Source organism: Erythrolamprus reginae, chromosome 4 (genome assembly GCF_031021105.1).
Source record: "Erythrolamprus reginae isolate rEryReg1 chromosome 4, rEryReg1.hap1, whole genome shotgun sequence".
Classification (NCBI taxonomy): Eukaryota; Metazoa; Chordata; class Lepidosauria; order Squamata; family Dipsadidae; genus Erythrolamprus; species Erythrolamprus reginae.
In genome coordinates this window covers 57,864,329-58,441,044 of record NC_091953.1, presented here as the reverse complement: position 1 = coordinate 58,441,044, position 576,716 = coordinate 57,864,329, and the positions used below count along the sequence as shown (strand labels likewise).

At 39.0% G+C, this 576,716-nt stretch overlaps 6 protein-coding genes across 10 annotated transcripts in view; 4 read left to right on the top strand and 2 right to left on the bottom strand.

The window, feature by feature from the left end:
• HUNK (hormonally up-regulated Neu-associated kinase) overlaps positions 1-37,233 on the bottom strand; it is a 122,677-nt gene extending 85,444 nt beyond the window's left edge. The window contains exon 1 of the mRNA XM_070750323.1: positions 37,180-37,233. Within this exon, the coding sequence (XP_070606424.1) occupies positions 37,180-37,218 (39 nt within the window). The 5' untranslated portion in view covers positions 37,219-37,233. The remainder of the gene's footprint in view (positions 1-37,179) is intronic.
• A 10,730-nt stretch (positions 37,234-47,963) lies between these two features.
• SCAF4 (SR-related CTD associated factor 4) lies at positions 47,964-107,105 on the top strand. Of its 3 annotated transcripts, none has more exons than XM_070750316.1 (20): positions 47,964-48,302; positions 65,914-65,997; positions 66,366-66,410; positions 67,474-67,635; positions 68,727-68,862; positions 72,743-72,879; positions 75,100-75,276; positions 76,367-76,464; positions 76,840-76,948; positions 77,068-77,235; positions 79,862-79,941; positions 82,642-82,832; positions 84,607-84,707; positions 85,287-85,400; positions 86,034-86,190; positions 89,078-89,241; positions 90,269-90,431; positions 90,562-90,654; positions 90,735-90,920; positions 105,944-107,105. In XM_070750316.1, exons 1-20 carry the CDS (start codon positions 48,273-48,275, stop codon positions 106,762-106,764), a joined length of 3,216 nt encoding a protein of 1,071 aa, XP_070606417.1. In that variant the 5' UTR covers positions 47,964-48,272; the 3' UTR covers positions 106,765-107,105. The 3 variants fall into 3 exon arrangements, with proteins under 3 accessions (XP_070606417.1, XP_070606416.1, XP_070606418.1); XM_070750315.1 differs by having other exon boundaries at positions 76,364-76,464; XM_070750317.1 differs by lacking the exon at positions 75,100-75,276 and having other exon boundaries at positions 48,019-48,302; positions 76,364-76,464.
• A 1,850-nt stretch (positions 107,106-108,955) lies between these two features.
• On the bottom strand, positions 108,956-119,595 carry SOD1 (superoxide dismutase 1). The gene is made up of 5 exons (XM_070750319.1): positions 119,426-119,595; positions 113,064-113,154; positions 112,245-112,314; positions 110,087-110,204; positions 108,956-109,260 (listed from the first exon to the last, which is right to left on the bottom strand). The coding sequence occupies exons 1-5, from the start codon at positions 119,522-119,524 to the stop codon at positions 109,150-109,152; spliced, it is 489 nt and encodes a 162-aa protein (XP_070606420.1). The 5' UTR covers positions 119,525-119,595; the 3' UTR covers positions 108,956-109,149.
• Positions 119,596-209,865: 90,270 nt separating this feature from the next.
• TIAM1 (TIAM Rac1 associated GEF 1) lies at positions 209,866-439,788 on the top strand. Of its 3 annotated transcripts, XM_070750312.1 has the most exons (28): positions 209,866-210,059; positions 211,322-211,401; positions 293,191-293,354; positions 300,807-301,786; positions 347,924-348,368; positions 358,568-358,740; positions 366,938-367,171; positions 368,859-369,044; positions 370,385-370,531; positions 372,538-372,612; positions 376,611-376,781; positions 384,478-384,582; positions 387,162-387,240; positions 390,937-391,023; positions 397,510-397,734; positions 401,980-402,083; positions 407,677-407,856; positions 410,619-410,687; positions 410,898-411,023; positions 413,134-413,242; positions 415,406-415,585; positions 417,150-417,268; positions 420,745-420,853; positions 426,048-426,106; positions 428,867-428,969; positions 432,560-432,647; positions 432,826-432,998; positions 437,019-439,788. In XM_070750312.1, the coding sequence occupies exons 4-28, from the start codon at positions 300,818-300,820 to the stop codon at positions 437,501-437,503; spliced, it is 4,800 nt and encodes a 1,599-aa protein (XP_070606413.1). In that variant the 5' UTR covers positions 209,866-210,059; positions 211,322-211,401; positions 293,191-293,354; positions 300,807-300,817; the 3' UTR covers positions 437,504-439,788. The 3 variants fall into 3 exon arrangements, with proteins under 3 accessions (XP_070606413.1, XP_070606414.1, XP_070606415.1); XM_070750313.1 differs by lacking the exons at positions 209,866-210,059; positions 211,322-211,401 and adding an exon at positions 251,670-251,718; XM_070750314.1 differs by lacking the exons at positions 209,866-210,059; positions 211,322-211,401; positions 293,191-293,354; ... (11 more) ...; positions 397,510-397,734; positions 401,980-402,083 and adding an exon at positions 405,341-405,485.
• Positions 439,789-491,268: 51,480 nt separating this feature from the next.
• LOC139167305 (claudin-8-like) lies at positions 491,269-492,585 on the top strand. Its single transcript, XM_070751770.1, has one exon. The coding sequence runs from the start codon at positions 491,458-491,460 to the stop codon at positions 492,136-492,138; it is 681 nt and encodes a 226-aa protein (XP_070607871.1). The 5' UTR covers positions 491,269-491,457; the 3' UTR covers positions 492,139-492,585.
• Positions 492,586-505,304: 12,719 nt separating this feature from the next.
• Positions 505,305-505,943, top strand: LOC139167304 (claudin-17-like). Its single transcript, XM_070751769.1, has one exon. The coding sequence runs from the start codon at positions 505,305-505,307 to the stop codon at positions 505,941-505,943; it is 639 nt and encodes a 212-aa protein (XP_070607870.1).
• Positions 505,944-576,716: the final 70,773 nt, after the last annotated feature.

The following is a 576,716-nucleotide window of genomic DNA, read 5'->3' as shown; positions in this document are numbered from 1 at the left end:
AAGAAATGTACTGCTAAAACATGATTTACAATTTGACTTGGAAAATGTTATTAATTCTAGTTGAATGAATATGGGATTTTGATCTTTGATCTAGGATATAGAATTGCAGGGTTTGAAGGAAGCTGAAGATGTCCTTTATCTAACTACCGGTACTTTCATTGCCAGGAAACACTAATGCAGAAGATATAATTGGCTCAGTACATAAGGTGTAACTGATCTGGACTGGAGTTATACTGTTATTCCACAGGAAAAGCCACTATCCTACAGCTGAAAACTTTCTTTCTCCATTCTTTCTGTGCCAGTAATCACTTGGTAGAAGTGAGATGTCATTCTGCTTTAGCGAAATACACTGAAATTATATTTGATCTTAGTTTGGTGAAAATGCAGAAAGAAGAAATAATACATATTAGGGCAAATGATATTTACTGTGCTTTGACATTAATGGATTATTTCTTCTATGTACGGTATATTTTGGAAGTAGCATCTGAGACGTTAGTTTGAAAAAATCTGGAATTTCTCACCATCTTAGGTAGATTTTTGGGGAACCCCAAAGGAACAGAGGGCAGCGCAGGAATTAGGAAGGCAAGGTTAAAGATGGTTGTTATATAAACAAATAACTTTCCTATGTAGAATAGGAAGATCAAGAAATAACTTAAAAGAGTTTTAGTTCATTCAAAAAAAGGTGGAATAGTTTCGACCTTTGCAATTCAAAACCTGACAAATGTTTCTAAGAAAAAAAAAGGCTACTGGTTAAAATAAAACCAGGAACATTTCAGCAAAATACAAAGAAATCTGCCAAATAAATGTCATTCAGTTCTGTTCTGTAAATGCATATCCACTCAAGAATACACCCCTTGAGTTTAATGGGTTTACTCCAGTAGCCGATTGCTACTGGAACAGTCCACACTATAGCTCCGGTTGTGAAAATGGAGCTGCGCGGGCAGCTCTGCATCCCTGGGTACATGCGCACATGTCCAAGCAAGATTTTTCTTCCTGCGCATGCGCAGAAACAAAGTCTCACTTGGACGCGCACACACACACTCTGGAGACGCAGATCTCCACAGGAAGCGGACCAGTAGCAGGGGTAAGTAGGAACCCTCACCTGGTTCACTCCCTAATAATTGGACGTTTAATCTGAATGATAGATTAAGCCCATGTCTCAGCTCCAGAGCAGAGACAGATACAGTGGTACCTCATCATACAAACTTAATTGGTTCCAGGAGGAGGTTCGTAAGGTGAAAAGTTCGTAAGATGAAACAATGTTTCCCATAGGAATCAATGTAAAAGCAAATAATGCGTGTAAATCCTTCAGGAAAATCCCAAACTTTAGAAGGGAGGCGAACAGAGGGCAGGGAGGAGCAGCTAAAGGGGGCGGGTGGAAGAAGCAAGGCTAGGCTAAAGGGTGAGTGGGAAGGAAGAAAGGCAAGGGGGCGCCCCTCCCTTTTCTTTCTTCAAAAGACACCCTTTCAGTGCCTTTGCAAGCACGTTGTTCTCTGCAAAATTTTTCCTCCCCCAAGCTGCCCCTCCCTTTTCTTTCTTCAAAAAAGGGGGAAAAAAGAAACCCCTTCATCCCAGCAGCAGCTGCTTGGGTTCGTAAGGTGAAAATAGTTCGGAAGAAGAGGCAAAAAAATCTTAAACACCGGGTTCCTATCTTGAAAAGTTAATTAGAAGAGGCGTTCGTAAGATGAGGTACCACTGTATTACATTATGTTATATCCCAATCCCCCTTTCTCTATCATTTATATCTGTATAGAGATACATACACCAATATGAATATTTATTTTTAAAGTGTAAAAGTTTCCCCTGCCCAGTCGTGACTGACTCATCTCCGATCCTCAGTCTAGGGACTCTGCATAGTCTGAGAGGTTGTTCCATCGTCATGTAGCTAGCATGAACATAGGGAATGCAGTAACCTTTCCTGGATCTCGAACTTTGGCTTTCAGTTTTCCAGCTGACAAGCTCAGTATTTTAACTGCTGACCGATTGCACTGTCTATAGTTACAGGTGTTAAATTATGTAGTACTCCCATGTACAAGTGTTTACATTCATCCCAACCTGCTTTCTCTATGTATATTCCTGTAATCACTGACCACTAGGACTTAGATGGCTCCTGAAGCTAACGCATTGTATATTGTCATTTAAAGTATAAAGTTCCATGAGTTCAATTCCAAACCTGAACTTCACAGACCAACATCTATTAAACCAGTGATGACGAACCTTTTTTTCCTCGGGTGCCGAAAGAATGTGCATGCGTGCTATCGCATATGTGTGAATGCCCACACAGATAATTCAATGCCTATAGAGGGCGAAAACAGCTTTCCCCACCCCCTGGAGACCCTCTGAGACCGGAAATGGATTGTTTCCCAACTTCTGGCAGGCCTAATAGGCTCGTGTTTCATCCTCCCCAGGCTTCCCTGAAGCCGGGGAGGGAAAATATGGTCTCCCTCATCCTCCCGGAGGATCTCTGGAAGCCAAAAATACCAGAGCCTCTGTGTGAGCCAAAAATCAGCTTGCCGGCACATACATGCATGTTGGAGCTTGTTGTGATTCAGCCTGCCCAGGGACCAGCTGTGTCTCTGCTGGCTCCATGCCCGGAGGAGGATGACAGCGAAGAGGAGGGGGCTGAACAGTCGGACGGGGGAGAGGAAAGTCAGGAATGGGATGAAGGAAAACAGCATGAGAGCCCCGGGGGGGGGGGCTCTCCCCAGCCAGTAGCTTGGAGTCATTAGGTGATGAACCAAAAGCCGTCATTGACATGCGACAGAGATGTTCAGATCAAAGAAAGGAGCAATTAAAGAAGTATTATCAGCATTGAATTAGGAACAGCTGGGCTTGGGTGTGGTCCTCCTTAGGAGGGTTTAAATGGCAGGCAAGCTCTTGAAGCCATGTGGAGTGTTATCAATTGGAGTTACGGTGTCCTGCTTTGTTCTCGACGTCTCTGTTCCTGGCTTGTGGCCCAGCAGTTTGGAAGACCCGTGGGAGGTGTAGGTCTGCTATCTACAGCCTCGTCTTGGCAGCAAGAATCCTGTATTGCTGCATGGACTTTTGTCTTCGTGGATATATCTGAAGATACAGCGTTTTCCTGTTTGTAAGGACATTTTCTGTTACCTGTGTTTTTCTTGAATTTTATAAACTGCCGTTGCCTTTTACCGGTGTGTCTGGCTTCTCTTTTTGGGTTGGTATTGGCTTCTGGAGTGACCCAGACAGAACAGAGCTAAGCTAGGGAATGGTTCGCATGCCAACAGATATGACTCCGCACGCCGCCTGTGGCACCCGTGCCATAGGTTTGCCATCACTTTATTAAACACATTATCTGAAAAATCCTGACAAGGATGAAACCAATCACGTGATGCTTCCCCAATGTTCAATGCCCTAATGATTAGATATTTCTCAGTGAGGTTTTTATTTTACATTATTATGCTTTTTTACAACAAATTACAGATAAGCGGAGTTCTTCTTTTATTTCATTTGTAACTTCCCACATTTCTTTATTTTTTTTCCTACTTCGGAAAGAGTCCAGAATTGTAGAAATCTTCTCCTCTTCACTTAAAACTTCTGGGGGGAAAGGGAAGTGTATATATAAACCCTATCAAATATATAAATAAATAAATAAATAATGTTCTTAGAAGTGCAATTGCCTAGCTGTGTTTTTCACAGATTTATGTTGCAATAATTAAGATGTAGAAGGTACAGTAAATGTTGAGTAAATTAAAACATTTAACATGAAAGCCATATTTTTGATATCCTAAATAGGAAACGTTACTTTTTTCTGCCTTCCATATAGGACTACACTTGCAAATGAGATTTAGCAATAATTGTGTGACAATTCACACAATTAACTTGCCTCAAATTGGTTCTCTGTGTTGTTTTTCTCACTAATGAAGACATGAGAGAAATCTGCTGTTGAAGAACTGAGTTATGGAGAATGCGTTTTAAAAGACTGCTACATGTACCCGGAAATTAACATACTTTTGACTATTTACTGGAGTGAAATAAATAAAATTATATAAAAAAATATTTAATATATAGAACCCAATGCAAATGAACACAATTTCATTTCATTGTAATATAAATGTGTTCATTTAGTATTTCATTTATGTAATAGAAAATCATATTGCTTGTCGTGGTTAGCTCTGGCCCAGCTCCTGCCCCAAGGACTGTGGATGTGGGGGAGACATCCACATGCTGCAGGCCTGTTTTGCCCCTGGTGGAATCTGCTGATGAAGGCTCCTCTGACCAAGAAGACATGAGTGACAGGGAGGAGGAGAGTGTAGCAGACAGCTCAGAAGGAGATCAATTATCTAGCTCCTCCTTGGATTAAGAACAAGAGTTAATGATACAGCCACGCATGGGGAGAGCGATGCATAGGCAACAACAACTGAGAGATTATTATCAAAGAAAATGAGGCCACCTGTGGTTGGGTGGGGCTGTGGTAATTAGTGAGGCTGCTATAAATAGCAGCCTGTGGGTTTGGCCATTGTGAAGGATTATCTGATCGTTGTGTTTCGTGACTGCTTTACTGACTTTGACCTTTTGTATGCTGATTTTTCTCCACTTTGAAACTAAACCAGAGCAAAGTGTGTTTCACTTTGTGAAAGAAGAAGGACTGTGAATTGCCTCACAGCTGCAAGCTAAGTATCACAGAACTGATAAGGGACTTGTATAAATTACCCGTTTGTTTGGAGACGAGTGCTCTTTGCTATACCAAAAGAGGGCTTAGTTTAAGTGAATTTTCATTATAAAGAACATTGTTTTGAATTTTCAAACGTGTGTGTGTGTGTCTGAAATTTGTACCTATGAATTTTTGGGAGGAGTGTACAAGAGAGCCCGACAGAACATTACTTATAAGCAGAAACATGCAAGTTACTTAGTAGAAAGGGCCTCAGAAATAGAGCATTTGTTACTAGGGTAAAATTATGAGTAGTAAATGGAGAGAACCAGTGCATTTATTTTCATGCTAAGAATCTGTACAATCCAGGAAAAACCTCGTTTTGACCTCAAAAATCAATTATAAGGAAGCCAGTGCCCTGTAGGGTTTCTGTGCTCCCTTGCACTCCTATTCCTTGTTGCACTTCCTTCATAAGAGATGTAGATTAAATTGGACAAGCGTTGAGTTAAAAGGTTTGCATCTAGAACACAACATTTGAGAAAAAGTTAATCCTAAAATAAAATGTATCACATAAAGTTCTTATATATATGAAGATCCATGACAAAAATTACTGTATTTTTCGGAGTACAGTGATATTTCATCTTACAAACGCCTCAACATACAAACTTTTCGAGATACAAACCCAGGGTTTAAGATTTTTTTGCCTCTTCTTACAAACTATTTTCACCTTACAAACCCACCACCGCTGGGATACCCCACCTCCGGACTTCCGTTGCCAGCGAAGCACCCTTTTTTGTGCTGCTGGGAATCCCCTGAGGCTCCCCTCTATGGGAAACCCCACCTCTGGACTTCCGTATTTTTGTGATGCTGCAGGGTAATCCCAGCAGCGCAAAAACAGGCGCTTCACTGGCAATGGAAGTCCGGAGGTGGGGTTTCCCATGGAGGGGAGTCTCGGGAATCCCAGCAGTGCAGAAACGGGCGCTTCGGCTGGCAAAAGGGGTAAATTTTGGGCTTGCACGCATTAATCGCTTTTCTATTGATTCCTATGGAAAACATTGTTTCGTCTTACAAACTTTTCACCTTAAGAACCTCGTCCCGGAACCAATTAAGTTTGTAAGACAAGGTATCACTGTATAAGACACACCAGAATATAAGACGCGCCTTAATTTTTGAGGAGGAAAATAAAGAAAAGAATCTGCTTACCAGGTATTCATCTGGCTAGCATCCTTAGTCTGGTCACCTTCAGTACATTATTTATTTATTTATTTATTTATTTATTTATTTATTTATTTATTTATTTATTTATTTATTTATTTATTTATTTATTTATTTATTTATTTATTTATTTATTTATTTATTTATTTATTTATTTATTTATTTATTTATTTATTTAGTTAGTTAGTTAGTTAGTTAGTTAGTTAGTTAGTTAGTTAGTTAGTTAGTTAGTCGATTTTTATGCTACCCTTCTCCTTAGACTCAGGGCGGCTTACAACATGTTAGCAATAGCACTGGGTCCTCATTTTACCTATCTCAGAAGGATGGAAGACTGAGTCAACCCTGAGCCGGTGATGTGATTTGAACTGCTGACCTACAGATCTACAGTCAGCTTCAGTGGCCTGCAGTACAGCACTCTACCTGCTGCGCCACCCCGGCTCTTTTTATCCCCCGGTGAGGGCTTTAAAAAAACCTTATTCAGAGAGTAACAATGAAAGAGCTTGCAAGCCAGTAAGAGCTGGGAACATCATTGGCACTTGGAAAGAAACTTATTCAGAGCAAGTTAGAGCAATGAAAAAACCCTGAAAAGACTTAGGGCTTGGAAAACATTCTTTGCAGAGAGAAACAATGAAAGAACCTGCAAGTTAAGAGCTGGGAAGATCATTAGCAGCTACTTAGGGCTGCAAAAAAAACCCACAACACCCTACATTCAGAGTATAAGACTCACCCAAATTATCACCCTCTTTTAGGGAGGAAAAAGGTGCATTCTATACTCCAAAAAATACAGTACTTTTGATAGACAGACAGGTTCATTCTATCTTAAAATTACATCTACTGCTATGTGGTAACCACAAACATATCCACTGGAGTGAGTTGCTCCCAGTTGAGGCGAGCCAATAGTTCTGACCAGCAGGTGACTGCCTACCCACCCCTGCGCTAATCTGTCCTATATTGCTGTGTTTGTGAAGCTGTGTGCCTGCACGGAAGGCCACACACACTCACATTTTCCGTGCTGGCCAAACCGGTTGTTACATTATGTGATGCCCACCTAGGAACATATCCATACAGACAGCTAATGAGGGTGACAATATAAGCACAAGGCCTAGTTATTTGCAGAACTGCCTGCCGCCACCTGTCTCTGCATATCGTTCTGATATTGTGGGCATGCTCCAGATGCCACTGTATTTCACAGTTGTATTGTGTTGTGTTCTGGGATATAGAAACCTTTTCTGTTGCAATGTCTGCTATATGGAGTAGCATCCCCCGAGAGATCCTGGCTCTCTCGGTCTTTGAGCCAGATGGTTAAGTGAATTCTGTTGACTGATTATTTTTTTTCCAGTTCTAGTTTTTTGGGATTAAATGTCAGAGGCATGTGTTATACCAGTGATGGCAAACCTTTTTCGGTTCACGTGCCAAAAGGGTGTGGGGGGGTGTTCTAGCATGCGTGCACGTGCACACACCTCTTCCCTCTCCCCCCCCCCACATGTATAAACACCCCACCACCACCACATTTCCTCCCGTGCATGCGCACAGGCCTTACTGAAGCCTGGTATATGAAAAAAATGACCAAATGGGCAAACTAGAAGTTCGGGAAAATACATTTCCAGTTTGCCATTGTGCTGTTTTCCTGAAGCTCTGGAGTGCAAAAAACAACACAATGGGAAAACTGGAACTTTGGAAAACATACTTCCGGTTTGCACATTGTGCTATTTTTTGCACTCTGGGGCTTCAGGAACCCTTCGGAGTGCAAAAAACAGCACAATGGCAAACCGGAAGTTTGTTTGTTTGTTTGTTTGTTTGTTTGTTTATTTATTTATGGCAGAGGTGGGTTTTAAGTAGCTTAGGAAAGGCAAGGAGGGTGGGGGCAATTCTAATCTCTGGGGGGAGTTGGTTCCAGAGGGCCGGGGCTGCCACAGAGAAGGCTCTTCCCCTGGGTCCCGCCAAGTGGCATTGTTTAGTTGACAGGACCCGGAGAAGACCCACTCTGTTGTTTTCCAGTACTTCCGGTTTGTCCATTGGGCATTTTTTTTGCCCTCCGGGGCTTCAGGGAACCTTCCCTGAACCCTTCAGAAGGCAAAACGGCCTTTCCCAAGGCTGAAAATCAGCTGGCACATGGTAAAGTCTCACATACATAACAAAATAACATAGGAACATAAGAAGAGCCATGCTGAATCAGGCCAAATCCCATCAAGTCCAGCATTCTGTGTCACACAGTGGCCCACCAATTGTACATGGGGATCTTGAGTAGAAAGAGAAGGTAAAACTCTCCCCTCTCCTTGACCCCCAACAAATGGTACTCAAGGGAATCCTGCCTGCCTCAACCAACATAGATGCAGCACATAGCCCTCCAATACAACTCCATGTGCCACCTGTGGCACGCATGCCATAGGTTCGCCATCACAGTATTATACTGTTTGTTTTGGATATTTATTTTATATTTTTTTGTTTTTAACCGTCACGTTTGCTGATTAAGTTTACTGCAAGTGAAATAAGCAACATACAGTGTAGTTGTAGAATGAAATACTGTTTTTAAGTAAAAAATGAAAAAAAACCTATTTAAAGTAAAAACTCTATTTTGCTCCAGTTTTTTTCACAATAAGAGGCTCAATGTTGAATAACAACGATTGAATGATCAGCCAAATCATAGCTGAAGATGACTTGAATCCAGATCTCTCTAATCGTGGTCTACTTCTTAATTATTAGATTTTCATCCATGCATGTTTTATTCTGTTTCCTGATGGTGCCTAGCATGGCCTCCCTGCCCTGGAAAATGCCTTCCACTGGAAGTTCAGCTTATCACAACATTGATGGACTTTCAGATTAATATAAAGATAAACTCCTATGGTCGTCTGGAGTTTTGCAGCCCTGATCTGCTATATTCCTTCCAATACTGAAAGTCAATGGCTGAATAAGCTGTTATTAAAGATGCCAAATTCTCACTAGCAACACTCGTATAGGAATAAATAACAGCCATGATCAGCAAAGTTTGCTCACCTGGAGAGTAACAAAATAGCAACTACTTTTTTTGCTCGTCAAGCCCCAATGGCTTGCTCGGAGGAGTCCTTCCTCAGAGGGAAGCATTGTGAGCATGGTGTCCATGGAGACCATCTGTGCTGTGGCAGCACCAGCAGTCTCCATGGACACTTCGCCCACTGTGTCTTGCTCTGAGATTGAAGGAGCCCCTTTGAACAAGACACAAAGTATAAAGCTGGTAGAGGTGGCAGCTGCTTTCATACCTGAGGTGGGACCAGAGGTGGGCTGCTGAGGTCGAATGGTGATGTGTGCTCGCCCCCGTGCTACTGGAGTCCAGCGCAATTATGCTACTGCACCTGGAAGGGAGCAAAAATGCGTACGGACACACAGGGGCGCACGATTTCACTCCCTGCCCAGGTGCAGTAGCATAATTGCACTGGACTCCAATAGCACTCAGAACCACGTGGGCGAGAACATGTCACCATTCCACCTTAGCAGCCCACTTCTGGGTGGGACATATCCCACTAAATATATTAAATTTTTGCACTGAAACCCATTTCCACATTTTACTTTCATTGTGGCCACTTACACTATCAAAACTGTGGAATGCATTACAAAAAAAACACAAGGACAAAAAAGGAGGCAAATTGGCATTAAAGTAATAACTGCCAAGCCAGTATTAATGGGCCCTGTAGGTAAGCAGGGTCAGTCCTAGTTAGTATTTGGTTAGGAGACCACCAGAGAATCCTAGGACTGTAAACAGAATTGAGTTTTACACCCACACCATCCAAAAGGAGGCAACTGCCAACTGTTTCAATGCTATTTGCTAAACAGGCTGCTTAGATATCTCCATATGGTCACCAAAACCCTAGCTGAACTTTACTCTTAATTTACTCCTCGGTACTGATGAAAACTTTATAAATAATGCACAATGTTTTTATATGGCACTGCAGTAGATCATGCTACAAAATGGAAGGTTTTATCTAGGTATCCATCTGTTTCTTCTACTGTACAATGGTACCTCTACCTAACAATGCCTCTACTTACGAACTTTTCTAGATAAGAACCGGGTGTTCAAGATTTTTTTGCCTCTTCTCAAGAACCATTTTCCACTTAGAAACCCGAGCCTCAGAAACTGTAACCGGAAAAAGCAGGGAAAAGCCTCCGTGGGGCCTCTCTAGGAATTGCCTGGGAGGAAACAAGGCCTCCACCTTCTCTACGGTTTCCCCAATCGCACATATTATTTGCTTTTACATTGATTCCTATGGGAAAAATTACTTCTTACAAACTTTTCTATTTAAGAACCTGGTCGTGGAACGAATTAAATTCGCAAGTAGAGGTATCACTGTATCTGATATCCAAATTATCTTAAAAGACAGCTTTGAGCTCCCATTATCTCTTCTTGCGGTTCCTGAAATTTGAACTAAGTATATTTATTGATTTGTCAAAACATGTACAAACAAGATAACAAGTATAGTTTAAACACAAACAAAAGCAAACTAGGTATAGATAGATCTGGATAATAGGACAGTAGGCACGATAGTGCGTTTATGCACACCCCTTACAGACGTCTTAGGAATGGAGTGATATACATTTTAAAGAAAGGGAATTTTTCAGTAAAGGACTATTTTCTATAAAGGAAAACGCATGGCCATCCTACCACATTGTTAGGATGCGTGGGAATAAAGGGTGAGACGTTGAGCAGTTCAGCATCTTTCCATCGCTGAAAGTAATACAGACTGCTAGCAGGCTACAGGGAAGCTGCTTTTAAAGGCTTTCCTGTAGGCTGGCTGGCAACTGACAGCAGTTTATTTCTCCCACCACTAGACTATCCAATATCTGTCACTGGGGATACTAATTCAAGCATATAATGAAGAGAACCCTAGTCTGTGCAAAGCTGTGCCGTATTAAATATGTTTGCTTTTAAGTTACTTTAGAATAGAATAGAATAGAATAGAATTTTTATTAGCCAAGTGTGATTGGACACACAAGGAATTTGTCTTGGTGCATATGCTCTCAGCGTACATAAAATAAAATATACATTTGTCAAGAATCATGTGGTACAACACTTAATGATTGTCATAGGGGTCAAATAAGCAATGAAGAAGCAATATTAATAAAAATCTTAGGATATAAGCAACAAGTTATAGTCATGCAGTCAACATGGGAGGAAATGGGTGATAGGAATGATGAGAAAAACTAGTAGAATAGAAGTGCAGATTTAGTAGAAAGTCTGACAGTGTTGAGGGAATTATTTGTTTAGTAGAGTGATGGCGTTCGGAAAAAAACTGTTCTTGTGTCTAGTTGTCTTGGTGTGCAGTGCTCTGTAGCAACGTTTTGAGGGTAGGAGTTGAAACAATTTGTGCCCAGGATGTGAGGGGTCAGTAAATATTTTCCCCGCCCTCTTTTTGACTTGTGCAGTTGGCAGGTTGGCAGCAATGGTTTTTTCTGCAGTTACTTTAGCTTCCTTTGTTCTTTTAAGAATAACATATGATCATTGTTATCCTCTGAAATTTTATCATAGTGTTATTATATCTGGTAATTTCTAATGACTTTTTTTGTTTATTTATATATAGTATACATTGATTTATGATCTTCTGAAATTTGAGCAGCCATTTCATATATTCAACTACTCATCTTTTATACTCTTAATAAGCATTTTAACCACATATATACTTTTCTTTGTTATAGTTCAATCAGAGCTCTTGGTTTACCTTCACCTTCATACCCAATCTGTGGGTATCTGACTTTACAGGATGGTTGAGGGAGCCAGCATTGTCCAAAAACATTTCTATGGTCATGTGGCCATCATGGCTGCATGCCAGAGGTGGATTTCAGCAGATTCTTAGCAGTTCTGGAGAACCGGTAGCAGAAATTTTGAGTAGCTTGAGGAACCAGTAACTGAAATTTTGTATACTGTACTTCAGAGAGCCAGAAAATACAACCTCTGACTGGCCCTGCCTCCATCTATTCTCTGCCTCCCAAGTCCCATCTGATTGGGAGGAAATGGGGATTTTACAGTAACTTTCTCTTAGAATGGGGTGGGAATGGAGATTTTACAGTATCCTTCCCCTGCCATGTCCACCAAGCCACACCTACTAAGCCATGCCATGCCTAACAACATGCCCACAGAATTGGATTTTTTAAAAAAAATCCACTTCTATATCCCAATGGTGCACAGAACACTGTTACTTTCCCACCAAAGTGGTACTTATTTATTTATTCACATTTGCATCTTTTCAAACTCTTTGGTTTGGTAGGAATTGGAGCAAGTAACAGGAGCTGAACGCATTGTGCAGTGTTGGTGTCACAAACTCGGCTGTCAGCTTTAATGCTGAGCCATTGCACCAACATAACACTTTAATACATGTTATTAACTTTACATACTATGGTTTACAAAGCAGTAAGCTTGCAAAAATGTTTAAAGCAGAGCAGAGTATGATCTTGGTACTTCTGGCTAATTTTTATTATTAGGTTATTTCTCTGAAGTGGAATGTTCAGAATTTCTTTTTAATTTGTTTTTTTGAAATATACTGGGGATTATATTTATATGATATTCAAGATTCTTCTTCTTCTTCCTCCTCCTCCTCCTCTTCCTCTTTCTATTCCTCCTCCTTTGTAAATTGCCCCCAATGTTTCGAAGTTTTGTGTATGTTTTTAAAGAAAGGTGTAAGTGTTCCAATGTGAAATTTTCTCACAACCTGGTCGATACATTCACACACTATGCAAGAGAAATGTGTTTGTTAGTGGTTATGCCTGTATGTTAAGCCAGACAAAGAACTGTGCAGAATTACTGCTTCTGCACAGTTACTTAGCAACCATACTGCGAGTACTAAAAACAAAATATTGCTATACAATGCTTAACATGTTGAACCTGAAATAAAACTGATCGTGTGTTTGGTGAAATATATTACATATAAATGAATGTAAAGTGTTAATCAGAAACAAGAAAATACTATGAGTCTTTTGATGTTATTTCTCCCCTCCTGATGGGACTATACAGTACCTACAAATCCTGCTATAAAAAAACTCACCAGAGAGACTTATTCCTATGACTCACATGCATGTTGCTCCTGTCTCCAGGTTGCAAGTTAACTAATATACTTACTTCTTTTTATTGTGTGCAATCTTGCCAATGTTGACCATAGTTCCCTCTAAGCTGAGCAGTGAGCAATCGCTCACTTAAAAATCATCATCAGAGTTTTCCAAACCTGCCCAGAAGCCAAGAGGGAAAGAGTGAGAGGGAAGGAGAGAGAGAGGAAGAGAGGAAGAGAGAGAAACAGATAGAAAAAAGAGAGGAAGAAAAAGAGAAAGAAAAAGAATGGGAGTAAGGAAGAGAGAAAGAAAATCAAAATCTAGTTTGAAACTAGCTCAACTATTTAAGTGGCATTTTGATATTGATAGAGTTGCTCTATTATGAGCTCACTGTTATAGACACACAGAACAGTACAGTATTTTATTTTGAAATTCTCTGAGGCAAAACAGGGTGGGTTTTTTATTTGTTTGTTTGTTTATTTATTTATTTATTTATTTATTTAATATTTCTGTGCCGCCCAGTCCCAAAGGCACTATACTTTTCAGACACTATACTTTTCTGCCCACCCCCCAAAAAAATTAGAGGAACACTGATGTTGACTCTTAGGATCACATAGATTTTCTCCACAATGATTGTTTCACAACCTGATGCTTGAGGTACATCCTATGTCAGTGATGTCGAACCTTTTTTTTTCTTGGGTGCCGAAAGTGTGTACATGTGCACTATTGTGCATGCGTGAGTGCCCACATCCATAATTCAATGCCTGGGGAGGACAAATACAGCTTCCCCCACCCATCAGAGGCCCTCTGGAGGCCAGAAATGACCTGTTTCCCAACTTCTGGTGGGCCCAGTAGGCCCGTGTTTTGCCTTCCCCAGGCTTCTGTGGAGCTGGTGGAGGGTAAAAACACCCTCCCCCATCCACCCCAGAGGTTCTCTGGAAGCCAAAAAACACCCTCCCCGAGCCTTTGTGAGAGCCAAAAATCAGATGGCCAGCACCCACATGCACGTTGGAGCTGAGCTAGGGCAATGGCTCACATGCCAGCAGATATGGCTCCGCGTGCCACCTGTCACACCCGTGCCATAGGTTTGCCATCACCGTCCTATGTCATAGCCCTTTACATGTTCATATACTCGGAATTACCCAAAGAATTAATGACAACATTGATCCATGTGGTCACCAAATCTCCATATGGTCACCAAAACCCTAGCTGAACTTTACCCTTAATTTACTCTTCGGTACTGATGAAAACTTTATAAATAATGAACAATGTTTTTATATGGCACTGCAGTAGATCATGCTACAAAATGGAAGGTTTTATCTAGGTATCCATCCATTTCTTCTACTGTACAGTGGTACCTCTACCTAAGAACACCTCTACTTATGAACTTTTCTAGATAAGAACCGGGTGTTCAAGATTTTTTTGCCTCTTCTCGAGAACCATTTTCCACTTACAAACCTGAGCCTCCAAAACTGTAACTGGAAAAGACAGGGAGAAGCCTCCGTGGGGGCTCTCTAAGAATCTCCTGGAAGGAAACAGGGCCTCCACCCTCCCTGTGGTTTCCCCAATTGTACACATTATTTGCTTTTACATTGATTCCTATGGAAAAAATTGCTTCTTCTAACAAACTTTTCTACTTAAGAACCTGGTCATGGAATGAATTAAGTTCGTAAGTAGAGGTACCACTGCAGATCTTACCGCTAGTAAACAAGTTGGCTTTGGCCTGTGAAAATAAAGGAGCAAAGATTCTTTGCTGCTTTTAAGCCGGGGTGTCAAACTCGCGTTGTCATGGTGTCATCATGTGACATATCACAACTTTTGCATAAATGCACCATCGTGCCTTCCGTCCCCTGTTCTAATTTTTCTATTTTACTAGTGTCATGTATATAAGCATTGTTACATCTTTGTATACCACCAAAACAATAAATAAACTCCCCCCTTCTCTAAACTAGGCATGGGCATAGCCAGCTGGTGGGTCACAAGTCTGACACTTCTATTTTAAAAAGATTACCCCAGATTATTCAAATTTCACTTTAAATTGTATTTTATTCAATTTCATTTTACATAGCTTTTCTCAAATTTTTGTAATAATTTGTTTCTTGAACTTTGCAGTTTGATAGGGCCCAAGGGCTAATCAATAAGTAAAGACTAAAAAGATTGCTGATACTTTTCCACTTGTGCAACAATTGTATTGTCCCGAATGATGCAAAGTTCAGTTTATGTTGATTATCTGTTGTGAATGTGAAGCAAAGGAACAGATGCTCCAGAAATCATTATGTTTGAATAGGGATTTGTATTAAATTTTTTCTTTCACTTTGTTTATGTGATATATTGTCTTTATTTCTCTATAAAAATTATGAATGTGGTTTTGTATCCATTTTTAATCAACTTGAACATGTACAAGGATATTATTTATGTTTAAAAACTTCTTATTCTGTGTGATAATTTCTAAGCAATTTGCAGGAGATTTTGTGGCAGACCATCACCATCTTGTGATCCTTCTGGAGCACTGCATATTTATATTTAAAATTGAACAAATATGCTGAAATTTTATGTTTTTTGTTCTAATAATGTTTGTTTATTTTTTGTTGACTTGCTTTATTTCCAAAGGGCTAAATCCTCCAACTACAAATATTTAAGTTACACAGACAAGCTGTATGTATATAAGAGGAATTATTATTTATAACAAATTCTTTTTTCCTCCGTTTAATTTCTAAAAAGTCAGCACAGTATAAAAACAGCTTTGTCTCTCTCGTATACTGAATTTACAAGGAGAACACCAGGAAAATTGGTGGATAGGTGGTGATATTTAGAACAATCAGTCTGTTTATTCAAAACCAGGGTGTGGGGCCCAGAAGGTTTCTGGCAGTGGATATTTAAGATCTCCAGAATACTATACCCCCTTGCTCGTATATGTTGTCAAACATACTTCTTGGAGACAAGTGACTTGTAATGAAAGCAAATTTATATATTCTGGAGAAGGAACAGCCCATTCCCCTAAAATTGGAGCCATGGGCTATTCAGAATAAAAGTACATGTATGTATTCTGTTCATAGAATAAAGAGGCATAGATGATACTTGGCATCTAGAATTTGATGGCAACATTCTTGATCCCTAGGGCTTGATATCTAGCCCTTTCCCGAGAATTACATTTCTGAAAAAGTGTCAGAATTTATTATTAATTTTAGATGCATGACTAATTTTTACTATACTCTTCAGAGCCAGTTCTTCCCCTATTAGGCTTGCAGATATGAATTTTTCTACTAATTCTTTTAACTGGGAGCTGAAGCCAATTAGTGTTGGCAGGAAAAAGATAACCTCTTGATCTATGTTCTACTTTCCGCAGCCTATACCACCTACAAAAGTTTTAGAAGTCAATCAGTATTTCTTTAAGAACTTTTCCTCAGTTGTTTGTATGAAAAAAAAAGTATATAAATGTATAAAATCAAGATCAACATGTATTTTCAGCTGCTTTTACTCTAATTATGGTACTTGGCTCAAACTAATTAACCCTTAACTTTTGGAGAGAAGAAGCCACATGTGACAAAAGCAATCATGTTTATTTTCCACGGTTATAATTTATTCTTAGTTTGAATATGCAAATATTCAGGAACACTGCGGAAAAAATAAGAACATCCAATCTCAGATGATTAAAGTTCCTCAAAGATGAGTCTCTTCTTAGAAATAATCCATATTTCATGGTTGTTGTTTTTTTAAAAAATGTGGTGATTAAAAATGTTTGCTTTAACTTTGCTTGCATTATGTTTTTATGCATAGTGGAAAAGGAAAAAATAAATATAAGGACAATTTGTGGGAAATAATGTGAAAAATAAGCCTTGTACGGTATTTAAAACCATATGATGAATTTGATTCTTCTAATCCTGCCCTGTAACCAGGGGTGGGCTCCAGCCAGAACACTAAATTGAGCTCGCCGCTGTGGCTTATGAGCGCTTGTGGGGCCAGCGCAATTTTGCTTCTGCACCTGTGGAGATAGCAAAATCGCACACGGAGCCGCAGATGTGCCCATGTTTCGGCATGTGCGGAAGCAAAAAAGCCTAGCCGAAACACGGGTGCACCTACGGCTCTGTAGGCAATTTTGCTATCTCCACAGGTGCAGAAGCAAAATCGTGCTGGCCCCACAAGCACTCATGAGCCGCCGCAGTGAGCCCAATTTAGCGTTCAGGCTAGCAGCCCACCCCTGCTTGAGATGAATAGTCAGTTGCGGAATTTGTCAGTTCTGGACTGCTCAAGAATGCATAGCTGAACCACTAAGCATAATCTTTGAAAAATCCTACAGGACCAGTTCCCTACCAAACCTATGGCCACTAGCCACGGTCATCCCCATCTTCAAAAAGGATCCCAGTCTAGTAGAAAACCACAGATCATTCTCTCTATGCTGCATCACATGCAAAGTCATGGAATAATCCATTTATTTATTAATTATTTATTTATTTATTTATTTATTTATTTATTTATTTATTTATTTATTTATTTATTTATTTATTTATTTATTTATTTATTTATTTATTTATTTATTTATTTATTTATTTATTTATTTATTTATTTATTTATTTATTTATTAGATTTGTATGCCGCCCCTTTCCGTGGACTCGGGGCAGCTCACAACACAATAAAACAATTCATAACAAATCTAATAATATACAATTTTAAATTTAAAATAGTTTTAAAAAACCCATTTTTAAAGAGACATACCTACAAACATACCATGCATAAATTATATAGGCCCGGGGGAGATATCTCAATTCCCCCATGCCGGACGATAAAGGTGGGTTTTGAGAAGTTTACGAAAGGCATGGAGGGTAGGGGCAGTTCTAATCTCCGGGGGGAGCTGGTTCCAGAGAGTCGGGGCCGCCACAGAGAAGGCTCTTCCCCTGGGGCCCGCCAACCGACATTGTTTAGTTGACGGGACCCGGAGAAGGCCCACTCTGTGGGACCTAATCGGTCGCTGGGATTCGTGCAGCAGAAGGTGGTCTTGGAGATATTCTGGTCCAATGCTATGAAGGGCTTTATAGGTCTTAACCAACACTTTGAATTGTGCCCGGAAAATGATCGGCAACCAATGCAGACTGCGGAGTGTTGGTGTGACATGGGCATATTTGGGAAAGCCCATGATTGCTCTCGCAGCTGCATTCTGCACGATCTGAAGTTTCCGAACACTTTTCAAAGGTAGCCCCATGTAGAGAGCGTTACAGTAGTCGAGCCTCGAGGTGATGAGGGCGTGAGTGACTGTGAGCAGTGAGTCCCTGTCCAAATAGGGCCATTACCATCCACCTAGAAACTAACAACCTACTTTCAAACAAGCAATTTGGTTTCAGGAAAAAATTATCTTGCAATCTGCAACTAATACACTGCAAAAACATATGGACCTCAGAACTTGACCAGGGCAAAACAAATAGACGCAATTTACATAGACTTCTGTAAAGCTTTCAACTCAGTGGCTCACGATAAACTACTTCTAAAACTGAAATCCTACCGCATCTCTGGCCCCCCACATGACTGGATAACTGAGTTCCTGTCAAACAGGCAAGTACTCAAAATAGGGTGCACTTTATCAAATCCCCTTCCTGTTAACAACGGTGTACTCCAAGTCAGAGTACTAGAACAAGCACACTTTATACTCTATATCAGTGTTTCCCAAACCTTTGACATATGTGTGCCCCTTCTATAATTTTTATAATGCTTAGTACTCCTTGTAAAAAAAAATGGATGTATTTTAGTAACAATCAAAATATATATTTTTCTTTTTTTGGTACACACACAAAATAATAATAAATGAAAAATAAAATTATTCATAATAAAATATAAATAAAAGGTAGCCCCATGGTAGCCCCATAAATAAATATTTATATTATAAATAACATTTATTTGGATCAATGAGAAGGATGAAATTGTTTGTGCTGAGATGACAGATCATCAAAATTTGGTTCCCTGGTTGTTAGTTTTAATCTGAGATGCGGTTCCACTTCCAATGTTTCTTTTTTTCAACTTAATGTCTACAAATGCTGAAAAAGCAACTTCATATAAATATGAAGTTGGAAAAGAACTTTTTCTGAACTCGTACCTCCACTAAGCTCTTCCCGTACCCCACTTTGGGAAACACTGCTCTATATAAATGACCTTTGCGATCACATTACAAGTGACTGCATTCTCTTTGCCGATGATGTAAAAATCTTCAATACCACCGACAACACTGCTGCCCTCCAAAAGGACCTTGACTCTGTGCCAGAATGGTCAAACATTTGGCAACTCCAAATCTCAACGAACAAATGCTCTGTCCTACATATTGGCAAAAAGAATCAGAACATCAAATACAAGCTAAATAAACAAGACCTTGCAGATAACCCTCACTCAAAGACCTTGGAATACTCATATCAAATAATCTAACTGCCAAAGCCCACTGCAACAACATTGCCAAAAAGGCTTCAAGAGTTGTTAACCTAAACTTACGTAGCTTCTTCTCCAGTAATATCACACTATTAATCAGAGCATACAAAACATTCACCAGACTAATCCTTGAATACAGCTCATCTGTCTGGACCCCACATTGCATATCAGACATAAATACATTAGAAAGTGTCCAGAGATACTTTACGAGAAGAGTCCTCCACTCCTCTAACTTCAACAGTATACCTTACACAACCAAACTTAAAATCCTGTGCTTAGAAAGCTGAGAACTATGTCGCCTTCAGCATGACCTAAGCATAGCTCATAAAATTATCTGCTATAAAGTCCTTGCTGTCAATGACTTTTTCAGCTTCAACCACAACAATACATGAGCATACCACAACAGCTTCAACCACAACAGATACAAGCTCAAATTGAACTACACCAAACTTGACTGTAGAAAATACGACTTCAGCAAGAGAGTGGTTAATGCCTGGAACTCACTACCTGACTCTGTGGTTTCGTCATCTAACCCCAAAACTTTACCTTTAGACTGTCCGCACTTGACCTCAGTTGATTCCTAAGAGGTCAGTAAGGGGCATGCATAAGCGCACCAGTGTGCCTTCCGTCCCGTCCTAATCAGTCCTCTTATCAGTACCCATCTTACGTATTGCATATAAACTATGTTGTATCTATGTATATTTTATTTATTTATTTATTTATTTAGATTTGTATGCCGCCCCTCTCCGCAGACTTGGTATGTATTACCAATACATACTTGAAAAAAATGATTAAATGATCAAATGATTAAATGATCAAATGATTAATCAAATAATCAATCAAATAATCAAATAATCAAATAATCAAATAATCAAATAATCAAATAATCAAATAATCAAATAATCAAATAATCAAATAATCAAATAATCAAATAATCAAATAATCAAATAATCAAATAATCAAATAATCAAATAAATAATCAAATATAAATGCATGTTGTCACACATGCTCCATTCTTTCACCTACACCTTACAGATCATAACTATAGAAAGAGATTCCAATAAGTCAATCTGTATTTAAGTGCCATCTACTGGTACACTAATGCTTCAGTATACACTATCCTCTTGTTTGGCAAGCTAGCCAAAAGCATTGTTTTGTTAAAGCAACAAAGAAAAAAAATCTAAGTAATATTAAAAATTAAAATTCTCATTTGAGTCAAACTCAACTCCTGATGCTATCATGGCACATCCATGAAGGATTTTTTGGCACAAGTATGGGACATCTATATAATCTAATGAAAATATATGTATTACATTATAATGTTTTAGCCAGTGCTTAATCCTTGTGCTTAATCTTCACAAGTGGTACCTCTACTTAAGAACTTAATTCGTTCCCTGACCAGGTTCTTAAGTAGAAAAGATTGTAAGTAGAAGCAATTTTTCCCATAGGAATCAATGTAAAAGCAAATAATGTGTGCAAACCCATCAGGAAAGAAATAAAAGCTCGGAATTTGCGTCGGAGGAGGAGGAGGAAGAAGAGGAGGAGGACAGTTGCTGCCGAAGAAGAAGGTGAGGTGAGGGGAATCAAAAAAATCAAAAACTTTAAGGCTTAAAAAAAAAGAGGAACTCTGAGGCGGCAAGGAGGAGCACACGCCTCACATACACCTGGCGTGAGGCTGCCTCTCATACACTGCAATAGAGAGAGAAACCCAGGCGGGTGAGAGGGGGAAACTTCCCACTCCATTGACCGAAAGGCTCCTCTGGCAGCCCAGAAAAGCCTGAGATGGCCGGGATTAAAGGGGGAATGGCAGGAAATTGGCCGGGCCTTCGTGCCGCTCTCAAATTTCCTGGGAGATTTTTCCCGGCTTGGGTTCTTAAGTAGAAAATGGTCCTTAAGAAGAGGTAAAAAAGTCTGGGCTTCCGGTTTGGTGGAGATCGCGGCGGGACGTGTCTGGCAGGGCTCTGCCAGGCGAATCCCTTCTACCCCCTCCGAAGGTCGCATTTGCGATCGGATCGGGCCCGGATGGCCCAATCCATGAACAGGGGGCTCTCCTCTGCCCGAGGATCCATCTCCAGGACTCCGGAGGCAGCGGTTCGCCCCACAGCTTCGAAGACGGGAGAACCGCTCCTCTTTGTTTAAGAGGACCGGCCAGCGCTTTCTCCCCTCACTCAGCGGGAAGAACAAAAATCAAAGAAGTGAAAGTATAAATATCTACATCTACATTGAAAAAGAATATAGCAGAGAAAGGACCTAAGGTAAAAATTTCTATTCTGTTTCGTGTTTAAAGCCAGAAGATCGTAAAAGTTCTAAGTAAAAGTTCTTTTTCTCCAGGGCGAAAGTGAAAGTTTTTTCTTGTTTAAACTCATCCGCAAATAACAGCCGGACCTAATTCTTTTTTTCACTTTTACTTTTCCATCTTGAACGTGAACTTTGGAACCTATAAAATAATTTTCTGACTTTATGGCTTAACAAAATAGTTTAAATTTGACATGACTATTTAGAAAATTTTAACTGCTAAAGGAAATTCCTAGTGATGATCAGAATTTGTTGTTAATAGACTTTTAAAATCATAATGTTCTGGACTTAATTTTTGAAGCGGAGGAACACAGTCTTGCTGCCTTTTTTTTTTTTTTCTTCTGCTGCTCCTTTTCACAACATGAAATAACTTAATAATTATGAACTAAATGGAATCTAGAAGAGATTGAAATCACTTCTTTTTTGGATTACTTATTGTTGGATTAACCTATTTGGAATACTTGCTGAGCCTTTTGGATTATTTGCTGACACCTTTTGGATTATTTGCTGAGAATTCTTTGGTTTAACATCTGCCTGCTGCACGGAAATTAACTTGACTCCATCTTGGGATCTGTTTCTTTGTTCCTGTCTTGAATTTGGAAAATAAACTGACTTCATTTTGAACACAAGCAAGCCTTGGATTTGTTTTACTCTTTGAATTTTGAATTGAAATCAAATATAACTTTACCCTTTGAGATTTGGATTTTCATCTCTACTTCCTAGCAAAACTATAGGATTTATAAGAAGAACTTAAGTATATAATACTCTTATTGTGTCTTTGAATAATTATTTGTTTTTTTTCCCCCTGATTCTTCTTTGATTTTCTTCCCTATTCTTGGACATTTCTATTACTAGAAGAAGTTTGGTTTGAACTATATGCATTGTTAATAAACCTTGGGTTCCTGCTCTATTCTAAATAGTTGAACTAAAATATTACCCTCTTTCTTTTCCTTTCTGAACAACTCTTTTTACTTCATTTTTTTCCCTTCTCCTTTTTCTTCCCTCCTCCTAAAGTTTCTCCTCCAACTCTTTTTCTTTTGTTTTCTACATATAGTTGATATTCCTTCCCTTCCTTTACTTTTTGTCTTCCTTTTACATGAAAAGGCTAATACCTGTTCTTTTTTTTCTGTGGCACTAAATAATAATATTTCTTTTTTCTTTTCTTTCTTCTCCCTTCTTTTTTTTTGAATTCTGTTATTAATTGAATTGCTATTGAATTGGTATAGTTATATTATAAGGGAAACAAAATACATTTAACAGATTTGGAATTTATAGTAATTTTTTTTCCTTTTCACTACATATAAAATTGAAACTAACCTCAAAATTTGAAATAGTGGATTCTAATTTGATAATGTCCCATACTTCAACCCTTGTTAAAACAACAAAAAAACAAACTACACCAACTACCCTATCTCCACAAGTGTCACCGCATTCTTCTCCCTTGCATCAAGTGTTAACCATGTCTACCAAAGACAAAGACAAAGACAAAACAATGCAGTCCAATCTTGCAACTATACATGAGACTTTGAATACTTTGAAGGACTTCATGGTCAAATCACAAGAAGACGCCACTCAACAAAGAGAGGCCATAAAGGAGGAGGCAACACAACAAAGAGAAGCTATAAAGGAGGAGGCAACACAACAAAGAGAAGCCATAAAAGCTGACTTGGCAGAATTTAAAGTGGAGATGGCCCAAATGAAAGCTGATATGGGCGAGATGAAAGACCAGATAAAGCAGATCCAACAAACACTTCAAGAAAGTGACGACCGAGTTTAAAAAGTTGAAGAACAATCTGATAAAAATGAGAAAAGAATGGATTATCTTGAAGGGAGAGCCGATGAGAGATACAGAATATATGATGAATCTATTACCCAGCTGGAGATGCAACGAGCTTCGTACGGACTTCGATTTCAGAATATAAAAGAGGAAAAAGATGAAGACTTAAAAGCGACTATGGCGGAAATTATTGGAGCTATACTCCAAGAGGACCCCATAGCTTTACAGAGAGAAATCGATGAAGTATACCGAATCTCGAATAGCTATATCCGTCGGCACAACCTCCCAAGAGAGATACATATTAAGTTTACAAGAAAGGCGTTGCGAGATGAGATACTTCATCATTCAAGAAACTCCCCGCCCCAACGTCAGGGAGTAGAAATAAAGATACTAAAGCAAGTTCCAAGAAGTGTCAGAGAAAACAGAAGAGATTATCACTTTCTAACTAAAATTTTGATTAAAGAAAACATTACTTACCGTTGGCTTATTCCACAAGGACTTTCTCTGACATGGCGTTCTACAAGGTACAAACTGGAAAACGTAGAACAAGCCATGTACTTTCTTGAACAGAGTGGTATTGGCCACTCCGACTACGCAAGTAAGCAACAAGTGGTCCAACTACAACTAGTTCAACAGCAACCAGGGGAAAAATTACCAACTCAGCAAGAAGAAAACTTGGGGGCAACTGCTCAAGTAATAGAGCAGGACCAAGGTGCTAGAAGAGTTCAACCTCAGCGAGAAACCAAAAAACCCACTAAATGACAACGAATAAAGACTTAAAAATCTTTTCCGTAAATGTTAATGGACTTAACGAACCAAGAAAAAGGAAGCAAATTTTCTCTAAAATTAGAAACCAAAATGTTCAGATTGCAATATTACAAGAAGTTCATATTAAAAAAGATAACCAAAAATTACTGTTGAATCCCAAAATTGGAAAAATGTATGCTGCATTAGCAGACCAAAAAAAAAGAGGTGTAGTGATGTATGTTAAGAATTCTATAAATTCCAAACAAATATATAAGGATAAAGAGGGTAGGATATTGATTGTGCAAGTAGATATTGAACCTAGACCTCTAGTGGTTGTTTCTATTTATGCTCCCAATGAAGACCAAATGACATTTTATAAAAATTTACACCAAATAATAATAGATTTAGCTATTGATAATGTATTGATAATAGGTGACTTCAATGCTATCGCGAATAGACAATTAGACCACTCAGGAGGGGGAGGTAATAAAAAAAGGGGAAAAGGCAAAAAAACAAGAAGAAATTTACTACCTAGCACTTTTCAAAAAATGAAAGCGGAATTATTACTAAGCGACATTTGGAGGGAAAGACACCCTCACAAAAGGCAATTTACCTTTTACTCCAATCCTCATAAAATTTGGACGAGAATTGACATGTTATGGGCACCAAAAACGGTGGCAGAACAAATAAGAGAGGTCGAGATAGACGTTAATACATGGGCTGATCACAACCCAATAGTGGTCTATATGACGATGAATAATAAACAGAACAACTGGCGGATGAATAGGTATATATTAAATGATAAGAAATATAAGGATTGGATCGAAAAGGAATTAAAAATATTTTTTGAAATTAATAAAACATCAGACACTACTCCACAGAACTTATGGGATACAGTTAAAGCGTATATAAGAGGTTTAACAATATCCTATACAGCAAAACACAATAAGGAAAAGAAATTAGAGTACTTACAATTAACAAACGAACTAAAACAATTAGAATCCTTATCGCAGCAACACATTAAGAACAGAGATCTAAAGACAGAAATAAATGTAATTAAACATAAAATTAGAGTTATAGAACAAAACCAACTAACTGAAAAGATCAAAAGAGCAAAGCAACAATATTTTGAACATGCAAATAAACCTGGCAGATGGCTAGCGTATAAACTTAGAAAACAGAGTCAATCAAAATTAATCCAAAAATTAGAAGATAAAGATGGTAAAATAAAATATGATACAGAAGGTAAGGCAGACATTGTGTATAATTTTTATAAAGAATTATATGCTAAAGATCATGTTATTGAAGATGAAGTTTTTAACTATTTAGAGGCTTCAAATTTACCACAAATAACAGAAGATCAACAGGCCACCATGGATGGACCAATAACAATGGAGGAACTCCTAATAACAATTAAAAAACAGAAAAGCAACAAGGCCACAGGCCCAGATGCCATACCTGCAGAATGGTACAAGATAGACAACGAAACAATAAGAAACCATATGTTAGAAACCTTTAATTTATGTAGACTTGAGGGAAAAATCCCCAAATCTTGGTCAGAATCACTGACAACCTTAATACATAAACAGGGTACAGAACCAGAAAAAATTAAAAACTATAGGCCTATATCACTATTAAATGTAGATTATAAGATCTTTATTGCCATTTACGCAGAGAGACTCAAAAGAGTTATAAATGGAATAATACACCAAGACCAAAATGGGTTTCTTCCAGGGAGACAAATTAAAAATAACATTAGAACTGTAATAAATATACTAGAGTACTATGAACAACATCCAGACAAGACGGCATCTTTAATGTTTTTGGACGCTCAAAAGGCCTTCGACAACGTTAATTGGATATTTATAAAAATGCAATTAAATAAAATGAGATTTGGCCCAAAATTTGTTAACCTAATAGATACCATATATTCAAAACAAACAACGAATATAATATTGAATAACAGTCAATTACCAATACTTGACATAAATAAGGGAGTTCGCCAAGGATGCCCTATATCACCATTGTTATATATTATGACCCTTGAAACCCTATTAATTAAAATAAGAGCGGACCCCAAAATAAAAGGTTTAACCGTAGGAGATGAAACCTACAAACTCCAGGCCTTTGCAGACGATCTAATGTTTATAATTGAAGAACCAACTACAACAGTTCCTACCTTACTACAAACCATTGAACAATATGGAAACGTAGCAGGTTTAAAGATAAACAAAAGCAAAACACATTACTTGACCAAAAATATGAATAAAACACTAGAAACTAAATTAGAAAGTATTTCTGGAATAAAGACTGTAAAAAAGGTAAAATATTTAGGAATAAATTTAACAGCGAAAACAATAACATTAAAAAATGATAATTATATGAAATTACTAGCAGAAATTAAAAAAGACTTAGCAACGTGGAATAATTTGAAAATATCTTTCTTAGGAAGAATTGCAACAATTAAGATGAACATTTTACCCAAGGTCTTATTTCTCTTTCAGGCAATACCAATAAACCCAGGGGGAATCTTTTTAAAAACTTTAACAAACTTAGTTAAAAAATTTATATGGCAAGGTAAAAAAGCAAGGATAAAAATGAATTGTTTAGAAGATATTAAAGAAAGAGGTGGATTTGGCCTTCCAAATTGGAAACTATATTATCAGGCCGCTGCATTAACATGGCTTAGAGATTGGATAATCTTAGATAATAAAAGAACACTTGACCTAGAAGGACATGATTTAATGCTTGGATGGCACGCATTTTTATGGTATGATAAGGACAAAAATCATTCATATTTTAAAAGGCATACATTAAGGAAATACTTATTAGAAGTATGGAAAGACATAAAGAAGAATCATTTCTTAAGCATTCCAGATTGGTTAGCTCCTTTAGAAGCGATAACGCATCCAAAGTCTATAAAGGACAAGAAAATGACTTATAGATATAAAGAACTATTAAATGATCAGATGAAGCTTAAATCTAGAATTGAACTACAAGAAGAAGGGATAATAATAGATTGGTGGCACTACGCCCAGATCCGATCTAGATATCAGAAGGATAAAACTCTTTACATTTTTAATAAAAGTAAGAATCCTTTAACTACTTTAATAACCACTAACTCAACAAAAATGATAGGGAAAATATATAAACTACTTATTGCTCATAAAAATATAGAGTTGACTTTAAAAGATACTATGATAAGATGGTGTAGAAATATTGGTAAGGAAATAGACATAGACACATGGGAGAAAGTGTGGATTAATAATTGGAAAATGACTAAATCAGTTTCTCTAAAAGAAAACCAAATCAAAATGTTTTATAGATGGCATCTCCCACCAAATAGGATAGCAAAAATGTTTCCCAAAACATCCCCAATATGCTGGAAATGTAAGAAGGATATAGGAACTTATTATCATCAATGGTGGACATGTAGCAAAGCAAAAATATATTGGAAGATGATTGAAAAAATATTAAAAGAAATAATAAAGCAAGATATAGATAATACCCCGGAATTTTACTTATTAGGTGTCACAAACCAGATCTACAAGAAAGAATTTTTTTATCTAATTATACACATACTAACTGCGGCTAGAATAATATATGCGCAAAACTGGAAAGGGGAGGAAATCCCCAAGGAAGAAGAGGTTATAGCTAAGATATTAGATTGCGCTGAAATGGATATGATGACAAGAAGATTAAACGATCAAGAGGATACTAAATTTTATGAAACATGGAACAATGTTTACAAATGGATAGATAAGAAAAAATAAGATATATCTCTAGTGGTTGTTTTTTTTATCTTTTTTTGTATTAGTTTTTACCTAGGTGATAATAATATTAATATTAGTTTAAAAGGACTTTTTGATGATTATGATATAGTAATGTATGTATAAGTATAAGCAAAATACTAAGATTTTCGAAGTAATAGTTGAATTTAGTTTTACTGTTTGGATTGAAGGTTTGATACTACTTTACTATAGTAATTAGGATTATATTAAAGGTATTTTTTCTTTGGTAATTATGTTATACTAACCCTACCTAACACCCATATTAAGATTTGTAAACTTTAACTCAAATTTACTAATTTTTTTTTCTATATAATAGTTAACATATATTTAATTATGTATTCTTTTTCTATATTTGAATGTATACTTTCATAAGAAGCGGGGGAAATACACCCCCACTTTATGTTCATTGTTTGTATGTATTTGTTTGTTTTTTATGAAAAATAATAAAAAATTTAAAAAAAAAAAAAAGAAGAGGTAAAAAAGTCTTGAACACCCGGTTCTTATCTAGAAAAGTTCTTAAGCAGAGGCGTTCTTAGGTAGAGGTACCACTGGAACTGTCAATTTTATCTCATTTTTAAAAATAAAATTATTTCAACAATACATTGTGAGAAAATATCAGAATCAGCTGTTGTATTACATGCAGAATTATTCTAATTACCTTCTTTATAGATTTATTTATTTATTTATTAGATTTGTATGCTGTCCCTCTCCGTAGACTCCGTAGATGCAATTTATATATGTTCTAGGACGATCTATTTCAGGAAAAATGATTGCATTTCAACTAGAATAAAATGTTTTTTCTACTGTTGCTCATCTATTCTATATGCTTGCAGAAATATCCTGCATCAGCTTTTGACAGTGGAAGGCAGGGGTGGGCTACTAGCCGAAATGCCTAATTCCGCAGGCACGGAAGCAAAAAACCTTGCCGGAAAATGGGCACAACTGCAATTCTGTGTACAATTTTGCTATCTGCACAGGTGCAGCAGTATAACTCTGCTAAAACTCATGGGACTTCCAGAACCGCGGAGGCAAGCCCAATTAGGTGTTCCGGCTAGTACCCCACCACTGGTGGGAGCTATATTAAGATAGGGTGAAAGTTAAAGATTAAATGAGTTAAGTAGTTGGGGAAGAAAAGAAATGGAATAATTACTACAGGTGTGTACCTAAATATGCAAGTTTAGAGCATGTATGACTAGTACTAGTACAAAGTGTGCAGTTCATCTAGAAAACGCCTCAAAAGATTGGGTAAGTCTGTATTTTAAAAATGCAGAAAAAGTAACAATTGGTGATAAACTTTTGTAAATAAAATGATAATGTATTGTGAAATCTGAAAGATTGCTAATCTTCAGACATATGATTTTGTGTGTATGATTACCATTAGCACTGGAAACTGTAGGAAGTTAGCACCCTTCCCTCTTCTAGAAGTATGAAATATTCTAGGAAATATTAAAAAGGCAGAAAATCTTATATTTCCCTGGATGAGAAAAGGAGAAAGAGGGTTTTTGAGGCAGGAAGCATGCTCATTACTAATAGCACCCACCTTCTCAATAGCTCACAGTAGATGTCAGCACTTAAGAGATAAAACAGGGCTAGGTCTGTTCATAAGCATATGCCCTCACCCAAGATCCAAAAAAGGTAGGATTAGCCTTCAGTCATAATAGGAATTGCCTAAAGCCCCTTCATTGCATCACCCAGCACAGTTCAACCAAGCTTAACTCAGAAAACCTACAAAGTTAGCTATGACCCCTACAGCAGCCACTAGAAACAGGAAGCTGAAATTCAAAGCCCAAGAGAGGGCGTATGTGTGTGTGCATATATATACTGTATATATATATATATATGGTTTTTTTTATGTTGGATCACCCTGGTATATTGAACGAACGTCACAGCTCCTTTTTGCCTCTAGGCCCAACCCAGGACCATTTCAAGGCAGTTAACATTTGACATATATGTGTGTGTGTGTGTGTGTGGATTGTTCTGAGTTCGGGTTTTGCCCCGTGTAATATTTTGAGTGTCTATGCGACGTTTCGGTGAAATCACATTCACCATCATCAGGCTGAAGTTGTAAGCTTCGTGCTGCTGTAAATATAGTTTGCTTGCAACTGCCATTTGTTCCTTATAAATAGTGGTGGGGTTGGAGATTTGGTTTGAATGTAGCAAATAGATTGGGTGGCTATGTTTTAATGATTTGATTGGTTGGTGGAATCACATTTAGTTGAAGGATTGACATGGTGATGATTATGATATGTTTTTTTTGTTTAAGGCTGGTTTCCAAATCTCTGGTAGGCGGGACGTGTCATCTCTTTTGTTCATGCTGAGGGGGTGTTTTTCTATCTCTATGGCTTCCATGATTATTCTTTTATATACATGTTCTGTTTTGGAAAGTAATTTAGTTTTTTCAAAGTCAATTACTTTCCAAAATTACTTTCCAAAACAGAACACGTATATATAAAAGAATAATCATGGAGGCCATAGAGATAGAAAAACACCCATGTGATATATATATCACCCATGTGCTCTACTGCCCAGGGTCTCAAACCATGTAGACCTGTTCATCATTACAACCATCCTTCCAAGCATGATCCCAGTGTCTTTCTCCCCACTCCCCCCCAGTTTGAACCTAGATGGACATTTTTTCCAACAAAGCAACATAGACATTTCTGAAAAACATATAATCCTATTAACAAATATTTGCTTCTATTTTAGTCTTATGGATACAAAGTTTTCCTGTTAAATTTGGCCTTTGTAATTCTTTTTTTTTCAAAATAGAAAATCTCAGTAATGTTTTATAATCAAAAGAGAAACATTTGGCTGATGTTGCATTTCTTTTTTGCTGACTGCTGCTCTTATTACTGTTATCCCATGCCATTGCTAAATACTTCATTATAACTGTAGTTTATAATCCATTTAAAATATAATAAAGAGTCAGCAAGAGAAACCAGTTTCTGAAAGGTGATAACCGATTTAGCCAAGTCCATCTCTAGATGGCTTTGCAATTGAGATAATAATTTGTTGCTTCGAATGACAAGCATCTTAGATTTCTTAGACTTAAAAGATTTGATGTCCCGTGAAATCACAGATCTTGCTAACTCATAAACCGTATACAATATGCATGAATTGGTCTCCAGATTGGAACTTTCTATTCTAACACTAAACATTTCAGAGAAAACCCTTTGATTCTGTGCAAATGAAGAAGCTAAGAATCACATTTAAAACTATTGAACTATTTTTATTTTACTACCTTGAAGTACATATTATCATTGGAAATGTACTTGCAATGCACATCTGACATGTTATGAAATATGATAACTATTGTAGTGATAGTATTTTTATACTGAAAATAGCTGCATTTTGAAAGAATAGGAAGACCCCCATTTATCCACTCCTAAATGTTTCATTCTGCTGAAATGCAGTGCTCTGAATAAAGTACTTACCTTATTCTATTAAATAGTTTATAGACTAGAAGGCAACGAAACTAAAATATGTGGTCAACCATAGTTTATCTTAGAATTAATTCCTTTTTGAAAACAAGAAACTCTCTTGGTCCATATTATTTCTCGGCATCACAGATGGGATGAAGTACTTTAGTCATTTAGTATTTGTAAACTTTATTGTTTTGACCCAAATTCCTTTTGTTACTTTGCATATGTTACTCTAGCCTTTTAATAGAATAGAATAGAATGGAATGGAATAGAATTCTTTATTGGCCAAGTGTGATTGGACACACAAAGAATTTGTCTTGGTGCATATGCTCTCAGTGTACATAAAAGAAAATATAGATTTGTCAAGAATCATGAAATACAACACTTAATGATTGTCATAGGGGGTCAAATAAGCAATGAAGAAACAATCAATATTAATAAAAATCTTAGGATACAAGCAACAAGTTACAGTCATACAGCCCTAAGTGGGAGTAAATGGGTGACAGGAATGATAAGAAAAAACTAGTAGAAATAGAACTGCAGATTTAGTAAAAAGTTTGACAGTGTTGAAGGAATTATTTGTTTAGTAGAGTGATGGCGTTCGGGAAAAGACTGTTCTTGTGTCTAGTTGTCTTGGTGTGCGGTGCTCTGTAGCGACATTTTGAGGGTAGGAGTTGAAACAGTTTATGTCCAGGATGCAAAGGATCAGTAAATATTTTCACCGCCCTCTTTTTAACTCGTGCAGTATACAGGTCCTCAACGGAAGGCAGGTTGGCAGCAACTGTTTTTTCTGCAGTTCTGATTATCCTCTTATTTATTATACAATGCTAAGCATTAATTGTTCAATCCATTTTAAGTACTTCTGACCTGTTTTAAAGCATTAATGTTTCTGTTTAATCATGCCTGAACTGGGGATATCCCGATGATCCCAGAAATATTCCACCTTTTAAAAAAGTGAGCATAATTGAAAATCACAACTCTTTGGTGAAAAGCAATCCCAGAGCTCCAGCACAGGACAAAGTCCAGCTCCAATTGGGCTCCCAAGTGAAGCCCAAAGCTGCAGCTTACTCAGCCCAGTATTTGCATTTGTATTTATTAGATTTGTATGCCGCCCCTCTCCGAAGACTCGGGGCGGCTAACAACAATATAAAAAGACAATGTAAACAAATCTAATATTAAAAACAATCTAAAAAACCGCAATTTAAAGAACCAATCATACATACAAGCATACCATGTATAAATTCTATAAGCCTAAGGGGAAGGGAAATTTCAATTCCCCCATGCCTGATGACAGAGGTGGGTTTTAAGGAGCTTGCGAAAGGCAAGGAGGATGGGGGCAACTCTGATATCTGGGGGGAGCTGGTTCCAGAGGGTCGGGGCCACCAGAGAAGGCTCTTCTCCTGGGTCCCGCCAAACGACATTGCTTAGTCGACGGGACCCGGAGAAGGCCAATTCTGTGGGACCTAACCAGTCCCTGGGATTCGTGCGGCAGAAGGCGGTCCTGGAGTTGCCCAGTACCAGTTGCAGTTGCCCCCACCTCCCAGGCCTCTGCTGCTCTGAGCTCTGTTGCTCTCTATCGCCCTGCATCGCCTTCCTTGTCTTCTTGCTTCTGCTGCTGGTGAGGCATGCTTATTTTGGCTCTTCATGAGGCAGCTGCTGACCATGTGAGACGATCTCTTCTAGGTCTCCAAAGACATTTTTTTATAAACAACTATGCAAACAACCAGCTGCAAACTTCTCTAGATGAAGTGAAAGACAAAAAGGATGCTCATGCCACAGTGAGAGCTAAGAAACCTGAGAGTGCCATAAGACCAGAATAATATTTTGAATTCAAAGAGCTGAGCAAAGTGGACTATTCCCAGAGGGTAGCAGAATACCCCTAAATAAACTATGACTGTAGCTCTGCAGTGGATGTTGGATGGCGGTGCCCCATAGGAGTTATAGCATATCCCAAGCATTCAGAGAATGAGATGGTAATAATGCATCCTGAAGACCAGGCTACCCAATAATATAAAGAGACATATCTAGCATCTTACAGATCACACTTCAAGGAAAAGGATCACACAAAACACAATTGATTTAATTAGGAAAGTACTGAAAATAACTTGTGACATCTGGATTTATAAAATTACATGACAATTAGATGACAGAAATTACCTCCCACTCCCAACACATCAAACTCAGCCTCTAGATAAAATAGTTGTGGCATAAAATCTACTAGTGAAGGAAAGTTTGAAAATGTCCAAAGATACTTCACCAAAAGAGCCCTTCACTCCTCTACCCGTAACAGAATACCCTACGAAACTAGACTTACAATCCTGGGTCTTGAAAGCTTAGAACTACGACACCTTAAACATGATCTAAGTATTGCCCACAAGATCATATGCTGCAATGTCCTGCCTGCCAAAGACTACTTCAGCTTCAACCACAACAACACAAGAGCACACAACAGATTCAAGCTTAATATTAACTGCTCCAAACTTGACTGTAAAAAGTATGACTTTAGTAATCGGGTTGTCGAAGCGTGGAACTCATTACCGGACTCTGTAGTATCATCCCCTAACCCCCAACATTTTACACTTAGACTATCCACGGTTGACCTTTCCAGATTCCTAAGAGGTCAGTAGGGGGCGTACATAAGCGCTCCAGAGTGCCTTCCGTCCCCTGTCCTATAGTCTCTCCTATATCTCATATTTCCTCTCTACTATATCCTCTATAACCTTCATTGTGTATTATTGTGCATTGGACAAAATAAATAAATAAAATAAGCATTTGGAAAGTCATTGAACTCCAACTGGAACAGATTGGAGATTTGCTGCAACCCACTTAGAAACATAGAAGACTGATGGCAGAAAAAGACTTCATGATCCATCTAGTCTGCCCTTATACTATTTTCTGTATTTTATCTTAGGATGGATATACAGTGATACCTCGTCTTACAAACTTAATTGGTTCCGGGACGAGGTTCTTAAGGTGAAAAGTTTGTAAGATGAAACAATGTTTCCCATAGGAATCAATGGAAAAGAGATTAATGCGTGCAAGCACAAAACTCACCCCTTTTGCCAGCCGAAGCGCCCGTTTTGCACTGCTGGGATTCCCCTGAGGCTCCCCTCCATGGGAAACCCCACCTCCGGACTTCTGTGTTTTTGTGATGCTGCAGGGGAATCCCAGCAGCACAAAAATGAGTGCTTCCCTGGCAACGGAAGTCTAGAAGTGGGGTTTCCCAGCAAAGGGAGCATTAGTGAAATTGCAGCATCGCCAAAACACCAAAGTCCTCGAAACCCCACCTCTGGACTTCCGTTGCCAGCGAAGCACCTGTTTTTGCGCTGCTGTGATTCCCCTGCTGTGATTCCCCTGCAGCATCACAAAAACACAGAAGTCCAGAGGTGGGGTTTCCCATGGAGGGGAGCCTTAGGGGAATCCCAGCAGTGCAAAAATGGGTGCTTCGCTGGCAACAGAAGTCCGGAGGTGGGGCATCCCAGCAGTGGCGGTGGGTTTGTAAGGTGAAAATAGTTTGTAAGAAGAGGCAAAAAAATCTTAAACCCCGGGTTTGTATCTCGAAAAGTTTGTATGACGAGGCGTTTGTAAGACGAGGTATCACTGTATGTTTATCCCAGGCATGTTTATACTGCAAGAGTCTAAGAAAACTTCCAGAAATAGCAGGAATGATTTCAACTTATGGGACTCATGCATTGTATTTAAACTGACCAATTCTGAGGAAGTGGACTCTGTCCTTACTGTTGTGAGCTCTGCCACTTGTGTTTTGAGCCCCTGTCCCTTCTGGTCAGTGCTGCTGTAAATCAGTGCTGCTTTTAGAAAAAGTGATTTCTTCCATATTCCAGTCAGGTCTGATTCAATTTTCTTATTTGATTTCTTTCTTTGGAAGGAGGAAATGATGAGATTGACCGAAGAACATGGAAGGTCTTCCTTTGTTACAAAGGATAACTCAAATACGTTGTTTATTAATCAGAGACAGCGCAGGGGAGAGATTGTCAAGCAAATTGCCCCTTGTTCTTATTTTCCACTCACCAAAGGGAATAATGATCTGAGAAAGAACTTGACTTGGTTCTCCGTATGGCTCATATTCTTCTGATTAAAAAATAAACGTATAGATTAGTGCAGGGCAGGATTTTGCTCTCTTTGGCAGCTAAGTACAATGGCTATTTCAGGTAAAGACCCCAGCAAGTTTCAAGTTTCAAGTTTTATTGGATTTATATGCCGCCCCTCTCCGAAAACCCGGGGCGGCTAACAGCAATCATAGACAGTATACAATAATAATCCAATACTAAAAGCAGATTAAAACCCCTTAATATACAAAACCAAATACACATACAAACATACCATACTAATCTAATAAATAATAATAATGCATACCATTGTAACGGCCTAGGGGGAGAAGAGATCTTAATTCCCCCATGCCTGGCGGCAGAGGTGGGTTTTAAGTAGCAGCTGGATGGAAGTGACCAATCTTGATGCAGATCATTTGTAGCCCAGAAGGTCACCCACCTTTAACTTCTTAGAATATAATATGTAGTGTTTATGGGATATTTTCTTCCATTCCTCCAGATAAAAACTACTTTCAAGCCAGAACAGCTGAAATTGGCTTCACCTGCCTCAGTTGCACTCCGGTTACAAAATGGAGGACATTCCTTAGGAAAAGGCTATTGGAGTTTCTTTGAGCTGGGACAATGAGATTGTGTGGCCAAACCATTACAATGTCTTTAAACCATGGTGTTCAGTTGTACACCCACACAGCACTTTCCTTTTTAAGAAATGAGGATATTTAAAAGAATGTATCTTATATTAGAAATTTGATAAACTGAAGAATCTCTATTTGTAGATCTTATGCTAGTCTTGTTTTTTATGAACAAAAATACAGACCCTGCTCCCTGGGACAAAATGAAAGACAAAAAGGAATGTATAATGATTAAATCCTTTTAAAACAAGATGGTTTGACACTATAATTCTACCTGGAAACAGCTCAATTTTCTTTAGAAAGAAAAACAAGGAAGAAATAATGGGAGATGGAGACCATAGACTCCTTGTAAAATTTAAAAAATAAAGAAGGACAGGAGCATAATGAAAGCAAAATTAGAAAAGTGTTTCAGCTACTAGATAATTATCTGATTTTCTTGGCTACACAGGACAAAGAAACATTTTGTTTTATTGGATAAGGCAACAGTCCCTTTAAGAGAGCAGCTTTATCTTATCCTCTGTATTATATAAAACTGTGAGGATTTGCTCAAAAGGAAAGAGAAAAATGCCTGGCAATATTCAAACAGGAAACCCAGTTGCTTTTATTTGCTCTTTTCAACTAATCCTTCTGAGGTGTAAATGTACTGGAATTTGATATGAATCAAGCAACTATTAATTGACTTGTTTAATTAGAAGTAAGGTCTCTTTTCATTTATAGTTTTGTATTCACTGATGTACAAATGAATTGCTCACTGAAATCTTTCCCATGTGCAATCCCACTTGTTTGATATATCATTTGTGTTTTAGGATTGGCACAAAATCAAGTTCTGTCTGATGGTTTTGAGCAGGAAGAGCCAAAACACCTCCCTTTTTTGTTGTTTTTTTTTTGTTTTTAGTGTAATTGACCCAGGCATCCTATTGGATAGTGTTGGAAGAAAAATCCAGTTCGGAGCCATTCTGAGTGGATTACCCAAACTGCAATTCTAAAAGCTGGCCTCCTCAGTTTCTGTTTGGGGCAGGGAGACTTGTGCTGGTTTCTGCCTCCCTTAAGGGGGAAAAAAAACCCTTAAGATTTTTTCCCATTAGGGGAAATATTTTATTCTGTCTTTAAATATTTTTGCTGTTCGAGGTGGGAGAGGGCACTCCCAGAGTATTAACTCAGCACAACCAGATATCATAGATTACTTCATTACAGGTATCCACATGGTAACTCACGGTTATGATACAATTCTTCTGCAGTGTAATCTTTCCCATTGTAAAGAGGTTGAATTGTCCCCAGCTCTGCACTCATGCTTTTCTACATGATGCTTCTACATGCTTGCTTGCTTAGTGAATCAAATGAACCCGATGGAATGTTCTCTCCAATTACCCTCACCACGGGTCAGAGCCAATAGGAATATAGTGTTCCCTCACTTTTCGTGGGGGTTGCGTTCCGAGACCGCCCGCGAAAGTCGAATTTTCACGAAGTAGAGATATGGAAGTAAATACTGTACACTATTTTTGGCTATGGACAGTATCACAAGCATTCCCTTAACACTTTAAACCCCTAAATTGCGATTTCCCATTCCCTTAGCAACCATTTAGATTATTACTCACCATGTTTATTTATTAAAGTTTATTAAAAAAATATTTATTAAAGGTGGATGAATGTTTGGAGATGACATATGACGTCATCAGGCAGGAAAAACCATGGTATAGGGGGAAAATGTGAAGTATTTTTTAATTAATATTTTTCAAAAACCGTGGTATAGACTTTTCGCGAAGTTCGAACCCGCGAAAATCAAGGGAACACTGTACACAGATGTGGTCACATATAGAACTACATTACCCAGAGTGCAATCTAACTACAATTCTCCTAATGCAATGTCTTAAAGAAACATGTCTTAATTCAAGCTAATTATTTCTGTCTGTGGTGACAGCACAACATTCTTCAAAATATTTCATTCTTTAGGAGGAGGGATGGTTGCAGAGATGGGCTGTTCTGGCAGCTAATTGTGCGCAGTTCCGGAGCTCTGGAGTGCGAGTGCGGCATTGAGCACAATTTTGCTTCCTACACCTGTGGCAGGTAGCAAAATCTTGCAGAGCATGTGGGCATGCAGGGAAGCAAAAAACCTCACCGAAACGCGCCCATACACACGTTCCTATGTAAGATTTTGTTACCTGCAGAAGTGCAAGAAGCAAAATTGCACTCGACACCGCACTCACGCTCCAGAGCTGCACACAACTAGCCATTCCGGCAGCAGACTATCTCTGGGTGGGTGGTGATTTTCTACAATGGCCTGGGAGAATTTGGCCTTGGAACCACTATTTTGTGATCCTTCCAATCCTTCTCTTTGGGTCTGCTGATGTAAATTATCTCAAGTGCCATCAGTTTTTCCATGAAACTTTGGAACAGTTCAGAATATGCCATCAGCATACAGATAATTCTAGCCTGCTATTCCATGTACAATATTAACCCTAAACAGCAACCACTATTCTTGAATGGTATTTGTTTCTCATAATGGTCTGTGCAAAACAGCAAAGGAAAAATAAATTCAAACTGAAGTAGACCCAGAGACAGGGTTTTGAGCAATCGGTACTTTTATTCAGCTCAGAGAACAAGTGACAGCTCAGCAAGGTAAAGTGACAATTCAGCGAGTACCGACTGACTCTGCCTGGAGAAACCGCTCCTTTTATATATTTGCGGTTCCCGCCAAAGCTAGAGCCGGCCGCGTCTGAGCCAATCAGGAGCGACTTCCTGCTTGGGCTCAGACAGCGCTGAAAGAGGAACAAACTATTTACAGAGTTACAAGGTAGCCATTACAGGATACAACACCCCTCCCCTCATAGTTGGACACATCCATCAAGAAAGCCATGTGACAAAGTCGTCCAATCGGTGGGGCCTCTGAGGAGCTCGCGCTGACCTGCGCAGTTCAATTTCTCCTTCGCCACCGACTGTGGAGGATGGCTCGCCGCTGTTCTCCCGGTGTGGCGGACTTGGCCTGGCGGGCCCAACGAAGGCTTCGGAGGACGAGGATGGTTCGGCGTCGCTGGATGGTTCCCCCTGGCCCGATAAGTCTCTTTGCGTGTCTCTTATTTCGGGCAATGTACTAAAGTCTGTTGAAGGGGGAGAGTCCATGTCAGCGGTTTGTGGCAATTGATTTTCTGTTCGCTTCCGAATGTGGTCTATGTGTCGTTTCCACAAACGACCATCCTCTAGTTTAACAACATAGGTCTTAGGTGCATTTTGCTTAACAATAATTCCCTTCATCCAGTTTACATTTCCATCAAAACTTTTTACATATACATTTTGTCCCAAATACATTTCTCTTTCAGGTTTTGTACACATTTGGTTATTATTAACACAGAACCTTGGGTTTAACCTGTCTAGTGGTGACCTCAACTTCCTTCCCATCAATAACTCTGCAGGGCTTACATGTGTGTGCGAGTTAGGGGTAATGTGTTGGGTGAGTAAGAATTGGTCCAAGTTCTGTTGCACATCCCCAGGGCCTGACCTGCGCAATGCCTCCTTTGCCACCCGTACGTAACGTTCTGCCAATCCGTTAGCCCAGGGCGAATAAGGCGAGATGAGGGCATGCCTGACCCCTAGGCCATCTAGGAACAATTCGAATTGCCTGGCTGTTAGCTGTGGCCCATTGTCAGACACTAAGAGATCTGGGCACCCATGGGATGCAAACAGTCTGCTCAATACCTTGATAGTGGCACTTGTGGTTATGTTGTTCATTGCTATTATTTCCAACCATTTGGAGAAGGCATCAACCACTATTAAAAAATACTGAGACCCCACTGGGCCAGCAAAATCAATGTGGATTCTAGACCAAGGACCAGCAGGCTGTTCCCACTCAGCCGGAGTTGTTTTGGGGGGACTGGGCCGTGACTCTTGGCACGGATCACACTTTGAAACCCAACTTTCAATATCAGCATCCAGCCCTGGCCACCATAAATGCCCCCTTGCCAGGCTCTTCATCCTGACAATCCCAGGATGACCCACATGTAACATTTTGAGTACCTTTCCCCTTAGGCTTTTGGGGATGATCACTCTATCCCCCCACAGCAAACAACCTTTTACATATGATAACTCAAGTCTCTTGTTTTTAAAATCACACAATTCAGGTTTCACAACATCATTTTGCCATCCCTTTAGAACACAGTTCACCACTTGTTTAAGGATTTGATCTTGCTGCGTGTGTGCAGCTACCTCTTTTGCTGTGGTTAGTGGGTTTTCCTCGAGTTCTATCATTAACACATCTGTGGAAGGAACAGGGTCTTCCACTAAGTCTGTTATGGGGCATCTGCTGAGACCGTCTGCATGATTGATTTCCTTCCCCCCCTTGTGGGTGAGCTCATACTGATACCCTGAGAGAAAAAGAGCCCATCTGATTAGTCTTGGAGACATAAAAGGTGGAGTGGGCTTGTTGGGGGCTAGCAGGCCTAGTAGGGGTTTGTGGTCAGTGACTAGCTCAAAGCTTCTTCCAAATATGTAATTGTGAAACTTCTTTACCCCTGCCACTAATGCTAGAGCCTCCTTGTCTAACTGGCTATAATTCCTTTCTGTGCTGGTCATGGTTCTTGAAAAAAATGCTATTGGGGCCTCTGTCTTATTAGGTAGAACGTGAGCTAGGACTCCTCCTATGCCGTACGGCGAAGCGTCGCACGTGAGCCTAATGGGTAGTGAAGCACTATATTGGACTACTACACTTTTAGAAGTTAATAAATTTTTTATTTGAGAAAAAGCTTCACGTTCAGTTTTCCCCCATGTCCAGCGGGCTTCCTTCTGGAGTAAACGATGGAGAGGCTCTGCTACTGTTGCCTTCTGCTTTAAAAAAACGGAATAAAAATTAAGGAGGCCCAAAAATGCCTGCAACTCATTCTTATCTCGTGGCTCTGGGGCTTCTCTAATTGCTCTCAGCTTCTCTGTTGTGGGGTGGATACCTTCCTTATCTATTTTATATCCTAGGAATTCTATACTGTTGGTTCCCCAGACACATTTATCAGGCTTGATTCTTAAACCTTTGTCCTGTAACCTCTTAAGTACTTCCCTTATTCTTTTGTTTACTTGTTCCTGGTTTTCCCCTGCAATTAAGATGTCATCAAAGTATGGAATGGCCCCATTTACCCCTGACAATAGGCGTTCCATAATGCTCTGGAATATTCCTGGGGCTATGCTTACCCCAAACTGTAACCTCGTGCATTTGAAAGCCCCCCTGTGCGTTACAATTGTTTGAGCGTTTGCTGTTTGTTCATCGACCGGAAGTTGCTGGTAAGCTTGCGCCAGGTCGATCTTTGCGAACCTTTTCCCCTCCCCCAGGGAGTGTAGCAGTTGTTGCACAACCGGGATGGGGTAGGGGTGGTGTTGGAGTGCCTTGTTTAGGGTCGATTTGTAATCAGCGCAAACTCTTAAAGAGCCATCTGGCTTCAGAGGGGTAACTATGGGAGTTTCCCATGGCCCCTGCTCCACAGGGACCAAAATACCTTGGCTAATGAGTTTGTCCAGCTGTATGTCTAGTTTGGGGAGGAGCGGCAGGGGGACCCTGCGAGGTTTTAGTCTGATCGGTGGGACCTTGGGGTCAATAGAGAAAGATATAGGGGGCCCCTTATACAATCCCAGTGTGGGGCTGAACACTTCAGGGAACTCTTTCACAAAGTTAGGCATATCATAACAGTTTACATTACACACACCCGAAATCTCGATCCCCAGTGGTTCCATCCATGCTAAACCCAGAAGAGAGTGCTTGGCCCCTGTTACAATAAGCATGGGAAGGGTACATTTAACATTCTTGAATGCGATAGGTACATTTGCTGTTCCCAAGACCGAGATTACTCCCCCCTGAAAGTCTCTAATCACCAAAGAGGTTTGATTTAGGTCAGCCTTAGATACATTAGGCATATACAGTTTAAATTTTTCCCAGGGCATGATGGTATATCTAGAGCCCGTATCCAGCTCCATTGAGCAAGGTTGGTTATTGAGTAACAGTGATATAACAATTTTAGCCCCTTTTTTGGTTGCCGTGTTATTCACGGAAAATTGAGAGTTACCTCTATAGTAGTCGCGGTTAGCGGTTGAGTAGTTCCTTTGACCCGCGTTGCGGAATGGTCTCCTTTCTCGCGCTTGGGGGGTCTGGTTTTGAGGTCGCTGGTATTGCGGTGTGGCAAATGTTTCCTCTGGCGCTGTTGCTCTGCATGCGATGGCGATGTGGCCTCTCCGGTTGCAACGGCGGCATGTAGCGTCTCGGAAGGGGCATCGATGGCGCTGGTGATTTCCCCGGCAGCCCGCGCAGGGGGCTGGGTGAGTAGCTCTCAGGTGTCTCGGCTGGTCTTGCACCAGGAGGCAGTTGTCTCCGCTGGGAATTTGTTGGCTGTTGTCTGTTTCCACGGCGCTGGGAGACGCGGAGTCGATCTTTGCAATGAGTTCTCGCCTTCCGTGCTCTTTCAATTCTCTCGCCGCTGCGTCGGCTGCTTCTGCGGTTTGCGCCAGTTTAATCACGGTTTGTAGGCTCGGCTCTTCTTCGATGAGGAGTTTATTTCTCACCGTGCTGCTTTTCATGCCGAAAACCAAGGCGTCGGTGAGGCGAGCTTCCGGGTCTTTAAACTTGCATTGAGCAAGTACCGTTCGAAGCCGCGTTGTAAACTGGCTGATCGACTCGGTTTCCCTCTGAGCCATCATGTGGAATTGATGCCGAAAAACCATGGCTGGTTTGGTCGGCTTGAAATGGCTCGCCAGTTTTTGTTGTAGGACGTCCCACGCTGTGGCTCTTGCTTGTTCCGGTTCGGTGAGAGTTTGGGCAAGTCTACGGATTTCTGCGCCGCAGTAGTTAAGGAAAATAGCCCGTCTGCGATCGGCTTCGGCGTCCTGCATTCCTGCCGCCTCGAGGAAGATCTCGAAGGTGGCCATGTACTCGTCCCATGTCGATTTCTCGGGATCGAAGAGTTCCGGAGCCTGGCCGATCTGGATTTTGTCCATGTTGCACGCGAAGTTTCTTCCGTCCGTTCGTCGCCAGTGAAGTAGACCCAGAGACAGGGTTTTGAGCAATCGGTACTTTTATTCAGCTCAGAGAACAAGTGACAGCTCAGCAAGGTAAAGTGACAATTCAGCGAGTACCGACTGACTCTGCCTGGAGAAACCGCTCCTTTTATATATTTGCGGTTCCCGCCAAAGCTAGAGCCGGCCGCGTCTGAGCCAATCAGGAGCGACTTCCTGCTTGGGCTCAGACAGCGCTGAAAGAGGAACAAACTATTTACAGAGTTACAAGGTAGCCATTACAGGATACAACACAAACAAGGCTAAATTGCTCCTAATCTGGTGCTCCTTGAACCTTAATGGTCACTAGTTATTAATGCTGGCTATAGTAAGGAATATAGTTGCAATTGTTGAAAAACTATTTCATTTTGGCAATTTTTTCCTCTGCTTTAAATATTTATTTATTTACCAGTATTTATTGGACTTACATGCTGCCCCTCTCCATGGACTAGGGGTGGCTTACAACATTTTCATAAAAAAGATACAATATATACAACATTTCTAAGCCAATTAATAGAATAGTTAATTTAAAAATTATCTTAAAAACTAAACATTTAAAATCAAACAGTCACATGCATACTATCACATCAAATACATTCATTGGGCAGAGGCTGGGGTCTAGTGACCCCAAGCCTGATGACATAAGTACTGACTTGAACATCACAGTGTCCTCTATTTGTAGCTACTCTTGAAATCTGGACCAAAAGGAGAAAAAGCACGGAATAGAATGAAAAATCATTTACTTTGGAAATAATGGTTATTTATTTCAATTTGTATGCCACCCAACTCTTCGGAGTCGTCGGAGAGGGGCGGCATACAAGTCCAACTAATAAATAAAATAAAAATAAATAAACTCCCTAAGGACTCTGGGCAGCTCACAACCCAAAACCCCAAGACATGCAGTATTAAAAGAACATCTTAAAAAAACAATTTAGAAACAATTTAAAACCCACAGTAAAATAACCATACAGTACATGCCATTTATGGCTGGATCTTGATGGTGCACCATCCAGTCAATGGCCCCAGGCTTGCCGGAAAAGCCGGGTCTTTACAGCTTTCCAGAAGGCCAGTAGGGTGGGGGCAGTACGAATCTCAGGAGGTAGCTGGTTCCAGAGCTGCCACAGAGAAGCCTCTCCCTCATGGCCCCACCATCCGACACTGTTTAGCTGATGGGACTCAGAGAAGACTAATTCTATGGGCCCTTATCGGTTGCTGGGAGCTATGTGGTAGAAGATGGTCCTGAAGAGAGAATGGCCCTAAGCCATGTATGGCTTTAAAGGTAATGACCACCACCTTGAATTGCACCTGGAGACCGATTAGGAGCCAGTGTAGCTCACAGAGAGTTGGTGTAATGTGAGTGTATCTAGGTGCACCCACAACAGCTGGTGTGGCTGTATTCTAGACCAACTATTAGAAATTTGTTAAGGGTTAGAAATTTGTTAAGTGAGTTTCACCCCATTTTACAACTTTTTTAAAAAAAAATATTATGTACACATAAAACACCTACATAAACATAACAGATGAACATATATGGGTACAATTCCCCATGTTTACAATAAACATCTCTTGGTTTGTATCCACCAATATATACTGCTCAAAAAAAATAAAAGGAACACTCAACACATCCGAATGAATGAAATACTGTATTCTCATTGAATACTTTGTTCTGTACAAAGTTGAATGCGTACAGCATGTGAAATTGTTGTCAATCAGTATTGCTTCCTAAGTGGACAGTTTGATTTCACAGAAGTTTGATTTACTTGGAATTATATTGTGTTGTTTAAGTGTTCCCTTTATTTTTTTTGAACAGTTTATTTTCCCTATACATATATATTTACATTTTTATAAATTACTTTATAAAGCGACATTTGTATAAATTACTCGTTCTTTCTTTTTTTACATTATTCTTTACAATAATCTTATATTCTTCTATAATGATTTGATATTAATCATTCAAGTATTGACAGTTATGATTGATCTTTTATCCATTCTTTCTCTTTTCCATAATTTATTCTATACTGAGTAATATTCGGTTTCTTTTCCTTTTCCTTGTTAATTGGTCTATTTCAGCACAAGCCAATATTTTCCATTTTATAACTTTTCTTGATGCAAAAGTGAATCACTGCAGTTAAATTAGTAACACAAGGTTGTTAAATGAATCTGGATTCCCCATTGATTTTCCTTGTCAGAGGGTTGCAAAAGCTGATCATATGACCCTTGCACCCCACAACCATCATAAATGAGACAGTTGCCAAGCATCTGAAGGTAAATCACTTCACCATGGGGATGCTGCAAGGGTCTTAGGTGTGAACAATGGTCCTAAATCACTTTTTTCAGTGCTTTTGTAATTTTGAACGGTCACTGAACGAACTATTGTAAGTTAAGGTCACCTGTACTACTAAGAACCTTCTATCTGGAAACACCTCCAGTTACAGGCTGTGATCCAAGATGTGTAATTTTTCGGATTGGTAGACCCAGAAAGCCTCAGTCCTGAAGCACCTTAATCCCTACCAGCGAGGGGTTCATTTCCAATCATCCACACGGTTACAACACTCTTACAACTCCTACCCTCACCTGCAGTACTATTTCTACTAGTTTTTTCTCATCATTCCTATCACCCTATTATTATTATTATTATTATTATTATTATTATTATTATTATTAATTAGATTTGTATGCCGCCCCTCTCCGTAGACTTGGGGCAGCTCACAACAGTGATAAAAAACAATACATGGTAACAAACCTAATATTTAAAATCTAAAAATAACAATTTTACATTAAAAAGTCTAAAAAAAACACCCCAATATATAAAAACATACACACAATCATATCATACACAAAAGCTACATGGGCAAGGGGGAGATGTCTCAGTTCCCCCATGCCTGATGGCAGAGGTGGGTTTTAAGGAGTTTACAAAAGTCAAGGGGGGTGGGGGCAATCCTAATCTCCGGGGGGAGCTGGTTCCAGAGGGTCGGAGCCATCACAGAGAAGGCTCTTCCCCCGGGTGCCGCTGTTCTGGTTGGCTCTGGCCCAGCTCCTGCCCCAGGGAATGGGGAGGTGGATGCAGGGGAAAATTCAACATGTCACAGGCCTGTGTTATTGCCGACAGAATCAGTTCAGAGTTTAGTTTCCTGGGACAAAGAAGAAAGTGGGAGTGACTCGGCAGAGAAGGGCTTGGCACACAGCCCAGGCAGTCAATCTCCCTTATCTTCCCTTGATTCAAATGATGACTTTTTGGACACACGCAAGTGCAGAATTATGCGTAGAAGAGACCAAGTAAGAAGATATTACAGGAAATAAGGGAGGGCACCTGTGTTTGGGTGGGGCTCCAGTAATTAGGGCTGCTGCTATAAATAGCAGCATGTGGGTTTGGCCGTTGTGGAAGAATATCTGATCGGAGTTCGTCAGGAATCCTGTGTTTTCTGGACTTTGTTGCTTTTTCATGCCTTGGAAAACAAAGCAGAGCAACATGTGTGTGTGTGTGTGTGTGTGTCTCACTTTGTTGGAAGAAGAAGGGGTGTGAAGTTTCTTCACAGCTGCTAGCTAAGTACTTAATGACTGCTTACGGGAAATTGTACAAACTACCCAGTTGTTTTGGGAAGAGTGCTCTTTGCAATACAAAAAGAGTGCTTAGTTTATTTTGAATTTTGTGATAAAGAACATTGTTTTGAATTTTCAAATGTGTGTGTGTGTCTGAAATTTGTACCCTTGAATTTTCTGGAGGCTCTTATCAGAGAGCCCGGCAGAACACCCACCAGCCGACATTGTTTAGTCGATGGGACCTGGAGAAGGCCAACTCTGTGGGACCCAACTGACCGCTGGGATTCGTGCGGCAGAAGGCGGTCTCACAGATATCCCGGTCCAGTGCCATAAAATGTTTTATAGGTCATAACCAACACTTTGAATTGACCGAAAACTGATCGGCAACCAATGCAGACTGCGGAGTGTTGGTGTAACATGGGCATATTTAGGAAAGCCCATGATAGCTTTCGCAGCTGCATTCTACACGATCTGAAGTTTCCGAACACTTTTCAAAGGTAGCCCCATGTAGAGAGCGTTACAGTAGTCGAACCTCGAGGTGATGAGGGCATGTGTGACTGTGAGCAGTGACTCCTGGTCCAAATAGGGCCGCAACTGGTGCACCAGGCGAACCTGGGCAAACGCCCCCCTCGCCACAGCTGAAAGATGTTTCTCTAATGTGAGCTGTGGATCAAGGAGGACGCCCAAGTTGCGAACCCTCTCTGAGGGGGTCAGTAACTCCCTCCCAGGATGATGGATGGACAGATGGAATTGTCCTTGGGAGGCAAAACCCACAGCCACTCCATCTTATCAGGGTTGAGTTTGAGTCTGTTGACACCCATCCAGACCCCAACAGCCTCGACACCAGCACATCACTTCCACTGCTTCATTGACTGGACATGGGGTGGAGATGTAAAGCTGGGTATCATCTGTGTACTGATTTACTCCCACTTAGGACTGTATGACTGTTGCTTGCATCCTAAGATTTTTTTATTAATATTGTTTCTTCATTGCTTATTTGACCCCTAGGAAAATCATTAAGTGTTGTACCACATTATTCTTGACAAATCTGTATTTTCTTTCTGTACACTGAGAGCATATGCAGCGCCAAGACAAATTCCTTGTGTGTCCAGTCACATTTGGCCAATAAAGAATTCTATTCTACAGTATTCTATTCTTTTTCTGACGTGTAAAAACGGAAATAAGTGCAGATTTTTTTTAAAAAAAAAATTGCCCTTTTGATTTTAACCGGCGTGTATTATTTAAGTAATGATTGGCATTCGTATTTATCGTTCAGGTGAAGCCAAGTCATCAAAATGTTTATTAAACGAGGGCGAGGTGCCCCTTATAAAGAGAACCTTTGGAAGCAGTCAAGCAAAAAGCCGAGAAAGGGGCAAAAGAAAGCTCAATCGCATGCGTTTCCTCCCGCGCGTGCGCAACTCGCTCACTCGGGTGTCTATGGTTTTTTTTTTTTTGTCTTGCGGTTTCCTTCCTGCGATGGGTAGCGCGAGGCTGGAGAGGCCCTCGCTATCCCAGAGTGCCGTGCGCGGCGTGCACTTTGCCGTTCCGCTGGAGAGAGAGAGGGAGGGAAAGAGGGAGAGAGAGGGACGGTCTGTGTGAAAACTTCGCCAACGAGTCGCTGCGGGCTGCCGCCAAAACGGACATGTTAGCGCCGAGGCCCTGAAGGCGGGACGCTGCTGAAAAAGGACGTTCGGCCGATCCCCTTTCAGTTCCGCTTGCGCGGTAGCATAGGCCCCGCCGACCGACAAACATGGAGGCGGTGAACGCCTTCAACCAGGAGGTGAGAATGGAGTCCGGCGGGCGAGAGCGGGGCGGCCAGGCCCGGCAAGGCTCGGGCCTCTTGGATGGGAGGAGGTGGTGGTTGGCACGGCCCCTCACTGGAACTATGAGGAGGTGTTAAGGGCTCTGGTGGGAAAATTAACGGGGCTTTTGGGTTCCCCCTCCGTCTCTCCTGGGCCCGGCATGTGTGAGGCCAAGCCACATCGGGTGACACGAGACCACCGAGGCCTATCTCTGAGAGCTCCCCCTTTGGTCAGTGAAACTCGTTCCCTCCGCCCTTATGGAACCCGGGAGGCCCTCAGAAATGACCTCGTTTGCCGTGGTCCAAATTGTGGAGGAAACTTTGCAGGGCTGCTTAAGGTCAGCTGTGCAGCGGCGGTGGCGGGCGGGTGTGGGGGGGTGCAGAGACTGAAAGAAAGGGAGTAGAAGTTCGTCGATGCGCGCCTATCTGCGTGCTAGGTCACGCTCCTCCTGTCGGCGGAGTTTGCCATTCCCCCATTGTGTGTGTGTGTGTGTGTTTGAGGAGAGAGATGGGGTGGAGCGAAGAGGAAGCGTTTGGCCTTTCTGCCCCCCCCCCTACAGATGTTATGGAAGAGCTCAGCAGTGAATCCAGCGGGGGGAGGGAAAAAATCGTTTACCGTCTAAGTGTTCGATTTTTCAAAACGCTGCTTGAGCCGAGTCTCGAGCCGCATCCGTTTTTTCTATTAGGGAAACGGGAGGTGGATAAAAACGTAAACGGCCGTGGCTCGAATTGGCTGAGGGTGATTTGAGGGAAGATGAAATTGGACGCTCTCTAGAACATAATTTTAACAGCAAGGCTGTGACTATGACGAGGCCCTTGCAATTAATGCAGGTGACCCTCGACTTGCAAGCACAATTGAGCCTAAAATGTATGTTGCTAATGAATTTTGCCCCAGATTAATTAACACAGACGGTAAACGATTAATAACTGTTACTAATTTAAAAAGCTGCAGTAATTTACTAAACAAATGTGGCAAGAAAAGTCACAAAGAGTCCCTCTGGAGTTGGGTGGCATACAAGTTGAATTAATTAATTAATTAATTCAACTTGTATGCTGCCCAACTCCGGAGGGAATCTTGGGACTTTTCTTGCCACATTTGTTTAGTGAATTGCTGCAGTTTTTTAAATTAGTAACGCAGTTGTTAAGTGAATCTGGTTTCCCTGTTTGACTTTGCTTGTCAGAAGGTCGCAATAGATGATCCCATGACCCTGGGACACTTGCAACCATCATAAATATGAACCAGTGACCAAACATCGATTTTGATCCTGTGCCCATGGGGATGGTCTGCAGGGATAAAAGTGTGAAAAATGGTTTATAGGTCACTTTTTTTAGTGGTGCTTGTAACTTCAAATGGTCACTAAACAAACTGTTGTAAGTCGAGGACTACCTGTATTGAGCAAATAACTTATTTTATAGAACAGTATTATAGATTTTCAAGCGGTGTTATACATTTCTTTGGAACTTTGCATGAGTTTTTAAGTAATTCACAAATTAACATTCACAAAATTACTCCTAAAACTGTATGAACAAGAGTCCTCGGAGAGGGGCGGCATACAAATCTAATAAATAAATAATTAATAAATAAATAAATAAATAAATGTGTATGGGTTTTGTTTAGCTATATACCTGAATATAGTTTTTTTTAACAAAGTAAGTAGAATGGAGGTTTCGTGCTAATTCACAACAATTATTGTAAATTATAGGTAGTTCTTGATTTACTACCATAATTGAGATCAGAATTTCTGTTATTAAGCAAGATGGTTGTTAAGTGAATCACACCCAATTTTATGACATTTTCTGCCACAATTGTTGAGTTAATCATTGTAGCTGTTAAGTGAATCTTGTGGCTTAAGTAAATCCACCATCCTTTGTCCACTACTTGTTGGAAACAAACTAAAAGTTGCAAATGGTGATCATATGACCTTGGGATGCTGCAACCATTGTCAATGCCTTCTGGCTGTCAAGTGCTGAAAATTTGATCAGGTGACTCTGGGCATGTTGCGATGGTTGTAAGAGCAAGGACCAGTTATAAGTCACTTTTTTGTAACTTTGGGCACCAAATGACTACCTGTATATTCTTCCTGGATAAATGTAGATATACGTAATTTGTAGCTACACATGACAAAATGCATTTAAAGTACAATTTGTTACAAAAGTGGTGGATTCTGATTTTTAAATCCATAAAGAATCTCAATTAGGTGAATAACATTTGTCAAGAGTTCAAATGCTTTTCAGAGTTCCTACACTTGAAGATTCAATGCCACTCTCTTCAGGGTCAGATAAAATGCTTTAAAGCAATCTTTCCCAACCTTGACAGCTTTAGGATGCTGACTGGGAAATTCTGGAGTTGCTCCATACATCTTAAAAACTGCCAAGTGCTGACTTACTTTGAGTCAATACATTTAATTCAGCTATATTAAAAACTTTTTCTAGAACTGCCTTCTCTTAATGTGTTGCCTTGCAAATGCATTAATCTATAGCTCCTAGCAGGTGGGATTCTGTGTATGATCCGTGTGTGATTCCTGTCTATTTTGAGTCTGAAGTATATGTGCAAGACCTAGCATATTAAAAGAGAATTGTGGTGTAAGATGTGGCGAGGAATACAACTCTAGGAACTGCAGTCCGATATATGATGTAAGTGAAGTGAGAGAAGATTAAAGAAGGTTGCTGGGCACTATGGTAGTAAATTATTGGAAGGGATATTGTCATTTCAAAATGGGCACCATTGACTATACAGTAGTTACTTGTTTTAAGAAATAACATTTAATTTCAATAAGATTTCTAGCAAGAAAATAGAAAGTTGCCTAATAATCCATAATGAGTAAATATGATTTTGCACACTTTTAGATAGGGTTAGATTTGAGATATGATGAAATAGTCATAGCATTCAGCATTATTTGTGTATAGCAGTTGCATATATGTATCCTAAATATAGTACTAGTTCCTACAGATAGATACAGAATGAGGAATATAAAATCTGCATGTCTCTAGAGTTATAAGGCAGTTCAAAGTGACAGAGAGGGGTGGCATACAAATCAGATAGATAGAGAGAGAGAGAGAGAGAGAGAGAGAGAGATGCCCCTTGTTTTTAATTTGGGTAAAATCCCAAACTTTTTAATTCTTAAATGTATATTGATATATAGCAAACATAAATTTCATTGGCTCAGAAGGGTAGTTCTGTTCATTCCTGTTATTTCGAACAGTACAAACTAATTAAACAATTTTAATTATTTTTTTCTGAAAATGGTAGCATTTTTCTTAAAGCCATTATGTTATTTTTTTAAAAGAATGTTACCCTTGTTAATTTTTAAAGTGAATGAGTATTGCTCTTAGATATAAACATTTAATAAATGAATACAATATGTAATTGAATATTTTCTTCTTAAGCAATTCTAGGTTTATTATTTAAAACATTTTAAGAGAAATAGCTGTCTCCTGTGTTTTATCTGTTACTAGTCTCCTTGTTTAGTACAAGCTTATGTGGGAAACATAATACAGTATTTTAATATTAAATGTGGAAAATCTAACTTAAAGTAAAATTAGGGAATGAAGCAAATATTAAAGCGATAAAGCTTATCTTCTCTCCTATTTTCCCTACAAATTATGCACAATGTTTTACCTGCAGTGCCAGGCAACTATTGTCAACTAGATCAATTGTGCCATTAGAACATACAAGACCAAAATAATTTTCTTCACTAAGAGCAGTCCTCTTATGAATAGCCCTGTGGACTTTTGTGTTTCTGATCTCATAATATGGGATGTCACAGTCAGTCCTGTTTTTACAAAAATATTATTTTGAAGAAGATTCACCAAATGAGTATCATATGAGGGATCTGGGGCCATCACTCTGCATGTCCTAGCATACAGAATAGTAGCCAAAGAACTCTTATACCTGATTTCCAGAAACTTATTATCAAGATAACAAATTGTTAGCAAATTAACCAATGCTATAACTCTTAAAATATCTATAGATAGATTAATTCTCAGCATTACAAGACAAGATACAAAGACCTGCACATGGATTAGGAAAAAAATACAATATGATTAAGAGCAAAAAAAATTGAAATGGAAATGGGCTGATCACATAGTAAGAAGAACTGATGGCAGGTAGACCAAGGCAGTCATAGAATGGAAGAGACCTAAAACAAGATGGGTCAACATCAACAAGTTTTGTGAGCCCAATTGGCAAAAGAAAGCCCAGGATCATATTGGTTGGAAACATGGAAGAGGCCTTCATCCTACAGTGGCTAGGCAATGGCTAAAATGATGATGATGAGATTATATGTGGATTAAAAAAATGGAATATATGAAATGCCTGGTCCAAGTAAATTCTAGTTTTTTGTTGCAAACTATTTGGAGAATCCTTATGATCAGAACCAAGGAAAACCAGTCCATTTTGGCCAATTCCACCAGATGTAAAGAAATAAACCAAAACCATCTACTTGTAAGTGTGGAACTATTGAAACAGTGGTTACACAGAAACATCTATTTTCTACACGACACAAGGGAAGCTCAAACCAAGAATGACTACAGGTAATCCTCAACTTGTGACTGGTCAGTTATTGACCATTCAAAGTTATGAGGCACCCGCAAAAGGTACATAGAGCCTATATTCAAAGTTCTGACAGTTGTGGCCCTACTGATTATGTGACTGCATTTTGGGTGCTTCACAACCAGCCCTCATGGCCCTTTTGGTGTCTGCAATTTACACCCTCCCCCCAAACTGAAACCGGTGTATACTGGCTCATAATGAACAATGGGTTTGCTTATCCTTTGTGTTTGTTTAATGACTGCAAGAGAGCAGGTTGTACAATTGGGTGCAGTCACATAATGACCGACTAGCACCATTTATGACCATAATTTCAGGCTCAGTTATTGTTGTTAAGTGAGGACTACCTGTAGTAAAACAATGCCATAGTTTTGTTTACTCGCCCAAAGTTTCTACGATTGTGTTAGAATTTTTAACTGTTCCAACTTATTGTCAAAGAATCAGCCCCACAAAATTATTCCCAATACATAGTCATCTTTTATTATTCTAATAAAAAGACTGCAATCTTCTTCATGGATGTGCAGTATTGTAAGTTCTACATTATCATAGTGCTGCTGTCCTTGGACTTGTTAGCATTCAGGATCGTTGGTGTGCTTAGTCTTTATCCAGACCATTAAAAGATTTTAGACATTCAAATTTCTGGATTTTAATACCATCTTTCCCTTAGAGCTATAAGCACCAAGAGTACTTATAGAGATCGTAAAGTAGCTCCTTTGATGATCTTCCACCATTGGAGAGTTAATATCCACTCCTGTGGAGAAAATCTGCTATTCTTCTTCCTCAACAGAAGTGTGCCAGTCAGGCAGCAATCTGGTACCTATTGCACCTGTGCTTTCCACAAATGAGGAAAACGATCGGCTCTTCCTTTCATAACATCTGTGCTTGAGAATTATTTTGGATACCATAGCCGGTGTGGCTCTCCTCCCGAATGCTAAGAAACTAAAGAAAGTAAAAAGTGATGACATGCCAAAACTCCACAGGTACAGCTTCATCCAGAATTGAAGTGGCTACAGTTGTGATTTGCAGGTTAAATATCAGGCTTTGCAAATACTGTGCTACAACCTAACCCACAGGTGTCAAACTTGTGGCAGAACATTGCAGTCACATGACATTTCATGATATTTTCCACGTTCCCTGAGTTGCGGTGGGCATGGCTGCATGTGACGCATCCGGCCCATGGGCTGCCACTTTGACATCTCTGACCTAGCTTATTCTGCTGAACATCAGTAGTCCAAATAAATGAAATCACCAATTGCACCCTTGCTGCTAGCAGAGAAGAGGAGAAGATCTGGTCTGTCACAGCTTCAATTTTTCACGTATAGATCATCTCTGGTTTATATAAGTCCTAAGTCAGTTTTATAGGGTTTTTTTCATAAACCATGGAAAACATGTAAAATATAGCTAGCTTCTTGTGCATGCGCAAGCCTAACAAACATACATGATACATATGAATGATAAAAAACTTGATTTGTGCAACAATTCTTGGTATGGGATAAATATGTAATCTGGGGGCTGCCTATTTAGACCTTTTCCAAGCAGGACAGTCTGAAACACAATAAAGATATCATTACTGATTTGAGGCCTTCCAGATTCCCAGGGACCATCCATCTTCATGTGTTCATATATTAAGAGATTACTGTGTGTAGCTATCTTTCTGAAGTCACATCTTGTTCATAGGTTTCCTTTATGTCACCTCCAACTGGTTTTAAAAACTCATCTGTACTATTGTTTTGAACTCATCCTAATTGTACAGTGTCTTATCTGGAAATCGGTTACATAAGCTGCCCAGCCTCTGTGGTATTACATATGAATCCCAGGTAAATTTAATATGTGACTGAACACAGGATTCAACTACAATTCTAAAGAAACAACAGGACACATTTGCCATCAGAAGAGCTATCTTAGAAGGATTAGGGCTAGCCTTTCAATAAGTTTTTCTCCATCATTTAGTGACCACCAGCTTACGGTACCTTTCCCCTTTGACTAACTCTTCATTCAGAATGGCAACATAGTCTTTGTTTCTCCCTATATTAAATACTGCAAACTCAGTTTGGCAGTCCCAGCCTATGCCTTTTATACTCAAATCATAACATTTATGTTATTAAAACAGTTTACTAGTAAAATTGAGCAATCTGAATAATTTAGTGAGTTGGTTTAGAAAAGGCAGTTTTTAGAAGTAGAAAAGAATGTTTATCAATCTTCATTTAGCATCCTTATGACTACAGCAGACTAGATGAGAAGGAATGGAATAGAGGTCAAGGAGCCAGAAAGAAATACCATATTTGTATGTACCTTGGTTTTGGGGGAGGAAAACAAAGAAAAAAGGGCTCTGTTTCCCAGCAATTTGCCAAACAGCAAATGGCACAGAAGATATGCACTGTTTGCCGTGTATGTGTGCCTGACACATAGAAATAGCAAAGAATTGGAGAAATATACATTAAGGCAGTATATTAATCTCTGAACTGTCATCAGAGTATAGGACAGAGTGTTATTGTTGGGTCCTGAGAAAATATTAAGAAGAATAATGGGAAAATAGTTTTCATCATGGAACCATTGTCCTAAGGAACCAGCATACTTCCCTTGCTGTATGTATTCAAGGATAGACATTATAAGTGATGCTTTGCTCCACTGTGCTGACTCTAGAATTTCTGTTCTCTGATTTTAACAAATATTTTCCATATTGGTTTTATTCAGGGCTTTTGGAAAGATTTACTCCCCAAAGAAAGATCTCAGGTTTCCCATTCGCTTTTCCAAAAGTTTGGTCAAATAGTCTGTATTAGTGAACTGCTTTCATTAGTATTACTTTGATTTGTTTTATAAGTGTCTCTTTTTGTAAAGAAGATGAAAATAATATAAAAATATCACCAAAAATATCTTGTGTGGTAGAAGAATCTTTCATAAAGATGTTTGCATTTTCTTTTTGGAGGAAAATATTAAAAAAATCTAATGTTGACATTATTCTTCTAAAGAATAATTACATCAATGACATCTGTATGAGTATATCTTATTTACTTGGGCAATTCAGGTAAAAAGGCTTCAAGAGTTGTTAATCTAATCCTACGTAGCTTCTGCTCCGGTAATCTCACACTACTAACCAGAGCATACAAAACGTTCGCCAGACCAATTCTTGAACACAGCTCATCTGTCTGGAACCCACACCAAATTTTGGACATTAACACTCTAGAAAATGTCCATAGATGCTTTACTAGAAGAGCCCTCTACTTGCAACAGAATACCCTACACAGCTAGATTTACAATCCTAGGTTTAGAAAGATTAGAACTACTGTATTTTTTGGAGTATAAGACGCACCGGAGTGTAAGTTGCACCTTAGTTTATGGGGAGGAAAACAGGGAAAAGAATCTGCTTACCAGGTATTCTTCTGGCTAGCATCCTTAGTCTGGTCAGCTTCAGCACATTATTTTATCCCCTGGTTAAGGACTTAAAAAAACCTTTATTCTGAGACAGTAACAATGAAAGAGCTTCAAAGCCAGTAAGAGCTGGGAACATCATTAGCACCTGGAAAGAGTCAGTCGGAGCACGTAGAGCAATGGAAAAAACCTGCAAAGACTTAGGACTTGGAAAACATTCTTCTTTGCAGAGAGTAACAGTGAAAGAGCCTGCAAGCCGGTAAGAGCTGGGAACATTGTTAGCACTTGGTTACGGCTGGAGCAACTAAAGCAATGGAAAAAAAAACCCCTGCCAAGATAGGGTTTGGAAAACATTCCTCACAGAGAGTAATGATGAAAGAGCTTGTAAGCGGGTAAGAACTGGGAACATCATTAGCACCTGGTTAGGGCTGGAAAGAAATATTTGGAGCAAGTTAGACCAATGGTAAAAAAACCTGGCAAAAACCTAGAGCTTAGAAAACATTCTTGGTAGAGAATCACAATGAAAGAGGTTGGGAACATTAATAGCACCTGGTAAGGGCTGGAAAAAACATCTGGAGCAAGTAAAGCAATGAAAAACCAACCCTACAAAGACAGGGTTTGGAAAACATTCTTCTTAGAGAGTAACAATGAAAGAGCTTGCAAGCTGGTAAAAATTGGGAACATTGTTAGCACCTGGTTAGGGCTGGAAAGAAACTTCTTTGGAGTAAGTTAGAGTAATGGAAAACCCCTCCAAAGACTTAGGGCTTGGAAAACATTCTTCACAGAAAGAAATAATGAAAGAGCCTTCAAGGTAAGAGCTGGGAAGAACTTTAGCAGCTAGTTAGGGCTGTGTGTGGGGGAAAACTACGTCCAGAGTATAGTATGCACCCTAATTATCAGTCTCTTTTAGTGAGAATACGGTATATCAGTGATTTTCAACCTTTTTTGAGCTGCGGCACATTTTTTACATTTACAAAACCCTGGGGCACATTGAGCGGGCAGGGGGGGGTGGCTAAAAAAGTTTGGACAAAAAAATTTGCTCTCTCTCTTCCTCCCTTTCGCTCTATTTCTCTGTCCCTCCCTCTTTCTCTCCCTTCCTCTTTCTTTCTCTCTCTCTGCATCCCTCTTTCATTCTCTTCCTTCCTCTCCCTTTTGCTCTCTTTCTCTCTCCCTCCCTCCCTCCCTCTATGTCTTTCTCTTTCTCTCCTTCCTTCCCTCTCTTTCTTTCTCTCTTACTTTCTTTTTCTTTTTCTTGTTCTCTTTCTCTCTCTCTTGCTTTCTTTCTCTCTCTCTCTCTCTCTTGCTTTCTTTCTCTCTCTGAGCTTCGCGGCACACCTGACCATGTCTCGCGGCACACTAGTGTGCCATGGCACACTGGTTGAAAAACACTGCGGTATATTACCTTAAACACGACCTAAGCATAGCCCATAAAATCATCTACAACATACAGTACTTCCTGTCAATGGCTACTTCAGCTTCAATCACAACAACACACTAGCATGCAACGGATAAAAACTTAAAGTAAACCGCTCTAAACTCGACTGCAGTCTTTAGTATCCGAGTAGTTTAGTTGATGCATGGAACTCACTATTGTGAGCCACTTCGAGTCCTCGGAGAGGGGCGGCATACAAAAATAATAATAATAATAATAATAATAATAATAATAATAATAATAATAATAATAATACCACCTGCCTCTAGTACAGTGATGGCGAACCTATGGCACGGGTGCCACAGGTGGCATGCGGAGCCATATCTGCTGGCACACGAGCCATTGCCCTAGCCCAGCTCCAACATGCATGTGTGTGCCGGCCAGTTGATTTTTGGCTTGCAGAGAGGTTCTGGGAGGGTGTTTTTTGCTTCCAGAGAGTCTCCAGGGGGATGTGGGAGGGCATTTTTACCCACCCCTGGCTCCAGGGAAAACTTTGGAGCCTGGGGAGGATGAAATACTAGTCTATTGGGCCCACCTGAAGTTGGGAAACAGAGGGTCTTTGGGGGGGTGGGAGAAGCTGTTTTTGCCCTCTCCAGACATTAAATTATGGGTATGGTCACTCACGTATGCACGATAGCGCACACACATGCCTTTTTGGCACCCAAGGAAAAAATAGTTCACCATCACTGCTGTAGTATCATCACCTAACCCCCAAAACTTTATCCTTAGGCTATCCACTGTTGACCTCTCCTGATTCCTAAGAGGTCAGTAAGGGGCGTTTTTAAGTGCACTAGCTTGCCTTCCGTTCCCTGTCCTAATGTTTTTCTCTTACTAGGATCATGTATCTAAATATTATTCTATCTTTGTATTCCACCAATACGTACTTGACAAAACAAACAAACAAATAAGATGAAGATAGCTTTTGGAGAGGAAAACAAGAAAAAAACATCTGCCTCTGATTCCCAGCAATTTGCCTCCTTGCACCAAACAGTCTGGTCAGCTTCAGCACAGCCTGATTTAGCATTAGCAGCTGATTAGTGGTTGGATTGGACTCCAGGTTGTGGGGGTGGCCACCGTATCTGCGTGTCCCACTTTCGGCCTCCGTGCATCCCGTTGGCACCCATTCCAGGCAGCGGGGATCGCCTGTGATTGCTGCTGCCGATCTCTGCATTTCGGTGGCAGTATTTGGCAGGGCTAGCCATCCCTGCTGCCTGGAACAGGCAAAAATGGGACACAGGGAGGCCGAAAATGGGATGCAGAGGCCAAAAACAACCAAAGGGTAGGGTGGGTGAGGCTTCGGCAACATTCACTCTATAAGATGCACAGACATTTCCACCCACTTTTTTGGCGGGGAGTGTGTGTTATAGTGCAAAAAATACAGTTGCTATTTTGGGAGGTGGGTAGAATAATGTAATTCCTGAAATATTCTATTAATGTTAATCTATGCCTGTTAAGGGTGGAATATTTGTAGAATATTTTTTGGAGAAGATTAAAAAAATACAAATGTCATTTAAGTTATCCTTCCCGTATGCTGTATTGCATCAGTAAATGGAATAATTGCAAGAAGAGACAGCACAAAATTGTTGTCAGAACAGTGTCTTACATTAGACTGAATTGAAAGTGTATATAAGAGAAGAGCGTGGAAATTGTTTGAATCTAAATAAAAAGAATTATTTTACAGAAATGTTTGTGAGTTGCAATCATGGGAGATGTTTAGTAGATTGATAAAATCAAGGAGGTTGTGGAAGAAAAAATTGGTAGAAGAGATTTTTTTGCAAAAACTGCAAATAATATTGAATAATGTGCATATATGAAAAATATTTTTTTCAATTATTTTCAAAGACAGAGAGAAAGAACTGGTGAAGTGGTAGAGAAAATATGACTAATTTTGATGGAAATAATAGATTTCAAGTAAGTTAAAAGAGCTAAAGAAGAAGCCTGTAAAAGAGTGAATGGAATAAAAAAGAGTAATTAAATTATACTAAAACTGAATTTGATCATATTAGTTAAGGGGGCTTGCTTGGGTTGGTTGAGGATCCGTGCTGTTCTGTTTGGCTTGTGCAGTTGATTTGGATTCATAGGCTAGTTGTAGGTCAATGTTTCTATTAATGGAATTGCTTATGGAGTGTCAGGCTTCGATAAACTCACAAGCATGGTGGGTGGTAGCGTAGCCAATGGTTTTTCTACTAATACAATCAGACTGATGCTGTTTGATGTTAGTGTGGGTAGAGATTAAAGATTTGTGATTGTGGCATTTGACTATTTGCCTGTGTTCATGGATCTAGGTTTTTAAATTGACATGTTTGCCCACATAGACTTGGTTGCAATTGTTACAGTTGATTTTGTAGATTACATTGTTTCTTTCATCCTTCTGTATCTTATTTTTATTCTGGATAATTCCTGGTGGACTGTGGCTGTGGGTTTGTGGGCTATTGCTATTCCTAGATGTTGGAGAATTCTGGCTGTCCTTCACCCTCATCCTACACCTGAGGTACAGATAGTGTTTAAAAGGAATTCATTGGAAATAAAAACTATGATCTTGTCAACACTGAGCAGAGGCATTTTGTAAGGCAGTTCGTTATTAACTTTATTTATTATTGCCATGATTCTATTTTCAGTGATTTTAAAGAAAAATCTTGGTTATCAAACAAAAGAAAATAATAATATCTTATATTTGCTTTATATGGATCATTTGAAGCTTTATAGAAAATCAGAAATTGAAATCCAGTCATTGATTAAGTGTAACAATTTTTAGCACAGATATAGCAATGGACTTTGGCCTAGACAACTGTGGTACAATAATAATAAATCGGGGTTAAATCCAGAACAATAAGTGAACTGAAATGCTAAATGGCCAAACCATCGCTGAAGGCTATAAATATCAGGGCATTTTACAGTTGGATAACATTAACTTTGGACAAATTAATAATGTGATTAGTAAAGAATACAGTACATCCAAAGAGTGAGAAAATTGCTAGAGACAAAAACAGTGGAAACAGCATCAGAACCATTGGTACTTGGGCCATAACATCAAATATGGTGCACTGGTGGAATTACTAACTGGTCACATGCTGAACTGGACAGTTTGAACTGAAAAAAAGAAGAGAAACCTATGATTATTCACTATACATTGCAAACCCATAGTGATGTTGATAGATTATACCTGCCCTGCAGAGATAGAGGCAAAGGTTTACTTTAAGTCGAACAAGCTGTCAATGAAGAAAAGCATATGTTGGCTGATTATGTAATGTGCATGTTCTTGCACTGATGCAAGAACATGCACTGTACAGGAAACAAAATTTGAATATCAAAAAATGTAATAAAAAAACAAACATTACTGACAAAGAAAAGCAACATGTAGTCATTCCAAAGGTGCTTTCCAAAAGACATCTGGATTTTCTTGTTTTTCCCCCCCTCTTATAAATGAAGAAGGTTCCTGGATGATAAGCAAATTGTTTTTAAGAGAAAGAAAACCCTGACTTTAGAAAGCATCTTTGAGATAATCATGACCTGGATGATTGAGAATCTCCAGTTCTGTAAAAAAAAAAAAAAATGAGGGGGAAGTGGACAAAGATGAAACCTGGCAATGGCTTACAATTGATAAAATAAAATAAATTGAAGGTTTGATTTTGGTTGTTTAAGCTATTTGAAATAATGCAATCAAGGCTGGCATTAAAAAATTCACCAAATGGTTTGAGATGCCATATATGCAAAAAAGCAGAAGAAACAGAAGAATTAAGCTAGTGCAAGAATATCACTGAAACTGGTTGTAAATAATATAACATAGTTGCCAAAATGAGCATTTATAAAAATTGCCATGTGCCAGTAATGAAACCTTGGTGAAAAAATATAGTTGAAAAGGTAGTTGAAAATGACCAGGTTGAAATATTTCTGAATACGAAATGTTTTGGTTTATAATACAATAAATTTAACTATGATTGAAAAGAAGAATAATTGGATAATTGCTGTGGCCGTACCAAGGAATAGTAGAATATAAGACAAAGTGTTGGAGAAGATCACAAAATATCAAGATCTGAAAATTGAACTTGAAAGAAAATTGTATAAATAAGTGATGTCGAAACTTTTTTCCTTGGGTGCCAAAAGAGCATGGGCGCATGCTATCATGGATGCGCGAGTGCCCATACCCATAATTCAATGCCTATGGAGGGTGAAAACATCTTCCCCGACCCCATGGAGGCCCTCTGGTGGCTGGAAATGGCCTGTTTCCCAACTTCTGGTGGGCCCAGTAGGCTCGTGTTTTGCCCTCCCCAGGCTCCAAAGGCTTCCCTGGAGCCGGGGGAGAGTAAAAACGCCCTCTCCCATCCCCCAGGCTCTCTAAAAGCAAAAAACGCCCTCTCATAGCCTCTGTGAGCCAAAAATCAGCTGACTGACACACATGCATGTTAGAGCTGAGCTCGGGCAACGGCTCAAGTGCCAGCAGATATGGCTCCACTTACTACCTGTGGCACCCATGCCATAGGTTCGCCATCACTGGCATAAACCATCCTCTGTAGTCCCAGTAGTTATCTGCTTACTGGGTGCCATACCAGGAAAACCTTGGATGGCACGTAGACAATTTGTACATCGACAAAATTTACACCTGTCGGTTATAAAAGTCTACACTGCTTGGATCACACATATACTAATCTGATACATTATGATATCTTAGCTTCTTGAAAAGAAACCTGATGCCTATCAAAGCCAATACTGTACCAGCTAAAGAATTGGCAACTGTGATTTCATAATCATAGTATTACCAGACCCTTTACCTTGGATGCATGAAAAACATACAGAACCTCAGGAAACTAGAACCTGAAATTTTCATAGAGCTATAGTGTGTATTTTATACAGTGTGAGTTATGGTAGTAGATGAAAATCCTGACCCTACACTTGGAAGTTCTGAGGAACTGTACAGGGTGGGACAGGTTCAGAGTGAATCTTAGCCAAATGGAGATGCTTTTGATGTGGATACCTTGTAGGTTTCAGTTATTACCCTTTGTGGGATTTTATTTATTTTTATTTATTTATTGGACTTATATGCCGCCCCTCTCCGTGGACTCGGGGCAGCTTACAACATTTTAGTAAAAAATACAATAAATAAAAGATTCTAGGCCAATTAATAGGATAATAACTTTTTAAAAAATCTTAAAACTAAACATTTACAATCAAAAAGTCACACACATACTATCACACCAGATACATTCATTGGGCAGAGGCTGGGGTCTAATGACCCTAAGCATGGCGACATAAATGTGTTTTCAAATTCTTACGGAAGGAGGGAGGGTGGGGGCAGTGTGAATCTGGGGGGGAGTTGATTCCAGAGGGCCGGTGCTTCCACAGAGAAAGCTCTTCCCTAGGCCCTGCCAGCCAGGGACCTAACCAGACACTGGGATTCGTACAGCAGAAGGCGGTCTCGGAGATGATGATGATGATAATAATAATAATAATATTAATAATAATAATACTTTATTAGATTTGTATGCCACTCCTCTCCAAAAACTCAGCATAATCTGGTCCTATGCCATGTAAGACTTTATAGGTCATAACCAACACTTTGAATTGTGTCCAGGAACCAATCGGCAGCAAATGCAGTCCGTGGAGTGATAGATGTGGGCATATTTTGGAAGGCCCAAAACAGCTCACGCGGCTGCATTTTGGACGATTTGAGGTTTCCGAACACTCTTCAAATGTAGCCCCATGTAGAGAGCATTGCAGTAGTCGAATACTTGAGATGATAAGGGCATGAATGACCATGAGCAAAGACTCCCTGTCCAAATAGGGCTGCAATTGGTACACTAGGCAAACCTGGGCAAACTCCCCCCTCGCCACAGCCAAAAGATGGTTTTCTAAAATTAGCTGTGGATTGAGGAGGACGCCCAAGTTGCGCACCCTCTCTGAGGGATCAATAATGCCCCCCCCCCAGGATAATGGACGGACAGATGGACATGATCTTGGGAGGCAGTACCCACAGCCCTCCGTCTTGTCTGGATTGAGCTTGAGCCTGTTGACACCCATCCAGACCCTGACAGCCTCCAGACACCAGCACATTACTTCTACTGCTTCATTGAGTGGACACGGGGTGGAAATGTACAGCTGAGTATCATCAAAGTACTGGTGGTAACTCACCCCGTGCCCCTGGATGATCTCACCCAGCGATTTTACCTCTCCTGAAAGAGGAAATCCAGCCATTATTTAAAATATGGTAAAATTTGTTTTTAGTCTTGGTTTAGTAGGACATAAATGGTATCAATATGATATGTAGGTTGATAAGTACAGGTCTGCATGTATGTATTAAATTTTATTGTATCTTTCATGTCATTTTGCTGTTTATTTTATTATATTTGTAATTTTTTTAATATGCTTGTCTTGGGCTGTAATGAGATATAGTGGTACCTCTACTTACAAACTTAATTTGTTCCATGACCAGGTTCTGAAGTAGAAAAGTTTGTAAGAAGAAGCAATTTTTCCCATAGGAATCAATGTAAAAGCAAATAATGTGTGCGATTGGGGAAACCACAGGAAGGGTAGATGCCCTGTTTCTTTCGAGGAAATTCCTAGAGGGTCCCCACGGCGGCTTCTCCCCACCTTTTCTGGTCCTGTTTCCTCCCAGGAGATTCTTAAGAGAGGCCCCACGGAGGCTTCTCCCTGCCTTTTCCGGGTACAGTTTTGGAGGCTGGAAAACCCGGTTCTTATTTAGAAAAGTTAGTTAAGTACAGGTGTTCTTAGATAGAGGTACCACTCTACTTACTTTTCCTCTATTTTGATTTACTGTTCAACATTAGTACATGCTAAACGCTCTTAGATTTTTTTCTCTGGATCTTATTTTTTAAAGTTTTTTAAATTAATATTTGGTATTATATGGTATTATTTGTACTGTATCTGGGATATTGGAAGGGTAGCACGAAAGAAATGTTTATTTTTAGCTTTTTTTCTTTCTAACTCAAAATTCATTTCAACTCATTAATGAAAGGAAATTTTTAATAAGAAACAGTAAATGGCACCAGTTTATCTTTGAGGATGGTACAAGGTCATTTTAGTCCATTCTGTAACTGTTCTATTATATACTTTTAGGAAGAAGTAGTGATTCTAAATATCTTGTCTATTTAACGTGTGAAATGAAATTCTTAATCTTAATCTGCATAAATTTGATTCTGTCTGCTTCTCTACTTTTTATTTTTAGTAGGTGCAAGGGAGTACAGTGATGCCTCATCTTACAAACGCCTCGTCATACAAACTTTTCGAGATACAAACCCGGGGTTTAAGACTTTTTTGCCTCTTCTTACAAACTATTTTCACCTTACAAACCCACCGCCGTCGCTGGGTTGCCCCGCCTCCAGACTTCCGTTGCCAGCGAAGCCCCCGTTTTTGTGCTGCTGGGATTCCCCTAGGCTCTCCTCCATGGGAAACCCCACCTCCGGACCTCTGTGTTTTTGTGATGCTGCAGGGGAATCCCAGCAGGGGAATCCCAGCAGCGCAAAAACGGGCGCTTCACTGGCAACAGTGAAGGTGGAGGTGGAATTTCCCAGCGAGGGGAGCCTCAGTGAAAGCATCGCAAAAACACAGAGGTCCGGAGGTGGGGTTTCAAGGACTTCTGTGTCTTTGCGATTCCCTTGCAGCATCGCAAAAACACAGAAGTCCGGAGGTGGGGTTTCCCATGGAGGGGAGCATCAGGGAAATCCCAGCAGCACAAAAACGGGCGCTTCGGCTGGCAAAAGGGGTGAATTTTGGGCTTGCACGCATTAATCGCTTTTCCATTGATTCCTATGGGGAACATTGTTTCATCTTACAAACTTTTCACCTTAAGAACCTCGTCCCGGAACCAATTAAGTTTGTAAGACAAGGTATCACTCTATTGGCAATTCCGTTTTGAAGTGAGCGGCATAAAATGCAACAAACAAATACAATTCTTAGGTTTCCTTGTTTTCTGTCATTTTATCTGCTGCTATTAAGGAGGAACTTGAAAATCAACGTTCCTTTGCAGTTTTGCTCTACTTTCTTGACCATATAATTGATTTTGGCATATTTCTAAAATAGAACATGCTTTTATCCTAACGAGTCAAATATTTATAATGGAGTGGCAATATACAGTATAGTATTACAAAGTAATAAACATTTCATAAAAGTAGACAATTGTGTTTCATAAGTGTAACTTTAAAAATTTTAGAATGAATACATAATGTAGTAAATAACATTTGTTTATCTAAAATATTACATTTTAAATTTTGTTACATTTTTTTTAGCTTTTCTCATTGATGGAGATGAAGCCTCCAATTTCTCGTGCAAAGATGATTCTCATTACTAAAGCTGCCATTAAAGCTATTAAGGTAACTTGATAAAGAATATTTATTCTATCATAAGCAAAATTGGCCTCTCATATCAAAATATAAGATTTGTAGTGTTTTAGTTGAAGCAAGAGTTTGTTCATTTTCCTTATTTTGCAAACCTTGAATATTTGCATTCATTTTTTAATATGTATTCTTCATGGTTTGTGTAAACCTCTTTTAATACTTAAATTTAAAAGACTTGTTAAATTTGAACTGAGTTCCATCATCCCTAAAAGGTTCCATCTTGCTTTTAATTATAATAGTAGTGCTCTGCAATTTATACCTGTAAAAATAAAATCATATTTTTCTATATATTTTATGGAATGAAATAAAACATCAAATAAAACACATTTAATTTTTCCTTTCAGCTTTACAAACATGTTGTCCAAATTGTAGAGAAGTTTATTAAAAAGGTAAGTGGAATTACTCAAAATAAGTTGTAAAGACTCAGCAGTTTTCTCCATAGTAACATTTTGTCACATATAACATTTGAGAAAGGATATTGAAGAGATCATGGGGATTATTTTACTTCCTAGGGTTCATGGAGACTGGCAGTGTAGAGTGAGGTTAAACATGTTCCCCTAACAATTCTGATCAGATTTGAAATAGAAGAGTTTACTCAGCATTCTGTTTGGGTGGATGGAAAAACTGCTCAAATAAATGCCTGTATTCCATCAATGGGAACTTTCTATTCACCTCCAGTCCTGCGTAGAATTGTATGTAACCTTTCCAATAGGGAAGGCCTTAAAAAGATTTCATCCTCATCCTATCTATCTCTTGGTTCTTTAGGTGTGCTTTTAGCTGTTTTTAAAAGTTTTAATGTCAGTTCATTTTAATATTTTATCTTTCACTTATTTTTATCATTTGTGAGCTGCCCAGAGTCACCTTGTAGGGGAGATGGGTGGCATATAAATTTAACAAATATACTCCATCCATATCAAGGAAAATAATAGACAAGAATAAGAGGTAGTGTGTGAAAATACTTGAAATACTGAAAAGTTTAAGAGAGTGACAACTGGTCATATATGACTTGTATTTTGTTTAAAATTCCATTACTGGTGATCCTATAGTCTTCAAATTAGAAACTCAGATACAGAATCATAGCCCATTACAAAGAATCAGTGAGGTTGGTTCTCCAGAAAGAAGATGCATCAAAGCAACACATTGTCCATTGAGAAATGAGACAGCAGAAGTAGAAACTAGTTCTAAGAATGTGAGCCAGGCACTAGAAAGGATAAATTACTGGAAAGATAGAAACATGATCTTGGGTATCATTTTGAAAACCTTAAATATGGTAGACGCTCATGCATAAGAAAGAAATATTCGTTGGTCAAACCTGAAATTGTTATCCAACTTATCCAACACACTTATTTTATAAGCATGGAAATCCAATAAATAAATAAATAAAATAATTAACATTATTATCTTAAACTTCAGTTGCACATTTAGAAATGATGATATGTTTTCTTTCTTTAGTGTAAACCTGAATATAAAGTTCCTGGACTTTATGTTATTGACTCCATTGTTCGCCAATCTCGTCATCAATTTGGAACAGACAAGGATGTTTTTGGGCCAAGATTCTGTAAGAATATAACTGCCACATTCCAGTATTTATATCTCTGTCCATCAGAAGATAAGGTATAGTAGTTGTTTTTAACTTTGTTTGAAATTAATTTATCACCTGTACATGAGGAGTTGTCTAGGATACAGATCCAAGATTGTTAAATAAGACTCTGGTGTTGAATAAGGCCTTTAAGTTAAATGTTTCTCTTACTTACTTTGCCTTCAATTTCATGAGGCACTTTCTCTTTACTTTAAGATTGGAAGAACTCTTCAATGGGATTGCAAAATTATTTTGGAATTGCATGGACACATGTACAGCAGTTATTGATACTATAACATAAGCTTTGAGCATTTGTTAACAATTGTTATATAAGCACCTGCTTACAATCTGAATCAACTTTACTCTCTGTATCCAGATTGCTGCATAATCCTATTTTCTAATGTAGATAGTCCTGTAATTTGGATTTTATTGTATTTGAAATAATATTACCATAAGACTTGATATGATCAGTGATTCAGAACAGGGATTTTCAGATGGTCTCAATCTATGTAATTTTAAAAAAAGTTTAAAAAATCTGGAAACCTTGATCAAGAACAAATTCTAGTGAAGTAAACTGGCTGTGCCAGAGTGAATATTTTGGGGTGGGTGGGGGTGGATTCCTTTATCTGTCATGTAACTCAGAATTCTGCTGTATATTTTTTTTAAAAAAAAATATGATTTCTAAATATTCTGTTGTAAAATAGATATTGCCAAGACATGTTGGAGTTTGATTTGAATTTAATGTGACTGTTGTCTCTGTTCCTAGTTACTCATGCTTTTAGATAGTTTGCCCTCTTCCTGATCTTTTTTTCATATGTAGATGCTAGGTGATTAGCCTTTTTCATATGTAAAGGCTAGATGATTTTCCTCTTTCATCTCCAATGGAGATTGATATTGTATTGCAGCTCAGTGCATTTACTCTTTTTTCTCAGAATAAAAAAAATACTCAGATTGGAATATCCTACATTTATTTGAATAATGGAAGGGTAGTGCATAAGCTCAAAACATGTTCCTTGTTTCATAATACATGAAGGTTAAGTGTGCAACAGGAGAGTATTTTCTGAGTAGTGATTAAAAAAGATTAAACTTTTTTAAAAGTATACTGACATAATTTCTTGTTAAACAGAGTAAGATAGTTCGTGTCCTCAACCTATGGCAGAAAAATGGTGTGTTTAAAATAGAAATAATTCAGCCACTTCTGGACATGGCAGCAGGAGCTAGCAGTGCAACCTCGGTGACAGAAGATGCCACCAATAATGAAGGTAAGAATTAGGACCACCCTGGTTTAGACTTTTTAAAAAATCTCAGTTTCAATCCTTGACATATCTGAACAGTTGCCTGGAACCCTGGAGAGCTTAGGAGAATCAGTGATCTGACTCAACAAAAGGCAGTTTCCTAAGTTTGAATATTGATAGCTTTATTTGAAGTCTTATTTTGTTATAACCTATGTAGAACGAATTGAAATAGTCATCAATTAAACACTCCTTTTTATAAAGGAATGCATATTTTGATCATGTAAGTGAATATATCAAAGAGCAAGAGTGCTCCGAAGAGCATTCCAGTAGGATTTGTGTTTTTCAAGACCTATTCAGATTGATTTTTATATTCTTTTTCTTTCATTTATCTTCAATATTATTGACTCCTGTGTAGTGTTGGGCGAACCCAACAAAGTTTGGGTTCGGCGAATTTACCCGAACTTGGCAGCGGAGTTCGGGTAAGTTCGCTGAACCCGAATACTTACAAAATTTTTACACCTGTAAAAATAAACAAGGAGGTGGGGAATCACATGATGGGATTCCGGGGGCGGGGCTCTGACATCATGGAGACTCCTTCAAGGCTGGCTGAAGCGGGGAGTTGAGGAAATAAAGCCACTGGCCAGGAAGGAGTCTCTGTGATGTCAAAGCCCCACCCCCAAAATCCCATTGTGGGATTCCCCACCTCCTTTTGCTTGCAGCGCCGCTGCGGCGTCCTTTTCCGTAAAAATAAACAAGGAGGTGGAGAATCCCACGATGGGATTCTGGGGGCGGGGCTTTGATGTCACGGAGACTCCTTCTTGGCCCGTGGCTTCATTTCCTCCTCAACTCCCCGTTTCGGCTGGCCAGGGAGGAGTCTCCGTGACGTCAAAGCCCCACCCCTGTAATCCCGTTGTGGGATTCCCCACCTCCTTGTTTATTTCAGAAGATGATAGCCGGGCGGCGGCGCTTCACAGTGTTTGAACTTTTAAAAAAGTTCAGGTTCCGGTTCGGCATGCTGAACACTGCAAAGTTCGGCACGAACCCGAACTGTGCAAGTTCAGTTCGCCCAACACTACTCCTGTGTTCTAATTAAATTTGCCTGAAAATAAATTATTAGAATGCCATCTGCCATTATTAGTCTTATGTTGTGATGTGAGCCTTATACCAAGGATCGACAAACCCAGGCGCCTGGTCGCCAGTGGCGCCTAGAAAATGTTGTCTGGCGCCTAGAAAATGTTGCCTGCTGTACTGTATGTATACAGCAGTGTTTTTCAACCGGTGTGCCGCGGCACACCAGTGTGCCGCGAGACATGGCCAGGTGTGCCGCGAGGTGGCTCCTGCAAGTGGGAGCTCCAGGGCTGAGGCTTCAGCCCTGGAGCTCCCACTTGCAGAAGCCGCCCCCCGGCTATTGCCCGCCGCCGCCGCTACCCGCGCACCCCAAAATACCCCCCCTGCGTGCCCTTTTCCATGGGCGCGCAGTCCCCATTCCCCTGCCTGCCTGGGGGGGGGGGGCGGGGGCGGGGAGGCGCCGGCAGTAGAAGGCGCAGCCCCCGCCCGCCCGATCCGCTCCCTCTCCTCCTCTTCCGCTGAAAGAAACGCGCGGAAGCTGCCTGCTTGAGCCTCGCGTTGCTCCACCCCGCTTCATCCTGCTTGTCATCCTCCGTTGCCAGGAAAGCCGGGTTTGTTTTCCGTGAAAGCAGCGCGCCTTTTAACACGCTGCTTTCCTGCACCAGCGACGTTTGGCTGCCGGGGGGGCGGGGAGGAGAAAATCCTCCCCCCCCCAGGAGCAGCAAAAGCCTAAGCGGTGGGGTGCGCCGTTTGCCTTCCGGCTCAGTCGCAGAGGCTTTTGCTGCTTGTGGAGGGGGGGGGGGTTGGCGGTGCCGATGCCAAATGCTTTCCCTCCGCGGTGGGGGGTGCAGGGCAGGCGCAGTCAGCCCCAGGAGACAAAGATGGAATGAGAGAAAGGAAAGAGAGAGAAAGGGAGGGAGAGAAAGAAAAAGTGAGAGATAGAAAGGATAGAGAGAAAGGGAATGAGAGAAAGGAAAGAGAGAGAAAGAGAGGGGGAGAAGGAAAGAGTGAGAGATAGAAAGGATAGAGAGAAAGAGGGAATGGAAAGAGAGAGAAAGGGAGGGAGAGAAGGAAAGAGTGAGAGATAGAAAGGATAGAGAGAAAGAGGGAATGAGAGAAAGGAAAGAGAGAGAGAGAGAAAATAAGAGAGAGAGAGCAACAGAGAGAGAAAGAACAAGAGAGAGAAAGCATGAGAGAGAGAAAGAACAAGAGAGAGAGAGAAAATAAGAGAACAAGAGAGAGAAAAAGATAGCAAGAGAGAGAGAAAGCAAGACAGATAGGGAGAGGAAAGGAGAGTGAGAGAAATGAGAACAAAAAGGGGAGAAAAAAGGAGAAATGAGAAAATGATTGAGGCAGAGAATGAGAGGAGAGTGAAACAAAAGAGAGAGAGAGGTGATTCTTGAAGCATATGGTAAAAAGCACCCAAATAATAAGAAACCCCCCCCAGCCCACACCTGTTTTTGAAAAGGATAAAAGAGAAAAAAACCCCAGCCCTCAACTGGTTTTGGAAATGGTTGGAGTGTGTATACATACACACACATAAGGGGGGGAGAGAGACAGGGATGGAAAAAGAGGAGAAGTGAGAGGGAGAAGGAATGAGGGAAAAAGGGAGGAAGAGAGAGAAATGAGAAACACGAGAGAGAAAAGGGGGAAAGACAGGAGAAGTACCCAGAAATGAGACAGTGGTATAAATTTCAGGAGGGATGATTGATGATTGACTGTATTTATAAGGGGATGTTACATGGGATTGTATATATGAGGGGGTTATTTATGTATGTATGTATGTATGTATGTATGTATGTATGTATGTATTTATTTTTTATTTATTTATTTATTTATTAGATTTGTGTCATTTTGGTTGGTGGTGTGCCCCAGGATTTTGTAAATGTAAAAAATGTGCCGCGGCTCAAAAAAGGTTGAAAATCACTGGTATACAGTATATTTTTCCCGCCTTGTGTTTACGCCCAGAAATGGTACATCTTGGCTTCCGTAGCTCCGCCCATCAACCTCGGAGCGAGCTGCTTTCCCAGCGTCCCCTGCGCTTGCGTGCGTCTCTCCCTCCCCCCCTTGCCTCCATTCCGCCTCCTACTCGAACCCCTTCACTCCCCCCCACCGCACACAGACGCTCCGATCTTGGCCGCTCACCCGCCTTCGGAGAGAAGCGGAAGCCCCTCCCCTCCCGGCGTGAGGTTTTGTTCATTCCTCCTCCGGCCGCGTGCGCGGTGACTTCCGACCAGTAACCCCTCCTCCCCCCTCCCCCCCTCACCCGCGTCCCCGGCCCGGTCTCCCTTTCCTTCTTCTCTGTTTCGGTTTCTGACTAACGGTCTCCCCTCGGATCCCGACGGGAGTACAGCAGAGCCGGCTCGGCGGAGCCAGGCCTGCGCCGGGGGGGAGGGGGTGAAAGCGATGTCAGGTGGAGACTCGGCAAAAAACCAAGTTTGCTTAAAAAAAATTCTGGCTCCTAAATTTTTTGGCTGGCTCCTAGATTCTGAACAACTTTGTCGACCCCTGCCTTATACATTATTTTTGTTGTTGTGAAGTCGTGTCATATGATCCTTATGATCCTTGAATAGAATACTGATTTTACAGAATACAATATAAATTGTATTGGGAGAATGCAGAACCTCATCATATTTGTGAGATAAGCATGGATGACATATTTAATCCAATTTAAAGAACTCTGCTGCAAGAGATCAAAACTACTTTTGGATCATACTGTAGAGGATTTAGAATTCGATCACTTTAGAATAATAAATTGAAGTGTAAAGTGGTTTATATATGGGAGCACTTCAAAATCTTAAATTGTATTTAAGATTTAAATTGTTAAATATTTTTATAGGTTCACCACAATCTGCTACAATTCCATCTGAACCACCACAAGTTGGTGCTAATTCAGTACCTGCTGTGTCACAGCTACCCAATACTGATGCATTTGCTGCAGTTGCTCAGTTGTTTCAAACAACACAAGGACAGCAGGTAAGCAAAAGATATTGTTTTAAAAAATTGTTAAGAAAATATTATTCAAGTAAGACTATATCTTCAGTACTATATGTTTAAAACTATCCTGGAAACCTGTGAATTATATTGATAAAAAGTGAAATCCGGTTTTCTGCTGTTATACATATCAGCCAGCATGAATAAAAAAATGTTTAGCCATGCAGTTAGTCTGTGCCTGTTCTCCAAGGAGAATATCAAATGTCCTTGCACGGGGTAGGCAAAGTTGATGCTTCTATGACATATGGACTTCAACTCCCAGAATTCCTGAGCTAGCATGATTGGCTCAGGAATTCTGGGTGTTGAAGTCCTCAAGTCATAGAAGAGCTGTCCTAGTATATGTAGAAAACTGTATTTTTCATTTTTCCAATAGTAGTCCATTCCAGTAGCAATCCACTGCCATTGCATTCTTCTAAAAGCAATCATGGTATGTTGCAGTGTTTCCATGGCAAAATGGTATTGTACCTTTACACCATGTTGTAATCTGCAAGTAGATGCATAGTCACAAGATCAACTATCTTTTACTACAGTAGGTAAAATAATGATTAATGGTAAAATGTAATTGAAATACAGCTCATTTTATTCAATTATGTTTGGCTTGCTCAATATTCATAGATTTCAGAGAGAGGAATTCAACCAATAAACAATTTAAGAAATTAAATACCATATTTTTCGGAGTATAAGATGCTCCGAAGTATAAGATGCGCCTAGCTTTCGGGAAGGAAAACAAGAAGAAAAAAATCTGCCTCTGCCTTCCAGCAATTTGCCTCTTTGCAGCAAACAGTACAGATTATATATGCTGTTTATGGTGTATTTATGTGCCTGTGTGCCTGACCTATAGAAATAGCAAAGAAATGGAGAAATGTACATTATTTATTTATTTATTCGATTTTTATGCCGCCCTTCTCCTTAGACTCAGGGCGGCTTACAACATGTTAGCGATAGCACTTTTTAACAGAGCCAACCTATTGCCCCCACAATCCGGGTCCTCATTTTACCCACCTCGGAAGGATGGAAGGCTGAGTCAACCTTGAGCCAGTGATGAGATTTGAACCGCTGGCCTGAAGATCTACAATCTGCTTCAGTGGCCTGCAGTACAGCACTCTACCTGCTGCGCCACCCCGGCTCTTCTTATGGCAGTATATTAATGCCAGAAAGTTTTCTTAAATGTAGTCACACTAACTCCTCCCAATTATTTAAATAGATCTACTCCAAACATGACTAAGTCAAGGTTTAACTCAGCTGCCTTATCTTAATACTAATCAGGACATTGTTACATTTCAGACTATACTTGTACATAAGCTGTTAAGATTTATGTGGCTTTCTGGAAGTATACGTTATTCTCTGCTATTTAAAAGAAGATACAGTACAATAGCAGAGGGCCTCTTCAGATCAAGCATTTATTTTAAAAAGTTTCTTCATTTTGTTAAGTGGTCTAGAACAATAATAAAGCAGTCTTTAAAAAATAAGTCTAATAAGTTAATAGGCATTTATAGCACACAGCCTGTTTCAGTTTCAGCACAGCTTCATTAGCAAAGGAAAATAAAAATCTGCCCTACCTCCCAGCAATTTGCCTCTTGCTGCCCCTTTCAGTTTCACTTTCAGTTTTAATCAGCTTGATTAGCACAAGCAGCTAATAGTTTCAGGCTGCAAGGATTGCCATAGCTTCATAGCTTATTCCTGCCTGCAGCCTGAAACAGCTGGTGGTTGGCAGGCCAACAATGGCTTGTGATAATCAGGCTGTGTGCTCTTTGCTGCAAGAAGGCAAAGGGTGGGGTTGTGTGGGTGGGGCTACATTCTATGTATAAGACGCACTCAAATTTTCACCCTCTTTTAAGGGTGTGTGTGACAATGTATAGTTCATATTGAAAAAGCTTTAATTCATTTTCAAATAGAAGTGTAGATAAAAAGCCAGGTCTTAAATGATATTGAAATAGAACCAAGGTTAGTCCCTTCTGGATCTCCTTACATTTCATAATTTGGGGTAGACAAAGAGCCCCTCTCTGGGTTTTTACATAAGAGACAGTTCCCACTAATGAGAAGCAGAGGGGAGCTGTTTTAGGAGATTAATTCTTAAGCAGGAGAGAATACTGTATTAGTTCCATTTACATTGGAAGGGCTCTAAATTTTATAATGCCTAAACAATGTCTCTGCTATCCCTGTCCTTAAGTTATATTAACAGTTGCAATTTTAATCTGATAGCTCCAACAGATTCTCCAGACTTTTCAGCAACCTCCCAAACCTCAGTCTCCAGTAATAGATAATAATGTAATGGCTCAGGTTCAAGCTATCACAGCTCAGCTGCAGACCACGACATCACAGCCACCAGAACAAAAGCATGATTTCCAAATACCAGAACAAAAAACATCTTTTGATAAGGTAGTATTTTTCTTCTACTTGAAAAGGAATTATCCAAATATCTTGTTTCAGGGGAAATCCATGACAAACTATAGTATAGTGCTGTGAGAACAAGCCTGAAGGCATCTCCTTGCATTCTCTTCTTTCATATGCATGCAAAAATCCCATCTTCCATTTCTGTCTTTTGGTAAACCATAATATTAGGATATTTATAGAGCCTTATAGGTTTTTAGTTTGTCCTGGCTATATGGAAAATTGTTGCTCTCTCTGAAACAATAATACAGTCCTGTGGTTCATTTTTTAAAAGTGAGTCTTGTAGTTACCTGCTTGTTGCATTAATTCCAGGTGTGCATATAGAAGTCATGATGCAAATTAACAGTTGATACTGACTAATATTTGAGATGATACAAACCATGATTTAGCTCTGGTATGTACTTTATCTGACCTTTGGATTAGATAAGATTGCTCTTAAAATTGTTGAAATGTCTGGAAAAAGTAGAAGAGAGAATTAAAGCTAATTCTGGCAGGTTTAATGGCTAGGTTAGATTTTAAACAATTAGTAATATCTAATTGGATGTCCAATTTCAACTAAACTATTTCAGCTTTGCTGTTCTAATATTAATAATTTTTTTAAGATTAAGGAGGAGGCAAGGAGACAAGACTGGTAACAACTGGGTTTTATGGGGCAAATCAGAGGTGGGTTCCTCCCGGTTCGGACCAGGTCTATGGAACTGGTAGTAACTTGGTCTGGATCACTGAAACCAGTAGCAACCCAGGCCTGCCATGCCCCTGATCTGGTTATCTCGGCGCCATCGGCGGCGCTATCTTGTTCTTTCTTTTTGCGCATGTGCAGAAACTGTGTTTTTACCACTCTACGTGCTTGCAAAGTGCACACGCATCGCATCACTAATTAAACTGGCATTGAAGAAAACCGGAACCCAGCCCTTGGGCCAACCCCATAAATCCCCATATCGTTTGGGGATAGACTGCTTTCTTAATTGTACATCTGGAAAATATTTACAAAAACTTACATCATCAGTAACATGTTTTGTTTATTGTTCTATTAATATGGAAGAAAATAGAGTTGGCTCAATGTAATATGTTTCAGAAGCTGTTGGATCGCTTTGACTATGATGATGAACCAGAAGCAGTAGAAGATACAAAAAAAGAAGAGGCTGCACCTTCTCCTTCACTCTCTCAACCCACATTGTATGTTTTGTTTTGTTCTCTTTTGTTTTGACACTCATAAGCGGATGTTAATATCAAGGAAATAATAAAGAAATTTAAAGTTAATAAGTGATTTGCATAACAATTTGGAATTTTTATTAGTACTTTATACTATAATATTTTATTATGTAAGTATTAGTTTGTTGAAAAATCATTCAGTTCCAGTTGAATATTTGACTGAAATGCAAATTCACAGTCTTAATTTTGACACCCCCCCCCCAAAAAAAAAGACAGATGGAGAGGGGATATAGTCGATTGAAAACTGCTCATGGGAAGGGAACATTGATGATGTTTTAAATCAACTATACAAAATACTGTATTATTGACAACCTGTTGAATTTTTTTTTAATATCTTAGTGGATTTCCAAGTGAAGGCTTACAGCAACCAGTTTATCCTCAGCTTCCAAATATAGATCAGTTTCAGCAGAGAATGCTGGGAATGCAACAAGATGCAATGCTTCACCAGGTAATGGAAACATTTCCATTAGATTAATTTTTTCCCCCTCCAAAATTCAGAGCATTTACTTTCTAGGAAACGTTATTCAGAGTCTTCTCCTGCTTACCTATGCATTCTTCTTCTGCAAGGTCCCCCTCCCTCCAAATGGACAGATGCCTAGCTATGGACTCATGCCTACACCACAGTTTATTCCTATAGGTCAACAAGTAATGCAGCCTTCACCTCAGGTGCAGCAGCCTTTTCAGTCTTCTTTTCCAGCACAAAGTGAATCACATCTACAGAAAACACATCAGGAGGTAAAGAACTATTTACACCCAATATTTTAGGCTTAATGCTGTATATTGTTTCAAGAAAATGCTACTGTTCTGCTTACTAGATTCCCTTACAACATACAGTGGTACCTCGAGATACGAGTTTAATTCGTTCCGGACCTGGGCTCTTAAGTCGAGCAGCTCTTATCTCGAACGACTTTTCCCCATAGGAATTAATGTAAATAATTTTAATTGGTTCCAGCCCTCAAAAAACTCACAAAGTTAGTCTAAATTATGCAGAAAGACATGTTTTTAATGAAGAAATGTACATGTACATATAAATGAATAATGAAGTTTCTTTCACTTAACTTGTAAACTTTCTTAAACTTTTAAATTTACATATGTTCAACTTCTCTGCCACCCAATCCTGTAGGACAGAGGTCCCCAACCCTTTTTGCACCAGGGACCGGCTTTAAGCGATCAAGAGAGGAATGGGTGAATGAATGGACGGAGGGTGGGAAGGAAGGAAGGAAAGAAAGAGGGAAGGGACAGGAACAGAGGAAGGAAGCAAGGAAACTTATGAAAGGGGAGAGTAAGATAGGAATGAGTGAAGGGAGGGAGGGAGGGAAGAAGGTGGGAAGGAGAAAGAAAAGAAGAAATAGAGGAAGGGAAGGTAAAAGAGAGAAAGAAAAAGAGCAAGAAAGAAAGAAAGAAAGAAAGGGGGAAGGGACAGGAACAGAGGAAGGAAGCAAGGAAACTTATGAAAGGGGAGAGTAAGAGAGGAATGAGTGAAAGGAGGGAGGGAGGGAAGAAGGTGGGAAGGAGAAAGAAAAGAAGAAATAGAGGAAGGGAAGGTAAAAGAGAGAAAGAAAAAGAGCAAGAAAGAAAGCTGCAAGCACCCCCCCGAGCCCCCCAGGCCGGCTGCAACCTTTTAAAACACGCGCGCCGCTTCGCAGCTGTCTCCTGAAGCCGAACGCGGAAGTTAGCGTTTGGCTTCAGGAGACAGCTCCTTGGCGCTTGTATCTCGAATTTGGGCTTGTAAGTAGAACAAAAATATCTCTCCCCTCCCAGCTCTTATCTCGAGTTGCTCTTAAGTAGAGCAGCTCTTATGTCGGGGTTCCACTGTATTTCATTTACTAATTTTAAATTACATGCATAGATTTTTCTAATGATATTTTTGGTGCAAGTTACATATTTTAGATTTTAAAGTTGAGGAATTAAATAAACAATATTCAATGCTAGTGATTTGAAATTGCAGAAGAATGTAATAAAGACTATGTCCTTCCCTCTGACAAACAAGCTGCTTGCAAATTCTGAACATCTAGAATGGGAAGCCCATTCCTTCAAATCAGTATGTTTTTCAATCATAGATCAATAGATCTTTAGTGAAATCTGTACCAGTAAACTAAGATGGAAGAGAAACAGTAAGCAATTTTATTCTGGTTATAAAGGTAAAAAATCAGAATAAATACATTTATTTTATATATTTGTCCAACATTGGCTGATAGAAGTGAGAGCAGAAATCTCTTTATGCCAATGTCATTTTCAGTGCATTGAATATAAAATTCAATCTTGCACAGTTGGTCAGGCAACATTTTTATAATTACAGAGCAAAAAAGTTCCAAAAGGAGAAGTAGATTTTATTTTTATTTTTTGTTTTTCTTTGTTTAGCTTGTTATTATTTATTGATGTCTTATGTATTTTTTCTTTTTGTATATTTTTTAGTAAAGCTTGTGAAATAAAATAAAATAAATTGAAAAACTTGTTACAAAGATCAAGCAACTTAGAAATAAAATTAGAATTATTTCAGGTATAATTACACAAATGCGTTCAAATTATATGGTATAAGAATCATCAATGTTAAGCTTATATTTTATTCAGCTACTGGTATTTAGAGTATTTATGAGAAAATATTTGATTGATAACTTTTTACTAATTTTTATTTGCTATTCATAATCCTATGCATTCTTACCAAGAAATAAATTCCAAGGAGCTCAATGGAATTTACTCCCCATGTATTAATTCTACTAACTTCTGCATTTAAAAGACAAAGGCCACTCTTTTGAAGAGAGCAATATTCAAGCAGACAGGACTTTTGGTTTGAAAAGAGGGAGGCCAAAGAGGCCATAACAGCCCTTTCTCAGTAGACGGGCAGGGACATGACATCCTCAATCTCCAGTCTACAACAGTTCCAAGAAGGCTCTACATCCATTTGCAGTACTCAGGTGACCCTGACGACATCGCCAGGTGACCTCAACAATTCTCTGAAACAATGCAAATGACCAGCTTTCTGCAAAAAGTATAAATCTTTCCATTCCCCACCATCCAGTCAGAGCTGAAGAAGCTTTTTGGATGAGAAGCGAAATGTCTTCAAATAAAAACCCTAAAGTCTAGTTGCCTCTTGAAAAACACCTTTGGGACAATCATTACTTGGACGACTGAGAAATCTCCATAGGCATTCTACTACTAAAACATTTTTAATATAAATCACATGTAGCTTTATGATTCTGTAACATGATTATACGTTAGGTTTGTTGTTTGTGTTGTGTTTGTATAGTCAACATAATTAGAGGAGCAGAAATGAGAACTTCTGTAATTCAAAGAGTAACTCTAAGTTGATACTGATTAGAAAAGCGTACCACTGATGATAAATCCTTGCTGATTGTTTAAGGAAATGGAAGTGGATCAACATCCAATTCAGGAAGGAAAAAGACATGAGAACCGAAAGTCGAGATCTAGATCAGCATCAAGGTAGGGGTGCTTTATAGTTAATAGTATTTTAAATAAATGAATGGACATAACTGATGTACTGTAGAAGGCTAAGTAGGCTTTAGATTTTATAACCCAGGTTTAAATGGAAGGGATAATAATTTTTAAATAATTTGTAAAAACGGTGGTAAAAAATAGTACTAAAAACGCAAATGCATAGGACAGCATTAAGCATATAAAACCATGAAATGTATTACCCTAGCAATAAAAAGGCATAGAAGTTGTTAGAGGAAATAACCCCCAAAAATTTCATTTTATTGCTTGAAGGTCATCTTTTTTCTTTTTAAAAAAACCTAATTCATAAACCAAAATATGTATCAATTAGATTCAGATTTCTTCTTCCAATGTTGCATTACGTCTTTTGAGATGTATCTGGAACAGCAGGATTACGACGAGCATTTTCTGAACTGTCAACTCATAAGAAATAAAACTTTTTGGAATACAAATCTCATTTTAAAATAATAGAAATGTGTTTTATGTTAAGCTTCCATAAGTGTTTCAGGACAGCACATTCAAATACTTATTTTAAAAGTCACATAAATAAATAGGATCAATTCAAAAAGATTCTTCAGGTAAAACGAGTTATTAGTTTAGGATTCACAAATAATTTCTCCAAAACTTGCGAGCCTCAAAAAGCAGGACTGATACCTGGATCACATATAACAAATAGTAAGAGCTTATCTTAACATCTATATAAAGCCGTTGGGAGACACCATCAGTGATTTGGGGTACAATAGATTAGTTCATGTCTGCCCAAGGCAGGTCGGGCAGTGTGAAATTTGAAGGGTCTGAGTGAAAAAAATAGGATGAGACTGAATTAAAGAAAGATGGAGAATGACGGTTGATCCAAAAGCCCACTGAGTCCATGTCAATCTCACCGTTAATTCTTGATGTTATTTGTGATCTCACAGAAATAACTGATACTGTTCCAATAGACGTCTTTTGGTTCCTATCTTTTTCTACTTAGTTAAGATTTAGCAGGAGATTCTAATCCTTTAATATTCCAAATTACAAAGAGTGTTGCCAGTGATGTTATTAATATAGAAAACCACAAGTAATAAAAAGATGCATGTTATTATATTCATCCATACCATACATAGATTGTATCCAAAAGTGAGGAAAATAATAATACATGTATCTTTATTTAATGATCACAATTGTGATAAAATCTCAATTGTTGAATGAAATGGTAATTAAGTAAGGCATCATGTGACAGTTTCACACGATGATAAAGGTCTTAGCACTCCTGGTTGCAGTCATTAAATGAGCTCATACGTTGTTAAACGTCAACTAGATAATGTCGCGTGGTGGGACCTAGGGGAAAAGCCTTCTCTGTGGGGGCCTCAGCCCTCTGGAATCAGCTTCCCCCGGAGATTCATACTGCCGCTACCCTCCTTGCCTTTCGTAACAGTCTTATGTATGTCACCAGGCCCCTGGTCAACGAATGATTGTATTGTTGCTGTACGAATGGGTGCGATTGATTTTAATATAACTAGGAACTTTAAATAGGTATGTAATTTTTAATTTAATTGGATTTATTTTTATTGTAACTTACTGTTTTTTATATGTTGTAAGCCGCTCCGAGTCTTCGGAGAGGGACGGCATAGAAATCCAAAGAATGAATGAATGAATGAATGAATGAATGAAAGAAAGAAAGAAAGAAAGAAAGAAAGAAAGAAGGAGAAAGAAATGAATGAATGCACAGAAATAAAATCCTTCTGTGCCTGTGAGCATCTTGCAGCTCTGTAGTCACACACAGAGAGAGAGACAAGACGAGAGAGTTAGCTCTGTGCTTGGTTGGATGTCAGCTTCTGAAATCCTCCCATCAGAGAGCTCTTTTAGGAAGCCCCCAGAGATGAGAGAGTCCTCTTGGCAGGCTGCAGCAACTTGCAACTTTCCCTGCCAGCTTTCTCTTTGACTCTCTGGGGAAGCAGACAAAGAAGATTGTAGAGTGTGAGCACATGATTGTGGGGTGCTTGACAACCAGTTGTAATTGGGAATGGGTTGCCAAGTACTCAGATTGCAATCATGTGGCTGTGTTGCATCCTTGCCTTTAACAATAGTTAAGTAAGGACTACCAATAGTAACATAATAAAAATAAAAATGCTAATCAACAGTTGTTGAGCATTATAAACTTTCTCTGCTACCCCTTACACAAATTAATAAATGAATTATGGTGATTATTATATGAACAATAAACCTTTCATTATATATATATTTAATACAGAAGAAAAAAGAATATAATGTAAGTTAGTTTATTCTTCAATAAATGCCTATTAAAGAAGAGAAGAAGAGAGGAAAAGTGATGAAAGGATAAAACCCTCCCCCCAAAGATAGCTGTTAAAGAGTTTCCCATTTATACTCTTAATTATTTGATAATTTCAGCTTTCTTGAAGTCTGATGGAGAATTACTAGCATTCAAAACAGTAATTTTGAGTTATTTGTCCAATATTTTTCTGCATTGTTGGATATCCTTAACAGAACTGGGGAAAATATGAAAAAATATGAGTTCTCCTATTCATCTGTACATGTAGAATGACCCATTTCTGAAATGTCATTTCCTTTTGGCAAACCTAAAGCAAACTCAGAGTGAATGACTTAGATCAGCTGTACAAACAGAAAAGATAGAAGTGAACCCTCTCAGCATCTAGATTACTGCATGCATTTCTTTTTTTAAACTAGATCACCCAAGAGAAGAAGATCACGATCTGGTTCTCGAACTCGAAGATCACGGCATCGTCGTTCTCGTTCCCGATCCAGGGACAAGCGCCGTCATTCTCCTAGGTCACGGTCCCAGGAAAGACGGGAGAGGGAGAGAGAGAGAGAACGTAGAGTAAAAGGCCTTCCTCCAATCAAACCAGAAACAGTTAGTGGTGAGTATTTTTTAAAATAATTTTTATTGAGGATTTTGATTGCAATAGAAAAGAATAAAGAACAGAAGAGATACATGAAGAAATGACTTCCAATCTTTATTACATGAGTATAAACAAACTTAGTAACTTTTCACCCTCTATAACAGTGATGGCGAAGCTATGGCATGGGTGCCACAGATGGCACGTGGAGCCATATGTGCTGGCACGCCAGCCATTGCCCTAGCTCAGCTGCAAGGTTTATGTGTGTGTCGTCCAGCTGATTTTTGGCTTGCACGGAGGCACTGGGAAGGCGTTTTTGGCTTCCAGAGAGCTTTTGGGTGGGATGGAGAGGGTAGTTTTACCCAGGGAAGCCTTTGGAGCCTGGGAAGGGTGAAACACGAGCCTATTGGTTACAAATAAATATCTCTTCTTCCTATAACTTGTCCCTTATCTACATGCAAATCCATAAATTGTCAACTTTTGAGTCCCTTAGATCAGTCTGAAAGATTTAACAGAGCTTTATAGAAAAGTACCTTACCTTTGGTCAGATTAATCAATTTTATATTTCTCCTTTTTTTTACTTCTAACAATCTTATAATTTCTTCAGATGTTGAAGGATTTAATCTCTCTTCAACTTTTCTGTCTCCCATGCCAAAGGCTTCTTTAAGGCTTCAGCATCCTCTTTTGTAAATCACATTTAAAAAATTATTATTGAGGTCATTCTCTTAGTTTGTATTTCCAAGTTAATTTTCAAAGCATTATGTAACTTTTGTACAGTCTTTAGAAAGTGCTAATCCTGGCCATTCTTTTGGTTGTCACTTATGTTTCCACTTTAGTTGCCTTCTCTATCTTGTGATCTACATTTTTTAAAAATTATCCAGTATTTCTGGATTTTCACTTTTCCTTTTCTGCATGAAAACAGTGTCTCAATTCTACGTTATCACTTGGGATAGACAGAATAATTATTCCTAAAGTTGTACAGTACTAGTCTGAATATTTCATATTTATTTGAACCATTAATTTATTTATAACTTTCTTGAATCAAAAGCTTATTAAGCCTTTTGCCATTTATGTCTAACTCATTAAATTCTTAAGCTTATTGTTCATTTTTTTTGTTTTGAATAAACTTACATTCAACAGCTTGCTTTTCAGACTTGTTCTGAAGACATTTGATAGCCTTAAAGTAGCAAATAAATAATTTCTGAAATTGAAAGTGAGGTTAATGAACTTAATGTCCTTTAAAAGGTTCTGCCAGAGCTACAGGCATAATGGTTGTTCCGTTATTTCCTGGTGCCCTTCACCCAGAGTTACCTAGCTGCCTTCTGTCCCAATTCCTGCACCAGTATTTTGCCTTTTGCACCAAGCTACCATGCTCAAAGCAGAAATATCTTGCAACCCTTAATGGAGCATTGCTAATCAGACCTGAATCAATGAGACTTTAATAATTTGTTTATAGATAAGAGATGGGCATGGGAAGAATAGATTATTTTTTGATTTTTAAAAGAAAAGGTTAAGAAGAATAAGTTATTAAAATTATACTACTGGTAATGAAAGAAGTCATTTCATTTTTTTGGTTTACTTTTATGTTATTTGTTCTGATTCTGTTTCTATTTAATTTTTCTTTATTATTTTACTTTTATCTATGATATCTATCTATTTTTCTATTTATTTAAGTATAACTTTTAACAAAATCGCTATAACAGCTATAACAGTTTTGTTATAGTAAATATTTGTATATATTTGAAATAATGTTCATTTTAATCTTTAAGTCCATTCAAATATATTTCTCTCTTAGTTTGTAGTACAACTCTTTGGGTAGGACAACTGGACAAACGAACAACACAGCAAGATGTTGGAGGTCTCCTGGAAGAGTTTGGTCTAATTGAATCTATAAATGTGAGTGTCAGTCTCAAAAAACAAAACAAAACAAAAAACCAATAAAAGCAAGTTAACTTTTCATTTGAAATTTTACACTTTTCTGTGACATATGATTATATTACTAGTACATTAATAAAAGCAAAAATATGAAAAATAAAGCAGCACCATTCAGTTTTATAGCCTCTAAAATATACCATAATTTCTTTGACTTTTGCCTTTAGTAATAGATTTAGTTAGTTATTATTTGGTGCCTTTGAGTCAATCTAGATTCTTGGCAACTACCTGGATAAGTTTCTACAATATTCTGGGCAAGGTTTTCAAAGTGGCTTGCCATTGCCTTTTTCCTAGAACTTACAGAAAGAGGCTGGCCCAAGATCATGCCTAAGAAAGGACAAAAACTCATAGTAATTTGATTTTTTGCCTAATGCCTTAATAGCTACAGCAAACCAAATTGGCCCTAATAATAATAATAATAATAATAATAATAATAATAATAATAATAATAATAATAATAATAAGTACACTTTAAAATCACAATAAATTTTAAATAACATATAATTCTTGTAAAGTAATTTAATATTTCTTTGTTGAAAATAGATGATCCCTCCAAGAGGATGTGCTTATATTGTAATGGTACAGAGACAAGATGCAAATCGTGCACTGCAGAAACTGAGTCGTGGTAACTTTAAAGTCAATCAGAAATCTATAAAGGTATTATGGTTACATTTTTCCTAACCTAAAAAGAATATTTTGTTTGATTGATTTTTATACAAGAACAGTAATTCAGAGCCTATAAGATTATAACATAGAAGGTGACAATCACTTATAAGTTTTGAGGTAAATTAATGTAATTGGGCTCACTTGTGTATCTTCATATTTATATTGCTGTACAATTGAAGAGTAGGAAGATATATTCTAGTGATCTGTAGTTTAATATCTATGGTAATGCTGATTCAACTACTTTAGTTTTTCAGATTGTGTATGACACACCACTTCAAACAATTTGATTGGCATTTGATAATTTTAAAACAATATGTGGCAGCTTTCTTATTTTACTATTTTTCTTCCCCTTTAATTTGAGGACGAGAGCCACAACAATATGTTTTTTTTACATATTACTATAAATCAATAAAAAATTAAAAAGAAATAATTCATGGTGGAGTCAGCTGAACCACTATAATCAGGAAGGGATATGAAAAAATATATGTGATTTCTGCATAGCTTTAATTGTGATTGAACCAGTTCATTACTTACCTGATTGTATGATTACATTGAACTGAATGAATATAACTTATTATTTTAATACTAAATCTTGTTGTCTGACAAGTATGCTTTTTTCTTCAGATTGCTTGGGCTTTAAATAAAGGAATTAAACCAGACTATAAGCAGTATTGGGATATAGAATTAGGTGTTACCTACATACCATGGGGTAAAGTTAAACCTGAAGATTTGGAATGCTTTTGTGAAGGAGGAATGCTGGATAATGATACACTTAGTCCTGGTAAGAAAATAAATTTATGTTTAAATAGAAGTTTTAATTAAAATCTTTATATACATAAAATATTTTATTCAGTTAAAAACACGGTTTCAGCTATTCATGGGTTGAATTAGATGTTACATACAAAAAATAGCTTTTAAGGAAAAAATGAATTTTGGAGTAAAACCATGGATATGTGTCTTGGAAGTAGTTATGTGATTCTAAATATCTAAAATCCTTCAAGAGAAGAACATGCAGTTTGCTATTGTACATAGTCTTAAGTTTACACTTTAAAGGTGTGGATCTATTAGAATAGGTTCTGAAAAAGCACAGTAATTGAGAATTAGAAGTTAAGTCTTAGGAAAAGATGTGGAAGGAGGGATAATGTAGATCCTTTTCGATACTTCAGTGAAGAAGTCAAAAGCCATTCATGTTATGACGCCAGTAACTAAGTGATGGATTTAAAGTACAAAAAAGAAGCGTCTGACTGAATGTTAGGAAAAAATATTTCTATTAGAAAGAGCAGAGTAGAAGTTGAATGAATTACTAAGAGTTTCTTTTCATTAAGTATTCAGATAAGAGAGTTAACCATGTGCCAGGGATGTTGGAGTTCTAAAGGTAAACAGAAAATTAGACTTGACAGTTTAAATAACCCTTTCAACTGTATGATTCTAGAACATAAGAACATAAGAAGAGCCATGCTGAGTCAGGCCAAAGCCCATCGGGTCCAGCATTCTGTGTCACACGGTGGCCCACCAATTGTACATGGGGACCGATTGTACATGGAAAGATTGGAATACATAGCAATACTGCTTCTCTTGGTTATAATTGTCTAAGCTGATGAAAACCAAAACATAACATGTATTATAATATGAAAACAGCTTGATCATAATGAATTTTAAAAACTCATTTTCAATCAAATGCAATGAAGATGAAATATCATTTGTAAAATCTTAATATATTTATTTGTATTGAAATATCAAATTTATAAATGGCCCATCACACAGAGTGACTGGACCCAATTATAAAGTTTAAATATTAATTAATATGGAAGTTATATAGTCAAATAGTAACACCATTCTGTAAAGAATGTAAAAGGCTTGGTTGCAGATGTGGCCTCTTGATGCCTTTTTAAAAAAATGAAAGTGGGTTGGCTTGCTCCCAAGAGAGCATGTTACTTACCTTGAAAACAACATTAACTGTCCATTAGGCCAACTAAAGGAGTTGAAAGGAATAGTTTAAAATAATTTCCTTTTAAGATTTCAAATAGCTGGAACAGATTCTTCGGGAAGTCAGAACAAAAAGTGTAAAATTACCTAATTAAATTGCGCCTGCTAAAATAGCAACCAATAAAGTTGCAAGTGAAAGGTAGTTCCAATATTATATCTAGTTGGCTATATTTTCACCAATTGAAATTTCTCTTTGTGTAGCCAAATTTTGCACAATTTGTGATGTATGCAAGGCATGGATTTGGCCCTTTTAGAAACAGTTGTACCCAGTATGCAGTAAACATAGTTTTGTAAACAAATTCACTAAAATTGAATATTTCAAGATATAATTGATGTCCAAGAAGCAATCCCAAATTACACAGCAATCCTAAATTTCAGGATATATATCTTACTTTTCAAGTGCTATATTATGAATTATGCAAGTTTGACATATCATAGACATGAGAATAGAATTAGAAAGAATAGAATAGAGCAGAACAGAGTTGGAAGAACCTTGAAGGTCTTCTAGTCCAGCCCCCTGCTCAAACTGGAGAACCTATACAATTTCAGACAAGTGACCATCAAGTCTCTTCTTAAGAACCTCCAATGCCCACAATTTCTGAATGCAAGCTGTTCTACTGGTTAATTGTCCTTCCTGTTAGGAAATTTCTCCTTAATTCCAGATTTGACCAGTTTCAACCATTATTTCTTATCTTGCCCTTTGGTGCTTTGGAGAATAATTTGACCCATTTTTTGTGGCAGCCCCTCAAACAATGATAAAACAATTCTCATTAAATTTTATACCTGTTTTAGGACTGTGACTAATCTGAATGCTGAATACTGACTTCTGAAGGAGAATACAAATTCAGACAACAATAAGCAGGATCTAAATAGAATATATAAAGCTAATATTTACAATATATCTAGAAAAATAGATAATGTTCATTTAAGAGAGCCATATGATTATAAACTAAATTTAATATACTGAGGAAATTGTACATGTGGGCCTATGTATATTAAATTCTTCAATATTTAGATTCACCATAGTATATTCAATCCTAGAAACAGTTACATTTGCTTAAATTAGTTTCTAATTAGTGCTGCATTCATATTTCATAATATCTGAAAAATTCAGAGTTCTATTTTGTATATTTTAAAAAATGAAGTTACCTTGACAGCATATACACACATTTGAGACGGAAAATATTTTGAATTTCTGCTTGTTTCATCCTTCATCTGTTGCACAGAACAACTTGAATATTGTGAAATGGTCTTAAATAGATTAAGGGATATAAATATATTTTTCCACTAATGGAAGTGAAATCTTCATTCGTTTCTTCTGTCTATACTTCTGGATATTATTAATCTAGTTTTATAAAGAACCATTTTCATTAAAAAATTGGAAAGTTTTCTCTCCTGGATTGCTATAAAAATATTTCTTGCCTAGACTGTAATTCTGAATATATAGTGACTAGAAATCAGTTTAAAGGGACTGAGTTGAAGAAGCTACATTTTTAAATGAAGAAATTTGTCTTAATCCATTTGCATAAAGAAAAATAAGTAAAGACATGTGTGAATTCTGTATACAATGTGTTTAGGCAACCTTGTGTTAATTGAACATATTTAAAACAATTTAAATATAAGTTTAAATGAGTGAATAAATTGAGATCAAATATTTTTACATTCTTTTTAATATTTTATAGACTGGAAAGGAATTCCCAAAAAACCAGAAAACCAGTTAGCCCAGAATGGAGGGGCTGGAAGTGGCGAAACTGTACATAATGAACAAACACCACCTGTGGTTAAAGCTTTGCCAGTTCAAATGCCTGTCCCTATACCTACACCAATAACAGTGCCACCCCCACAGGCAAGTTCAACCTGCTTTTCTCCCTCCCTCCCTCCCTTTTCATACTTCAATTTTATTATTCCTATATAAGCAATTCAATACTTTATTTTAATAGGTATGAAATGTTGATTCAATTGCTGAAAGTTGTATTTCAGTTTTTTCCAAATGTTAAGATTTTCGTCTTAAAGGACATACAAACATCCTATAATAAATAATCATGTCATGATTACTTCATTGTGTACAAAATCAGCATGAGAGTTAAATTAATAGCAAACAGAAGATATGTTTGACCCCGTTCCCAGATTTGTTAAATTGGATTTCATTGTGAATGAGAACCTGAAAAATAATATTGTGTCCTTCAACTGAAATTACTTTTATCACATAGCATTTTTAAAAAGGTATACATAAATTGAAGATTTTTCCCAATTAAATTGTGGAGAAGATCATAAGTAATCTTTCTGTTGAATGGAAAGAATATACAGTATTAGGTTACTAAGTATAATTTCTGAGGATTTTTCATGAAAAAATTGTGGTCAAACTAAGTAGATTTCATCTGAATTAAAGCCTTAGAAGTATGTTAGATTTTCCAAAATGATGATCTCCAGAGCATTTTAGCACTTTGCTTAAAAAAAGTGATATAGATGAAGTAACTCATATTGTATGGTTTTTTTTTTAGTAACATACAATCCTTAGGACAAATAATTTGTACCTTCTGTAACTACTGTATTTTCCTATCAATAAGTTGCCCCCATGTGTAGAACGCCTCCCCCCTTCACTTTTCTTATCCAAAATTCAGAAATCAATATTTTAAACATTAAATAGAAGAATTTATTTATTGTGTCCTTCAATTGAAATTATTTTTATTATCCATAGTAACATTCAATTACAGGTACCAGCATTCCCCCCCCCCCCCGACATTTCTACGGACGCAGAAAACTCCGACATTACCACTTCCCGCCATATTTGGGCACCGGCTGCACGCTCTCCCCAGCATCAACTGACATCAGTTACATAAGGCTCATGATTTTTCTAATTTATCTAATTGCAGGTGCCACCGCATCAGCCAGGACCTCCAATGATGGGTACTCTTCAGCCTCCTACATTTACTCCTCCATTAGGAATTCCACCTCCTGGATTTGGTCCTGGAGTTCCTCCTCCACCACCACCACCATTTATGCGACCAGGTTTTAATCCAATGCATTTACCACCAGGTATATTAATTGTTCCAAGAAAGTTTGTAGGCATATGAATTACGTGTTAGAAAGTATGGCTTTCTGTTTATAGATCAATTGAATGGATGGCTGTTCTAAAAGTGAGACTTCATTATTTCTTTCTTCATAGGTTTTCTTCCTCCTGGACCACCACCTCCCATTAATCCATCAGTTTCAGTTCCTCCAGTTGTTATGCCTCCTGGAGCACTAAACATTCAAAATTGTAAGTGAGAGTTGTTTGGTGTTAAAGATAATTCAACTAGAAGTTTATGTTATTTAAAATATTATTAATGTCATTTTTAGCTACTGTGGCCACTATAAATGAAGACACTACAAAAGACTCTTCCCTAGGGAACCCTATTCCAGTAGTTTCTGGAGCTAGAGGAAATGGTGAAAATGCAGAAGGCTCCAAAGGATATCCAAATGCTCCACCACCTGTTACTTCTGCTAGTATATCAGCTTCTGTATCCCAACCAGTCCCACTTCTTGGTAAGTTCAGCTTTCAGGTGTTGGCAGTACCATATTTTTGTATTCATTCTAGATGGATAACTCCTACCAAGCAAAATATAATACAGGCTTCTGGAATGTTAAGCCTTTAATTTTTGAATTTTGATTCATATTCTGATTATGAATAATGAAGAACAATATTCAACCTGAAAAACTTGAATTATAAATTGATTTTGATAGAGAATGATATAATATACATTTTAGTAAAATGAACACTTCAAATATTTTTACCCCAACTACAGGTGAAACTCGAAAAATTAGAATATCGTGCAAACATTCATTTATTTCAGTAATGTAACTTAGAGGGTGAAACTTAATATATGAGAGATACTCATAACATGCAAGGCAAGATAATTCAAGTCGTGATTTGTCATAATTGTGATGATTATGAGGTACAGCTCATGAAAACCCCAAATCCACCATCTCAGAAAATTAGAATATTATATGTGATCAATAAAAAAAGGATTGTGCATAGAACAGTATCGGACCTCTGAAAAATATAAGCATGCATATATACTCAGTACTTGATTTGGGCCCCTTCTGCAGCAATTACTGCCTCAATGCAGCGTGACATGGACGCTATCAGCCTGTGGCACTGCTGAAATGTTATGGCAGACCAGGATGCTTGGCAATGGGGCATTTCCAAGAGAAGGATGAGAGACATAAGACTGAACAATGCAGAAGAGTTGAAGGCCACTATTGAACCATCCTGGCCTGCCATAACACTTCAGCAGTGCCACAGGCTGATAGTGTCCATGCCACACCGCATTGAGGCATTAATTGCTGCAAAAGGGGCCCAAATGAAGTACTAAGTACATATGCATGCTTATACTTTTCAGAAGTCCGATATTTTTCTGTGCACAATCCTTGATTTATTGTAACATTCTAATTTTCTGAGATGGTGGATTTGGGGTTTTATGAGCTGTACCCTGTAAACTTCACAATTTTGACAAATCACGGCTTGAACTACCTTGCCTTGCATGTTATGAGTATCTCTCATATATTAAGTTTCACCTTTTAAGTTACATTACCGAAATAAATGAACGTTTGCACGATATTCTAATTTTTTGAGTTTCACCTGTAAAGTAGCAGATTTGGAATTGGAATGTTAATTTACTAGTTCTTTTCCCCCTGAACTTCAGTATAATTTCAGATAGAAAACAGAAAAACTGTTCCTCTTCGTGTTTCTCAAATTCACACACTTCCATATCCCAGATTCTGTCTTTAGTCTCTTACCTGAAGAACTATAATCTAATTGTGATAGATTAAATATGAATAGATAGACAGATAGCTGTCTCTTTGTCTCTGTCTTTTTGGAACCTAGTTGATATTTTAGAAAATACGTTTAGTTCCCCCCTGCCCTACCCCTCATCTCATTGTGAGAAGATGTGGAAATTTGCTTTGTGATTCACTGACTGCATTTATTATTTAGCTGTGACAATTCTCAAACAACAGATGTCTTGTATTTTTACTCTTTTACTTCTCTGTGCTTTTCTAATGTTCTGCCATTTTTGTCTAGGTTTCATATTGTTTTATAATCCTAAGGAAAGAAAAAATACATTAGAAATAATTCATTTTGATCAAATATACTTAAATATTATGAGGCCTTATTTATCACACAATATCTATCAATTTTGTCAAGGTTTGTTTTCAGATCACCAATGTATTACTTTCACAATTGTTTCAAGAAAACTATACTGGAATTATTTCCATTTCTTCTTTAGCAATTGGCATTCCACATTACATAGTTATTAAAGTTCAGATTGTCCATTAATTCAAAACACAGTACGTTCTGAATAAGTTCTTCATGAGTTTATAGCAGGTCTGCACAACAAAAACTTCTGGGCTGCTGCCGGCTCCAGTGCTGCTACCACTTTGTTGGGTACAGAACAGCTGATCAGCACATCATATATTCCTTTGACATATAATCTTTTGCTTCCAGTGGATTGCATCCAATGTTTCATTCCATTGTTAGTGGAACATTCAAATGGCCAATACCAGAACCTTTGCATCCAGTCAATTGTTCATGTTAGTTCGTTCATTCATTCATTCATTCATTCATTCATTCATTTACCATGTCATACTTGTGGTTTGCAAAGCCATAGTCCAATACAGTTAGTAGTCCTTTTTCCTAATCCTATCTTTTCCTGCTTCCTATCATGTATCAGTTTTGACACCAAGATTGTGCTTCCTGAAATTAGATTTTTTTAAAATATAGAACTATAAAATTACCTTTAAGATCAAGTAATCTAAAGTAAGGAATATAAATCTCAATAATTTGTAGTATAATAAAAAGATTTACTCTATGTGTGTGTGTAAAATTAGTATATATAAATTAATATGTTACAAAATCATGAATTATGGAAAATACTTTCTGATCTTGGTTTACTCTTTCTGATACGTGCTTTTTATTCTTATTTATTCATCCATCAGTATTATGGATGTACTCCAAAGAGCCTGTGTAATGGAAGGAAGTAGTTAAGGGAGAAATCCATGGTAAAATAATTTGACAAGTTTATAAATTATGAATTATACCATTGTTGACAAGGTTTTAAATAATTGGGCATTTGATTACATTTGTTAACATTTATGAGCAGAAAACTGATATAGGTAAATCCTCAACACATGAGCATAGCTGGGATCAAAATTTCTATTTTTAAATAAGGTAGTTGTGTTAAGTGAGTCACATTTGATTTTGTTTACTTTTTTTGTCAAAGTTATTAAGTAAATCATTGCAGTTGTTAAATGAATAGAATGGTCATAGTTGTAGAAGCAGCTATTGTAAATAGATCCTGGTTGCCAAGCACCCATATTTTGATCACATGACTTTGATGGTGCTGTTATTGTCGTAAGTGCAAGGACTAGTAACTTTTTTCAGTGCTGCTTAAATGGCACTGAATGGTTTGCTAAACAAATTGTTACAAGTCATGGATTACTTACAATCCACACATATTGCTTGAGTTTATAAAAATTGAAAGGAAAGCTACTGTCAGATTAATCTTTGGTCCTGGCTTATTTTGTTACTTGCATAAGTTATAGGGGAGTGAGGATATTTAATGTGCGGTTGAAGATAAAGTTTAATTTCATATCAAAAGACTTCTGTTAGAAAGTGTAAATAATTTTGCAGATGTCAGGCTTAAACTTATTTTTTTTCCTGGCAACTACTGCTTGAGGATAAGCCAAGCAATTATATTTAAAATTTTGAAACTGTCAATTTGGTATCATGAACAGCACCAGGGTTTTCTTGATCCATTTAAGATCTGAAGTATTTCATGCCAAATTTAGTGAAATAGTGGATTCAGGGTCTCTGAACTATATGAATCCAAGAAACTAAGTGAGGAAGGCTTGTTGCCAATTTAAGGCCTGTTGCCAATTATCATTAATCTTACCAGTGACCAGGTTCTTAAGTAGAAAAGTTTGTAAGAAGAAGCCATTTTTCCCATAGGAATCAATGTAATAGCAAATCATGCTTGGGATTGGGGGAACCAGAGGGAGGGTGGAGGGCCTGTTTCCTCCCAGGAGATTCCTAGACAGGCCCCACAGAGGCTTCTCCCCCCCTTGTCCAGCCCTGTTTCCTCCCAGGAGATTCCTAGAGAGGCCCCACAGAGGCTTTTCCCTGCCTTTTCCGGTTACAGTTTTGGAGGCTTGGGTTTGTAAGAGGCAAAAAAGTTCGTAGGTAGAGGCGTTTGTAGGTAGAGGTACCAATGTATATGTATTTTGCTGCCTTAATATAGCAAACATATTTGCAGTCCCTCAGTGGCTGCACCAATATTTAGAATCTAAATATTGTGGGGAATGGGGGCAGAGAAAAGAAGCCTATAAATCTCACCCTTGATTCAATATGAATATGACTGTAGTTTAAAATTGCCTCCATAAACAAATTATTAATGTTGATTGGATAGTATTTTTCTTATCCAGAAGACAATTTGTTGTTTTGTAAATTAGAGTTTTCAAATTTTTTATTATTCAACTTAACTTTAATCAATGAAATTGCTTTAAGCACTGAATCATTTAATTCAGATTACATAATCTTTGGATCGAGTTAAATCTGATACAGTAAAACTTATTTCCAACTGAAACCAGCAATAATTTACTTCAATATTCTGGTTATAGGGAGCAGATAATAATTTCCTGGATTAGCAAAGTATTGTTGCAGATGCACAAAATGTATACTTCACCTAATCTACATGCATGTTGAATTAACGTGCATTTCAAAATCCACGCACACATATTGCTAAGTTTATTTTTTCTAACAACATCTGCATTATATTTCTAATGTTTTAATCTCTAAAAAAGCACTGCGTACTCTAGTCTTTTATATAGAGAGTACTTCCAGGTTTCTTTAACATTCAGGGTCTAACAAATAAAAAATATATAGAAATTATGTGGAGAAGCAATGTCAGTCAAAAGGTGAAATTGCTGAACAGAGTTCCTTTAAAAAAAAAAGGTAAGTTGTAATCTCCAAAAAAATAACAAATCATAGTCAGGTGCTATGGAAAAATCTATAAAATCATGTTGAAAAGCCCCCTGAGTCCTCGGAGAGGAACAGCATATAAATCCAATAAATAAATAAAATAAAAGGCATTTTAGGTGTAATGTTTAGTACGAAATTGGTATTAAACAGTAAAGGGAGGGAGATCAGAGTAGAAAGCCTCATGGAAGAACTTGTCACAAATGATCTGGAAGGAAGAGGACACACTTGAAGGAATATTCAATATTGTTTTGAAACATCAGTGCAAACACAAGCCAGTGGGTGTGTAATAGTTCCAAATGTTGGAATAAATTGGGGGTGAGCCAAGTTCAAGTTTACCCTCAACCATATAAACTCATTGGATAACTTTGGTCCAATCACACTCCTCAGCCCAAAATACCTCACATGATTCGAGAAAAATTAAAGGAAAAAGCGCTGTGTATGCTACCTTGCGCTCCTGAAGGAAGGCGTGATATAACTGTAACATATTAATCAATAAATCTGTAATATGAACATATTACCTAGAAGATATACTGCTTGCTGGATGTGTCAGAAAAAGGAACGTAAAAACTACTGTAGCTCAACAGATATCATTTCAAAAAGGTGTGGATTCTTATATACCATTTTCAATGGAGATACTTATATGATTGACTGAGAACATTGCATCACTTGTACCTTCTAAGGTGATAGTAATAATGCAGTATTGTATATCTTTGCTTAAAAGAAATATGCTTATTCCAGTGTAAGTGGATATAAGCTGTAGTCCGTTGTCCTGATACTCTTTTAAAAATGAAATAAAGTTGTATGGATGCATCTTCTCTAGCAATATTGATGGCTATGTAGAATTGCCACCTGCATAGTTGTAATTTTGGGTCTAACATGCTATATTTTTCATAAAACTATGACTTTTGCTATCTGCATAAATTATGTAAATGAATGGCATTGATTTTGTTCTATTTGGATTTTATTAGTGAAGAAAAAGGGCAATTCAGGTATTAGGATTTTTTTTGGGGAAAAAAACTAAATTTTTCCATTCCAAGTGAATGCTAATGTCATTTACACGAACACACTATGTTTAACATTAAAATCTGCAAAGCTAACAAAACTGTTCTGGTTTATAAAACTCCTCTTAACAAATGTGAGAAAGTTTTCTAGAGGAATTAACCTAGTTGAACCAGTTTGTAATATTTAGTAGAACTTTTGGGTTCATGGATGCTGAATAATAATAATAATAATAATAATAATAATAATAATAATAATACACCCATAATAATGAAGCACTCCATAAACTGGTTCAACATTCAATATCAAGTAATGGGGTCTGGTGAACATGTCTGGTAACTACGTTCTGATTTCTGCAAATATTGCTTAGTGTTGCTATCATTTTAGTAATTTGTGGAATAAGTAAGTTTTAGGAAAGATTCTTTCATCACTATCTCAATTACGTAGACTTATATACAGAACATATCTCTCTCTGTCCCATGAATCTAAAGGTTGGTTACATTTTCAGTTCCTAGTGGTTTACTCATGGATACAAAGGATTCCACATCCTATCTTAACAAAAATGTATTCAGCATTCAATACACATTACTTTTAAAAAATTGCATTGGTCTTTTATCTTTCTATAAAAAACATAACATATGCAATACCTGCTACTACTTTGGTAAGGGAAAAGTAATTTTGCTGTTATATGAAACAGATTCACAATGGGCATATGTATATTGTTTGCATGTCTTAGAGATGATTAACAAGGCTGAAATAGAAAATGGATGTAAACCTAGTCAAAGTAAATTATTTTTATTTTACTTAAGCCATTTTAACAGATTCATTAATTAACAAAGCAATATATAATTATTAACCATATGTTGTAACAAGAGTAACATCTAATCATTGTATTGCCATTGAATAAACATCTTGGCTGAAATGTGACTGTTGATAAATAGAAACTGAAAAATAAGTTTTTTCTCCTTTGATAAATCTGATGCTGGATTTAAAATTGCCATATTTAATCCCTTCCAGTGAATAATTCCAAAGCATTTGGTACATAAAACATTAACCAGCAGTGAGTTACTATAGTTTTATTTATAAATCAGTATACTTAACTTTAGAGACTTAAGAGTTCAGAGAAGAACTTTGTGTCTATGGAAAAATAACATTCTACTATCTATACTTATTTGCAATAATCAGTGAAAAGCAGGTTGAAATTACTATTAAAATGTTTATGAAGAACAATTGACTTGTTATAATTAAAGAGTATAACTTCAGAAGTGAAATGTTTGACATGTTCTGAAATCATCTGAAATCAAGTGCTCCCTCACAAACAATTTGAAATTATACAGAACAATTAGATATTTCTATTATAAGCCTTGTAGTTTTCAAAGGTTGAAATGCAAACCTCACATTTTAAAATTTAAGTTGTATCTGGTTAAACATGAATTTACATATGCTGAACATCAACATAGGAATGCTGTTATGAAACCTTGTTAAAGCACAAAGGATAAATACTTAAAATTCAGAAAATACATTTCATCAACTCAGTTTAATAGGATTGAATGAATCCACTCTCTTTAAATAAATGTAAGTAAGAAATAAGTACCCATATTTATAGATAATTGAAAATTGTTTTTGCCTAGTTTGAATTACGTTGCTGGGAATAGTATGGCTCTATTTCTTCTTTAGTGCGTAAAAATGACAAAAATACTGTTCATAGTGGAGGCATCATTTAAGGCATTTCTGGGTTGAAAGGATTAGCCGGTGGAATATGGTTGGGAGACACCCATTGGGGCTCCTTTTAGGTCCCCATCAAGGAGCTGGATGGGACCTCACTTTGCCACGCAGCAGCACTCGAGTCACTAACTTCCAGTCTAGCATCCTAACCAAATGAGCCACTGCTCTCTGTATGAAAAGGAGTATTGTTCTAGTATTCTTTCAGTAAACCATATTACTTTTGATTGGGAACAAAGCAAGTTTCTAGTTCATGAACATACATAGAGTAAATTGAGATGGATTTTTTAAATACCAAAATTTTCTTGAATATACTTAAAAAGTGAATTATAACCCAAAATCTAATAGCATTAACAAAAAGCTAAGACAATGAAGACGTTTCATACGTATTTTCATACAGTCTAAATAACCTGCAATAGCTTACATGGGATGAAAAACCATATGCAAACAAATGCAGTAATTTTATGAAGATACTGTCTGCTGTTAAGTTATGCTGATGTTAAGTGCAACTGCATAATATTTATAATACAGTGTTCCCTTGATTTTTGCGGGGGATGCGTTCTGAGACCACCCGCGAAAGTCGAATTTCCGCAAAGTAGAGATGCGGAAGTAAATACACTATTTTTGGCTATGAACAGTATCACAAGCCTTCCCTTAACACTTTAAACCTCTAAAGTGCAATTTCCCATTACATTAGCAACCATTTAGATCATTACTCATCATGTGTATTTATTAAAGTTTATTTTAAAAAATATTTATTAAAGTCGGATGAAAGTTTGGTGATGACATATGACGTCATCGGGCAGAAAAAACTGTGGTATAGGGGGGACACCCGCAAAGTATTTTTTAATTAATATTTTTGAAAAACCGTGGTGTAGACTTTCCGCAAAGTTTGAACCCGCGAAAATCGAGGGAACACTGTATACCTAATTGTTTCTTTTCACTTGCGCTACATGGATACATTTCTATCTCATGTACAACACGACAGACCATACATTATTTTAACTAGGGTTTTCCTAGTTATCTTGATATTTAGTATATCTTTAAAAAACTAATTTACAGTACTATAGTTATATGTGCTGGGTCATAGAATTAAATATCTCCTGGGAAGGGAAACTGGCCCTTTTTCTTTGTATTTTTGCTTTATTGTCAAATAGTTCTTACTGTTAGAAAATAGCTCAATTTTATTTGGATTCCATTTTCATGTAATTGAAATTCATTAGCTATGTTACATGGAGCATTGTCAACCATTTTCTATTCCAAAAGCTTTGCTTCTGGAAAACTGCTAGGTACAACGGCTGCATCAGTACAGGTTGGTTTTACTGTAGTAGTCACAATTTGAACTGGAAAGATTACTGAGCCAAGTGGTCGCAACTACGCTTGTGATTTTTACACAGGACTGTAATGGTAAACATGATGTAAAATTGAGGTAAAGGTCATAAATTCAGCCACCGCTCACCATTTTTCAGCACCATCATAACTGCAAATGATTGCTGAAGCAATTGCTAAGTAAGGATTACCTTCAGAGTTCAGAGAAGAACTTTAACCATAGACCTTTTAGATTCCCCGATGTCAGTCCTTTCAAGATCAGGAAGCAGACCTCTCATGAACTACTAGAACTCTATTGTTGCAGGGTATAATAATAGTTTCTTGAAGGTGTGACAGAGTCTCCATCTTCTGCCAAAGAGAATGATGACAGGACAAGCTTGAGGCTTTTTTCCTTCATTTTTCCTTTTAGGATTAAGATATGTTTAGACAACTACCTTTGTAGTATTTCTTCAAGGTAATTAATTCTACAACATAATATTCTGGCTCTGGAATGGAATATTTTATATATGCCTAGTCTTGATTTTCTATTTGATGCAGAAAGGTTTGCATGTATAATCATCCTTAACACTATGATTATATATAGGAAAGCCACTTAGGCTATGGAATCCAACTTCCTGCTCAGCTCAGGAATCCAATCATTCCCTACCTATATAGGGACTGTATTTTTCGGAGTATAAGATGCACCTTAGTTTTGGGGAAGGAAAACAAGGGGAAATTTGCCTCTGCCTCCCAGCAAACAGTACAGATGACATAATACTGCTGTATATTTCTGTGCATGTGTGCCTGACCCATAGAAATAGCAAAGAATTGGAGAAATGTACATTATGGTAGTATATTAATGGCAGAAAGTTTTCTTAGATGTAATCAGACTGTTATTTAAATAGATCTACTCCAAACATGACTAAGTCAAGGTTTAATTCAGTTGCCCTATCTAAACAAGCACTGTTATATTTCAGACTATACTTGTACAGATTACACTAAAATTGACGTGGCTTTCTGGAAGTATAGTTATTCTATGCTATTTAAAAGAAGATACAATACCACTGGCCCTCTTCAGATCAAGTATTTTTTTTTAAAAAAAAGCTTCATTTTGTTGTCTAGAACAATAATAGTCTTTTAAAAATAAGTCTAATAATTTGAACATTCTACAGACATTTATAGTTACTGACTTACCTCCTTACATCCAGTTCAGCAGAAAATAAAAATCTCCTCGTCTCTCCCAGCAGTTTGCCTCCTTGCAGCTAGCTTCACTTTCAGTTTAACAAGTGGCCAAGTTTCAAATCAGCTGAGGGCTGGAAAGCTGGTAATCAGTTTCTTGGCTTAACAATCTCTGTTCTGTCTGCTGCAAGGAAGTAAATTAGTGGGAGGCAGAGGCCAAAAGGTGGGGCTACATTCAGTGTATAAGACGCACCCTAGTTTTCACCCTCTTTTGGGAGGTTTTTTAAAAAAAGGTGTGTCTTATACTCCAAAAAATACAGTAATTGATTCCACTTTTTTGTGAAAATTGTTGGTGTATTTCTGTGATGGCATTGTGGGAATTATAGGAAAACAGGCTTGTTTAAAAAATGCAATTATACTCCTGATTATTCAGACTAAATGTTCTCATTTTTTTAAGTTTCTCATCATAGGATTTAGCTTCTAGGTCTCTGATCGTTTTCATTATTATTTTTTACATTTGACTCAGTTTCTCTAAAACCTTAAAGTTTCTGCCTGAAACTGGATACTGTGTGGACTACATCCTGGCCATTGCAGAATAAAATAGAAGTATTACTTTATATTACAAAATATATTGGTTGCCTGAAGTTGCCTTTCTTTCCAACCATCTCACCACTGACTCAGTTTGAAATCTATTACCAATCCTCATTATTTTTCTGCTTGTTAGAATTGTTGCTTTACTCTCCTCTATTCAGCCCAGTCTCTTAATTTCCATCGGTTTCTAAGTGATAAGACCCATGGGAAATATCAAAAGAAGTTTCCAATACTATCAAAAGAAGTTTCTGAAGGTCAAGACAGTAACAATGTTGGGGATGTCCACAATGAATCCATGTACAGCTCAGATCTTGGAGGATATATTTATCTTTTAGGAGCCTATTAAATAGCAACTGAGTAATGATGATTATGATGATGATGAATGCAAGATGGTAAACATAACTTAATACCTTTGCCACCTATTTTTTCCAACAACAACCCATTGAATATCTTGGTGTCTTCTATTCTCATAACAAAAAACAACCCAAGACAATTCCTGTTGCATGACGCGTGACCTGCCAGGAAGTTCCTTGGAATATTGCAGACTGCTACTCCATTAAAAAAAAAAACACCACTGCTTTTATTTGTTAAGGAAATTTGCCTTTTAAAAGTGTCACAGTATTCCCTTTTCTTGTGGTATAGGTTTTCTGTTTGTTTTGTCAGGGTTGAACAGTGTATCTTCTATATCTCTCAGCTTTGCCACTTTCATCATATAGCACCCCCTTTTTTTCCTTGTTAAAGTTTCATCCTTTTAACTCAATTGAATATGGCCTTTCTCTGCTTTGTTCACTGCTTTGACTTAGGGAATTACAGCAGACTCGAAGACGTTAAGAATGTTAGGCGACTAGAAATCAAATCCTTGGAACAGAGATTTAAAGAGTTTTGTATGTTTAGCTTGAGATAAACACAACTGGGATTATAATAACATTCTTCAAATACTTGAAAATATGTGACTTGGAAGAAGGCAAAGAATTGTTTTAAATTACAGAATGTAAAATACTGAATAATAAATGTAAGTCATTTGAAGAGAGGGGGGAGAGAAAGGGGGCAAGAGGGGAGAGAGAAAGGGGGCAAGAGAGGGGAGAAAGGTGGGAGAGAGAAAGGGGGCAAGATTCTGATTACTATAATATATGGGACAATTGGTACAAATGGATCACTGCCAAAAAATACCTAACTTCCATTTTATAAACCAATAAATTTCTCTTATCTTCCAACGTTTTGAACTCAAAATCCCATTGATTATTAAAACAATTTCAATACCGACACTTAAAATAAATAACTAAATAAATAAAAAATAAAAATGTTGACCAGAAACTGATTCCGACAACATTACTCTTTTTACCTCTTTTTAAAAATCAATTAAACAACGATTTTCACTATGATTTCACAATTTAATAATTCATTTTACCTCAGATTAATCAAGCTATACCTTTTTTCTTTTTCAATACTTACTACATAGATATAAATATATTTTACTTTCTTTATTCACTCTTTTTTTTGTTTCATTACTGATATATTACTGATACACCCAATAATATATCAATATACCTTGTCGTATCTCCTGATAACTTCTGCTATTTACGCAGGTTTCCCCTTTACCCTCCCCCATTTATTTAACTTTTTTTCTCTTATTCCTTATACTTTTCTTTTGCTAAATATTTTGTATAATTCTAATCTTACTTTTCTACTTACCTTTCTACAAATACGTCTTCCATTATTCTTACTAACATTTATTATCCCTATAGGTTTTAATTAACATGATAAGATAGATAAATGAATTATTGATAGTAATAAGATACAAATGTGAATATTGAATTTTTGTTATTTTGTTACATATATTCTGAAATATATTATGTAATAAATACCCTTACCCTTTTTGAATCTATGTACCCCCCTTCCCCTCCCCCCCATTTACTTTTTGTTAATTAATAAACTATTTAAAAAAAATATTGGGAAGTTACGGCTGGTTAGCACTAGTGGCTGCTGTTGTCACGTGATCATTTGCCAGTCTCTCGGTCCCTCATTCTTTCCAAACATCCAGTAGCAACCACTTACTTGCCTGATGGAAATGGGAGTCAGATTTCTGGTTCTCCTTGCCAGATTTCACCTAGGAAATTCAATGAGAAGCCAGCAGGAACTTGGAAGTTGTTTCCTGTTCCTTGCTTTTGTTGCCTGCCCTCAGTCATTCTGTTTCTCTGGGTAAGGAAATGTCTCTCAAACAATGACTCAGTGGGGCATGACTTGCTCTAGTAATCTTTCAATTTCTTGACTACTTTTTCCCCTCCCAATTATACTTCTACCATTATTATTATTATTATTATTATTATTATTATTATTATTATTTAGATTTGTATGCTGCCCCTCTCCGCAATCTCGGGGCGGCTCACAACAAAGTGAAAAAACAATTTACAACAAATCTAAATTTCTACTAAAAACATTTAGAAACCCCATTTTCTAAACACACGTACATACACACATACCATTCATAAATTGTATATGCCCGGGGGAGATGTCTCAGTTCCCCCATACCTGACGACACAGGTGGGTCTTAAGGAGCTTACGAAAGGCAAGGAGAGTAGGGGCAGTTCTAATTTCCGGGGGGAGTTGGTTCCAGAGGGCCGGGGCCGCCACAGAGAAGGCTCTTCCCCTGGGGCCCGCCAACTGACATTGTTTAGTTGACGGGACCCGGAGAAGGCCCACTCTGGGACCTAATCGGTCGCTGGGATTCGTGCGGCAGCAGGCGGTCTCGGAGATATTTGAAAAAAGTATGAAAATATGTCAAGAAACAAAATATAAACAATTCTAATCAACACAATCATAATCCCTTGGTCCTTGAGTTCAAGCATTTCAATATTTAGAGGTCTTAAATTGTAGGTGTCAACATGGTCCTCTTTAATACTAAACATATCCCTTTTATTTCATGGTGATTATTTTTGTGAAGAATGTGTCTTCAAAGAATGTGTAAGTTGCATCTGGGATCTAGAACCTGATGCAGCCACACAGATCATGTTTTGAACATAATAGAAGAATGTCTGTCCATATATGCTGTGCTGAGGTTAGGCACAACCATGAGACAAAAGGTTGCAGGAAGATACTAAACATCCTCTCTGCCCTCCAAGCTGATCAGGTTTTTTGAGAGACTATTGTAGCAGTGACAGCGTTTTTGGCTGAGATAGGCTATTTTGCCAAATCCTAGAGTCATGAAAACAGGCAGTATATAAATCTCTGCCCCCCCAAAACTCCAATTATGAATTATATAATGGCCATTGCCTATCAATATATGAATATACAAAACTTGTTTTGCACTCTGGGCAACTAGTAAATGGGAAGTAGTGATGCATTGTAAAGCCGTCCAGAGTTCTTTGGGAGTTTAGTGGCATAAAAAATAAATGAATAAAAAATTGCTTGGTTTTGGTTCAGAAAACTAGAGTGTTGTCCCATGTGCACTTGAGGCTGCTTAGCAAATAGATTTAATAATAATAATAAATAATAATAATTTATTAGATTTGTATGCTGCCCCTCTCCGAGGATATAATCCTCAGCCCCACCCCATTGATGTATTGTAGAGAAAGGGGAATTCTGTTTCTTTTAAACAAGAAAGTCTTGGGTTAAAATATTTCTAAAAAACAGACTGGAGTCTTGTGTTCAAGGCATTAGGTATTTCTACGGGTTTAGAATTATTGCTATGCTAACTGATGTACAGTATGTGTCTGGAAAGACAATGCTGAAACATATACTAAGTACACCATATTAAATACAAGTTATAATTATTATCAACCAAGTGTACAAAGAATTGAGGAGCAGCCTTGGTCAACAATATATTGGATTGCTGGAAAACAATGTCCCATCAATTTAAACATGCAAAAAGTTCTGACTCTTGTGTCAGTTTTACAAAGGAATGGGAATTGTGCAACATAATACATACAATGTTTGAAAGAGTTGAAAATTAGATTCTTTTAATTATTGAGATGTCATTTAGATGTTTCTTGTGGAATGAAGATGGGTCTGAAATACTTATATGGCATAACATTTTAATTTTGGTAAACCTTTAAAGAAAAAGCTTCAAAAATTATTCTGGGTACTATAAGCCCAATTTTATCAGCCAAGTATTTAATGCAAGCTCTTAACATTCTCCTTTTGTCACATATTCACCTTAAATGAATTCCACTCAATTTTCTGGAATGGATTTTGGATTGGTGCAGGGTAGTTCTTAACTGGAAACCAGAAAGCTTGTATAAATGCAGGTTTTTTTGAGGTAGTTTTGAGATGATCACAGAATTCTATTTGTAATCGTATATTAAATATTGAATGTTAGGCTTATTAAATTAAATCGGCCATGCTGAATAAACAGTAGTGATCCACAGATAATCCATTTAATTTTCTGTCCATTAAAAAAACAGGAAGAATTTAATGTGCAACTTTCTCCAATAGCTTATTTTGCATAATTGGTATTGAGCTGAACTTTCAGAAAAAAGTATACATGGGATTTGAATTATGTACTCTTTCATAGTGTTTCAGTTTTGGTAGCTCATACTTTTTGGAAAAAAAAATTGAAGGCAGGTTTTAAGTGTATTATTAAAAGCCTATTTAAATGTTGCATGCTTTAATGTTTATGAACATATTTAATGTTGCAAAAATTGAAACCTGAAAAAAGAAAGCATCATGTTTTGAGAGATTGTATGTGAATAAGACGTATCTTGTAATTAATGACATTTTTTTTTTGGCTTACTAGGTACTCAAGGAGTTACATCTAGTCCAGTGATTGGACTTCAGACACCTTCTACTGGCCTTTTAGGTGCCCGACCCGGTTTGATACCACTTCAGAGACCTCCAGGAATGCCACCACCTCATCTGCAACGGTTTCCAATGATGCCTCCTCGGCATATGCCTCCTCATATGATGCACAGAGGTCCGCCTCCAGGGCCAGGTGGTTTTGGAATGCCTCCACCTCATGCAATGAAGGGCCCTTTCCCACCGCCAGGCCACTTTGCAAGGCCCAGTGGAATGCCTGGTGGTGGTCCAGGGGGATCTGAGGATAATAGAGATGGAAGGCAGTTCAGGAATGACAGGCCACCATTTACTCAACATAGAGACCAGGAAAGATTTGGAAGGAGGTCTTTTGGGAATCGGATAGAAAATGAACGTGAACGCTACGGCAACCGTAATGATGACAGAGAGCATGAACGCCTTGGTAATCGTGAAAGGAGAGAATGGGGAAGAAGAAGCCCTGAACGTGAGAGACACAGAGACTTGGAGGAAAGAAATCGGCGTTTCGGTGGACACAGAGAGAGAGATTTTAGAGATAGGGAACCCCATAGAGAAAAAGATGAAAATCGAGGAAAGGAGAAACCCGAGTTAACAGACAGAGTAGATGGGGTCAAAAACTATGAATCTCAAAGCAGTAAAGTAGAAAACACAGACTCTGTTTCAGAACTTAATAAAGAGTCTGAACCTATTGGTGTTAAACCAACTGAAGAAGTAGCATCCGAGTCTACCTCATCTCTTGAAAAACCTGAAAAACCTACTGGCTCGGTTGCAGAGGCTCCTCGCTAGAGACTGGAATTTGTCAAAAAATACATTGGAGTGTAGAGCTTTAGAATTGTACAATATGCTGTATATTTGCTTTTGCTATATCACAATTCCCCCATAGTTTATGGGGACATGTAAGCAATTTGATTGCTTCCCTTCCTTCTATTTAAAATAGCTACACAGTAACATGAAAAGACATAAACCATTACCCATTTTCTGCTGTAACTTTTTTAAAGTTTTCACTTTAAAAAGTTTACAAATCAGACTTAGAAGTGCTTTCTATTTTTTTTTAATTTAAGTGAAGGTAAAATGGTGAAAGCTCCTAAAAATAGGGATGTTTTTAATAAACTCTATTTTCATAACAATCCTTAATGTGTGCTATTCTTCCTATGCTGCACTGAAGTGGTAAAGAATTGTTCAACATCTTAAAAGTTTGAACTAATGCTGTACTGGAGTCTAAATTAGACTGTTTAAATCTGTTAAAACTGTATAATAGTTCACAGAATCTAAATATGTGATAGTTACATTGATTTTAAATTTATGCATTTTAATTTACATTATTAGATAAAAATTAATAGCTTTTAAATGTTTTAAGGAATCTGGTGTTTGCAGTGAAGTCACTTTTTTTTCATGGCCATCCAATTAATGCCGTGGTAAATGTTGCCCTATAAATAAGTTCCTGGACTTATGCCAGCTCCTGTGGAAAAACCTTTTGTGATTTAATCCATTAGTATGTTTTGGCTTGTTCACCTCCAAATTACTGTATTTTAATGTGTCTTGGAATAGAGTATATGAAAGCAAACTGCTAAGATTTTTAAAAAAGTTTTGCATACTTTCGCCAAGTAACCGAGCTATTTAAGCTGGCTATGTCATCATAACTTAGTAGTAAGTGAAAGAAACAAATATTAACTCCATTAGCAAATGCCAGCAAGCCTTAAGAGCAATATACATTGTAATCCTTGGTTTATTCTATACAGTGATATTCTTATCCAAAATTGCAGCAAACAGCAAGTACTGATGCCATGAAATTTTTCTGTTTTGATTTGGTGTATCTTTCAGATAGCTTGTTATGCTCACTTAAGTGGAAGTATAGATTTGTCCCCTCCCTCCATTTAATTTTTGGAAGATGAATTGAGGCAAATTCTTCTTTGCAATAGAATAAAAAATAACTTTATATATTCTTGTGAAATTAATTTGTAATTTGTGTTGAACTGTTTCCATACCATTTATCAGCATACCAAAATTGATTCCAAAATTAATTTAGTAAGCAGTCCCTAATCAGTGAAGATCATCACGTATAAATAGAAATGATCAATACCGTACTCGCTTAAAAAAAAGTTTAGTGTGTTAGATATAAAATTTCCATGCGGCGCACTCACAAAACTCTCAACTTGTTGGCCTGCATTTTGTTCTAGATCTTAACACTCTTAATGGGTTGTAGTCATTGCTAGTTACCAGGTGGTGAAACAGACTTGTGTGGACAAAGCATATATATATATATATAGCCAAGTACAATGTAGACAGCTTTTAAGACAAGACCACTAATTTTTCCAACACAGGTAACCACTGCTAACAATTCTGATTTCTCTGCCTTTAACATTAAAAAAAAAATTACAATCAGATTCACTAATCTGTTTTTACTTTTAGCATGGTCTTCTGTAACAATGCTCTTTGAAATTTCATCTTTATGTGATAGGATTAGTAGTATAAAACCATTACTAAATTTAGGGAGATTTGTTTTCTTTTAAATGCCATTCAGGATTTTGCAGATTTGTTACCAGTTTGTGTATCAAACCCTTAAAGGTTTCACTTTCCACAATGGAGCAACAGGACTTCTGTTCAGCAACTGCCTTTATAAAGGTACTATAATATAGTTATATAGACTTCATAGATTACTTAAATGAAAATATTTTTGTTAGTTTCTTGTAAAATTTAACATTTTAAACCACATTCCACAGGAAGCACCAACAATTCTATATAGAAAGTTTGGATAAATATTTGGAGTATGTGGTCTCCAATGATCAGGCTGTCACATAATATTTATTTTGACGAGGCTTGATTTATTAAATAAAACCTAGAATGAGAATTTGTTAGATTTTAAAGAAAGGGATTATCAAACTAGCATGACAGCAATTTTAGATGTCCAAAGCATTTCCCTTAGAATATGTTTTTAAAAACTGCACTCTCAACATCAATAGAATACCAATACTCTGCATTTTTGTTTTACAGCACTTTAATAACAGATAAAAAGGTAAAGGAAACAACAAGACATGTCAGCTTAAATTCCATTACAACCATAAGACTCTTTTTTAAACCATAACAAATCCCAGTAATGGGTAATTCTACAGACACATTTATATTCCACATACTGTACTGCTGCTTCTATACATTGTCACTCCTAGAAGCGCTTTATGCTTTAGCTAGACCAACTACCCCACAAGCTAGACGAGGGCCAGCATTTCCGGTTTTCAAGCTCTCTTCATTTCCTCCTCTACCCAGGTCATCCTCTTTTTCATGAACCTAAAAGGCATAAACCAACAAAATCAGGTCAAAGCTATCAGTTAATACAATAGGAATTTTATTCTCAAATTTCAGTTTTAAAACAAAAACCTGTACCGTTGTTGAATTATAAACGTCTGCCAGAAATTACATATTCTACCATATCTTAATATGAAAAAGAAAGCATCTACTAGTTTAAGAGTAAGTTAAAATTACTTAAGATACTGGCAAATCCTTTGCTGCAACAAGAACATAAAACACGAGATACTGAGCAATCTTATTCCAGGGCAAGCAAGCCCCATGAGAAATAGGATGAGCCATCGTAGTATGTATCAAAACTTACACTTATATTCTAGAGAAATGCAATTAAGGAATCAAAAAAGGATTACTGCCTTCAGTGTTGTGATGTTATTCCTATATACAGCTACCAAATCTGGATAGTTCCCTCTTCTCCATGTGTGGTGAATTATATCTCATAGCATTCTTTGTTATGGCCAGGCTGTTTTGGGCCACTGGCAACTATAACCTTATGAATGTTCAATATCCCTAGTGTACAAGAACATTTTTCTATGACGATTAATTTGAAAGTTGAAGCATATGCAGAACTGTATCTTATATTATAGACCTCTACTTGATATTTCTCCATTTATAATTTATACCAAGGCATCAAGAAATCTGAGCTTAAGGATGTTATAAGGGGTTCCATATCAACGGTTTTACACATAGGTCCCTGCTGACAACCACTTGAAAATTCTGGGTTTACAAATTAAAAAGTGCTCACAAAGGTCACTCAAACTTTCAAAGGTTGAGTGAAAGCCAGAATAAAAAAATAAATTCCCATACTTACCACCATAGACCGTCCAATAATTGAATGTGCTCCTGAGAGAGAAATCACCCCGTCGTCTATTGACACCACTGCAACACCTGACGCGTCCGCAGTCACATTTCCAAGATCACCAACATGCCTGGAATACAGTTATTTCACAGTTAACAATACACTCTGACCAACAATGTCTCTCATACACAATTTTCTACAGTATTACTGCCATACAGCTGTATTCAAGCTGTCATGTTGATCAGTTTTGCAATCATTCAATTGTAGTCAACCATTAGAAATATTATAGCCAACTAATAATATTCTTAACAATGTAAGTCAATATTTAGGCATTAAACACTTAAAATTTGCTGTAAATGGAATCTTTCACAAATGCAATATCCAGTTACACTTAAAAGCCTGTAACATTAATTAGTCTTGAGGCTTCACTTGTAGAAATAATCTAAGTACACTTCAATGCCAAATACAATGCTAGTTGTTTAAAGTTTTCCTATTGCAGCCATTGCCTTTTTTACACTGTCATCATGAACAAAATACTGGATCTCCTTTTGTGTAATTCTTAAAGCAGTAGCTGTTAATGACATAGGGAGAGAATTTATAACTATACAAGTTTCCAGAATGTCCTGAAGAGTTCTGCTGGGATCTATTTGTAATGTAAAGCTACCAATTCAAATTGATATTTTCATTATAATTCATGTGTACTGATGCCTTTTAATTGTATGGCTGTATTTTGCTTGTTCAAGTAGTAACTGTATTTTTATTTTTGGCAATGCTGAATAAACTGTATGAAGCACAAATCTCTTGCTACGTCTTCAAACTAGTAGTATATACAGAAATATTCCCCAAAATATTCTGAACAAGATATTAAAGAAATAACCCGTTCATTTAAGGCAGTGTGGTAAAAAATCGATTTATTCATTTACTTATCAAAATCATACCCCATCCCCAAAGTAACTACAGGTAGTCCTTGACTTATTTTGTTTAGTGATTGTTCAAAGTTACAGCAGCATTGAAAAAAGTGACCGGTGGTTGTTTTTCACACAACTATTGTAGCATCCCCATAGTCGCAAGATCAAAATTCAAATGCTTGGCAATTGACTTGTACGATGGCTGCAGTGTCCCTGAGCTATTGGGATCTTCTTACAAGAAAATGCTTAACAACTAGGTTACTAACTTTTCAAGCGCAGTGATTCACTTACCAGCTATGACAAGAAAAATCATAAAATAGGGCAACAGAAATGTTAGTCTCAATTTTGATTATAAATTAAGCACAACCTGTATTTTTCACATTTTATAAACCTCTTAGTTAGAGAACACATCAGTTGCCATTTCTTAAGGACACAATATTTAGGGATGAGATTTAAAACATGTTTTAAAGAGTCTCTACAACCCCTGGCCCCTGGTCTGTGGACTGGCACTCCGGTCCACAGCATGCCAGAAATTGGACTGCCCAAACAAGCAAAGTCCCATCAGCAGGATGCAGGCAGCACACGAAATCACGGCCCTTTTGGTCGGTGGAAAAACCCCTCTCCATGGAACCAGTCCCTGCTCCCCCAAAAGCTGGGGGCTGCTATGTTAGAGAGAGAGAAAGGTGGCCAAGTCAAAAGCTGGAGAACGAAATAATACAGGAAACTTAAGTTACTGAAGGAAGCAGATGTCCTCATGAAGTACAAAAAGCAAGGAGCTAAAAAAAGGTGCTAAGAATAAATGAAATGAATAATTGAAGACATAATGAATGATTGAAGAGACGGACAAAAGGACAAGCTAGTGAAGGGACTGCTGCACAGTATTCTAGAGGTCAGAGACTTTTACTTCTATCTTGCAGACACAGTTAAACATTTCTGAGATTGTGAGCTAAGTCACTGGGCACATGCACGCCTGGAACAAGTTTGTGTGATCAGCAACTTTAATGCCTCCAAGCAAGATGCTTCTTTTATACTAATGAGCTCTGCAAATTATGTCTTTCAAATATTGTGAATAGGTATACAATTAAGTCAGTATCTGCGACTATTAACACACTGGGAAATTTTGGGAAAACCTCAAACAGAACACATATATCTAGCCTGAAGTTAAAGAATTAGGAAGATGGTCTTGGTTTGCCAACGTGCAAACTCACTCCACTAGAAGTTATTTTTAAATTATGCATAGGAGAATTTTTTTATATACATACCTTATTTCATCCTGTGGCCCGCCATGAGTTTTGCCCTCGGGATTGAAATGAGCACCTGCACTGATACATCCTAATAATATGGAAGTCAACAAGGATAGCTTTAAAAATAAAACCTCTCAGAAAAACCCTTTACAGTGTTCCCTCGATTTTCGCGGGGGATGCGTTCCGAGACCGCCCGCGAAAGTCGAATTTCCGCGAAGTAGAGATGCGGAAGTAAATACACTATTTTTGGCTATGAACAGTGTCACAAGCCTTCCCTTAACACTTTAAACCCCTGAATTGCCATTTCCCATCCCCTCAGCAACCATTTAGATTATTACTCACTGTGTTTATTTATTAAAGTTTATTTAAAAAAATGTTTTTTAAAGGCAGACAAAAGTTTGGCAATGACATATGACATCATCGGGCGGGAAAAACCGTGGTATAGGGGGGAAACCCGCAAAGTATTTTTTAATTAATATTTTTGAAAAACTGGTATAGACGTTCCGCGAAGTTCGAACCCACGAAAATCGAGGGAACACTGTATTATCTTATAGGTATTTAAGATGGTTCCATCAATAAATTATATATAACATATACAAACTACAAGCATTCTTATCTGTTAGTATATACAAGAAATCTACCATTTGAATTCTAAAATATTGTTTGTCTTTCCATCTATGATTTGAAAAGGATTCAACACTTATCACTTTCATTTCTTTCATTTAGAAGTTAAATGAAAAATTTAACTTCTTAGGCATTTATTTATCATTTATCTACTTTTAAGATTATAATCTGTATTTGTAGTAATCAGAAAAATTTTTAACACAAAAATGTTACCAGTTGTGTTATCTCCAAATTCATGGACGTGGAAACCATGTTTCCCTGGAGTCAGTCCTTGAATTTTTCCTCTAATATATACAATTCCATCCTGAAATATAAAAAAAATGCACAATAATGTTCAAGCAGTAAATTTCACAAGAGTCTTAAATATACAATTAAAATTGCTCCTCACATAGAAAGTAATTTAATAAGAATTTAGGGGGGAAAAAGACCCTATATAGAATGGGAATCCAAATTAAGAAACAGACCAAATCAAAGAACGGATTGAGAATTGCACAATGAATGCACTTATCTAGAATCCTACACTGAATGCGGGGTATGCAATGTAGCAGGATTAGCTATTTCAAAATGTGTACCATATATTTCATTTTAATATGCACATTCTCAATGCCACAACCAACAGAGGTACACGACCACATTAACAAGCATATGTATATATTTGTTAATATAGTAAGAAACACATATTTCAATTTTTCCCAATCTTGGCAAGCTATCTTTGCAGTGATCTTATTACAAAAATAAAACTAATACAACCTAAAAATAGAATAATAATAATAATAATAATAATAATAATAATAATAGAAACATATATAAAGAAATGACTTCCTCTTCATTATAAACAATTTTGGTAACATTACCGTTTCTTAATATACAAATGATCTTGTCTTGCCAAATCTCATCCCTTATCTATAAACAAATCCTTAAAATCTTGTTCAGTCCTAATCAGCAGAAGTCTATTAAAGATTACCAGCCATCACAAATTTTATATCACTTTTATCAGTCTTGATCTTTAGCCTCTTGAACTAGAGAGACAGTTTTACCTGTTCATAAAACGATGGGTTTGAATAGTCAGGGTAAACCAGAGTCAACCATTTCTCTCTACCACCCCAGTTTTTCTTAATTACTTTGGGGGGGGGGGGGGTTGGCATTTCCAAACAAAAAACACTAGGCTGTAATTGCCTAATCTTTTTCAATAGTAGCTTTTTATGAGTAACATATTATCAAACTGCAGGTTACAACTCTGTAATTAATAAGAGTACTTTCAAATATCAGATGGACGAGGAATTTTGGCAAAAGCCATAGTTCCTGAGACATGTCCAAGTCTGAAACCAAGAGATAACAACATATGCTAAAGAAGAGATTAAACCCTTGAAAAGGCTTGAATCATTGGCAGTTCTGAACCTCCTTCTACAAACAGCTTTCACCACCCTATGGAGTTTATTAAAACTCCCACCTAATTTGATAGCAACCAAGAATATAAAGTTCTAAGAACTTCATTAAGAAGAGCGTTGTTTTACCAATCTCTTCTGGGATTTAAAAAAAAAACAAATTAGACTCTTTTAGATTAGATTTTAGAATCAGGCCAAAGATGGCAAGTATGTCATAGACCAGAAATGCTTCCATTTCCAAAGGCTACATGCAATCCAGGGATGTCAAACTGGTGGATTGCAGGCCACCCCCACCCCGCAAAGGGAAAAAAAACATCACAAAATGAGTTTGACTCCTGTGATGTACTCCAATTCTAGGCCTCATTCCAAATAGAGGTACTTTAAACTGTTTCATAAATGTGCAACCTTCACAATCATGGGGTAAGTTTATTTCGCAAATTCTTTTAGAAATTACCTGAAAGTTTCTAACTATTCTTTCATTATTTAGATAACCATTACAGTGATCCCCCGGTTATTGCGTCCCTGACCATTGCGAACAGGCTAATTTGCGATTTTTCAACCCGGAAGTCAAAACACCATCTGCGCATGCGTGCCCTTTTTTCTATGGGCACGCATGCGTAGATGGCGCCGGGCAGATCAGCTGCTGGGCGGCTTCCCTAGGTCTTCCCCCTCTTGCTGGCAGGAGGGCGAGCGGCGGGCATCAGCAAGGAGTTTCCCCACCACCCACGCAAACTCCTCGCTGCCGCCCGTCCTTCGCCCGCCCACGCCGTTCATTCTCGCCGCTCCCCAGCTGAGTCCTGAAGCGAATTCGCTTCAGGACTCAGCTGGAAAGCGGCGAGAGCGAGCGAGAGCGAACGGCTTGTCCGCCGCCCGCTCGCGCATCGCCCGCCCACGCCGTTCATTCTCGCCACTCCCCAGCTGAGTCCTGAAGCGAATTCGCTTCAGGACTCAGCTGGAAAGCGGCGAGAGCGAACGGCGAGAGCGAAGATTGGGGGCGGCACGGCTGTTTTAAAACATCGCCGCCGGCATGGGGGGCTTGCCAGCACCCCCCGGACCCCCAACCCGGGTTTGGGGGGCTGCTAGGAAGCCCCCCATGCCGGCGGCGACGTTTTAAAACAGCCGCGTGGCTTCCCAATGAGTCCCGAAGACAAACGCGGAAGTTCGCCTTTGACGTTTGTCTTCGGGACTCAGTTGGGAAGCCGCGCGGCTGTTTTAAAACGTCGCCGCCGGCATGGGGGGCTTCCTAGCAGCCCCCCAAACCCGGGTTGGGGGTCCGGGGGGGTGCTGGCAAGCCCCCCATGCCGGCGGCGATGTTTTAAAACAGCCGTGCCGCCCCCAATCTTCGGCTCCTCGCTAGCGCTGCGGAAGTAAAAACACCATCTGCGCATGCGCAGATGGTGTTTTTACTTCCGCAGCGCTACTTTGCGAAAACCCGCTCGTTGCGGGGGGTCCTGGAACGGAACCCCCGCAATGATCGGGGGATCACTGTAATGCAAATATTTCATCAGTGGTAGCAGTAGTTACTTATTCAGAGATTTCCCCTCTCCCCAAGAGTTATCATACTGCAGCATTAGAAACATGAGATGTTGACCTAATGCAAAGTAAGTACAGTGATACCTTGTCTTACAAACTTAATTGGTTCCGGGACGAGGTTTTTAAGGTGAAAAGTTTGTAAGACGAAACAATGTTTCCCATAGGAATCAATGGAAATGTGATTAATGTGTGCAAGCCCAAAATTCACCCCTTTTGCCAGCCGAAGCGCCCGTTTTCGCGCTGCTGGGATTCCCCTGAGGCTCCCCTCCATGGGAAACCCCACCTCCGGACTTCCGTTGCCAGCGAAGCACTCGTTTTTGCCATGCTGGGATTTCCCTGCTGGGATTCCCCTGTAGCATCACAAAAACATAGAAGTCTAGAGGTGGGGTTTCCCATGGAGGGGAGCCTCAGGGGTATCCCAGCAGTGCAAAAATGGGTGCTTCGCTGGCAATGGAAGTCTGGAGGTGGGGCATCCCAGCAGTGGCGGTGGGTTTGTAAGGTGAAAATAGTTTGTAAGAAGAGGCAAAAAAATCTTAAACCCCGGGTTTGTATCTCGAAAAGTTTGTATGATAAGACGTTTGTAAGACAAGGTATCACTGGCATCACTAATACCCAACTATTAGAAACGAATAATTATTATCAGTTGAGAGCCACTTTGGTATGATTAAGCCACCAGGCTAGAAAGCGACAATCAACTTGGATGCAAAGTCAGCTGGGTGACCTTGGGCCAGTCACTTCCTGCCAGCTCTAGGAAGGAAGCAATGACAAACCACTTTTGACAAACCTTGCTAAGACAACTGCAGAGACTTGTCCAGACACTCTAAAAATCAGGCCCAATTAAAGAAACAAATAGGTAACTAATATCAACCAGAAATCATATATTATTTTAATACTTATGTGTCAAAATGATTTTCAAAACTGTTTATAATGAAGGTACAAAAGCTTGTGGGTTTTTTTTAAATCAAGGAGGGTATTTTAATGGGACAAAGTATGGTTCTTTTCTAAAATAGCTTTAGTTTTCTATAAACAAATACTTTTCAGTTTCAATGCACTAAATGATCAACATAAACAAATTCACAAAAATATTATTGGAGAATGATAAATGTATATGAACGTCACAATGTTAAAGTTTCTATTGAGTGCTTACTTCTGAACAAATACATTTCTTAAAAATAAACAGAATACATTAAAAACCCTCCTCTGTTGTATGACTGTTCAACTGTCACTATCTTCAAATAGTGTTTGAAACTATTCTGCAAATACCGTAGTTAAATTCTACAGCTGATCAGAATTGATTCAAATATTTCAAAGGATTCCCTTTGCCACACTTTAAAAGAGCTGGCCCTAAAAATTATGCCAGCAATGTTACCACATACATAATTAGAGTACATGCAAAGTTGATGCAATCTATTAAATAAGCAAACAACCTATGACTGGTATGTATGATTGAAAGATGAATACTATATCTGGTATTTCCTAAATAGCAAACAAAAAAGATCATCTCCGGTAACTAATCCACGGCTGTATCTCCATTTCAGTTTCCCATGGCAAATGTATACTGAGCAACCACATAACCTTTATATTGTGTTCAATAAGATCTTATTTCTGAATAGGCACAGAGGTTGTAAAACCTGTTTGTCCCGTGAGGAGAATTCAAAACTCATACTTGTCTTTCCCAGTTTCAAAAGCAGGCACTGAAGTCCACTTCTAAAACCGTGACTCAGCAATTATTCTTTATGGAGCAGATTCAATAAATCTGGAGCATATGCATTTTTTATTACAGAATGGAGAACAGAGATGCTCTCGGAGGAACCTGAGAAAGTTTTGGGGAAGTTACCCTTCATTGGAAAACAGAAGAATCATAACCTCAAACAAACAGAATATTACTTTCATTGGTCCAGATGTTTTTTTCTGCACAAAGGCAATTAAAAGGGAGATAAAAAATGTATGATAGAACTTAAAATTCTGAGAAAAAATTAAGAACTATTTTATCTTCCCCCAGCAACATGCTATTAAATCCCCTCCCCACTCGAGTTTGAAGAGAATCAGACACTCATCTGTATATTTTCTTTTATGTACACTGAGAGCATATGCACCTAAGACAAATTCCTTTTTGTGTCCAATCACACTTGGCCAATAAAGAATTCTATTGTAATGTATCTTTTCTTTAATGTACACTGAGAGCATATGTACCAAAAGACAAATTCCTTGTGTATCCAATCACACTTGGCCAATAAAGAATTCTATTCTAATGTATCTTTTCTTTAATGTACACTGAGAGCATATGCACCTAAGACAAATTCCTTGTTGTGTCAAATCACACTTGGCCAATAAAGAATTCTATTCTAATGTATCTTTTCTTTTATGTACACTGAGAGCATATGTACCGAAAGACAGATTCCTTGTGTATCCAATCACACTTGGCCAATAAAGAATTCTATTCTAATGTATCTTTTCTTTTATGTACACTGAGAGCATATGTACCGAAAGAGATTCCTTGTGTATCCAATCACACTTGGCCAATAAAGAATTCTATTCTAATGTATCTTTTCTTTTATGTACACTGAGAGCATATGCACCTAAGACAAATTCCTTGTGTATCCAATCACACTTGGCCAATAAAGAATTCTATTCTAATGTATCTTTTCTTTTATGTACACTGAGAGCATATGCACCTAAGACAGATTCCTTGTGTATCCAATCACACTTGGCCAATAAAGAATTCTATTCTAATGTATCTTTTCTTTTATGTACACTGAGAGCATATGTACCGAAAGACAGATTCCTTGTGTATCCAATCACACTTGGCCAATAAAGAATTCTATTCTAATGTATCTTTTCTTTTATGTACACTGAGAGCATATGTACCGAAAGACAGATTCCTTGTGTATCCAATCACACTTGGCCAATAAAGAATTCTATTCTAATGTATCTTTTCTTTTATGTACACTGAGAGCATATGTACCGAAAGACAGATTCCTTGTGTATCCAATCACACTTGGCCAATAAAGAATTCTATTCTAATGTATCTTTTCTTTTATGTACACTGAGAGCATATGTACCGAAAGACAGATTCCTTGTGTATCCAATCACACTTGGCCAATAAAGAATTCTATTCTAATGTATCTTTTCTTTTATGTACACTGAGAGCATATGTACCAAAAGACAGATTCCTTGTGTGTCCAATCACACTTGGCCAATAAAGAATTTTCTATTCTATTCTATCTGGTATTTCGTAACCACTACTCTACATTAACCGAGCCAAATCTGAATGGATCCAAGGGCAAATCAGGATAAAGTAGCAACAGTAGAAGTTTAACCTCCAACCACAGAGTTGTGCAACGAATCCAGATTATTTAGTTAACCCGATTCTGCAACCTTTCGCAACTATGGAAGAAATCAAATGGACTTCTCCCGAAAAAACGGGGACCTGGGTTGCAAGGGGTTTCGGCTTGCCATATCAACCCGGTTATCTGAGGCTTCCTCTTCGGTTCAGCATCTTGCAAAAAAATATGCCCGTTCAGGGACTTGCAAGCCGCGGCTTCCAGCGTCGGCGTTGCGTAGCCCTTCTGATTTATGCTTCCTGCAGCGAAAGGAAGGAAAAAAACAAAACAAGAAAGTCTCTTTCTGGAGAGCAACCCGAGAGTCAGGCCTTACTTTCTCCTCGAAGTTAACGACGCCGTTGACGTCGGCCTTACAGGCGGGATCGCGAAGGAGAACGCAGACCGCTTTCCGCGACGCCATGTCTTTCGCCATGTCCTCGGTTCTTCTGCAGCAGCTCGGCCCGCGCTGGCAACACCTCTCCCCGAGCGCTTGCGCGACGCCCCCTTTCATTAGCATTTTATAGCCTCCGGCCTCGCTCTTCCTCCCAATCGCGGAGCTTGGCTGAGCTGCGAAGGCCGGCCTTCACGGGACGACGGGGCCAATCTGTGAGGCGAAATTTGAGTGGTGTTTTCCCCCCCCCCCTTAGGCAACCAGGAGAAAGATTAAAGGAACCGGGCGCCTTGGCTGAGCTAGAAAGCGCGAGGTCGCATTTTGTTCGCAGGCTTCATTTAGGACTCAGGGGGTCTCCAACTTTGGCAATTGTGGACTTCAATTCCCAGAATTCCTCAGCCCGCAAAGCTGAGGAAAATTTCTCAGCCCGCAAAGCCGAGGAAAATTTCTCAGCCCGCAAAGCCGAGGAAAATTCCTCAGCCCGCAAAGCCGAGGAATTCTGGGAGTTGAAGTCCCCAAGTCTTAAAGTTGCCAAGGTTGGAGACCCCTGAGGCGTAACGGTCACCAACTGGTGGTTCATGAGAAATTTTTGGTGGTCCGCAGAAAAAATATTTGCATTTTTTATACTGCACTAAATTTATTTATATATTAGATTTGTATGCCGTCCTTCTCCGAGGACTTGGGGCGGCTAACAGCATATAAGGGGAAAATCTTATTACATTTAAAATTACAATATAAAAATCCAATATTTAAAAACAATCATACCAGTTTTCAATCATACAACATATATCTTATTTCGTTGGCCAGGGGGTTGAGACCTAATTGCCCCAAGCCTGGCGACATAGGTGAGTATAAATAAATGATATTTGTCTTTTTAAAACGTACATAATAGTGGTCCGTTGGATTTAAAATTATGAATTGTTTGGTTCCTGAGGTCCAAAGGTTGGTGAGCCCTGATCTAGTGCAAACATAAATGCTCGGTTCCCTTAGAGCAGTAAAGAGGCGAGGACTTCAACTCCCAGAATTCCCCAGCCAGCTCTGGGAGAATTCTGATATCAATCAGTTCTGCTGCTTGAGGAATTCTGGGAGTTGAAGTCTGCCTCTTCAAGCTGTAACGGTTGAGAAACACTGCCTTGGACAATGTATTTTATTACAATTTTCAAATAATTTAAGAGTAATGTACTGAGTAAAAATAATAGAACCAGTGCTAAAGGCATAAGTTCTAGTTTTGCCTTAGGCACAAAGCTGGCTGGATAACCTTGGGCTGGTCACTTTCTCTCAAACCTAGGAAGAAAGCAATTTGTATGCCGCCCCGAGTCTACAGAAAGGGGCGGCATACAAATCTAATTAATAAATAAATAATAAATAAATGGCAAATCTGAAAATCTGCCCAGAAAACTGCAGGGACTTGTCCAGGCAGCCTCTAAAAATGTTGGACTCCATTGAAGGGAAGAAAAAAATGGTAAGGCTTTTTTCTGTTTTACTATCTATTCATTCATTTTACTACTATTTTACTACTATTCATTCATTGTGCTGGTGATCTTAGTACAGGTAGTCCTCTACTTACAATAGTTCATTTAGTGACCATTTGATGTTACAATGGCCCTGAAAAATCTGACTTAAGGCCATCTTTCATGTTTATGTTGGGCTCAATTGTGGTTGTAAGATGAGGACTACCTGTAGTAAGATAGAAAATCAAACCCTTTGCAAAACAGTGCGATAACTTGCGTTGTTGATATTTTTGTCCTGAAGAGGATGGTACCTTAACGCCCTTTTAAAAAATGATATGACACATTATTTCACCTTGAAATAGCAGTTTAACCTTAGGTATTGCTTATTTTCTCCTCAATTTACCTTAAAACGACAGTGCTTGTCTCAAACTTTCCATCTAAAAAACACCATGTACAACTACTGTAGATATTTCCTCACACCCTAGAACAGGTGTTAGAAAGAGCAAGGGCAAATCGTTTTATGATACTACGTTTTAAAATGTTGTTTCATTTTACAGTTTCCAACATTAAAAATTGCTGTGAGAGTTCATCCTCTGTATCATTGGATAGACAAGGAAATGTTGTATTTTTCATCCTAAACTTTAATAATTTGACATGTTGAATTTGTTAAAATACATTCATAAGAATGTCACAGGTTTTGAACAGTTAAGAGACATAATCTAAAAATTATTAAGTATTGAACTCAGTTGAGGTTCTCCTCACTTTATGCAAACTCATTTTTTCCCCACGGGATTTTTTAACCTACATTTGTGATGGTGAACTTATGACACGCATGTCAGAGCTGGCATGCACTGCCTTCTCTGTGGGCACACAAGCTGCCATCCCAGTTCAGCTTTGCTGAGCATGCAAGTGTGCCTCCTGCCAGCCAGCTGGTCTTTGGGTCTCTGCCACACCTGCATGGGGGGGTATGCACACCTGCATAAGGGCACATGCTGGGTGGCATGCATGTGCAGGGGTGGGGTGCATGCAGGGGGCCATACACGCAAGCATGGTGTGTGTGCATGGGGGCCATGAGTGCAGCTGTGGTGGTTCAGGCGTGCATGCACGCATTCATGCACATGCACTTTGGGTACTCAGTCTGGAAAAGGTTAACCATCACTGACCTAGATAATGTACTTATTTATATTAGTTTCCTCAGTGATGGGCTCCTAGCTGTACGGTTGGATACATAGAAACCGGTAGTAAATTTTTTCTTTTTTTTCTCCTTCTGGGCTATGGGTATGTTTTTCCTATTGCAGTAAATGAGGTTGAATGTGTATAATTTTAGAAGAGTTGTGCATGTGTGTATATACACTGTTGTGGTTAGCTCTGGCCCAGCTCCTGCCCCAAGGACTGTGGATGTGGGGGAGACATCCACATGTTGCAGGCCTGTTTTGCTCCCGGTGGAATCTGCTGATGAAGGCTCCTCTGACCAAGAAGACATGAGTGACAGGGAGGAGGAGAGTGTGGCAGACAGCTCAGAAGGAGATCAATTATCTAGCTCCTCCTTGGATTCGGAACAAGAGTTAATGATACAGCCACGTTTGCGGAGAGCGATGCATAGGCAGCAACAACGGAGAGATTATTATCAAAGAAAATGAGGCCACCTGTGGTTGGGTGGGGCTGTGGTAATTAGTGAGGCTGCTATAAATAGCAGCCTGTGGGTTTGGCCATTGTGAAGGATTATCTGATCCTTGTGTTTCGTGCCTGCTTTGCTGACTTTGACCTTTGTGTGCTGATTTTTCCCTGCTTTGAAACTAAACCAGAGCAAAGTGTGTTTCATTTTGTGAAAGAAGGACTGTGAATTGCCTCACAGCTGCAAGCTAAGTATCTCAGAACTATACAAAGAGGGCTTAGTTTAAGTGAATTTTCATTATAAAGAACATTGTTTTGAATTTTCAAACGTGTGTGTCTGAAATTTGTACCTGTGAATTTTCGGGAGGATTCTACCAGAGAGCCCGATAGAACATACACATACAGTTTATATAGTAGATAATGTATATTTTTGTGTGCCTGTGTGTAACATATGGCATATATACATAGAATTAAATACTGTAGTATATTTTGGATGTACAGTAATAGTAAATAGATAGGGAAATTGTATCTCTTTGAGGTGAGGAGAGGTCAGCTATCCTAACCCAAACCCTTGATGTGAGCAACGTCAAGTTGACCACCTTTAAGCCAGTCACATGACCTTTAAGCCATCCCTTGGTCACATGGCTGGCAAGCCATACCCACAAAATGAGCCACGCCCACAGTGTGGTAGTAAAATTTTTTGAAGCCCTTCACTGGTTGTCCTACAATTCACTTCATAGGAACAAATTACTTCCATGTTATGCAATTTGTACTTACGGTATACTGAAAGAATCCTATTCACTATAGCAGTATCCTTCATGATGGAAGATAAAGTTTTGGGTGATAGGTAACTGTTCATTTAACCACCCACTGCATGTTTTTTTTTTGTTTTAAGATTTTGCACTGCTGGAGTTGAACTAATTTTTCAAAATATTGGGTTATAAATACATAGTGTACAGGTAGTCCTTGACTTATGACTGATTGTGGAATCCTTGGTGCTTTCTGAGCTTACTTGTTTTCTTGCAAACATCTCATTATCCTAACTAGGTAAGATCATCATAGTTATGGTAGTGAACATCATAGTTAAGGTAATGAAACATTTGCAAGAAAACAAGCAAAACCAGAGAGCACCAAGGACTCCTCATTTCAACCCTGAACTACAAATATTCTCCTTTATTGGTTATGACTGATTGCTTAATGATTGTTTGTAGCTATGAGGGTCAATCCAAAAACTTATGACCTGATTTCAGAGTTATGATGGCCACCCTCCGTGGTAAAGTGATCTCATGGTGGGTGTTTGGAAATTGGCTTACCTTCATGGCCATTTGCAGCATTCTGTAATAACATGACTGCAATTTCAGAGAAATTTTCCTGTTTTTTGGCAACCCCCCCCCCCCATTTGGTAAAATGGATTTGCTTAGCAACTGCTGCATTCACTTAATGTCTGGTATGTTGGCTTAACAACTGCTGCATTTGCTTAATGACTGCCATCAAAAATGTTGTAAAAGTTGGAGGAGAACATATGGTAAACAACTTAATGGTGTAATTCTGGGTCCAGTTATGGTCATTAATCAAGAATTACAGTGGTACCTCTACTTAAGAATTTAATTCATTCAGTGACCAGGTTCTTAAGTAGAAATGTTCTTAAGTAGAAGCAATTTTCCCATAGGAATCAATGTAAAAGCAAATAATGTGTGCAAACCCATTAGGAAAGAAATAAAAGCTCTGAATTTGGGTGGGGGGAGGAGGAGGAAGAAGAGGAAGAGGACAGTCACTGCCGAAGAAAGGAGGTGAGGTGAGGTGAATCAAAAAATATCCAAAACTTGAAGGCTTAAAAAAAAAGAGGGACTCTGAGGCGGCGAGGAGAAGCATGTGCCTCCAATACACCTGGCGTGAGGCTTCCTCCCATACACTGCCTCCCATACACCGGCTGCTGCTGCTGCTACCTGCTGCCTCTTCCTTCCCAGGCTGAAGGGTTCCCCTCTCCTCTCGCTCGCTCGCTCGCTTTGTAGCCAGCGCCTTTTCTTTGCTGTGGTGACTCTTCGGCTGCCCAGAGCGAAGGGAGCGTTTCTTTTCTCTGGGCGCTGGCAGAGGTTTATTTCCTCTCCAAGCGGCCAGAGAAAGGAAAATGCTTCGTTCACACGTTCTTAAGCACCACCGAAAGGCTCCTCTGGCAGCTCAGAAAAGTCCGAGATCGCTGGGATTAAAGGGGGAATGGCAGGAAACTGCCCGGGCCTTCGTGCCACTCTCATATTTCCTGGAAAAATTTTCCGGGCTCGGGTTCTTAAGTAGAAAATGGTTCTTAAGTAGAGGCAAAAAAATCTTGAACACCCAGTTCTTATCTACAAAAGTTCTTAAGTAGAGGCATTCTTAAGTAGAGGTTCCACTGTACCTGTAAAAGCATTTTCTGCCAGTTATTTTTTTTTTGTTTAAAGCTTTGTTTAAAGACCAACATGTTACATGACTGCCTTATATAATACTATATGATTAATGTTTTCTGTACTCTACCACACTACATTATAATAATCCTAGATAGCTCGTAACAAAATCAATAAAACAAGATAAAAACTTCATACCTTGGCATACATTTTAGTAATCATGCGCCCTTTCTCCTGGGCAAAGGCCAATCTACACAGGTTTTTGTTTGTAGTTTTAATGTACATTATGAAACAGCTCTTCAACATTCTTCAAAGCTAATTGCTTATCCTAGAGCAGTGATGACTAACCTTTCCGGCACCAAGTGTCCAAACCGGAACATGTGTGCATGCCAGAGCACTGGAAACATGTGCATGCACACGCTGACCAACTGGTCTTCAGGTTTCTGGTAAGTGCATATACACCAGCCAGCTGGTCTTCATGCATGCCAAAACACAGGAAACCCAAAGGCCAGCTGGTCATTTTGGGCTCTTTTGGGGGTGGTTTTCAGGCCGCTTTTGGGACGGTTTTCAGGCCATTTGGGGGACCATTTTCAATTTGTTTTTCAGGCCATTTTCAGACCATTTTCTGGCATTCTGGCACCCGCAGAGCTCAGCTGGCGACAGCGTGCGTGCTCAAAGAAAGGGCTCTGCATGTCACCTCTGGCACATGTGCCATAGGTTCGGCATCACAGTCTTTGAGCATTTGGAAGTCAATAATTACTTGTTCATTGGTATGAACTTTCTTTTTCTTCAAGTCTTCAAATCTCATATTTTCTCATTGTCTTGGCTTAATTTTACCCTGAAATCTTCATTCTCATTTGAAATAATCCACACTAGGAAAAATCCATATTAAATGCCATCTTCCCTATTTATATCCATGTGAATACTGACTTCCTATCTTTTTCTGTGAAAAACAACATAATATATGAGAAATTTCTTCTATTTCTGTCCAATTCTCTGTCTCTCTCCCCCCCCTTCAGGATAGCCATACAATCCCATCAGGGGGGGGGGGGGAAACAGTTGATTAGTATCTTTATTAGGGTCAGTTAAAATCCCATAAAAAGAAGTATTTGTATATTCTGGATGTTAATAAAAGCAAAGAACAAGAAAAGAAACAGAAAATCTATTTCTTCTTTATCATGATATGCTTTTACCTCCGCGTATTTTAGAAAACAATAAAAGACCAACATAAGGTATATGAGGCAAAACCAAAGATAAAGAAAGATTGCAAAAGAACTGCTATGATAACTTTTCTTATTTTATTTTCTTTATTCTTATTTTCTTATTTTAACCTAGGCAGATTATTGTTGTTTAGGAAGGACAAAAAAGGCAGTGATCTTCCACAGAGACTTTGGAACACAAGATGCTAAATTATGGGAGGTGGCAATATTTGGGTGGTGGTAGTTGAACTGGCTGATATGTTGTTTATAAATGCTATTTTTATGATATGATTTTAATATTTTAGGGATATTTATATTACAGGAAGAAAGATAAAGGATTATACATGGCCCTCAAAAACAAGAGTAGAATGACATGAATTGACTGTAGGAAAGGAGGGCAAATAAGGTAAAAAGAGAACCTGAATCATTCCGTGTCAAGTGGACCAGTGCTCCCCACCTTACCATCTCAGATTTTGATGAAATTTGGCACATAGTTTCTTTATGATATAAAACTATGCTGTGCAAAATTTTAGTTCAAAAGACTAAAAATTGGGAGTTCCAGGAGACCTCAAGTAAAGGTTTGCAAAATGCTGAGTCTGCAAAAATGACCTTTTGGGCCAACTTCCAGAAGCTGTAAACGCAGCAGTTTCAGTAAGAAACAAGTAAGTAACAAGTAAGTAGTATGCTGGAGATATCTGGAGAACCTGCACACCTTGTAAGGCTTTATAAACTGGCAAAGTACAATATACCTAGTTCTCTTACTTTTTACATGGTTCAGGCTCAAACTTTGAAAACAAAAAACCCTCAAAAATTTATAGCAATCTTCAGGCTACGGTAGTTTCAAAATTACTGGGCCTTTCAGGCTGATATATGGCAGGTGTACTAAGTACACAGCTGCAATGACGACTTCCAATTTTCAGCACTTTCCTTCAAGTTGTTGAAAAAATAAGAGTTCAAAGTTGGTATTTAACGGGTTTTTGCCAAAAAATTTCTATCTTTAATACCCTGTTTGGTCCTGTGGGACAACTTCAATCCTCTTTAATTTAGTACCATTAGAAAGAGAAGACTCTCTTCTTTAGGAATATATTGTTTTAATTTTGGTTTCTCTTCATATAAGGATTGGAAAAATGTCCTCAACTATTTGCGGGCAGGCTGTGATTTCTGCACTGCACCCTTGATTCAAGTGCAATAAAAATTATTCTTTTTTCAATAAGCAGCATTTTTTTCTAAAAAAAAAGAACACGTTATAAGACTGTTCAACAAAACTAAAAAACAGGAATGTTTGTTAGGAAATGGAAAGGTGAGGTCAGGTTTCATATAAGCGTCCAAAAAAGTGGGTTTTTTGTCAACATTGTTGCATGATAGAGGAAACGGGCCCATTGTTGTTTCTAATGGCTGTGTAACTCAATTAGTGCTTTAAACATCTGTTGGTCCATAGCGACCCATCGCCAAGAGGTCATGCCCAATATCCAGGCATGTCCAGTCACGGGTGGGGCACTTTGCACAGGTTCCCAAACCTGAAGGTGGGCATCTTACACAAGGTTCCCAAGCCTCTTTTGGGTGCCTTTGCCTAGGTTCCCAAGCCTAAAGGAGGTGTCTTAGTGGTTCCCATGCCGTAGTAAAACATCAGTTATGCAGAGACAAGAATTTTTCACTGTTAATTTAGGTGGGTTTTTTTTTTGTAATTTATACTGTTGTCCAAGTGCTGTAGTTGCTGGTACTGGAAGAATTGCAAGAATATGCTGTTCAGGAATCCAGCAGGAATCTCTACTGCTAGACCAATTAAATGATTGTGCAGACCCACATGGATGCATAAAGTTGATCGAGGCATCATGTTTTACAAATGATGTGTCACATACTTTGCCAATTCACCATTCATTGTCATAAACACAAGCAACTTACTGACTAAATTAAAATTTAGGCACATTTATCCCAGTTACACTCACTGTATCCTCTGACTTACAAAGCTTGGCAACAAATGAGGAAGAATCATTTGACACTCTACTTAATGAAATTTGGTTCCAGTCAATTGGAATAAACTGGTGATTTTCACGAGTTTCAGCAACTGTGGAAGCTTTACTGAATTTTTTCTTGCACAGATCATGAAGATGCAATTTCATCCTTGGAAACAAAAATAAACTTCATTTTATTTATTTTTTGTTTGCAAAATTCAAACAAGCTTTGTGTTGTAAGAATTTGGCTTTTTTTTAGGTCATTGCAAACTAGCCTGAGCTGCTATCAGGGGTCCCCAAACTTTTTACACAGGGGGCCAGTTCACTGTCCCTCGGACTGTTGGAGGGCCGGACTATAAAAAAAAACTATGAACAAATCCCTATGCACACTGCACATACCTTGTTTTAAAGTAAAAAACAAAATGGGAACATACTATTTAGAGGGGGGAGAAGATCTGAAATTCATATATGTTTATGTTTTGTTTTTAATTTTCTTTTGTTAACATCTGATTGGCTATACAAAGTTTTCTTGGCTTATGAAAAATGTATAAAGAAAGAAGGAAGCACTTTGGCATAATGGTTAATAAGTTAGAAATATAATTGGTGTTGCACTTTTTGAAAGAACATTAAGGAGGGAATTTAAAAAAAGAAAATGAATGTAACTGGATGACAAAATTAGAAAAAAAAACCTTTTGCAACTTTTTTGATGATTGATATTAATTACCACATTTTATTCATGGAAAATTAGATGGTACACTGTGTTGTTTGAATTTAGAGAACAATTTAAAAAAATTACCCCCCCCAAACAGTCCTTCCTCCCTCTGTCCCTCCATTTCATTCTTCCTTCCTTTCTTCCTTGTTCCCTCCATTTCTCCTTCTTTTCTTCCTTCCCTCCTTCATTCTTCTCCACTTCTCCTTCCCTCCCTCTCTTTCCCTTTTCTTTCTTTCTCTCTCTTCCCTGTGCTCTTGTCACTCACTGGCGGGCCAGATAAATGGCCTCAGTGGGCCGCATGTGGCCCGCGGGCCGTAGTTTGGGGACCACTGTGCTAGTTACTTTGTTGTACCACCTATGGCATCACGTGGAGATTTGCCATGTCTTGTGCCAAAGAAATTCTACTGTGCTCTTATTCCAAAATCTTTTTGATGATTGCATAAGTTGGTAAAGTTTTTGAAGTTCTTGTGCAGCTGAGCCATCACTAAAGTATGTTACATAATTTATTTCATCAATTCTGCTTTTCAAGAACATGACCAATTTTTCCAAGAATGCATGTACAGCAATTGTCTCCTGCTGCAAGCTATCACTTATTATGCAAACACTTATGCACTGAATTTCATCTGAAGCATGGATATAGTGTCACTTGACTGTTGTCCCAGTGAAAACCTTGAACAGCATCTTGGACAATAAATGAGTAGTTTTCAGCAAAGTCCATAAGAACAACAATTTCATAAGGAATTAGGTTTTCTTCTATAGTTTTGAAGTATTGTGTCTGATGCTTGGAAATGTAATGGTGAATTGTCAGGTCAGAAACTTTCAATGTTTTTTTAAAATTTTATTGAACACAGTCTTATAACATAATGTGTTCTTTATTTTTTAAAAATGTTGCTTATTGAAAAAAGAATCACTTTTACTGCACTTGTATCAAGGGTGCAGTGCAGAAATGACAGGCTGCCTGCAAACTTAGTTGAGGACATTTTTTCAATCCTTATATGAAGAGAAACCAAAATTAAAACAATATACAGTGGTACCTCATGAATCGAACCCCTCATGATACGAACCCCTCATGATACGAACCCCTCATGATACGAACCCAGGGTTTGGAAATTTTTTGCCTCATTTTACAAACTTTTTTAGGCTTACGAACCCACCGCAGATCGCAAAATGACACTCCGCTGGCCGCCGCCGCCCGGCTGTCACCTTTTAAAACACCCGGGGGGCTTCTCAGCATTTTCCCGAACCCGAACTTTTCGGGTTTGAGTTCGGGAGGCCGCTGAGAAGCGCCGCCGCCCGGCTGTCACCTTCTGAAACACCCGGGGGGCTTCTCGGCGTTCTCCTGAATGCCAAACCCGGAAGTTCGGGTTCAGGTTCCAGAGGCTGCCGAGAAGCGCCCGGCTGTTTCAGAAAGTTACAGCCGGGTGACACCGCCCGGCAGAGCATCGTTTTTGCGATCAGCAGCAGCGTTTTCGGCCGATCTGGAGGCTGGAAAGGAGGTGGGGAATCCCAATAAGGAATTCCATGGGCGGAGCTTTGACATCACGAAGACGTTCTTCCTGGAGGCCGAAACGTGGCCATGGAAAAAAAATTCAATAATGTCAGTCTAGGCCAGTGGTGGGGAACCTATGGCACGGGTGCCACAGGTGGCACACGGAACCGTATCTGCTGGCACGCGAGTCGTTGCCCTAGCTCAGCTCCAACATGCATGTGGGTGCCTGATTTTTGGCTCACACAGAGGCTCTGGGAGGGCATTTTTGGCTTTTACTGTCCCCTGGCTCCAGGGAAGCCTTTGGAGCCTAGGGAGGGCAAAACACAAGCCTACTGGATCCACAGAAGTTGGGAAATAGGCTGTTTCCAGCCTTCAGAAGGCCTCCAGGGGACAGGGAAGCTATTTTCACTTTCTCCAGGCATTAAATTATTGGTGTAGGCACACGTGCATGCGTGCATGCTCTTTTGGAACTCGAGGGGGAAAAGGTTTGCCATCACTGGTCTAGGCCAAAAGTAGGCAAAGTTGTCTCTTCTATGATGTGAGGACTTCAACTCCCAAAATTCCTGAGCTAGCATGATTGGCTCAGGAATTCTGGAAGTTGAAGTCCACAAGTCATAAAAGAGCCAGCTTTGCCTATCCCTGGTCTAGGCTATTAAGTTTATAGATGAGGGAAAGATGGAAGCAGACAATTTATACCATTGTAATACACAAAAGTAGGAATGAATATTATTGTGAAAACAGTCCAAATATATATAATTTTTAAAAGACACTACAACATAGGACAATATTTAATTTTAAGGCAATACCTGCTGGACAGAGGACATGAAAAAAATAAAGCATGGCATCATTTTGTCAGACATCTGGTCCCTACTTTCACCTGAGGAGAGATATTACGAACAGTGATTGAAAAGTGCTATCATTTGAAATCCATAAAGTAGCTTCTTGAAGAGCATTTAAGTGTTTTTTTTTCCACTGCCAAAGATGCGTTTGCTCAGTTAGGTCTTTGCTACTGAGGGGTAAATGACTAACCATGCTTTCCAACAATTGCTTTGTTTAATCTGAGTAAAGCTATCACAGCTAGAATCCCAGACACCTATGCAGGCACTTGCAAGAGATATTGAAATTTAAAATCTCTTAGCACTGATCTTCATTTCGCCAATGTTTTCATTTCTTCGTTTTCATTATTTCCCTTCGCCCACAGAAGATAGGAAGATAGAAAGGAAGGAAAAACAAAGGAAAGAAAGCAGCCCCATTTTAAGCTGCTTTAACTCTGATGTCTATCTTTAAGAGAGTTAACATGACCTCTTTTGGGGGTTTAAAGAACACAGTGGTTTTTAAATAACATGACTCAAGGTGTCTTGAGAATATGTCTCAAATGCCTTAATTATTTCTGGTCTTTAGATCTAGCTGCCTTTTCAAACTTCCTTCCTTTACTGCTGATTTTAATTTTATGCTCAGTGTGTTTTGTCATATAAGCGAAGTGTTGGGAAAAACCGTGTAAGCTTATGCTTACAGGAAAAAACTAATTTTGATTTAATTAAAATGATTAAGTTGTCATCTTATGCAAGTCACACTCAGTCATATTAAAATTATAAATTAGTAACACCCAAGGCTTGGTCAGAGAGCTATATAGGGCCTTGAGTCACAAGATGTTTATCCCGTCTTGGGTAAATTGGGCGAATCTCCACTTTGTAATCATCAAAATATCTTTTAAAAAAGCTTTAAAAAATTAGCCTGACTGCCAAAGTGCCTGCACTTCTTAGCCAAAAGGAAGTAGCGAATATGAAAAATTGACATTTGATTAAAATGTTGGTACTATGGATTGATTATAAGTGTTCTTTTTCTCTTGTGGAAAGGACGTTGAATTTCCATGAGTTCAATTAGGACTGGAATATGTTAGTTACTATGCTTCAATCAGTTATTTTGATTCCATATAAGATCAATTATCTGTAAATAAGTCATTCTCGATTATATTTGCATCAATACTAGTTCTTTGTTACTACAACAAAGCCAGCTGATCTCACTGGATTTTTTTCCATGGCGTTAGACTAAAGCAACTTATATACTGCTATATTTGAGAAGTGAGTAAAAAAATAAAACATTAAAAGACTTTTATCGGCAACAACAGGCTCAATACAGAATACACTAAACATACCCTCAAAAATATACACAATACATATATTTCCAATTGTATTAAGAAAACCACACAAAAGTAATACTAGCATAATTAAGCATTAAGAAAGAATATAAAGTGTATATTAAGAAAGCATTAAGAAAAAATATAAAGTGTACAATAGAATAAATCCACAGGTAGACCTCAAGACTTTTGACAACTATTTGGATTCCAGTGGAATGATGACCAATTAATAACCTAAAGGGGAGTGTCAAACACAATGTATTTATTCAGCATTTACATTCATTTGGAATGCTCTGGTAAATAACTAAGTACTGTAACATTGGCAATAAGGGTAGGTTAACACACTGTACTAAACTATCATTTGTAATATCAGTAGTTATTGAAAGAGAACAACTATCAAGTTCACACAAATATACCATATAATATGCCAAAATCAACTCAACCATATTCTGGCTTACTATGTTTTGTGAATCAGGGCTAAATGTAAACTTAACTTAACTGTTACACTGTTTTTCTACCTCTCTTTCTCTTTTTAACAGATTCTGATTAATCTGTTTCAGACTAGAGATTGCCAATAACTTTTAGTTCATTTATAAAATATAGAAGGCATTCAAAGCAGTAGAAGTTATATTGGCTGTGAGGGGGGGGGGGGAATCAAAATTTAATTATATTTATTAGACCAGCTGAAATTGTAAATATTGCTGATAAGATTTCTGTTTCAAGATTTTTCATTAAGAAAGTTGGTTTGGGGAGCAAAAGGAAAATGTTAAATTTGGAGCAATCTCTGCCCCAGCTTCCTGATACACTGGGGAACCTTTAGAGATGCTAACTGCATATTATCATATAAAGTAATGCCAGGAGGATTAAAACAACTTGTTTCCCCACAGCCTATACCAAGCCAGGAATCCAATGAATCAAAATATGTTTATTCAGCAAAAGTTTTCAATTTTGCTTATCAGTAGGTAGCCTTGTTTCCCTTTGCATAGGTTTCTGAAGTTTAGAAATTTAGCCAATCATCAGTGGAACAAACAATTGTTTCCTTATCTTACAAAGCAGATGTCTCCTTATTTATACCTAAACAAATATCTCTTTATCTAAAGCCAAAACTGCTATGTTTTTACGTATATGTTTTCTTTACATATGTTACCTGTACCTGTACCCATCTGTTTCAAATTGCAAACGCCAGCATTTTCTTTTTATAAAATGGCTACTACCCGCACTACTTTTAAACATATAAGAAAAATATTTCAACAGTTTACCACATAGATTACTGTATTAATTGCCATCTGAAACCATGGATTACCATAAAACCGTTTTAGAGCTCACTGGGAAGAAAATCCTTTTGTAAATCTCTATTGTAAATAGAGGGGCACATTCCCTTTTGTTTGTTACATCTTAAATTGATCTTAGTATTCATCTTAGAAATAATCTTGATACAGGTTTTTGTTATAGATTTCAATTCAGTATGTCCTCTTGTTAAAATATATGCTAAGATATACAAGGAGCTCAAAAATATTAAGTAATTATTCTAAATAGCCAAACTGCTTTTTAAAAAGGGTTAGCTTAGATGTCAATTCATATAAAAATACATTAATTATATTTGACTTACTAAGAATACATAAAATAGGAGAGCCTCAGTTATAGCTGTGCTACATCTTCAGAAACAGGAAATATGGGAGAACTGATTTTCCTTTTTATTTCTTAAAATCATTTAATAAAAGCACTCCAGATGAGAAATAGGGGCAGTGTGTAGTTGTCTTTTTGTCATTTGCCCAAATGGTCAAAACTACACAAATTCAAAGAGATGGTGCAACAGGTTTTAACCTTTTAACCTTTTATTTTGTTTTAGCTGTTTATCTAGGTACCAAAAGAGGGATGATATACATTATTTGCATAAATTATTAACTTTCTTCACACATGTTTACTTGTTAAAACTAATTTATCTCACTGCTGCTGTTTCTTCATTTCCTTGCCTACTTCACCCACCAATTTCAGCATAGTTGTAATTGAGTATGGGAGGAAATGGAGGCAAGGTATTTTATTTGGTTTGGCTGCAGCAATCCAAATTACCACTAGATGGAAGCAAAGGTTTGCCAATATTGCTTCCATCCAGAAGTCACATGGATTTTGGAGTTCAGGTATGATAGATCTGATTTTGATAAAAGGCTCCTCTAAACTAACCTGAGGCTGTAATCCTATGCCCACTTAACTGAAACAGCAAGAGACACATGTTGAAAGGTGGCTGGACTGTAGAGCCATGTATAGTATCTTGCATTCCAGTTTTCCTCCCATTACTTTGCTGAAAAATCAATCCTTATGAAAATACAAACTGATTCTACGTTAGCTGGTCTAAGAATAAAATGGAAAGACCAGTCTGATTTTTCTGTGAGTTTTATCCATGAGTTTTCTTTTCAAGTCAGCTGATGTTTTTCTGCTGAAAAAGGCAAAGTTCATTACAGACAAGCATTCTGCCAAGGACAAGCTCAAATATGGAAAGCAGCTATTAAAAAAACCTGAAATTGAATAAAGGTCTAAGACGATTATTATTATTATTTATTAGATTTGTATGCCGCCCCTCTCCGAAGACTCGGGGCGGCTAACAACAATAAAGAAAACAATGTAACAAATCTAATATTAAAAAGTAATCTAAAAAACCCCAATTTAAGAGATCAATCAAACAAACAAGCATACCATGTATAAATTCAGTACGATAGTAGTACTGTATTTCTAAAATTTGCTAGAAATCTTTCCAAGAAATCCTTTATGAATTTTCTTGACTATAACCTCAATATTTTATTTAAGAATAATTATTTTCCAACTTGGAAAAATAAAAGAACATATATTTCTAGATCAGTGGTTCTCAACCTTCCTAATGTTATGGCTCTTTAATACAAGTCCTCATATTATGGTGACCCCAACCATAAAATAATAAAATTATAAGGAAACTCAGGAGTGGGTTCTAACTTACGCTGCTACCGGTTCGCTTTTTCCTGCACTGTGGAGCTGCGCCTTGTGCGCACTTTCCATGGAATCCAGGAAGTGATCACCTTGGTGTCCTTAGCAACCTGTCAAAGCTCTGCCCCCAGAATCTCTTCGTGGGATTCCCCAGCTCCTTCAAAGGGAGGTCTTTTCATGTTAAAATTATTTTTTTTTAATTTTTATAAAAAAGGATGCCGCAGGGGTGCTGCAAGCAAAGGGAGGTCTTTTCATGTAAAAATTTTAAAAAAAATTACGTGAAAGGACCTCCTTTTGCTTGCGGCACCACTGCGGTGTCCTTTTTCGTAAAAATAAAAATAAATAAAAATAAAAAATCTGTTAAAATAAAAAACGATGGGATTCTGGGGGCGGAGCTTTGGCACCATGGACCATTCAGGTTCGGTTTCGGCCAAACTTTGTGTGAAGTTCGTCCGAACGTGACGAAATTGAACACTGTTGGGTTCGCCCATCACTACTTACGAACCTCGTCCTGGAACCAATTAAGTTCGTAAGATGAGGTATTACTGTATTTAGAAGTTTAAACAGTTTGAAAATTTTATAACACATACCATTGGTCACTTGCTAGGTATCCTTAATAGGTTATGAGTGAAGTATGATTCAGAGTCTGAAGAAGTTACAGACTATGTGATTAAAAGGATCATGGACATGGAGATAGATTTAGAGTTGTAACAATGACAATTTAAGTGGGAAAAATTTATTTTGAACTATATACAAAATAATTTGTGTAAGGTAGTTTTCCATTGGTTTATCAGTTCAGTCTTGGTTACTAATATGAAATTTTTCCTTTAAAATATTGAAAATGTAACAAGTGGGATGGAATATCCTTTCATATGTGATGTGAGTGATTTCAACAATATTGAAACTAATACCCTCACTTTCATCCTATTTCGCCCAGATATATTTTTTACTAAATTTTACAAAATTATACATCCCTTGAAAATATACTGATATGGCATTGCATATATTAATGGATGCAAGGACATGCCTTTTTATTGGAAAAGATCTTTGATTCCAACTTTGAACGAATGGTTAACTAAGGTGTTGGAAGAAACCTCTCTGTCTAAAATTATTTTGTTTCCATGTAAATCTGACACATTCCATTCAAATCGGAAATCATTCTTGGGTTATAATAAACATGGCAGTGCACCAAATCTAAATCTGGGTTTTTAGTTTGCTGCATAATTCATTGTATTAGTGGAATACATTACAACTTTTTCTTAACCATTTTAACACCATTACCTGTTTTTTAACTTTAAAACTCAACAAACATAATAGATTTTTAATAAAAAATGGGTATGGAATGAATCACAGTATATGTTTCTGATGATGTGTTAGATTTTACTTTTATAATATTTTTTCCACCCATATATTGATTGTGCTAATTATTTCTTGTATTGTTTAAAATATAAATAATAAAAAGTGAAAAAAGATTGTTGAAATTAAGCAGTTTGTTGTTTAAACTCACATTAAGTATGTGAGCATGCTTTTCATTTATAAATGAAAAGGGAACATTGTTGTTGAAATTAAATCAGAATTATTGTTACATTATGATTTATAGATTACGACCTACATCACCGGAAGGCCATAGTCTGTATAAAATCTCATTATAATCCATTATTTAAGACACTAGAAGACAAGAACTTACAAATGTTTTCTGTTCTCTTGGACAACATCACTTCACATTTAACACTGAAAATATACAGCTGCAATTATTAGGAAACATGAAAAATTAAGTGAAGAAAACCCCAGTAGGTGGCGCTCTTTGTCAGTGCCAAAGTTTGAAATCTTTGGGGACAAACATTTCTTGATTAAAGAGCCTTTCTGTCTTTGTAATATGAATACTGTAATGTCGATGTTAACCTACAGAAATAAATGAATCTAATAAATTGCACATATCAAAGCTGTGCATTTGAAAATGTAGGCCTGGAGCATTAAATCACTTCCTCAATTTCCAGCATTCGTGTTTTAGTGTATGTGGTTGCTTCTGTGGTGAAAACAGCTGTGCCTACAAAGAGGCAAGGGCAGGATTCCAAATGTTATTGAATTTATTAAAGAAAATTAAGGATGGATGGAAAGTCAAAAACAGTCCTATGGAGATAGTTCATTTTTGTGATTATAAGGGGAGAGCGAATATTCATGAAATAGGCAATAGAACAGAAAAACACATTATAGTATAACTTTTGCAAATATTGAACAATTTGTTATTTATATATCCTGCCTTTCCCCCCAGGAACTCAAGACAGGTTTCCTCTTGTATTTTTTTCTCCACAGAACAACCTTGTAGCCATCAAACTGTGAGAAATCCAGTGGCCTGAGGTCATCCAGGTGCTCCTTATTCTAGTCCAACACCTTAATCATGACACTTTTTGATGTATTTGATTTAATGTATTTGCAATCTATCTTTCAAACTTCTTTCTTCAAAATTCTATTGAATTTACTTGGAAGAAAATGTAATTTGAAACTTATAAATAGGAATTCCTAAAAATACATTGACTAAAACTGCTCATTTTGACAACCAAACACTTGCAGAAGTGCCAGGATCTCAACCTGTGAAAACACTGAGTTCTGGAAAAACACTATATAATATATAAAGTCAAAAAAGTCAAGATGATGGCATGATGGTGTGTTTGGAGCTCCCTGACACCCATAAAAAACAAGCAGAGCTTTGGTCCCTCTTTTATGGCTGCCACTTTGATTTTTGTGGCCATACCCTTTGGACACGCCTGATACTATCTTTCACAGATGTCCTCAACGTGCAACAGTTCATTTAGAGACGGCGCTGGAAAAAGCGACATGACCATTTTTCACCCAACTTTTGTAGCATCCCCATGGTCACATGATCAAAATTGAGGCACTTGGGAACTGACTCACATTTATGATGGTTGTAGTGTTGTGGAGTCATGTGGTCACCTTCTCACAAGCAAAGCCAATGGGAAAAACCAGATTCACTTAACAACCATGTTACTAATTTAACAACTGCAATGATTCACTTAACAACTGAGGTTGTGAAATGGAGCAAAATTCGCTTAACACCAGAGGTGGGATTTAGCATGTTCTGACCAGTTCTGGAGAACCGGTAGTGGAAATTTTGAGTAGTTATAGAGAACCAGTAAATACCACCTGTGACTGGCCCCTGCCTCTCATCTCGAGTCCCAGCTGATTGGGAGGAAATGGGGATTTTGCAGTATCCTTCCCCTGCCATGCCCACCAAGCCACACCATGCCTACCAAGCTGGTAGAACTGGTAGTAAAAATGTTTGACTCCCACTACTGGTCAATACATGTCTCACCTAGCAACAAAAATTTGTGGCTCAATTAGGTTGTAAGTAAAGTATTCTCTGCAACATAAAATATACACTGTCATGAAAAAATATGATACTTTCCTTCTGTCAGCACAGTCAAAACAACTCTTCTGATTCCTGCAAAATGAAACATAGAAACATAGAAGTCTGACGGCAGAAAAAGACCTCATGGTCCATCTAGTCTGCCCTTATACTATTTTCTGTATTTTATCTTAGGATGGATATATGTTTATCCCAGGCATGTTTAAATTCAGTTACTGTGGATTTATCTACCACGTCTGCTGGAAGTTTGTTCCAAGGATCTACTACTCTTTCAGTAAAATAATATTTTCTCATGTTGCTTTTGATCTTTCCCCCAACTAACTTCAGATTGTGTCCCCTTGTTCTTGTATTCACTTTCGTGAAAAAAAGCTTTACTGCTACTTTTCTCCATACAAATAATTCCCATGAACTATACTATAAACAATTACGGTAGTACTTCGCTCCAACCATCAGCCAGCATCCATCACAGCTATTTCTTTCCCTAGCTTTGCTGTTCCCTCAATTGTTTATTTCCTGAATTCTGTCCATCACCATTCCTTATACATTAACTTGTTCCCAGGCTTCCAATAAGATAGTGAAAAGGAGGACACTGTATCATTTGAAGAAGGGTCTATTAACTCTGAAATAGTGTAAGCGGAGACCTGCTTTTCTTCACTGTAGTGTCCTGTAAATGTTAAGGGATGTGGAATTGGGCTTTTGTTGCTCTTTTGCCACTTTCAATCACTCCCCCTTTTCTTAAGCCTGGTAAATTAAAAGACTGGGTGCATTGCCGAGTGGCTAGTCACTTTAAGTTATTCTCTCTTTACTACCTTGCTGCTCCGCTTGCACAATCATCTGGGGATCTGTCTGCATCTTCCTTGGGGCTATTTCTGTCCTTTTGTGTTATTTCACCCTGGAAGATATCCAAATGGAGCATGGCATACAGCAGAAGCCCAGATAACATCTTAGTCCGATGCACACCTTTTTTGCTGAGCTGGGCCATTGGGACATGTATTCCCTGCTGGCTCTGTGACACCACTGACAGGTGTCAGAGCAGAAGACCTTTCCTCTAACTCCATGATGGCGAACTTATGGCCCCCCTGCCGGAAGTGGCACACAGAGCCATCTCTCTGAGCAAGCAGAACCATCACCCGTTGCTCTTCCAAGTTCTGGTGCCTGGGCAGGGGTTGGCTGCTTCCCGGATGTGGGGGATGACACAGTGGGATAGCAAAAATGGAGCTCCACCCCAGAACACCCAATTTGCACTGGAAGATGTTGAAAGAAAATGCAGGGTGTCCTGCATAAGTCATGCCCACAGTGTGGTAGTAAAAAATTTGGTAGCCCTTCACTCTGCATGGGCCAGCTTGTCTTCATGCACACGGGAGTGCTTCAGGCAGCGTCCAGCATAGCAAATTTCAAGGTCTTGCCCTGAACATCAAGGGCCGCAGTTGCAAACTAGGGTGCATGCTGTGGCATGGCAGCTTGGAGATTGTGATCCACTGCGCTGTTACTCGGGAGGCTGCTTTCTTCATTAGCTCTGCTCAAGAAGGGTGAAGACCACTGGGTGGCTTCAAGGGCCCTGGCAATGCTCAGCTTCCTGCTGCTGCATGAGATACAAAGGCAAGCGGGCCTCCTTTCCGGTGCTCAGCCAGATCCTCTTTTTTTCCTTTGAGCAGGGGCGCTGCCAGGCTGCACTTTTGGCATGCAAGTTGTGGCCAGGAAGAGGAAGCGTCCGGCACAACTGCATAAGGCAAGGGTAGCTGGCAATGAGGTTGGGAGACAGGCTGAGTGGGGCAAGCCAGCTTGTGGTCCCTGCACCTGCTCATACCCGGAGCAGAGCATTGGTCTAAGGGTGGCGCGCCAGCCACAGCAGGCTGGGTGGCTTGCTCCTTTGCAGTCCTGCTGGCTGGCTGGCTGACTGGCTGCTGCCCGGAGTGCAAGATTGGCAGGAGGAGCCGTTGTTCCCTCTGCAAAGGGAGGCCATTCACACCGGCAAAAGTTGGTCCAAAATGGGGTGCAGGGGCACATGTGCAGTGGACGTGTGCATGCACAGTGGTGAGGTCTATTCACAGTATGGGGCACATGCACTCATGGGGGTACGCGCGGGTATGTGCATATACATGCACAGGGGGCCATGCATTTCATTATGGATGCTGGTACATGGGAGTCCTGGCATGCGTGTGAATGCTTACTTTTGGCACATTGCGACAAAAAGGTTTGCCGTCATCACTCTAACTGTTGACCTGCTGACTTATCAAAAGAAGGTGATACAGCAGTGATACAGAAAAGATGCAAGAAAGACCAAATAAGGATTGGCAAAAAGGGTGGCAAATTTTGGGGCAACACAGCACTTTTATTTGACTGCTGATTTAATGCTTTGTATCTGTCATGATGATAGGACACATATTCAAAAGAAATATTTTAAAGAATACAGTTCTGTTGTGAGAAATTTGCATGTTTAAGGCTAAAGAAAAAGCTATTTGGATTATGTGAATTGTATGTTCATATGTTTCAGTAATTAGTTATATTTTTTTATTATATTCATCATATGAATAAATTCAGTCTTGACTATTATTGTTACAATCCTATTAAGGAATATGCAGAACTCTTGAATTTTCAAGGACATCCACAGAGGAAAACGTGTATTTCCAGCAGATATCCAGGAGATAGGAGTAATTATTCAGTCATACAAGACAGATACATTAAAGTGTATAAAATAGTGTTTAGAAATAGCACAGTCAAGTTAAACGTCTGGTCATTCACATTCAAATCAGTCAATATCTCTCAATACAATAATAATACTACACGCCTGTCTTTGTCTTACATATCAGACAGCTTACAGCTTACCAATATATTAAACTATCATCGAACACACAGAGCTTACTACATTAGTCACAGTGAATCAGCAGAATAATGCTTTCTGGCTCCCTCTTATGGCAACCTGTAACACTACCTCTTAAAGCTATAGTACTTCAATACATACAAACATTCATTGTTAGCTTGTTTATATATTGTAAATCCAACTGTCACGTACATACTACTAAGAAATCCTACACAGGATTTTATTCTGAATACACAGAATTGAACTGCATGTTACTTGAAATGCTAATGGACCAATAAACTTTACTATGAAATCATTTGATGTACAGTAGTTAGTTATATATATCTATGGATTTGTTAAGACAACAGTCTCAGTAGTGATTGATATTTTACAGATAGTACTAGATAAATTGGATTCAGCTTTTTATTCTTGCAAAACTTGAAATGTCTTTGATTGATAGAACTGGCAAGGTGACATATTGCTATCTAAATCTACCTCTTTTTATTTAGTTCAAGATGGTGTTAATACAGAAAAGATAAATATGCATCATAAAGCAGTGTTAACCATCTTGCATTTATTGATTGGTTTGTGGATGTTACTTGTAAAGTTTTGGGAATGTGTTCTTAAAATATTTTTGTTTCCCATAACTTTTTCTACATTGGAATATTATTTGGTATTTTCACCCAAAAATGTCTCTGAGTCTGAATCTATAAAATAATATAGCATTATAAAATAATATAGCCAATAATATCGCTTTACCTTAAATTTTCAATCTATCCTTGGATTTTTAACGTTTTCAAACATTTTGATAATAGGATGTTATTATATTCTTTAAAATGATTGCAGATCTCAAAGAGCTGTGGTTTATATGGGTTATATACAGTACTGTATATTATTATTCACTGTGTTAGAAATGTAAATACTGAGAGGTTTAAAAAATATTTTTAATTTGATTTTGTAGACTGCTCGCAAGGGTCTTGGGGTCCCAAGCCATCCTTTGAGCACCAGTATATTAGGACAGGCACAAGACAATGTTGTGGAGGACAGTAACTATAATAAGCTCTTAGTAGTGGTAATAGTAGTAATAGTAGTAGTAATGGTGGTAATAGTATATCTTGAAGATGTATTATATAATACTATCATAATAATGACAATCATTAAGGGTTGTACCACATGATTCTTGACAAATGTATATTTTATTTTATGTACGCTGAGAGCATATGTACCAATCACACTTGGCCAATAAAAATTCTATTCTATTCTATTCTATTCTATTATGCTGAAATTGTGCAGCAATACAGTTGATATTAAGAATATGCAATTAATCTAATTTATTTTGTTCCGGATCAAAATAGGTATACGTTATTATAAAAAGTTGGATTTTATAATATTGTAGAAAATATTTGGAATGATATTTTTATTAAATATCTCAAAATATGATGCATTAAATATATCTAAATGCATAGATAGACTGCATTGGATGTATATCTTTGACCAAAATTGTCTTTCTGCCTTAGGGATAAAATTAATGTAATTAAAATTCATACCCTTAAATTGATATATATCTTGAAAGGGATTCTAATGTTAATTCCTTTTAGATATCTTACAGATACATAACCCATTGAGGGTTTTTTTTTGGTGGCAGGAGAGAGTTTGTCACTTGTCTCTGATTAAACCCAAGTTGCTTATGGAGAGAATGGATTTCATCTATCAGATTTTGCACATTATCATTGGCTTTTACTTTAATGTTAATATTCATTTGAAATGAAGTTGATTTGATTGTTATCCCCTCTGGGCTCATTTAAAGAACTAATGTGCAACTTCTTTGAAATCTTGGTAATTTTTGCAGTCAATTTGCAGAAGCAAAGACTGACTTTCTCAGCCTTGAAAGCTGCTGTGCTGTGTCAAGCAGTTAAATTTTAACTTAGATGCACATGACAAACAGACATTCTGGAGTAATCCTAAACTGAAGATCGGGGGAAAAAAGAAGTGTTGGATGTACAGTACTTGTTATGGCATGTATGAAATCTCCTAAAATCTTGTTTTGTGTTTTTGGCCTTTCCGAAAAATGTTTTAAAAGGATAAATATAAGATGCAATGTATTGACATGGTTATACATTTGAGGGCTGTATGATTCCTATAATTTGGTCATGTTCCTTCTTGGTTTCATATCATTCATACTATTATACAATTTTAATTAAATCATAGTAGTGATATACTACTATTATATTACACAATGTGTAGTTTGATGTCTGATTAAGAACTCTGACCCTATGGAGCTTAAAGCATAATATAGAGAATTATATTGTATTAATAGAAATAAAACAGTCCTCTGGATCTTAAAAGTACATTCAAGAGATGTGCTCTTTGTCTGTTTTTGAAATGCCTCTGTCTTTTACAAATAGAAGATGGAGCAGAATGTCTATATATAGTCTAGATTTAATAATATATAAATCTAGTTATATATTAATACTATATGGACCTTTTTCTTTTTTTTTCTTTTTAAGTTTTACTTCCTCATATGTGTGTACCAGTAATTATTGTTGCTGTATCATTTTTATTAAACTTTACTAATAAAACAAACCACAAACTAAAAACAAAACCACAAAACATCTTCCAATGCCTGGGTTTAATAAAAAATAATCAATCACTCGTGGCTGAGTAACTCTTTATTCATCACAGCAGGCTTTGCTCTTTCCCAGATTGATAAATGCTGGTTCCATTTTGTAAATTGAAGTTTCAATATAATTATTTATTTATTTACTTACTTACTTATTAGATTTGTATGCCGCCCCTCTCCGCAGACTTGTTGCGGCCCACAACAATGATAAAAACAATGTATCACAAATCTAATATTAAAAAGTCTCTAAAAACCCCTTATTTTTAAAAAAAGCAAGACATACACATAACATACCATGCATAAATTATATAGGCCAGGGGGAGATGTTCTACCATCCTACCATCTTTCTATGTACATTTTTCAGTTTACTGTAAGAGAAGGATTCTCCTAAGTATTCAATACAATTTTCTTCCTATTAAAGAAATAATGTCATCAACAAATAGCAAGCCATAACCTGTAAATCTGAATCTCCTTAGGAAACCATAGTGTCTGGGAACTGATATGCTTTAATTGCAATTACCAGCCAATTTTATTTTCTTGATTTTCATCAAAAATAATAAAATTATTTCATTGCAAATGGAGCAGCACCTTACAAAATTAATTTGAAAGACAATATTCATAATAAACTGGAATAAAAAACATAAAGATGGTTTGGAATGCAGCCTCTGGAATATTGCCAATTTCAATGACTTTGGCTTGTCCCTAGAGCTACAATTTTTCAAGTTGTCATCATCATAACCTTTGAAAGAAGCCGTTAGTTGTTTTCATTAAATCCTCCCCCTAACACACAATTTCACTCAAATACTTATTGCCATCTCTATGCTAGAGCATTTCAACACACCAAAAGTGCTACAGTAACAAGCCTAAACAAGGAAAACGTTGGTGCTCTTTCAGGCTACACTTTTCTCTGAATGGAACGGTTGTTTTTCCACTTTTCTATCATTTACTCTCTCAGGTAAGGCTGTCCTGGGCATGTCTAAGCTTGAAATGGCGGTTCACTTGGTTCACAGCTATGCACCAGAGGAACAAATGATATATCAGTGCTGATGATTCACAGTTAACGCAGTCAAGATTCCTGAACTGATACACACAGTAGCAAGTCAAAACTCTAAACCTTACTCTGCAACTAGCTCAAAACATGTTCACTTGGGTTTGCTGCTGTTCAACAGACCTCAGATCAACCCTAGAACTGCCCATGGCTCTGAGATGAGCTGTGACAGTTACATCCATTCAGGGTTCTTCTGAAATTTGGTATTCCCAGCTGGGTCTTTTTTCTGCATGAATGAAAAACAGGCTTGTTCGTGCAGCTGTCCTCCAATAGCAATTTAGGTAGAAATATGTCTCTGTTACTGGAGTTCAAAAAAAGCCTTTTTTTCCCCCCAAAAGCATTTACATTTTTCCATCTGTATCTTCTTTGTATGTGTAGACTTTAAACAGGCACAATTGGTTCAAAGAATCTTCCCAGAATCTGATTCCTGTAATCATTTTTTTCAGAAGAATGACTATCAAAAGGTGGGTAAATGGGAAACACTTCTGGAGAAAGTGGGAGGCATATATTAAAAACATCCATACTCGCCCACCCGCAAAAGTAGATGGTCAGTGGCTGGTTTTACATGTTGGGCTAAGCTATAATGTGACTTTTTTTAGAATTCTGGCTTAGCTTCATATATAATTCAACTAACGATGCTCAGTGGCTCCTACATAATTTCCTACACGATTTGCATGAGGGTGTGACCACAGGAGAGGTCATAAAAATCAAGATAGTAGCCACATGGTGTTTTTTTTAAGTGGTTCAACAGAAATGAGTGAAGTTTTCAGGCATAATAGGCTGAAGCAATTAAATTTCTTGATGCCTTTCCTGAGAGGATGTATTTCAAGCATGCCAGAGCTGAAGAACTCCATGTGAAGAAGAATCAAGAAGTTAAGAAACAAAAATATGAATTACATCCTCTAATAATTATTCAATTTAAATGATTTGCATGATTGTTCATTTTTCAGTAATGACTCGGTAGTGCATCAGATTAAAATAATAATTTAACAATCTAAAGAGGCAATGTCTAGGTCAAAGCAATCATCCAAACTGGAAAAAAAATCAACCAGCAGAACTTGCCTAACTTGGCTTGAATGCTCGGAGGAACTTCCAGGTCTTCCATGTCTTACAGAAGATTAGGGTCATCTGATTTCTGGAAGGATGCATTCCATAGGACAGGCACTGCCACAAAGAAAACATGATTCCTGATTCCAACAACATCACATTGACTGATGGAAGTGACCTAAAGCAGGTTCTCCAACCTTGGCAACTTTAAGACTTGTAGATTTCAGCTCCCAGAGTTCCTCAGCCAGCTTTGGGAGTGGCTGAAGAACTCTGGGAGTTGAAGTCTACAAGTCTTAAAGTTGCTAAGGTTGAAGACCCCTCATCTAAAGCATTCCCTCCACGATAGATCAAGCAATAAACCAAGCAGAAACATTGACAGAGAGATGGCCCTAAGGCAGGAGTAGGCAAAGTTGGCTATTCTATGGCATGTTGACGTCAACTCCCAGAATTCCTGAGCTAGCATGATTGGCTCAGGAATTCTGGGAGCTGAAGTCCACAAGTCACAGAAGAACCAACTTTGCCTATCCCTGCCCCAAACCACATATGAGTTTATGGGGTGATAAGCATAACTTTGAGTTGTATCCAAATGCCTACCAGAAGCGGGTGATTATGTTTCTATAGCTTATCTCAATAAAATCAAAGTAGTCCTCATATAGTGGCCACAATTAGAATCGGCAGCTGCCAGCCCTGAGCACATTAGGTAAACAGCTGGTCCTTGTGCATTTTTAAAAATGTGTATTCCCCCTTGCGGGTCTGCTTACTCTCTTATAATCTCTTCCTCTCCAATTTCTCAGCTCTGCAAGGGTGAGGGGAACAAAAAGAAAAACAGATCAGGCACAAGTCTATGTATACAAACTGACTGTAATGGCAAACACATGACAGAGAGAGAGAGAGAGAGATGCTGTGAAGGTCATAAATGTACATCTTGATTGCAAAGTTGTTTTTTTCCAGTAGTGATGTAACTTCGACAATCGCTGAGGAAAGCAAATTCTGTCTGCAGTCGTTAGCCTTACAAGGAGCATATTTCTTAGTCTAGACTGCCTTCTAAGGTTGTGATATCAGTATAATGAGAAATTATTATAATATTTATTAAACACCCCAAAGTGTCTGAATTTCTGTATTTTGGATCAGCTGCAGCTTCCTAATGCTCTTTAAAGACAGCCCCATGTAGCGCATGTTAGAAAAATCCAAACAGGAAGTGACTATGGCAGTGAGGCAAACCTTTTTCCTCTCGGCTGCTGAAAGTGTGCACGCACGCATGCCAGCACATGTGCCCACACCCATAATTCAATGACCCCCATGCACCATACCCCCTGGGCATGTGAAACCCTGGGCTACCCCACCTCCCCCACACATGGTAACAAGATCAGCCAATGAATAGGCATAGCAAGTCAGCCAATGGGAGCTTAAACACATTTGACTCTGTGCAGAGAATTGAAACTGAAACTTAAGCTAGAAGGTTGGGCATGGTTCAGCCCACTCTGTACATTGCCTGCTCTGAACTAGAAACTGCTTCTAACTGCTGCTATGTTAAAGAACTCTGCTACTTGTATTGTAAATACTCATCTATTATTATGTATATAAAGAAGTTAATGAATCCATCTGAATCAGTTATCTGTATGTGCTTCTGGATTTGAATTATGCAACAAACTGACAGACCAAGACTCTTTCAAGGGGGGTGTCCTCATCTGTTTATGGAAGTGAATTCTCCAGATGTGGAAGATCATAAACCATTTATTGTTCTGGATAATTAACTTTTAGAAATATACTGTTCGTGGAGTACTTGATATTGAATTTCCAGAGGAAAAATTCAAGAATAGACCACACTGTTTTGCACATCTATAATAGCAATAGTTTGATGAAAAAAGACAAATTCTCTATTGAAGGATTTCAGGAAATGAATCACTTGATAGTACTGATTCTAATTGCAACCACACTTTGAATACTGTGGAGTGCTGATTACTGCACATCAAAAAGGAAGAGAAATTACCAAAGTTCAAAAGAGAGATACAATGATACCTTGTCTTACGAACTTAATTGGTTCCGGGATGAGGTTCGTAAAATGAAAAGTTTGTAAGACAAAACGTTTCCCATAGGAATCAATGGAAAAGCGATTAATGCGTGCAAGCCCCAAACTCACCCCTTTTGCCAGCCGAAGCGCCCATTTTTGTGCTGCTGGGATTCCCCTGAGGCTCCCCTCCATGGGATGCCCCACCTCCGGACTTCATTGCCAGCGAAGCACCCGTTTTTGTGCTGCTGGGAGTCCCCTGCAGCATCACAAAAACACAGAAGTCCAGAGGTGGGGTTTCCTATGGAGGGGAGCCTCAGGGGAATCCCAGCAGTGCAAAAATGGGTGCTTCACTGGCAATGGAAGTCCGGAGGCGGGGCATCCCAGCGGCGGCGGTGGGTTTGTAAAGTGAAAATAGTTTGTAAGAAGAGGCAAAAAAATCTTAAACCCCGGGTTTGTATCTCGAAAAGTTTGTATGATGAGGTGTTTGTAAGACGACGTATCACTGTATGCCTAAATTGCCATAAGTGACATCATAATGAAAAATATAAGATTTTTTTGCCTCTTCTTACAAACTATTTTCACTTTACAAACCCACCGCCGCCGCTGGGATGCCCCGCCTCCGGACTTCCATTGCCAGTGAAGCACCCATTTTTGCACTGCTGGGATTCTCCTGAGGCTCCCCTCCATAGGAAACCCCACCTCCAGACTTCTGTGCTTTTGTGATGCTGCAGGGGAATCCCAGCAGTGCAAAAATGGGTGCTTCGGTGGCAATGGAAGTCCGGAGGTGGGGTTTCCCAACGAGGGGAGCCTCAGCGAAATCGTAGCATCGCAAAAACATAGAAGTCCTCGAAACCCCACCTCCGGATTTCCGTGTTTTTGTGATGCTGCGATTTCGCTGAGGCTCCCCCCACTGGGAAACCCCACCTCCAGACTTCTGTGTTTTTGCAATGCTGCAATTTTGCTGAGGCTCCCCTCACTGGGAAACCCCACCTCTGGACTTCCGTTGCCAGCAAAGCGCCCGTTTTTGCGCTGCTGGGATTCCCCTGCTGGGATTTCTCTGCAGCATCGCAAAAACACAGAAGTCCAGAGGTGGGGTTTCCCATGGAGGGGAGCCTCAGAGGAATCCCAGCAGCGCAAAAATGGGTGCTTCGCTGGCAACGGAAGTCCGGAGGTGGGGTTTCCCAGTGATGGGAGCCTTCGGCTGGCAATGGAAGTCTGGAGGTGGGGCATCCCAGTGGCAGCGGCTTGGGTTAGTAAGGTGAAAATAGTTCGGAAGAGGCAAAAAAATTGTAAACCCCGGTTCGTATCTCGAAAAGTTCGTATGACAAGGGGTTCGTAAGATGAGGTATCACTGTATTCAAATGTCTCTACTCAACTCAAGAGAGGTCTTAGTGAAAATATATTAGTTAGCAATATTTCTTGTATTACGACATCTAGCATTTAGGGGTGAAAACCTTGCTCCCCTGATTTGGAAAACCAAAGACCACTAGTTACTAATGTGCTTTCTGCCATGGATAAATTACAGCAGTTCCAGTCTGGCAAAGAACAGAAATAAACACTGCTGTTTTTCTATTGATGAAGCCAGAGTTTAACTGTAGGTGGTGTCCTTGATAAAATATGTTTTTGCGAAAACTTGCCTGACAAGGAATTATGGAGAAGTCAAAAGCTTTTCTTTTTCTTTTTTTGGGGGGGGAGGAAATTATTTTGGACCTGAACAAAAATATCACCCCATACAAAGGTTTTGGGATTACTATAGTGCCTGTGTTATATTTCACTTTATCAATTTCTTCTGATTAAATTGTCAGAGAGATAGCTGTGTTAGTATTTTTCAGCATAAACACAGGAAAAGGACAGTACTAGACCAAATAGACTGTTGCATTTACGTTTTAGAACATATTCATTTTTTCAGTTGCACTTGCAGGACCATCTTCCATACATCTCATTAGATGACTTCGAACTAGAAAAGCTTAGGATACCATACATTTTGTACATTCAAAATGTTTTAAGTTTCTTGCTTTTGCTTTGTAAATTAACGTCAATCTTCTGCTATAAAATATGAGAAATTGAGCACAGCCTTCTGTAAAGATGGCCACATTTTGCTATTGTCAAACAAAAAGAGGATATCTAGATGGTTAGTAAAGTTGCAGAATTTCTTAGTTTAGAGAAAGGTTGGTTGAAATTCCTTGTCTGTTGTGTTACAAGCAGTGAAGGACTTCCAAAATTTTTACTACCACACTTTGGGCGTAACTTATGCAGGACGCCCTGCATTTTCTTTCAACATCTTTCATTGCAAATTGGGTGCTCTGGGGTGGAACTTCATTCTTGCTACCCTACTGCATTCCCCCCTCCCCCGGTCCGGGCAGTAGCCAACCCCTGGTTACAAATAAGCTGCAATCTCTTGAATTAATAGCACTCATCCATCCAACACTTCCAGCAATCAGCCAGTCAGTCAATCAGAATAGAGCTAGAAGGGACCTTGAAGGTCTTGTAGTCCAGTCTTTTGCTGAAGTAGGAAATCTTATACCCATGATGGCAAACCAGGTGTCACAGGTAGCACATGGAGCCATATCTGAGGGCATGTGAAGTGTTGCCCTATGTTAGCTCCAGCATACATGTTCATGCTGACCAGCTGATTTTTGGCCTTCAGAAGGGTGGAAGGGAGTAATTTTTGCCTTCTCCAGGCTTTAGGAAAGCCTCGAAGTTTGGTAGGTAGGCCCGTGGGGCCTGACTTTTTTGCCATCTATAGGCTGGAGAGCAGTGGTTCCCAACCTTTTTTTGGCCATGCCCCACCCAAGCATCTTTAAAATCCTGATGCCCCTTCCCCAAATCCTGTGTGAGGATGCTCCCACGAGTGAGATTTTGGCTATTTTGGCTGATTTTTTTGTTAAAATCTCAGTCACGTGCACATTCTTTCATGAGATCTGGATTGTTGCGCATGCACAGCAGCCAAACCTCGTGCTGACAGGCGTGCACACCCGCAACAGCTTTGGAGGGTGCACCAGTAGTGCCAAAGATAAGCGGCCGTTCACTGGGTGTGGGTACACGCACGTTCTATTGCGGTCAGGCGCACCCTTTTGACACCCAAGCAAAAAAAGTTTCGCCATTACTGTCAGACCATTTCAGACAAATGTCTTCGAATCTCTTCTTAAAAAAAAAACCTCCGGTGATGAAGCACCCACAATTTCTGAAGGGAAGCCATTCCAGTGGTTAATTGTCCTGTCAGGAAGTTTCTCCTCTGTTCCAGGTTGCTTCTCTCCCTGGTTAGCTTCCATCTTTTGTTTCTTGTCCTTCCCTCAGGTGCTTTGGAAAATAAGTTGTCCTCCACCTTCCTCTTTGTGACAACCTCCCAAAGAGGAGGGGATACTCACGATATCATCGCCCGCGAGTTAAGAGTTTGCGCTCCAGCGAAGCTTTATTCGGAAAAAAAATGGGATTTAAAAAAATCCCTCTCGTCTTCACGATAAATAGCCAATCGTTAAAAAAATCCACTTCGGGGCGCGCATAATTTAGTCTTAAACCTTTCTTCTGATTGGCTCATTCGCTCCCGGACTGGCTCAGGAGGGAAAAGCACTACAGTACTTTTGTTTTCAGGTAGGTTTTTCCCCCCGCTCTCGGACCGCCTCCCTCAGGCTCGGCGGCTTAAACATAACCCTCTCCCCGCCCCCGTTCCCCCGACTGGCTTTCCTCGTGCGTCTCCCATTGTCACGCCGCATTCTAACTCCAAAGGCCCCGCTGTTCCGCGCCGGCTCGGTTTCATTGGGCCGCGTCGTTTTGATGGGCCGTCCGCGCGGCCAATTGGGCGTCGGTTTCCAAGGGGTCCTCTCGCCCCGCCCTTCGCAGCGCCCGCCGTCACAATATGGCAGCAGTTGCTATTGGCAGGATGGCATCGTGAGAAACCGCGGCGGCGGCGGCGGCTCTGCAGTTGTGGAGAAAAGCCATCGTGTTGTTGCCTGCCCTTCTCGAAGATCTCCGGTTCTGCTGCGGCACTCCTGTTAAGGCTGCAGCGCCCGATCGGCGCCCCTTTGGCGGGCAAAGAAAGCAATGCTCGGTAGGTACTATCGCTATGTAATTGGCTGATTTGACTGGTCGAATGAATGAACGAATGAATGAATGGATGGGTGAATGAATGGAAGGATGGAAGCTCCGGGAAGAGAAGGAGACGCAGAGCGAGCGAGCACCCCCCCCCCTCGTCCTTCTCCATCAGATCCCCCTTTTCCCCACTTCCCCGGCGCAGATGCGAGCGAGGCTGGCCTGCGCCGTGTTATTGTACGCGTTTCTCCGCCGAGCACGCTGAATGGATGCCCGTCGGAAAGGAAAACGCTCCTGAGGAATGCGCGGTTGCTGGATAGTCCGGGGCAAAAAGAGAGAGAGGGAAGATCGGGTGCTTTGGCGAGCGGGAGGGATACCTACAAGAAGCCCACCGGTGCGACCTGAGCCCATTTTTATCCCATCGGTGCAATCTGAGCCTCTTGTGGTTCACGCCAGGTTTGCGGGAGCGCGATGCCCTCCGTTGCTTCGATGTAAGCCTTCCGTGCTCTCAGATCGGAGCCTATATTATTATTATTTATTATTATTATTATTATTATTATTATTATTATTATTAATTTTATCATCGTCATCACCATCATTAAAGCGGGACTTGAAGCGCGATGTGCCTTGCTCGACACAACTGCGAGGGGGGATTTAAAAATTATTTGCATTGCAAATATACTGTATATATATTCGCGTAGTAGCGGCGTTGTGGGGGGGACTGGAGAACGGAACCCGAGAGGAAAGGGGGGGGGGGGGTGTCGTTTTTTCGGAAGGACGGGATTGCCCACAGATGGATCCGAAGGAACCTTAGTTGTAAGACGCCTTCCCCGTCGTCTTATTTGCATTGCAAATCCTCGGAGATCAAAGCCAAGGAACTACTCGGTGGAGGTAGCCGAGGCTGTATAACCTGGGATATTGCAAGTGAATAAATCCCATTCAAGTCAGGGGATTTATTTCTGAGTAGTAGATGGGTAAGACTTTAGGATTGGCTGGTTGGTTGGCTTCTTTGTGGTGGTTTCTGGGTTTTTTGGGATAGGAGGCTCTTGGAGAATTTCACTATTGAATTTGGGACAGCAGACTGGGATACCTAATTTTCCTGCAATAGGGTTGGACTAGAAGACCTCCAAGGTCCCTTCCAAATCTATTCTGATTGATTGATTGATTGCTGTTCAAATCTCCTGTCTGCTTTGAAAGGAGGATAGAGTGGATTGATAGAGGATAAAGTCAGATACTTCTTTGGGCATATATACTACTCAAATAAATAAAGAGAACACTCAAATAACACATCCTAGGTCTGAATTGAATACTTTGTTCTGTAAAAAGTTGAATGTGCACAACAGCATGTGAAATTGATTGTCAATCAGTGTTGCTTCCTAAGTGGACAGTTTGATTTCACAGAAGTTTGATTTACTTGGAGTTGTATTGTGTTGTTTAAGTGTTCCCTTTATTGAGCAGTGTATTAGTGGATGGATTGTGGATCTTTTGCTCTCCTCAAAGACATGTGGATGACAAATTGCTGAGCATTTCTGTTTATGTTGGCAAATTCCAGAGGTTTCTTTCAGTGTCCTAATAAATTATGTAGCTGTGCATGTGATCATCTTTGATGGTCAGTTTAGACAACAATAGGATTCCCTGGGATGATCTGTGCAAGATGAATGAGGTGCATCTCCTTTTTGGAGCCATAAATTTCACTGACCAACCTCATAACTCAGGTTTCTTTTACAGCTGTGTTAGTTTATTTACTTCAGTTCTGTAACGCTGTATCAATGAATCCATTCTATAAATAGCTCTAGATGGGCAGTAATAAGATTTAAAAATTAGCATAAACTGGTCTCTATCTCACTTGATAGATACTTTTTAACACAAAGGCACAAAGATAAATACTACATGCTTTTGCAGATGCCTAGCCACTTTATATGTTCTTAATATATTGTTTAAAGAACGGTTGTACAATATGCAGAGGTATATTTTAACTCCTGCTTGGTATATTCTCTGTCGTCCAGCCTATTTTCAGATGTTTTCAGTGTTTAAGGAACATATTAGTTGCAGATGGTCTAGTCTAGTGCCTAGTGTGTTTAGTTATGGATGGGGGGGGGGGGGGGAGAGAAGGATAGGGGAACAAAGAGCAGGAAATATATCCATTGCCACTTTCCCCCTTTCCTTGTTGCATATCATGCTAACCTTTTAATCATGATTTGTTGAAAAAGCCATTATCTGGGTTCACAAAGTAACAAGATTTACAGAGACAATAGTGACTAGGTTAATATGACAGCCCATGATTGCGGACATCATATTACAGTTTACAGGAGTGTCTAAATTGAATAATATTGTCTAGTGTTGCAAATTCTCACAATGTATAATGAGACCATTTTAATATTTATGTTCTATAAATTGTGTTTGCAGGGTAATGTGAAAGGCTAATAGTTCAGTCTTAGTTGAGTTGCAGGAATGGTATTTCAGTCTACTAAAACTCTAGTTTTTGTAACCTTGAATTGCAGAAAATTGGGCAAAAATATGGCAACAGTTTTTGAAGCAAATGGACTAACTTACAGAATGTGTCCCAAATTTGGAACCCATGACTCCTGTGGAATTGACATTTGGCAAATTTTGTAAAACATTAAAATGTTATGACATAATACAAAATGTCATAAAACATTTCTGTGGTCAGCCCCTGATGTTTGATTGTGCTGCTTTCAAGGCAGATACATCTTTGAATAGCTCCTTGAATTTTAAAGAACTTTTCCATCATATTAGAAACTCTAACATTGTTGAAAGCCATTGAGGAATCTGGTAAGGAAATATTTCCTGAAACAATGACCCAATGGATCAAGAGTTATCTAGTGTTTTTTAAAAGTATAATTGCCTTAGCTGCCAAATAAGACTCAAATTTCTGTGTTTGATATTTTCACTGCATGACTTTATTACCAATTTCTATTACCAAAAAATCTCCAGATAAAGTTGCCTCGGTTGGCAAATAATATACAAAATATTATACAAATAATATATAAATTACTATTTTTAGGGGGGGGAGTACAGTGTTCCCTCGATTTTCGCGGGTTCGAACTTCGCGAAAAGTCTATACCACGGTTTTTCAAAAATATTAATTAAAAAATACTTCGCGGTTTCCCCCCCTATACCACGGTTTTTCCTGCCCGATGACGTCATATGTCATCGGCAAGCATTCGTCCACCTTTAATAAATATTTTAAAATAAACTTTAATAAATAAACATGGTGAGTAATAATCTAAATGGTTGCTAAGGGAATGGGAAATCGCAATTTAGGGGTTTAAAGTGTTAAGGGAAGGCTTGTGATACTGTCCATAGCCAAAAATAGTTTATTTACTTCCGCATCTCTACTTCGCGGAAATTCGACTTTCGTGGGCGGTCTCGGAACGCAACCCCCACGAAAAGTAAGGGAACACTGTATTTCTATTGCATGACTTTGCTACCCATTTCTCCCATTGAAAGTCTTTAGATAAAGGACAACTTGGATTAATGAGTTTCAGATTATTGTTATACCAGAGCATGATTATGCAGTATTCAAAAAAAGAGAAACTGTCTTGGCAGAGTATCAGATTAGAAGTTTACTGTTCCTTGTATTCCACTTTATCTAAGTCCCAAAGCTGACTGACGGTCTGTTATCAGTATAACAATGTGTGGGAAGAGATAGCCTACAGTGCAGGGAACAAGTGTTTTTCATGAACAGTATGTAATATTTAGCGTAAAAAATCCAACATGGAATCTCTTTCCAGAATATTTTAGATAAACAAGACAGTTTCCCCCTTATGTAACCTATGACTGAATTGTCAAATGGTATTTATTTATCAGAGATTGTAAGATCCAGTAAGAACCTATTTGTGGAAGTAGAGCTTTAGTTTCTCTGAGTTTGGCTGAGTGAAGTGACATCTGCAGGATAGAAAAGTGGGGGAAATAGGAGACATGAGTCAGGTATTGTGATGTAAGTACTTGGTTGGGCCCTTTATACAATGATGTTATAATGCATGTTTCATCATTTTGACATCAGTGTAGTTATTTATGGACATTGCTGGCTTGGCTCGGATTGGGCTAAATGGTAAAAGGTTTCAATTTGGCTTATCTTGGTATGTAAACTGCAGCACTTCTGTTTGTAATTGATGTTTTATGACTTTCCTTAAATGTGTGAACTATTATATTTTTTCAATGTCAAGAATTTCCAGACCCTTTTGTCAAGTTTAGATATCAGAAACTGTATGCTGACCTGAAGTAAACACTTTGGGCTAATTGTACCATTTTACATTCCTGTCACAGCTTAATCAACCATTGTAGTTTGTCAATCAATCCTCAGCTCAAAAATTTCAATACAGTGATACCTTGTTGTACAAACTTAATTGGTTCCGGGATGAGGTTCTTAAGGTGAAAAGTTTGTAAGACGAAACAATGTTTCCCATAGGAATCAATGGAAAAGCGATTAATGCGTGCAAGCCCAAAATTCACCCCTTTTGCCAGCCGAAGTGCCCATTTTTGTGCTTCTGGGATTCCCCTGAGGCTCCCCTTCATAGGAAACCCCACCTCTGGACTTCTGTGTTTTTGTGATGCTGCAGGGGAATCCCAGCATCACAAAAATGAGCGCTTTGCTGGCAACGGAAGTCTAGCGGTGGGATTTCCCAGCGAAGGGAGCATCAGTGAAATCGCAGCATCACAAAAACGCAGAAGTCCTTGAAACCCCACCTCCGGACCTCTATATTTTTGCGATGCTGCGATTTCACTAAGGCTCCCCTCGCTGGGAAAGCCCACCTCCGGACTTCCGTTGCCAGCGAAGCACCCATTTTTCCAGTGCTGCGATTCCCCTGCTGGGATTCCCCTGCAGCATCACAAAAACAGGGAAGTCCAGAGGTGGGGTTTCCCATGGAGGGGAGCCTCAGGGAAATCCCAGCAACGCAAAAACGGGTGCTTCTCTGGCAATGGAAGTTGTGAAGCGGGGCATCCCAGTGGTGGCAGTGGGTTTGTAAGGTGAAAATAGTTTCTAAGAAGAGGGCAAAAAATCTTAAACCCCAGGTTGTATGATGAGGCGTTTGTAAGACGAGGTATCACTGTATATCATATGGAGATTTTAATCCAGGGTTTTTCATGAGCTATGTGCTCATGTTTTCATTGTTCCAAAAGTCACAACTATTTTGGATTCAGTCTATAAAAATTTACATGCTTAATTTAAAGCTCTGTGCAAGAAAGGGCTTGAGAGTAAAATGATAGCACCCACTCATTAACTAAATTTTTTAGTGTGCAAATATATCACAATTGATAACATGTAATGTGAGTTTATATCTCTGCACAAACCATTAATGAATGTTTTTGTTGTTATTTTAAGCATAGAGAAGTCAAAAATTCTGCGTTCTCTGCTTCCCGAAAGTACAATACATAAGAATGAAAACCTGACGAATATCCTCCGAGTCTCCGGAGAGGGGCGGCATACAAATCCAATAAATAATAATAATAATAATAATAATCCTACAGAAAAGTTCTTTGCATTAGTGCTTTGAGAAGGGACTTTTTTGTGTGGTAATTGGAGAAAATGAGTTTAAGAGCAAAACAGAATATAGAACTTTAGATCATTTTATTTAATGTATGTATTAATAAAATTCACATACTGTGATAGTTGTTTAATCATTATTTGTTTAATAAAACAAAAGTCTGCACAACACACTTAGATATACACCACTGATGGAAAATGTGGAGCTCCAGGCTTTATATGGTGATCAAGATTCCCAACCACATAGTTATGGAGATTTTTTTTCAGAGAAATTTAGCATATTCAAGATAGGGAACTTGTCACCTTCCATTTATTGCTTAGCTACCATTCACAGCAAGTGAATGCAACTCAACAACATCTGGAGGCCACATTCCCAGCCCTCCTTCAGCAGTATCCAAAAAGCTCAGCCCAAAAAGATAAAAGAAGGGGCAGCTAATTCTTAGTCCAAGAAATTGAGAACGGAAATGTTAGCATTCTCTGAATTAAAAAAAAATCCTCTTGCTATTGAGATGTGTTTGTGGAGTACTTGCAACTCACCAGAGATTGAGTGGTTCTTATTACAAACTTTTGTTTTACACATGCACACTCAAAGGTTACTGGTTTTTTTCTTCTTCTTCCAAATCTTCCTCTTTGCTCTCCCCTTCTGTATCTTGCAATTGTTGCCTACAACTGTAATCAGTTTGAGCCAAAGATGCTTTTTAAAACTACAGTATGTGTGTCTGTGCACGCTACTGTAGATATAGGTGATTTGAAGATATGCCTAAATTACCATAAGTGACATCATAATGAAAAATATAATGTTTTGAATTTTAGTTAAGAATTACTTTGAATTACTTTGATTTATATGCCGCCCCGAGTTTTTGGAGAGGGGCGGCATATAAATCCAATAAATTGAATTGAATTGAATTTTAGTTAAGAATTAAAGCAAATTCCTGATTAGCTTTAAAGCTGCATCAATGGAAGTGATTCGGAGGAGTGTAGCTACCTCAGCAGAATGACTAAAGTTTAGTAACAGAAGTCAAAGTTCTTGTCTCCATAGCAACTGTTGCTGGAGCATCTTTAGATGCGGATAACATTTTGCTTTTTAAAAAGGCTTAGCTTTTCATGCTTTATCACGTCAACTCCTCCTCCCAGACCAAATCTTGCTGTCATTCCTCCTACTCTTCTCTCCTTTCTTCTCCCTTCTTCATCCTTGAGAACCCCCTGCTGCTTTTTGTGCTGCCTCCTACTTCCAACAGCTAAGAGATGCATCACTACTTACATAATAATTGTCTGTTGTCTTCTGTGGGCTTTATTTTGCAACTGTTGTATGATTCCAACAGGGTCTACAAATAACATGCCATGATACTTTATAGATAGGATCTTAGCTATAGATGAACTAAGATATTTTTCTTCTTGATCGAGTAGACTCACATTTATGCTGTTGTGAATGTACCCTTTTCTCTTATGGAGTGCTATATTTGCTTTTTTGATGATTATATACTATATTCAAACTTAATATGACAAGCATAAATATCTAGAATAGGTATTTTTGCCGTAGGAACAAACTAGAAATTCTACTAATATTGCTCTCCCAAAACGAGCCTCAAGGGATCTCGTATATGAATAACTAGGCCATCATATCTACTGATGAATATAGATTTATTCCCAAGTAAATAATTCTATTGAACTCTCTGGGGTTACTTAAGAATACATCCATGTAAAGCTGTACTGCAACATATATTTTCTGACTGACAGTTCTCAAATTCAACAGCAAATTAATTCCAGTTTGAATGTTTGGAATGGCATGATAGAATTTTCTCATACAGTCTGAATAGGTAAAATCCCATAAGAAGATTTTGCCGTGTGGCTTCTTGAATGGGGACTTTCATAGATCAGTCAACTTTAACTGTGTTAACTTTTTAAAAAGCCTAATGTTTTAGAGGAAAGGTTTCCTAATCTGTATGTAGCATATAGATCTTTGATAATAGTGCCCTACAGAGCCCTACTTGGTGCAGTGAGATACACTAGGGTAAGCATATAAGATTGTAGTTAACCTTGAAATAATTTTTAAATGGGTTTTTCAGCTATTTCCCTTAGTTGAATCTTTTCCATATTTTTGATAAATTCAAAATAAGGATGAATTTTTTTAGTTGGGAACTTTGTGAATTTCTAGAAGAGGCTAGATTACAGAGATGCTGCTGTACATATTTTCCTGAGCATATGCTACATTTAATTCAGAAGATTTACCATATGTTTTGGAGTGTATAAGACACACTTATCCCCCAAAAGTGGGTGGAAATGTCTATGCGTCTTATACAGTGATCCCCCGGTTATTGCGTCCCCGACCATTGCGAACAGGGTAATTTGCGATTTTTGAACCCGGAAGTCAAAACACCATCTGCGCATGCGTGCCCTTTTTTCTATGGGCACGCATGCGTAGATTGCGCCGGGCAAATCAGCTGCTAGGCGGCTTCCCTGGGTCTTCTCCTGACTCCTAAAGCGGGGAAGTTCGCCAGGAGTCAGCGGAGAAGCGGCGCGCCTGTTATAAAAGATCGGAGCCGGCCTGGGGGGGCTTTCCAGCAACCCACGAGCCCCCAACCCGGGCTCGTGGGTTGCTGGAAAGCCCCCCCAGGCCGGCTCCGATCCCCCAGGCCGTGTCTCCTTCTCCCTCCTCCTCCTCTTCTTCCCCGCTCTTCCATCCTTCGCCGCCAAGGTCGCCAGGAAGGGAGAAGAAAGAGTCAATGAACGGCGCCAGCCGCCGCCTCGCCCAACGCAAAGCGCAAGAGCCCAGACCCGGAGGCAACCCGCTCGCTGTCTGCGGCGCTTCGAGTTTCTCCTCCCGGAGGCGCGCTCGGCGCTCGCTGCAGCGGGGGAAGACCCAGGGAAGGTTCCTTCGTCCGCTGCCCATGGAAAGGGGAAACCCGGATCTTCGGCTGCAGCGAGCGCCGAGCGTGCCTTCGGGAGGAGAAACTCGAAGCGCCGCGGACAGTGAGCGGGTTGCCTCCGGGTCTGGGCTCTCGCACTTTGCGTTGGGTGAGGCGGCGTTTGGCGCCGTTCATTGACTCTTCTTCTCCCTTCCTGGCGCTCGCTGTCCGCGGCGCTTCGAGTTTCTCCTCCCGGAGGCGCGCTCGGCGCTCGCTGCAGCCGAAGATCCGGGTTTCCCCTTTCCGTGGGCAGCGGACGAAGGAACCTTCCCTGGGTCTTCCCCTGCTGCAGCGAGCACCGAGCGCGCCTCCAGGAGGAGAAACTCGAAGCGCCGCGGACAGCGAGCGGGTTGCCTCCGGGCAACACGTGTTATTTGGGAAGCTGGGAGGGAGGCGAGGCGACGTTCACTCTCGCTTGACTGCAAGCCAGAAGCTTCGTCCTCCCCCGCAGATTGATGGCTGCCAATCTCTGCTCTTCCTCAACAGGAGTCTGCAACCTTGGAAACTTTTAAGACTTGTGGACTTCAACTCCCAAGGTTTCCTTACATGCTTTGCTAGCTGAGGAATTCTGGGAGTTGAAGTCCACAAGTCTTAAAGTTGCCAAGGTTGGAGTCCCGGAGGAGAAAACGTAAAATCGGCCTCCAGATCTCGCAGCTGTTCATGCTGTCAAACTTACCCGCTTCGAGTTTCTCCTCCCGGAGGTGCGCTCGGCGCTCGCTGCAGCAGGGGAAGACCCAGGGAAGGTTCCTTCGTCCGCTGCCCACGGAAAGGGGAAACCCGGATCTTCGGCTGCAGCGAGCGCCGAGCGCGCCTCCGGGAGGAGAAACTCGAAGCGCCGCGGACAGCGAGCACCAGGAAGGGAGAAGAAGAGTCAATGAACGGCGCCAGCCGCCGCCTCGCCCAACGCAAAGCGCGAGAGCCCAGACCCGGAGGCAACCCGCTCGCTGTCCGCGGCGCTTCGAGTTTCTCCTCCCGGAGGCGCGCTCAGTACTCGCTGCAGCCGAAGATCCGGGTTTCCCCTTTCCATGGGCAGCGGACGAAGGAACCTTCCCTGGGTCTTCCCCCGCTGCAGCGAGCGCCGAGCGCGCCTCCGGGAGGAGAAACTCGAAGCGCCGCAGACAGCGAGCGGGTTGCCTCCGGGTCTGGGCTCTTGCGCTTTGCGTTGGGCGAGGCGGCGGCTGGCGCCGTTCATTGACTCTTCTTCTCCCTTCCTGGCGACCTCGGCGGCGAAGGATGGAAGAGCGGGGAAGAAGAGGAGAAGGAGGGAGAAGGAGACACGGCCTGGGGGATCGGAGCCGGCCTGGGGGGGCTTTCCAGCAACCCACGAGCCCGGGTTGGGGGCTCGTGAGTTGCTGGAAAGCCCCCCCAGGCCGGCTCCGATCGTTTTAAAACAGGCGCGCCGCTTCTCCGCTGACTCCTAAAGCGGGGAAGTTCGCCAGGAGTCAGCGGAGAAGCGGCGCGCCTGTTTTAAAACGATGGGAGCCGGCCTGGGGGATTGGAGCCGGCCTGGGGGGATCGGAGCCGGCCTGGGGGGGCTTTCCCTTTCAGGGCGGGCGAGCGGCGGGCGCGGCAGCAGCGAGGAGTTCGCGTGGGCGGCGGGGAAACCCCAATCTTCGGCTCCTCGCTGCTGGGAAGTAAAAACACCATCTGCGCATGCGCAGATGGTGTTTTTACTTCCGCAGCGCTACTTCGCGAAAACCCGCTCGTTGCGGGGGGTCCTGAAACGGAACCCTCGCAACGAGCGGGGGATCACTGTATACCAAAAGTTGTTTGTATTTGTATTTATTAGATTCGTATGCCGCCCCTCTCCGAAGACTTGGGGCAGCTAACAACAATATAAAAAGACAATATAAACAAATCTAATATTAAAAATAATCTAAAAACCCCCAATTTAAATAACCACTCATACATACAAGCATACCATGTATAAATTCTATAAGCCTAGGGGGAAAGGAAATTTCAATTCCCCCATGCCTGATGACAGGTGGGTTTTAAGGAGCTTGCGAAAGGCGAGGGTGGGGACAACTCTGATATCTGGGGGGAGCTGGTTCCAGAGGGTCGGGGCCACCACAGAGAAGGCTCTTCTCCTGGGTCCCGCCAAACGACATTGCTTAGTCGACGGGACCCGGAGAAGGCCAACTCTGTGGGACCTAACTGGTCGCTGGGATTCGTGTGGCAGAAGGCGGTCCCGGAGATATTCTGGTCCGATGCCATGAAGGGTTTTATAGGTCATTACCAACACTTTGAATTGTGACCGGAAATTGATCGGCAACCAATGCAGACTGCGGAGTGTTGGTGTAACATGGGCATACCTTGGGAAGCCCATGATTGCTCTCGCAGCTGCATTCTGCATGATCTGAAGTTTCCGAACACTTGTTGAAGCCTGGCCCCCACCCTTTGGTTGTTTTTGGCCTCCACACATCAGGTTTTCAGCCTCTGCACATTCCACTTTAGACCCGTTTCAGGCTGTGGGATGACCACAGCATATTGCTGCCGATCGCTGCCCCCATGCATCACATTTTCAGCCACCACATGCCCCGTTTTAGACCCATTCCAGGCTGTGGGAATCGCCACAGCATAATGCTGCTGATCGCTGCCTCTGCACATTGCATTTTTGGCCTCCCCATGCCTCATTTTTTACCTCTATGCTATATTTTTGGTTGGTTCCAGGCAGTGGGGATTGGTGGTGGTGGCGGCAATCCCCACTGCTTAGAATTGGTCAACAGTGTGACGTGTGGAGGCAAAAAACGGAGCATGCTAAGGCCGGAAACGCAATATGCAGAGGCCAAAAATGTGAAACCTAGAGGTTGCGATGGCTGTGGAGATAGCAATAGCATTTAGACTTATATACCACTTCATAGTGCTTTTACAATCCTCTAAGCGATTTACAGAGAATAAACATACAGTATTGCCCCCAACAATCTGCTATTCGAGTTGCGTAAATGACATAGCCCCATGAAAGCAATACAGTAGCAAGAAGAATCTGAAAGAAAAGAACAAAATATTCTTAATATGGATTTACATTTGATATGACAAGCCTGTTTATACTTGTTTTATCCCCATCACCAAACTCAAATCTACAGCTTACCTACAAGAATCCAGGGGCTGAAGAGGGTCATGTGAGATGGGTGTCTTACTAAGATTGTGCTTATATACTGTAGTGCTACTATTTATTAAATGTTCATTCTGCCTTTTCTACAGGAGTTCAAATTTCTACGAGGGTCTCTATTTTATCCCAGTTAGGTTAAGAGTATGGCTGGCCTTAAGATATCCTCTGAAAATCCATATCTGAGAATAAATTAGAATTTTACTCTCCCCATCCTAGTCCAATACCATCACCTCCAAATCACCCCAACAGTGATTATTGTGCAAAAATAACTTTTATGTGGATGCCCCGGCTCTATGGAACCAACTTCCGCCTGATGTCCGTACTGCTCCCACCCTGCTGGCCTTTCGTAAGGCCACAAAGACCTGGCTTTGCTGGCAGGCCAGGGGCCCATAAATTTATATTCTTGATGGCCAACTCTATGAATGGTGTGAATGTGTATGGCTGTGACTGCCTTTTTAAATAACTTTTTATGGGGTTTTACTTTTAGATAATGTTTTTCTTTTTATCCCTTTGTATCTATTTATATTGTATTTTTATTATTGTTGTAAGCCGCCCAGCTGCACATATCTATGTCTCCAAAATATTGAGAAATTACAAAATATAATCATTTTTTAAAATTCCTAGTATAGCTTTAAATGTAAGTGGTAAGTTTAAGTGGTCGTTCTACTTAGGTTTCTTTCTTTCCTTATCAATATCTCAATTTATTTTTCTTGTGGTAATTAGGTATATAAATAGCCTGTTTGTGTGAATCTATTCTTTTGGCTCTGGATTTTAATCACAATGGATGTCTTATGGGTAGCATCTTTAATGACATTTCTTAAAACTGTATGAGATTCCTAAATGGTTCTTATAATCACTACAGTTTACTTAGAACTGCCACTAGAACTGGATAGGCTGTATAACTTTGATTTCAATATGGGCATTTAATGTGATACTTTTTCATATATTTTTTTAAAAAAACATTGCTCACAAGAAAGGATCTTTCTTACTTCATTAGCTATGTATGTCTTTGCTGGATATTCAAGATTATTGCAGTTATCAGTGATTCTGTAAAGCCTGAAGGCTGCTTAAGATCATAGGGCAGAATTCCTTAAAAGTGTAAGCTTTGACAGAAAAGTATTACTGTACATTATCATTCAGGGGGGTCTGAATATATATTTTTCTTTTCCTGTTTGTATGTTTCAACTCAATCTGTCCTTCATTTGTATGCCCTGTCTACAAATCCTTATCCTAACTGGTTAAAGAATGATTAAGTAGAGGAAAAAAATCCTTCACATAGGAAAATATTTCTTTCTCTCTTGCTGAGAAATGGGTTAGTGTGTATCCAGCGAAAGCATGAATAGAGATGTGTATATACGATATACTTCAGTGTCTCCAGTGGGGTACCTTAATGGTAAATGAAATCTTAGCAACTTGATGCCTCAAAGGCTATTTTTAATGCAAGTATGACCTCATGATACTTTGGAGAAAATGCCATCAAGAAAATGAATTACCTGGGGGAAAAAATCACTAAAATCTATGGAGTAGAACTTGGCAGATGAATGAACTTTAATTGCCAGGAAGTATCTCCCATGTATTATCCAAGATTTTAAATGCTGCTCTTATGTCATTCAGCAGGCACTTTGCCACACATTTTGAGATACGTAACTATGAGAGGATATTGGAAACCTCGTAAGCCAGTTAGAGTAGGGGAAAAGAGTATTTGCATTTCAGGATTAATATGTTGAAAACTCATTTAATTTATTAAATACCAGTAAAATAATGCTTTTTTGTAATGTCCAAAAGTCATTGTTTTAATACTGTGTTGGTTATGACCTATAAAGCCCTTCATGGCATCGGACCAGAATATCTCTGGGACCGCCTGCTGCCGCACAAATCCCAGCGACCGATTAGGTCCCACAGAGTTGGCCTTCTCCGGGTCCCGTCGATGAAACAATGCCGTCTGGCGGGACCCAGGGGAAAAGCCCCGGCCCTCTGGAATCAGCTCCCCCCGGAGATTAGGACTGCCCCCACCCTCCTTGCCTTTCGCAAACTTTTGAAAACTCATTTATATCGCCAGGCATGGAGGAATTGATATATCCTCAGCTGCCTTGACTTTATGTACGGTATGTTTGGGTTGTATGGCTGTTTTTAATAGGGGTCTTTTAAAACTTTTTAACATTGGATTTGAATATCTCCGGGACCGCCTTCTGCCGCACGAATCCCAGCGACCGGTTAGGTCCCACAGAGTTGGCCTTCTCCGGGTCCCGTCCACTAAACAATATCATTTGGCGGGACCCAGGAGAGGAGCCTTCTCTGTGGCGGCCCCGACCCTCTGGAACCAGCTCCCCCCAGATATCAGAGTTGCCCCCACCCTCCTTGCCTTTCGCAAGCTCCTTAAAACCCACCTCTGTCGTCAGGCATGTGGGAATTGAATTCCCCCCCCTTCCCCCTAGGCTTATAGAATTTATACATGGTATGCTTGTTTGTATGATTGGTCTCTTAAATTGGGGTTTGTAAGATTACTTTTTAATATTAGATTTGTTACATTGTTTTCTTTATTGTTGTTAGCCGCCCCGAGTCTTCGGAGAGGGGCGGCATACAAATGTAATAAATAAATAAATAAATACGATGTTTTATTTGTTGTGAACTGCTCCGAGTCCTCCGAGAAGGGCGGCATACAAATTTCATTAATAATAATAATAATAATAATAATAATAATAATAATAATAATATTAAAAATAATAATACTGTGGGAAAATCTAGAACCACCACACATTTAGATTCAGGAAATGGGGGAAAAAAAGGTAACAGACAAGAAAAGGTGGTAATAACATTCTTGTTTTCCTTTTATAGTAGAGAGATAGCTTCTCTCAATCAGGCACTTCTAGATGTTTTGAGACTTCATTTCCCAGAAGTCTTAGTGATCGCAAGTGTATTTTTCCCTACAAATCATATTAAACAAGAATGAATATTTTGGTGCTACTAGCAAATAAGCTTGATTTTTTTTTTACCATGTCTGATACAAAACATGGCAGCAAGCCACAAGTGACTGCAGTAAAATGCATAGGGTGAGTTACTCACAGAAAGCACATGTCCAGTCAGCGAAGCAGTGGAAGTGATGTGCTGGTGCCTGGAGGCTGTTGGGGCCTGCATGGGTGTCAACAAACTCAAACTCAACCGAGACAAGACGGAGTGGATGTGGGTCTTGCCTCCCAAGGACAATTCCATCTGTCCGTCCATCACCCTGGGGGGAGAATTATTGACCCCCTCAGAGAGGGTTCGCAACTTGGGCGTCCTCCTCGATCCACAGCTCACATTAGAGAAACATCTTTCAGCTGTGGCGAGGGGGGCGTTTGCCCAGGTTCGCCTGGTGCACCAGTTGCGGCCCTATTTGGACCGGGAGTCACTGCTCACAGTCACTCATGCCCTCATCACCTCGAGGCTCGACTACTGTAACGCTCTCTACATGGGGCTACCTTTGAAAAGTGTTCGGAAACTTCAGATCGTGCAGAATGCAGCTGCGAGAGCAATCATGGGCTTTCCCAAATATGCCCATGTCACACTAACACTCCGCAGTCTGCATTGGTTGTCGATCAGTTTCCGGTCACAATTCAAAGTGTTGGTTATGACCTATAAAGCCCTTCATGGCACCGGACCAGATTACCTCAGGGACCTCCTTATGCCGCACGAATCCCAATGGCCAGTTAGGTCCCACAGAGTGGGTCTTCTCCGGGTCCCGTCAACTAAACAATGCCACTTGGCGGGACCCAGGGGAACAGCCTTCTCTGTGGTGGCCCTGACCGTCTGGAACCAACTCCCCCCAGAGATTAGAATTGCCCCCACCCTCCTTGCCTTTCGTAAGCTACTTAAAACCCACCTCTGCCGCCAGGCATGGGGGAATTAAAACTTTTTCTCCCCTTAGGCCGTCACAACTGTATATATGGTATGCTTGTATGTATGTTTGGTTTTCATATATTAAGGGGTTTTAATTTACTTTTAGTATTGGATTTTATTGTACATTGTTTATGATTGTTGTTAGCCGCCCCGAGTTTTCGGAGAGGGGCGGCATATAAATCCAATAAAACTAAACTAAACTAAACTAAACTAGCTTACCATGCAACTCTCTCAGCAAGCAGGCAAGCAAGCAAGCAAGCAATGCACTGACCTTCTGTGGAGGTTGCTGGACATCCCTGCCAGGGAGAACATTGTTCGGGGTTTTTTGTTTTGTTTTGTTTTGAGATACATGATTCGGAAGTGTTGGAATGGTATGCGCGCGTGTGTGTGATATATAGAAAACAAATAATCTGTACAAGAGTTTTTGTTAGGCTGATTAATAGAGACAGGCATCCTTTTTATGAGTCCCTCTCTGTCTTTACTAGGGCTATAAAATCTATCAAGCCAGCAGCAGAATCATGGCTTGGGGTTGTAATGGAGGTGATTTCCTGCTTTATCATGAAAACCAGACATAGGAATAAGATGCTTACTACAGATTATTCTAACCTTCTAATGTGGTCCTAAAGGCTGGAGGGAATGGGAAAGAATCTCTGGTGATACAGAATTGTGATTCAAACTCTTGGTGATATATTGCAGATGTTTGTATAATCAATATCTGACATAAAATGTCTTTAATCATGGAATTAGAAAACTTCAGTTAGGCCACCGAATCCACCTTTGTGCTTAATGTAAGAATCCATATAAAACTTGCTGTGATAAATGATTGAAGATGTCCTAATCAACATACAGTACAGTGTTCCCTCGATTTTCGCGGGTTCGAACTTCGCGAAATGTCTATACCACGGTTTTAAAAAAATATTAATTAAAAAATACTTCGCGTTTTTTCCCTCTATACCACGTTTTTCCCCGCCCGATGACGTCATATGTCATTGCCAAACTTTCATCTGCCTTTAAAAAACATTTTTTAAAATAAACTTTAATAAATAAACATGGTGAGTAATAATCTAAATGGTTGCTAAGGGAATGGAAAATGGTAATTTAGGGGTTTAAAGTGTTAAAGGAAGGCTTGTGACACTGCTCATAGCCAAAAATAGTATATTTACTTCCGCATCTCTACTTCGCGGAAATTCGACTTTCGCGGGCGGTCTCGGAACGCATCCCCCGCGAAAATCGAGGGAACACTGTACTAACATTTCAAGATACATGAATACTTATTGAAACGTTTTGTGTTTTATATTGTTTTACTGCCATCCTGTTACTTTGCTCATAAATTTGTCATTGAGGGACTGTAAAATCTCTGGTAGTTTCAAATTATTTTCTTATTAAAATTTTGACATAGATACAAACACAACAGACCTTTCCATTTTTTAAGGACATCATTCATTTTGACAAAACTGGTGCCTCATTATTGTGGTAAGGTTTCAACCGAAGAATGGCACACTCTTTCAGTCTGGGACGGTTATTTATTTTCTTTTATTATTTTCTTTTACTTATTTTCTTTTATTTATTTTATTTATTTTATTTTTTTTTTATTTTTTTTTATTTTATTTAATTTTTTTATTTATTTTATTTTATTATATTATTTTATTCATTTGATTTTTATGCCGCCCTTCTCCTTAGACTCAGGGCGGCTTACAACATGTTAGCAATAGAACTTTTTTAACAGAGCCAACATATTGCCCCCACAATCCGGGTCCTCATTTTACCCACCTCGGAAGGATGGAAGGCTGAGTCAACCTTGAGCCAGTGATGAGATTTGAACCGCTGACCTACAGATCAGCTTCAGTGGCCTGCAGTACAGCACTCTACCTGCTGCGCCACCCCGGTTCTCTAAAAGGGTCCTCTTTTTTCATCCAGAATGCAACTTTGGGAGAGATACATGGGAGCAGTAAAGGAGAAAGGGGATACCTGCCTAGTCAGCCAGATCAGCTGAAACAACTTGTTGGCTGAGGATGTTGCATCCAGATGGCCCTCTGTTAACTGGTTGCTTAGCAAACTCTCTAGATTGCTGTTGTACCAACTTTCCAATTGCACAATGGCTCCCCTGCTTGATCTATCCAGTCACTTTGGGGCTGGCTGACTCTTGATATCCTTGCACTAATGGAGATTTCAACCTAAAATCCCAGAGAGAGAAATATGCCTTGGCTCCTGCTTATGGCCAATAAGGTTTGTTCCAGTTAATTTCATGTCTGACACGGGTGAGAGGGGAAAATAAGTTTTGGTCTATGTCCATGATGACAAACCTATGGCACGCGTGCCACAGTTGGCACATGTAGCTATATCTGAGGGCACGTGAGGCATTGTCCTATATTGGCTCCAATGTGTACCTGTGCACTGGCCAGCTTATTTCCAGCATTCTAGAGGGTAGGGGGAGACTGTTTTTGCCTTCCCCAGGCTTCCGGAAAGCCTACGGAGCCTGTGGATGGTGAAAAATGGACCCAACAGGCCTATTGGAAGTCCGGAGGCTTCACTGAGGCCTGCACACATGCATGGCGGTAGGGATTGTGTGCATATGTGGGAGAGAGTGCATTGGATACCTCCGGAACCGCCTGCTGCCGCACGAATCCCAGAGACCGATTAGGTCCCACATAATTGGCCTTCTCCGGGTCCCGTTGACAAAACAATGCCATCTGGCGGGACCCAGGGGAAGAGCCTTCTCTGTGGTGGCCCTGGCCCTTCGGAATCAGCTCCCCCCGGAGATTAGAACTACCCCCACCCTCCTTGCCTTTCGTAAACTTTTGAAAACCCATCTATGTCGTCAGGCATGGAGGAATCGATATATTCTTAGATTTCTTGACTTTATGTATGGTGTGTTTGGGTTGTATGATTGTTTTTTAATAGGGGTTTTTAAAACCTGTTTTAATATTGGATTTGTATATGATGTTTTTTACTTGTTGTGAGCCGCTCCGAGTCCTCGGAGAGGGGCGGCATACAAATCTAATGAATTAAATTAAAATTAAATTAAATTGTATGGGCACATGTGTTCATGCTATTGTGCAGTCACACACACTTTGGGCACCCAAGCAAAAAAAAAAAAGGTTTGCCATCACAGGTCTATGTCTTGGAGCAGCTAAGATGTTACAGAATATTTATATAACACTAAAACTCTTGTATCTGTAACTGGGCAAAACTATGCACTATAGGGCAGAACTTTTTCAACTAAAGTACCCCGGGTGGGTTTACTTACAGAATGCATCCATTGTTGAAACCATTGCGTAATCTGATAAGGAATTACCCCTCCTCTAGCAAATTAGCAGGCATTTCTGTTGGTCATCCAAGGAGGTGGAGGCTTCCCCAGGGCTCTCCTGAGGGTTGTGAGGGAGGGGGAAATGGCACGAGCCTATATTATATTTGGAAAGAAGAAAGACTAAGTGGGCCACAGGTTGTCTAGTAACCTGTAACCTGTCTATTATTCCATGTCGTGGGCTGCTTTCAGATGACCTCTGGCCCAGATAACTATTGGATCCAGTTTCATTTCCAAGAGCTGCTTGGGAAGTTTCCCATAATTTGGAGGATGGTTCAGCAGGGAATCTGGAAAATTTCTAGAACACAGTGGCAATGAAAGAAAGCATTGCTCCTAAAATAGTATCTTCCTGTATTCCGATCTCTGGGACCTCCGAGAGATGAAACAGACATTTGGAGTAATGCTGATGAAAAATGGGCAGCAAATCTGGATATGGCTAAAAGCGCACTATAGCAATAATGGCAATAAAGTAGAATTACTTTTCTGCTTTTATTTCCCCTGAAGAGTACTGTATGCTGGTTTGTTTTTTTTTAAGTTGCCCAGGCTATTTTTAGGAAGGCTGTTGTGAGAGGTTAACGGAGGGCTTTGCAGATAAAATCCCCCTTGTATTCATTCAGAGTGGAAACCTGACTGGATAGAATCCAAAGAGGTTTGGGTAATATTTGACAGTGTTGTTTGTGAATAGTTTAATGTGTTGATCCTGATGAAGTGGACAAGTTCCTTGAAGGATTGAGTTCTGTTACCTGCCCTATCCTGATAATATGGCAGTCAAGAGGAGAATGAGGGGCTGGATTGGGCAATGGAGGGCATTGCATTATGAGTATGGGCATGAATGTGCACGTTCTCATGCGCACGCACATTCTTTTGGCACCTGAGCCGAAAAAGGTTTGCCATCACTGCCCTATAGTCTGAGATAGTAAGGCAAATTACTTCAGTGTAAAAAGAAGATCTGATCTTATCACCAGTCTTAATTTGTCATCTATGTAGTATAACAAACAAACAAACAAACAAACAAATCAGATGTATGTCTATCTAAGCACTTGATGAAAGGAAAATCTCTGTACAGTATGTGTGTAAAAATTTATTTGATATTGAATATAAAAAAGGCTTTTACACTGTTATATGTGTAGTTTTAGAGGTTTACATTTTGGTTGTTGTTCTAATTATGACATCCTTCAACAGAAGACTGTTTAATTATCTAATCCTACTTCTAAAAAAGCCATATGAATTAATTTCCTAAGGACTATAATATGAACAAAGTGTAAACGTGATTTATTGAGCTGTTACCTGCAAAGCCTGGCTTAAATTAAGGGAGAATCAGCCAAGATAATTGTTAAAATGTATGTATCAGCTACAGACTAGGGTGAATAACTATTTGCGTAAATAAGTTTATTAGATTTGCTGATGGCAAGTTAGTATATATGAATCTGAAAGTAAAGACATATGAATTGATTTGGTTTTTCTCATTAGTTAGATGAAATTCTTTATGCTTAGTAATATTCAGTCAGATAGCAATGGATGCATGCATTTGGTAGGTTTTAATGAAGGTTTCTTTTAAATGATAATTAAATACAAGAAAAGTGGTTCCATTAAATGTAAATTAAGCTTCAAATTATTTCTCCAAAAGTCCTTTTGAGTTCTTTTTATTCCTCAATGTACAATAAATGGCACTTTCAAGCTTCTGATTAAAAACAAAAATCTACGAAGAATGTCTTTTATAGTGAGAGAGAATGATCTCTGGAGGCTGTTATCACCTCTCACAATTGTGGCTTCTAGTTTGAATACAGCTCATTTGTCTAATGAGCAGTGGCCATGGTCATTTGTCAAAGAGGAAGAAATGTCTTTCATTGGGATATTAATTTTTGGCTCAGTTTGAAATTTGAATTTATTCTCTTCTCCCGTAGGTTATATTAAGAATTTGAAATTATTTTTGTGATTCTGTAAACTATGCCTTGAAACTGAGTAGCTCTTGTAATGATTGCCTAATGAATGTGTGTATAAAATGTATATGTGTGTGTGCATGCGTCTTTAAATAATGGCCAGTCCTAAGATTTTTGATTTGTGCTTGCAATTCCTGTTTGCAATTCTTAGTTTACATATGGGAACAAAAGGTTCAGAAAAGACATGTGCAAGACCACTAGCTGGAGCCCAAGGATAATTTTTCTGAACCCAATGAACCTTACAAGCCCCCTTCCACATTCAGACTGGGTTAGATATATGCTTTGTTTGATTTTGCTTTAGAATGCTTAATGAACTTGTTTATTATGGCTTTTAAACTATGATGTATACCAGTGTGGTATGTTGTACAAACTGAGATAGTTCTAGTTCACAATACAGAAATTTTGGTTGTATAAGCCATGCTGCAGCTTAGTGCATTAAATGCATCTAGTGGTTGAAATCTCAATTTGTAACCATAGTTTCCTGGGTCATTTTAATCTTTTTAAATTCTGAAATTACATTTTCAGCATAACTTATCCTAGATTTTTTCTGCCATGTCTTTACGCATCTACCCAATGTTCTCTGGGTTCTAGTTTGGTAAACAAAAATTGCAATAATTATCTCTATATTTTTTCACTGAGCATATCAAAAACCCAAATCCAATTGCAGTTTAGAAATCAACTAGACTACAGATATTTTTAACCTATTTCAAAAAACATTCACATCAATATACTGTATCTTTCCAAGACATACTTAGAATAGCCTTTTTAAGATGCTCTTGTAGCTTTGAAGAGTGTATTGCTGCAATTTGCTGGCAAACTGATTTTAAAAATGTTGCAACTTTCACTTCTTAAAACAACAATAGATGCATTATCTTCTGATAAACTCAATGCACCTAGTTTATTACCCCACATTTTTCATAAATATTCTTAAGTATGTTCTGCAATGTAGCTTAATTATCTCCTTTCTATAGAAATGTACTTACCAACTAGATCCCATAACTCTGTTTTGGGGCTACTGAAGAAAATGTACCCTTTCTCCTTTGTTCCTGTCTTCACAAGTAACCTTATATTGTCATATCCCAAAATGGACATTTTTTCTGGCATATGAACTAGAATAATTCAGAAATGTTTTGATGGAAATTAAATTATGTGGCATTTTAAGATGAGGAAGAGTGGTTCTCAAAAAGAACCCCATTCTATTTTAATATTTTGCCAATATTTTGAATAATTAATAGTTAAAAATATTATTTTAACACCAGAGGTGGAAAACTAATATATTGGAAGCTGTATAAAATATAGATGTGAACATAAAGAAACTGACAATAATTGTCATACTGAAAATATTGTAGTGAAAAAAGTGGAAATAGCAGAGGCTATACAGTTTTTAGGCTCAATATTAATTATATACTGTTGTATAGTTGTTTAATTTGATAACTGAGAGATTTATTATATTAAGATATATAAATAAATTCATAGCTAAGTGTGTTTTGAATATAGAAATGTATCCAAATCCAGCACTACTAAATCACTTATGATGGTATGTTTGAAGACTGACTTCTATGAGTCTTTGGTAAAAAAAACTGCAGAGTAGGTTACTTGCTATTCATTCAATACAAATGCTTAATAAGGAGTCTTGGTATTATGATAAGGACAATGTTGATACATTTGCGATTCGAACTTTAAATGTTGATTTGGAATTGTAATTCGTTAGACCATTTTTACATGATTACTGCATTCTACAAATAGAATACTTACCTTTATGGCTTAGCCTAAATTAATAGCTAATAAAAATTTAATGGATTTGCAGGCTGCAATCTGCCATGATAATATATATTATTTTGTTGAAAACTAGAATCAAATACATTTGTTGATTTTAAAAAATATTTCTCATTTTTTAAATATTTCTCTCGCTTTATTATATAGAAAGAAAAACAAAAAGGGGAAAGCAATCCCAAAACAATTTAAGGGAAAAGAGAAAGAAGAAAACAGAAAAAAACCACAATAGAAATATAGATTCTGTTTATAACAAACATCACTGTTTTAAATATATTGATTGCATAGAATAAAATCAATCAATGTTTCCTTTTTGTTCCAGACAGAGACAGAACATATCTCATAAATCTGAGACTATAAATTCAGGGTGAGGCAACCATTACATCATAACAAAATAATTTTTTCTTTGCTATGCCTCATGGTCAATAAATGAATATATTTTTACATATTCCAAATGTAAGGTGCAGTGTATTTAGAATCACATACACATTTTAAGCCTTTTTTCTTTACCAATGAGTAAAAAAAAGAGAACCAACTTGTTACAAAGGTATATCATAATAGTTTATCAATTGCTAAATTATATGTTAAGTTAAAAAACTAAGAGTTTATTCTTCTTCTAAAATGTTCTTAATATCAAACTTCTTAAGTTACTTTAAAGCTATTAACAAATGAAACACATTTAGAAAGACACTGATTGCTTTAGTCCCGAATGGTAGGAAATATGTAAAAAGAATATACAGTACTGTATATATAAAGAAATCTGTTTTCTTTTATAGCTGTCTGTAAGAAACAATGCAGATTTATTTCATCTTTTGTGATTCTAGCTAAACCAGGTGAGGGTTTTGCCAATTTTTTAAAGAGTACCACGTTGGAGAAGGTTTTTATATTATAGTGGTGTTTGTGATGTTTTAAAGATATCATGCTGTTAGCCAGCAAAGAGTGGCTGGATTTTAAAAGTATTGTGGTTGGTCAATGGCATGGATGCAAAACCTGCATGCATGCATACATACAATACACCCTTTAAATACACCCGCCCCGAGTCTTCGGAGAGGGGCGGCATACAAATCTAAATAATAAATAAATAAAAGGCCAAAATATTGGTGTATTACTTTATTGTACAAAATTCTGATGGACTCATCCAATATATTTCAATATCTTTCTGGAGGAAAACCAAAATTTGATGAAATGTTGCAATTTTCTGGATGTTTTATTTATTGCATTTTTAAAAATGGAAGTAACTTTTATTTAAGTTTAGAATTCTGTTAATGCAATGGAATGCTGGCGCACTGCCAATTCTTGGTTTATGTGTCAATCATCCAAAACTCACTGATGGTGATGATTTAGAAAAAAAATATCTTTTTTTTTGAAGCGATCAGTCTTTGTGTTATTTGTTTTAATTTTAAGTTCTGACTCCATCTGTGAGATTAGTTCTAATTCTGTTTAAGCAGGAAATAATTCTCTTTAAGTACTCAGAGTGTAAGTACTTCAATTTGGAGCAGTGTCCTCTTGAAATGCCTTTGTCCTATCAGAAGGGGCCATCTAGCTCTCTCCACTTTAGTTTCCAGAAAATGAAGATTACCATAATTGAGTTGGGCCATGAAGTAGCTTCAAAATAGTCTTCTTTACTTACCTTTTGACCTCACCATGGACTCCACAAATACCTAGTTGCCTTTGCTGGCTGTGGAGTGTTAAACCTCTGCATTATCTTTTGCTCCCAAAGGAAGAAATGCTTGGCTAAAGTGCTGGTTCTCTTGTCAAAATAAACCGCTCCATTTGAATGCTTTGTACACTACAAATAAAGGGTAAGATTAATTGCACTTAGGTTGTCATAACTTAGGAAGAATGCCTTCTTCATAGTAACATTACACACATGATTTGACCTGTGGCTCAGAAATCTGAAGTGTATTCTGATGATCTATTCTTTCCTGCTTCTTTTTTCTATTCAATGTGATAACCTTGTCAGTGCAGGAGCCTGAAAGTCTCGTTCTGTAGATGTTGCCCCAGGAATATTTCCTGTTCCCCCATTGAACTGAAAAGCAGAAAAAAACTGAAGGTCATGGGTGTGTGTGTGTGTGTGGGAATGTAAGCAATGAATGAACCTCCTTCTTTTATTCTCTCCCTGTATTTCTCAAACAACAAAATGCAGTGGTACCTCTACTTTAGAATGCCTCTACTTAAGAACTTTTCTAGAAAAGAACCAAGTGTATTCAAGATTTTTTTTGCCTCTTCTTAAGAACCATTTTCTACTTAAGAACCTGAGCCCGGAAAAATTTCCCAGGAAATTTGAGAGCGGCACAAAGGCCCGGCCAGTTTCATGCCAGTTTCCTGCCATTCCCCCTTTAATCCCGGCCATCTCGGGCTTTTCTGGGCTGCCAGAGGAGCCTTTCGGTGGTGCTTAAGGAGGCTTTGGCAGTCCAGAGTGAACAAAGCATTTTCCTTTCTCTGGGCGCTTGGAGAGGGAATAAACCTCTGCCAGCGCCCAGAGAAAAGAAATGCTCCCTTCGCTCTGGGTAGCGACTGTCCTCCTCCTCCTCTTCCTCCTCCTCTTCCTCCTCCTCCTCCTCCTCCCACCCAAATTCCGAGCTTTTATTACTTTCCTATGGGTTTGCACACATTATTTGCTTTTACATTTATTCCTATGGGAAAAATTGCTTCTACTTACAAACTTTTCTACTTAAGAACCTGTTCACGAAACGAATTAAGTTCTTAAGTAGAGGTACCACTGTATTGTTCTATTTACTTCATGTGATAGAATGTAATCCTGGATATCGTTCCGCTAGCATTGATTTCCAAAATCTGGGATCTTCAAAATCTTTAGAACCAAACTTCCATGAACACAAATAGAGACTCTATAAGGGATTTAGTATGTTAAGCCATGGATAGCTTATTCGGAGAGGGGCGGCATACAAATCTAATTATTATTATTATTATTAATAATAATAATAATAGTAATAATAATAATAGTTTCACAAACTAAAATTAAGAAAACTGTGGCTGATTTATAAATCAGATCTGTGTGAATTTCTACACATAGACAAACAGACAGACATATAAATATATATACAGATATTCAATAAAAGTTATTCAATCAAAAGACAGGATATATTTTTAAGAAAATAAGTGCATTACCAGTTTAGGGTTGGAAAAGCAATGTAATCATTTGACACAAAATTTATTTCAGTGCAGTTTTAAGAAATTCTTTAAAAATATAATATTTAAGGTAACAGATGGAACATTCAGTTTGGTTAGATTCCATAGATAACTCTTTCCATTTGTCTTAGTGCATATGCTATCAGTGTACACAAAAGAAAATATATGTACCTCAAGAATTATAAGGTACAACACTTAATGATAGTCCTGGTACAAATAAGTGATCAAATCATATTAGGAAAAGTCAATATAAATTGTAAGGATACAAGCAACAAAGTTACAGTCATATAGTCATTGTTGGAATGAGATGGGTGATGGGAACGATGAGAAGATTAATAGTAGTGCATACGTAGTAAATAGTTTGATTTTATTTTATTTTATTTATTGGATTTATATGCCGCCTCTCTCTGGAGACTCGGGGCGGCTAACAGCAATAATAGAACAGTATACACAATAATCCAATAGTAAAAACAATTAAAAACCCATTAAAGTAAAAACCAAACATACATACAGACATACCATGCATAAAATTGTAAAGGCCTAGAGGGAAAGAGTGCCTCAGTTCCCCCATGCCTGACAGCAGAGGTGGGTTTTAATTAGTTTACGAAAGGCAAGGAGGGTGGGGGCAATTCTAATCTCTGGGGGGAGTTGGTTCCAGAGGGTCGGGGCCGCCACAGAGAAGGCTCTTTCCCTGGGTCCCGCCAAGCGACATTGTTTAGTGTTGAGGGAATTATTTGTTTAGCAGAGTGATGGCATTTGGGAAAAAAACCTGTTCTTGTATCTAGTCCTTCTGGTGTGCAGTGCTCTATAGCGTCGTTTTGGGGGTAGGAGTTGAAAGAGTTTGTATGACTACTTTGAATGACTACTTTCTACCCAACAGGCAGAGGCTATAAAAGGTAGTGGGAGGAACTAGCAATAATGTGTTGGGTGAGTTGGGAAGATGTAGGAGTCCCTAACATTTTTTCCTCTAAATCAAGAATTTCCTAACCTAAGAAGCTAAGAAAGGCATAAATTCATATGTTTATAATGGTACTATCCTAAGGAACAAAAGTGAAGATAAATGTGGAAGAATCCATAACCTGCGATGCTTGTCATATGTTCAAAAAAATAAAATTTGTTTGCCGATATTAGCAGCATAGATAAGCTCATATCAATGCTTAAGGAAAAAGGCAAAGGTTTGGAGAATGAGGGATTCCTTAAAGCAGAGAGGATACAACTATACTCTTGAGAGGACCAAGAAAAGAATGATTGCTGTTCTTGAGTAATCACTGGACCCAACGGAAAGAAATATGTGTGAGGACACCCGTAAGTTCAGTCCTGATTGCTAGGGATAAGGATCAGATATGGAAAGATGAGTTGACAATTAACAGGCCTCCTGAAAATAATTAGTTGCTGCTAATACACATATGGACAAATGAAATGGCAAAGATTGATCTTTGAAGATCTAGGAAGGAAACATGATAGAAATAGAAGAATACTGATATATAAATTACAAGTTATGCAGCTTGTGTCATGGAAGAAATACAATTTCTGGAACCAGAATAGAATTATCTAGATTCTAGATAAACTGGAGGTACAAGATGAGTTCTTCATGAAAAGCTTTGAACTGAATTCTATAAAGTCGGTAACTGTACTTGTGAAAGAAGGCTTGTAATTACAAACTGAATATGAGACAACAGATGTTTCTGCAAAGAAAGAATATACAGTTTTAGACTGCATCAACAGAAGTGTACATTCCAAATCATAGCATTTAGATGCTGCACTTAATTTTGCTTTGGTAAGATTCTATTTTTGTGTCCAGTTCTGTGTATTGCATTTAAAAAAGGCTTCAGAGAAATAAAATAGAGAAGCGCAGCGAGGATGATCAAGAGTCTAGAAAAGTCCTGTCAGTAAGGACCTGTTGATATTTAGCCTCGAGAAAAAAATAACTAGGAAAAGAAATTATAGCAATATTTAAATATCTGAAAGTACAGTGGTACCTCTACTTAAGAACTTAATTTGTTCCGTGACCAGGTTCTTAAGTAGAAACGTTCTTAAGTAGAAACAATTTTTTCCATAGGAATCAATGTAAAAGCAAATAATGCGTACAAATCCATTAGGAAAGAAATAAAAGCTTGGAATTTGGGTGGGAGGAGGAGGAAGAGGAGGAGGACAGTTGCTGCTGAAGGAAGAAGGTGAAGTGAGGGGAATCAAAAAAATCCAAAACTTTAAGGCTTTTTTTAAAAAAGGGGGGAGACTCTGAGGCGGTGAGGAAGAGCATGCGCCTCCAATACACCCGGCGTGAGGCTGCCCCCCATACACTGCCTCCCATACACTGGCTATTGCTGCTGTTACCTGCTGCCTCTTCCTTCCCATGCTGAAGGGCTCCCCCCTCTCTCTCGCGCTTTGTAGCCAGTGCCTTTCTTTCACTGTGGTGATTCCTCGGCTGCCCAGAGCGAAGGGAGCGTTTCTTTTCTCTGGCCACTGGCAGAGGTTTATTCCCTGTCCAAGTGCCCAGAGAAAGGAAAATGCTTTGTTTGCTCTGGACTGCCGAAGCCTCCTTAAGCACCACCAAAAGGCTCCTCTGGCAGCCCAGAAAAGCCCAAGATGGCTGGGATTAAAGGGGGAATGGCAGGAAACTGGCCGGGCCTTTGTGCTGCTCTCAAATTTCCTGGGAGATTTTTCCCGGCTCAGGTTCTTAAGTAGAAAATGGTTCTTAGGTAGAGGCAAAAAAAATCTTGAACACTCGGTTCTTATCTAGAAAAGTTCTTAAGTAGAGGCGTTCTTCTATAATATTGAAGAAGGTCAACCTCTATTGTCTATCATTACAAAATGTAGAATGCAGAATTATAGACTTAAGTTACAGGAAGATACAGTACATTCTATTTGGATTTTGAAAAGAAAAAAAAGCAACTTCCTAACAGTTCACAGCAAAACCAATTACAGAGAAAGTGGTAGGTTTCTCTTCACTGGATATACAATATTCAAGAAGAGACGGACTTGTTAGGCTTAAGCCAAAATGAGAGAGAGAAATCTAGTTGAGTTCAATCCTTTATCGACAGTATCTTGCCAAACTAAAGTTATAACTTTCTCATCTACTAGATTCTACTAGAGATTCTAGGGCAGTGATGGCGAACCTATGGCACGGGTGCCACAGGTGGCACGCGGAGCCATATCTGCTGGCACACGAGCCATTGCCCTAGCTCAGCTCCAATATGCATGTGTGTGCTGGCCAGCTAATTTTGGTCTTGGACAGAGGCTCCGGGAGGGTGTTTTTGGCTTCCAGAGATCCTCTGGGGAGGAGGGGGAGGGCATTTTTATCCTCCCCCAGTTCCAGGGATGCCTTTGGAGCTTGGGGAGGGCGAAACTCAAGCCTACTGGGCCCATCAGAAGTTGGCAAACAGGCTGTTTCCTGCCTCCAGAGGGCCTCCGGGGGGGGGAAAAAAGCTATTTCGCCCTCCCCAGGCATTGAATTATGGGTATGGACACTCACACATGCGCGGTAGTGCATGTCCACGCTCTTGACACCTGAGGAAAAAAAGGTTCTCCATCACTGTTCTAGATTGTGAGTCCAGTGAAAGGCTACCAAATTTTTTACTACCATACTGTGGGCGTGGCTTATGCAGGTCGCCCTGCATTTTCTTTCAACATCTTTCAGTGCAAATTGTGTGCTCTGGGGTGGAGCTCCATTTTCGCTTCCCCACTGAATTCCCCCTGGGTGTGGCTATTCTGAATCTTTTCCCAGTGTCCCATCTAGTGTGGGACAGCACTGTGTCTTAAGCTGGGCCTCTCTCTGAGAAAGCTCTGTGTTGCTAAAACCCTTCCCCCACTGCTCCTCCAGGTGCACATTCCACTACAAGACTAGGCATTTAATTTTGATTTCTGCAATGAGTGGAGCATGGGGATCTGGACTCTCTGGCATAAAGGGCCCTTTCCAAGTTTATTCGTTCTATTAGTACTTTTAGAAACCACAAGGAATCCTTAGAATAAGTATATTGCCTTCTGAACTACTCTATAAAGATAGAGTTTGAAAATAAATGCTTAAAAAGAAGAAAAATATTCTTTTTGCCTTATTCCAATCAAATGTTTAGCTGTAGCGAAGTCTTTTGAACACTTTTCAGAATCAGTTCCACATCCAATATCCTCATGTCAGACATAAACACCTGCAGAAATTAAGTTAAATGCACATTAAAAAAATGTAAAGCATGAGCTGTATATTGCTTCCATTCACCTCACCTGCTAGACGATGTCTCCACTGAATAGATAATTTACTAGATGAAGTATGGGATTGCTGGTCTTTTATTAAAGTAGGGTCAGTTGAAAATACCATCACTTTCTACATGGCTCAAATACATCCAATATGGCAATAGCTATGTATGTCTGCCAACGCTTGAAAATCTGAAAATGATAACTAGTTTTTGTTTGATAGGGCAAACAGGGCATTCATAAAGCTGCTATCTATCTATCTTTACTTATTTATTTATTTATCTATCTATCTATTTATTTATTTATTTAGTATGCCACCCATTTGTTTATTTGTTTGTTTATTTATTTATTTATTTAGTTAGTTAGTTAGTTAGTTAGTTAGTTAGTATGCTGCCCCTCTCAGTAGACTCAGGGCGGCTCACAACAGTAATAGAAAACAATATATAATAAAAATCTAATAATTAAAACTAAAAACCCATAACCCATAATTTAAAAAACATGCACACAACATACCATACAGAAACAGTATAGGCCTGGGGAAGTTATCTCAGTTCCCCCATGCCTGACGGCAGAGGTGAGTTTTAAGGAGTTTACGAAAGGCAAGGAGGGTGGGGGCAGTTCTAATCTCAGGGGGGAGCTGGTTCCAGAGGGTCGGGGCCGCCACAGAGAAGGCTCTTCCCCTGGGACCCGCCAAACGACATTGTTTAGTCAGCGGGATCCGGAGAAGGCCAACTTTGTGGGACTTAATCGGTCGCTGGGATTCGTGCGGCAGAAGGCGGTCCCAGAGATATTCTGGTCCAAGGCCATGAAGTGCTTTATAGGTCAAAACCAACAATTGTGACTGGAAATTGATCGGCAGTCAATTCAGACTGTGGAGTGTTGGTATAACATGGGCATACCTAGGGAAGCCCATGATTGCTCTCACAGCTGCATTCTGCACGATCTGAAGTTTCCGAACACTTTTCAAAGGTAGCCCCATGTAGAGAGCATTATAGTAGTCGAACCTCGAGGTGATGAGGGCATGAGTGACTGTGAGCAGTGAGTCCCGATCCAGATAGGGCCACAACTGGTACACCAGGCAAACCTGGGCAAACGTCCCCCTCGCCACAGCTGAAAGATGGTTCTCTAATGTGAGCTTTGGATCGAGGAGGACGCCCAAGTTGCGCACCTAGTCTGAGGGGGTCAATAATCCCCCCCCAGGGTTTATGGATGGACAGATGGAATTGTCCTTGGGAGGCAGAACCCACAGCCACTCCGTCTTATCCGGGTTGCGTTTGAGTCTGCTCATCATCACAAATAGCAATTTTAGTTGCATATAATGTAAGCAAAACAGTGACAATTTTACTTAGCTTTACCCAGAATTTGGAGAAAAGATAGTAGCATGCTTTTCACATCTACTAAGCCAAAAGGTGGTTGATTTAGTTTTGGCATACCCTATCAAGTAAGACCATCCATTGAGCTATGTGAGTAATAGATTTTGCTTAAACCTGTATAAATCCAGTCAGGGTGGCTTATACAATAGTCAAGCCATCACATTATTTATGTTATAGAGAAAGTAACTGCTGTTTCTCATGTTTTCTGCATTTTTAATATTGCCGTTGAAGAGAAGATTGAGGAATGGCCTGTTTTCTAGTAGATCAGAAACATTTGGTCTCTGTCTTGTGGAGTTTTGGTATCTGCTCCAACAATACCCCTGTTCCCCACTGCATTGTTTTTTTCCATTGAGCTATAACACGCACACACCCTATGGGCGATTTTGCTGCTGTTATGAACATATTCAAGCCTATCTGGCTGTCTCTCTCTTCCTTCTTCTTGGCCTGGAAGCTGTTCCTAACGGAATCCATTCCAGAGCTTTCCAATTTTACTTCCTCCAGAAAGATTGGCTACAGTTTCCAGAATTGTGAGCCAGTACAACATCCGCTGTCATCCAACATTTTTGAATTTCTGAATCCACAGCTGGATTGTTGAAGGCTTTGGTGTACAACCAAAAGCCTTTTGCAATCCTCTCCCTCTTTATTACTCTGAATGTGCGCTGTCAGTGTTTTAGCTCAGAAGTAGAATGCTTATGTTTATTAGATTTGTATGCCGCCCCTCTCCGTAGACTCGGGGCGGCTCACAACACAATAAAAAACAATTTATAACAAATCTAATAAATTTACAGTTAAAATATTTAAAAAAACCCATTATTAAACAGACATACATGCAATCATACCATACATAAATTGTATAGGCCCAGGGGAGATATTTCAGTTCCCCCATGCCTGACGACAAAGGTGGGTTTTAAGGAGTTTACGAAAGGCAAGGAGGGTAGGGGCAGTTCTAATCTCCGGGGGGAGTTGGTTCCAGAGAGTCGGGGCCGCCACAGAGAAGGCTCTTCCCCTGGGGCCCGCCAACCGACATTGTTTAGTTGACGGGACCCGGAGAAGGCCCACTCTGTGGCTTGCTTTCCTGAAATCCTACACCTAGTTCTACAAGTTGCTCTCCTAATCCATTGCTATTGGGAATGCTGTTTGTGTCAGTGTGCTTGTGCAATGTGTGTGGGAAGGCTCTGCCGACCAGTTCCATCATGCTGTCACTGCCTCTCACTGTTCGGTGGAATATAATAATTGAACGTGATTATGATTAGTCATTGCCGTGCTTCGTGGGAAGTTGTTCCTGCTGCTGCTTTGTTGTCGTTCTCACTCATAGCAACAATTGAAGTTTTAATTGTGTCACTAGGAGAGCATGTAATTAGAATTTGTTATTTTAGTTAAGGTTAGTGTATTGATAACTCTTTCTTCCAAGCCTAAGGTCTTGGATTAGTGACTTGAAGTTAATTTTCATTTCCAACCTCCTTTGTAAAATACATTTTACATATGATTTCCCTACCTTTTATAAATGGAATTCTTTTTTTTCTTCTTTGTACTGTTAGGCTTTGTCGTGGTGTCTTTTGTTTTAAGAGAATGAATGAAGATGAAAAAAAATCTTCCACGTTTGAAAAGAAATGACAGCATCGTAAGAATAAAGTATGCTACTGCACAGCTTCCAGTCTGTTTAATGGGCTCTATGTAGGTGAATTTCTCAATACATCATAACTTCTGGGGATTTTTTTCCCTTAGTTACGTCAAAATGAACTGCTCATGGAAGTCTTTATAAAATAGCTACACCTATGCTTGTTTCAAGCTAGCCTCAGAACTATTTTGAGAATCCTATAGTAATCCTTTAATAGTATGGGTTGGTAGAGTTTGGCTCTTTTTGGATCTAATTTTAAACAACACATTGCATTTCACAACTTGTATTTTAAGCCATGTACATTAATTTGTTTTCCTTTTGAAGTTCCGCATTGCTATTATCCTTTCAAAGTTTGAATGAACAAAAGAAACATCATTGTGGAAGTGAAATAAAGTCCTGTGATTCTTGCATTTTTACAGCCAGCTGCCATCACAGCACCTTGCTTATTTCGGATAGTCATTGGTAAATGGAGATCGTTGGTAAAAAAGTGTATCGGGAATGTATTGCATTTCAGCATTTGCAACCTGTCAGAACTAGCCATTTTAAGACCAGTGAATGCCAAATTCTGAGTCTGCTGTCACTACTCATATGATAGCACTTGTGCTGATATAAGCAACTAAAACAAAAAAAAATAGTTGTGAAATTGATCCCACTTTTAATTAAAATTGTTTCATTAGGAAAAGGGTAAATGCAACTCTAAATATTGCATATGTTTCTATGTTCAAGTCAGAACTGGCTGGTCTGACTATACGATTACGCTACGAAAAAGGAATGTAACTGCAAGGATGAATTCACTCTCAGCATTGAACTGTAGCTTCCTTTTCCTGCCTCCAGTTCTGTTCTTGGCACCTCCCTTGAATTATGTCTTGTGCTTGCTAGCCATCTGCTTCCTCCTGCCCTACACGCCATTCTGATGGAACTGGAAAGGTGTATTTAAATATTATTAAAATGAAGACTGACTGACTAGTTCCTGATGTTTTAACCAGTCAGTTCAAACTCTATTTGCTTTGCTGTCCAGTAGTATATTTTTTAAAAAAAGATCTTGGCATTCATTTTTAATGAAAAGTTCTGTGTAGAGCATGCATGTTTATGGCTTTGCTCACGCATAAGATTCCATTCCATTCCATTCATTCCCTTTCCTTCCATTCCATTCTGCTCCGCTCCACTCTATTCTATATTTTTTACAGAAAAGAATGATGGAAGTAACTTACAGTGAATATTACTGCATTATTACCCCAAAGTCATATTAACCAATCTATAAATATGAAAAACACATACATAGGGCAACTTTAATAGTACAACTGATTGAGCTTTTAGTCTGGGCAGAGTTTATAATTAAAACAGGAGTTTTTTATATTGGCAACACATGGTATGCTTGTTTGTATGATTGGTCTCTTAAATTGGGGGTTTTTAGATTATTTTTAATATTAGATTTGTTACATTGTCTTCTTTATTGTTGTTGGCCGCCCCGAGTCTTCGGAGCGGGGCGGCATACAAATCTAATAAATGAATGAATGAATGAATGAATGAATGAAAGAAAGAAAGAAAGAAAGAAAGAAATGCAATTTAAAATCAGAATCTGATTTTATCAGTGAATTACATTCCAAATTAAATCTCCATTGTAAGTATGTACATGGTAGAATTGATATAGAACAGGGCAATGGGCAATCAGGTGGACTCTATAGCACACTAGGGAGATGACTTTCAAGTTTTTAGAATTGTACAAAGTGAAGTCTCTTTATATGTTTCATGACCTTGCACACGACTTCACATATTTATTATATTTAGCTTTGGGTGTTTGCTTGTTAGGAGCACTGGTTTTGAATTGTATGCCCTGGGCATACTAGATGAAGGACTTGGGAATTGCTTAATAGTGAAGGTTGTGAATTTTATTGTAAACCGGAGTGTTTTAAAGAAGTGTTAATAGGAATGTATGCATTGATAGGGCTATTAATGTAGTGGCAGTTCTAAACAGACATCCTAGGAACTTCTACTTACAAACTTAATTTGTTCCGTGACTAGGTTCTTAAGTAGAAAAGTTTGTAAGAAGAAGCATTTTTTCCCATAGGAATCAATGTAAAAGCAAATAATGTGGGGAAACTACAGGGAGGGTGGAGGCCCTGTTTCCTCCCAGGAGATTCCTAGAGAGGCCCCATGGAGGCTTCTCCATGGCTTTTCCGGCCCTGTTTCCTTCCAGGAGATTCCTAGAGAGGCCCCACAGAGGCTTCTCCCTGTCTTTTCTGGTTACAGTTTCGGAGGCTCGGGTTTGTAAGTGGAAAATGGTTCTTGAGAAGAGGCAAAAAAATCTTGAACACCCGGTTCTTATGTAGAAAAGTTCATAAGTAGAGGCATTTGTAGGTAGAGGTACCACTGTAGTAGGATTTTTAAGATAACATTATATGACTGGGCTACAAATGCTTTTAAAAATAAATTGTAAGGCAGCTATTTATTTAACATATCTTAAAATATTATCTTTGTATAATACTATGTAGTTTGTTGACTTTTGCTACTAAATTAGCTTTTAAAGGCAAGTGAAGTTAAAAACTGGTTGCCTAGCAACCTGTTCCTGTTTAAAAGTATTGGTGACTGAGTCAATAAGTAACCAGCAGTATCATGTGACATTGATATGATAATCTATGAACCGCCATCTTTTATGACGCTTGTTAATTTTTAATGTTTCACAAAATGATTTTTGATGGCCAACCGGATTATAATGATTTGTGAGCCAGAATATTTGAAGATAAATTTTTGAAAGTTTAACTTTTCATTTCCTCAGAACACATTCAAAACAGAAGGGATGCATTTTCCAATAAAGATGAATAGTACGAATAGGTTTCACAAATGGATCTATAGTGTCATAGTTTCTGCAGTAACAGGTAGAATCAGTTGTACGAATCCTGGTCTGTACATTCTGGTGCATTGTAGTCATGTTTGACAAATCATCACAGTATTGCTCACACAACGACCAAAACGAAAGCTACTTCATGGCATTGAATGATATGTCTATGGAGAGGGTCGGCATACAAATCCAATAAATGAATGAATGAATGAAGGAATGAATGAAGGAAGGAAGGAAGGAAGGAAGGAAGGAAGGAATGTGAATCAGAACCCAAGCAACCAAATTTCTGTAAATGACAATTTTGCTTCCTCCCTGGATTGAATATGTGTTCCCACCGATTTGAAGAATGGCCATAGATTTCTTCTTACACATAGGTGCATACCTGCACATTCTGCATATATTCCACATACATGTTTTATTTGGGATGTGCTTAGAAGTAGTCACTTTGAGGGGTGGAGCCTGACAGATTGATGAGCCAGTAAGAATTTTTCCCGGTTCCGGAATTGTGAGCTGATAAAAATTTATCATCTCAATTAAATGAACAGAAATTTGTGATGGATTGTCTGTGATTATCTGGGCTAACAGTGGGAGGGAAACGGACCTATTTGGAAAGAAGTTGTCACTTTCTGTTTCTCCAGTGGAACTATTTTGAATCTCTATCTAGAACGGGGTCAGCAACCCGCAGCTCTGGAGCTGCATGTGGCCCTTTCATCCCACTGCTGTGGCTCCCTGTTGCTCAAAATATGTGTCACAACTGCCAATGTGCGACACCTGCCAGCACACAATTTATTGAGCTTTTTGACCACAGGTAGGCCAACCATGGATAAATCCAAGAAAAGAAAAGTTTCAGAAGAAAACAGAATCTTTAACTCAACTATTTATGGCTGCTCAGGAAATAGTCAGGCATAGGAAGAATTTGGTGGCTTTCTTTTGGTGTTTTCTTTTCTGAAAGAAAAGGGGTCCAAATGACTCTCTTGAGTGTTCAAGATTTCCGACCCCTGATCTAGAACTTGAAGTCAGAAATAGTATATGGTCTTTCCAAATTAAAAAATGAATAGTATAAATGAAAGTAGTACTCAATGTTAATTGGCTTATAAAAAGCATGTGGTGTGATAGTCTATGATAATATCTTCAGTTGATGACCAGAGAAGGAAGAGAACAAAGTCCTCCAATCTCACCAACTGATACTTAGTAAAATTGATATTGTTTAAAGAAAAACAAGGAAAAATGGAAACATACTATATATTTTGATTATCTGAAGCGTATTGTGGTCTCTTATATCCAGTTTTGAGATCGCAAGTGGAAACAAACCTAAATGGCAGATATGTTATTGTTGTTGGTAGAAAACTATATTGCTGCTTTTGCGTATTACAGTGATCTCTCGATTAGCGCGGGGGTTACGTTCCAAGACCTCCCGCGCTAATCGATTTCCGCGTTATAGTGGTGCGGAAGTAAAAAACACCATCTACGCATGCGCACCATTTTTTTCATGGCCGCACATGCGCAGATGGTGGAGTTTGCGTGTGGGCGGCGGGGAAGACCAAGGGAAGGTTCCTTCAGCCGCCCAACAGCTGATCTGCTCCGCAGCGCGGAAGCAGCGAGGAGCCGAAGATGGGGTAAAGGCAAAGGGGAAACCCCATCTTCGGCTCCTCGCTGCTGCCGCGCTGCGGAGCGGATCAGGTGTTGGGCGGCTGAAGGAACCTTCCCTTGGTCTTCCCGCCGCCCAGGCAAAGGGGAAACCCCAAGATCGCTTGCCGCTTGCCGTATTGCAGCTTGGAGCCTTGCTTCGCCTCCTTCGCTGCAATACGGCAAGCGGCAAGCGATCTTGGGGTTTCCCCTTTGCCTGGGCGGCGCTGGGGCCATGCGGAGCCGCTCATCTAGGGGGGCGTGGACCGGCAAGGTGCCCTCCGCTCTCTCTCTTTCTCTCCCTGTTACCGGTGTGGTATAAGAGAGAGAAAGAAAGAGAAAGGAGGGCGACTTGCCAGTCCACGCCCCCCTGGATGAGCGGCCCCGCATGGCCCCAGCGCCGGACTCCGCCGTTGCCTCCGCCCTTGTTCGGCTCTGCAGCTGAGAGGCCACGTCCACCCCCTCCTCGGTGTCCCCGGCACCCAGCGTCCCCATGCCGCCTCCACCTCCCGGTAATGCGCCCGACCTCTGCCTCTCTCTTTCTCTCTCATATACCACGCCGGCAACAGGGAGAGAAAGAGAGAGAGAACTAGCGCGGACTTATTTTTTAATTAATATTTTTTGAAAAACCACGTTGCAGCGTTTCGCGCTAATCGAGACCGTGCTAATCGAGGGATCACTGTATTTGGGAATGTTAGACCTTTGTGGATTAGCATTACAGCTCCTGGTAACATTTCTTCTTAAAATAGAGTTTGTGATTTGGTTCACAGCAGGACTCACCAGGAATGTATATCTCTTGGGTGATAAGATTCCTTCTCTCTAGGCCATTATTGTTGAAAGGCCTTCTCATTGTCTACTGAAAGCATCCTGCTGGATATATGAAAAGACGTGTTTAACCATAATAATGGTTCATGGAAAGATTCCTAAACATTTTCACCATGTTTAATTTGCAAAAACTGTGTGCTTTGATGAAAAGAAGCACATTCATTCTTGTGTACCATCAAATCCTGTAGAGCAGAGGTCCCCAACCGCCGGTCCGCGGACCGGGACCGGGCCGTTGGGGTTTTCCAGCCGGTCCGCGGCGTCGGAGACCCAAAGCCCATGTGGAGGAAGACGGAGCCAAGCGGGGCCACCCGGAGACCTTTTCCCGTCTTCTTCTCCTCGCTCGCTCCCCTCATAGCCAGCAGCCCCGCTCGCGGGGGGATGCCCGTTCGTAGCTACCAGCCCGCCAAGCGTCGAGGGGGCTTCCGAGGCTGAAGGGAAGAGCCGGAATGCCCTTCCCGGGTTTAGATTGCTTGCTGTTGGGGGAAACGGAGGAGGCGGCGGCGGCGGTGGGGCGCGATCGCCTACTTTCTGGAGCGAGGAGAAAAGAACCGCCGCCTCCTCCGTTTTCCCCAACAGCAAGCAATCTAAACCCGGGAAGGGCATTCCGGCTCTTCCCTTCAGCCTCGGAAGCCCCCTCGACGCTTGGCGGGCTGGTAGCTACGAACGGGCATCCCCCCGCGAGCGGGGCTGCTGGCTGTGAGGGGAGCGAGCGAGGAGAAGAAGACGGGAAAAGGTCTCCGGGTGGCCCCGCTTGGCTCCGTCTTCCTCCACGCAGGATGGGCTTTGGGTCTCCGACGCCCTCGCCCGTTCCCTCAGGAGCGATGAGTGGGACGTCTTCTTCTCCTCGCTCGCTCCCCTCATAACCATCCCTCCAGCGTCGAGGGGGCTTCCGAGGCTGAAGGGAAGAGCCGGAATGCCCTTCCCGGGTTTAGATTGCTTGCTGTTGGGGAAAACGGAGGAGGCGGCGGCGGCGGTGGGGCGCGATCGCCTACTTTCTGGAGCGAGGAGAAAAGAACCGCCGCCTCCTCCGTTTTCCCCAACAGCAAGCAATCTAAACCCGGGAAGGGCATTCCGGCTCTTCCCTTCAGCCTCGGAAGCCCCCTCGACGCTGGAGGGATGGTTATGAGGGGAGCGAGCGAGGAGAAGAAGACGTCCCACTCATCGCTCCTGAGGGAACGGGCGAGGGCGTCGGAGACCCAAAGCCCATCCTGCGTGGAGGAAGACGGAGCCAAGCGGGGCCACCCGGAGACCTTTTCCCGTCTTCTTCTCCTCGCTCGCTCCCCTCATAGCCAGCAGCCCCGCTCGCGGGGGGATGCCCGTTCGTAGCTACCAGCCCGCCAAGCGTCGAGGGGGCTTCCGAGGCTGAAGGGAAGAGCCGGAATGCCCTTCCCGGGTTTAGATTGCTTGCTGTTGGGGAAAACGGAGGAGGCGGCGGCGGCGGTGGGGCGCGATCGCCTACTTTCTGGAGCGAGGAGAAAAGAACCGCCGCCTCCTCCGTTTTCCCCAACAGCAAGCAATCTAAACCCGGGAAGGGCATTCCGGCTCTTCCCTTCAGCCTCGGAAGCCCCCTCGACGCTTGGCGGGCTGGTAGCTACGAACGGGCATCCCCCCGCGAGCGGGGCTGCTGGCTGTGAGGGGAGCGAGCGAGGAGAAGAAGACGGGAAAAGGTCTCCGGGTGGCCCCGCTTGGCTCCGTCTCCCTCCACACAGGATGGGCTTTGGGTCTCCGACGCCCTCGCCCGTTCCCTCAGGAGCGATGAGTGGGACGTCTTCTTCTCCTCGCTCGCTCCCCTCATAACCATCCCTCCAGCGTCGAGGGGGCTTCTGAGGCTGAAGGGAAGCGCCGGAATGCCCTTCCCGCGTTTAGATTGCTTGCCGTTGGGGGAAACGGAGGAGGCGGCGGCGGTGGGGCGCGATCGCCAAGTTTCTGGAGCAGATAGGCTTTGAGTTTTTGGCTGGGGGGGGAGAAGTAGGACCTTCCTAAGTTCCCCCCCCAGTCAAAATCACAAAGCCAGGCAGCCCCCAGCCGCCAAAGGAGCCTCCTCATTCTCCCTGCCCTGTGGAGAAGTGTGGAGGGCTGCGTCACTAAGCTCCACCCCTCCATAACCCCACCCCCATATGACCAAAGCCCCCCCCCCCACCGGGCCGTAGAAAACTCGTCTAACTTAAAGCCGGTCCCTGGTGCTAAAAAGGTTGGGGACCTCTGCTGTAGAGCTCCCAATGATTCACTTGTTTTCACATGTGAATATCCATGGAAGATAACATGAAAACCTTTATGATAAAGAAAAATAAAATTAAATAAATCAAGCTATAGTAAGTATACATCAGCAATGTGTATATACAGTGGTACCTCTACCTAAGAACGCCTCTACTTACGAACTTTTCTAGATGAGAACCGGGTGTTCAAGATTTTTTTTGCCTCTTCTCAAGAATCATTTTCCACTTACAAACCCAACCCTCCAAAACTGTAACCAGAAGAGGCAGGGAGAAGCCTCCGTGGGGCCTCTCTAGGAATCTCCTGGAAGGAAACAGGGCCTCCACCCTCCTTGTGATTTCCCCAATCGTACACATTATTTGTTTTTACATTGATTCTTATGGGTAAAAGTGCTTCTTCTTACAAACCTTTCTACTTAAGAACCTGGTCACGGAACGAATTAAGTTCCTAAGTAGAGGTACCCCTGTGCATACCTTGAGGTTAGATGGCACAGAGGGGCGGCATACAAATCCAATAAATAAATAAATAAAATAAATAAGTGCTCTGTGAATGTTTTTGAGCATCTTCCTGAACCAGATTAAGAAGAAAGAGCAAGCCTACCTGAGAGTCCAGGTGCTGCTACACTGACTCTCCATGTTAACTCATTATGCTTCTGATCCCTAAACTGATTTTTCTTACAAAGGATTGTGATATGGCACATGGGGAGTAAAGGGAGAGCAAGTCACTGCCCTTTCCTCTCTTAACAGGGGCTATGGGTTGTTCCAACTCCTACCCTCAAAACGTCGCTACAGAGCACTGCACACCAAGACAACTAGACACAAGAACAGTTTTTCCCCGAACGCCATCACTCTACTAAACAAATAATTCCCTCAACACTGTCAGACTTTCTACTAAATCTGCACTTCTATTCTACTAGCTTTTGTCATCATTCCTTTCACCCATTTCCTCCCATGTTGACTGTATGACTGTAACTTGTTGCGTATATCCTAAGATTTTTATTAATATTGCTTCTTCATTGCTTATTTGACCCCATGACAATCATTAAGTGTTGTACCACATGATTCTTGACAAATGTATATTTTATTTTATGTACATTGAGAGCATATGCACCAAGACAAATTCCTTGTGTGTCCAATCATACTTGGCCAATAAAAATTCTATTCTATTCAAAGGAAGTGGTTTTGGGAAGATCTGTAATGTGGTTATACCATACAGCATGGCTTGACATCCAGAGACCCTGTTCCGGTGTTATAAAAATCCTTATATACAGTATATAAAAAAAGCAGTAGGACTCTAAGCCACATGGCCCAACTTAAGAATTTTTTTTTGCCCTCATTGGTGTGGGTTGAGGAATATTTCCAATACTGAAAGCATTTTCTTTTTTTAAAAAAAGACATCCCCTGCAAAACAGTGCCTTTGCTATGGCAAAAAGCACCTTCTCTCTAGTTTCCATGGTAAATACTCCCCTGTAATTGAGTCATAGACACAGGAGGTTCTATAAAAGAAACAAATGTCTCGAGCCCACCTAGGAAGGTTGCCTGCGTTAATAGTGTACGTACTTTTCACAACAAATACCACTGGTAGAACCAACACATATAAAAGGCAAAACTATTTAACACCTCTGTTGTGTACCTCCTTAGTTCTTAGGGATGATCAAAATGATTCATACCATCTGGACTGTTAAAAATGTTTAATTCTACCAATTTTTGTAAGGAAATAATTGAGCCAGTTGAAGCAAGAGATTAGCAGGGGTCGGGGTCTTGGTATGCCGCAGATCAGTGGGAGAGAAAATAACAGGATTTGGTGTAACGTTGTTAAAAGAGAGCCATTATAATGTATTCAGAGTTTTCTATTGCTTTCTTATTTTGTATAGAAGATAATTCCTTTTCAGCAGGGTGCTGAGGAACTCTGGCTAACTTGAAATACCAGCACTACAGATACTAATAAAATAGACTGTCTTGTTTCAATCCATACACGCAGAAGTTTTAAGAGCTTTATTGACAGTTCCAGCCCTTAATGTGAATTTCCCAATTTCCCACTTGCACCCAAGGCAAAGAACTGTTGAGTCCAGCAATGCTCAATTTAGGCAAGGATACTGAATTCAAAAGCAAAGGCAAAGCAAGAGTCCACAGAGTCCATAATCCAGGTCCAATCCGCAGTCCACGGTATGAAATTCAAATGCAGCACAGTCCAAAGTCCAGAAAAACGAAGTCACAGAGGCAAAACGTGCACACACGTTTCCTTGTGAGTAGCCTCACCGATCTCCACTGTTTCCTTGTGAGTAGCCTCACCGATCTCCACTGTTTCCTTGTGAGTAGCCTCGCCAATCTCCACTGTTTCCTTGTGAGTAGCCTCACCAATCTCCACTGTTTCCTTATGAGTAGCCTCACCGATCTCCACTGTTTCCTTATGAGTAGCCTCACCGATCTCCACTGTTTCCTTGTGAGTAGCCTCACCAATCTCCACTGTTTCCTTGTGAGTAGCCTCACCGATCTCCACTGTTTCCTTGTGAGTAGCCTCACCGATCTCCACTGTTTCCTTGTGGGTAGCCTTGCCAATCTCCTTCGAGCCTGTGTCCTATCTGCCCTGCGCATCTGCAGATTAGGTGGAGAAGATAGTTCTTCCTCATCTTCACTGGCAGCCTATATCTGTGCACCACCTTTACCCCACCCTGAACTTCCCAAAGAGACTCTGAGCTTTCCTGATGCAGCTGCGTCTCTCCTTCTCTCATCTGCCAATGATAAACACAACAGCCTGATTTATATGAATTAATGAATTTCCTGATTCCAGCAATCCACTTCAGTCTAGCCCAGTGATGGAGAACCTATGGGACGGGTGCCACTGATGGCACACAGAGCCATATCTGCTGGTACCCAAGCTGTTGCCCTAACTCAGCTCCAATGGGCATGTGTATGCCAGCCAGCTGATTTTTGGCTCACAGAGGCTCTGGGGGGCTATCTTTGGCTTCCATAGAGCTTCCAGGGGGCTGGAGGAGAGGGTTTTGGAGCCCAGGGAGAGCGAAACACTGGACTCCTGGACCCACCAGAAGTTGGGAAACAGGTCATTTCCAGCCTTCAGAGAGCCTCCAGAGAGCCTCCAAGGGGCAGGGGAAGTTGTTTTTGCCTTCCCCAGCATTGAATTATGGGTGTGGGCACTCGCACATGCATGATAGCGCTTGCCCACGCTCTTTTGGCACCTGAGAAAAAAAAGGTTCACCATCACTGGTCTAGCCCTTTCAAATCTTTACCACTGGAAGATACTCTGAATGGAAAAAAACCCCAATCTTTCTGATGCTGAAAAAATAATTTCATATATATGTAGGGAGGCCTAAGTCTTTTTTTTCATAGCCTTTTTTTTGCTGTGATTTATCTTGCAAATGCAAAGAAAGCTAAACATTTGGTATGTCCTCTCCTCTCCCTCCATTTCCTATTTTCCAATAAATCTAATCCAGAAGAATTTAAAGCCAATTGAACTGAATTACATTCCAGTTAGAATGTTGTATACAGAGAAAGTTGCCACATAGTTTAATGCTACCTAGACATTTCAGATGATGAGGTTTTATTAGTACTCATTCTCTCTTTCCAATTAAGGGAGAGTTTGCAAGTTTGCATCTCGAGGTATTGCTTTCAGTTTTATGCAACAGCGTAAGAGTATGAGAACAGGTTGCAAGTTACAGCAAATCTTAAAAGTTGTACAATATTGACTTACGAAACAGAAGGGTGGGAAGATTTCTCTATCAAGATCAGATATTATTGTTGAGCAAATAGTTATCTTGTCACTAGGTGTATTTGTTAGCAGGAGAGAATTAGAAGATCTTCCTGCGTATTGTGCTTTAACTATACTGTATTTCAGACCACCACCTTTCTTACTCATTAAAAAGTAACTTAAAACTAAAATACTTTAAAAATGGAAAGAAAGATGGCTTTCAGAAATGCTCAAAAATTTGGCTTGTTTCAGTGGCCATTAAAAATTGCAACATAACTTTAAAAAGTGGGACACTTGAAAAAAAAATGGATGGAAGGTTGAGGCACTTTCTTGTTATTCTGAGCTCTGCATGCTAGTCAGAAAGCAACAAGAGTTTTAATGTTTTCCAAGTTACTTTCTAAGGTTATGATTATACTGAATTTGAAATGCTTGTAAAGAGAGAGAGACATTTCTCAAACCTGCTTCAACAACAGTGTTGATTACCATTTTTTTATTATGCCTAAAGGAAGATAGAATACAGTCACTTATTCTAGTTTACTAGTCAAGAGAAAAGATCATATAAGACCTATTCAGAAATGTTTCAGGACCATCGCTATAGTCTCCTACTCTTTCATTATGGATAAGAAAAACTTATCGGTTTCTTAAATATGTCAGGAACACTATCATCTAGAGCAGTGTTTTTCAACCAGTGAGCCGTGGCACACTAGTGTGCCGCGAGACATGGTCAGGTGTGCCGCAAAGCTCAGAGAGAGAAAGAAAGCAAGAGAGAGAGAAAAAAGAGAAAGAAAGAGAGAGAAAGAAAGCAAGAGAGAGAAAGAGCGAGTGAGCAAGAAAGAGAACAAGAGAGAGAGAAAGAAAGCAAGAGAGAGAGAAAGAGAACAAGAGAAAGAAAGCAAGAGACAGAGAGGGAGGGAAGGAGAGAGAGAAAAAGACATAGAGGGAGGTAAGGAGGGAGAGAAAAAGAGCAAAAAAGAGGAAGGAAGGAAGAGAAAGAAAGAGGGATGGAGAGAGAGAAAGAAAGAGGAAGGAAGGGAGAGAGAGAAATTTTTTTTCTCCAAACCTTTTTTAGCTCCCCCCCCGCCCCGCTCAATGTGCCCCAGGGTTTCGTAAATGTAAAAAATGTGCCGCGGTTCAAAAAAGGTTGAAAATCACCGATCTAGAGCAGTGTTTCCCAACCTTGGCCACTTGAAGGTATCTGGACTTCAACTCCCAGAATTCCCCAGCCAGCATTCGCTGGCTGGGGAATTCTGGGAGTTGAAGTCCAAATATCTTCAAGTGGCCAAGGTTGGGAAACACTGATCTAGAGCAGCTGTCTCCAACCTTTGTGACTTAGTGGTCTGATTGAGATGGGAGTGAGAGAGGGGAATTGGTTTATATGAATGGTGGGCATGGAAGTTTGTATACAGTACTTGCTTAATCATCCCGGTTGGCAAAAATAAAAGGATGCCGCTGGCTGAAAGACTCTGTCCCTGTGATTCTGAAGAGGTGGAAACTTCTGGTCCCGTCCTCCTTCACTGCTCTTTTTATAGAGACATTTAAACAAAATCTATTTTCCCAAGAATTAATAGGCACTGACACTGTTTTTCTTCAGTGGTTGTTTGAAGATGACAGTGATAGCCCCATTCTGCACAAAAGCATTAAAGATTCGCTGGAACTTGATGAACAATCCATTATAACAATTTTATATAATTAATGCACCAAATCTTTTGATATTATCACCATGTTGTATTTTTAGTTCCTAAAACTATAGGTTTCACAATGTTAGGATTAATAGAGCCGTGGTGGCGCAGTGATTAGAATGCAGGATTGCAGGCTAATTTACTGTTTACTGCCAGGGGTTCATTTCTGACTCAAAGTTCATCCAGCCTTCCATCCCTCCAAAGTTGGTAAAATGAGAACCCAGATTGCTGGGGGCAATATGCTGACTCTATAAACAGTTAGAGAGGACTGCAAAGCACTGTGAAATGGTCTATAAGTCTAGGTTATTGCTATTGCAATTACATTATAGGATGTGCTCTTGTTTTTATTAGCTATTAGTCATTATTTTATTCTGAAAATTTAACTAGATACCCTTTAAATATTTTTAATTGTACTGATCCTTGACTGTAATAAATATTTGGTTTGATTTATATGATACATGCATACTATATAGAAATGCAGCATGAATTTAGCAGTACAGATAGCGCTAATTTGTTTAACAGTAGTTAGAAGCTCCAAGGATGCTACTAAAAAAGCCTGATCAGTCTGCATTTAAGACGGTGCAGTGTCCCTGCAATCACACGGTCAAAATATAGATGCTTGGCAACCACATTTATTTACGGGAATTGCAGCTTCTAGCAGATTGCTAGTTGCAATCTTTCTCTGTGTGTGTGTATGTGTGTGTTTGTTCCCAATAAGCAAAATCAATGGGGCAACCTGGTTTTACTTAATCACTGCATGATTTCCTTAATAGTTGTGGTGATTGTGACAAAAAGGTCATATGATTCATTTAATGACAGCATTGCTTTGTGATGGAGATTCTGTTCTCAATTGTAGTCACAAGTGGAGGGTTACCTATATTCCTATTTAAAAAACAACACTAAGACCTTATAAAAATAATAAACCCATTTCATTTACTGTTAAGCAATTACTGTTAAGAAGATCTGAAGGAACAAGACAGCGTGATATGTGTTATCTCTGGAATAGAATTTTATTTTCGTTGTGAGTCTGACCTCCAAACATACACACACATTTAAAAAATGTTCAGAGATTGATGGTATATGGGTTTTTACTCTCTAGGGAAGATGTCTGACTTGGGGTGAGTGAGTGGGATTTCAAGCTTGGCTGACCAAGACGTTGTTAATAAAAACTGCCAGTAAAGAATGCCATATTGCAGCAATTAATCATCTGTCTCTAATATTTTCCACTTGCACTTGAATAAGTGACCCATGCTAGGAAGTAAAGGTTGGTAGCTCTCTTCATAAGTGCCAGAAGTACCAAAAGACATTTTATTCAGCCATAGAATTTTTATTTAGTAGACAGTTTTCAATTTGTCATGATGTGTGTATCTTTTGTCTTGATACTTTTGTACTTTAAAATTGTTGTTATCTTCTTGTTGCAAACATTAGTATATGTTACAATTGGCCCATAAAGGTTTGCATTTTGGAATAATATTTTTGGAATAATACACTGATCTAAGTCATACACACATGAAAATATCTGTGCTATTCAGTCCATTTATATAACTCATCCAAATGAACTTTCTGAGAATCTTTCACAGTCTATGTGTCTGATTTTCCTTTGGAATGGTTATATCTATTTATATAGCTTATCAAGTGCAATCTATGTACCTTTAGATGATTCTGAACTGACCTTTTATGTTTATTACATCATTGATTACTTTGATATTTGGAATCTTACCACTTTTTCCTGAGAAATTTCTTTAGGTGAAATAAGCTTTGGAACAAAATGAGCAAATTGTCAAGAGACCACAGTTACTCTAATATGACATATCATTTGAATTTCCATTAAACAGGTTTTTTTATTGGAAAGTTTTTCAACAGAATTGAAAACAGTACAAATTTAAAGAATAATAAAAGTAATAAAAGACTGAAAATATAGAAAAAAATACAAATAGAAAAGAAAAAAGGAAAGGAAAGGAAACATTTAGTGGCTTCTGATCTTCTTGACAGCAGTTATAAATACATTCATATTTCACCCTAAGTTTAGATCATAATTTTATTCTTCCTAATTTCCAAACATATAAATTCCAAATGTATTTTTCCCTCTTTCAGCAAAAACTCCATCAGAGGTTTTCAGTCACCAGTAAATGTAGCCATTGATCTTTTTACGATCAAACAAGTTCATTTTGTCTTCTCTGCTGGTTCAGTCATTTTTACCAACCAATCCTACAATGTATATTTCAGAGTCATCCCTTTTTTTGTATATATTATAGTCTTATAGATATTTTTTCATGTCTCTTTTCTAATTGTCCATTTCCTAATTGTCCATTAAACCTACCAAGAAAGTTCTGGTTTCAGTTGAATATTGATCTCTCTCTCGCTCTCGCTCTCTGTTTAATTAATTTTGCATAATGACAAAAATACTTTTGTCTTGCCAAAATCTTTCTCTTTTAAATTTAATACTGCCCCCTTTATCTTGATTATATTCTTTGTTGTTTTGAAATATTGCAAAGTGTTATTTTCCTCTTTATTTAATTTTATATAACTCAGAAGAAATGCTGTTGTTTTCAAGGAAAATTGTAAATTGATTATATCCCAAAGTGATCAAGAAAATGTGGATTGGTCATATTTAGTGTCATTCAAGAGAGCTGTTTCTCTCTACCTATAAGAACATCACAAGACTTCTATCCTGCAGTATCCACTTGAGGAACAGCTATCCAGTGTGCAGATGGGCAAACTCTTGTTCTCTCCTTTATCCAGGAAGATTTTTGCTAGCCAGTGTTTACTTTGCTGCAGTTTCTGCTTCTTCAGAGACATCTAGTATGCAAGAGAACTTCACCTGGAAGTAAACCCTTTGAATTTACTTAGAACATTTATATTAACAAGAGTTTACTTAATGCATCTTCTGCTGGAAAGATTAGTAGGAAAGAGTAACCAATAAACCATCATAACAAAATTGTTAGGAAAGCTCAGAATTGCTCATGTAGATCAGTCTATAAGGTTATGTTGCTGGTCTCAAAAGGTAGATTTAGGCTCATTTTTTTCATACTTTACAAGTAATCTAGCCCCCCCCCACCTTTTTAAGAGGAGCATAAAGGTCAACCTGTTTTGCAAGTGAACAAGTAGTGTAGCAAACATACCAAATATGTGAATCACTTCTATAGTCTGGTAGTACTACTGTCTAAAACATTTTGAGTGCGTGCATAATATTCCTATGTATGTGTATATTTTGTGTTTTCATTAGGTCACAAGTGACATGAATAATTACAGAGGTATAACTTGTTGAACTGCCACTCTGCAAACCTGTGGAATCTGGTATTTAACGCATAATGCTATTTGCTTCTGTATGAAGATTGGAGTCTATGTGTCTCTGTCCTAGTGAGATAGTTTGCAGATGCTTAATTTAGTTAAAGATGCCTCTTTTAGTGTGTTTTTTAAAACTTTACATGCTTCTGCATGCCATTTGATTGTTCCTTATTGACTCCTCCCAGCAGGAGTATCTTAAAAACAACAACAGGAAGTCAAGTCCCTATGTCTTTAGTGCACATTCAGCATGCATTCCGAACAATTTGGATTTTGACATCAGTACTTTGTTCTTTGATTTCGGTTCTTGACATATTTGAGAACAAGAAATTAAGAGTTCTTGTTTCACATGCAATTCTTAAATAAACCAGAGAGAAGTGGCTTTATTAGGATTTTTTCCCTATCAGGAGAATACAGTGGTACCTCTACTTACAAACTTAATTCGTTCTGTGACCAGGTTCTTAAGTAGAAAAGTTTGCAAGAAGAAGCAATTTTTCCCATAGGAATCAATGTAAAAGCAAATAATGCGTGCGATTGGGGAAACCACAGAAAAGGTAGAGGCCCTGTTTCCTCCCAGGAGATTCCTAGAGAGGCCCCATGGCGGCTTCTCCCTGCCTTTTCGGAGGCTTTGTAAGTGGAAAATGGTTCTTGAGAAGAGGCAAAAAAATCTTGAACACCTGGTTTTTATCTAGAAAAGTTCGTAAGTGGAGGCGTTCTTATGTAGAGGTACCACTGTACATTACACTAGTGGGGACTGATATCCATTTTCCTTTTCTACTAGTGGCTTCTCATATCCTCCTCCAGTACAGTGATACCTTGTCTTACAAACTTAATTGGTTCTGGGACGAGGTTCTTAAGATGAAAAGTTTGTAAGACGAAACAATGTTTTCCATAGGAATCAATGGAAAAGCTATTAATGCGTGCAAGCCCAAAATTCACCCCTTTTGCCAGCCGAAGCGCCCGTTTTTGCACTGCTGGGATTTTCCTGAGGCTCCCCTCCATGGGAAACCCCACCTCCGAACTTCCGTTGCCAGCGAAGCGCCTGTTTTTGCGCTGCTGGGATTCCCCTGCTGGGATTCCCCTGCAGCATGACAAAAACACGGAAGTCCAGAGGTGGGGTTTCCCATGAAGGGGAGCCTCAGGGGAATCCCAGCAGCACAAAAATGGGCGCTTCACTGGCAACGGCAGTCCGGAGGCGGGGCATCCCAGCGGCAGTGGTGGGTTTGTAAGGTGAAAATAGTTTGTAAGAAGAGGCAAAAAAATCTTAAACCCCGGGTTTGTATCTCGAAAAGCTTGTATGATGAGGCGTTTGTAAGATGAGGTATCACTGTACTAGAAGTGATTGGTTGAATGCCCTATGTCAGTGATGGCGAACCTTTTTTGGTTCGCATGTCAAAAGGGTGTGCATGGGTGTGCTAGCATGCGTGCTCGTGCCTGAACCCCTTCCCTTCCTCCACGCATGCGCACACACACTCCCACGCTGCTCTCCGCACATGTGCACAGGCCTTTCTGAAGCCTGGTAGGCAGTGGTGGGTTCATACTGATGTGGTCCAGAGAACCGCACCAGTATGAAACCAATGATTTCCAGCATCCCCCCCCCCCCTGGTGTCTCTGTGTCGGAAAAAGCCCTCCCACCCCTCCTCGTCTTAATTCTGACCTTTATTCTTCGTCCAAAGCACAGCTGAGGGCTTCTTCCACATGGAGATGCTGGGGAAAAAAATATCACTGAAAATCAGTGAATTCACATTGGTACGGCTCTCTGGACCATACCAGTATGAACCCATCACTGATGGCAGGTGGAAAAAAAAATGCCGAAATGGGTAAACCGGAAGTGTGTTTTTCCAAACTTCTGGTTTGTCCATTGGGGGATTTCTTTGCCTGGTTCCCTGAAGCATCTGGAGCAGGGGTCCCCAAACTTTTTATACAGGGGGCCAGTTCACTGTCCCTCGGACTGTTGGAGGGCCGGACTATAAAAAAACCTGTGAACAGATTCCTATGCACATTGCACATACCTTATTTCTCTCTCTCTCTCTCTCTCTCTCTCTCTCTCTCTCTCTCTCTTTCTTTCTTTCTCTCTCTTTCTTTCTCTCTCTCTTGCTTTTTTCTGTCTCTTGCTATCTTTCTCACTCTCTTGCTATCTCTCTTCCTCCCTCCCTTTCTCTCTCCCTCCCTTTCTCCCCCTTCCTTCCCTCCCTCCCTTCCTCCCTCTCCACTTCTTTCCCTCGCTCTTTTTCCCTTCCCTTTCTCTTTTCTTTCTTTCTCTCCACTTCTCTCTCTCTCTTCCCTCTTTAACCCTCCCTCTTCTCTCCCCGCGGAGGACTCACCCGACAAGCCTCCACCCTCCGACCCTGGACTTCCATTCAATCCCCATTCAGAAAACGGGAGCTAGCAACTCAAAGAGGAGGCGGAGGCGGGTGTGTGCGTGTATGTGTGTGTGTTGTGCCCAGCTCAGCTTTTGACAAGCCTTACTTTACCTCAGGTGAGATGAGATTGAGGGGGACATTCTCACTGCTTTTCCAGTGCGGCCTTGGAAAAGACCCGCGGGCCAGATAAATGGCCTCAGCGGGCCACATGTGGCCCGCGGGCCGTAGTTTGGGGACCGCTGATTTGGAGGATTAAATGGCCTTTCTCAAGGCCAAAAATCAGCTGCCCAGCATTCGCTGAGTCCTATGTCATCCTATTTTATTTGGTACAGTTCTTTAGCAGGATTCAGTAACTGCCTATGTCAGGGATCTCCCAACTTGGCAACTTTAAGACTTGCAGACTTCAACTCACAGAAATCTGGGAGTTGACGTCTACAAGTCATAAAATCGCCATATTTGAAGACTTCTGCCCTATGTAAATATCTCATGGCAAACTTTTTAGTTCCTCTTGATGGCTAACAGACAAATAAATATGGCTTCCACAGCAGTTCAGAAATAACACTTTGTCTAAAGTTACTGTATAAGCTCTTATGTATGACTTTTACTATTGGTTGAAGATTTGTGTTTATTGAACATCCAGATATGTTGGATTACAACTGCTAGAAATGGCAGAGCTTAATATTTGGAGGATTTGTGTTTTTCTTTTTCACATGGTTCTCAGGCAGGTGAGCTCACCTATTCTATACGTATATTCATGTCCTTTAGATTCTGCAACTAAATACAGGGTGACCAAACTAAACCTGCAAGTTGGTACATGCTGTGTACTGATGGCTTTGTGCAATTCTATTTCTCAGATTTAAAGCTGCAAAGTGACACAATGGATTTCCTGTTTCCCTGGCTCATATATATCATACTGTAATGCTTTCCTTTGCTCTTTGTTTATATAGATCCAGGCTAAAAGAAAGGTATTTGAAAATTAAGGTACTTGTTAGGACTGGATAAGCCTTTGTCTGGTTTCTCAAATGCATTATATTGGAAGATCTTCTCCTTTGAAGTATGTGGTAAGAATAGACTGAGAGATAAATTGAATCCTTCAATACAATATACAATTGTATGAGTCATGAGAACTTTGGAAAGGATCAGCCAGTTAAAGAGTGAAGATTTAAAGTGAAAATGGTGCTCCAATTAGGGTTTGAGGAGAGTGGTAGTGGAGGAAAGCATATCAGAACAAGAAAGGATTTTAATGTGCATGAAGGCTAATTATAGGGTACTTGTGTTTTATTAACTTAGGGCCCAAAATCTTGTAAAAACTCTTAATGGGACATACACTTCCTTACCAAGGAGTTCTTAAATGGTGTACACTCTGGGTTGAAATTACAAAATTTTATGTAGGGGCCTGGAAAGGTTGTCAAAATTAAGTTGATTTTCCATTGCAACACACAATGCTCTTCAGGATTTTTCCTTTCTTCATGTTTTTATTACTGAACAAATCTGTGCTTCAGTAAATAGTTTAAAGCATTGTGCAAAACTTGGGAGTATGCAAATTAAAAGAGCTTTGAGAAGTTGGTTGATAGATATATTTTATGCAGTTTGTTCTCCCAGGTCTTGAATTCAGTGATTCGGTTTGTTGGGTTGGTATTGTTATATAATTTAAATAATGAGTTGTGAACATTGAATTATTTCAGTTATTAACTTTTACTGATCAGGGAGTTATATTTAATGGCCTAAATGGCCCTTTCCAACTCAGAGATTTAAATGAGTGTAGAGCCAACTCATTAAGTATTAGAACACTTAGATTTGTAATATACCAGATTACTTGAAAGAAAGGAAAAATAGAGCCCAAAATATTAGAAATATGACCTGACCTGATCTGATCTGATCTGATCTGACCTGACCTGACCTAACCTAACCTAGCCTAGCCTAGCTTAACCTAACCTGTCATCTTTATATTGTTTTCCCAAGGCATATTGCTTTAAAAATACTTCTCTATTTAGGACAGGGGTGGACATATTATTGGGTAGAACTGAGTTACTTATATTATAATTATAAATTATAAATATATATTATATTATATTATATATTATATAATATATATTATTTATATTATATATATAATTATATATTATAATTACATTATAATTATAAATTAATTGCCCACCCCTTCCTTCCTTCCTTCCTTCCTTCCTTCCTTCCTTCCTTCCTTCCTTCCTTCCTTCCTTCCTTCCTTCCTTCCTTCCTTCCTTCCTTCCTTCCTTCCTTCCCTCCCTCCCTCCCTCCCTCCCTCCTTCCTTCCTTCCTTCCTTCCTTCCTACCTCCGCAGGCCAGTCACAGACAGTGGGCGGGCCACATCTGACCCCCGGGCCGCACTTTGCCCAGGTCTGATTTAGGAGATGGAGAGTGCCAATTTGGTATAGTGGTTAAAGATTCAGGCTGAAAATTGGAAATAGCTGAATTTACTCCTGCCTTAGGCACAAAATCAGCTTGGTATCCTTGGGCCAGTTTAGCCTTAGAAAAAAGGCCATGCCAAACAATTAAAAAAATCTGGGGGGGGGGGAGAACTGCAGGGACTTCTCTGGCAGTTTCCCAGAGTCAAGATTGAAGGCACTTTAAAAAAAAATACATGCACACATAAACCAGCTTACTCTATTTGTTCTTGATAACTGCTTCTTCTTTCCTTTTCAGGAAAAACAAAATGTGTTTTGACTTTTTGTTGACTGATAATCTACATTCCTCTTGTAATTTAAAACATTCTTTCTCTCTTAGGTAGATGTAGACGTAGATCTAAAGCACTGAGGAATTTACCAATTGCATTGGAAACCAGGGTTTTTGTATGGACTGTAATAGATAACAAGCTGCCCTCCAGATGTTTTGGCTACAACTTTCATAATTCCTGACTGCTGCAACTAATGAGAATTTATAATCCGAAAATCAGGAGGACATTAGATAATTTAATTCTTATTTAGGGTTTCAGTTCACATACTTTAAGATATTTTGTGAATGGGGCTTGTATCCAAATACTACTGATTTTTCTGATTTTGAGAATGGTTTACCCTTGAATATTATTTTGAATATTATTAAATTTATGCTGTGTCTAGCATCTTCATGATAAGTGATAATAATAAGCCCAAATCAGTCCATAACAGAATGAATGCTTCTTGTTTTGTAATAGTTTTATATTTTTACAAAACAAATAACAGCTAACATGAACTAACCACTAGGAAGAAAGATAAAGAGGAAAAAAGTAGATAGAAATAGGGATGCAAAATGTTATAAAGAAAATGAAAAGAAGAAAACATATGTACAAAGAATAATTTCCAACTTCTTCCAAGGTTATAAGAAACACATTAAGCACTTAGTTTAATACTATATGATGTCCATTTTTCCCCTCAAAGGAAAAATTTAAATTTTAGCAAGGATCAAATCCATATGTCATAGTTTGATATACGTTTTTTATTTCCTGCAAAAATTCCACAAAAGGTTTCCAATTATAGATACCTTTCTTCAGTGATTTTTCTCCCACAACAGTTGAATGCCTCTTAATTAAAGATTACGGACCTTAGTATACCATGCAAGTCTTGTGCAAATGAGTAGATTTTTTAAAAACTCTGAAAGAAAGTGACTGACTAAAAGGTTAGATGCCACTTCTAGTCTAGCACCTTAATTAACTACTACATTACACTGATTATCATTCTCATATGAGTATTTATTTATTTATTGGATTTATATTCTGTCCCTTTCCGAGGACTCGGAGTATGTGTGTGTGTATGTTTATATGAACATATGTATCTATGTATGTATAAAAATCTCTCAAGATTAGCAGGAAGCCATATTTGTTGGACAGAACTTTTTAGATCTATCTGCAACTATTAAAGAGATATTGTGCCCTCTTGGAAAAAGGGTTGTTAATTGTAGATATGTGACTGTATGTTTTTTCAATGTACTGATATTTCAGACTTTACAGAGTGATTTTTTAACGTATAAAAAAATTGAACAATATTATGATTGCAACACTGAGATATGAAAATGCAGCATATATATTTATGCAACAACACACACATATAGATGGATATTGTTCTGTCGGGCTCTCTGGTAGACTCCTCCCAAAAATTCACAGGTACAAATTTCAGAGACACACACATTTGAAAATTCAAAACAATGTTCTTTATAATGAAAATTCACTTAAACTAAGCCCTCTTTTGGTATAGCAAAGAGCACTCGTCTCCAAACAAATTGGTAATTTCTACAAGTCCCTTATCAGTTCTGTGATACTTAGCTTGCAGCTGTGAGGCAATTCACAGTCCTTCTTTTACAAAGTGAAACACACTTTACTCTGGTTTAGTTTCAAAGCAGGGAAAAATCAGCACACAAAAAGTCAAGGTCAATAAAGCAGTCACGAAACACAATGATCAGATAATCCTCCACAATGGCCAAACCCACAGGCTGCTATTTATAGCAGCCTCACTAATTACCACAGCCCCACCCAACCACAGGTGGCCTCATTTTCTTTGATAATAATCTGCCAGTTGTTGTTGCCTATGCATCGCTCTCCACATGGGTGGCTGTATCATTAACTCTTGTTCTGAATCCAAGGAGGAGCTATTTAATTGATCTCCTTCTGAGCTGTCTGCCACACTCTCCTCCTCACTGTCACTCATGTCTTCTTGGTCAGAGGAGCCTTCATCAGCAGATTCCACCGGGGAGGGGGGCAAAACAGGCCTGCAGCATGTGGATGTCTCCCCCACATCCACAGTCCTTGGGGCAGGAGCTGGGCCAGAGCTAACCACAACAGATATGGATATAAAAATTAAAATTCTAGAATCCACTCATACATCTCTCTCCCTCCCCGCTCTCTCTCACCCGGGGTCTAATAAAAGTAAAATGTAGGTGAGAAGAATCACAAAATGTTATCTGATTCTGTGATCTTTATTCAGTTGCTTAATCAACGATTGACAATGAAAGGCATATTCTTTTAAAAGTATTCATCCAGAAAAAAAACAGATTATGTGCATTTTCTTACAATTCTGATTAGAGCCAAGGCTGCTAAAATGGTAAAGATTCAAAGGGGCAAATGGAACATTATTCTCTCAGTTGGGCAGATGGCTGTGACTTTTGTAACAATGGTATTAATAACCTCAGTAGGCTGCACAGGGAACAAAATGTGAACTGATTGAGTTTATTTTGGATATGTTTATAGTGAAGAAACAACCACATATTATACTCAAAATGGAAAAAGTTGTTGCTACCTTGCATATGTGACAAATAGAAAGTCGTGTATATAATGATTTAAAAACTGATGAAAGACAATAATTTTTAAACTGGTGAGAAACTGAAAAGTATTGGATTATGAAACAATTAGATATGTTTCCATAGTTCAATTGATGTAGATTAATAACCACAGCTTTATGGATAAATTAATGTGTTGTAGAAACATCATACATTTTAGGGGGACTGTTTCACAGGATTATCATATACCTTATTATCAACTGCTGTAGACACTAATAATAATAGGCCCAAGTCAGGGCCAAGGATATTGAAATGTGAAAAGTATCTCCAGATATAAAGACATTATATAAAGACAAGTGTTGGTCATGACCTTTAAAATTCTACATGGCATTGGACCAGATTACCTCCGGAACCGCCTGCTACCACACGAATCCCAGCGACCAATAAGGTCCCACAGAGTTGGCCTTCTCCAGGTCCCGTCGACTAAACAATGTCGTTTGGCGGGCCCCAGGGGAAGAGCCTTCTCTATGGCGGCCCCGGCCCTCTGGAACCAACTCCCCCTGGAGATTAGAATTGCCCCCACCCTCCCTGTCTTTCGTAAACTACTCAAGACTCATTTATACCGCCAGGCATGGTGGAATTGAGATATTCTTTCCCCCTAGGCCATTACAAGTTATGCATGGTATGTTTGTGTGTATGTTTGGTTTTATAAATAAGGGTTTTTAGTTGTTTTATTATTGGATTGTCACATGTTGTTTTTATCGTTGTTAGCCGCCCCGAGTCTACGGAGAGGGGCGGCATACAAATCCAATACTGTAAATTATTATTATTATTATTATTATTATTATTATTATTATTATTATTATTATTAAACTATTATCGATTCTCTCTCTGAGTAATATAAACAAATGAATATTATTGTATTGTTACTGTACTGCCTTTGTAAAGAGACTACCCATGTCATAACGGGAAAACATAAATGTTTTCATATTAGAAAAAGCTGAAGCTGATCTCTACCCCTGATGTGTATCCATGTGTGTTATTTAATTTATAGCTTTCAATTTGGACATCATCTTTGGGAGCAGCTTCCCTCGTGAGATATGTACTGCCTTAAAGATGTGCTGGCTTTTAAAAATATGATGTGCTAAATTGTTGCTGCTGGGCCCTCTTCAGTGTATAGCTTGGAATGCTGAATTTCAAGATAGCACAGTACCAAGGTCATTGAAGTGCTTTTCTCATGGAGCAAAGGTATTTTTTATTTATTATGTAGCACTGTATATCCTTTGTTTAAACTTAATGCACCAGATCCAAATTTGAATAGTCCCCATTGGTTTGGTCCAACTAGTTTTTCCTAGTAATTACCTTGCATTTATTTTGGTTAAATATGCATTCAACAATAAACAATTTGCATTGCATGTTCATTTCAGGATTCTAAGATATTCAATAAGTGATGTAAACATGGAAGCAAATTTGCGGATGCAAAACTAAGCACATTCTTCTTACCTTACCCTATATCTATTTTGAGAATGGACAGTACTTTAGTGTGAGAGCATATCCTGTACACCCAGAAATTCCAGATTCTGCCTCTAGCATCACTAAGCAGAATGGGGAAAATTTGAAACCTTAGGAGAATCTGCCTGTCAATGTACAAAGGTTCCCTTCAACTGATTGGCTAGGGAAGTGATAGGTTGTTGATCAATTTAGTAAAAAAAAAAGTGCAAGGTTAAGAAGGTAATATTGTACCAGTCTTTATAGCAAATTGATCTGAAACAGCTTAATATATTCCGATTACATTCTTTTATTATCTATATTATTTATTATTTATTATCTATATATGACTTGCTATACATCCTATATTTCAGAGTGCACGATTTATGAATCAGGATGACATTTGACAAAATCGTTTGGCGGGACCCAGGGGAAGAGCCTTCTCTGTGGCGGCCCCGACCCTTTGGAACCAACTCCCCCCAGATATCAGAGTTGCCCCCACCCTCCTTGCCTTTCGTAAGCTCCTTAAAACCCACCTCTGTCGTCAGGCATGGGGGAATTGAGACTTTCCCTCTCCCTAGGCTTATAGAATTTGTGCATGGTATGTTAGTATGTATGATTGGTTTCTAAATTGGGGTTTTAAATTAACTTAAATATTAGATTTGCTTACATTGTATTATTATTGCTGTGAGCCGCCCCGAGTCTGCGGAGAGGGGCGGCATACAAATCTGATTAATAAATAAATAAAAAATAAAAAATAAAAAAGTTATATATCCAAGTTTCTTGTCCTAGAATGGCTTTACATGAAAATCATCTCAAGGTTCCTTGCAAAAATGAATCAAATCATGGTTAATTTGATACAGAACAATCCCCCAGTGTCTTTCCTTACATTGCTAAACAATCTGAGCTGTAGGCAATTCTTTTCAGTTTCCCAAGGTTCTTATCTAACAGTCCCCAAGGATGACACGCATCCCATGCTGCAAACCTGTGCAAATTTTAAAAATGGCTTTATTTTTACACAGCCATCACTCTGAAGTTATGGAGCCATGATAACAAGTGAACTCCTCAGATTGCGTTGCTTCTAATGGAGAAACTGCAATTGGTAAGTCAACATTCTAAGATAGCATAAGTTCTTATTCCTATTATCACGATTGTAATTTGCAAAATGTTTCTTGCTTAATCACTAAGAAAGCTTCATGCTTCTAACTTATGCTTGAGCTTTTGGAATGCTAGAATTCTGATTTTTTTCTTAAAAGAATAGTGCTATCTGAAGATAATTCTTGCAAAATAAAACAAAACCTCTCCACATATATAATACAGTAGTTCCTCGCTATACCGCGCTTCACCTACTGCGGCTTCACTTCATTGCGGGTTTCTGAGGAAGTCGATCGGCAGATTTAAACAGCCCACGGAACTCGATCGGCAGGTTTAAAAAATAATATATATATCTAAAATTGTAAATACTGTATTTAAATACTGTATCTAAAATAAATACTGTGTGGGAAGGGTTTATAAACACTTAAAACAATGAAAACTTACCAAAAAATTACAATATAAATACTTAAATAAGTACTATCAGTCGATAAATTCCCCATCGCGGATTTCACCTATCGCGGCCAGGTCTGGAACGTAACACCAGCGATAGGTGAGGGACTACTGTACATTACAATAATTAATTGCAGTGGATAATGAAAATGTAACTTTTAAAAAAGAAAAAAAGAGGCAAATGCTACACAACAAATAATTAGAAAAAGGAAGGAAAATAAAATTGCTACCCTATGTAGCCCCTGATATAAATCTATATTATGATCACACTAGAAATATTAAGTGTATTTTTTTCCAATCCACCTTTAAAAAGGATATAGAGCTGAAAAAAGGCAGAACAGAATGAATCAAATGATTGGGGAACTAGACTAATTCCCCTACAAGGGAATATAGGACCTGGGGCTTTTATACTTAAAATAAGAGTAATTAAAGGAGGCATGATAAAGGCATTTAAAGTCATACAGCTAGGAAGAATATTTTTTCTCAGAATGTTAGAGCGTGCCCTCCTTTATTGTCATTAAATGCAGATAGTTTTAAGCTAATAAAGCAAGTATTTCTTTAAAACTATGCATACTTTAATGCATACTTGTGATGTTACAACAATTTTTTTGCTTTGTCAATTTTAAAAAAAAGGCTAGCTGAATTTATAACAGACCAGCTATCAATGGTTACTGGCTTGATGGCTATGGACTACCTAAGGAATCAGTGCATGTTAAGTGACTGCTACTTGGAGCAACAATGAAAGAGATCTGTTGCTCTTCCATCCATATTTATGAGCTTTTCAAATGCATCTGGCTGACCAAAAAGAGATAGATTATGTTGGACAAGGTGCTACTGCTCTAACAAGACCCCTATATTCTCAATGGGCAAATTATTTTGAAGAATTTTAAACCAGAAGAGGCTTAAATAATATTATATATATATTTTTTGTTCGGATTGAATTTCTGTGTATGTAACTTTAACATTCTTCCCCCCTTCCCTTTAGATACAAATAAAAAGTCATGCACCTTAACTTGCAGAGAAACTATGCTGATACATAACCCCCAAAAGCTAAATTAGATACAGTATATTGTAGAACAGGCATTTGTATTGGATACACATTCACATTGACTACTTATAGTCTCAAAATGAGTGATTAGAGTTGAAGAAACTCCCTCCCTCTCTCCCCTTCCTTCCTTCCTTCCTTCCTTCCTTCTCTTTCTTTCTTTCTTTCTCCCTTCCTTTCTCCCCCTCCGTCCTTTTCTTTCTATTTCTTTCTGTCTCCCTCCCTCCATCTCTCTTCTTTCTTTCTTTCTTTCTTTCTTTCTTTCTTTCTTTCTTTCTTTCTTTCTTTCTTTCTCTTTCTTTCTGTCTCCCTCCCTCCCCTTTCTCTCTCTCTCTCTCTCTGTCTCAACCTCCCTCCCTCCTTCTCTCTTTTCTGGAAATCGTACTTGAGATGTTTCTGAAGCTGAAGCATTGACAGGTTTCTGGTTTTTTTAGTTAAAGATCCAGATTCCCTTTTTAAAATAGTTGAAGCTGATAGAATAAAAAATAAAGTTAATTCCCAGTGATAAATTTTAAGTATTATACATTTGTCTAATTATTCATGAAAACATTTCCTTCTAGAATTACCTTTATGGCTAAAGATGAAGGAAGGAAAGACTGCCAGTGTTTTGTGAGGCTATGTTTGCACACGTCAAGAAGTAATGCATTCTGATAGATGGGATTTCCTGTCTCAGATTAAATTCTTAACAAGAATAAATTCTCTGGAGTGGCTTCCTATTATTCTGGGCTCTTCTGGAAGTGCTGCAAATATTTCTGCTTTGTCTGGCTCTTAATCTATGATTTATTATTGTTTTTGACTTCTAGTGACCAGTGGGGGAAGTGATTTTAAGAGTTAGATCTGTAATTAATCTCAATGCAAGTTACTTTACAAATCAGTGAGACTTACATTTTTCACTTTGTTTGAATTCAAAGGGCATATCAGAAAACCACTATATGTATTTTTATGAATGTTGGCATATTAATTGTACTGTCAAAAATTACAATTGTTTTGTTTTCTGAAGTTAGATTAGAAGAAATGGAGCCCCATTTCTTTTAAAGTTTGTCAAAGTTTTAGGTATCACACACATCCATCTCAGTGTGATTGTCAGCTCCCTGCTCCATCTGATTTTTTTAAAAAATCATTCTTTCTTGAAGAGAAAAGGGACCTGAAATACTGTACAGCAAAGTTTTAGACTCCGCTATCTTCATTTTAGGAATGCCTTGGGGTCAGTCAAAGGTATTTGCAAAACAATATTGAGAAAAATGAACATTTTGGCCTTTTTTAGGGGTGCTTTTTATGTAGCCATGTCTTTAGCTTGCAGTCATTTTATGAGTTGGTATTTCCCCTTATTACTAGATTTAATTCTAAGAGAATGCCAAAAACAGATTCTTAACTCATTACCCCCACATTAAAATAATTCTGATCAGATTATGTGGTGCCAGCAAAAATTCTATATAACTACATTCTTATTATTTTAACTGGATGCTAATAACAGCAGTGCACTTTCTATCCTTCCTTTCAATGATGCAAACAGAGTAACCAACATTTTTGACAAATTGTTTTTGGAGCATAAAGTTTGTAAAGGATAATGTAACGCTGTCATGTTAGAGATCGGTGAAAATGCTTATCTCTGTGCTCAGAGAGCAATGAGCAAACCCAAACTGGCTACATACGAAGATATCTTTGATGGAGACCCTAACAATATAATTTTGAGTGTTGCTTGCAGAGGTTCAACCATATTTAATCCCAGATACATAGTATGGATTTGGAGTCGAACATTAACATATTTAAGTTCTTCTGCAATTTGTTCCTCGCATGGAAAAATGATTTTTATTTTATGCATTTTCAGAAGCAGTTGTACTACTGTTGTACATATTATCATTCTATAATCATAATTTATTGTAAATTTCAATCATTCTTGATTTAAGTATTTATTTTATGTATTATTTTTAGATCATTGTTTTTTATTTACAAGCACAGAAACATAAAACAAACATAAAACACAAAAAGAAGAATTTAAATGAGGAACAATAAAGTAAATGGAATAAAACAATTGGCAGCAATTCAGGAAGAAGCCATTATGTTAGCAGTCCATTAAACAATATATCATCTTTAAAACCCTGGCAAAATAAAAATCTCTTTACTTTATGTGCAAAGTGGATGTTGGAGAGAGATTTGATTTATTAAGTCCCTCAGAAAAATGAAGGCAAGTATTGGAGAAAGCCAGCAGAAACAAAGGCTTCAATTGTTCATCTGCAATCTAAATAAATTAATTGTTGCAGCTTCATAATGGAACTTTTCTAAACTGGAGCTCACTTAATAGTTGCAGTTCCAGAGTTAGTAGATGATCTTATTTTGTCAGATGTTTGATGGCTCTATATTGTCTTCTCTTCCTTATTTTGCTTCCTTCAGATTGGTTGCACTTGAGCTTCTTTAATAATAAGAGCTAAAGTCTAGGTCAGTTGCATGATATCAGGTTAATAGAAAGCTGACGTGAAAGATTGTTTGCATAGAACATTTTTTTCCCTGTTTAAAAAGAATCCTCCCCCCCTTTAAAAAAGTATGGAGTGTATGTGTATATATGTGTACATACACATACAGTAATTTGACTGCATAGAATCCACATTCATTTGAGCTTGGAATTTTTACTACCATCTGGTACAAGTTGAAAGACTGACAATTTATTGGAAATACAGGATAATTAAAAAACAAATGTTGACATAAATGCATGCACACAAACACACAAAATAAATACTGAGAAGTGATACAATGGTTAACAATTATGTGCATTTCCCTAATTTCTTTTACTTGTTTGTATTAGTGATATAATAACCCCCCCCCCCCCGCCAATCAAAGCCTGCTAGGACAAGTCCCTTCAGTTTTCTTGGCAAGGTTTTTCACAAGTGGTTTGCCATTGACTCCTTCCTAGAGCTTAGAGAAAGTGATTGGCCTAAAATCAATCCAGCTGGCTTTGTGCCTAAAGCGAGATCATAGTCTTCCAGTTTCTAATCACTACACCAAACTGGCTCTCATGATAAAAGTAAAGCAGCTCTAATACAAGATACAGATAATCCTCAATGTACGACCATAATTGAGACCCAAATTCCTGTTGCTAAGTGAAACATTTATGCAATGAATTTTGGCCCACTTATGACTTTTATGCACCAAGACAAATTCCTTGTGTGTCCAATCACACTTGGCCAATAAAGAATTCTATTCTATTATTAATTGAATCCCTGCGGTTGTTGAATTAGCAACATGTTAAGTGAATCTGGCTTCCCCATTGACTTTGCTTGTCAGAAGGTCACAAAAAGTAATCACATGACCTTGGGATGCTTGGCCAATAAAGAATTCTATTCTATTCTATTATTAATTGAATCCCTGCAGTTGTTGTATTAGCAACATGTTAAGTGAATCTGGCTTCACCATTGACTTTGCTTGTCAGAAGGTCACCATCATGAATATGAGTTAGTTGCCAAGCATCTAAATTTTGCATAACATAAGTGTGAAAAATAGTCATAAGTCACTTTTTTCAGTGCTGTTGTAACTTCGAAAAGTCCCTAAATGAACTGTTGTAAGTCAAAGTTGCTGCCTTGAATGACGTTCCAGTCTATGAGAATTTTGGCAGTAATACTTGAAAGACAGGACCTCTAGAACAATGATTTTCAACCTTTTTTGAGCCGCGGCACATTTTTTACATTTACAAAATCCTGGGGCACACCACCAACCAAAATGACACAAAATGACACCCTAAGACACTCTCCTCTCTTTTTCCATCCCTCTCTCACCCCACCCCCCTTGTGTGTGTGTGTGTGTGTGTGTATACACACTCCTGAACCATTTCCAAAAACAGGTGAGGGCTGGGTTTTTCCTCTCTCTTATTCTTTGGGTACTTTTTATCATGTGCTTTAAATCAAGAGTCACTTCTCTCTCTCTTTTGTTTCTCTCTCTTTCCTCTCATTCTGTCTCAATCATTTTCTCATTTCTCTTTTTTCCTCCCCTTTTTGCTCATTTCTCTCTCTCCCTTCCTCTCCTTTTCTCTCTCTTGCTTTCTTTCTCTCTCTCTTTCTTGCTTTCTTTCTCTCTCTTGCTTTCTCTTTCTCTTTTCTTTCTCTCTCTCTCTCACTCTCCCTTTCTCTCTCAGCAAAAAGTTGTGAGACTGAAACCTGAGCTTCCTTCTTTGCGGCACACCTGACCATGTCTCGCGGCACACTAGTGTGCCATGGCACACTGGTTGAAAAACACTGCTCTAGAACTGGCATTTCTTGTAACAAGAATCCATTCCTCATTTCTTAGAGATAACAAGATTGTTAGATTTTTTTTTTAAGGCAAGACATTTTTTTCAAAAAAAAAATTGCAGTGTCAGTGCAAACATCACTTTTGGAGCTGTAAGTATAATCCTGATTGATTTTCATTTTCATAAGTTAGAAATGGAAAACGTGGTTCCTGTAGGCAAAGGAAAGGCTTTTGGAGCACTCGCTGTAATTGAGGAGGTGGAGAATATTTGAACACTTTCTAAAACGGGGAGCGAATACACTGCATCTGCTTTGTGTAGGAGTGCATCTCTGAATTCTATCTGGCAGCTGTAGTATCCAGCTAAAATATTGTTCTCTAACGCCTACGCTCCGAATATGCTTCCTACGCCATCTTTCTTTGGATAAAATCCCTCCCGGGAGAATACTGGAGCTGGATACTTTGGGGACTCAGTCTGCAGGTTGCTGCTGGTAAAATACCACTCGGTGAACAAAATCCGATGGGTCAGTCTTGCCGAAAATAATTCTATTGGTTTTTCCTTCACGCTTTATCTTCTGTGGTGCATTCATAAATAAAATCAAGATGACATCAACTTTTAACGGGCAGATATTAGATATATGAAAGAGTTTAAGCCTGACTTTTTAAAAAACCCTTTTTAATAATACCCTGCTGAATCTCTGGATAATGTTTCTGGGAAAGTGGACTTGTGCCTTGCAGTTTTGTAATCTTAGCCAAACAAGAGTGGGCAGACTAGCAAAGATTTTCAGTTTGGGCAAATGCAGATCTTTTAGTGAAGGAATCCTTTTGGCACTAAAGGACAGGTGAGTGGATTCCCATGATCTAGATCTCAGCTTGAAGAGCAGCAGGAGATATTGGAATTTATCATATTTTTGGGTGTATAAGACACACTTTTTCCCTCACCAAAAGAGGGTGGAAAGTTTGGTGCGTCTTATACACCAAATGCAGCCATTTTTGGCCTCCCCAAATCCCACCTCAAGCACATCATTTTTGCCCAAAACAGGTGGAAATTGGGCCATATTTGCCCTCCCCAGCTCCCAGGAGAACTCTGCAGGCTTCCCAAAGCCTCTGTGCGCCCTGTTTTTGCAAAAAGCGGGCTCGTTTTTCGCCTCCCAAACCCCCCACGTGCCATGTTTTGTCTTCCCCAGCCCCCATACCTCGTTTTTGCAAAAACGGGGCAACCAGAGGGCTTGGGAGGCCTGTGAAAATGGGCTCGCAGAGAGTTTGGGAGGCTTGCAGAGTGCTCCTGGGGACAGGAAGAGCAAAAACTTTTTTTTTCTTGTTTACCTCTTTGAAATCTTGGTGTGTCTTATACTGCAGTGCTTCTTATAGTCCGAAAAAATACGATATATCACAGGATGGAAGATACTTTTCCCTTGTTTCTTCTAGCCAGAAAATTATGTCAGGAGACTTGCTGTCAGCTTCTCTAAAGGCCTGCATCTTCCTCTCTCCGGTTAGCAGTCCTAATGGCACAGTGAGGAGATAAAAACCTTGATTTCTGACTTGAGTTGTCTTTTCTCAGAAAATGAATAAAAGTGCTATCTACTGTATTAATCTACAACTAGATCATCATTGGAAGATATTGACAATCAGGGAATATTATTATTAGTTTAGATAATCATTTCCAGTAGAACAGCCAAAGCTGTAATATATTCAGGGTATACAGTGTTCCCTCGATTTTTGCGGGTTTGAACTTCGCGAAAAGTCTATACCACGGTTTTTCAAAAATATTAATTAAAAAATACTTTGCGGGTTTTTTCCTTATACCACGGTTTTCCCTGCCTGATGACGTCATATGTCATTGCCAAACTTTTATCTGCCTTTAATAAATATTTTTTTAAAATAAACTTTAATAAATAAACATAGTGAGTAATGATCTAAATGGTTGCTAAGGGAATGGGAAATTGCACTTTAGGGGTTTAAAGTGTTAAGCGAAGGCTTGTGATACTGTCTATAGCCAAAAATAGTGTATTTACTTCCTCATCTCTACTTCGCGGAAATTTGACTTTCGCGGGTGGTCTCGGAACGCATCCCCCGCGAAAATCGAGGGAACACTGTAAATTGAGAACATAAGAAGGACTAGTTTTTTTAATCAGACTCCTATCTGGTCAAAATTTAGTGTTCTGTTTTTACAATGCGCAAAATAACATCCTTCACCCAATGATATTGGATGTAGTTCACAGTAAAGCTGGGTAAGGCTTTTTTTGTAAGAGGGGCTTTATAATATATGGGTCAGTGTACAACCCCTTTCTTCAAATTATTTAAACGTCATATCCTTTTGCATCCCTTCTTGGCTGCTTCAAAAAATGTTTTCTGACAGTTTCTACACTTTTTGTGAAGGATTTGTCCACGGCTAATACAAAACCTTCATAATTAGTAGCCACTGCTTACCTTCTGTCTATTCCATTGATATAATCATATTTAACAAATTAAAAAAAAGAATGTTAATTTAATTCATTTTCAAGTGTGAATAGGTTTCTTTTCTGTAAGATCTTTAGTGAGACCTTACCCTATTTTATATGTGATTTTTATTTTTGTCAGAATAGAATCACCGACATAGCAGATCTCTCCCTGTCCAAATAAATTATTAAAAAATGCATCAGTATGTACATTTAATAACTATAAAAGGATTTACTCACAATTGGTTGCCAAATAAAAGCTTTCTGTACAGGAATCATCATTTAGAGAGCAAAATAAATCACAGCACAAAGATGTAACATAATGTTGGAAGAAATGTCCATCTTGATTCAGTTCCAAGTGGAACTGGAACTGAACCAAGATGGAAACCAACTGGAAACATGGAGACTGCTTGAAAAGATGGTTTAATGGTAGACAGCACCACATGGTTTTGCAGTCCTGGGCAAAAAAAGAGATTCAGATTGGATTTATATCCTCTCTTGAGCCCGGTGTTGGAGCTTCCTGTTCCTGTGTAAGAAATTTATTCTGATTGGTTGTCAGATTCCCATAGGGCCATGCAGGGCTAACTTTATAGTGTCTTGAGTCCCAAGCTTGGTTGAATCTTGCTGGGTGATGATGTAATAAAGGGGCTTTGGGCAATTCCTGTTATGACTGAGGGCTAATCCTATCTTTGTTGGATGTTGAGTGAGGGTATTTGCTTATGAATAGACCTAGCTATCTCTTTATCTCATTCATTCATTCATTCATTCATTCATTCATTCATTCATTCATTCATTCATTCATTCTCTCTCTCTCACACACACACACACACACACACACACACACACACACACACACAATGATAATGATGATGATAATAACGATGATGATGATAATGATGATGATAATAATAATAATAATAATAATAATAATTCCATACATATTTTGTGGACTGTATTGACTGGGTCAAGTCTTTTCATTCACACACACCCATACACAAAATAATTAATAATAATAATAATAATAATAATAATAATAATAATAATAATTCCATATATATTTTGTGGACTGTATTGACTGTTTCAAATCTTTTTTAAACAATGCTGACAATAATAATACATATAAGTATGTATAATCCTAATCTTTCAATTTCAACCATACTATTCTCTCTTCGTAATCCTTTATCATTTTCCTCATTAATTCATTTAAACATATATAACATTTCATTACGCCATGTATTTGTTATCTTCCATTAAAGTACTATTATTTAATAGTTTCATAATTATTCATTATTCCACCATAACTTCAATATTCCAAACATGTAGGATTACTAAAACGCCAGATTTTAACAATATTTAAGCAATTCTGAGCATTTAACTCAAAATCCCCACAATTTCTAATCCTTAATATGTTGGATTTGGGGTGAGGGTATTTGCTTATAAATACACCTAGTTATCTTTTTTTCTCTTAAATGCTGACATCTGCTGTGGCTATTGAGGTGGGTGGGGGCTATTAAAAAAAATCATGTTTCCATTTTTCACCCAGGGAAATATAATATTCTACCTTTTTAATATTTCCTAGGATATTTGTTTTTTTCTAGGAGACGGGTGGGTGTTAACTTCTTACAGTAGTTTGAATTAAAAAGGAGTATCTGAAAGTCAAAATGAGACTGGTAGAATTTTACAGCATGGGTAGACGGATGGGCAGGGCTGCCAAGCAAGATGAGGGCATAAAACGTATCAGGAAAGACTTAATGAACTCAATCTGCATAGTCTGAAGGACAGAAGGAAAAGGGGGGACATGATCGAAACATTTAAATATATTAAAGTTAAATAAGGTCCAGGAGGGAAGTGTTTTTAATAGGAAAGTGAACACAAGAACAAGGGGACCCAATCTGAAGTTAGTTGGGGGAAAGATCAAAAGCAACATGAGAAAATATTATTTTACTAAAGAGTAGTAGATCCTTGGAACAAACTTCCAGCAGACGTGGTAGATAAATCCATAGTAACTGAATTTAAACATGCCTGGGATAAACATATATCCATCCTAAGATAAAATACAGAAAATAGTATAAGGGCAGACTAGATGGACCATGAGGTCTTTTTCTGCTGTCAGACTTCTATGTTTCTAGGTCACAGTGGTGTCTTTAGTAGGTGCTTGCCAAGTTCATCAGAAGACCAGGAGTGGTATTAACACCACATGCATTGTCACTTTTGGTCATGTGTGTGGTGTTTCCATGCATGTAGAAAGGGAGCAGGGCTTGCATTGCAATGCTGCTGATAGCAATCCAACCCTACTTGTTCCCCCAAACCTTCCCTCTGGATATTAGATGATATTTTAAAGGATCAGTTTTCATAGAAGGATGGAGCTCAAGGATCTGGAGAGAGAGAGAGCTTTTAACATGCATTTTAAAAACATACACGTCTTTTTGAATGACGTTATGGCTCAGAATTCTGAAAGACTCGTGATCACAAAATCCCAAGTCTCTTTTTATGTAACTTCGGGACTCAGCATATTTACAAACCACAAGAACTATTTCCTGCAAGGTCAGAAGTTAACAGCTTGAAACCCAACTGGTTATCATAAAGAAGGAAGAGTGGAAATTGCTCTCCTACCTCAAAAAGGAAACTTCACCTCCTGCACAGCAGGAGGAAAAGGTGTTAGAATTTGCACCTTGATTACAGTATAAATAGATCTTGCATTTGTTATATAGCAGTCACCAAATTTTCCCCCTGTCAATTTTATTATTTACAGTAAATCTGCTTATCAAAGATTTGCATCCTGGGATGTACCCTCAAGGCCTCCTTCCAGTTCTAATGTTTGCCAAGGAAAGGCTGATATCTTTAAATATAGCATCATAAATGACTCCATTCTTGCTGAGATCAGTGTTTCTTCCCAAAGGTCTCTTGCTGCCATTTGGCTCACCTGTTGATTGCAGCAAGTGCAAAGAAAATGTCAGCATTAATAAAGACATTCTAATACTTTAAATGCTTAAAATACTTTAGGGGGGCATAATCCCATCTTCTGTTCCTTTGAATTTATGGAGAAATTTAATAGAAACATAGAAACATAGAAGACTGACGGCAGAAAAAGACCTCATGGTCCATATTTTATCTTACAATGGATATATGTTTATCCCAGGCATGTTTAAATTCAGTTACTGTGGATTTACCAACCACGTCTGCTGGACGTTTGTTCCAAGGATCTACTACTCTTTCAGTGAAATAATATTTTCTCACGTTGCTTTTGATCTTTCCCCCAACTAACTTCAGATTGTGTCCCCTTGTTCTTGTGTTCACTTTCCTATTAAAAACACTTCCCTCCTATAAATGATTATTTATAGCTCCATTATTTTTTTCTCTTAAAGCTACAAAGTACAGTATATGTTGAAGGTGGAGTCTTCGCTGCTCTCTGAGCTTAGTTATTTTCTTGGAGGTGTTTCAATACCTGACCAGGTTACATAACCAGTGCTAGCATTTATAACCTGCAAGAAAAGCAAACTCAAAGAGCAGCAAGGACCCTGAACTTCAAATGCTGTCTGCTATTGATATTTTTAAGGTGTTGGGCAAGAGTATTATTTTGATCCCTGTTCCCATGTTAAACATACATTTTGGATCAAAGAAAGATAAATCATTGGTTTTTAAAGTCATCGGTAATTAGGTATATTATCACTTTAAGCCAGCATATTATCCTCCAAAGTTTTAAACCATTTGAATAATTGAAAGTAAAATGGGGTTTGCCTAAAATTGTAAAAATTTTAGATCTTAGCCTAATTTTTCTCCAAATTTGGCCATTAACAACATCTAAGGCTGCCAAGTTATTATGTATTGGAATATGCATTAGATTCTAAGTCTACAGTATTTTTTATAAACTAATGTATTACTATGGTGAATATTAGGTATGTGCAAGAAAAATAAATATCTGGCATAAATTACCACACCATATTAAGAAATCAATGGCTAAGAAATTAATATTAAATATGGTTTTTATAATATTGGCTCAACAAAAGATTATTATTCCTGTTATAAAATAGAAGTGTAAAATGGATGATGGGACATATATTTATATGATTGATTTTGTCCTGTTATTGCTGTGATTTGATAGCCATACGCTTGTCAGCATGCTGTAATAACAATCTGTGTAGTTTAAAGATATGAATGTATTTTTAATGAATATAGTAAAAAATTGAAATTTACTATATAAAGACTTATGGATGTATCAAGCATGGAAGATAGAAAGCATTATTCTTTCACTGGCTGCTAACATTTACTAAGAGGCAAGAGAAATTGAGAAAAGGGAATGCATCGATTTGTAATTTTAACATGCTCTTTAATATCTTTAATAACCTCCTTTTGTTGGTATTATACCAGTGTCAGAAGAAAGGATTCCCTGTGGAACAGGACATTTTATGGTGATACAGTTTTCTTCCAGATAAATAATTCATGGGTATTTAGTTATGAGGAAGGTGATGTCTCTTTCAATAATAAAAATTAAAAGTACTTTATTTTTACAAAAAAAGAAGTAAAAGCATGTGAAGAAAATTGGGATAAGAATATGAAGATAAAAACCAAGAATTGATATTACAAAAGTGATAATTGCTGAAAGTAATATTTCAAAAGCAGAAAAAAAATGAAGAAAGGGAACAAAACTGTATTTATCATGTTTTTCTTAGAAAAATTAGTTGAACTCTGCCTTGTTTATCAGTATTTTAGCAGTAATTTATCAAATCAAAAATATAAAATGCAAAATTTGCAATAAATGCAAAATTTAGCGTTACTAGATAAATGGTCAAAGCAATGGAAACTGCAGTTTAATGTTTCCAAATGTAAAATAATGCACTTGGGGAAAAGGAATCCTCAATCTGAGTATTGCATTGGCAGTTCTGTGTTAGCAAAAACTTCAGAAGAGAAGGATTTAGGGGTAGTGATTGAACGGGTCCAAAGACGGGCTACAAGAATGGTGGAAGGTCTTAAGCATAGAACGTATCAGGAAAGACTTAATGAACTCAATCTGTATAGTCTGGAGGACAGAAGGAAAAGGGGGGACATGATCAAAACATTTAAATATGTTAAAGGGTTAAATAAGGTTCAGGAGGGAAGTGTTTTTAATAGGAAAGTGAACACAAGAACAAGGGGGCACAATCTGAAGTTAGTTGGGGGAATGATCAAAGGCAATATGAGAAAATATTATTTTACTGAAAGAGTAGTAGATCCTTGGAACAAACTTCCAGCAGACGTGGTTGGTAAATCCACAGTAACTGAATTTAAACATGCCTGGGATAAACATATATCCATTGTAAGATAAAATACAGGAAATAGTATAAGGGCAGACTAGATGGACCATGAGGTCTTTTTCTGCCGTCAGTCTTCTATGTTTCTAACCTTTATATTTCAGTAGAGTTCAGTTTTTTAAACACTAGTTCAAAAAATAGGTGAATTTGTGTGGGATTCAGTTATTTCTCAGATGAAACCGCTCAGTGAAACATGGGACTCTTTATAGTTGGCATTATAACTTTGGAAAATATAGCTGATGTGAAAATGCTAAGTTTATATAATGTACTCAGTATGTATGATGTTTGCAATTCATAGCACATTTCTTAATCAAGCTAATAATTAATATTTCATAACTGGAAATAGTTCTTGAAATTCGCTGTATCTATTAATAAACCCTTATTAATTTTGTTAATGTGCTCATTGGACGACGGGGTTATAAAAATTGATTTTACGTCTAAGATGCTTCCATAACTACAAACTTACAGAAAAGAAAAATCTGTTTTCTTTTTCCCCTTTAAATACAGTTATGAGTTCTTGGTACTTTGAATATTATTCTAAGAAATGGGATGGTGCAATAAAGATTAGGTAACTATAAACAGGCAGGTGCAAACCTTATCCTCAGGGGAAGACAAAGAGTATTTCACAGGTTTTAGATCTATGACGTTAAAGGTACTCGAGTCAGAAAATATGCTTGCGGAATGACTGGGAATGGCATTGCTCAAGCACTTTATGTAAAAATATAGGTAATCCTTGTTAAAATCATTTGCTTAGCAATTTTTCAAAGTTATAGTGGTGTTTAAAAAAGTGATTTAAGATTGGTGTTCGCAATCTGTGCTCAAAATTCAGACACTTGGTTACAGTGTTCTGGGGTCAAATGATTGCCATTTGAGACCTCTTCAACTGGCTTCCAACAAAGTTAGTATAGGAAACTGGATTAATTTAACAACTATGGATATTTGCTTAACAACTGTGGCAAAATAGGTCATAAAATTGGGTATAACTCACTGAAGGACAGCCTTACTTAGCAACAAAAATTCTGATCCTAATTGTGGTTATCAAGTTGACAAACACAATTGTGTGTATATATTTAATTGATTGCGGTAATGTGATATGGTTGGTACAAATAAAGAAAGATGTGTAGATCTTTGAGACGTGACGCATGGAGGTGGATTAGGTTGCCAGTAGTTTAAAACTGATTTAAACCCAAGTGATTTGGAGTCAAGAATTTCTCAAGCAATTCCATTTTGCATGAAATGTTTGCATAAAATTGTTTCAGGAACAAATATAACGTACCAGATGTTTAAACTAATTTTTAGAATTATCCGAGATTCATTAACTCTTGCTTAATGTTGTCAACCTGTGTTATGCAAGCTCCGAAGCAGGCACAACTCTCTTGGGTTTTAAAACTAGAAAATAGAAAAGACTCAGTACATCAAGGGGGGGGAAAAATCAATAGATGAAAGAATTTTGAGAATAGAAAATTTCACTGCTAAAATAAATAGGACAAGTATAGTTTATCTGGCTGCAAACATGTAAGTACAGTTGATATAGTTAGCAGATAGTATTGCATTGAAACAAAAAATGCATATACCATATTTTTCGTACTATAAAACTCACTGGTGTATAAGATGCACCAAGATTTCAAAGAGGTAAGCAAGAAAAAATGGTTTTGTCCTTTCCCGCCCCTAGGAGCACTCTGCAGACACCCCAAACCCTCTGTGGACTCATTTTTGTTTTTGTTTTGCAAAAACGGACCCATGTTTCACCCATGTTTGCGAAAAACGGGACAAACAGAGAGTTTGGGAAGCCTGCAGAGTGCTCCTGAGGTCTGGGGATGGCAAAATTTCCCCCATTTTTGCAAAAAACAATACGTTTTTAACCACCTTTTTGCAAAAACGGGGTGCGGAGAGGGTTTGGGAGGCCTGCAGAGGGCTCCAGGGTGCTGAGGGAAGGCAAAAATATCAGTTTTTGCAAATAATGGCCCATTTTTTTGCCCATTTTTTTCACAAACCTGGAGGTATTTTTTGTCTTCCCCCAGCCATCAGGAGCACTCTGCTGGCCTCCTAAACCCTCTGCGCACCCAATTTTGCAAAAAACCCCAACAACAACCAAAAAACCCCCCCCAGGCCCATTTTTTGAAAAAATGGGACATGGGACCAGGGCTTCTGGAGGCCAAAAATGGCTGTATTCGGTATTACATTGTCTTTGTTATTGTTGTGAGCCGCCCCGAGTCTACGGAGAGGGGCGGCATACAAATCAAATCAAATCAAATCAAATCAATCAAAAATGTACTGACATTTCCATCCCCTTTTAGGGGGAAAACGTGCATCTTATACTCCAAAAAATACAGTATGTGAAAGAATTGTAGGTCAGTGATAAACAAGCGTTTGTAAGATGTGTAGCAACTCATACATGAATCTATGTTTGTAAAGAGTCAGATAAACTGACAATTGACTAGGGTCACAAAGTTAGACTAATCATGATTCCTTTTGCTTCACGGTTGATTAATAACAGAATGCAATAACAGAATTGGAAGGAAGATTGGAAGTAGTTTTCACTTTATCAAGATTGCAATCAGGGAATTTTCAAAGGCAGATTTTTCGTTTGTTTAGTGCCAGTATACTGGCTGGGGAATTCTAGGAGTTGGTCCACGCATCTTAAACTTGCCAAAATTGGAAAATGCTGATTTTGTGCTTTAGGAGACTTGCTATTGAGATTGCTTATTATGTAAGCCTGGATTGGGTTTTTGCAAGACCATCTAATGTTATACTGTATGTCATCGGCTCTTTTTGCTGACTGAAACAGAATTGCAGCACTATAGTTGCAGAAGTAAAGAAGAAATTTTCTTCTTAGCGCTGTATCCGAAAACTGAAGCTTTCTTTCATATGAGTAAATAGTTGCATTCACAGTTTAGGATCAGAACTGTACAGGTAGTCCTCAACATACAACAGTTGATTTAGTGACTGTTCAAAGTTACAACGGCATTGAAAAAAGGGACATGATCATTTTTCAGGAGTGAAATGCTAGTGGTTTCGCCCGGTTTGGTTTTAACTGGTAGCGGCAGTGGCCAGTGGTTCGCGAGGCTTTGCATGGACACTGCTATTTTCTTTTTTCAGTCCTCGCTGCATGTGCAAAAGCCTTCTACACATGTGCAGAGGATGAAAAAGCGCATGTGACGGTGGCACGCATGCTTGCTTCATTCGCGCACACGTGTGAACAAATTGCACGCTTCCAAACTGGTAAGGAAGGTGTTGTGGTTAGCTCTGGCCCAGCTCCTGCCCCAAGGACTGTGCAGGCCTGTTTTGCCCCCGGTGGAATCTGCTGATGAAGGCTCCTCTGACCAAGAAGACATGAGTGACAGGGAGGAGGAGAGTGTGGCAGACAGATCAGAAGGAGATCAATTATCTAGCTCCTCCTTGGATTCAGAACAAGAGTTAATGATACAGCCACGCATGCGGAGAGCGATGCATAGGCAACAACAACTGAGAGATTATTATCAAAGAAAATGAGGCCACCTGTGGTTGGGTGGGGCTGTGGTAATTAGTGAGGCTGCTATAAATAGCAGCCTGTGGGTTTGGCCATTGTGGAGGATTATCTGATCGTTGTGTTTCCTGACTGCTTTACTGACTTTGACATTTTGTGTGCTGATTTTTCCCCGCTTTGAAACTAAACCAGGGCAAAGTGTGTTTCACTTTGTGAAAGAAGAAGGACTGTGAATTGCCTCACAGCTGCAAGCTAAGTATCACAGGACTGATAAGGGACTTGTACAAATTACCAGTTTGTTTGGAGACCAGTGCTCTTTGCTATACCAAAAGAGGGCTTAGTTTAAGTGAATTTTCATTATAAAGAACATTGTTTTGAATTTTCAAACGTGTGTGTGTCTGAAATTTGTACCTGTGAATTTTTGGGAGGAGTCTACCAGAGAGCCTGACAGAACAGAAGGCAAGCAGATTTCACTGCTGGACCATTCCTATATCATGTGATAAAAATTTGAAGCTTAGTAACTGACTCATATATACGATGGTTTGCAGTATGCTGAGGTCATGTGATCACATTTTGCAACCTTTTCACAAGCAAGATTCACTTACCCACTGTCTCATTTAGCAATAGAAATTTTGGGCTCAATGGTGGTCGTAAGTCAAGATCTACCTGAATTCGATTCCGATTATTTGGACTTCATGCAAAATCTTGCCTGTTTGCTTCTATACAGCCACTATTTGATTCTGTTCCTTAGAGAGCTGATGATGGAGAATCAAAACAAAATGAAACAAAAGGTCAGGATTTGCAGTGGCGTATTAGATAACATGAATTTCCTTCAGCTCCTATTCTCTTGTCACTGGACAAACTAGTTGTTCTTTCTGATGGGAAAATCCTGTACTAGCACTGAAAGCAAATGGGAATGAATGGCAGGCCTTTAAATGACATCCGCTCCCTGGGTATATCTTATTTTAGTTTGCTATGGCATGTTTACAATAAATGATCTGGCTCTCAAAAAACCTTAAACGAATGATATATTTTGTGCATGATGTTGCCCTTTCTGCCTCTAGGATGTCCGCACATAAATCATTAATTTTCAGAAATGTTTGATATATTATTAAAAATGTATTTCTAAAAATTGTGACCAGACACTTTTTGGTCCTGCTAATTAAATGAAAGAAATACATTGCCAGGAATTGTCTCATTATTTGAAAGATTACTTGTCCTTGTTTGTAGAGAATTATGGATAGGCAAGGACATCCAAACTTATATTTAACTGAATAGGTAATCGATCGTGATTAATATATTGATTAGGTTGGTGCATATCTCCTAAAATGATATATACTTCCATGGGCATTCTTTTAGCTGTTTGCTTTCAAAATAATAATAATAATAATAATAATAATAATAATAATAATAATAACAACAACAACAACAACAACAACAACAGCAACAACAACAACAATAACAATAATAATTTATTAGATTTGTATGCCGCCCTTCTCCCAAGACTAAAATGGTGTAATGTGGAAAATCTTGTATTTTTGTAGAAATAGGGGAACTTAAAAAAAATAATAAAAAAAAGTAATCCTCTTTTGACATAATGCGCTAATAAATGCTATCAATTTATCTGGTGAATCCATTAAACAGCCTCAATATTCAGATTGATTGCTAAGGTGCAGTGCTGAACATTTATTACATGTAATTTCCCCCAAAAAAAATAATGTATAAAAATTGGAATACCAAAATAGATAATTGAACTTCCAATCTTTTATCTTATTGAATTTGGAACAACTGTACAAAAGATTAGGCTGTTAGTACATAATGATGATGATGATGATGATGATGATGATATAATAATAATAATAATAATAATAATAATAATAATAATAATAATAATAATAATAGATTTGTATGCTGCCCCTCTCCGCAGACTCGGGGCGGCATAGTGTTCTTCATTTCGGCTAATCGTTGAAAGTTCACTATTATAAGGAACTATAATGAAAGTACCTACAATCCTTACAGGCATGATATGACATTATAGAAATATACATATGAATGACAGAGCCATGTAGTACATAAAATTACCTTCCTCATAGGACTGATTGATTGCCTACAATCTGTTGGCAATGACTGTCGAGATGTGTCTGAGAGGGTGCATATAAAACATACGTTTTCATGCAACATGTGCTATTATATGAATGCAATAGCTTTCTGAATGAGTAGCTTGGTAAACACCTGGTTTATTACTTGTAAACACTTGGTTTTATTACTGAACATTGAGCCCCGGATCTGTGGTGAGCCCATTTCATAGATATGTTGATTGTGTTGATTGATTTTTATCTTGGCTGCTGTAAATTATTATTATTTATTATTATTATTTATTGGATTTGTATGCTGCCCCTCTCCGTAGACTCGGGGCGGCTAACAACAGTAGTACAAAACAGCATGTAAATCCAATACTAAAATAGCTAAAAAACCCTTATTTGTAAAACCAAACATACATACAAACAAACATACCATGCATAAATTGTAAAGGCCTAGAGGGAAATAATATCTCAGTTCCCCCATGCCTGACGGCAGAGGTGGGTTTTAAGGAGCTTATGAAAGGCGAGGAGGGTGGGGGCAATTCTAATCTCTGGGGGGAGTTGGTTCCAGAGGGCCGGGGCCGCCACAGAGAAGGCTCTTCCCCTGGGCCCCGCCAAACAGCATTGTTTTGTTGACAGGACCTGGAGAAGGCCCACTCTGTGGGACCTAACCGGTCTCTGGGATTCATGCGACAGAAGGCGGTCTCATAGATACCCTGGTCCGGTGCCATGGAGGGCTTTATAGGTGATGACCAACACTTTGAATTGTGACCGGAAATTGATCGGCAACCAATGCAGACTGCGGAGTGTTGGTGTTAGATGGGCATTTTTGGGAAAGCCCATGATTGTTCTCGCAGCTGCATTCTGCACGATCTGAAGTTTCAAAACACTTTTCAAAGGTAGCCCCATGTAGAGAGCGTTACAGTAGTCGAGCCTCGAGGTGATGAGGGCATGAGTGACTGTGAGCAGTGACTCCCGGTCCAAATAGGGCCGCAACTGGTGCACCAGGCGAGCTTGGGCAAACACCCTCCTCGCCACAGCTGAAATGTTATTTTTGATTTTGTTTATCTGGTTTTTATTCATTGTTAGCTTCTCAGAATCAGTTTGAGACAGGGGCTATATAAATCAAGTAAGCAAAACAATTAAACATCCAGAATCACACAGGTAAGATGAATGAAGTAGAAATTTGATAGAATGAAATGAAATAAAATAAAATAAACAAGCTGATTATGCATTGGGGCCATTTGTTTGTTTATTTATTTATCTTATTATTTTTACAAATAATTCAAGGTGGCAAACATATCCAACACACTGTTCTTCTCCAATTTTCTCCACAACAAAAAACAACCCTATGAGGTTAGTTGGGCTGAGAGAAACTGACTGGCAAAGAGGACCCAGCTGGTTTTCATTGCTAAGGAGGATTTGAACTCAATGTCTCCCGGTGCCTTAACAACTAGATAAAACTGGCTCTGGGCAGGCACTGACAATTAATTTAATTCACTCGGACACATTTTTATACCTCTGTAATAGGATCGTGTAATATATAAAATATGTGTCAAGCTACATAGCATGTATATTGAAAGCTGTCAGCTGACTCATATTCTTCCTGAAATATTAGTTGAATAAAAAGGTTTTATTTGTAACAAGATGAAAACAAAATCAAGATGAGAGAGAGATTAGCAGTCTCCAGATCTTCTGGGAATGTCAATAGTGTTTGAAAGTAAATTTGAAGCCTTGGGTAGTTTTCCTCTCTGTGATAAACAGGCACAAATATTGAAATGTATAGCTTAGTACTGTGATATTGATAAAAGACAATGCACATTCAAAGAATTATTCTTCATCCTCTGGAATACAGTGGCAAATCTCGCTTTGAAGTACAGACTACTTTCTCTTTATGGCATTTATAATCAAAGTAGGAATTGATTTGTTACTAAGAAATCTTTTCTTTATATTTGGGTAAAAAAACAATTATATAGACTATACTAGCCCTTTCCAGTCTAGAAGCATTCAAAGTACATTGAGTCATAACTTCCGGAATTCTCATTTAGCATTGTCAATCAGGAAAATTAGATTGCACATCCTGTACATTTCACTATTGGATCTGTGCAAGTCCTTCAGAAAAGTGCTTTAAAATGTGTAGGAGGGCGCACGATGCAGCTCTTTTTAAACCAATTAACAGATGTAATTTTTTCCAAACTTTGTGCGGCTGTATGTGGTTACCTTTCAATGTGTCTATATGCATAGCTACTTCTTTCAAAACAGGATAATATCTGTTTAATCATTTTAATGTTTTTTACAGTATTTGTTAATTGGGATTAGATTTTGATTATTAAAGAGAAGGATGAAAGGAATTTAAATTAAATGGAAAGGAGGGTTATATATTTACATTGTTAAATATTTCTGCTAATTTTTATTGGACTTTAATAAGGTCATCTCTAAATCTTCATTTAATAAGAAGTGAAGATTTAGAGATGATTTAATAGATAAATGGGCTGGGATACGGATTGAAGATATAGGTTATATGCAGTGAAGGGCTACCAAAGTTTTTATACCACACTGTGGGCGTGGCTTATGCAGAATGCCCTGCATTTTCTTTCAACATCTTTCAGTGCAAATTGGGTGCTCTGGGGTAGAGCTCCATTTTCGCTACCCCACTACGTGTCCCCCCCCCCCCGGGTCTGGGCAGCAGCCCACACCTGGTCATATGTTAAGAGACAGTGATACATTATTTTAGATTGACTATACTTGCTAGGAATGAGGGGAGACCTTTGTTTTCTTTTTATTACCATTTCTTTTATGGGTAGGAGATTTTTTAAAATTTCTTCCACACTTGAATATTTTTTGTATTTTTATATGGTTCTTGTATTACTTTTATTTTAATATCAATTTTAATGAAATTATTTAAGGCAGGGTAACAACTGGAACAATTTTTCTAAGTTATTGCATCTGCATGAAAAAAACATATTGTTGCTTTAATGATTAAAAAACAAAAAGGTACATTGAATGCACTCCTGCAGGTTCCAAAGCAGCCATTTTGAAGGATTTGCACATCCTTAATCATTACCTTTCAGTGACAATTACAGACTATGTTATTTCACAAGATGCCTTTCACAAGATGGTGCTGAGAAACGGAGTTCTGGGTGCTACATTTCTGAAGTGATTGAAGATGGGGAATATGGGCTTGTTTGTCTGGATTTTTGCATATTTGTTCTAAAGGGAGTTTGTTAGTCATACATTGTTTTCAGTCAGGCACAAGTCCTTTTTAATCTCTGGTGGATATTATTCTGCTGTGTCAGTGTAGAATTCCTTTGTCCAGAAAATTTTTCTTTGTTCATTTGAATTAGATACATATTTTGACATATCAGTTAAATCTGTCCTACAGCAGAGATGCCCAAGTTATTTCATAAAACGAGGATGCCAACACGCACAGAAACACTATATCTGCTTTATATTTATTTGTTTTTGTAGTAGGTACAGATATGTGCTTCCTGTCCTACCAAATTTACTCTTAAATTATATTTGAATGTATTAGCATACTTAAAGAAATAAAATGGTTTTTCAGCAGTGCTTATCTTCCTAGAGCTTTACTTATAATTTATTTTTATTTTATTTATTTATTTTGTCCAATACACAATGAGGGTTTTAGTTGGTATATATCTATATACACATAGTAAAATACATGATGAAGGTTATAGAGGAGATACTCATAGTAAAATATATCTAAGAAAGAATAGAAAAGAAGATAAAGTAATAGAACATATCAATGAAAGAACAGAAGAAGTGATATAGGAGTAGAAGAAAGGTATAGGAGATATAGGAAAGCAATAGGACAGGGGACGGAAGGCACTCTAGTGCACTTGTACTCGCCCCTTACTGACCTCTTAGGAATCTGGATAGGTCAACCGTAGATAATCTAAGGGTAAAGTGTTGGGGGTTTGGGGATGACACTATGGAGTCCGGTAATGAGTTCCACGCTTCGACAACTCGGTTACTGAAGTCATATTTTTTACAGTCAAGCTGTAATAATAATAATAATAATAATAATAATAATAATAATAATAATAATAATAATAATAATAATTTATTAGACTTGTATGCCGCCTATCTCCGGAGACTTATCTTGGAAGAACTGTTTGAACATGCTGCAAAATGCAGCGGCCTTCATGGTTTTGTGCAGACCTTGGCGTTCACATTTATTGCCTCTCCTGCGGAGCAGCATTGGTTGCTTCTGGGTACAATTCAAAGTGCTTGTTCTCATCTTTACGGCTTGGGACCAGGTTATCTGAGGGGCCATCTTTTGCAGGTCACATCTACCTGACCCCCGAGACCAGGGAGGCAAGGAATGTTGAAGGTCCCAGACACTAGAGAGATACACCTTGCGGGATCCTGAAGAAAGGTCTTCTCTGTGGTGGCTCTCTCTCTTTATAACATCATTGCCCCAGAGATTAGAATTTATTTATTTATTTATTTATTTATTTATTTATTTATTTATTGGATTTGTATATCGCCCCTCTCTGTAGACTCGGGGCAGCTAACAACAGTAATAAAAACAGCATATAATCAATCCAATATTAAAACAGTTAAAAACCCTTATTATAAAACCAAACATACATACAGACATACCATGCATAAAATTGTAAAGGCCTAGGAGGAAAGAGTATCTCAGTTCCCCCATGCCTGGGGGCAGAGGTGAGTTTTAAGAAGCTTACGAAAGGCAAGAAGAGTGGGGGCAATTCTAATCTCGGGGGGGAGTTGGTTCCAGAGGGCTGGGGCCGCCACAGAGAAGGCTCTTCCCCGTGCGGCAGAAGGCGGTCCCTGAGATAATCTGGTCTGGTGCCATGAAGGGCTTTATAGGTCATAACCAACACTTTGAATTGTGACCCCACCCTAACACTCTTCTGAAAGGTGCTGAAGACCTTGTTCTTCTAGTGGGCCTGGGGAACCCAGAGTGGGATGGAGCCCATTAAACGGCTGATGTGATATGTTGTCACCAGGGTGACAACATATCACATCTGCCATTTAATAGGCTTGTATTAATTTATTATTTTCTTTCATTAGTTTTATTTTTTATATATATGATGTTTTTATACCTCTGCAAGCCGCCCTGAGCTGCCATGTTTGAATAGGCGACAATATAAATCTTCTAATAAATAAATAAAAATTTTCTCAGTGTGGCTTCAGGTCACTTCAAATATTTAGATATTTTATGAATCTGGTGTACAATATCACACTGAGTTAGAGGAAAGGATGGAAACCATAAGGAGTGAAGTAGTTGGGAATGGAAGCGAAGGGGCTAGCAAGAGGAGAGAACTTTACATATCAGCTACTTTTTAAAAGATGTCTAGAAAGAAGATATACAACCCTACGAATGTATACAATAATAGAGACATGCTGGTTTGCCCACCTGTGCACAGGTCTCCCAGAGGGATGGCTGGTAAGCAAAAGATTCCAGCTACTGCAGAGCCAATTTGCTAAAATGGGACTAAGTATCCTGCTCTTAGAAAATTCCATAACGTTAAAAAAAGTTTTAAAATTTAAAATCCCTAAATGAACAGCAACTTATTATGATTATAAGACCAATTGTTGTTGTTGTTGTTGTTATTATTATTATTATTATTATTACTATTATTATTATTATTATTTATTAGATTTCTATGCTGCCCCTCTCCGTAGACTCGGGGCGGCTCACAACAATAACAAAGACAATGTAAGAACAAATCTAATAATTTAAAAAACACTAAAAGCCCCATTATTAAAAGCAAGCATACACACAAACATGCCATGTATAAACTGTATAGGCCCGGGGGAGATGTTTCAGTTCCCCCATGCCTGACGGCAGAGATGGGTCTTAAGAATTTTATGAAAGGCAAGGAGGGTGGGGGCAGTTCTGATCTCCGGGGGGAGCTGGTTCCAGAGGGTCGGGGCCGCCACAGAGAAGGCTCTTCTCCTGGGTCCCGCCAAACAACATTGTTTAGTCGACGGGACCCGGAAAAGGCCAACTCTGTGGGACCTAACTGGTCGCTGAGATTCGTGCGGCAGAAGGCGGTCCCGGAGATATTCTGGTCCGATGCCATGAAGGGCTTTATAGGTCATAACCAACACTTTGAATTGTGACCGGAAATTGATCGGCAGACAACAGTATTGACAATCCAATTTGCTGTTCTAGTTTAAATATTCCGATGTGGAAAATAATATGATTTGCTTGTACTGGAAATGTTAGAGAAATAAATAATTTAGTCAAAGACTGTATTACTAATATTCTTCTCTTCCTTACTAGTATTTCTTTCTTCCCACTTATTAATATAGCCATGCTGCTTCTTTCTTTCAAATATATTGTTTTTGTTTCTTAATATGATTTGATAGCTTATTAGTAACTTGGACTATCATTAAGTGTTGTATCTTTTTATTCTTGATGAATGTATTTTATTCTCCTTATGTACACTGAGAGCATATACACCTAAGACAGATTCCTTGTGTATCCAATCACTTGTTTATCTCTAGGTGTTAACTTAGAGCAAGCTTTTGAACAGAATTGTATATGTGCACTTAAAAATTACTTCATGCTCTGAACTTCCTGCAACATTTGAACTATCTTGAGCTGTGAGGCGCGTTGCACAAGCAATTAATATGGACAGTTTGGGGCTGCTGTCTCTCCAGAGTCTTGGATTCCCTGTAAAATTTGAAATATACATTAATAGAACTTGCTCATTTAATTTCATAATTATTTCATGCTGGTATGCTGTGTAGACATGACAGAGCTGGTTCTTGATTTAGAGGCAATTTGTTCAGGTCACCAAGGGCAGCATTCTTTGCATACTTAAACTTGTAACTTTGGGTCATTCTCTCCCCCTTTCCCCAAAATGAGAATGTGGTTGATTTAAATGCTTGTTCTTTTTGCTTTTGGAAAGCATACCTGGATAATGTTTCAAAGACCAACTGCTATCCCTGCTCTGCTTATTTGTGATCACCTGGGGAATAATAGAGACCTGAATGTTGCGTGCCTGCTTCTTCTCTGCAGAAAGATCTGAGGGATTGAAGAATAAAGTAAGGAAATATAAAGATCTGTTCCTATTGCTTGGAAGAATTTCAACACCGAAGTATTAACTGTATCTGCTGACAATGAAGGATAATTTTTAGCTTGTTCTGGTAAAAGAGGAGCACAAGGCTTTTACAGAGCACCAATGTCCATTGTTCTAAAGGAGATGGTATTTTTTCTTCAACAATTTTGTAGATAGGGAACTTGAAGAAAGTAATTTAGTGAATTATTTGACCACTGGGCATGTAGGAACTCCAAAAAACGGGCACATGCGTTCCCATGATAAATCTTCAGGATAATAAGGAATTATTTGAAGCTCTGTTCCAATTTATAAGAAGATTTCTCCAGCCATTTGAAAGATAACATTTTCTTTTTGCCTGTTAACCTCGTGTCCTTTTCACAATTTCCGTCTGGTATATTCTGCGTTCCTTCTAAGACCGATCCTCCAGCTTCATGAAGCTGGGCAGGCAGCCATAAGGTGAGTAATTTTTCTTGGATTAAGGGATACATTTGCTCTTGGGTGGTTTCTTGAGGATTATAGTCAAAAGTAGATGGAGCCAAAATAAAACAGGCAGGGCCCAAAGGGCTGGAGTGAACAAAAGAGCCAGCTGTTGATTATCAATTAATACATGCAATAATAGAATAAATAGTCTGCTTCTAGCATTGACCTTCCAGAAGTAGAAGCGAAAACTTTAACAAAACAGCATTGCTTTATATGCAAACTTGTACCAATGTCACTCTTTTTAGAAAAAAATCCTATGTTCTTTAATAATAGTACTATTAATAATGCAATTATTTATGACTAAAGGATCCGAACACTATCTATTTAAAATGAAATAAAGCGGTCCAATATTCTTATCAACAAGGGCATTTGAAAAAAAAAGATTTGAAAATAAACTAATCAAATGTTCAGTGTTTCTTATCCAGAGGTTTAATGATATTGTCTTCAATATTTTTTCATAGAAACATAGAAGTCTGACGGCAGAAAAAGACCTCATGGTCCATCTAGTCTGCCCTTATACTATTTTCTGTATTTTATCTTAGGATGGATATATGTTTATCCCAGGCATGTTTAAATTCAGTTACTGTGGATTTATCTACCACATCTGCTGGAAGTTTGTTCCAAGGATCTACTACTCTTTCAGTAAAATAATATTTTCTCATGTTGCTTTTGATCTTTCCCCCAACTAACTTCAGATTGTGTCCCCTTGTTCTTGTGTTCACTTTCCTATTAAAAACACTTCCCTCCTGAACCTTATTTAACCCTTTAACATATTTAAATGTTTCGATCATGTCCCCCCTTTTCCTTCTGTCCTCCAGACTATACAGATTGAGTTCATTAAGTCTTTCCTGATACGTTTTATGCTTAAGACCTTCCACCATTCTTGTAGCCCGTCTTTGGACCCATTCAATTTTGTCAATGTCTTTTTGTAGGTGAGGTCTCCAGAACTGAACACAGTATTCCAAATGTGGTCTCACCAGCACTCTATATAGCGGGATCATAATCTCCCTCTTCCTGCTTGTTATACCTCTAGCTATGCAGCCAAGCATCCTACTTGCTTTCCCTACCGCCTGACTGCACTGTTCACCCATTTTGAGACTGTCAGAAATCACTACCCCTAAATCCTTGTCTCCTGAAGTTTTTGCTAACACAGAACTGCCAATACAATACTCAGATTGAGGATTCCTTAGGCCTCATGTTTTATGTCCTGAATAATAATAATAATAATAATGTAATTATTTATGACTAAAGGATCCAAACACTATATATTTAAAATGAAATAAAGCGGTCCAATATTCTTATCAACAAGGGCATTTGAAAAAAAAGATTTGAAAATAAACCAATCAAATGTTCAGTGTTTCTTATCCAGAGGTTTAATGATATTGTCTTCAATATTTTTTCATTTGTCAACCTTTTTTTTCTAACGTCAGCCTTCAATCTTTTCTGACTAATAAAACTGCTTTCAAGCAGGTTGCCCTTAACACTTGATGTAGTGATTTGCTGCCAAAACTCAATATGAAATTAAATTATGGTAATTTGGGTGAGGGCTGCAAGGAAGTGAACCAATACCTTGGGAGATGCCTCGGGCAAACAGATTGCCCATACATATTTATCTCTGCGGTTGTGCCCAGCATAAGTAATAGATTCTTCAGGCCCTGGCACCATACTCTTCAGGACAACACATAAAATACTATCTGTGTAAGGAGGATTTCATATTAAAGTTTTAATAATTCTTAAGGCATATGGGTAGCTGCTTTTTTTTTCTTTTTGCAGATGTTTGCTTTTAGTTATTTATTTGGGCTTTATATCATTACTTCAGATCAGTGGTCCCCAAACTACGGCCCGTGGGCCGCATGCGGCCTGCTGAGGCCATTTATCCGGCCTGCCGGTGATTGACAGGAGCACAGGGAAAAGAGAGCAAGAAAGAAAGAAAAGGGAAAGAGAGGGAGAAAAAGAGAAGTGGAGAGGAATGAAGGAGGAAAGGAAGGAAGGAAGGAAGGAGAAATGGAGGGACAGAGGAAGGAAGGACTGTTTTTTTGGGGGGGTGTATTTTTTTTATTTTTCTCTTAACATACATTCAAACAATACAGTGTACCATCTAATTTTCCATGAATAAAATGCGGTATTTTGTTAGTAACTAATATCAATCATCAAAAAAGTTGCAAAAGTTTTTTTTCTAATTTTGTCATCCAGTTACATTCATTTTTAAAATTAAATTCCCTCCTTAATGTTCCTTCAAAAAGTACACCAATTATTTTTCTAACTTATTAACCATTATGCCAAAGTGCTTGCATCTTTCTTTATACATTTTTCTATAAGCCAAGAAAACCTTGTATAGCCAAGCAGATGTTAACAAAAGAAAATTAAAAACAAAACATAAACATATATGAATTTCAGACGTCTTCCCCCCCTCTAAATAGTACATTCCCATTTTGTTTTTCACTTTAAGATAAGGTATGTGCATAGGGATTTGTTCATAGATTTTTTTTTTATAGTCCGGCCCTCCAACAGCCCGAGGGACAGTGAACTGTCCCCCTGTGTAAAAAGTTTGGGGACCCCTGCTTCAGATAAAGCAGATTTCTATGTTACTTTCCTGTGAAATGGGTAGGAAATTAAGCTTTAAAACAATCTTGTCCTACTTTTCTCAGAAAATAAAGATTTGGGTGATTTCTTTGTAGCAGATTAAATCTACACTGAAAATCTTGAATTCTTTGTTATACCACTCTGAGAAACAAAGGGAAAATACCTTTTGGCGATGCCTCTGCAACATACTGAAAGTACATCTCAAGCATTCATAATTTTCTAATCAGTAAGATGAAGTTGGTGGTCGGGAGCAGTTAATGAGGAAAATAAAGTACATTTTGAACAAGAGGAATATATTATCTCATGCACAAAACAAATACCCTTCTAATTGTGAACGGGAAGTATTTAGGCCTTGTCATTTCCTCTCTCAGCTACTTGTATCTGAGCTTCAGCACAGTCATACTCTTCTGCCTGATTGGGAACCCTTGTTCCAATCCCCTCACGTTTATCGATCTGTTTCTCAATTGTAGTATCTTAAGATACGTTGCAATTTGGAGATAATTATTTATCAAAATAAATGTTAAATAGATAATATCCAATGGCATTTTTTCAGTATAGATCAGTCCATCTTACAATAAAGTTCTATACATCAACAAATATGGCCATGTTATACCAACAGTCTGCATTGGTTGCCGATCAGTTTCCGATCACAATTCAAAGTGTTGGTTATGACCTATAAAACCCTTCATGGCACCGGACCAGATTATCTCAGGGACTGCCTTCTGCTGCATGAATCCCAGCGACCAGTTAGGTCCCACAGAGTGGGTCTTCTCCGGGTCCTGTCAACTAAACAATGCCGCTTGGCAGGACCCAGGGGAAGAGCCTTCTCTGTGGCGGCCCCAGCCCTCTGGAACCAACTCCCCCCAGAGATTAGAATTGCCCCCACCCTCCTTGCCTTTCGTAAGCTACTTAAAACCCACCTCTGCCGCCAGGCATGGGGGAATTGAGATACCCTTTCCCCCTAGGCCTTTACAATTTTATGCATGGTATGTCTGTATGTATGTTTGGTTTTTTATTATAATGGGTTTTAATTGTTTTTAGTATTGGATTAATGTTATACACTGTCTTATTATTGCTGTTAGCCGTCCCGAGTCTCCGGAGAGGGGCGGCATACAAATCCAATAAAAAAAATAATAAAAAAAAATGTTTTGTAGATAATTGTTATACCATTCATTGTTATAATCTGAATATGTGTCTTCCTCTATGACTTTCTTTCGCTGTAACATTTATTTGGAGAGGCTTTACAAGGCTTTAAGGCTTTACAATTAAGAAAAATAATCTGAAGCCAATGACATGTATGGTAATTTGGCATGACCAGAGTCATGCCAAAATAATGAAACATGCTGTCTTAGGGCTAGCTGCAGCCTTTCATGCTTGAGTTGTGAAGATACACAGAAGTACATAAGGGACAGAATTTGTGTTATCATGTGGCTCATTTTCCTCATTTTCCTCATGAATTCTTTTATCTGAAGCATGCATCCAAGCACACCTTAAAGTTCAGTTTTTATTCAGGCTCTGGTCTTAAATGAATAAGTTGTTCATTTAATAAACAATTGAATAAAGTTGTTTATCTATTTTGTCTGTTGATAGTATTGCCAAGCCTACCTTACATGTCTCTTATAAACTTCACTATTATCTGACTCAGGTTCAACAACTCATTATAAATTGACCAGGAGCTGATAAAATAAGGTCTTAGATTCATAATAAATTCAATTCACACATGAAGTTTAGATTTAAATTAGTTAGCCTAATTATATGGTTATGAACCTGACATCAGCATTTCTGCATATCTTACTTGGGTTGTGAACACAAGGATAAGGTTTTTTTAGGTGCCCCTGATGTAGCCTCTTCCTGCTACAGTGATGGCAAACCTATGGCACGGGTGTCACAAGTGGCACACGTAGCCATATCTGCTGGCACATGAGCTGTTGCCCTAAGCAGTGCTCCCTCTAATTTTTTTTTGGAGTGGGCGGAAAAGTATAGTGTCTGAGCGGCAGTCCCTTCGGGACTGGGCGGCACAGAAATAATAAATAAATAAACAAATAAATAAATAAAAAACCCACCCTGTTTTGCCTCAGAGAATTTCAAAATAAAATATTGTACTGTGTGTCTATAACAGTGAGCTCATAATAGGGCAACTCTATCAATATCAAAATGCCACTTAAATAGTTGAGGTAGTTTCAAACTAGATTTTGATTTTCTTTCTCTCTTCCTTACTCCCATTCTTTTTCTTTCTCTTTTCCTTCCTCTCTTTTTTCTATCTGTTTCTCTCTCTTCCTCTCTTCCCCTCTCTCTCTCTCCTTCTCTCTCACTCTTTCCCTCTCGGCTTCTGGGCAGGTTTGGAAAACTCTGAGTTGATGATGATTTTTAAGTGAGCGATTGCTCACTGCTCAGCTTAGAGGGAACTATGGCCCTAGGTCAGCTCCAACATGCATGTGTGTGCCGGCCAGGTGATTTTTGGCTCACATAGAGGCTCTGGAGGGCATATTTGGCTTCCAGAGAGCCTCCAGTTCAATGGGAGATAGTGTTTACTCTCCCCCAATTCCAAGGAAGCCTTGGAGCCTGGGGAGGGCGAAACACAAGCCTACTGTGCCCACCAGAAGTTGGGAAACAGTCTGTTTCCGTCCTTCAGAGGGCCTCCGGAAGATGGGGAAAACTGTTTTCGACCTTCCCAGACATTGGGTTATGGGTGTGGGCACTTGGGCGTGCACGATAGTGCACACCCATGCTCTTATGGTACCCGAGGAAAAAAAGGTTCGCCATCACTGTCCTGCCATATTTCTTGACTAGTATTCTTTGAAAGATGGTCTTCAGGGAATACAAGAGGTTGCTACTGTTCCTTAAGCTATTGGTAGAACCTGATAATAATCAAGCTTCAGGCAGCTGGGTTCTAAATCCAGGCAGGAATGTTGGAGTTCCAATTTATATGGTCACATGGACAGAAATAAATGCATTAGAAGAATAGGAAGATGTTGGGAAAAGGCGAAAGGAGCACCCAGACCTTCGGAAACAGTTGCAAAGTCAAAGCCACTAGACTTATTTCTCTGTCTGTTTCTTTTCATTCAACCAATTCATTAAATGTTTATGACTGCCCTTTCAATATCTTTCAATTCAATATCTTGAATTGTATCCTAAAGTTGATTGGCAGCCTGTGCAGCTCAAAAAGCTATGGTGTTTCAAGGGATCTGTACTGTAAAAACTCATGGTTTTGCATTCTAGATCGCTTCAGTGTAGGATACTATTCTTCATCCAGGAAATAAAATCACACTATGTGGCAGGTTGTTGGGTAAGAGAATTTTCTAAAATTCAGTATGAGGTTGGCTGTTCTGGATTGAGATAAGTTAGATAATAAGTTAGATAATCAGAACTGCAGAAAAAACAATCGTTGCCAACCTGCCTTCCATTGAGGACCTGTATACTGCATGAGTCAAAAAGAGGGCAGGGAAAATATTTACTGACCCCTCACATCCTGGACACAAATTGTTTCAACTCCTACCCTCAAAACGTCGCTACAGATCACTGCACACCAAGACAACTAGACACAAGAACAGTTTTTTCCTTAACACCATCACTCTACTAAACAAATAATTCCCTCAACACTGTCAGACTTTCTACTAAATCTGCACTTCTATTCTACTAGTTTTTCTCATCATTCCTATCACCCATTTCCTCCCATGTTGACTGTATGACTGTAACTTGTTGCTTATATCCTAAGATTTTTATTAATATTGCTTCTTCATTGCTTATTTGAACCCTATGACAATCATTAAGTGTTGTACCACATGATTCTTGACAAATGTATATTTTATTTTATGTACGCTGAGAGCATATGCACCAAGACAAATTCCTTGTGTGTCCAATCACACTTGGCCAATAAAATATCTATCTTATCTATCTATCTATCTATCTATCTATCTATCTATCTATCTATCTATCTATCTATCTATCTATCATCTATCTACCTACCTACCTACCTACCTACCTACCTACCTACCTATCTATCTAGTAGGGAAAGAAATTTAATACTGTCCCACCCCACCTATTCACCATTCTACCTTCCTTTAGCATCTAAAATAGCAAAACCGTCTTCACTTTAAATAAATCCCCACAAAACATAACCTCCCCCACTCCCCCCCAATTACCTTCCAGTGATGATCGGTTTTAGGATTGGCTTCCAAGTAAAATTAAAATAAGAGCTATTCATTCTATATTTTCTGATTTCGAGGTGTTCAAGTGTTCACTTGAACCCCCTGAGGGTTGTGAGAGTACAGTGATCCCTCGATTTTCCGGGGGTTGTATTCCCAGACTGCCTGCGAAAGTCGAATTTCCGCGAAGTAGAGATGCGGAAGTAAAAACACCATTTTTGGCTATGGACAGCTAAAAACTACCCCCGTGCACCCTTTTCCAAGACCGCGCAAGGAGCCGGGCTTGAAGTTGGGGGCGGGGAGCGACGAAAGTGTGGAGGCCGGCAAAGATTGTTTTGAATGTCGGCTGCCCCCATTCACCCCAGCCCCTTCCGCCCCCTCACCGCTACCCCCCCGCCCGCCCCTCTCACCAGCTTTCTTGGGGCACGGGTCCTCCTGCAGCAGCGCTGGTGGCTACGGCTTCTCGTCGTCCTCATTCGGCCGGTAGCCGCTCTGAGCGCTTTGAGAATGCCCGCCCCACCCCTCTCGCAGTCCCTTAGCTGAGAGCGCTTTCGTCCCAGCTGTCAGCGAGGGGGCTGCAGGAGAGGCGGGGCAGGCTTTCTCACAGAGAGAGAGCAACAGACAGAGCGAGATAGAAAGAGAGGGAGAGAGAGAGGGAGAAAGAGAGAGAGAGAGCAAGAGGGGGGAGAGTGGAAAGTAGAGAGAGAGAGAGAAATGATAGAAAAAATGGGAGGAAAAAAAGAGAAATGAGAAAATGATTGAAGCAGAGAATGACAGGAAAGAGAAAGAAAGAGAGAGAGAAGTGACTCTTAGTGATGATGTATGGCATCATCGGGTGGGAAAAACCGTACTATAGAAAAAAAACCACGGAATATTTTTTAATTAATATTTTTTGAAAAACCGTGGTATAGCCGTTTCGCGAAGTTTGAACCCGTGAAAATCGAGGGATCACTGTACCATGTTAAAATCTGAAAAAGAAGTCTCATCAGACTCAAAGGGCTATTTGTTTCTGATTCCCAAAGCAGCACCACACCTGATTGTGAGGAATGCAAGTCAAAAGGTTTTTACATTTATCTAGGCTGACTTAACATTATGTTTCCTGAGGCAAAAGACTACATGGTACTCTTTTCAAATCCCATTTATCAGAGGCAAATATCCTCCACATTATTTGAGTTAAGAGAGTAGCTCAGGGGAAAAAGAAGGCTGCAAAACATACTTTGCTCTGTCCTCCAACATTAGCCTCTTCCTGCTTTTTAACATCTCCTGCCTCCGGCAGCTGCCCCATTCTGCCTAATTGTAGGACTGGCCCTGATATTTATAGCTTTATAATACTGGTTACAGTGCGTGAATTACATGTACCATGAACCAAAAATAATTTATGTTGTTTGAAATAAAATCTTCACATGACGACAATTTAATTTTTATGTTCTGGGCTTAGAATTGCAACTCTTTAATATGAACAAAACTTATCTCATTAATCATCATTATGGAGCTAGTCCTTTTTCATTAGAACATATTTCCATGTTTTTATCTGCATTTTCAATATCAGGTCTTTGATCTGTGCTGATGCTTAATTTCTAAAATAGCATGGATTCCCTATTCCTTTCTTAGAAAGAAATTCTGTCTCTATTTTAATATGTTGGTAATGACCTTTAAAGTCCTACATGGCATTGGGCCAGAATACATGCGGAACTGCCTTCTACCGCACGAATCCCAGTGGCCGATAAGGTCCCACAGAGTTGGCCTTCTCCGGGTCTCGTCGACCAAACAATGTCCTTTGGCGGGCCCCAGGGGAAGAGCCTTCTCTGTGGTGGCCCCAGCCCTCTGGAATCAACTCCCCCAGAGATTAGAACGGCCCTCACCTTCCTTGTCTTTCGCAAATTACTCAAGACCCACCTTTGTCACAGGCATGGGGGAGTTAGGATATTCCTTCCCCTAGGCCATTACAAGTTATGTATGGTATGTTTGTGTGTATGTTTGGTTTTTATAATAAGGGTTTTTAGTTGTTTTATTACATTGGATTGTTACAGGTTGTTTTTTATCATTGTTGTTAGCCGCCCTGAGTCTGTGGAGAGGGGCAGCATACAAATCCAATAAATAAAATAAAATAAATGATGGTTTATGGTGCAAAGAATATGAACATCTTGGTAGTCCCTGGGAACATCTGGAATAGCTCAACTAGAAATGTATTAGGACTATTTTAAGATAGTAAGAAATGAGTAAAATGGGATAGCTTCATACAATTTATAAAAAAAAGAGAGTGGTGAAAATACGATCTGTTGGTGATATTTTTGGTTCTTCTGATTTTTGAGCTATTAAAGTTGGAAAGTACTTTGTATGATAATGTAATTACAATGAATTGTGTGCAAAGATGTATTAACAGCTGAATTGATTCAATGGAACTTCCTGCTCTCTCAGTTTTGTGGAACATTAGCTGCTGATGAAGCCCTAGCAACAATTCAAGCATTCAAGTGCTCAAAACCAGTTCAAGTTTCCAAACCATCTTCCCACATAAATGACACTGCGGTAGTCAGATCTGATTTAACACTAACATTCGTAACCATGATTATGATTGCTTTTCTGAGACAAGATCACAGTTATGAAGAAACTAAAAAAAACCCCCTTCTGTGTCTGAAGGCAAGAAGGCAAGGAAGCTCTGTAAAACAACTTCATTTTTCATTATATCAAAAATACTTTTCATGACAAAGCTGGATTAAAGTGACAAATTGTGCTCATTATAATGATTAAACAGCAAAGGCAGATGTGCCACTGCTGGGTTTTTGCCATGATCCTGAGAGTCCATTTACTTGTTGCCAAGGAACTGAATGCACACAGCATGGTTCTTTTTTATCATTTTAAAAGCCACAGCTGAGTGATTCTCAATAGAGATTTTAGTTGACAAATTAAAAAGAAATATGTAAAACAGCAGAGAACGCGAATCTGACTTTAAAAAAAAATCTTTTACAAATCCCAAACATTGAGTTTGGGATGGGATGGATTAGTTTCATTTTATTGTGCTATTATATTTGCTTAACTACCTAACTGACCCCTTATATATGGATTAAACTACGGTTGTTTTCTAGGCATCCAATTTGAAGTCTGCTACATGTAACCAAGTACAAAGGGAAACAAGAAAATGGGATAAAACCTTTTTTTAACAGATTGTCTAACAACATTGTTTAAGTCAGTGTTTCCCAACCTTGGCAACTTGAAGATATTTGGACTTCAACTCCCAGAATTCCCCAGCCAGCGAATGCTGGCTGGGGAATTCTGGGAGTTGAAGTCCAGATATCTTCAAGTTGCCAAGGTTGGGAAACAATGGTTTAGGTTACAGCTAATGATTCCATTATCATTAATGAGGACCAATGTATCCTCAATTTCTTTCTTTTGATGAAGCCAGGCAGTCAAGAGCCAACTGGTTGTTTTCAAAGAGGAATCATCTTAAGAGTTACAAATTTTGCTTTCAACACCTGAAATATTTCTCCAACAAAAGATTTAAAAGAGAGACTTGATTATAGTGATTAATGTTCCTGCAGCTTTTAAAGTGTCTTTGAAGCAATTTATTTTCATATTTTTTAAAGGAAATAGTAGATTAAAGGATGAAAAAAGTGATAATGTGGCATTCCAATTAACAATTAGGAGTTTTTAATGAATGGCCATATTTAATGAGCAATCCTGAAAATACAGACTCTTGCAGCTACACAAATCATCTGTAGCAGTAGTCCCTTAATTTAATATATATCCCTCTTTATCTTAGCTGCCCCGAGTCCTCTGGGAGTTGGGCGTCATATAAGTCCAAATAATAAACAAACAAACAGACAACCAACCAACCAACCAACCAACCAACCAACCAACCAACCAACCAACCAACCAACCAACCAACCAACCTTATCTACGATCAAAAATAGTGGCACAGCAATTACTGAATCGTATAATATAATCCACCCATCCATATACTGTATTTATAAGTTTGAAATATCTAAAATGGGAGGTCATATGAGGAAGCAGAATAGAAGATAGTCACCATGCTTGAAATATTACTTTAATATATATTTTGACGTTCGTGGGATGATCTGCTTTCAAAGGAGAAATGGTAATTTAAGGTGTGTATGGATATGCATGAAGCACATGATGACTACATTTTAAAAAACTGCTTCTTCAAGAAATTGCTGACACCTCTAGATGTATGGAATTGTTTTTGACATAATTTCAAAGGGGCCCAGTATTGCCATAATTAATGTGTATTGATGACATATAAAAAATATGATTAGGAAATGTCCACCTTAAAGTGGATGGGCACGAATAATTGATAGCTCTTGTTGATTTTACCCCATTTGGTAATTTTCAAGGTTTATCTAACCTCTAAATTTGTCACTCTTCTGCGGAGGAAAAAACTGAAGAAATCAAAAATTTAGTTCAGCCTAATCTTGGGGGGGGGGGGGGGTGTCTTGAAAAAGGGAAGAGATGGTTTGCATTCTTTGAGTATTTTTTTTTAACATTTAAAGAGCCACTGCAGCTGGATATGATCAAATGGGGCACAAGACTTTGGCACCAAAATGAGCACTGGATTTGGATTGAAGACCATTTAACACCGACAGACAAGTTGGACATATTTTATATCCTGAGATAATTCAATATAGGGGACAGAAGGTTCCCCCTCTCCCGTTTTTACAATTATTAAATGCTCAATAGCTTTATACCTGCTTGAAGTATGTCAGTTCCTGTCTGTAAGGCATGAAGTTTTACAAATACAAAATGGAAAAAGAACGAATTGGAAGAAAATAAAGTAACGATTTTAAGCAGAAAATTTTTTGGTTGATAGTTGTTTCTCATTTGATTTTGCTACATAAGGTCTTCAGGCAAAAAGGTAGAAAACCTTTGGCAGGCCCTGTCTTTGGATCATGGATTTAGAAACTGCAATTCAGGCCATAAATTCCTACTTCTGCTCAGTGGAAAAATACCAATTAAAGCATCTCTGACAAATTACCTAGACTCTACTTGAACACATCTAATGAAAAGCAGCTCAATCAATTGCTGGACTATTAGTTTCACTGTTGAGCTGCTCTTATTGTTGGGGTCCCCCCCCCCATTTCAGATATGGGAATCTGCCTTCCCATAGCTTGAATTCACTTGTCCTGCACTCTGGAATGATGACAGGTATGTCAAGACTTTTTTCTGTGTGGCACTGCTTCAGGTATTTCAAGAATGCTTTCATATCCCTTTCAATCTTCTCTCATGGTGAACCATTCCCAGTTCCTTCAATCTCTCTTTACAGGATTAGTTTCTAATCCCTTGATAATACTTGTTGCTCTTTTCTGAGCCTGTTGAGGTGTCACTGATCTTTCTTAAAATGTGCCCAGGTCAAGGTCTGTTTGATCAAACTCCAAGTAAAGAAGAAAGTATATTTCCCATGATGTATGGAATCATATTGCTAACTAGCTGTGGTGGTGCAGTGGTTAGAATACAGTATTGCAGGCGAATTATGCTGAATGCTAGCTGTTCGATTCTCAAGGTTTACTCAGCCTTCCATCCTTCCGAGGCCAGTAAAATGAGGACCAGATAGTTGGGGGCAATATGCTGACTCTATAAAACTATTAAAAGACAGCTTTAAAGCACTATGAAGCAACATATAAGTCTAAGTGCTATTGCTAAGTGCTATTATACTCAGTCTGCAACAACTACTCTTCCAATATCATTTTTACAAGTAATGTTTTCAAGCCAGATATCTCTCAACTTAAACTCCTGAATTTATCGTAGTTCTTTAATTTACCAAGTTTTGCTTTTGGTTGTGGAGGTTGCTGTTGTACAGCTAGATTACAATGATTACTGTGCTGGCAGGAAATTATGAGTATGGAGGAACTAAGGCAGTTTGTACTGATTCCATGGTACCTAAAGTGGTATCCATGGTATTTTTTAGAAACTCAGCAGCAAATAAATTCCGTTCAAACGTTCCCAGCACGAATGGTTTAAACATGAGGAAGAAAAAGACACAATTTTGTTTTGAATTTAATTTCTCTCTTCTATGGTATTAATTGTATTTTCCAACATTTTGTCATCTGCATCTTTAACAAATATTTTGTTTCTTCATCAAAGTCATTAAAAAAGGTTTATTTATTTATTTATTAGATTTATAGGCCGCCCTTCCCCTCGCAGCTTACAAGAATAATTGAGTTGAATTGAGGAAACCAGGATTGAATCATATAGCACAGTGATGGCGAACCTATGGCATGGGTGCCACAGGTGGCACATGAAGCCATATCTGTTGGCATGCAAGCTATTACCCTAGCTCAGCTCCAGCGTGCATGTGTGTGCCGGCCAGCTGATTTTTGGCTCACACAGAGGCTCTGGGAGGGCGTTTTCTACTTCTAGAGAGCCTCCGGGAGGATGGGAGAGAGCGTTTTTACCCTCCAAAGAAACTTTTGAGTCTGGGGAGGGCGAAACCCGAGCCTACTGGGCCCACCAGAAGTTGGGAAACAGGCTGTTTTCTGCCTCCAGAGGGCCTCTGGGGACGGAGGAAACTGTTTTTGCGCTCCCCAGTCATTGACTTATGGGTGTAGGCACTCAGGCTTGTGTGATAGCGCGCGCCCATGCTCTTTCAGCACCCGAGGAAAAAAAGTTCACCATCACTGATATAGCACATCTCTTAGGACTTCACTAGGAGTTATTGTTCTGTACCTGGAAAGCCATTGGTTTATCTGCTTCTCAAGTTGTGCACTCTTTGGTTAATGTAAGAAGCCAAGTTTTATTTCCTGTATCATGATAGATTTTTCTCCTTTGTAAAAATGAAGAACTGTGTTTGCATTGTTTCTGTAAAATAATTATTTCTTCTGTTTCCATTCTCCATTCTGCTCACTTTCCTTTAGTTCTCCTTCTAAGGCCTCCACATTCTGATAGATTAGAAACAGGAGACCATACAAACCAGTGGGGAAGGTTTCAAGATAGTAGAATCTAAAATTTGTATGCTTCTCTTTTTTCCTCTAGCCTCTTTTATATTTCACCTTTTTTTCTTTTTCCTTTTCTCTCCTCTGCAGAGATCTCCTTGCAACCTGTTAGCTTCTAACTATAAAGATTATTTCAGGTAGGTTGGGGTTTTAATTCCCCCCTCCCCAAAGGCTAGCTTCTAGAGATATAGTGCAATATCCAACATTGCATAATTCCCACAAGCAATGTGTTTTGCTGACATATAGCATGAATTTTATAATATTACATAATGGTTTATAGGATTATACTGCAGTGGAAAGACAGTGAGTTCTACAAAACAAAGTGAGCAAAACTTTTATTGCATATGCCTAATTTTGAAGGTTGGGGGATCTTTGATGTCTGGGAAAAAAAGGGAAAAGCTTTTCTGTTTATCTGCTTGTATTCTGAAAAACAGCCATGACCTTGCTATCTCTTTACTTTTGCAAGTTTTCAGTTGTGTTGAAAATTTTAAGTATACCTTCAGCTATTTTTAAATTATTTCAGCTAATAGAGCCAGTTTGGTGTGGTGGTTTAGGCTATGGATTCTAGTCAGTGAAGGGCTGCAAGTTTTTTTACTACCACATGGTAGGCGTGGCTTATTTTGTGGATGTGGCTTGCTGGCCCTGTGACCAGGTGGGAGTGGCTTGACGATCATGTGACAGGGGTGGCTTAAAGATCATGTGACTGGCTTAAGGTGGCCAACTTGACGTCACTAATGTCAAGGGTTAGGGTTAAGGTGCCTGGCCTCTCCTTGCCTCAAAGAGATACAATTTCCCTGTCTATTTACTATTACTGAACATCCAAAATACAGTGATCCCCCGATTATCGCGAGGGTTCCGTTCCAAGACCCCTCGTGATAATCGATTTTTCGGGATGTAGTGGTGCGGAAGTAAAAACACCATCTGCGCATGCGCGCCCCTTTTTCCATGGCCGCACATGCGCAGATGGTGGAGTTTGCGTGTGGGCGGCGAGGAAGACCCGGGGAAGACCCAGGGAAGGTTCCTTTGGCCGCCCAACAGCTGATCTTCTCTGCAGCGCGGCAGCAGCGAGGAGCCGAAGATGGGGTTTCCCCGTTGCCCAGGCAACGGGGAAACCCCATCTTCGGCTCCTCGCTGCTGCCGCGCTGCCGAGCAGATCAGCTGGTGGGCGGCCGAAGGAACCTTCCCTGGGTGCCGCCCGCCGCTCGAGAGCAAGAGGGGGAGAGATAGAGAAAGAGAGAGAAGGAAAGAAAGAGATGAGAGAGGGAGGAAGAGAGTGTGAGAGAGGAAGAAGCAAGATAGAGAAAGAGAGAGAGAAAGAAAGATGAGAAAGGAAGGGAGTGACGTCATCGGGTGGAAAAATCGCGATATAGCGTTTCACAATGACCGAGATCGCGAAACTCGGGGGATCACTGTATACTATTTAATTCTATGTATATATGCCATATGTGTACACACATATTACACACAGGCACACAAAAATATACATTATCTACTATATAAACTGTATATGTATGTGTACACACACATACACACATGCATAACTCTTCTAAAATTATACACATTCAACCTCATTTACCGTGATAGGAAAAACATATCCAGAGCCCAGAAGGGAAACAAGAAAAAAAAATTCTACTGGTTCTGTGTACCTGACCGTATCCATAGGAGCCAATTATTGGTTCTAATTCTGTTCTGGGCATAAAGCCATTTGCGTGACCTTGGGCCAGTCACTTTCTCTCTGCCTTAGGAAAGAGGCAATGGCTGACCACTTTTAGAATCATGCCAAAAAACCCCAACCCTTTAGGGATTCATCTGGACAGCCGTCAGTGGCCAACCCTGACTTAAAACGGCAAACATAAAGTCATAACATTTGAGAATATTCCTTTATCAATTCTAAAGCAGTGAGTGTTTTTAAAAAACTCTTTGTTTCTCTCCCTTTTATAATATGATTTTATATAATCCGCAGTCTGCATTGGTTGCCGATCAATTTCCGGTCACAAATCAAAGTGTTGGTTATGACCTATAAAGCCCTTCATGGCATTGGACCAGAATATCTCCGAGACCGCCTTCTGCCGCACGAATCCCAGCGACCGATTAGGTCCCACAGAGTGGGCCTTCTCCGGGTCCTGTCAACTAAACAATGTCGGTTGGCGGGCCCCAGGGGAAGAGCCTTCTCTGTGGCGGCCCCGACTCTCTGGAACCAGCTCCCCCCGGAGATTAGAACTGCCCCTACTCTCTTTGCCTTTCGTAAACTCCTCAAAACCCACCTTTGTCGTCAGGCATGGGGGAACTGAGATATCTCCCCGGGCCTATACAATTTATGTATGGTATGTTTGTATGTAGAAACATAGAAACATAGAAACATAGAAGACTGACGGCAGAAAAAGACCTCATGGTCCATCTAGTCTGCCCTTATACTATTTTCTGTATTTTATCTTACAATGGATATATGTTTATCCCAGGCATGTTTAAATTCAGTTACTGTGGATTTACCAACCACGTCTGCTGGAAGTTTGTTCCAAGGATCTACTACTCTTTCAGTGAAATAATATTTTCTCATGTTGTCTTTGATCTTTCCCCCAACTAACTTCAGATTGTGTCCCCTTGTTCTTGTGTTCACTTTCCAATTAAAAACACTTCCCTCCTGAACCTTATTTAACCCTTTAACATATTTAAATGTTTCGATCATGTCCCCCCTTTTCCTTCTGTCCTTAATAATAGTAATATAATGTATTGTATGTCTGCTTAATAATGGTTTTTGTTTTTTAAAAATATTTTTAAACTGTAAATTATTAGATTTGTCATGAACTGTTTTTATTGTGTTGTGAGCCGCCCCGAGTCTATGGAGGGGGGCGGCATACAAATCTAATAAATAATAATAATAATGATGATGATGATGATGATGATAATAATAATAATAATAATAATAATAATAATGTAGTTAATTCATTAAAGAAAAAAAATATTATTTTATTGTTTCTCATAAAACTACTCCCATGCCTCTTACAGGGCTTTTTCTACAATGGGTTAACTCATGATGCAGACATTAATTAACAGGTGGTTCAGGGTGTGGCAACTCATTGATGTTTATTAGGGTTCAGCAGTGCATCTTCCCAGTGCTCTGTTTCATTTGTGCCTACTACAAGTAGATGTCATAATCCCACTTTGTTTTTCGCCCTGCCTATCCAGCAGCGATACTGCTTTCTTCAGCATGGCATGGGCAGTTTAACTGTTGAATAAACCCTCCTGGTTTTGCTCCAGAGACACGGTACCAAAGTCTAGGATAGTTGCCTAATTTTTGAAGAGCATGCTGTCTCCTGTTGTACGGGAACCTGGAAGGATTCTCTTCAATTTAGCCGACGTAAATTCGACTAAGGCATCTGCGTGGAAACAAATAATGCTTCGTTTTAATGCAATGTGTGGCGTTTGGTATGTACATAAAAAGAACGTTATTTCATTTTTTGAAATGTATGAAACTGGGGGAATAGGATGTGGTTGGTTTTATGGGAAGTGGTTGGAGGAACCTCCCAGCATGAAAGAAGAGTGTAACAAAAACGTTAAAAAATGGGCAAAAAGAGAATTGGCTTGCTTTTTTAGCTGGAGAAAACGAGGGTACTTCATAGCCCATTTTAGAAGCAGAATTGATTAAAATTGTGATCTATCTTTCCCATAATGGGGTTCCTTTCTTGTTTCACCTATATGTGACCCTAGCTATTTAGAAGATTTAGACTAGATTCTCCTTGGGCTGACTACAAGCTGTAGATCTGGGGCTCCAATGGAGAAAGGAACACACACCAGAGAGCGATAAGAAAAAGCCATGACCAAGGGCAAGTAATGATGGTGAGAACTAATTTTGTTTCTCGTAGTTGCAGTGTGACAGTCAAGCTGCATAGAGGTAGGACTAGCCAGGATAAAGGGCTATTCCAAGATTTCTCACAAACTTTTTCTCAAACCTGTACAGTATCTTCTTCTGAAAGACTAAAGAATAATGGAAGGGAGTAGGAATGATGCTCTCTCTTACTGCTGCTTTTAAGCTATTGAAGAGGAGAGAATAGAGTTTTGAATGGACTGCATTGCTGCCCCAGAAGTCTCCCTGAAAATAAAAATCCAAATTACATACCTGTTATTGGAATATATCGCAGAGAGTTGTTTTTTGAGACTAATGTCTTTTAGTCAAAATGTGTCTGTCATGAAATTGAAGTAGGAAATGATGGTAGCCATTTTTTGAAGATTGGTAACATGAAAAATATGCATTTTTATCGAAGATTTATTTCAGCAGACAAAATATTCCGTCTCTTAACTCTGAAACAATGTTAATGTTTCTTCTGAACTTTTTTCAACTTAACTGGTTATTTAAAAGGATGATCCAGAGTCTGGAAATGCCTGTTTTCAAAATGTAGTGGGCGTGAGTTGACAAACCACTGTTGTGCCTTCAAGGACTATTGGCTAAAGTGTCAGTCAGATTCTCTGAATTTTCCTGAACTGGTATGCATCATTTGGAATATGCTTAGGCTGTAATATCTCATCTTAATGAGTCACCTCCTTTAGTCAGGCTGAATTTTAAGCAGGTCTGCTTTATTTACAGCTGATTCTTACTACAAAGGAAGACTAATGAAAACATAGATGAAATGCATGACTTAAAAAAAGGGGATTTTTTTGCACAAGAAATATTAGGACCAGTGTTCCCTCTAATTTTTTTTTGGGGTGGGTGGAAAAGTATAGTGTCTGAGTGGCAGTCCCTTCGGGACTGGGCGGCACAGAAATAATAACTAAATAAATAAATAAATAAATAAATAAAAACAAACAAACAAACAAACAAACAAACAAACAAACAACCCACCCTGTTTTGCCTCAGAGAATTTCAAAATAAAATACTGTACTGTGTCTATAACAGTGAGCTCATAATAGGGCAACTCTATCAATATCAAAATGCCACTTAAATAGTTGAGCTAGTTTCAAACTAGATTTTGATTTTCTTTCTCTCTTCCTTACTCCCATTCTTTTCCTTTCTCTGTTCCTTCCTCTCTTTTTTCTATCTGTTTCTCTCTCTTCCTCTCTTCCTCTCTCTCTCCTTCCCTCTCACTCTTTCCCTCTCGGCTTCTGGGCAGGTTTGGAAAACTCTGAGTTGATGATGATTTTTAAGTGAGCGATTGCTCACTGCTCAGCTTAGAGGGAACTATGATTAGGACCCTTGCTAAATAGGATCAAATTCTGTTTTTTGTTTATTATTGACTCACGTCAGTGACTTGTATTTCTCTATGCATCTGTTTAATTTTTGTAAACAATGGTACCTCTACTTAATTCATTCCGTGACCGGGTTCTTAAGTAGAAAAGTTTGTAAGAAGAAGCAATTTTTCCCATAGGAATCAAGTGATTTGATTTATTAGATTTGTATGCCGCCCCTCTCCGCAGACTTGGGGCGCAAATAATGTAAAAGCAAACCACAGGGAGGGTGGAGGCCCTGTTTCCTCCTAGGATAATTCCTAGAGAGGCTCCATGGAGGCTTCTCCCCACCTTTTCCGGCTCTGTTTCCTCCCAGGAGATTCCTAGGGAGGCCCCACAAGGCTTCTCCCTGCCTTTTCTGGTTACAGTTTTGGAGGCTCGGGTTCATAAGTGGAAAATGGTTCGTGAGAAGAGGCAAAAAAAATCTTGAACACCCAATTCATATCTAGAAAAGTTCGTAAGTATAGGTGTTCATAGGTAGAGGTACCACTGTATTTTATTCCGTAAGTTGAATTTTTCCATTTTCCTTTGTCACCTAAGTTATTAAAATAATTCAAATGTAAGGAAATCTGTGTAGATATCTTGAGCAGATCATAAATGTAATGCTGGTATAAGCATGCAGTAATTAAATAAAAGAATGCACTATTGTAAATTATGTCAGAGTGCACATGAAGAGAAGCTGATAGCAAAATGGTGTGCCCCACTTAATGTCTTTTAACTCTGCAGAACTATTTAAAACAAAATTTCAGTTATTTATTTCTAGTTTGCTTCAGTTGAAGAAAATGCTTCTCCTTTAGAATTACATCTATAATTAGTTGCATTTGGTAACTGCTAGATATTGCTTTTGATTGTGAATAGAATGCTGACGCCGTGTAATTTTTAGTATCTTCATTTCTGAATCATTAATAATATTTTCCAGCTGTATGATTGTCTAAACCAGCCTTTCCCAACATGGTACCCTTTAGAAGCATTGGGAACATTGTTGTAAATATTGAAAGTCATCTTGTGGTTAAGAGCAGAGATTTATTTATTTATTTATTAGATTTGTATGCCACCCCTCTCCGCAGACTCGGGGCGGCTCACAACAACAATTTTTTAAAAAGTATCACAAATCTAATATTAAAAAGTCTCTAGATGCGCATTATAAGGTTTGGTTGCCTCTAGTATGATTAGTACCAGTGAGTTATCTATTGTAATTATACTTGGAAGACTCTTATTTACAATTGGCTTTCAAGCGTCAGGGTTAAGCATGTATAAGAATTGCAAAGCATCTGCTATGCTTTATATCTTCTTTAACATTGCACATTCCTTATATTTAATTTGTAATAGAAATTTAAGTAGAGATTTATCCATTTTAATTTCTTCAGTGCCCAGATGTCAAGATAGTCATAGTGTCTCCTTTCTCCGTACTGAAGGAGCGGGTCCAGCAGTCACATGGGTTGCTCATGTCCAATCCGGTGGAACTGAGCCTAGTATTAAAAAAGCTTGCCGGATCCGCCCCTTCCCCAGAATTCGCTCAGTTCGCATATCCTGCGGTTGTATTGTGATAGCTCGTTCAACATTCTAACACCTTCCCTTCGATCTTTCCTTCAAAAAGTAGTAAGATTTATTGTCTTTATTTATTTACTTGCACTAATTGCGCCAGCCGTTTAAAAGAAAAAAAGACAAAAAGCGGCTCGGCTTTTTTCCTTGGGAGAAGTTGCGGTTTCGTTTTCCCCCGGCGGTTTTGCCGGTTACGATTCCTGCGGCCGCTTGTGGATTCTTCAAATCCTTTGGCCTGGAGGTCCTGGTGCAAGTATTTATCTATTGAATTATTGATTATTTATTGTATACAAATATTTAAGGGCTTAAGAAATACCTCCTGCGGAGTGAGACGCCTTCCAGTCTCCTGGACTTAGTCGATCGCTTTTCCTTTAAGAAATTCTACGGAGCGATTTTTTCGGCGCGAAGGCCTTCGCGCCCCTTTTTTAAATCTAGGCCTCTCGTGTTGGCCTCCTGCCAGCCGCGTAGGCCTCAGTCCACCGCGTGGATCCCGGAGCGGGCCTTGGGGGTCCCAGGCTAAATTCTCCACCGGCTAAGCCTCCAACCAGAGTGCCTTGGTTTACTTAATTATAAAGTTTAGGGAGGCTGGCCCCGCTGGATTTGGGGGCACGAACTCTGGGTTTGCCCAGATTGTCCTCAAGTTTCAGCAGCTTCGAGGCCTCGAAGCAGGATCCATTCCTCTTGGGAAGTCCTTGAAATTCTTCTCCTTATTATTCAGTTATTGGCTCAGCCTTGTCTTCTGTTAATTGTCAGACTATGGCTACTTTTCCCAAGAGAGGCACAACTAAAGGTCCCAGAGAGGCCAGGCCTACAGGCGATGAGATTACTAGTATCCCCCAGGCCTCTTCCTCCTCTTCTCCAGGGGCCCGCCCCTCGACCAAGGTCACCAGGGCCGAGAAGAGAAGGGACCTAGCCCTACAAAAAATCCATGACAAATCTGCAAAACGTTTGAAAGTGCAGGCCCAAGTAATCAGTAGTCAAGACCCACCAGAGGCCTCTAGTCTGCCTCCTTCTGGGGTCCCTGTGTTATCTCTGGATGAGCCAAACCTAGACAGACCCCAACCTAACCTATGGGGCATAGGTCCAGAGGAACCAGATATTATTGAAGATTCCCCCCAGCCAGGATCCTCCCAGGCCTTTAGGGATTCTTCTGCCATTTCTGCTGATATTTCCAGTTTACCTCCTGAGTTCCAATCTATTTTTGCTGTGTTGTCCAAAGCCATTGATGCCAAACTCTCCACCATCAATGAGCTTCCCTTACCTCTTCCTCCTTCTCGTCCCTCCCGCCCTTTGGGTTCCTCCCCAGCGGTCAGAGCTCCTATTCAGGATGATTCAGAATCCTCCCAGGATGAATATGAGGATGTAGAGGAGGATGAGGACCCTTTCCAGGGATTATCAGATGATGAGGAATCCCAAATAAAGGTCCCTCCTCCAATTACTATTTTTCCTTCTCAATTATTCAAATCTCTCCTCCTCAAAGCTAGAATTTCTACGGGATTAGCGGCCCAGGAGAAACAAGCCTCCACTTCCACTGATCCCCCGGAGGAGAATTTACCTTACTTCACAGAGGAACAGGAGGATAACGAGGTAATTCCTATGCCTAAATTGTTTAAAGACGCCTTACTCAAACAGTGGGATTTTCCAGCCTCTGGCCTTAATCCCTCCACCAAGGACAGAAAGTTGTATAAACTCTCCTCTTCCTATGAAGAGCTTCTATCCTTTCCCAAACCAGATGAACCTGTCAAGATTCTTCACTCGGCAGCGGCTGTGCCAGGCGAGGCGGAGGAAGTCCTCCGCCCAGAGGACAAGCGCATCGAGCAAATGCTCAAAAGAGGATTCACCGCTGATTCCTGGGCCATTAAAAGTTCTGCAGCGGCCTCCTTTTTCTCCAGAGCCATGCTGCTGTGGCTTCGCCAACTTCAACAGCACATTCCTCCCGATGACTTGAGAGGTCAACAAGACTTCAACAAGGTCTTTGCAGCTGCCCAGTACGTGGCTGATGCCACCTTGCAATCTACTAGATTTTCTGCTAAGTCTATTGCAGCTTCTACAACGGCAAGAAGACTCCTATGGATTCGCCCTTGGCAAGCGGGAGTTCGCCAAAAGTGGCAGTTATCCCAGGGCCCCTTAAAGCGCGACCTTCTCTTCGGTGATCTTCTGGATCCACTCCTCACGGAGACCACGGACAAGAAGAAGGTTTTGGGTCCAACCACGAAAAAGGCTACCAAAACGCAGTCCTTTCGTCGCCCAGGGCGCCAGCAAGATCAAGCGGCTTCCTATCAGAGATCTCCAGGTCAGTATTCCCCCCGCTTTCGTTCCCAAGGTAGGAACTCCAGGGGTAGAGGGTTTCGCTTCCAAAGGGGAGCTTCCTCTAACAGGGCTTCAAAAAAACCTAGATGGTAATCTTACCTCCATTCCCATAGGGGGTCGCCTAGCTCATTTCGCCTCTAATTGGCGTCTCACCTCCAAGGACCCTTGGGTCATTGACACAGTTCAAACAGGCCTTCTTTTAGAATTTATTTCTCCTCCCCCTAAACGTTTTATTTCCTGCCCTTCTCCCAGGTCATCCTCAGATTGTAACCGTATGGAGGAGGCCATTTCTCATCTATTGTCCATCAGAGCCATTCAACCGGTCCCTTCCGGTCAGAAGGGCCTAGGTTTTTACTCCATCCTATTTATGGTTCCAAAGTCCTCCGGAGGTTGGAGAGCCATTTTGGATTTAAAGAAACTAAACCTATTCATCAAATATAGGAAGTTTAAGATGCACTCCTTGTCTTCTATTTTGGCCGCCATTCACTCGGGAGATTTCATGGTCTCCTTAGACCTCACTGAGGCCTACCTTCACATTCCTATAGCCAAATGCCACAGAAAATTTTTACGTTTTTCCTTTCAAGGCAGGCATTTCCAGTATAGGGCGATGCCATTTGGCCTTTCCTCGGCCCCTCGGGTCTTTACAAAGCTCTTGGGGTCCCTGGCGGCCTATATCCGGGCGTCTCCCATCCACATTTTATGTTATCTTGATGATATTTTGATTCATGGGAACTCCCTAGAGAGAGTGAAAACAGACCTTTCTGTCACCATGTCAGTCCTCCAGGACCATGGATTTTCCATCAACTTTGATAAAAGTCACCTCCAACCTTCCACATCCATTTCTCACCTGGGATCCATTATTGATTCAAAATCCTCCCAGGTTTTTCTCTCTCCCGAGAGAAAACTCAGTATAGTGGAGTTAATTTCTAACATTTTATCTAATTCTTCAGTATCCATAGTTACTCTATCTTCCCTTTTGGGGAAGATGGTGTCATGCATAGGCATCATTCCCTGGGCTCGCCTTCATGCTAGGGAACTCCAGTGGCTCCTGTTGCCTTTTCAGAGATCGGGGCACAGCAACTCAAATCGACGCATTGTCATCCCACTGAGTGTTCGCAGATCCTTCAAGTGGTGGAAGTCTCCGGCCATGGACAGAGGATCCCCGTTCAGGTGCCCGGATCAATTTGTCATCACCACAGATGCCAGTCTATCGGGATGGGGCGCCCACGCCCAGGGGATGATAGCCCAGGGCACGTGGTCCCCGGAGGAAGCTTCCAGGCCAATCAATTGGCTAGAGTTAAGAGCCGTTTCCCTGGCTCTGAAGCATTTCTCTCCTCGCATTCCCAACCGGCACGTTCTCATTCTCACCGACAACATTGCCACAAAAAGCCATATCTGCAGACAGGGGGGCACGAGATCCAAGGCTCTCATGAGGGAGGCCCTCAAGTTGGGCCTTTGGGCGGAAAAACATCTCCAGTCGCTCCTAGCCGATCACATCTCGGGGAGTCTCAACGTCCAGGCGGATTGGCTATCCCGAGCAACGATAGACCCAGGAGAGTGGAACCTCCATCAAGACCTGTTCCATCAAATCACTCTCAGATTCGGCCTACCAATTCTGGATCTCTTCGCGACCAATGCGAACGCCCAACTCCCTCGCTTCTATTCCAGATTTCCATCCCCGGGAGCGGAAGCAATCAATGCCCTCCGGAGTCCATGGCCTCCAGGCCTACTCTACGCATTTCCTCCAATTCCAATCCTCCCGGACGTGATTCACAAGGTCCTCACCGAGAGGGCCCGAGTAATCGTAATCGCCCCCCATTGGCCCCGCCGGCCCTGGTTCGCGGATCTCCAACAGCTGTCCGTCCAGGACCCTTGGCGACTCCCCGTTTCGGGGGATATGCTGCGGCAGGGGGCCTCTTTCCATCCAGACCCGGAGTGGTTCCACCTCACCGCCTGGCTGTTATCAGGAGAGATTTAGAACTGCGTGGTCATGACCCCGATTCAGTGGAGGTCATTTTAAAGGCCAGAAGGGGTTCGACCAATCGAATCTACGACCACACGTGGTCCAAGTTTCACCAGTGGTGTCTACAGGAAGGTCTCTCCCCTCTGTGCATCCCCATACACAGAATTATTTCCTTCCTTATGCAAGGCTTCCATAAAGGACTTTCCACCAGCACCCTCCGGCGTCATCTGGCAGCCATTTCATCTGTCCTAGGGGGCCCCCGCAGACAGCCTCTCCGATCCTTCCCTGAAGTTCAGGAATTCCTCAAGGGCATAGCCAACCTCAGACCTTCCAAGGTCCACAGGTATCCTTCCTGGGATTTGCCACGGGTTCTCCATTCCCTCACGCAGGCACCATACGAACCCCTAAAATCGGCGTCCCTCAGGTACCTATCCTTTAAGGTAGCATTCCTGGTGGCTATTACCTCTGCCCGACGCATTTCGGAGCTGGCTGCCCTCTCAATCAGGCAGGACCTTTGTCAATTCCATCAGGACAAGGTAGTCTTGCGACTGGACCCCACCTTCTTACCCAAGGTCAGTTCCATGTTCCACAGATCTCAGGATATTGTCCTACCTTCCTTCTGCCTCCAACGAGACCATCCCTTGGCAATTAGATGGCACACCCTGGATCTCACCAGAGCGCTGAGAATATATATCCAACGCACAGGACCCTTTCGGAGGTCAGAAGCACTTTTTGTAGCCTATCATCCCAGAGTCATGGGGGCCAAAGTGTCTTCTACAGTAATAGGCCGTTGGATCAGAGGGACTATATCTAAGGCCTATGAGTCGGCCTCCCTCTCAGTTCCAAGGAACATCACAGCGCATTCCACCAGGAGCGCAGCCACCTCGGCCGCTTGGGCGACTCAAGCCCCGTTGGAGGAGGTCTGCAAAGCAGCCACTTGGGCCTCGCCAAATTCCTTCATCAGGCACTACAAAATTGATTCTTACGCTTCAGCGGACGCTGCCTTCGGCAGAAGGGTACTCCAATCCGTTATCTCACACGATAGCAAGCTAATCCCACCCTAGGGACCATCTATTGGGTATGTCCCATGTGACTGCTGGACCCGCTCCTTCAGTACGGAGAATAGGCGTTGATTGCTTACCTGAACGCCTCTTCTCGTACGGTGAGCGGGTACAGCAGTCACTTCCCGCCCTTGTATGTGTCTTCTTTACCTTTCTATATCTTTCTTTCCTCTAACAATGAGAGTTGAACACTACAGAGCTTCACAACTGAGCCTAGTCTATGGATTCGCGAATTCTGGGGAAGGGGCGGATCCGGCAAGCTTTTTTAATACTAGGCTCAGTTCCACCGGATTGGACATGAGCAACCCATGTGACTGCTGTACCCGCTCACCGTACGAGAAGAGGCGTTCAGGTAAGCAATCAACGCCTATTCTCTACCTTAAAGAATACATCTTCATGAGTTCTGTGAAGTGCACATTGTAATGTTAATTTTGCTGATGGTATTCCTCCCAGTAATTGCAGCTCTCTTTGCCCATTCCCTAAAGGCACATGGATCTGAAAGGCCAAGTGGTAGCCTGCCCTCAACTAATGTATATGAGAGGGAGAAAATATGATGATTAAAGACTTCTCCCTATGACCTCTTAAGAACATGAGAATGATTACAAAGAGAGAGAGTGTGTGTGAAAATAAGTTAGGTAGTCTTCTAATGTGCATTTTTTAGAACTGTTAAAATTGCTTTTATTATATTTCATTAAAAATTGAACATGATGCAGAACTGTGCCTTTATGAAACATTTGTGCATCTATTTTTGGATGGACAGAAGATTTAAGCCTTGCCTGTTTAAAGGCTGCCCAAGATACAACTTGGCTTTTAATATAATCAAGTAATATGGCTACTTGTTAAGATTCAGTATCCACACTTGCAAATACAGTGGTACCTCGAGATACGAGTTTAATTCGTTCCGGACCTGGGCTCTTAAGTCGAGCAGCTCTTATCTCGAACGACTTTTCCCCATAGGAATTAATGTAAATAATTTTAATTGGTTCCAGCCCTCAAAAAACTCACAAAGTTAGTCTAAATTATGCAGAAAGACATGTTTTTAATGAAGAAATGTACATGTACATATAAATGAATAATGAAGTTTCTTTCACTTAACTTGTAAACTTTCTTAAACTTTTAAATTTACATATGTTCAACTTCTCTGCCACCCAATCCTGTAGGACAGAGGTCCCCAACCCTTTTTGCACCAGGGACCGGCTTTAAGCGATCAAGAGAGGAATGGGTGAATGAATGGACGGAGGGTGGGAAGGAAGGAAGGAAAGAGGGAAGGGACAGGAACAGAGGAAGGAAGCAAGGAAACTTATGAAAGGGGAGAGTAAGAGAGGAATGAGTGAAGGGAGGGAGGGAAGAAGGTGGGAAGGAGAAAGAAAAGAAGAAATAGAGGAAGGGAAGGTAAAAGAGAGAAAGAAAAAGAGCAAGAAAGAAAGAAAGAAAGAAAGAAAGAAAGAAAGAAAGAAAGGGGGAAGGGACAGGAACAGAGGAAGGAAGCAAGGAAACTTATGAAAGGGGAGAGTAAGAGAGGAATGAGTGAAGGGAAGGAGGGAGGGAAGAAGGTGGGAAGGAGAAAGAAAAGAAGAAATAGAGGAAGGGAAGGTAAAAGAGAGAAAGAAAAAAAGCAAGAAAGAAAGCTGCAAGCACCCCCCCGAGCCCCCCAGGCCGGCTGCAACCTTTTAAAACACGCGCGCCGCTTCGCAGCTGTCTCCTGAAGCCGAACGCGGAAGTTAGCGTTTGGCTTCAGGAGACAGCTCCTTGGCGCTTGTATCTCGAATTTGGGCTTGTAAGTAGAACAAAAATATCTCTCCCCTCCCAGCTCTTATCTCGAGTTGCTCTTAAGTAGAGCAGCTCTTATGTCGGGGTTCCACTGTAAGTGATGTTCGGGAATGTGTAACATTTTAATACCTACCATTTAATTTTATTATTATTTTGATTTTTCGTCTAATTTTTATTAAATATTGTAAGTACAATAGTAAAAGCCAATAAAAATTAAATTAAAGAAGTAAAGAATAAAAAATGCAAAAAAGGAAAGAAACATTGCACCCATAAGCTCCAGCTTCAATATTACACATGGACCAGCTTCTCCAGATGCAGTTCTGCTAATGACTACATTGTGACATGATACTGTTTTCTGAATCAGAGTGGGGAACTTGTGATCCTGCAGATTTTGCTGGAGTATTAACTATTACTATGGGTATTAGTACCCTCAAAACGTCGCTACAGAGCACTGCACACCAAGACAAACTAGACACAAGAACAGTTTTTTCCTGAATGCCATCACTCTGCTAAATAAATAATTCCCTCAACACTGTCAAACTATTTACTAAGTCTGCACTACTATTACTACTAGTAATAGTAGTGTGGACTACTATTTTTTCCTCTTCATTCCTATCATCCATTTCCTCCCACTTATGACTGTATGACTGTAACTTGTTGCTTGTGTCCTTAAGATTTTTATTAATGTTGATTGTTTCTTCATTGCTTATTTGACCCCTATGAAAATAATTATGTGTTGTACCTCATGATTCTTGACAAATGTATCTTTTCTTTTATGTACACTGAGAGCATATGCACCAAGACAAATTCTTTGTGTGTTCAATCACACTTGGCCAATAAAGAATTCCTATTCTATTCTATTCTATTCTACTCTTTTATTATTATTATTATTATTATTATTATTATTATTATTATTATTATTATGTATTAGATTTGTATGCTGCCCCTCTCCGTAGACTCGGGGCGGCTCACAACACAATAAAACAGTTCATAACAAATCTAATAATTTACAATTTAAAATATTTAAAAAACCCCATTATTAAGCAGACATACATACAAACATACCATACATAAATTTTATAGGCCCGGGGGAGATATCTCAGTTCCCCCATGCCTGACGACAAAGGTGGGTTTTGAGGAGTTTACGAAAGGTAAGGAGGGTAGGGGCAGTTCTAATCTCTGGGGGGAGCTGGTTCCAGAGAGTCGGGGCCGCCACAGAGAAGACTCTGTGGGACCTAATCGGTCGCTGGGATTCGTGCAGCAGAAGGCGGTCTCGGAGATATTCTACTCTACTCTACTCCTCTCCTCCTATTCTATTCTATTCTATTCTATTCTATTCTGTTGAGAATTGTAATTGGTCAATAATGGAAGAAACGTGACTTGCTTCGTACCCTCTTTTTCCTTTTTTCCTTTCCTCTTTCCTTTTCTCCCCACCCATCTCATGCCCCATACCCTGGAAGGCTTACAAACAGCAATAAAAACAAAAAAGCAAAACATAAACCCCCCACAAAATTTTCTGGTGCCTGAAACCATACTCCTCTATAAACCAATATTGAACTTTGTTCATATCCAGCTTTGCTTTACCCTACTGCTTCTGGGAATTGGCATTCAGGTCTTTCCAGAAAGCAAGGAGAATAGGGGCCTGCTTGTTCTCCAGGGGCAAGGGAATTTATTAGATTTGTACTCTGCTGCAATCAACAACAATCTTAGCAGTTAATTTGCAATTATTCATTCATGGTAAAATATTTTTTTCATTAATCACACAATATTCAATAGTCCATCAGGTAGACTAGGCAGCAAACATGACCAGATCAGCTAATGCTACTTTAATGGTAACACTCTATTAACATAATCTTTGTGAGTCTGCAGTCTCCTTTACAGCCTGAGAAACTAGGAAGGTCTGTTCTGAGCCTCTTGTTACATCCTCAATGCAACCGTTGCTAAGTTGTCCGTAATCTGACCATTCCCATGGCAACTTCTCTTGCCCTGCTCCTAAGATTTTCCCCCCACAAAGCTTTACAGGTGGCACATGAATGAGTATCCCATAGCAGTTAGCCACTATATTCCGAACCAATTGCAACTTCTAAATGATGTAAAGAAGTCATACTCTAGCCATAGTAAGTGATGAGGACATGAGTTTCTGCCCCAAAGTCCTCTTACTCCAGACAGGGATTCAGCTGGCACATCAGGTGGAGCTGGACCAATGGCCCGCTTGCTCCTGGTCTCTAGTTGCCCATGTAGGAGTAATATAAACCCTTCCCCAGCAATTCTATATAAATGTTAAAAAGCTGAAGGGAAATGACCAAGCCATGTAGCATCCCACAAATGAGCAGCTGCTTGGTTGATCTTTTCTCTTGCTACCTTCCCCACTGAATGGACACTTTTTCTGAGGAAGGAGTAGTACGGGGGTGTCAAACTCACGTCATGGTGGCATCACATGATTTATCAGGATCTTTTCCCCCCCTTCGCTAAACTGGGTGGGAACAGGGCCAGCATGTGATTCATCTAGCCTGCGCCCCGTGAGTTTGACACCCTTGGAGTAGAACAACTGTGATTATTATCCCTTAGCAGTCCAAAAGAATACCATGATTGATGGTATCTAAGCCTGGTGAGAAATCTGAAAGGACCCATATGGATGCATTGTCCCCATCCAAGTCACAGCAGAAGTTTTCCACAATGATGATCAATGCCATCTTCACCCCCTATCCAGACTTCCCTGGCTAAAAAGAGTATATAATCACTTCATTTCTCTAAACTGCTGTGTCATTGTACACTGTTCATAACTTTTCAAAAGAAGAGCTGATTCAAAATTGGGCATTTGTTGTCAAATACTGATAAATTCAGAAGTGGGTGATCTACAACCACTTTCAAGATTTCAAGAACATTACCACCTTCAAAGTGGAGAATGGACCACCTCCTAGATACATGTTGGCATGGTTTCCTCTGAGGAGCCAAGAGGACCAAGGGCCAAGCACACGGATGGCCAGGGATAAACAACAGTTCACCCTTCTTACCCACCATCATAGTTTACAGGCTGTAAGGAGTCCCAGACAATCTGGAATGAAATTGCAAATTCTAATCTCTAGATTTTGTCCACCTAAAACAAAAGTTTAGTGAATCTGAATGTTCAGCAAAGTCCTGTGATAACTGGTTACAACAACCAGATGGAGACCTACCTGTTGCCTTTTCTCTGAAAGGATTGCCCAACCTTAAACAGGGCTGCTGGATGACACTGCCTATTCAGCAATAATTTGGGGAGGCATTGGTTGACTTTAGAAGTGAAACATTCTGTAAAAGCTAAATGCAAATTGCAGTTATTAAAAAAGATGCATGAAGAATATAGTGGTACAATATAAATTGGTGCAGTGGGATTTAATTTATTTTATTTCAAAGAAGTTAAAGTTTAGAATCCTGATTATTACAAGTTAAAGACAAAAATCATTTCTGCAGCTCTCTCTGCTATCTAATAGTTAACTGGAATTTTATAGTCTAAATTTGGCTGATAGATGGGGTAAAGTTTGGAAATTACAGAATGGACCCATGCCTTTTTCCACTGACTCCCTTTGCATAGCAGGTTTTTAAAGGATACATTTTTAAAAAATATATAAAGAAAATGTATCCTTTAACATTCTTAAATTTCTGTCTAAAGATTTATTGTCCGATTGAATAGAGCAACAGGCAAATTGTTGCTGTATCACATCTTAAATCTGTGTGGGAAAGTAAAAATGAGTAAAAATGGCATTTTGATATGACCATCAAAAGCTTTTCAACAACAACAACAACAACAACAACAACAATAACAATAACAGAGCTGGAAGGGACCTTGGAAGTCTTCTAGTCCAATTCCCTGCTTAGGCAGGAAACCCTACACTACTTCAGACAGATCCAACAACTTCTTAAAAACTTCCAGTGTTGGAACATTCACAACTTCTGGAGGCAAGCTGTTCCACTGATTAATTGTTCTGTCAGGAAATTTCTCCTTAGTTCTAAGTTACTTCTCTCCTTGTTCAGTTTCCACCCATTGCTTCTTGTTCTACCCTCAGGTGCTTTGGAGATTAGGGTGACTCCCTCTTCTTTGTGTCAACCCCTGAGATATTGAAAAACTGCTATCTCTCCCCTGGTCCTTCTTTTCATTAAACTAGCCATGCCCAGTTCCTGCAACCGTTCTTCATATGTTTTAGCCTCCAGTCCCCTAATCATCTTTGCTGCTCTTCTCTGCACTTTTCCTAGAGTCTCAACATCCTTTTTGCATCGTGGCGACCAAAACTGAGTGCATTATTCCAAGTGTGACTTTACCAAGGCCTTATAAAATGGTATTAACACTTCACATGATCTTGATTCTATCCCTCTGTTGTTGCAGCCTAGAACTGTGTTGACGTTTTCTGGCAGGAAAAAAAAATCAGATTTATATCATTCCCTTTTCCCAAATGATGCTTATCTTGGTAAATTTCTCATGGTCTTCCAAGTGTTAAAAAGAGCAAAAAGGGTGTGGCGGGAAGGCATTCTTTATTCCACAGTGGGTTGGCAGAGGCATTGTGACACCTAATCCAGTTGTGAGTCAGGAACTGCCTGCTCTTTGTATGGATTTTCTTGATCGACCTGTTGCTTCGCCATGCGTCAAAAACGCACGGGTGCAGTTTCTCCCTTGTAGACCAGACTTCCCTCTCTCTATCTGTTGCATTATAGTTGGCAACCCAGCACTCCTGGAGAACAAGGGCCTAAGAAGGCTGACCAGCTCCCTATGTCTCTTCAGTGATTGTCTAAAGCTGCAGTTGTTTTGGGAGCTTTTTTTGTCTCTGTTGTGGTGTTTCTAGGTATTTAGATTTCAGGGAACTGAAAGAGACCCCAGCCTGCTTTCCTCTGTATGACAAAATGAGTGAAAAAAAGAAGAAAAGCTTTTATTCTAGAGAAAAGGAGGGAGGGGAGAGGAGAGGAAACTTTACGAATACACCCAAATGACCCATTCCCACTTACCATGGAACTTAACAAGTTACACCCACTTTCTGAGCCAGAAACGGAATGAAAGATTCATGCTTCCTCATTTTTGTTACTAGAATTATCTGCTTTCTGAAATGAGAGCAGAGAATATGTCTCTGCCGCGGAGGAAAGAGGTAAGCGGCTGCCTACAGATATTCTCCTATTGGCTGTGCTTGTAGCCCTATGCAAAAAAAGTGGGATTGGGGAAAAATGTACAGGAGTGGTTGCTGCGATAATTGGTATGCTATTTTCAGTGTTTTCACGTGCCTGGTTTTCTTCGATGCTAGAAGCTGAAAGGTTTCTTTTCTGCTTATTTTGTACAAAGAGGCCTTAGAGAATTCTCATTTTCCCCCTTATCTTTTCATCATTTATCTATAGACCTGAAATGTGAGACTTTTTCAAAAAGGAAATTTGATGCGGTGGGAGGGAGTGATGGAGTAAATGTGTTTCAAGAGAGGCAGGGAAGACAGTAGGTTTCACATTACATATTAAAGATGCGCCTTTTTCCCCCTGAGCTGCTTGCCTGTATAATTATAGGTTATCACCTGAGTTACCTTTAAAGCTTATGTTGTGCAAGTTTCCAGTTTCAGTCAAGATTCTGCTGTGAGTACTGAGCCTTTGAAAATTGGGAATGTGATTCTGCAATATTTATACTTGCTTTCTGCACCTTCAAGCCTTCAGGATCTTTAGCTTATCCCCATTCAGCAAGGCCTGCAGGATGATTCCAATGATATTTTTCATGGCATCCGAAAGGGTTCTTCCTGGGGAAAGCTGCATTTTAGTTACAAGAAGAACTTGGATCTTTCCCATTTAGATTTGCAAAGTATTCCAAAGAACAGCTGTTTAAAATCATTTTGTGCAATTTTGGCAGCTTTTTCTTTACAAACTTTAACATTCATTTGAATTGTTTCCTTTCAAGTCAAAGCTTCTTTCCTTTAGGAGATAATGAAATGTGAGTAGCAAAGGTTTTTGACTTGTGTTTCTTTTAATTCCTTTTTTAAGCTACCTTGCTATCTTCACTTTTTATTTTTCTGTACACCCCCCCCCCCAAAGTTTTTATTTGTATCTGTTCACACCATTGGAAGCTGGGTGGGATATGAATTTAATTATTAATAATAGTTGGGTCATGTTCAAAATTTAAGGAAAGAAATTACTTAGACACTACAATAAAGTGTATTGTACAACAAAGAATGGCGTGTAAGTTGATAACAGTATCAAAATGCAATAAACCTGAGTTAAGATAGAATGGCATAGGCCAGTCTTCTCTAATATGGTACTATTGGCTGAAAATATGGTACTACTGGCTGAAAAAAACTCAAGTGGCTTATCAGCGTGATTGTGGTGTAATGTGTTTAAGTGACGCCTTAATTTATTTGGCTACATACTGTCTGCTACCAACATTTTTAGACACAGGAAACATACCGGTCTTTCCTAGTCTCCCACCATAGTCACAGTGAAGCCAAGCAGTATATACCCTTCATCATATTTCATCATCTTAGCTTTCAGGAAACTTACATTTGTTTCATTATCTCCATCACTCTCCTCCTTTCTTTTAATCCTGTTAAATATTTTTCCACGGTGTCTCTTAAAAGTTTGTTATCTGCATAGCTCCTACTCTGTGCTGTACGCTATTGTTCGGTACAAAAAGCCCCTACTCCCTGCTGAAAAAAAAGAAGATTCCCTGGGGTCATGTGCCTCCCCCCCGCATTACTCAGTGCCCCCCCAAGGGTCCCCTCCCCACTATTTGGGAAACACTGCATTAGAGCAAGGTAGGCAAAGTTGGCTCTTCTATGACATGTGGACTTCAACTCCCAGAATTCCTGAGCTAACGTGACTGGTTCAGGAATTCTGGAAATTGAAGTCCCCAAGTCATGGAAGAGCCAACTTTGCCTATCCCTACAGCAAATTATGATCTGTGCAAATTTTATATAGTATGTTGCGCCAGAATAAAAGTTGAATTGCTAAACCCAAACAAGAAGACTGCACATCTGAGCAAAGCAATACTCTTCTTTCTTTGCATTGCAAATTTGTAGCTAATTTTCCCTGATGTTATTCATAATATTATCTCTTACTTCCTGGAGAAACTGCACATACTTGGTTGTTTGAAGCAATCTGAGGCACACCTAATAATGTTCAAGAAAGAAATGTACTACATTGACTTTCATGACCCTAATGAACTTGGAGGATTTATTATGGGAAAATGTCATGGACCAGAGCCATCTTTATCAGATATGATTCATGAATTCTCTTGTAACATGAAATCAGTTCATTTTTAGGATATCACATTGTGTCTTGACTGTAACAGAAGTAACATTATCTTTCTTCGTTATGCAAGAAAGTATAAATAATAAATATTGTCTCAAGAACTGTTTAGTCTTTCTTCAACTTTCCTCCCATATGTGGTTATGATTGAAATTGCCAGTATTTCCAGTTGTAGGATATCTGGAGGAGGTCAGCTTGTGGCAAACTAATTTATCTTCATCCTGTTCTCTTCTCTTTCACTTTATTATGAAAACCGACAGGGCAAGTAAACCAATACAGGTAGCAATAACTTGCATAGATGAAATACCAGCTTATCTACTATTGCAACTTTCAAACAGTTATTTGTTTTTAATCAAAATACTGTATGTTTTTTTTAAAAAAAATCACTGCTATGTCCAGAATTTTTAGATTAATATTTAAAATAGTGAATGTGCAGGAGTGGACATTGCTTTAACCATGTTTTCTTCTGGGTATTTGTGCATGAGTGATTCCAGCATGTTTCAGTGATTTTTATGGAACAATAATCCATCGCTGGATAAGAGAAATAAATTATTAATAGAGCTGAATGTTTCAGCATGGGGCTTTTTTAAGGGAGGTCAGCAGACAGAATGCTCAGTTCAAGATTAACACAGACGGGTTATAATGCTCCAGGAGCAGCGAGGAGGAAAATGGGTAGAGAACAAGTTTAAAAATCCTGAAAGCATTTATATTTTAGTCACAGATGGTAGTGAAGACTGCACCCGATTCCATCTGATTGCAAAAGCATCTTGCCTTTAAATGGCTTTGTGGCTATAACCTACTCCATTTTTAATAATACAAACAAAAGTGATGCTTTCATTCCTTTAATTCAGCAGGTATATCCTTTGACTTTAATTGTGTTGATAAACATTGTCATAAGTCTATTAAGACAGAACACAAAATACTTTTAACAAATCCAAGCCTCAAGAAGAACACTTTATAAAGAATATATTATAAAAATGCGGTGGAGAAATTGGCCTTGTTTTCCCTCTTCTTTTAGAGAGTGAACTTGTTATTCGGCAATATTGAGAAAGCTTGACATATCTGAGCCAAAGTTAAGTCCTGCAGTTTCGACAAAGCTAACTAACATAGCCCTTGTTTAGGCACATAACGTTAGAAAAACAATTCAGCTGTTTTTTTCAGCAGAGAGATGAAGAATGCAATTACATTCATTCCTGTCAATATAAACAGAGTGACTGTAATGTTGACAGAGTCAGTGAGAGAGTTAAAAGCACAAAGGTTGGTGAAATACATGATAGTCAGAATCACAGATGTTTGCAGAGGAAGAGCACCATAGTAGCAAAAGTTTCTCTGTTTTTCTGTTATCTGTTTGATGACTCTCATTTGTTTTTTTTCCCCTGCCAGAAAAAGCAGCTAAAAAACTTGGAAATATTTGGAATGGAATGGAATAATAGAATTAGGATAGGATAGGATGGAATGGAATAGAATAGAATAGAATATGTCTGGATATGGTTTGGTGCAAATATACAACATGAGTTTGTTAAATAAATCTTCCTATTTCGGTATATTATGAAGAAATGGATGAAATAATATTGCTCGCACTGATAGATTCTTATTTTTAGAAGGTTTTATCTATTTTTCCATAGATTGTGATTTAGTTTGGTAAATCTTATACGAGAAATCTCACATTAAAGTTTGTTGAGTTCTTTCAAATCAGGGTGTGTCAAATCAGGGTCTGAATAATTCCTGAATAACAATTCGCTCCTGGGCTATGTAGCAGTGATGGGTTGCTATTGGTTTGGCCCAGATCAGCGAAGTGTAATGGCAGCGGGAGGTTTCACCCACCTGCCCAGGATACTTCTGCACATGCAAGCATGCGCACAAGTGCGCACGAGCAAACCGGTAGCGACAGGATTTACAGCCCACTATTTGCTATGTAGTGATATCAACATATACTAATTTAACTTTTCAGAACACCTGTTAGGAAGCAATTGCATTATTTATCACCACTGAATAGCGGATAGCAACAGAACAGTTCCTACAGCATGTTAAGTATGGCCTTTAGATATCTAAGAGAGATGGCATTTTGATTTGTTTAAATAATATAACAAAGCTTACCTAATGTAGGTGATGAAAGTAAAATGTTTTTATAATAGGTAAAAAAAACCCAAAGTGAAACTGGAAAGAATTATCTAATTATGGGAGAAAATGCACTTTCAAATAATAATGTTGCACAACACAGAAGAAATAGTATGTATTATTTGAAGTGTATTTTCTCCCAGTATTAAGCAAATTTATGACTTGTATCACCAAATACAATAGTTTACCTTATTTGTTAGTATATATATTGGTGTAAACCAGCACTAACTCAATCAAATTCATTCTACACCCTTCATCATTCCAGAGACTCTTTAACACTACAAATTGGAATATTCATAGTTGGAGTATCACCAAATCTCTCCTTTTCTGGGTGGCTTTTTAACTGCCATACCTGATTAACATATATTGGGAACTCAATATTTCCTAACTATTTTGTAAATCTTTAGCTAGTTTAACGAAGATATTCCCAGTCAATATTAATTTTCATAGGAGCATTTCTACAAACATACGAGATTAGAATATTAGCCATGAAGGGGTTCCGATAGGTCACCTTTGATTAAGTTTGTCTAAGAAGGTAATGCCGATTTTTGCAGCTAAAATCTGCAAACAAAGAGCCATCCATCTGTGTCTGTTTTCGTTTTCTCTTTCTGAAAAAATGGAAACCAATATTTTGATTGAAATGAGCATTCCTGCATGCTCTGAATTTTTTTTATAATTGAGAAGATACATTTAAGGACATTTAACTCATGTATTTAAAAAAGTAACATTAATATTAATCTTGTATTTAAAAAAATAACTAATGTTAATCTTAGTTTTTATTATGTAGAGAAGGGCTTTATGTATCTACTGCAGACCTGAGTTTATATACCCTTCTCTTGTAAATCATAACAATATAACAAACAGTTTGTTTCTAAATTATCCACTTAATAATAACATCATTTGAACACCATTCACCCTGACAGAATCACCATAAGTCAGTTGAAAAATGACAGCTTTAGAGCTAACAGTCCTGTGGCATTACTTTTACTGTTATTAAACAATATCTGCCTACCTCAGATATTTCTGGAAAGAATTCAATAGGTGGACAAAAATGCCAAATGTAGTTTAAATATCTCACTGATTGGGTGACCAACCATAATAATGCTATGGAAAAAGAAAAATGCTGTTAAACCAATTGCAATTGGAGCAGTATCTAAAGGACATCTTCACTATCTGGAAATTTTGAATGTAACAGACTGGAGCATCCTACAGTATTTTTACCCCTTGCTTGGAACACTCACACTGGTGGTATGCAGAAAAATTATTTGCATTTTTTTATATTGCACTAAATGCTATTTATCTTTTAAAAAAAATCATATTAGTGGTCCACGGGATTTAAAATTATGAATTTAGTAGTCCCTGAGGTCTACTAAATAGACTACCTTAATAATTCTTAGTCCTAGGTTAGCACTTCAGTTATTAAGTTTTTACAAATCTTAGACTGTGAATCTAACTTCAGATGATTACTGTAACTACTACTAATGATAATACTGATAAAAAATGGAACTGCTTTATTTTATTTATTTTATTTTTTGGAATTTACAAACTATATCTTTGTGGACAGATTGTGAACCACTTTCCAGCAGGCGATCCTTCATTTGAAGGTGTCTCTATTTGAAGGGGTATTCAATTTAACGGTGATTTTTTTTTATATATAAAAAGACTGTAAAAACTCTAGTCTAATCACATCAGCTTCAAGTACCTGGATAAAAGTGTTGGTAAATGGAAGATTTGCTGGCTGCATTTTCCCACCATAGTGAAATGTTCTTTATTTCTTGCTAAATTATAGTAATTATTTCTAAATCTGCACCTGCATCTATATATAAAAAATAACATATGCTGACCTTAGGCAACCTTGCATTTTGCTTTGTTCTCTTTATCCCCCCCCCCTTTTTTTTTCTGGGTGGTGATCATTCCTTAGTAACTGCTCTGTTTTACAGTGACAGTGGGTTTTGTATGTATTGTAATTTGCTCTGTTTAGCTGGAAAGCAAGAGATGAAAAAGTCAGACATTGAGGAAACATTACAATGACATCTCATTATCCTTTTAAAATCTCTAGGTGTGGCGTCAGAGAAATAAGGCTGAGACCAAGCAGATTGTTTTGGTCTGCTTTCATAGATTATTTCTCATCTCCATAATGTCTGCACCACTAGTCCCAAGGGCCAAGAAGATCTAAGCAAGTCATGGATGGCATCATGGCTGAATACCTACATCATTTCCAGCTAACTGGGGCTATTAACATTTAAATTGAGAATTATGGGGGAGGGGGAAGGCAGCATAGACAGAATAAACAAACTCACTTCATAAAAGTATAACATGAAAGGCAAGAGATGAAGTAGAACCAGAGAGGTCTAAGAATTAAGTCATGTATTTCACCCATGGATGAAAACAGTTATTATTTTTTTAAAATATACCTCTACTTATGAACTTAATTCATTCCGTGACCAAGGGGTTTAGAAAAGTTTGTAAGAAGAAGCAATTCTTCCCATTGGAATCAATGTAAAAGCAAATAATGCATGTGATTGGGGAAACCATAGGGAGAGTGGAGGCCCAGTTTCCTCCCAGGAGATTCCTAGAGGGGCCCACGGAGGCTTCTTCCTGCCTTTTTCGGTTACAGTTTCGGAGGCTCAGGTTTGTAAGTGGAAAATGGTTCTTGAGAAGAGGCAAAAAAATCTTAAACACCTGGTTCTTATCTAGAAAAGTTCATAAGTAGAGGCGTTCTTAGGTAGAGATACCACTGTATTTTATTCCGTAAGTTGAATTTTTCCATTTTCCTTTGTCACCTAAGTTATTAAAATAATTCAAATGAAAGGAAATCTTTGTGGATATCCTGTACAGTATATGGAAAAATGGTTTGCAAATATATAAATTATACATAGACACCAAAGAAGCTACAAAGAAAAGGAGACCTCTTAGATGAGCATTCATGTCACTGCCTTCTTGTGGGCTCAGCATTCGGGATCAAAACAAAAGCAGTGAATGCTGCGTGATCATCATATACAGCACTTCAGGTTTGGTTAATCTCTTTTTAAAAGAGTTTTCTTTCTGGTATAACACATTTATAGCTGCCTTCATAATTTTACAGGAAAGTCTGGTCTTTATAATGATACCTGCATGGCAATTAAAAAGACATTAAGTCAAACATCAAACATTAGCAAATTATATAACAGAAGTTCTTCTGCATGCTGATGTTATGTTGGCATTTGTAGAAACAATAAATGTGCTTCTGAATTGCCTTCCCAACCTGGAGCCCTCTAGAAAGAATAGATTCTATCTATCTGCCCATGTTACCCTGTGGATAATTAGGGCTGTTATTCAATTGATCCAGTAACTAATTTTTCCTGAACTTGACTTTTTAGTTGCATGCTGAATTTCCTAGCGCAGATCTGTCAAACTTGTGGCCTGCGGGCTGATGTGTCACACGTTGACCACTCCCATGCCCGGTTTAGCAAAGGAGGAAAACGTAATGATGCATCATGTGACAATTTTTTCTTCTTCTAATACATTGCGGAAAGGTATCGTTTTGATTTCAAAAGCATAGGTATGGAAATATTAATTAAGCTCCCTGCAAGCCGGCATACAAATAATGCAAAATATCCTTTAAAAATAATTGTGTAGTTGATTATTTGGAAAGAAGCTAAATGGTATTAAGTCCTCTTACCATTCTGCATATTTAGATATAATATGTAAGTAGATTTAGAGACAGCAACGAGTTACTTTGATGTAGAATGTAAATGTGCCCGAATGTGCAATTTGCCATTTACTGCATATTAGTTTATTACAAATTGGCTATCTTCCAATGTGTTTGGATTACAAATCTCTAAATTCTGAGGTTCGACCCATTGATTTCAGTGAACTCAAATCTGTTGGTAAGGGGATATGTATGTATTTGTGTGTGTGTGTGTGTGTGTGTGTGTGTGTGTGTGTGCGAGAGAGAGAGAGAGAGAGAGAGAGAGAGAGAGAGAGAGAGAGAGAGATGCTTGTGTGACTTTGTTTCTTCCATTGAAAATAAAAAATGAAATTATTAAAAATATGGCATGTGAACATTTGTACAAAGTGCTAGCTTTGTGGAGTCACAGTCTTGGATTATTGGACCTGAAAGGATAGTTAACATCAGACTGTTTACTGGGTAATGAATTGCCGTTCAGAATGCAGATGAGGTTGGATGTGAGTTGTAGGTGTCTGTACCTGGCTCACTCTTTAGGCTATGATACAAATTCTTCATGCATTAATATTTTGATTATATTTATATCCTGATTACTTGCAAGTTGCTTGTACCTTTGTTTGATTTTTCATGTCAATTTTGTTGAGAGGGCAGGTCTTTGTAAGAACCACTCAAAGTAGGCCATGTTAGGACATCCAAGAAATATTATAACTTTATTGGTATGGGCTATAGCAATGACAGAATTTCTCCTTTCCTCTTCCTCCTGTCAAGGAGATTCAAGGTAAGACAGTCTTAATTTACTTTCTCATGCTTTCCTATTACCAGAATTAAGTTGACATTTCCCTAATGGTTGCTGCATATTTTCTTTCTCTGGGCTGTTCTACATCATCTCATGGTGTTCTTCAGTTATTCTGAATGGGCATTAAACTAATGACGGACCAGTTCCAATTCAGTAATAAAATGATTCCAAATCTGTTTTGTTGTTTATTTACTGACATTTGTTGATAGAGTATTAGGAAATTTATTTTGAAAATGCCCAGATCAGACATCCAGATTTGGCTGGTGGAGGCTTGAGCCAGGATATAATCTGGGAGAGTTCTAGATTATGAGAAAGGAGATTTTCCCCCTGAAAAATACATAATTAGCTAGATGCTTTTTGACTCAATTAAGGTTAATTTGTTTAAGCAGTCCTGAGAGAAAACATTTAGCTGAAACATTGCAGAGAGATGACTTGTTCAGTCAGAGCTTGAATTACTCTCTCCTCCTCTCAGCTCTCCTCTCTATCATGAAAGATAGTTGAAATTGGTACACCAGGATTTTTCTTTTTTAAATGGCTGATTTTAAATCTTAGCTTAACCCTGCTGTTCTGTTCGAAAAAAGTTCCTAATGTTATGTTCCCGGGTCACCCTGACCCGGACCGAAAACTCTTCATTTGCAGTGCTTATGTTTGGTCTTTTTGAAAGCTTTTTTCACCTGGAAACATGTTTGAACATTTCTGCACACAATGGAATGAAAATTGAACTGAAAAAATTAATCCTTATTGGTTTATTTTGCACATAAATGTGCCTCCCCCCCCGTTTTTGTGAAAGTTTTTTCAATTTATGGATAGTTTTGCTTGCAAAATCCATTCTATTTTACTAAAGTTGGTGTGGGATTGGTAGCTTGAACATTTCTGCACACAACGATATGAAAATTGAACTGAGAAAATTAATCCTTATTGGTTTATTTTGCTCATAAATGGGCCCCCATGCTTATACTCAAATAGGCTTATACTCGAGTAGGCTTATACTCGAGTATAAAATGATATGGTCTTATATTCAAAAATAAACCAATAAGAATCATTTTTTTTCAGTTCATTTCTATTTTTCTTATGTTTAGGATTGTTCAATTTAGTATATCAAAACTTTTGAGTTTATTGATAATTTTGCCTGCAAAATGCATTCTATTTTACTATTCTATTTTGGTGTGGGATTGGTAGCTTGAACCTTTCTGAACATAATGATATGAAAATTAAACTGAAAAAATGATCCTTATTGGTTTATTTTGCTCATAAATGGGCCCCCATGCTTATACTCAAATAGGCTTATACTCGAGTAGGCTTATACTCGAGTATAAAACAATAAACCAATAAGAGTCATTTTTTTCAGTTCATTTATATTTTTCTTATGTTCAGGATTGTTCAATTTAGTATATCAAACCTTTTGGGGGAAAATTCCTTAGGGATTTGTAGCCTTAAAAAATATAAACTGACACGAAATTCAAAAAGGATGGGGGGAGGGGCTTTTTGATCAAAATAAAAATATAAGTCTCAATTTTTCCAGTTCAATTTTCATATCATTATGTTCATAAATGTTCAAACTAGTTTTCCAGTGGAAAAAGTTTTCAAAAAGACCAAATTCAAGTACCTAAAAAAAATCATTTTGATCCGGGTCTATATGACCCGAACAGAGTAAATGTGACTTTTTTTTTGCCAAGAAAAAAATTTTTCCCCCACCCCCACAAATATTTTTTTGATGATCAGCATTGTTAAATTGAGTAAATGAATGCGTAAGATTTTAAAGAATATTTCGGATTTGGAGCATAAAAAAATAAAAAGTGAAAATTGTTGCAAGCAGCCAGGGGGGGGGGGGAGGCCTTATTTCTGATGTTAAAAAAACAGTAAGAATCATTTTTTTCAGTTCCTTTATATTTTTCTTATATTCAGAAATGTTCAAGGTACCATTCCCACACCAACTCCAGTAAAATAGACTGCATTTTGCAAGCAAAACTATCCATAAATTGAAAAAACTTTCACAAAAACGGGGGGGGAGGCACATTTATGGGCAAAATAAACCAATAAGGATTAATTTTTTCAGTTCAATTTTCATTCCATTGTGTGAAGAAATGTTCAGACTACTTTCCAAGTGAAAAAAGCTTTCAAAAAGACCAAACATAAGCACTGCAAATGAAGAGTTTTCGGTCCGGGTCAGGGTGACCCGGGAACATAACATTAGGGAGTTGTTTTTTTTCAGCAAGAAAGAAACCTCCCACCCCCCCAAAAAAATTCTCATAGAGAGAACCCCTGAAATGATGAAAAGTCATGAAATTTCAAGTTTCAGATATGCAGGGAAAATTTTTTACAGGGTCTCAAACCTTGATTTCGGGTCTCACAGACCCGAACAGAACAGCAGGGTTAAAGTTGAGCCTGTAGTTGTAAAAGATAAAATGACCATTAATTTGATGGAATAGAATTTATTGGCCAAGTGTGATTGGACACACAAGGAATATGACTTTGGTTCATAGGCTCTCAGTGTACATAAAATAAAATACACATTTGTCAAAAATTATGAGGTACAACACTTAATGATTGTCATATGGGACAATTAAGCAATCAGGAAACAATATTAATAACAATCTTAAGGATACAAGCAACAAGTTACAGTAATACAGTCATAAGTGGGAAGAGATGGGTGATAGGAATGATGAGAAAAAACTAGTAGTAATAATAGTGCAGACCAATGTTCCCTCTAATTTTTTTTCGGTGTGGGCGGAAAAGTATAGTGTCTGAGTGGCAGTCCCTTTGGGACTGGGCGGCATAGAAGTATAGATAGATAGATAGATAGATAGATAGATAGATAGATAGATAGATAGATAGATAGATAGATAGATAGGAAAAAAATTCCCTTCTTTTTGAGCTGCGAGAGGGGCGGGGTGGGCATTCCCAAAGTGGACCCCAGGCGGCAGCCTGGAGCTTTCGGGTGTGGATCTGAACGCCCTTTGGCCTCCGAGGGTGCACAGAGACAGAGAGAGAGGCTCCCCTCCCTCCCTCTCTTGAGATAGAATGGGTCAGGTTCAACATTGGGAGCCCACAGACCCCGCTGGCAGCCCAGAGGATCCCTGCCCCCAACACAGCCCCTCTGTCTGCCCAATGAGCAAACGGCTCAGGCAGGGAACAGCTCCCACCCAAACAGCCCAGAGAGACAAAGAGGCACCTGGGGGTCCGCACGGGTGAGTAGGAGGAGAAGCCGCAGCCGTCACTGCCGCTGTAGCCACCGCTGGTGGTAAACATAGGTGGTGGGAGAAGGAAAGGGAGCTGCGGCCACCCCTGCCCACCACAGATGGGCCAGTGCCAAGCCTCTCAGTTGTGGCCTCCCCCCCCCCGACAGGCTGGCAGGGGGATGGGGAGCACGTGCACATGCGCGCCCGGCATTCAAAATAAAAAACCTTTGTCGCTCCCCGCCCCCAACATCAATGCCCGGCTTGGCCTTGGAAAAGGGTACGTGGGGAGTAGTTTTTGGGTGTGCGGCCGCACGGCCAAGCACCTTAGAGGGAACATTGGTGCAGACTTAGTAAATCATTTGACAGTGTTGAGGGAATTATTTGTTTAGCAGAGTGTTGGCATTCAGGAAAAAACTGTTCTTCTGTCTAGTTGTCTTGGTATGCAATTCTCTGTATTTGAGGGTACTAATGTCCATAGTAATAGTTAATACTCTAGCAAAATCTGCAGGATCACAAGTTCCCCACTCTGATTCAGAAAACAGTATCGTTTCATATTTGTATTCATTAGCAGAACTGCATCTTGAGAATGTAATACACTTTTTTTCTTTTTACAATTCTGTAATCCCTTAATTCAGGATAGAGTTAGGTTTACTGAGTGGAGGTGAGCATTTACTGGCTGGATGCTCTTCTTGATGCCTACGAGGAGTTAGCAGCAGATATTTTTTCTTTATGCCCTAGGAGAGAAATATGTGCCAGTAGCCAGTGGTGAGATTCAAATAAATTAACAACCAGTTCTCTGCCCTAATGACCCTCTGGGTGGGAATGACAGGCAGCACTCAGCCTCCTGCACCTCCCGGAGCAAAAACAGGCTGTGGCGGCGTCCCATACCCCTTTTTGAGCCTAGTAGGCCTCCCTGCAGCCTCTTGGGAGCAAAAATAGGCTGTGGAGGGCCTGGTTTCAATCTCTACAGGCTCTCTGGAGACTGGAATTAGGCCTATTTTCACACTCAACTGGCCTCTGGGAGGCCCATTTCCCCCTTCCCTGGGTTCCAGAGGCTCTCTGGAAGTAGAAAAAAAGCCCATTTCCCCCCCCCCCCCACGAGCTTCTGTGAGGCTCATTTTCCACCTCCCTGGGCTCTATGTAGCCCCTGCACTTACATGGAATCCAAAATGAGCTGTATGGGAGCTTCTGGGAGGGGAGGAGTGAGGTGTAGTGTGGTGAGGTCAACCAGTTGTTGGAACTACTGATTCACTGATTTGGACATAAAATTAACATATTGTTCACCCAAACTAGTCCAAGCCAGTTGAATCCCTCCTCTGGCTAGTACCTAGGTTTGAACTCTCAATTTTCTGAGTGTGAGGAAAGTATCTTTATTACTAGGCTACCATGCCTCACTTTGGTACCTTAACAATAGAATTTAACAACTTAAAATATATATTATTGTACTGAAATAGCAATGCATCAAGAATTATATCTACACAATAAAAAGACACCCCTTCACCAATTATTACCATTATTGACAACTGTAGATCCAGTGACATCTTTTAATTACATCACTCTTCATGTACCCTACTGTGTTAGCACATCAAAGGCCATTGATGGTCATTCTCCTATCACCTATCTAAAGTAACAGATATGAACAGATGAGAAAAAAGTCTTTTGCGTTTTCCCTTAATCCTGCAGAACTCCATCTTTGTGTTTGCTTGTGTTTTATTCCCATTGTCTATTCTGACTAGGGATTCTGTGAACCGGAGATCAAAATGTCCAGAAGGCATCAGGTTGAAGAAGGCTGCCTAATGACCTTAGAGCAGGCGTCCCCAAACTTTTTACACAGGGGGCCAGTTCACTGTCCCTCAGACTGTTGGAGGGCCGGACTATAAAAAAACCATATGAACAAATCCCTATGCACACTGCACATATCTTATTTAAAGTAAAAAACAAAATGGAAACAAATACAATATTTAAAATAAAGAAGTAATTAAGTAATTAAGTAATAAAGTAATTTATACTTCTTTATTAACAAGTAGATTTAAACTTAAATCAACAAACTCCCTCCATTTCTCCTTCCTTCCTTCCCTCCCTCCCTCTTTCCTCTCCACTTCTCTCTTCCCTCTCTCTTTTCTGCCTTCTCTCTCATTTGTTTCATTTTCCTCTCCCTCGTTTTCTCTCCATCATTTTCTCATTTTTCTTTCTCTATTTCTCTCTCTCACTCTTTCCATCTACCCCCCTTTCTCTCTTCCTCTCTATCTCTCCCTCTTTCTCTCTTTCTTTCTCTGTCCCTCTCTCTTTCTCTCTCTCTCTCTCTCTCTCTCTTTTTCTCACTCCCTCTTTCTCTCTCCCTCTATCTCTCCCTCTTTCTCTCCCTCTCTCTCTCCCACTTTCTTTCTCTCCCTTTCTATCTCTCCCTCTTCCTTTATCTCCCTCTTTCTCTCTCTCCCTCTCTTTCTCTCTCTCTTTTGCTTTCTTTCCACCCGGGTCTCCAGCTAACCCCCTGAATTCGCCCGAACGGAGGAGGCGGCAGTTTCAAGGGACCAACATACGGTCCTTCTCGGCGCTGTGTTGCTGCAGCCTCCGAGCTCCGCTGCTGTCCCCAGGCACTGTTAGCTGTTTAGGGAGAGGAACTGTTGCTGCTCTACCATAGGGCAGCAACAGTTTCTCTCTCTAAAGGCAGCAAAGAAAGGGGCCAATTACAGGCCCGCTTTCCTCCCCGCCCCTTGCCTCTGTACCGCCTTTTCGCTCAGCAGCAGACCACGATGAGTGGACAGGAGATTCGGGAGCATATTATATCTATTAATAAAATCTCGTGCGCTGCCGCGGGCTGGATAAATTGCCTCAGCTGGCCGCATCCGGCCCCCGGGCCGTAGTTTGGAGACCGCTGCCTTAGAGAATATTGTAATGCATAGGGGCTATCCCAAACTCCTCTTCTTTTAGATTATTAATTCCTATTTCTCATTTGCTGATTTTATTGTTGCAGGGAGGCTGTGACATGTCAGTTACATAGAGATACAAGGTCTTTGGGGACGGATAATTAACTTTCTATTTATAGTTTTGTGTAGGATTGATCTTCATACTGGGATGAATCATTTATCTGACAGTTTTATCTTCAGCTTTGTTTGCGAATGTTCCATGAATAGACAAATATGCCTAAAAACGATAGCTGCTTTCTGAAGAAAGAAAGAAAGAAAGAAAGAAGAAAAGAAATCTTTCTACTTAATCTTTCAGAACATCTGCTTGTTATTGCATATTCATTGAGTAAAAATTCCATCAATATATTTATATAGTGGGGAGTTATAAAGACTCCTGTGATAAGTTTACCCTTTGGATGGACATTAAATTAGATTTATATCAGCTATATTTTGCAAAATGTATTTTTGCTACGTATGTACTTTGATTCTCTTTGCATATTGCAAACTCAAGCTTCTCAACCAAGATCTTCCAACCAAAGGATTGTTTCTCCAATGTAATATGCTTGACAAATTTCCCCCAGAAATAAGCATAGTAACATCACACCTATATTTTGAAATCCATTATGAATATAAAATTAATCTCAAATAGCACACTTCTGCCTGGTGATAAACTGAACTCAGATTATATGATGATGATAAGTATAATACGTTGCATGAGATGGATTGCACGATGATTGCACTTTTGAAATATCTGAACATCACTTTTTCATGCTCTAAATCAGTGGTTTTCAACCTGGGGGTCGGGATGACCATTTCATAGGGGTTGCCTGAGACCATGGGAAAACACAAATTGGTGTTAGGAACTAAAGCTTCTATTCTGGTGCCTTGGAACATATTTTTACAATCCGACCAATTAAGCATTTACAGTGGTAGTGTCCCTCTGACCTTCCTGCCAATCAGCTTAAAGCTCTATTGGGAGAATTGGTGCTAGACTTATGGTTGGGGGTCACCACATGAGGAACTATATTAAGGGGTCGCGGCATTAGAAAGGTTGAAAACTGCTGCTCTAAATCATGAGCAAATTCTAAACAAGTCAATTAAGATTTAAAAAAATCAGGGGACCCAACCGTTTCAGAGCTGTAAGGAGAGACAAGTCAGAGCAAGGATGAGGGAAGAGAGAGCAGGGACATTTCTATTTTGCCAGTAATTAAGAAGAAGGGGGAAAAGGAACCGAAGGGAGAAACTACTTAACCCAGTGCCATATAACTGCTGTTATTTGCCAGTTTAACAATAAAAGAAAATTAGAAGGCAAAGTGAACACTCATGCTGTGGTAATATAGCTGGGAGCTTGTATCTTAGTAATGGTAAAACAAAAATAGTTTGAAACTTATTTCTTAAAGCCATGTACAGTGGTTAGGGATATATTTTACAGATGCAAGTAATATTGTGTGTACTTAGTTGGTATAATACACAGTATAAACATTCAGCAGGTAAATAACCCTTTCATTAAAGGATTTGCTCGATTGGCTGAAAGAAGAAATACTAGCAAACTGTCCAAGTCTGCCTTTGGATTCTGGATGGCATAGTCCCTTCTTCATACTCAGAGGTTGGGGAAGATCAGGGAAGATCTTGGAGAACAAAATCTATAAGCAGTGGCCCAAGATGACTAGGCTGGAAGGTTTGACCTCCATTAACAAAATACTTGTGGGCCCAGCTTTGATTGGAAATCTTCAGAGAATCCTCCAAAGCAGTGGAAGTGATGTGCCGGTGTCTGGAGGCTGTTGGGGCCTGGATGGGTGTCAACAGACTCAAACTCAACCCGGATAAGATGGAGTGGCTGTGGGTTTTGCCTCTAAAGGACAATTCCATCTGTCCTTCCATTACCCTGGGGGGGGGGAAATTATTGACCCCCTCGGAGAGGGACCGCAACTTGGGCGTCCTCCTCGATCCACAGCTCACATTAGAGAACCACCTTTCAGCTGTGGCGAGGGGGGTGTTTGCCCAGGTTCACCTGGTGCACCAGTTGCGGCCCTATCTGGACCGGGAGTCACTGCTCACAGTCACTCATGCCCTCATTACCTCGAGGTTCGACTACTGTAATGCTCTCTACATGGGGCTACCTTTGAAAAGCGTTCGGAAACTCCAGATTGTGCAGAATGCAGCTGCGAGAGCAGTCATGGGCTTCCCTAGGTATGCCCATGTTTCACCAACACTCCGCAGTCTGCATTGGTTGCCGATCAATTTCCGGTCACAATTCAAAGTGTTGGTTATGACCTTTAAAGCCCTTCATGGCATTGGACCAGAATATCTCTGAGACCGCCTTCTGCCGCACGAATCCCAGCGACCGATTAGGTCCCACAGAGTGGGCCTTCTCCGGGTCCCGTCAACTAAACAATGTCGGTTGGCGGGCCCCAGGGGAAGAGCCTTCTCTGTGGCGGCCCCGACCCTCTGGAACCAACTCCCCCCAGAGATTAGAACTGCCCCTACTCTCCTTGCCTTTCGTAAGCTCCTTAAAACCCACCTTTGTCGTCAGGCATGGGGGAACTGAGACATCTCCCCCGGGCATATACAATTTATGAATGGTATGTTTGTATGTATGTTTGTTTAGTAAATGGGGTTTTTAAATATTTTAAACTATAATTTAGATTTGTTATGAATTGTTTCATTTTGTTGTGAGCTGCCTCGAGTCTGCGGAGTGCGGCGGCATACAAATCTAAATAATAAATAATAAATAAATAAATCATTAAGTCCAGGGTGAGATGTCCGAGAGCTAAAATATATCAGAAATGCGAGTTTGGACAGTTCATGTACCCTTGGAATACACCGACATTCCGAGCTGAGTGAATGCAGTCCAGCATGATTAGACCAGAGATTTGAAATCTGGACCTAAAGCTTGCCATCTGGATGTGAGTCAGAACTGGGTTCGTCTTTGATGTGCTCCACTAAATAGCTGCCTGAAATCCTGCCGACCTTGATATATTTGAGTTTGCCTTGACTTAATGCCATTTTGGATTTGGAGTTTTAGGTTGATTAGCTCAGTCCAAATATTGGGGCTGTTTTTGGACTAAGCCTTTGCATAATTGCCTAGCTATTGCAGTTTGTAAATTTGTTTGACCTCCCAGCTTAGTTGTCTGTTTATGAGAGGTTAGATAGGAAAAGGAACACCGTAATTCCACTTTCTATGTGCAGTGCTCTCTAGTTTCTGAGTAACTGGCTAAGGAAGAAAAAGTGCTTTTGTGGCTAACCCTCCATTTCATATGAATAAAGATTGCCTTATAAATGGGTAGATTAAAAGGCCCCTATTGTATTGTAAACTGATGCACTAGAAAGAAATTACTGTGCATGCTTCTAAAAAGGATTCTCTGTTCCTAGGGTTGGCCTGGGGCAAATCTAAGCACAGCACCTGAGCACAGGTGTCCTCCAGCTAAGTGAAATGGTCAAATGTCATATAAACATATTAATCTTTCCTAGGAACTCAGCTGTTTGGTCTAATTGGAATGTTTCTCCAGAGGGTTTACTCTGTTCTTCATGGGAACAGTTTTTTAAAATCCCTTTTTGAGGTAGAAAAACCAGAAGTGCTTAGCTTTGAGTGATCTTTCTTGTTAATAACAGTTATAGTTCAAATTTAGCATTTCTTTAAGAGCCTTTTAATTAGCTGAGATGAAGACATACGCGTTGGCTTGTGAAGTAGACCTTTTGTATCCCACAGTGATGAGTTCATAGAAGTTTAGATTTTGAGCATGGGCTTTTTTTTCAGGCATAGTTAATTGACTGCTAAATACTGATTGCAATTGAGTAATAGTTGTCTCTGGATATGAGCATTTAAAGGCAGATGTCAACTGCCGCTTTCAAGTACAGTGGAACCCCGACATAAGAGCTGCTCTACTTAAGAGCAACTCGAGATAAGAGCTGGGAGGGGAGAGATATTTTTGTTCTACTTACAAGCCCAAATTCGAGATACAAGCGCCAAGGAGCTGTCTCCTGAAGCCAAACGCTAACTTCCGCGTTCGGCTTCAGGAGACAGCTGCGAAGCAGCGCGCGTGTTTTAAAAGGTTGCAGCCGGCCTGGGGGGCTCGGGGGGGTGCTTGCAGCTTTCTTTCTTGCTCTTTTTCTTTCTCTCTTTTACCTTCCCTTCCTCTATTTCTTCTTTTCTTTCTCCTTCCCACCTTCTTCCCTCCCTCCCTCCCTTCACTCATTCCTCTCTTACTCTCCCCTTTCATAAGTTTCCTTGCTTTCTTCCTCTGTTCCTGTCCCTTCCCCCTTTCTTTCTTTCTTTCTTTCTTTCTTTCTTGCTCTTTTTCTTTCTCTCTTTTACCTTCCCTTCCTTTATTTCTTCTTTTCTTTCTCCTTCCCACCTTCTTCCCTCCCTCCCTCCCTTCACTCATTCCTCTCTTACTCTCCCCTTTCATAAGTTTCCTTGCTTCCTTCCTCTGTTCCTGTCCCTTCCCTCTTTCCTTCCTTCCTTCCCACCCTCCGTCCATTCATTCACCCATTCCTCTCTTGATCGCTTAAAGCCGGTCCCTGGTGCAAAAAGGGTTGGGGACCTCTGTCCTACAGGATTGGGTGGCAGAGAAGTTGAACATATGTAAATTTAAAAGTTTAAGAAAGTTTACAAGTTAAGTGAAAGAAACTTCATTATTCATTTATATGTACATGTACATTTCTTCATTAAAAACATGTCTTTCTGCATAATTTAGACTAACTTTGTGAGTTTTTTGAGGGCTGGAACCAATTAAAATTATTTACATTAATTCCTATGGGGAAAAGTCGTTCGAGATAAGAGCTGCTCGACTTAAGAGCCCAGGTCCGGAACGAATTAAACTCGTATCTCGAGGTACCACTGTAGTCTTCAAAAAGTAGCCCCACATAAAATAGGTGGCAATAGTTGACTTTAGATGTGGTAATAGAATGTGAAGTGGTGAGATTACAGCGGCTTGAACCAGCATGACCTAATAATTCTCATTGCATTTACGGATGGCCCAAATAATCACAGAAAGTGGTGTTCAACAAAATATTGTAATTTAAGACTGTGGTCTTAGGTTTTCATATAAGACATGATGTACAAATTGAGGTCAGTGAGACTTAGTAGAGAGTTGAAATATAGCTAGTTTCAGACTCAAATATTTTAACAAATGAAGGTAAATACTGTATAAGTGTCTCAGGATAAACCATACGCCTTACGTATGGTTTGTACGAGACGTATGATTGTTTTTTACATTAAGGGTTTTAAATGGTTTTTAACTATTGAATTTGTATTGTTCTATTGCTGTGAGCTGCCCCGAGTCTTCGGAGAGGGGCGGCATATAAATCAAATAAGTAAATAAATATTTTATTGTGGAGGCCCCGGCCCTCTGGAATCAACTCCCCCCAGAGATTAGAACGGCCCCCACCTTCCTTGTCTTTTGCAAATTACTCAAGACCCACCTTTGTTGCCAGGCATGGGGGAGTTAGGATATTCCTTCCCCATGGCCATTACAAGTTATGTATGGTATGTTTGTGTGTATGTTTGGTTTTTATAATAAGGGTTTTTAGTTGTTTTATTATTGTTGTTATTGTTGTTTTTTATCATTGTTGTTAGCCGCCCCGAGTCTGCGGAGAGGGGCGGCATACAAATCCAATAAGTAAGTAAGTAAGTAAGTAAGTAAGTAAGTAAGTCAGTCAGTCAGTCAGTCAGTCAGTCAGTCAGTCAGTCAGTCAGTCAGTCAGTCAGTCAGGCAAGAAAGAAAGGAAGGAAGGAAGGAAGAAGAAGAAAGAAAGAAAGAAAGAAAGAAAGAAAGAAAGAAAGAAAGAAAGAAAGATCAAAAGTTTGTTGTTCCAAGCTTTTGGGCTGGAGCCCATTATCAGGAAACTATGCACATATCCTGAAGAGAGAGAAGTTCCTTGATGATCGGCTCCAGCACAAGTCCAAAAACTTTGAGGAATAAACTTCTGGTCCCAGTGACAGACTGAGATTGGATCCAGCAATAGACCATTTAATTTGTTTGTGCCCTGGATATTTCCTTCTTTCTCACATGTTCCTGCTTTTTGCCAAATCATATCCTGTCATTTACACTTGAAACCTTTAAGTATTTTCAACTTCCTTGTAAATGAGTATTTCATTTAGGAAAAAAGAGTCACAGGAAGGACAGAAGGAGATGTAAGCCCACCCCTCAGTCACATAATGGCAGACTGTGGAATCATTTCATGCTGAGGGTTTGTCTTAGAGCAGTGTTTCCCAACCTTGGCAACTTGAAAATATCTGGACTTCAACTCCCAGAATTCCCCAGCCAGCATCCGCTGGCTGGGGAATTCTGGGAGTTGAAGTCCAAGTATCTTCAAGTTGCCAAGGTTGGGAAACACTGTCTTAGAGGAACATGTGAAACAAATCTGTGTAATAATCTGGGGAAATAGTTACAGTATTCTGTTCCCAAATAATTTAGTTCAAAGTAGCATGTGCCAAATATTTTCTGTTATCATCCATATGTCTATATCTATGAAATGTGTGACTAATAATATAAACTGAATACCAAAATCTAGGCGGACAACTTGCAAAATGTTGTGAATCTAGTGTTGAAGATTGTTGGCAATTGGCATCCTAATGAAACTAAATAGGAATGATCTACCCATTTGTTAGACTTTAAAGAACAGGTGGTGTTTACAGTGTAATAGGTAACAATGATATCAAAATATCACATCCTCTCTTAATTGTTGGATAATTACCTTTTATTGGGAACATTTTTTAAAAAATCTAAATGTTGCCTTTAAAGTAAAAGTGCATGGGAAAATCTGGTCATATATATATATCATTCAGTTTCACTCTATACTGTTAGTCATTTTTTAAATTGCGTAATGAATTTCAGTGAAGCCAGTCAAACCTGTTCCTCCAATTGCTTCTCTTTAAATTCAACCTGCAGGTTTTGAAATTCCCATGAATGTAAAAGGCATTTCAATGGGGTTCTTTCTTTTCTTATTGAGGGGGCTATGTGAGGTTGCTTCATATAGCTGATCTGTGGAACTAGCAAGGAAGGGACATCTAATTAGACTCTTGTTCATTTCTTCATCTTTGCCGTTTTACTCCTGTTTAAACCAAGAGATACCATTTTAGGTTTGCATTTGTGTTAGGTTATCAATTTTTAAAATGATAATTGCTGTAAGTCAACCTCCCCGTCTTTAGAATACAACAGAAAGGTAATATCTCCGAGACCGCCTTCTGCCGCATGAATCCCAGCGACAGAGTGGGCCTTCTCCGGGTCCCGTCAACTAAACAATGTCGGTTGGCGGGCCCCAGGGGAAGAGCCTTCTCTGTGGCGGCCCCGACCCTCTGGAACCAGCTCCCCCCAGAGATTAGAACTGCCCCTACCCTCCTCGCCTTTCGCAAACTCCTTAAAACCCACCTTTGTCGTCAGGCATGGGGGAACTGAGTTATCTCCCCCGGGCCTATACAATTTATGTATGGTATGCTTGTGTGTATGTCTGTTTAATAATGGGGTTTTTTAATATTTTAAATTGTAAATTATTAGATTTGTTATAAACTGTTTTTATTGTGTTGTGAGCCGCCCCGAGTGTACGGAAAGGGGCGGCGTACAAATCTAATAAATAAACAAATAAATAAATAAATAAATAAATAAATAAATAAATAAATAAATAAATAAATAAATAAATAAATAATAAATAAATAAATAAATAAATAAATAAATAAATAAATAAATAAATAAATAAATAAATAATTGTTATGTTCTGTAGCGTGGCTTTTATAACATCAGCACATAAATGATAAATATAAATGATGAAAATGGAGCTTTATACCAATTCTGGCTAAATCTTTGTTTTGTTCTTTTTCTCCCCCCTCCCTCCAACAGGATTTTGGCATATATTCACAGGCTCCTACAAGACAATAATGAAGCCTTTGAGTGGCAGGTGATGACATACATGCAGCTCCAATAACTGCTCATTTTGTTAGAAATCTAAATTCCACATTTTTCCCTAAGAGAGTAGTGCCGTGTTTCAGGACTTGCTTGGTAAGGTATGTAGGTTTTATCTATTTTTGTATGAGAGCTTTTTATCAGGAATGAAATTTTTGAGACCAGAACGTATCTTACTATACCTGTAGACTTCCCATCCGCTCACTACTGATAGCACACCCCTTAGGTTTGAATTGCTTACCAGCCAATTTTAGAATGCATTTTGTTTTTTAATGGATAAATAGTGGATTATAAATGGCCACAGACCATTAAAACTGAAATATTTGCTGCCTTGGCATGCTAATAAAGATTAGTCTGTTACAATTGAGCAACACATAAACACAAAGTTAATATGACTTCCAAAGGTTTTTACATTTTGTACAAAATACAGATTTGCTAGAAAATAAATTGAAAAAGTCACACACACACACACACCTCCCTTCACTTCACTTTGCCAGCCCACTTTTTGGAGCGGAAAGGGCAATGAACACAATTCCAAAGAAAACATAGAGTTGCAGTCATTGAACTTTTCCATTTGGTAAGAGTACTTAGAAGGTCCTATGCCAGAGCTCCAGAAGTAGTAGATGCTCATGCTTTGCTTTGCAGCAGGTTAACTATCAAAGGAAGGAAGGAAGGGGCTACAGATATTAGACAAGAGTCCGGGAGTCTTCAAATAAGGTATCCGCTAGCATTATTCGCCTTGGAAACCACCTTGCCTTTTCTGTTAAAAGTAGTTGAGATAGACTTGGCTTTAAAATAATTAGCCTGCTGCTGTCATATATAGTTTGAGCTGAGAATACATTAATTCAGGGGAGAAACGATTTGTATTGTTGAACCTTTCTTCCCATTTTCACAGTTTTAAAACTTAGCTTGCAGCAGAAAGTACAGAACTGATGGTAATAGCCTCCCACCAGAATCTAATTTAAGTTTGCAATCTGCTGTCTTGTAAGGTACTTCACATTTAATGGTGGTGGTGTAAATTCAGGAGAGTTAGAACTGTGGATATTTTAATTTAGGTTGTAATTTAAAGTAAAGTTAATAAGAAGGAAAAAACCCCAATAACACGATACTTAGTAAAAAGACAATTTGTTAGGAAGCAAGAGCTGGGAAAACCAATATACTGTACTGTATTTCATTTCTAATTAATATATAGAATAGAATAGAATAGAATTTTTATTGGCCAAGTGTGATTGGACACACAAGGAATTTGTCTTGGTGCATATGCTCTCAGTGTATTGTTATGTAAAGATTTACCACATAAATAGTTTAGATGTCATAGGAATAAAATTAAGAATTGTAATCTAGAAAGTACCCAGTTCATTTTTATTAATTTAATTATAGAATAGAATAGAATAGAATTTTATTGGCCAAGTGTGATTGGACACACAAGGAATTTGTCTTGGTGCATATGCTCTCAGCGTACACAAAAGAAAATATACATTTGTCAAGAATCATGTGGTACGACACTTAATGATTGTCATAGGGGTCAAATAAGCAATGAAGAAGCAATATTAATAAAAATCTTAGGATATAAGCAACAAGTTACAGTCATACAGTCAACATGGGAGGAAATGGGTGATAGGAATGATGAGAAAAACTAGTAGAATAGAAGTGCAGATTTAGTAGAAAGTCTGACTGTTGAGGGAATTATTTGTTTAGTAGAGTGTTGGCGTTCGGAAAAAAACTGTTCTTGTGTCTAGTTGTCTTGGTGTGCAGTGCTCTGTAGCGACGTTTTGAGGGTAGGAGATGAAATAGTTTGTGTCCAGGATGTGAGGGGTCAGTAAATATTTTCCCGGCCCTCTTTTTGGCTCGTGCAGTATACAGGTCCTCAATGGAAGGCAGGTTGGCAGCAATTGCTTTTTCTGCGGTTCTGATTATCCTCTGAAGTCTGTGTCGGTCCTGTTGGGTTGCAGCACCAAACCAGACAGTTATAGAGGTGCAGATGACAGACTCAATGATTCCTCTGTAGAACTGTATCAGCAGCTCCTTGGGCAGTTTGAGCTTCCTGAGCTGGCGCAGAAAGAACATTATTTGTTGTGCTTTATTATGGTACTATTAGTTGATGTTGATTAATTTACCTTCCATTTTCCCTTGAGGACTTCAGAGTTATAAACTGAACAATCCCAGGGGAGAGGGAAATAGTCAGAGTCACCCAGGAAGCTTCATCCTTAAACAAGAAATATTTGAAAGGAAGGAAACAATAGTATCTTCAAGAGGAGGCATCTTTTGTTTGTAGGAACACATGTAAGAAGATGGTCTAATATTCATTTTATTTCCTTTTAGCATTTATTGATTTATTTCACACTATTGAAAGTCATACACCTGTAATGTGTTATAACAACTACCAAAACAAGTCCAATATTCCTTATTACAGAAGAGTGGTCAAAACTGAGAAAGGGTTGACTGTGTTAACCCTTAATAATTTTATTGCATAAATTAATAAATTTATTGCAGAATTGAGATTCAAAAGCAAACAATTATTCTTTTTTTCCTTTATGAGTTTTGAATGTGAAGGCTCCAGGGAGTACAAGCCCAAACACCATCCTGTTAAAAAAAATAAAAAATTACAAAGGCCATTTTGTTTTAAAAGCCTGATCTTCCTTCAACATTTAATTTAGATTATTTACCCAACAGACATATCACAGCAATATGCCTCATTTCATTGAAACATTTCACCTTGGAAATGTTTTACCTCAGATACATAGCCAGAATGCAACCTGACTAGTATTTTACCTCTCTCTAAATAATTGAGCAGTGCAAAAACTTGTAGTAGTATTAACATTTTCTTTGTCCCTATAACCTTTGAGTGGTGATGAAAAAATCTTTAAAAATTAAAGAATGTATTTTGCTGTTTGAACAGTGTCCATGGCACGTTACAGCCTCCGATATAAACTCTATATGTACTACAGCTGCTTAGGTCAGAGTACTGTCCCATTATCATATGATATTGGTGGCTAAAGCCTTTCCATTATTTCCTCTGTTTGTATTCCCAAACATAATAGTACGCAGGGAACCATTATCTAAGATCCTTTGTGGTAGCAAATATATTTCTACTTGCATTAATGCATTTTTCTCTTAGATGCTTTTAGTTTTCCTTCAGCATAGATTACCCTAAGATTACTATGTGTAATGGGAGAATAGAGAAACTTTTTACATTTTGTACATTTATGTCCATTATTTATTTTTATGTATGGTTCATGGTAGGTCTTAACTGAATAGCACATTGTCTCCAGTTGGCTTTCTGAGAGCAAGTTTTGACATGTCTAGGGATGGAGTTTCTGTATTCAATCAGTCTAGAATGAGTAACTTCTAAAACTTCTTCATGCTTTTTCTCAAACAGTGATCTCACATTCTTGAGAGTGATCTGTCACAGAACAGATTTTTACAACTTAAAAAAAACCCAAGGTGAAATATGGTTGCTACTGAAAAAACATTGCCTGGTAATTCTCAAATTTTATCTTTCTGTTTTTTCCCTAATTCAATATAGAAAATGAGTGACGACTAATCCTCTAAACACACTAACCTTGGGATAATTGAACGCTGTGGAATTTCTGAAAAAGTGACCTGGGATTGTCTCAGGTCTAGTAATTGCAGCTAAGAGAGACCCACTCATATACATGCATTTATACAAATTAGCTATCATAAATCTTTAAACTTTTGTTTGTTGCTTCTGTTTAGGATTGTTAAATAGCAAGGCATATAGTCTTTGTTTTTTTAAACTTTGGAAGTTTGGAATATCATTTTCAAGAAAACATTTCAAGAAACGCGAAGGAATTATTCTACGCCTCGTTCATAAACTTTGTTAGAAAGAAAGATCTTGGGGCAGTTTTTCTCAGAAGTTTGCCATACTGACTGTAATTCATACATTTGGAGGATACTTGATTGGGGAGACCTGGCATATAATTTTATTATGTTTTACTGCTTAAACAGAAGATGCTGCTTTTCAGCTAACTGCAAACAATTTCAAGTAAATGAATCAACAACTAGTTATGAGGCTAGAGTCTGTGCCAAAAGGAAAAATATAGAAATGAGAAATCAGTCAAGCAGCATAGGCCAATGTGTAAAACAGCATCTACATTTCCTGCGTCGGATGGGGAGAGCACATTTTTCTCCTTCTATCATGGCAACTTTTTATAGAGGCACGATTGAGAGCATTTTAAAAAACTGCATCACTGTTTGGTTTTATTTATTTATTTATTATTTAGATTTGTATGCTGCCCCTCTCCGCAGACTCGGGGCGGCTCACAACAAAATAAAACAATTCATGACAAATCTAAATTATAGTTTAAAATATTTTTAAAAAACCCATTTACTAAGCAAACATACATACAAACATACCATGCATAAATTGTATATGCCCGGGGGAGATGTCTCTGTTCCCCCATGCCTGACGACAAAGGTAGGTTTTAAGGAGCTTACGAAAGGCAAGGAGAGTAGGGGCAGTTCTAATCTCTGGGGGGAGTTGGTTCCAGAGAGTCGGGGCCGCCACAGAGAAGGCTCTTCCCTTGGGGCCCGCCAACCGACATTGTTTAGTTGACGGGACCCGGAGAAGGCCCACTCTGTGGGACCTAATCGGTCGCTGGGATTTGTGCGGCAGAAGGCGGTCTCAGAGATATTCTGGTCCAATGCCATGAAGGGCTTTAAAGGTCATAACCAACACTTTGGTTTGGTGGCCGCAAAGCCTCAGAGAGAAAGTCCATTAAGAGAATGGTAAGGACAGCTGCGAAGATTATAGGAAACTCACTTCCTGTCATTCAGGATGCTTCTTATAAGAGCTATGTGCTTAGAGCTCAGAGAATTGTTAGAGACCCCATACACCCACTTCACGGCCTGTTTCTATCGCTCCCCTCTAGGGAGGAGATTTCAAAGTGTTTTAGCAGAACTACCCAACTCTTTAACAGCTTTGTTCCCTATTCCATTTATCTGGTAAACTTGCAAGATTTGTTTTTCTCACCATGTATCAAACTAGACTGTGTTGTTTCTCTGTTCATACAATACATGTGGGTATATGCAGTATTTATTTATTTAGTCATGTTTCTGTAATGTATATTGGAGGAGGTGACCCTTTGAGAATTGCAACAAAATTCTATTTTAATGTATGCTGATGAGTATACATTTATATTGACAATAAAGTTGTTCTAAGTCTGAGTGACTTGCAGGGTTGTACAATTATCCAACTTGATTTTGGAAAGTTTATAGGCCTAGCAATAGAGACGGGAGAGAGAAATGACTACTGATTTTGCCAAGCCTGGGATGAGTAGAGAAAGGTGGGAAGAATCATGTTGTGCTCACACACACTACTAAAATATACTGCCTGAGGTCAGGGCCTCATTCAATTAGGTTAGTTTTGCCTTGTGGCAGGGTGAGTTATCCTAACAGACTTGGGACAATGTAATGCCTCACTTTTTTAGGTAGGATTGATTGCCAAATTTTACTGCTTGAAAGATGCTTATAGCTTGTACATAATATTTGGGAAGCTAGAAGTAAAGCTATTCTTTTTATTATTTCAGATTTTCCCAACAATTGTGTTTATATCATGCTTTTAAATGTAAAAAAATGAAATCAATATACGTCTTAATTATATTCAACCAATCTAAATTTTACAGCTTTTATTTATGATGCAAATTAAATAATTGTTGATCATCTGCTAAGATATAATGTAAAAACATCACATGTAACTCTAAACTTGTTTGAAATAAATAGGAAGAATAGATACTGTACATTATATGGTATCATTCTAACATTCAAAAGGAGATTAAGCAATACTGTAGGAAAATGCATTATCCAAGTGATTAATAATCAATCAATATCAACTTTATTTGATTAGTCAATCAACCATATCAAAGCGAGGAAAAGGACCACATCGGTCATAAAACTGACTGGTTAAAATACAATAAAATTGGCTAAAATAGAGGGAATTTGAATAAATAATAAGTTAAAATGCAGTATAATATGCTAAAATTGAGTAGTAAAACATGAGAATATAACTTGTGCAAAGGATTATATTAAACAAATCTAAGATACTGATATAAAATATTCTTAAGTGAGTCTAGCAGTGTCTTGGATTATATATGCGTCTCAATGGAAAAATCAAACTTCTTTTCAGATATCCAAATCTATACAAGGGAAGATAGTGATCATCAACCAATTGCAGTTAATTTTTATGTCAAATCTGATTTAAGGCCACCCACAGCACATGACAAGAAACTACTTTCTAACCTCGAAGTGAGGGAAGCCAGGAGGCTCAATTGGTTCAAGGTGGATACAAAGGCAATTTTTAGTTTTATGAACTCTGAGAGGGCCCAATCCTGGGTGAAAATGGTTGCTACACCCACTCAAGACCTAAACAGAATCCTTATTGGATATTCTAACTTGTGTAGCACACAAATGGTTAATAATTACAATCACTTTGGTCAAAGTAATAATTACTTTCCATGAAGAAAAGAAGAGCTAATAATTATATCTATGTAGGCAAAAATATGTACCTATTTGTTAGTGATACACAAGAACATATTCCAGGCTTTTTTAAAAAAGCCGACGACTCTAAAGTGTGCAATAGGGTTGATATTCCTGGAGGCGTCTGTAATATGGTAAATGATTTAGCTTTACTAGATAAATGGTCTAAGCAATGGAAACTGCAGTTTAATGTTTCCAAATGTAAAATAATGCACTTGGGGAAAAGGAATCCTCAATCTGAGTATTGTATTGGCAGTTCTGTGTTGGCAAATACTTCAAAAGAAAAGGATTTAGGGGTAGTGATTTCTGACAGTCTCAAAATGGGTGAACAGTGCAGTCAGGCGGTAGGGAAAGCAAGTAGGATGCTTGGCTGCATAGCTAGAGGTATAACAAGCAGGAAGAGGGAGATTATGATCCCACTATATAGAATGCTGGTGAGACCACATTTGGAATACTGTGTTCAGTTCTGGAGACCTCACCTACAAAAAGATATTGACAAAATTGAACGGGTCCAAAGACGGGCTACAAGAATGGTGGAAGGTCTTAAGCATAAAACGTATCAGGAAAGACTTAATGAACTCAATCTGTATAGTCTGGAGGACAGAAGGAAAAGGGGGGACATGATCGAAACATTTAAATATATTAAAGGGTTAAATAAGGTCCAGGAGGGAAGTGTTTTTAATAGGAAAGTGAACACAAGAACAAGGGGACACAATCTGAAGTTAGTTGGGGGAAAGATCAAAAGCAACATGAGAAAATATTATTTTACTGAAAGAGTAGTAGATCCTTGGAACAAACTTCCAGCAGACGTGGTAGATAAATCCACAGTAACTGAATTTAAACATGCCTGGGCTAAACACATATCCATCCTAAGATAAAATACAGAAAATAGTATAAGGGCAGACTAGATGGACCATGAGGTCTTTTTCTGCCGTCAGACTTCTATGTTTCTATGTTTCTAAAAGGGGGGGGGGAGGTAACTTTTAAAATTTTATTAAGCATAGATCAAGTAAAATTGTATGTACAGTTTCTAACAATTAGATTTTGCATTCTTGCAGGTATTAAAACAATGGGAAATGCAGAGAGCCAAAGTGTAGAACATCAATTTTACGATGAGAAACATGCAAGTTTGAACCGGAAGCATACATCACGTTCTCTTCGCCTTTCAAACAAAGCAGCCCGCCGGACTAGACATGCATCCTCAGGAAAAATTATTCACAGAAACTCGGAAGTAAGCACAAGATCTAGCAGTACTCCCAGCATCCCTCAATCATTAGCAGACAATTGTCTGGAGCCCTTTACTCAAGAATCCGGTTTAGGGGATTTTGGAAGCCCAATGTGGGGAGACAGAATGGATATGGGCTTGAGGCCAGTTTCTTACCACACTGATTCTTCTGTCACTCCAAGCATGGATAGCAGTTCAGCCCTTATGGCAGCCTCGGTACAAAGCATGCCAGATTCAGAAGGGGGAAGACTCTACAGAGACGAGTCAACATATTTGACTGAAGTAGGTGGCAGGCAACATTCTTATTCCACAAACGGGACCACATTTTTGGAGCCTATGACTTTCAAGAAAAAACGTTCCAAGTCTGCAGATATCTGGCGGGAGGACAGTTTGGAATTTTCTCTTTCTGATCTTAGTCAAGAACATTTGACAAGCAACGAAGAGATCCTAGGATCTCCTGAAGAAAAGGATGGCGAGGAGACTCCGGGGAGAGAATCTAGTAATAGTCGTCAAGCCCTGGTCACCTGCCAGCGTGCCAATTCCATGAGTGACTTGTATTCTCCTAAAAGTTCAACTGTTACAATAAATGGTGGACCACGTAACATGCTAGGAGGGTATTGTCGGAATATAGGGTCTCATACCCCAGATATGGAAAGCCACAAAATATCACCAAACACAGTGGATAATGCATCTTCTTATAGTACTTACAACACACTTCCCTGTCGGAAATCTCACTGTCTTTCTGAAGGAATCAGTCACATCAAAATGAACCACAGCAGCAGTATGCACGGCAGACGAGCAAAAACAACACAGGTAAGAAGCCCATATATTCTTTCAACATAGATAAATACCAGGTTGGCTGATAACACTTTTACTTAGATAACTTCAGGTAAGTTATGTTTAGTTTCAGATCCTTTATAGGTAATAAAAGGGCAATATAGGTATTGACAGAACTGGAGCAATTCCTATGTTTAAAAGAGAACTTTGTTTTCCAACACTTCTTATCTTGCATTAAAACTTTTCCGAGAATAAGACTCTGAAAACATTCCTGATGATAATTGAACTTAAGCTGAATAGTAGAGAACAGCAATTTCTAAAGTAGACTTTTTCAGATACACTGCAATTAACCCCCCAAATTTCTCAGCTGGGTTGGCCAAAGGTATGCCCCAACAAATATATAAGGCATTTATGTTGGCTAGTTCAAAGTAAGTGCATTTTCACTCCATGAAAAATTTATGAATGGTGAAAAAAAACCCACCTGCTTTATCACTTAATTATCACACAGTCTATGATGTTTGTATTTTATTACTAAAGTTGGAAGAATAAAATGTTTCTTTTGTACTGAAAAATAATTTACTCTTTTATACAGTAATTGTTCATGGAGTGAAATAGTGAGCAGTGTGGTCGGGCGGTAGGAAAAGCAAGTAGAATGCTTGGCTGCATAGCTAGAGGTATAACAAGCAGGAAGAGGGAGATTGTGATCCCCTTATATAGAGCGCTGGTGAGACCACATTTGGAGTACTGTGTTCAGTTCTGGAGACCTCACCTACAAAAAGATGTTGACAAAATTGAACGGGTCCAAAGACGGGCTACAAGAATGGTGGAAGGTCTTAAGCATAAAACGTATCAGGAAAGACTTAATGAACTCAATCTGTATAGTCTGGAGGACAGAAGGAAAAGGGGGGACATGATCGAAACATTTAAATATGTTAAAGGGTTAAATAAGGTTCAGGAGGGAAGTGTTTTTAATAGGAAAGTGAACACAAGAACAAGGGGACACAATCTGAAGTTAGTTGGGGGAAAGATCAAAGGCAACATGAGAAAATATTATTTTACTGAAAGAGTAGTAGATCCTTGGAACAAACTTCCAGCAGATGTGGTTGGTAAATCCACAGTAACTGAATTTAAACATGCCTGGGATAAACATATATCCATCCTAAGATAAAATATAGGAAATAGTATAAGGGCAGACTAGATGGACCATGAGGTCTTTTTCTGCCGTCAGTCTTCTATGTTTCTATGAAATAGTCATGTTTCCTGTTGTGGTTTTAAATTTTTTTAAAAAATCTGCTTGATAGGGAATGAAACAATATAGATGTCACTTTCATCAAGGCTGATTATTACAAAAATCAAATGAATCTTGTTTTTTTAATGAGAAGTATTATATGATGATTGCCTGATAAGATTTCCAGCAGCCATTTCCTGAGTTCTCCTTGCAAATTATTAAGCTTTTCAGTCAACTTACTTTTAAATTACTTGGTCACTTTGGGAATTCATTCTTATTCTAGACGTGCAATATAAATTAATAGCCAAATGTAAAAGAAAAAGTTTTTTGAAGCTTTTGTAAGCAATATTGATTTGGTGAACCTAGACAAGAGAAACATAGAGCTGTCTTCCATGTTTAATTATTTTTATTTATTCCTTTTACCTTGACAGGTTAACATTTTTAGAAATAGTCATTCCAAATATGCATTTGTGTGGTACATTTTGCTTTGGATTAACATTTTTCAATGTTCTGGGCTGAAGTAGTATATGAATCAAGGGCTTTAAAAAATGATATTTACGAAATTGATGTTCAACCTGCAACTCTTCCAATTGGAATGTTTTCTGAAAACATCCTTTGCAGAGTACAGATTTAAGGAATAAGTGCTATGATAATCTTAGTATAATATTCTTTGTGATCTCTAATTGCTTTTCTTCAACATTTGATGTGAAATGTAGTCAGTGGAGTGAAACAGAATAGTCCAGGAAAACAACTTGAAGAAATAGGTCAAAGCTTGGTATAATTTCCTAGTATTCTGATTTTCTTATACAGTATTTTCAACCTTGATATAGTGGGAAGGCTTCACTGGTCCTGTGAATAATAGTGACAGGAATATGAGCTGATAGTACCCTGGTGGGGTCATCATATAAGCTTGGTCAAATAGGAGAGTTATGAAGCTAAAGGAATTAATAATCAGATGAGGTCAGGTGGGACTTTGCAGTGTGAGAGAAGCCAACAAACTTAGGAAATGGAGCCCCAGAGTTAAACATGGAAGAAAGCAAACCACTTTTGTGTTATTGCCAGGAGAATAGTGTAGACATGGCAATAACATTACACAGACTTAGGTGCCACAGGGATTCAGGCATCAGTGTTGTTCTCCTCTGCTCCTCATTATTATTATTTACATGTATTATTTATAAATTTATTATTGTCCACAGCCACAGATTAGATTAGATTAGATTAGATTTATTGGATTTATATCCCGCCCCTCTCCGCAGACTCGGGGCGGCTCACAACAATAGCAAAAAATTGTACATAGTGACAAATCCAATGCCCACCAATCCAATTACAATTTTAAGTTAAGAAATTCATAAAACAATCCCAATATATATAAAAAACAAGCACACAATCAATCAAACAGCAAAACAACATGGGCAAGGGGGAGATGTTTTAGTTCCCCCATGCCTGATGCCAGAGGTGGGTTTTAAGGAGTTTACGAAAGGCAAGAAGGGTGGGGGCAATCCTAATCTCAGGGGGGAGCTGGTTCCAGAGGGTCGGAGCCACCACAGAGAAGGCTCTTCCCCTGGGTCCCGCCAGACGACATTGTTTAGTCGACGGGACCCGAAGAAGGCCGACTCTGTGGGACCTAACCGGCCGCTGGGATTCGTGTGGCAGAAGGCGGTCCCGAAGATATTCTGGTCCGGTGCCATGAAGGGCTTTATAGGTCATAACCAACACTTTGAATTGTGACCGGAAACTGATCGGCAACCAATGCAGACTGCGGAGTGTTGGAGTAATATGGGCATACTTAGAGAAGCCCATAATTGCTCTCGCAGCTGCATTCTGCACGATCTGAAGTTTCTGAACACTTTTCAAAGGTAGCCCCATGTAGAGAGCGTTACAGTAGTCGAACCTCGAGATGATGAGGGCACGAGTGACTGTGAGCAATGACTCCCGGTCCAAATAGGGCCGCAACTGACGCACCAGGCGAACCTGGGCAAACGCCCCCCTCGCCACAGCTGAAAGGTGTTTCTCTAATGTGAGCTGTGGATCGAGGAGGACGCCCAAGTTGCGGACCCTCTCTGAGGGGGTCAATAATCCCCCCCCAGGGTAATGGATGGACAGATACAATTGTCCTTGGGAGGCAAAACCCACAGCCACTCCGTCTTGTCTGGGTACACAGACTCTGGGTAGCTTAGAAATAAATATGCAAATAATAGAATGCATTAAAAACACACAACTCATTGGCAACCAAGACTAAAACAATCAGACAATAACAAACCAAACTAAACCAAACCAAGATCCTCACCAACACCAACACCAGTCCTGAGACCAAAGCTAGGTCTTAAGTGCTTTTCAGAACAGTTAGGGAAGAGGGCTGTGTCTGTATTTCTAGGGGAATCCTGTTCCAGAGGGTGAGGTTTGTGACAGACCCATAAGGCATCATGCTTCCTTCTCATAAGATGACATCGCTGATTAAAAAGGTCCTGGAGCATCCCCACTGCTGGAATGTGCTAGATGAGCAGAAACAGTTGGAGATAGTTACTGGGGAAGAACATTAAAATTTCATGAGCAGATTTTAAAATGATTAGTAACAGAGAAGGAAGTGAGACAAGGATGTGTTTCATGCTATATGTCTTTAATTTACACAACAAATATGAGTGTTAGAATCTAGAGAGATGCTTCCTGAAATAAAAATTAGACACCAAACCACTAACAACTGAGATCTGCAAATGTTGCCACTTAGTTTTAACTGAAAATTTGGAAAGCTAGGAAATTCTCATTATTAAAGTAAAAACAAAGAAGAAAAATCTTGTTTAGCATTAAATATTAAGAAGATAATGTTGCTATTAACCAGCATACACTATGGCTTCTATTTTGTTCGCTGTAAAGCCATTTATTTAGTCATGTTGTTCCTGTGGGCTTTGCCATTAGTGAATCCTTAGTCTTTTAAGGTGGAAATTTATTGCTGAACCGGGCATGAAGTCTGGCAATTAGTGAACTTACAATTTATAGGAAACAAGTGAAATCGTAGACTTTTTTAATCCTGAACAATCTAGGAAAGTCAGTAGAAGATTATATAATGCTAGAGCAGAAGATAATCACAACTTTGTTAAGATCATGAAGAATAAGAATACAACATTTAGAAAAGTTAAAGCAAAATTTTAACTCATGATTATATGGTTGTAAAAGCTAGATATTGAGAAAACTAGACAAAAGTGATACCTTTCAGTTATTCTAGTATGTAGGTAATTTGCTAAGAATAGTAAGAGTACCATGCCTGAAAGAAGAATCAATCTGAAGTAAAATAAATGCCATTTGTTTTTTGAGGGAACTATCAGTAAGTAGAAATTTCCATATGCATTTGGAAAATGATCTACATTTAATATTATTATTTATTTATTGGATTTGTATGCCGCCCCTCTCCGCAGACTCGGGGTGGCTAACAACAGCAGTAAAACAGTACAACAAAATCCAATACTAAAAAAACAGTTAAAAATCCATTATATAAAAACCAATCATACATACAAACCATAAATAAAATTGTGAAGGCCTATTGGGAAAGTGTATCTTAGTTCCCCCATGCCTGGTGGCAGAGGTGGGTTTTAAGCAGCTTATGAAAGGCAAGGAGGGTGGGGGCAATTCTAATCTCTGGGGGGAGTTGGTTCCAGAGGGTCGGGGCCGCCACAGAGAAGACTCTTCCTCTGGGTCCCGCCAAGCGACATTGTTTGGTTGACGGGACCCGGAGAAGACCCACTCTTTGGGACCTAACTGGTCACTGGGATTCGTGCGGCAGAAGGCGGTCCCTGAGACATTCTGGCCCGGTGCCATGAATATAGGAGAGGGAAAGGGAAAACTGCATATATAGAATCATAGAGATTACTGAAATATTCTTAGAAGGGCTATGGATTATTACTGGAGACGAACTGAGATGGCATTTGCCCATATAAATCTAATCTAATCTAATCTAATCAAATGAACCAACGAACGAACGAACGAACGAACGAACGAACGAACCAACCAACCAACCAACCAACCAACCAACCAACCAACCAACCAACCAACCAACCAACCAACCAACCAACCAACCAACCAACCAACCAACCAAGTTATCAAGTCATCTGCCTCACCAAACTAACCACATGTGACAGGGAATATAGACTGCATCTCATGACTCAGAAAAGGAGAAATTCTGTACATAAAGATAAAATGGTGGTAGGGTAGTGGGGTGAGAAATCTCTGGATTGGCGCCCAGATTCCTTTGGTAAGGCAGTTCTCCTAAGTGCTATTTAGTTGAAGAGTTTTAAACATCCTGCAAAGTCCCTGAAATCTGCAAAGAGAATGCATTCGATAAAGAAACCCACTGAGTAATGAAAATAAGTCTAAACAAACAGAGAATTTGGACAGGAGGGAGGGAACACATGTCTCCATTGACACTGAGGCAGCTGGAGGTGGGTTTCTGGATTTGTTGCCTGTGCTTCATCTAAGAAGATGTTCTGCTTCTATATATAACTATGACATTTTGAAACAGATGCTGCTGTTTTCACAGCAGAAGTTCTATAGCTTAAAAAAAAAAATCATACCAACCTTTCTTTTCTTTTTGAGGTTATTTATCCAGGACAGATAAAAAGGTCTGGTTAAAGATTGGAAGCAAGCTGAGAAGTCCTTATAGATATCCACCTTGGTGTCTGTTCAGTTATTTTCCCCTTGGGCTAATTTTTAAAATATTTTTAAATTAAAAATAGAAAGGAACATACTGCAAAACATGATGCCAGCTTTTAGCACTTTTTTTTTTAAAAAAATCTTTTTTTGGGGGGTGTAGGGGGGGTGTATAATTTTTTTATTTTTTCTCCATCCTTTCAAACATACAGACATTACATACCTTCAGATGTCAATACATTTACAATATAGAATCAATCACCAAATTCTTACTTAAAATTAAAATTCTTAATTTGTATCTATTTTGTTTCGGTATAAATCTTGTGCTACCCCCTTTTCTAATTTTGTCATCTGGATTTCAAATATCATTTTCTGTTCTCATTCAAATTTAAAACGCTATTAGCTATCAAAATTTCTATTCGCTATTTGCTTTTTTTCTAGTAAATCCATGCCATAGTAGTGCTTCAGTCCATTTCTTATATACAGTACTTACTTATCTCATTCATGTTTTTAAATCCTCATTTCAATAAAGCTGCCCTTTAAGAGGAAAAAAAATCCAAATCTACTTCTCTTCAAAACACTTTTAACACTTTAAAAAAAAAAATCTGAATTGACTTAAATGCCCATCTGCCCCAAGGGCATTTAATAATAATAATAATGATAATGATAATGATAATGATAATGATAATGATAATGATAATGATAATAATAATAATAATAATAATAATAATGATAATGATAATGATAATGATAATGATAATAATAATAATAATGAAGGAGCGCAGCTCAGTGCTTTTTGTAGAGGTGTAGCTGGAGGAGAGAGTTGGAGGATAGAGCGGAGTGCACCAGTGAATCTGGGGCAGAAACCTTCCTTTATGGCTGTGTGCATGGCATTGTAATGTAGAAGAGGGCCAGTGGCTTCTGTAATAATATCATGATGCTGCTTACATCACTCTGGCTCCCTTTGTTCTCTTTCCATTGTCATTGCTGCTCTGGAGGGGGGGTCAGGGAGCTGCATCTTTAGCAGTTTGCCTTCTGATAAATCCATAGTTTATGATAGGCCAGACTCAGTCAACAGAGTTTCCTCATAGCAACCATTTTGTTGGCATTGAAAGAACAATCTCAGAATTCCAAAAGCTTATTTCTCAAATAAATGCTTTTTTACTACTATCACAAAAGATGCCCAACACAGAACATTTTAAAAAAATGTTTTGAAGCATATTTAATATAGTCTTTTTTAAACAAAGAATAACATCTGAGTTTTATATTGAATCTTGCAATGTGATTATCCATCGGGAATAATACGAAACGGTTCAAGGCAGATTTGTTTCTCTACGTTGACTAAAATTATATATGTGAAAATAAAGTCTAATTTCAGTAGGCACTTATTCTGTGATGAACTTTCAGTAGATCTTTATTTTTAGGCTTGTCTTTGAATTCTGGGCTGTTCTAATATGCTGTTCTGCTGATACTTTGCAGTTTATTCCAGAAAAAAGAAAACAGCTATAAATCTGAATGCATTGACATTTTCCTTTGCTCTAAGATATCGAAAGGTAATAAATAAAGGGATGACTTAAAGTCATAGCTTTCCTCAGAATGATTAGATTTACATATTACAGTATTTTCATATTTCCTTCAGATGTGGAGAAAATTGATCCCTCATATACTGAATCTGTGAAGTAGATGATCCGTGAGTCAAACTTGCTTCTAAAATAGAAACTCAGCTGCAATGCTGCAAATAACCTTTACAAATTATACAAACCTAGTTTCTAATTTCACAGAAAATATATATATACAGGCATATGAAAAATCCTTGTGGCTAAAATTTTAAAAAAGGTATTTAGTTTTCTTTATTTAATTTAGGGGTTAAACATGAGTATAGATTTTGAGAACTGGAGTGCTTTTTGAGTGCTTTGAATGTGAATGGATGCAAGTGATTAACATCTAAAATGTTGGGGTAAGGGTAACTACAAAGCACTTAAGAATTCAGCCTAACTAACAAAGATTCCCTGCAGAGGGGGAGGAAATATTGCTTAGACTTTGCAGCTTATGTTGGCATAAAAGCTCTGAAGGAAGCTGGCTTTTTGGTAGCTTTCTTTTCTTTAACATAATGTTCCTTTTGGATAGCCAGGTTCTAACCTTCTTTCCGATCCTTTCCTTTTCAAACAAAACTCTTATTATTCCAGGGTAATATCTACTCAATTGTGTCAACCACTAACCCCCAACATTTCTCCCTTAGACTCTCCACGATTGACCTCTCCAGGTTCCTAAGAGGCCAGTAAGGGGCGTACATAAGTGCACTGGTGTGCCTTTCGTCCCCTGTCCAATTGTCTTTCCTTTCTCCCACTTATCATATATATTTTCTTTCTTTCATATAACCTCTCCTCTAAGTTCACTTTACCCTTATATATATTACTACATGTCTATTTTTCTTCCTATGTATTTATGTATTGGCCAAATGAATGAATGAATAAATAAATAAATAAATCTAGATCTTTTGCCATCCTATCATACCACTTGAGAACTGCTGCCTATACAAACTACCCCAACTAGGGCTGACCTTCCAGACGGGAGAGAAAGATTGGTTGATCTCAGTTGTCTCCCTTCTTTTCTCAAAGACTCAGATTGGGTCCACAACCATTTCTTCTCATTAAAAAAGAAAGAAAAGCTAGAGCATTGTTTTTATAGAAAGGAGTTAGGTTTTTTTTTTTCATTTTTAGCAGCCATTACTAAGCTTGTGGTATCCAGAGGAATCCAGAGAAGTCCAGAGGAATCCAGGGGAATCCAGAGCATGATACCATGGTCTTTTGAGACTGAAGGATGCCAATGCAACTAAGCTTGTTCGATGTGTGTGTGTGTGTGTGTGTGTGCGTGTGTGTGTGAGTGTGAGGGTTGGGTTCCTAATTTTTTTAAAAAAGAAACTACTGGTTCTGTGGGCGTGGCTTATTTTGTGGGCATGCCTTGGAGGCAAGGTAGTTGTGGCTTCAAGTGGGCATGGCCTGGTGGTCAGGTGACTGGGTGGGCATGGCCAACTTGTAAAATGTGGTGAAACCCACGTAGCGCTCTTGCTTAGCAAACCAAAATTTTGGACTCAATTGTGGTAATAAGTCTTCCTGTCTTCCTTCCCGTCTTCCTTCCCGTCTTCCTTCCCGTCTTCCTTCCTCCCTCCCTCCCTCCCTCCCCCTCCCTTCCCTTCCTATATATCTATCAATATCTATATCTAATCTATATCTATCTGTCTGTCTGTCTGTCTGTCCGTCCGTCCGTCCGTCTATCCATCCATCCCTTCCTCCCTCCTTCCACCCAAAAATCCAGCATGTAATATTAAACAGCCTGGAAAAATGCTTGCGTGAACATGGAGGCTGCATTGTGCTGAACCTCATGGCCAGAATAGCTTTGGAAAGAGAGATAAATTTGGGCAAAAAAAGTGGAAGGTTCCTTTCTGTCCGACTGCTGGGTTACATGGGAGCAGGAAAACTGAAATGAAATTCTCCCTGAATTTGCAGAAACCCTCCTTTTGAGTTTTTTGGCAGAGAGAAGGTGGCTGGTGAGTCCAGTCTTTCCTCAAGGATGGTTTTTGTAGTTCTGTGCAGATGTGCCCAGCAGCAGCAGTGGTGGGGCAGAGTTTGCCTGGGCTCTCCGCCCAGAGCTGGGCCACATGCAGGGAAGTTTTCCGTCGTGGCGTGATTTCAGGGTGGCAGAGAGCTTGCTTGGTAGAGCCAGCTGCAGTGGCAGAGATTGCTTGGGAGAGGCTAAAGAAGCTCTCCCCCACCCTGGAACTGTTTACATGTTGAGTTTTTTGTTATCTTATAGTCCAATTCCACCTCTACGATAGCATTAAAATCTCCCATTATACAAATATTTTCATAGTCTAATTCAATTTTTTAGTATCAAATCAAGGAAGATTATTTTTTAATGCATATCTACAATGCATTGCATATATTTCATCAATATCACTAAGTATCTTTTCTTTGTTTCCTTCATTGCTTGTGCCAAAATTTCTGCCATTATTTCAGCCAGGTTTTCTCCCCTCTCCTCTATCACATTTTGGAATCGTAACTAATATTCAGAACGACCCATTTCCAATTTTATGATTGTCCTTTCTTGACTTTTATCTGATTCCGTAAGTTGATCATCCAGTTCTTCCATCTTCTCAGTTGTTTCAACCTTCTCTTCAACTTTCTGTAAATGTTGTTCATTTTTTCCCCATCAATCCTTTCAGTTCTTATCCACCTTGCCAAAGATTTTCTTTAAGGTCTGCATATAAAGGTTGCATCATGTTATTTAATTCCATAGTATTGGACTTATCTGCTTGTGCTGAAGTTTCTGCTGCTTTCTGCCCTGGACTCTGCGTTGTTGAAGTAGTTGTTGGTGTTGAATGTGATGGTATCTTCTTCATCTTTATAAATTCTTATAATCCAAATATTCTGTAATACAGTAGAAAATGGAGAGTAGAAGAAAAAAAATGAAAATAAAAATAGATTCCAATATATTCCAATAAAAAGGACAGGGGAAAAAACCCCAATACAAAAATCCCTTTAAAAAATCCCTTAAAAATACAATCCTTCAATAATCAAATTATGGATATGAGAAGAGAAAAGAGAGCAACTTCCAAAACGATGCCCGCGGAAAAAAAATACAAATATAAAAGAAGAGGAAAACCAAAGAAAAATATATCTCCAAAATTCCAATCCAAAAAGATGAAACCATATATATATATCCAAAATTAAAGTGGGTAAAATAGAAAAAATTATGAGAATGAAAAAAATAGTACTCAATAAAAGAAAAGAAAGAAAAAAAAATTCTACTACTTTTCAGGCTCTTCCTGCCTTAATCTATTCAGCAAAATTCAAAGGAGAAAAAAGCAGCTTATTCAAAAAAAAAAAATACACCAGGCCAAAACAACACTTATCCACCCAAAAGACTCAATGTTATCTTTATATGTTTCTTTCTTATCAGACCAAAACAAGAGAATAAAAAAAGAGCAGAGCCTTGAGCTGTGCTTCAAGGTTATAACATACCAACTCTTGTCACTAGATGGAACTGTGACCCAACCAATAATTCCAATAGTCCAGCACAATTTATTTTAAAAATATAAACATGAAAAATAAGGAGTGACAACAATCATGTCTATAAAGAAAACAAAAAACTTCCACAGGTATTTAGACACTATTTAACTATTTAGTCCATGTCAATGTGGCTCTGTAGCAAATCTCTCTCCTTATTCCATTAACTGGTCAAATCCTTTTTCCACATTCTGCTCTCCCTACTGCTAAAATCCAGACAGGGAGCAACTTAAAAGAAAAAAGCTGCTCCCTCTTTCTATGGCCACACTCCAAGCACCTTTTAGTCTTCACATACGTTCCAGCTATCTCCTCTCTCTAAGATTAACCAGATCAATCATCATCTCATTGTCTCATCCTTTTTTCCTGCAATGGCCTCCCAGCTAATGGTGATTCTACTCGCCTCTCATCAGCTGATGGTTGGGAGACTGTTGCCGGCTCTTTGGTGGGGGCTGCGATTCTCCCCCCCCCCGTCCACCATTAGTGTTGTGGTTAGCTCTGGCCCAGCTCCTGCCCCAAGGACTGTGGATATGGGGGAGACATCCACATGCTGCAGGCCTGTTTTGCCCCCCCCCCCCCGGTGGAATCTGCTGATGAAGGCTCCTCTGACCAAGAAGACATGAGTGACAGGGAGGAGGAGAGTGTGGCAGACAGCTCAGAAGGAGATCAATTATCTAGCTCTTCCTTGGATTCAGAACAAGAGTTAATGATACAGCCACGCATGAGGAGAGCGATGCATAGGCAACAACAACTGAGAGATTATTATCAAAGAAAATGAGGCCACCTGTGGTTGGGTGGGGCTGTGGTAATTAGTGAGGCTGCTATAAATAGCAGCCTGTGGGTTTGGCCATTGTGGAGGATTATCTGATCGTTGTGTTTCGTGACTGCTTTACTGACTTTGACCTTTTGTGTGCTGATTTTCCCCCGCTTTGAAACTAAACCAGAGCAAAGTGTGTTTCACTTTGTGAAAGAAGAAGGACTGTGAATTGCCTCACAGCTGCAAGCTAAGTATCACAGAACTGATAAGGGACTTGTACAAATTACCAGTTTGTTTGGAGACAAGTGCTCTTTGCTATACCAAAAAAGGGCTTAGTTTAAGTGAATTTTCATTATAAAGAACATTGTTTTGAATTTTCAAATGTGTCTGTGTCTGAAATTTGTACCTGTGAATTTTTTGGAGGATTCTACCAGAGAGTCCGACAGAAAATTAGTGCCTCCTTTCTTTGCCCTTAGTGGTTCTGATCTGACTTGGGATCCCTGATCAGCTGTGAGTTTGTAGTTTCCCTTAGAGTTTCCGAGGGAGACCTCTGTCATGCCGAGATCCCCCAGCTGTCATCCCCCAGCTAGCATTGCATTGCTGTTCTGCAATCAATTGCCCATTGTCGATGCTCATTAATTGTCCATATGCAATAACTGCTGATAGTAGGAACAGATATCTAAGTTGTTATTATAATTATAAGATAAATAGCTATATTTTAAAAATAAAATTTTAAATTGTTACAGGAGTAGGAGCAAATTGTCACATAGCATAAAAGAATGTTTAAAATGTTTTAAGTAAGCACGTACTGTTTACATTTCTGAATGAGATATCCACAGCTTTGGTTTTTTACTGTGTATCTAGCTATGAAAAGGGCAAAATGTAAGTTGGATTTGTGAGATACCTATCAGTTGTTGATAAATCTGCTTCTAACTTGGTAGACCCAGCTCTAATTTTATTAAATATAATAAAGATGAGAAGAATACAATATGAAATGTCCCTTGATGGGTTTTTGAACCTTCCTAACTAAAGATATAGCCTACATTGAAAGGGGATTTGTCTGTGTTTCTCGTGACTTGCCTGAATAAGAGATTTTGTACACTAATCCCTCTGGGTTTTCAATAATGGTAATTAATGTGTGTTTAGCAGCACTAATTAGAGCTTGAACATTGAGATATAAATATTAGAGCATAAGTTGCATTGGAATTCAAATGGAATTCCAAGTGTACTAGGTGAAAGTTAGATCCATTGAAATAATTTATTTCCAAATTAGGGTTAATTGAATGAGGTTGAAAAATTATATTTTAAACATACTTATTAGGTATTAAAGCAGGGTCAGATTGATTGATTGATTAATGATTTGATTTGTATGCTTTCCCATCATGTGAAACTTATCTTCATCACCTCGAGGTTCGACTACTGTAATGCTCTCTACATGGGGTTACCTTTGAAAAGTGTTCTGAAACTTCAGATCGTGCAGAATGCAGCTGCGACAGCAATCATGGGCTTCCCCAGGTATGCCCATGTTACACCAACACTCCACAGTCTGCATTGGTTGCCGATCAATTTCCGGTCACAATTCAAAGTGTTGGTTATGACCTATAAAGCCCTTCATGGCATCGGACCAGAATATCTCCAGGACCGCCTTCTGCCGCATGAATCCCAGCGACCAGTTAGGTCGCACAGAGTTGGCCTTCTCCAGGTCCCGTCGACTGGCGGGACCCAGGGGAAGAGCCTTCTCTGTGGCGTCCCCGACCCTCTGGAACCAGCTCCCCATGGAGATTAGAACTGCCCCAACCCTCCTTGCCTTTCGTAAAGTTCTTAAGCCCCATCTCTGCCGTCAATCATGGGGGAACTGAGACATCTCCCCCAGGCCTGTACAGTTTATACATGGTATGTTTGTGCGTATGTTTGCTTTTAATAATGGGGTTTTTAGTGTTTTTTAAATTATTAGATTTGTTTTTACATTGTCTTTGTTATTGTTGTGAGCCGGCCCGAGTCTACGGAGAGGGGCGGCATACAAATCAAATCAAATCAAATCAAATCAAATCAAATCAAATCAAATCAAATCAAATCAAATCATAAATAAATAAATAAACAAACAAATAAAATTAAAATTAAAATTAAAATTAAAATTAAAATTAAAATTAAAATTAAAATTAAAATTAAAATTAAAATTAAAATTAAAATTAAAATTAAAATTAAAATTAAAATTAAAATTAAAATTAAAATTAAAATTAAAATTAAAATTAAAATTAAAATTAAAATTAAAATATTAAAATTAAAATTAATAAAATTAATAAAATAAAATAAAATAAAATAAAATAAAATCTTTGGTCAGTTATTAGCAATAATAACACAGCAGTAAAACAGTCCAACAATCCATCAACAAACAAGCAAAACATGGCACTCACTCCCTCACTCAAAGACACCTATCCAGCTATACAGTCTCCTGAGATCCAATCTTGTTATCTCAATTGCCGAAAAGCCATTTTTTAATGATTTTCTGGAAAGCTAAGAGGGTGGGAGTCTGCCAAACGCAAGGGAGAGGGTATTCCACATGAGAGGGACTGCCATAGAAAAATCTTATTTCCCAAGTCTCATTAGATGGCAACATTTGAGGGAAGGGACCTGGAGCATGCCTACTTTATCTGGCATAGTGGGATAAGCACATACCAGGGGTCAGCAACCTTAAACAAAGAGCCACAGTAGTCATAATCAGAAGCCCCTTGTTCAATTCTGGAGCTGACCAGAAGTCTAGTTTCCCCACCATAGTCTTCTTCTAGCACAGTATCCTTTTCCTTTATTATTATTATTATTATTATTATTATTATTATTATTATTATTATTTATTAGATTTGTATGCCGCCCCTCTCCGTAGACTCGGGCCGGCTCACAACAATAACAAAGACAATGTAAGAACAAATCTAATAATTTAAAAAACACTAAAAACCCCATTATTAAAAGCAAACATACACACAAACATACCATGTATAAACTGTATAGGCCCGGGGGAGATATCTCCGTTCTCCCATGCCTGACGGCAGAGATGGATCTTAAGAACTTTACGAAAGGCAAGGAGGGTGGGGGCAGTTCTAATCTCTGGGGGGAGCTGGTTCCAGAGGGTTGGGGCCGCCACAGAGAAGGCTCTTCTCCTGGGTCCCGCCAAATGACATTGTTTAGTCGACGGGACCCGGAGAAGGCCAACTCTGTGGGACCTAACCGATCTCTGGGATTCATGCGGTATCTACCTGCCAATAACCTGCTGATAACCTGTTCTTATGCCATATAGGGCTTTAAAAATGATGACTGACATTTTGAATTATACCCAGAAAGAAACTCAGAGCCAGGACATTTCATAAGCAATAATATAAATGGGTAAGCAGAGAAGTACTCAGTGTGGTACAAGCTGTTGTATTCTAGAGCAACTGTATTTCCCAGATGGTCTTTGAGGCCAACCTCATGTGGAACATGTTTGCAATAGTTCATCTGGAAAATGACCAAAGTATGAGTGAGTGTAAGGCTTCCCAGTTGAAAAATGAGAATAATAGGCATACAAGATATACTAAATCAGTGCAAAGATCCCCTAGGCATGCGTCTCAGTTGCACCATCTCTATTGCTGAACCTTCCAAAGGTCATCCATAAGCATTAACATTGATGTTCCTTTATTATGTCCTGAGTTGTAATGGAATGTGTGGATGACTTTGGGGGAGAAGAAAAAGATGTCAGCAAAGATGTTTACCTCTGGATAAACGAGGGAGGAAATATAGCTCTTAAGATAAATCTACGGTACTTGATTGTATGGTTACATTAATAGTACAAGTCTACAATAGTACAAGTGTAACTTGCAAGTCTGATAGTACAAAACTTCCCACTTCTACTTTTAACTGTTTGAGCCATTAGGGTGAGTCTTTTCTAAGTTCCATTCTCTGATTGTTAAGTCACTGCTTGGTTCCTACCCTTCTAGTTTAATTATTGCCTAGACAACATCTCATCCCCTCTTTCCCCAAGGTCATTCTCACATTTCATTATGCTAGGAAACAATCACATACAAAAAAGGAGGAGCCCCAATGGATTATCAACTAAAGGAAAAAAATTGGGAAGAATCTGTACACAACAATAAAAATATAGCCGTGTCCAGATATTGTACTTAGGATTTCTGGAATAAGTTTTGAGAAAGTCAAGATTCAAATTTAGGATTTTTATTATATTTTATTAAAAGTAACTGGAGCATAATAAAGTATGGGATTGATTTGAACTTGCCGACTTTCTTTAAATTCCACATTAGAAAGGACAGACTCAAAATGTTGTCTTGATATTGAAGATAATAGCTTTCCTCTTTGCATGTATAGAAAACAAGTCCAATGTACTTTTCCAAGTATTCCAGAATGATTTTCTGCATAGCCGAAAGATGAAAAATTTATCCTTTTTGTGTCTGGAGCTCTTAAATAGGGTGGTCCAAATTTCTGTAATCCTTTTTGTTTGTTTGGTTTGAATAACTGACTTCATTATATTGCTTTTAAAAACTACAGATCATTGTTAAACATAAATATATCAATATCAATAACAATAGTCAGAACAATATAAATAATAAAATCAGATTAATAATTACAGTAGTTTCTATCCAGCAAATTAAAAATGTTATGTTAATAGAAATGTAATAAAATGCAGTTAGATGTAATAGAAGTTCATATATAGAAAGTTCCTGCCCAGAAATGGTTTCAGGTTGGAGTAAATTCTGTGTTTGATTTATTTATGAACTGTGAAGTTATTCTGGACAATAAGGCATTCCCTCAAGTTCATTAGCCATTCTTCTGAGAAAGAATTCTGTGTACAGTACTGTACTCCGGTTTTTCCCACCTGATGATGTCATACGTCATCGCCAAATTAATAATTTTTGCAAATAAATAACAAAAAATAATAATTATTGTTAATAAATAATTATATTTATAAATATCAGGACCACTAAGTGTCTTATTCAATGGCAAGTACCAGTAATAATGGTGAGTAAATGGTTGTTAAGAGAATGGGAAATGGTAATTTAGGGGTTTAAAGTGTTAAGGGATGGCTTGTGATACTGTCCATAGCCAAAAATGATGTATTTACTTCCACATCTCTACAAGGAAATTCGACTTTCGCGGGCAGTCTCAGAACGCATCCCCCGCGAAAATCGAGGGAACACTGTAATTGTAGGCATATGGGGTTTGATAAAATCGATTAAAAAAGAAAGAAAGCTGGAAAGCAAATTCAATAAATCATTTCCCAAAATTATTTAGCTTTCCAACACTGTGACCAAGTTGGAAAAATCCTCAAACTGTTCATTATATTTCAAATAATTGTTCTCATATTTAGATAACTTCCCTTTTCTGTTGTAAAACATATTATAACAGTTTTCTCTAATATTCATGGGAAGGAATGTGGAGAAGGACAGAAGGGAGGAAGAGGAAAGTAAGGGTAGGAGGAGGAGGAGAGGGAGAAGGAAATAAAAAACGGGGAGTAAGGGATGGCAAAATAGTATAAAAATAACAATTGTTTTAATGAAACAGAAATGTGTATAAATTGCATTATTATCGAGAAAATGATTGGACTTAATCCCTGGATAGTTCAATGGATTTTCAGCTGGCTGAAGCATAGACATCAGAGAGTTATTGTTAATGGCGAGTATTCTGAGCAGAGTCAGGTTACAAGCGGTGTGCCACAAAGGTCTGTTCTGGGTCCTATTCTTTTTAATATGTTTGTGAGTGACATAGGGGAAGGTTTGGTAGGGAAGGTTTGCCTATTTGCCGATGACTAAAGTGTGCAATAGGGTTTATATTCCTGGAGGCGTCTGTAATATGGTAAATTATTTAGCTTTACTAGATAAATGGTCAAAGCAATGGAAACTGCAGTTTAATGTTTCCAAATGTAAAATAATGCACTTGGGGAAAAGGAATCCTCAATCTGAGTATTGTATTGGCAGTTCTGTGTTAGCAAATACTTCAAAAGAAAAGGATTGAGGGGTAGTGATTTCTGACAGTCTCAAAATGGGTGAACAGTGCAGTCAGGTGGTAGGGAAAGCAAGTAGGATGCTTGGCTGCATAGCTAGAGGTATAACAAGCAGGAAGAGGGAGATTATGATCCTGCTATATAGAATGCTGGTGAGACCACATTTGGAATACTGTGTTCAGTTCTGGAGACCTCACCTACAAAAAGATATTGACAAAATTGAACGGGTCCAAAGACGGGCTACAAGAATGGTGGAAGGTCTTAAGCATAAATCAGGAAAGACTTAATGAACTCAATCTGTATAGTCTGGAGGACAGAAGGAAAAGGGGGGACATGATCGAAACATTTAAATATATTAAAAGGTTAAATAAGGTCCAGGAGGGAAGTGTTTTTAATAGGAAAGTGAACACAAGAACAAGGGGACACAATCTGAAGTTAGTTGGGGGAAAGATCAAAAGCAACATGAGAAAATATTATTTTACTGAAATAGTAGTAGATCCTTGGAACAAACTTCCAGCAGACGTGGTAGATAAATCCACAGTAACTGAATTTAAACATGCCTGTGATAAACATATATCCATCCTAAGATAAAATACAGAAAATAGTATAAGGGCAGACTAGATGGACCATGAGGTCTTTTTCTGCCATCAGACTTCTATGTTTCTATGAAATTGTATATTTGTGATGTAAAGATGTGAAATAAAATTTAAAAAAAATGTAAAAATTAAGATACCTCAAATGGGTAATTTAAAGCAGTGTTTCCCAACCTTGGCAACGTGACGATATCTGGACTTCAACTCCCAGAATTCCCCAGCCAGTATTCACAAAATTTACATCCCACCACTCTCCTGGAATTGAAATTTGGCACATTTTATAAAAATGATCATGAAACAGTACAAAATGTCATAAAACATTTCCTGTGGTGATGTTTGTGCTGCAAAAAAGCAGCATGTACTATTTTTAAAGCACATACATATTTGAATGTGCCTCCACATTTCTAGTGAAGGCAGCACATTAGAAGTTCTGTCATTGCTGAAGGCAATTGAAGATTCTGGTAAGGAAATGTCTTTGAAATGATGACCCAGCGAGGCCTGGTGGCTATTATAAGCCATACATTTATCATTCTTTTCCACTGAATTTTTCTACGGCCTGTAACATAGAACTAAAATACAGCAATATAAAATATTAAATATACAACAGCAATACTAATTTCCTTCATTAACTTAACATGAAAATCTACTGTATTGTGCAAATTGATCAGTGTACTATTTTTGCATGTGTTCCTCACCGAACTGAAAGTTCAAGGACTTATTTAAAAATACCTTTCCTCTGGCAATAAATAGTTATGTCAACATGAATGTAAATTATGGATAAAGGTAAAATGATGTACAAATCAGACATTAACACCCTTGAAAATGTTCAAAGATACTTCACAAGAAGAGCCCTTCATTCCTCCACTCAAAACAGAATACCCTACGAAACTAGATTTACAATCCTGGGTCTTGAAAGCTTAGAACTATGACGCCTTAAACATGATCTAAGTATTGCCCACAAGATCATATGTTGCAATGTCCTGCTTGTCAAAGACTACTTCAGCTTCAACCACAACACAAGAGCACACAACAGATTCAAGCTTAACATTAACCGCTCCAAACTTGACTGTAAAAAATATGACTTTAGTAATCGGGTTGCTGAAGCGTGGAACTCATTACCGGACTCTGTAGTATCATCCCTTAACCCCCAACATTTTACACTTAGACTATCCACGGTTGACCTCTCCGGATTTCTAAGAGATCAGTAAGGGGCGTACATAAGCGCACTAGAGTTCCTTTCGTCCCCTGTCTTATAGTCTCTCCTATATCTCGTATTTCTTCTCTACTATATCCTCTATAACTTTCATTGTGTATTATTGTGTATTGAACAAAATAAATAAATAAATAAATAAATAAATCAATCAATCAATCAATCAATCAATCAATCATATATTGGCTAGGTGGGTAGTATTCAGATTTACTATGCAGCAGCATTTCCTTTCCTTAAAAAAAAATAAATTAAAAAATTTCCTGTTAAGATTCAGGAGGAATCTGCACTTTCATTTACGGCTAATGTAGAATAAATGTTAAAACTTTTCATCTGGGGAATATAAAAATATCATTGTTGCTGCTCTTCTGAAACAAATGGCAGGTTGCCTTTTTTTCTCTAGCACCAAAGACCTAAAGAGAAAAAGAAAGGATTCAAAGAATTGAAGAGAAATAATGAAGTGAAGAGTTAGAAGTTACTGTTCATGAACACCATTTATGGTATTAACAAACCTGGAAAGCTTTTCTGTTATCTTAATAGTAGTAGAATTTTCTGAAATGATTGGGGTTTGAAAGTGGATGTTGAGAGTTCCACTGCAAATGTATCAAAAAACAGTAGGTGGTAATGGTTTAAAGTCTGGAGACATACAATAAACCAAGGGGACTTCCGCATATAAGATAATGAGACCATTAGCTATTGTCTGTGATGTTTCAGTAGATGATGGAACTATCTGAGCTTGGTTGATCCCCTCCCTACAAAACTAATGAGGAATGTCTCTCATTAGCTCTTGCATAGGAGTTTACCAAGAAATCGAAAAGCAGTAGCTTTAAAACAGAAATATGTTGGTAGAAAGCCATAGCAACCCACTTGCATGTCTGCAAAAAAAAGCTTTTCAAGGGCATTTCCTTGCAACCACCATCATTGAAGCTCAGCTTAAGAATCTTGATTTCCACCAGTTTTGGGTTTTTTTTACGGAGGACCTGCATATTCAGACCATTATATCCTGAATGCTAATTGCAGAAACAAAATATGAGTGCGTGTACTGTTATTTTTTATGCGCTGTCCATTTTCCTGCAAGGATGATGATTGACAGGGCTATGAAATTCAGAAGTTGGAAACTGGGAGTTGAGAATAAGAATGATAGATGTCAGAGAACAAACTGGAGGAACAAACCACGATTACCATAAAAAAAGACCAGAAATTTTATATGCACATAAAGCATGGGAAGATTTTGTTGCCTGAGCAGAGTTCCACTGGGAAGCACTCTTATATTTCTTCTTTTTCAGAAGAACTTGCGGCCAGTCTTCAAACAGCTAATCCCAAAGGCTTTTTTAAAATAAGAGCTGTGGCTCTCAACAGTGAAGAGCTACCAAAATTTTTACTACCACACCATGGGTGTGGCTTATGCAGGATGCCCTGCATTTTCTTTTAACATCTTTCAGTGCAAAATGGGTGCTCTGAGATGGAGCACCATTTTCACTATCCCAATGTGTCGTTCCCCCCCCCCCCTCCCCCCCCCCCCCCCCCCGATCCGGGCAGTTACCCTCTCCTGGCTGTCATCCTGGGAAGTTCTTCCAGATTACTTGGATGGTCAAAAGAAGCTTAGATTTTAAAGGCTTGATATTGTTATATAAAATAAATGATTTCAACCCGTACAATAAACATTTGTGATTCTTCCTCTGATCATTGAACCCCACAGTTGCGTGCACTGGATTATAGCCCAAATATAATGACTTTAGATAATTACAATAATTTGCTTTGCTCTTTGTATTGAATGTACACATTTCAATTTTGTGCACACAATTGAAGTTTCTGAGTTTAGGAAATCGCTTGATTATATATTATACACTTCAAGGACATTTTGTGAACATGTACAAAGAATTGCTACAGCTGATGAGAAACTTTGTTCAATCAGAGGAGTGTTGTTTGAAAGAGTTAACATTTCAGTTAAATATATTTTTCAATCTTTTTTCCTAAATGATTTTTTTTTTACATTTTTCTATGATTGGTTTGACATCTGGTGCATCATAACTACTTTCTGTCTCAATTCATTTACGAAATTGTTCAGACAAGCTGATATGCTTCTTCAGCATTTTTCTTGTTCTGTCTTGTATACTTTGAAAATATATTTAAAGGTAAGTGCAAATAATCCTCACATTTTGCTGAAAGGCAAGACTGTTCGCTCCTGCCTTAATAGGAAGGTTTTATTTTTGTAAACATCATAAAATATGAACATTATCTCTTCTAGCATGTTCTTGTAGTTAAGATGGCTTTCATATAGACCACCTTCTTAGGGGAACAAAGAAAATAACAAGTCCATTAACATATTTCACTGAGATGAACTTAGACTTTTGTCATCAAACATTTAATAAAAAACAGCTGCAGCCATTTATAGTGCTCTAGTAAATGTTCCATGCAGTGCAAAGCATATATGTCATATTCATATGTTATATTTGATACATGTGTAGATCAGAAAGCGTATGAAGTACATAATGGTCTGAATAGCTTCTTCAATAGTTTGATAACATTGATTTGCTCTTGACCATAGAGGCAACTAGAAAATCCATTCTGAGTTATGTGTTAAGTTATAACACAACTTGTTAAGTGAAAGTGCCCCTAGGTTCTCCAAAATCTCCACAGGCCTTTCATATCTAAATTTCTAAACCAGTATAAAACAGCCAATTCCATCCTAAATGCCATTTAGATTTATTAGGAGAATTACACCAATGCATCAAGAGGACACCAATACAGTGATACCTCGTCTTACAAACCCCTCGTCATACAAACTTTTCGAGATACAAACCCGGGTTTTAAGATTTTGTTGCCTCTTCTTCCAAACTATTTTCACCTTACAAACCCAAGCCGCCGCCATTGGGATGCCCCACCTCCAGACTTCTGTTGCCAGCAAAGCGCCCGTTTTTGCGCTGCTGGGATTCCCCTGAGGCTCCCCTCCATGAGAAACCCCACCTCTGGACTTCCATTTTTTTGTGATGCTGCAGGGGAATCCCAGCAGGGCAATCCCAGCAGCGCAAAAATGGGCGCTTTGCTGGCAACAGAAGTCCGGAGGTGGGGTTTCCCAGCGAGGAGAGCTTCAGCAAAATCACAGTATCACAAACAGACGGAAGTCCAGAGGTGGGGTTTCGAGGACTTCCATGTTTTTGCTTTGCTGCAATTTCGCTGAGGCTTCCCTTGCTGGGAAACCCCACCTCTGGACTTCTGTTGCCAACGAAGCACCCGTTTTTGCACTTCTGGGATTCCCCTTCTGGGATTCCGCTGCAGCATCACAAAAACACAGAAGTCTGGAGGTGGGGTTTCCCATGGAGGGGAGCCTCAGGGGAATCCCAGCAGCGCAAAACGGGCGCTTCAGATGGCAAAAGGGGTGAGTTTTGGGCTTTTCCATTGATTCCTATGGGAAACATTGTTTCATCTTACAAACTTTTCACCTTACAAACCTCGTCCTGGAACCAATTAAGTTCATAAGACGAGGTATCACTGTACTTCTCCGTACTGAAGGAGCGGGTCCAGCAGTCACATGGGTTGCTCATGTCCAATCCGGTGGAACTGAGCCTAGTATTAAAAAAGCTTGCCGGATCCGCCCCTTCCCCAGAATTCGCTCAGTTCGCATATCCTGCGGTTGTATTGTGATAGCTCGTTCAACATTCTAACACCTTCCCTTCGATCCTTTCCTTCAAAAGTAGTAAGAATTGTTTATCCTTATTTATTTACTTGCACTATTAGCGCCAGCCGTTTGTGGCTCGGCTTTTTTTCCTTGGGAGAAGTTGCGGTTTCGTTTTCCCCCGGCGGTTTTGCCGTTTACGATCCCCGCTGCCGCTTGTGGATTCTTTTAATCCTTTGGCCTGGAGGTCTTGGTGCAAGTATTCATTCATTGATTTATTATTGTATAAAACGTTAAAAGGGCTTAAGAAATACCTCCTGCGGAGTGAGACGCTTGTTCTAGTCTCCTGGACTTAGTCGATCGCTTCCCCTTTAAGAATTTTATTACGGAGCGATTTTTCGGCGCGAAGGCCTTCGCGCCCTTTTTAAAGTTAGGCCTCTCGTGTTGGCCTCCTGCCAGCCGTGTAGGCCTCAGTCCACCGCGTGGATCCCGGAGTGGGCTTTGGGACGCTCAGGCTTAATTCTCCACCGGCTAAGCCTCCAACCAGAGTGCCTTGGTTACTTTAATTAAAGTTTAGGGAGGCTGGCCACGCTGTATTTGGGGGCACGAACTCTGGGTTTGCCCAGATTGTCCTCAAGTCTCAGCAGCTCCGAGGCCTCGGAGCAGGATCCATTCCTCTTGGGAAGGTTTTGAAATTCTTCTCCCTAATATTTCAGTTATTTGGCTCAGCCTGGTCTTCTGTTAATTGTCAGACTATGGCTACTTTTCCCAAGAGAGGCACAACAAAAGGTCCCAGAGAGGCCAGGCCTACAGGCGATGAGATTACCAGTATCCCCCAGGCCTCGACCTCCTCTTCTTCAGGGGCCCGCCCCTCGACCAAGGTCACCAGGGCTGAGAAGAGAAGGGACCTAGCCCTACAAAGAATCCATGACAAATCAGCAAAACGTTTGAAAGTACAGGCCCAAGTACTCAGTAGTCAAGACCCCCCAGAGGCTTCTAGCCTGCCTCCTTCTGGGGTCCCTGTGTTATCTCTGGATGAGCCAAACCTAGACAGACCCCAACCTAACCTATGGGGAATAGGTCCAGAGGAACCAGATATTATTGAAGATTCCCCCCAGCCAGGATCCTCCCAGGCCTTCAGGGATTCTTCTGCCATTCCTGCTGATATTTCTAGTTTACCTCCTGAATTCCAATCTATCTTTTCTGTGTTGTCCAAGGCCATTGATGCTAAATTTTCTACCATCAATGAGCTTCCCCTACCTCCTCCACCTCCTTGTCCCTCCCGCCCCTTGGGTTCTTCCCCAGCGGTTAGAGCTCCTATTCAGGATGATTCAGATTCCTCTCAGGACGAATATGAGGATATGGAGGAGGATGAGGATCCCTTTCAAGGCATCTCAGATGATGAGGAATCCCAAATAAAGGTTCCTTCTCCAATTACTATTTTTCCTTCTCAATTGTTCAAATCTCTCCTCCTCAAAGCTAGAATTTCTACGGGATTGGCGGCTCAGGAGAAACAGGCCTCCACATCCACTGATCCCCCGGAGGAGAATTTACCTTACTTCACAGAGGAACAGGAGGATAACGAGGTAATACCTATGCCTAAATTGTTTAAAGATGCCTTACTTAAGCAGTGGGATTTCCCAGCCTCTGGGCTTAATCCCTCAACCAAGGACAGAAAATTGTACAAACTTTCCTCTTCCTATGAGGAGCTCCTATCCTTCCCTAAACCAGATGAACCTGTCAAGATCCTTCACTCGGCAGCTGCTGTGCCAGGCGAAGCAGAGGAAGTCCTCCGCCCAGAGGACAAGCGGATTGAACAAATGCTCAAAAGAGGATTCACCGCAGATTCCTGGGCCATTAAAAGTTCTGCAGCGGCTTCCTTTTTCTCCAGAGCCATGCTTCTGTGGCTTCGCCAACTTCAACAGCATATTCCTCCCGATGACTTGAGAGGTCAACAAGACTTCAACAAGGTCTTTGCAGCTGCTCAGTACGTGGCTGATGCCACTTTACAATCTACTAGATTTTCTGCTAAGTCTATTGCAGCTTCCACAACGGCAAGAAGACTCCTATGGATTCGCCCTTGGCAAGCGGGAGTACGCCAGAAGTGGCAGTTATCTCTGGGACCCTTAAAGCGCGACCTTCTTTTCGGTGATCTTCTGGATCCACTCCTCACGGAAACCACGGACAAGAAGAAAGTTTTGGGTCCAACCACCAAAAAGGCTACCAAAACGCAGTCCTTTCGTCGCCCAGGGCGTCAGCAAGATCAAGCGGCTTCCTATCAGAGATCTCCAGGTCAGTATTCCCCCCGCTTTCGTTCCCAAGGTAGGAACTCCAGGGGCAGAGGTTTTCGCTTCCAAAGGGGAGCGTCCTCTAACAGGGCTTCAAAGAAACCTAGATGGTAATTTTTCCTCAATTCCCATAGGTGGTCGCCTAGCCCATTTCGCCTCTAATTGGCGTCTCACCTCCAAGGACCCCTGGGTCATTGACACTGTCCAAACAGGCCTTCTTTTAGAATTTATTTCTCCCCCCCCGAAACGTTTTATTTCCTGCCCTTCTCCCAGGTCCTCCTCAGATTGTAACCGTATGGAGGAGGCCATCTCCCACTTATTGTCCATCAGAGCCATTCAACCGGTTCCCTCCGGTCAGAAGGGTCTAGGTTTTTATTCCATCCTATTTATGGTTCCAAAATCCTCCGGAGGTTGGAGAGCTATTTTGGATTTAAAGAAGCTGAACCTATTCATCAAATATAGGAAGTTTAAGATGCACTCCTTATCATCTATTTTGGCCGCCATCCACACGGGAGATTTCATGGTCTCTTTAGACCTCACTGAGGCCTACCTCCACATTCCTATAGCCAAATGCCACAGAAAATTTTTACGTTTCTCCTTTCAAGGCAAGCATTTCCAGTATAGGGCGATGCCATTTGGCCTTTCTTCGGCCCCTCGGGTCTTTACAAAGCTCTTGGGGTCCCTGGCGGCCTATATCCGGGCGTCTCCCATTCACATTTTATGTTATCTTGATGATATTTTGATTCATGGGAACTCCCTAGAGAAAGTGAAATCAGCCCTTTCTGTCACCATGTCAGTCCTTCAGGACCATGGATTTTCCATCAACTTTGATAAAAGTCATCTCCAACCTTCCACATCCATCTTACACCTGGGATCCATTATCAATTCAGAATCCTCCCAGGTTTTTCTCTCTCCCGAGAGGAAATTCAGTATAGGGGAGTTAATTTCTTGCATTTTATCTCAACCTTCAGTATCCATAGTAACCCTGTCTTCCCTTTTGGGGAAGATGGTGTCATGCATAGGCATCATTCCCTGGGCTCGCCTTCATGCTAGGGAACTACAGTGGCTCCTATTACCCTTTCAGAGATCGGGGCACAGCAACTCAAGTCGTCGCATTGTTGTCCCACCAATTGTTCGCAGATCCTTCAAGTGGTGGAAGTCTCCGGCCATGGACAAAGGATCCCCGTTCAGGTGCCCGGATCAATTTGTCATCACCACAGATGCCAGTCTATCGGGATGGGGCGCCCACGCCCAGGGGATGATAGCCCAGGGCACGTGGTCCCCGGAGGAAGCTTCCAAGCCAATCAATTGGCTAGAGTTAAGAGCCGTTTCCCTGGCTCTGAAGCATTTCTCTCCTCGCATTCCCAACCGGCACGTTCTCATTCTCACCGACAACATTGCCACAAAAAGCCATATCTGCAGGCAGGGGGGCACGAGATCCAAGGCCCTCATGAGGGAGGCCCTCAAGTTGGGCCTTTGGGCGGAAAAACATCTGCGGTCGCTTCTAGCCGACCACATCTCGGGGAGCCTCAACGTCCAGGCGGATTGGCTATCTCGAGCAACGATAGACCCAGGAGAGTGGAACCTCCATCAAGACCTGTTCCATCAAATCAGCCTCAGATTCGGCCTACCAATTCTGGATCTCTTCGCGACCAGTGCGAACGCCCAACTCCCTCGCTTCTTTTCCAGATTTCCATCCCCGGGAGCGGAAGCAATCAATGCCCTCCGGAGCCCATGGCCTCCAGGCTTACTTTACGCATTCCCTCCAATTCCAATTCTCCCGGACGTGATTCACAAGGTCTTCACCGAGAGGGCCCGAGTAATCTTAATCGCCCCTCATTGGCCCCGCCGGCCCTGGTTCGCGGATCTCCAACAGTTGTCCGTCCAGGACCCCTGGCGACTCCCCGTTTCGGGGGATATGCTGCGGCAGGGGGCCTTATTCCATCCAGACCCGGAGTGGTTCCACCTCACCGCCTGGCTGTTATCAGGAGAGACTTAGAACTACGTGGTCACGACCCCGATACAGTGGAGGTCATTTTAAAGGCCAGAAGGGGTTCGACCAATCGAATCTACGACCACACGTGGTCCAAGTTTCACCAGTGGTGTCTACAGGAAGGCCTCTCTCCCCTGTGCATTCCCATACACAGAATCATTTCCTTCCTTATGCAAGGTTTCCATAAAGGACTTTCCACCAGCACCCTCCGGCGTCATCTGGCGGCCATTTCCTCTGTCCTAGGGGGCCCTCGCAGACAGCCTCTCCGCTCCTTCCCAGAAGTTCAGGAATTCCTCAAGGGCATAGCCAACCTCAGACCTTCCAAGGTCCACAGGTATCCATCCTGGGATTTGCCACGGGTTCTCCATTCCCTCACGCAGGCACCATACGAACCCCTAAAATCGGCGTCCCTCAGATACCTATCCTTTAAAGTAGCTTTCCTGGTGGCTATTACCTCTGCCCGACGCATTTCGGAGCTGGCTGCCCTCTCAATCAGGCAGGACCTTTGTCAATTTCATCAGGACAAGGTAGTCTTGCGACTGGACCCCACCTTCTTACCCAAGGTCAGTTCCATGTTCCACAGAACTCAGGATATTGTCCTACCTTCCTTCTGCCTCCAACGAGACCATCCCTTGGCAATTAGATGGCACACCCTGGATCTCATTAGAGCGCTGAGAATCTATATCCAACGCACAGGACCCTTTCGGAGGTCAGAAGCACTTTTTATAGCCTATCACCCCAGAGTCATGGGTGCCAAAGTGTCTTCAACAGTAATAGGCCGTTGGATCAGAGGGACTATATCTAAGGCCTATGAGTCGGCCTCCCTCTCAGTCCCAAGGAACATCACAGCGCATTCCACCAGGAGCGCAGCCACCTCGGCCGCTTGGGCGACTCAAGCCCCGTTGGAGGAGGTCTGCAAAGCAGCCACTTGGGCCTCGCCAAATTCCTTCATCAGGCACTACAAGATTGATTCTTACGCTTCAGCGGACGCTGCCTTCGGCAGAAGGGTACTCCAATCCGTTATCTCACACGATAGCAATCTAATCCCACCCTAGGGACCATCTATTGGGTATGTCCCATGTGACTGCTGGACCCGCTCCTTCAGTACAGAGAATAGGCGTTGATTGCTTACCTGAACGCCTCTTCTCGTACGGTGAGCGGGTACAGCAGTCACTTCCCGCCCTTGTATGTGTCTTCCTTATCTTCCTATAACCTTTTTTCCTCTAACAATGAGAGTTGAACACTACAGAGCTTCACAGCTGAGCCTAGTCTATGGATTCGCGAATTCTGGGGAAGGGGCGGATCCGGCAAGCTTTTTTAATACTAGGCTCAGTTCCACCGGATTGGACATGAGCAACCCATGTGACTGCTGTACCCGCTCACCGTACGAGAAGAGGCGTTCAGGTAAGCAATCAACGCCTATTTCATTCAAATCTGAGTTCTATCTGGATGCAGTTCATCTTCCTCAATCTCATAGTTTAGTGATGGCTAACCTTTTTGTAGCTGCGTGCCAAAAGCAACAAAAAAGGAAATCATAATGCAATGTGCACGTGACCTCCCCCGTGCTCATGTTCATGTGCATCCCCACTGCATGTGCCCCACCTCCACGCATGCATGTGCATCTCTCACATGCACCCCGTTCCCGTGCATGCGTGGCAAAGTCCCCAAAACCAGCCGGCTGGCGGGAGGTGCAAATTTTACTGAGAAGCAGTAATGATTCAACATATCACCTGGTCAGTTTTTGACAAAGAGGGCAAAAAACTCTGCACTTTAGATCCAATTCCTTCCCCAAAATTATAAAATACTTGGTAACTTTTCCAAATTTGGCAAAGATGGAAATATGTGAGTTTAGGAACCATGTGCTTCCTTCCTGTATTTTTGATATTTACTACCAGTGAAGTAATATACATCAGAGCAAAAATAAACTGTAGTAGCTAACCTTGTCATTAAACACTTTGTGACATCATACAAAATGTCATAAAGCATTTCCTATGCTGACATTCATGCTACTCAAATCAACATGGACTATTTTAGGACAGGTAGATCTGTAAATGTATCCCAGCTTTTCCAGTGAAGTTAGTACATTAGGAGTTCTATCGTTGCTGAAAGCATTGAAGGATCTGGTAAGGAAATGTCTCATCTGAAATGATGATCCAAGGGACCTGAGGTTTCTACAGTAGTAGCTTATTAATTCTTGCTTGTCTTAAATAGTTTTAAAGAAGAGATTGGATAACCATTTGTCTGAAATAATAAAGAACAAGCCACAGTTTCCTATTCATGCATAACACTAAAGAAATCTTGACTACAGCTGTCCAAATTTGTTAGCTAAGCCCACTGGTAATGGAAGCCAACTAGAATCAATCAACCACACATTAATGGTTCTAGTTTGCTGTATTCTGCCTTACTGTTGAAGTGTTACATAATAATAATAGCTTTTATTGTCATTGTACATCATGTGTACAACGAAATTGGTTTTAGCCTCACTGGTGCAATCCATGACAAAAAGTACAAACAACATAAATAGCATAAAGAATAATCCCTATGCAAGTAATTGGGAAAAGGAAAACAAAAACAAAAACTAACCATACGTTTCTGCGTGTGCATGGAGTGATTGTGGTATGTGTTGAAGAGTCTGACAGCCCAATGATAGAAACTATTTTTGAACCTATTTGTTCAGCTGATCATGTTTCCAAAAAGTTTTTTTAATTTTTTTCCCCTACAACTTCATATGTAAATCAATAATAAATTAAAATAAAGTACAGGTAGTCCCCGGGTTACATCGTCCGCGACATACAATGTTTAATTGTTACGACGACCCGGAGACAGCTTCGAAACCACTGCTGCCGCCGCTGCCTCCGTTCGGACAAAGGGATCTTCGCAGTGGGCGGCGGCTTCAAGAGACCCCGCGGAGATCCTCTCGCCTGAATGGAGGCGGCGGTGGCTTCAAGGGACCAACAGCCGGTCCTTCTCGGCGCTGCGTTGCTGCAGCTTCCGAGGCTGCCGCCGCCACCTCCTTAATTTCTGATTCTTTTGTTACCCTTTAAGTATTAAAATAATTCTTCTAATGTTTTCTTTTGGAAATATCACTCATCAGTTTATGTTTTCCTCCTAGTTGACTCCAATCTTTCAAATTTAATCCTAGTGTTTGTGGCTGCTGCAGCTGGGATAATACTTAACATCGTCTTCTGTTTGCTGCAGGCTGAGAGGACTAAGCTGGCTCCCTGCGGGGGGGGGGGTATTGCCGTCCCCCCATTTTATCAGCAGGTACCTCTCCTCCATCCATCCAGGGTGGTTCTGACCCAGTTCTAACCGAACCAGGTCCCCTGGCAGCATGGATATTGGTTTTCCCCAGCGGAAACTCCATAGTGCCATGGGGTTGGCCATGCCCCTTCTTCAACTGGCTATGTTTCTTCTGCCGGATGGTAGAAGTGCGAAGAGACACTGACCAGGTTGTGAATCATCTCTGAGTATCTTCTTTACTCTGTCAAAGCAGTGAGACCTAGCAATGTCATCCAGTGGTATTATGGGGCAACCAATGGTTTTTTTTATGCTGAATTGATCATTCTCTGTAGTGCCGCCTTGTCTGCAGCAGTTAAACGGGCATACCATACTATAATGCAGTATAGATAGAAAGAAAGTGGACTAATAGAAAGAGGTCATCAGCCGTTGTTCCACCTGATTTTTTTCACAGAACTCTAAGGAAATGAAGCCTCTGTTGGGCTTGCCAATCACCAGGAACATGTTGTTTTTCTAGGTGAGATCTTGACTAATAAGCACTCCCAAGAATTTAAAAGAGGAAACCCTCTCCACACAGCCCCCCTTGATATACAGTGGGGTAGGTTTCTCTCTTACATGGGAACATAGTATAGTTTATATGTGTCTTTCATAACTATTGTTCTGCCTTACAAGCTGTCTGCTTTTATCTGAGACCTCCATCTTCTGCAGAATACACAGAATGGAAGAAGTCAAATGTTCTATGGCTTAGATAATTTTTTAATCCCAGCAGTCTAGAAAACTATTAAAAAACAATAACGGTCTAAAAGTTTTTATTGCCTATTTACTGATTAGTACATTTATATTACCTGTTTCTTCTTACCGGAATTTAAAGTAGGATATATGGAGTTTCCATATGAAATCTCATCTGGTGACTGTCCAGACTCAGACCCATATTTGTAAGTCTAGCTTAGCAATATTAAGGCATATTTCTGAATATACCATGTGCCAATAGTGAGCATAATTCTTGGGTGCTGATACTTAATGTTATGAGCAGTACTACCACTGTCCAAGATGTTAGAACATAAAATTCAGAAAATAGCAGAGGAGAAAAAGCTCTGGAAGAACTTGAAAAAGAAGCTATTACCATACAATAAATAGCTATCTAATTACCATTGATTATTCTGCAAAAGGAAGAAAGGATGGCAAATTTTGCATGGTAAAACTGAGGATAATTATTTATTTAGAACATTTATATAACCACTTATCTTATACCCCTAATAAAGAATTAAAACAACATAAAACAACTCCGCAGTCTGCATTGGTTGCCGATCAGTTTCCGGTCACAATTCAAAGTGTTGGTTATGACCTATAAAGCCCTTCATGGCACCGGACCAGAATATCTGTGAGGCTGCCTTCTGCCGCATGAATCCCAGCGGCCGGTTAGGTCCCAAAGAGTTGGTCTTCTCAGGGTCCTGTCGACTAAACAATGTCGGCTGGCGGGACCCAGGGGAAGAGCCTTCTCTGTGGCGGCCCCAACCCTCTGGAACCAGCTCCCCTTGGCGATCATAACTGCCCCCACCCTCCTTGCCTTTCGTAAACTTCTTAAAACCCACCTCTGCCATCAGGCATGGAGGAACTGAGACATCGCCCCTTGCCTATGTAGTTTTATGTATGGAATGTTTGTGTGTATGTTTTTATATAAGGGGTTTTTAAGGTTTTTAATGTAAAATTGTTATTTTAGACTTAATATTAGATTTGTCATTGTATACTGTTTTATCACTGCTGTGAGCCGCCCCGAGTCTGCGGACAGGGGCGGAAATCAAATCAAATCAAATCAAAAATCCATGTTAAAACCATTAAAACCCCCAAAATATCAACAGTTCAGTGTATTATGAGCTGACTGCAGTCTGAACGTGAGCACCCCTTTATAACAGATTTTGGGTGTACAGAATTCATCCAAATGCTTTTCTATGTGCCACTTTTATATGAAAACAATACTGATATGACTTAATTCTTGATGTATATGTGTTTCATGCATTTCCTTTGACATCAACCAGTATCCATCGCTTCTTGCTAATATGGTACATATGAAAGATCAGAATTATAATTTTCAAATATTTGGTGTCTTGTCAAAAGGATGCCAGCATATGGCTTTTCTGTCCATGCCACACATGGAAATTTCAGAATCTTATTAAAGGCAAAAGAAGACATATTACACAGTGTAATTTTCCTGCCTTAAGAACACTGACAAGAATAACAAATCAAACAAATATACAGTGAAATCTCTGTGGAATGTCATAATATAGCTTGTAAAGAACTCTAAATTTAAGCTTATTGGTCATGACAGCTGAGGCTGGGGGAGAATAACTCACCTGCTTAACTGAACTATAAAAAAGTCGAATACAGTAAATAAATTTATTTTAAAGGATAATACTTTATGTGACCTTCTAATTGAGTGAAATGCTCCCGGTTCTGGTGTGTCTGCTGGTGGTCAGCGAGCCAGTAACGATAGCAATGCTAGGCTTCGCCCACCTGTCCGGAGGCCGCCATTGGCTTCTTTTACCCTCTGTGCATGCGCAACCACCGTCAGGCATGGGGGACATAGGGGAAGGTTTGGTAGGGAAGGTTTGCCTATTTGCCGATGACTCTAAAGTGTGCAATAGGGTTGATATTCCTGGAGGGGTCTGTAATATGGTAAATGATTTAGCTTTACTAGATAAATGGTCAAAGCAATGGAAACTGCAGTTTAATGTTTCCAAATGTAAAATAATGCACTTGGGGAAAAGGAATCCTCAACCTGAGTATTGAATTGGCAGTTCTGTGTTAGCAAAAACTTCAGAAGAGAAGGATTTAGGGGTAGTGATTTCTGACAGTCTCAAAATGGGTGAACAGTGCAGTCAGGCGGTAGGGAAAGCAAGTAGGATGCTTGGCTGCATAGCTAGAGGTATAACAAGCAGGAAGAGGGAGATTGTGATCCCCTTATATAGGGCGCTGGTGAGACCACATTTGGAATACTGTGTTCAGTTCTGGAGACCTCACCTACAAAAAGATATTGACAAAATTGAACGAGTCCAAAGACGGGCTACAAGAATGGTGGAAGGTCTTAAGCATAAAACGTATCAGGAAAGACTTAATGAACTCAATCTGTATAGTCTGGAGGGCAGAAGGAAAAGGGGGGACGTGATAGAAACATTTAAATATGTTAAAGGGTTAAATAAGGTTCAGGAGGGAAGTGTTTTTAATAGGAAAGTGAACACAAGAACAAGGGGACACAATCTGAAGTTAGCTGGGGGGAAAGATCAAAAGCAACGTGAGAAAATATTATTTCATTGAAAGAGTAGTAGATCCTTGGAACAAACTTCCAGCAGACGTGGTGGGTAAATCCACAGTAACTGAATTTAAACATGCCTGGGATAAACATATATCCATTGTAAGATAAAATACAGGAAATAGTATAAGGGCAGACTAGATGGACCATGAAGTCTTTTTCTGCCATCAGACTTCTATGTTTCTATGTTTCTATGCCCGAACCGGGAGCATTTCACTCCTGCTTCTAATACACCCTTTTCAATTTAACATAATCATAATATATTGCAATGTATGTAATTGTTTTCTTAGTTTTGATATAGTGTTTAAACAGTGTTACAGAGTACAGATTAAATCAAGGTTACTTGATGCCTGAAGCTGCAATACAGTTTTTTGAGAGCCATTTTTAAAAAATGAAGCAATTCAGGAGGCAATTCATGAAAATGAATAGAAAGAGAAGCAGTGATTGACAGGTTGCTTGAAGCATGTGAGTTGGAATAAGATGCAGCTGAAACAGCATTTGATGTGTTATCTACATCTGTTATTCAAACTGTGAAAATATGAGCAAATTATGGCTTCGCAGCTGAGGAGCAGATTATAGATCCATATTTTTAAGCATCTGTGTCCATTAATCAATGCCACATTTTTAAATGGGTCAAGTACATTTTCTCTAGCTTATCCAACTCTTTAGTATTCCAACCTTTTCTTTTGGATAGATTGCTACATTATCACTGAAAATTTGTTAAGGATTATTGCATAAATCAGGGACCGGCAATATAATGGCATGAATATCCTGGCACAAGCAGTTTCCATTCGATGCAAAAATTAAATAATATTATTGATACTGAACAATCTTGTAAGATTTTGGCTATTTTAAAATATACATATAATCTGAATTTATTTTGATAGCTGTACTGGAGACAATCTCTATACAGTGATCCCCCGGTTATTGCGAGGGTTCCGTTCCAGGACCCTCCGCAATGAGCGAAATTTCGCGAAGTAGCGCTGCGGAAGTAAAAACACCGTCTGCGCATGCGCGATCTTTTTTTTAAATTATTTTAAGTCCGCGCGTGCGCAGACGGTGGGGCGACGGCAGTTCGGAGGCTGGCAATGGTTATTTTTCATGGTTTTTTCCTGCTCTCAAGTTCCTAGCTCTCAGTGAGTAAACCTGCCACTTTTGATTTTAAAGCCCATTTTTAACAGGGTTTCTTCTGGTCAAGTTCCTAGCTCTCAGTGAGTAAAACCTGCCACTTTTGATTTTAAAGCCCATTTTTAACAGGGTTTCTTCTGGTCAAGTTCCTAGCTCTCAGTGAGTAAAACCTGCCACTTTTGATTTTAAAGTCCATTTTTAACAGGGTTTCTTCTGGTCAAGTTCCTAGCTCTCAGTGAGTAAACCTGCCACTTTTGATTTTAAAGCCCATTTTTAACAGGGTTTCTTCTGGTCAAGTTCCTAGCTCTCAGTGAGTAAAACCTGCCACTTTTGATTTTAAAGCCCATTTTTAACAGGGTTTCTTCTGGTCAAGTTCCTAGCTCTCAGTGAGTAAAACCTGCCACTTGATTTTAAAGCCCATTTTTAACAGGGTTTCTTCTGGTCAAGTTCCTAGCTCTCAGTGAGTAAAACCTGCCACTTTTGATTTTAAAGTCCATTTTTAACAGGGTTTCTTCTGGTCAAGTTCCTAGCTCTCAGTGAGTAAACCTGCCACTTTTGATTTTAAAGCCCATTTTTAACAGGGTTTCTTCTGGTCAAGTTCCTAGCTCTCAGTGAGTAAAACCTGCCACTTTTGATTTTAAAGCCCATTTTTAACAGGGTTTCTTCTGGTCAAGTTCCTAGCTCTCAGTGAGTAAAACCTGCCACTTTTGATTTTAAAGCCCATTTTTAACAGGGTTTCTTCTGGTCAAGTTCCTAGCTCTCAGTGAGTAAAACCTGCCACTTTTGATTTTAAAGTCCATTTTTAACAGGGTTTCTTCTGGTCAAGTTCCTAGCTCTCAGTGAGTAAACCTGCCACTTTTGATTTTAAAGTCCATTTTTAACAGGGTTTCTTCTGGTCAAGTTCCTAGCTCTCAGTGAGTAAACCTGCCACTTTTGATTTTAAAGCCCATTTTTAACAGGGTTTCTTCTGGTCAAGTTCCTAGCTCTCAGTGAGTAAAACCTGCCACTTTTGATTTTAAAGCCCATTTTTAACAGGGTTTCTTCTGGTCAAGTTCCTAGCTCTCAGTGAGTAAAACCTGCCACTTTTGATTTTAAAGCCCATTTTTAACAGGGTTTCTTCTGGTCAAGTTCCTAGCTCTCAGTGAGTAAAACCTGCCACTTTTGATTTTAAAGTCCATTTTTAACAGGGTTTCTTCTGGTCAAGTTCCTAGCTCTCAGTGAGTAAACCTGCCACTTTTGATTTTAAAGTCCATTTTTAACAGGGTTTCTTCTGGTCAAGTTCCTAGCTCTCAGTGAGTAAACCTGCCACTTTTGATTTTAAAGCCCATTTTTAACAGGGTTTCTTCTGGTCAAGTTCCTAGCTCTCAGTGAGTAAAACCTGCCACTTTTGATTTTAAAGCCCATTTTTAACAGGGTTTCTTCTGGTCAAGTTCCTAGCTCTCAGTGAGTAAAACCTGCCACTTTTGATTTTAAAGTCCATTTTTAACAGGGTTTCTTCTGGTCAAGTTCCTAGCTCTCAGTGAGTAAAACCTGCCACTTTTGATTTTAAAGTCCATTTTTAACAGGGTTTCTTCTGGTCAAGTTCCTAGCTCTCAGTGAGTAAACCTGCCACTTTTGATTTTAAAGTCCATTTTTAACAGGGTTTCTTCTGGTCAAGTTCCTAGCTCTCAGTGAGTAAACCTGCCACTTTTGATTTTAAAGCCCATTTTTAACAGGGTTTCTTCTGGTCAAGTTCCTAGCTCTCAGTGAGTAAAACCTGCCACTTTTGATTTTAAAGCCCATTTTTAACAGGGTTTCTTCTGGTCAAGTTCCTAGCTCTCAGTGAGTAAAACCTGCCACTTTTGATTTTAAAGTCCATTTTTAACAGGGTTTCTTCTGGTCAAGTTCCTAGCTCTCAGTGAGTAAAACCTGCCACTTTTGATTTTAAAGTCCATTTTTAACAGGGTTTCTTCTGGTCAAGTTCCTAGCTCTCAGTGAGTAAAACCTGCCACTTTTGATTTTAAAGTCCATTTTTAACAGGGTTTCTTCTGGTCAAGTTCCTAGCTCTCAGTGAGTAAACCTGCCACTTTTGATTTTAAAGCCCATTTTTTACCTGGTTTTTGGCTCTCATGTCCTCCTTCCATCCCTCCCTCCTTCCTTTAGTAAAAAGCACTTAAACAATGACAGAATAAAAAACCCCAGCCCTCACCTGTGTTTGAATTTCATTCACTCAGTCATTCATTCTTCTCTATGCCACTCAGTCCCAACACTTTCAACCCACAAATTACCATTTCCCATCCCCTTACTGTACCTCTACCTGTACCTGTAACCTGTACACATTGAATACACTTAGTCATCCTGATAGAAACAATAAAAATATTTATTTATTTTTTACATTTTTTGGGGGGGGTTAGCATAACTAGGATAAATCGGGATCTTCTTCTATCACCATGTCTACAATGGACGCTGCAGGTGATGTTGTGGCAGACCTCTTGGTTTTCGTGAGAAACATAGTTATGGGCAGTTGTTGGCGCGTTTTCTTTTGCTTGGCTAACAAGGCTCTGTATGGTGCAATGGTGTTGTCAAGGGAGGCCTTAAAGTGTATAGAGCGAGTCATGTTGGGATCCCAAAGTTCCGCCATGCGTTGCAGATGTGCAGCAGTTCTGTTCATTTCTGCAAGCCGCTCTAGCGTTAGGCCAACATCTTCTTCTTCCTCAGCTTCTACAACTCCCTCCTCTTCTTCACTCGCTGACCTGGTCAGCTCCTCCAGATCTTTGTCTGTCAGCGGTAGGCCATGCTCATCTATCAAACCATTGACTTCCGCTGGTGTCATGTCAACGAAGCCTTCTCCACCCAGTGCCTGTGCCAGCTTCACAGACTTCTGGACTGCAGCATCTTGGATTTCTTCGGGAGCAAATCCCCTGTGATCATGCACCACTTCTGGCCACAATTTCTTCCAGCAGGCATTCATTGTCTGCGACTTCATATCCACTAAGGCACTCTGAATGTTCGTCAGACAAGATGCAATTGTGTACTGACGCCAGTAGGCCTTCAATGTGAAGTTTGCATTAGCATCCATTGCTGCCACGATGCTTCCAAGAGAATTGCGCGTGTACAGTGCCTTAAATGCGCGGATAATACCTTGATCCATCGGCTGGATAAGCGATGTGGTGTTTGGTGGCAAGAATTCGACTTGCACCCCATCATGTTCATCTGCCAGATCATCATGGCCTCCGGCATTGTCCATTAGGAGAAGCACTTTGAAATCTAGTCCTTTGGCAGCCAAATAAACCTGCACCTGTGGGATGAAGCAGTGATGAAACCAGTCCCGCGTGAGGGGTTTTGTAATCCATGCTTTAGGATTATGCATCCAGTACACTGGCAATGCATTCTTATTTCTGTTCTTGAGGGCTCTTGGATTTTGTGACTTATAAATTAGCCCTGGCTTCAGCAAAAAGCCTGCTGCATTCCCACACATGACCAAAGTCACTCTATCTTTCATGGCCTTAAAGCCAGGGGCTTTGGCTTCATCTTGCATCAAGAAAGTCCGTGAAGGCATCCTCTTCCAGAACAGGCCTGTTTCATCCATGTTGAACACCTGTTCTGGATGGTAGTCCCCTTCTGCAATTAGATCTCTAAAGGTGTGCCGGACAAAGTTTTCAGCTGCACCTGTATCTGCTGAGGCAGCTTCTCCATGCAATGACACACTCTTCAGGCCATAGCGCCGTTGAAATCTGTCAAACCACCCTTTGCTTGCTGTGAATGTGGCTTGGGCTGAAGAAGCAGAAGATGTTGATGGCTGGGGGTCTTCAGAGTCATCTACAGAGAATGACAGGAAAGGGAGAGAGAAGTGACTTGAATGAAAGCATACAGTCTTTCCATCCCTCCCCTCCCTCCCTCCCTCCTAACATCCCTCCCTCCATCCATCCATCCATCCTTCCATCACTCCCTCCTTCTCTCCCTCCCTCCTAACATCCCTCCCTCCCTCCCTCCCTCCTTCCATCACTCCCTCCTTCTCTCCCTCCCTCCCTCCTAACATCCCTCCCTCCCTCCATCCATCCATCCTTCCATCACTCCCTCCTTCTCTCCCTCCCTCCTAACATCCCTCCCTCCCTCCCTCCTTCCATCACTCCCTCCTTCTCTCCCTCCCTCCCTCCCTCCCTCCATCCTTCTCTCCCTCCCTCCTTCTCTCCCTCCCTTCTCTCCCTCCCTCCTAACATCCCTCCCTCCCTCCCTCCATCCTTCCATCACTCCCTCCTTCTCTCCCTCCCTTCTCTCCCTCCCTCCTAACATCCCTCCCTCCCTCCATCCATCCTTCCATCACTCCCTCCTTCTCTCCCTCCCTCCTAACATCCCTCCCTCCCTCCCTCCATCTTTCCATCACTCCCTCCTTCTCTCCCTCCCTTCTCTCCCTCCCTCCTAACATCCCTCCCTCCCTCCATCCATCCTTCCATCACTCCCTCCTTCTCTCCCTCCCTTCTCTCCCTCCCTCCCCCCATCCATCCATCCCTCCCTCCTTCCATCCATCCTTCCACCCTTAACACTTAACACTTAAATACAGTATGTAATGACAGAATAAAAAACCTCAGCCCTTACCTGCGTTTCCCTCATCTGCATCGCCTTCTTCTGTGTCTTCAAGACGGTTGTACAATTGTTGTGCTTTGGTTCTTATAGTGTTGGTATCCAAAGCAATGCTCTTTTTGCGGCAGTCTTGTACCCACACAGACAAAGCAGCTTCCATCTTCATAAGCCTTTTGTTTCTAGGCGTCACTATTCTTTTTGCACCCTTGTTGAATGATATCAGAGAACTTTGCCTTATCTTCTTCTCCTCTTTCCTAATGTATCGCACAGTCGATTCGTTGATCCCATAATGCCGACCAACCTCTACATTAGAATGTCCCGCTTTCAGCATGTCCAAAAGTTCAATCTTTTCCTTAATTGTCAGCATCTTCCTGCTCTTTTTAGCATCTCCGGCTCCACTCCGCATGGAACGTTTAGGTGCCATCTTCCACGAAGTCTTCACAAAAGAGCTCCAAGCAAGAGATCGAAGAAACAGATCCAAGAAAGAGCTCCAAGCAAGAGATCGAAGAAACAGATCCAAGACAGAGCTCCAAGCAAGAGATCGAAGAAACAGATCCAAGACAGAGCTCCAATGCAAGAAACAGCTCCGACCAACAGCTCACAAAGTTCCAAGACAGAAACGGCTGCACAAGTTGCAAGTTGCAAAGGAAAGCAAAGCAAATCACTGATTGGCCGAGATTTCTGCCCATCAGCAATGACAATGGTGATTGGCTGAAATTTTGCTGTATCACCATTGCCATTGCAATGGCAAAGCTGATTGGCCGAGATTTCAGCCAACCAGCAATGCCACACGTCAGTTTGGTCAGTTTGGGCGGGAAAAACCGGGCAAGTACTGTATTTTTAACTTTTTTTTTTTTTTTGAAAAATCGCGATGTAGCCTGTAAAGCGTTTCGCAACGATCGAGATGGTAGCAATTGCTCAAAAATCGCGAAGTACCATGTAAAGCGTTTCGCAACGATCGAGATGGTAGCAATTGCTCAAAAATCACGAAGTACCCTGTTCGCAATGGTTGGGGACGCAATAAACGGGGGATCACTGTACATCACAAATTTGGAAACACTGTTTTAGACCATTTTTCTCATAAAAGAGATTAAGATCTTCAAATACTACCTCTGGACAGCCTAATGTGATGTAACTGTTCATAAACAAATTTTACTTGATTGGTATTTTTATAGCATTCCACACTTGCTGGAAGACAGAGGAGGCAAGGAAGTTGCCATCTTTCTGATAACCAGTGGAAGCTGATGGTTTCCAACTGTCACATACAATGTTTGTCTCCTCTCTTCCATTGATCAATTTGACTAACTCATCAGAAAAACAAAATGGGTCAGGTGACTGGTAGAAAAAGTAGATAGTTCTTCAATGCCACACTTCTTGCAGTTTTAGGCCACACTGCCCAACTATCTCTTAAACTTGCCATATGCTCAATCAATCAATCAATCAATCAATCAATTCAATTCAATTGAACTCAATTTATTAGATTTGTATGCCGCCCCTCTCCGTAGACTCAGGACGGCAATCAATCAATCAATCAATCAATCAATCAATCAATCAATCAATCAGTCAGTCAGTCAATCAATCAGGATTGCTTTCTCTATTATATACAGATGACACTAATCATCTGTATATTTTCAGCATCACCCTTATTTGTTTGGATATATTTCTCATTCTACTTTTTTCATGTTTAACATTATTAAAAAATAGAACTTAAAACCTCAAAGCAGAACAAAATCACTGTCTATGAATAACAAGTAGAACTTCTGCTTACTATAGTTCAGTATAAAAACTTGTTTCTAATATGGTATGATCCAATATTAACTTATGTTTTGAATTCTGGAGGGAGAAACTAAGAACTGATACTAACATGATTTTCAAAATTGTAACAGAATTCATTTTGAATTACTATTTCTATTATAAAATTAAATTTCAAGCATTTCTAGTTTTTATTTTAAATATTTATAGCCTAACTCTAGTGGCCTATTCTCTCGTTAATATTTTGGATTATTAGAAAAATGAAAAACAAATCAACACCTGAAAAACTGTTTTAACAAAATAAGAAGAGAAATGTTATTTAAGCATCTACACTTAGTTAAACCAGAAATGTTTAAATCATCCAAGAAAAGGTCATTTAGTGATAGAATCGTAAATTAATTACTTATAAAGTCGACCTATTTTTCCTTATAACTAACCACAAGAAATATGTAATCCTCAGAGAGATTCTCATTTTTAATCAAGTTTGACAGTTTGGCCTGAGCTCCAGGGTTTGTGTTGCTCTAAAGCTGACATAAACCCAACATTGAAATAAAGCTGATAGTGTGTTCATGGCTAATCACCAGTCACTTGTCCAATCCCAGAACTGCAATCCTCTCATCCTGATACCAGAAAATAGTTAAAATAAACCCACCATCTCCTATTTACCTCTTTTAAAAACTTTAGTTATCATTTCAATCTGTATCTGACAGTAAACAATAATTTAAAATAATTTGTTTCAAGGAACTGAAAATTTGTTTTTATATAACTGTAATTGAACAAAATAAAACTCCAATTCTTCCAAGTTCCTGTTCCTGTTTATATGTATGGAAAAGTATGACAATACAGCGGTTTGCATTTCCAGATTTAGTCACTAACATTTGAAGGTTATTCAGACTGTCTGGGAACAGCGGATTGCTCTAATTTCACTGAATGTAGCACAGCCCCACAGTTATCTGCTGCTACTTAGGGAAATCTGCCCTAAAAGTTCATGTTGATATTTTTGTGCCTCTTTGTTAGAATCATTTGTATGATATCCCAAGGGTCTGAGTTATTTTATTTGTATCAGATTTCCAAAACGTTTTCAGGATATGCAAAGGGAGTATTTATTCTTGAATGTATTCATAATCAGCCAGACATGATTCACAATTGTACAGGCATTCAGAAATGTCTTGGTTGCAATTTATATGTTTATTCCTCACCACTTCAAATGGAATTTTGCCTAAGGATCAGTTCAAGCACTCGGTTTATTCATAGCATTCAGTCATATTGGGAAGAAATTAACTTTGATCCTCTAGCTGGGGAATTTTTGAGCTCAAGCACCCCATTATTATGGTTATATTGTAAGAATATATACTGTAATTCACTAAAAAATTAGCCATATTAAAATGTATAGTGCAGCTTTTTAAAGATTAATAATCGCATGACAAACTGAAGAGATATAATACAGTATATGAACTTTAATATATAAGAATGCATCTAAAATGTGTTATCAGACATTAGACATCCTTGCTATATTAAGGTTGATTTTCAATCTCACCTCAAAAAAGGCTCTTAAATGTTTCTGTTCTTATGAGGATGATTTCTAATTTAAAGAAGAATAACAATATATAACAGTTGTTGAATATTAACAAAATAAAAAAAAGATTTTATCAGTTTTATATTCTAGTAATTTGTATTCATGAGATAAAGAACAAACAAATCCAGTGCAAAGTTTCTTAAGAAATGCTTAAAACTCTACACCTGGTTTAAGTTTATATCTGTGGATTACTTTCTAAAGATGGAAATTAGCATAGATGGAGATCTAAGGCAGAGAAAGAATACTTCTCTGCTGAATGATTCTAAGAAGTTCATTCATATATACATTCATATGCATTTGTGTAAATCATCATCATTATTATCCCAGATAAACCCATTGCAGGATGAAAACCATCTATCTATCTATCTATCTATCTATCTATCTATCTATCTATCTATCTATCTATCTATCTATCTATCTATCTATCTATCTATCATCTATCTATCTATCATCTATCTATCTATCTATCTATCTATCTATCTATCTATCTATCTATCTATCTATCTATCTATCTATCTATCTATCTATCTATCTATGATTGGATTTATATACCGCCCTTCTCCAAGGACTTTAATTGAAAGTTGTAGACCAGCAGTCCCCAAACTACGGCCCGCAGGATGGATGCGCCCCCCCCCCCCCCGAGGCCATTTATCCGGCCCGTGGGTGACTTCCAGTGCTGTTAACAGTCCGTTGCTGGGGGCGGGGGGGGGGGGCCGGACCACGGCGGTTGGGAGATTGCTGCCAGGGCAGCAGGGGCCCGCTGACATCAAGCTCTGTGCCTGCCAGCAAAGCCGGCCCTTTGACTGCCTTTCCTCCCCTCCTCCTTCGTGCCTTTTCGGCTGGGGAGCAAGAGAAACGGAGATGGGCAAAAGGTGGACATGCATGCCCAGTTCCCTTTGGAAGCTAAGTAGCTGCCAGGGCAGCACCGCCTGTGGAGGGAGCCCCCTGGTGGTCATCCACGGCCACAGTAGCCCCCCTTGTGAACTGGAGGCAAGAGAGACACGCCTTTGCCCCTTCCTGCTGAGAGGGAAAGCGAACGGCTCTGCTGTGTCGAGAAAGGGATGGAGGAACAGAGAGAGAAAGAGAGGGGGTAAGAGAGAGGGAGAGAGAGGGAGGGAAGGAAGGGAAAAAGAGAGAGAGAAGTGACTTGATTTAAGCATATGGTAAAAAGCACCCAAGTAATAACAGGGGGAAAACTCCCAGCCCTCCTGTTTTTGGAAATGGTTCAAGAGTTCAATCACACACACACACACACACATACACACACACACGGGAAGGAGACAGGGATGGAAAAAGAGGAGAGTGAGAGGGGGAAGGAATGAGAGAAAAATGGAAGAATAGGGAGAAATGAGAAACAAATGAGAGAGAAAAGGAGGAGAGACAGGAGAGGTACCCAGAAATGAGAACAGTGGTAGAACTTTGAGGAGGGATGATTGATAATTAAATATGGATTGACTATGGAATATTGGTAAAAGATATATTTAAGTGTTGTTCAATATTAGGATGTATTAATTCGTAAAATTGGATTAGAATTTTATAACTATAGAATTACCTATGTAAAATTAATGGAAGATACATAGGATAAATAAGGGGTTTATGATATGTACTGTATGATTTTATGACTTTGCATTATGCATTTAAAATATACTTGGAAATGTAGAAGATTGATGAAAGTTAATAATAGTAAATGCTAAGTGCCTGAAAATTAATTGAGCTTGGAAATATTGAATGAAATTATAGAAAAGTATAATTTATGGACATATATTAATTGATGCATTATTTTTCTATTGGTATTTTACTTTTTCATAGTTTTTTTTTATAGTCTGGCCCTCCAACAGTCTGAGGGACAGTGAACTGGCCCCCTGTGTAAAAAGTTTGGGGATCCCTGTTGTAGACTATAATTTATCTCTCTACCCAAGGTTGGTAGATAGCCTTTTTTACTTCTCAGGCTAAAGCTGGGAGAGACTAACCTGATGAAAGTCACTCAGCTGGCTTCTACACATAAGGAAAAATTACAATATTTATTCCAGACCTTGACCATTGGTTTTGTTAATGCATGCACATTAAGGCAATAGATTCCTGTACCAGTGGGCTTGTTATTTCAGCAATATAACCATAAAAGCTGTATCAGATATCCAAAACCCAAAGGCAATCTTTGTCAATAGCAGTGATTGATGGGATGAACTATCAAGTCCCTCTGTGAGAAAGATTCAGCCTACCTGAGCCAATTCCAGACTAAAACATCATTTGTTTTATTGTCCTTTATAGTTATCTCTGCAGGAGAAAATAAGATCTCTAAACAAGCTATTTGTACATAGAAACATAGAAGATTGACGGCAGAAAAAGACCTCATGGTCCATCTAGTCTGCCTTTATACTATTTCCTGTATATTAGGATGGATACATGTTTATCCCAGGCATGTTTAAATTCAGTACAGTATTTTGTCATACATATTCTAAAAGACATAGTTTTCTTCTTATGCAGAATGTTACCCAGAATGTTATCCAGAATGTATAGATTCTTTTGCTTCTGTGACCTTAAATAGTTGATGAACCTTAATCATAATTAACTAAATTCTTTCATTTCATATTCATACCAATTAAAAAAAATATATTTTCTACAGCACTTTTACTTGATGACATAGGAAGAAGCATCAATATTTTAAAATAAATATGAAATATGATTTTGAATTTTAAATTTGATATTTCTGCTTATCTCTTAAAATATTTTAATTTAGTACGCAATTATTACTATTACTAATTGTGATTGTGAGTTTCATCAGCAACTGCAAGAAAACATAAAATTCAGCATCAGTATGGACTAAAATACCTTTTATTTTCATTTTTTGTTTTTATTTTACCATTTCAAATCTATTTAAAATGCTGAATAAATAATTTAAAACTTAAGGCCAGGTGATTAAATCTTTCCCTCTGAAATCCACAACAACTAAAAATGTTAATATTTTAAAAATGCACTCATTTCCAATAAATGTATTAAACTATTTTATTTCTTAACTTATTTTATAAAAAGGTTTTTAAAAAATAACTGGCAAGTAAGATAAATATATTTTACATATTCTCCCTGATTTTTGAATGAAGGTTTCATATACTAGGTGGTCACAATGAATGCCAAGTTACATGAATGTGAGCAGAAAAATAAAACTTAACAGCAAAAATAAAGTTTTTTAGAACTTGATTGAGTTGGAGCACTTTTTAATGTTGCTTTTATTTTTATTTTTAAATAGGATGTTAATACAGGAGATGGGAGTGAATTTGCTGACAGTGGAATTGAGGGTGCAACAACAGACACCGACCTCCTTTCTAGACGTTCAAATGCCACAAACTCCAGTTATTCACCAACAACCAGCCGAGCCTTTGCTGGTAGTGACAGTGGCAGTTCTTCAACTGGAGATGGGGCCCGTCAGGGAGTCTATGAGAACTTTCGTCGAGAATTGGAGTTGAGCAGCACCAATGACAATTTGGATGAGGCTGGCTCTACCTTGAGTGATGAACAGAGCAGCGGGACTTTGAGTTCTCCAGGACAATCGGATATTCTTCTTACAGCTGGGCAGGGAACAGTAAGGAAGGCTGGAGCTCTTGCAGTGAAAAACTTTCTGGTCCATAAAAAGAACAAGAAGGTGGAGCTGGCCACTCGGAGGAAATGGAAACAGTATTGGGTTTCCCTGAAAGGTACAGTGAACATGTTTTGTTTATATGCACATTACAAAAATATAGAAACACCTACAAATGATATAGAAACTCCTAAAAATGAAGGCTTGCTTGGAAATTTAAGAATTTAAGAATGTGTGTGTGTATGTGAGACAGAAAGAAACATTGTATGTTTCATGGTATTTGTAAACAGATATCAAACCCATATACAATGATACCTCGTCTTACGAACCCCTCTTCATACGAACTTTTCGTGATATGAACCCGGTGCTTAAGATTTTTTTGCCTCTTCTTCTGAACTATTTCGAACCTGAGCCACCGCCGCTGGGATGCCCCACCTCCAGACTTCCGTTGCCAGGATTCCCTTCATTTTTGTCAGCGCTGCTATGAATCCCAGCAAGGGGAGCCTCAGGGGAATCCCAGCTGGCAACAGAAGTCCAGAGGCTGGGATTCCCAGCGGCGCAAGGCAAAAGGGGTGACTTTTGGGATGGGGTTGCATGTATTATTTGCTTTTACATTGATTCCTATGGGGGAAATTGCTTCATCTTATGAACTTTTCATTTCATGAACCTGGTCACGGAATGAATTAAGTTTGTAAGATGTGGCCTCCAGGAAGGACGTCAAAGCTCTGCCCATGGAATTCTCTATTGGAATTCCCCACCTCTGTTTCAGCCTCCAGATCGACCAAAAACGCTGCTGCCGATTGCAAAAACGGCGCTCCGCCGGGTGATGCCGCCCGGCTCTAACCTTCTAAAACAGCCGGGTGCTTCTTGGCGGCCTCCGGAACCCGAACCCGAACTTTTGCCGAACTTCCGGGTTCAGCGTTCGGGAAAACGCCGAGAAGCCCCCCCCGGCTGTTTCAGAAAGTTACAGGTGGGCAGCGGCGCTTCTCGGCGGCCTCCCGAACCCGAAAAGTTCGGCAAAAGTTTGGGTTCGGGTTTGGGAGAACGGCGAGAAGCGGCCCCCCCCCCGGTTGTTTCAGAAGGTGACAGACGTGCGGCGGTGCTTCTCGGCGGCCTCCCGAACCCAAAAAGTTCGGGTTCGGGTTTGGGAGAACGCCGAGAAGCCCCCCGGCTGTTTTAAAAGGTGACAGCCAGGCGGCGGTGCCCGGCGGAGCGCCATTTTGCGATCCCCCCCCCCTTGCATGCATTAATCGCTTTTACATTGTTTCCTATGGGAAACATTGTTTCGTCTTACGAACTTTTCGCCTTACGAACCTCCTTCCGGAACCAATTAAGTTCGTAAGACGAGGTATTACTGTATTTGTCAAGAATCATGAGGTACAGCACTTAATGATTATAGGGGTCAAATATGCAATGAGAAAACAATCAATACAGTGATCCCTCGATTTGCGCGTTCTCGATTAGCGCGAAACGCTGCAACGCGGTTTTTCAAAAAATATTAATTAAAAAAATAAAATATTAAAAAATAAAAAATAAGTCCACGCTAGTTCTCTCTCTCTTTCTCTCCCTGTTGCCGGCGTGGTATATGAGAGAGAAAGAGAGAGGCAGAGGTCGGGCGCATTACCGGGAGGTGGAGGCGGCGTGGGGACGCTGGGTGCCGGGGACTCCGAGGAGGGGGTGGACGTCTGTTCCCTGAATGGAGACCGCCGGCCGCTCAATCGGGCCGGCAGGGAACAGAATGGAGCCTTCTGCGGCGGGGCTGGTAAGGGGGGGAGCCGAGGGGGGAGCCGAGCCCAGCCCCGTGGCATTCGCTTTCCTCCCGCCGGCAGCCGACTGATCGTGGGCTCCTTCGCAACCTCGGAGAGCTTCCTGGTTTTCGTGAGCTTTCATGCCCTGGAAGCTCTCCGAGGTTGCGAAGGAGCCCACGATCAGTCTCGGCTGCGGGTGGGAGGAAGGCGAATCCCCCGTGGGCTCCGTTACATCTTCCGCTGCCAGCCAGGCCATGCTGGCGGCAGCGGAACAATCGCTGGCTGTCAACTTTTCTTTTTAAAACTGGGCAGGAGCTGACTTGCCTCCCCAGTGCTAAAAAGAAAAGTTGACAGCCAGCGCTGCGACTGACGGAATGCTGAGCCTCCCGTTTTCTCTCCCCCCCCCTCGCCCCTTCGCCTCCCTGTGTTGCTAGGAGAAGTGCTGGGGATTGAGGCAAGACAGACCTTCTGCTCCTCACCAGCACTTCTCCTAGGAACAAAGGGGGGCGAAGGGGCGAGGGGGCGGAGAGAGAACGGGAAGCTCAGCATTCCGTCAGCCGCAGCGCTGGCTGTCAACTTTTCTTTTTAAAACTGGGCAGGAGCTGACTTGCCTCCCCAGTGCTAAAAAGAAAAGTTGACAGCCAGCGCTGCGACTGACGGAATGCTGAGCCTCCCGTTCTCCCCCACCTCGCCCCTTCCGGTTTCGGCGTTCGGCAACGGAGTCCGGCGCTGGGGCCATGCGGGGCCGCTCATCCAGGGGGGCGTGGACTGGCAAGCGGCAAGCGGCAAGTGATCTGGCGGGAAGACCAAGGGAAGGTTCCTTCAGCCGCCCAACACCTGATCCGCTCCGCAGCGCGGCAGCAGCGAGGAGCCGAAGATGGGGTTTCCCCTTTGCCTTTACCCCATCTTCGGCTCCTCGCTGCTTCCGCGCTGCGGAGCAGATCAGCTATTGGGCGGCTGAAGGAATCTTCCCTTGGTCTTCCCCACCGCCCACACGCAAACTCCACCATCTGCGCATGTGCGGCCATGAAAAAAATGGCGCACATGCGCAGATGGTGGTTTTACTTCCGCATCCAGTATAACGCGGAAATCGGTTAGCGCGGGAGGTCTTGGAACGTAACCCCCGCGCTAACCGAGAGATCACTGTATTAATAAATATCTTAAGGATACAAGCAACAAGTTACAGTCATAAGTGAGAGGAAATGGGTGATAGGAATGATGGGAAAAAACTAGTAGTAATAGTAGTAGTGCAGACTTAGTAAATAGTTTGATGGTGTTGAGGGTATTATTTGTTTAGCAAAATGATGGTGTTTGGGGGGGGAAACTGTTCTTGTGTTTAGTTGTTTTGCTGTGCAATGGTCTGTAGTGACATTTTGAGGATAGGTGTTGAAACCATTTATGTCCAGTTTATGTCCAGGATATGGCAGCACAAGCCCCATGGTTATTAAGCAAATCCATTTTCTCTCTTTGTTGGAAAACTGGAAGTAAATGCCGCCAGAAATATATGTTGCAAATTGCAGTACAGTGACCATGGGCTACTGCAAATGGCCATAAAAGTGAGTCAGTGGCTAAGTGTCTCAAATGCAACTATGTGACTGTGTGTGTGTATGATCTGCGTGGGCATGAATATGTAAGCATTGTTGTAAATTCAAAAACAGGTCATAATTGACTTCAGGGAAAGGTCTGTCATAACTTTGAATATCATTTAGAGACTAATCATAAGTATCAATGAGTCTAATGATGGCCTCAATTGCTAGACATGAAATTTTTTCTGATTTTCCTTGTGATTACAGTTGTTTTTTTCTCAGATTGCTGAATAAAACTGTCTTACTGTTTTTTTCTCATTTTAAGTAAATGTAGTATAGTTTTGTTCCACTGCTTTTCCTTCCCAAGAGCACCTTTTCAACTGTAGCTTACGATGAAACAGGTAATAGAAACCACAAGAGTCTGAAAGAAACAGAATACTATCCCCAGTTTTAAACCACGCGATTCTTATTCCCTCAGAACATTTAGGAGAAGCTCATATCAGAATAAGTCATCTTGGCCTAAATGAGAGGATTCCCATATGGTATTTGTAATGCTGCCTATACAAGAAGGTGGTGGTGGTGGTGGTGGTGGAGAGTATCAGAATGGAATATGGCTCAAGGCCGATCAAGAAATAAGGGACATGGCAACTAATTTCTCTATAGATCCTTCAAAAGAAAAGGATTTAGGGGTAGTGATTTCTGACAGTCTCAAAATGGGTGAACAGTGCAGTCAGGCGGTAGGGAAAGCAAGTAGGATGCTTGGCTGCATAGCTAGAGGTATAACAAGCAGGAAGAGGGAGATTATGATCCCGCTATATAGAATGCTAGTGAGACCACATTTGGAATACTGTGTTCAGTTCTGGAGACCTCACCTACAAAAAGATATTGACAAAATTGAACGGGTCCAAAGACGGGCTACAAGAATGGTGGAAGGTCTTAAGCATAAAACGTATCAGGAAAGACTTAATGAACTCAATCTGTATAGTCTGGAGGACAGAAGGAAAAGGGGGGACATGATCAAAACATTTAAATATGTTAAAGGGTTAAATAAGGTTCAGGAGGGAAGTGTTTTTAATAGGAAAGTGAACACAAGAACAAGGGGACACAATCTGAAGTTAGTTGGGGGAAAGATCAAAAGCAACATGAGAAAATATTATTTTACTGAAAGAGTAGTAGGTCCTTGGAACAAACTTCCAGCAGACGTGGTAGATAAATCCACAGTAACTGAATTTAAACATGCCTGAGATAAACATATATCCATCCTAAGATAAAATACAGGAAATAGTATAAGGGCAGACTAGATGGACCATGAGGTCTTTTTCTGCCGTCAGACTTCTATGTTTCTATAGAATTATTCTTTAAAAATTAACATTGAAATACTAGTTAATAGCTAGATCTAAGGCAGACCTGGGCAAGGGGTGGCCCACCCGCTGTCTGTGACCAGCCCGCCCGCTATCTGTTACTGGTCCACCGAGGTTGGGGTCTGCACCAGTGCGAGGATGAAAGAGCTCACCGCATCTGCCGGGACTCTTCCGGTTCCTGCTTTCCTGATGAATCATGAGGAAAGCAGGTACCGGAGGAGTCCCAGTGAGCTCTTTCATTCTCACACTGGAGCGGACTCCGACCTCCTACCGAGAACAGACGAGCACAGAAACCACGCAAACACTCCAGTGCAGTGACTGTGGTGCACCATGTTGCCATAAAGCAAACAATTAGGGGTCTGTAGAGTGGGTCTGGGTGTTTAGGTCAGGCCAGTATTGGGTAGAACTGAGTCAATTATATTAGTCCGGCCCTCTAAAACCATCCCAATTTATCATGCGGCCCCATGGCAAAATTAATTGCCCACCCCTGATCTAATAGCAAGGACTGCCTAAGGTTTATAGAGGCTGAATGTATAGTCCTTGACTTACAATCACGATTGAGCCCAACATTTCTCTTGCTAAGCAAGATAGTTGCTGAGTGATTTTTGTCCCGTACTTGCCACAGTTAAGTTAGTAATATGGTGGTTACATGAATTTGAATTCTCTATTGACTTTACTTGTTAGAAGGTTTCAGAAAGTGATCACATGCCCCTGGTATTATGCAACAATCATAACTTTGCGAAACAGTCATAAGTCATTTTTTTCAGTGCATTGTATTTTTGAATTGTTGTATGTCGATGGCTACTGTAATAGTTTTGCTTGCATTACGTCTGAGTCCAGAAAAACTGATCAGCTGTGGCTATTTAAGGATTGGAGAGAGAGCAGTAATTCATTTAACCCTAGCAGTGTGCAGGAAGAATGTGATAGTGTGACACAAATAAACACAGCCATCTGGACAGAAAGAGGGGAAAAGTTGAATTAAAAAAAGTTATTGCCATACTTTAAAATGTGACTCATTGGATTACTGAGGATTAGTAAAGTTAGTATTTAAGCTTTGAAATTAATAACTGCTATGTCTTGCTGAGAATTGATTTCCGAAGACTTGGGTTAACTGGTAACTATAACTTGAAAGTAGAAAATATATATGGGTGTCAACAGGCTCAAACTCAACCCTGACAAGATGGAGTGGCTGTGGGTTTTGCCTCCTAAGGACAATTCCATCTGTCTGTCTATTACCATGGGGGGGATCACTGACCCCCTTGGAGAGGGTTCGCAACTTGGGCATCCCCCTCGATCCACAGCTAACAATAGAGCACCATCTTTCGGCTGTGGCGAGGAGGGCATTTGCACAGGTCCGCCTGGTGTACTAATTGCGACCCTATTTGGGCAGGGAGTCATTGCTCACAATCACTCATGCCCTCATCACCTCGAGATTCGACTACTGTAATGCTCTCTACATGGGGCTACCTCTGAAGAGTGTTCGGAAACTTCAGATCGTGCAGAATGTGGTCGTGAGAGCAATTGTGGGCCCTCCTAGATTCGTCCACATCTCGTCAACACTCCGCGGCCTACACTGGTTGCCGATTAGTTTTCGGTCACAATTCAAAGTGTTGGTAATGACCTATAAAGCCCTACATGGCATCGGATCAGGATACCTTCAGGACCGTCTTCTGCCGCACGAATCCCAGCGGCTGATAAGGTCCCACAGAGTTGGCCTTCTCCGGGTCCCATTGACTAAACAATGTCATCTGGTGGGCCCCAAGGGAAGAGCCTTCTCTGTTGTGGCCCCGGCCCTCTGTAATTAACTCCCCCCAGAGATTAGAACCGCCCCCACCCTCCTTGCCTTCCGTAAGTTATTGAAGACCCATCTATGTCATCAGGCATGGGGTAAATGAGAGATCCCCAGGCTATTATGGTTTATGAATGGTATGGCTGAGTTGTATGGTTTTTAATGATATGGGTTTTAGATGTTTTTTAAGTATTGGATTTGTACATAGTTTATTATTGATCGGAGAAGGGCGGCATACAAACAAACAAACAAACAAATAAATAAATAAATAAATATATATATATTATTATTATTATATCAAATTGAAAATTTTATCTGAAAATAATATAAATTTTAGCTACATCCTTCTAAGCTACAAGAGTCTAACCTAACTGAAAAATTGGAGTTTTTTTTTAAACTTGAAACTGATCATTAGCTAAAACATTATGTTAGTTTTTGTTCCCTTTCAGTGAGGCTAGATCAGGCTACAACTTTTTTCGGCAGAAAATTCTCATTGTTTAATTTAAGTCATCTTGGAACATATCATGTTTTCAGGGTGTGTATCCTCTTTTTCACATCTGATTACCCCCAAATGATTTTGTTTTAGGAACCAGTGATTATATCTGCTGGGTCTCTCATTATTTGGTTTCATTTATAGAAAGGCAGGGATGGGTAAAAACCAAAAAAGTTGTTGAAGTTATGAAAATATATTCCCTTTCCCATTGCTAACTCTGACCAAATAGGCTCTAGTTCCAAAAAATTAATGACAATCAAGAGGTGTATTGAAGAGATATAGGACTCATTCAGTATTATGCACACATGTTTTCATCTGTTTTCATCTATCCAATCTGCCAGTGTAATGGAGATTTTTAAATTAGGATAACAAATCTGACTCAGATTCCTTTCCCCATATGAAGTGGCTTTACCTTTGCTAGTAGTGGCATCTCCTTTTATGCATTCTTTTGCTATTAGATACTTCTTGGAGGACCAGAACTGTATTATCAGCTTAATTTCTTTCCAAAGAAAAAAGAACTTAAGAGAAATCTTAAGCAATTGCTTCATGGAAGACTTTTGTTCTTTATATTTCTCATCTTCTTTTTGAGGATTTCATCAACACCATCCAACATGACTTACTCAGTATTCCACTTCCTTTCCACCCATTTCCTTATTCTTCTTTCATATACTAGCTTTCTAGTTAAGTTCCCATTCATTCATTCTATATGACCAAGTCAATGTGCTTATTTCATACTGGTTACTCACTCTGATACAACCCACCATACTTTCATATAATAAAGGGGATGAGGTACACCCTTAGCGGAGTCATCGAGTCATCTTTACTTTTCACAGTCATTTCTCAATACACTGCTATCTTTCTATTAAATATATATTTAATAGAAAGATTCAGCAAAAAAACGTGTGTGTGTGTGTGTGTGTGTGTGTATATATATATATAAACATTTTTTTTTGCTGAATTTGAAAATAAAGGGAGACAAGATCTATTTTGGCCTTATTTTGGCCTCATCAGCTAGCCATACCCTCACTGGGACTTGAACCTACAATCTTTGCCTTGTAAGGCAGCGAATTAACCTCTAGGCTACAGCGTCCAATCCCTTCAGCTCTGCACCAGGGAAGGATTACATATTTTTGTGTCGAATCACCCTGGTGTATTGAAGGAATATCACAGCTTCTTTTTTTGCCTCTCGGCCCAATTGAGGGCCATTTCCAAGGCAGTTAATTTTATTGATAGCTGACAATTCTATCTGTATGTATCACATGTTTTTTTGCTGAATTTGAAAATTAAGGGAGACTAGGATAGATCTATTTTGGCCTTATTTTGGCCTCATCAGCTAGCCATACCCTCACTGGGACTTCAATGTGTGTGTGTATATATATATAGATATATAGTGGTACCTCGTGATACAAACCCCTCGCCATACGAACAATCCGAGATACGAACCCTGGGTTCAGAAATTTTTTGCCTCTTCTTCCAAACTTTTTCTGTCTTACGAACCCGCCGCCCGAATGCCGAACCCGGAAGTTCGGCAAAAATTCGGGTTTGGGTGGCCGCCGAGAAGCCCCGCCGCTTGGCTGTCACCTTTTGAAACAGCCAGGGGGCTTCCCGGCGTCCTCCCGAACCCAAATGCCGACCCCAAACTTTTGCTGAACTTCTGGGTTCGGCGTTCGGGAGGCCGCCGAGAAGCCCCGCCGCCCAGCTGTCGCCTTTTGAAACAGCTGGGGGGCTTCTCAGCGTTCTCCCGAACGCCGAACCTGGAAGTTCAGCAAAAGTTCGGGGTCGGCATTCGGGTTCAGGAGGATGCTGAGAAGCCCCGATGCCTGGCTATCAGCTTTTCAAAAGAGCCGCGGAGCTGTCGGGCCAGTCGGGAGGCTCAGACGGAGGTGGGGAATCCCAAAAGGGAATTCCATGGGTGGAGCTTTGACATCACAAAGACATCCTTCCTGGAGTCTACGTTTCAGCCGGCCAGGAACTGTCTTAATAACCTGCCACAGTATTTTATGTGTGTCTTGAAATTTTTCCCTCCATTTTCCCTGTCAGAGAAAAACTATTAATTTACAGACCAATGTTCCTGATTGCATATATCACTCTCGGCAAATTATTTGAATCCTGAGCAAACAAAACAGCATCATCTGCATACAAAAATGTAATGCATAGCATTATTTTATTCATATATTTGTTAAGTAATCAAGGAAGTCCTGCACATGACACTTGATTAATCTAAAACGCACAAAGGTTTGCTTAAGCAAATGTATTAATAGGTTGCATGTGTCTCAGAACAATATATTGCTTACAAGACTGTCTCTAGATTAGAGATTTAAGCTTGCATAAAATGGTAGTAGGATGCTTGGTGTAAAATTGGGCTTTGGCTGAACATTTTCCTACACCCAAAATATGCCACAATTGAATTACTATTGTCCTTACTCTTCTGAGGGAATGCTACATACGGCCCAGATATTAAAACTGGTAATATAGTTTCTATATTGTACTTCATGAATAATGCATTATTAAGTGTTATATTAAATACTATTATTAGAACGTACTGATCATTATGTTGCCAAATTGACATTGGCTCTGAACAGAAGGTGAGGAATTAAGATATTAGTGATTTTTAAGTTTGTTGAACATTCAACAAATTTAACATTTAGGGAAAACATTCAGTCCACATAAGGCACAGCATGCTCGGTGAATATGGAATATTAATTGTTGAATGAATAGGAATGGCAAATACTGTATAACGGTATATTTGTATAATGTATGAAATAGAACATACTGAAGCAGGACATGGCTAAGTGAATGAAATAGTAGATATACACGATCCACATTAAAACCTGCTTGCTTATTTATTTATTAGCACTTGTACTGGCTATTATTTCTATTGTTTCATCATTCTGAATGCTGCTATTGCATAATTCTGAAAGGTTATATTCTGCAAAGCATATTATTATCTTCTCCGGGACTGCCTTCTGCCGCACGAATCCCAGCGACCAGTTAGGTCCCACAGAGTTGGCCTTCTCCGAGTCCTGTCAACTAAACAATGTCGTTTGGCGGGACCCAGGAGAAGAGCCTTCTCTGTGGTGGCCCTGGCCCTCTGGAACCAGCTCCCCCCAGAGATTAGAATTGCCCCTACCCTCCTTGCCTTTCGTAAGCTCCCTAAAACCCACCTCTGCCGTCAGGCATGGTGGAACTGAGATATTCCTTCCCCCTAGGCCTTTACAATGTATGCATGGTATGTTTGTGTGTATGTTTGGTTTTATAATAAGAGTTTTTAGTTGTTTTAGTATTGGTTTGTTACATGCTGTTTTTATCATTGTTGTTAGCCGCCCCGAGTCTACGGAGAGGGGCGGCATAAAAATCCAATAAATAAATAGATTACTAATACGTTGCTGTTTTTCTCAAGGTTGTACTTTATTCTTCTATGAAAGTGATGGCAGATCTGGGATAGATCACAACAGCATCCCAAAACATGCAGTCTGGGTGGAAAACAGCATAGTGCAAGCCGTACCTGAACATCCAAAGAAAGATTATGTTTTTTGCCTCAGCAATTCTCTTGGAGATGCGTTTCTTTTTCAGGTTAGTTCTACTCATCCATTTTGCTGCTGCTGCTGTTGATTACCTTCTGGGTCCTATTCTTCAGAGAAATCCCTGAATGATACTAATTATTGACCTGCTTTATTATTTATATCTGTATAAATTATAATCGGTGATGATATTTAGGGATTTTTATTACATAAATAAGTGGTGTAGATTGATACATAGCATACATACATAGCACCAGAGGACCGGACGAGGAACAACGGCTGGAAGCTGACCAAGGAGAGATTCAACATGGAGATAAGGACGAACTTCCTGACGGTCAGAGCGATCAACCAATGGAACAACCTACCAGCGGATGTTGTGAACTCCAACACTCTGGACATTTTTAAGAGAAGATTGAACTGCCACTTGACTGGTGTGCTATAGGGTTCCTGCTTGGGCAGGGGGTTGAATTTGATGGCCTTCATGGTCCCTTTCAACTCTAACAATAGATAGATAGATAGATAGATAGATAGATAGATAGATAGATAGATAGATAGATAGATAGATAGATAGATAGATAGATAAATGTGGGCTCTTTTTATAAACTGGGCTCATCCAAAATAAATAGTGCCATGACATAACCAAATGCTGGGGAATTTCATGTAGTTAAGAGCTGATAGGAATCTGTTTCTAGGGTTTGTTTTTTTTGGGGAGGAGGGCAAGACTAGACTAAATCATATTGTTCCTTGGCTACGCTGTGATATATTTGGGGCCTATGTCCTTCAAAATAATAATAATAATAATAATAATAATAATAATAATAATAATAATAATAATAATAATAGTAATGTGGGATTGCAAAGAGAAGTGTAGAAAACATGTATTAATACCTACATCTAATACTGTACAGTATATGGGGAAACGTAACATTAGAACCCATACATTATTTTACTGCAGTTCTATAAACACTACTTGAGATATTGGCTATAACTCTGCCCTGAATGCAAGTATGTGTATATCTTTTCCATTGAAGAAAAACATTGCCTAAAGACTTCATAATTTTTTTTTCTGTAAAGAGTTACAGTACTTGTTTTAGGAGGAGAGATACTCTTCCATTAAAGAATAGGTGTAAGATTGTTTTGCCATTCAGTGAGCAATTTTAATTACTGCATTTGCCAAGAATCTCTGGATATCGCTGAAGATTCTGAAATATTGAATTGGGTTACTAATTCATGTGGGTTTCAACCTACAGTGATCCCCCGGGTATTGCGCTCCCGATCATTGCGAAACGGCTATATGGCGATTTTTGAACCCGGAAGTAAAAACACCATCTGCGCATGCGCGCCCTTTTTTTCTATGGGCATGCATGCGTAGATGGCGCCGGGCAGATCAGCTGCTGGGCGGCTTCCCTGGGTCTTCCCCCTCTTGCTGGCGGGAGGGCGAAGCCCCCCCAGCACCCGCTCGCCCGCCGTTCGCCCGGCCACCCGCCATTCGTTCGCTGCTCGCCCGGCCACCCGGGTTCGTTTGGCTTCGGGACATGCCGGCGGCGACGTTTTAAAACAGCCCCGCGGTTTACCAACTGAGTCCCGAAGTTCGCCTTTGACTTCGGGACTCAGTTGGTAAACCGCGCGGCTGTTTTAACACGTCGCCGCCGGCATGTCCCGAAGCCAAACGAACCCGGGTGGCCGGGCGAGCAGCGAGCCCGCCCTTCGCCCGGCCACCCGCCGTTCGTTCGCTGCTCGCCCGGCCACCCGGGTTCGTTTGGCTTCGGGACATGCCGGCGGCGACGTTTTAAAACAACCGCGCGGTTTACCAACTGAGTCCCGAAGTTCGCCTTTGACTTCGGGACTCAGTTGGTAAACCGCGCGGCTGTTTTAAAACGTCGCCGCCGACATGTCCCGAAGCCAAACGAACCCGGGTGGCCGGGCGAGCAGCGAGCCCGCCCTTCGCCCGGCCACCCGCCGTTCGTTTGCCGGGTTGGGGGTCCGGGGGGTGCTGGCAAGCCTCCCCATGCCGGTGGCGACGTTTTAAAACAGCCGCGCGGCTTCCTAATGCGTCCCGAAGACAAACGCGGAAGTTCGCCTTTGACGTTTGTCTTCGGGACTCAGTTGGCAAGCTGCGCAGCTGTTTTAAAACGTCGCCGCCAGCATGGGGGGCTTCCTAGCAGCCCCCAAACCCGGGTTGGGGTCCTGGGGGGTGCTGGCAAGCCCCCCATGCCGGCGGCGACGTTTTAAAACAGCCGTGCGGCCCCCAATCTTCGGCTCCTCGCTAGCGCTGCGGAAGTAGAAACACCATCTGCGCATGCGCAGATGGTGTTTTTACTTCCGCAGCGCTACTTCGCTAAAACCCGATCATTGCTAGGGGTCCTGGAACGGAACCCTCGCAATGATCGGGGGATCACTGTATTTGGTTTTTACATAACCTGCATGAATTGAGAAGCACCCTAGAAATGACATTTGATTTTTAATATGGGCAATTGGAACCTTGTTTAAACCTTTTAGGCTTTCTCCACATGAGTAGGAGTTTACTTTTTCAATAGTAAGAATTATATGTCACCGGGAGGGAGGTGGCATCAGGATTTTAGAGATGCTTGGGTTGGGCATGGGCAACAAAAGATTGGGAACCGCTGGCCTAGCTGCTTCAGTCTCGTAGGCTTAATAAAGTTGTTTTATTATTGGATTGTTACATGCTGTTTTTTTCATTGTTGTTAGCCGCCCCGAGTCTACGGAGAGGGGCAGCATACAAATCCAATAAGCAAACAAACAAACAAACAAACAAACAAACAAACAAACAAACAAACAAACAAACAAACAAACAAACAAACAAACAAACAAACAAACAAATAATGTGCTCAAAGTTCCTTTGATTAACTAATATCATCTATTAGGACACTAGAAATGGTGTCATCTGTAACTGTTCCTGCCCTCTGGAATGAGATTTGAATGACCCCCACCCTATTGGTTTCTTGAAGGACCTTGGAAGCCAGGTTGTTCACCCAGGCCTTTGGCAAGGATTCCCTTTGGATTGCGTGGTTTTATTTTCTGTTTCTTTCTGCTTTGCTTTTTTTCTCATTTGTTTTCTTCTTTTTAATTTGTAAATTACTAGAGTACTGTTGGTCATGTGACATAAATATATAATGAATTACTGTTAGTAATTATTATTATTGTTATTGCTAGGAAAGATTAGTAGTGAAGGGCAAAGTATCCTTCAGTGAATTTACTTGCCTCATGTACCAATTTATTCCTAATAAGTCTCTAAAAATACAAAATGTTTCCAGAAAGAAGCTTAGAAAACAATGGACCAGCTAGTTGCCAAATACACAGGGGCCCTCCTAGAGTTTAGAAACATAGAAACATTGAAGACTGACGGCAGAAAAAGACCTCATGGTCCATCTAGTCTGCCCTTATACTATTTCCTGTATTTTATCTTATAATGGATATATGTTTATCCCAGGCATGTTTAGCCAATGATTTCTGTCATTGGTTGTATCTATTAGGCTTTCCTTCTCTCCCTTCCTCCTAAGATTTAGGAAAGAAATACATTATGGATAGGAAGCAATATATAAATATAATGTATAATGATAGAATTAATCTGCATATTATTATAACTCTCCAACTTTGATTTGTTATGCAAAAAATTATAAAAATACGCATAATTTAAATGTAATAATCTACCTTTGCCCACATGAATATTTACAACAGCATATAAATGGAGGGAAGTAGCATATAAAGTTAATATAAAGGTTTTATTCATGGGATGTTATTATTTATAATTTCAGATATAAAGATCTTTGGCCATTTTAATCTCATTCAGGACTTCAGTATATAACGGAAACTGCTGATGAAACTGAATGCAAAATAAAACTCTAAAAATATTGCACAGGCAAAGAATAGATGCTGTTGTGGGCTTAGATATAACTTTGAAGAAAGCACCTAATAGTAGTTATGGAAAGAAAATCCAGGAGGTGGTGAGGAAGAGACTCAAGCTTGTCCTTCCTTGACTCTCCTGGATAGTTCAGTGGATTTCAAGCTGGCTGAAGCGTAGACATCAGAGAGTTATTGTTAATGGCGAGTATTCTGAGCAGAGACAGGTTACAAGCGGTGTGCCACAAGGGTCTGTTCTGGGTCCTATTCTTTTTAATATGTTTGTGAGTGACATAGGGGAAAGCTTGGTAGGGAAGGTTTGCCTATTTGCCGATGACTCTAAAGTGTACAATAGGGTTGATATTCCTGGAGGGGTCTATAATATGGTAAATGATTTAGCTTTACTAGATAAATGGTCAAAACAATGGAAACTGCAGTTTAATGTTTCGAAATGTAAAATAATGCACTTGGGGAAAAGGAATCCTCAATCTGAGTATTGCATTGGCAGTTCTGTGTTACCAAAAACTTCAGAAGGGAAGGATTTAGGGGTAGTGAATTCTGACAGTCTCAAAATGGGTGAGCAGTGTGGTCGGGCGGTAGGAAAAGCAAGTAGGATGCTTGGCTGCATAGCTAGAGGTATAACAAGCAGGAAGAGGGAGATTGTGATCCCCTTATATAGAGCGCTGGTGAGACCACATTTGGAATACTGTGTTCAGTTCTGGAGACTTCACCTACAAAAAGATATTGACAAAATTGAACGGGTCCAAAGACGGGCTACAAGAATGGTGGAAGGTCTTAAGCATAAAACGTATCAGGAAAGACTTAATGAACTCAATCTGTATCGTCTGGAGGACAGAAGGAAAAGGGGGGACATGATCGAAACATTTAAATATGTTAAAGGGTTAAATAAGGTTCAGGAGGGAAGTGTTTTTAATAGGAAAGTGAACACAAGAACAAGGGAACACAATCTGAAGTTAGTTGGGGGAAAGATCAAAAGCAACATGAGAAAATATTATTTTACTGAAAGAGTAGTAGATCCTTGGAACAAACTTCCAGCAGACGTGGTTGGTAAATCCACAGTAACTGAATTTAAACATGCCTGGGATAAACATATATCCATTGTAAGATAAAATACAGGAAATAGTATAAGGGCAGACTAGATGGACCATGAGGTCTTTTTCTGCTGTCAGTTTTCTATGTTTCTATGTTTCTATAAGAGGAAAGGAGAAAGAAGCATTGTCAAGATTCTGTTGTTATATTACATAACAATAGCACTGAGCTTGTATAGTTCTTCTGCTATCTTATTTCCTGACCTACCTCAATGTACTGACACAATTTTTGCTGCCTTGCTTTCAAATGTGTCATATACCCCTGCTGATTTCCTCTTCAGACAGGCAGCTACCATAGATACCTGTGCGGATCCATTAAATTTGAAAGACATCTGGTGTTAATCAGATGCCTGTGACATCTTAAAATGGCATGCTCATGTTTCAGGTACATACATTTCTTTATAAGATTTTACATTCCTTTTGGAGGCAGAACAATAGAAAATCAAACTGCTTCATTTGTAATAGCTCAGTCCTCCTACTTCACTTAATTCTGAGACAACTTAAATAATAGTTACATTCCCTTTCTGTCACTGACCAGTCAAAACACTGACATAACCAGTAACTGAATTCTTTGATGCAGTGAAGCATTATAATTTAAACTTCACTTACAGTTGTCTATATCTAACGTCAGCCAAAATTATTCTGGCTTTTTCCAGCTAATGAAATTTGTTATGTGCTCCTTCCATAGTTATTCCATGTCAATTCACGTAAAACAGCTATTATTGTTATTATAGTAGGTCACACAGTCAGCCAGATGTTTAGAATGAATTTACATTTTTATTCACCTATTGAGTCCTTCCCAAGGACCTGGTTTATCATATGGTTATTATTATTTCCCTATTATATAGCTTGTTTACTGACAGTTAGTACAGTATATATATTAGATATTAATAAGGCAACCTAGGGAAAACAGGCTATGTTTTTAGAAACAAAGTTTTAATTAATCAGTGAAACATTTTTAAAAATATAAAACAGATAAAAGAAAAGTAATGAAAAGGTTAATAAATATTAGTATGTAGTTAACAGATTTCTAGGTAGGACTTTAGATCTCAGATATTTGTAACATTCCCTGTGTTAGATCTTAAAAATGGATCCAGGAGTAATAAATAATAATAATAATAATAATAATAATAATAATAATAATTATTATTATTATTATTATTATTATTATTATTATTATTTATTGGATTTGTATGCCGCCCCTCTCCGTAGACTCGGGGCAGCTAACAACAATAATAAAAACAACATGTACAATCCAATAATAAAAAACAACTAAAAACCCCTATTATAAAACCAAACATACACACAAACATACCATGCATAACTTGTAATGGCCTAGAGTATACCCTCTATTCCTTTTTTTTCATACATGATCTAATTGCAAGTTTTCTCATCCACCTTCCAGTTATATCTGCACTCTGCACCCAAATTAATTATAGTTAAGGGTTCAAAAACTTAACTCTTAATTGAAGATTTAGAAAGAGGATTCAGATCGCATATGTCTTTTCTTTTTTTTTTCCTTTTTGTAAATGCCAGTGATATAATGTTGGAAAACAGTAGCCAGGGGATAATTTATGGAGATTTATTAAGCAATTGGTTCTCCGTTTTAACTGCAATTTATTTATTTATTTGTTTTATTTGCCGCCCACCTCACTTTGTGGGATTTATATAATAGATACACAGTATTCTGAGGGGAAAAACAAGCTTGCTAGCTAGAAGTGGTTATTCAGTCCTGAGTTATATTTTAAGGACATTTAAAATCAAATTTTGTTCATTTGTCAACCTTTCCAGGAAATAAAATAGGTAAATCATTTTATGAAAAGCATTTCTTTTCATAAATCTATTTCCTATTGTGTGTCTATTACTTTCTTCTCTTTTCCTGCTTTTTCATATTTATTCCTAATTATCATGGTAGCAATGATGCATATTATATAATAGAAACATAGAAACATCGAAGTCTGACGGCAGAAAAAGACCTCATGGTCCATCTAGTCTGCCCTTATACTATTTTCTGTATTTTATCTTAGGATGGATATATGTTTATCCCAGGCATGTTTAAATTCAGTTACTGGGGATTTATCTACCACGTGTGCTGGAAGTTTGTTCCAAGGATCTACTACTCTTTCAGTAAAATAATATTTTCTCATGTTGCTTTTAATCTTTCCCCCAACTAACTTCAGATTGTGTCCCCTTGTTCTTGTGTTCACTTTCCTATTAAAAACACTTCCCTCCTGGACCTTATTTAACCCTTTAATATATTTAAATGTTTCGATCATGTGCTCCCTTTTCCTTCTGTCCTCCAGACTATACAGATTCAGTTCATTAAGTCTTTCCTGATAAGTTTTATGCTTAAGACCTTCCACCATTCTTGTAGCCCGTCTTTGGACCCGTTCAATTTTGTCAATATCTTTTTGTAGGTGAGGTCTCCAGAACTGAACACAGTATTCCAAATGTGGTCTCACCAGTATTCTATATAGCGGGATCATAATCTTCCTCTTCCTGCTTGTTATACCTCTAGCTATGCAGCCAAGCATCCTACTTGCTTTCCCTACCGCCGGACTGCACTGTTCACCCATTTTGAGACTGTCAGAAATCACTACCCCTAAATCCTTTTTTTTTGAATTATTTGCTAACACAGAACTGCCAATACAATACTCAGATTGAGGATTCCTTTTCCCCAAGTGCATTATTTTACATTTGGAAACATTAAACTGCAGTTTCCATTGCTTTGACCATTTATCTAGTAAAGCTAAATCATTTACCATATTACAGACGCCTCCAGGAATATCAACCGTATTGCACGCTTTAGAGTCATTGGCAAATAGGCAAACCTTTGTATAGTAATAAAACTCTTCATGTCATTTATTTGATATGGGCTATTCTATCAATTAATTATTTCATGTTTAATTACAAAGCTGATAGAGGTATTATAGAATAATTATTGTGACCAGTTATTAAATTGCTAAATAAAACTAATATTAATGGAACTATATTTAGTTTTTATTATTAAAAGCAAATTCTTATGCTATAAATATTTACATGCTGCCTCCAAAATGCAAGTCTAAATCACTGAATATTCCTTTGGGGATGTTCTAGGAAGCTTTCTTTAACACAATTATTCTTTAGTTTAATGTCACATTCTGCAGTTGTTAGTTTTGGTTCTAGTGCTAAATAGAAGGTGATAAAACAACATTCATAAATTTCTATAAATTTATTGAAACAGAATCTTTTAAAACAGCACATACTAAACAAAATGCTTCTGGCCTCTCTATTTTATAGACTACTAGCCAAACAGAATTAGAGAATTGGATCACCGCAGTTCATTCTGCTTGTGCAACAGCAGTAGCAAGACAACATCACAAAGAAGATACTGTGAAACTGTTGAAAACTGAAATTAAAAAACTGGAGCAGAAGATTGATATGGATGAGAAGATGAAGAAAATGGGAGAAATGCATTTCCTTAGCTTGTCTTCAGTTAGAGACTCTAAGAAAAAGAAAACGATTCTTGATCAGGTATGCAACTCTAAAATAAATTCAGGTGACCTGGAGTGCTTCTTCCGCAATACTGAAAAGTTGTTAGACTTGTTTTTTTCTACTATGTTTCCCAAAATGTGTACGTCGGAATTTTGTAAATGAGAAACAATCTGGTTTCTGCTTTGAAACACAAATTTCCAACATGAAAGGGATCACTTTCAAACTGACTTTGCTCAGGATTAAAATTCTATGTAAATTCATAGAGCCCAATCCCTTTTTTGAGTTCATCAGGGGTGCTAATTAATATGTATGTTTAAAATTGCAGTGTATGCCATATTGAACTCCTGGAGGAAACTCAACAAGAATAAATAAACAACAAAACTTGTATTCCGTAAACATATTTGATCTGTGCTGAGTTATCTAGGTCTAGGACTACTAAATGTATACAGATGTTATCCAGGGGAAAACTGTATTATACAACAGTCTTCATTTAACACTTATTGGGATCAGCAATTCCATCATTAAGTGATATGAGCAGGGGGGGAAATCACACAGCAGTGCTACTTAATAATGGCAGTTTTGACAACCCTGATTGTTGTTGTTAAATTGAGGTCATTAAATGAGAACCTCATGTGACCATGACATTCAACTTTCTGCCAGCTTTCACATTGACTTTGTCAGAAGCGACAGGGGATTGCATGACTCTGCTGTTATATGAGGACTAATTGCAAGTTCTATTTGTTCAGCACCATCATAAATTTGAATGGTTGCTGAATGATTGGTCATAAGTGAGGAACACCCGTGTAAAGGGGATTTCCAGCCAATTGGAAATATTTTCCATTAGCAAGGTGAAGAAGACAAATGATGATACAACTGGTGAAATTTATTTATTAATAAACGTTGGCTTTAAACTGATGATGTCAACAGTCTAGAAAGTCTTTTTCTATTGAAGTGATGTCTTCATATCCTTATGATATTGCATATAAACAGTTTTTAAGTGATTTTGGATCTTTGAAGAATCTGGCCACAATAAAGAAGAAATTGAAACTGAACATCTGCAGAAAGAATGATGAACTTAAGAGACTTCTGCTTTTTAAAACTGTAATCTTATTAACATCCAAGTAGCAGCTGTCTCAGGATCTCCACCTCTCTTCCCTTTTTTCCAAAATAAATGTATTTACTTTGTTTTAATTTAGAACATAAAATTCTTCCTTCGTCAGACCAGAATAACTCCGGGACCGCCTTCTGTCGCGCGAATCCCAGCGACCAGTTAGGTCTCACAGAGTTGGCCTTCTCCGGGTCCCGTCAACTAAACATTGTCGTTTGGTGGGACCCAGGGGGAGAGCCTTCTCTGTGGCAGCCCCGACCCTTTGGAACCAACTCCCCCAGATATCAGAGTTGCCCCCACCCTCCTTGCCTTTCGTAAGCTCCTTAAAACCCACCTCTGTCGTCAGGCATGGTGGAATTGAGACTTTCCCTTCCCCCTAGGCTTATAAAATTTATGCATGGTATGTCAGTATGTATGATTGGTTTCTTAAATTGGGTTTTTTTAAATTAACTTAAATATTAGATTTGTTTACATTGTATTATTATTGTTGTTAGCCGCCCCGAGTCTACGGAGAGGGACGGCATACAAATCTGATTAATAAATAATAAATAAATAAAATGTTACCTATTTGTATAACATATATTTTTTTCCTCCTTAATTTATTTTGTCTTCTTGTAGATCTTTGTTTGGGAACAAAACTTAGAACAGTTCCAAATGGACCTCTTTCGATATCGTTGTTACTTAGCTAGTCTTCAAGGAGGGGAACTGCCAAACCCAAAAACACTACTTGCATTTGCAAGTCGTCCAACTAAAGATGCAATGGGTCGTCTTGGAATCTTTTCAGTGTCTTCTTTTCATGCCCTGGTGAGTTTAACATGAAGGTTATTTTTTTGTTAAACTAGGTATCACCTGGTATAGAGTGAATGCTGTTGCTATGCAACTTCTGTTCTCTGCTCCTGTAGCCATAAAAAGCCAAATGTACTCTTTGTGACAAATGTTTCTCCTTCTCTTCCAAATTCCTCACTAACATAGCTTTATCTTAATAGCTGCTTTTCCTCTGGGTTACAAATTTGTAATTCCAAGACTGCGTGGACAGAGGTTGGGGAAATGGGGAAGGAAAGGAAAAACAGTAGGGAAAAAAGTCTTCTCCTGCTTTAGGGAAGATTAAGAGATCTAAGTGTTATCAATCTATGGAAAAACTTCTCTTTTTCTCTTCTCTTAGAAAAGAACCATTTAGACCAACAGTATAAGCAGCAGCATTAGTACAACTCATATAAAAATAATTGGCCTTCTGTTGTTTCCAATTCGTTCAAAAAAGACAAAGTATTTATCTAGGACATATAATGTTCTCTATTAAAAATGACTTAAGTGACATACCTTATTATAGTAATTAGGTTAAAATAGAAATTAGAAACAAATAAAAATTCAAATGAACAATTCTTAACACAGCACAACCATAGTAATCAACAGTACCATACCCACTGCAATGAGAAATTTCCTAGTACTATTTTTCAGGGGCAATTCAACTATCAAAAGTTTTCCAGGAGCACCAGTTTTTAATTGCCTTCTGGAATAATATCAGGAATAGCTGGCTTCTTTCTGGGTGATGTTCCACAGGAAGGAGGCCACCACAAAGAAAATCATCTTTTGGAACTTTGTTGACCCTTCTTTGTGGTGACCTCTCTCCTATGGAAAATCACCCAGAAAGAAGCCAGCTATTCCTGATATTATTCCAGAAATAATATCTGGAAGTGGAATCAGTCCATTCAGTGAGATGCAGTTGGTAAGAGTTTAGTTGGGAGGGCCTTTGGTTGGGAGCCACAAAGACTCTTCCCAATTGCATTTCACTGGATGGATTGATTTCACTTGGATAAGGCAATCTTCAAATTGTATAACTTAATGTTCTAATTAAAGATGACAAGCATTTCATTAATGCTGCTACAGGATTTGCATTGCCTTTAATACTCTGAAGATACTAAAATTAAGTTTGGGTGTTTGAAATTTTTAACTTAAAAAAAACCCTGATGCATTGCACATGTGCAATTGCTCTTTTTGCAGGAACAGTTAAACCCAATTTTGAGCAAGTACTGAGCACACTATCTCATCCTAAATAATTGTTTGTGTAATACGTATGTGTAGATCTGTATTTCTTGACATTATTGTGCATTTCTTATTTAAGGATTTTATTTATTTTTTGCTGATAGGTGGCAGCTCGCACAGGTGAATCTGGTGTCAGAAGACGAACACAGGCAATGTCAAGATCAGCAAGCAAACGAAGAAGTCGGTTTTCTTCTCTTTGGGGCTTGGACACTGCTTCAAAGAAAAAACAAGGGAGGCCAAGCATTAATCAGGTATCCCAGGTAGTTTAATAATTGGAGGCTTTGAAGATGATTCTGTTGTTATTACATCTTGTTCTTTTCTGTTGGGATGCAGGACAGATATGAGCTATAATATTACACAAAAGTAACATATACAGTGGTACCTCATCATACGAACTTAATTGGTTCCAGGAGGAGGTTCGTAAGGTGAAAAGTTCGTAAGATGAAATAATGTTTCCCATAGGAATCAATGTAAAAGCAAATAATGCGTGCAAATCTTTCAGGAAAATCCCAAACTTTAGAAGGGAGGTGAACAGAGGGCAGGGAGGAGCAGCTAAAGGGGGCGGGTAGAAGAAGCAAGGCTAGGCTAAAGGGTGAGTGGGAAGGAAGAAAGGCAAGGGGGGGCGTCCCTCCCTTTTCTTTCTTCAAAAGACACCCTTTCAGTGCCTTTGCAAGCACGTTGTTCTCTGCAAAATCTTTCCTCCTCCAAGCCGCCCCTCCCTTTTCTTTCTTCAAAAGACACCGTTTCAGTGCCTTTGCAAGCACTTTGTTCTCTGCAAAATCTTTCCTCCTCCAAGCTGCCCCTCCCTTTTCGTTCTTCAAAAGACACCCTTTCAGTGCCTTTGCAAGCACGTTGTTCTCTGCAAAATCTTTCCTCCTCCAAGCCGCCCCTCCCTTTTCTTTCTTCAAAAGACACCGTTTCAGTGCCTTTGCAAGCACTTTGTTCTCTGCAAAATCTTTCCTCCTCCAAGCTGCCCCTCCCTTTTCGTTCTTCAAAAGACACCCTTTCAGTGCCTTTGCAAGCATGTTGTTCTCTGCAAAATCTTTCCTCCTCCAAGCCGCCCCTCCCTTTTCTTTCTTCAAAAAGGGGTAAAAAAGAAACCCCTTCATCCTAGCAGCAGCTGCCTGGGTTTGTAAGGTAAAAATAGTTCGGAAGAAGAGGCAAAAAAATCTTAAACACCGGGTTCGTGTATTGAAAAGTTTGTTAGAAGAGGCGTTTGTAAGATGAGGTACCACTGTACTACAAAATACATTATTGTATTTAATCTGTCTTTCAACCTTCTCCACAACTTTAAAACTTTGAATATATGTCTTTTCTGCATCACCAAGATTTATTAGATGGAATTTTGTTGCCTGTGATCAACATGATGCAGGTTATTTCCCTTTCCTGGGTCATGTAATTTTGAAGCTATGATGGTTTCTTTGCAGTTCCTTTCTGCAGGAAAAAAAAAAGATTGATTAATTATTAATCAACTCTCTGAGTTTTTTAAAAAAAAATAACTTATATTCTTAGCAGTCAATTCAACTTTCTTAATTTTATACTAAAGCACGAAATGTAACAGATTTTCCCACCGGGATGGGTGTGGGTTGGGAAGAGAGCTTTCAAATCTAAATTTGCAATGGGAAATCAATTGGAATCTGGGCTTTTAAGCTGCAAAATAGCAAATCCATATCTTAGCTTGTCTAATAAGAGACATGTCATTTTGTAGATACTTTTCCAGACTTCATATTCCGTATACTGAAGTGCCTGGGTGGGTTTAACCGTATGTATGATTTGCCCCCAATATAATTTCATCAATTTACAGATCTAGCATTTTAACACAACAGAAAAATAATCTGTTGCAAGTATTGTTAAATATTTTAACTTGGTGTCCACACGAAGATTTTTGGGGGATCAGAATTAGCTTAAAAGACATTACTATAAAATAGAGTGAATATTTGACTATAATTTAGATATGCTGCCTTTAGCATCCTTCACTTCTAGCTTGAAAAATATTTTTCTGTTTTTTGCTTGTTTCCAAATGGTTACAGTTTCAAATGAGTACATTTTGTACTTTGTTTAAAAAGATCAGGTAACCAGTATAATTCAGCTATTTTTGTACTTAGACACTAATTTTATCCCAAGTATAATTGATATGCAAATTTTCCTCCTGAGCCCTTCTTCATTTCTTCTATCAACATGAAACGTTTCCAGATTTAGCAAGTATTTGCATCATCTTACTGTATTTAAAATAGCACCATTTCTTTGTGTTTTGAAGGTTTTTGGTGAAGGAACTGATTCTGTAAAGAAATCTTTAGAAGGAATATTTGATGACACTGTGCAAGAAAGTAAGGTAAAAAAAGAAAGACTATAATTAATTTACATAAAAGAAGTTCAATTAGCTTGTGACCCAGAACCCAGTACAGTGAAGCAGAGTGAAATAATGTGAAATGAAAATCTGAAGTGAAGGGGAAGGGAAGAAGCAGCAATGCTCTTAGCATGATGACAGCTCAGTTCAAAGTCTGTTTGCCAGAGATATGAAATTTTCTGAATATTCACTGGCATTTGAATGAGTAGTTGGTGGAGACAGAACTAATTTTGTTTATTTTAAAAATGACAACACGACTACCATAGATAGAAACTTCTTCCTATGAAAAATATTTAGCCAAGAACTTTCTGTTTTATTTATTTATTTATTTATTTATTTATTTATTTATTTATTTATTCATTCATTCATTCATTCATTCATTCATTCATTCATTCATTCATTCATTCATTCGATTTGAATGCCGCCCCTCTCCGTAGACTCGGGGCGGCTCACAACAATAACAAAGACAATGTAAGAACAAATCTAATAATTTAAAAAACACTAAAAACCCCATTATTAAAAGCAAGCATACACACAAACATACCATGTATAAACTGTATAGGCCCGGGGGAGATGTCTCATTTCCCCCATGCCTGACGGCAGAGATGGGTCTTAAGAACTTTACGAAAGGCAAGGAGGGTGGGGGCAGTTCTGATCTTCGGGGTAAGCTGGTTCCGGAGGGTCGGGGCCACCACAGAGAAGGCTCTTCTCCTGGGTCCCGCCAAACAACATTGTTTAGTCGACGGGACCCGGAGAAGGCCAACTCTGTTATGAGAAGCCTACAGATTTTCATGTACATTAGGCAGATATTAGTTGAAGTAGTATTGAATTCTGCTTTCAAATCTATGGTAACACCTTTTACAAATATGAAACTAAATATTTCAGATTATATAAGAATATAAAGGCTTGGGTATTTACTCTGCTAGATCAGATCTCACTTCAGATTTAACAAGCATTTAACTAGCATAGGGGAACTATGTCCCATTCAGTCTGAGTGTTTGGATAGAAAATGGACTGGTTTTTTAGTCCTATTCCAACTCCTCTCCTGCATTCACATGTTCAGTAATGACTCTGAAGGGAAGCTGAATGGATGTACATTTAAACAAGAATACAGTGTTCCCTCGATTTTCGCGGGGGATGCGTTCCGAGACCGCCCAGGAAAGTCGAATTTCCGCACAGTAGAGATGCGGAAGTAAATACACCATTTTTGGCTGTGGACAGTATCATAAGCCTTCCCTTAACACTTTAAACCCCTAAATTACCATTTCCCACTCCCTTAACAACCATTTACTCACCATTATTACTGGTACTCACCATTGAATAAGACACTTAGTGATCCTGATATTTATAAACATAATTATTTATTAACAATAATTATTTTTTTTGTTATTTACTTGCAAAAATTATTAGTTTGGCGATGACGTATGATGTCATCGGACAGGAAAAACCATGGTATAGAAAAAAACCTGTGAAGTATTTTTTAATTAATATTTTTGAAAAAACGTGGTATAGGCTATTCGCGAAGTTTGAACCTGTGAAAATCGAGGGAACACTGTATAGCTCTCCACCTGACTTGAGCCTCAGCCATGGTGGTAATTGTATTTGCATTCAAAAGAGTACAGGTCCACTTATCCTTCATGTCTGTGGCCTGAATATTATGGAAACTGACATAAAACAGACAAGACTGGACATGTGCTTAAGTTCTCACCTCACCTCGTGGTTTCCATGTGTTCGGGTGAACTTCTATTTTAGAGACAATGTATTCTGCTGATCAGCTTTCTCCTCTCTTGATAAATATAAATCCATTTTATAAGATTGATCTTATTTTTTTGTTGAACTGACTTCTGTTGTTCAACATTTTTCTTCACCATCGTATATACCTTCATTTATCCAACATTGCTACTTTTCTAAACTGTGAAGAGCTTTTATAGCTCACAATTTGTATCTTACAAAAAAACCCTCAGCTTCACAGCTACCTGAAAGAAACAATTTTTTATTTATTTTATTTATTTATTTAATTGGATTTGTATGCCGCCCCTCTCCGAGGACTCGGGGCGGCTCACAGCATATACAGAAAAACAAGAATAAGAGCAACCCAATTAATACATTAAAAACAATCTTTAAAAATTCTAATTAAAAAGAAAAACGCATTAATATCATTCATTCAACAATCAAACTAAAGCATTCATTGGTCAGGGGGGAAGATCTAAGGAAACCCACGCCTGGCGGCAAATATGAGTTTTTAAACTCTTCCAGAAGGCGAGGAGGATGGGGGCAGTGTGAATCTCCAGGGGAGCTGATTCCAGAGGGCCCCACAGAGAAGGCTCTTTTTGTAATATGTTTTGAAGAATTCTTAAGAAAAAAGTCAAATATCTTACTACAGAAACTAGGGGTATATTACCTATTAATGATATGCATTAATTAGGCAAATGCAGATATTTTCATCAATAGCAAGTATAATTCTCCTTCACATATTACTTTGCTGCCTGGACACGTCTGATTTCCACTTGTGTTCCTTCATGTTAAGAGCCCTCATTCCTTTTCTGGTGCCCACAACAGAACATTCATTAATTTTCTATCTGTCCCATTACATATAACTGTCTGTTTGTTCCACCAATCATACACTTTACTTAAGTAGAAATGGGCAATACTAACATTAAACACATTTGAACATAATATACAGTGTTTCCTTGATTTTCGCGGGGGATGCGTTCCGAGATCGCCTGCGAAAGTCGAATTTCCGCGAAGTAGAGATGCGGAAGTAAATACACCATTTTTGGCTATGGACAGTATCACAAGCCTTCCCTTAACACTTTAAACCCCTAAATTACCATTTCCCATTCCCTTAACAACAATTTACTCACCATTATTACTGGTATTCACCATTGAATAAGACACTTAGTAATCCAGATATTTATAAACATAATGATTTATTAACAATAATTATTATTTTTTTGTTATTTGCAAGAATTATTAGTTTGGCGATGATGTATGACGTCATCGTGTGGGAAAAACCGTGGTATAGGAAAAAACCCCGCAAAGTATTTTTTAATTAATATTTTTTGAAAAACCGTGGTATAGGCGATTCGCGAAGTTTGAACCCGCGAAAATCGAGGGAACACTGTATTTCAAAAAAATCATGTCATAGGATATGCTGTGATAAAGTCTAAACATGAATGAAATATTTCCATTTCATGTTGAAGAACCTTCATAGAGATCTCATCTAATTTACTTTTGTATATAGTTGATCAGTCTTCGGAGAGGGGCGGCATACAAACCTAATAAATTATTATTATTATTATTATTATTATTATTATTATTATTATAGTTTGATGATACTTCTGTTTTGGTAAATACAATTCTGCTTTACCTTTTCCTATTGTATGTACATAACTGAAACTGGGTTTTGAAACATTATGACTTAGAGCCAGGGGACATATTTTTAATTGAGCAAATGGGATTTAACACATTGAGCCACTTAAAGCTAATGGGAATTTTATACATCTATCACTTGATAGAAATGGTAACCTCAGGGTCTAGTTTAAACTTACAGAAGCAGCAACCATTTGAAATGAATGCTGCAGTTTGCTCTTTCTAAATCAGTCAATTCCATAGTGAATTTATCACCTTAATTTATTTCTACTGTATTAATATAAGAAAATGTTAGCTTTAACATCAGGGGCACAACTCCAGTATATGGGGAAAAAATGGGAAAAGCAGCCTTTTCATTGGGAATCCAATGAACATATACAATTGTTTCTTCAAAGTGAGTGGTCCTTTCCCAAATGTTGGAAAATTGCTAAGGAAACTGACCACTGGAGGTTTATCTATTCAGCATCAGGTGATTAAATTCCCCATATGTAATAAAATGCATTAGATTTTATAATTTGATTTGATAGAAAATAACTCTACCTTAATAAGCCTGCTCTTAATAGAAAATCTGAGTTCCACTTAATCAGAAATATTTTCGTGGCATTTTTCAGAGAGAAAAAGAAGTAACCATCACTACGGTCCATCCTCATAATCCTGACTCTGACATCTGGGTTCATGAGTATTTTACACCATCATGGTATTGCCTGCCAAATAACCAGTCGGCTTTGACTGTCATCCACCCTGGAGACACAGCAAGAGATGTCCTGGAAATGATTTGCAAGGTAAAGTAATAAATTATACATAAATAAATAAAATAGTTTCTGTGTTTGTATATCTATGAAATGGGGGGGGGGGGGGGGGGCCTTTATGGAATTGGTATTCTATTAGTAATTCAAATAGTAATATTTTAAATGATAAAATGATTTGATAATTGATAGATGGCTCCAATTTCAAAGCATTTCCACTAAAGCCAACAGTTCTGTGATTTTTTTCCCCCTTATGTGCAAATAAATTACAGAAAAAAGTAAAGATGCATTTTCCATATTTGAATGATCTGTTTTTAATAAATCCTGCACGCAAAGTGCACACTTGAAGATTTTGAGTTTAAAAATCATACTGAAATCTGCTTTCCTTCCTGATGGATTATTGGAGGATGGGAGTAGGAGAAATGCTTCAGTTTTAATTCATTGTACTATATTATCTTTTCAAGTAGCTTTAATTACCTTCAATGTCAGTGTAATCTGAATTTAGATGATTTAGTGAAGAACATTTCTAAAGGCTGTAGACACTGGAGCAAATAAAGGCTCTGATGTACTTGCATTTCACAGTTTTCTGTAGTTTGCCTCTTTGCATGCAGGGAACTACCCTCTTTAAATAAAATGATGAGCCAGTTCTTGGCTTTTTATGTGAATAGCAATCAGAGGTTTCTGATTAGATATAACAGGAAATAATATAAACACTCTCTAATACATTCTGAGATACTTCAACTGCCCTGTTGTTGCAATGAGTCAAACGTGCAGTTGGATAATTTATAGCTATACAAGCCAATAATAATGTCAGACATTCATACTAATAATGTCTGCAAGTAGTTCTTGGTTAACAACCACTTGTTCAGCAACCTTCTGAAGTTAAGTGCAGAACAAATGATGGTTTTGACTAGTTCTCAAATTTTCAGCTGTCCCAGCCCCCTTGTCGTGTGATCATGAATCAGGTACAGTGGTACCTCATCTTACGAACGCCTCTTCTAACGAACTTTTCAAGATACGAACCCGGTGTTTAAGATTTTTTGCCTCTTCTTCCGAACTATTTTCACCTTACGAACCCAAGCAGCTGCTGCTGGGATGAAGGGGTTTCTTTTTTTCCCCTTTTTTGAACAAAGAAAAGGGAGGGGCAGCTTGGAGGAGTAAAGATTTTGCATGCTTGCAAAGGCACTGAAACGGTGTCTTTTGAAGAAAGAAAAGGGAGGGGTGCCCCCCTTGCCTTTCCTCCTTCCCACTCACCCTTTAGCCTAACCTTGTTTCTTCCACCCGCCCCCTTTACCTGCTCCTCCCTGCCCTCTGTTCGCCTCCCTTCTAAAGTTTGGGATTTTCCTGAAGGATTTGCACGTATTATTTGCTTTTACATTGATTCCTATGGGAAACATTGTTTCATCTTACGAACCTTTCACCTTACGAACCTCCTGGAACCAATTAAGTTCGTATGATGAGGTACCACTGTACTTGAAAACTGGCTCTCATAATGTTTGCACCATTCCACTGTCACAAGTCAATGGGGAGGATGGCAGGGAAGGTTGCAAGTTGCTCAGGTAAATCAGCCCCACTCCTGCATCCTTTCTCAGCCCCTCTTTGCTCATGCACTCATCCCTGTCACCTGTGCACTCCTACGGACCTTCCTTGAACCTCATTATGCTTGTACTGGACCTCCCCTGCCTGTGGCACCCCACCCCCCCACATCTGGCATTAGCACTTGAAGCTCTGCCACTCATGCCATGTTTCTCCAGCACTTTCCCCACCAGTTGTGCACCCTCTCACTCCTTCATCCACCCAGCAGCAGCTGGGACTTACAACTTCCTGTCAGCTTTCCCACTGAGTTTGATTGTTGGAATCAAGCAGGAAGTTACAAGAAGTTGCTTGCTCAATGATCCACAATCCTTGCTTAATGATGACAATGTGGACTGCAAGGATTTATTCATTCATGCAGACACTAAACAATGTTATATTTGAAAATGCTGAACAAAAACCTTCATAATCCATTAGTGGCTCTGTTCATACAAAACAAACCAGGATTCAGAAATCTAGTTCAGTTCCTGGCTTTTTATGAGAATAGCAATCAGAGGTTTCTGATTAGATATAACAGGAAATAATATAAACACTCTCTAATACATTCTGAGATACTTCAACTGCTCCTGTTGTTGCAATGAGTCAAACATGCAGTTGGTTAATTTATAGCTATACAAGCCAATAATAATTCCAGGCAATCATTTTATGTCAGTATGCTCATCGTATTTACTATACCTGTGCATATATGTCAACATTTTTTCCCCATCAGGCTTTAAAATCTCTGTTTCTCTAAGCAGCAAGTAACTTTCAACTCATTTCTTGTTCCAAGATGGTATAGACAGAAAAAATATTCAATATGATATGTATATGTATATTCCATATAATATGTGTGTTGTTTGTTATTAACCTGGGAATCTGTATGTCAAAAATTGTTCTGGATTCTCAGGTGAGACCCATTAGTTATTTGATAGGTATTGACGTGGAAATAGATTCTTGACAGGCAGGTTTTTTATTCTTCAACTTTCTCAATACTGTTCCTTCACATTAACAATTTATTCTCTAGCTTTAACCTTAGTTTTTTCTACTTGTGGAATTCAAGATTTATTTAATGGAATGCTCACCATTTGTAAATTGTTAACATAACATAACATAAGAGAGAGAGACACACACACAAACACACACACACACACACACACACACACAGAGACTATTTGTTATACTACAACAAATTGAATTAATAATTTGTTTTCCAAATTTAATTTTTACCCTTGGGAAAAGAATAATTAGAAAATGATGCACATTGTAATTTACAAAGTGTAAGAGGAATGGATGTACAGTTATAATTTAGAAATAATAATCATTATTATCCATAGCGTTTGTTCCCCAATAACATGAACTAATCAAGTAAACTGAATTACTAAAGCATGAAATTTTATATTCTCTATATTCAAATATTTATTTTTATTATTTATTTATTTATTTATTTATTTTGTCCAATACACAATAATACACAATGAAGGTTATAGAGGATATAGAAGAGAAGAAATACGAGATATAGGAGAGACTATAGGACGGGCCGGAAGGCACTCTAGTGCGCTTACATACATCCCTGGAGATTTGCATATATCGTGTGAAAAAGTTCTAATTTAGTTATATATCACTTAGCAAGTAGATTTATATAGATCGATATTCTTGAAGAAAAATGTTTCATTAACACTTTTATTATTTATCAAAATAAAATGATATGTTTTTTAAAAGATACACAGGAGAAAACATTAACAGTGATCTTAGCAATAATTTTATTGTATAAATAGTAATTTCGTATAAGTAATTTTTATAAGTAGCATGGGTAGAACATAAGTTTTTTCTCTTCTTTAGTTTATGTATGTGAAACCTAAGTATGTACTTTTTTTGAGACAAATGTTAAATTGTTTTAAATGAATTCACTTTGACTAAACTGGTTTGTGATTCACACTATGTGTCTGTCTCTTTCTTTCTGAATTATCTACGTATGAAAATGCTGATGGTTCTGTCTGCCCTGTAACATCTACTAATGAATCTTTCTCTTCTATCTCTTGCATTCAGCTCATTCTTTTTCCTTTAATTCTCTGAACCACATCATTTCACATCAGTTTGCCATCTGCCATCTGAGAATCAGTCGAGTTCTGGTATAGTAAACATTTCACGCTCTACAGTTCATATAGCTTCTTCATGCTCTAGATGGTGTAAAGACTCCACGTATTGTAATTTCCACCTGGTTCATGGGAACTAAAGATGAAAATTCTAGCCTTTGCTTAAATGTTCAGGACTACAATTACTGCTAGCCATAAATATGTTTTGATTTTGATGTTATGTACTATTCACTCATGTATTAAAAGGAGACCCAAATCTCAATTTAACACCATGTAGTTTTATATAAAAAGAAGTGGACTCCCCTCCTATAATTTCCAAGCAGACATGGAACAAATTACTGTCTAAAATTGCACCTATCACTATTCACTACACAGAATACATTGCTAAATGGATCTGTTAGACTGCTCTAAATTTTATATCAGAGTGTAGCTTCTTTGGACATGGTTTATTGTCTTATGAGAATCCATCTGATTGTAGTACAGTGTTCCCTCGATTTCCGCGGGGGATGCGTTCCGAGACCACCTGCGAAAGTCGAATTTCCGCGAAGTAGAGATGCGGAAGTAAATACACCATTTTTGGCTATGAACAGTATCACAAGCCATCCCTTAATACTTTAAACCCCTAAATTACCATTTCCCATTCCCTTAACAACCCATTTACTCACCATTATTACTGGTACTCACCATTGAATAAAACACTTAATGATCCTGATATTTATAAACATAATTATTTATTAACAGTAATTAATTTTTTTGTTATTTATTTGCAAAAATTATTAGTTTGGCGATGACATATGACGTCATTGGGTGGGAAAAAACGTGGTATAGGAAAAAAAGCTACAAAGTATTTTTTAATTAATATTTTTTGAAAAACCGTGGTATAGGCTATTCGCGAAGTTCGAACCCGTGAAAATCGAGGGAACACTGTATTCTATAGATGAAGATTAAACAAATCATGAGCTTATCTTGATGTATGAAATGTGTGAAGCAGTTTGATCCTATTCAAGTACCCACTAATAAGAAACATATTGTTTCAAGATTTAAAAAAGACTATTCTATATTAACAATATCAGTCTTAAAGTTTGAAATCCTAGGGAAAAGAAATCTTAACTTTCTTTCCATATGTCTCCCTCATACAAAATGAACTGTAAATCCCCATCCCCCCCCTAAGAAATTGTACAGAAACTGCCTTTTATCAGCATAGGATAGAGAGATGGTGCTCCCAAGATATTAATTTTTCTGTTCAGTGTAGACTGAATTTCCCTGCCATGTTTTTTTTTTGGTTTCTGCATTTAGAAATTGAATGAGGTGCACAACGTATGCAAGCTTTCCATGGATCAGTAACTTCCAAAAGATATTAGAAGCTCTTCAGTTCCATTCATGTGGTTTTATTTCATTGTTCTTGTGCTGGCCTCTGAAGTTCTGTTTTAATGTGTTTGAGAAATATGCATGTTTCTCAAACAATTTCTTCATCAATACATTTTACATCTAGTGTGCTTTCATATTCCATTAAGGTTGAACATGTTATGTTTAGCTGAAAATATGTCTACTTCCCTTACATCAAATTAATTTGATTTAAAATGGCAGTTCTTAGAATGCAATAAAAGAGAAGATGGGTTTGTATTTGACTCAGTCTTCTTTTGAGGAGGGTGGGTGGAAATCTTGATGTGTGGAGATGAATGAATGAATGAATGAATGAATGAAATAAAACCCACTGGAACTAATGCCATAAAATACTATTACAGTGGTACCTCTACCTAAGAACGCCTCTACTTAAGAACTTTTCTAGATAAGAACTGGTTGTTTTCTTTTGCCTCTTCTTAAGAACCATTTTCTACTTAAGAACCATAGCCCAGAAAAATTTCCCAGAAATTTGAGAGTGGCACAAAGGCCTGCCCAGTTTCCTGCCGTTCCCCTTTATTCCTGGCCATCTCAGGCTTTTCTGGGCTGCCAGAGGAGCCTTTTTGGTGGCCCTTGAGGCTTTGGCAGTCCAGAGCAAACGGAACGTTTTCCTTTCTCTGGGCGCTTAGAGAGGGAATAAACCATTTTACTGTGGTTACTCCTTCACGCTGCCTCCCATACACCCGGCATGAGTTTGCCTCCTGGAGCGTCTGGGCGGCAAAAGGAGATACTTCACCCCAGCCGGATCAACTCGGTTTCAGCCGAACCGAGGAATCACCACAGTGAAGGAAAGGCGCCGGCTACAAAGTGAGCGAGCGAGAGGAGAGGGGAGCCCTTCAGCATGGGAAGGAAGAGAAAGCAGCAGCAGTAGCAGTAGCCGCCTTTTGGTCAAAGGAGCGGGAGATTCCCCTCTCTCTCCCGCCTGGGTTTCTCTCTCTGGCAGTGTATGGGAGGCAGCCTCGTGCCGGGTGTATGAGAGGCGCATGCTCCTCCTCGCCGCCTCAGAGTCCCTCTTTTTTTTTTAAGCCTTAAAGTTTTGGATTTTTTTGATTCCCCTCACCTCACCTTCTTCCTTCAGCAGCGACTCTTCTCCTCCTCTTCTTCCTCCTCCTCCTCCCACCCAAATTCCGAGCTTTTATTTCTTTCCTAATGGGTTTGTACGCATTATTTGTTTTTACATTGATTCCTATGAGAAAAATTGCTTCTACTTACAAACAAACCTTTCTACTTAAGAACCTAGTCACGGAATGAATTAAGTTCTTAAGTAGAGGTACCACTGTATTTAGAAAACACTGCGGGAGAAATGCTGCGTTAATCTATGCAAGCATAGAAGTAGAAGCCTAGTACATCTTCTCTAACTAACAAAATACTAAAAGCAAAACCTTTCATGAGTTGCAGCTTTTTATGAAAACTTATTAGAAAAAATGGTACCAGACTGCCATTGTTGTACAGTATACTGTTAATTTGTGTGATTCAGAATAGAATTTGTACAGGTTTGCCTAATGCGAATAATTGCTGTCTTTAAGGGTGTAGGTGAATAGCAATCCTAATTTGCCCAGCTTCTTTCTCCACAACACTGTCATTTTCTTTGTGCCCAGTCAAGAAAACAAAAACAAAGTGGGTGTGTAAGTTATCAAACATCCTTTCATATCCAAGATATTGTAGATGCAGCCTTGCAGCTTCTGTAATGTTATTCTAATCTCAGCAAGAACTGGGCAGTGCTATTCTTTAATTCCAGAAGAAATATAAGATTGTCTTTTTTCCCCAGCATGGGATCTCCTATTGCATTATTATATGTGGTTGCTGTCTTGTAAAAGGGCAGGAACATAGGTTTCTTCAGCTGAATCACAGTGGGCAATTCTTTAAAGAAAGGATTCATATTTTTTCATTTGAAGGAAAGAATGTCAGAGGGCATTCAAGAGTAGGAAAGAAAAATATGCAAGTTAGTGGTACGATAATAAGGATATTGGCTAATAAAACTGGCTAACTTAGCATTACAGCGTATTTAGGCTCATAATCTTTTTGATGACAAGAAAATGCTCTTGCTTGATTTAATTTTGTAATTCTTCCAGACCATTAAGAAATAACTTTGCAATGGCACCTATGGTCATCATTGATCAACTCTATTTTTAGTCTACTTTGATCAATAATGGGCAATTAAATTGGAAATACCATAACCTTTGGCTAATTATAACTAAGTAATTTTAATTTAAATAAATTGTTTTAGACGAGAAAAGATTGTAGGAAATCATCATATGGTTTTAGATCACTCTTTTCCACAATAAATGAAATTTATGTTATTAATGTTTCCTTTTATACTCAGAATTATAATATATTTTATGACTTAGAGACAATAGATACATTCAGTAATAAACTAGGTTGTACTATAGGTAACCATGTGGTTATAAGTGAAAGAAACATTATGTTTAGTACATTTATTTCCACCCCAATCTGAAGTTTGATGATGTTTCCATTCAGAATAATGTTGTTGCCTTTTCAAATTAGGGAGTCAAATGTTACCAGTTCAGGTATTTTTCTTGGGTTGTTTAGACAATAACTTTAAACTTTTCCTTTTAAGTAGAGCAGACTTTTCTCTCCAATAAGAGATGCATTTCACTAAACAAAAATGGTTATTGATATGGATATTTATTTCTTTTTTCTTTCAGGCACATCAGTTGGATTACTCAGCTCACTATGTTCGTCTCAAATTCTTTGTGAAAAACCAAATAGAATGTTACATACCAAAACCAGAAGAAGATATTTATGAATTGGTAATGTTAAGCTTATATAGATGTCTTATGATTGTTTGAAATAGAACTTAGGGGAGAAAAAAGAGATTGCTAGTACCATATCTTGTCTCTTTGGTAGTTTTGATATTAAGCACTCTAAATATAGACCAAGATAAATTAAGCTTGCATGTAGTGGAGTTTCCTTACTTTTAGTATTTCCTTACTTGCAAGGATTTGTCCCATCATTCAGAGAGTTCATAGAAGTAAATAGGCCCGTGAAGGCAAACCTAAGATACTGCATAAACCTAAGATAATGCAGAGCCAATTCTCCGGGGCGGTGCACCAGTCATCTGGTTTTCATACAGGTGCACCAGAAACCGGAAGAACAGCTGCTTATTGCACATGCATGCTCCAGGAAATGATCTTCCTGTTTCCAGAGCGCACATGCGCGCTGGCCATCTGGTCTGGTGTCTTGTGCTCAGGTGAGCGTGAAGACCAGCAACTGGTACGCGTGCCAAAAGACACTGAGAGGCATCCCGTGGTTGCTTTCTAAGGCTTCCCTCTCTCCCTGCCCGCACGGGCTTCTTGCATAGCTTCAGGCGGTCTAGAGCACTGGTGGATGAACTGCCAGTGAGGGTGGGGTGATGGTGGGCTACCTGTGCAGAATGCCCCTTGCCTGGGATCCTCCTCGCTGGAAGCCACATTCCCCAGCGCTCTCTGCCCCCACCCCCCACATCTCAGCAGCCACTAACTGTGGCTCCAGTGGAAAGGATCCCAGACAAGATTTCATGTTTGGACCTTTTCCGGCTGTCGCATGGCACTACCAAGGTGAGGGGGAGAATTGAACGGTGGATTCCAGCAGGGAGGATCCTAGGCATGGTTGGAGCTTCTCCGATTGCCGAGGTGCGGGAATAGAGAGAGCTGCTGCTGGCTTGGGAATGGGTGCTGCTTTGTGTCATCTGGGAACAGACTGTATCTGGTTATCCTCTGGTAAGAGGTGCACAGGTCCTCTTGGAGGAAGTGAGGGTGCATGCCTGGAGACAAAGGCAAATGCATGTGCAAGGAGGGGTTTGCATGTGCGTATGCACAGTATGGGGCACATGTGCAGGGAGAATGCTGGGGGAAATCATGCACACATGCACAATTGCGCGCGGGGGGCGCATTGCATTATGGGTGCTGGCATATGAAACAGTGTTCACGCACTTGAACCTTTGGCACACAATGTCAAAAATGTTCTCCATCACTGAAATAGGCTGAGTGTTTATGGCTGAGCTAAGATTACTAGTGAGCGTGGGATTTGTATTCAAGTTCCCTTACATTTAATAATGAGATCTAAGCTCTTCAGATATATTGGGGCTACACTATCCAGAATTCCCAGCTAAGGCAACCCCTCCTTTTGTCTAGGAATTTAATTAGGAGAATTGTAGTTTTAATACATGACATTAGATTAGTTAGTTAGTTAGTTAGTTAGTTAGTTAGTTAGTTAGATAGATAGATAGATAGATAGATAGATAGATAGATAGATAGATAGATAGATAGATAGATAGATAGATAGATTGATTTCTATGCTGCCCTTCTCCTCAGACTCAGGGCGGCTCACAACAAGAAATATTCCTTTAAGACATGCTGACATTACTGTTATTCATATTCACTAGAATACAATAGAATAGAATTTTTATTGGCCAAGTGTGATTGGACACACAAGGAATTTGTCTTAGTGCATATGCTCTCAGCATACATAAAATAAAATATACATTTGTCAAGAATCATATGGTACAACATTTAATGATTGTCATAGGGGTCAAATAAGCAATGAAGAAGCAATATTAATAAAAATCTTAGGATATAAGCAACAAGTTACAGTCATACAGTCAACATGGGAGGAAATGGGTGAAAGGAATGATGAGAAAAACTAGTAGAATAGAAGTGCAGATTTAGTAGAAAGTCTGACAGTGTTGCGGGAATTATTTGTTTAGTAGAGTGATGGCGTTCGGGAAAAAACTGTTCTTGTGTCTAGTTGTCTTGGTGTGCAGTGCTCTGTAGCGACGTTTTGAGGGTAGGAGTTGAAACAGTTTGTGTCCAGGATGTGAGGGGTCAGTAAATATTTTCCCCGCCCTCTTTTTGACTCATGCAGTATACAGGTCCTCAATGGAAGGCAGGTTGGCAGCAATACCTTAGTTTATATTGAGAAAGAGGAGGAAAATGCCTTTATGAAAAAAAGAGGAAAATAAATATTGTGGAAGAAAGAACTAAATTTAGACATTAAAGATGAACAAAAAATATCATTTCAAAATATTATTAAATTTACATTTTATAATCTTACAGTGTTCTGAAGTAATTTCACTGGGAAAGGCATATATACTGATCTCCAGAGGAAATGGTTGAGATCATGTGATAAACAAGGAATATTGTGTAAATTTGCTTTATCCACTGAAAATACATGGTATATGTCCACGAAATTATCAAGAGTTAAACTCTACATAACCCAATTAAAACTTTACCATACTACGATTTTTTTCATCTCTGTCTTCTCGCTATATTTAAAAGGCATGCTGCATGAAAAATAACAAGGAGCAGTATAATTCCAAGTAACTATTTTTTTAAATGTATTGTTTTTTCAGTTATATAAAGAAATTGAAATCTGTGAGAAAATTATACAGCAAATTCAGCTTGAAAAATCTGACACTTTGGATAACTATGGTGAGTTTGAGATATGTACAGTATATCTGTATACATTTGTATATCACGTTTTCACTTACACATGTATCATAAAATAATTTAATATTCAGAACAGCAGCTTTCTTCTGTCTACTTCTATCTAGTAGGTATCTACTAGATACTTCTATCTAGTTGATTGCAAGCCATGACATTCTATTCGAATAATGGGGTTTTGGAATTATGAAGCTGAAATCTTTAAAAGCTTTATTGAATCTAGTCTGTAGCCACATCTGAGGATGATGATTTTAGGTGGCTAATGATGCTACTGGCCATCTTTCCATTTTTAAAATACAGGGGAGGAAGAAAGTAACTTTTCACACTGAAGCTAGGAAATAAAATTGTGGACTGCTGAGTATGAAAACATTAATCTTCAATACTGTTACATTTCATATTTAGCATATTTATTTGATACGTATTATAACATCTTTTCAAAACTACCTTGTTGGTTTGGATATCTCTGCGTTTTTCTACTGCTATTATTATTAATATTCTATTCATCTACAGTAGTCCCTCGCTATATCGCGCTTCACCTACCACGGCTTCACTTCATCGCGGGTTTTGAAGTCAGCGTTGCCACAGATACGGCGCTTAGAAGTTTGGAAGGGCAGGACAAGCGCTCAGCTCATGCTCAGAGAGAAGCTTCATTTGAATCATTTCACCACACAAACAAGCGCTAGAATAATTCCAGCGGGACTCCCGAATGATGAGCGGGGCGGGGACTGAGCTCCGGCGGAGGCCCGTCCCCTCGTTCAACCCGCCTCGCCAGTGCCGAGAAGGCAGTCTTTGGAGGCGCGCTTAGTGGTTGGCGGTGGCGGCGGCGTGCTTGGGGTTGTAGAAAGAGCTCCCGGCAGCGCGCGAACGAGCGAGCGCGAGCAAAGAAAGGAACGCGACGCGGCAGGGATTTCCAGACTGGGCTCGAGGGCAGAAGAGGAAGTGCTGGGCGGGTGGAGGGGGAAAAAAATAGAAAAGAGAGAGAGAGAGAAAAAAGAACCAGCTGGGGCAGCTCACCAGGGACTTTCCAGCCGGGGCAAGGCAAAAAAGACAACGTTTGGCCGAACTGCTGCAAAGAACAGCAGTGGGTCGGGAATGCTCGGGGGCCACGATTCTTTTGCCCCCCTCCCCTTCTTTTCCTCAGGCGCAGAGTAAGTAGTAGTGGGAGGGAAAGGTTAGCCGTTGCTCGCCTCCAGGCATCTGGAGCTGGTGGGAAGGTGGATAAATTCCCCATCGCGGATTTCACCTATCGCGGTCGGGTCTGGAACGTAACATCCGCGATAGGTGAAGTCTTACTGTATTGTTATTAAGAAATAATAGTCTTTGAATGTAAAAATAAATCCAGGCAAAATCTCATTTTACTATATTGTATTTCCAGTCTACTTCAGTGAGCAAGCCTGCAAAACCTTAGGGCTGAAAAGAATTTCGGAGGAGTAATGAAAAAATTCTACAAGCCAGGAAGATCATTAGCGCTTTGTTAGGGCTGAAAAAAACTTGTTGGAGGGAGTAGCAATGAAAAAAAGCCTGCAAGTCAGGAAGAGCCAGGAAGATCGTTAGCACCTTGTTAGGGCTGGGGGGGGAAAGCTTCCAAAAAGCTACATTCGGAGTATAAGATGCACCCACATTTTCAGTCTTTTTTAGGGGGGAATGCGTCTTATTCCAATATCTTTTCACAAGTACAATCATATAGCAGGATATTCACCATTCCCAAATGTCATCTAGCATCTCTAAGCAGCATTTTCAAATGCTAGGAAGAACATTTTTTCACTAGTTGAATGTTCGTTAAAAAAAGGATATCAATGTATTAAAGCTTTTTTTTTTTACTGTTAACTGTTTATCCTGTCAGTTATTTTCAAGATGGCATTCTTCGCAGTTGGCAAATGGTTTTCAGAGTTAGGGCTATTGTATTTTTCATCAATATAATGAGGAATCCCACTTGTCTTTGTATAAAGTCAGCTCCAAAATATTCTTTTCTCTACTTTCTCATGGCTTGATGCATATTTAAGCATAATTATTTTATTACTTTTTTTATTAAACAAATTTATATAGCTGCCCAGTTCCCATATAGCTGATTCCAGGCAGCTTACATCAATGTTCAGAGAATTTACTTTCATTGTACATCGTTTAATTTAATACATTTAATTTAATTTTTAAAACATTGCATCATGTTTTCTTGAAGGGAAACATTTCATCTTCTACATAGTCTGTCTGAATGAATAATTGCATGTATCAATCCAAGAAAAGACCATCCTGCACATAAACCATTACTGTAGCTTTGAAAGTAATGATGCTATCAATGACATTTTTAATAAAGGCAATTAAGTTTTCAGCACACTTTTATAACGCAGCAGATGGTCAATGTTAGGCCTAATTCAGGCCTAATCCCATTACTGTAGAATAATATAGATAATATTTCGAGCCAATTCCTTCTTTTCTCTTCAGGGACAATGTCCTTGCATTGTATACTGTAAATTATTCCTGATTTCTCTTCTCTAGTCTTTTGGTTTGCTTAAGATGTTTTAAAGTAATTTAGTTAGCTGTGTGCAACAGTGATGCCATGTAGTTGTCGTTTGCTGGTTATTTCTGAAATCATTTTGATTTATAGGTGTGCTATCCTTTTCATAGGTTGTACTGATTGGGCTGAAGCAAATTGTGTGGCTATGCACTTTTTGATAAAATTGTGTCGGTATCCGTTTTGTTGGTAGATATTTTATAGGTCTATTTTTGTTTTTGACATACTGAGTTGTTGCACTGCAGTGTGTTTGTACTCATCTGAATTATGTTCTTTGATAGCAGTTTCTCTTATGGGAGTTGGATTATTGCTTTGGTAGTGGAGCACTCGGTTGCTTTATATAGTTGTCTGATAGCCCTGAGTGTCTAATTTGCCATCATTTCCTGTTCAGATGAGGATATCCAGAAAGGTAATATGTTCTCTTTTCGTCTTCTCTTGTGAACGTTATTTCTTTGAAGATATCGTTAATTGTTTCATGTGCCTGCTGTAGTTGTTCCTTTTTGATTATGATGAAGGTGACAATTACATCATGGATCAATACTTTGAATTTTATGTGAAGTTTCTAGATATTGCACCACAGTCTCTGCTATGAATCCTAAGACTGATATGTTTTTCCATTTTATAATATTCCACTATAAATATTTTATTTTATTTATTTATTTATTTATTTATTAGATTTGTATGCCGCCCCTCTCCGTAGACTCTTTATACCTGAATCTCCAAACTAGCAGCCAATCCACTAAAGCTTTTTCTCTCTTATACATATTGCTGATTTTCCTAATGACCGCCAAACTTTAAAGCTGAATTTTAAAACTCAATTTTCATATAGTAATATACGTAGATGACTGCAATTGAGTATGCATGCTATTTAACATACCCAATTTTTCAGAGGTTTCCCAAAACGTGTGTATTTTGTATGTGTGCAAAATCTGAAGAATAGAACCATAACATTTGACTTTAAGCAAAGATTATTAATTATAGGAAAATCTGAATAACTTATGTCATTTATTCTATTAATCTGTTATTACTTGAATAAAGTGGACTTTTTTCCTTTTTTCTCTCCAGAGGAATCAGCAAAGAAAAATAGTTTGCTTGCAGAGAACCAGATGCTTCCTGTTTAAATACTATTGCTTAAAATATTAACAAATATTCTTATTTTGTTTATATTTTAACAGGTTTTTCTCTGTCCTCAGTGGAAGAAGTAGGGATTCGTCGTCTCCACATCAATAGTGTCAAAGAAACAGGGCTGGCTTTTAAAAAGGGTAAGATGCTAGAACTTGTGCCATATGTTCTTCTCTAAAATGTCTTCAGCATTCAGGGATTTCCCCCTCTCTATTATTCAAGAGTATAGCATCTCTTCTACTGCACAAAAATAATTTGGCAATGGCTATAAGAGGCTGTGATTCTTCAAAATTATATATCTATCCATCCATCATTTAGATCATATATATAATAATAGGTTAGCGTACACTTTCTTTTTGCCATTAAAAATTCATGATCATAAATTTACTCTGTCTTTAGACATCTTTCTAATTTAACAAAGCTGTCCTAATTATAAGAATTCAAGAATTCAAATATTCTGGAGAGCTCAGGAGAGTGTGGGTGGGTGTAGAATGTTTCCATTTAGTTGTTTGTCTAATGACTGTATGAGGGCAGGAATATCTTAAAAATCAGACTAAAAAGGAATTTGGAATGTTAATAGCAATATATCATTTTTATGGAAAAAATAAATTTCAAAAGTCCACCCTAAAGACATGTGCAAATGGAACTATATAACCAGTATTCAAAAGGAATCTATCCTTGATAACCTTGATACTTTGTTTTCTGGGAAGATTATATATTGAATTGGATCCATACCTACTGTAATTATGAGTAGAGTTAGACCCACTGCAATTACAATTAATTTGGCATGACTAAATTGTTCCAGATCTCGTGATCTGTTCTGATTGTCGTAGCATAGCTGCAGTACCAGATGGAGTGGGCATTTTGTTTATATGTTAGCACTGCAGCATCAAGTAAAGTTTGTGTGTGAATTTTGTAGAACTTAGGTAATATAGAAGAAGAGTGGAATATGACAGATACATATATTCAGCAAAAGAGAGAAGACTGTTAAAGAATTAAGCCTGGCAGAAGCTGATGTTCCTATAACTTGATTCCTGCTGGCTTTTGATCAATTGTTGAAGAATCCCCAACACAAAAAGAATAAGACTGGACTGGACTGGAAACGAGGTTTCATCCTCAAAATCTAAGTTAAGCCTCAAAGATCCTAAGCTTGGGAAGGCATTGAAGGTTATTGAGGGTTCCTTCAAATCAACCATGGTTCATTGAATTCTGAGTTCCTGTATGTACATGAGGTTGCTGTGTTTATGGCAAACACTACAATATGTAATCTTACAAATTTTCTGTCTAGACCTATGCAATAGAATGCAGCTGCGAGAGCTATCATGGGCTTTCCTAAATATGCCCATGTCACACCAACACTCCGCAGTCTGCATTGGTTGCCAATCAGTTTCCGGTCACAATTCAAAGTGTTGGCTATGACCTATAAAGCCCTTCATGGCACCGGACCAGAATATCTCTGGGACTGCCTTCTGCCGCACGAATCCCAGCGACCAGTTAACTAAACAGTGTCGTTTGGTGGGACCCAGGGGAAGAGCCTTCTCTGTGGCGGCCCCGACCCTTTGGAACCAACTCCCTCCAGATATCAGAGTTGCCCCCACCCTCCTAGCCTTTCGTAAGCTCCTTAAAACCCACCTCTGTCATCAGGCATGGGGGAATTGATACTTTCCCTCCCCCTAGGCTTATAAAAATTTATGCATGGTATGCTAGTATGTATGATTGGTTTCTAAATTGGGGTTTTAAATTAACTTAAATATTAGATTTGTTTACATTGTATTATTATTGCTGTGAGCCGCCCCAAGTCTGCGGAAAGGGGCGGCATACAAATCTGATTAATAAATAAATAAATAAATTTAACATCCCTGCAGTGATGAACAAATTGTGTAGGGGAGCTTGCCACTGTGTTAAATTGTGATAAGAACAACATGAATAAATATGTGAAATAGACTGGTTCCAAAAGGAGTGGGCCAGACTGTATATTCTCTCCTCATTTATTCACTCTATATGCAGAAAAGATTGAATACTTATTCACCAAAGTCAGCTTGCAAATGGCATAGTTCTGACCATTGTCATGAAGCACTGGCTCATCTTCCCACCAAAGTGGTACTTATTTATCTACTCACATATAACATATAACATCTACAGTATTCCCTCATTTTTCACGGGGGATGCGTTCTGAAACTGCCCGCGAAAGTTGAATTTCCGCGAAATAGAGATGCGGAAGTAAATACACCATTTTTGGCTATGGACAGTATCCCAAGCCTTCCCTTAACACTTTAAACCGCTAAATTACCATTTCCCATTTCCTTAACAACCATTTACTCACCATTATTACTGGTACTCACCATTAAATAAGTCACTTAGTGATCCTGATATTTATAAACATAATTATTTATTAATAATAATTAATTTTTTTGTTATTTATTTGCAAAAATTATTAGTTTGGCGATGACGTATAATGTCATCAGGCGGGAAAAACCGTGGTATAGAAAAAAACCTGTGAAGTATTTTTTAATTAATATTTTTTGAAAAATCGTGATATAGGCTATTCGCGAAGTTCAAACCCGCGAAAATCGAGGGAACACTGTACTCACATTAAACTGCTAAGTGAGCAGAAGCTGAGCCAAGTGACGGGAGCTCACCCCACCCCTCGATGCTAGAACTCAGATCTCCTGAGAAGGCCATCTCTAGCATCATGAAAACACAGAGCCCCCATGCCTCTATAATTTCAGTATTTGTGTAGGAATAGAATAACTAGCAATTAAAAAACAAAACAATAACAAAACCCCAGGAGTAGATGGAATACCAGCCGAATATTATAAAGAAATATATGAACCAGTCAAAAAATTATTACTACAGATGTTGAACGAGGTGTTAGATAAAGGAGCAATGCCTGAATCCTGGAAGGAAGGGTTAATAACACTAATACCAAAAGATTTGGAACAAAGATATTTAATAAAACAATACAGACCAATTGCATTACTAAACTCAGATTACAAAATCTTTACAACAATATTAGCAGAAAGGTTTAAAGGGATAATTAATGAAATTATACATCCGGACCAGAACGGCTTTTTACCAAACAGAAATATAAAAAATAATTTGAGAAACATTATAAATATTTTAGAATACTATGAGGTAAATCCAGGAAAGAATTTGGCACTAATATTTTTAGATGCGGAAAAAGCATTCGATAATCTGAATTGGAACTTCCTTATTAAACAACTGACCAAAATGAAATTTAAAGAAAAATTTATAAAAGCAATCAAGACGATATACTCTACACAATCGGCAAAAGTTATAATAAACGACCAATTAACGCAAAATATAAAAATAGAAAAGGGAGTACGGCAAGGATGCCCCCTTTCCCCATTAATATTTATTTTGGCCATAGAAACCTTATTAAATCAGATAAGGTTAAATAAAAATGTTAAAGGATTAAATTTGAAAGGACAAGAATACAAAATTCAGGCATTTGCCGATGATCTAGTATTCAATATAGAAGATCCAATTGAATCAGGGGAAGTTTTATTAAAGGAGATTACTGAATTCGGAAAAGTAGCAGGACTTAAAATTAATAAACAAAAAACCAAAATACTGACTAAAAATTTAACAAATACAGAGAAGAAAATATTAGAAGACAGATTAGGCTTACAAATAGTAAAAACAGTTAAGTATTTGGGAATAAAATTAACAGCAAAAGCGATCACAATAAAGGAAGATAATTACACGGTTTTAATAAAAGAAATAAAAAAGAAATTAGAAAAATGGAACAAATTGCCTATTTCGCTCATAGGTAGAATCTCAACAATAAAAATGTCTATCTTACCCAAGATTCTATATCTATTTAGGACGATTCCAATTATATTAAGAAAAGACTTTTTTCAAAAATTAAATAGAATGATTACAAAATTCGTCTGGGCCGGAAAAAAACCTAGAATTAGAATACAATATCTACAAGATAATATCAAACAAGGAGGATTTGCACTACCAGATTTCGAACTATATTATAATGCAGCAATTATGGATTGGTTGAAAGATTGGTTTAAATTGGAAAATAAAAGACTTCTAATACTGGAAGGACACGATATGAGAATAGGGTGGCATGCTATTCTGTGGGAAAATAAAGAACAAACACATAGTTACTTCAAACAACATATAATAAGAAACTCGTTATACACAACTTGGAAAAAAATCAAAAAAATGTACTATCACCAAACTCCCAAATGGTACTCAAGCTTAGAGGCGACGGTATATCCAAACTCAAGAGAACTAAACAAAATGTTAAATTATTATCAAACATTAGAAAAAAATGGGGAATTAAAAACTAGGGAACAATTAGAAGAAATTGGAATCAAAATCGACTGGTGGGCGTATAATGTAATTAAATCAAAATATCAAGAAGGGAAAAAGAAGGAAATACAAATAAAAGAGATAGAATTAGATAAGATAATTTTAGGCCAAGAAAAAAAAATGATTTCCAAAATATATAAATATATGCTACACTATAAAATGGAAGAACATATCGTTAAAAACAGTATACATAGTTGGGGCAAAAATTTTGGTTATAGCATAAATTTAGATAAGTGGGAATCAATTTGGACCAAGAACTATAAATTAACAAAATCTACAGCCTATAAGGAAAACATATACAAAATGTATTATAGGTGGCACCTTTCACCGGCAACATTAGCCAAAATGTATAAAGGAACAAGCCCAAAATGTTGGAGGTGCAAAAAAATGGGGACATACTACCACATTTGGTGGACCTGCCCAAAAATGAAAAAATTCTGGAACAAAATGCAGAATTGGATAGAAGAGATCTTACAAATAAAGATAAATAAAAAACCTGAAGCCTTTCTCCTGGGAATTATAGATCAAAAAATTGAAAAAAACAAACATTACTTATTAATTCATATATTGACAGCAATTAGAATAACGATAGCTCAAAATTGGAAGCAACCCGAACCACCTGAAGACGATTTGATAATCAAAAAAATATTAGACTGCGCTGAATTTGACGCACTAACAATTAAATTAAAAAATAAAGAAGATTCCGAACACGATAAAACCTGGATACATCTTTATAACTGGTTTAAGAAAAGAAATAAAATTCAAAAGAAAAAATCAAATTAACAATACTTTATATCCTTTTCATTACATAGGAAAAAAAAAAATACAAAAGACATATATACAAAAAACTTTTTTATAAAAAAAAGATCTGTATGACATTAAAGAAATTGAATATGAATAAAAGAAGGCGGATAAGAAAGAAATAAAAGATTTAAAAAAAAAACAGTGACAACCTACAAGAGAAAATGGTATACGCTGAGGAAATAACAATGCTTCACCAGAAAATAATTTAAAATCAAAAATCATTCAAACTTACCTCCAGAAGGGAATACAAGTACAAATATTATAAAATATGCTAAGTGAATAGGTATTGTTATTAATGTACTTAAATAAGCAATTAGATCTTTTTTTTTTAAATAATATTTTTGTTTGTTTGTTTGTCATGTTTGTTTGTTCGTTTATTTGTTACGCTCTGATTTAGCCTTGTATTAATATAAAACATATATTGTATGTAAATGTGTATATATATTTGTAATAAAAATTTTTTAAAAAAAAAAAAAAGAATAACTGAAGTGACATCTTTACAATCTGTTCTTGGTACTTGGCTCTCGTATATGCCAAGGATTCCTGCAATGCAGATACAGTGGTACCTCATCATATGAACTTAATTGGTTCCAGGAGGAGGTTCGTAAGGTGAAAAGTTCGTAAGATGAAATAATGTTTCCCATAGGAATCAATGTAAAAGCAAATAATGCGTGCAAATCCTTCAGGAAAATCCCAAACTTTAGAAGGGAGGCGAACAGAGGGCAAGGAGGAGCAGCTAAAGGGGGCGGGTGGAAGAAGCAAAGCTAGGCTAAAGGGTGAGTGGGAAGGAAGAAAGGCAAGGGGGGTGCCCCTCCCTTTTCTTTCTTAAAAAGACACCCTTTCAGTTCCTTTGCAAGCACGTTGTTCTCTGCAAAAAATTTCCTCCCCCAAGCTGCCCTTCCCTCCTCCCTTTCCTTTCTTAAAAAGACACCCTTTCAGTTCCTTTGCAAGCACGTTGTTCTCTGCAAAAATTTTCCTCCCCCAAGCTGCCCCTCCCTCCTCCCTTTGCTTTCTTAAAAAGACACCCTTTCAGTTCCTTTGCAAGCACGTTGTTCTCTGCAAAAATTTTCCTACTCCAAGCAGCCCCTCCCTTTTCTTTCTTCAAAAAAAGGGGGGAAAAAACCCCTTCATCCCAGCAGCAGCTGCTTGGGTTCATAAGATGAAAATAGTTCGGAAGAAGAGGCAAAAAAATCTTAAACACCGGGTTCGTATCTTGAAAAGTTCGTTAGAAGAGGCGTTTGTAAGATGAGGTACCACTGTACTGTTTGACTAGATTAGTACAGTAGAATGCATCTGCGAATAGTGTCTGGAACTGTCATTAATGATCAATAAAATGATTTTTCTCTCAAAATATAGAATGTACAGGAAATGGAAGGATTTGTTCTTTGGTGTCTATGGCTTAAGGAAATTTTAAAAATCTTAATATCTCGTACGGGGCACCCCTTGCTGAGCTTTAATATATTCCTTTTCAGGTCTGAAAGCAGGTGATGAAATCGTTGAAATTAATAAGAAGGCTGCTGAATACCTGAACTCAGCCATGCTAAGAGATGTTCTTGTTCAGCCTTCTCTGTGCCTTATTGTACAGACTTATCCTGAGAGAGAGGCAGGCCAGAATCGAATACACTTACCACCTCGGCGGATAGATGGCTCTTTTGACTTGACTGACAGTCCATTAAAATCTGTATGCAGCACCCAAGGTATTTATATTTATTGGCACGAGATTAGTTTACATCAAGATCTCTCTCTACTCAAGCTTGCTGTATGTAACCACTTAAGGGTACAGAGTGCTGTAAACCTTTGTATAAGCAAATTCCAGTTTATGCTTGTTGTTTCACCGTGTAAAAGTGGTAGACATCAGTAGTATTTAATAGTTCAAAATGAGGGAGCTACAGTTGGAAGTAACTACAGTGATTGATGCAGATGTGGGCTGCTAAGGTGGGATGGTGATGTGTGCTCACCAGTGTTCCCTCTAATTTTTTTGGGGGGTGGGCGGAAAAGTATAGTGTCTGAGCGCTATTCCTTTCGGGACTGGGCGGCACAGAAATATTTATTAATTAAATAAATAAACAAACAAACAAATAAAAAACCCACCCTGTTTTGCCTCAGAGAATTTCAAAATAAAATACTGTACTGTGTGTCTATATCAGTGAGCTCATAATAGGGCAACTCTATCAATATCAAACTGCCACTTAAATAGTTGAGCTAGTTTCAAACTAGATTTTGATTTTCTTTCTCTCTTCCTTACTCCCATTTTTTTCTTTCTCTTTTCCTTCCTCTCTTTTTTCTATCTGTTTCTCTCTCTTCCTCTCTTCCTCTCTTCCTCTCTTCCTCTCTCTCTCCTTCCCTCTCACTCTTTCCCTCTCGGCTTCTGGGCAGGTTTGGAAAACTCTGAGTTGTTGATGATTTTTAAGTGAGTGATTGCTCACTGCTCAGCTTAGAGGGAACTATGGTGCTCACCCCATGGCTCTGTGTGCTAGCAGAGACCAGTGCAATTCTGCTACTGCAGCTGTGCAGGTAGCAGAATCGTGCACGGAAAAGCAGGTGTGCCCATGTTTTGGCGCAGTTTTTTGCTTCCATGCGTGCAATTTGAAGTCAATATATAGAAGTCAGTAGGAATCCAATATATGGCATTCAATATATGAAAGTCAGTAGGAATCAGTTTTGACTTGAGGACATTTTACCTTTTATGCAATTACTTTTATTCTATATCATAGGCATGTTCTAAAGAAACCTGATAAAAAAATATAGAAAAGAAACCTAAGAAACTATAGCTTTGTCTTCTGTCTCATATATAGGACAAAAACATACATATCAAAATTCATTTGGCCACAAGATGTCAGTACTGACCTATATGGAAATTCACTGTATGAATTATTTGTTACATTAAGCACAGTTGACAATAATAAAAGGGGGTTATTTACAATGCAATGAAAATAGGCCTTCAGGTGCACTATATGCACCTTTTATACAATTTAGGATAAGTCCCTTTGTATTCACAGAATATAGACTGTATGAGTCTTTTATTGGTGTTCATTAGAAGAGTATTAAATATTCTTTAGAATATAGAGTTCTACAGTCTCTGCACAATGTATGTCTACCCAGAAAATCATTAAAAGACACAGGGATTTGATTTACCAATTAAGATATAATAGACTAACTGCAGAAAATTATTTACAGAATATAGAATGTTTTCTCGTGCCTAACGTATAAAAATATAGTAATAATATTATCATACCTGTTAATACTATAATTGAGTATTTATATGCCTTATATGTTTGCAAGCAAACATAAGGATAATATATATATATATGTGTGTGTGTACATAACTTTGACTGTGCATATATGTACATTCCTTCATTCCTTCATTCCTTCATTCATTGAGTCATTCATTCCAGGAGCCACCCATTATACAGATCATAGTGATAAGAATATACAACTGTATTTGATATTATTTAGGGAGGCAATATCTGGTTTAATCTCAAGGATAGCCACAGGCTGTGGTTTAGTTCCTACTCTGCTAACATCCTGTGTTTCTTTGTTGTTTCCCCTGAGTAACAATCATGTTACATCAGAAAAGGTAAGGAGATGTTCAAAAAATCAGAACACCCAAATTGCATCAATATAACAACTAAGCTGAGATTATTTAAATCTCCAAATTTTGAATTTGCAAACTGATTAAAAAAAGCAAAGGAGGGTGGGGGGGGAAAGGAAAATAGAACAGAAATAGTATTTAGCTTTTAGTAGCAACTGAATCTTTGAGCTAATACTGGTCTGGGAGAGGAAAGTTTAATTTGGTCCCAAATCACCCCAACATCTAAATATCATGTTGGAGCCTCACTACAAGAGGCAGTAGACCTCCTAAACATGTTATAAAAGTAGGTGGGAAAGATAAGATAAGTTAAATACTAATGTTAATTGTTTTATTTTAATTAAATGGCTAGTTAAGAGTATGTAACAAGGGGCAAAAAGATTTAAAGCTACAAAAGGCGGATGGAGATTCTCAGTCATCCAGATCATGGTTGTCCCAAAGCTACTTTTTCAAGAGGCAAGAGACAGATTCTTCCACACTGAAGGGAGTTTTCTATTGAAGTTTTCTATTGAAGTCATTTTTCCTGATTCTTCTGATAGGATAAATTGGAGAAATCTTCAGAGAAATTTCTTTAGAAAGAAGGAATTCATTCAAATTACCTGACTGCAGGTCTTTAAGGCTTGAAAGGTTGTTATACTCATTTTGAATTGGACTAGGCGATCTCACTGCCTTATTTGAACTACCTGAAATTTAGTTTAGATACGGGAATGTTTTGATGAACTTGTTTACATTTTAAAGGTGTATCTATATATCTACACACACACTTACATATATACAGAAACGCACTTAAAGAAGAAATATACTAAAATTATATGCTTTATTTAGTTTCAACAGTGAATTAAATCTAGACCATGTTGCTCGGTTTTGCTTCTTTTTTTGGTTCAAAACTAATTTTAAGGATGAGAATTGACAGATTTCACTAAGCAAAGTCTTAGATTTGTAATAAAGACATTGTTCAATGTGTACATAAACACTTTTCATACAACAATCAAAGATTTTTAAATCCTGTGTTCTTTGATTTGAGGGACAAGCATTTATATTTTTAACTCTCAATTGCTTTCCAAGAACCTGGTTCACTATACTAATAACATTTAATATAAAGAATCTTCTTTGAAATTCTGTAGTCCCGATCTGATAACCTTAGCAGAGTCTAATTTATTCATCTTTTACTACCAGAGACAATATTTTTATTTTATGAAAAGACAAACTATTGAGACTTGCATCTACTATATAATAAATATTAGAGACCTATATTTGCCATCTTCATTTGCAAACATTTTACCTAATTTTTCATCAATGTTAGTTCTCCTCACCCAGTCCTCGTACCTGTAATGTAATCCAATTTATTTTAATAGCTGAGCAGGAAAGCCCATATTCAAAAGTCAATGCTACATCTTCTATAGTATGAACAGATAAAAATGAACCATAAATACAAAATAAATACAATGAAATAGGAAAAGTGCTTCACCAGTTGGTAGAAATTGTATGAATAGTTTGTATTATAAAATAATAGCATTAATCATTGCTAGTGGATAATTGAAGTAAAGAATTTATGTTTTTAAGAATGGAAGGCACTACTCATAGTTCTTTATAAAGAGTTATAACTCAGTATTAAAAATAGCTCTTTGTGGGAATAATGTCTCTATTGCAGGAAGCAGATTATTGTATGGTATATTGTTTGTGTAACAGGAAATAAAGTGCAGATAGTTATAAAAATTCATTAGCATCAGCTAAGAAATTAATATTGATTTAAAGTCACTTCTCCATATCAAATGAAGTTATTACAGCTTTGTATATATGAGAAATCACATTTTAGCTATTTCTACAGATGCTTTAATTTTTTTTTAAAGAAAGGAGTCCATTGTTAGTTGAAAGCTGAGAATTTTGACATCTAAAGACTGGACTACTATAAATAGATGAAATGGAATATACAACAGAGTAAAAATGCATCTCTACTCAGATTTACTTATATAACATTACTCTGATCTACTTTCAAAAGTATTCTTCTACTCATAATAGGCAACATAGTCTAACTATATACAGTAAATATAATGTCAACTGTTTCTATGACAAGTAGACATATTTTTATTTTTTGGAGTTCAAAAACCAATTTTGAGAGAGAGTAGATAGATAGATAGATAGATAGATAGATAGATAGATAGATAGATAGATAGATAGATAGATAGATAGATAGAAATTGATTTTAAAGCCCAACACTAGAGAAGAGAATAGGAGATTTTTCTTTTCTTTTCTTTTTCTTTCTTTTTTGCTTGTTTGTTTATAAACTGTTTTTTGTATTGGTACTGAAATGTTACCCATCCTATTAGTTCATCCTTGTTTTGCATCCTGGCAGGATCCTTGCTCAGCAATAATCAAGACAACTGTATTGAGATATCTCTAGAAGAGACAGAAGTGAACATCTTGGAATCCTCTGATGAGAGTGAGAAAACAAGCAAGGTGTGAAACTTTCATTTTCACATTGTAAATAGCAAAATCTCTGCTGTCTCAAACTTGTAATGCCAATTTCACAAGAATGTGATTAGAGTATTGCTTCCAGGAGAATATTGTTCTTTTCTCCCCCAGCTTACAATTAATATGAAATAAAACCAATTAGTGCCTCGATTATAGCTCATTATCACCTGCTAAATCCAAATGTTTCCATCTTGCCCATAATAAGTCCAAGAGCTATGGAGTCCTAATAACGGCCATGAGTTTCAAATATTGATATTGCCCCTATTTAACGTGTCCCTGCTTCTTTGAATGACACAATTTTACACACATTTACCTATTTGTTTATGAGATTTATAGGCCGCCCTTCTCCATATGTATGCGTGTGCGGTGTGGGGTGTGTGTGTGTAAAGTTGAACCTAATTGGAAAGTTATTTCAGGGCCATCTACCTTTGATTGAAGCATAAGACAACAATGATATTAAAATGACTGAACAAATGGATTTCTAATTGCTGACTATTAGCATATGAGCATGCCCATTTAATTTTGTTATCTGATAGCTTAGTGTGAAGTTTGTTATCTTGAAATTATTTTAATGTATGTGAAATATAATTTACATGTATGTGAAATATAATTTAAAAAGACAGGCACCCGACATCAGTGATGGTGAACCTATGGCACGGGAGCCACAGGTGGCACACAGAGCTATATCTGCTGGCACGCGAGCTGTTGCCCTAGCTCAGCTCTAATGTGCACATGTATGCCGGCCAGCTGATTTTTGGCTTGCACCGAAGCTCTGGCAGGGCATTTTTGGCTTCCAGAGAGCCTCCGGGGAGATGGGAGAAACATAGAAACATAGAAGTCTGACGGCAGAAAAAGACCTCATGGTCCATCTAGTCTGCCCTTATACTATTTTCTGTATTTTATCTTAGGATGGATATATGTTTATCCCAGGCATGTTTAAATTCAGTTTCTGTGGATTTATCTACAATGTCTGCTGGAAGTTTGTTCCAAGGATCTACTATTCTTTCAGTAAAATAATATTTTCTCATGTTGCTTTTGATCTTTCACCCAACTAACTTCAGATTGTATCCCCTTGTTCTTGTGTTCACTTTCCTATTAAAAACACTTCCCTCCTGGACCTTATTTAACCCTTTAACATATTTAAATGTTTCGATCATGTCCCCCCTTTTCCTTCTGTCCTCCAGACTATACAGATTGAGTTCATTAAGTCTTTCCTGATACGTTTTATGCTTAAGACCTTCCACCATTCTTGTAGCCCGTCTTTGGACCCGTTCAATTTTGTCAATATCTTTTTGTAGGTGAGGTCTCCAGAACTGAACACAGTATTCCAAATGTGGTCTCACCAGCACTCTATATAGCGGGATCATAATCTCCCTCTTCCTGCTTGTTATACCTCTAGCTATGCAGCCAAGCATCCTACTTGCTTTCCCTACCGCCTGACTGCGCTGTTCACCCATTTTGAGACTGTCAGAAATCACTACCCCTAAATCCATGTTTACCCTCCCCTGGCTCCAGGGAAGCCGTTGGAGAGTGGGGAGGGCAAAACACGAGCCTACTGGGCCCACCAGAAGTTGGAAAACAGGCCGTTTCCAGCCTCCAGAGGACCTCCAGGGGGCAGGGGAAGCTGTTTTCGCCCTCCCCTGGCATTGAATTATGGGTGTGGGCAGTCATGAATGTGTGATAGCATGTACACACGTTCTTTTGGCACCCGAGGAAATAAAGGTTTGTCGTCACTGACCTACATCATATGTGAAAGGTCCTTTTCATCTGATGAATCCAACTTTACATGGGAGGGATGGGATTATGCAAAAAACACCTACTTCATCTAATCTTCAATATGTTCAATGTCAGGAAAAGGTTCAGTCTGAAGGATAACCATATAGATATTTACATGTGCTTAGCTACAGCTAGTTCAATTGCTTCCAGAGCATTTACTCTTATTTATGCAAATTAGAATATGGCCCTTGAGCTGTCCAATGTATGGACCTTTGAAGAGAGGTAAAGTCAGGAGTCAGGGCGTACTCTCTGCCGATTTCAGGTTCTTGAAATAATTATAGTTGTTTTTAGAGTTGGAGTAGTGTAGCAATACTGTTATTGCATTGATGGCACATATAACCATCATTTGGGTTAATTCTGTAATGATATTTATGATACAAGTGCCATATTTCGTGTTTGATTTTTATTAGGAATGTTATTAATATTGAATTTTCATCAAGACTAAAGCTTGTTCTATTTATTTATTATTTTTATTTATTATTTATTTATTCTTTGTCCAATATACAATACATATGAAAGAGAATAGACATTAAGTAATATATATAATGATAGAAAGCAAGAAAGAAGAGAAGTAGGAGGAAAGGAGAGAAAATGTATGATATATGAGATAAGGAAAGAAGATTGGACAGGGGACGATAGGCACATCAGTGCACTTATGTACGCCCCTTACTGGCCTCTTAGGAACCTGGAGAGGTCAATCGTGGAGAGTCTTAGGGAGAAATGTTGGGGGCTGGGGGCTGACACCAGTGAGTCTGGCAATGAGTTCCACGCTTTGACAACTCTATTGTTAAAGTCATATTTTTTACAGTAAAGTTTGGAGCGGTTGATGTTAAGTTTGAATCTGTTGCGTGCTCTTGTGTTGTTGCTGTTGAAGCTGAAGTAGTCGTTGACCGGAAGGACGTTGCAGCATATGATCTTTAAATAAGTTTAAATAATATAAACTTCACTAATTTAATTTAATTTTAATTTGACACTTTTTGTCCACTGGTCCTTTCCTTTGGGACATTGTTGAATTTGCTTTGAGAATACAGTCCTCAGTTCATACAATCGTGATACTTGGAAATGTACAATTTCCAAGTAGTTTTATGCAATGTTCATTTCTTACATAAAGATTCTTCTGAAATAAATGCCTTGTCTCGTACATGTGTGCTGCCATATGGTAAGAACACATTAATGCAAATTACTATGAGGCAGAAAAATATATTTGTTGATATTCCAAAGAATAAATAAATGGCACCAAAGATAAATCAATTGGTATGTGTAAATCATCCCCATGAGAGAGATGGAATATCTATTTGAAAACACAATAATGTAATGAATTTACCCTATGAGAGTTGGGTTTGACCTATGAAGTAATGCACTAATAGTGTTGCCATTGTATCATAGTGGAAAGGAAGGAAAACGCATTTGGCCTCTGACTTCCTTACACTTTGATATATAAGCCTGTAGCGTTTCTTCTGATAGCTAGTTTTAGACAGTGGAAATGAGCTAGCAGAAGGCAAACTCAAGTTTGAAGCAATAGCAGCACTCATTCCAGCTGCTAAAGCTCAGATGCTTTGTCTTGCAAAAGATAGTGAGTTTGTCCTTGGTTTTATGGAAAACCAATTATAGGTAAGTAATACTGAATGTTTAAGTCCAAAAGAGAAGAAGTGAAATATTTTTTCTTAAGGCATGCCTGTGTTAGCTTGGCCAGTATACCATTGTTTCTTTGATGTTACTTACTTTTAGAGTGATTTATTAATTGGAACAATTTCTAAATGATCTAGTGCTATTATACTTTAAAAAAAATTAATTGTATTTCACAGGGACTGTTTGTTTCTCAAGTAGCTAGTTTCTTTATTTAGTTTTTCATATGTAAGGTTTCATTTCAATCCAATCTCTATAAATAGCAAATTAGGGGAAAAAATTCAAACTTTTAGTAAATGATTTATGATCAACTTACTTAAAGTAGTTGGGTCATTAATAATCACTTGGCTTAATTATGCCACCCATTGTATTTGTAATTGTAATCTCAGGGAAAATGATACATTCAGGAATAGAAAATTAATTCAAGATTTAGCAGCAGAGAAACACTTTGTATAAATGAAGAATCCTTTTCAGTATGTTCTCATAGGTTGAAACGCAAATTTTGTTCTTTTAATTGGAAGAAATTATTTCTGAATTTTATTAAATCTGTTATAGGAAAATGGGTCATATGGGTTATTCTGCAATATCTACTTTGGAGTTGAAGTTATACTTTACAGCTCCTAAGTGATAGAATTATATAACTTAACTTAGATAGAATTATATAACATAACTTAGTTCCTGGTTATTATTCTATCTTATTGTGCTCATTCATAATTTAAGAGTCTAAAGCAGGATTTCCCAAAGTGGTTAATGTCAATTTCCAAAGGTTTTGCTGTTGTTGTTACTATTATTATTGTGTGTAATACTATTAGCTGGGGTGGGCAGGAGGTAGGATGGCATGGAACGCCATTTCACCGGCGGACATGGAGCTGCGCACGCAGTTCCATCACTGCTGGCTATGCACGTGCCGTGCACGTGCTGTGCACACGAGATTTGGCTTCTGCCATGTGCAACAGTTGAATGTTGCCACCCCAGCTAGCAGCAACAGCGCCCCCTGCTAGGTGGGCCCAGAGAGCACAGCGCTTTTCCGGTGGGCGTGGGCCCCCTCTACCACTGTTGCTGCTGCTGATGGGGCCGGCCTAGAGCCGCGGGGTTGGGTCCTGCAAGGCGCAGCGGCAGCAGGGGCTAGTCCCAGAGGGAAGAAATCCTCCAGGAAGGAGAGCAGCTCGTCGGGGAGACTCTGGCAAGTGGGTGACATGGATTGGCAGGCGACTCCGCCAGCTTGGACACCTTATGCACAGCTCAGGGCAGTAGCGGGGTGCCCCCACTCTGGCTGCAGCAGGGCAGCTTGAGCAGGCTGGGCAGCGAGTGCATCTCCTGGCCAAGCAGCTTGGAGAGGTGGCCAATGTAGTGGATGGCCAGGTGCAGCATTTCAATCTTGGTCAGGCTGTGGCTGGCCGGCGCCACCAAGGTGGGCAGGTAGCAGCACATTTGTGGAAATAAGAGATTGTGGGTCAACATAAACAATATGTTGTGTATGAGAGGAATGGGTTTCTTCAAAATAAGAGTAGTGAAGCAAAAAGGCTCATGAATGAATGTGTGCAAAATGAATAAGAATTTATTGCAAATATGACCAATATTAAACATGTAAGAAGTTTCTACGGAGAGGGGCAGCATACAAATCTAATAAATAAATAATAAATTAATATTATTTGGCCATTGATGATATAAGGCAAAGGAATTAGGATAAAATTATGAAACAAATATATGAAAGAGTGAAAAGAGTGAATGTGGGTTGAAAGGAAGGTAAACACTGAAAAAATGGTAGTTGGATGGTTCTGAAGAGTTCATCAAAAAGAAAAACATGAGAAGTTTAATGAACAAATTGCAATGTGCAAACAATCTGGAACCAAGTATAAAAAGTATGGAGATGTATAATGAATGGTGCTCACATAAAGAAATTTAATTACTTTTCTTTTGCCTGCTATTTTTATTTCTTTTTACATGCTTTACATAACAGTTCCTATTCCTATGGAACAGCATGATGGATATGGATGTGGACATCCAGGAATCAATTGCTGATTTACATTTTTTTAAAGGTTTGGTACAATATGTCATAGTTTGTTTAATTTGCATTTTTTGGAACAGGAAAATGTACTTTAGGATGGATATTTCAAAAGAATTATAATTAGGACATTATGAATTCTGGAAATAATCATTTGTTTTAATTTTATAGAGTACAGAACAGGTTGCTGCTTTTTGTCGCAGTCTTCATGAGATGAATCCATCTGATCCTAATGTGACCCTTCAGGAATCTACTGGACCTCAGCAATCCACTACAAGGCAGCTAACTGATGCTGATAAACTGCGCAAAGTTATTTGTGAACTGCTTGAAACAGAATGCACATATGTCAAGGTAATATGTTAATTTGTTTTGTGTTAATTTGCATGTCAAGAAGTATAGACAAGAGTCACAAACGTGACCCATTCTACTATTTTTCTAGAGTTAACTCATAATGGTCACGAGTATCATCTCTGTTCTTCTCTTCCTCTGTCCGTCATGCTAACTTTAGCTTAAGCAGAAGTAAGATAACACTGACTCTTATCTTATCTTCAAAGAATAAAGACTGAGTGCTTTGCTATATCTCTTTCCTGTTCCCTCTTTATTCTGCTGCCATCAGTTCTTTGAAAAAGCCCTTTGGAGTACAAGAGGAGTGCCTTTTTGTTAACAGTAGGAAAATCAAAGCTGTCCACTGTTCCTTTCTTTCTTTAGAATAAGAGTTTTCTGTCCTTTACTCTGCTAATAGAGGATCTAAAGTTTGATGCATTCAGTATAGTGGTGCTTATAATAACCAGCTGACCAGGGTTTATTGGAGTACAGTTAGCAACTGCAGAAGAAAGGGGAATAAGGTGCGGATCTCAAATATAAAATAAAAAAGTTAAATACTACAGATACTCCACATTTAAAAGCAAATTGGGACTGGAACTTCTGTTGCTAAGGGACACAGTCATAAAGTATGATTTCCTATGACCATACCACTTAGAAATGGCAGTTCCAATACTTCTTGTTAAAAGAAATCCTATGCCATTATTAAACGTGACATCACGTGTCACCATTTGCAAACTCCTGGCAGTTTTCCTACTGGGAAACTGTCAGTGAAGGTTGCAAATGGAAATCACATGACTGTGGGATGCTGTAATGTCATACTTGAGAGCTGGTTTCCCAGCACCCAGATTTCAACCACGTGACTGTGGAAATACTTCAATCGCAACTACATGGACCAGTCATAAATACTATTTATTCAGTGGTTTGTAAGGTTAAATGGTTGCTGAATAAATGGTCATTAAGCAAGGACCACCTGTGTTTCTTAATGCATATCAGGAATGCATATTTCTAATGACTGATCTTTCATTGTTACTTGGCAAGCCCTTTAAAAGTAAGTTCAAAGTTCTGTTTATTAGGGAGAGAGAATTTCGCCCTAAAAAAAATATAAACACAAAGTATTGTGGCCATCTATCAGCCTGTGCAGCCAGAGCCTTTGAAAGCCTCCGGTGCCTCTTGGCAAGGCTGAGAAAGGAGGGGCTACTCCTTTGCCTGAATGCAAGAAAATGCAGGAACTGCCGACATGCAGTAACTTCCAAAATGCAGTAAGGTTTACTCTGGTGGAGGTCTACTCGAGAGTAGAGCTGCAGGCTAATTGGCCACATCCTTAAGACTACTTACGGCTTAACCACACCAAGGCATACAAATCAAATCAAATCAAATAAATAAATAAATAAAATAAAAAAAATAAATATAGTAGTAATAATAATAATAATAATAATAATAATAATAATAATAATAATAATAATAATGCTAATTGCAGGGAACAAGGCCAATCCTGAATCCTGACTTCAGTTTCTAGTTTGTATTGTGGCTTGAATCTTGGCTTCAGTGGTCCCAGTCTTCAGAAAACCTGCCTGTTTATAGCCTGCTCAATGATTCTAGTTTGCTTTCTTTGTTTCGGTTTGGATTCTTCAAGGACTAATTTCTAGGAACTTTGTCAACTCTTGGAGGCTCAGTAAGATAACCAGACTTCCTTGTCTTGGTCTTCATTGAACTGTTTGTAAATTAATTTCTAAAACAAATCATGTTGAATGTTTGTGTGTTGTGTACTTATTTGGGGCTTTGGCGCACAGAACAGAAAGCCTCTGACTACCTAAACTAAAGTTACCATGTGTAAGATGGGAAGGCAATAAATTTTATAAATTATCCATCCATCCATCCATCTATTTGACTTCTATGCCGCCCAATCCCAAAGGACTCAGGAACATATTTTCTGGAATATAAATATCTATTATTCAGGAATAATAGAATATATTATTCCTGTTTTTAAAAACAGGAAAATATTTAGGAAAATATTGCCCAGGGCTCTTGTTTTTATTATGTTTTGTAAGTGGAGACAATTTTAAGATATCAAATATAAATCTTGCTATTATTAATATAATATTTGACTTCCTAAATCTACTTTAATGTGTTCCCAAAATGTACCTTACTGTTATAAATGCAGTACATTAAATACTTTAGCCTTCCCTAATCTTCCAATATGGCTGGAAATTCTGGGAGTTGCAGTTCCAGAGTATTTAGCTTTAAATTGGTGAAAACAAGATTTAAGGTTTTCAAATTGTGTTTTCAATAGCAATGGTTTTCCTTTTCCCGTTTGATAATCCACAATACATTTAGATTAGTATCTGTCGTATTATTTTTCAAATTATATAGATGCTTATTTGGGCCTTTCTTTTTTTTCTTTTTTTCTTTTTTTCTTTCTTTCTTTATATTTATTTATTCATTCATTCATTCATTCATTCATTCGATTTTTATGCCGCCCTTCTCCTTAGACTCAAGGCAATGTTGAGTTAGGAATTGGATGCAGTAGGCGAAAGAATCTATGCATTCCCCATGAAGTAGATTAATGCTTCAATAAAGAAAATACAATAATTATTCTATGCCAAATCAAAGCAATATGTTTTATCTAGTTCAGAATTTATGTGACAGTAGCCAATAGGTCCTTCAAGAAAGTTCCAAATCCAGTATTAATGATGGATATTAAATGACTGAAAATCTGCAAAGGTATTTGGAATTTGAAGTTTTAAAATTTCTCATTGAAAACTGCTTAAAGTATAATCCTTCAATTGCAGGATTTAAATTGTCTAATGGAGAGATACCTGAAACCACTACAAAAAGAAATTTTCCTTACTCAGGAGGAGGTAAAGTATCTTTTCTTTGTTGGTCAAAATAAAAAAGATACAGTAGATTTTATGTATATACTTCTAAGAGCCAATTTTCCTGAAATTCTTCAGTGATTTCTTTTAAAAAAAACAATGGTTAACAAAGCTGAACATGGCTAACATAGCACCTACATTTTGTTATTGTTTTAAATGAAAAAAATATGATTTTTATATATTCTTCCTTATTAGCTTGATGTTCTTTTTGGGAATCTGACTGAAATGGTGGCATTTCAAGTAGAGTTTTTGAAAACACTTGAAGATGGAGTAAGATTGGTGCCAGATCTGGAAAAGCTTGAAAAAGTTGACCAGTTTAAAGTAAGCCTTTAATTACATTTATTTCATTAATAATCAGAAATCTTGCCACAGTAGGCATATGAAATATGTTTTTACAACTTTTAATTTGTTTTTGCAAATCATTTGCTAAGCTGCAACTTTGATGAGAATAAAGTCTTAAAAATAAAGTACTTTAGTACTTCAAACTTCAACAAAGAATAATTGCAACTCCTGTAAAGGCATACATAACTATATATTTAATTCCACGTCAGTTTTTGATTAGGAAGCATTAGCAGCAGAAACATTACTGCCTAAAGTCTTAGTTCAGCAACCCTAACATATCATTGCCTACAAAATAATTGAGGCAACGTTTCTGAATTATAATTGTAGCTTGAATGCTCACTGAAGCAGGAGAAAAGTAGTTAAAGTGCGTGCAGAAAGAGTGGCGGTGAAAGCTATTAGCCTCTGACACTTTTTTTCTTTATCAAAAATGATCTATCATTTAAAATGAAGGAAAGGGTAACTAAACAAAGGAGTAAAAAACACGGCTGAAAAAACATTGGAGCTATTAAAAGGCATTAAGTAATATAGGCAGTAATATAGGCAGTAATTTACAATAGGGCAATGGGTACATATTCCATAATTCACTGTGATTATGATTTCAGTTCAGTTTAATTCATTTTGCTTCTAAAATGTTCATCTGATCTCAATAAGGTGACATGTTTGAATGATATTTGATCCACAGGTATGGGTTTCCTGCAGGACTATGCATTGAATAAATAATAAGACCAGCCTAGCTGCAGTCATCTCTTCCTCTGTGTAAGATTTTTAATTGAGGAGCTGATGTCTGTCACAATGCAGCTATCCAGAAACGCTGCCACTTTCTATGTAGAAGTAGGGGAGAATTCTACAGTGAAATAAGGTTTTTTTTTCCCTAAATGGAAAATTCTCCCATGTATGGCAATGAGCATAGCCAAAAATTCCATATCAATTATATTATTTTAAAGATTAGTTTAATAAAGAGAAACTTCCTAGTGACCCAATTCTATGCAACATTGAGTGCTTTAGCAAGAATGTACGAGGGTGAAGGTTCATCCTCCACGCTTTTGGGTTGGTTTCTGAACATTTTGCTACTAGGCTAGGTTTGGAACATTTGGAAACCCACCCATTGTTCTGTCGGGCTCTCTAGTAGAATCCTCCCGAAAATTCAAAGGTAGAAATTTACACACATTTGAAAATTCAAAACAATGTTCTTTATAACGGAAATTCAAATAAACTAAGCACTCTTTTTGTATAGCAAAGAGCACTCTTCTCCAAATAACCTGGTAATTTGTACAAGTCACTTATCAGTTCTTAGATACTTAGCTTGCAGCTGTGAGGCAATTCACAGTCCTTCTTCTTTCACAAAGTGAAACACACTTTGCTCTGCTTTAGTTTCAAAGCGGGGAAAAAATCAACACACAAAGGTCGAAGTCAGCAAGACAGGCACAAACACAACGATCAGATAATCCTCCACAATGGCCAAATCCACACGCTGCTATTTATAGCAGCCTCACTAATTACCATAGCCCCACCCAACAACAAGTGGCCTCATTTTCTTTGATAATAATCTCTCAGTTGTTGCTTCCTATGCATCGCTCTCCGCATGCGTGGCTGTATCATTAACTCTTGTTCTGAATCCAAGGAGGAGCTAGATAATTGATCTCCTTCTGAGCTGTCTGCCAAACTCTCCTCCTCCCTGTCACTCATGTCTTCTTGGTCAGAGGAGCCTTCATCAGCAGATTCCACCGGGAGCAAATTCCTTGGGGTAGGAGCTGGGCCAGAGCTAACCACAACACCCACAAGCTCGGAGAACGAACCATCACCCTCGTCCAACACCCGAGCTACAGATACTTGCCACTGTTGCAAACAGAATGTACAGTATATATTGGTTTAATTTGTATTTAATATTTCAAGTGATCTTTCGTGCCCTCTGTCTGTTAGAATTTATAAGCAAAAAACATTGCTTTAGTAAATATGAAGTCAAAAGGTGTCAATTATTAGTTGCAGAATATTTAAGTTCTTTTATGATGTTAAGGTCAGCAGCCTGTCTCTCCCCCCCCCCCCCCCAAAATCTATTTCAACATTCTGATTTATATATTCTTGATCCTAGAAAGTGTTGTTTTCCTTGGGTGGCTCCTTCCTGTATTATGCTGACCGTTTCAAGCTGTATAGTGCCTTCTGTGCAAGCCACACAAAGGTTCCAAAAGTCCTGGTGAAAGGTAAGAGTGGGATATACACAACTTTCTCTGTCCCATATAATGTAATGTTTCTCAAAATTCAGAATTGTCTCAGAGTGTGAAGATTAAGTTGATTTTGTTCTTGTTCTTATTCTTATTTATTAGATTTGTATGCCGCCCCTCTCCGTAGACTCGGGGCGGCTCACAACAGTGATAAAAACAATACATAATGACAAATATAATAATTAGAATCTAAAATAACAATAGTACATTTAAAAAGTCTAAAAAGCAAGGAACCCCAATATAAAAAACATACATACAGTCATATCATGCACAAAAACTACATAGGCAGGGGGAGATGTCTCAGTTCCCCCACGCTTGACGACAGAGGTGGGTTTTAAGGAGTTTACGAAAGGCAAGGAGAGTGGGGGCAGTTCTAATCTCTGGAGGGAGCTGATTCCAGAGGGTTGGAGCCACCACAGAGAAGGCTCTTCCCCTGGGTCCTGCCAGACGACATTGTTTAGTCGATGGGACCTGGAGAAGACCAACTCTGTGGAACCTAACCGGCCGCTAGAACTTCGGAAGATAAATGGGAAAGGGAAATTCTTCTTTTCTGAAGAGTGAATGAGACATCCTGTTGTCAATAATTCTTTATTGCCAACTTTAAGTGTAGTTTTGAGCAGTAGTGGCAACTAAGTGCCTTCAATTTTACACTTCTCTAATCATATTACGGATTCATATAAGTAAGGTTACATCAGCTAAGGTTGGTTGAAAAAAATACTTTGAAATGGAAGACATTTACGTTCCATGTATTTTCAGAAATATGAAATGTGAGAGCCTGATTTCTTTTATATACTGAAAAATATAAAGTAAATGTAACATAAATTTCTTCTTTTTTCCTTATTCCATCCAGTATGAGTATTTAGTTGAACACTTAGTATTATTCATACACAAGTAGTAGATCAAAGCTAAACAAAATAACTTTGACTGCTTTATGCATTGAATGTCCAATGGCCATTTCTTCTGTCACAAATAATATACCAGAAAGGATCATTCACATTTTCAAAGATGAAAGCTGGAATAAGTTTTATTTATAATTTTTATCTTCTAAGAGCATATCACAATACAATATCATCTTGAACGTTTTTATTTCAATAAGAACAATTACTCAAGATGCAGAAAGTAGTGACTCATTTTGACTCCGGCTTACATGCATAAGCTAAGTCCTGACTCTTATGTGAAATGAACTTGAATGGAAGGACTTCCTGAGATGAAAAACCACACAATGTCACACATAAAGTGAACACAGAGAGCATTTTAGTCCAATGTGTTTTGAGTCCCAGTGGATGGGACTGTCAGTTCCTATCATGAGTTTTATTTTGTTCTTATGGGTTGCATTTGTCAATATTTATCATATTAAAAATTAAAATAGATCTGTCTACTGCTGCTACTGCTTCTCACAATTGTTTGGTGCAATTTTAATATTGTATTATTTTTCCAACATATTGGAGACTGACAAATAGGGATCTAAATACAGTGATACCTCGTCCTACAAACGCCTCGTCATACAAACTTTTCGAGATACAAACCCGGGGTTTAAGATTTTTTTGCCTCTTCTTACAAACTATTTTCACCTTACAAACCCACCACCGCCTCTGGGATGCCCCGCCTCCAGATTTCCGTTGCCAGCGAAGCACCCATTTTTGTGCTGCTGGGATTCCCCTGAGGCTCCCCTCTATGGGAAACCCCACCTCCAGACTTCCGTGTTTTTGTGATGCTGCAGGAGAATCCCAGCAGAGGAATCCCAGCAGCACAAAAATAGGTGCTTCGCTGGCAACGGAAGTCCGAAGGTGGGGTTTCCCATGGAGGGGAGCCTCAGGGGAATCCCAGCAGCGCAAAAATGGGCGCTTCGGCTGACAAAAGGGGTGAATTTTGGGCTTGCAACATTAATCACTTTTCCATTGATTCCTATGGAAAACATTGTTTTGTTTTACAAACTTTTCACCTTAAGAACCGCGTCCCGGAACCAATTAAGTTTGTAAGACAAGGTATCACTGTACCATATTTTTTAAACAAGACTTCTCAATGCTATTTTGAGAGCCTCTTACAAAAGTGAACAGCTAAGTAATATGGTAGAAATATTCTGTAGTAGAGCTAGTTAAAACATTATTTCTTCAAGATATCTCTTTTATTTTCAAAATATAGCTAAGACAGATACAGCATTTAAAGCATTCTTAGATGCCCAGAATCCCAGAAGACAACATTCATCAACGTTAGAGTCTTACCTCATCAAACCAATCCAGAGGATATTGAAGTATCCTCTTCTGCTGAAAGAACTATTTACTCTCACTGACGCTGATAGTGAAGAACATTATCACCTTGATGGTAAACTATTCTTATAACTTTTCTTTTGTTGATACTTTGAGTTTTGCCATTGTTTCTGATAAGTTTCTTGATATGTTAGAAATTTACCAGCGTCCATAAGAGAGATTAATGTATCTCAAAGTATATAAAGAATGGAGCGTAAATGACTGTGATAAAGATGATGGGCAAGGATTAAGAAATGTTTATTATATATTTTCATACTTGTTCTGTCAGGCTCTCTGGTAGACTTCTCCCAAAAATTCATAGGTACAAATTTCAGACACACACACGTTTGAATATTCAAAACAATGTTCTTTATAATGAAAAGTCACTTAACCTAAGCCCTCTTTTGGTATAGCAAAGAGCACTTGTCTCCAAACAAACTGGTAATTTGTACAAGTCCCTTATCAGTTCTGTGATACTTAGCTTGCAGCTGTGAGGCAATTCACAGTCCTTCTTCTTTCACAAAGTGAAACACACTTTGCTCTGGTTGAGTTTCAAAGCGGGGGAAAATCAGCACACAAAAAGTCAAAGTCAGCAAAGCAGTCACGAAACACAACGATCAGATAATCCTCCACAATGGCCAAACCCATGGGCTGCTATTTATAGCAGCCTCACTAATTACCACAGCCCCACCCAACCACAGGTGGCCTCATTTTCTTTGCTAATAATCTCTCAGTTGTTATTGCCTATGCATCGCTCTCCGCATGCATGGCTGTATCATTAACTCTTGTTCTGAATCCAAGGAGGAGCTAGATAATTGATCTCCTGAGCTGTCTGCCACACTCTCCTCCTCCCTGTCACTCATGTCTTCTTGTTCAGAGGAGCCTTCATCAGCAGATTCCACCGGGGGGGGCAAAACAGGCCTGCAGCATGTGGATGTCTCCCCCACATCCACAGTCCTTGGGGCAGGAGCTGGGCCAGAGCTAACCACAACAATACTTAAATAAGTTTGCCAAAAATCTCAATTGCATATTTTTAGGCATCTTGCTTGAAAAGTGTTTGTTATCCTCTATGACACACAATATGACACTTCGGTTATTTGTACCACATTATTTAGATACACATTACATTGCTTCAATACATACAGAACATTCAGTTTTGGTATGCATCAATGCTAGTCAAAGCATAAGTTAACAAGGGCACGCAGTGTGATAACACAAATTTGGTATGATTGTCATAAGTGTGAGAACAGAATGCAAATAATTTTTTCAAGGTTATTGTAACTTTGAACCATTGTTAAAACGTGTAGATTTTATAAAGCTGTAGTTAAAAATGCAGCTTTTTTACTTTAATTGCTGCTCCTTTACTTACTAGGTAAAACTCAGTAGACATCTCCATTTACTTGATGATCAGAACACTAAAAATGAGGAAGCAATAATGCAAAAGAAAATAAAGTTCCTCCTAACCAATATAGCATAACATAGTATCATCAACTTGAATTGAAGTTGAATTGAAGACCAAATTGAAGTATTAAAATTATTGGATTTTTTAAAAGACTATGCCAGAAAAGACTTTTGCATGTTCACTAATATAATCAGGTCAATCCTGCTGTAATCTTTTAATATCTTTGTTTGTCTTATAGTGGCAATAAAAACAATGAACAAGGTTGCTAGCCATATCAATGAAATGCAGAAAATCCATGAAGAATATGGAGCTGTGTTTGATCAGCTCATTGCAGAACAAACAGGAGATAAAAAAGAGGTATGCAGCTATGAAAATCTTCTCTCCAAGTGATGTAAATAATGATGTTTAACTTGTGTTAGATTGTATTAGATATTGCCACTTGGATGTTGTAGGGAGATGGGCTCATATAGGGAAAGAGAAAATAATTGGAAAGAATTTTATGTTATCCCATAAGCGAGTCGCTTAAATAAAATCTTAGTATTAATATTTTGATGAAGATTCTCAGTCATCCAGGTACTTAGACTGAGGAGGTTACATGGTTGAGCAGTGAAACATTACAAAATAACAAAAATAAATCCAGTTGCCATGGCTCAATTTTCTGATAACTCTACCTGGGTGACTGAGATTTCAACCTGCGTAGCCAGGTTGCTCAGACCGAGGAAGTTGCTTCAATGAGCAACAAAGCATCTCAAAAAAAATAAATCCAGTTGCCATGGCTCAATTTTCTGATAACTCTACCTGGGTGACTGAGATTTCAACCTGTGTAGCCAGGTTGCTCAGACCGAGGAAGTTGCTTCAATGAGCAACAAAGCATCTCAAAAAAAATAAATCCAGTTGCCATAACTCAATTTTCAGGCTCAGTATTTTTGCCTTTATTACTGCATGTATAATCTCATCTCTAAAACATTGCACAATGAAATAACTGGGTTTGGGGTTTAGTTTATTTTTAATTGACATTGGAAGGAAATGATAATAGCTAGAATTTTTGAATGCATTTGAAACAGTTTTAATACCTACAGTATAATGTACCTGGGAAATTATTAGGAAAATCTTTTTAAGATTAAAAGATACACACTAGGATGCTGATACAGTGGTACCTCGACATACGAGTCTAATTCGTTCCAGACCCGAGCTTGTATGTCGATCAACTCGCATCTCGAACAAATGCCTTTAGACTTTGTTTTTCGCGCCGAGATAACTGAAAGCAAGGAATTCTTGCACCACCTAGTGGAAGCTCGGCTCGTATCCCGAATTTGAGCTTGGGTGTCGAACATAAATTTTGCTCGCGTCTCTGCTCGTAACTTGGAATACTCGCATGTGGAGCAGCTCGTATCTAGAGGTACTACTGTACTAATTTGCTTTTTAATTTTGCTTGAAGAAACAAAGCAAGACAAAAAGCAAGACTCCTTTCCTTTTGCCTTTAATCTCTTTTTTTCCATTTTATTTTTTGTTGCTTTTTCATGTTTTATTTAGATAAATATTTGGATAATAAAAAGGGAACGAAAAGAAAAGAAAAAGGAAGAAAATAGATTAAAAGAAAAAGGGTGAAAGTGAAAAATTTGGGAGTATGTATATATGTCAGTTCCTGGCCCATTTTGGTCCTCCCACAAAGCAAAGCAGAGCTAGTCCTGTTTACTTCTTTATTGGGAATGCAGCCATGACAGCTGTTTCATATTCTGGAATGTATGAGCTTAGCACTTGGTTGCAACACCTCGGGACTGCTCTGTCCTTTCTTGAGCCTGTGTGGCTAGTCAGAGAATCCAAGGAAAAGGAGGATCAAATTTATTTTCACATTTTTTATTTTATAAAGAAAGAGCAACAATTTCACTATATAAACAGTGTGTCTCCTAGTTACACTTAATTTGAGCACTAGTCATCATCATAATAATGTTCATTAGTAGTGATCATATAATAACAGTATTTTCTCCACATAATAGTAATACTTAATTATTAATTTTAAATCATATTGATAATAAGCATAATAAATCATGGTAAAATTAATCCTTCATGCATAGTTCCCTCTAAGCTGAGCAGTGAGCAATCGCTCACTTAAAAATCATCATCAACTCAGAGTTTTCCAAACCTGCCCAGAAGCCGAGAGGGAAAGAGTGAGAGGGAAGGAGAGAGAGAGGAAGAGAGGAAGAGAGAGAAACAGATAGAAAAAAGAGAGGAAGGAAAAGAGAAAGAAAAAGAATGGTAGTAAGGAAGAGAGAAAGAAAATCAAAATCTAGTTTGAAACTAGCTCAACTATTTAAGTGGCATTTTGATATTGATAGAGTTGCCCTATTATGAGCTCACTGTTATAGACACACAGTACAGTATTTTATTTTGAAATTCTCTGAGGCAAAACAGGGTGGGGTTTTTGTTTGTTTGTTTGTTTGTTTGTTTATTCATTCATTCATTCATTCATTCATTCATTCATTCATTCATTCATTTATACTTCTATGCCGCCCAGTCCCAAAGGGACTGTCGCTCAGACACTATACTTTTCCGCCCACACCGAAAAAAAATTAGAGGAAACATTGCCTTCATGTATCATTTTTAAAATTCCAACTTCAGTTTCTGTTATTTAACCATAGATAAAACGGACTCCATGTTTCAAAATATTCCATACCTTCCTTCTCTTTAATTTCAAGTGTTAATACAGGGTGCGTTCCAAAAGTAATGCAATTTTTAAAAAGTAATTTATTGAACAGATTTGCATAAACACTTAAATTTTTTGAAAGTACTGTTCTTGGGCCCCTACACATTTTTTCCAGTGACTCTGCCATAACCGGTACGTGCCCTGGAAGGCATCTTCGGGGACCTCTCACAAGGTCTTCGTCATGGCTGATTGGATCTCTTCTATGGATAAAAAACGGGTTCCTTTCAGGGCTGCCTTAATCCGAGGGAACAAAAAGAAGTCTGCTGCGGCGATGTCAGGACTATAGGGGTGGGTGGGCCAGCGTTGGCACCTGGTGTTTGGCCAGGAACACACGGACTCGTAGTGTGTTGTGGCAAGGCGCGTTGTGGTGATGGAGTTGCTAGGTAGCGGAGGTCTTTTCTCACCCTGATGACCATTTTTTGGAGTCTTTCCAGCACATCCATGTAGTAGGCAGCGTTAATTGTCTGTCCTTGAGGAACAGACTCCTTATGAACCACTCCTTTACAGTCGAAAAAGACAATGAGTATTGTTTTCACTTTTGATTTGCTCATTCTTGCCTTTTTGGGCTTGGGGGACTGGTCAGTGTGCCATTCAGAGCTTTGGTGCTTTGTTTCTGGGTTGTATTCAAAAACCCAGGTTTCATCACCACTGATGACGTTGTCCAAATAATCAGGTTCAATTTCTATACGTTGCAAAAGTTGACTTGAAATTTCCGATTCCATTTTTTTCGTGACATGGTTGGCGTGCAGAGGTTTACAATAACTGACGTCCTGCCACTTCCACAGCTTGGAGAGCACTGAGACCGGTTTCGCGGCAAAGCTTAGCATTCCCCCACATACTCCAAGTGCTAATAGAATAGAAGCGGGGCAGGAAATTCAATTGCATTACTTTTGGAACGCACTCTGTATTTCTGCAGTCTAGTTTTTTGGGTTTTTAAAAAAAACTGTCTTCTCATTTGTGGGTATCTCCACACTTTTCCAATTTTGTGCAAATACAATTCTGGCTGCTGTTAACACATGTAATATTAAATACACCGTTCCTTTATTATATATCGAATTTATTTTCGATGACTTTATTAAATGCCTTTTAAAAAGACTTATTTTCTTTTGCTTTGGCATGTGTCTGGCAGGTGGCAGACCTTTCTATGGGAGATTTGCTATTGCATACCACAGTTATCTGGCTTAATCCTCCTGCGTCACTTGGAAAGTGGAAGAAGGAACCTGAACTGGCGGCATTCGGTATGTGCTTTGCACCTATAGTTTCCAATGACACCACTGAAGGTGTTTCTAGAAGGGCATGCTGGGAGTGGGGTGGGAGAATTGTCAAGATGGCAGTCACAACTGTTTAATTTCCCCACCCCTCTGTTTTATGTGGATCACATCAGACAACCCTGCTTTTGGCATAAGATGGATTAATATTTGAGGCAGATTGTCTGTTATGCCTCAAATCTGTTTGCAAATTTCAAAGATTTCAAAGCCTTCTGCCGCACGAATCCCAGTGACCAGTTAGGTCCCACAGAGTGGGCCTTCTCCGGGTCCCGTCAACTAAACAATGTTGTTTGGCGGGACCCAGGGGAAGAGCCTTCTCTGGGGTGGCCCCGGCCCTCTGGAACCAACTCCCCCCAGAGATTAGAATAGCCCCCACCCTCCTCGCCTTTCGTAAGCTCCTTAAAACCCACCTCTGTCGTCAGGCATGGGGAAACTGAGATATTCTTTCCCCCTAGGCTTCTACAATTTATGCATGGTATGTTTGTATGTGTGATTGTTTTAGTATTGGATTGTCACATGCTGTTTTTACCACTGTGGTTAGCCGCCCCGAGTCCACGGACAGGGGGGGCATACAAATCCAATAAATAAATAAAATAAAAGCGTAAAAATTATTCATAGATTCATAGGGAAAGCTTGATTAAATATGAAAAAATGTTGGAAAATAAATAAGTAAGATTTGACTTTGCTGTCAGGTATTTTAGACCACTCCTCCCCCCCTGTGGCATGCAATAGAAGCTTGACTGGAAAAGTTGAGAACCAAAATACATTAAATTTGGGGAAATTGTTTTAAGCTGTTGTTATTCTTGTTTTTAAAGATGATTTAAGGAGTAACGATTTAAGGTTTTACAAGCTTAATAATATTGCAAAGCTCAGTAAGTCAGGAAATATAAAAAAAGCTTGTGAAATGTAAAATAGATAGCTGTAGGCAGTAGCTCTTATTTTTCCTTCCATCTTTAGAGTTCATCCTTCAGGGAGATTTGCTGAAATACTGCTTGTATGTAAATGTTGATTTTGGTTCTTTCTATGATGCTGTATCAGAGAAATTCCCTGCAAATAATCTAGGAGTGCATGATAATTTATGGAATTTATGCACTATGTAATGCCCTGAGTCTAAGGAGAAGGGCGGCATAAAAATTGAATAAATAAAATAAAAATAAATAAATAAATAATTATTAACCCTTTCTTCATAATTTTGAAAAATCATTAAATGAAAGTTTTACATTTTAGAACATTTTTATTTGTTAGAGGGACCGTTTACAGGTATGAATACCAAATGATACTTATTAGCTTATTCTACAGTAATCGTGTTAAATGAATGAACTGATTCTGTTGGGAAGATCCTTATATCCCAGTAAAAATTTAAATATACAATTACAATTTATAACCCTTTATCAATGAAGTAAGTGCCATTCACTGTTAAAAACATTGAGTATTGGGGTGGGGGGGGGGTGTTGGTCCAGAATAGATATTACTTCAATTCATCTGGCTATCACGTATTTAGAAAATTTCCATATTTTTCAGAGTATAAGATTCACTCCCCCAGCCCTACATGGCATCGGACCAGATTACTTACGGCAGAGGTCCCCAACCTTTTTAGCACCAGGGACCGGCTTTAAGTTAGACGAGTTTTCTACGGCCCGGTGGGGGGGCTTTGGTCATATGGGGGTGGGGTTATGGAGGGGTGGAGCTTAGTGACGCAGCCCTCCACACTTCTCCACAGGGCAGGGAGAATGAGGAGGCTCCTTTGGCGGCTGGGGGCTGCCTGGCTTTGTGATTTTGACTGGGGGGGGAACTTAGGAAGGTCCTACTTCTCCCCCCCCAGCCCAAAACTCAAAGCCTATCTGCTCCAGAAACTTGGCGATCGCGCCCCACCGCCGCCGCCTCCTCCGTTTCCCCCAACGGCAAGCAATCTAAACGCGGGAAGGGCATTCCGGCGCTTCCCTTCAGCCTCAGAAGCCCCCTCGACGCTGGAGGGATGGTTATGAGGGGAGCGAGCGAGGAGAAGAAGACGTCCCACTCATCGCTCCTGAGGGAACGGGCGAGGGCGTCGGAGACCCAAAGCCCATCCTGTGTGGAGGGAGACGGAGCCAAGCGGGGCCACCCGGAGACCTTTTCCCGTCTTCTTCTCCTCGCTCGCTCCCCTCACAGCCAGCAGCCCCGCTCGCGGGGGGATGCCCGTTCGTAGCTACCAGCCCGCCAAGCGTCGAGGGGGCTTCCGAGGCTGAAGGGAAGAGCCGGAATGCCCTTCCCGGGTTTAGATTGCTTGCTGTTGGGGAAAACGGAGGAGGCGGCGGTTCTTTTCTCCTCGCTCCAGAAAGTAGGCGATCGCGCCCCACCGCCGCCGCCGCCTCCTCCGTTTTCCCCAACAGCAAGCAATCTAAACCCGGGAAGGGCATTCCGGCTCTTCCCTTCAGCCTCGGAAGCCCGCTCGACGCTTGGCGGGCTGGTAGCTACGAACGGGCATCCCCCCGCGAGCGGGGCTGCTGGCTATGAGGGGAGCGAGCGAGGAGAAGAAGACGGGAAAAGGTCTCCGGGTGGCCCCGCTTGGCTCCGTCTTCCTCCACGCAGGATGGGCTTTGGGTCTCCGACGCCCTCGCCCGTTCCCTCAGGAGCGATGAGTGGGACGTCTTCTTCTCCTCGCTCGCTCCCCTCATAACCATCCCTCCAGCGTCGAGGGGGCTTCCGAGGCTGAAGGGAAGAGCCGGAATGCCCTTCCCGGGTTTAGATTGCTTGCTGTTGGGGAAAACGGAGGAGGCGGCGGTTCTTTTCTCCTCGCTCCAGAAAGTAGGCGATCGCGCCCCACCGCCGCCGCCGCCTCCTCCGTTTCCCCCAACAGCAAGCAATCTAAACCCGGGAAGGGCATTCCGGCTCTTCCCTTCAGCCTCGGAAGCCCCCTCGACGCTTGGCGGGCTGGTAGCTACGAACGGGCATCCCCCCGCGAGCGGGGCTGCTGGCTATGAGGGGAGCGAGCGAGGAGAAGAAGACGGGAAAAGGTCTCCGGGTGGCCCCGCTTGGCTCCGTCTTCCTCCACATGGGCTTTGGGTCTCCGACGCCGCGGACCGGCTGGAAAACCCCAACGGCCCGGTCCCGGTCCGCGGACCGGCGGTTGGGGACCTCTGACTTACGGGACCACCTTCTGCCGCATAAATCCCAGTGGCCGGTTATTATTTATTTATTTATTTATCAGATTTGTATGCTGCCTCTCTCCGTAGACTCGGGGCGGCTAACAGCAATAATAATACAATGTAAACAAATCTAATATTTAAGTTAATTTAAAACCCCCCAATTTAAGAAACCAGTTGGCCTTCTCCAGGTCCCGTCACCCAGACAATGTCATTTGGCAGGGCCTAGAGGAAGGGCCTTCTCTGTGGGGGGCCCGGCCTTCTGGAATCAGCTCTCCCAGAGATTCATACTGCCCCCACCCTCCTCGCCTTCCGCAAGAGTCTTAAGACTTACCTATGTCGCCAGGCCTGGGGCAATAAGATCTTGCCCACCTGACCAATAAATGTGATGCATAGTGTGATTGGATTGTCTGATTGAGTCACATATAGAGTTTTTAGCTGTAATTTTTTAATGTACTAGATTTGTTTTGTATGCTTTGTTTCTATATTTATTCTTTGAGCCACCCCGAGTTTTCAGAGAAATAAAGAATAAGAATAAGAATTTTAAAAAGAGGCTGAAAATCTGGGTGTGTCTTATTGAATGTAGCTTTTTTGAAGCTTTTTTTCCAGACCTAATGAGGCTCTAGCACTTTGCCTGCTTTTCTAATTGCTGCTGCCTCTAACAATCAGCTGTGCTTTAGAAGCTGTTTTTCAGCCCTAAGGAGACACTAGTGAGTGAATTGATCTTCACTTTGCCTGCTTTTTCTCATTCCCACTCTCTGACGATCAGAAGCTATTTTTCTAGCCCTAGTGAGACGATAGCGAGTGAAGCAATCTTCTGCATTTTGCCTGCATTTCTTCTTGCTTCTCTCTCTGATAATCAGCAGTGCTTTAGATGCTGTTTTTTATCTCCAACCAAGGGATAAAAATCATGTGTGTGCACTCAAAACCAGCAAACTAATGCGCTGAGTTTGATTTTATTTTATTTTATTGGATTTGTATGCTGCCCTTCTCCGTAGACTTGGGGCGGCTAACAACAGTAGTAAACAGCATATGACAATCCAATATAAACAGTTAAAAACCCCTATTGTAAAACCAAACGTACATACAGACATACCATGATAAAATTGTAAAGGCCTAGGGGGAAAGAGTATCTCAATTCCCCCATGCATGGCGTCAGAGAGGGGTTTTAAGAAGCTTACGAAAGGCAAGGAGGGTGGGAGCAATTCTAATCTCTGGGGGGAGTTGGTTCCAGAAGATCGGGGCCGCCACAGAGAAGGCTCTTCCCCTGGGTCCCGCCAAGCGACATTGTTTAGTTGATGGGACCCGGAGAAGACCCACTCTGTGGGACATAACTGGTCGCTGGGATTTGTGCAGCAGAAGGCGGTCCCTGAGATAGTCTGGTCCGGTGCCATGAAGGGCTTTATAGGTCATAACCAACACTTTGAATTGTGACCGGAAACTGATCGGCAACCAATGCAGACTGCGGAGTGTTGGTGTAACATGGGCATATTTGGGAAAGCCCATGATTGCTCTCGCAGCTGCATTCTGCACGATCTGAAGTTTCCGAACACTTTTCAAAGGTAGACCCATGTAGAGAGCATTACAGTAGTCGAGCCTCGAGGTGATGAGGGCATGAGTGACTGTGAGAAGTGACTCCCGGTCCAAATAGGGCCGCAACTGGTGCACCAGGTGAACCTGGGCAAACGCCCCCCTCGTCACAGCCGAAAGATGTTTCTCTAATGTGAGCTGTGGATCGAGGACGCCCAAGTTGCGGACCCTCTCTGAGGGGTTCAGCTGAAGGTGACCAGACTAAAGAGGCTATCCAGATGAATACCTGGTAGGCAAAATTCTCCCTTCCCTATTTTCCACCCCCAAAACTAAGGTGCGTCTTATACTCCGAAAAATACGGTATGCTCTTTCTTTTTGTAATATAAGGATGTAATATATGGGTGCAGAGGAGGAAATTTTGAATACTTTCCACAGAATTAGCAGTGGATATTTTTTTTCTGGTTATCCATTGGCAAACTGTTGACTTCCTATGTTTGTTTGTTTTTCCCTAGTGTTCAAAACTGCTGTGGTCCTTGTATATAAAGAAGGCGTGAAACAGAGGAAAAAATTGGTAAGTTTATCGACTGTAAATACTATTAAACAACAAAAAATGAAATATCCTATTAGAGTGGGTTAATTAGATGGGTAATTCTAATAATAGAATGAGCTGCGGTGGCGCAGTGGTTAGAGGGCAGTAGTGCAGGCTCCTTCTGCACACGGCCTGCCATTTTGCAGTTCAGATCTCATCAAGGTTGACTCAGCCTTCCATTATTATTATTATTATTATTATTATTATTATTATTATTATTATTATTATTATTATTTATTGGATTTGTATGCCGCCCCTCTCCGTAGACTCGGGGCGGCTAACAACAGTAGTACAAAACAGCATGTAAATCCAATACTGAAACAGTTAAAAAACCCTTATTTGTAAAACCAAACATACATACAAACAAACATACCATGCATAAATCGTATAGGCCTAGGGGGAAAGAATATCTCAGTTCCCCCATGCCTGACGGCAGAGGTGAGTTTTAAGGAGCTTACGAGCTTCCATCCTTCCAAGGTAGGTAAAATGATGACCTTGTTTGTTGGGGGCAATATTCTGACTCTGTAAACTACTTAGAGAGGGCTGTAAAGCACTGTGAAGCAGTATATAAGTCTAAGTGCTATTGCTATAATTATTGTAAACTATTTTTAGTTGTGAAAGTAATGCTTGGAAAGAGCAGTCAAAACTTTCCTTTTTTATTCGAGTGGTTTATTATTACTATCAGTTTCTTCAAAAGCGAGCCCCTTGGATATACATATGCTGTTTAATTCTTTGTAACTAATTTCCTAATATATGCTCATACAGATCTCATTTATCTTCTTTTTATTGTGACTTTTATTTTTTTATTCATCATTTGTTTTATTTTCATTGTGTTATGATTGTTTCATTTATTGGTTTTATTGTTGTTGTGAGGTGCCCATAATTGCTTAAGATGGATGGCCTTATAAATCTTTCATAGAAATAAATAAACCATGCAGATTGGACAGATTTTGATTGAAATATCCAGTGCCTGAGATAGAATTAGAATTGCATTTAATAGTGTTGGAAAGTGCTGTTAAGGCCACTCTATATGACAATCCAAAATTTTAAAATAGTAAAAATCCATTATATCAGGTGATTTTCTGATGAATGGTAACCAATCACTTCTCTGAGCAATTGATACCTTTCTAATATCTAATCAGAATTGTTTGTTCTGTAAATTAAATTATTTAATGAGCTTCACTCATTCTCTTTCATCTTTTCCAGGCAAACTGCTTTTAGTTTTTTCATTGCTTCATAATAGGATTTGATTTCTGGTCTTCTAATGTTCCCCACTGACCTTTTTGGAACTTGTTCTATTATCTATGAATTGTTCTTGAAATATTGTTCTTGAAATACAGTGGTACCTCATCATACAAACTTAATTGGTTCCAGGAGGAGGTTCGTAAGGTGAAAAGTTCGTAAGATGAAACAATTTCCCATAGGAATCAATGTAAAAGCAAATAATGCGTGCAAATCCTTCAGGAAAATCCCAAACTTTAGAAGGGAGGTGAACAGAGGGCAGGGAGGAGCAGCTAAAGGGGGCGGGTGGAAGAAGCAAGGCTAGGCTAAAGGGTGAGTGGAAAGGAAGAAAGGCAAGGGGGGCGCCCCTCCCTTTTCTTTTTTTCAAAAGACACAGTTTCAGTGCCTTTGCAAGCATGCAAAATCTTTACTCCTCCAAGCTGCCCCTCCCTTTTCTTTCTTAAAAAGACACCGTTTCAGTGCTCTTGCAAGCATGCAAAATCTTTACTCCTCCAAGCTGCCCCTCCCTTTTCTTTCTTAAAAAGACACCGTTTCAGTGCTTTTGCAAACATGCAAAATCTTTACTCCTCCAAGCTGCCCCTCCCTTTTCTTTCTTAAAAAGACACCTTTCAGTGCTTTTGCAAGCATGCAAAATCTTTACTCCTCCAAGCTTCCCCTCCCTTTTCTTTCTTCAAAAAAGGGGGGAAAAGAAACCCTTTCATCCCAGCAGCAGCTGCTTGGGTTCGTAAGGTGAAAATAGTTCGGAAGAAGAGGCAAAAAAATCTTAAACACCAGGTTCGTATCTTGAAAAGTTCGTTAGAAGAGGCATTCGTAAGATGAGGTACCACTGTATTGATAATTGATAATATTTCTTTCTTAGAGAAATTAGACAAAAGTAAAAAAAATAGACAAAAGTAAAAAAAAGTAAAATGGTATTTTCCTATAATTATGAAAGTATAATTCTCTGATGTTGAAACTCCACTTGCCTTTTTTTGTATCTGTAACACCCTACCAATATATATTTAATGCAGAAAATGTTTAGTTGTTTGCTGTGTCAGATATAATCATAAAATGTTGACCGATCATTATCTGTTCTCTAATTTTAGTACAAAAATGGTTCACAAGGCAATACTCTTGAAATGAAACAGAGATCTTTTATTATACCCCTGGGACATTTGATCTTAACATTTTTATGCTTGAAACAGAAATTTCAACCTATTTCTGCCTGAGACAGAAAGACTATTCAGCAAGATGTTTGCTCTGATGATCAAATTAAGGGAATAATGGAATGACAATATGAAGTTACTTTTTCATTTTTTATTTTTATCACGAGGGGATGAAATAATGAAGCCCTTAGGGAAAACTCCTCTAAACTTCCTTAATTGCATCACTGTTCTTCACTGTGTATTGATCAAGACTGAAGGCTTTTGTAGATATTTTAAACATTTGATATGAAATAAACCGGCTTACATGCTGTTAATATAGTATCGTTAATAATAAAAATTGTTTTTCCCTACATAGGGTGGATCCCATAGGGCTTCCATTTATGAAGACTCAGACCCATTTCGTTTCCGTCACATGATTCCCTTGGACGCTTTGCAGGTTCGAGCCTCGGCAAGTGCAGGTAAGGTTAAATGGGTTTGTTTATTATTTATTTTTAAAAAAATATCTGGTTGTTGTAAAACTTCTCTTTTGAAGAAATACATCCCGGTAGTTACCAAACTACAAGTATGGTAAGTATACAATCTAGCAGAAAAACCCAATTTATTAAAAAAAATAAGAATTACAAAACAAACAAAAAATAGCAGGATGTCCCACTTAGATTGTACAGTGGTACCTCAAGATATGAACCCCTCGTCTTACGAACAACTCGTGATACGAACCCGGGGTTCAGAAAAATTTTGCCTCTTCTTACGAACTTTTTTCGAGTTACGAACCGGCGTTCGGAGACAGCTGGGAAGCCGCGCGGCTGTTTTAAAAGGTGACAGCCGTGCGGCGGGGCTTCCCAGCAGCCTCCCGAACGCTGGTTCGTAACTCGAAAAAAGTTCGTAAGAAGAGACAAAATTTTTCTGAACCCCGGGTTCGGTTCGGGAGGTTGCTGGGAAGCCCCCCAGCCCGGCTGTGACCTTTTAAAACAGCCGCGGGGCTTCCCAGCTGTCTCCGAACGCCGAACGCGGAAGTTCGGCTTTGGTGTTCGGCTTCTGGAGACAGCTGGGAAGCCGCGCAGCTATTTTAAAAGGTGACAGCCACGCTGGGGGGCTTCCCAGCACCACCCCGAACCCCGAACCCGGAAGTTCGGCAAAAGTTCGGGGTTGGGGGATGTGCTGGGAAGCCCTGCCGCCCGGCTGTCACCTTTTAAAACAAGGTGACAGCCGGGCGGCAGCGGTTTTTTTGCGGGGGGTTTTTTTGGTTGCACGGATTAATTGACTTTACATTGTTTCCTATGGGAAACAATGTTTCGTCTTACGAACCTTTCGTCTTACGAACCTCCCCCTGGAACCAATTAGGTTCGTAAGACGAGGTTTGACTGTATTTGATAACATTTTTTACTGTCCAAATGGACCCTTTTATTTTTTTTTATAAATGTGAGTGTTAGGTTGAATTCTTGTTATTTTCTCATTTCCAGAATTTCAGAATAGAACCTGAAGAGAGCAGGAATTGGGTAGCTCAGTTGTTTTCACACTTCTTTTAAAGAGACTTAAACCCTTAGTGATTCAACATTTAACTCTACAATAATTCTAACAATCAACAAAATTAAAGGAGTAGAGCCCATCATTATTTTAGTGTTTGAAAATTTATTTATTTATTTATTTATTTATTTGATTTTTATGCTGCCCTTCTCCTTAGACTCAGGGCGGCTTACAAAATGTTAGCAATAGCACTTTTTTTAACAGAGCTAGGCTATTGCCCCCACAATCCGGGTCCTCATTTTACCCACCTTGGAAGGATGGAAGGCTGAGTCAACCTTAAGCCAGTGATGAGATTTGAACCGCTGACATTCAGATCTACAAGTCCGCTTCAGTGGCCTGCAGTACAGCACTCTACCTGCTGCGCCACCCCGGCTCATTTTAAAATAGTAAAAATCCATTATATCAGATGATTTTCTGATGAATGGTAACCAATCACTTCTCTGAGCAATTGATACCTTTCTAATATCTAATTGCTTGCTAAACATGGCTTCAGGATGCTATTTCTGCTTGTCTCACTTTTTGTGTGTGTTTACACTGCTTATCAATCTCCATAGCATCTTTATTTCTAATTGGCCAAAAAAAATTTTTATCCATCTCTTACAGCCCTTATCTTCTCTATAATTTCCCTCCATCTTTGTTTCCCAGCCTCCTTTCTCCATGATATGAAACAGGCCATTAATAGAGTCAACATAGCTTTCCCAAAGACTCTTATTCGTGCAGATACGTTTAATCTTTAAAAATGTAAAGAAAGTTGAATCTCACCTGTCAGATCATCTTTCTAACATGAAAATAGATTTGGATTTTCTTAATGCTTTTGCAATTTTTTTGTCATATGCATTAGCTGACACAGATTCTGTTTTCTGATGTGAAATCTGTATAACTAGAGTCATATGCAAATCTTTTTCAGTTCTTAATATGTATTCCTAACATGAGCTGCTGATGTGCACTGCCTGTGGTGTGCCTGTAGGCGTTTTTAGATTCACCACTGAGAGTTTTAATTGTGATGAGAGCAAGAGAACAGCAAGATGCCTTAATTAAGTCACTGAAAGTTTTCCTGGCCTATGAGATTGTTGTTCGTTTTCATGTTGTACCATGAGTGACGTTGTATTTATATGGATAACATTGTTTTTGTAAATACAATAGCATCTTAACCTATATTTATATCAATATAAGTGACAGGGTAGTTGCTTTTTAGATTGCTTTTGTTATTTTAAACTTTGAAATTTGCACTCTGTGGTTTTTCTTTAACAACTAAACATCCCATTCATTGCAAGCTTCCTTGACTTTACTTTTTAGATTTTCATTTTCTGGCTTTTAAAAAAATAGCATCAGTCATTCACCGATAGCATAGGAGCAAAATTATATTGACAAAGTAAAATGGCATTTGCTTAAGAAGATCCGTAAAATTGTTTACATTTGATTATTAACAAAATGGTTTGAATGGGAGTCCACCCTGAAATGAATGGAAGGTATATATGCAGTGCTGCAACTGGCTGCAACTGTTTATGATTCTACAGAGACCTCCTTATGGAAGGATTGCAGCCATGTTAAGAAGCTTTTACATGTTTCGGTCATTCCGTGTATTCAGTATGCAAAGGGAAATAATCGATCATTTCACATCATTACTCCTGAGGTTCTAATTCTTGAACCAATTATCTCCTCCCACTTATGACTGTATGACTGTACAGTGGTACCTCATCTTACGAACGAACGCCTCTTCTAACGAACTTTTTGAGATACGAACCCAGTGTTTAAGATTTTTTTGCCTCTTCTTATGAACTATTTTCACCTTACGAACCCAAGCCACTGCTGCTGGGATGAAGGGGTTTCTCTTTTTTTCCTTGTTTGAAGAAAGAAAAGGGAGGGGCAGCTTGGAGGGGGAAAGAGTTTGCATTTTAAAAAGTAGGAGAACAGCGTGCTTGCAGAGGCACTGAAAGGGTTTCATTTGAAGAAAGAAAAGGGAGGGGCACCCCCTTGCCTTTCTTCCTTCCCACTCACCCTTTAGCCTAGCCTTGCTTCTTCCATCCACCCCCTTTAGCTGCTCCTCCCTGCCCTCTGTTCACCTCCCTTCTAAAGTTTGGGATTTTCCTGAAGGATTTGCACACATTATTTGCTTTTACATTGATTCCTATGGGAAACATAGTTTTGTCTTACGAACTTTTCACCTTACGAACCTCCTCCTGGAACCACTGTAACTTGTTGCTTCTATCGTTACAATTTATATTAATATTGATTGTTTCCTGATTGCTTATTTGTACCATATGATAACCATTAAGTGATGTACCTCATGATTCTTGACAAATGTATATTTTCTTTTATGTACACTGAGATCATATGCACCAAAGACAAATTCCTTGTGTGTCCAATCACACTTGTCCAATAAAGAATTCTATTCTATTCCATTCCATTCCATTCTCCTGTATTTCATTCACTAACCTAATCATCTTCAAATTTCAGCTGAAATGCTTTCAGTAAATAACAAGTCAAAATATTGCTTTTAAAATGTTCTTTTCTCTCTGTCTAGATGCAGAGACCAGTTCTGTCTGTGAGATCGTTCATGTGAAATCAGAGTCGGAAGGCAGGCCAGAGAGGTCTTTCCATCTTTGTTGCAGGTAAGGAGTAGTGATAGTTTGCAAAATTATATTAACATTTACCCTAAATAAATCAAAATCAATATTCTGCTGACAGACCAGCACATAACTGGTGTGTTCTTTCTTTCTTTCTTTCTTTCTTTCTTTCTTTCTTTCTTTCTTTCTTTCTTTCTTTCTTTCTTTCTTTCTTTCTTTTCAGTTCCCCAGAACACAGGAAAGATTTTCTAAAAGCTGTGCATTCAATTTTACGAGACAAACACAGAAGACAACTTCTTAAAACTGAAAGTTTGCCCTCATCACAGCACTATGTCCCATTTGGAGGAAAAAGGCTGAGTGCACTGAAAGGTGCAAGGCCAATTATGAACAGGACAGGTACTCATGGTTAAAGTTTGTTAAAGTACTCCAGCTCCAGAAGAGGGGTGGAGGATTTTAAGAGCAACGATGAATGATCCTACTCACTATTAGTTCTGCACCACTCATACTTTGGTTTCTCACATCATCATCATTATTATTATTATTATTATTTATTAGATTGGTATGCCGCTCCTCTCTGTAGACTCGGGGCGGATCACAACAATAATAAAAACAATGTACAGTAACAAATCTAATATTTACAAATACAGTAGTACCTCTAGAAACAAGCTGCTCCACATGCGAGTATTTCAAGTTACGAGCCGTGACGCGAGCAAAATTTCTTTTTGACACCCAAGCTCAAATTCGGGATATGAGTCGAGTTTCCACTAGGTGGCGCAAGAATCTCCTTGCTTCCGGTTATCTCGGCGCGAAAAACAAAGTCTAAAGGCATTCCTTTGAGATGCGAGTTGATCGACTTACGAGCTCGTGTCTGGAACAAATTATACTTGTATGTCGAGATACCACTGTATATCTAAAAAAAAACTTATTTAAAAGCAAAACATACACACAAATGTACCATACATAAACTATATAGGCCTGGGGGAGATGTCTCAATTCCCCCATGCCTGACGTCAGGGGTGGGTTTTAAGGAGTTTACGAAAGGCAAGGAGGGTGGGGGCAATCCTAATCTCCGGGGGGAGCTGGTTCCAGAGGGTCGGGGCCGCCACAGAGAAGGCTCTTCCCCTGGGTCCCGCCAGATGACATTGTTTAGTCGACGGGACCCGGAGAAGGCCAACTCTGTGGGACCTAATCGGTCGCTGGGATTCGTGCGGCAGAAGGCGGTCCCTGAGATAATCTGGTCCGGTGCCATGGAGGGCTTTATAGGTCATACCCCACACTTTGAATTGTGACCGGAAACTGATCAGCAACCAATGCAGACTGCGGAGTGTTAGTGTAACATGGGCATATTTGGGGAAGCCCATGATTGCTCTCGCAGCTGCATTCTGCACGATCTGAAGTTTCCGAACACTCTTCAAAGGTAGCCCCATGTAGAGAGCATTACAGTAGTCGAACTTCGAGGTGATGAGAGCATGAGTGACTATGAGCAATGACTCCTGGTCCAGGTAGGGCCGCAACTGGTGCACCAGGTGAAGCTGGGCAAACGCCCCCCTCGCCACAGCTGAAAGATGTTTCTCTAATGTAAGCTGTGGATCGAGGAGGACGCCCAAGTTGTGGACCCTCTCTAAGGGGGTCAATAATCCCCCCCCAGGGTAATGGATGGACAGATGGAATTGTCCTTGGGAGGCAAAACCCACAGCCACTCCTTCTTATCAGGGTTGAGTTTGAGTCTGTTGACCTGCAACAGCTTAAGTCTTGAGATAATTTATAAAGCAAAGCAAAGCACCATGCACACACAAAGAATGCTTTTATCCCATTTTTTATAGCTTCAGAAATGTGTAATAAGATCGTATTTAATTAATAATTAACTGTCATAGTGGCAGGCTTAAGTAACACAACTGTCATTTGACACTTGAATGTTGTGAGGTGTGAAAGGAAGCTGAATTCACAAAAACCCACACTAGGTATAGGGCAGGACATCACATTAAATATCAGCTCTCTATATTTCGCCCCATGTCTGCTACTTTTGCTTCTCTTAAAAAAGTATGACATACAGTGCTATTGAAGCATAATTGAATTGCTTTATCTTATTAACATATCTTAAAATAATGAAGTGAAAAGTAATAGCTGATCACTGAGCCACATGTTTCAGCTATAATGGACCAGATGTTAAAATTAAATCTAAAATATTTCTATCTATTGAAGAAGAAAAAGTGCTAACTTCTTTGCCATTATCATGTAATGTTAACTACAAGATATTTTAAAATTTAATTTCTATACAACTTAATTTCTTTGCCTGGACAATTTAGTTATGAACATTTTCAATGAATATTGACAGTATTATCACTTTATTTCAGTTGCGGCCCTACTTGGACAGGGAGTCATTGCTCACAGTCGCTCATGCCCTCATCACCTCGAGGTTCGATTACTGCAATGCTCTCTACATGGGTCTACCTTTGAAAAGTGTTCGGAAACTTCAGATCGTGCAGAATGTGGCCGCGAGAGCTATCGTGGGGCTTCCCAGATTTCCCCATGTTTCTACAACACTCCGTGGTCTGCACTGGCTGCCGATCAGTTTCCGGTCACAATTCAAAGTGTTGGTAATTGTAATGACCTTTAAAGCCCAACATGGCATTGGACCAGAATACCTCTGGAACCGCCTTCTACCGCACGAATCCCAGCAGCCAATAAGGTCCCACAGAGTTGGCCTTCTCCAGGTCCCGTCGACCAAACAATGTCGTTTGGCGGGCCTCAGGGGAAGAGCCTTCTCTGTGGTGGCCCCGGCCCTCTGGAACCAACTCCCCCCGGAGATTAAAACGGCCCCCACCCTCCTTGTCTTTCACAAGTTACCCAAGACCCACCTGTATCGCCAGGCATGGGGGAACTAAGACATCTCCCCCCGGCTTTTTATATTTCATGTTTGCTATGTATGTGCTGTGTGGTTTTAATTGTTGGGGTTTTTATATATTTTTATTATTAGATTTGTCCCATTGTTACACTGTTTCTTATTACTGTTGTGAGCCGCCCCGAGTCTTCGGAGAGGGGTGGCATACAAATCTAATAAGTTATTATTGTTGTTATTATTATTATTATTATTATTATTAATTTTATATTTTATAGTAAATACAACATAAATGAATAAATTTATATTTTGTGTTTCTAAACTGCTCATCTCCCTCGAGGAAATTTAGTAGCCTTTCTTTCTTCATGTTTATCAGTTCCCCAAGTCATATCATGTCAGATTTTACATGTTTCATTATTATTAATTATCAGCTAGGGTTATGGCTCAGTGCTTAAATATGCTGAGCTTGTCAGCTGGAAACCCAAGCACTGTGCAGCGGGGTGAGCTTGTCCCATCTCCTCCCCACCTAGCAGTTCAAAAGCATTCAAATGTGAGTAGATAAATAGGTAGCAATTTCGTAGGAAGGTAACAGCATTCCATTATTATTATTATTATTATTATTATTATTATTATTATTATTATTATTATTATTATTAATTAGATTTGTATGCCGCCCCTCTCTGAAGACTCGGGGCGGCTCACAACAATAGCAAAAGATCATAATAGTAAAACAAATCTAATATTAATACACACACACACACACATACACACATATATATATATTTGTTTTCGTAGATTTTCACGGGTACAGGTATGACGGTCTTGGTATATTCGGGTTTCTTCCCGTGTAGGATTTAGAAATTTCTGGCGACGTTTCGACGAGGTCCCACTCGTCATCTTCAGGCTGGTGCTTCTGGCCTTGTTCTAGGGCGAACAACCTTGAACAAGGACAGAAGCACCAGCCTGAAGATGACGAGTGGGACCTTGTCGAAACATCGCCAGAAATTTCTAAATCCTACATGGGAAGAAACCCAAATATACCAAGACTGTAAAACCCCAATAGTTAACAAACCATACAACACATACATACCAATTATAAAATATAAGAGCCTGGGGAAGGTGCCTCAGTTCCCCCATGCCTGGCGATATAGGTGGATCTTGAGTAATTTGTGTAAGACAAGGAGGGTGGGGGCCGTTCTGATCTCCGGGGGAAGTTGATTCCAGAGGGCCGGGGCCAGCACAGAGAAGACTCTTCCCCTGGGGCCCACCAGACGACATTGTTTAGTCGACAGGACCCGGAGAAGGCCAACTCTGTGGGACCTTATCGGCCGCTGGGATTCATGCGGTAGAAGGCGGTTCCAGAGGTATTCTGGTCCAATGCCATGTAGGGCTTTGATGTGCCTTTGATGTACTGGCTTGATGTGCCGGCTTCTTTGGCAGCACTCACTAGAGTTGGACATGACAGGGTAAACCTTTACCTTTACTGTGAAAAAATGACTACAAAGGCTAATTTATAAATTAATATTCAAATTTCTCTTGATAAAAGCCTCTGGGATTTTATTTTTGTGTATGCACAGTGTCCGCCCCAAGCAAGTCACTCGGGAGGAGAAGGCGACGCCTAGCTCGAAACAGATTTACCATTGATTCAGATGCCGTCTTTGCCAGCAGTCCTGAGAAAGAGACCCATCAGACATCCAACAATAAGGACACTGACCGCTGGGTAGAAGAGCAGTTTGATCTTGGTCAGTATGAAGAACAAGAGGACATAAAAGAAACAGATATTCTCAGTGATGAGGAGGACTGTTGTGAGCCTTTGAAGAGCACCATGGTTGAAAAAGAACTCCAGGAGCAATTGCAGTCAGCCTCTATTACAAACAACCAGTCGTACCGGGGAACCAAAACAAGGTATCCTATGGGCACCCACGCCTCCAGAATGGCTCAGTTAAAGAAGCAAGCTGCTCTGTCTGGAATTAATGGTAGCATGGAAGGCAACAATGAAGAAGTCATCTGGGTTCGCCGCCAAGACTTTGTACCATCAAGAAAATTAAACACAGAACTTTAGAGCCAATACTTTCTTGTTAGATGCTAGGTGTAGGTGAGCCCCCAATTTACCCCTTATACATTGTGGAGAGCCATCCCTTAGAATGCATACTTGCACATATAGTAATGGCAGCTAAACTCGTTGAAACTACAGCCTCTCCTCCTGTTTTCTCCTTTAAAGTAGTCCAAAAAGGAGAAGTGAAGCAAAATTTGGAAATAGAATGAGCTTGAGTCCTTCTCTATATAGTACCAAGGGCTTTATTTATTAAAAAAAAACAAATCAGGGGCTGCATAATATAACGGGCTGCATAGATATTGCTAAAAAAAACACAGTGCCGTGGGTGTTTTTCTTAAAATATATGCGTGCAGCAAATTAGTTTAAGTGATAGCACAACAGCAAATGAATTTTGTATGCGATAGGTAAAATCATAAGTTCATCTTTAAAAAGTTGCAGCAAACAATGAACACTTGTCCATGACTGCAACAGATTTCACTCTTCAACTCAAAGCTATTCACCCTTATCCAGCAAGGGCAATCTATTCTGGACATGGGATTTTCTTCTTTCCGAGGTACCACAAGTGGGGATGGTGTTGAATGGAGGGAATAAACTTGCATTCAGCATCCAAGGACATAGATACAAGGGATGATCTGCACTGCACACGCACTGCTAACCAGATGTTTGACATCACCACTGCTGAGTAGTCCAGTCGCTTATTTGCAGGAACTAGAAACAACCTTCCCTTTCTTTTCTCCTTTAACAAGTTATATTCTTTATAGTGCCAAACATCTCTAGTAGCTAAGGTAGCTGCATGCAGTAGCATTGACAAAGCTTCCTGTTGCGAAGTCAAAATCTCTGGATTTGGTGATGCAATGTGTATTTTAGGGATGTGTAAGGGAAAATCTGGAATTTATGTTGTGCTGAGTTCTTTTTGGTCTGTGGTTAGTTTAATGTCGATGTTGGAATTTCTAGTTTTTCATAAAAATTATAACAATGCAGAATCTCCCCCCCCCCCAAACTTTAGTGATCAAAATTCAACACTTGAAAATAATTTTCTGCATGTTACCTAAATTACGAAGGCACAAACGAATGGGGATTTGATGGTGTTAAACTGCAAACTTAAACACAATGACTGAGGAGTAAGACCGACTTGCAGAGGGCTCTGGTGTTCGGTTCTAAGTTTGGGCTGTAAAACAAACCTTTCAGAAAGAGTTTGAAGATGTTGGTTGTATAGCCTGAACGGCAAACTTTTATGGACAAACTTTCATTCCTGTAAAATATCGTGGGCAGCTACACATATTTGAGACTGGAATTTAGTTACCAATGTCAAATAGCTGAACATCAAAGGAGGTTAAGTTAATCCCTGCTGTGGTTTTGTTGTAGTTGATAGGATTTGACCTTGGGTGAGTTTGATCCTCCCTGCCTGATCGAGTTAGGCTCAGGAAAAAATAAATATTTTATGGCCGGAAAAGTTGACCTCACCTTATCCATGTGAGATTAGAGACATTATTACTTGATTCCCTCTCCACACTATTAGATAATATGAACAATATATTGAACAGGCAACTTTCAGTTACATTTAAAATTTCCTATTTAAACATCTATAACAGGGTACAGATACAACTTATAATCAAAAATTTCCAAATATTTTTAAAGCACTTTTTTTTTCTTTTTAAATATTTATATGGCTTCCCTGTCTTAGTTTTTGCTCTGCAAAATGGGAGGATTTGGGGGGTTTTGTTTTTCAAGTGGGATTCTTTTCGGACCTACTGATGTTTGACACATTAGTAGGTATATTGAAAACCTAAAATTTTGTAGTAGCTTTAGGAAATACATTTTGTATAATTAGCTATGGCTATGTTTGGTGACATGAACAGAAAATATTACCCAGTACCATCTGCTGTCTTATGTCCCAATCAGTATTGAAGTGTCACCTGTTCGATTCTCAGTGCACTATATTCAGTATTTTGATAGTTTTATTCTCTCAACTTTTGCTATTTTTTAACCGTTTTATTAAAAAGCTTTCTAAGCCCTGTGTATCTCATCATATTAAAATTAAATCAGTTGTGTACCAACTTATTAGACCTTACAATGCTTTTGCTGTCCCCAGTGGAATACATTAAGCCTGTGAAATGCTGGATGTCCTGTGCTTGGAGGGTGCCATTGTTCTTGTACATAATATAATGACTTGCCAATGTCAAAAGTTCTTATATATTTCTTTTATAAGCTGAAAGAAGGTCTATTTTTATGTTTTTAGGCATATGAATGGAACGTTGTAAATGCCTGTCAAATAAAATAATACTGAAAAATGTTGGGGGAACATAGTCTTTTTATTTTATTTCAGTATAAAACCTTTTGGTTATATTGACTGGAGATTTGTAGAGTTAATATCAATTTATCTGAAGATCTTGGAAAGATCTTGCAGTAGACACAAGGACAACAGATACAATCCAAGCAAATTGAGCATATTTCTATATCTTAAATTAGGAATAATTAAGCCAAAATCACCCAGATTGCATTTCTAGATACTAGAGCACCTGCGGAATCCATAAATGGCATTCGGGGATCTTTGAAGGACCAGGTGAGTAAAGGATAGGATAGATTCTACAGGTTATTCATAAACTGATTGATTAGGAAGCACACTGAAAACAATGGTTGACTGTTTACCAATACTTGTACAACACAAAGTTGTTAAAAATAAGTCTCATCAGAGTTTTCTTTCCTTAAAAAAAGGTAATTTAGTAAAGCATTTCAGATAAGACTTGATATTCAATCTATTAAATTAAATAAAAGGATTTAATTAGTTTGAAAATCACAGACAAAGAGAGTTTATCAGAGGGCTGAAATATTGAGTATTGATATCCTGAGTAGTTGAACAAGCGGGATGATACCTCCTGCCTACCAGACATCTGGAAACCAGCCCTCAAACGTAACCCAGCCATAAACCTGAAACTAGACTCAGAACACACATTGCAAAACAATCAAGTAGCCTGCAAGCTCCAACTACTCAGGATATCACGCCTAATCAACAACCATTAACTAATCAGCATACCTCAGCTACATCAACGACCCCAATTGTTACCCCACTGACTCACCAGGAAGTTTCTACACAGCAGGCAATTGCTGAGCCATCAAACCACACCCAGCCACCAGTATTTATAGAAGGAAGGCAGCTCAGGTCTCGCAGTGTTCGCCTTAGAACAAGGACAGAAACACCAGCCTGAAGATGACGAGTGGGACCTCGTCAAAACGTCGCCAGAAATTTCCAAATCCTACACGGGAAGAAACCCGAATATACCAAGACCATCATATATATAGTAATATATATTATATAGTCATATATATATATGACTATGTCATCTAGATCATGGCTGTCCCAAAGGTGCTTTTTCAAGAGGCAATTGGGCTTTCTAGTTTTTCTTTGAAGACATTTCGCTTCTCATCCAAGAAGCTCAAAGCTTGAAAAGCAAAACCTCTTCAAAGAAAAAACCAGAAAGTCCATTCATTCATTCATTCATTCATTTATTTTATTTTATTTTATTTATTTATGTATCATTCATTCATTCAATTTTTATGCCACCCTTCTCCTTAGACTCAGGGCGGCTTACAACATGTTAGCAATAGCACTTTTTAACAGAGCCAGCATATTGCCCCCATAATCCAGGTCCTCATTTTACCCACCTCGAAAGGATGGAAGCACCTTTACTTTTTCAAAATATAGTTTCCATGAAGATGCTTTCTAAATATGCAGATGACACAAAATTGTACAAATTTGCTAATATCATAGAGTAGACTTTTTCCCCTTTTGTAGAATTGCCGTCATGCAGGTTCAGAGGGAAGAAAGGTATAAGTGACACCACACATGATCTTACATATTTTACACAATATGTTGCCCAATTCTAATTATTTTCATCCCTGTTTAGAGTGCTTTTCAGAATTTATTTAGGATAAATCTTCTTTGGAAGGTTCATAAAAGTAACAGCATAAAACAAAGGCCATCCAGGTGCCGGCCTAGTGGAACTTGCTCTACTACTTTGGGTGTGTACAGTAATGGGCAGCCAAAAGTTTTACACTGTGGGTGTGGCTTGATGGTCATGTGATTGGGTAGGAGTGGCTTGCCGGCTATGTGACCAGGTGGGAGTGGTTTGAATGATCATCGTTCAAGTGAACTGTTTAGTCCTCGACTTACAACCTTACCGGTGTCGCTCTCTGGGGTGACAATTTGCTTCGCGTTTCCCGTGCTCTCCTTCCTGGATTGCCCCAGCCCCACTTCATGCTGGGTAGCTAGGCAAATGGGTGCAGATCAGCTGTTGAGAAAAGAGGGGGGAGGAAATGGGCCCCCTGCAACACCTGTTGGTGCTGGTCTCACTGCTGCTTTCCAAGGAGAAGGAGGAGGATGGAAGGGGGGAATGGTCAGTTAAAGCTGTATACACAGCTTCATTTCCGCCGATGGAACTGCGTTCCACCCCATCCTGCCTGCTGCCCACCCCTGGATGTGGGTTAATAAAACAGTGGTTCTGCAGAACATATAAGGATACAGGTAGAAATACTCTATATTGTTATACAGTATCCAATAATATGTTTGTTTGTTTGTTTATTTATTTTATTTATTTATTTTGTCCAATACACAATACATATTGAAGAGGATAGACATGAAGTATATATATAAAGAAAAGATATAAAAGTAGAGGAGAAGATATATGAAAGGAAGAAAAGATGTATGATATATGAGATAAGGAGAGACAATTGGACAGGGGACGAAAGGCAGGCTAGTGCACTTATGTACGCCCCTTAAAGATTTGATCTACTTTGAATGCATTAAAATACATGTCTCCATTATATGAGCTGCTCACACAGAAAATAAAATATTAATGCTAACTATAGCATGTTTTGTATTTATGTTACCAAATGAAAGAATTTACAATATGACAATGAGTCGATAATACTGAATATGCAGTCTTTTAATCATTATCATTGCAATGAAGTCTGTATTAAAACTAAACAATGTAGGAATGAGCAGATGAAATTTTACACCTGAAGAACTAGTCACACCACACTCAACAAGATACCAGATCGGTTGGGTTTACAGAAGAACCATCCCACAGCTGCCATTTTTCATTAATTACACATTACTCTTTCTAAATAAAAATACACAATCTTATATTTTAAATAGCCTAGATTTAAATGCAATTTAGGGTTTGCAAAAATTATCTGGACCGGGACTCACTGCTCACAGTCACTCATGCCCTCATCACCTCGAGGTTCGACTACTGTAATGCTCTCTACATGGGGCTACCTTTGAAAAGTGTTCGGAAACTCCAGATCGTGCAGAATGCAGCTGCGAGAGCAGTCATGGGCTTACCCAGGTATGCCCATGTTTCACCATCACTCCGCAGTCTGCACTGGCTGCCAATCAGTTTCCGGTCACAATTCAAAGTGTTGGTTATGACCTTTAAAGCCCTTCATGGCACTGGACCAGAATATCTCCGAGACCGCCTCCTGCTGCACGAATCCCAGCGACCAATTAGGTCCCACAGAGTGGGCCTTCTCTGGGTCCCGTCAACTAAGCAATGTCGGTTGGCGGGCCCCAGGGGAAGAGCCTTCTCTGTGGCGGCACCGGCCCTCTGGAACCAACTCCCCCCGGAGATTAGAACTGCCCCTACTCTTCCTGCCTTCCGCAAACTTCTTAAAACCCACCTTTGCCGTCAGGCATGGGGGAATTGAAACATCCCCCCCCCTGGGCACGTTGAATTTATATATGGTATGCTTGTGTGTGAGTCTGTTAGTTTGTGGGTTTTTTTTTAAATCTTTAAAATTTTAAATTGTTGATTACTTATGATTTGTCTTTTACATGTTGTGAGCCGCCCCGAGTCTTCGGAGAGGGGCGGCATACAAATCCAAGTAATAAATAAATAAATAAATAAATAAATTTATTTATTAAATATTTAGGCTGTCCATCTTGTGATTTCCAATATTGGTGGGTTCTAAGCCAAAATGATGTGGGAAGTTAAGGCTTTCTATTATAGTGGTTTATAGGTTAAAAGTCATTTTTATTTTGTTTAATGAATCCAACTGTGGTTAAGTAAGCCATGCAGTGTTTCCCAACCTTGGCCACTTGAAGATGTTTGGACTTCAACTCCCATAATTCCCCAGGTTGGGGAAACACTGGCTTAATATACTAAGATAGTATATTGCATAATTAAACATCTTGAAAAAGCAGAGCTACTGTAAATTATGAAAGAAAATTTCAGAAGTTTTCATGGAGCTTTCAGTCTACATTTATGAAGCCCTGAGCTAAAAGCACTGTGGAATGAATCATTTAATGTTTTAGATAAAATTGTCCCTCCCTTCCTTACAGCCTATTACTTGTTTTGAAACAAATAAACCATTAGCACAGTTAGTAAGATGAGATATTAATATAGGTAGAAAATGAAAATGCAATGGATTACTAAGGAAATAGGTAAAATTAAAACAATTAAAGCAACTGATTTTTAGTATCAGTGTTAAAATAAAGAGACTGATACTTTTTAATGCAAGTGATTAAAAATGAAATATAACCATAATTTTTCTAACTTGACTGAATACAATACTGCTTGAGGCCATTTCTCTCTCCACCTTTCTCTCCGTGTGTGTGTGTGTGTGTGTGTGTGTGTGTGTGTGGAGAGAGAGAGAGAGAGAGAGAGAGAGAGAGAGAGAGAGAGAGGATCACTTCAAGAATGGCTTTGAAGACACTAGCAAAACCAGTTTGAGTGCATTCCTAAATTTACATTTTATTTCACAACATACTCAGGTGTGATCATCAAAGGGTTGACAATGCATTGTATATTTTTGAGGCATTTTAACCATATGTGTAAGACAGAGAAATAATTGTTGGATTGCACATAAATGAATGGAACAGGTTTTCATTAGCATCATGCTACTTGTGTCAACCAGTTGCATTAAATTTGAATATAGGGATAAAATATACCTGTATATTGGGGGTATTATTCTTATACTTCACACATTCAGACAGAATGAATTTAAAAAATATTTTAATTGGTTGAAACAATATACACTGCTCAAGAAAATAAAGGGAACACTTAAACAACACAATATAACTCCACGTAAATCAAACTTCTGTGAAATCAAACTGTCCACTTAGGAAGCAACACTGATTGACAATCAATTTCACATGCTGTTGTGCACATTCAACTTTGTACAGAACAAAGTATTCAGTGAGAATATTTCATTCATTCAAATCTAGGATGTGTTATTTGAGTGTTCCCTTTATTTTTTTTTAGCAGTATATATGAATATATAAAGTACATCTAGTGCATACGGTATTATGCCTATATAGTAGAAGCTATAGTTCGGTAGCTGAATTTATCTGAATTCTCTTTCTCTTTCTTGCTATGGAATAATTTCTTAGAAAAATTGCTTCCATGACACTTTTTCCACCAGAAGATGGCAATCCTCCCTCAGAAATAAATGTTCAACTCTACTTATTTATAAAAAGAGGAAGACTATTTGGATTTTGATTAAAATTAAACTCTTACTTTAGATTATGGATTTTCTAGTCAAGTGGAACCAAATACTGGATAATTATTCCTTCACATATGTTAACTTTTATATAATTCAATCAGGAAAAGCAATTTCAGAGAATGAGTTTAGAGGTGCTTTCTGCTTGAGGAAGATTATTTTTTAATTAATTCCTCAATTACACTTTAGAATACTTTCTGGTATTTCAACCTCCAATCACAAAATGATCAAGCTGTTCTGATGCAACGATATAACAACAAGTAGTGGACACTTTATGAACAAAAAAGATGTTTGGGTCAATCTAATACAGAATTAATTGCCTTCTTTGATTTGAATTTGCTTTCAAAAATCTTAGCTATGAATCTCTCATGCCACTTTTTAAAAAAAATATATAATTGAGGGACATGAACAGTGAATTTTTCCCATTGGAAAAAACTACTTATAGAGTGGTACCTTGGAATTTGCTAATTGATTGCAGGAGGCACGACAAGTACCCAGAATGCTGAGCACCAAGAAAAATTTTCCTCTAAGGAATAATGTAAATAAATGTAATGTTATCCCAAACCAAAGACAATGCACATTTTAAGACAAAAAGATATCATTACATGAGAAATAAACCTAAAAATTAATAAATATTTAGATTAAATGAAACAAAAACTTTATTTTTTAAAAAGCGGAAAAATAAAAAGATCACAGAAGCCAAGGTAAGACCATAAAGTAGTGGTTCTCAATCTGGGGATTGCGGGGGGAGGGGTCGAACAACCGTTTCACAGGGGTCTCCTAAGATCATGGGAAAAGACAAATTTCCCATGGTGTTAGGAACTAAGCTGCTATTCTGGCACCTTAGAACATATTTTTATAATCCGACCAATCAGGCATTTACAGTGGGGGGGGGAGGGTTCCCTCTGACCTTCCTGCCAATCAGCTTAAAGCTCTGTTGGGAGAATTGGTGCTAGACTTATGATTGGGGGTCACCACAACATGAGGAACTGTATTAAGGGGTCGTGGCATTAGAAAGGGTGAGACTAGTGCCATAAGGGAATGTTTACAGAGCAAGAGCTACTGCATGACCCACCTTTGTTTCGGCTGGAAATGGTAGCAAATAATGAGGCAACTGACACTGATGAGTTCTAGTTTGAGTGTTGAGTATCAAACAAATGACAAGTATTGGGACAAAATTTTCTTGTCAAAATGAATTGAGTACCAAATTTGATGAGTTTCAAAGCAGTCAAGTAAGGTATGATCTACTTTAAGAAACACAGTAAAAGAAAGCAAGTTTTTAAAAAATCCTTGTTACTTTTTCGTTATTTATTTATTTATTATTTATTTATTAGATTTGTATGCCACCCCTCTCCGTAGACTCGGGGCGGCTCACAGCAGTGATAAAACAATATACCATAACAAATCTAATATTGAAGTCTAAAATAACAATGTACATTAAAAAGCTAAAAAACCCCACCATTATATAAAAAGCATACAGACAAACATACCATACATAAAACTACATAGGCAAGGGGAGATGTCTCAGCTCCCCCATGCCTGACGGCAGAGGTGGGTTTTAAAAAGTTTACGAAAGGCAAGGAAGGCGGTCCTAATCTCTGGGGGGAGCTGGTTCCAGAGGGTTGGGGCCGCCACAGAGAAGGCTCTTGCCCTGGGTCCCGCCAGCCGACATTGTTTAGTCGACGGGACCCAGAGAAGGCCAACTCTGTGGGACCTAACTGGCCACTGGGATTCATGCAGCAGAAGGCGGTCTCACAGATATTCTGGTCCGGTGCCATGAAGGGCTTTATAAGTCATAACCAACACTTTAAGTTGTGACTGGAAATTGATCCACAACCAATGCAGACTGCGGAGTGTTGGTGTAACATGGGCATAACTGTGAAAGCCCATGATTGCTCTCGCAGCTGCATTCTGCACCATTACCTTCGCTCAGGACTATTATAGCTGTGTCATTTAGTACAAGAGAGTAACTATGAAATTAGGAAATTCATACATTAGTTTGAAATTAAATAATTGAACCTTGCTTTTGTTTCACATCCATTGCTATGGCCCAAGAGCTCCTTTTTTAGGGAAAGAGACTGAACTGGAGGAAGGCTTTGGAAATAAAAGCCCGACAAGAGAGAAGGGGAAAAACACGCTCTGGGTTCTGGACTCCAACCCTTTCCTGAGCTGGTAAGCCCCCCTCATTTCATTCTTCCCAATCCCTTCTCATTCCTAGATCCTTCTTCCCCCTCCCCACCACCCTGCTTCCTTTTGCTTTCAGGGTTGTTCTGCCGGGCCCTTCGACACAAGCCCTCAAGTAAGTTCAAAAGTAGGAATTCAGACACACACAGTTGTAGAGTCAATAACACTGTTTTATCGAAAGGAAAATATGAGCCAAACACACTTTTAGTCAGTCAAAGTGCTCACCTTCAAAGCAACAGGCTTGAATGCTGTGAAGAACAATAAACAAACAAACACAAACCATATAAAAGGCAGCTGTAAAGACGTCACAGCCATCCTCCTTCAAGAGTTCTCAAGTCACAAACTTAACTATGAAGTAGTCCAAACATCCTGGAAACAGTTCCTTGTAGAATCCTGATGCAAAGTACACGTCTCTCCTTCACCGAACAGATAAACTTCCACGCCCAGATGCAAGAACGCTGGCAAATTAACAGCAGCCCCATTAGCCTAATTATCCCCAGCCACAGGTGCTCTCCCTTATTTCCTGTAGTATTTACGCAGTTGATCTTTCCTTGACGTTGCCCTGCGTCTGGGCACATCAATGAATGTCTCCCCTTCCGAATCCAGTGATGATAATGATGATGAACCACTCACGGGGCGACTATCTAATGGGCTGCCTGTAATCCCACTTCACTTTCACTATCTGCTACAGACGCTTCGCTGTCGGAAGTAGTCGGCAGTAAAACTGGCCTCTGACAATGGGAGGATTCTCCCACATCAACCCCCACAGTCCTTGGAGCAGGAGCTGGCCCAGAGCCAACCACAACAAGGGTAGGAAGAAAAACCAAATAAAAATGGGAAGGAGACAAGGACAAAAAATGGTGCATGACTGCAAAAGAGGAGAAGGGCATTTTTCAGCCGCTTTCTGGGACTGAACAGTTGAGGGGACCCAAGCAGGGGTGGGTTCTAACCTACCTCACTGTGGTTCACTTCCTCAAGATGGTGACTGCATGCACTGTGCTGGAAACTTGGTTTCTGCACATGCTCAGAAGAAAATAAATTTAATTTTTTTAAAAAAAATATGGTAGAGCCCATGTACTGGCACCAACAAGTCACCAGCGGGTTGTTACTGGTTTGGGCAAACTGCCCTGAACCGGGAGGAACCCGCCCCCCACCTCTCGCCCCCCCCCCCCCCACATGCTAGATTTCCATTCAGAGAGAACACTTATATCTTCAAAGGGAAAAAGCAAATGCCAGTTCTTATTTGTTTCAGTAAAACAATTTAAGAAAGTCTCCCCTAAGACATCATTTCAAAATAATTGACTTTCTCCTCTTAGGATGTCCTTGGGTTTATAAAACCATTCCTTATTTACTTTTTATGAGCAAATGTTTGCAGGTTCTGCAAAAAAGACAAATGCATAGAAGTTCTGCAAAAGCCAAAGAGATGTATTATTAATAATATCAAACCATACAAAATTGAATTAATAGAGCAAAAGTGTTTATTGCACCTTAATATACTACATTATTATGCTTGTCACAGAATCAGTCAGCTGTTTAGACTGGATTTGACATTTTTATATGCTTATTAAGTCCTTCCCAAGGACCTGGAACAGGCAGATGTTGTTTGATGGTGTTAAAGGTATTATTGCAGAACGTAAAACTGTTCAAAGTAAAACTGCCTTTTGTTATTGACTAATGATGATTTTGTCAATAGCGATGGTGTTTTAGTGGTTGCACAGATGGATATTAATATGGTTCTGCACTATATCCTACAACATTTTGAATCTCGAAAGACTTACGCTAGGGTCCTCTTTGTAGACTTTAGTTCATCCTTTAACACCATCATAGTGGACATTCTTATAACTGTTCTGTCTGGGTCACTCCGGAAGCTATGACCAACCCAAAAAGATAAGCCAGACACACCGGTTGAATCCAAACACAGTTTTATAATGGTAAAGAGAAAAGAAGCCAACAGAAAATGTCCTTACAAGTCAGGAAAGTACTGGAACTCCAAAGGCAACACGAAAGCAATTGTTCATACAGAAAAACAGGATCCTTAATGCCAAACGAGGCTGTTGAGCTAACAGACCCAAACCTCCCACGGTTCTTCAAGACTGCTGGGCCACGAGCCAGGAACCAAAACGCTGAGAGAAAATGCAGATAACACCAACTTCTCTTTGATAACACTCCATGCTGCCGAAACGGTTCGCATGCCTTATAAACCCTTCCCTGCTAATGAGGACCACACCCAACCCCCAGGTGTTCCTCATTCAGCGCTGATAATATCTGCGCAGTTGGGTTCTCCTTTGATCTATGCGTCTCTGTTGCATACTAATGATAGCTTGTGCTTCATCATCCAGGGACTCCAGGGAATCCAGAGACTCCAAGCTACTTGCTTGAGATAGCCCTTCCCCAGGGCTCCCAGGCCTTGCTTCATCTTCACTTTCTTGACTGCTGTCTCCCCTGTCTGGCTGCAAAGAACTCTCCCCTCTGCTCTCAGACTCCCCCGGGCATGGAGCCAGCAGAGACGCAGCTGGTCTTTGATCTGGCTCAGGCTGAACCACAACAATAACTAAACTAAATAAGACAGTGGTACCTGAACACACTTGTAAGTGGATCACAAGCTTCCTAACAGACAGGAAGCAGCAGGTGAAGCTAAGCAAAAAAAAACCAGATTCTGTACAATTAGCACAAGGGGCCCCAAGGCTGTTTACTCTCACCACTTCTTTCTATACACCAATGACTGCATCTCAAAAAATCCATCTGTTAAACTACTGAAGTTTGCAGATGATACAACAGTGATGGATCTCATTCGAGACAACAATGAAACCGCATACAGCAGGAGGTTGAACAACTAGTCTCATGGTGCAACCGGAACAATCTGGTCATACTCAAAACTGTAGAAATGGTGGTAGACTTTAGGAGAAACCCTTCCACCCTTCCACCTCTCACAATACTAGACAACACAGTGTGAACAGTAGAGACCTTCAAATTCTAGATTCCATCATACCTCAAGACCTAAAATGATCACCTAACATCAAAAACGTCATCAAAAAAGCACAACAAAGAATGTTCTTTCTGCGCCAACTCAGGAAGCTCAAACTGCCCAAGGAGCTGCTCTTACAGTTCTACAGAGGAATCATTGAGTCTGTCATCTGCACCTCTATAACTGTCTGGTTTGGTTCTGCAACCCAAGAAGACCGACACAGACTTCAGAAGACAATCAGAACTGCAGAAAAAAACAATTGGTGCCAACCTGCCTTCCACTGAGGACCTGTATACTGTACGAGTCAAAAAGAGGGTCGTGAAAATATTTTCTGACCCCTTGCAACCGGGACATAAACTGTTTCAACTCCTACCCTCAAAATGTTTCTATAGAGCACTGCACACCAAGACAATTAGACACAAGAACAGTTTTTTCCCAAACGCCATCACTCTGCTAAACAAATAATTCCGTCAACACAAATTATTTACTAAGTTTGCATTACTATTACCACTAGTTTTTTCTCATCATACCTATCACCCATCTCCTCCCACTTATAAATGTATGCAGTGAAGGGCTACCAAAGTTTTTACTACCACACTTTGGGCATGGCTTATGCAGGACGCCTTGCATTTTCTTTCCACATCTTTCAGTGCAAATTGGGTGCTCTGGGGTGGGGCTCTATTTATGCTACCCCACTGTGTCATCCCCCCCACCCTGTCCAGGCAGTAGCTCACCCGACTGTATGACTGTAACTTGTTGCTTGTATCCTTAAGATTGTTGTTAATATTGTTTCCTGATTGCTTATTTGACTCCTGTGGCAATCATTAAGTGTTGTACCTCATGATTCCTGACAAATAAAAGTCCATAAAAGTAAAATAGATGGATAGATAGATGTATATTTTATTTCATGTACACTGAGAGCATATGCATCAAAGACGAAGTCCTTGTGTGTCCAATCACACTTGGCCAATAAAGAATTATATTTAATTCTATTCTATATTTTGGGATTGCACACAGATAGATAGATAGATAGATAGATAGATAGATAGATAGATAGATAGATAGATAGATAGATAGATAGATGTATATTTTATTTCATGTACACTGAGAGCATATGCATCAAAGACAAAGTTCTTGTGTGTCCAATCACACTTGGCCAATAAAGAATTATATTTAATTCTATTCTATATTTTGGGATTGTACACAAAACACTTATTACTGTTGGTATTATCTTTGCTTTCTTTTGCTACAGTTGTTCTATTTCTTTTTGCATGTCTTCGTATTTTGTGATTTTCTCCAGTTTTCTTTTCGCTTCTGCTATCTCCCGGTACTGCCACGTCCACTATCCAGACTTCTTTGTCTTTCTTAGCAACAGTTATTTCATCTGGAGTGTTTTATGGCAAGCGCTTATCTGTCTGAATACTAAAATTACAGAGCACTTTAGCTTCTTCCTTTTTTATTGCTATTTCTTTACTATTTCTATTTTGTGATTCCACCAGTTCTTGCTTGCAGGCATTTTTCAACTTATATAGTCATCTATATTTTTTGAATTACTCAGTAATGCACAGCAGATTAAAACAATTAAACACAAACCAATAAAACCAGTAAAAACCCCAATCATTGTAATCATTGATAAGATGTGATGCCTGGGCCCAAAATATTTCATACAGATCAAAACAAACTAATTCACAAATAGAGTTGGGTCTTGGCTCAAGTGCCTGAAGGTACATTAAGATCTTCAATGCTTTACAAAAGGTTAGAAGATTACATCAGTCCTGATTTCTAGGAGGATGCTGTTTCATGGGGCAGGTAATGTGACAGAAGACACAACTCCTAGGTTCCATTAAATTATTTTTTTTCTAATGAGAACATGTCAAGATTTCTATATCAGGGTCACTATATGTGACTGAAGACAGAAGTTCTTGTAAATATTCTGGTCTATTGGGGTCTTCTGGCCCAGGAATCTGCACAATGGCATTCAAGATGAACCAAGTATTAAGGCACTCATAGCCATAATTGCCATTGCTCTTTTAGGAAATGCTGTGAGTTCAGACTCTCGAGTTGTGTATTGACTGGCTTGAGCAGTACTACCTCATTCAGAGACAAAATGGGAAATCACTGGACCTTGGTGGCTTTAACACCCACAGCTATTCCATCTTATAAGGGTGGAGCTGAGACCTGTTCCTCCCCATCCAGATTTTCTAAGCCTCTAGATACCAAATCTTTGATAGCATCATTAGATTGGCTGCGAGCATTGGTTTATAATTGTATATTATTAGTATATTGTTCTTGTCCCATGTTGATAAGTTACCTTGCTCAGTGGCGTTATATAGATGTTTTTAAAGAAATGAGAGTAGAGCCCCAATGAACCTTGCAACAGAAGTCTCTAGCTCACCAACCAAGTATAATTGGGTCTGGGTGGAAGAGATTACCATGAATTCTACTCCCAACCTCTGAAGATGATGTAATAATTGATGGCACTGAAGATCACTGACAAATCAAGTAGACCCAATTCCCTTACCCCCATCTATTGCCTGTCAAAGGTCATCTATAAGTGCAACAAATGCTGATTCAACACTGAGACCCAGTCTGAAAACCAAATGAAAACGGGCCAAATTTTATTTATTTGTTTAATTTCACCCTTCTTAACCAGCCATCTCCGTTAAATAATCTGCTTCCTCCAGAATTTTTTGGTGCTGAAAACCACCATTTTTTTCAAAAAGGAAAGATGAAAACTGGACAAAAACCTTCCAGGTCTATTGGATCCAGTTGTGGTTTCTTAATGAATGGAGCAAAAAGTACCTATTTCAAAATTCAAGGGTTAAAGATGCTACTGGAAATAGATGTATTTTTAATGCCCTCTTAAGGAGCATTTCTAAGTTGTTATTTCTACTTCTACAATTATATATTAGTATATTTGTTGTGGTTAGCTCTGGCCCAGCTCCTGCCCCAAGGACTGTGGATGTGGGGAGACATCCACATGCTGCAGACCTGTTTTGCCCCCAGTGGAATCTGATGATGAAGGCTCCTCTGACCAAGAAGACATGAGTGACAGGGAGGAGGAGAGTGTGGCAGACAGCTCAGAAGGAGATCAATTATCTAGCTCCTCCTTGGATTCAGAACAAGAGTTAATGATACAGCCACGTATGCGGAGAGCGATGCATAGGCAACAACAACTGAGAGATTATTATCAAAGAAAATGAGGCCACCTGTGGTTGGGTGGGGCTGTGGTAATTAGTGAGGCTGCTATAAATAGCAGCCTGTGGGTTTGGCCATTGTGGAGGATTATCTGATCGTTGTGTTTCGTGACTGCATTACTGACTTTGACCTTTTGTGTCCTGCTTTTTCCCTGCTTTGAAACTAAACCAGAGCAAAGTGTGTTTCACTTTGTGAAAGAAGAAGGACTGTGAATTGCCTCACAGCTGCAAGCTAAGTATCACAGAACTGATAAGGGACTTGTACAAATTACCAGTTTGTTTGGAGACAAGTGCTCTTTGCTATACCAAAAGAGGGCTTGGTTTAAGTGAATTTTCATTATAAAGAACATTGTTTTGAATTTGCAAACGTGTGTGTGTCTGAAATTTGTACCTGTGAATTTTTGGGAGGATTCTACCAGAGAGCCCGACAGAACAATACTGTATTGTTCACACGGGGGTTAATTTTTTATTTTCTAGTTATGTAAAATGATAACCATTCATCTTGCTTTTTATTGAAATAATTAAGTAGACTATTCTAAACAATCTCAGAAATAAACAAACTAAGAAGGTGGCTAAATATAACAGAAAGCTTTGCATTAATTGTGGCTATCAGCTCTGTAAAGTGCTGGTATTTCTAAGACATTAGAGCCAAGGTTAAATGCACTTTCAACTTTTAGGGTGACTGTACATTTTATCTGTCTCATTTCAACAAGATTATCCATGTGATTTAATAAAAAAGATTGCTGCATCAGCTTTTATAAGGAGAATAGCTGTCATTTCATGGTTAGCTTCAGAAGGAGTAAAAGTAAATTAACGGTAAGAGATGGGTTTTATTTATTCTAGAGAAAGCAGAATGAAAGAACAATTTTGAAATATGAAAGGACAGGTGGCTAATACATAATCCATAGGGAGAACATCAGCATTGGTAAGCAAAGGACAAGTTACATGTTTATTTCTTAAACTAAGTGGATTATAAAATGTTGCCTTTTAGAGAGCAGTACCCCAATGACAGAAAATCGATGCATTTGTGCCATCTGGGCTTTTTTTCAAAAACATAGTTACTGCAAATAATGCTTGACGTAGACATTTGATTTCCTCCTCCCCATCCCACAGAATGGCTTTTGTATTTGGATATGTTGTCTCATATTTTACAAAAATGGCATGTCACTGCAGCCTTGCTGCCTATGATTATTTTTCTAGATTCACATTTCACAGCAATATAAGCACATAAATTCTCTGGATTTCCAACCTCCTCCACCTTTGCACCCTTTCTCCTCTTTCTGCAAGCAATATATATTTGTACATTTAAAAATCCATTAATAAAGAAAGGACTACTGTTCACTGTTAAAATGGCAGTTTTACCTTGTATTTTTATTTAAAAGATACCAATTAAAGCTGCCACATAAGATCTGCTATGAAGTCACCAAAATTTGCTGCCAGTTAGAGTTCATTTACTGTACTAGGCTAAATTGTCAGTCAAAGCTCTGGATTTTGGACTGCAGTGCTGAGATTTTTCTCGCAATGGATCAAATTCTATTGTGATTTACATTGCACCGCATAATGATATCAACATGCAAATGATATAAGCAATACATTTGTGTTATTCATAATGCTGCCCTGGCATATGTAGATTTACTAGCTTTTGGAGAATATGATATCTCTTTCTATGTTTGTTAACAGATAGCAAAGTGTACTTTATAGATTTGGCATTATCTCCAGTACCGCCTTCTGCCGCACGAATCCCAGCGACCGGTTAGGTCCCACAGAGTTGGCCTTCTCCGGGTCCCGTCGACTAAGCAATGTCGTTTGACAGGACCAAGGAGAAGAGCCTTCTCTGTGGTGGCCCCGGCCCTCTGGAACCAGCTTCCCCCAGATATCAGAGTTGCCCTCACCCTCCTTGCCTTTTGCAAGCTCCTTAAAACCCACCTCTGTCGTCAGGATGGGGGAATTGAAATTTCCCTTCCCCCTAGGCTTATAGAATTTATACATGGTATGCTTGTATGTATGAGTGGTTCTTTAAATTGGGGTTATTTATTTATTTATTTATTTATTATTTATTTATTATTTAGATTTATATGCCGCCCCTCTCCGCAGACTCGGAGATTATTTTTAATATTAGTTTTGTTTACATTGTCTTTTTATACTGTTGTTAGCCGCCCCGAGTCTTCGGAGAGGGGCGGCATACAAATCTAATAAATAAACAAACAAACAAACAAACAAACAAATAAATAAATAAATAACCAGATTCATAACCAGTGATGGCAAACCTTTTTTTTGGGTCAGGTGCCAAAACATCATGCCTGTGCGCTATCGTGAATGGGTGAGTGCCCGCACCCATAATTCAATGCCTGGGGAGGGCGAAAACAGCTTCTCCCACACCCCAGAGACCCTGTGGAGGCTGGAAATAGTTTGTTTCCAAACTTCTGGTGGGCCCAGTAGGCTCGTGTTTCACCCTCCCCAGGCTCCAAAGGCTTCCCTGTTGCCGTGGGAGGGTAAAACACCCTCCCCCATCCCACTGGAGGCTCTTTGGAAGCCAAAAACGCCCTCCCAGAGCTTCTGTATGAGCCAAAAATCAGTTGTCCAGCACACATATGCATGCTGGAGCTGAGCTAGGGCAACAGCTCGTGTGCCACCAGATATGGGTCCGCCTGCCGCCTGTGGCACCCGTGCCATAGGTTCACCATCAGTGTCATAGACAATTTTTTTGTGACATTAAGCCTTTCCACTGACAAAGCTCTTCCATAAATCTGCACTTTTCAGAAGCTAAGAAAGTAGGTCTATTTCCAAAATTAGAAAATCTCCAACTTTAACAGCAATCTCACAGGTTCTGCCTATTTGTATTGTTAGATCTTTCTCTTTGCATGGACGTATCAGATTAAAACCCAAATGTGAGACACAAGCCCAAAGAATGGATTTAATTTAGGCACCTATGGAATGCAAATATCTGGTTGCAGATACCAGCAAATTAATCTACTGTATCTCTTTGCTGTTATCCTGTGGCGATCCAGATACTTGGAATCTAAATACAGTAGGCTAGTGCTATCTATTTGCATGTTTCCCAAAGAAAATAACATTGGGCACAACAGAATTAAAGACATATTTTTTTCTGGTTCGACATAAAATTAGGTCATCCAATCAAGGTATGTGGGCATCCTCTTTTCTTTTTTTTAAAAAAAAATTCTATAACTGTCTGACTATGAACAATGTGAAAAAAGTACATTTCTTAGGTCCCACAGAGTGGGCCTTCTCCGGGTCAACTAAACAATGTCGTTTGGTGGGACCCAGGGGAAGAGCCTTCTCTGTGGCGGCCACAGCCCTCTGGAACCAACTCCCCTCAGAAATTTGAATTGCCCCCACCCTCCTCGCCTTTCGTAAGCCTCTTAAAACCCACCTTTGCCGTCAGGCATGGGGGAACTGAGATACTCTTTCCCCCTAGGCCTTTACAATTTATGCATGGTATGTTTGTATGTATGTTTGGTTTTATAATAAGGTTTTTTTTAGTTGTTTTAATATTGGATTGTTACATGCTGTTTTTTATCACTGTTGTTAGCCGCCCCGAGTCTACGGAGAGGGGCGGCATACAAATCCAATTAATAATAATAATAATAATAATAATAATAATAATAATAATAATAATAATGATATTGTCTTATATTTCTGAAGTAGTCACAATTTATACTTGAAATGAGAGCTTAATTAAGTATTGGTTGATGCATTGATGGTAGACAAATCAAATCAAGTACTATAAGTAAATGAAGTAAAGATTTCTCCTGTCTAGTCATGTCTGACTCTAGGGGCAGTGCTCATCGCCGTTTCTTAGCTGAGGGAGCCAGGGTTCTCTGAAGACATTTCTGTAGTCATGTGGCCAACACAACTATATATCAAGGTGCACAGAACGCTGCTATTTTCCCACAAAGTGGTACCAATTTATCTACTCACATTTGCATGAACTGCTAAGTGAGCTGGAGCTGGGGTGAGTAATGGTAGCTCACTCCATCACGCGACAATTGGGTCTCAAGCCTGGGCAATTAGCTTTCCAGCTGATAAGCTCTGTGGCTTAAACCGCTGAGTCACCATGCTCCCTACTATAATGCTTTCTTTCTGAATTCTGTCAAGGGTTTACCAGCAGTATTTCAGTAATGAAGATAAATGAAAATGCTGGAGCAAGTGCTCTCTGTGTTATTCTACAAGAGATTTATCACAATATATACTCTCTTTGTGTGTGTGCGTTGAAGTATTTTTAGTTTGGGTCTTATGCTAATGTACATTACACCGAAACTTCAAAATAGTACACAGAAGTCTCACAGAAATTTAGCACTTTTGCTTCTTTTCAGAGGTAGAAACAATTTTGAAAAATAAAAGTTATACATCTTTCTATTTCCCTAGGTAGATCTTTTAAGAGTTGTTGCCCCCAGAGAATAAATAGATAAAGACATCATTTTTCTTCCTATTAAAATAAAATTTCTTTCTCCTACAGAGTTGCTCCTCTTGACAGTCATCACTACCTCTTGACTCAATCAGTTTTTGATTGTGTAAGGCTTAGATTGGATAAAAGAGAAAGTGAGGTGTATTTGAACCAGGAGAAACAAAAGAGGCACATCTTGATACAGAGGTGTTCTGTCGAGCTTTCTGGTAGAATCCTCCCAAAAATTCACAGGTACAAATTTTAGACACACACATGTTTGAAAATTCAAAACAATGTTCTTTATAATGAAAATTCACTTTAAACTAAGCCCTCTTTTGGTATAGCAAACAGCACTAGTCTCCAAACAAACTGGTAATTTGTACAAGTCCCTTATCAGTCCTGTGATACTTAGCTTGCAGCTATGAGGCAATTCACAGTCCTTCTTTCACAAAATGAAACACACTTTGCTCTGGTTTAGTTTCAAAGCAGGGAAAAATCAGCACACAACAAGTCAGTCAGTAAAGCAGTCATGAAACACAACAATCAGATAATCCGCCACAATGGCCAAACCCACAGGCTGCTATTTATAGCAGCCTCACTAATTACCACAGTCCCACCCAACCACAGGTGGCCTCATTTTCTTTGATAATCTCTCAGTTGTTGTTGCCTATGCATCGCTCTCCGCATGTGTGGCTGTATCATTAACTCTTGTTCTGAATACAATTGATCTCCTTCTGAGCTGTCTGCCACACTTTCCTCCTCCCTATCACTCATGTCTTCTTGGTCAGAGGAGCCTTCATCTTCAGATTCCACCGGAGGCAAACCAGGCCTGGAGGATGTGGATGTCTCCCCCACATCCACAGTCCTTGGGGCAGGAGCTGGGCCAGAGCTAACCACAACACAGAGGTATCTTCAGGGTGGCTCAAAAAAGTCAAGATGGTGGCCACAGTCAGACAATCAAAGCTGTTGCCTGTCTCCATTATTTAAAAAAGGGCAGAGCTTTGATCTTAGGGTTATATCTGCAAACACACTTTGGCTTATTTGCCCACTGGAGACGTCCTGGCCTTTAATAAATGAAATTAACTAGAATTTCTTAAACATAGAAGGGAAACATCTAACAGTGAAAGAATATAGTAAAGACTCATAATTAAGTGAACAAAAACTGAAAATGACAAATATAACCCAAGATACTGATGTCAAATACTTACTGATTTCCTTTTTACTGTCTTACTGGAACTGTTTATATACATTATTTTATTTTAACCACTTTTATTTGTTATTTATCACATTTGTCCCTTCTTTTAATAGATCTTATTGGCCCTTGAAACCTGTACTTTAATATGACCTCTGAATATTGATTTAGTAATAAATCTTTTTTGAGGTGTCCTTTGCATATATAAAATATATTGAACATCTGAATATAAAGTTCGTCTTATGCTTCTTGACATCAGTTCTCTAGAAGGAGGAGTTTTTCAAAATGTTTCAAGCTGTGGAACCCATTAAAAACAAAATTCATAGAGCCCTTTCTCTACAGAATGACAGCTGTGTGTCTCTGCAGGAAAACTCAAATCCTTCCTTTTCTGCCCCACCTTGTAAAATGGGCTATTTATGCTCCTGGCTACATTTGAATAACAATTCCCTCCTTAGTCTTTCATATAAGTTCTTGAAGAACCTTACTTTAAAACAAAACAAAACAAATACCAAACTATTCATCTGACCAATAACATAAACATTGTCTGTTTATTTGTTTGTTTGTTTATTCATTCATTCATTGTATATGGTCATCAATCTCAGTCTCAGACACTTCAGAGTCTGAATGGCTAGCAACAGTTCAAAATACATATAACCAGGGGTGGGCAGCAAGCAGGACAGGGTCGAACACAGTTCCACCAGCGGAAATGAAGATGCGTGCGCAGCTCCAGCTGATCGGCGGCTGTCACTTCCTGGATTACTGGTCTCGGCTCGGCTCTCCTTTTTTTCACTGTTGCTGTTGCTGCGTCTGTGCTCCTTGCTTTTTCCCCCTCTTTCCTCCTTCCTGGCCTTGGACGAGCTTCCCTCTCTCCTGCCTGGCTCCCCTCCAGCCTCACGTGGCCATCTCCTGCCTGAGGTGCAAGCAGAAGGAGAGGGTAGAAGCGATGCTGACTCTCCGAGTTTTCGGAGAGGGGCGGCATACAATGAGCGACACTAATAAGGTTGTAAGTTGAGGACTTAACAGTTCACTTGAACGATGATGATCGTTCAAGCCACTCCCACCTGATCACATGGCCAGCAAGCCACTCCCACCTAGTAACATGACCATTAAGCCACACCCACAAAATAAGCCACACCCACAGTGTGGCAATTTAAAATTTGGCTGCCCATTACTGCATATAACCATTAATAGACACACAACCAGCTCTTGAGTAAAAACATTAACCACCAACACCAAACTAACATAATCATTGCAAGGGCTCTGCCATACATCTGGGTCATCAGGCTTGGTGACCAAACCATGTCTTTATGGCTTTATAGAAGGCTAACAGGAATGGGAATCCACCTAATTTCTGAAAGGATGATATTTCAAAGGGCAGCCTCCGTGATGCACATTTATTTACTCATTGAAAGATTTAAACTCAGGTCAATCATGCAGAATTTAAAAAACAAGGTTTAGCTCAAGACTGGATGATTAGCCTTGAGCACACATTCAGAATGGTAAGAGCCGCTTGTCTACTTGTCTAGGCAGGATCAGCACAGAAGTGAAACATTTCATTAACACAAGAGCAAAGTTGAAGCTTGTGGCTGGCTGACGAAGTGGATGAAATCTAAAGCAACACTAGCTTTGTCACTGGTGATGGGCGAACCGAACCCGCACAATTCGGGTCCATACCGAAATTTGCGGTGTTCGGTATGCCGAGCACGAACCCGAAATTTTTTGAAACTTCGGGCAAAGTTCGGGGTCACATTCGGCGTTCGGAACTTTGACGTCACTGGCAGGTTGCTAAGGATGCCAAGGTGATCACTTCCTGGATTCCATGGAATCCAGGAAGTGATCACCTTGGCATCCTTAGCAACCTGCCAGTGATGTCAAGGCTCCGCCCCCCGAATCTTTTGGTGGGATTCCCCATTCGGATTCGGGTTCGGGTTCGACCGAATTTTGCGTAAAGTTCGTCCGAACTTGCCAAACCTGAACACCGTTGGGTTTGCCCATCACTATTTGTCACCCCTCCCCCAAAACTCGGATAGGCAGAGTTTAAAGAGGAAAGCCGCCCCTAGTCTACAGAGAGGGGCAGCATACAAATCTAAGAAAGAAAGAAAGAAAGAAAGAAAGAAAGAAAGAAAGAATGAAAGAAAGAAAACACATCCCCTGGATACTAAGATTACTAAGCCCAACTCAACCATCACTCCACTTCACTCCTTCAGGTTCTCCATATACAGAAATGCAGCTGTAACAATATAGTTTGTCTGCAACCAGAAGTAGCAGAAAAGATTTTGTGGTGCTTTGAAAAACTATGAACCCTGTTAAAGTGCCTCCCTTGATTTGTTGTTTTAATTCAACTGAAGCTCGATTAAATCAAATCCTTTTATATTTTATACAATTAAGTCAATATGCATAAAAAACCCAGCTTCATCTAAGAAAATTCTAAGAGATTTGAAGAAATTAAGTCATATGGAATGTAACATTAAATTATTTGAATAATAATTGATTATGATTTGGAACAAAATATGATTATAATATTATGATTATTAATTGAAGATTTAAAATACTGTAATGGTTTGGTTAATTTTATATTGTTATAATATTGTTATAATAATAGAGTTTGGGTTTTTTCTTGGATTATTCTGCTTTTCTTTCTCTTTTTTACCTTTTCTTTTTTCTTTCCCTTCCTTTTCTGAATTACAATTTTGGTTTTTTTTATTGTTTGTAGATAAAGTCTTCTTTTTTTTAGTAAGGGTTTTGGAGAATACATAAGAAGTAGGAGTAGGCACTATGGCATACCTGAATTACTAAAGGATAAGGATATTAATTCAATAAGGTTTAAAGGAAATTAAGCTGGAATTCAATTAGAAGAAAATTAGATGACAAAATTAGAGGTCAAGGTTGGGGGGGGAGGTTAGATTGACACCGGAAGTAATTAATTGGGAACTAATGGGGATTAACTATAATTAATTTACTAACTCGATACTGTTTTTATTATAATATGAAAATATTTTAAAATGTATTGCAAAAGTTTGTATGGAGAAAATTTTAAAAAATTTACCGCAACCGCCCCCCAAAATAAAAAATTCAGCTCACAATATTACTAACTCATCACATCTCTATAAAACAGGTTTTTCTTTAAGGTAGTATCTGATGCTGATAGTCCTTATCTCTCTCTTCCCCTTCCCTCCTACCAAGCCAGGTCAGATGCTCCTGCTGCTTTGTTCACCTCAATTTCAGAAACTGTCTTGCAGCAAGTTGTCACAAGTGAAGGAGATTTTGAATGCTCCTTCTGTCTTGGGCATCTGCCTATGGAAGTCTTTGTTTCCTAGCAGCAAGAATAGGACGTGGTAGCCATAGCAACATGAAAATGACTGGTTTACAAATAATCAGATTACCAAATGAAGAGCAGAAGAGGGGTGACAAACAAATAAAGCCCTACATGGCATCGGACCAGAATACCTCCAGGACCACCTGCTGCCGCACGAATCCAAGCGACCGATTAGGTCCTACAGAGCTGGCCTTCTCCGGGTCCCGTCGACGAAACAATGCCGTCTGGCGGGACCCAGGGGAAGAGCCTTCTCTGTGGCAGCCCCAGCCCTCTGGAATCAGCTCCCCCCAGAGATTAGGACTGCCCCCACCCTCCTTCCCTTTCGCAAACTTTTGAAAACTCATCTATGTCACCAGGCATGGGGGAATTGATATATCCTTAGCTGCCTTTGACTTTATGGATGGTGTGTTTGGGCTGTATGACTGTTTTAATAGGGGTTTTTTAAAGACTGTTTTAACATTGGATTTGTATATGATGTTTTATTGTTGTGAGCCGCTCCGAGTCCTCAGAGAGGGGCTGCATACAAATCTAATAAATTATTATTATAATTATTAAGTATCGTAGTAGTATTAAAACCTGATCTGAAGAAAGAATGCTTCTGTTGCTCTTCTTTGATTCTTTTGGAAAAGAATCCCAGAATATAGTTGTCAAGGAAAAAGCCTCTCCTTGACTTCTCTCTCCAGTCAAACCTCTGTTGTTGAATCTATCACAGGACTTTTGAAAATGTTATCAATCTGTATATAAAAAGAGACCATAGTCCTTATGTGTCAGAGAAGGAAACAGACTGGAAGGTAGTGAAATTGCCATCAGATAGGAAGAACATGGTTTCAATATTATTATTATTATTATTATTATTATTATTATTATTAATATTATTATTATTTATTAGATTTGTATGCCGCCCCTCTTCGTAGACTCAGAGGGGCTCACAACACAATAAAACAGTTAATAACAAATCTAATAATTTACAATTTAAAATATTTAAAAACCCCATTATTAAGCAGACATACATATAAACATACCATACATAAATTGTATAGGCCCGGGGGAGATATCTCAATTCCCCCATGCCTGACGATAAAGGTGGGTTTTGAGGAGTTTACGAAAGGCAAGGAGGGTAGGGGCAGTTCTAATCTCTGGGGGGAGCTGGTTCCAGAGAGTCGGGGCCGCCACAGAGAAGACTCTGTGGGACCTAATCGGTCGCTGGGATTCGTGCAGCAGAAGGCGGTCTTGGAGATATTCTGGTCCGATGCCATGAAGGGCTTTATAGGTCATAACCAACACTAGTTTAAAATTCATGTGCAAAAAATCATCTAGCCATTGCATGTTGAACTAATGGCCTTTCCTGAATCCCTTTCAAAGCTCATTCCTGTAGAGCAGGGGTCTCCAACCTTGGCCACTTTAAGACTTGTGGACTTCAACTCCCAGAATTCCCCAGCCTGCAAATTCTGGGAGTTGAAGTCCACAAGTCTTAAAGTGGCCCAGGTTGGAGACCCCTGCTGTAGAGCACTTATAACCATCTAGGAGACCAAGATACATACTACCATATTTAGACTGATAATTGGAACAGATCAAGATTACTGCTGCCAAAATTGAATAGGTAGGTGAGCTGAAGGCTATTAAAATGAAGTTTGATCTCCATTTCCTATATCAGTGTTTCCCAACCTTGGCAACTTGAAGATATTTGGACTTCAACTCCCAGAATTCCCCAGCCAGCGAATGCTGGCTGGGGAATTCTGGGAGTTGAAGCCCAAATATCTTCAAGTTGCCAAGGTTGGGAAACACTGTCCTATATCATATCTACATTGCATTTTAGTGTGACCCTTATTCTCAAATTAACTCTTCATTTGAAAGTATTTTTGTAACTTATGTGTCATGTATGTAGGTTATTATCAATTATTGCAATGATATACACACATATATTGGCAATAAAGCATCTAATTATTCTGAATTATTTAAAACTAGCACCGTAAAAGCAAACTTTTCTTTATCTTTGTCACATAAGGGTATAGTAAAAAGCAATATTTCAAATCAACTATCATTTGGAATCAAATTAGGGTTAGGAGTGCCACATTGAAGAGGACCCATAGGTTGAATACAAACATTTACAGCCCTTAAATCATGTAAAAATCTCAGTTTCCCACTTTTCTTTTTAATGACAAAAACAGGAATATTTCATGGACTAGTAGAAATCTCAATATGTGTTGCAGACAACTGTTCTTGCACCAATGCATGTAAGGCAGTAAGTTTATAAGTCCTGTTTGAGGATATAAAGGAATATAATATAATGAAATTATAATATAATTTCCTTATCTAGGAAATATATAAATATAAATCACTTTCCATTGTTATTATTTAATCATTTTATTTCATTAATAGCACCAGCCCATAAGATCTAATGTATTTTTAATACAATGATTCTCTTTGAAGCAGCATTGTATTTATTTCTTGACAAGAAAATAAATGCTTCCTTCAGTAAAATTACAATATGCTATTAGTTAATATGGCTACCAAATGCTATGCACAAAAACTCAAACAGTAATCTTTTAAAAAATGTTTTACCTGAGGCTAACAAAGCGGTTTCAAATATGCATAGAATACTTCAATTCCCTCGTAAAGTATTTCAAGACCTTTTTAGCCAGTGACAACTGTCTGAAAGACATAAAATGTTTAATTTTATAATACTATATTTATATTGTTCATATCTACATATTTTGTTCTGCTCAAATATTATACATATACAGAAAAATTAGAAATAAATGTAAGCCAAGGATAAGAAAAACAACACTCACAAAGATAATGTGAGTGTTGTTTTTCTTATCCTTGGCTTACATTAAAGATAATGGAGAACTGTCTAACTCTCTTGGTAAAAGTCAAGGAAAACCACTATTGAGGATTTATGTTTTTGGACGTATTGCCCAGAGCACATAAGGCATCTAGCTAGATTGTGTCAATGTGCCAGTTTGTATGCTACATTAGTTGTTTCTAGGAAGTACGCTAAGGAGCCTAAGCAGTTACAACAACTCCATGTGTGATTTCCTCCCCATTCCTTCTGAAATCTATATTTATGCTTCAATACCAAGTTTAGGACTTTTCATCAATTCCATTTTTCAAAAATGAAAAGAGTGGTTAAAATGCATAGCATATAAACAATAAAGAAAAGAAAGAAAATATAAATTTAATAGTTCCATTGCAGCATAAAAATAAATCAAAAGCTTTTGGAAACTCAGTATATGTGAAGCTGGAAAAATGATAAAGCAGGCATCTAGCAGGATTCTCAATAGCAATATTTGGTCACCACAATACAAAAAAAGAGTTTGAGACTATGTGAAGAATACATAGAAAAGCAAAACAAAAATGATTAGCGGGCTGGAGTTTAAAACGTAAGAATGACAATTTCAGGAATTAGGTACATCCACTCTAATGAAAAGAAGGACTAGGGGGACGTATTAGCACTGCTCCAATATTTGAGATGCTCCTAAAAAGATGAGGGGGGATGTCAAACTATTTTCCAAAGCACCAATAAGCAAGATAAGAAACCAAGGTTGGAAACTGAGCAAAGAGAGAAGCAACTTTATAGAGCAGTGGTTCTCAACCTGGGGGTTCATGACCAATGTTCCCTCTAATTTTTTTTCGGTGTGGGCGGAAAAGTATAGTGTCTGAGCGACAGTCCCTTTGGGACTGGGCGGCATAGAAAAATAAATAAATAATAAATAAATAAATAAATGAATGAATGAATGAATAAGAAAAAAATTCCCTTCCTTTTTTATTAAAAGAAATTAATAATAAAACAAAACCAAAATCTATTAATATTATTATCTTCTCTTTTTCCATCCCTGTCTCCTCCCCCTTTGGGTGTGTGTGTGTGTGTGAACTCTTGAACCATTTCCAATTAGAGGTGAGCTATTGGAAATGGTTCAAGAGTTCACACACACACACACGACACACACACAAACGGCTGGTTTTTTTTCCCTCTGTTATTATTTGGGTGCTTTTTACCATATGCTTTAAATCAAGAGTCATTTCTCTCTCTTTCTCTCTTCCCCTCTTGCTCTCTCTCTCTCTCTTTCTCTCTCTCTATTGCTTTCTCTCTCTCTCACTCTTTCTTTCTATCTCTCTTGCTTTCTTTCTCTTCTCTCTCTTGCTATCTCTCTGCCCCCCTTCATCTCTCTCTCTCTTTCTCTCTTGTTTTATTTCTCTCTCTCTTATTGCTTTCTTTCTCTTCTCTCTCTTCTCTCTCTTGCTATCTCTCTCTCCCCCCTTTCTCTCTTTCTCTCAGCAGCGGCATTGGGCAGTAGCCGTGGGGCGGTGGCAGGGTGATCAGCTGTGAGGCGGAGCTCCGGATGGCGAGGGGGCTGCAAGAGCACTTTCTCCCAGCACTTCGGGAATGCCTGCCCTGCCTCTACTGTAGCCCCCTTGCTGGAAGTCTGGGTTGAAAGCACTCCCAGCGAAGGGGCTGCGAGAGGGGCGGGGTGGGCATTCCCAAAGCCCACGGAGAAAGCCCTCTCTCGCAGCCCCCTGTCTGGCAGCGCTTTCGTCTCGCAGCCACCACCACCGCGGGCGAAGTCGCGCACCAAGGCAGGAGATGGCGGAGGAGGAGAGGGGGCGGATTGGGCGGGCAGGGGGCAGGGCCGAGAAGCCAGGGGTGTGTTTGGCCGGAGGCACCGTGGGGAGGCAGGGGCGGCCGCAGCTCCCTTTCCTCCTACTGCCGCACCTCCCCGCCCTCCCGTGGGCTGGCAGGGGGATGGGGAGCGCGTGCCCATGGAAAAGGGTGCGCCGGGGGTATTTTGGGGCACATGCACGCACGAAGCTTACGGGGAACGGTGGTCATGACCCCTTTGGGGTCAAATAACTGTTTCACAGGGTTTGCCTAAGACCCTGGGAAAAGACAAATTTCCCATGGTGCTAGGAACTAAAGCTTCTATTCTGGGAGCTGTCCCTCTGAACTTCCTGCCAATCAGCTTAAAGCTCCATTAGGAGAATTCGCACTGGACTTATGTTTGGGGGTCACCACAACATGAGGAACTGTATTAAGGGGTTGCGGTCTTAGAAAGGTTGAGAACCACTGGCTGTCTCATGCTTGTGCATGGTGTTGGACTAGAAGACCTCCAAGGTCCCTTGCAACAGTGATATTCTTTAGCACATCCACAATAATATAGTCTGAGAGCATATAGGTGTCGCATCAGTAGCAGAGAAAATATGGGGAAATCACCTACAGTGTAATGGCCACATTCTATAAAGAGCACTCTATACCAGAGAGGGCAAACCTTTTTTTCCTTGGGTGCAAAAAGACTGCAGGCAGGGGCTATTACACATGCGTCAGTGCCCACCCACATAATTCAATGCCTGGGGAGAGAAAAAACAGGTCCCCCTGCCCCCCATAGGCCCTCTGGATGCCAGAAATGGCCTGTTTCCTAATTTCTGGTAGGCCCAATAGGCTCGTGTTTAGCCTTCCCCAGGCTCCAAAGGCTTCCCTGGAGCTGGGGGAGGGTAAAAACGCCTTCCCCCATCCTCTCAGAGGCTCTCTGGAAGCCAAAAGTGCCCTCCCAGAAGGTCTGCACGAGCTAAAAATCAGTTGGCTAGCATACACATGCACATTGGAGTTGAGCGAGGGCAACTGTTCATGTGCCAGCAGATATGTCTCCGCGTGCCAACTGTGGCATCCGTGCCATAGGTTCGCCATCACTGTCCAATACTATTGCCAGCACTGCCTACCACTTTTACATCAATGACAAGTGGCTGCATGGAAGACCAAAGCAAAGATGGCATGTGAAAATAATTCAGTTCGACCTGGTTGCTGCATCAGATTGTGTGAAATTGTGTTCATTGATCTAAAAAGTGGACATGGGACAATGCCTCTGTTGTCAATGTTCATTCTGGACTGGTTTTCATTAAGGAATGAAATTTAATGTCAGGGGCTCATATATATATGTGATTTTGGGCACCACAAATATATATGTGTAACTCCTGTGAAATATAATTTTCATTACTGGATTTTGGGCATATATATATTTGTGGGGTCCAAAATCCAGTAATGAAAATTATATTTCACCGGAGTTACACTTGATGGTATGAAAAGAAATTTATAACGGGAAAGAATCATGGTACTGGTTACAGAGTGAACTCTACACAGTTTCAATTAGTGTGTATGAGGAATGGATCCTTAATTTTATTATGGAAGGACATGATCAAAAGAACAAAATGTTTCACAGCAGTTTTTTTAAAAAAAATAAAATAAAATAATGAGCTGTCTTTTAAACTCCTTGGAAAGCAATTTACAAATGCAGTCTTATTATAGCAGGAGGTGACTGCTATTTCCAGTAAAATGACAGAAGTCCCACTGAGTACTCAATGCCTTTAGCCAAACTGCACAGCCCATGAGCCTCCAAAGCAAAGCAATCTATTTTTTTTCCTGCACATTTAAGAAAACAACAATCAGTGGATTATCAAGTACCAATGAAGCCATTACATATGGCTGGAGGCCCCTGTGCATCTACTGGAATAGGTGTTTCTATAAACTTTTGTTTCTTATTTTTATATCCTTCAGCTTGTGAGCTTAAAAAGGAAACTTGTCATATATTCTGTACATACTGTATATACTTACATGTACAAATTTATATGAATAGGAATATATTTGATCACAATTCTCTATTGTTTCAATTAATGTAATTTTTAAACATATAAGTATTTTTGTAAAACAAATGAAATTAAAAACAGCGTCACAAAATTTGCAGAAGTAGCATTTTAAACTGGAACTGAAGTCAGGCTGGAAGGTGATTCTGTCCTCCTTGCACTATAAAATTTATTTAGTAGGGTTATATATTTGTATTATGGTTGGGTCCCTAACTTGATTGTCCTCTCTCTCTCCCCATTCCTTGAACTAAACCATTTATCTTCTTATTTGAAGAAGAAACAATAAAAGAATAAAGTAAGAAGGCTAAGGCTAGATTGAAATTTATGTTTGCATTTCATCTTACCAATGCAGAGTCAACGACTGATTAGCCTTTCCAATAATATTAATCAATTGTCTCAGTTGAAATGCCTTAAAATAATGTGTCAGATTTGGTTTTCCTAAATCTTTTTGCTTTGCTAAAGGGTTTATCTTATTCTTGGTGGTTTTAAAAATTAATTATGAATGAATGAAAATACTACACTGCTCAAAAGAATAAAGGGAACACTCAAATAACATATTCTAGATCTGGATGAATGAAATATTCTCATTGAATACTTTGTTCTGTACAAAGTTGAATGTGCTGACAACAAAATGAAATAGATTGTCAATCAGTGTTGTTTCCTAAGTGGACAGTTTGTTTTCACAGAAGTTTGATTTACTTGGAGTTATATTCTGTTGTTCCCTTTATTTTTTTGAGCAGTATATTTTTTATTGAACAAATTAGAGGACATTGATACTGCGAGTCTCCAAAAATGTTTTAGGAAGAATAGCAGTTAAAATAATTGCTATTCTTAATAATAAAAAAATGATGTCACCAAGTTTTTAGTTGTAATTATTTCATAATGCAGACTTTTAACGATTTGCCAATCCTGTGAAAGAATTAATTGCAGATATTTAAATTTACCAGGGTTAAAAATCAAACCAATATTATGTTGAAGTTGCTCTGGTAAGGACAAATCTTAATTTTTAAAAAAAGATTATTTTTCAGTATTTACTTCTAATCTTATAGTTTATTGAATTTATCCAATTTATCCATTTGGTGGCATCAGATGCCAGCATTTTGGGGAGGAGAAAATAACTTCTCCCAATCTACTATATTCACAGTGTAAATAATTTTGTAGACCTTAATCATGTCTTTTTTCATTTGCTTCTTTCTAAACTAAACAGCTTCAAATGATTCAATATTGTTTGTAAGAGAAGCTGATGAATCTCCTCATCACCTTAGTTTCCATCATCTGAAATTTCTCTACCTTTTTGAGGTCCAGCAGTGAGAACTGCACACAGTAATCCAGATATGGCCACATCATTGATTCATGACACTGATTATGCTTTGTGCCATTGGCACTCCTATTTTCAATATCCTTTCTAATATGCTATTGGCCTTTTCCAGTGGCTACACACTTTCATTGAACTTCTTCCTTCATCAATCAACTAGCTCTATACAACTAGTTAGTGTTCTGCTGGCGTATACCAACTGCCCGTAATTACAGGGCAATTGGTCCAAAAAGACACACACCACACGATAGAAGGAAAACCCAAAAGTCTTTATCAACAGAAAAGCAGAAAAAACTCCCTTTTTAAATGTCAAAAGGATTTTCTGGTACAGGTTAAATGCAATCCAATTTCTCACCCAGTAACTGGGAAATTGAGTCCAATTCCAAAGTCCAGAAAGTCCACACACAATCTTGAACAGAGAAACAGCAAAACCACGATCTTGATGAAACGATGAATCAGATAAACTTCCACGAGGCTAAATCAGCACGCTGCTCTTTTTATCTGTAGCACTAATTACAGCAGCCCCATCCAACCACAGATGGCCTCACTTATCTCCTGTAATAATCCTTCAGTTGTTCTCTCCTATGCATCACTCTATGCATGCGTGGGTCTGTCATACGTTCTTGTTCAGAATCCAGGGATGATAAGGATGATTGATCTCCTCCTGGGCTGTCTGCCAAACTCCCCTCTTCCTTGCTACTCATGCTTCCTTCATCAGAGGAGCCTTCATCGGGAGATTCTATTGGGAGCAAAACGGGCCTGTGGCATGTGGATGTTTCCCCCACATACACCACCACATTCCTTGGGGCAGGAGCTGGGCCAGAGCCAACCACAACAGTTAGTATGAACAGTTAGGAATTTTGGCACCAATGTTCATAATTTCACATTTGCTCATGGTGGATGACACTCTACTAATATGCAGAGTTCCCACAGTTCTTTGCAGTCTGTTACTGCTTTTACCATGCTAAACAATTTTGTGTCATCATCAAATTTGGCTATTCCATCAGTAGTGACCAATTCCAGATCATTTATAAATTTGTTAAAAAACAGTAGTCTTAGGACAGATGAAATAAAGATGGAATAAAACTACAAATGTACATGTTAGGCATCAACAAATTGAGATGGATTGGGACTGGATACTTCCAATCCAAAGATTCCACTGTTTGTTACTTAGGACTTGAAAAAGAAAAAAATATAGTTCGGAAGGATGTAGCAAGAATAGTACTTGGCTACAATGCAATCAATGACCAAATAATATTGATTAGACCCTGACAATTTTGTAATAGGATAATTCAAATTGTGCTTCAATAACTTATGTAGAAGTGGAGGTTGATCATTTTTATGATCAAGTTCAATTTAAAATGTATTGCTTATGATTGGTGACTGGAATTCTAAAGTTGGAAATCTGAAAGAGAAGAATAATTCCCCCAGATACATCCACATTTCCTGCTTTGCCTTTGGGTATTTAGAAATATTATGCATCTATTTCACCATTCTTTATTAATACATAAGAGAACCTAATACTAAAATTTACATATACAGACATACATCCCCAAATGAAGTCAAATTTAACCTCCCAAAACATTTCTTAACCCAGTTGTTTTTAACCTTGACAAATGCATTAAAAACATCAAAGATAAGCAGAGCTAATACAGTTTAGTGTGTTAATATAGTGAATTATATGCAATATCCTTCAGATTTAATTATCTATGTTCCTTTTATGGACAAATCCCAGATAATTAGGAAAAATATAGCTACTAATAAGTGTAATTGTATACTTGTGGCTGCATAGGCAGTATAAAAGTTGCAAATATGTTTTCATGTTGATTGGAAAATGAAATTATTTTGTTGTGAAGTCCTGTGCATAGCAGAAGAGATTTCTGATTTTGATTGCCCTTTCCCTTTCTATGTTCCCTCAGAAAATGTGGATTAGCTCTTTCTCAATGCCCTATTCTTTCTGATCTTTTAGATATTGTGGCTTAATCTGAAAGTATGCCCACCATTCCAAATCAATCCCATTCTCTAGTAGTTCTTTCCTAGTTTCTATGTCCCCATCTTGATTTAAGATTTCTCTGTAGGTGATTACTTTCTCTAGGTTCCGGAATTTTGGGTGTACAAATGCCTCTAATGATGACAACCAGACAGAAATTCCCCTATATATTCATTGTTTTCTTTTTATGCATACTGCTAAAATACTAAAATAGATAATCTAATGTGGTGTTTTTGCAAGTACTGGTGTGCTTTATGTTTAGTCTCCCATAAAAAAGTGTGCCATCCTGCTTGTTTATCGCGTCCTTCTAGTGCTAATGCTCTCTTATTTTTTAAGTTCATCCAATCTTTTGCCCATTTGAGCATGGCAGCTTGATAATATCCTTCCCAATTTGGTAGATGGAATTCCTCTCTTTTACTTTTATTGGTATATTCTGAAATAAAAAAAGATTTTTTTTGGCAAAATGTTCATTTTCATAGTTGCAATTCTCTCCATAAAGGAGAGTTGCAACCTTAGCCCATCTTTCCAAATCGATCTTTATTTTATCACTTTATCATGCATCTTGTACATGATCATGGGGATGTACCATTAGTACATGATCATGGGGATGCTGTAAAACACAGTTGTAAGTGTGAAAAATGGTCATAAGTTCCTTTTTTCAGTGTTGTTGTAACTTCAAATGGTCACTAAATGTATTGTAAGTCAAGGACTACCTATAACAGGGGTCTTCAACCCTGGGCCGTGACCCATTACCAGGCCTTGAGCTGTTCATAATCAGGCCATGGAAGTGGTCGGCGAGTGCATGGGCATCCCAAGTTGCGCGAGCTATGGGTGACCAGGTGCATGCCATTTGTGTGAGCAGGATGTGTGCATGCCCCCCACACATTCAAATGAAGCCCTGCGGTCAAGAAAGATTGACTTAATAGGCATCTGGACTGTGATTGTAAATTATATTTTTCCTGGTTTTGTTGCTGCTGTTTTCTCACACAAGACGTTTTACTCCCACATAAGGTTTTCACTTTTCATCATTTGTCTTTTATAAAATAGGGAGAGAAGAAAGGAAAATTAAAAAGCAAACATAATTAATGCTAGGAAAAAGCCAGCTTGTTTATCACAAATAGGAACAGCTGTTTTTTAAAGAACTAAGTTGTTCTAAATGCTTAAATTATTGCTAGGGATGAAAAAGATGAATAGCAGTTGTTCTGAAATGTCTGGATAGTAATGAAAGAAATTGAAATTGGAGAGTTTTGCAGAAGCAAATTGGGTTAGAATAGACTTTCACAAGCTGGGGCTCACTAATAGTATCAGATGACAATTCTCATAAACTCTTACCAATACAGCAAGTGGCCATGTTTATTTGAGCTTCTACCCTCTGGACATTTCAGTATAAGAAGAATTTTCTTTCCGGTATTTCTAGCCTGTGGATAATTAAGATGTTTTCTGTGCATAAAGCACAAAGGTATTCTTAGGTACTTCTGCCTCACCCTCATTCAATCTGCGATTCTAGTATTTTGAATCAAACAAGGAGGGGCAATATAGATTCCATTGTGATGTTGTGTTTGGAACCCCAGAACTGTCTCCACTAATCCCTCACTTCTATTCCTACCAGCAATTGCTATATAAGTCAAAGACTTGTCTCACAGAAACTGTAACAGAAAAAAAAAAGGATTTCAGTCAACATCACTCTGATGGTTCAACACCACCACCGATAACACAGCTATTCTCCAAAAAGACCTTGACTTTGCGTCTGAATGGTAAAACATCTGGCAATTCTAAATCTCAACCCAAAAATGTTCTGTTCTACACATTGGCAAAAAGAATCAGAAATACAAATACAAGCTGAATAAACAAGACCTTACAGACAACCCTCACTCCATAAAAGACCTTGGCATAATCACATCAAATGACCTAAGTACCAAAGTCCACTGCAACAACATCGCCAAGAAGGCTTCAAGAGTTGTTAAACTAATCCTACATAGCTTCTGTTCTGGTAATCTCACACTACTAATCAGACCATACAAAATTTTCGCCAGACCAATCTTTAATTATAGCTCGTTTGTCTCTAGAAAATGTCCAGAGATACTTTACTAGACGAGCCCTGCACTCCTCCACTTACAACAGAATACCTTACACAACTAGACTTACAATCCTAGGTTTAGAAAGCTTAGAACTATGTCACCTTAAACACGACTTAAACATAGCCCACAAAATCATAGGTTACATCATCCTTCCTGTCAACGACTACTTCAACTTCAATCACAACAACATACAAGCACACAACAGATACAAATTCAAAATAAACCACTCTAAAGTCGACTGCAGGAAATACGACTTTAGTAACCGAGTAGTTGATACATGGAACTCACTACCAGACTCTTTAGTATCATCACCTAATCCCCAAAACTTTACCCTTAGACTATCCACTGTTGACCTCTCCTGGTTCCTAAGAGGTCAGTAAGGGGCATGCATAAGTGCACCAAAGTGCCTTCCGTCCCCTGTCCTAATGTTTCTCTTTTACTAGTATTATGTATATAAATATTATTACCATATTTTTCAGAATATAAGGCGCACTGGTTTATAAGACGCACCTAGATTTTAGAGGAGGAAAACAAGGAAAAAATATTCTGAACCAAATAGTGTAGTATTATATTGTTTAATAAAATTCCAGTGTAGCAGAATACCTTTTACAATCATGTATACTTTTTAAACCATGTATACCTTTTTAAAACCATGTACACCTTTTACAAACTTCAAACTTGACAGCTTTAAGACTTGTGGACTTCAACTCCCAGAATTCCTCCACCAGTCATGCTAGCTCAGAAATAGGAGTTGAAGTCCAAAAGCCTTAAACTTGCTAGGGTTGAAGACCCCTGCACTCCTAACCTCTAACTCAGGTGTCTTCAAACTTGACAGCTTTAAGACTTGTGGACTTCAACTCCCAGAATACCTCCATCACTCATGCCAGACTCGGCTCTCCTCCTGGTTCTCTCCCCCCCATACCTACCCACCCCATAGTTCAGATTCACATCCCCTTCTGCTCCAGCTGGACTTAGAGCTGGCATCGCTCTGCAACTGCATGACAGCTCCAGGCTCTGAAGACATAGCAGCCGTGAGTGGGAAGCCAAGCCCAGCTGAGGAAAATCTGATGAAGGCTAGGCACCTGGGATCAGCAGGAGTGTGAGTTTGGCTGGGGGCAGTTAGCTTTCCACCAGGTTCTTTTCTTTTAAAGAGAGAGAGAGAGAGAGAGAGAGAGAGAGAGAGAGAGAGAGAGAGAGAGAGAGAGAAGGGGGTGGGTGAATAACCAGTTTCTTTAGAGAAAGAAATGTGTATCTCCCATCAATTGCAGTGTAATCCTGTTTTTCTTTCTGTCTTTACATTACAATTGAGAGATACACATTTCTTTTCTCTCTCTCTCTCTTTAAAAGAAAAGAACCTGGTGGAAAGCTACCCCACCCCCAATCTGAACTCATTCCCCAGCCAGTGCATAGCCTTCCTCAGATCTTCCTTACATTGCAAGTAGAGCAATGGAAACAACCCTGCAAAGACTTAGGACTTGGAAAACATTCTTCTTTGCAGGGAGTAACAGTGAAAGAGCTGAAAGAAACTTACTCGGAGAAAGTTAGAGTAATGAAACAAACCCTGCAAAGACTTAGGGCTTGAAAACATTCTTCACAGAGAGTAACAATGAAAGAACTTGGGTACATTAATAGCACCCGGTTAGGGCTGGAGCAAGTAAAGCAATGAACCCCCCCCCTAAAAAGTCAGGGTTTGGAATACATTCTTGGCAAAGATTAACAATGAAAGAGCTTGCAAGTGGTAAGAGCTGGGAACATCATTAGCATCTGGTTAGGGCTAGAAAGAAACATTTGGAGCAAATAGAGAATGAAAAAAACAATCAAAGGCAGGGTTTGGAATACATTCTTGGCATAGATTAACAATGAAAGAGCTTGCAAGTGGTAAGAGCTGGGAACATTATTAGCACCTGGTTAGGGCTTGAAAGAAACTTACTCAGAGCAAGTTAGAGTAATGAAACAAACCCTGCAAAGATTTAGGGCTTGGAAAACATTCTTCACAGAGAGAAACAATGAAAGAACCTTCAGGGTAAGAGCTGGGAAGATCATTAGCAGCTAGTTAGGGCTGGGGAAAAAAGCTACATTCAGTGTATAAGACGAACCCTAATTATCAGCCTAATTTAGGGAGGGAAAAGGTGCATCCTATACACCAAAAAATATGGTATATCTCTATATACCACCAATACGTACTTGAAAAAAGGAAAAAATAAAATAAATGGCAACCAGAATATCTCCAGGAACATTGGGAGATGAAATGCTTTAATAACATTCTCCCTAATATTGTAATCCCAGCACCAGATCTCTCAAATGGATGAAGATCTAATGATTTTCTACCCAGCTAGGGAAACCTATGTTCTTTTAGATTTTTGTTTAAAGAAGCGGATTAATTAAGCAGTTTTCAAGTTTAAGCTTTTTATGCAATATTGGTATCCCATATACAGTGAAGATATATTTTAAAAAGTAAAATACAGATTTAGTAATCACATTTTTTGGAAAAATTGTGAATTTATGAAATCTGGTATTATAACTATACATCATAATTTAGGGTGGAAAAATTAAGTCTTTTTTCCCCTTGTAAGGCATTTGAGCAATGCTCCCAAAAGTTGATGAGATCAAGTGTTTTTAATTTTTTTAAAAGAGATTGAGGATCATGAATTTTTTTCCTGGTTTAACTTATAATTGCCTATGAGATAGAAGAATATAGTGAGATACCAATTTCTTCTCTATTTCATGTCATTGACCAAATCAGGGCTGCTCATCTTGGGAGGCGGAGACCAAAATTAAATTTGACTTGATTTCATTAGCAAATAATTCTAATGAAATGAATTTTAGTTAACATGATTATTATTTGTACTTATAGTTTTCAGTATTTTAATTAAATGTTCCATTTAGAAACATAGAAACATAGAAGATTGATGCCAGAAAAAGACCTCATGGTCCATCTAGTCTGCCCTTATACTATTTCCTGTATTTTATCTTAGGATGGATATATGCTTATCCCAGGCATGTTTAAATTCAGTTACTGTGGTTTTACCAACCACGTCTGCAGGAAGTTTGTTCCAAGCATCTACTACTTTCAGTAAAATAATATATTCTCACATTGCTACTAATCTTGCCCCAACTAATATCAGATTGTGCCCCCTTGTTCTTGTGTTCCTATTAAAAACACTTCCCTTCTGAACTTTATTTAACCCTTTAACATATTTAAATGTTTCGATCATGTCCCCCCTTTCCCTTTTATCCTCCAGACTAAACACATTGAGTTCATTACGTCTTTTCTGATTAGTTTTATCCTTAAGACCTTCCACCATTTGTAGCCCATCTTTGGACCTGTAGATGCGGTCTCCACTTTTATTTCATAAAATTCCCTTTCTTTCTCATTCAAAATTACATTTTGGCTACATTTGTTTGAAGATTTACAAGCCTCACACTCAGGCCTTTCAAGGGTTGGGAACATCTGGTTTAAGAGATGCTTAATTCCCTTCTTAAGGCTACTAAATGGGTTGCATAACTGTTTAGTTATGTCCTTTTCTTTTTTAAAAAAAATAAAATCTAAAAGTTGTTGCCTTTGGGGAACACGGGACAACAAATGACCATAATCAAATTATTAATGCAAATTTTAAAGAGCTTATTTTAATTCAGCCCCCCCCAACTTCTAAGCTTGAGTGCATGTGCATTTTTTGATCCTGTTTAGAGAAGGCTTGCATGAAATTTAGGTTAGTATTTATTAGAAGGAAAACGTTATCCAATTACAGTTTCCCATTATGTAGGCATCAGGCTCAGAGCAAGAAAGAGAGAATATGAGAATACCATATTTCAGAAGTTACCTAATGCATAATCTGACTATTGCCTGTTGTGGTTAGCTCTGGCCCAGCTCCTGCCCCAAGGACTGTGGATGTGGAGGAGACATCCACATGCTGCAGGCCTGGTTTGCCCCCGGTGGAATCTGAAGATGAAGGCTCCTCTGATCAAGAAGACATGAGTGACAGGGAGGAGGAGAGTGTGGCAGACAGTACAGAAGGAGATCAATTATCTAGCTCCTCCTTGGATTCAGAACAAGAGTTAATGATACAGCCACGCATGGGGAGAGCGATGCATAGGCAACAACAACTGAGAGATTATTATCAACGAAAATGAGGCTACCTGTGGGTGGGTGGGGCTGTGGTAATTAGTGAGGCTGCTATAAATAGCAGCCTGTGGGTTTGGCCATTGTGGAGTATTATCTGATCGTTGTGTTTCATGACTGCTTTACTTTGACTTTTTGTGTGCTGATTTTTCCCTGCTTTGAAACTAAACCAGAGCAAAGTGTGTTTCACTTTGTGAAAGGATTTTGAATTGCCTCACAGCTGCAAGCTAAGTATCACAGGACTGATAAGGGACTTGTACAAATTACCAGTTTGTTTGGAGACGAGTGCTCTTTGCTATAACAAAAGAGGTCTTAGTTTAAGTGAATTTTCATTATAAAGAACATTGTTTTGAATTTTCAAACGTGTGTGTGTCTGAAATTTGTACCTGTGAATTTTTGGGAGGATTCTACCAGAGAGCCCGACAGAACATTGCCCATCCAGAATAAATACAGAGGGGGGAAAAAAATCACCGTATGACAAATTTCAAACATTAATAGAAAAGCCAACAAACATTTATGTTTAGAAATGATAAAGAAACGGTTTCAAAACTTTTAGCAAAGCCATTTTTTAAATATTGTTCGATGTAGCAGAGGAAAATAACATATGGCTGCAGCTTGTTTTTCTCTTACTAGGATTTAATTTGTAATATTGCTTTTCTGCTGTGTGCAAAGGAAGACTTTACCTATCAGAGAGGGGCAGGCGAGATTAGAATCTGGCTACCAGGACATTCCTCAGCATTAGCCCTGAAAGCCAAAGCTCTCTCTATTACAAAATAAATGAGCTGCAACACAGGAAAATAACTGTTAACTCTTCTTCACTTTTAAAAAATATATCTATTTTAAATTAACCCAGCACAAAACTGGACACGGTCATTTTTGAGAATGCATGTGCTTGTTACCTAAACATAGCAGTGCCCGATGATAATCTTGGGTTTGTGGATGATAAACATGGAAAATATGTTTAACTCTTTCTCTTCCTGCTAGAATCTTGATAAAAATGGTCTCTCTGAAGTCACATTTTAAGGGAAACTTCTGCTGGTGCCAATGAGGATTATTTTTCTTCCGCCCATGTTATCGAGATTAGGATTCAGTGACTTCCATGTTGAAGTATTTCTCAGGCTTCCTTATAGCTGTTATTAATAAAATATAAATACCTAATAAAGGAGATTAATTGTAGCTCAGACTTGACAGGAAGGGTCCTTGGTCCGCTCTAAGCTTGCTTGTTTTCTAGCAGATATTTCATTACCCAAACTAGGTAATGAAACATTGCAAGAAAGCTGGTAAGTTCAGAGCACACCAATGACCCCTCAAATAAATCTCTCCCGTTATTTACAAAGCTGTTTATGTCCCTTTGCTCCCTATGTGCTGTTTTGATCATCCTCTAGGCTGCTAGTTTTGGAAAGGACAAGCTATAGACATTGACAGAGAAGAGGAGACATGATTTGGTATTCATATCTGACTGATCTCATGAATTCTTGGATAGATGCCATGCTAAGTGGATAGAATTGCACCTTAATTGTATCAAGATCCTAAGGAATATTAATTAAACTGTTCTACTTTATGTACACAGAGTGTGTGTGGTAACTGCTGTGTGCAGTCGCAACTATTGTATGAATGTTGACGATGATTCTTTTCAAAAGGAAAAGATACAGATGCTACATAAATATATTGGGTTTGCAGTCTGTCCATTTTGCAATAAGCTACTATCACATAATAAAAAAGAGTTAGTGCTTCAGTATTCACTTCACAATGTCTTTGTACTGCTGTCACCTAGTAATTAATACTTCCTAAGAGGTAGTAAATCAACAACAATTATGGGAAAAGACTACATAATGGACCTCCTGAGATGTTGATAGGCAAAGAAGTTAATTGTTTGGCAGCCTTAATAAATGAGATCACATTATTATTATTATTTTTAAAAAACTAGTGTATTTGGCTTCTTCCAAATGGACTTAACCAATACTTTGGTTAATTTTTCATTCCCAAACCATTTAAAACTAATAATTAAATACTAAGAGCTTCAAATATTGTGTGGTCTGACTCTGTAAGATAACTCAATGTATATAATTCACAACACCAACTTTATCCTGATTATTAGATAATTTGCCCTGAAAGTTTACTCATAGTTATCTGAGTTATTGCTTTTTTTCACATGTGACCTATTCTAATTTGTTGAGGTCCTATTTTCCACAAAACTCATAAAAAGTATTAATATTCTTTGTTCATTTAATATGGAAAGGAAATTAAAAGTATGCTAGATCTGTACTTGATCAGTTTATTCCACATGTTACAGAAAACTAGAAATTGTACAACATAGACTATTATTGTATACTTTCAAGAAATAGCTTTATTTGTCCATTAATCCTATCCCAAACATGTGTCCTACTTTGTAGTTGATGGGCTGAGCTAGGTTATAAGTCTGTATTCCCCACAATAAAAACATGAAAGATGTAAAAGCAATCAGCTATATTATTTTAAAGTGGGTATTGAATAACACATAAGTAACTGAGACAAAGGGTGAAGTAATAATAGTGATAAATAGCATCCTATCAGAAGCTTGGCAAAAGCTCCCCCTGTTGTGGTTAGCTCTGGCCCAGCTCCTGCCCCAAGGACTGTGGATGTGGGGGAGACATCCACATGCTGCAGGCCTGTTTTGCCCCGGGGGAATCTGATGATGAAGGCTCCTCTGACCAAGAAGACATGAGTGACAGGGAGGAGGAGAGTGTGGCAGACAGCTCAGAAGGAGATCAATTATCTAGCTCCTCCTTGGATTCAGAACAAGAGTTAATGATACAGCCACGCATGCGGAGAGCGATGCATAGGCAACAACAACTGAGAGATTATTATCAAAGAAAATGTGGCCACCTGTGGTTGGGTGAGGCTGTGGTAATTAGTTAGGCTGCTATGAAGAGCAGCCTGTGGGTTTGGCCATTGTGGAGGATTATCTGATCATTGTGTTTCGTGATTGCTTTACTGACTTTGACCTTTTGTGTGCTGATTTTTCCCTGCTTTGAAACTAAACCAGCGCAAAGTGTGTTTCACTTTGTGAAAGAAGAAGGACTGTGAATTGCCTCACAGCTGCAAGCTAAGTATCACAGAATTGATAAGGGACTTGTACAAATTACCAGTTTGTTTGGAGACAAGTGCTCTTTGCTATCCCAAAAGAGGGCTTAGTTTAAGTGAATTTTCATTATAAAGAACATTGTTTTGAATTTTCAAACGTGTGTGTGTCTGAAATTGTATCTGTGCATTTTTGGGAGGAGTCTACCAGAGAGCCCGACAGAACACCCCCTAGGACTGCAGTTTCCACTATTGGAGGCAGGAACTATGGGACAAGGAGGATCACAAGTAATGGAGCTGCTCCTGCTCCTGGATGACTATATCCAGGGTCAATATAAGAGATGGAATCAAGCCATATGGTTTATATAAAAGCAGTAGCTCTCTCTTGCTAGGATTTCATTTCAGTCTGGTTTTTTCTTTTCTTCCTCATTTAGATTCTCACAGTCACAGCCTCCAGACTGAAGTTAAAACCTCTAGCACACTTCTGCTTCAGAGAAGCATCATTACTATCTTAGGTACACTTAACAAAATAGCATATTTGTGATCCAAATAAATATATGTGGAACAAGCAATAGTTAAGATCCAATATCATTCTAAAAACAATAGGATATGCAGAAATATTCCAAGTTATTAAATAGATTTTGGTTCTTATAATTGCAATCAATTTAGAAGAAATGGTTTACTTGCTAGCGGGACACAAAGAATACACTTGAATTGGGGTTGGATTATTCTACAACAGAATCAAACCAATGTGCTTACAAGTGGTGAAAATGCAGATTTTTCTGTCTGTTGTTCATTTTACATGGAGGATTGGATAAGAGATGTCTTCATTAGAACGTTGTCAAGTGGCCTATTTATCACAATCTTTAAAAAATAATGACTATTGATGGAATTGAACTAGCAGAACAGTGGTGGACGAGAGAAAAGTTTATTTTACAGGTAGCCCTCAACTTACAACAATTAGTTTAGTGACTGTTTGAAGTTACAACAGCACTGAAAAAGTGGATTATGACCATTTTCCACACTTATTACAATTGCAGGTGCCCCAAGGTCATATGATCAAAATTTGGATGATTGGCAATTGGCATCCATTGAAGTATCCTGGGATCATATGATTGTAACCTTCTCACAAGCAAAATCTCTCACTAGAACGTTGTCATCTATTTTAAGATCCAGAGGAAATTATGTTTTACAAATGTTATAATCATGAGATTGTCAATATGATATGCAATTTGATATCCTCAATGCTGTCAATTGTCAAGACATTATGGGAGAAGCCCAAGTGACATTGTTCAAAGAGAACACTAGCATGGCACTTTTGTCTGAGGAAATTCAATGAATTGTGTTGGTTTCACTGTTCCAAAACAAAAGCATTAGATATCTTTTTACTTGGATGAATGTCGTTTCTGAGATTCTTGTTATAGCAGATTAAAACCTGAGGCCACAAGTTCATGATATTGCAACACATCACCCCAAGTAAAATAAACCAGTTCTTCTGGAAGTTTGCAACAGGAAACTACTCCAGGTTCCTAATTGCTTGGGGCAGAAGAGAAACGTTTCTTTTAAGAACATTCTGTTGAAATATCAGATGTTCTTGTTAATAAGGAATCCAGGATAGGCTTTGCAACATTACTAATACTGCATTTATTTCACATTCTTAGACATTTAGAAGAAAACCACATTCAAGTATTACAATAATCCATTTTATTCTTTTAGTTCTGTAAAGTAAGTGAAGAAATGAAAGTCATTTTACATAGAGAAAAGTTCAAAATGACTCATTTTGTGTGTTAATTAATGTTTATATTTTTGAAGTGTTTTTATGTTTGAACTTTGTAAGTGCCTCATTCTTATCTCACTACATAAAACTTAAATAATTTATTTTCATGACACCTCTTTTTTGTCTCAGAAAACCAATTTGTTTAGAAATGCAGGCCCATGATGGTTTCTCTTAATGTAGTGACTTGACTGTCTGAAGTCATCTATAAACATAGATAGTGTATCCATATTTAAGCTGCTAAAAATGACCTTCTGTTAAATTGCAGTAGCAGAGATTGTGATACAACTCCTGCCATTGAATATAGAATCATGGGAAATGTTAATAAAAAGCAATAATAACCCAATTCCTCCTGCCTCAAAAAAAAGTAAGCTTCCCCAAATATCAAGATTTTTTCTTTAAAAAAATTCTAAAGCACACTAAGAAATGAATTTTTTATCCTTAAAGAAATAAGCTTATGAAATTGGATGAACAACTTTCATATGACATGAATAGCATCAATATGTGATGTTTGTATTAAAAGGGCATACTACAATAATTAATTTGGAGTTATTTTTCTCCTAAGAGTTCCAATAACAGGTCACAGAAATTAACAAAATTTTACACTACTTTTTTCTCATACAAATAAAAAAAAATAGCACTCCTTCAAAAAAAAAAATACATGTGCACACTCAAAGAGAAATGGATTTTAATATTGTCAGCATTGAAGTGCAGAACTGAAATGCTCTAGCACAATGATTTTCAACCTTTTTTGAGCCGCAGCACATTTTTTACATTTACAAAATCCTGGGGCACACCACCAACCAAAATGACAGAAAATGACATTCTAATACAGTACATATTATACATATAGTTAATAATATAATTTCTAAATGTATTTATACTCACTTAGGAGGCCATATACAATATAGATAACATTGTGATGCATTGTATATCACCCTCTGCAGGGGCCTCTTATAAAAATAAAAAGGTCAAATATCTATATACACCATCAGGATAGACATAACCAGCTGAGGCTGAGGCTTCATCTTGTGGTGGCAACATTTACCTTCAGTCCTGACCAGGATTAGAAATCAGGACCATGGGGAGGAGTAGCAGCTTCAACTACTCGCCATGGCCACACAATGACAAGTGCGCGGCAGCCCGAGTGGGGACCTTCCTGGGTGTGGATGAAAGGCGGCCTGCTATTGGTTCATCGCTAGTGGTCGGAATGAATCCTAGAAAGTGATTGGTCAAGGAGAGTTCCCTGTGCCACCACTCTTCCTGTCGCTGATAGCTGAAGGGATTGTGAGGGGAATGTTTATGTTTGGATGGAGGCGGGCCGGATAAATAGCCTCCGCAGACTGTATCTGGCACGCGGGCCATAGTTTGGACACCCATGTTTAATTTCCCCACGGCACACCTGACTATGTCTCACGGCACACTAGTGTGCCATGGCACGCTGGTTGAAAAACACTGCTCTAGCAACAGGGACTAAGAACCTTTTATAAACATAAGCACAAAGTTATATTTTTCTTTCTACTGTTTCAGAATTCAAAGTTTATTAAGTTTAATTTCAGTTGCAAAGTTTAGCAACAACTTTAAATTATATTTTTGTTTTGTTTATTTGATCTTAATAACTATAATAACTATAACACTCATTTAGACAAATGGAACTATTTAGCAATGTTAAAGCTTAAGCTTTTTCAGCAATATGAATATTCAGTAAACAGTGAAGATTTTTTAAATGGATATAATTGGAGAACATTTTTACCAAAGCCTGGCATTTAAAACAAATAATCTAGGGTAAATAGATTATATCATAGAGATCTGTTGAATCTGGAGGGTTGAACAGAATGGTAAAATATGCATACTGATGGTGTCTTGCAATCAGTGCCTTTTATCTACATGCACTCAATATTTATTTATTGATTGATTTGATTTGATTTGATTTGATTTGTATGCCGCCCCTCTCCGTAGACTCGGGGCGGCTAACAACAGTGGTAAAAACAACATGAGAGAATCCAATACTAAAATAGCTAAAAACCCTTATTTTAAAAACCAATCATACATACAAACATACCATACATAAATTGTAAACGCCTAGGGGGAAAGAATATCTCAGTTCCCCCATGCTTGATGACAGAGGTGGGTTTTAAGGAGCTTACGAAAGGCAAGAAGGGTGGGGACTATTCTAATCTCTGGGGGGAGTTGGTTCCAGAGGGCTGGGGCCGCCACAGAGAAGGCTCTTCCCCTGGGTCCTGCCAAACGACATTGTTTGAGTTGATGGGACCCAGAGAAGGCCCACTCTGTGGGACCTAACTGGTCGCTGGGATTCGTGCGGCAATGTGTATACAATGTATACACAAAATGGGCAGAGTCTGTATTACAAATCATCATATGTCTTCATCATTTGTTATCCCAGCAGACTTCCATGAGTAAGATCCAAAATGGACATCAAAATCATTTACCTCATCACTGTGAAAATACTTTGGAAGATCATCTTATTTTAATTACGGTAATATAATTATCATATAACAGCAATTAGGTGATTTCTCTACAAATTACTTGAAATGTATAAGGCACATGTTTTGCACTAAAAGGCATACACCGAAGTCACTTGCCATAGAAAGAATCATTACCTCGTTGGGCATTCTGTTTTATATAAGAACCTTTTATATGCCTTTTACTGCAAAACATATGTGCATTATATAACATTTCAAGTAATGTTGCAGCCCCGGTGGTGCAGTAGTTAAAATGCAGTATTGCAGGCTGACTCTGCTCACTGCCAGGAGTTTGATTCTGATCAGCTCAAGGTTGACTCAGCCTTCCATTCTTCTGAGGTTGGTAAAATGAGAACCCAAATTGGTGGAGCCATATGCTAACATTGTAAACTGCTCTATGCAGCGGAATATAAGTTTAAGTGTTACAGCTATTGTTGAACCTCACACACAGCATGTATGGGTTGTTGCTCTCTCTTGATGTTCGCCAACTTACAGGTAGTCCTTGAGTAATGAGTGTAATGGAACCTGCCTATTCCATTTGTAACTTGAGGATTTGTGGGAGTGAATCTTGTATCCAGACTATGATCAATCCCAACTTTTACCCATGCATTCGACTGTGTGCAGTTCATCAAGTGCACATGAGGTATTTGGGGAGGGAAGACCAGGGAGGCCCTAGTGATGGAACAGGCCACCTACTTAAGACCACCCAAGGCCTGGCCGACCCGCTGAAATACCTTATATTCCCCACAAATGCTTCCCACTCAACCTGCCACACCAAATCACTTATCACACAAAGATCTAGCAAGCTGTCTCTTTTCACGTAACTTTGAACATTCACTAAGGGAATGCTCATAACCCAGGGGGTTGCCTGCACTTTATTATGGGATATATACCATATATTGAGATGAGTTAACCTTTGACCAAAGTCAGAAACTCTAGAGAAGATAGAAGATATAGAACTACTAAACCAATAAGCAGCAAAATTAATTTGAATCGAGTTAAATTATTATTCACACTAAGTGAGTAAATCTTTCGTCATTCGTGAATCAGATATAAAGGCTTTCTTTTCCTTTTTTCCAGTGTCAAAACTCTCCACAACCTTTAATAACTGCTATGTTTGAAATCTATAAACCCACAGAAATACTATAGTTTGAACTCAAAGCATATTTGCCATATTCATATTTGCCATTCAAGAGGGAAGTGTTTTTAATAGGAAAGTGAACACAAGAACAAGGGGGTACAATCTGAGGTAAGTTGGGGGAAAGATCAGAAGCCACATGAGAAAATATTATTTGACTGGAAGAGTAGTAGATGCTTGGAACAAACTTCCAGCAGACGTGGCTGGTAAATCCACAGTAACTGAATTTAAACATGCCTGGGATAAACATATATCCATCCTAAGATAAAATGCAGGAAATAGTATAAGGGCAGACTAGATGGACCATGAGGTCTTTTTCTGCCGTCAATCTTCTATGTTTCTATGTTTCTATATCAGGTTCTCTTAACAGAAGACAGTGGAAACCTTCACATTATGTGAATATGCTGAAGTTTTCATTTAATGTTATTGCAATGCTGATTTCATAATTTGGTACTTCACCCCATCGTGTTATTGATAACAACACTCTGAGCACAACAATTTGCACATCCTGGCAAACAGAACTTGGTCAATATAGTTTTCATTATCCATTTGTGTTTTGCAATAGTAAACAGTAGCAGTTTCATTTTATAAAAACAGTATGGCCTCTGGATGAGAAAAGTCAAATGAGTCATTACATCCAACTTCCTGTCAATACAAGATTGGTCTTTAATATTTTGTCAACTTAAGCTTCAGAAAATTAGTCCTTTATACCATATAATATTCTCATCCATAATTGCTTCCTTTACTAGCTTACTTATTTACTAAACAAATAAACATCCAACACAACTATTTTCTGCATAAATTATTTAGCATCGTGGGAAGCTTCATTCTGATATATCATAAATGAATATGTCCTGCCTTATATGAGAAAAATCTTTCAAGAAAAAATAGCACATTCTTGAGAAAGCTACGTGTGATGGGTTTGATTTAATCTTTTTAAAACTATTTTAAAACCAAGTTCTATATGATAATGAGAGTATTTAAGGAAATGAATCTTGGTATTATTGGCTTGGGGAGTTTAATTGCTGAATTTACCCAGAAGCATCAAATTTGTAGACGTGACACTGAAAGCAACTAGAGGTAAGCAAGATTTAGGTATTCATTGCAGCAGGAACCTCAAAATTGCAGCCTTTTCCACTGGTGCAGCCCAATATTATTGCAGCTGGGTCTATGGCTTGTCTTATGTCTTTATAATGGGAGGCACAGATCTAGATCTGGGCTGGTCAAACTGGTGACTGCACTTGTATCACTAATCTCTTGCAAAATCATGTCCTGCTATCCTGCCAAGGGGTTCTGTATATCTGTGATCATTTTTGATTTGTACAAATAGCTGAGGAAAGAATGGAAATGAAAAGCAAGGGAGAAATAGAAAGATACACCCAATTGAATGCAGAATAGCTAGAAGAGATGCCTTCTAAAATGAACGATGCAAAGAAATAGAAGAAAACAATAGGGAGGAACAAACATCTTTTCACGAACACTGGAAATATGAAGGGAACATTTCATGCAAAGATGGGTGTGACAAAGAACCAAATTGGCAGCGACCTAATAGAGGCAGAAGAGATTAAGAAGAGGTGGCAAAATTACACAGAAGAACAATACAAGAATGAGTTTAATATCCCTGAGAACCATGATGGGGTAGTCAATGACCTCGAGCTAGACATCCTGGAATGTGAAGTCAAATGAGCCTTAGGAAGTCTGAGCAACAGCAAAGCTAGTGTACGTGACAGTATTCCATGCTGAGCTATTCAAAATCTTAAAAGACAATGCAGTAAAAGTGGTACACTCAATTTGCCAGTAAATTTGGGGAGCTCAACTCAACAGTGTTCTACTTCTGCTTCACTGACTATGTAAAGCCTTTGATTGTGTGGATCAAAACAAATTGCAGCAAGTTCTTAAAATGATGGGGGTATCAGACCACCTTATTTGAGTCTGTCATCTGCACCTCTATAACTGTCTGGTTTGGTGCTGCAACCCAACAGGATCAACACAGACTTCAGAGGACAATCAGAACTGCAGAAAAAACAATTGCTGCCAACCTGCCTTCCATTGAGGACCTGTATACTGCACGAGTCAAAAAGAGGGCGGGGAAAATATTTACTGACCCCTCACATCTTGGACACAAATTGTTTCAACTCCTAACCTCAAAAAAGTCGCTACAGAACACTGCACACCAAGACAACTAGACACAAGAACAGTTTTTTTCCGAACGCCATCACTCTACTAAACAAATAATTCCCTCAACACTGTCAGACTTTCTACTAAATCTGCACTTCTATTCTACTAGTTTTTCTCATCATTCCTTTCACCCATTTCCTCCCATGTTTGTATGACTGCAACTTGTCGCTTATATCCTAAGATTTTTATTAATATTGCTTCTTCATTGCTTATTTGACCCCTATGACAATCATTAAGTGTTGTACCACATGGTTCTTGACAAATGTATATTTTATTTTATGTACGCTGAGAGCATATGCACCAAGACAAATTCCTTGTACTTCCAATCACACTTGGCCAATAAAAATTCTATTCTATTCTATTCTTGTCTCTTGAGAATTTATTTATTTATTTATTTATTTATTTATTTACTTACTTACTTACTTACTTACTTACTTACTTACTTACTTATTTATTTGATTTGTATGCCGCCCCGCTCCGTAGACTCGGGGCGGCCTATAAATGGGTCAAGAAGCAACAGAAGGAACAGAACATGGCTTTACTGATTGGTTCAAAATTGAGAAAGGAGTTTGACAAGACTGTATACTGATGCTCTGCCTGTTTACTTATAAGCAGAGCACATCATGAGAAAGGCAGGGCTAGATGAATCACAAATTGTAATTAAGATTGCCTGGAGAAATATCAACAACCTCAGATATGCAGATGATGCCACTCTAATGGCAGAAAGTGAAGCGAAACATAGAGCTTATTGATACGGGTGAAGGAGAATGCAACAGTTGGCTTGAAAGTCAACATTAAGAAAACTAATTAAGAAATCCAGCCTTCTCAATCCCTGGCAAATCGATGGGGAAGAAATGCAGGTAGTGAAAGATTTTATTTTCCTGGGCTCCAAGATAATGGCCAGCTGAGATGATACCAGAGCCATCGCACACAAATTACGCAATTGGCAGGCCACTACTAGAACATCAGAGTGGACTGTACTGGTAGGAACCCAACGCTGGTCCCAACATCCTTAAGTCAAGCAGTTGCGATTTGTGACTTCTCTGCTGGCTTCCCATAAGAGAACTCAGTCGGAAATCTGGCATGAGGTCACAAAACACCTTTTTTCTTGGCTGCCTGCAGCACCCACACAACCTCCTATGCTCCGTAGAATCTTCCTGTGGCATCTGTGTACCTGTCCACATGCCATAGTGCTTGATTGTGGCTCTCCTCCACCTGCCCTTGGTCAGCACCCACATACTCACACATGTCCCAATGCACCTGCCAGTAGTTTCCACGCACATGCCCACACTCATAGCATCTGCCTGTGGAACCTGCAAGCCTTCCCACGCTCCATAGTGCCTGCCACAACACCTGTGCAATTAACATGCTACTTGCAATCCACCTGTACTGTGTAGCACCACCCTGTGATACACAGTCACACCCATGTACCTGCCTTTACTGCATACACCTACCCATGGCACCACTCTGTTTTGGGCTTTGTAGCACTTACATATGACACCTGCCTCTCTGCAGCTCTGACAGTGAATCTGCAGTTCTAACATGTATCATGGTCATGTGGAGGTTCTCTCTTAATGACCTTTGTGGTCCTGGTGGTTATGATGGCTACCAAGCCTGCCTGGATTGTTGTGGCTAAGTGATGCAGTCACATGACTTTGGGATTTACAATTACAATTTCTGCTTAGTAGCAGAAATCCAGGCTCAATTGCCATCATATTCCAAAGACTACCTAAAACGAGGTTTGGCAAATATTTGCTTCAGTCTTTCATATGACATTTAAAAAAACCTAATCATTGACACATTGTTCTCCATTCAAGGTTAATTTGTCTTGGATTCATATTTAACCACTCTAGTAGTTGCAGTTTTCAAAACTTTTGTTTCACGGTCAATACAAGAAAATAAATGTTAACTTATATTTTCTATCTGAAGTCTAACTCTAAGATAATAAACATGTCCATGCTACTCTATGTTAGAACTTTCCAATAATATTTTTGGTTTCTAACTGGAGGGATATTTTTAAAAAACTGTTATATTAATACAACCTAGTTTTATACCATGACCTCATGATAAAAAGAGAAGAAAGATTAAGGGAAAAATTACTTTCCTTAAAGGTTTTGGTGTGCCTTGAGCGGATTTTTGTGTGCTTTGCAAGCCTTGTTATGGGTAACCTTTCACTCCCTTTGAAAGTTGTAAAACCTGACCGATAAGTTTATCCTTTCCAATCAATAGGGGCAGTGGTATGCTCAAAACAGCAAAGAGACAGCCAACTCCTAACCATTACGGATCAGACTGAAATGGGTTTGAGTTAACAGAGTTTCTGTACCTGAGCATGACGTGTTTTGAATCATTTTTTCAACACCTGAATCGGTAAAGTAAAAGAAGATTCACCTAAAACTCTCTGGAACAACATTCTCCTGACTTGGAATGAAGAAATGGCAGCAACGACTTCATTACAGATTGTAGGACTGATCCTTGGAGGCATTGGCACTGCTGGGACCTTTGCCATCACTGGCATGCCCCAGTGGCGAGTGACGGCTTTCATTGAACACAACGTGGTGGTCTTTGAGACATTTTGGGAAGGCCTCTGGATGAATTGCGTAAGGCAAGAATCCATCAGGATGCAATGCAAGGTGTATGACTCCCTCTTGGCCCTCTCACCAGACCTGCAGGCTTCCAGAGGCTTGATGTGTGCAGCTTCAGCTCTGGCATTCATCGCTTTTGCAGTGGCTGTCCTTGGCATGAAGTGTACCCAGTGCACCGGAAATGATGACCGCATCAAAGGCTACATTCTGCTGGCAGGTGGCATCTCCTTCATCCTGACTGGCATTGTGGTGCTCATCCCAGTGTGCTTTGTTGCCCATAATATTATCCGAGACTTCTACAATCCCCTCGTCACAGTGGCTGAGAAGCGAGAGCTCGGAGAAGCGCTTTACATAGGCTGGGCTTCGTCTTTCTGTCTTGTGGCCGGAGGGGCAATTTTATGTTGTTTCTGCCGTTGCGATGAAAAAACCCGGAGCTACCGGTATTCAGTACCCTCACAACCAACCACCTACCGCAGCCAAAATATTCCAAGAAGAGCTGAGAGTGCATATTCCAAAAGTCAATATGTTTAGTTGCTTTGATCCAAGAGGAAGAAATTTTACATCCAAGATGAAATGTGATAAGGTGAGAAGAAGCTTTGCTTGAGTAACATACTGTGCATGCTGTGCCCTTCGTCTATGAACTCTAAAACAAAAGACAGAAATGTCTTCGGATACTTCAGACTAGGAATGGAACTTGAAGCTGGATCTTGTTTCCAATTTGTCCTTTTCTAATGAATCTCTATTAAGAAGTATTCACATGTTTATACTGTGTGACACATGCAAATCTTCTGTGGTGGGAAGAATATTGTTGTCACTGCTAAACATTTAAGCCTTGAAGTTTTGTATATTCAAACTGTAATGTCTAAGATATACCATATGATATATTATGGTGGTGGGGGAAGACTGAAAATGTCCACTTTAAATCTATAAATGATTATTTGCGTAGGCAGACTTTAATAAAATGTTCTTCAGTTGTCAGAAAGAATGAAATTATATGTTTCCAAAAGTTGATTTTCATTTTCTGTCAAAATGTTTCTTTAATTTATTCCAAAAGCATTAATATTTTGTGTAAACATAAGGCTTTTTGAATAATTAATGTTTATTTTTATTGTAAGTTGTAATCTGGCATTAATTTAATGTGCATTTTATTTCATTCTGCAGTTAAAAATGTTATTGTTAAATATATTTCACATTGCATCAGGTAACAAGGTTTGTGTGAGTTTCCCAATGGCTCTTTGGGTAAATCTAATTTGTATTCAAAATGTGAAATCTACAATAAACATGGAAAAGTATCTCATGCGACTGACCAATAGATAGATTTTGAGGAAAAATATATCTGAGTGGCTTATCAAGATGTGTTTCATGTACAAAGAACTTAAACATTTATATTTGATAGTTCTAAAGGAAATGCAACCATTCATATTACAATCTACTACAATAGCTGCTGAGAATGCTTTCAGGTTTTAAAAGGTTAATAATGTCAATCACACATCTATATACATGCATTTTTGTTCTAGAAAAAAAGAATTAAATATTCCTTTCATAGATGAGCTGAAATATGGCAGGAAACTGATTACAGCAATAAGATTATAGTGGATGACAAGTTGACTATTCACTATTATTCATAGTGTTGAAAATTAAAAGTTTGTATATCATAGTTAGGGAAGAACAAACAAAATTTGTTTACAATCACTAATAGGAAGAAGCTGTGCAATCCAATTGCATTAACAGATTTCACGACACAATATTTTATTAAGGAAAAGTAATACAGAACTCCAGCCAAGTTACAAGTATTCTACTCACAATCAACTTTTATTTCTTGTCTTATAAGTGTTCAATGTGGCCACCACCTGCAGCACAGGCAATATCAATATGGTAAGATAATTCCTCCTAAGGGCATATCAACATATCACAATCCATAGAGTTGATTGCTGTTGTTACATTGCCCCTGTGGCAGCCATTCAAAACTTGGATAACTCCTCGTTCAAATTGCCACTGACTCATTACATGGCGATGCTTGAGAACTGAAGCAATGTGTCATGAAATGGGTTCATTCTTTTTGAATAACCCTGTATTTACTGCTAAATAGTATTGGATTTAGAATGTACTTTCAAATATCACGAATGCTGTTTACATCAAGTTGATTATTAGATCTGAGAGAACTTGCACAATTTGCTATTTGGAATATAGGTGGTCCTCCCAACAGTTCATAAAGTGACCATTCAAAGTTACAGCGGCACTGAAAAAAAGTGACATGATCATTTTTCACGCATGATCATTGCAGTATTCCCCATGGGCACGTGATTATCTCCGAGACCGCCTCCTGCCGCACGAATCCCAGCGACCGATTAGGTCCCACAGAGTGGGCCTTCTCCGGGTCCCGTCAACTAAACAATGTCGGTTGGCGGGCCCCAGGGGAAGAGCCTTCTCTGTGGTGGCACCGGCCCTCTGGAACCAACTCCCCCCGGAGATTAGAACTGCCCCTACTCTTCCTGCCTTCCATAAACTCCTTAAAACCCACCTTTGCCGTCAGGCATGGGGGAACTGAACATCTCCCCCTGGGCACATTTAATTTATGCATGGTATGTCTGTGTGTGTGTCTGTTAGCATATGGGGTTTTTAAATATTTAAATATTTTAAATTTGTCTGATTGCTTATGATTTGTTTTTACATGTTGTGAGCCGCCCCGAGTCTTCGGAGAGGGGCGGCATACAAATCTAAGTAATAAATAAATAAATAATAAATAAATTAAAATTCCGACGCTTGGCAATTGACTCATATTTATGACAACTGTAGTGTCTTAAGGTCATATGATCACTTTTGTGACTTTCTGACAAGCAATAACAAGGGGGGAGCTTAACAACTGTGTTACCAACTTAAGAGCTGCAATATTTCACTCAAAACTGTGGAAAGAAGGATCATAGAAGTGGATAGAACTCACTTAACTTTCTTGCTTAGTAACATAAATTAGGAGCTCAATTGTGATTGTTCGTGGTCTTTTTCTATTTGTGTTGTGAAACGATGGCATTTTGAACACTGGAGTTATGAATAAAAAAGGTTAAATCTCCTTTTCAAACTTTCCAATACAGCAGAGTATTCCAGACTTCCACAAGTCAGAGCCTCATATATATATATAATACACACAGAATTTGTAGACCAATTTATTTGGACAGCATATAGCAAATTTCCAGATCGTACACATTAACAGGCAAGAAAATGAGGTGCTTTTCTTCTCAGAGAATTATGCAATTTATTGTCAAAATCTGAAACTGAAATTCTAATAATTTCCTGACTTTAATCTAAAATTTTAAAATAGGGGGAGGGGGAGGAAATCAAATTTTCAATATTTTTTGGAAATCTGGAAACCAGTACAAGGGTTGTCTGTATTAGTATAATTTACAATCCTTACAGTTTTATTCTCATTCTTTCTATTGAAGTTTATTTTTGCTTTACTTCCCTCAAGTTTCAGCATTAACTCTTATAATCTTGGACTTCATTTTTTCAGTGTGCTTATAGTATATTCATGGATATAAACAAATAAATGCAGTCTGTCTTTAATTAAGTCTCCATGGTTTAATTCTGTCCTTCAAATAAATACTGCAGGTATTTTGGTACAATTAGTGATGGAAGATGCTATATAAATAGCTTCTGTTTAAATTATTTGATCTCTTTCACTATGTATTTATAGTATAAAATAATTAGCATTAGTAGTACAACTATCGCGATTTGCTGGTGAGAACTTTGCAAAAATGCCTTCATTGTAAAGGTCCATTGGTGAGCCTTTGTCAACTGTGAGTTCCGCCACCTGTTTACTGGATCCGTGTCCCTCCTGGCTGGTTTCGGCCAGCATGGAGGTGACACGGAGCTGGGTCCAGGAGATTGTCAACGCTTTTTTGGGGAGGGGGTCCTTTCTGGCTCCCTAAAAGGAGGCACTTTTGCACCCTCTCCTCAAGAAGCCTTCCCTGGACCCAGCCATTCTTAACAACTATCATCCAGTCTCCAATCTTCCCTTTGAGAAGGTGGTGGCGCTCCAGCTCCAGCGGTCCTTGGAAGAAGCCGATTATCTAGGCCCTCAACAGTCAAGATTCAGGCCTGGCTACAGCATGGAAACTGCTTTGGTCGCATTGAGGGATGATTTCTGGTGGGCCCAGGATGGGGTTTATCCTCTGTCCTGGTGCTTCTCGACCTCTCAGCGGCTTTCGATACCATCGACCATGGTATCCTGCACCAGCTGGAGGGGTTGGGAGTGGGAGGCACTGTCCTCCAGTGGTTCTCCTCCTACCTCTCCAGTCGGTCGCAATTGATGTTAGTGGGGGGGGTCAGAGGTCGACCTCTAGGCTTCTCCATTGTGGAGTGCCTCAGGGGTCAGTCCTCTCCCCTATGCTATTTAATATCTACATGAAACCTCTGGGCGAGATCATCCAAGGGCATGGGGTGAGGTATCATCAGAATGCTGATGATACCCAGTTGTACATCTCCACCCTATGTCCAGTCAACAAAGCAATGGAAGTGATGTGCTGGTGCCTGGAGGCTGTTAGGGTCTGGATGGGTGTCAACAGACTCAAACTCAACCCTGATAAGGTGGAGTGGATGTGGGTTTTGCCTCCCAAGGGCAATTCCATCTGTCCGTCCATTACCCTGGGGGGGATTATTGACCCCCTCAGAGAGGGTCCGCAACTTGGGCATCCTCCTCGATCCACAGCTTACATTAGAGAACCATCTTTCAGCTGTGGCGAGGGGGGCGTTTGCCCAGGTTTGCCTGGTGCACCAGTTGCGGCCCTACCTGGACTGGGAGTTACTGTTCACAGTCACTCATGCCCTCATTACCTCGAAGTTTGACTACTGTAATACTCTCTACATGGGGCTACCTTTGAAAAGTGTTTGAAAACTTCAGATCGTGCAGAATGCAGCTGCGAGAGCAATCATGGGCTTCCCTAGGTATGCTCATGTTACACCAACCCTCCGCAGTCTGCATTGGTTGCCGATCAGTTTCTGGTCACAATTCAAAGTGGCACAATTCAAAGCCCTTCATGGCATTGGACCAGAATATCTCTGGGACCGCCTTCTGCCACACGAATCCCAGCGACCAGTTAGGTCCCACAAAGTTGGCCTTCTCCAGGTCGCGTCGACTAAACAATGTCATCTGGCAAGACCCAAGGGAAGAGCCTTCTCTGTGGTGGCCCCAACCTTCTGGAACAAGCTCCCCCTGGAGATTAGGATTGCCACCACCCTCCTTGCCTTTCGTAAACTCCTTAAAACCCACCTCTGCCATCAGGCGTAGGGGAATTGAGACATGTCCCCCAGGCCTATATAGTTTATGCTTGGTATGTTTCTGTGTATGTCTTGCTTTTTAAATAAGGGTTTTTTAGATATTTTTAAATATTAGATTTGTTGTACATTGTTTTTATTATTGCTGTGAGCCGTCTAGAGGGAGGGGCGGCATACAAATCTAATTAATATTAATATTAATAATAATAATAATAATAATAATAATAATAATAATAATAATAATAATAAAGCAAACCTCTATCTCCGGGACTGCTTTCTGCCACACGAATCCCACCAACCGATTAAGTCCCACAGAGTTGGCCTTCTCCGGGTCCCGTTGATGAAACAATGTCGTCTGGCGGGGTCCAGGGGAAGAGCCTTCTCTGTGGCAGCCTCGACCCTCTGGAACCAACTTCCTATGGAGATCAGAACTGCCCCCACCCTCCTTGCCTTTCGCAAACTACTAAAAACCCACCTCTGCCGTAAGGCATGGGGAAATTGGTTTTATGTATGGTTTGTTTGGGGTGCATGACTGTTTTTTATAATAAGGGTTTTAAACTATCAGTTTTTAACCATTAGATTTGTACTGTGTATTGTTGTTGTAAGCCGCTCTGAGCCTCCGGAGAGGGGCGGCATACAAATCTAATAAATAAATAAATAAGTAAATAAAATAAATAAAACTTCCTTCATCTCCAATGTATACCATAGAGTGAATTTGACATCTGCTGACTACTTCCTCAGCTGAACAGATAGGAAAAATTGTATATCTGTATTACTTTTTCTTTTTTAATTCTGTTCATGTTTTAAATTGAGTACCTGAATTGGCTGCATTTTTCTTTTTCTTTTTGTGTTTACATGCATGTTTGCTATTTTATTTGAAGGGACATAGTAATAGCAGAATAGGTAGAATTACTGGGATATAATAATAACTTGCTATTTTGCCTCTATAAGAATTGCTTTGCTCCTGTAAGAATTAGAATTGCCTCTGCCGTTTGCTTTTAACTTCTGTTATCTTGTTTTTCTGTACAACTCAGTGCCTGGAGCCAGCATTCCCTGTAAGCTGTGCGCATGCGCGCACCCCCCAAAATACCCCCCCCGCGCACCCTTTTCCACGGGCGCGCGCTCCTCATCCCCCTGCCCCCCGCCCACCCAATCGGCCCCCTCTCCTCCTCCTCCGCCTCCTGCCTTGGGGCGCGACTTCTCCCGTGGCCGTGGCTGCGGATTCTCCTCCTCTTCTCTCCGCACGCTTCGGGAATGCCCGCCCCACCCCTCTCGCAGCCCCTTTGCTGGGAGCGCTTTCGTCCCAGACTTTCAGCAAGGGGGCTGCAGTAGAGGCAGGGCAGGCGTTCCCGAAGCGCTTGGCGAAAGCGCTCTTGCAGCTCCCTCACTGACACAGAGAGAGAGGGGGGGGGAGAGAGAAAGTAAGTGACAAAGAGAGAGAAAGAGAAAGGTGGGGAGAGATAGCAAGAGAGAGAAGAGAAAGAAAGCAATAGAGAGAGAGAAAACAAGAGAGAGAGAGAGAAAGGGGGGAGAGAAAGAAAGCAATAGAGAGAGAGAGAAAGAAAACAAGAGAGAAAGAGAGATAGAGCAAGAGGGGGAGAGAGATAGAAAGAGAGGGACAGAGAAAGTGAGAAAAAGAGAGAGAGAGCAAGAGGGAGAGAGAGAAAATACTCTTGATTTAAAGCATATGGTAAAAAGCACCCAAATAATAACAGAAAATAACCCGCAGCTGTTTGTGTGTGTGTGTGTGTGTGAACTCTTGAACCATTTCCAATAGCTCACCTGTTATTGGAAATTATTCAAGAGTTCACACACACACACACACACACACAAGGGGGGAGGAGACAGGGATGGAAAAAGAGAAGATAGTAATAATAGTAATAGATTTTGGTTTTGTTTTATTATTAATTTCTTTTAATAAAAAAGAAGGGAATTTTTTTCTTACTTATTTACTTATTTACTTATTTACTTATTTACTTATTTACTTATTTACTTATTTAATTATTTACTTATTTACTTATTTACTTATTTACTTATTTACTTATTTACTTATTTACTTATTTACTTATTTACTTACTTACTTATTTACTTACTTACTTACTTACTTATTTACTTATTTATACTTCTATGCCACCCAGTCCCAAAAGGACTGCCGCTCAGATACTATACTTTTCTGCCCACAACGAAAAAAAATTAGAGGGAACATTGCCTGGAGTGGGTTATGTCATAGTTTGGCAGGGTTACATCAGGCGAATATCTGTGTTGCTAAGCACTCAGGCCCTCTGTTGTTAAACACTCAGCCCCCTGCTCCTTACTGCATGGCAATAGTACTTGTAGTACTACTACAAGGAAGGCATGGGACAGGGGCCCAGAACTGGATATTAAGCTGATGTCTGAAGGTATAAAACATGATTCCTGAAACTACAGCCCAGAGGCCACATGTGGCCCACTGAAGCCATTAATCTGGCCTGCGCAGGATCAGGAGGCTGCCTCGCCCACGTCGCCCCACCCACACTTAGGCTGAGAATAGGATTTATCTTTGCAAGCCCTGTGGGCTGGAATTGAAATGTTCTGGAGGTGGGGAAGGTGAAAAATGGGTGACCCTATTTTGGCCTGAAACAGGACGAGAGAGACAGGAGAGTGAGAATAAGAATAAGAGTGAGAGAGTGAGAGTAAGAGTGAGAGAATGAGTGTGTGTGTGAGTGAGAGAGAGAGATTTATCAAGCTCCATGGGGCTGAGAAGAATTGCTGCAAAACAGAGTTTCCTGAAGTGGACCACTAGACTCTTAAACAACTGAAAAAATGATTCAGTAAAAAGAAAACCAAAAGAGCAACATGAGAACAAAAGCAAATAAAACACCTCCAGGAACAAAACAAATTAAAGTTTAATTGGTGTGCATTGTTTAATACAGTGATTTTCAACCTTTTTTGAGCTGCGGCACATTTTTTACATATACAAAATCATGGGGCACATTGAGCGGGGGGGTGGGGTGGGGGGCTAAAAAAAGTTTGGACAAAAAAATTATCTCTCTCTTCCTCCCTTTCACTCTATTTCTCTCCCTCTTTCTCTCTATTCCTTCCTTCCTCTCTCTATCCCTTTCTTTCTCTCTCCCTTCCTTCCTCTCTTTTTTGCTCTTTCTATCTCTCCCTCCTTCCCTGCCTTTCTTTCTCTCTCTCTCTTTTTTCTCTCTCGTTTTCTTTCTCTCTCTTGCTGAGCTTCGCGGCACACCTGACCATGTCTCGCGGCACACTAGTGTGCCCCGGCACACTGGTTGAAAAACACTGGTTTAATAGACCGTTAATGGCCACGCTCATAGCCACATGACCTAGCCATGCCCACCCAGTCACATAACCACCTAGCCACGCCCCCTCTAGCCAGTCTGCTCCCCACAACAGTCTGAGAAACTGCGAATTGGCCCCCTGTTTAAAATGTTTGAGGACTCATTGTATAAAAGGACACCATACCTTCCCCATACCTTTTCCTTACATGCATTGTGTCTGTATGTTCTGGATATAGTTTCACCCAATATGTTGTTTTGGAAAAAATATGCTTATTTTTGCAAGCCTCATCTCGAGTCTCACTGCCTTTGGCATGTTAATGGCTTGAGAAAACTTCTAGGACCTTACACATTCACAATTTGAATTTTATTGAGTTTTGATACTTATATTTTATCATGCTACATTGCTCTGCACTTGGAATGAAGATAAATAGAAACATAGATGATTGACGGCAAAAAAAGACCTCATGGTCCATCTAGTCTGCCCTTATATTATTTCCTGTATTTTATCTTAGGATGGATATATGTTTATCCCAGGCATGTTTAAATTCAGTTACTGTGGATTTACCAACCAAAATAGTTGTAACATTCTTTGCAAAGGAGTGCTTTGAAGAAAGACTACACATAATTGAGCTCGGAGGTAAGAGTAATAACAAGTAAAAATAATCCATTGGTTTGGTTTTCTTCATTTTTCATTTTTTTCTTACATTAATTCATTTTATCCATTTCACATATTCTGGATTAAGCTAAGTGATGCCATTTAATGGAGGAGCCCTGGAGCATGTCCATTCTGCCAGATCTAGTAGGATGAGTAGCAATGATCAGAGACAGGAAGCCTGTGGCTCTGTGCCATTCATACTTGTATTGGTAATAACCAGCACCTTAACTTGCCTTCAGAAGCTAGTGTAACTCACAAAGCAGTGGTGCTACATATTCACATGGCTATATTCTCTACCAGTTGCAGCTTTGAAATGGTCATCAAAGGCAATCCAATATAAAATGAATTGCAAGAGACCAATCAGGAAATGACTAAGGCATAAGTGATGTGGGTGAAGTTTCCTGATCCAGCAACAGGTGAAATTAGTGCTCAAGATGGATTTAAAGTCCCTTCTGGTCATGACCATTATATGCACCTCCAGCAGGAATGGCGACTCCTTTCACCATGTAGATTTTAACAAGGAGTAGGGAGAGAGGGGAGCTCTGATGTGCGCAGTGATATTGAATTTATTTGTCCTCTACACCGACTAGAAGTAGCCTCAGAGGAAGAAGGAAATCCTCATAAAACTATATTCTCCATTTCTAACTTCTGAAACTGTCAGAAGATCATAATTGATCTTTATCTTGGATTAAAGATTGGATGACTTTAGAAAATAGAAGATTGTTAAATTTGGAGGGTCACGATCTTATGCTTGGCTGGCATGCCTTTATTTGGTATGATAAGGATAAAACACATTCCTACTTTAAGAAACATATAATGAGAAAAGCTTTATTAGAGGTGTGGAAGGATATAAGAAAAGATCACTTTTTAACAATCCCAGATTGGATCTCCCTATAGAAGCAATTTGCCACCCTAATTTGATTCAAGAAAGGAAGATATGGAAATACAAAGAATTAATAGACAAATGAATGGAATTAAAATCTAGACAAAAGTTACAAGAAGAGGGAGTAATAATTGATTGGTGGCAATATGTGCGGATCCAGTCAAGATATCAAAGAGATATTAAAACATATATATTCAGGAAGGGCAAAAATTATTTAGGGAATTTGTTAATTACAAATCAGAGAAAATTAATAGGAAAAGCATATAAATATTTGATTAGTTTTAAAACTACTGATCAGATTTTAAAAGATAATATGATAAGTGGTATAAAAATGTAGGAAAAGAAATAGACTTAGATACTTGGGAAAGAGTTTGGACATATAATTGGAAAATAACTAAATCAGTTTCATTCAAAGAAAATCAGATTAAAATGTTTTATAGGTGCCATCTACCACCTAATAGAATTGCGAAGATGTTTCCAAATACTTCCCCAAATTGTTGGAAATGTAAAAGAGAAATAGGCTCTTATTATCATCAGTGGTGGACTTGCCAAAAAGCTAAACTTTATTGGAATAAAATAGAAAGATGGATAAAGGAGATTACCCTCCAGGAGGTCAAGAAAACCCCAGAGTTCTTTTTATTAGGTATAAAAAAATCAAAAATATAAAAAAGATATTTATTATTTAATAACTCACATACTGGTAGCTGCCAGGATTGTATATGCACAAAAATGGAAGAAAAAAGATATCCCTACGGAAGATGAAGTATTAAGGAAAATCATAGAATGTGATGAGATGGATATGATGACGACGCGTTTAAACAATCAAGAAGAATCTGATTTTTATAAAATTTGGGAAAGGATTTATGTATGGATTAATTTAAAAAAAGGTTAAATAATTGAGATAAAAAGTAATATGTATATGAAGTGATTTTTTGAAAAAGAAAAGTTCAAACATATGAGAAAATCTTTCTTTTCTACTCTCTGTCTTGAATTTACAAATTTTAGTGTTTTTATTTTCTGTATTAGAAAGACTTCTATTTTGAGCGGGGCAATTACGGTAATAGCTCCTATTTATGTTAAATGTATGTTTGTCTTGTGTGTCTTTTATGAAAATTAATAAAATATTTTAAAAAAGAGAAGATCATAATTGAAAGGCCACTGAAAGATCAAGGAAAGCAAGAATTACCTTCATCCTGAACCCATCAGAGTTTATTGATAAATGTGATCTATGTCATCTCCAGAGAGGGCGTCCTCCTCGATCCACAGCTCACATTAGAGAAACATCTTTCAGCTGTGGCGAGAGGGGCGTTTGCCCAGGTTCGCCTGGTGCACCAGTTGTGGCCCTATTTGGACCGGGAGTCACTGCTCACAGTCACTCATGCCCTCATCACCTCGAGGCTCGACTACTGTAATGCTCTCTACATGGGGCTACCTTTGAAAAGTGTTTGGAAACTTCAGATCGTGCAGAATGCAGCTGCGAGAGCTATCATGGGCTTTCCTAAATATGCCCATGTCACACCAACACTCCGCAGTCTGCATTGGTTGCCGATCAGTTTCTGGTCACAATTCAAAGTGTTGGTTATGACCTATAAAGCCCTTCATGGCACCGGACCAGAATATCTCCGGGACCGCCTTCTGCCGCATGAATCCCAGCAACCAGTTAGGTCCCACAGAGTTGGCCTTCTCCGGGTCCCATCAACTAAACAATGTCGTTTGGTGGGACCCAGGGGAAGAGCCTTCTCTGTGGCGGCCCCAACGCTTTGGAACCAACTCCCCCCAGATATCAGAGTTGCCTCCACCCTCCTTGCCTTTCGTAAAGTTCTTAAGACCCATCTCTGTCGTCAGGCATGGGGGAACTGACACATCTCCCCCGGGCCTATACAGTTTATACATGGAATGTTTGTATGTGTGTTTGCTTTTAATAATGGGTTTTTTAGTGTTTTTTAAATTATTAGATTTGTTTTTTACATTGTTCTTGTTATTGTTGTGAGCCGCCCCGAGTCTACGGAGAGGGGCAGCATACAAATCTAATAAATAATAATAATAATAATAATAATAATAATAATAATAATAATGTTATAACCTGGTCTGAAATCTAACTGAAATGGGTCTACATAATCAGCTTTCTCCAGGGTTTTTGGAACTTAACAATGATGGCCTATTCAACCATAGAATTGTTGGTTTTCCTGAAGAAAGTAGTAAATTTAGTTCATCTCTAGTTGATCACACATTTAACAAATAGTAGGAAATATTTTTCAGACGATACACAGATATTGTCAGTGTACAGTAATATTGATCTAGATGGATCAAGTCTAACTGAAAAAGAAGAAACTTCTTATACTGGCTTGCACCAGTACTGTTCGAGTTTATTGTGACTATACAACATGAGTACACATTTAAATAATCAAAACCAAAGATTACACTTTGACATCCTGAAAATTAGAATTCTTAACTGATATTGGCTCACTTTAATTACTTTTCTAATTTGATGAAGTATGCAAATCAATAGTAATATAACTCTTATGTTGATGAAGGTAAACTAATTGTCAGGGAACAATATTTAATCAGAGAACTTGGTATCCCTGACTTTTAAACAAACAAATCAGACTTACAAATTTCTAGTAAGCAAAAGACTTTGGGGAGAAAGAACCTTTCACTTCAGCCATACATTTTATTTGTGACGTGTTGCCTGAAAGTAGATCTGACCTTCTAGTATTCATTATATAGATTGATAAACAAAAGGAGAAGATGTGGGTAGTGGCTGCCATAATATTGTAATGCTAAAAAAAAGATTACTACAATATTTCCATAATTGCTGAGTTTTAACTTCCAATAAATAATTTTAGGTTGCCAAAACATTACCTGGATTTTATAGACATTTGGATGCACAGGGCTTCAGCGATGCTTCAGTTCATTAACTTCAGGATCTATTTACAATAACTTCTTTTTTACTTATCTGTATTAAAAGAACTGCTTCAGCAGTGAAATTCATTGATTTGGAGAATTACCAGGGCATAGCTTGAAAAAGACCTTCTGCACACAATATTGTTTACTAATTACTAATTCATTACTAATTTCATAACTAATGAATGAAAACAGTGTCTACATAAAAATTCACATCCATCTATTCCTTGAAACATTACCAAGTATCTTAAATCCATCCTTTGATTTTTGTCATCAACTCATAAATCTATTTTAGCAGACAGAACACCCAGTTTATTTTACCCATTATATTTTGACACTGATGCAATCATTGTTGTTGTAGAATAATTATCAGCACTATAGTTAGAAGCAAATCATTTAATTATAGTCTTGTAGAAACATTGAAATTCAAAAAAGCATCAACGTCAGGTATAAGTTAGACTCACCCTTCCCAAGGATGTGATTTGCTACCCAGGTATTAGGTCTTGCTTAGAAGAGATGATATATAGCAGTTTCCTCAAAGTAGGCAGAGGTGATCTGAACTCTTCACTGGTATAGATGGAGACAATCTTAAATTCATCCGACCCAGGAGGAAATCATGAATACATCGTCAACTTTTCAGAGGAATGAAGATCTCCTTTAGAAAGAACATTCTGTCTACTTTTCTGGGTGCATACAGTTTTCGGAGATGGCTTTTTGTCCGGTGCAAATGATGGCTTGGCTCCTTGGGATTGTTGGCATGTTTGGAACGGTTATAGTCACTCTATTGCCTCAGTGGAAAGTATCAGCCTTTACAGGAAACAACATCATAGTCTTTGAGACTATTTGGGAAGGCTTGTGGATGGTATGTGTCAGTCACATCAAGAATTATCAGTGCGAATTCTACAAATCCGTTCTGGCCCTTCCACCTTTGTTAGACGCCGCCAGAGGATTAATGTGCACTGCTTGCGCGCTGTCAGTTATTGCTTGTCTGACTGCTCTAGCTGGTGTGAAATGCATCCAAAGTCCAGGCAATAATAGACAAGTCAAAAGAAATATTTTATTCGCAGCTGGAGTAAGTTTTTTCTTGGCTGGGGTTATTGTGCTGATTCCTGTTTCCTTTATTGCTAACGATATCATTGAGAATTTTTACGATCCAGAAATCCAAGCTGCTCGGAAACGTGAATTGGGAGCTGCTCTCTATTTAGGCTGGGTCTCAGGCGCATTTCTGATCTGTGGAGGAGGCATGTTTTGTAGTTTCTGCTGCTATCCTGAAGAACCTGAAATATATCAGCACTCAGCACCATGCAGCCAAATGAAGCCTACGGCAGTGCGTTCCTATGTATGATTCCTTCAGGTCTGTCCATCCTGAACTTGTCTGGGACAAATAAATGAATTTCGGGATTCTAACTTTAAATCCAGGACAATACAGTTATGTAGAACCAATCAATACCTCTGATTTGTACAAACAGATTTTCATCTAGGAGTGTGCTCTTTGGGCAGACCACTTCCTTTACTTAGCAATGCGACATGTAACAGTATGAAGACATTGTATTTGCTGCAAAACTCTCAGACTGTGTCTATAAGGTATTGTGTTTTCAGGGAAAGAAAATTAGATCCAATCTGTTTTCTCCTACTTTTGAAGTTTTCTTGATCAGGATGAATGTTATTCCTAACATTTTAGGATGTGAAATGCATGCTTATAAACAGATAGTGGGACACAGACAGTCAGACAGACACCCACCCACCCACCCACCCACAATCCTTTCAGTTACATCAAAGCATTTGTGCTTTCACATTTCGAAACCTGAAAGCTTCCAGATGAATTTTAAATCTATGGAAATTTCCTTCCTTTTAAAATACTCTTGCTGATTTTTTAGGAAACACCTACTATATTATAGTTAATATCTATTTTATTTAGTTTTTTTTCTTTTTAATGTGAAAAATAAAAAGTTTATTAAGCCCTAGTTTAGGTTTTTTTCTGACCTAAGAATCCCTAGATCTGTGGATTATAAATGCCAGGCATATGAAGCTAACATAGCCATTGCTAAGAATTATGGTTGTTGATGCAGCTAAAAAGACCTAGGTTGGGAAAATTGGCTAAATGGGTCACAATATTTTGCTAATATTTCTGTTTGATGGGTCATGATTAGTTCAAAAAACACTGAGGAAATAGAAAGGCCAGTACAACTTTAACAGAGAGAACAATTCCGGAGCAAGTGTACTAAAGGAATGCATTAATTTTAAAATATGACAAAATGTGATAAACAGGAAAAAGACTATTAAAGAGGGTGTCCCTGTTGTTGTAAGAGACTTGATTTTGTATGTTATGCCTGATTATGTTTCTTTCCAAAATTCTATTTGATAAATGGCACTTTTTACATAAATATATGAGTAATGACCTGGGATCTGTTTCATAAAAAACCTTTGAGTTTATAGAAAAGTACAATTTTGGTGCAGCGTAAATTATTATTGGATTTTCAAAGTTCTTGCCAAGAAATGTAAAATGTGGCTTTCAGCAGTTGCCTGCTCAATGTTCAATAAATTTCTGCATAACCTATCTTTGTGATTCTGTTCAAGATAAAATAGATAAGTATTATTTATTTATTGGATTTCTATGCCATCCCTCTCCGGGGACTCGTGGCGACTCACAAAATATAAAATATACAGTACACAATATCTTAAATCCAATTAACTAATTAAAAATCTAACACCCCCCCATAAAAACAATCATAAAAAATTATTGTTATGATGAAAAAGTTAATATAAACTATTAGCTCTTTTACTAAAGTTTGCTCTCTGCCAGTCAGTCACTCTATCTGTCTGTCCCCATCGCTCTCCAGGTTACTGTACAACCTAAATTGAAAATATACACAAAACACTATATATTACATTACCTAAATTATGACCTTCAATAGTTTCCTATTACTAGACCCATAAAACATTTGTGAATCCATTTCAATGCTGGCATCCTGCATTATGTACACATGATAACTAATTAATTATGGCTGCCCATTCCCATAGGTGATGATGATGATGATGATGATGATGATTATTATTATTATTATTATTATTTAGATTTGTATGCCGCCCTTCTCCGAAAACTCTGGGCAGCTGGACAACTTTTTGGACAACTTATAAATAAAATGCAAGATGATATAAAAACATGCAACCAGATAGGCAGCCTAGACTAAAACAATCAAACCAGAGCCCCCACAAGGACATCAATCTCAGACCTGAGACCAAAGCCAGATCTTGAGAGTTTTTGGAAGCCCTAGGAGAGAGAGTCTTTGGAGGGATGCTGTTTCAGAAGGCAATAGGTACAATAGAGAAGGCATACTTCCTTAGTCCTGTAAGATGACCATATTTAACAGGAGGGATCTGGAGCATATGCACTCTCCTGGAAGGTACTAGTGGAGCAGAAAAAGTTGGAGATAGGCAGCCCTTAGATGTCCAAGCCATAAGGGGTTTTTATAAAAAAGGGTCAGAAGCTTCAATTGTACCCAGAAACTGACTGGCAACTTACTCAGTAGCTGTGACATATGGACATACCAAAAAGTGACTGTTATTTTCACACTTAAGACTGTTGCAGCATTCCCATGGTCACGTGATAAAAATCCAGACACATGGCAACTGGCCTATATTTCTGATGGTTGCAATCTCCCTGGGTCATGTCATTACCTTTTGCAACCTTCTGACAAGCAAAGGCAATGGGGAAGCCACATTCACTTAACTGCATTACTAACTCAACAGCTGCAGTGATTCACTTAGTGACTGTGGCAAGAAAGCTCATAACATGGGGCAAAACTCCCTTGACAACTGTCTTGCTAAGCAACTGAAACGTTGGGCTCAACTGTGCTCATAAGGCAAGGACTACCTGTACAGCTTCCAAATGATCTTCAAGAACAGAATCATGTAGACCAGAGGTCCCCAACCTGTTGTACCTCAGGGACCACCAAGGTCATAATTTTAAATCCTGCAGACCAGTGGTGGAATCTAATTTTTTTTTCCACCACCGGTTTTGTGGTTGTGACTTGGTGGAGGAAGGGTGTCAAGTGACTGGGTGAGCATGGCCAACTTTTAAAATTATTTTTAACTATGTATGTATGTATGTATGTTTGGTTTTTATATTAATTGATTTTTAATCATCAATACCAAATTACTATTGTACACTGTTTTATTGTCGCTGTTAGCCGCCCCGAGTCTCTGGAGAGGGGCGGCATACAAATCCAATAAATAAATAAAATAAATAAATAAATAAACTAGTAATAAACGGCCTTCTGAAAAACAGGAAATTTCCCCCAGGACAAATTGGAGCTTGGGATCCCCGAGCTTTCACCCTTTGCTAGTGACAGGACATGCATCTCACCCAAAGGGGCTTTTGCAAGAGGCAACTGGACTTTCTTGGTTTTTCCTTGAAGACCTTTCACTTCTGATCCCAGAAACGTCTTCAATTCTTCTTGGATGAGAAGAAAGACATCTTCCAGGAAAAGCCAAGAAAGTCCAGTTGCCTCTTGCTAAAGCCCTTTTTGGACAGCCCTGACCCAGAGGATGGCAAAGCAGAGGCAATCGGACACCAAAGCCTTCCCCTCATCCCCTGTCTATATTTGGGGGGCATTCCTTCCTGCAGCTGATTGAGCACTCAGCTCGCCTCCCTGGCTAGGTGCGCTTCAGCAGTGGCTCTGTCCCACCCAGCACTGCACCTGCCAGAACGTCTGATTGGCACCACTACATTGCCTGACATGCGGGCTTTGGAAGGGTATCTGGGGTCCCTGCACAGGTGCTTGGAGGGCACAGGAGGGTGGACCCCATGGGCTCCCTAGTGGCTTTGCACTTCCAAAAGCCCAACAGCTACAGGAATGATGCCCCTCCCAGGAAGCTACTGTGTCGGCTTTCCTGCACACCACCAACCTGCTGGCCAATCAGTGTTCATCCAGGCCAGAAACTAAATGGAAGTTCTCTAAGACAAGACAGCTACGTAACTAAATAAGAACAAACCATTATAAATATACTTAATTGATGTAAAATATATAAAGAAGAAAGAATGGTAAACTGTTGAAATGTAAGCCTAAAAACTTCAACTAATGTCAAATATGTTTGTTAATTTTGTTTACTTTAATTATTTAATAAAGGTTTTATTTTTATTTTTAAAAAGGAAGTTCTCTAAGGAAAGATTTGAGTTTCCAAGGAAGCTGTGTTAACCATGAAGTGTTGATTTTGAAGAAACGTTTGCCTTTTCTCATTTATACATCTTAGTGTGTTTTTTTAACAGAAGAAGGGGCTGCTTGTTTTCACGATGATACTTGCTTTAAACTGTATAAAAACAACTGAATGCAAATGACCAAAATATATATACAATTCAATACTGTATGAGAACCACATGACGAATAATATGTTGACTATAGTTATGTTTAGAGTTGCTAAGATAACACAATAATTCCTTTGAAATTATTTTTTAAATACAAATGAATCATTTCTCCAACTTTATGCATAAATAAATAAAATTCCTCTCAGATTAGGAGGATGTAAAGGATTAACATTTATATCTATTGTTCTGCTTTGAATAAACAGGTTAGTCCTATTTGCTTCCGTGGTGGACAGCCCCTCTTCCTCTCCAGGCAGAGAATAAATCCTTCTGGGACAGAATTTGGTTGCAACAGCTGGAAGAAGGGGCACAATCCTTGATTTGTTGAACAAACAATATTTGTCTTGGCTCATGTAAGACTGAAACAACACCAGACAAGCCATATGGTATGTTTGTGAACTGCTGGCAGTACTGCTTTAGTGTATTTGTATTTATGAACAAGAAGAGTCTTTGTTTCATGGATCAGTTTGAAAAAGCCAACTTCTTCATCCAAGTGGGAGCTTTATTTTCCATCTGAATTTTTGAAACTTCATTCGATTTAAAACAGCAACAACAATTTGTTGTAAGTTATAAGGCATGGCTTAATGAAAATATAAATTTAAGCTTATTAGGGCAGTTCTCATGTTTCTGAATCCTAGCTGCAATAATAAATAGGTTCGCCTGTGCATTTGTTAATATCAGAGTCTGGCAGAATTCTGGTTTTAAGAAAATTGATCCACCTTCCAAACAAAATAACATGCTACTGGAAAACATATTAGAAGCTGATTAAATATACTGAGAGTTATATAATGTAATTGAAATCAAAAAAGTTATTTTTGATAACTTATTTATTTATTATTATGTCGTACAAACATAGTTAGAGCTATTGTCTCTTATGCTTTCTCAAACTGCCTTTTTTTCAGAATATAGTTGTTACATATTGTTAGACATAATTGCATATACAATTTTTTTACCTTTTTTTGCCATGGTTGTTAACTGAATCACTTTGATTGTTGAGTGAATCCACTTTCCCACACTGACTTTGCTTGTTGGAAATCAATTGGGAAGGTCACACGTAGTGACTACATGACTGCCTGGACTCTCTGACTGTTATAATAGCAAGTGCTGGTTGAAAATCACTTTTTTTCAGTGCTGTAACTTTGAACAGTTGTTAAGCAAATGGTCATAAGCCAAGGATTATCTGAAATGAGGAAGAAACAAAGAAATAGATGTATAGTAACCTTTAGACTGGTAGCACTAGCAGCTGTCCAATCAAAGTATTACTTATGGCTTCCTCCAGTGAACATGAATCAGGTCAAAAGTTTAATAATTTCCAATATATTATTATTATTTATAACAGCGGTCAAAGTCTTGTTTACTCCATTTCATTGATGGTTTCAGGAGGACCACACAAAATCCATCACCATTTTATAAAAACTGAAAACTTCCTACAATCTAAAAAGAAACCACAGATAAACCCATTACTATTTATAAACCGATCCACTGTATAATATTCATCCTTCCTTCCTTCTGCAACATCATTCTGTAATGGTGACATTGAAAGGTACGTAAACAAATCTGCTTTTAGTCAAGTTTGACAGCTCATGACTTCATGGTCATGTTTATACTGTTCTCTTGGCAGTCTGGAAATAGTTTGATGCTGCCTCTTCTTCTGGGATGTTGTTGCTGTTGCTCTTTTTCACTCTAGCAGATGGATTTTATGGTTACCTCCCATCCAGGTGCTGATCAAATCTGAACTTTTTAAGATTTTAAGATTTGACTAAGTGCTGCTATCTAGCTGGCAAAAAAGGGACAAAAAAGTCTAAATGGGTCAAAAGTAATACAATTTTCTATTTAAGCTACTGATTGTCCTAATACAGTGAGGGCAAACGTTTTTTGGTTCACATGCCCACACCCATTCCCTCTCCCCAGCCATGAACACAGATCTCCACACTGTCCCCTGCGCATGTACACAACCTCTCTCCCCCCCCCCCCCCCGCGTGCATGAGCACAGGCCTCACTGAAGCCTAGGATAATGAAAAAATGACTAAATGAACAAACCGGAAGTTTGGAAAAACAGACTTCTGGTTTGCCCGTTGTGCTGTTTTTTACAGTCTGGGGCTTCAAGAAGCTTCCTTGAAGCATGCAGAGTGTGAAAAACAGCACAAAAAGCAAACTGGAAGCCCATTTTCCTGAACTTGCGATTTGCCCATCGGGCCATTTTTCGCACTCTGTGGCTTCAGGAAAGCTTGCCTGAAGCCTCTGGAGGGCGAAACGGCCTTACCCAAGGTAAGAAAATCAAGTGGCCAGCACACCATGCTGACATAGGACCTTGCATGCCCTCTGATATGGCTCCACATGCTATATGTGGCACGTGTGCCCTAGGTTCGTCATCACTGTCCTAATACATTGTCAGTTGTGATTCTAAAATGCACTAATAACTTTCAAATGCAAGCTTATTATATTTGCTTTCAAATCCAGTGACATTCTAATCCTGAGTACAAATCTGAGGGTTGGTTTGTCAAGCCACTGCAAATGTGGGAGTTACATAGCTAGAATTGCTAAGGCAGCATTCAATTCCTCGTGCCTAGCTTAACTTCCATTAAGTTGTCCTTGGAAATCATGACATATCCTGGATTGAATAGCTGGGCTCAGATATTCTACCTGGCATGACCACCTATTGTTTCATACTTAATGACTGATTTTTCCATTGCTGAAATGCTATTCCTTTTCTGGAGTGGTTGTTTTAGGGAACACTTTACCAAGGAAAACAATGCATGTGTCATTTCGCTGCTTCCATTCATCACTTGTACACACCTAGATTGTGTAGAATGTCAGCCATCTGCTGCAATATTTGTGGAAAGAATAACAAACACATCACCCACTGTTGCTATTTTCCAAGTCTAAACAAAGTACTCAATGAAGGGAAGTATTAGCATATATATTTCCTTCAGACACAGGAAGCTGACTATGTATGATATTAAGATGGAAATCTTACCTAAAGAGGTACTTGAATATGTATGTGTTTGTGTGAGAGAGGAAGAGAGAATGAGGGAGGGAAAGGAATGTAGCATACAGATGAGCCCCATGTTATGCATGATTTACCATTAAATGCAAAATTGTAAAGGGGCACTACATCTTAAACCAATCAATGGCAATGAATTTATTGGTTTAAATAATAAGCGTTGTGAGTTTAGAACTTCTAATCACAGTTTGCTTCAACAAATAAACCAGTGGCTATTTTGCCTCCTGGCTGATGTCTATGACATGTAATCCTTCCCTGTAGGAAAATGGCCCTGACAAGTACAGCACAGCCATACACCAAGAGGCTTCCATGTAAATCTGAATCTAGTTTTCTAGATCACATGGAGTCTGCAACTACTGTATAGTATGTTGACACATGCAGGCACAATCCCTACAGGCACTGAAGTATACATCACCTTAAGGTTCAATTACTGCAACACTCTCTACATGGGGCTACCTTTGAAAAGTGTTCGGAAACTTCAGATCGTGCAGAACGCAGCCGCGAGAGCCATCGTGGGTGTTGTATCCTGTAATGGCTACCTTGTATCTCTGTAAATAGTTTTTTCCTTTGTTGAAGCGCTGTCTGAGCTGAATCAGGAAGTCGCTCCTGATTGGCTCAGACGCTGCTGCTCTTGCTTTGGCGGGAACCGCAAATGTATAAAAGGAGCGGTTTCTCCCAGGTAGAGCAGACGGTACTCGCTGAAAGTCACTTACCTTTCCTGAGCTGAATAAAGGTACCGTTCTCACCTAACCCTGTCTCTGGGTTTACTTCACTGGCGACGACGGACGAAAGAAACCACGCGTGCAACATGAACAACCTCCAAATCGGCCGGGCTCCTGAGTTCTTCGATTCCAAGAAGACTTCCTGGGACGACTACTTAGCCAACTTCGAGATCTTCCTCGAGGCAGCAGGAATACGGGACGTCGACGCCGATCGGAGACGGGCCATCTTCCTAAACTACTGCGGTCCAGAAATCCACGCCCTCGCCCAGACTCTCACCGAACCGCTGCCAGCAAGATCCGTCGCTTGGGACGTCCTGCAAGCCAAGCTCGCGAGCCATTTCAAGTCAACAAAACCAGCCATGGTTTTCCGGCACCAGTTCTCCAGAATGGCTCAGCGCGAAGCGGAATCAATCAACCAATTTGCAACGCGACTTCGAACGGTGCTTGCGAAATGCAAGTTTGACAACCCGGAAGCTCGCCTCACCGATGCCTTAGTGGGGCTTCCAAGATTCGCCCACGTTTCTTCAACACTCCGTGGCTTGCATTGACTGCCGATCAGTTTCCGGTCACAATTCAAAGTGTTGGTCATGACCTTTAAAGCCCTACATGGCATTGGACCAGAGTACCTCCGGAACCGCCTGCTACCGCATGAATCCCAGTGACCGATAAGGTCCCACAGAGTTGGCCTTCTCTGGGTCCCATCGACTAAACAATGTTGTTTGGCGGGACCCAGGGGAAGAGCCTTCTCTGTGGTGGCCCCGGCCCTCTGTAACCAACTCCCCCTGGAGATTAGAACTGCCCCCACCCTCCCTGTCTTTCGTAAACTACACAAGACTCACTTATACCGCCAGGCATGGGGGAGCTGAGACACCTTTCCCCCAAGCTTTTTTATACTTTGTTTTATGTTTGGTATGAATGTGGTTTTTTTTTAATAATGATAGGGTTTTATATGTTTTTTAATATTAGATTTATTCCACTGCTATATTGTTTTTATTACTGTTGTGAGCCGCCCCGAGGCTTCGGAGAGGGACGGCATACAAATCTAATAAACAATAATAATAATAATGTGAGTCCTTGATGGAAGGGTTTCTTGACATGTGCTGTGATGGCCAGAATTGGAACATTCAAATTAATTGAAATGGTTTAGTGTAAAAACTCTTGCTTGAAAATAAGAAAGGACAACATGAAGTTTTTTTCTAGAGATTCCTTTTCAAGATAGGATGAATAGGATGTTTTCCGTGCCTCATGGTTCAGAACAACTAGAGTTCATATTATGGCAGGAAATGATGTTGTACAAATTTTCAAAGGATTCCCAGCATTAAGAACTCAGTGTCATCCTTACTCTTTGCTTGAAAAGAGGGGAAGGGATAGTTATGAAGATGGAGATATGTTTTTCATGCTTAAAAACCTCGCCCCCCTCTCTGGTTACATATTTTTGCTGATAAATGAAAAGGAATGGATACACACACACACACACTTATATATGTGTGTGTGTATGTGTGTAATATCTATCTGTCTGTCTGTCATCTATCTATTATCTCTATCATCTACATCTATTATCTATCATCTACATATCTAATCTGCCTGTCTCCCTTATAGAGGAGCTTTTGATTTTTAATCCTATCTCTCTCACTCAGAGTTGCATTTGAGAGTTGGGCAGCAATACATAACTATGAAATGAACAATGAATTAAAATATATAAACAATAAAAACGCATACAGATTGTTTATTGAAATTTTCCCAGGTATAAATGCGTATGTATAGAACAAGTTATTTGACAATACAGTACAACCCTGTATATTATTACACAGAAAGACTCCTTATGATGTTCAGCATATTTATATAACGAAAAATTTCCTGTACACTTTCATTATGAACAAGTTGTATACTACACTTAAAAATCTATCTTGTATCGCTTCCTAGGGAGATTAAGGAGAAGGAATACATTTATAAAAGAGAAACATCAGATTAATAAATGAGGTGGTATTAGGGGAAATTGTCTGTTTTCTCCCAGCCCATAAGAATCTGGAAGAAGGATTCTTCTACTAAACACAGATCACTCCACCGCTTTTGCATGGATTGCCCTTTAACTTATTTTCTTAGTTAACAGCCTCTTAAAGGCCACAATGTTGTCTGGTTTTTTCCCTGCTTGTGTTTATTCAGCATTTCAGGAATTACCTTTTCTTCTCTATGCCACAAAACGGGCTATTTTACATTTCAACTCTATCTTCCATTTACTTTGTTGAAATGTTAGCTCATTTCAGGTTACGTTCCCTCTCTCTTCTTCTCTCTCTGTGTCTGTTTCGACTAATAGAAATGTAATTCAAATTGTTTTAATTCTTCCTGCCAATTCTCTTTAAACTTTTTTTTGGTCAAAGTGCTAGCCTCCATTTATCATCATTGCCTCATAATAATGTCTCTATGACCTCATAAAACTCACAAACAGAGCCAGAACCAAACAACTTGTTCTCTGAAGTGAAGTATTCTCTCATCCAAAATCATAAAATCGCACAGAAATATAATGTTCAATGAATGCCATTCCTCTTTCTTGGCATCAAAATCAGATATTTGAACATGGTGATTCGTACATCATAATGGTAGGATTGGCTTTTAGTTATTAAATTTCATCTTTCTAAACACTCAAGTCACAATGTCGTTTAGTGGGCCCCAGGGGAAGAGCCTTCTCTGTGGCAGCCCCGGCCCCCTGGAACCAACTCCCCCCGAAGATTAGAACTGCCCCCACCCTCCCTGTCTTTCATAAACTACTCAAGACTCATTTATACCGCCAGGCATGGGGGAGTTGAGATAGCTCTTCCCCCTAGGCCATTACAAGTTATGCATGGTATGTTTGTGTGTATGTTTGGTTTTATACTCATTACCGGACTCCATAGTGTCATCCCCAAACCCCCAACACTTTACCCTTAGATTATCTACGGTTGACCTATCCAGATTCCTAAGAGGTCAGTAAGGGGTGAGTACAAGTGCACTAGAGTGCCTTCCGTCCCCTGTCCTATTGCTCTCCTATATCTCCTATATACCTTTCCTCTATTCCTATATCTCTTCTTCTATTCTTTCATTGATATATTCTATTCCTATATCTTCTTTTCTATTATTTCTTAGATATATTTTACTATGAGTATCTCCTCTATTACCTTCATCATGTATTTTACTATGTGTATATTGATATATACCCACTAAAACCCTCATTGTGTATTGGACTTTTATATCCTTTCTTTATATATAATAACTCATGTCTATCCTCTTCAATATGTATTGTGCATTGGACAAAATAAATAAATAAAAATAAAATAAAATAAATAATAGGGGTTTTTAGTTGTTTTTTATTATTGGATTGTACATGTTGTGTTTATTATTGTTGTTAGCCTCCCCGAGTCTGCGCAGAGGGGCGGCATACAAATCCAATAAATTATTATTATTATTAATTAAGTAGTTAACCTCTTCCAGTCATTTTGGTTCATAAAGATGGCTGAAGGCTACCCTTTTACTCAGTATGACACTTCAGTTAGCATTTACATCTCCCAGTTTAATAACAAATATTATGAAATTAAACTCTATAGAAAAGTTATATTTAGTGGTACCTCTATTAACGAACTTAATTCATTCCATGACCAGGTTCTTAAGTAGAAAAGTTCGTAAGAAGAAGCAATTTTTCACATAGAAATCAGTGTAAAAGCAAATAATGTGTGCGATTGGGGAAACCACAGGGAGGCCCTGTTTCCTCCCAGGAGATTCCTGGAGAGGCCCCACGGATGCTTCTCCCTGCCTTTTCCTTCCCTGTTTCCTCCCAGGAGATTCCTAGAGAGGCCCCACAGAGGCTTCTCCCTGCCTTTTCCGGATACAGTTTTGGAAGCTCAGGTTTGTAAGTGGAGAATGGTTCCGGAGAAGAGGCAAAAAAATCTTGAACACCTGGTTCTTATCTAGAAAAGTTCGTAAGTAGAGGTGTTTGTAGGTGGAGGTACCACTGCATTTTAAATGCTTTGTGAGTTAAAACATAGTACAGTAATCCCTCACTACTTCGCGGTTCATCTTTTGTGGATTCGCTACTTCACGGGTTTTCAAAGGGGGCTTAAATCCATTAAATCTATTAAAAATTCATAAAATTCTTCCACAGTACTACTGTACTCTATTAAAGAAACTGGTAGGATATCACATGTAGTTCCAGCTGAGAAACATTATGGAATGACTGTTTAATGCAAAGGGTGGGTTTTAAAAGTCCAAATACTCATTAAATACATACAAAAATATCTTTCCTCTACTTCACGGAAATTCATTTTTCACGGGTGGTCTTGGAACACATCCCCCACAAAAAATGAAGGAATCACTGTATCTGTGGTAATATTTTTCAAAATGGATAGAATCTCCACCCCACAGAGAAATTGGAGTTGTTATACTAAAAGGTTATTGAAGCTAACAAAATGATGATAAATACATATTACATATTACCGAGAAGTTGCTAAGTAATTTTTTTTTTTTAAAGTATAAAATCTAACAGATGCTGCTTAACTGGGATATTTGTGAACCTCTGCCAAGAAAACATTTGTGTACTACCTGTTGTGGTTAGCTCTGGCCCAGCTCCTGGCCCAAGGACTGTGGATGTGGGGGAGACATCCACATGCTTCAGGCCTGTTTTGCCCCCGGTGGAATCTGATGATGATGGCTCCTCTGACCAAGAAGACATGAGTGACAGGGAGGAGGAGAGTGTGGCAGACAGCTCAGAAGGAGATCAATTATCTAGCTCCTCCTTGGATTCAGAACAAGAGTTAATGATACAGCCACGAATGCGGAGAGCGATGCATAGGCAACAACTGAGAGATTATTATCAAAGAAAATGAGGCCACCTGTGGTTGGGTGGGACTGTGGTAATTAGTGAGGCTGCTATAAAGAGCAGCCTGTGGGTTTGGCCATTGTGGAGGATTATCTGATTGTTGTGTTTCATGACTGCTTTACTGACTTTGACCTTTTGTGTGCTGATTTTTCCCTGCTTTGAAACTAAACCAGAGCAAAGTGTGTTTCACTTTGTGAAAGAAGGACTTTGAATTGCCTCACAGCTGCAAGCTAAGTATCACAGAACTGATAAGGGACTTGTATAAATTACCAGTTTGTTTGGAGACGAGTGCTCTTTGCTATACCAAAAGAGGGCTTAGTTTAAGTGAATTTTCATTATAAAGAACATTGTTTTGAATTTTCAAACGTGTGTGTGTCTGAAATTTGTACCTGAGAATTTTTGGGAGAATTCTACCAGAGAGCCCGACAGAACACTACCTGACAGTTAAGCACACACCAGCAAACAAAAGTTGTTGCTTAAGAAGATGAAAGGTAATCATGAATTTCTTCTCGCCAGATAATAAAATGGTTCTTCTGTTTAGAACCACTGGCTTGTGACACCATAACTGGTCAAATAAATGAATTGTCAGATTTGAAATCTGGATTAGCTGGCAGAAGCCAGATATAATAATGAATAATCGGCCGCCCACTTCCTGCTATAGTTTCTTATATGTGCAGATAGGAATTTCTCATTTGAAAAACGATTCAAAGCACATTTATCTGGAGAGAATCCCCACTAAACTCAATAAGATTTATTTTTGAGAAGGCATGCATGTGTAACACTGAGCAGCCATAAATTAGAAAGGCCAACTCTGAAAACAAATATTTTGTTTCTGGGTTACTCTTAACAACAGCTCTTCTGCTTCACCACAAGACTGCTGAATAAAACCTTGGCCTTGCGACTTGCTGCAATTGAAATGATCAATTTGTTGACATAGCCTCTCTGATATCTTTTTCTCTTCTCTTTAGTGCTTTATTTTCATCAAGTGGGAGCTCCAATAGCCTGGGCTCTCATCCTCCGACTCTTCTTTGATAGAGTTCTCAAAAAAACCATACTATGGTTTATTTCTTTTTTTTCTTATAATCAGGCACCATAAAAACCCGGAGTACATTTTCTTCTTCAGATAATCAAGCAATTCACATTTTAAAATCAAGTTATACTTGTAGTGGTCGTCGGTAAAGCTATTTCTTTGATTTTTCATTAAACCATCCATGAATGAATGATGTACTTGGAAGGTTTTTTTTGAAAGTATGAACTTCAATGTAGATTTATCTGGGTATATTCATAACATTTTTGGGGGGTGTATGTGGGTTATTAGTAAAATTTGCTACAAGCTTCATGAAAGGCACTGTCTAACAAACATTATACACATTTTCACACCAACCCTAAACTAAACCTTATTGATATTCTGGAATGATAGTAGTCTATCTATCTACAATTGATTCAGTGGTACATGACAACTACTTCTAAAATTAAAATCTTATGGCATTTCTGGACCTCTGCACAAATAGATAACTAAGTTCCTGTCAAACAGGCATAAGTAGTCAAAATAATGTAAACCACTTCAAACTTGATTGCAGAAAATATTATTTCAGCAACAGAGTGGTCAATGCCTAGAATGCACAACCTGACTGTGGTTTACTCACCAAACCCCCAAAACTTTAACTTTAGACTGTCTACTATTGACCTCACCCCATTCCTAAGATGCCTGTAAAGGGAATGCATAAGCGCACCAATGTGTCTACCATCCTTGTCCCCAAGTCCCCTTGTACTGTATTTGTAACCAATCTTTTGTTTTATTTTATTTTATTTATTTTATTTATTTATTTATTTATTTATTTATTTATTTATTTATTTATTTATTTATTTATTTATTTATTTATTTATTTATTTATTTATTTATTTATTTATTTATTTATTTATTGGACTTCTATGCTGCCCCTCTCTCTCGGGGTGGCTTACAACACATAATAAAACAATATAAAACAATATAAATTAAATTAATCCAATTAATTAACTAAAAACCCAAAGAACCATAAAAGTAATCATTTCATTCAATCAGGTTTCTCTCCACACATTCATTGGCTAGGGGACAAGAATCTAATGACCCCGAGCCTGGTGGCATCAGTGAGTCTTAAGACTCTTGCGGAAGGCGAGGAGGGTGGGGACAGTATGAATCTCTGGGGGGAGGTGATTCCATAATGCCAGGCCCCCCACAGAGAAGGCTCTTCTCCTACACCCTGCCAAATGACATTGTCTAGTTGATGGAATCTGGAGAAGGCTGACTCTGTGGGACCTGACTAGTCGCTGGGATGTATGCAGCAGAAGGTGGTCCTGAAGGTATTCTTGCCCAATGCCATGTAGGGCTTTATAGGCCATAACCAACACTTTGAATTGAGTCCAGAAACCAATTGGCAGCCAATGCAGACTGCGGAGTGTTGGAGAGATATGTACATGTCTGGGCAAGCCCATGACTGCTCGCGCAGCTGCGTTCTGCACTATTTGTAGTATCCGAATGCTCTTCAAAGGTAGCCCCATGTAGAGAGCATTGCAGTAGTCAAACCTTGAAGTGATAAGGGCACGAGTGACCGTGAGTAGAGACTCCCTGTCCAAATAGGGCCGCAAGTGGTGCAACAGGCAAACCTGGGCAAACGGCCCTCTCACCACTGCTGAAAGATGATGTTCTAATGTCAGCTGTGGTTCAAGGAGGACACCCAAGTTGCGGTCCCTCTGTGAGGGGGTCAGAGGTCCCCCCCCAGGGTGATGGATGGACAGATGAAGTATCATTGGGAGGCAGAACCCACAGCCACTCCGTCTTGTCGGGTTTGAGTTTGAGCCTGTTAGCACCCATCCAGACCCTAACAGCCTCCAGACACTGGCACATCACTTCCATTGCTTCACTGAGTGGACCTGGGGTGGAGATGTATAACTGGGTGTCATCAGTACACTGATGACAACTCAGCCCATGCCCTCAGATGTATTCATGTATTCATAACCATGTTTATTCATTTTATATATTCATTATCATGTTTATACTTTTTCTGTAATATTATATATGCTTGACAAATAAATAAAATAAATAAAAATAAATGTCAGAGCCTAAAGAATCATCTTTGCAGGCACCATGGAACAAATCATATATTGGCATCCAGATTCAAGTCAGTTAAATAAATAAAGGAGTAAACCGTTCCATTTTTTTGTATCATGTTTATCTGTAAGCTTGAACTGAAACCTAAGCATATTCATATTAAATATTACACACATTCATATAGAAGTACAATTTAACCAATTGTACGTAGTTTAACTCCAGCTCTTTAGATTAGCTCAGTTTGTTGTCTGAAGGTCAGTGAATAAACCATGGTTAGGTCAACTATGGATACACATGCATGAACACAGCCATTAAGCAAACCCATTAAACACAGTGGGATTTACATTACCTGACAGTGTTCTATTTTCTTCAGAGCATTCTATTTCCTAGCTGGCCATTTTGGTGTCTGGCTGTCTTCCTTAGTGCTCTTACCCTTTAACCTTCAAAGAGACGTGACTTGCCCAGAGGGGAGCTAGGAAAAAAAATACCGCACGCACAACACTTCATCTGTCTGAGCCAGGTATTTTAGAGTTTCAAGGACTATCTCAGCTTCTTGCTGAAGTTGAGTAATAAATGTATTGTGTCTATTGCTCAAATACACCCCCCCCCCCAATTAAATATTTCTCTCAGTGGGGTTGCCTAAGAAAACCAGCTTATCCATGTTTTGTCATTCTTCAGATAAAAATATCACACTCGATATATCGGCTTGGTTCCACACTGTTCATCTTTCCAGTCCATTTGTTTCTACCATAAATACTCAAATGCATTCCTTAGAACAGCGGTCCCCAAACTACGGCCCGCGGGCCAGATGCGGCCCGCTGAGGTTTTTTAACCGGCCCGCGGCAGCACACAAGATTTTACCGATCGATATAATAAGAGAGAGAAAGAGGGAGAAATAGAGAGGGAGAGAGGAATGAAGAGGAGAGATAGAAAGGGAGAGAGAGAAAGGGAGAAATAGAGAGAGGGGGAGAGAAAGTGTGAGAGATACAAAGAGAGAGAGTTAGAAAGAGAGTGAATGAGAGAAAGAGAGAAGAGAGAGAGAAAGAAAGAGAAAGCGAGAGGGACAGAGAGAAAAAAAGAAAGAGAAAGAGGGAGAGATAGAGAGGGAGAGAGAAAGGAAGAGGGAGAGATGGAAAGAGAGAGAGAGAGAAAGAGAAAAATGAGAAAATGATGGAGGGAAAGAACGAGGGACAGTGAACTGGCCCCCTGTGTAAAAAGTTTGGGGACCCCTGCCTTAGAAGATCTAGGATCAGTTCTGGGCACGTCTCATTGTGCAGATTTCAGGATCTGGGATTGCTACAGTACGCACACAGCTGAAAGAACATGCCGATGCTACTATGGCATGGATAGGTACTACAGTGTTCCCTCGCTTTTCGCGAGGGATGCGTTCCGAGACCGCCCGCGAAAGTTGAATTTCCGCGAAGTAGAGATGCGGAAGTAAATACACTATTTTTGGCTATGAACAGTATCACAAACCTTCCCTTAACATTTTAAACCCCTAAATTGCAATTTTCCATTCCCTTAGCAACCATTTAGATTATTACTCACCATGTTTATTTATTAAAGTTTATTAAAAAAACATTTATTAAAAGCAGACAAAAATTTGGCGATGACATATGACGTCATCGGGTGGGAAAAACCGTGGTATAGGGGAAAAACCCACGAAGTATTTTTTAATTAATATTTTTGAAAAACTGTGGTATAGACTTTTCGCGAAGTTCGAACCCGTGAAAATCGAGAGAACACTGTATTGCTGAAAAAGTGTTCAGAAGGCTCATAACATTAAGGTGTAGTTAAACCCTTAAAGTCCCATACTGTTGACACTATTTCATGTTTTGAGGGATGTTTAGGATTTTGCTTTTTCAGCAGAGCAACATGTCGTCTGTACCTCTATAACTGTCTGGTTCGGCTCTGCAAACCAACAAGACCAACACAGACTTCAGACTGTTGAGTATGTTAATATGTCATGTAAATAGTTGCCTGAGGTGAATGCTGTTACCAGGCAGATTGGAAATGCTAGGAGGCGTCTGATTGGCTCAGACGCAGGACAGCTCTTTTGGCGCGAGCCTTAAGAGTATAAATAGAGCTGAGTTTCTCATTGCCGGCTGGTGAGTTCCCAGCTGATTGTCACTTGCGGAAAGAGCTGAATAAAGGGAACCACTGTTTTAGCACTTCGTCTGGCGTCTCAATACTTTTCACTGGCGACGAGAACCGGAGAGAACCTACAAGCAAGATGAATCCTTCGCAGATCGGCCGAGCACCCGACTACTTCGACCCCGAAAAAGCGTCTTGGGAAGCCTACATGACCCGCTTCGAAATCTTCCTGGAAGCCGCCGGAATGGGGACCGCCGAAGACGACAGGAAGCGAGCCATCTTCCTTAACTACTGCGGCCCCGAGATCTTCGACTTGGTTCAAACGCTCACCGATCCGCTTCCTGCCAAGAACGTGCCGTGGCCAGACTTACAATCCAAGCTTGCGGGTCATTTCAAACCCACGAAGCCAGCTGTGGTATACCGCCATCAGTTCTCCAGGATGGCCCAACGGGAAGCTGAGTCTATTAATCAATTCACCACAAGACTCCGAACCGTACTGTCAAAATGCCGTTTTGACAGCCCAGAAGCTCGACTAACAGACGCGATCATATTCGGCATGAAAAACGCCACCGTACGCGGCAAACTCCTCACCGAGGACGAACCTACCTTGCAAACCGTCATCAAGCTTGCCCAGACAGCCGAGGTCGCCGAAGCGGCTGCCAAAGACCTCCAAAACCACGTCAACAAAGAAACCGTCTCTAAGATCTCCTCCACAGCTGATCCAGCCGACGACCTCAGCCCTCCAGCCGCCACCGACGATTCCTGCCTCCTGCTTCCCAGCGACCCCTCACGACAACCGAGATACCCTCGCACACAAGCTCCATGCCCAGGTTGCCGGGGAAATCATCCGCGACTTCGCTGCCCGTTTCGGGAAGCCATCTGTCGCCGCTGCAATCGGCGCGGTCACATCGCTGAGGCCTGCCGGGCTCCCCAGCCAGAAGAAACCTTTTCCGCTCCGCGCCAACAGCGTTTCTCCTACCAGGCTCCACAGGCCCGTGAAAACCGGCCTCCAAGATCTTTTACCCGGAAAAACAACTCAGCCGCTAACCGCGACTACAACAGAGGTAACTGTCAAACTTACGTAAATTGCGCAAATTCAACGCAAGGCACCAAAATCATTATTTCTCTACTTTTAAATGGCAAGCCTTGTGATTTAGAACTGGACACCGGGTCTAGGCACTCTATTATGCCTTGGGACAAATTTAAAATGTATATGCCACATGTCTGTAAGTCTAAGTTAACTCAAACTGCTTTGATTATAAGGGATTTCCAGGGACATGTAATCCCTGTATTGGGTAAAATTGATATTCCTGTACAGTTCAAATCTGTTAAATGTTCCCTACCTTTGGTAATAGTGGATGGGGCAAGGCATTCCCTCCTTGGGTTAACCTGGATGGCCCCCTTAGGTATTGAGATCTCTGGCATCTGTTTAGTACAGTCCCCCTCTGATACCCCAGATTTTGTACATGAGTTTCCTGAAGTATTCAGCCCCACTTTGGGAACTTATAAGGGGGACCCTATCTCTTTCTCCATAGACCCAAAGATTCCGCCCATTCGCCTGAAACCACGAAGGGTTCCTTTACCTTTACTGCCTAAACTAGACCATCAGTTAGATCAACTTATTGCTCAAGGAATCCTAGTTCCTGTAGAGCAAGGGCCCTGGGAGACTCCAATTGTCACACCATTGAAACCGGACGGTTCGCTAAGAGTCTGTGCAGACTACAAGTCTACTATTAATAAGGCCCTTCAGCATCACCCCTATCCCATACCAGTAGTTCAGCACCTCCTACACTCCCTAGGAGAGGGAAAAGTCTTTGCAAAGATCGATCTTGCTCAGGCATACCTGCAGCTTCCGGTCGATGAGCCTACCTCTTTGGCTCAGACAATTGTCACGCACAGAGGTGCTTTCCGATGCACAAGATTGCAATTCGGGGTAAGCATAGCCCCTGGGATTTTTCAGAGCTTAATGGAGCGAGTGTTAACGGGGCTGGAAGGAACCATACCCTACTTCGATGATATACTAATTTCGGCTAAAACCATTCCCCAATTGAACCAGAGAATCAGGGCTGTCCTACAACGACTCCAATCCAAGGGCCTCAGAGTAAAAGCAGACAAGTGTGTATGGGGCACCACTAGCATTGAATTTCTAGGATATAGAATAGATAGTCAGGGCATCCACCCCACAACTGATAAATTAAAAGCAATTACCGAAGCACCTGAACCAACCAATAAGACTGAACTACAAGCTTTTTTAGGTCTTCTGAATTTTTATTCTATTTTTTTGAGACAGAAGGCAACGGTCGCAGAACCCCTCCACCGACTCCTTCAGAAGGGAATTCCCTGGACCTGGGGCAGACCTGAACGCCAAGCATTTTCTCTAATAAAGACCTTATTGACTTCTAATAGTGTGGTGGTTCAGTACAGTTCAGTCTTGCCCATAAGGCTTACATGCGATGCTTCGGCTTATGGGGTGGGCGGAGTACTGGCCCACGTAATGCCAGACAACACTGAGGCACCTATAGCTTTTTTCTCCAGAACGCTGACCCCTGCTGAACGGAATTATAGCCAGTTGGATAAAGAGGCCCTGGCTTTAATAGCTTGCATTAAGAAATTTCATAATTACTTATTTGGAAGGAGGTTTGAATTAATAACAGACCACAAACCCCTTTTGGGACTGTTGCCTTCAGATAAACCTACCCCTCCGTTCATGTCCCCTAGACTGATTAGATGGGCTCTCTTCCTCTCCAGTTATCAGTATACCTTAATACATAAGGGAGGGAAGTCCATAAGCCACGCTGATGGACTAAGCAGGTGCCCTTTGGCACAAAGAGGGGAAGAACCAGTTCCTTCGGATGAGGTACTACTGTTAGAAATAGAAGAAACCCCCCTAACTTCAGCCAGGGAAGTGGCCGAGCATACTAAGTCAGATCCCATTCTTCAAACAGTGATTAATTGTATACACAGGGGTTGGCTTGGGGGACCAGAGGAGGGGGGACTGGCAGACTTTAAGACAAAGCGACTAGAATTGTCATACATGAAAGGATGTGTACTATGGGGGGATCGAGTGGTCATTCCAACTACACTTAGGAAAAAGGTATTGACTATGTTGCATGTGGGACACCCAGGCATTGTCCGAATGAAGGGTTTGGCAAGGGGGTACCTGTGGTGGCCGGGCCTAGATCTCGATATTGAACATTGGGTAGCTCGGTGTGACCCCTGTCAAGAGTCACGACCCAATCCCCCTCGAACTGCCCCCGTAGAGTGGGGAGAGCCCACTGGGCCTTGGTCCAGGATACATATAGACTTTGCTGGCCCCATCGGGTCCCAGTTTTTTCTGGTTGTCGTGGATGCCTTTTCTAAGTGGGTAGAGATAGTGGCTATGCAGAATATAACAACATGTGCCACTATAAAGGCTCTGTATCATTTGTTTGCAACCCATGGGTGTCCTGATGTCCTTGTTTCAGATAATGGGCCACAACTGACCGCACGACAGTTTGAGGTGTTTTTGAGTAATCTAGGGGTCAGGCATGCGCTAATCTCCCCTTACTCCCCATGGGCTAACGGGTTGGCTGAACGTTATGTGCGGGTGGCGAAAGAGGCGCTGCGCAGAGCAGGCCCTGGGGAAATACAAAGTAAATTAGACCAATTCCTGTTAATGCAACATATTACTCCAAATGCTGCCACCCATAAAAGCCCTGCAGAAGTCTTAATGGGGCGAAAACTAAGGTCTCCTTTAGACAGGTTACATCCTCGATATTTAAATACCATGGGTCAAGGTGAAATGTCTGTAATACCTGAAAGAAGCATGTATCTAGGCCAGAATGTATTTGCCCGAAATTTTGATGGGGGAGTTCAATGGGTAAAAGGGAAAGTCCTACAACAAAAGGGGCCTAAAACATATTTAATACAATTAGAGGATGGCCGTATTTGGAAACGGCACATTGATTATTTAAGAGGGCGGATTAACTCTGAAAATACGCAAACCGCCATTGTAACCTCTTCCCCCAAAGCAGACTCTTATGTACAACCCGATTTGTTGGATGTAAATTTGGGCTCACCGAGGCTGGAACGCTCCCACGACACCAACGAGCCACCATCATCCTCCTCCGACGTCGATTCAGCTCCCATCCGGACTTCGCTGCAGGCCGGAGCCCCCACTCGGGCCCAGCCAGGCTCCGGATCCGACAGAGAGCCAACCTCCACCAACGAAGTTCCAGACTCAACTGATCTGCGCAGGTCTGAGCGAGCCTCGCGCAGACCCACTCGATTGGAGGACTTCATCACATGGCTCAATTGATGGACAGTTGGCACTTGACTAAGGAGGGAGGGGTGTTGAGTATGTTAATATGCCATGTAAATAGTTGCCTGAGGTGAATGCTGTTACCAGGCAGATTGGAAATGCTAGGAGGCGTCTGATTGGCTCAGACGCAGGACAGCTCTTTTGGCGCGAGCCTTAAGAGTATAAATAGAGCCGAGTTTCTCATTGCCGGCTGGTGAGTTCCCAGCTGATTGTCACTTGCGGAAAGAGCTGAATAAAGGGAACCACTGTTTTAGCACTTCGTCTGGCGTCTCAATACTTTTCACAGACGATAATCAGAACTGCAGAAAAAACAATTACTGCCAATGTGCCTTCCATTGAGGACCTGTATACTGCACGAGTCAAAAAGAGGGCGGGGAAAATATTTACTGACCCCTCACATCCTGGACACAAATTGTTTCACCTCCTACACTGCTATAGAGTACTGCACACCAAGACAACTAGACACAAGAACAATTTTTTCCTGAACACCATCACTCTGCTAAACAAATAATTCCCTCACCACTGTCAAACTATTCATTAAGGCAGCATTACCATTCATTTTTCTCATTGTTCCTATCACCCATCTTCTCCCACTTATGACTATATGACTATAACTTGTTGCTTGTATCCTTACGATTTATATTAATATTGTTTCCTGACGTCTTATTTGAAGCCTATGACAGTCATTACGTGTTGTACCTCATGATCCTTGACAAATGTATATAAAGAATTCTATTCTATTCATTTTAATATTTTAAGATTTAGAAGAGGAGAGCTACAGATAATTTGATGGTTATTTTTAAAACTTATGCACAGAACTCTGTAGCAGAAATACCACTTATTGTTACTCAGAAAAACAGTAGAAAAATATAGTAGACTATGATATATGAAGCAGCACCCCAAGAAAATATTTCTCCAGAGGAAAAAGATATTCTTAAGCAGCTGTTGTTCAGGGAAGTGCTATTGAACTATAAAACATTGGACTCCAGAAATAAAAAATACAGCACACAACACAAATATGTTTTATGCAGGGGTGAAAACAAGCAGGTTCTGACAGGTTCTGAGCACGGTAGCAGAGATTTTGAGTAGTTCAGAGAACCAATAGTGGAAATTTTGAGTTCGGATGGGTGGGGTGGGAACGGAGATTTTGCAATATCCTTCCCCCAGGAGTGGGTGGAATTTTGCAGCATCCTTCCCTGCTAGGCCAACCAAGCCATTCCCACCAAGCCACACCACACCCACCAAGCCATGCCCACCACTGTTTTTATGCTTTATGCCAGTGTTTCCAAACCAGTGTGCCGCGGCACACTAGTGTGCTGCGGGACCTAGTCAGGTGTGCCGCGAGCCCAGCTTGGCTGGAGCTTCCCTGGCAGTGACGGCAAGTGAGCTTTTGGGGCCTGGGGGGAGGGCGCCGGCCACCGTTGCTTCTAAGCTGCATGGGCGTGCGCCCGCACAGCGTTTAGGAAACCACACACACACATCCCGCAGAAATTTTTGAAGTGGTGCAAAGCCACGCAGTCCTGAATCGCTCCTCTCTCTGGCCAGCAATGTTGGCTGCCCAGGAAAGCGCTGCGTTTGAAAAGAGCGTGTTTAAAAAGTGTACCGCTTTCCCAGGCAGCCGGCTTGCTGGCTGGAGAAGCGAGCGATCCGGGACTGCATGGCTTTGTGCCGTGATGACAATTACGGTGCCGTGGTGTCCTTCAAGCGCCGCCCTTCGTGGCGCCCCACCACCCATTCCTGTAAGTAGAAGTCGGGCGGGGTACTGGAAGGCGGGGGCAGAGCATGGCTGGGCGCTGAGCGCCATGGACACCTGGGAGGGCGAAGGGGTGAATGTGGCTGCTGCCTCTTAGGCAGAGGCAAAGACGACGGCGGAGTCCACGCTGGGGCCATGTGAGGCTGCTGATCCAGGGGGTCGCGAACCGGCAAGCTGCCTTCCACTCTCTCTCCGCTCTCTCTTTCTCTTTCTCTCTCTGTTGCTGGTGTGGTCCACGAGAGAGAAAGAGAGAGAGAAAGCAAGAGAGAAAGAGAGAGAAGGAAAGCAAGAGAGAAATCAAGAGAGAGAGAGAAAGCAAGAGAGAGAGAGAGAAAGCAAGGGAGAGAGAGAGAAAGAGTGTGTGTGTGAGAGAAAGCAAGAGAGAGAAAAAGAAAGAGGAAGAGATAGAGAAAGAAAGAGAAAGAAAGCAAGAGAGAGAGAGAAAAAGAAAGCAAGAGAGAAAGAGAAAGAGAGAAGGAAAGCAATAAAGAGAGAGAGAGAGAGAAAGCAAGGGAGAGAGAGAAAGCAAGGGAGAGAGAGAAAGCAAGGGAGAGAGAAAGAAAGCTAGAAATAGAGAAAGAGAGAGAGAGGAAGAGAGAGAGAGAAAGAAAGAGAGAAAGAAAGAAAACAAGAGAGAAAGAGAAAGAGAGAAGGAAAGCAAGAGAGAGAGAAAGCGAGAGAGAAAGCAAAGGAGAGAGAGAATAAAAGAGAGATAGCAAGAGAGACAGAGAGACAGAGAGAAAGAATGCAAGAGAGAGAGAGAAAGCAAGAAAGAGAAAAAGAGGGAGGGAAGGAGGGAGAGAGAAAGAGCAAAAAAGAGAGGAAGGAAGGAAGATAGAAATAGGGATGGAGAGAGAGAGAGAGGGAAAGAAAGAGGGAGGGAGAGAGAAATAGGGCGAAAGGCAGGAAGAGAGGGTTTTTTTGTCCAAACTTTTTTAGTCTCCTGCCCCCCCCCCCGCTCAATGTTCCCCAGGATTTTATAAATGTAAATAATGTGCCGCGGCTCAAAAAAGGTTGGGAAACACTGCTTTATGCTGATCAATGAAACCACCATGGATTAATTTTCTTCTGATTATGACTGTAGGCTTCATATTTTTCAAGCAAAATTAATGGGATCTGGGAGTAGGGAATTATCTATTCTATTATTCAATCTGAATGTCTAATTCTTGGGGACTGCCTGGAAAAGTCCTTGACAACATTTCGCAGATGTGGATTGCCGTTGCTTTCTTCCTAGAAATGAGAGAATGTGACCGATTTCAGATTACCGACTGGCTTTATGACTAACATAGGACTAGAACTCACAGTCTTCTGGTTTCTAAAGCTGTGAAACTTAAAACTCAGTCCAATACAATAAACAATTTCTCCTACTCCTGGTTAAAGTTGTTTCATAGCTATACAGTATATAATTTATAGAGCATATTAACCCACTCTAAATAGCCCATCATCTTGGTTAGTAAAAATCAAGAAGATGAAAGCATTATCTAAAATTATCAGGAGGGAACTACATAAGTAATGTTAGAATATTATTTCCCAGAAAGAGTAGTGGAAGCTTGGAGCCAACTTCCAGTGGAGGTAGTGGATCAGTCATCAGTAATTGAGTTTAAACATGAGATTATCATATATCCCTCATCCAACCAAATCTTTTTAACACCCCCCCCCAATAATTATTTAATTAAAAAGAAAATAAAAAACAAAAAACCCTCAGACTCAATGGATCACTAAAAGTAGTTTTCAGCCATTGGTTTTCTCAATGTTTTCTCAATGTTGAAACCGCTGGGTGAGATCATCCAAGGGCATGGGGTGAGGTATCATCAGTACGCTGATGATACCCAGCTTTACATCTCCACCCCATGTCCAGTCAACGAAGCAGTGGAAGTGATGTGCCGGTGTTGGAGCCTGGATGGGTGTCAACAGACTCAAACTCAACCCTGATAAGACAGAGTGGCTGTGGGTTTTGCCTCCCAAGGACAATTCCATCTGTCCATCCATCACCATGGGGGGGAGAATTATTGACCCCCTCGGAGAGGGTCCGCAACTTGGGCGTCCTCCTCGATCCACAGCTCACATTAGAGAACCATCTTTCAGCTGTGGCGAGGGGGGAATTTGCCCAGGTTCACCTGGTGCACCAGTTGCGGCCCTATTTGGACCGGGAGTCACTGCTCACAGTCACTCATGCCCTCATCACCTCAAGGTTCGACTACTGTAATGCTCTCTACATGGGGCTACCTTTGAAAAGTGTTCGGAAACTTCAGATCGTGCAGAATGCAGCTGCGAGAGCAGTCATGGGCTTCCCAAGGTATGCCCATGTTACACCAACATTCCACAGTCTGCATTGGTTGTGGATCAATTTCCGGTCACAATTCAAAGTGTTGGTTATGACCTATAAAGCCCTTCATGGCATTGGACCAGAATATCTCCAAGACCGCCTTCTGCTGCATGAATCCCAGCGACCGATTAGATCCCACAGAGTGGGCCTTCTCCGGGTCCCATCAACTAAACAATGCCGGTTGGCGGGCCCCAGGGGAAAAGCCTTCTCTGTGGCAGCCCCGACTCTCTGGAACCAGCTCCCCCCAGAGATTAGAACTGCCCCTACCCTCCTTGCCTTTCGTAAACTCCTCAAAACCCACCTTTGTCATCAGACATGGGGGAATTGAGACATCTCTCCCGGGCCTATACAATTTATGTATGGTATGTTTGTATGTATGTCTGCTTAATAATGGGTTTTTAAAAATATTTTAAATTGTAAATTATTAGATTTGTTATGAATTGTTTTATTGTGTTGTGAGCCACCCTGAGTCTACGGAGAGGGGTGGCATACAAATCTAATTAATAATAATAATAATAATAATAATAATAATAATAATAATAATAATAATAATAATCTTCTCCTATGCATAGTGGTTTACGTGTACATCATTTAATTGCAGTAGCTTCAAACAGACTTTGAGAAGTAACTGGATTCTACAGCCTAAGCTCAAAATAGAAATTGGAAGGGGCTAGTATTACTAAACTGTGTAAACCATTGTAAACAAACATAAGGTTTTCAATATTTGGATGTCAGTTGTATCTTTGTGAATATTCTATGGGACAAGAATATAGCACTTTTACCTTCATAATATTCACTGGTGGAAACAGCGAAAGCGCCTAAAAGATTGACCAGTTTATTAGTGAATAAATTGCCTGGATCACCTTCCATCGGATGAAAAATACTGCAGTGCTGAAGGCTATTCATTGCTTCTGCTGCTAAGATAAATACTGTATAATAAAAATAACACGGCTACTGCTCAGGAAACCTTAGGAAAGACAAGTTCTTTCTTTTTCAGATCGAAAGCTGTGCTTTGATTCATCCTTTGTATTCTTTCTACTTGCCAGGAGCTGACCAAATTCAGTTTTGGTCTAACTTCTCCTTGTGTTGAAGGGTATTAAACAGCTAATGATTATGTAACAGTTGCTCTAGTGCAATAGTTTTGTTGTTTGCCAATTGGATCAAGATCCAAAGGGCAAACCAAAGTGCTGAATTCCCTGGCATCAATGCAATCACTCCTGTAAGCATTTTTAATACATACAAAGCAAAACAAATGTACCTAGAATGCATTTATTTTCTCAGGGATGGATATGCCTATTAATGTGAAATGAAGGGTGGAACAATAATATGAAATAGGACAGAATGGAAAGTAACAGTATAAGAAAACTGACAGCTATTTATCTGATTTGTAGCACAGCAATTTAGCCTTCTTTGCTTTGGAACAGGAAATAGAAATGACGTTTTGTTTTCTTGGCCTCAGTGAACTAGTGCTCTGTGTTTCTGGCAAAATGCTGTTTTTGGAAGTAAATAGTCAGAGCTGGATATCCATTAGTGGTGATAATTTCATTCATTATCCCAATGCTACAAAAGCAGAGACTTCATGAGGTGATTCCCTTTGTTCCTTTTTACCCAATGAAGTTAAATTCAGAAGATACCTGTTCATGAATTGGTGAATCAAATGCCTTTCCTACTGGAACAAAGAACATAAACACAGCTTTTGGGGCAGAAGGTAGATATAAATGAAAAAAAAAAACAGTGTTTGACAAAACCAGATTACATAGTAATTCATGCAGCTTGAGCAAAATATAAAAGGTAATTCTCAGTTTACCACTATCTGCCCATTTGAAGTTACAATGGCCCTAAGGATATATATATATCACATGTTTTTGCTGTGTTATATATAAAATGCCATTCTACTAATATTGGCTATCAAAATTGTAATTATTGTGTTGCCAAACAACAATAATAAATAACACTTTCTTATTATATATGTAAATTTCCAAATGTCATGTTAATTTCATTTATAGTTATTTCTAAATAGATTCACTGTATGTATGTGTGCGGTGCGGTGTGTGCATGCGTGCATGCGTGCATATCTATCTATCTATCTATCTATCTATCTATCTATCTATCTATCCATCTATCCACCTATCCACCTATCCATCTATCCATCTATCCATCTATCCAGTCTGTGTCTGGGTAGATAGATAGATAGATAGATAGATAGATAGATAGATAGATAGATAGATAGATAGATAGATAGATATAGATTAATAGAGATAATAGTTGATATCAATATAGATATACACACACATGATAACTTTCATTTGGCTGCATAGCTAGAGGTATAACAAGTAGGAAGAGGGAGATTATAATCCCGCTATATAGAATGCTGGTGAGACCACATTTGGAATACTGTGTTCAGTTCTGGAGACCTCACCTACAAAAAGATATTGACAAAATTGAAGGGGTCCAAAGACGGGCTACAAAAATGGTGGAAGGTCTTAAACATAAAACGTATCAGGAAAGACTTAATGAACTCAATCTGTATAGTCTGGAGGACAGAAGGAAAAGGGGGGACATGATCGAAACATTTAAATATATTAAAGGGTTAAATAAGGTCCAAGAGGGAAGTATTTTTAATAGGAAAGTGAACACAAGAACAAGGGGACACAATCTGAGGTTAGTTGGGGGAAAGATCAAAAGCAACATGAGAAAATATTATTTTACTGAAAGTTGGGGGAAAGATCAAAAGCAACATGAGAAAATATTATTTTACTGAAAGAGTAGTAGATCCTTGGAACAAACTTCCAGCAGACGTGGTAGATAAATTCCACCGTAACTGAATTTAAACATGCCTGGGATAAACATATATCCATCCTAAGATAAAATACAGAAAATAGTATAAGGGCAGACTAGATGGACCATGAGGTCTTTTTCTGCCGTCAGACTTCTATGTTTCTATGTTTCATTTACATTTACTTATAAATTGAAATGCATGGGTATTTTGTTCCTTTTAATGATGCCCTTATAATCAATTGGCAAACTGCATTTCTCTCTCTCTTTCTCTCTTTAAAACAGCAAAAACCCTTACAAAACACCAGATTCTTACAATTAATAGAAGCTAATTTTTCAGATACTGTACAGTTTTCTTTCTGTTAAGAGTTAAGCTGTTATCAAAGTATCCATCTTTTTAAAAGATCAACATTTTGCTGATTGCTTTATGACTTAAAGTAACGGATCACAATTCATTATTTTCTCTATGATCTGTTTTTTTTTTTATTATAGAAAAATGCTTCCAGGAAAGTACCACAGAAACACATAGCTAGCATTTTTCTGGGTTGCAATTATTTGGATATAAATGAAACAGATCTCCCTTGAGCTCCAGTAGATCCCATGACCTGTGATGAGACTAAACCTTGATGGAAGCTGATGCATTCCCCATTTCTTTCAAAGGTCTTTTTCCTGGGTCACTGCTTTTGATAGAGGGCAATCATTCTGAAATATTCTTATTTGAGTTCAGTTTTTGTGCTTCTGAAGCAAAAAGTTATGTGCGGCCACAACTAAGTTTCTTCTGCTGGAACAGTCTTCTACAGTCTGCATCTTCTATATAATTTGTGATAGCAGTTTTCAGAATTTCCAACCAATATGTCCAAGTCATATGATGACAGGGAATTTTGGAAGTTATACTCCCCCAAAAACAACTGAAAGCACCAGATTGTAGAAGGTTGTACTATTATGTTTATTTCAAACCAACTAACAAAGTCAATTTACTTGTCTCATGTATTTGAGAATACTGGGAAATATTCTGGACAAAGTGCTGTTATGATTACATTATTTCTACCAGACATATCTCATAATCCAATCAATATAATAAGTAAAACATTTGCTTGTTAGATGATAAATTATACTGAGTTGGTAATAGCAAGTATGAAATATTCATATTTTTGACATATTTTTCAATATAAAAGGACACACAAATAAATCATTGCTTCTTTCTTTTATATTTAGTACACATAGAGCAAAGAATTTGTAAAAGAAAAATAATCAGTCAAAACATATACATTCTTCTTTCGGGGAGAATTCTTATGCATTATAAGACTGTAGTAAAAGTAGAATGGACATATCAATTCAATAGTGGAAAACGAGATTATCTACAGAATTATCTCATGGTCTTCTGTGAGTTGGGAATATATTATTTGGACACATTGTCAGATTCTGGTTTTTAATGTTTTTTTAAATAAGTAGTTGTTCTGTATGAAGGTGCTTTCTGAGTTTGATTGTTTTCTTGCAGATGTTTCATTACCCAAACTAGGTAACATCATCAGTGCTAGTAGGACATGGGGTTTGCTCTCAAGTTATATTATAGTGGCTTGTCCTTTCAGTGTCAATGGGAGTGGTCTTAATGATTCCTTGGTTGAACTGCTTATTGCCAGCTTGCTGGGCAGTTCCTTGATTAGGGTATTGACTGTTGATCTGAGGTTAATCTTGATGTGAATCTGTTCACCGGGATGTTAATTGATTATGGGAAGGTGTTTTGGTCTTTTTATTTCCTTTTTTGGCTTGTTCATTGCCACTTTTGAATGGTATGTGTTCTGTCGGGCTCTCTGGTAGACTCCTCCCAAAAATTCACAGGTACAAGTTTCAGACACACACACGTTTGAAAATTCAAAACAATGTTCTTTATAATGAAAAGTAAACAAAGCCCTCTTTTGGTATAGCAAAGAGCACTGGTCTCCAACCAAACTGGTAATTTGTACAAGTCCCTTATCAGTTCTGTGATACTTAGCTTGCAGCTGTGAGGCAATTCACAGTCCTTCTTCTTTCACAAAGTGAAATACACTTTGCTCTGGTTTAGTTTCAAGGCGGGGAAAAATCAGCACACAAAAAGTCAAAGTCAGTAAAGCAGTCACGAAACACAATGATCAGATAATCCTCCACAATGGCCAAACCCACAGGCTGCTATTTATAGCAGCCTCACTAATTACCACAGCCCCACCCAACCACAGGTGGCCTCATTTTCTTTGATAATAATCTCTCAGTTGTTGTTGCCTATGCATCGCTCTCCGCATGCATGGCTGTACCATTAACTCTTGTTCTGAATCCAAGGAGGAGCTAGATAATTGATCTCCTTCTGAGCTGTCTGCTACACTCTCCTCCTCCCTGTCACTCATGTCTTCTTGGTCAGAGGAGCCTTCATCATCAGATTCCACGGGGGGCGGGGGGGGCAAAACAGGCCTGCAGCATGTGGATGTCTTCCCCCACATCCACAGTCCTTGGGGCAGGAGCTGGGCCAGAGCCAAACACAACAGGTATGTAGGTTTTATTTACCTTTATGTGTCTCTTGATGGCCAAAGTCTGTATGTTGTCCATGATTTATCTTGTTCATCCCCTTCATGATTCATTCAGTCAAATGAGTCACAGAATCCATACAGATAGCAAACAGCCACTATATGTTAAAAGAAAAACCAATCTGGATGAAACAGTGTGCCGCAGAACAAAATTTTTTTAAGCAAGGGCTAATTTACAGGATGTGTCCAAAATCTGGTACCCATGAATCTTTCGTAATTGAAATTTGGTAAATTTTATCAAAAAAAATGACATAAAATTATCATAAAGCATTTTATGACATAATACAAAATGTCACAAAACATTTCCTGTAGTCAACTTCTCATGCTTGACTGTGCTACACAGTTCAACATGGGTTACTTTCAAGGCAGATACATCTCTGAATATCTCTCTTGAATTTTTAAGACTGTTTCCACAACATTAGAAGCTCTGCCATTGTTGAAAGCATTGAAGAAATCTGGTAAGGAAATATATCTGAAATGGATCATGAGTTGCCCAGTATACTATGAGAACTATTGATCCTATAACCTTTAAGTGGGAAAAATGCTGCATCATAGGGAAATAATTTTTGAATTAAGGCATTCAAGTAGGCTAATGTATAGAATGCTTCTAACAGGATTGTCAATCCTATGGAATGTAAATTTTGCACATTTTATAAAACATTTTTGACATAAAAATTATCACAAAATAGTTTATTATATAATACAAAATATCATAGAACATTTCCTGTACTGATATTTATGTTATACAATTCAACATGGGTTATTTTTAAGGCAGAAACATCTCTGAATGTATTTCAATTTATCCAGTGAAGGCAGTAAATTAAAAGGTCTGACACTGTTGGAGGCATTGAGGAAGCTGTTTAGGAAATACCTTCTTAACGGATAACCCAATGGACGATGGGTTGTCTAATATTTTATCACTCTGCCCCATTCCCAAAATGTTATTGAGGAGGCTTCAAATAACATCATCTTTCATTTACACCACCACCCCATTTATTCTTTCCTAAGTAACCCAGTTAAGAAGGGAACAATAAATATCTCTGGCTCTACTTCTACATACTGTATTTCTGTATAAACGAATTGCCTGGTATCACCCATAATATCTTATTCACTGCTGCCATATTTATTTAATGATTGATTCCCTAATCACCAAATCATTCCTTGTTAGTGGTTTAGTCAATGCAACATACAAAATATATGGAGATATATCAAATGAAGTATAATATTTAACATTTGTTTTCATTTTCTTTTTGTTAAATAAGCAGATGGGTTTTTTAAATTATGTTTTCAGGTTACAGTTAGTTTTATATGGTACAATTTCATACAAAATAGTATACTGGAATTCTCTTATTCTACCGTAGGAGAAATTGCATTGTTTTTGGAAGTCCTTTAAAAGCATAGTAAGAAAAATGTGTGAGGAACAAATAGCAAAGTTCCGTTATCTCTTCAGAATAAATAGCAAAGTTCTGTTATCTCTTCAGTGTAAGTGAAGCTCCATGTTCAAAGTTAATCTAGGTAGCAGATGCTTGACTGACTACTATTCGCGTGCCTTGCTTTTAAGCTTTCAAAGACATCTGGTAGTTACTTGTGGGAACAGAATGTTGACCTTTGAACAGCAATAAAGTTTCTGTATTATAGCTAGCAATGCAGAACTGAAAAAGAACTATAAAAATAAAATAAAATAAAGGGCTCTATTCTTGTGATGAGAATCCATCTGCTCATGAGAAGAAAGAGCAAACTGTACTTTTTGATCTTTGGATGGCCATCTGATCTATTTTATGATAGTTATTGGTTAACAATGGCATTCTGAGCATGGCAAACTAGCCCTCCGCTTGCTCCCAACAGTCATTTTTCATTTACTCAATATATATCCATACTTCTTGGACATTGTGGCCCCTATAATTGCTATTTAAACTTCATTTATCATGGAATCTTGACCCACCACTTCACATTTATTTACTAATTCAGTGTCCTAATTTAAAAGACAGTGGAATGGAGTGCTTAAGACACTGAGTAAAAGTGAGGAAATCCAAATTTGAGTCCACTTTCAGTGAAACTACTCATTAGATGCCTTTTGGCCAGGTATTAGCTCTAAGCACAGCACAGGGTTATTATTCTAGGCAAAAATAATTTTGCACTGCATTTCTACATAAGCACATCCTGTACTAAATTAAAATGCTAAAATATTAATATTAATCTCAGTCTTTAGCATCTATATAATGGATGAGAAAAAAAAGAATTTCATCTAGCGTACAATAAAATCTACCTTGACACCAACAAAAAAGATGAGCATAGTATAAAAGAACCCAAGTACTGATAGATGGTCATATCCAGTACTGAAATCAATCAATCAATTCCTTCAAAACTATTAATATATGGCCTACATTTGCAGGCTTCCAATTAAGTGATAATGTAGGCAGGGTAATAATCGATGGCTGATGGAAACAAATCTAGGATCACAGTTTCAGGTAGGTGCTACAGATTCGTGTTGAAGACTAATTCTCCATCTTCCTTCAGATCTCGATGTAGAAACAAGGCCAGCATAGGCCCTGCTATTGCCAAGTCTATTGACAATAACAATTTCGAAATCATCCCTCACAAAATGGAGCATTTGGACAAGCTTATAAAAAAATTCAGGAAATACAGATGATAGATTTATTTTATTTATTTATTTATTTATTTATTTTGTCCAATACACCATACATATTGAAGAGGATAGACATGAAATATTATATATAAAGAAAAGATATAAAAATAGAGGAGAAGATATATGAAAGGAAGAAAAGATATATGAGATATGAGATAAGGAGAGACAATTGGACAGGGGACGAAAGACAGGCTAGTGCACTTATGTACGCCCCTTACTGACCTCTTAGGAACTTGGAGAGGTCAATCGTGGATAGTCTAAGGGAGAAATGTTGGGAGTTAGGGGTTGACACTACTGAGTCCGGTAATGAGTTCCACGCTTCGACAACTCGATTGCTAAAGTCATATTTTTTACAGTCAAGCTAGGAGCGATTAATATTAAGTTTGTATTTGTTGCGTGCTCTTGTGTTGTTGCGGTTGAAGCTGAAGTAGTCATTGACCAGCAGGACGTTGCAGCATATGATTTTGTGGGCAATACTTAGATCGTGTTCTAAGCTTACTAGACCTAGGATTGATAGTCTGCTTTCATAGGGTATTCTGTTTCGAGTGGAGGAGTGAAGGGCTCTTCTGGTGATGTATCTTTGGACATTTTCTAGGGTGTTAATGTCCGAGATGTGGTATGGGTTCCAGACAGATAAACTGTATTCAAGGATGGGTCTGGCAAAAGTTTTGTAGGCTCTGGTGAGTAGTGTGAGATTGCCGGAGCAGAAGCTGCGTAGGATCAGGTTAACAACTCTAGAAGCCTTTTTGGCGATATTGTTGCAGTGGGCTTTAGCACTTAGGTCATTTGATATTAGTATTCCAAGGTCTTTTACTGAGTGGGAGTTGGCTGTGAGATAGATGGCTGGATGGGTGGGTGGGTGGCTGGGTGGGTGGCTGGGTGGCTGGATGGGTGGATGGATGGATGGATGGATAGATAGATAGATAGATAGATAGATAGATAGATAGATAGATAGATAGATAGATAGATAGATAGATAGATAGATAGATATAGGCAGGCAGGAGGCAGGCAGGCAGGCAGATAGAAGGAAGCCATAGTCAAAGAATGTCAGCAAACGCTCCTACTCAAGAACAATCTTTGTGCAAGCTCAGTTGCATTTTGTTCTTCTTCTCACCCTTTTTGAGAGATTACATTGCCACTTTTCTTGGGCAAATTGGCTTCTCTCCACCCCCAATAATCTGATTTGTGTGATGTTATTTTTTAGTGAATATATGAGGACTTACTTGAAGCACCATTATGAAAATGCACAAAAAGTGAAATAGCAAGTAAGAGATGTTAAAAGGATAAAATAAGACAAAAAAATGGAAAGGCAAGCACACATACAGTAGAAGTTATTTCATGTGTCAAATGAAGATTTTCCCATGCAACTTCAGAAATCTTCGTCATCAAAATTATAGCTAGAGCTGACTGGACCTGCACTTTTCACTAAATTTCAACAATATCTTGATGAAGTGCATTCATATATTATACAGCAAATCCCATGTATTGAGTATCATATAGATAGTCCTCAAGTTACGAGCACAGTTGAGGCCAAAATTTATGTTGTTGAGTGAGAAATTTGTAATGAGTTTCCCCCCATTTTATGACTTTTCTTGAATTTGTTAAGTGAATTACTGCAGTTGCTAAATTAGTAATATAGTTGTTAAGCAAATCTGATTTCCCTATTGATTTTGCTTGTCAGAACGGGGATCACATGACTGGGACACTGCCACCATCATAAATGTGAATCAGTTGTCAAACATCCAAATGTAAATCACATGACCATGGGGATCCTACATAAGTGTGAAAAATGTTCATATCATGTCTTCCAGCGGAAAGATCACTAAATGAACTGTTGTATGTTGAGGACTCTATATAATATATAGAAAGGAATATATACTGACTTGTGGAAAGACATAACGAAAGATGTCTGGCTGTCTGCTGCTGAAGTCTTCACCATTTATATTCTACCTTTTTAGTTTTGTCTGATAGCACCAGGGATGGGCTGTTGCCCGGACTGGGGGGGGGGGGGCGCAGTGGGGTAGTGAAAATGGAGCTCCACCCCAGAGCACCCAATTTGCACTGAAAGATGTTGAAAGAAAATTCAGGGCATCGTGCTAAAAATTTTGGTAGCCCTTCATTGGATAGCACCATAACACAACTTGGTATATTCTTCATGCTTGTTGCTGTTTCTAAGATGAACAGGGACTAAAAGAAACCTCACAGTCTCCGTTTGACAGTTAATTCATGGAAAAATTGTTGGCAGAGCAGTTAACATTGCTAGCCAAACAAGCAGATTGAGTCTTAAGGTGACACCAATAATGCATTACAACTACAAGCAAAACACTGCTGTCTTCTGCTATAAATAGTGGCTACAGAGGGTAGGATAGCCCAAATGTCTGCGTGAATATTAGCATAAGAGATTAAGATAGCTGGTTTTTTTAATGCCCAGGGACATTTAAAGACAAACAATTGACTTTACTGGTAATAATGAATAAATTATGCTTTTCAGCATTTTTCATATTTTTGTAGTATATTTAAGAATTTACTCCTCTCTTTTTGTTTAAATAACATCAGAGATATATACACTGCTCAAAAAAATAAAGAAAACACTTAAAAAACAGAATATAACTTCAAGTAAATCAAACTTCTGTGAAATCAAACTGTCCACTTAGAAAGCAACACATTGATAATCAATTGCACATGCTGTTGTGCAAATGGAATAGTTGTGCAAATGAAATATTCAACGAGAATATTTCATTCTTTCAGATCTAGGATGTGTTATTTGAGCGTTCCCTTTATTTTTTTGAGCAGTATAGTTAAAAATGATCATAATACATAAGGATAATCTTGCAATTTTTGGATGCCATCAACTGTGATTAAAACTAAGATTCCTTGCTGTATAATCCCTCAATCACTAAAATACCTTACGCACATTTAAGTTATGTCTTTGTTGCATTAGACTTTTATCCGATTTGCAGACAGGTTCAGCAACCTGTCTATTTAAGGCAGAAGAACAAGTCTTACCACTAAAAAAAGGTATTTGTGGTTTATTGCGTATTAATAAATGAAGTGAAGGAATGTCAATTGCTTTAACAACTCTGAACAGAAGAGCAAACTTCTGGGAGACATATGTGTCTCTTTCCACGTTCACTTTAATTAACATATTAAAATGTCACCATTTAATGATTATACTTTTCAGGCTACAAAAACTAAAGGGGCAGCTAAGGAAGAAAAAGCAGGGGGTATTGCTTCAATATGATGCTGCATTTTCAATATTTGCCTTTGACTTAATTTGACAGTAAAGGTGAACACTGGAAAAGCTAAGAAAGAGTTCACATGCCTCTGGAACTTTGTAAACCAAACAAGATTTGTGAGTTGCAGTTTTGGCAATTAGCTGTCTTTGCATTGATCAGTCTTCTTGGGTAGGATTGGAGTGCTTCCATTCATATTCCAATAAATGTTTGTGGGAATGAAATGGGATTCTTAATAACAACCAATTTACACCCTGGAATAATCTCATTTTGAAAATATCAGTGTAATATCAGCCAAGTAAGGGCATTATTTGGACTTTGAAGAAACAGGATGGAAAGTGTTGACCCTTTGGGGTGGGAGAAAAGTATTCATGAGAATACTATGAATAATGAAGAAAATACATCATATAATAATTCAGTTAAGAATTTACATTCAAAGTATGCAAGCACAGAAGGCTTCAATTATCATATTTTGGACATATTGTACAAAGACCTAACTCACTGGAGAAGTCTGTAGTTCTGGGAATGGTGAAAGAAAGAGAAAAATAGGGTGACCAGAACCAAGGTGGATTGACTCAGTTGCATGCTACACTGCTGTAAGATCTGAACAGGGTGCACTGTTGGAAGATCTCAAGGATGAAGTTAGGGACAGATTCTCTAATTTGATCCATCAATTAATTAAAGGCTGAGTTATTTTCTATGAGGTCATAGAACCACTGGGCTGGAACAGACCTTGGAGATCTTACAGTCCAACCCTTTGCCCAAAGCAGGAGTCCTTATACCATCCTGGACAAATGGTTTTCAACATTTTCTTGAAAACTTCCAGTGATGGAGCTCCCACAACTCTGGGAAGCAAGCTGTTCCATAAATTAATTGTCAAGAAATTCCTCTTTATTTATAGATTGGATCTATATCTTATGAATTTCCATCCATTGCTTGCTTGTTTATTTATTTATTAAATTTGCTTGCCATTTATCTTGCTTTGAAGGGAACTCTTCTTGTGTTACCCTCGGATGCTTGGGGAATAAATAGATGCCCTCTCTTTTGTGACAGCCCTTCAAGTATCGGAAGATGGGTATCATGCCTCCCCAAACCTTTTCTTTGTTAGGCTAAACAGTTTTTCCTTAGTCATTCATCATATGATTTAGTCTCCAGACCCTTTATTATCATTATTAGACTTTTCTGCAGAGAATAAACCCTTTTGAGAAAACCTAAAGTAATAAACCCTTCTGAGATTCAGGTAGTTCACAACTTACAACTGAAATTACAATGATGATTGTTAAACAGTACACCATCACATTCATTTTGATAACCTTGATAACCAATTCCATTTTCCCCAATGGGTGTTTTTTTGCCAGAAATTGCAAGCAAGCAGCAGTAACTGGCAAAGCCCATTGAAAATCACAGTCACGTAACCACAGAATGCTGCAAATGTCTGTAAATGTGAATCAATTGTCAAGCACCCAAATGGGGTCACATGATCTCAGGGGCATGTGCCGCCATTGTAACCATGAAAACCGATCATATATAACTTTGAGGAAGTCTGTTATAACTTTGAATGGTCTCTAAGTATCTGGATGGTAGGTGAGGATTACAGTACCTGTCAGTGATGGGCTTCTACAGATACGGTCAGATACGCAGAACCGGTAGATTTTTTTTCTTTTTTTCCCTTTTGGGCTCCGGGTATATTTTTCCTATTGCCGTAAATGAGGTTGAATATATAATTTTAGAGGAACTGTGCATGCGTGTGTGTGTGTGTGTGTGTGTGTGTATGTACATACACATAGAGTTTATATAGTAGATAATGTACATTTTTGTGTGCCTGTGTGTAATATGCATGTACACATATGACATATGTACATAGAATTAAATAGTATATTTTGGATGTTCAGTAATAGTAAGGGAAATTGTATCTTTTTGAGGTGAGGATAGGCCTGACACCCTAACCCTAATTCAAACCTTTGACATGAGTGACATCAAGTTGGCCAGTCACATGACCTTTAAACCATCCCTGGTCACATGATCATCAAGCCACTCCCACCTTTGTCACATGGCCAGCAAGCCACACCCACAGTGTGGTAGTAAAATTTTTTGCAGCCCTTCACTGGTACCTGTATTGCAAAAGAAATTTATGAAACAGCAGAATAATTGAATTAAAATCATTTTTGACTTAACAAAAAGAAAGTTTTTTTGATTAACTTCCAACTATGTTGGAATAGAGTCAAAAAGTTGGCAATGATGATTACATGTAACCTCCACTGAAGTATTATAGTTCAATTGCTTGATTAGTATTAATGGGCACTGACTGTAGCTGGAACTCTCTGCAATCAATCAACATATGACTGAGGTTAAAATTAAAAGCCTGATTTTAGATCAGGCTATACAAAATCTGGTTCTCTGTTAAGTGATGCTGTATACATTGGACACTGAACAGAAGTTTTGTCTTTGCTCACCAGCAAGAATATTTTCTTGCTCAACCTACTCAAGGTAGTTTAGTGAAAATGTCCTATATATTTTGTTTGTTAATAATGCATAGTATTATTATCACTCTAACCAATTATCCCCCATCAACCTGATTTGGGGTAGATGGCTGGAGTGAAGGTCAAGAACGCTTTTTTTAAATTTTAAGATTAAGATAAAAGGAAAATAATATTTTTGCATTAAAAAGGGAGAGGAAAAAAGAGAAGTATAAAGAGAGAGAGAAAAAACCCAAAAATGTTTGTTTATAAATAAGATATCCTTCATTTCATTTTAGCACATTATTAGCGTTGCCTGCTAACTTTAAATTAAGTAATCTTGAAGAAAAAACAAAATTTTATAATGATGTAATTTTATGTCCTACCTTCAGTTTTTCTAGAGGGCAGATATAGTAGCAGGCCTTTCTCTTACCATACATGTCCTTGTAAAAGGCACGAATAGAGATGGTAGCACACATATTCTTCTATTCCTCCTATAGACAGATCTGTCACATTTACTTATTAACACATCTTAATAAAAATACCAGGCAGGCTAGAGAGAAATGTAATAGATAATTTCATTTTATTTGATCAATACACTTCGTCTCAGAAAGAGTTCTGTGCAATTTTTACATTGTAAGAATAAAATGAATTAACTCTTTAAAAAAATCCTTTAACTCTATTTATGTGCATATATTATAGATATTGTTGAGCCCATTCTGGGTGTGTGCGTGCATTGTTGAGCCATACCTGGGTGTGTGCGTGCAAGGTGATGGGTCCGATGGCCGAGCCAGCAGATGCAACAGTAGACAACGTAACTAAGGAATATATGTCCTTGGAGAGGGGCAGCATACAAATCCAATCAATCAATCAATCAATCAATCAATATGATAAGAAGATATTGTGCTGATGCAAATTATCAAATCTATAGAGAATATATTCAAGAGCATGATGATATGTTCCCAATGAATAACATACAATGAGACAGAGAATAGACATGATACAATTAGGAAGGACCAGTTACTTTCCATCTGTCTTTTCCCTAATGGTTTCAGCATGAATATACTTCAATTCCTGAACTTTAGACTTAGGTGTGTAAATTCAAGCTCAAGCTAAAAGAAGCTTCATCAATTTAAACTGACAGCTTCTGACAAAATCCCAACAGGTCAGGGAGAAAAAAAAAAGGGGGGGGAATGCAGGAAAAATGAATACTACACATCATTAATAGCTTAGAGAGTGGGATGTTGGAACCAAAGTTCAAAGAGTAGAAGAATACAAAACCAGTGATAAATAGACTTGTATTAATACCTAGGCAGGGAGAGCATGTCAAGTCTTAAATATGGAAAAGTTGAAACAGATGCTTAATCACTGTTTCTGAGGTCAGGAAATAAAAGATATTTCTAAATTCAGATGTTTAGTTTATAATGATACATTATTTTCAAGTAATATACCCTTATATAGATTGGCAAGGTAGCATGGAGAGCACTTGCCTATAATCAGTGATTCTCAACCTTTCTAATGCCGTGACTCCTTAATACAGTTCCTCTTGTTGTGGTGACCCCCAACCATAAGTCTAGTGCCAATTCTCCCAACAGAGTTTTAAGCTGATTGGCAGGAAGGTCAGAGGGACACCCCCAATGTAAACGCTTGATTGGTTGGATTGTAAAAATATGTTCCAAGGCGCCAGAATAGAAGCTTTAGTTCCTAACACTGTGGGAAATTTGTTTTTTCTCAGGGTCTTAGGCGACCCCTGTGAAATGGTCATTCGACCCCCAAAGGGGCCCTGACCCCTAGGTTGAGAACCACTGCTATAAAGTAACTAAGAGTCAGACATGACTGAATGGTTAAAACAACAATATGGTTTGGCACTGAGTTTTTTACAGGACTGTTAAACTAGTTCATTAGTCTTGTCAATTCGATATGAAGCTCCTATAAGACTATATTATCAATATTTCATTTCCATTAAATTAGGGGAATGGAGCAGAGCTAGTATTCATTTACTTTCCCTACCAGTTCACAAATGTGAGCACATGTGCGCTAGCTTCGCATATGTTCATACTCATGCTCACCACTACCAGATCACCTGAACCAGTCTGAACTGGAAGAATACCCCCTCTAGTAGAGACCTGTAATCATGATTTTTCAATATCCCTGGCAACTGAAAACTGCCCAGTTCCTATCTTATTAGGTTTAGGTATTAGATGAAATCGCAACTCATAGGAACAGCACAGAACCATTGCAAAATGGTATCTCAACTTTCAATCCTTGTAGGTAGTCCAAAAGTACACTATGGTCAATGCTACTGAAGAGTCATGTTACATAATGCTTGCCAAATTAAATTAACACTTGAAGTAGAACTTCTGCTTTAGGAATAAAGGGACAATAATGAGACTTTTAAAAGATACCTAGCTGCCCTTCCAATAACTCCATAAATCAATATCATACTTGGCTTCATCCCTCTTCTTGGAGTTTAAATCTTTGCACCAGGCAACTGGAAAACCACCCAGTTTCTATCTTCTCCCATTTAGCATATCTTCTTCCTTATTGAGGCCATTTTTTCAATTAGTTTTCTCAGAGTAAGCCCTACTCAAGTAGATTTTAGAAGACAAAGAATTGTGCTCTGGGTCATCTTATTATTGGGACAAACCAATCCATTTATAGCTAAACAGTGACATCCAATGGCTAATGAAATAAAGGCCAAGTATTTCTCATTTTCTTGCTTGGCCTAGTTTATGTATTATATTAGAGAAGCTGTGTAAAATTTTGCTATTACCATATAATTCAGGCAGCCACCCATGATATAATATGGACTAATTAATTTTTGCTATGGTTTTGTTGAATGCCATAAGATGAATTTAAATTCAGGACTACCCAATTATTAAAGATGCATCATCAATTAAATAAAGCCAACAGTTTGAAAATTAAGTATAACATTAAGCATATAATGATGAATGAACCACAGGGTAAGATGAATCATACAATTTTACTGAGAATAAGTGCTTGAATGCAACAAATGAGTAAAGTTTCCATTTAATTCTATCTAGTAACCCTTGAATAGGAACAGATGTTCTTGAAGTGCACATGTACAGTACATTGCACATTAGTTATAGTATTGGAATCATGTTGCTTAAAGTATCCACTAAACTCCATACAATATCCCATCTCTCTTAAAAGTAATGTCAAACTTTCACCAGATTTCAATGATTATGTCTTGTTTACTACATTGACAGCTTCAACTTTACAGCCTGGGTTGAGATGTATAGTTGGATACCATCCATATCCTGATGAATACCAAACCCCAATCTGATGGATGACTCCACAAAGTAGGTTCATCTAGACAAAAAGCAAGGACTATCTAAGGGTGACATTCCCACAAGTGACAGTCCAGATCTGTTTAGCAACCAATGACATATACAGTGATACCTCATCTTACAAACGCCTCATCATACAAACTTTTGGAGATACAAACCCGGGGTTTAAGATTTTTTTGCCTCTTCTTACAAACTATTTTCACCTTACAAACCCACCACCGCTGCTGGGATGCCCCGCCTCCAGACTTCTGTTGCCAGCAAAGCACCCATTTTTGCACTGCTGGGATTCCACTGCTGGGATTCCCTTGCAGCATCATAAAAACACAGAAGTCCGGAGGTGGGGTTTCCCAGTGAGGGGAGCCTCAGTGAAATCGCAGCATCGCAAAAACACAGAGGTCCGGAGGTGGGGTTTCGAGGACTTCAGTTTTTTTGCGATGCTGCGATTTCACTGATGCTCCCTTCACTGGGAAAGCCCACCTCCGGACTTCCGTTGCCAGCGAAGCGCTAGTTTTTGTGATGCTGGGATTTTCCTGCTGGGATTCCCTTGCAGCATCACAAAAACACAGAAGTCGGGAGGTGGGGTTTCCCATGGAGGGGAGGCTCATAGGAATCCCAGCAGAACAAAAACGGGGACTTCGGCTGGCAAAAGGGGTGAGTTTTGGGCTTGCATGCATTAATCGCTTTTCCATTGATTCCTATGGGAAATATTGTTTCGTCTTACAAACTTTTCACCTTAAGAACCTCATCCCAGAACCAATTAAGTTTGTAAGACAAGGTATCACTGTATTTTGATGATTACTAAGATTAATCAGATGTGCTGAGGGAAAGATGGTTTGATTCAGTTCTTAATTTAAAAAGAATTGGCCTTTCTAGAAAGAGAGCATCACAAAGCACAGAGACATTGGCAAGCAGATTTTAGTACAATATAGAGACACCTTTTTGAAGTGGGTTATATTCTATATCGATTGTGATAGAGTTGCATACAAAGCATTCTATTAAATAAATAAATAATAAATTTCTCATCTACCTAACTGCATTAATTGACTGCTGTAATAAAAACGGTGACAGTGTTGTTATATTTTTCATGATATAAAGGGTTAAACTGGAATGCACTTTTTACTATAATAAAGCAATGGTCTAAGCCAGCTTTCAGATATTCTTCTTTCCTGTTTCTTCCTTGGTGTACAGTTTTGGATTCTTGTTGCTAACTCTTGTTGCTGGCACTTCCAAATTCACATACATCTAGTATGTGTGGGTGTTCTAAAACAAACTTTAAAGATCTCTCATTTTAACAGGGACATTAATTTGAATGAGCTGCATTTTACTTATTTTATCTGGAAGAAGGTATCAGAAAACATGTGATTGCAAGATGAAGAATGTCTCCGTCATCCATAATTATATCATTCAGTAGATCATTTATGCAATGAATCAGTGCCCAGTTCAGTGTACATATAGTTCATAAAGTTATATTTCATGTGATATGGTTATAAATGAGGAAAATTTGTAGATGAGAGATACATATTAATAAGCTGGCCAAAAATTGCTGTTTCAGGATTCCAAAGCTGGTGCATTTAAGTTTTATTTGCATATTTACTTTTCACAAAGTATATTTTTTCTGGCCAATTGGTTTCAGAATTAAGGACCAATTGAGTCATTTATGAGGAATGGGTTTAAGCATAATTTTGTCTGCATTGGATTATACCTTTTTTGCTCACTGATTTGAACTGTTTGATTTGGAAAAATAAAAGTACAGGCTCAGATAGGACTGCCAATTTTTTTCTCAGTTATTGCATTAATTGGAAGTTACCATGCAGGTTTAGCATTTAGTTCCTCTATTAATTTTATTTATGTGTAAAAACACTTTAGTTTTCATTTGAGATCAGTCACACTCTGTGAAACTTTCCCTTTATTTTTTTGATTCAGCTGAGATTTAGGAATAATAATTTTTAAAACACCACTACAGATTTCTATGGGATTAGTCTTTTAATAACAAATAAGGCATCATGTTGGCAGCTTCATTGTAAATAGAACACCAGCATGTAAAGTACTCAAACTTGTACAGTTTTTATATATGTTCTCTATTTATTTATTTATTTATTTATTTATTTATTTATTTATTTATTATTTGTATTTGTATGCCGCCCCTCTCCGAAGACTCGGGGCGGCTCACAACAAGTGAGTGCCATTGTAGGAGCTGACCAGGCTGAGCTGAAGGAAGGAGTCAAATGAATAAACAAACATGAGCACCTTCATGCCCCATAAGAGATCTAAGTCCAACTCACCATGAATTCCTTATCTACTGCCAAATTGCTTTGACGATTAGTAGTTCAGATTCTTGTAAAGAGCTTAAGCTTAGAATAAATCTTTATAGTCATTTGAACTGCTTGAATTGATTTCATGATGGCACTTGACAGCTATCATTGCCAGCATGACAGGAGTTTTTATGTCTACAGTTATATAAATGACTTCATCAAAATTTAACATTATGTTACCAGAACGGATAAATAGGCTCATATAATTATAGACTTTTTGTATCGTTCTTATTCAGATAGGGAAGCTTCTATTATTTCAACTCTGAGAGTAAGATTGATTTCCTGACATCATTGTTACTCATGTAACAATATTTAGATGTGAGAAATACCAAAAAATGATTTGTATTGGAGTCATGAATGATTTAAAACAAACTTTTCACTCCTAAACTATTTTCATCCTGTAGGCTTTCACACCAGGCAAAGCAGTTAACTTTATTACTTCATTATTATTATTATTATTATTATTATTATTATTATTATTATTATTATTCACTTCAGCCACAACAATAGATTCAAACTCAATTTAAACTGCCCCAAACTCAATTGCAGAAAATAGGACTTCATCCACAGAGTGATCAATGCCTGGAATGCACTACCTGACTCTGTGGTTTCTTCTCCAAACCCCAAAAACTTTAACCTTAGACTGTCAATAGTTGACCTCATCGCATTCCTAAAAGGTCTCTAAGTGGAAGCATAAGTTCACCATTATTCCTACTGTCCCTGTCCTACTGTCCTAATTGTCCTAAATTTACCTGTACCTACTTTGCTTATGCTTATGTATATACCAATACTTGCTATCTTGTACATGTTTGACAAAAAAACAGACAAATAAATTATGGCTATTTGATACTGCCTACCCAATCTTTTCTTTTTAATCCTCTTTTCAAATTTCCTGTCACAAAATAAAATTTAGAATTCAGTTCTATAACAGAACCATTTAAATGGTGATAATATAAAATGTGAAGGCAATAAATGGACTTGAAATTATGTAGCTAGGATAACATTGGACCAGGGACACGGAACCAATGAAAGGATTTGGGGATGGCACACATAAAGAATTTGGCGGGACCCAGGGGAAGAGCCTTCTCTGTGGCGGCCCCAGCCCTCTGGAACCAACTTCCCCCAGATATCAGAGTTGCCCCCACCCTCCTTGCCTTTTATAAGCTCCTTAAAACCCACCTCTGTCATCAGGCATGGGGGAATTGAGATATTCCCTTCCCCTAGGCTTATAAAATTTATGCATGGTATGTCTGTATGTATGATTGCTCTCTTAAATTGGGGTTTCTTTTTAAAATTAACTTAAATATCAGATTTGTTTATATTGTTTTATTACTGTTGTTAGCTGCCCCGAATCTGCGAAGAGGGATGGCATACAAATTTGATTAATAAATAAAATAAATAAATAAATTCATTTTAGATTAATTAGGAAATAAACATTTCTAAGAAACTAAATTAAACTTAAATAGATTAGTCTCAGTTATTCTACAATCACTAACTTGTGTCAAACATTTAGTAACATATGCACAGAAATATTACTTTTGCCTTTCACATGGAATATAAAAATTGGATTTCATACTGACGGTCATTTAAGAAGAACAGTCATTGAAAAGCTAGTCTCCCTAATCAATTCCAGATCTTTCATAAATGGCGATCATTTTCCTAACTCTTGGTAGGTGATTGAAGTAAGAATTTTACCTAAAATCAGCATTAGCAGCATCTCTGTCCTAGATAAAAAAAACTTTGTCTTTTGTTCCTTTTGCTCATTTATTGTCAACAAAATGTTCCATGCCACAAATATACATTCCCATGCTCATTTTTGATAAGCATTTCATTAAATTGAACTTTTGCACTTGAAACGAAACTGCATAAGAATAGAAGTGATCTGTAAGTCATGAAAATTTAAAGTTTAATTAACACCATGTAGGTACTTGAATTATTTATCTCAATCAATCATAGAATTATACAATCTTAAAAATTTTTTAAAAATGTGTTCCCCAAATGTATGCATAAAATCAGTTCCAAGAACAAATTGGTTTTAGCATTATTATTTCTCTCAGTGCATTTGTCACAAACTTGCTCTTGATTTAAAGAGTGGGAAGGGATGCAATTAAATAGGTATATCTATATGCATTTGCATATTATTTATTGAAATAATAATTCTACTGGTGGCTGAAACAGATTGATTTATGATATATGTATATGTTTCAACTATATAGGCATATCATTTTAGAGTAGCATTATCTTCTCTGTAATACAGGTGGTCCTTTTTAAATAACTACTTATTCAGTGACTACTCAAACAAGTAGTAGTTATAACTTTTTGGGGAACTTCCAATTGGCGCGGTGCCCCCTTATTCACATGGTCACGATCCAGGCAGTTGGAAACTGGCCTAGATTTCCCAACAACTTTATTTTATTCAAAAGGTTAAAATATGAAATAAAATTTTAAAAAATTAACGAAGGCAAAACAAAACTGGCAGCCCATAGGCTGGATGTGTCCTATGCAGACCGCATCCACTCCAGTTCTGCAAAGGCAAAAAACATCATGATGACACGATCAAGTTTGATACCGTATCCTAGTTAAACACTGACAAATCTATTGTGACAATAATGGCTTCCTCCCTTGCAAAGAAGGCCCAAAATTTATAAACTTGAACATCTATTTGCAACCAAATTGACCTGTCACATATGACAGAAAATAACAGTTAATAGGTTAAACAGCAGTGAAGTTAATATTCAAAGAACCTTGTTGAATTGGAGGACATTTTATCATGGTGCTGACCAGCTGAGGGCTAAGTGGTCAGCTACAAACCTTCCTGAGTGGAGCAACAATGTACTGATAGTCTCAAGTCTCAATCTGATGAAGCCAGACCTGGGGGAGCAACAGTCTCCACCCCTGGGCAAGAGGGACACCACTGAGCCACCCCACAAAAGTTCACCCACATCTCCAGCAGAGGGGTCTAAGACAGATCCCCCTCCAGGGGAGCCTAGAGTCCTGAGCCAGAGCCTTCAGTGGCAGGCCATGACCAGCAACCCCTGTTGAGTGCAGCTGAGCCTCTATGATCTGAGAGGGTCTGATGCCATCCTGTGTATTTGCAGGACTACGCATGCGCCAACTTGGTGGAAAGGGGTACAGTGTTCCAGTGTCTCTCTAGAGGCTGCTCTAGAGATGAATTGTTGATGCATGTTGATTGGTTGTTCCATTTGACAGCTGTATATTTATTTATTTATTTATTTATTTATTTATTTATTTATTTATCAGATTTGTATGCCGCCCCTCTCCGTAGACTCAGGGCGGCTAACAACAATAATAAGACAATATAAACAAATCTAATATTTAAGTTAATTAAAAAAACCCAATTTAAGAAACCAATCATACATAAAGATATACCATGCATAAATTTTATAAGCCTAGGGGGAAGGGAAAGTCTCAATTCCCCCATGCCTGATGACAGAGGTGGGTTTTAAGGAGCTTACGAAAGGCAAGGAGGGTGGGGGCAACTCTGATATCTGGGGGGAGTTGGTTCCAAAGGGTTGGGGCCACCACAGAGAAGGCTCTTCCCCTGGGTCCCGCCAAACGACATTGTTTAGTTGACGGGACCTTGAGAAGGCCAACTCTATGAGACCTAATTTAGGGAGCTATCAGAAGTGTTTTACCTCAGACACTTTCTATACTTGTTCTACTGTTGTTGTTAATAAAATGCTACACATTACCTACCTCTGGGTCATGCCTCAGTTACGGCCCCAGCCAGCTAGGAAACTTAGCAGTCCCCATTATGTCCTATCAATTAAAGAGAGAGAGAACATTCTGAAATCTCTAAATATAGCACAATTATCTAAAGCAGATAATTAGAAAAATTAGCCAGAGACATTACACATATAGTATTTTTATAAATGTTCCTAGAAATAATTATTGATTGATTTATTCAATTTAGATAAGTGTGGTGGCGCCAAGGGTGGGCTACTGCCCAGACGGGGGAGCGCAGTGGGGTAGCGAAAATGGAGCTCCACCTCAGAGCACCCAATTTGCACTGAAAGAAGTTGAAAGAAAATGCATAATCCACGCCCACAGTGTGGTAGTAAAAAATTTGGTAGCCCTTCACTGGGTGGCGCAATGCTTAGAATGCAGTATTTCAAACTAATTTTGCTGATTGAGATGGATTCAATCCTCACAGGCTCAAAGTTGGCTCAGCCTTCCATCCTTCCATGGTCAGTAAAAGGAGGACCGAGATTATTGAGGGCAATATGCTGACTCTGTAAACTGTTTAGAGTCGGCTATAAAGCACTGTGAAGTGATATATAAGTGTTATTACAATTGTCTATCTCACTTTAGGTGACTTATAATAATGTAATTAAAACTTATTTAAAAAATTATGATGATGTCAAATGAAAAATATTACAAAACTAAAGTAACATGGCTATCACCTAGTCTAGTCCCTTGTGCAGTGGAACATTTTCTGTTAGCTTATAATGTTTGTTTGTTTGTTTGTTTGCTTACTTACTTACTTACTTACTTACTTACTTACTTACTTACTTACTTACTTACTTACTTACTTATTTATTTATTTAGTATGCCGCCCCTCTCTGTGGACTCGGGGTGGCTAACAACAGTGATAAAATATAAATATATACTCTGAAAACAATTACAATATGAACCACATTTGTTATAATCTTGTTCTAGTAAAACAAGCTAGTAGTGTCAAACACATATAAAAAATCAGCCTTGACTAGCATTTTTATTACAGAAATCTAGGGATCCAGTTGGTAAATTTCTCAGAAAACTATTGTAGAACTACGGCAAAATATATTGTGTCTTTAAATTCTGTCAAACTACATCTTAACCCTTTTTATTTTTATTCACAATCAAATCCAAATCCAAAATTGTCAGATCTATGATTTTTTTTTTTTAAACTACCTTGATTGTTCTTAAACTATGCAATAAACTATCTTGATTGTTAGAATTTTGATATCCATATTAATCTGAAAGGGAGTATTGGAGTTCTTGGTGCTCTCTGAGCTTAGTTGTTTACCTGCAGACATTTTTTTTATCAGACTGGATAATATATTTAGTACTGGAAGAAACCAGGGCGCTCTTTGTTTATATACAGTAGCTTGCCCTGTCAGAATTGGTGGAGATGTTTTTTTCGCCTTGGTAGTTACTTCTTTAGGCTGTTGTTTACTGATTGATTGGTTGTCTCTATAGAGATAAACAACATTTAAAAGAGACATTAAAAAGTAACAGTAAAGAAAAGGACCACATAATTCTTTTCCTGTATAGCATTTACCAGCTATTCTTTAAATTCTTGCACAGTCTCCTGCACAACCTGCTTCATCTGCAAGTTTAGCAGTTTCACACTATTAACAATTCTTAAACATGAAAGTGAGCAAACACTAGTCAAGAAGGGTTTAACATTTTTTTGATCCTCAGGAACATTGACTATAAATTTCTGTCCATTATGTTTTTTTTAAATTGGTTATAAATCTATCTTATGACTATAGATTTACTTGCTTTTCCATAGTTTCATCACCAGTGAAGGGCTGCAAAAGTTTTTACTACCACACTGTGGGTATGGCTTATTTTGTGGGTGTGGCTTGCTAGCCATGTGACCAGGTGGGCTTGGCTTGACAATCATGAGACTGGGGATGGCTTAAAGGTCATGTGACTAACTTAAAGATGGCCAACTTGACATCATTCCCATCAAAGGTTTGGGTTAGGGTTAGGGTGCCTGGACTCTCCTCACCTCAAAGAGACACATACATCTAAGAGATATTTCCCTATCTATTTACTATCACTGAACATCAGAAATATACTATTTAATTCTATGTATATATGTTATATGTGCACATAAATATTACATGCAGGCACACAAAAATATACATTATCTACTGTACAAACTATGTGTATGTACACACACACACAAACGCACAGCTCTTCTAAAATTATATAAATTCAACCTCATTTACTGCGATAGGAAAAACAAACCCTGAGCCCAGAAGGGGAAAAAAAAAAAAATCAACATTTTTCTAACGGTTCTGCGTACCCGACTGTACCTGTAGGAGTCCATCCCTGTTCATCACCTACTATAGATGTTACTTTGGCACTTTAGAAAGCAGCCTTATATACAGATTGGCAAATTTCCTTCCCCTTTTCCTGTATGCTCCGTATTGTTGATTCATTAACATTGAACTTGCAGCCAACAGCACTATAACTCATGCCTGAACAAAGCTTATCTAACATGTATTTGCTCCCTAAGGCATATTACAGCTTTCTTGCATTTCATAGGACTAGGCTTGGGGGTTATTTTAGCAAGCAAAATCACCAGTATGTGAACAGGCATGTGCAGAATAGTGGCTCAAAACTTTCGCAACTCTGCACGTGTGTGCAAAGAACCATGAATGTGTTCTGTCAGGCTCTCTGGTAGACTCCTCCCAAAAATTCACAGATACAAATTTCAGACACACACATGTTTGAAAATTCAAAACAATGTTCTTTATAATGAAAATTCACTTAAACCAAGCCCTCTTTTGGTATAGCAAAGAGCACTTGTCTCCAAACAAACTGGTAATTTGTACAAGTCCCTTATCAGTTCTGTGATACTTAGCTTGCAGCTGTGAGGCAATTCACAGTCCTTCTTCTTTCACAAAGTGAAACACACTTTGCTCTGGTTTAGTTTCAAAGTGGGGAAAAATCAGCACACAAAAAGTCAAAGTCAGTAAAGCAGTCATGAAACACAACGATCAGATAATCCTCCACAATGGCCAAACCCACAGGCTGCTATTTATAGCAGCCTCACTAATTACCACAGCCCCACCCAACCACAGGTGGCCACATTTTCTTTGATAATAATCTCTCAGTTGTTGTTGCCTATGCATCGCTCTCCTTATGCGTGGCTGTATCATTAACTCTTGTTCTGAATCCAAGGAGGAGCTAGATGATTGATCTCCTTCTGAGCTGTCTGCCACACTCTCCTCCTTCCTGTCACTCATGTGTTCTTGGTCAGAGGAGCCTTCATCAGCAGATTCCACCGGGGGGGGGGCAAAACAGGCCTGCAGCATGTGGATGTCTCCCCCACATCCACAGTCCTTGGGGCAGGAGCAGGACCAGAGCTAACCACAACATTAATGTATCATGAGTATTGATTCCCGGGTTAGAAGTAAATTGTTAGTGGGCGGGAGAATTTATAAATTATAAACCCATGAATAACGAGTTTTGCTCTTACGTCTTGATCGATTTTGTATTCTTCTTCTTCAAAAATTGTCTTCTAAAAAAAAAAACCACCAGGAAAAGTCACCACCTTTCCACTTTTAAAGAGTAAAGGATGCTATAAATAAGGGTGATGCTGTCTAGCCAATTTGTAAGGTCTCATGATTAAAGCAGAGTAATTGCACAAGAAGTCTTGTCTGGAAATAGCCTGAGTCTGCTCTCTTCCTTTTGGGCAGCACCTTCCAGGAGCTATGAATATATTTTAAGCAGAATAGTTTCCTGAAGCCAGACACGATTTCAGGGCAAATAAACATGAGAAATTAAATTTCTGTGGGCCAAACTACTAAATGATGCATACTATGCACTATTTCTCAGGTGGTTGCAAATGCTTGTTTATTAAAAACTGAATTTTTGGGCTCTGCAGCAGAAATTTATTTTAGCTGATAATGTAAAGCCATCCCTCATTCTTGGTACTAATGCTGCATGTAGTTTGTGACCTTTCCTAAGGGAGAAAATGGTCCACCCACATTCCATTTTACGGAACAAGAGAGGGAAATGAGTTCTGGGTTGCTTCACATAATGGAAGAGTGTGTTTTTTTGTGAAAAGATAGATGCTACATGGCAAGAATGCAGAGACTGGAAGATAAGTACCTGAGTGTTCTCTCCATTGCACTAAAAATATAGCATATAACTGGTTCAAATGACTTCTTGCAGCAAATCAATTCAGTGAGATTGACAGCTATATAAATCTGATTTATAAATAAATAAATTCTCATTTTATTATTAACACAATTTTACTATATAATAAAGGATGAACTTTCCAGGGAACATTGAATATGAAATAAAATTCTGGCCCATGAATATTTTAGTCTTAAAAGTCTTATAGCCGAATATTAATCAATATGCTCTTTGTCCCCATGTATGTTCTCATAGTTGCCCATCAAATCTGTAGCTGGTTTGCTATAATCAAAGCTTTTATATGACTTTGGTTTGGGGTAATTAGAACCTATTGTTGGATGTACTGGCTCTGGTTCATTAGATCTGCCATGCTCTATTTTTTTATTGTACCGATTTGTTGATTTGTTTTTTATGGTTTGAGCTGACCAAAGTCTATTGGAGTCATATCATATTTAAGCAGAATAAAATGAATAAATAACTGCCACCTCTGCAACGCAAGAAAAGAAATCACAAACTTTCCTGGAAGATCAACACTGAAACTTGCCATAGAAAGTATCAGACTATTTTTTCACTATAATCAGTCTGACAATAATGCCCAATCTCATGAAAAATTTCAGCTTTCTTGCTTTTTTATGAAATGAAACTGCAAAAAAGTATTGATTACTTAGAAGAAACATCAAGTATGATATTTCCTGTTGGGATAAATACAAGAATGTTGTATGCGAATAAAGTCTGAAGAAATGATAAGAAACTGTAGTAGTGTACTGAATTTTCCTGAAAACGAGAAAAAAAATCCATTAGAGATGTTAATTGTGTAATTTAGGCTTCATCTGGCAATCAGCCTAAATCCCATCATTGACAAGAAGCTGTTGGATTATTGAATCCACTCTGGCATAAAGAGTTTTATTACATGTATGATATTGTTAATAAAGTCTCATAGATGGTAGATGTAAGAATGGTGTTGGCTCATGTAGTTTCATATATTTAACTTATAAAATCTTAATTAAATGTTTGATTCACCATGGACTCCTGTATCAGTCTTGCCAAACAAACAGATTTTCCCTGCTAGAACAAAGGGGTGAGGTAGCATTATCTTCTTATTTTATTTTATAAGTATGTATGCAGCCTTGGCAAAATAAAAACTGGGTAGGAAAAAAAATAATTTCCTTGACTTACAACAGTAACAAACATTTGGAGCATATTTTGTAATAAAGTGTCAACAAACTGTTCTGGGAGATTTGTCCAAGATGTTCTCTTGGACAAATGACAAATGGAATGAATAAATGTAGAATGTATGTGGCCACCTATTTGACATAGTATTCATAGGGTGGCTCCTAACACCCAATAAAATAGCAAGATAACAACAGAACCAGCCCTGCCTACCAGGCAATGGACCACTTATATTTGTATTGGCTTCTTGACTCAACCCCATCCTAACCCAGTATTTGGAGGAAGAGCCAGATCTCTCAGATTTTCAGAAGGTTAAAGGGGCACTCAACTACAAATGTAACATACAGATTATTTCTGAAGCATAAAGAGCTTGACTTTATTTAAATGTTCACTGAAAGACTAAGAGTTTCATAGTTTTACCATGCCAGCATTACAGCAGGAGATACTTTGAGAATTAATTTGCCTTTGTGGTATCCAGATTGAAAGGGAATAGTCATTATTATTGGTTTCTGAAAGTTAGCTTCAGTATGATGTTAGCAATATTTATCACTGGTTCATATATTTAGGTTGTAATCTTCATCTATGCTGACTTTGAACTATATTATAGAAATGCATGGTTAAAACATTTGTCCTAATTTTTACATTTTTTACTTTTCCTCACTGTTTTTTAAGATCTTGTTTAGTAAATAATGAATGCCTGCTTTTATGGTATTCTAGTTGAGCCTAATAAAACATATATTGTCTGCTTTGATCTCTCCCCTACTGGACAAATACAGTTCTTATTCTTTAAGAATTAATCACTCTGCTCAGTTGGATAGATTTTTCCTATACCATTCATTTTTAGACTATCTTTACAGCTCATTTGCTAATTTTGTTAAGTATTTAGCAATAAATGAATCAAGTAAAATTCCCATCCATTCCCCTGCAAAATACATTAGATGATGAAAATTATAACAAATGTTTAATACTGGAAACTGATTTGGATCACATGTTGTAACCAGATTGAATATGCTTGATGATGGAGTTAAAGACAAGTCATTGCAGGATACTAAGATGTCTGATTGCCTTTGCAACGTTTATTGCTTTTATATCATTTTCTAAGCAGCAAAAGGTAACAAAGAGCAACAGCATTTTATTGGTGAATTCTCCTAGCCAATCCTTAAGAACATCCTGTTAATACAACCTGGATGAGATCACGCACCAACCAGGGATAATGTCCTACATCATCCTGGCAATGTGAACTGGGTGAGATCATGTAGGTATGCAAGGCCTACTTCAGGTAGGCAGTTTGCTGCACACAGCTACTAAATGACCTCTATCTCTACAGCTTGATCCTCTTGTAGTGATGATTGATATTATTTTTAATTTGCTGTTGTCACTATCTTTATTTTATTTCCATTTGCTTTCTTTCATTATTGCATCACAATTATAACTTTATTGAAAATTCATAAAAACAAACAATGATACATACAGAAAATAGAGAGATATCTTAGCTTCTCTTTCCTTGCTTATTTTACTTTATATAGAATTTTACATCTTATGCGGTTTTTCATATTGATATACTTCTTGCTTTTCTATCCTAATTCTATGTTCATATGTAAATAAAAAAGAAGATCAAACAAATAAACAAGCAAAAGACACACATACACACATAAAAGGAGCTTAAATACATAATTTATATCAAGAGAAGGAGGGAAGAAAGATTAGATAAAAGAAAAACATACTCAGACAAATAATAATTATTATTACTACTGTATACCTACTTTCTATATCAATTTTTATTTTGGATGTTACCATAGGAGTTTCATTTCCCCCCATTTTGTAGCTCATTTCATTGCATTTGTTATAATAAATAGTAGTTGATTTAGTGGCATACAAATGGAACAAGTAAATATACATTACATTTCAATTTATATTCTGAGCTTGGGGATCATAATGCTGGCAATATAAGATTAAGATATAAATCTATAGTAACACTTTTCTTTGTCAAGTGAATTATGGATAAATCCATAAAACTATTACACATGAGAAACAAGAGCAGATTTGTTGAATGCCACTGCTGGACTTTCCACATCATAGTGCCTCTGAATTTGATTTGAGCTTCACAAGAGCTCTATAAGATATATTAGGTTGAGATATTGCAAATAATTAGGTATGTTTGATTATGACTTATCTCTTCAGTCAGAAATATTGAAGTTAGTGAAAGAAGCAATAAAGGTGTGCATTTAACTGGATCCCTTAAATCTTGAACCATAGTATTATATGTAACTTTCAACTAGTACATCATTTTAGAAATCTTTATTTAGTATAAATGTCCCTTCTTGGGCCATATGGAATATTCTTATTTAGTATTTTCATATACTCCAATTACTCAGAAGACTGAAGAGCAAATATGAAAAAAGAGACCTGTCCCCAGAATTGCAGTGTTTTTCCCAATCCTAGTCCTAACCCTACCATGGTCCAAATATGATAGATAAAAAGATGAGGTGTTCCTGTATTCATAGTTTTTCAAATAATTTTGAACTCATACCACTAGAGTCAATAGTATAAATGAATTTTTAGTCTATAAATTGGTCACAAAAAAGAAAGATTAAAAACAGAGTTGGATTCTCCATCTATTACAGTCATTTCATCTGATCCTCAGAAAAATGAAATGGATAACTATTGGTAATTTTGTTAAGATCACTTTATGCAAGCCTAATAGAAGTCTAAATAAGCATGCTAAAATTATGTATAATTTTATTTAATATATTTAGTCTCATCAGATGTTTCAGTGTACAATATTCTATTATAACTTTTAGACTTTTATTTTAATGTAAATCAATTTGGGATTGTTCATTCAGCTTTTACAGACAAAAATTGCTGGAAGTGAGCTTCCCCTCCAGTTCTATCTAATGTTGTTTTCTTCTCAAGAAAAATTATACCTAGACAAATCGAAATCTTAAGTGTGTCTGTAACTAGAAGTATGAAATTGAATTTAAACAGATTTGTCAGAGTCCACTCCTCAAATATTGGTATATTCAGTCCACATTTGCACTGAAGTGTTGGGTTCATGAGAAAAGCTTTGTACTGTTTCTACTTATAATGAAAATCCTGTTAGTTTGCAATGTCTGGTGTCATGGTGGCAAGACAGGAAGGTAAAGTAATTTAGCAAAAAGTGAAGGGATCCAGGGAAATGGGAGCCAAGGAGAATCAAGAAGTCCTGTCAGTGGGGAAGTACCTGTCCCAAGTTGCAATATAACTAAAACAAATAGTTTGCATTGCTAATGACAGAGCTGAGCCAAAAGTGAATGTGTTCAATTAAACTATAGCTGAAGTCAGGTAAGTTTATCAACTTTCAGTAAAAGCTGCTGCGGATCCCAGATCAGATCACAATGCCTCACCAGTAGAATATTAACTGTAAGCCTTAAGATCTTCTAAGAGATAAAAAAACCCTCTCTATTCCACTTCTAGAAAAAGATGCTGCTCATAAACATCTCATCCAAGAGCCTGAAATTTTCCATCCCCTCTTTGTGAACTCTCACCAGAGGACATTGTGATGAAGTTGTGTCTCAGCTTTTCTCACTAATATTGGATCCACAGTTGGGAAAGATGTTTGTAATTACAGTACAGGAATGTAAAATTTGAGATAGTTCAGTTTCGGTGTCTGATGATATCTGTAGTATTAGACCTACTTTCACCTACGTTACACAAGTATTGTTCTTGGTAAAAACAAATACAACTCCCCCACAATATTTGGGGCTTCTACTGGGAAAGAAACAATCCAGAATAAGGCAGAATGATAAAACAAAATCTGTACACTGTTTTAGTTATTTATATGTGTCTTTTCTTATTTACTAAGCTACTTAATAACTTTAGTGTTTTGGATACTGTTCAGATAATGAAACAGTGTAACAAATTGGAATTAGTTGTACTGGTTTAATTAGGTGAAGTTTCAACTTTTTAATGCTAACTTTGGTCAAACCAAGTAGTGAAGATAAATGGCAAGTGTAGATAAATGTTTCATTTATGTATATTTTATTTTATGTACGTTGAGAGCATATGCACCAAGACAAATTCCTTGTGTGTCCAATCACACTTGGCCAATAAAAATTCTATTCTATTCTATTCTATTATATTCTGAAATTGAAACAATAGCATTCATGTTTCCTCTTTTTTCTTGCCAACATGCCAGATTGAGTTTCAAAAGTAAAGCTTATGTTGCATAAGGTGAGAAAAGCACCACCTGAGCAAGAGAAAGGGATTAGGAAATAGCACTGTTTGGCTTTACAAAGATAGTGTGTAGAAACCCAAGGCATTATAAATAACTGTGTTGATTGATTTCTCACTTTTCAAAGTCATTTTATTATTGTTATAACACTGCATTATGTATCACTATCACAGTTGGGATGACCTATATCAAATGGATGGTTTCAATTATCTTCAATTTAGGATAATTAAGAATCACAAGAGTTCCAAAGTGATCTATGAAAGGGGCTACTACTGCTCTTGACAGCATTACTAAAACAGAGACTGACAGTTTCTCTGGCTGCCTCTTGAATTCTTAATAGCTAGTCATAGGCACCAGAACTGAAAATGGCTGATGTCTTAAACCACTACAGTGATACCTTGTCTTACAAACTTAATTGGTTCCTGGATGAGGTTCTTAAGGTGAAAAGTTTGTAAGATGAAACAATGTTTCCCATAGGAATCAGTGGAAAAGTGATTAATGTGTGCAAACCCAAAATTCACCCCTTTTGCCAGCCGAAGCGCCCGTTTTTGCGCTACTGGGATTCCCCTGAGACTCCCCTCCATGGGAAACCCCACCTCCGGACTTCCATGTTTTTGCGATGCTGCAGGGGAATCCCAGCATCGCAAAAACGAGCGCTTTACTGGCAACAGAAGTCCAGAGGTGAGGTTTCCCAGCGAAGGGAGCATCAGTGAAATCGCAGCATCACAAAAACATCAAAATCCTCAAAACCCCACCTCCGGACCTCTGTGTTTTTGCAATGCTGCGATTTCACTGAGGCTCCCCTCACTGGGAAACTCCACCTCCGGACTTCCGTTGCCAGCGAAGCACCCGTTTTTGCACTGCTAGGATTCCCCTTCTGGGATTCCCCTACAGCATCACAAAAACACAGAAGTCCAGAGGTGGGGTTTCCCATGGAGGGGAGCCTCAGGGGAATCCCAGCAGCTCAAAAGCGGGTGCTTCGCTGGGAACGGAAGTCCGGAGGCGGGGCATCCCAGCAGCGGCAGTGGGTTTGTAAGGTGAAAATAGTTTGTAAGAAGAGGCAAAAAAATCTTAAACTCCGGGTTTGTATCTCAAAAAGTTTGTATGATGAAGTGTTTGTAAGATGAGGTATAACTGTATTTCCCAACCTTGGCAACTTGAAGATATTTGGACTTCAACTCCCAGAATTCCCCAGCCAGCGAATGCTGGCTGGGGAATTCTGGGTATTGAAGTCCAAATTTCTTCAAGTTGCCAAGGTTGGGAAACTCTGTCTTAAACTACCCTGCAATATTTTTACAAGTTTTTTTTTAAAGTTGATGGTGGTACTGTCACTAACCTCTTCTAATGTATTCACAGATCTGAAAAATGGCAGTAGAATAGAGTTGAATAGAATAGAACAGAACAGAAATCTGTTTTTTATTTTGGTCAAAAAGTACCTCAAGTGAACTGGCTCAGTGAACAAAACTATCATCAAGAGATTGTGTCACTGATTTCATGAAGCAATGCAACTGAATGGACAGAATGTAGATTAGTCTAAAGCAAAGATGAAATAAACTGAGGGTAACCTAAAGCTTGTGTGAAATATTAACAGTCCATAAATACCTAATAGTGATGTACTGTAAACGTCAAGATGAGTGGCAAATAAGTTGATTGATTGATTGATTGACAGACTGACAGACATAAATGTAAACGTAGATGTAGACACAGACGTAGATAATAGTTTTTTATTGACTAGTGTTCTTAGTTCTTTGGAGTATGGGAATGGTGAGATAAAGAAAACATACACAAAGGGAAAACTTATGTCTTTCAAAATTTATTTCCTAAGAATGTATTTATTTACAGAATAACAGAATTAGAAAGGAGGTCAGAGGGAGGTTTTCTAGTCCAATCTTCTGCTCAAGCAGGAAACACCCTGTACCATTTCAGAAAATGGTTCTCCAATCTCTTCTTAAAAACATCCAGTGTTGGAGCACCCACAATTTCTAGAGGAAAAATAATTAATTGTTCTGTCAAGAAATATATCCTTTGTTCTTGGTTGTCTCCTTAATTATTTATGGATGAGACTACTTCAGCTTCAACCAAAACAACAAAAGAGCACACAACATATTTAAACTTAATATTAACCGCTCCAAACTTGACTGTAAAAAATATGACTTCAATAACCGAGTTGTCGAAGCGTGGAACTCATTACCGGACTCCATAGTGTTACCCCCAAACCCCCAACACTTTACCTTTAGATTATCTACTGTTGATCTATCCAGATTCCTAAGAGGTCAGTAAGGGGCGAGTACAAGTGCACTAGAGTGCCTTCCGTCCCCTGACCTATTGCTCTCCTATATCTCCTATACCTTTCTTCTATTCCTATATCTCTTCTTCTATTCTTTCATTGATATGTTCTATTACTATATCTTCTTTTCCATTATTTCTTAAATTTTACTATAACCTTCATCATGTATTTTACTATGTGTGTGTGTATATATATATATATATATATGTTTTTTCTTATGTCGAATAAACTATAAACATTTAACATATATATATATATATATATATATATATATATATATATATATATACATACATACATACATACATACATACATACACACACACATACATACACCCACTAAAACTCTCATTGTGTATTGGACAAAATAAATAAATAAATAAGAAATAATAATAAATGCCAACAAATATAGCATTCCTGCCCCAAATCTTGGTCATGACTCTGCAGTTTTGTAGGACCACATATAAGAGAAGCTGCCAATAAATTGACTCCATCATAACAAATCTGATTAATTCAATCTTGGACTTTGGAGAAATGAAATTAGCCATTGGGAAAAATCCATCTTCATTACTTAAGTTCCTAATTCAGCTATCACTGGAAACTCATTTTACAGAGCATAATAGAAAATGATTTTGGCCATTTTCTAATTGGTTTCTTGCTAAATCTTGCTCAAATAATGGTACGAAGTTGTAAAATAAGAACTATTGGTAAGGGAGAAGAAGATGGGCAAGTGGGGAAAAGTGAAAAAAAAAATAAAGGAGGAGATTGTTGAGAAATTGTATGCATTTCTGCGATAATGTAATCAGGCATATTTTGTCTGTTGATCTCTCTTTTGCTAAAAATCCTCAACTTTTTCAGGTTGCATTCAGAGCACATGCAAATGTGTGTGGTTTCATTTTGACCCTCAGTTTCACACAAAACCTGAAATGCACATCAAAGCGTTTTAGTAATTATAAAGTTAGTCATTACTATTACTTTGACCTGACAGTTCTCTGAGCTGAAAAATAACAGAAGGTGCTAATTATATCTGTGTATAACTAGTTTCCTAAAAGTAAGGTTGCTAGTTGACCGCAATCATTTTAATTTTAAAAAATCTGTTTTTTTTATTGGACCAATCCATTAAAATATTTACATAATAGCCAGAATGAGTTGCTGAAATACAAAGAGTTGTATTACATATACCCCAAGCACTAACTATAATGGCTAGTAGGGTTTTTTTTAATCCCTTTGTCTACTTCCCATGTGGCATCAGAAATGTGGACATTTCTTTAGTTTGGTATGCATACATATTTTGAAACTTTGACAATATATCATGATTTATGGTTATTAAAGGAAATATGTCTCTTCTATATGCTAATAATAGAATAGAATTTTATTGGCCAAATGTGATTGGACACACAAGGAATTTGTCTTGGTGCATATGCTCTCAGCGTACATAAAATAAAATATACATTTGTCAAGAATCATGTAGTACGACACTTAATGATTGTCATAGGGGTCAAATAAGCAATGAAGAAGCAATATTAATAAAAATCGTAGGATATAAGCAACAAGTTACAGTCATACAGTCAACATGGGAGGAATGGGTGATAGGAATGATGAGAAAAACTAATAGAATAGAAGTGCAGATTTAGTAGAAATTCTGACAGTGTGGAGTGAATTATTTGTTTAGTAGAGTGATGGCGTTCGGAAAAAAACTGTTCTTGTAAAACAATAGTGAATTTAATTTAATTTAATTTAATTTATTCAACTTCTATGCTGCCCAATCCTGCAGAACTCAGGGTGGCTTACAACAATAAAAAACAGTACAATAGTACAATAATAAAAAGAAGTTGAACAGCAAAAATAAATAAAATCCCATGATCCTAACAAACCCATTATAAACCCCCCGCCCCTAAAAAACCCAATCTAACAAACATATATACCAGGCAAACACAATTTGGGCACTTCTGATGTTAAAATTCATAGCCCCCAGGCCAGTCGACAAAGCCAGGTTCTAACAGATTTTCAAAAAGCCAGTAGAGTGGGAGCAGTGCGAACATCGGGGGTGGGGGGAATTGATTCCATAGAGTCGGGGCGGCAACAGAAAAGGCCCTTCCCCAGCGGTCCTGCCAACCTACATTGTTTAGTCAATGGGCCCTGGGGGAGGCTTATTCTGCGTGATCTAATAGGCCTCTGGGAGGTATGTTGGCAGAAGCAGCAACATATAGTGTGTTTTTCCCCTTCAATCTGCTATTCAGGTAATTCACCAGAGACAATGTGGTTTTAAAAGGTATCTTATCTGATTAAAAGTATGCTTTCCTAGTCAAACAGGAATTAACCAATATTGTTACATTACTTAAACAGGAATTAAACAATCAATTTTGTTGTTTAGATTACTGATTAAAGGTGCAAAAAAGTATGTGCAATTCTACTTACACAGGAGATGTTTTATTTGTAAACATTAGTTTAGCATTGATCTATCTGGATAAATCACATAAAGTATCTCTGCAATCCAGCATCTTCTGGGTAACCCCACTCTTGTGATTCTTCATGCAAATGGATTAATCTTTTGTAAGAGGCATTTGCAAACATTTGAGTTTCTTGCTTTGGCTGTGAGAACATTCCCAAAGTAATTCAAAACAGTTTACTGATGCACTGCATTAAATCCTGACAGTGCTATGAATAGATAGCACAATCAGGGAGCTTGTTCCAAAACAACATCTTACATACAAAAGATCTTGGACACCGAAATCCTTTCGAATTGAAAAGAGAGCTTTAACTTTAAAAAAAATAGATTTCCTCTGAATTTCTTTACCACGATATTGTTTCACTTTGCCAAGATTGCAAGGCGTGTGACTTGAAGCTTGAGAAATGAACACAGGTTGCTCCTCCAAATCATTCAACTTTCCAATGTATAGTAAAGTATCCTGAAATTATTGTATCCTAATTCAAATAACTCTTAGGTTTGCCAATGCCCAAATAAGCACTGAATGTAGAATGGCTGAATGGTGAAAACAGACACAGTAGCTATTTTCTGGAAAGGAGATGGGCATGGAAAAGAGGGACTAGAAAAGAAAGTGACAGAAAGCACATTTTATACATGTTTTACAGGGATAGACTTGTTAGTCCTGAGCAGTTCCATGGCACTTTAACAATGAGCTGATTATTCTTTGAAATAATTCTGCTTCTTTCCTCTCTTTGCAGGATATCTCTCCAGGAACAGCTGATGAATTTTGTATTTCACTCATAAAACTACTCATACATTCTAAGTATCCTATAAAATGAAGTAATTGATGGAAGCCGAGGTAGTATATACATTTGTTTATCTTTAGAGTGCCATAAGATTCTTGATCAGTTTTGACCTTTCTCATTGTTTGCACAAGTTATTTTCTCATTCATATTGAGAAACTAGTTTTAAATATTCCTAGGAAAGAAAGAAAAACTGGCAACAGATTTGAATAGCTATATCAAAGCTTTAAAGTACAGTGGTTAGGATTGGAGATAAGTGTATTTATTTCATCTTTGCAGAATTATTTTTGAGGATTATATAACATTGATACATCTCTCTCTCTCTCTCTCTCTCTCTCTCTATCTATCTATCTATCTATCTATCTATCTATCATTTCAATTTATAAGCCACCTTTCTTCTGACAGACTCAGGGCAGCATACAAGGTTAAAACGGAAATACAAAATTTAAAACCCCATCCATCCATCATTCATAAACTAGTGGAGCAAGATGTTGTCACTCAACAACCCCAGACTTGCCAGCAAAGCCATGTTTTTAAGGCCTTTTGAAAGGCCAAGAGGGTGGTGGTGGTGTGAATTTCTGGGGGGAGAGGACTGGAGCTGCCACAGAGAAGGCCTGTCCCTGTGGTCCCAACAGCTGGCACCGCTTGGATGACGGGACCTGGAGAAGGCTAACTCTGTGGGATCTGACCAGTCGCTGAGGCAGAAAATAGTCCAGTATAAAATCTGGTCCTAAGCCATCTAGGGCTTTATAGGTAATAACCAACACCTTAAATTGCATTTGGAGACCAATTGTAAGCCAGTGCAGCTTGCAGAGTGATGGAGTCACATGGGTATATTTTGGTAAACCCATGACAGCTCGTGCGGCTGCATTCTGGACTAGTTGAACTCTCCGAACATTCGTTAAGGTTAGTCCCACATAGAGTGCATTGCGTGGTGAGGGCATGAGTGACTATGAGAAGAGACTCCCTCTCAAAATAGCGCTGCAATTGGTGCACCAGACAGACCTCTGCAAAAGCCCTGCTAGCCACAGCCGAGAGATGTTGCTCTAGCCTAGGCTGTGGATCTAGAGGACTCCCAAGTTGCGGACCTTTTCTGAGGGGGTCAAGGTTTTATTAATGATAATGATGATGATGATGATGATGATGATGATGATGATAATGATAATGATAATGATAATGATAATGATAATGATAATGATAATGATAATGATAATGATAATGATAATGATAATGATAATGATAATGATAATGATAATAGATTTGTTTGCCACCCCTCTGAAGACTCAGGGCAGCTCACAACAATAACAACAATGTAACAAATCTAATACATTAAAAGAAATCTAAAACCCATTATTTTAAAACCATACAACACGCAACATATTTATTTGTTTCTTTCTTTGTTTGTTTCGTCAAGTACGTGTTGGTGGCATAATAATATTTATAGACATGATACTAGTAAAAGAGAAACATTAGGACAAAGGATGGAAAGCACTCTGGTGCAATTATGCACACCCCTCCCCCAGAGTGGAGGCAAGACCCATAGCCACTCAGTCTTGTTGGGATTGATCTTGAGCCTGTTGACACCCCTCCAGACCCTCACAGCCTCCAGGCACCGGCACATCACCTCCACTGCTTCACTGAATTGACATGGGATGATACTCAGATCATCAGCGTACTGCTGGAAACTCACTCCATGCCGTTGGATGATCTCACCCAACAATTTCATGCAGATGTTAAATAGCAGGGGTGAGAGAACCGACCTCTGAGGAACCCCACATAAGAGGGGCCTTGGAGTCAATCTCTATCAGAGAGGTAAGAGGAAAACCACCATAGAATGGTGCCTCCCACTCCCACTCCCAACCCCTCCAGTAGGTGTAGAAAGATACCATGGTCAATGGTATCTATTATTACTAGTATATAATTCAAAATAAGATTAAAATTTACCAAAAAAACCCCAGATAGAAAATAATACATAAAACAACTTTTATCCAGAAGAACCCACTGTACCATAAAAACATGACAAATAAACCAGTATTAAATACTGGGTTATACATCTTCAACAATTAGCTGATTCCATCACATATTTTCTTTAAAAAATGCTTATAGTTGTGTTATGCTCCTCAATCATATCTAGTTATCAAAATGATATTTTAAATAAAGATATTTTTACTCTAAAGTTTTGGCAAGCAACAAGGGTATCTGATCCTACTAAAATTCACACTTTGCTCGTGTTTTCAAAATAAGCATTAAGGTTAATATTATGTCAGTTTAGCATGATCATAAACATTGAAGTGTTTCAAATAAATAAGGAAGGTAATTGTAACCCAAACCACCCTCACTTCGAAGGGATTTAAAATATGCTTTTCCAAAATTGAAAACTTTATACTCCCAACTGAAATCAGAAAAATGAAAATCTCCTTCACAAACTGAGAGTTAAGATGAGTAAAAAATATAGAGAAGAATTTTTCTAACTAAACCTTCAAAACAGGACATTAAGTATCTGAATGTACCATAACAAAATGAACTTTATTCCATGTGCTGTGTTTAAATGAGGCTCATCTGTCTTAATATGTTGCTGTTTCTAATAACAGTCCAATAAAACTAAGTTTTGTCATCTGAGATATATCTGTAAGTATTCTCAAATATAATTCAGTATAATTAGTAGGCTCATTATGGCAAAAATAATCATATTTCATATTCTACTGAATGCACTAAATGCATCTTAGTCACATACAATAGTAATAAGACTACATGAATTGGGAATATTTCCATTCTGTATTCGTTGAAATGCGACTCCACAGTGCTGGTTCTGACTGAGATTTGAGATGATTTCTTTTTGTGTTTTCTCTGGTGCATTTGAAAGTCTCTCTCTCTCTCTCTCTCTCTCTCTCTCTCTCTCTCTCTCTCTCTCTCTCTCTCTCTCTCCTGCTGTATTTGCAGGATCTTCTTCTCAATATGCCTCTCTGATCTTTGGCTTCAACAGAAAAAAATGGGTTTTTACTCTCCTCCAGGAGATATTTGAAATAAGGATTTAGGATTGCTAAATGAAGGACCATGCTTTTTATTATATCTGCCTTTTGTGCATGAGTTAGTGGGAAGAGGAATATTTATTAATATTCCTTGAGTTTTCTTTGTGAATCTTCTTCATACTGTTTTTTTAGGGATTGGGGAATAGAAACATAATTGTTGAATTGTTTATTGTATAAATATTATACTCACCAAAAGAATTGTTATCTGTAATATTTCCAATACTGAATGACTATATAACTTGACACACAATTCAAAATTGAACACAACTATTCTGTCTCCTGTTTACAGATTAAGTTACACAGGTTGGGTTAGAGATGTATACAAGTCAGGTATCAGCTTTGCCACAGCAGCAATTTTCAGTCAATGGAATTACATTCACTTTTTGAAGATTCCAACTTCAGGAGATTCACCATGGGTATGGATATATTTTAACTCTCAATGGAAACAACCAGTATTAAGTAATACTTGAATATTTCTAGTGTTTCCTTAGAATTATATATGCTTTTCAATGATAAATAGATATACAGACATATAGCTAGATATGCATACTCAGCAATTAATTTCTTATGTTTCTTGTATATTTTTTCATTTCTTTCATGGTCCCTTGTGCAGGCACATCTACATGAATTTAGGGAGTAAAATAAATTGCTAGTGCAGTCACTGCATTTTCCATTTCAATTTTCTGCTTGAGAAAGATAGCCTTATGCCAATGAAGTGGATAGTATGGTGATTGACTTTTAAATTGATACTTATCCATGCATCCCCATTGTGAATCAAGTCAGGAGAGCAATGGAAATAAAAAATGTGTAATCATCATTTGGCCTTTGTAACAGGAGTATTCAGGATACTGATAACTCCACACAAACCGCCTTTGATTTAAAATTTCATGGAAATTACTGGTAGGATTTCACAAATGTTTGAAATTCATATTGACGTAATCAGACTCCCACAAATTGAAGCTTTGGATTCTGACCTGGAACTTAGCCTTTGGCCCATGGGCAGAAATGACCCAAGGGAAAATTAAAATTGTCCTATCAGGGAAGGGAAGGAAAGAGAAGGGAGAGGAGAGAAGAGGAAAGGAAAGGAAAGGAAAGGAAAAGAAAAGAACTCATTCCTGAGTGACTGTATTGACATATAAGACAAACCTCAGTGCTTGAAAACTGAAGCTAATGTAAAATAAAAAGGAGTCACTTGAACAAGGAAGTGGTGACATTTATGCAATATTTTGGTCTTTACGTTCTAGTTGCTCCTTTCTTTGACTATTTTCATTTCTATGTAGAGAAACCAGCTACCAAGTGTTGTGGTTAGCTCTGGCCCAGCTCCTGCCCCAAGGACTGTGGATGTGGGGGAGACATCCACATGCTGCAGGCCTGTTTTGCCCCCGGTGGAATCTGCTGATGAAGGCCTCTGACCAAGAAGACATGAGTGACAGGGAGGAGGAGAGTGTTGCAGACAGCTCAGAAGGAGATCAATTATCTAGCTCCTCCTTGGATTCAGAACAAGAGTTAATGATACAGCCACGCATGTGGAGAGCGATGCATAGGCAACAACAACTGAGAGATTATTATCAAAGAAAATGAGGCCACCTGTGGTTGGGTGGGGCTGTGGTAATTAGTAAGGCTGCTATAAAGAGCAGCCTGTGGGTTTGGCTATTGTGGAGGATTATCTGATTGTTGTGTTTCGTGACTGCTTTACTGACTTTGACTTTTTGTTTGCTGATTTTCCCCCGCTTTGAAACTAAACCAGAGCAAAGTGTGTTTCACTTTGTGAAAGAAGAAGGACTATGAATTGCCTCACAGCTGCAAGCTAAGTATCACAGAACTGATAAGGGACTTGTACAAATTACCAGTTTGGTTGGAGACGAGTGCTCTTTGCTATACCAAAAGAGGGCTTGGTTTAAGTGAATTTTCATTATAAAGAACATTGTTTTGAATATTCAAACGTGTGTGTGTCTGAAATTTGTACCTGTGAATTTTTGGGAGGAGTCTACCTGAGGGCCCGACAGAACACCAAGCTGAATCAGACTTGAACCTCTTATTAGCCTTGTTGATATATAACTAATTTGGTTACTGAAAAATCTAAGTGTTCAATACAATATTTTCCATTGAACTCTAATTAATCAGTCTGGGCTCACATAACATGCTTAACACAGAGCACCACCACCCCGCCTCACCCCACTTCAACAAAATATAGCATGTGTGTAGCTGCTAAGTCTTAACTGCTAAGTTTTTAATTGGCGTAGAGTGGGTTGCTTGAACTTTGTCAGTATGTTTATGGTAGCTGAAGCTGAATTATGTTAAGGTTCTTGTCAATGCTCTTGACAGTGTAAGGTTCTAATGAGTAATTGCAGTGTGTGTGTGTGTAGGTGGGAGGGCATAGGAATATGGCAGCAACTAGTGATTCACATAGAGGCAAGTCTTTATCTCCGCCATCCCAGTTATTCTCCTTACTTCCCATTTATCTTTTAGGCAATCTTAGCTCAAGCAAAAACAGCAGTGATTTGATAGTTGCCCAAGGCATTTTCTCCCCAGGGCACAATGTAGTTTGGGAGTGATGGAGATTGTGGTCCAATACATCTGCAGATCTCAGATTGAAGAATGTCAAAAGGAATTCATTACAGTTCAATAAGACCAGTTTAGGATACAGATTTCTTTATACCTTGTTCATCACAAGCTGAAAGATGAATTGCAGGACTGTCATACAAATATGGCAGTTAAAAAAGATTACTATTTTGTTCACTACAAGCCTAAAACAAGTTTCTGGCATGATTTGAATGGCAAATGATAAAATGGCTACTTGTATTCCTAAGGACCACATGCCCCATTTGTCTAGATCAGTGTTGGCTGGGGAATTCTGGGAGTTGAAGTCCAGATATCTTCAAGTTGCCAAGGCTGGGAAACACTGGTTAGATGATGCAAGAAAAAATGCAGAAGAAAAATTAAAAATTAAAAGATTTGCTGCTAATGGACAGTATTATTATAAGAATGTTTTCTATGCTGCCAAATTCATTGTCTCTAAGCTTAATTATTAAATAATCTGGGATATAATAAAATCCACAAGATTCCCCAATGGAAGCAATGAAAATTCTCCAAAAGCCACTAGGCAAAAATAAGATGTGAAAATAATTATTAATATGACACAATTGAAACAATATAATAAATTATAAATAAAAGCAAAATGGACATTAAAAGAGACTGAAAGGAGCCATAGAGAGAGCATGTAAAGACATTCTTATTGCAAATTTATAAACTTATCAGTTAGCTCCTGAAATCAATGCTGCACTGGAGTTTTGTTTACTGTAAAAGTAAGTGATTATTACTTAATATTATTTGCATACAAGTCATTATGATTTGCTCTTAAAACTGTTTTAAAATATTGACCATGTTATTTATTTTCTGCTTTCTAGAATATTCACTAAATATTGAACATTATTCCCCATAATATCAAAAGCCATCAGACAATGTGCTATGATTAGTTTTAATATTGCTTCTTTCAGACAGTTGTAATGATTTGGTTCAAATGGCA

Excerpts from the sequence above, each read along its gene's own strand:
- LOC139167304 (XM_070751769.1), top strand. The coding sequence starts at position 505,305 with ATGGCTTTTTGTCCGGTGCAAATGATGGCTTGGCTCCTTGGGATTGTT.
- SOD1 (XM_070750319.1), bottom strand. The coding sequence starts at position 119,524 with ATGGCGAAAGACATGGCGTCGCGGAAAGCGGTCTGCGTTCTCCTTCGC. Across the intron at positions 113,155-119,425 it reads TCGTTAACTTCGAGGAGAAA|GATGGAATTGTATATATTAG; the intron begins GTAAGGCCTGAC and ends TTTATATTTCAG. Across the intron at positions 112,315-113,063 it reads ATTTGGAGATAACACAACTG|GATGTATCAGTGCAGGTGCT; the intron begins GTAACATTTTTG and ends CCATATTATTAG.
- LOC139167305 (XM_070751770.1), top strand. The coding sequence starts at position 491,458 with ATGGCAGCAACGACTTCATTACAGATTGTAGGACTGATCCTTGGAGGC.
- SCAF4 (XM_070750315.1), top strand. The coding sequence starts at position 48,273 with ATGGAGGCGGTGAACGCCTTCAACCAGGAG. Across the intron at positions 79,942-82,641 it reads AGATCTAGATCAGCATCAAG|ATCACCCAAGAGAAGAAGAT; the intron begins GTAGGGGTGCTT and ends TTTTTAAACTAG. Across the intron at positions 89,242-90,268 it reads TAACAGTGCCACCCCCACAG|GTGCCACCGCATCAGCCAGG; the intron begins GCAAGTTCAACC and ends ATCTAATTGCAG.
- TIAM1 (XM_070750312.1), top strand. The coding sequence starts at position 300,818 with ATGGGAAATGCAGAGAGCCAAAGTGTAGAACATCAATTTTACGATGAG. Across the intron at positions 376,782-384,477 it reads TCCTGGAAATGATTTGCAAG|GCACATCAGTTGGATTACTC; the intron begins GTAAAGTAATAA and ends TTTTTCTTTCAG. Across the intron at positions 410,688-410,897 it reads TTTTCCTTACTCAGGAGGAG|CTTGATGTTCTTTTTGGGAA; the intron begins GTAAAGTATCTT and ends CTTCCTTATTAG.